The following is a 487,587-nucleotide window of genomic DNA, read 5'->3' on the forward strand; positions in this document are numbered from 1 at the left end:
AACGTAGCAGCCCATAGGGCAACTGAAGGAGATGGCCTAAGTTATGCCTGGACTACTGCTCCTCGAGCAGCCCAAGATCCAGAAGACACAGAGGAGGCTTAAAGCCACCAGAGCCCTGCCTTCCGCCTGCTGCGAGTTCTTTGTTGTTCAGCAGCGCAACACAGAATCTCACCTTTAGCCCTTAGACTCTCTCGGCTACATACATGCAAGGCAGTGGATAATGCCAGCTCCAATGTCTTTTTCCTTCCACGCGGGCTTCAACCTAATTTTTCATTATTCCTGAAATACAAGTTTTAATTAAAACCACCCTCCATTCAATGTGCTGCACTTCAGCTCTGTTGCAAATAACATATTAATTTCCCCTGACTCCAAGTAATCTTACTCTGTTTTATCCTGTTAACATCATGTCCTGGCAAACACCAATGGGAAATAACGGGTGTTAGTGGGAGAAACAACAGCGGCAGCATATTGGGAGTTACAACAAACTTTGCTCCTTCTTATTTGTCCCACTTTTAATATTATTTTTATTCTTGCAAACACCCTCCCTCTCAAGCCCTGGCTTGTGCCTTATACACACAGTTCTCCAGTGGGGTGATCCAGAGCCACACCACCTCAGAATACTCCCCGCATGGTGGGGGGAGGGGGAGCACAACCATTACTACATTGTCAAAGGAGGCAGCACATGTCCCCTTCTGGAACTGGCCATGACTGCCGGCACTGTGGAGGGAATGAGGCCAAGCTATGGATGCCTCTTTGCGACCCCTTCTGGGATGCCAAACCCCATGCAGTCCTCAAGCTCTCACCTTTCGTGGGGGTTGCACCTGTCAACCACTGGGCACCTGCCAGCCAAAATCAGATCCACTAAAAGTAATCCCTTGGCCATTCAGTTAAACCTGGGGTTAAGCTTTTTTGACAGGTTCTTTGTGCCTGTATCAGGTATCCTGGGGCATGACTGCTCACCCTTTGCAAGAATGAAGCATGCGCTCCCTTTGCCAGACGTCAGATCCCCTATCTGGGGCATGCAAGGACCGAGTGGAGCAGGCAGGGGCTGCTTCAGGCACCATCACGCCAAGCGTGTGCCTGGGGTGACAAGCCATGGGGGGCGTTCTGCGGTCACTGCGAGGGCGGCAGGCAGGTTGCCTTTGGCGGCATGACTGCGGAGGGTCCGCTGGTCCCGCGGCTTCGGCAGACCTCCTGAAGGCATGCTGCCGAATCCGCGGGACCGGGGACCTCCCACAGGCAAGCCGCCGAAGGCAGCCTGCCTGCCATGCTTGGGGCGGCAAAATACCTAGAGCTGGCCCTGGGAGCAGGAGTTGGCCTTGCCGTACCCTTCAAATTTGGGGAAGCTATTGATGCTGCTGGCTCTGGGCTCATGCTTGAGATTTGAAGAAGGGCACAGTGCTGGCCCAGCTCTTTTTAAATTAAAGTTAGTAGGAGTTTACCATTGACTTAATGGAAGCAATGTTAGGACTTCTGCATGCATAGCTCCTTCTAATGACAGGGAGGATGAGAAAAGCTTGGGCAAAATTCCATCCAAAGTTCATATGGAAAGAAAAATACTCAGGATATTTGAAAATTGCCATTTTAGCCAACACACCAAGAATGGAAGCGAGGGCCTCCAGAGCTAAAAGCATGATCTATAACATGCATTAAAGCTGAGCTCTGTAGCTACCTGGGCACTGAGGTAGACCTGTAACACACACCCAGCAGTGGGTTACAAATATACTTGCCAAACAGACACTGAAGGTACAAGAAAGGGATCCGTGGGAAACATCTGCCATTCTCACTCTCTGAAAACTAAATCCATATTATTAAACAAGTCCCTGGCACTTCATTGCAGCACTAGCAATGGGTGACATTGGAAGAAGTCAACATCATTATAAGCACTTAGCTGACTTTACCTATAACGTTTCTTTGGCCAAGGAGTAAGGACAGTGGCTTTTTCCTCATGTGTAGGAAGCAGCTGCTGTTCTTTTTTGGAGAATGTGTCTGGAAAAAAACAACCACCCAAGCACCATACATGTGGTTTACTATAATGTTCCATCCCACGTTATTAATTCACAACCTAATAACCTTGAAATGAATAGTAACTAACTGGAATGGAACGTGTACCTTAAGATAGCAGAAGCGCAAAGAAATACACTGGTTGTGCAAGGATGAAAAAATAGCAGTCAGAGTGCATACTTAAGTACTATGGTAAATGAGAGGCTGTATGTATATACATAATAATGAACACAGATGCTGCTCAAGGAAATCTGCCACCTTAGGCAACACTTTTTGTGCTGCCCTCCATGCCACTCAAATCTGGCCTGGCCGCCCCTCTGTCATGACAGAGAGAGGCCAAATCTGAGCAAGTGGCTTTGTGACCTCGCCCATGGGCTTGCAGCACCACTGATCATGATGGAGGGGCAGCCGGGCCAAATCTTTAGCCCTAGGCAGCTGCCTAACTTCCTGATAGCCAGAGCAGCCTCTGAGTGAATATTTTGTGAGCGAGATTGAGAGTTCGTAAGAATTTTGCACACTCCCTACATATTGCACGCTAAATCAGGGTTTGCACACATGTCTGGCTCTCTGGTGTTTCTGTGTAGCACCTAATATCTCTGTCCTATATAACCACTGACAATCGGCCTGACTCACCACTGCATTACTGCTGGTTTAAGCATATAAGACTAGGAATCCAGCAACTGCAGCTACTCTAGGCAGAAATAATCATGGTTGTAGATGGGACTGTGTCTGGCCAGAGGATTGTCTGGGCATACTGAACATAATGCTGTTTTGGCTGCACCAATATGCTTCTGTTTAGGGATCCTTAGAGCAAAGATATAGAATTTGATTCCAAATCATACCCTGTAGAACACATAAGAGCTAAAATACCATGGGTGAAATCCTGGTTACAATGGAATCAATGGGGATCTCGTCATTTACGTCAGTTGAGCCAGGATTTCACCTCATGTTCCTATTTCACCACTACATTAGTCTTGTTTTAATCAAGGTTATGACATCTGAGCCCTGTTTTATAGAGCTATGACTTAGGGTCACATTCTGTACCATGCCTTTAAGTGACCTCAAGTGGATGCACCTTGGTGCAGCAAAAGCAGCAGGGTGCACAATATATTTAGCCAGCTGCAGGTCCACATTCCATTCGCCCTGTCCATGCTTGCAAGAGAGACCTTGCAGAGGGGTCTCTGCGAGTTTTAGAGGAATCAGAATTGGGCAGAAAGCTTTCATTCTTCACTCCCGCTGGTGTGTGCGAGTTTGCTATGTGCAATGCCCTCTCCAAAATTTACCGGTCACAAGGCACAATGAAAGGATCAAGAGTACATGCACCCTACTGATTAGCTGGGTAGAATTCACATTTGTTGCAAATTAATACTGAGTTCAGCTGGGAATGATGATTCTTGGGACCATAATTTACTGCACTATTCACTTTTCAAAAGTACGTATCTTGCAGGAGTCATCAGTGTCATTGTCTCTCCAAATGGAAATATACAGGGATAGTCATTAAAAGTAAGCATTTACCAACCAATACGGCAGTATATTTGAGATAGCAAAGTGCATCCCATATACTCTGAGTATGAAGTAATAGTGGTATCTCTTTTTCATACTATTAGTAATTTCTCATCTATCTAGGTTCTTATTTTCAGTGTATGAATTATCAAAGTTTAACAAGTATCCAGGATTCTAACGTTTTTGTTGTTTCCTGTGTCAAACGACTACTTTTCTGTGTGCTCTCAGCTACTCTATTATGCCATTACTGTTAAAAAACATTGTTATTGCTTTGACTAGCTATCATATTATGAGATATCTCTATAGTCAAACCAATAGGGAACAACGGGCATTTGCCATAAGATATATTTTTATCCAAGATTAAAAATGCAGCCTAAGGGAAAACTATAAATTATTTCACATGGACGAGGAGCTGAACTCTGTGGCAGAGAAAGCACTTGTGTCCAATATAGCAATAGGATTCCCATCAGAAGGAACAGTCTTGCATTAAGGGGACATAACATTTTCTCAGAGATCCATTAACTTTATTCCAGCCTAGTCATCTCCTGTCCCACAACAGTAAAAACAGGGCTGCTGAATGGCTTTGCCCGGTGTCCTAAAGCGATGACAAATCTAGGTAACCATTCTAACATTAAACAGTGATAATGATACAACCAGCAGAAGAGAAATGAGAAGAAAAATTAAGCACGCATAAAAATTGTAGGTCACCCTTAAGAGAATGGACACATTCTTATATTAGCAAACAAGAAGTAGTACCTCATTAATTCACATGAAAGACCCACTGAGCACTGGAGTTTATACAATTCTGATTTCAGGAGAGTAGTAACAGCTCAGATTCACTTGCAACCTCAGCAGCATTCAGACTTACGGCTGAAAGGAAGCAATTAGCTTAGCCATGATGCTCATTGCCTGCCTCATTGGAATTAAAACATACAAATGAGCAGGGTGCCACTGTTGATACCATTGACAAGTCATTCCCCGCCCCCCCAAACTGTCTGAATTTAAGGGGGATAAAATGACAACCCTGGAGACTGAACTCTTCTACCAAACAGGTAGAACCTGGATGGTAGCAGCAGAGAGGCCACAGAGGGTGGGGTGGGGAGCAATGCTCCCCTCTGCTTCTGACACATTTGGTAAAATTGTGTTCCCTGGGTGGTAGTGCTGCTACAGCCCGAGGCAGCCCAGTGCCACACCTGTGGGTCTCCTCCTTCTGCCCATAGAGATTGGCAGCAGCAGAGAAGCTATTGTTGCTGGCCAGTGGGGGTGCTGCTGCCTCTGCAGGGCTACCCACTTGCTGCCTGGGTTGGGAGGGGATGCTGGCTCTGGGAGTGCCAGGGAGGAGGCGGGATATGAAGGAGCTGGCATTGGAGGTGCTGCTTGCAGGGAGACAGCAGCAGTGGTGGCCTGGGGAACGGTGTTGCCACTGCCAGGCCTTTTTCACTGCACAGCCTGCGCAGCCCCATCCAGGAGCCTAGACTCTGCCACCATCTCCTAGTAATGCCTGAGGCTGTGCAGGGCACGTCTCAACTGGTTCAGTCCCAGGAATCTGGCCAGAGTGAAAGGCCCAGCCCTGGCACTAAGGGTGCTAACGTGGAGTGAGGTGATGGGACAGAAAAGCACCGCATCCACCCAGCAATTCAACTGCACGGCTCTGGGTGAGATCTGGTTAGGCCTGTCCCCCCCAATCCTCCTTCACCCACCCAACTCCAAGCTCCTAATCCCTCCCTCTCCCAAGGGTGTCTACCACAATCTTTCCCTCTGTACCTGATACTATTTGGTAAAAATTTAAGAAACGATTGGTACATTTTTTAGACTTCCACCCCCCACCCACTTAAGGCCCCAAGTGGTACCCCTGCGTAGCAGTGTGCCTCAGCCACAAAGAGGGGGAGTTCCTAATCCATGCTCATCCACTCCTTGGTCTCGCGGCCAAGACCACCACCAAGAGTGCCAATCAGCACCAACTGTGTTGTAGTTTCTTATTACGTGGTTTATCATTGGAATGGGAACACTATATTTATTTCAAACTGACCATCTATTGGATAGTATCAACTTCCAGTCACTAACAACTTTGGTTAGATTCAAACTGGTGATCTAGAGGTGAAAGACTCTAAATCTTATATCTACTTTTGGAGCCATCCAATCCCGGTAAATTATGTCCCATGTTTATTTGAAATTGAATTGTGTTGCTCTATCAATGTGGGTGCAGTTTTTCTATAAATAACAAAAACAAATAACAAAAAAGAGCATTACTTAATCTTTGTCTGAGTCATTCCTGAAAAGCTCCCCATGGTGCTTCTCAGGTAATCTCTTTGAATCATGAATCAGAGAGAGAACTCAACTTCTGAAATGCCACCATGACAAGAGATTCTAGATATCTAAAGAGAAGAGCCTATTGTCCCCTATTCTAAAGAGAGGAGGCTATTGTCCCCTATTTATAGCTTCAGGCTGTAGGGCAATTTGACAAAAGGGAAATGAATGATTATGTAAAAGTTTCTCTGCCTCAGCTGTTGTTCTTGTTGAAAGGAGAGGGTTTGAGCACCCTGTTTCTCTTACTTGCTTGCAATTACTACCACACAACACATGCATTGTTTGGTACTAAATCCTGGTACACAGCTTTATATATCTTTGGTGTACATGTGTATGAGCCATAAGCTCATTTTCTATTCTTCAGAACTTCCTGAAACTGGGCTCCAATTTTCCAAGTTTGCTGCCTGAAAGGAAATTAGTTCTCAAAGTTTAAGCAAAACCATGTCCAGTGTTTGAATATGACAATATAAGAAATACATATTCCCTATTATAAAATAGATGATCAACCACTCTTTCTGAGTAGCTGTACTGCTGAAGTGACTATGGGTAGAAGGTGGAAACTCAGCTTCACATTGAGGGCAATTTTCTTGCTATCTCTTTGCATGTTCCAGTGAACATAGAGTTTGATTTAACTAAGGCTACGTCTATACTGGCAATTGAACAACAAAACTTTTGTCTTTCAGAGGTGTTAAAAAACAACAACTTTGAAAGACAAAAGTTTTGCTGGCGACAAGTGCTAGTGTGAACAGCGCTTTGTCGGCAGGAGCGCTCTCCTGTCAACAACGCTAATGCCGCTCGTTGGGGGTGGAAGTTTTTGGTCGGCAGGAGAGCCAACAAACAGCGGCTACACTACGCGACTTTTAGCGGCTTGGCTGTAGCGAGACAGCCATGTCACTAAAAGCTGTGTAGTAAAGACATAGCCTGAGAGGCACCACTAGCTCTGCCTTAGCTAAGGGGGAGGGGGGCCTGCCCATGTTTTCCTTATAAATCCCAGTTGCAGAGGTTTATCACTTGACTGTCACAGGGCAAACTATCTCTTTAATAAGGGTTCAAGCCCCAGCTTTGACCTATGCCTTGCTTCCTCCTGGTCAAGGGAATTGTAGGGCTTTTACCCTCTGGAGCAAATGTGATTGCATTGTATAGCAAAGCCTGCTGGGAAAGGGGGCAGGACTACAAGAAGAGCTCACTTCTGCTCAGAAAAAAACATCTGGGAAAGGAGGGTTTACCTAGCAAGCTACTGCCAAATGACCACAGTCTGCACAAGACCAGCATTAGTTTGCCATAGAGAAAGAGCTATGTTGCTTACCTGTTCCCATCCGCATGTGTGGCTGTGCCTCCGGTTTCCCACCAGTGCATCAGGGGTTTTTTTGCTTTTGCTGTTGATTCAATGCTTTTGGCCTTCCAGCCAAGGCAAGAGTCCTCCTCTTTCAGAGTAATAAAATGTCCAGAAGTAAGCAAACCCCTCCAGGTTCTCCACCTTCCCCAGCCAACCTCCCAGTCTTTATGAAAGCCCTTCCCTTTGCTTGCAGGGGTTTCCAAAGACCCTTTTCCCCTTGCTGGTGGTTCTTCACTCTGTCTAGTCTAAACCTCCTATGCACTTTTACCCCTAAGCAGCAGGGGTTTCCCAGAACAGGGGTCTCCACCCCATCCTGAGCTGGCACCACAGAGGCTAGGCCTGTGCTCTTAACTACAAAGGAGCTGAGTGTTCTCAACCAAGCCCCAACCAACTTCACTGTTTCTCAGTATTCTTTCTGCAATGCCCATCTTTTCTAGGCCTTCCCCTAGGTTTCTTTAGCACAGTCCTTCCAGGCTTATTTTTAGAGCCCCTTAGCAGTCCTCCCAGCCACCCTATCCTAGTTCTCTCTCTGCAAGTAACCACTGTCGATCTTGTACAGATCCTGGTCACTAACAAGCTCATCTCTGCTCCTCTCCCCTCTGCTGCTCTATTTCCCTTAGTCACTTTCCAAGACAGCATAAGGAAGCTCTTTGTATAGACCTGCTCCTTTCCCAGCAAGCCTTGTTAGCCTGCAATCACATGCTTGCTCTGGGGACTACAAAACCCAGAATTCTCTTGGCTTGGGAGAAAGCAAGTCACAGATCAGAGCCAGCACCAAAACTCTCTTAAAGCACCATCTCATTCTGTGAAATTGCTCATAAAAAGGTTATCAATCTATAGACTTAGCCCACAAGCCCCAATCTCTGGATCAAAAATATTTTTCCTCACTTAATTTGCTTTAAAGTGGCTCTATCATTTTTATGTGATTTAATCAGTATCAAAACCAGACATTTTCTGATTTTAAACACATTTTTTACACCAATATATCTTTCAACATCCTTAACTCATGCTGTGGGCCTATTTATAGTCTGGCTTTGAAAAACAGGCACTCATTGTTAATGTCTATCTTTCTGAAAAACACTATGGCACAAATCTGGGATGGTGGTACATTTAGTGTCTGCTCCTGTTTCAAAAAAAAAAAAATTGGAGATATACCAATCTCCTAGAACTGGAAGGGACCTTGAAAAGTCATTGAGTCCAGCCCCCTGCCTTCACTAGCAGGACCAATTTTTGCCCCAGATCCCTAAGTGGCCCCCTCAAGGATTGAACTCATGACCCTGGGTTTAAGCAGGCCAATGCTCAAACCACTAAGCTATCCCTCCCCCTGTTAGACCCTAACAGTCAAGAAAATTTCAGTACTTTCTAGCATATCAGAGCCCTAGGTGTAACACCCAAGTATCTACCAAACACAGGGTTACAGAGCAACCATAAAATATGAGTAATAATCATGTAGCTTTATGAATGGATTTGTAAAATATAGAACAAGTTAAACATTGGATTAATTCTATAGGTGTAGGTGGCCTATTCTTAATCTCTGTGCTCAGAACTGTTACCTTCTTTCTTTTCAGTCTTTTGACATGGACAAAGGTGGACTCAGTCAGTCAATCAGACTCTAAACTAGGTTTCTCCCTAGAGTATTATAATGAAATGTTTCCCATATACATTACTCTGCAGTGCTTCTACCAACGAAATCCAGGGAAGAAAAGAGGTGAGTAAAGGAAGCAGTGAGTGAATAAAAGATGTCAAGAAAAGGGAGAAGAGAAGTTTTTGACTGAACATTGATTTGAGCAGCTTCAACGTTCTAGCAAGTCAATGCTAAATTTGCAAATCCAGTGAGAATATTCAGACAGTCTCACTGCATGTATTTCATATCAAGTTAGTTTGCAAAAATCAATGTGAATTTTGTCATTGATTTCAATGGATGCAAGATCATACCTCTGGAGTCTGTGTGCGCGTTCACTATGTGAAGATATCCCCATTTATTCTTTGCTCCAATTTAGCATACACCATTGTATTATTTTATTGGTGACAACAAAGATGATACTGAAGGTTTGTGTGACATTCTATACCTTGGGGGAGCATGCTGTAACCTCCATATTCCTCATTTTCATATAATTGTGATCTTACATATAAAGCATGGCTTGTAAGGTATCAGGGAAAGGTTATGAGCTACTGAAAGTAATTTCTCTATCCATATATGCATATGAAAAGTAACCAATGCCCAGGCAGGGTATCAATCAACCCATCAACAACCATTGTCCAGCAAGGGAGCTACAATGCAATGACTCACCTGCATGAGGCCACACCAGGGGAATTGCTCAACCTGGCTTGGAGGGAGAAGGGAGGGGGGGCAAAGCCAAGAGGGGAGAAAGGACATGATAAAAGGGAGAGGAGAGATGTTTGCCAGGCTTTTCCTCTCTCTTCCACCTACACCTACAAACACCACCACCTCCAAGCTACTGAAGTGCTGATCAAAGGGGAAAGCCTGGCTGAAGAGCAGTCAGCCTGTGGTGAGAAGCATCTAAGTTCGTAAGGACACTGAAAATGTTAAGATCAGCTTAGAATGAGTTTTTCTTTTATTTCATTTGACCAAATCTGACTTATTATGCTTTGACTTATAATCGCTTAAAATCTAGTGTCATAGTTAATAAATCTGTTTGTTTATTCTATCTGAAGCAGTGCGTTTGGTTTGAAGCATGTAAGAAACTTCCCTTGGGAGAACAAGCCTGGTACATATCAATTTCTTTGTTAAATTGATGAACTCAATAAGCTTGCAGCATCCAGCGGGCACAACTGGACACTGCAAGACGGAGGTTCCTAGGGTTGTGTCTGGGATCAGAGATATTGGCTAGTGTCATTCGCTTGTAAGTAGCTGGGAGCAGCTTGCATGCCAGAGGCTGTGCGTGAACAGCCCAGGAGTGGGGGTTCTCACAGCAGAGCAGGGTAAGGCTGGCTCCCAGAGTCAAGAATTGGAGTGGCCTAGCAGATCACCCATCTAGATAACACCAGAGGTGAACAGTCACAGTTTGCCTTCCCTTCAGGTCATCTTCCAATTGCTGCAAGCCTTTATCCTTGCCTTCAGACTATCATATTCTTTCAATCCCCAGAAATCCCAACACAGTTTTAAATTAACAATAGGCCACATAAAAAATCCAAAAACTATCCCTATGTTTAATAGTAAAAACAAACTGATAGTGTAAGTAGCCATATACAGTGAAGAGACTAATTTGTTATATTTATTTGGTTAGTGAGAATGTCAGTCATGAGTTAGCCTCTTGAGCACAGATACCATTGGAGAAATCAGCTATTCTGATGGAGGTATGTGTGGGGAGTGACAGTGTATATATGAACCCATCCATCCCTCTATTATAGAAAACCATAGAGCTGACAGTTACTTATTCTCAGGCTATCAGACACTTTAATGATGGCATACATTGTTAAAGAATAGCCTATGCACCATTTTATTTGTTTTTCAGAGAGACAGTGTTCAAGAGATTATCATTGAGGGCATATTATATAATGATATCATTAAACACGTTTTGACATAAAAGGTTGAATAGCAACAGTAGAAAATTCTATGTCAAAATGAGCAAATATTTATTACCTGTAACCATAATTTCAGAAAGCCAATGTGCACATTATGCCAGCAAGGTCTTTATTTATGCAAATACTTTTTACCTTGTAATTACAGAAATCTGCAGTAACTACTGCATCAGAATCTTGTGTGTGCAGGAGAGAGTGCATGTAATATACAAGAACAAGTAACGTTCAAATCCTGCTGTAATTGTTAACGTCGTTGGACCCAGCAATGGAGAATTATGTCTTAATTTTAAGGAATAATTGTCATCTCATTTTTCTACCTGATGCTAAACTTAATGTTGGTCTTTGCCTCTTAATGTTTACAGAACATTGAGAGCGCATTTCATATACATAATCCTCACCAGCACTATACTGCCTTTTTGTTCAGTATCTATTATATACAAAAGAGATGCTGAATACTCATACTAAGTAACCAAATGGCAGCAGCTTTACTTAAATCCATGCACAGTACCGTGCACAACAGAATGATTAAATGCTATTTGCTTTTCAAGGATGAATGAATCGATAGAAAAATAGATTGGATAACTCATTGGCACTTTAATGTATCGATAAAGGTGGGAGGAAACTAATAAATCATGCATTTCAAGCAGTTCCCCCTGCCCTTCCCTCCGCCTCCCTGATGGAATGTTTGAGAACATAAAACATGCAGCGATGAGGTGCAGGTCATTTTGTACAAAGAACAACGTCAAGACTGCATAAAAAAGCATTTTACTGCAGACTCATATTGTAAATTTATTGCAACACTGAAAAAGGTTGCCATTCTTGGACCTGCCCATTAGACAGTCTGACAGTACCATGCAAACCATCAACAATAAGACCTGTGCTGCAATTTCCAAGCTGTTAAGAAGTCTCTCAGAGGGCTGAGAAAATGAAGAGCTAAACAATGGCCTCTCAAATTATTATAATAGGAATTGTTTTGATTTCAGGTAGCAATGAATAGAAAGGGAACTGATAAGAGCATGTCCTTTCCTTAAGAAGACTAATTTAAAGCATGAGAAAATGAGAGATGTTGCAAATTTATAAATAACAACAAAATTAGAAATGGTTTTAATTGTGAAGCAGCAAGTTTATGTGTCAGTCTATTCATGTATGAAACAAGTGAAAGGTGAACATGTAAATTGTAATTAATAGACTGTTTTTCCTATTCCAGCATTAGTTTGGACATTGCCAAGGTAATCAAAGAACTGTAAATTTTCAGAAGTAAGTCTGCTCCAGTGTGCATGATTAATTATTAATGAACCCATTTCTCTGAAGCCTCCTTCACTAAATCTTTGGTGGAAAATGCAGTTTATTAGGCATGTGGTTTGGTTATTTGTGTGCATACATACTGCACTATTGGCCAATATGCGAGATGATTTAAAGTGTGAAGGAAAATTTAGGGGGGCCTTATGACTCTGGTCAAGCTTACAGGGCTAAAGAATTGACCAAGCCTGTTTTTGTATGGAAAGTCCCCAAAGCAGAACAATGGCTTTGTGTGTATAAAGGGCATATGGGGGCAGAGTAAAAAAGTCCCCAAGTAGCATAATTTGTAATAACTCAAATTTAGGAAACATATAACCTCAATAGCACTGTTAGAAAAGTCAAACGGCAAACAAATCCAACTGTGAATAATAAGGGTGATTTGTTCTTTTTGCTTTTGACCTGTATTAAGTTTGCAATGTATTCCAAATAAGATAATTAATATGGAAGTATGTGTAATTTGTCTGTGGTTTTAAGCTTGAAAAAGCTTGTGTTCCTTGAATCAGGGGGCAGCTACTGAGAGCTGTTACCCCCCTGCGCTTGTATCAATAAAGGAGCCTCAGACTGATCTGATCCAAACTCAATGTGTGGTCAATTTTCCACAACAACAGTTTGGCATATTACAAAAATTTACTGTTGAGTAAAATGTTTTAATGTTTCAACAAACAATGCTGCTGACTAGTTTTGCAAGTAGCATTGCCTTTGTTCGCTCTCCTTTAACCTTTAGCTCTGTAGTCCTCACTCAGGCAAACCTGCATTGACTTCCCATCTTGCAAAAAGTTACACATGTGAGTAGTTATCTGCATGTGAATAGTACCAGTGATCCAATGGGACTTTGTGTGTGTGTAAAGTTACTCACGTGCATCAGTGTTTGAAAGATGAAAGGTAATTTAGCACAGGAAAAGGATTTTAATACTGCTCAGTGCGGTTAAATTGCTGAGGAAAAATATTCACTAGAGTGGCAAGAAATGTTAAATGTAAAAGGCCAAGTTAATGGGACCTGTGAACTTCCAAGCTCTTATGCGATACACGTCAAATCAATTGCTGATCTGAAGGTGCTTGGGTTCAAGAGGGCAACTACAGAATCTTTGGATTATGATCATTGCATTAGAATTAACTACAAATAAAATCTTACCAAATAAATCAAATTACCCAGAGCATTCCCTCCTCGTGTTCCATGGCAGAATTATCCCATAAATTAGTAAATGGTAATGCATGCAACAAAAAGATGCCATATCACTGTACATAAACATCTGCTTTCCTCATGCAAAATGCCTAAAAAAAAAAGTGACAATAAATTTTTCTAACAGCATAATTTTACATTAGCTCAGTCACTGAAACTCTTATGCCAAATTCCAGAATTCTGTGAGTAGAGGATATTCTAAAACTTTTGAAAGATTTCCGGCATAAATATTCCAAAGCCCAGCGCTGCTAATTTGTTTTCTAAGAACTAAACTACAGAGGCTTATTCCTTGCTGTGGTTCCTTGTTCTTCTGATAATGGAGGAGAATAGACCGGTTTTTGGAGGAGGTCCCACCAATATTGGGGCTTGATTCTTGTGGGTAATTTTTATCTAGGGGAGGGAAAGAAAAAAAAACCAGTTATCCCTTTAGCTAACTCAGCTTCTTTATCATATTTTTACAAATATCCAAAGAGACTGAACCACTTCAAATCTTAAAATGTAGTTTCTGAACCTTCAGATGACCAAGGATTGAAAGGTCAATATGGAAATACATTTTGTTACAACTGACATTTGCTTATATCATAAACAAATTAATTTATAGTCCTAGTTACAACACATAAATTGTAATTATACAGGCAATCCATATTATTAATCATATATAATAAGAACACGGCAACATGCTCTCTTACTACAGGAGCATAAGATTTATAACCTGCCCTTTTATCACTGCTTGTCACTTGAATATTTTGCATAGCCACATGGTAAAAAGGAATTCAAAAGCAGGAAAGGACACATTGTATGTTGGGGACACCAAGCTAGTTTCCCATTATTAAGATATACACTGTATCATAGCATGCCTTATTTATTCCCCTAATCAGATTGTTCTTCTCTTTTAACACGAGCCATGATACTTAATTTCAAAATAACCATTAGGAATGAAAGTCAAAAGTTAACATAGAAAAAAAGGTCAAAAATGATGAACTAGCATTCTAATTTGTTAATTAATTGGTAATAGAACAGAATCAAATATTGAAAAGCCTGTTTAAAACACTTTGAAAGACTGCTCTAAAGCCACTCATTTTGATTTCTTTGATATAAAACTACGAATCACCTTAAATGAGACAACCTTAAAGTATATTATGTCTGCAATTTTCTCTAATTCAAGTCTAAATTAGAGAGGACATTTTATGAATGTATGCTATGCTCAAAGCTAATTGAAAGCAATTATCAAAGTGGCATTTTGTCTGTGACTTTAAGATACATTGTAAGATAATAAATGATTCTCATTATGTAATAAAAAGGTCACATCTTGCCTTTGGGCTAGTGACACTAAGAGTTTTTCAAAAGCAATCTGAGACATTTTCTTTAGTGAACTACAACTAATACAAGAACCATCACTTATTAAATATCAGTTGTCACCTGCATAGTATCCACATCAGAAATGGGTATTTCTTTCAAAAGAAACACCGCCTCATTAAAAACTGCAAAAAATCTCTTTCTTAAAGTGCATACCTGACATTTTCAAGGTAAAATGAATATTCTTCACTTGTCATTCACTAATAGTGATGAAACAAAAATGTACATCACGTGGAGAGGCTCATTAAAATATAGAACAATCCTTTTCTTGGGGATGGAAATTTACTTTACAATCTAAGGAGACAGACACATAAAAATCTCATCAGGATGAGGGGGTTTATTTAACTCTATGGGAATTTTAGCTTACTCTTCACATGTTTGTTGCACTGCAACCTAATATGTAACTTTAGTATGTTACTGTTTGTTAGCATGAAATTTAGTGTATGATTCTCTTTTCCTCACAGTCAACCTAGCTTCAGGCACCAATCTGGGGACCAGATCAGCATAGCTCCATTGATGCCAGCTGATGACCTGGCCCTGTGAATTTATCTCATGGGTTGCCGTCACCGGTCAGACATCATATGTAGGTGTTATGTTTGGGCACGGGGGTGGTGGGATGGCCTCTTTTAGGAACACGCACTGCATCTGAGATCCAAATCCTCTTGACTTTCATGGAATGCTGCAAATGCTATTTTCTCATGCTTTCCTGGAGACCGTGGGTTCAACGTGAAGTGAAAGCACTGAGTGGAGAAACCATTTAGCTCTGTTGCATTGGGAGAATTTAATATGACCCTTGGGTCAATGTGAATGTTTTTGTGATTATTTTGACAAAGCAATGTACGTGGACTGATTATCAGAAAATTAAAGAAAAAATCTTTCTAAAAGATGCAAAGTTAAGTTGCAGCTATAGGAAAAACATGAGAAAATGCTTCTGCTTGGAAAACTTTATATTTTAAGAAAAACACAAAACAAGCAGAAAACAAAGCTCCAACCAAACAGAAACTGTAAGCAGCCAAAAGTACTACCAGTAGTTTATGATGCATTTGATGAAAGGTTGGTATATAACACTATGGGTAAAATTCTGGCTCCACTGAAATCACTGGCAAAACTCCCACTCACTTCAATGGAACCAGGATTTCACCCTGTAAGTTTGTAGTCCTAATTCAGAAGTTTTATAGGGCTGAGACATCAATAAATGGCTCCAGGGAAAATGTAGCATTAGAAATTTTAAAATAATTTTTGCAGCCCTGAGAAGTGCAGCTAATGATATACTTGCTAAAAGGAAAACCATACCCAATTTAAAGAAGAGCATAACTCTTAAAATTAGATATAGTAATTGCTCCATATTTGAAGATAGTAATGTTTGCTAATAAATGAGAAGTCTGAGTCTGTCATATTAAACATGTTTATATATACATAAATAAAATATAAAATGGGCATTTATGTTTTTCAGGAGCACATCAGAGCTTCAAAATCTGCCTTGAAGCCACAGTAACACAAAGCATCCAGTAAATTAAATGCACTTGGGAGTACTAAGTTTAATGTATTAACTGTGTTTCTTAGATCAAATCGTTTTCCTTTTATGTTATTGAGTTCTACAATGTGTGCTTGTTATATGTGTGTTCCTAACATCATAGTACACTTAAATAAGAGGTAATCATTGCCCTTCCAATGAAAACAGAATGTGGTGTTATAAATACAGGAATTAATCAAGACACTAACTAATAAGAAACTATAAATGATACTCTCAGTTTATGTTAAAATATTTGGATTAACAGTCAACTCTACACCTTAGAGGATACAAAGTTAAATTCAAATATGAACAGAGTGAGACATGTACGTGGGTAACAGGTGGCCACTTGGCTCCACACTTTCAGCAGGGAGGTTTACAGGATTATCCCGAAGGGTATGTCTACACTACGGGATTATTCCGATTTTACAGAAACCGGTAGTTGGAAACAGATTGTATAAAGTCGAGTGCACGCGGCCACACTAAGCACATTAATTTGGCAGTGTGCGTCCATGTACTGAGGCTAGCGTCGATTTCCGGAGCGTTGCACTGTGGGTAGCTATCCCATAGTTCCCGCAGTCTCCCCCGCCCATTGGAATTCTGGGTTGAGATCACAATGCATGATGGGGCAAAAACAGTGTCGTGGGTGATTCTGGGTAAATGTCATCAGTCAATCCTCCCCCCGTGAAAGCAACGGCAGACAATCATTTTGCACCCTTTTCCCTGCATTGCCCTGGCAGACGCCATAGCATGGCAACCATGAAGCCCGTTCAGACTTTTTTCGCTGTCACCATATGTCTACTGGATGCTGCTGACAGATGCGGTACTGTAGTGCTACACAGCAGCAGTCACTTGCCTTCGCAAGTTAGCAGAGATGGTTACCAGCCCTACTGTAACGTCTGCTGCTTTGCAAGTTGACAATGACGGTTACCAGTCATACTGTACCGTCTGCTGCTGTCATGGGTGCCCCTGGCTGGCCATGGTGAGGTCGGCCGGGGGGCGCATGGACAAAAATGGGAATGACTCCCCAGGTCATTCCCTTCTTAAAGTTTTGTCTAAAGGTAAAGTCAGTCCTGCCTTGAATATCAGGCAAGCCTACTAAAGAACCAGAGAGGCAAACGGCCACTCCGGGTCAGAGTCCTAGACATCCCGCTGAAATGATGAGCTGCATGCCATTCTAGGGGGTGCCCCTGCAACAACCCCACCCGTTGCTTCCCTCCTCCACCACCCCTCCTGGGCTACCATGGCAGTTATCCCCCCATTTGTGTGATGAAGTAATAAAGAATGCATGAATAAGAAACTGACTTTATTGCATCTGCAATCAGAGATAAAAGGCGGGGGGAAGCAGCCTCCAGCTGCTATGATATTCCAGGCAGGAGTGAATCTCCATTAGACAAAGCTTAAAGAAGGGAATGACTGGGAGTCATTCCCATTTTTGCCCAGGCGCCCCCAGCCGACCTCTCCGAGGCCAGCCAGGAGCACTCATGGGATGATGAGGATGCCGGCTATCAGTCATATTGCACCGTCTGCCATCAGGAAGGGAAGGGGAGGGGATGCTGCTGTTTAGCGCTGCAGCACCACGTCTGCCAGCAGCATCCAGTAGACATACGGTGACATTGAAAAAACGCAAGAAATTATTTTTTTCCCTTTTCTTTCACCGGGGGGCGGGGGAGGGGGGCTGACAACATATACCCTGAACCACCCATGACAATGTTTTTGACCCTTCAGGCTTTGGGAGCTCAGTCAAGAATGCAAATGATTTTCGGAGAGTGCAGGAACTGTGGGATAGCTCGAGTCCTCAGTCTCTTCTCCCTCCCTCCCTCCCTCCCTCCCTCCCTCTGTGAGCATCCATTTGATTCTTTGGCTTTCCGTTACGCTTGTCTCAGCTCCTTAAGTTTCACGCAGCACTGTGTTGAGTTCCTGTTGTGGCCTCTGTCTATCATAGCCTTGGAGATATTTTCAAATGCTTTGGCATTTTGTCTATTGGAACGGAGTTCTGATAAAACAGATTCATCTCCCCATACAGAGATCAGATTCAGTATCTCCCATACGGTCCATGCTGGAGCTCTTTTTTGATTCTGGGACTGCATGGTGACCCGTGCTAATCGGCGCTCCACACTGGGCAAACAGGAAATGAAATTCAAAAGTTCGTGGGGCTTTTCCTGTCTACCTGGCCAGTGCATCCGAGTTCAGATTGCTGTCCAGAGCGGTCACAATGGTGCACTATCGAATTGCGGCTACACTAACCCTAATCCGAAATGGCAATACCGATTTCAGCGCTACTCCCCTCATCAGGGAGGAGTACAGATATCGGTATTAAGAGCCCTTTATATCGATATAAAGGGCTTTGTTGTGTGGACGGGTGCAGGGTTAAAGTGAATTAACGCTGCTAAATTCAATATAACCTTGTAGTGTAGACCAGGCCACAGACTAGGGATTTGTATGCCACTCCTCTCCCTGCTGCTGGGGCAGGTGTGACTGGGCAACACTACATCATAACTATCCCCCAAAGTGACTGAGACCATAAGAACATAAGAACGGCTCTGTTGATTTGTTTCCTTATTTCCTCGTACGTGTATTGTAGTTTTGAGAATGCTTGGTGGAGATGCCATCAGCACTCCCAGCTATCTCCGTGACACCACTGATTTCCTGAGGAAACTACAATGCATTGGTGACCTTCCAGAAATCACCATCCTAGCCACCATGGATGTAGAGGCTCTCTACACAAACATCCCACACACTGATGGAATACAAGCTGTCAGGAATAGTATCCCTGATGATGCCACAGCACAACTGGTTGCTGAGCTCTGTGCCTTTATCCTCACACACAACTATTTCAAATTTGATGACAATATATACCTGCAGATCAGTGGCACCACTATGGGCACCCGCATGGCCACACAATATGCCAACATTTTTATGGCTGAGCTGGAACAACGCTTCCTCAGCTCTTGTCCACTCACGGCCCTTCTCTACCTATGCTACATTGATGACATCTTCATCATCTGGACCCATGGGAAGGAGACTCTGGAAAAATTCCACCACGATTTCAACAGCTTCCACCCCACCATCAACCTCAGCCTGGACCAATCTACACGGGAGGTCCACATCCTAGACACCACGGTGCAAATAAGTGATGGTCACATTAACACCACCCTATACCGAAAACCTACTGACTGCTATGCCTACCTTCATGCCTCCAGCTTCCATCCTGGGCACACCACACGATCCATTGTCTACAGCCAAGCACTGAGGTACAACCGCATCTGCTCTAACCCCTCAGACAGAGACCAACGCCGACAAAATCTCCACCAAGCATTCTCAAAACAATACCCGCACAAGGAAATAAGGAAACAGATCAACAGAGCCAGATGTGTACCCAGAAGCCTCCTACTGCAAGACAAACCCAAGAAAGAAACCAACAGGACTCCACTGGCCATCACATACAGTCCTCAGCTAAAACCTCTCCAATGCATCATCAGGGATCTACAACCCATCCTGGACAATGATCCCACACTTTCACAGGCCAGTCCTCGCCCACAGACAACCTGCCAACCTGAAGCATATTCTCACCAGTATCTGCACACTGCACCATAGTGACTCTAACTCAGGAACCAATGCAAAAAACCTCGATGCCAATTCTGCCCACATATCTACACCAGCGACACCATCATAGGACCTAACCAGATCAGCCACACCATCACCGGTTCATTCACCTGCACGTCCACCAATGTAATATACGCCATCATATGCCAGCAATGCCTCTCTGCTATGTACATCGGCCAAACTGGACAGTCTCTACTGAAAAGAATAAATGGACACAAATCAGATATTAGGAATAGCAATATACAAAAACCTGTAGGAGAACACTTCAACCTCCCTGGCCACACAATAGCAGATCTTAAGGTGGCCATCCTGCAGCAAAAAAAGTTCGGATCAGACTTCAAAGAGAAACTGCTGAGCTTCAGTTCATCTGAAAATTTGACACCATCAACTCAGGATTAAACAAAGACTGTGAATGGCTTGCCAACTACAGAACCAATTTCTCCTCCCTTGGTTTTCACACTTCAGTTGCTAGAAGAGGGCCTCATTCTCCCTGACTGAACTAACCTCGTTATCTCTAGCCTGCTTCTTGCTTGCATATATATACCTGCCCCTGGAAATTTCCACTACACATGCATCTGATGAAGTGGGTATTCACCCACGAAAGTTCACGCTCCAAAACGTCTGTTAGTCTATAAGGTGCCACAGGACTCTTTGCTGCTTTTACAGATCCAGACTAACACGGCTACCCCTCTGATACCTAACAGGCAATGATCAAGTGATCTCTCTCCTGCCATCCATCTCCATCCTCTGATGAACAGAGGCCAGGGACACCATTCTTTACCCATCTTGGCTAATAGCCACTTATGGACTTAGCCACCATGAACTTATCCAGTTCCCTTTTGAACATTGTTATAGTCCTAGCCTTCACAACCTCCTCAGGTAAGGAGTTCCACAAGTTGACTGTGCGCAGCGTGAAGAAGAACTTCCTTTTATTTGTTTTAAACCTGCTGCCTATTAATTTCATTTGGTGACCCCTAGTTCTTGTATTATGGGAATAAGTAAATAACTTTTCCTTATCCACTTTCTCAACATCACTCATGATTTTATATACCTCTATCATATCCCCCCTTAGTCTCCTCTTTTCCAAGCTGAAGAGTCCTAGCCTCTTTAATCTTTCCTCGTATGGGACCCTCTCCAAACCCCTAATCATTTTAGTTGCCCTTTTCTGAACCTTTTCTAGTGCTAGAATATCTTTTTTGAGGTGAGGAGACCACCTGTACACAGTATTCGAGATGTAGGCGTACCATGGATTTATATAAGGGCAATAATATATTCTCAGTCCTATTCTCTATCCCCTTTTCAATGATTCCTAACATCCTGTTTGCTTTTTTGACCACCTCTGCACACTGCGTGGACATCTTCAGAGAACTATCCACGATGATGCCAAGATCTTTTTCCTGACTCATTGTAGCTAAATTAGCCCCCATCATATTGTATGTATAGTTGGGGTTATTTTTTCCAATGTGCATTACTTTACATTTATCCACATTAAATTTCATTTGCCATTTTGTTGCCCAATCACTTAGTTTTGTGAGATTTTTTTGAAGTTCTTCACAATCTGCTTTGGTCTTAACTATCTTGAGTAGTTTAGTATCATCTGCAAACTTTACCACCTCACTGTTTACCCCTTTCTCCAGATCATTTATGAATAAATTGAACAGGATTGGTTCGAGGACTGACCCTTGGGGAACATCACTAGTTACCCCTCTCCATTCTGAACATTTATCATTTATTCCTACCCTTTGTTCCCTGTCTTTTAACCAGTTCTCAATCCATGAAAGGATCTTCCCTCTTATCCCATGACAACTTAATTTACGTAAGAGCCTTTGGTGAGGGACCTTGTCAAAGGCTTTCTGGAAATCTAAGTACACTATGTCAACTGGATCCCCCTTGTCCACATGTTTGTTGACCCCATCAAAGAACTCTAATAGATTAGTAAGACACGATTTCCCTTTACAGAAACCATGTTGACTATTGCTCAACAGTTTATGTTTTTCTATGTGTCTGACAATTTTATTTTTAACTATTGTTTCGACTAATTTGCCCGGTACCGATGTTAGACTTACCGGTCTGTAACTGCCGGGATCACCTCTAGAGCCCTTTTTAAATATTGGCATTACATTAGCTAACTTCCAGTCATTGCGTGCCGAAGCCGATTTAAAGGACAGGTTACAAACCTTAGTTAATAGTTCCGCAACTTCACATTTGAGTTCTTTCAGAATTCTTGGGTGAATGCCATCTGGTCCTGGTGACTTGTTAATATTGAGTTTAGCAATTAATTCCAAAACCTCCTCTAGTGACACTTCAATCTGTGACAGTTGCTCAGATTTGTCACCTACAAAAGCCAGCTCAGGTTTGGGAATCTCCCTAACATCCTCAGCCGTGAAGACTGAAGCAAAGAATCCATTTAGTTTCTCCGCAATGACTTTATCGTCTTTAAGCGCTCCTTTTGTATTTAGATCGTCAAGGGGCCCCACTGGTTGTTTAGCAGGCTTCCTGCTTCTGATGTACTTAAAAAATTTTTTGTTATTATCTTTGGAGTTTTTGGCTAGCCGTTCTTCAACTCCTCTTTGGCTTTTTTTATTACACTCTTGCACTTAAGTTGGCAGTGTTTGTGCTCCTTTCTATTTGCCTCACTAGGATTTGACTTCCAATTTTTAAAGGAAGTCTTTTTATCTCTCACTGCTTCTTTTACATGGTTGTTAAGTCATGGTGGCTCTTTTTTAGATCTTTTACTGTGTTTCTTAATTTGGGGTATACATTGAAGTTGGGCCTCTATTTTGGGGTCTTTAAAAAGGGCCCATGCAACTTGCAGGGATTTCACTTTAGTCACTGTACCTTTTAACTTTTGTCTAACTAACCCCCTCATTTTTGTATAGTTCCCCCTTTTGAAATTAAATGCCACAGTGTTGGGCTGTTGAGGTGTTCTTCCCACCACAGGGATGTTGAATGCTATTGTATTATGGTCACTATTTGCAAGTGGTCCTGTTATAGTTACCTCTTGCACCAGCTCCTGCGCTCCACTCAGGATTAAATCTAGAGTTGCCTCTCCCCTTGTGGGTTCCCGTACCAGCTGCTCCATGAAGCAGTCATTTAAAGTATCGAGAAATTTTATCTCTGCATTTCGTCCTGAAGTGAAATGTTCCCAGTCAATATGGGGATAATTGAAATCCCCCACTATTATTGGGTTCTTAATTTTGATAGCCTCTCTAATTTCCCTTAGCATATCATCATCATTATTACTGTCCTGGTCAGGTGGTCGATAATAGATCCCTAATGTTATATTTTTATTAGAGCATGAAATTTCTATCCATAGAGATTCTATGGGACATGTGGATTTGCTTAAGATTTTTACTTCATTTGAATCTACATTTTCTTTCACATATAGTGCCACTCCTTCCCCTGCATGACCTGTTCTGTCCTTCCGATATATTTTGTACCCCGGAATGATTGTGTCCCATTGATTGCTCTCAGTCCACCAGGTTTCTGTGATGCCTATTATATCAATATCCTCCTTTATCACAAGGCATTCTAGTTCACTCATCTTATTATTTAGACTTCTAGCATTTGTGTACAAGCACTTTAAAAACTTGTCCCTGTTTGTCTGCCCTTTTCTGATGTGCCAGATTCTTTTTTATGTGACTGTTTATCATTTGATCCAGCTCTTATATTATCCTCTTCCATCCTCTGCTCCTGACTATAACCTGGAGATTCTCTATCATCAGACTCTCCCCTAAGAGAAGTCTGTGTCCGATCCACATGCTCCTCTGCAGCAGTTGGCTTTCCCCCATCTCCTAGTTTAAAAAGTGCTCTACAACCTTTTTAATGTTTAGTGCCAGTAGTCTGGTTCCACTTTGGTTTAGGTGGAGCCCATCTCTCCTGTATAGGCTCCCCCCATCCCAGAAGTTTCCCCAGTTCCTAATGAACATAAACCCCTCCTCTCTACACCATCGTCTCATCCACGCATCGAGACTCTGAAGCTCTGCCTGCCTACCTGGCCCTGCGCATGGAACTGGGAGCATTTCTGAGAATGCCACCATAGAGGTCCTGGATTTCAGTCTCTTCCCTAGCAGCCTAAATTTGGCTTCCAGGACATCTCTCCTACCCTTCCCTATGTCATTGGTACCTACATGTACCACGACCACCGGCTCCTCCCCGGACCAGATGCAGATGGGCCAGAAAGAACAGCCCTTAAGGGTGCTCTAACACTATGGGTGGTGAGTATCATAGGCTGGGGGAGGCTAAGCATCCCCAAAGAGCCAGGCGTGGCCCCATCCACACTCAGCCCCATGCTGCTTCCCACTTTGCAGCTTAGTCTTCACCCTTACCGTGGCCCGGCGGGGGGGAGGGCACTACCCACCTTCCCAGTGCTGCGGGGCTGGGGTTGGACTGGGGACTCACTGCCTGCCCATCTGGCACTCTGGAGCTGGGGCAGCCTGTGGTGGGGGGTTCTCGGCTCCAGGAGAAGGGGCAGGGCTGGGGGCTAGCCTCCCTCAACAGGCAGTTCACACGCTGCCCATGTCTAACACAGTGCAGAGGACTACCCCGCACAGAGAGGCCCTAGGATAAGAGAAGTGCAAAGGTGAGTTTTAAGCTCTCTTTGTGTCCTCTCTTCTGGCTTGGGCTGTGTAAATTTGGGCCAAACCTCTCTGATCCAGCCCAATGGTTTCAAATAGAGCTGTGACAGTTCTTTTAAACAATTTCTTAACAATATTATTGTGCAAAATGCAATCACATCTAATCAGTCTGGCATTAATTAAGCTCTAATAATATACTCTAGTCTCTCTCTTAAGTAGTGTGATCTGTTTCCCCTTCACACAGGTAGATTGGAAAACATTATGGTGTCACATAATTCTTAAACGTACTGCGAAAATGACAGAGCTGCAAAATTAAAATAAATGATTAATAGCATTTTTTTCATGTTTTGTACTAATAGGTATCACTGAGCTTTTAAATTAATAGAGCTGTCAAGCTCAGGGTTGTTACAGATCGAGCGCAGAACTAAAATGGAAATTATGTATTCCACAGACACCTAAAGATGACACTTTGGAATATTTTAAATTTTAATTAGTAGGTGCAATTGTTCCCCCTCCCCCAAGTTACTGCAAATTAATTGGCAATTAGTCACAACTAATTTTTTCTTAACAATTTGAATTGGAAAGATAGGTGCATTATGGTAGCATACTTGTCTGAGGTGCAGAAAGCACACATGCAGTAAATTGCATTGTCAATTACAAAAACCGACTATTGTGAAATTAAGAAAAATTATGCATAGGTAAACAAAACTAATGTGCAGTGTAGCAGTGAACGGAAAAAATAATTCCCAACTGCACTGTAAGGTGTCTGAACCTTAAAGAAAGAAAGAAAGAAACCCAGCAGCAAACAAACAAAACAAACAAACAAAATCCCAAAAAACCTCAGGGCTAGAAACAGAAATTCATGCAAATTGTCATTATAACAAGAGAAACTTTTTACAGGTTGGTATCAGTTTATATGTTAACTATTTAACTACTGCTGGATGGTTTCCCCTATCATCAACTGCTATGGAGCCAGGACACAATCCTGCTGCCACTGAAATCAAGGACAAAAGTCCCATTGCATTCAGTGAGATTAGGCCCTAATGGCTTGAGAGATCTATGGGTTGGAACTGCAACTACAGCTCCTCTGTGCCTGCTGCATGGGGTGTTGGAGCCAGCGGATCTATGTAAAAGCAGGTCTGTGGCCCCTCCCTTAGCTACGCATAGACCCTTTCCACGATGAGTAAGAGGCACAAGATGGCCGTCCCTTAGTCTCCCTGCCCCTAGATGGGGCTTAAATAATGAGGTAGACCTTGGGCTGGCTTTCTGCACAATGGTTCAATTACACTCTTAAAGAGTAAGAGAAAGGCAGGAAAAAAATTCATACATAAATTCATTTAAACATAAATATTCAAACCTCTTTTCCAGGGATGATCAAAGCAATGGTATAATTTTCTGGTGCCATGTATTATGAATTCTTAGCATGAGAAAAAAATATCATGCCATTGTAATAAATTTCTCATTGTTAAATAAACCCTATCAACACCAATCGACAGAAAGAATGTAACTTGCTTTGTGACAAACACCAATGAGATTTTTAATTTCTTGCAGTCCACTAAAATGGCCCTGCCAGTGGACTAGCATTTCTTCCATTCCTTCACAGAGGAACTATTCTTGCATCTACCATAAATGTCTCTTTTTTCCATTTTTAATCTAGTGATATTGGCCACTTGAGATTCAGATTTTGTACTTACCAAATCAACAACAGATGAAAGAAGTGAAATTGCAGTTTTTTATAATTAAGACAGAATATTCTTAGAGATTTTTCAAAACAATGCTAAAGACAGTTGTAGGTAAATGGAAATATTATTTTTCTGGTGCCCGAAGACAGAAATTTATCAAATTAACTTGAGAGCCTTTGAAGATTCATTACTATTAATGACCAGTTTGGAGATCAAGTGAGACCATAAATATATTTCATGTCACTATATTTTGGCTGGGTGAGCTGTGATAGAATTTCCTCTTCAGCTAATTATAAAAAATGTTTAATGTAACCACTAATGTTATAATTTTTCCTTCACAAAAATTTAGGCCCCAATCCTGAAGCTTGTTCTTCTTGGGTGGCCACAGTGGATCTCCAGACAAGCATAGCAGCCTGGCTATGTGCAACATAATGCACAATTGAGGCCTGAGATTATAAGATATTTAGGGCAGGAACTGTCTTTTTTATATATGCGTACAGTGCCTAGCACAATGGGGCTCCCATACTTATTGGGAACTCTAGGTGCTATCACAGTACAAATACTAGTTTTTAGCTTTCATATTCTCTATGTTATTAGAGCTATAGGGTGAAATCCTGGCACTATTTAAATCAATGGCAAAACTCTCATTGACTTGGGGGGGGGGGTCAGATTTCACCAAAAAACCATGGGCCCAAATTTTAAAAGATATTTAGGTGCCTAACTCCAAAGGCTCCTAAATACCTTTAAAAATCTGGGCATAAGTAATTCAGATGGCTAAAGCAGATTTCAAAAGTGACTTTGGCACTTAGGATCAAAAGTTAAAAGGTATTTAAGTGCCTAAAGATACAGCTATATGCCTGATATGATTTTCAAAAGCACTAGGTGCCATACTACCATTGAACCAGAACACAGTCAACGCTGGAGGGAGAGGGAAAGATGTGAAGACAGATGGGACTCACTCTGTGTGTGTGTGTGCACACGTGTGTGTGTGAGAGAGAGGAACTCCTCTTCATCTTAAAAGAAATGAGTGGGTGGGTGTTTGTGTGTGGGTGGGTGTCTGTATTGAACTCTTCTTCATCTTAAAATAAATGATAATTTACTTTTGGTTAAGTCAGAGGGACAACCTCAAGGTAAACTTTACTGAAGTCTGTACTACAGGCAAAAAACTCATGATTTCTATACTAGTTTCCTGATATTTTTTTCTGAAGTTTGCAATCCTGGGGCTCAAACAGTTTGTTCACACAGTTACAGTTAGTAATACTTTTTGTGTGTGTGTGCTTGAATAGAGAAAGCTACATAGTCTATGAACAGATGCTCCCTGATTTCCAGAAAAAAAATCTTTCTGAAGCAGAGCCTTGGAAATATGATCTCAAATCAAACAAAGATATCTAAAACTCCTTCCTCTAATGTTAGCCTTGGATACATATCTGACCACTTAGAACCAAGACAAGGAGAAAGTCTAACAAGAGTTGTAAATTTTGTTTTTGGTGCCACAAATATTTTTTGTGCATGGAGACACAGAGAACAGTTCAGGCTAAATTTATGAGAATGCAGGGAGCAACAGCACGCTTTCAGCAGAAGAAATAGTGGAAATATTTCTTATAATATAAATGTAAAAAATAAAATCAAATAGAATCATTCTTCTGTGACTAAATTTATAGAGATTCTGCAGCTACTCGCCTTTATGAAATTTAAAGTCTGTGGATTAGTCTGCCCACAAAGGGAAATAAACATGTTCTATAATGTGTTTGTTATAGAGGATGGAGCAGTTTATTTTAGGAATGATACAGTAAATCTGGGAAGGGGCTGCACACAAGAACGTATGCATTTTATGATCATTTTTAAAAGGTAGTTTGACTAGGCAACAAAATGGACTACAGTGTGTGGTGTTCTTGGCTGTAACCATGGGTCAGATGCTCCATGGATCAGACATTGGGGTGATTGTAAAAATGGTATGGCCAACATCCTTCCATGGGTTCTGAAAGTCCAGTGACTAGGGGCTTGGCTATACTGGAGAGTTGCAGCGCTGGTGGTGGGTTTACAGCACTGCAACTTACTCACTGGCCACACTTGCAAGGCACATATAGCACTGCATCTCCCTGGTTGCAGCGCTGGCTGTACTCCACCTCGGCCTGGGGAATAACGACTGCAGCACTGGTGATGCAGCGCTGCTCCGCCAATGTGGCCACCAAAAGTGCTGTTATTGGCCTCCAGAGGTATTTGGAGGTATCCCAGAATGCCTGTTCAGCCACTCTGCTCATCAGTTCGAACTCTACTGCCCTGGCCTCAGGTGACCCGCCCTTTAAATGCCCCGGGAATTTTAATAATCCCCTTCCTGTTAGCTCAGCCAGGTGTGGAGTGCAATCAGTGAATCTTTCCAGGTGACCATGCCTTCACACACCAAACGAGCCCCAGCATGGAGCAATGGTGAGCTGCTGGACCTCATCAGTGTTTGGGGGGAGGAAGCTGTGCAGTCCCAGCTGCACCAGCTGTAGGAATTACGATACCTTTGGGCAGGTATCAAGGGCCATGCTGGAAAGGGGCCATGACCGGGACATGCTGCAGTGCAGTGCAGGGTTAAAGTAAAGGAGCTGCGGAGTGCCTACTGCAAAGCCCGCGAGGGAAACTGCCGCTCCGGTGCTGCCCCCACAACCTGCCGTTTTTACAAGGAGCTGGACGCAATACTTGGGGGTGACCCCACTGCCAGTCCGACGACCACGATGGACACTTCAGAGCGGGGGGGAAGGAGGAGAAGGAGGGGGAGGGGGGGAGGAAACCGAGAGTGAGGGTACTGGGGTGTGGGGAGACACTCCGGAGTCCCTGGAGGCATGCAGCCAGGAGCTCTTCTCAAGCCAGGAGGAAGGTAGCCAGTCGCAGCAGCCGGTACTTGGTGAAGGACAAGCAGAGGAGCGGGTACCGGTAAGTGGCTTTTATTTTCAGGATGGAAATGTTTCGGGAGAGGAGAGGGGGTTAGGGCTGCATGCATGCATGCCTAGATGTGGAATAGCCCATTGATGTGGTCTATCACGTCGCGGTAATCAGCCTCGGTAATCTCTTCAAAAGTTTCAGCCAGAGCGTGAGCAATGCGCTTGCGCAAGTTTATAGGGAGAGCCACTGTGGTCCTTGTCCCAGTCAGCCTAACGCGTCCGCGCCACTGTGCCGTGAGGGGACCATTGCTGCACACAGGCAAGCTGCATAGGGGCCAGGGCGGAATCCGCATTGCTGTAGAAGAGCCTCCCGCTCTTCCCAGGTGACCCGCAGCAGCGAGATATCTTCCAGGATTAACTCCTGTGGAAAATGTTGGGAGAGTGTTCAGTGCAGATGCCCCTGTAGCTCTTTGCTGTCCCCAATGCACAGAAACCCCTGCACAGCCCTGAAGCAATCAGTCCCCCTTACTCACCATTTTGTGGCTCCTGTGGGTTATGTGCGCTCTGTTTGGTATGGGAAAAGTATGCTAAAGTGAAGACTGTAAAATCCTTCACTGTGTGGGAATAACTGTCTGGATGAGATTATAAACAATGCTGCCTCTCTTAACTGTTGCCATTTTTGCCTTTCGAAAAGTGTCCTTGACTACTGGACTGCCCATATCATCGACTGCTCAGAGGCTACAAAACCTCAGGAAGAAGCCGCGAAAAAGCAAAGAAGACATGCTGAAAGCAGTTATGGATCAGTCTGCCAGAGAGAGTAAGAAAGTGCAGGACTGGAGGAAAAACCTGCAGGACTGGAGGGAAAGGGAAAGCAAGATCCACCAGAGAAACGCAGCGGCTAAGAAGAAAAGCACAAAGCAGCTGATAAGCATCCTGGCGCGCCAAGCGGACTCTATCCAGTCACTCGTAGCCATGCAGGCAGAGCAGTACCGTGCCGCACCCCCCGTCCCAAAGCTCTTTCCCTTGTGCCCCAATGTCAGCTCCAAACCCCCTTTCCCAGCATCCAGGTTCTTACCACCACCAGCTGCCCCCAACACCTGTATGTTCACCAACCAGCCCTGAGAACTACGACCCTTACCCTCTGCACTCAACCCCCATCACCATGCAGTATCTTCATCCTGAAGTGCAGCACTCATTGCACAGCACTCCAGACAGGACATATTCAAACCTGTGACTGTACAGTCCACCCCTCGACCCCCCTGCCCTTTTAGGTTCCCAAAATGTTGTGTGTCTGTCAACAAAGTTATTTTCTTTTCAATAAATGAATTCTTGGCTTTGAAAACAGTCTTTATTATTGCAGAAATTGAAAGATACCGTAGCCCAGGAAAGAAACAGGCACTGCAAATCATTTTCGGAAAAACAGATTCCTACTAACATTGTAACCACTGCACTTCACTCCCATGCAAGGCTACAAATATTACTGTTGGCTTTCAGCCTCAAATTCCTCCCTCAAGGCATCCCTAATCCTTGTAGCCCTTTGCTGGGCCTCTCTAGTAGCCCTGCTCTCTGGCTGTGCAAATTCAGCCTCCAGGCATTGAACCTCGGCGGTCCATGCCTGACTGAATGTTTCACCCTTCCCTTCACAAATATTATGGAGGGTACAGCATGCGGATATAACCGCAGGGACACTGCTTTCCCCCAAGTCTAGCTTCCCATACAGAGATCGCCAGTGCCCTTTTAAACGGCCAAAAGCACACTCCACAGTCATTCGGCACCGGCTCAGCCTGTAGTTGAACCGGTTCTTGCTCCTGTCAAGCTTCCCTGTATACGGTTTCATGAGCCAAGGCATTAATGGGTAAGCGGGGTCTCCAAGGATCACAATGGGCATTTCGACATCCCCTACTGTGATCTTCTGGTCTGGGAAAAAAGTCCCGGCCTGCATCTTCCTGAACAGGCCACTGTTCCGAAAGATGCGTGCATCATGCACCTTTCCAGGCCAGCCTGTGTAAATGTCAATGAAACGCCCACGGTGATCCACAAGCGCCTGGAGAACCATAGAGAAATACCCCTTCCGATTAACGTACTCGGATGCTAGGTGGGGGGGTGCCAGAATAGGAATATGCGTCCCATCTATCACCCCTCCACAGTTAGGGAAACCCATTTGTGCAAAGCCATCCACAATGTCCTGCACGTTCCCCAGAGTCACGGTTCTTCTTAGCAGGATGCGATTAATGGCCCTGCAAACTTGCATCAACACGATTCCAACGGTCGACTTTCCCACTCCAAACTGGTTCCCGACCGACCGGTAGCTGTCTGGAGTTGCCAGCTTCCAGATTGCAATAGCCACCCACTTCTCCACTGGCAGGGCAGCTCTCAGTCTCATGTCCTTGCGCCACAGGGTGGGGGCGAGCTCAGCACACAGTCCCATGAAAGGTTTCAGAGTAGCAGCCGTGTTAGTCTGTATCCGCAAAAAAAAACAGGAGTACTTGTGGCACCTTAAAGACTAACACAAAAACAGGAGTACTTGTGGCACCTTAAAGACTAACAAATTTATTTAAGCATGAGCTTTCGTGAGCTACAGCTCACTTCTTCGGATGCATGAAAGTGGCTTTTCTCATCCAAAAGTTCTGCAGCCACTGCTCATCATCCCAGACTTCCATGATGATGTGATCCCACCATTCGGTGCTTGTTTCCTGAGCCCAAAAGTGGCGTTCCACAGTGCTGAGCATTTCCGTGAATGCCACAAGCAATTTAGTGTCATATGCGTCAGGCGACTCGATATCATCATCGTCGGACTCCTCACTGTCACTTTGGAGCTGAAGGAATAGCTTAACTGCCAAACGTGATGTGCTGGCGAGACTCATCAGCATATTCCTCAGCAGCTCGGGCTCCATTTCCCACAGAAATCGCGCTGCACAGAAACCGTTGGGAGAGTCACAATGGCGCCAAACGTGGATGGAAAAACAGTGACTGCTGGGATGTGAAGCGATGCATCACGGGGCGTTGGGACAGGAAGCGGAATGACCCGCACCCTTCCGTCCCCTTCCCACAACCCATGGCGCCAAAATGGGACAAGGTGCTCTGTGGGATAGCTGCCCATAATGCACCACTCCCAACAGTGCTGCAAATGCTGCAAATGTGGCCACACTGCAGCGCTGGTAGCTGTCAGTGTGGCCACACTCCAGCGCTTTCCCTACACAGCTGTACGAAGACAGCTGTAACTCCCAGCGCTGCACATCTGCAAGTGTAGCCAAGCCCTGGGAAAGCACAGGTCCTGTTGCTCTATAACCACAGATTTATCACTGCAAGAGGTTATGCAGTACCTCTTCACTCCAAAAGATTTTGTGACATATCTCATGAGATTCCCCACTGTTCTGTCCTCACACAAAGATCTATTTATATGGCCCTCCCCTCACTACAGTATCTGAGAGTCTCCCAAGTATTTAAAATAAGAAATGTAATAATCTCTTTCTTTTTCTTCCGTCTCAACCTGTAGAAGAAATAGCATGATTAAATTACAGGTTTTGTTTCTTTATGTTCGCGTGAGAGAGTGGGCGTGCTGTGTATCTGTGTGGGTGTACAGAAATTATGGAGCGTAAGCTAAGTCAATGTTGATAGCTACAGTTGTCTCTAATTGAAAAGGAGCAGTTTCTAACATTTAAGGAGAGCTGAAATGAAAGTTTGATCATTAAAACTGGTTGCCATTTTTTATCACAGAAAAAATATTTCCCCCTCAAATTTCTTTTCCAGTTCTCTAGGCTATGTTGATAAAAGCATACTTACTGTACAAGGGGTCTGCATCCATGGTTCTCCATCAATCTGCATGGGCAGCGACTTGCTGGTTCTAAAGTAAAATATTTAATTAGATGTATAAGAGTGGCTGGACAAAATTCATCAAGCTTATATTTTGAACAGAGATATATGAGGACAGAACAGGTGTGTGTAATCATCAGGACATTTATTGCCCACAAGTGTGCATGCAACTTCCACTGCTATTCCACCACAGAGCCGGTACATGACCCAGTGCCCCTACAAAAAAGTAATGCACTTATTTTAAGGCTTGGTACTCTTCTGTAATGTTATGTGCAAACATATATACTGTAGTTCAGGAACAGCCCCACGTGTACTTTTAGTATGCAAAACAAAAGTACACCAAACAGGTACAATGTGCTAAAAATATGCAGCTATTCCTTCATGACAGAGCAGAGTGCAGATAGTGGAACTTGACTTCTGCATGAACTTTAGGTATAAACCTACTTTATTAAATAAAAACATAATGAAGCACTTTGGGGCAAGGAGTGCCTTTTTGTTACATGTCTGCACAGTGCCTAGCACAATGGGACAGGGGCACTTCAGTGCTACCACGGTACAAATAATAAAGAGAAGTCCATGCTATTCATAACAATTTTCAAACTACTGTTTATGAACCAAATAAGAAAACTCTTTCAGCCATACTAGTATTTTTTTATTAGCACTGGGAGGATATTCTCTTGCTTGCATCTACTCTGGGTACCCTGCTCATACTCATATAGCAGTAAAGTAAATTCCAAGGAGTACTGTGTTCAGAGGCTTTGCCTTTAAGGATTAAACAATAGAATGTTTAGTGCTCTAACATGATTTGCAGAATAACAGTTTTGTAGACCCAGCACTACTGGAAGTGATACACATCAGATAATTACATGAGCCTACAGGAATGTAAAGGCAGGAATCAAAATAATAACCTTGGGCACATTCAATTCTGCACCCATTTAAGCCAAGGGAAATTTTGTCACTCAAAGGCACTTCAGTGAGTGCAATACCCTCATCAGAAGGTTGGCTTTCACCTTCAGAAGTACCTACACTTTTGAGGGAGTAACTGCTGTAATTTATGGCCAGCGGCCAGGATGTGACAGGTAAAAGCAGGGGAGAATGTGCAAGTGGCCTCACCCAACAGCTGAGTAAGAGTCTGTCACATTTGGAGTCCCGACTTATAGGAATTGTTTCTTTGGTGTGCACCTGGGCACATGGCAATCCAAAAAAGGGAGGGGAGTTGGCAAGCCCATTTCTCATCTGCATCAACTGAGATTAAATACTTGCTACCCCAAATCGGGAGCACCCTACACCATCCTGAATTAAACACCATGGGTAGGATTTTCAAAATCACCTAAGGCACCTTGGAAAATCCAACCTTATTTTCTTAATGTTTCTTAATGGTTTTCTCTCGCATATGAGGTGAGGTGGGATGAGGCAAGCTTCACTGGTGAAAAATTGTACAATTTTGTAAAATTGTAAAATATTTTTAAAAACTTTTTCGGAAATAGAGATTTTCCTGGTTCTATTCAGCACTTTGTCTTACCAATGAAAACTGTGTTCACTTTTAGCTCAGTAAATCACAGAATCATAAAAGTGTAGGGCTGGAAGGGACCTCGAGAGGTCATCTAGCCCAGCACCTTGTACAAAGGCAGGACCAGGTAAACCCATACCATCCCTGACAAGTGTTTGTCTAACCGGTTCATAAAATCCCTCAATGATGGGAACTCCACAACCTTCCTCAGAAGCCAATTCTAGAGCTTAACTACCCTTATAGTCAGAAAGTTTTCCCTAATCTGCAATTTAAACCTCCTGTGTGGAAGATTAAGACTATTACTTCTTTTCCTACATTAGGAGACATGGAGAACAATTGATCACCATTTTCTTTATAACAACCCTTAACATATTTGAAGAATATTATCAGGTCCCCTCAGTCTTCTTTTCCCATCACTAAACATGCCCAGTTTTTTTAATCTTTCTTCCTAGATCAGGTTTTCTAAACCTTGTATCATTTTTGTTGTTCTCTGCACTCTCGTCAATCTTTCCTAAAGTGTGGTGTCTAGAACTGGATGCAGTATTCCAGCTGAGGCTCACCAGTGCCAAGTAGAGTGGGACAATTACCCATATCTTAGGGTATGTCTACACAGCAATTAAATACACACGGGTGGCCCATGTCACCTGACTCAGGCTCACAGGCTTGTAAAATTGCAGTGTACATGATCTGCCTCAGGCTGGAGCCTGAGCTCTGGGATCCTGTGGAGAGGGGGTAAGGATCCCAGGCTCCAGCCTGAACCCAAACATCTACACTGTAATTTTAAAACCCTGCAGCCCAAGCCCTGCAAGCCCAAGTCAGCTGACCTGGGACAGCTGGTGGCCTTTAACTGCTGTGTAGAAATAACCTTACATACAACACTCCTGTTAATACACCCTTTTTGCAACTCCACTGCCGTCCCCCCCACCCCCCATCACAGATCCCAGAGCTCAGGCTCCAGCTTGAGGCAGATCATTTACACAGCTGACCTGGGCCAAATGTGATCTAGGTGGGAAAAGAAGGGGCCTGATAATATTCAATTTGTGACCCACTATAACTCCCAGATTTTTTTATGAAGTACTACTTCCAAGCCAGTTAGTCCCCATTTTGTAGTTGTGTATCTGATTTTCCTAAGCGTTGTATTTATACATTAGAGTGACAAGATGGGTGAGGGAATATTTTTTATTGGACCAACTTCTGTTGCACATCTTTATTGAATTTCATCTTGTTTATTTCAGATCAATCCTCCAATCTATCAAGGTTGTTTTGAATTCCAACCCTGCCCTCCAAAGTGCTAGCAGCCCCTCCCAGCTTGGAGTCATCTGCAATTCTTATAAGCGGACTCTCTACTCCATTATCCAAATCATTAATGAAAATATTGAATAGTACCAGACCCAGGACAGAGCTCTGCAGGATCCCACTAAATATATCCCCCCAGTTTGACAGCGAACCATTAATAACTATTCTTTAAGTTTAGTCTTTCTACCAGTTTTTCATCCATCTTATAGTAATTTCACCTAGACTGCATTTCCCTAGTTTGGTTACAAGTATGACATGTGGGACTATGTCAAATGCCTTAGTAGAATCAAGGTTCATCACCTCTATAGCTTCCCCCTGTCCAATAGGCCAGAAATGCTGTCAAAGAAGGAAAATTAGGTTGTCTTATGGTGGCTATTACTTATGACCCTATGATCCTCTAAGTCTTACAAATTGATTGTTTAATAATTTGCCACATTATCTTTCCAGGTGTTGAAGTTAGGCTGACTAGTCTATAGTTCCTCGGGTCCTTTTGTATCTCCTTTTAAAGATAAGTACTATGTTTGTCTTTCTCCAGTCTTCTTGGACCTCACCTGTCCTCTATACGTTCTCACAGATAATTGCTAATGTCTAAGTTTTTTTCTCTCCTGCTGGTAATAGCTCACCTTAACTGATCACTCTCATTAGAGTGTGTATGGTAACACCCACTGTTTCATGTTCTCTGTGTGTGTGTGTGTGTGTGTGTGTGTGTAAATATATATATATATATCTTCCTACTTATTTTTCACTGCATGCATCTGATGAAGTGGGCCCACGAAAGCTTATGTTTAAATAAATGTGTTAGTCTCTAAGGTGCCACAAGTACTCCCGGATACAGACTAACACGGCTGCTACTCTGAAACCTGCTAATGTCTAGTTCCTTATGTACCCTTGGGTGAATTTTGTCAGGCCATGCCAACTTGAATGCACCTTACTTATCTAAATATTCTTGAATCTGTTCTCTCATTATTTTGGCCTACATTCCTTTCCCCTTCTTGTTAATATTAATTGCATTGAATATCTGGTCACAATTTTTACCTTTTTTGTAAAGAGTGAAGCAAGATAGGCATTAAACACCTTAGCCTTCTTGATGTAATCCATTATTAGCTCACTAAGGAGAGGGCCTACACTTTCCTTTGTCTTTCTCTTAATGTATTTATAGAAACTCTTCTTACTGTCTTTTATGTCTCTGGCTAGTTGTAATTCATTTTGCTCCTTAGCTTTTCTGATTTTGTCCCCACATGCTTGTGCTATTCTTTTGTACTCACTCCTAGGAATTTGACAATGTTGTCCAAATGATACAGCACAATCAAATTAGCCAGTTCTCCTGTTTCATGGCTAACTCATACCAATGCACTTGTTCATGGTGACTTGTCAGTGCTCAATATACAGAATAACAATAAAATGTGGGTTTTTTGCTCCTGAAAACCTTAAAGTGCTTTACAAATACTAACGGCAGTTTATAACTCCCAGGTGAAGAATATATTAGGATACCCATCTTATGAAGAGATTAAAATGTGTCAAAGAGATGTAAATGACTCGTCCACGGTCACAGAGTCCATGAATAATAAAACCCGGGAGTATCAACTCCCAGTCCTCTTTTCTCACCGCTAGAGAAAATCTCTTCTCACAATGAGGTGAGAGATGACTATAAGGCGTGAAGACTGAAGTTAAGAATTTTCCTATTCACCTTATCATGTATTTTAATGAAAGAAAACCATCTAAATACATGAATTCAGTAAATACCTACCTTCAACAAATTTTCATGAATGATTGTTTTTCAACATGTAGCAAAAAAAAATTTATAACTAGAAGGTACAATGAAGAGTTTACCTGATGACAACAGATGAGCACTGTGCAAGCCGCCTACCAGCACTTTTCAGTCCTGTATATATCTGACCCATCTCCATGGCTCCTTCCAGACCAACCACTTCCATCAGCTGATCACTCAGATCTGAAACAATTCAGCACACTTCCCTTTAGGAAGACATCAACACTTCAACTACAAATTAACTCTGAAATGGTATAAGAGCTAGGAATCACTAGCAAAAATGATTGCAATAGGAACTACTAGCATAAGAAAAGATAAAAGGTAGTAGGAACATTACTGGCAAAGAAGTAATGGCAACATTATTTTCTAAACTGACTCTACAGTTATCAACTTACAGGCTTACTATGTCTGGACTTATTCCAAAACTTAATGACAAAAATTTATCTGAAGTCAAATAATAAGTATACAGAGTTCTGGTAGCAACCTCTATATTTAGACTGCTTAACACTTTACATCATAAAAGATTCTTTCAACCTTTTTTTTTTTTTTGAGACACTTATACCTCCATTGTTTGTGTAAGGTCTTTGAAATTTGGCAAAGGAAAGCCCTTGGGCTAGAAACGTGCCTTTTCTTTGTCCCATAATCTTCCATTCAAGTGGCCTAGGCAACTTTAATTTGGCCCCCTTGTGCTTATGCACTTTGATACAGACTTTATTTACATGATCACACACTATTTTTTTTTCCACAGGACTTTTGCCTCATTCATTGCACAGGTTGAATGCTCAAGGGGATGTAATTAAAGTATCATGGGCATTAATCTGGCATTTCCTATTTTGATCACTTGTTTACAATGTAAATATTTTTCTTCTCATGTAATTCAGTGCCAAAATATTGTGTAATAAAAAACTAAAATATCATTTAAAACAGTATTATTCAAAAAGTAAAGTTAAATATTAATTCCCTTGATTTCAAGGAACAAGTATAATATAAATTCAGAGTCTTCAGTTTAGAAGACAAAAAGAGGCTCTAACCATTTGATATATCAGACTAGTTTGAGGGGCAACCAAAGTGAGTTAAATCCTCTCTGGAACCCAACTAGGCTTGTTTTGTGTGAACCATTTCATAAGTTCCAGTGAAATGTATGTTGCCAAGAACAGATGGACAAGGAACAGAAACATTTTCTTTCAGCTGTAGATTATGCTTAAATGTCCCTTGCTTTATAGAGTGGCTGTTAATATCCTTGTTTCTGAGAGATATGTTAGCCAATGAAGTAGAGAGAGGAAGGCTAAAACCTCAGGGGCAAGCATCATGACATAGACAAAGGAAAGGAGAAAATATTAACATGTGTAGCTCAACCTTCACTGTAGGTGGGATTTCATGCTATTTCTTTTTAACGATGGGGTTGTGCAAAACTTTCAAAGAGAGTTTTCTATTGACTTCATTGGGACTTTGGATCAAAATAGTTAACTGAAATCTATGTATTAAAGAAGAAATTTAATAAAGAGTTGGAGTCTAGTTGGGGCGTGGTCCTAACTATTCTGTTAATGCCCAGAGAATTTGCTTCTGTCCATCATCCTCATTCTTATTTTCCTCCCTTTCTTTATTTCCTTGCTATTTTCTTTTTCTCAGTGCTAAAATGAGAGAGAGAAGTCAGTGTCATACAATGGAAACTAAACAAAAATGAATACAGTTCCCAACTGTTATGGGAAAGAAAAAAAAAACATTAGGAGGGAAAATGGACAAGAATGTAGGTTCTTTGACAGCTCCTAACTCTGCATTTCAATATTTTCCATTCTTTAAAAAAAGTGTAAACATAACTTTGTATTTCTGGCTTTCTATCAATTGATGTGTTAAAAGGACAACATTCCCTGAAGTTACTCATACGTATTTTCAACTTGAACTCTAAGCTTAAACATATTCTATTTTTCTCAATTTCCATACAGTTTTAAAAAAGAAAAGTCTTACTCGGTTGCCAAACTTCTTCGATTGTAAAAGCAAACAGAATTTTATAGACTATTAAATTGTTAAAACATTTCTGGCCAAAGCAAACATCAAATTCTCATCCACGCAGTAAAAAAAAAAAAATTAAATGGAAGAATAATTAAGAACAGATTTTTATTACTGACAGCTCATGCAACATATGCAGGGATTCAGTATAGTGATATTTTCGGTGACTTAAATTTGATGTGTCACTTTTCAGTTGCTGTAAACTTAGTGCCTGCTGACAGCAGGTAACTAAAGGCCAATTCCTGCCCTTTGATCCACACTGCATATCTCCAAACACAGTGGTATGTTAAACATTTGAAGAGATGAGAACAATTCAAATGCATATACAGTAAGTTAGAGTCCCACAACACACTTCTACCCTACAAAAAGTGAGGCCTCTTCAAAACCATCACATTTGTGATGGCACATTGCCAAGTGGTGTGAGCTTAGGCCAAACATGAGAATTTTTAACAGTAAGCTTAAGTAAATCATAGTCTACCTTCAGAAACAACCGGAACTAAAGCCAGCTTAGTGAACATAACATATAATTGATTTTGGAAGGCTTAATTTATGCTCTTGACCCTGTCTCATACATTTGACCAGTAGGGAGCTGTATGGTTACATGCATTTCAATATATTTCTCGTAAATTGACTTTGATGACAGCTTAGCTTGAGAAAGAACTGAAAATGGAGTGAAGGTTTTGGCCCCACGTCTGAAGGATGTTACATGGATATGGGATATTCCCCTTGAGGACAAAAGGTCCAAATGTCAATGAATGGATGACACTAATTGAGAAACTTTTGGTTTGCTATATAAAAATATTGATATTGTCATTAGAACATCATCCATGAAAAGAACACCTATGAAAATTGCTTATACCAAGTGAGTTGGTTGAACCATCTCATAGCATTTATGGGGCCTCAAAGGGAAGTGAAAAGCATGTCACATATTGACTTGCCAACGATGCATGACTACTAAAGTTGCTTTGTCAAAGCAAAGGTGGTAGCCACAACAACAAGGCCAACCGGGGGCATAATTTCCCTTTAAAGAGACACATTTTGAGGTCTTAAAATGCTGCATGCACTACTTCTGCAAAGATTCTGAATATTACTCCAAAGAAATAAATGTTTGCTCTTTAACAATCAAAGAAAAAAATCCTCCATCATTTTGAGAGTAGATTATACTGTGGCTGTTTGCTACATTATGTGTCTGAACTGTAATGTTAATCTAATTTAGAGTGTAATCTTTTTGGGACAGTGGCCACATTAACCTTTAAGTTATGTACTGCTGCATGCACACTGATAGCACTCAAATAAATAATACAACAAATATTTTCAGGTATATTGTATTGCTGCTGCATTATATGTATTTTGTAACTGCAGAAATGACAATCAGAAATGCCCAATACATTAGCACAAAATTTTTTTCACTCTAGGTGCATCCTTCATTCACTATAGCAGGTTTTAATCAATGCTAAGAGGTTGAAGATCAGGTTTGCAAAAGAGCTCAGCACCCAAAAGCTCCCACTGAGTTCATCGAGAACTGCCAGGCACTGAAAACATTTGAAATTCTGGCCACTTCATTTAGGTGCTTAAATGGGAACTGAACTCTTATAGCAAATCTGGCCTAGAAAGTATTTCAGCATCAGTGTGTGAGAAGAGTGTTTTTTAACTGCTGCCTTTAGGTTCTTGAGTCAGTTTGTTCTACTTTAAGCTTTGTGGCAGAACTGAAGGTTCCCACTTGTTTTCTATATCAATGAGCCGGTAGTCTGTGTGGGAATGTTTTCATAGCACCATGCCTCTCCTGCCCTCTTCCATAAACCAAACTACTTCACGTGTCTCCTCGTATTAGCACCATCGGGAAACAAAGCCAGCTCTCACGAGGGAGTGCTGATGTCAGCAGATTCTGAATAGTATGCAGAGGGACTTCTGAGCCCTCGCACTCATTCCTGATCAGGAATAAAATCACTTGAGAGATTGCCAGCCCACTTCTTATGATCGGGTGGGGGAAGGGGGAGAGAGGAAAGAAGCCCAAATAAAAATCTACTCTAGTGATAGACAAAATGACCTATGTGAATATGAGCCCTTTATGGTACTTCTCAGCCCCAGAAGATACATACCTGAAGACCTTAACACTATTTAACAAGAAGTTTATATTTTCCCTTAACTAAATATTTCAATATTCAAAGTGAATATACAATAGAATAATACATTTGGAATTCATCTATGGATTTAAAGCAAGGAAAGCAAATGGGAATGGGGTTGAGGAGGTCCACAGTGTGATTAGAAAAAGTGATTTACATAGAGAACTTTCCCTCTCTAATGGAACTGTGTTTGATATCCAATTTGTCTTCATAATATATAAATATTGCAGTCCTGGCAAAAGATTGAAAGACTCTATTATATTTGGGGTTACTGCACTTACTCAGGCAGATGTGCATAAAAACACTGTTGGTCAGTGGTAAATCTGTCTCTGGCGGCAGTTTGTCTTTGGAAAGAAGGGACTACAGGGCTGACTAAATTTAATTAAACCCCGGTGATCATCATGCTGGATATTTTTTGGTTCCAAAGTTAAAATATAGAATAAAGAAGTTGAAAACGGGTGACTTGCCAGAGATCCTTGAAAACCTGCTGAGTTCAACACTCCACATGACATGAGTCTCTAGTATCTGCTCAGAACAATGCATGTATTAAAAGTACAATTTTCATTATGCAGGAATGTGGGGACACTTTCATACAGAGAGACAGGAAAATGCTAAAGATATGTTGTATAAAGTGCTAAAGATATGTTTGATGTCACAGTGTATGTATGATTTAAGATGATCAGTTACTGGATTACTTGGTGTATGTTAAAATAAATCACCAAAATCATTGTAAGCTGTGCTTTCTGATTTTAAAAAAGAAGCCAACAGCAGCTAGTAGACAGATATACCCAGCATTTATAATTATTTATAGTACAGTTGCACCTAAAGGCCCAACTTAGATGAGGGCCCAGTTATTCCAGTGCTTGTACAGACACAAAGAAACAGCCCATGCCCCCAGGGGTTCATAATCTGAACAGACAAGATAGACAAAGAGTTGGGAAAAGGAAATATTATTACTCTGACTTTGAGTCGTAAACCCATTTTTTTGCCCAAGATTTTGTGTAATAGTATACAATCCTATACACATATATATATATATATATATAGACACACACACACACACAGGGACTAATATCTCTATATATTAGTCCTTGTGAGTGCCTCATACTAGTCTACAAATGTTTATACACACAAACACCCAAAGAGAAACCAAGAGAAGAGGCAAAGAAATAATATATTTTTGACTTACCATTGTGAATTGGTGCTGACCTAAAAATAGTTTTATTGGGATAGGATTTTAAAATTAATGTAATTTGTATATACTTGAAAGGAATGTAATGAGTGAAATCCTAGCGCCACTGCAGTTAATGGCAAAACTTACATTTACTTCAATGAGTCCAGGATTCCACTCAATATTTTTTGTCTTGCATCAGTTTAACACAGAGATTCATTCCTCAGATGAAATCACATAACAGATCAGCCTACAATTGTATATTGGACTTTCTGTACATAATCACTTCCTGACTCTTACCAATCAGGCAGTGTGACAGATTTCCTAAGAACTAGGTGGTGAAAGAAGGAAGAATACAACCTTATAATTAACTATTTTGTGAATCAGTTTAATGTGCACAAAAAGGTCTTTATAACAGTTTTTTTGTTAAGTGAACTTTTTTTTTGCTTAACAGATAAGTTCTTGATTAATATTAAAGAAGAAAAAAATGGAGGATTCAAATTAAATCACTCCCATCCTCAGTCACTGCAAATAGGACATTCAGAACAAATACCAGCATTCACATTTCTAATATTTTGAAACAAGAGATGCCATCTTCTGGTTCGGGAGATCATTATGGAAAAGACTTTCATGGTAAAGCTTGGCAGACAAAGTGTATTCTTTTTAGAGATTTATCCTTTAAATAGTTTGAGGTACAATGGCATTGAACATATCAGTGCAGCAAAAAACAAAAACAAACAAAACCCCCAGCTCACCCTATTATTTTAATCTGTATACTTTAAAAAGTTATTTGTTTAAGAGAATTTATCTGTGTTACTCTTGTATCCCCTTCACCCAAGAGAACAAAAGCCATTCTATGAAAGGAGTCTAAACTTGGACAAACTGTAAAAAAAGCAAAGTTCCTCTCTGTTTTTATCAAATTTGATTGCTGCAGCTGTTCCCAGTTTCTGTATTTTAAAAATAGCCTTATTCAGTGCCTTGTTGGCTAAAGGCCAGAGTACCATTAGAACATGCTGTACAGAAAACCTCTATTCAGTTACAGATACAGAAATATATTTAAGATCAGTGGGGGTCATCTGCAGCAAACACTTGTAGGGGGAACATGGAATTTTAATGTGCTTGGACTGCTCACCACTTTTAACAGGTATTTAAGAACTTCAAACCGGATATCCTTCCATTTGTATTGGGGCTATCAACTTACTGGGCATCAGGTACAATACGAACAAGTCAAGATCATTTCAACTAACAAAAATAGATCTAATTCTCAGATTACTTTCTATGTAATTCTGGCATTCACTTCAAATGGCTCCAAGTAATATTGGATATTTGATTAGCCTATAAAAATGCCACTGCCCAGAAGGAAAGATACAGTAATATTGATGGAACAATAGAAGTTTGATCAATGTAAACCAGCTTTGATTTGTACATTTCTAAGACTACTACATACTAAGAAGGGGGGAAATGTTTCCCTTCCAAAAAATGTACTAGTGAAGTTACTGCTGCATCTTCTTCTCAGAAGGAGGATTGTATAGTTTTGCACATGGGGTGAAATTCTGGCCCTACTGAAATCAATGGCAAAACTCCCATTGATTTCATTGGAGCAGATGCACAGCACAGAACCTCAGAGAACTAGGATCCCCATCTCTCTGTTGCACAGCTCTTTGGTGAGACATTTTCCTATTTGTGCCCCCTGCTGCACATGCACTCTGTGATGTTTGGAGCTCTGAAGCTCAGCAAATTTGGAGGCACTTCCTGGTAGAAAATCTCACCACTGCAGGTGAGAAAGCCACATATAACATGCACTTAGCATTTCAAAAAGTTTTGAAAGCAAGCCGCGAACGACATATTCCCAAATCCAGAACTTTTAGCCATTTCCAGCAGTGTGAAACATCCATGTTAAGATATTTAAGGGGAAAAAAACATCTGTCCATGCCCTCTTGTGGCCAAGAACAGCCACCAGGCAAGTTAAGTCTGATTTATTACCTAACAGCATGGCTACACTTGCAGATGTAGAGTGCTGTGAGTTAAACCAGCCCTCGGAGAGCACAGTAGGGAAAGCACTTCAGCATCTCCGCACTGTCAGATTCAAGAGCACTGGCATGACCACACTAGCAGCTCTTGCAATGGCCACAGACAGCAGTGCATTGTGGTAGCTATCCCAGCATGCAAGTGGCTGCAACGTGCTTTTCAAATGCGGTGGGTGGGGTGCAGTGTGTTGTGTGTATGTGGGGGGAGAGAGAGTGGGTTTTTAGGGGGCTGAGAGCACATCAGCATGCTGTCTTGTAAGTTAAGACAGCAGCAGACCCCTCCTCCCCCCACCTCTCTCTCTCACACACACAGCATTCCACAGTAATGGTTTACTTTGTCTTGGAGCAGATAAACATGCTGGCTGTCAGAAACGGAGCTTTGAAAGGGGATATCCCATTCCTGCAGCGATTCCAAAACAATAACAAGAGTGGCCACTTGACTTAAGGGGATTATGGGATGTTTCCAGAGGCAGATCAGAGCGCAGTAGTGCAACACCTCATTCACACTGTCGCCAGGGAGTTTCAGCCGAGGTGCACCAAACTTTATGCTGCTCGTGGAGGTAGATTACCAGGACTGCTCCAGCTGCAGAGTCCAGGCGCTCTAAGTGCCTTGCCAGTGTGGATGGGTCATGAGTAAGGGCGCCCGGGGCTGCTTTAATGCGCTCTAACTCACAAGTGTAGCCATGCCCTAACACTCAACAAAGCATGCTGGTCACCATTCTGCTTCGCTCCTGTACAGGGGATAGATCTTGAAAGGTGATGAGCACCTTCACTTCCCATGGGCTTCAATGGTAGGTGAGGGAGCCCAGTACCTCTCAGAATCAAGCCCTGAGTAGACTAGCAGGAAAGACAGATTTCCCACACATTCTTCCCACCTAGCACACCCAGGAAGTGGCAGCAGAATTTAACCTTTAATTTGTTCCAGACTGATTATCTACTGTTGTGCTTTGGGTTTCTTTTGTTGTCTAGGCCTATTGCAACATAGCTGCTATTCCCATTAATTTCTAAACTGAATACCTTGCAAGAGATCACTAATATATTAACATCAGAGATATCTGCAACAAATCTGAGGCCCAGAGATGGATATAAACATAATTTGAGAAAACTAGGGTACTTTGAAGTATGATTATATTAATTTTCCAGAATTTAGACAGGTGTAGGAAACTCTTTTCTTTGTCACTGAATTTAGAACCAAAGGGATAGTGCCTTTGGAATGAATACTAAACATCTATCCAAACGTGTTTTATTTGGCAAGAAGCTAAAGAAACATCTTTAAAGGTTCACTGAGAAAGGAAAAATGAACTTCTTCATAACCTATTCAATATTTACAGTTTTATTTATTGACATAAAGCTACCGTATGACAGAGAGGTATTTACATCAGCCAAAGGAAAACAACAACAACAAAAATATCTAATGTGGCAGAGCTCTGACCTTGCTCCTGTGGGTCCTGCGCTTCTAGGCGGTTTATGCTTAGCCTCAGTGGCTCACTGTGACCCTCCACGTAGCCCTTCTCTCTCTAGGGCCAGGGTTACAGTCTACTGAGCCCTTTTCATCATAAGCTGCAAGGAGGTTGGTGAGAGAACTCCCACAGTCTCTGTTCAGCCTCCTGTCCTGACAGGGACCTGACTTCCCCTTCCAGGAGCTGTTCCTGTAGTGGTGGGTTGGGGGGAACCCGGGCCCGCCCTCTACTCCGGGTTTCAGCCCAGGGACCCTAATGGTAGCAGTTGTTGGCAGCCAACCTTTCACTGCCAGAGTTGCTACATTTCCCTGGGCCACTTCCCCACAGATCTCCTGCTTCTCTCTTCTTCACCCTTACCTTAGGGCTCCTTTAACAATGTTTTAGGGTGTCTTCAGTAACCAGCCCTTCAGCCGCACTTCCTCTCCTCTGGCTCCCTGGCTCCTCTGCCTGACTGGAGTGAGCCCTTTTTATAGTAACAGCAGGGCCTTAATTAGAGTCAGGTGGTCACATTAACTGAATGGCCTCACCTGACTCTTTACAGGTTAATTAGAGTCAGGTGTTCTCATTAGCCTGGAGCAGCCCCTGCTCTGGTCAGTCAGGGAACAGAAAACTGTTAATCCAGTGGCCAGTATATCTGCCTTCAGCTATTCTGCTGTACCCAACTGGCCTGAGTCTATCACACTAACTATCTGTATAACCACAATCAAGTTAAGGTTACAGATTTCTCCTTCCCAAGGACCAAAAGAAACACCATCAGCTGGAGCTGGCTTAGCAGTTAGGCCATTTAAAGTTCTTTCCAGTGCCCAGGTTCTGGATATTACTAACAAATCCAAATACAAAAACCAACTATTTCATTCCAAACACCAAAGGAAACTTTACAAACAAACTTGATTTGTTCTCATTTGTTCAATTGATGGTGTACAACAAATGTGAAGTTTGGTTTTGTTTAGTGAAGATGAGATTTTAGTACATATTATTTGTTTATATGCTGCTAGCAATGGGAGAAACATAGATGAAGGCACAGCCCTTGCCCCAAATAATTCACATTCTAAGGCCCTGAACCTACATGGGTATCCATTGGTGTTGACTGCTATGCCCATGTGGGTTCCCACCAACTTTGTCTTCAATGAGATTTGGCATGGGCACAAGGGTCCATACCAGTGGATGCTGATGCAAGAAGGGTCCTTCAAAAGACTAAGGGCCTGATTCTTATTTACATTAAGACTTCAATACATAATACACCACTCAGATGGTGTGAACGGGCCTTAAAGTATATATGTATTTTTTTCTGTATAATATAATTTACACCAAATTTAAGGTTCCTTTGCATTGCCAGAGAAACATACAAACAGAGACATGGAGAGTAGGGAAAAGGGAACAACAAACCCATAGGTGGTCACGTCTTTTTTAATGTTACAAATATATATGCCTTTTATTTATGTGTGTTATATGTACAAAGAAAGCTCATGAAAATAAAGGATATTGCAAATACAAATTCCACTTGAAAACCCACTTCAACTCTGATATCTGCTAGTAGCTATAATAGTTGGGTTGTAGGGTAATTTGAGACTGCACATTTTGGACCTAATTTTCATTTACACTAAGTCTGCTTTACACTGCCTTGGCAATATACAGGTGCCTTAAAGCCAGTAAAAATATAATTTACACCAATTTAAAGGCCCCTTTAAACTGTCAGATCAGGCATCTTCTACCTCAACTGAAATTAATCTATGATCATGCCATTATAGTTGCTTGTAGGCATTGTGATATAGGTGGGTCTTCAGAAGGAATTTGTATTTTACAAGACAACAGTCAGTTCTTTTTTATTACCGTGCTTTTGTTTGCATTCCTTTTCCATTTTTCTCTAGGTATTAAGGCCTACATTGTAGGCCTAAGTCTATATATAGGATATATATTGCCTGTTATTGCAAATGTATTTGTTAGAGCTTCTGGGGATACGTGAGGATCTGAGCCTTTGGATAGAGCACAATGGGACATTCTGCTGGGCATATCAGCTGCTAAGGTAGTGTATAACGTGATCATTTTTCGAAATATACCATTTATTTTGACATGGCAAGCCATGCACAGAAAAGTCAGATTAATATTTTTACCTTTTGTTCCTATATCCTGTTTGCCTGAACTAGGCTCAGCAATGTAAGAGGGTTGCAATACATTAAAAAGAATTAAAGAAAGTGGAAGATGCAGGTGCACTAATAAATGGGTGGTCTTTGGATTACAGTATTTATGTGTACTATGCCAAGATAAACAGAAACCTAAATGCTATACATACAAAGTGGTACAACAAGAACATCTGTGTTGGGGGACTGAACTGGCATGGCTAACACCTCCAGTGCCAGGTGCAAAGGAAATTTCAGTTCAGCTTGAGTAATCTTGACTGCCAGCATCTGCATGCATCAGATTACCTCCTGTGTTCCTAGCTCACCAATACCCACTAGAGTATTTATATTCTACATCTGGCTCTATAATGGCTATAGGCAGGTTGCAGTCCTTCCATTACTGACTCTTAGAGTGATGATGAAGAACAAACTCTTTTTTCACAGGAATATTAGCATTACTAACATTTGTATAATGTTTATTGCACTGTTGGGAAGATACATTTTTTTGCACAGAAAATAAAATAAAAAAAATGAATGACTCTCTCTCTATATAGAAAGAGTAATTAATCTTTATTTATTTTTTTTATTTTCTATCATCAAATCAATTTTTTGTAATTGGAATTTACATTTTCCTGTGAAATTATATTTTAATTTTTGCATAGAAATTATTATTATGAAATTTTGCTTTAACCACATTTCAAAATGAGCTAAACCTATCATTTAATTTTTACCTAAAATATAATTTCTAATCAGTTTAGAACTTCCAATGGGAAAAATCTCAATGATTGCCAGAGGATGTTGTGAAGGCCAAGTCCATAACAGGGTTCAAAAAAGATAAATTCATGGAGGAGAGGTCCATCAATGGGCAGGGATGGTGTCCTTAGCCTCTGTTTGCCAGGAGCTGGGAATGGGTGACAGGAGATGGATCACTTGATGATTACCTGTTCTGTTCATTCCTCTGGGGCACCTGGCACTGGCCACTGTCGGAAGACAGGATACTGGGCTAGATGGACCTTTGGTCTGACCCAATAGGACCATTCTTATGTTATTTTTTGGCTGAAATTTCTCACAGGAAAAATGTTGGTTTTCTGAACAAGTCTAATTTTTTTTACTGAAAGAGCAGCTACAACCTCTATATTTAGATTTTATAATACCTTCCCTTAAATAATTCTTCATGACAGTTTGCAGCAGGACTTTGAAATTTAGCAGTAGAATACTAGGGTCACAGAGGTGCATCTTACAGGTCCTATGCCACACACAAATACAGTATGCAGTGATGTTGTAGTCATGGTGGTCCCAAGATATTACAGAGACAAGACTGGTGAGGTCACATCTTTTACTGGACCAAATTCTGTTGGTGAGAGAGCCAAGCTTTTGACCTTACACAGACTTGAAGGAAAGCTCTGTGTAAGCTCCAAAGCTTCTCTCTCTTACTAGCAGAAATTGGTCCAATACAAGATATTATATCACCCACCTTGTCTCAGCCCTGGTCTATGCGCGGGGGAGGGGGGTCGACCTAAGATACGCAACTTCAGCTACGCGAATAGGTCGACTTACCTGGCCATGAGGACGGTGGCGAGCCGACCGCTGCCGTTCCCCCGTCATCTACGCTTCTGCCTCTCGCATGCTGGAGTTCCAGAGTCAACGTGGAGTGTGTTCAGGGATCAATTTATCCGCGTCTACATGAGACATGATGAATTGATCCCCGATAGATCGATCACTACCTGCCTATCCGGCAGGTAGTGAAGACCTGTCCTCACAAACATAGTAAACAGAAAAAATAAATCTTCCCCTCTGTTCTTGCTGCTGCTTGGATCTAGGAGACTATGAGTCTTAATTCTTCTCCCGACTATTGCTGATATAAAAGTTATAACCTCACCCACCTTGTCTCTTTATTACTGAATAAGGCAGTCTTCTCAATAAGAGTTTATGCAAGAAACAGAACTCTAATCTAACCCTGCTCATTCACCTGGCAGACCCATTTAGCCACATTGCCTCTCCAAAATCTGCCTTATCTAAGTATTCAACTATGCTGTCTGTAAAATGGGCTGCTTATGTGTATGTAACCTATTTTTTCAGTGCATTATGCATCTCCTTCTAGTGGCTGATCCACAGAGGAAAACACTCTTACTGCCCCAATGTAGTTAATCCTTTAGGTCCAGTGGTAGAGGTCTGTGCTGCAGTGCTGAAAGTCCAGGGTTCAAATGCTGCTGTTGATAAGAAAGAGCAAAACATTTAGGAAAGATGTGGACAAATTGGAGAGATCTGAGAAGAAAGCAACAAAAATGATAAAAGGAAAACCTGACTCATAAAGAAACATTAAAACATCTGAGCATGTTTAGTCCTAAGAGAAGAAAGGGGTGGGGGTCTGACAAGTTTTCAAATATATTCAAGGTTGTTATAAAGAGGACAGTAATCAATTGTTCTTCATGTCCACTGAAGGTAGCAAAAGAAGAATTGGTCTTAATTTGCAGCAAGGAAGATTTAGTTTAGATATTACCCAAACCTTTCTCGCTATAAGGGTAGTTAAGCTCAGGAATAGGCTTCCAAGGGAGTTGTTGAGCCCCACCCCTCTTACTAGAGGTTTTGAAGAACAGGTTGAACAAACACCTGTCAGGTTTATGTGATCCAGTCCCAGCGCAGGGGACTGGACATGATGACTTCTCCAGCCCTACAATTACAATTGCAAATAAAATAATTTGTTTTCTCTTTTTAAGAAAATCTAAGACATTACATACAAAAAAAAAAGTCAGCAATGACTTTACAACCTAAAGAACAAGCACTCAAAAGTTAGGAAATTCCAGAATTAAAGCAGCAACATCACACTGGAAGGCAAAATCATCAAGAAAGCAGAATAGTTTATCTACCTGGGCCACACCATACTAGCCATAGGAGACCTCATGAAGGACATGACATCAAGGATAGAAACGGCATCCATACTGTTCACTAAACTCAACAAGGTAGGTAAGTCAAAGATATGCAACACTGGAACAAAACTGAGAATGTTGAACTCTAACAGGATCTCAGTGTTAACATATCACTGTGAAAGCTGGAGATCTGCCTAAATGTTAAACAGAAAACTATACACCTTCAAAAATAAATGCCTATGAAAGATTCTGGGTGTCACCAGTGAAGAAACCCAAGAAATCACCAACAAGCAGCTCATCTCCACCAGAATCAGAAAGATGCTCTGGATATATTTGGTTTATGTACTGCAGATGCCAACACACAGACTTCCACATGAAGCCATCACACGGAAACCATATGGTGTGAGGAAATGAGGGCATCCAAGAAAAAACGCAAGAAGAACCTTTAGTAGGGAGGGCAGAACAATTGATCCCAAAATCACAGAGCAGATGGAAGCAGTACCAAATAACAGGGAGGAATGGAATAGACTTGTTTCTCCACCTTGCGTACTGACATTGGTGTGGGAAGGACCTGTGCAAACTTAATACAGCCCCCTCCTGTGTATGCATTGGGATTAGTGTTTAGTTGCTTAATCACACTCTATTTTTTCCACACAATCCCTGCCTCATTCAGGGCATGGTGATAACATTTTAGGTAAATGCACTATTGTCAACTTCAAGCATTCAAAAAATAAAAAGTTAAGTCCCTCAAAATCATGAGACCATCCTAAAACTTATGTTATTTTTGAAAAATAAAACCTTTTGGGGTCTTTTTCTTTGCCTTCTTGTTTCTCAGCCACCTTTAGGGTGAGCTCATTTTATGTTTTCAAGCTTTTCTCCCCAACTACAAGGGCTATAAACTTTTTTTTTTTTAAGAAAAAAGAAAGATGAGATTCTCATGCAATCTCGTAATTCCAGCAGATGGGACTAAGAAAAACATGAACTATACAAAGACTTAAAAAATATCATTGGATTTGGCAAAACTGTAGATGGATAAAATGATTGGAAAAGGGAAGACTGGATGGCTCTAAGGATTGCTATAAAATGCAGAGCTTTTCCCTTCTGGATTGCTCATCTGAATCCAGTCCAAGGATCTTTTCCGACTCCTGCTGAAAATCAATGATAAATTCTCATTGAGTTCATTGGGAGTATGATATGTTCCTCCATCAGTAGTGACAAGGGTCCCAATCCTGCACTCCTTACTCAGGCAAACTCTCAATAGTTATATGGTGGAAAATGTTTTTAGTCTTATGCCTTGTCTATGCTTATGGCACCAGGTAGAGTACAGGCACTACACATGTAGCTACATGCCACACTGAAAGCGGGCTGTGTGTGTAATGACATGATGCAATGAAAGGCTTCAGCAAGGGGCAGGCAGTGGGGAAAGGCTTCCCCATGGGGGAGGTACCAGAGCCTTTCCCTGGTACTGGAGCCTTTCTTCATTGCAGGAGCTGTTCAGTGAGATGAAGAAAGGTTCTGGCAGGTAGGAGGCAGCAGGACATTACACCAGTGTAGACATGGAAGGAGGCACTGCTTGGGCCTGCAGAGAGCTGTCTAGGGTATATAACCTTTGATGCAGGCATGTAAGGCACTCTACTCACCTAAGCAATGCGTCACTGTCTACACTGCTATTTATACCCATGCTAGCTAGATGTGCCGTATATGTAATCTACACGCTGCCATAACTTCAGACATAACTTTAGGACATTCTACATTACAAAAAATGACCACTGCATTTGGCACCCTGGGTGAAAATCAGTGGCCTGATTCATACTTATGACTTCAATGGGAGCTGGATCAGGCCCCAAGAGAGGCCAAACAGTAACTGAGCATGGGGAGTAAGCTATGCTTTTACCCTTGGCAGAGTAGATTGGTGGGGCAGGGTTGGAATGCTTGAACTGCTGCTGTCCACATTGTATTTGTCCTATGGATAAGTCGAATTCTGTTAATCCAGTACCTTTAATAATACTAAATTACAATTAAAGACAAAGAAAATGTTGTCATCAATATAGTTGGACAGTTTGAGCTCTTAGTGAATTTCTTCAGAAACATTTTTTTTTTAAAAAAACTATTTCTTTCTCTTGGCAATTAAATTTCTACAGCTTCTTCCATCCCGATCATAGATTAAGCTTCTTACATATTTCTAATAAATAAACTAGAAAATGAAGGTCAAATTATTGCAAATTATTTTTTCTGGGGATTGGGAGAATGTTTCATTGCATCATAAAATAATCTTTTATAACTGTAACAAGGTGTGGCAGAAATGCAATAAATACAAATAAATTTACAAAAAAACATACACCCAACAATATCAAAAAATGAAACAAAGAGTTGTTTTATAAAAAATTGCTATTGCAAATTTGTAATCCCTTGTTACTCATCTTTTCTTGTTACTTCAGTTTTAAAGCCAGATTCCTTCATTATTTTCTGACCCGATGTGAAACACCATCTGGAGTGAGCATGTTGAGATTCTACATGAGTGAAACAGAATTATTTTTCTTGAGATGGCTTTAAGATATATTTTTTAAAAATAATTTGAGACTATTAAAATTAGTGTTGAAATGGATTAAAAAATAGGCTGCAACAAAACTTGTATGGAGTTAAGTTTAATCTTTTCCAATTATCAGTAATAACTAAAATATTGTATAAACTTCTTTCAATGTGTCTGTGCCAGAGATCTCATTGGTATCTACAGTTCAGAATATAGATATTTCCTCTGGTGTAACAAGATTTCAAGTTCTATGAGCTTATATCTATTTTACACATCTATTATTAATTATTATTATTCATTAAATAGGTTATGATACTGCCTCGGTCAGAGTCCAGGCCTCATTCGGGTTCGCAGTGCACGGATATATAATGTAGGGAGAGTTTACAGACTAAGGCAATGATCCTGTAATTGGATCCATGGAGGGAGACCTTTGCACGTGCACAGAGTCTCATTGAAGTCAACGAAACTCTGCATGGGTGCAAGTGTTGCCCTGCACAATTCTTATTGAAGAATTGGGGAGTACAAACACAATGATGAAGTCATAGACTAATTGAACACATATTGCAGTGTTGTTGCTCGACAAATTACGACAAGCTTGGCCTTGAACAATAGGTAGCACAAAACCAAATGCTTAGTATGTGATGAAAAAGGTGCAAGACATTCTTTATCAGTGCAGAAATACATCTTGGACATATGGGAATTATAAAAATCCCAAATATTTTGACTGATTCAAATGAAAAACTGGGACATTTCAGGAGTCCTGAAACAAGATCATTTCCCCACAGATTGTGAGATAGTATGAAAAACTGGGATATACTGTATGTCCTTTATCTATAGGTCTTTTCCAGCTCTAATTTTGGAGACTCTACATTTCTATGAAAATTATTTTGCTAAAATAAATGAAAACCTATTCATGGTAGTTTGAACCAGTTTATATTCCTGTGACAAAAGAAGTCACTTAAAAGTTTCATTTGATCGTTCATTACACAAATAAAATATTTGTTAATTGATACTGGAGTTATAAAAAAAAATCTATCCAAGTTTTAATCCTCCTTGCCATAAATAGAACACATTCAGGGGATAGGTAACTCCTGCTGGTTGCTGGATATGGTCAGTGCAGCTTGCAGTACTGAAAGAAAAGGCAAAAAATACCAAGAAACTGTGAGCGAATATGCCCAGTGAATATTTAACTATGGCATCAGTTTTTGTTAATCACATTTTAGGAGTTGGGTTGAACATGCTGTAAATTGTGTCATCAACCTACATGAATAAAAGCTTTATTTAATAATTGTAAAAGCTGCCATTTGCTATGTTTTATAATATCTCATTTCTCAGAGCCTTTTATCTGATAATGGTCACTAGAGTTACAAAATGCTAAAAATATCAATGGTCTTGAAAACCTTATTTGAGTACTTAGGGGTGAAAATGAAATATCTATAAAAGTGTATAGCTGACTGTTATTAGCTGCTTGTAATTTCTGGGAATACTCAGTTAAAAATGCTTTTTAAAAAAGCAAGTAAAAACGACTTTGTATACAATTCAATTCTGCTTTTGCTTTAAAACTATCCCCAAGCTCTTACAAAAAAAGCTATACATATTTCAGGTATTTTATTTTAATTTAAATGGAAAAAATTTTAAAACCCAAACAACATACCTTTCTCTGTTCTGTTTGCAACCCAGAATTTATAACATTTTTCAAGAGCCTGAGAACCTGACCATGAAATTGACTAGAAACAAACCTAAAACCAACTAGTCTAATTGCATTGTCTAGCTTGTGAGAAATACAAAAAATAAACATAAACAGTGGGAAAGAGAGGGGGACAAAATTGACTGAGCATCAATGTATAGTTAGTATAAGGAAAAAAACAAAACAAAACCCTTCCCCTTCCTGAAATACCCAGGAAAAAGAAACAATTTGACTCATCTGGTATCCTCTTACCCAGCCCAGGCTGGCTCCAGGCTGGCTGGACAAGATGACTGGGACTGGGAGTTAATCAGGTATTAAAAATGATAACTACTGCACTGCTCAGAGGTGGGCAAAACTACAGCCCACAGGACCCTCCTGCCTTGCCCCTGAGCTCCTGCCCCAGGAGGCTAGCCCCCGGCCCCCTCCCCCGCTATCTCCCTCCCCCCGGAGCCTCAGCACGCCACGCCACCTGCGCAATGCTCTGGGTGGCCGGGCAGCGCAGCTGCAGAGCCCAGCCTGACCCAGTGCTCTGTGCTGTGTGGAGGCATGGCTGGCTCCACTGGTGCTCCAGGCAGCGTGGTAAGGGGGCAGGGAGCAGGTGGGGTTGGATAGAGGGCAGGGGAGTTCAGGGTGGTGGTCAGGTTGGTCAGAGGGCAGGGAATGGGGGGGCTGAATGGGTCCCAGGGGGCAGTCAGATAGGAGGGGGGGTTGGATGGGCAGGGGTCCCGGGGGGAGGGGACAGTCAGGAATGAGAGGAGGGGTTGGATGGGGTGGCGGGCGGCAGTCGGGTTGGGGGTTCTGGGGGCGGTTAGGGGACAGGGAGTAGGGTGGTATATGGGGCAGGGGTCTTGGGGAGGGTTGTCAGGGGGCAAGAAGCAACCACACAACAAAACACTAACCCAGGAACCTATCCTTGCAACAAAGCCCGTTGCCAACTCTGTCCACATATCTATCCAGGGGACACCATCATAGAACCTAATCACATCAGCCACACGATCAGAGGCTCGTTCACCTGCACATCTACCAATGTGATATATGCCATCATGTGCCAGCATTGCCCCTCTGCCATGTACATTGGCCAAACCTGACAGTCTCTACGTAAAAGAATAAATGGACACAAATCAGACATCAAGAATTATAACATTCAAAAACCAGTTGGAGAACACTTCAATCTCCCTGGTCACTCAATTACAGACCTAAAAGTCACCATATTACAACAACAAAAATTCAGAAACAGACTCCAACAAGAGACTGCAGAATTGGAATTAATTTGCAAACTGGACACCATTAAATTAGGCTTGAATAAAGACTGGGAGTGGATGGGTCATTACACAAAGTAAAACTATTTCCTCATGTTTATTTCCCCACCTTCTGTTCCTCACAACTTCTTGTCAACTGCTGGAAATGGGCCATTTTGATTGCCATCTTTCCCCACCCCGCGGCATCGAGGTTGGGATTTCTTCCTTGGTCACCAGCAGGTTGGACTTTATGACTGGGGGGCTTCCCAGACAGCTTGGGGGAAATTGGGGCCCTGGTCTGACAATACCCGCTGACCCAGGCAGGGACAACCATCTCCCCATGGCTCCCAGTCTGAGCACCTAGCTTATTTGTTACCCTCACCCATTCTCCTTCTGCCCTTGACCCTGCCTCCAGCCCAGTCAATGACAGCTCTGACCTCTTAGCCATCAAGCCCAATGTGGCAATGGCATTGACTGGCACTGAGCAGCTAGGTACTGAGCCTTTTGGAGTGTCCTCTGAGACAGAGAAGTTTGGCCCTGGGCCCGTTCAAGATCTAGGCCTGGGGTTGTAAACCCGCTCAGGGGAGTGCTAACACTGAGTTAGCGGGCACCAAGCCTGTTGAGGTGCCCTGGCCCCTGACGTCAAGCCATTCAGCCACATTATTGTGGCAGAGAAAGTTGGAGCCATTAGGTCTGTTGAATCTGCCAAGGTGGTGTTGCCCTTTTGAGTGGTTTTACCGGGGCGCTGGACTCTCGACTTTCTCCATAACTCTTGGGGAAATCCCCCAATTGTCATGTGGGGATGGGACCCAGGAGGTGGTACTTATTATGTCTTCCATTCCCTCTCCTTCTGGGGCGGAGTTCTTGGAAGCCTTGCATCTGATGCCCACCAATAAATCACTAGGCATCACCAGGCTGACCATAGAGTTCTACTGTACATTCTGGGACTCCTCATCCTGGACTACATCTTCTGGGCTGAATTCCTGGGGAACTGGGCACTCCTCCTGTTATGCAAGCAACCTCTGTGACCTGAGGACTTGGCACACAGGATCTCTGCTCAGTATGGACTATAAGGTTGTAGCAAAATCCCTCTCACTGTGGCTGAGGTCCATGCTGGTAGATGTTATTCCCCCTAAACAGATCTAAACTGTCCTGGACTGGATTATCCTTGATAATCTGTATCTCATCTGGGACCTTCTCCATCTGGTATATAGACATGATCTGTCTCTCATCTTCCTGTCCTTCAACCAGGAAAAGGTGTTTGACAGGGTGGATCATGGGTATCTCATGGGAACCAGGTGGGCATTGGCTTTGGTCCTTGTTTCATGAAGTGCCTCCAGGTGCGGTATGCCTTTGCAGAGAGTATGGTCAAGCTCAACTGGGCCTTAACTGAACCTGTCATCTTTGGTCAGAGAGTGCATTGGGGTGCTCTCTGTCTGGCCAGTTATATGCAATCGTTGTTGAGCACTTCCTTTGTCTCTTACACAAGCAATTGACGGGATTGGTGTTTGGACCACCCCGGCCTTCAGGCTGGTCCTGTCAGTGTATGCCAATGACATGCTCTTCATGGCCCAGGACCCAGAAGACCTGATGCATATGCATGCCTGCCAAACCATCTACTTGACCTCCTCTGCCTAGATCAACTGGGTCAAGAGCTCTGGCCTGACTGTTGGGGATGGGTGGTAAGTAAGCTACCTCTCATCTGCACTCTATACAATCCAGTGGGACATAGGTCTGCTGCTCTAACTGGCTATTTATCTTTTTGTCACAGATCCCTGCCTACTAGAAAACTGAATTGCCTTGGAGGCCAGGGTGCCTCTCTAGTTACGGGCATGGCTGGAGCTTCTCCAGCGCCTTTCTCTTTGCGGGAGGGTGCTGGTTGTTAACCATCTGGTCCTGTCCATGGTCTGGCACTGGTTCAACACTCTGAGCCCAGCCCGTGGTATTGTGGAAAACTACCAAACAAAGGTTCTGGAGTTCTTCTGGCTGGGGGAAGGGTCTGGAAGAGGGAGGGCAGGGTATGATATGCATTCTCAGACAGGTCCATACTTTCTGTCTTCAGACCCTGCAGTGGTGGTCTTAGTCCAACCTGGAGCCAGTTAGGGAATACCTTCCTACACCATCTCTGAGAGCTCTGATATGTCCACCAGCTTGCCAACTTCTTTCTGGCATTGGACAAGTTGGCCATATAGCAATCAAGGAGGAGGAGGGTTGGATGGTGGGGTTCCCTGTAACCATGACGGTGAGGCTCAATTTTGTACACTTGTCCAGTCACGTCTCTGGGCAGAGTTACTCTGGGTGGCATCCACTATCTCCCTAGACTCTTTCAAGGAGCAGTGGGCACTTTCAGGGGATCTCTGCTCAATGTCCCCTTCTGGAAACCTGAGTGTAAAGCTATGATCCTCACTCCTGTTTCTGTTTTTAAATTTGTTGTCTCCTGGAATCAGTTGATCTCTATGTTTTTTTCTGGTCTTTCACATCTGAAGAGGGGAGGCCCTTTCAGTTTACTGGATGGATCCCTTTTGGGATCCATCATGTTCCATGGGGACCAAATAGGCCTGTGCACTGAATGAGGCAGGCGTCCTATGGAAAGAATATCATGTCGTAATGTAATTAAAGACTGCACATGCAAAAGGCAATCTTAATTTTGGCATTTCTTATTTTGGACTTCTTGACTTGGAACTTTAATAATGTTCTTTTAATAGTTTGTGCATAATATATAAATATATTTGTAGGCAAAATAATATCTATGGATGTATATATCACATACATACATTAATTATATTACTTATTACTTTCTTTTAAACATTTCCCCCATCTTTTAAATGGTCAAATTTATTTTTGTTTTAAATTAGATTACATTGGTATTAAAATGACATGTTGTAGGGATATTAAAGAAGGTTTATATTAAACATGGTTTATATGAAAAATGATTTATTGATTTATTGTTAATTGATACTTTATAACTTAAGGTTTATGTTAGAAGTAAATTTGTGATTCCCAACATTTAGCCTCTAACCTGCAAGCCACCAGCTGTGTCTGTGTGAAGCCTGCTCAAAGAAATACTTGGCATAAAACTTGTTAAGCTCAAAGAAATACTTTGTATAAAACTTGCTAAACATTAACTCTTAAGTAAGCCAAAACAGTAGCTATTATAGTATATAGATAGAGACCCCACCCTCTGTAAGTTTTCATCTCACTTTATCTTTGCTTGTTAAAAGACAGAGAGTCTCACATAAATTGGTAACACCCCAAAAGGTAAAGAGACAGTAAAATAGATTTCAGAGTAGCAGCCGTGAAGTGAGCTGTAGCTCACGAAAGCTCATGCTTAAATAAATTTGTTAGTCTTTAAGGTGCCACAAGTACTCCTGTTTTTTTTAGTAAAATAGATGTAATTAAGATAGAGAATGTATGTGAATGAATGGTTAGGGAGGTACCAGCCCGAAGAATTCAGTGTTGGCTGAAGAAAGTGTCAAGTGGGATCAAGCAGATGACCCCCGGAGGGCAAACTGGAATCCACCCACCACACCTCAAAGGAAGGAAAAACAAAGCATCTAACAACATGGAGCCAGCCACCTGCTGATTGATTTAGCAACAGCAAAATGAAGCAACTCTCATGAACTGACATAGGAATAAATTCCTATAAAACTGGACTCTAAAGACTAAGGACTTTGAGTCTATGGTTCTGCTGCCAGCCTCCAGGAGCATCAGATGCACCTGACACAGACTCGGCTCCATCCTCATGACCAAGATACCTGGCCAGTAACTTGGCATGAGCAACATCTAGGCTGGTAACTATAACATCTATACAGAACCTGAATGAATGATTTTTTGTGTGTGTGTGTGTGTGTGTGTGTGTGTGTGTGTGTGTGTAAGGAATACATAGTGATAGAAATAAGTAGTAAAACAACGTTGTTTGCTTTTGTCTTTTGCTGTCTTTTGTTTTCTTATGGTATTTACAATAAATGTGGCATCTTTGCCTTATCCCTCTTAATAAGATCCTGCTGGTTTTTATTATATTGGTATAACATTTTGGTAGCTCTTGCTTCACAGTCTTGGTGATATAAGTGCTGGCCTTCATTTGGGAAATGGTCTAATCCTCATTGGTTCTTTAGCAATGGCCCACCTACCACTTGTTTGGCATCTTCACTTCCTGAATGGAGGAATAACTAGTCCCTGAAAGGAATGGACATTTGAATAAAATTTAAGTTTTATTTTGATTTAAAAACAAATTGCTTCATGGACTGTACCACTCTTGGAAACAAGTGAAAATAAGATGGCCTCTAAAACTTTGTTTATGAGAACTGTCTTTGTTCCAGCAATCTGTGTGTGAATGAAGTGGAAATATGTTTCCCATTATGTCTTAGAGATGTGTTTCCAAGGGTATAATTCTCTCTCAAATATTCCACTGATTCTGGAATATTTTTAGAATTTCTGCTTTCTCCTAATATGTCTCTAGCAATGTTTCTTTCGTCTTACAATTGACTTGCACCTCTATCAGCAAGATGTGCAAATGCTAGATAAGTGGCAGCAAGGCTCATATTCACATTAGGGGAGGAATGTCTAGTTGTTAAAGCACAAGGATGGAAGTCAGGAGATCTGGGTTCTGGTCAACTGTGCCATGTAACTGCTGTGTAAGAACCGTGTAACTTTGGTCAAGATACTTTTACAAATGGGGAAACGGAGGTAAGCTGTGACAGGACTGTTAGATTTGTTGTGGGTCTGGATTTTTTTGGATTCATGGGACTGAAAAAAAGTGTCAGCTCATATGCATTCACTTGGAATTTTCAGGTACCACATTTTTCACACAAGAAGTCACTGATCAGCAATTTTAAGATCTGCACCAAGTAGCTTGTGAACCCCAAGACAGTTGTTGTGTTATTTACTAGCACAGTACCCAGACACCTGATTAAGGACAATGGGTGCTACTGAAATATAAAGAAATAATAACAACAACAAAAGGAGATAACATTTAAAAACATGATCACTGTTAATCCATTTCTCGGAGACTTCAATGTAAGGCACACTCCATATTGGTGAACACTTCTGCCTGTCTCGGTCTCTCTCTTTCTCGTTTGTGTAATGTCGACCCATTAACTCAGCAGTATGCTTATCCCATATTGATGCAAATGGACAATTTACTCTGTACTTTATTTTTATGGCATCCTTTTCATGAAGTGTTGCTTGCTTTGGCTCAGTCATTCAGTCTGGCTGCAGGAAAGAATCTATGAATGCTTGCTTATTTTTCACAACCATTTTTCCACCCACAAGGGTTTCAAATAAACATGAGTGGATGAGGACAATTGTGAAGGACATTCGCAACACACAGGAAATCTCTGAAATATTCTTATTAACTAAGCACCTGATTCTTCCACCTTCTCTCCTGCTGGGTAGGTCTTACTCCTTCAGATAATCCCATTGAGCAACTTCCATGCAGTCCACCTGAGAGTCACTTTTATACAGTATCCTGGCTTTTCTCTGGTCTCCTGAGTGGTTCTTCAGCTCAATGGGCCTATTCACATGAACAGATGTTACTCAGTGTGAGTACTGCTTGCAGAATTAGAAGGAAGAGCAAGCACAGGGCCTAACTACAAATATCAGCTGCTCAGCCATGCAGGCTCTTTGCTTTATGGCTTTTTGCCACTGACACCATTAACTACCCCTCCAAAAGGTATGTAGACAACAATCTTCCCCATTTTTTACCCTCCTATCATCTCCTGGCACTTTTACAGAGGAAAGCTCTTTCCATATATTTTCTGCATCAATGTGACTATAAAATAAAGACAGAGTTAGCTTTTTGGCATTGAATGTTATGGCAACCACTGATAATGAGAGAGGTATTTGTCAGGGCATCTTTGGAGTATATATTTGTCTAAGTGTGGGATATACAATAAACCCAGTGATTTTTATTTCAATATCATAGAATCAAAGGTAAGCCTAGAAATGACTTCTTGACTTATCTATCCTATCATCATTACATGACTGTCTTCTACACCAAATTCATAAATGTATTTTAAAATTATCAAGAATGGACATAATGTACACCCTCCATTCTGTACTACTTACTTACTTATCCTGACTTGTTCCATTCTCTCTTAATTTAGGCCCTAATCCTGCCTTTAAAACTGCACAGGTGGACCCCCATGGGCCCGCACAGGTCCCCAGTGACTTTAATGGGCTCTTGCATGGTGCAGGCACAGTTCTCTGTGCAGCCCTGGAACCTTATTTTGCTCGTCTGAGGACGGATTCTCTTGATATGAGCTTGTACAATGCCAATACAAAGGAACCCAGACCTGACAGGACCCTTTGGATGTAACTGGGCTCAAACACACACTTAGAAATGTAGAAGGAAAACAGTGGTTCTTGTTCAAAAGAGGCTCACTGAGAATCAGAGAGAACCTGAGGACACCGAACTCCATGCCTTGCAGCTAAAAGCCTGCATTTAAAGCCCCAACTGGACTGCTTTTGCTTTTCTGTTTATGTAAAATCCTTTAGTTGTTTCTCTTTGTTGCAGCCAAAACCTTGAGAATAAAGTTCTGGAAGAAAAACTCTTAGTGAAAGACATTTAGTTGCTGTTGGACCAGGTGGTCCAATCTGCCAGTTTACACCTAATTGGTAATACATTTGCTCTTCTTCAGTCCTCTGGTACATCACCTGTTCTTTAATGAGTTGTCAAAACTATGGCTAGTGGCTCCACAATTTATTCTGACAGTTCTTTAAGAACCCTTGACTGAACATCATCTGGCCCTGCTGATTTATGTATATATTTAGTTTGTCTAGGTGTTCTGTTACCTCCTTCTTATCAATCCTCACCACTGACTTGCCCGGATCCTCATTAACTATTAACTCACTGTGCTTTCCAGGTTTTGTATTAGTAAAGATTGAAAGCAGAGGGGAAGAGAGCTGAAACACTCACCTATCTCTGAACCCTTTGTTTCCTCTTCTTGTTTAGGGCAAGACTGTGCTGTTTAGGCAAAGCCCTGAGGCAGGGAAGATACACAGGCATACTGTCTAACAGGGAGCACCCGGAGCTCCCATTGTGTTGGGTAGGAGGAGGAATTTACTACTCTCATTTAGAGGGTGTAGCATATTTCAGGGCCGGATTAACCTTTTGTGGGCCTGGTGCCAAACATATCTGTGGGCCCCCATGGGGGCAATGGAGCATGGCACAGGGAGATTGGTCCCTGGACTGAGGGGGCCAGCCAGGGGTAATGGGGCTTGGCATGAAAAGGGCGGCTCTGCTCCACCCAGCCCAGTGTGAGGGCACTATTTACAAACTGGCAGTTACCAGATGCACAATGACCTGCCCGGCCCTGTGCTGCCATCCCTTGGAGGTGGGCCCATGACATGCCACACCTCCCCCCCGCTCCCGTCCAACACCCCCTCCCCGATTCCCTATGGCCAGTGCCCCCCCCAGGCCCTGCCACAATTACACAGCGTCCTGAACACCACCACCCCTGCCCAGCGCCCCCCTGCCCACAGCCCCACCACAACTGCCCAGCACCCCACACAGAAATCCCACTCCCTATGCCCCAACACAGAGATCTTCCCTGCCCCCTCACAGCCCAGCACCCTCCCCAGGCCCTCCAGAGACCCACTCCCTCACGCCCTGTCTCCTGGCACCACTCACCAGCCCTGCTGGGAGGTGACTGTGTCTGCCAGGCTGAGCCGCCAGTGCAGCCAGGGCTGATTCCAGGGTGGGGAATCGCTCTGGTCCCTCGGAAGTGGTGCAATCAGCCAGGCCAGGGCTTGCCCCAGCCAGGTTCCCTCAGAACCCACTTGCCTGGAGGGGCCCAGCCAAGACCCGCAACTGGCCGAGATTGGCCAGGCTTCTGCACCAGTCCCAGGCAGCTCAGCTCCAGGGAGACAGGTGGGGCCCCACAGGTGATAGGAAGCAGAGACTGCTTGGAGCCGGAGGTGCACTGGGATCCAGCCAGGAGGCAGAGAGAAGCCAGCGGGTGGGGCCAGGGGATGGAGAGGAGCCCTTGGCCAGCTGGTGGGCAGGCCGAGAGGAGCAAGTCAGGGCACAGTCCACGCAGAGCAGGCCGGGGCCCCTTCTGAGCATGGACCTGGCTCCCTGGTGCCACTGTAAACCCAGCACTGGCATATTTACCAGCATACGGGGGCAGAGCCATGGCTCTAACTATTCCACACCAATTGTTCTCAGGGGGATGTAACCCATGAATAGCAACTACACTCCTCCCTCAATACCAGGCCTGCAACTGTGGTCATCTCTTACATTGCCATGCAAGCAGGAGGGAGAGTTTCACTCCATCCTGCTCCCCTGCATAGCCACAATTAGGCTACTCACAACTGAATCCTTATCGACTACCCAGTCCCTTCTTTAGTCTTCTCTTTATCCCTTGATTTATACAACTTCTTTTTGCTGCCATTTGGTAGTATTTCATGATGTAATATTTTCTGCTTGCAGCAACGCTAATTACATACTTTCCCCGCCTCCCCCCCCAATCTTCTCCTTTTTCCTATTTTGTATATAGTTCCTTTTTACCCTTTAGCTTTCTGAGAGCCATATTGGTATTTGTGGTAGCAGAACTGCCATCTGCTGTGTCTTTATTATTGTATCCTTTATACCATCCCATCTTCCATGTACTACTTAAGAACACACCATCCGTTCCTGCCACGCTGATTCTGTTAATGCCACAAGATTTTCCTTTTTGAAGTGAAGCACATTTACCTCAATCTTGCTTTACAACTAATGGGTTGTCTTTACAGGGATTTAAACAGATTATAAGACTGATATTCTGCTATAACTAGTTTGGGCTCTGATCTTGCAATGAGGATTGTGTTGGCAGACTCCCTGCCTCCACAGAGCCCCATTGATTGCAGGGTCTGCTTACGTGGCTCTCAGTGCAGGCTTTGGTTATAGATCAATGAATTTTAAAAAATCCATAATTTAACTAGCATCCTTAATTAAAAATAATCAGTGAGCTCATTGTGAACTACACCAATGCAAAAATAAAATAAATCAAAATCTAAAACCAAATTGATCCTTGTTATAGATATAAAATAAATTTTAAACAACCACAATTTTGTTTTTGTTCTGTTTTGTCCTTATAGAATCAATGTCAAATTCAGGTCTATGGGAATTTCTGCATCTGGATTATAAACCCTGATAGTAGGGCAATGAAAATTCTGAATTACTGTGTTATGCACAGTGATAGTATAATATACCAGTGATCCCAAAGAGCACCACACCATATGTTGTAAACAAAACCATTCCTTCACCAAACACTGAATGAAAAAGTAAATTATACTGATCTCAAAGACACTAGGAGAGTCATGCTGGAAGTCAGTTTCCCATGGTATTGGGCAGGGCATAAGGATTTATCTTATTTCAAAGCAGTCACTCACAAATATTATCTTTTAGGTTGCCTGCACTGCTTAACCTTCTATGTTTTTGTATCATTGTTCCTTGGCCCAGTAAGGACCCAATAAATCCCACACTATGTAGCTACTGTATTGTGTATATCATTTTTCTTTTCCTAAATGGATCAGAATGAGCTATATGCTCAGAAGACATGGGGCCATATTCTGACTTTGAATTCATGCACAAAACTCCCATTGAAATAAATGGGAGACGCTGGTATGTTCAAAGCTAGAATACGACCGCAAAGCTTTATTTTACAAGAGCATCCTACAGAGATGGAAAGCTGGTCTAAAAGAAGCACTTACATAGGATGGGTGTATTCATTTCATGTGGAAAATAATTCACAAACTTCTTGAATTGGAAGAGTAGTTATAGGGAGTAGTGAGGGGGTAGATGGCCCCACTTCACTTGCACAAAACAATGAGATTTGAGTAAAGAAAAGAGGTTTGATCTCCTGGGTGATCTGGGAAACAATTCAATTAAAATAGTCAGTGTGCCAGATCTCCCTTCCTGATTTGCTTAAGTACTCTTGTCTTTGCAGTGATAGAACTAGTCTGTGTATCTATGCAAGTTGTGCAGCATCCCCCCTTCCTCTGAGAAAATTCAAACATCTGATAAGTCATTTAGCAAATGAAATGGGGCTATTAAAAAAGACCTTGAATATTATGATTACATAATGTATGAGCATTAAGGGCCAAATCTGGCCCAGAGTTAATTAAGCCAGCTTAACTGATCACAAATTCAGTGGAGTCAAGTGCGGAGTTGGGCAGGAGCTCTTGACTTTACTCCACAGTTGCTGTTATTATATTAGTTATTGTTTTATTATTAAAACTTGCTTGCAAGAATCCAAAAGTGGAGAAAATCTCTGTTCTGAGGGGTCGGAGCTGCAGATTTCCCTGTTTCCTCTGCTTTTGAGACAACTACCTTAAACAAAAGGATGAAAAATCCATTCTATTACATCTGCTCACCTTTCAAAATGACTAAATTACTCACATCCACACACAAATACAAAAAGTAAACGGCCTACCCACATCTGGAGAATGAAATATGGTGCATGAGCATTTTCTCTAGTTTATAACTTAAAAAAGCCCACATTTTTTCATATTTATTCAAGGTCTATGGCATCACTGAGGACTAAGCTCCTGGTGACAGAGAAATGAAAATGAACCAGATCTAGTGCATGCTCTGAAATGAAAGAAGAGAAAGGTATAGAAATAGCAGCTATAGGGTATGCAGTTCAGATTGCCGTGGATAACATTTTTCATGCAGAACACTGTACTGTGCAGATCTGGGAGCTGTTTTCTGCTGGAGCAGAAGACTCAGCAGGAATAAATTAGGAGTTTTGTATGCTTTACACAGAGCTGAGTTTTATTTGATTTATACTAGAGTTAGGAGAGATTATAATAGGGGACCGCACTAGAAGAATGACATGAGAAGGACTTTGACAGGGCAAGGGGCATTTAGGTATGGCTATAAATAGAGCATGGGGAAAAATGAAACCAAAATTACATGAACATTTTTGAAATTTCAAAGTGATCAAAATGGATCAATTTTTCTGAACTTAATCTTGTTTATTGAAAATGCTATCAAATGCAAATAGGGGGGGAAACTGAGGCACACACACACATATCAGAGAGAAACATTCAGAACAGTCCACTTCATCACAGCATCCCAGTCCCATAATTTGCATCTGAAAGTGTGCTATCAAAACCATTATCAACAATTTCTGTTGATCGAAACCAAGGTTATGGTTTATCCCCAAACCCGGTTTTCAGTAAATTAAAACTGTTAATCATTTCCATCATGTTTTAATCATGTTTTGATAAAAATTATATTTAGAATATCTCAAACTTCAATGAAAAATGTTGACAATTTTTTTTTTAGTTGTTGGAAAAAGGGCATTTTTCAAAGGGAAAAAAAAAACACCTTTTGACTGAAAAATTGTGACCAGCTCTAGTTATAAACAATTTACACTTATTCTGTTATCATATGCTAATAATGTTCAGAAAAACTCATCTGTGGGCTGGAAATTTCCAGGCATGGTCTCTGGATCAAGGTGAATTTTACTAGAAAGTTTGAACAAAATCCTATTTGCTGTTTTCCCATTTAAGACCATTAGTAACCACTGGTATTTTTAGATGGCTACAAAAAAACAAACAGCAGAAGATGTAAACTTGAAACTTGACATAGATCTTGTCCTCCCCTTTGCTTGGTTTCCAAACAAAGATAGAATTGAAAATTGAGTGCCAACCATAGCAGTAGAGAATATATTAATTAAATCTACAGATGTACTTAAATGTGCACTGTGAACGCACATACAGCTAGTTATGGACACAGCTAATAGAGTGCAGACAGTTCAGCCTGCAAGCTTCACAAGGGATTGAATACAACCTCCTTATCTCCAAGTGTGGAAACTCTGCCAATCAACAGAACAAGTGTCATTCCACTGTCCAAAGTGGGGGCAGGATTCTTGGTATCCTGCATGGTGTTAAGCTCAGTTCTGTGATGCTCCCTTCTACAACAGTGCACAGAAAAAGGGGAGGTGGTTTAAGAAGAGCTGTCACTTACAGTCCAGATTCCCTGTCTCCTCTGCCAGTGGGGGAATGCAACAGGGACTGTGAAAGTTTTGTCCTGCTACCACTGGCAGAGGAACAAGTAAGTTTGTAACTCAGGACCTGTGTACACGACAAACTTTTGCCACTGGAAGTTATGTTGGCATAAAGCCACCTCTGTTAATCTATTGTTTGTGGGCATGCATACTTGGGCTTCTTTCATCGGCACTGCACATACTCACCCAAGTGCTTGTGTTGATGCACAGTGCAGTGCACCAGGGGTAGGTAGCCCAGTGGAATCTCACCACCTGCCAGCACACTGCCTTTTGGGAAGTTTTGGCAATACATGATGGGGCAGAAACAATCCACTCAGGGGTGACTAGGAATGCGGGGGCAAGTTGCCATCATGCATCTGTCATGGAGTCCCCGGGCAATGCTCTGGAACTGCTCCCCACAAAGCCAGTCAGGACTTTGGGGAGCCTCCTCTCCGTTGGAGCAGACTGTCTTCAGGGCAAGAAGCTCACATGGCTTCACCTTCCTGGGTCTGACCTTGGAGCATTCAGCATATGCCCCTCTGTGTGCTTCCCACAGTGAGTCCACCCAGGCGGGGTCCTGGGGAAGCCAGAGGGTCCTGCATGCACCCCCACTTTGCAGTCAGATGTGACTCTTAGCCAGTCAGTAAAACAGAGGTTTATTAGATGACAGGAACATGGTCTGAAACAGAGCTTGTAGTTACAGAGAATGGGACCCCTCAGACGGATCCATTCTGGGGCCCAGCGAGCCGGACAACCCCGTCTGCCCTCACTTCCTGTCCCCAGCCAGCTCCAAACTGAAACCCCCTCCAACCCCTCTTTCTCTGCTGAGTTCCTTTCCCGGGCCAAGAGGTCACCTCACCTCTTTGTTCTCCCACACCTTTAGCATCCCCTTGCAGGGGGGAAGGGCCCAGGCCATTTGTTGTCAGGAGATGGAGTGTCAGCCATTTATGCACACTGGAGACTTAAGAAATGCATAGGGGAAACTGAGGCACCCACACACAGTATTCAGAGGAAACATTCAGAACAGTTCCACTTCATCACAGCATCCCAGTCCCATAATTTGTGTGCCTATTTTTAAAATGCTAATAACCTGGGTGGGACATGTCACTGTCTGCCATCTCTGACATAAGCATGGAGCCAGAACAGCTCTGCATTATTGTCATGAGCGCTGCAAGTACAGGACGCACAATCCTCCAGTATTTGTGGAGCCACAAGAACAACTAGAGGAAGAATGACTATTTCCTAGAGGACAGACTGAGTGGGATATAGCAAGAACCAATTCAAGGTTGTTGGTGGGATTCACAGAGCAGCAGCAGACAGTGGAGCGCTGCTTCTGGGCCCCAGAAATGAGCAGCGAGTGGTGGGGTAGCACTGTAATGCAGGCTTGAGATGATGAGCAGTGGCTGCAGAACTTTCAGATGCACAAAGCCAAGTTCCTGGATGGGTATGCTGAGCTCACTCCAGCCCTCCAGTGCAAAGACACTAAAATGAGAACTGCACTAACAGTGGAGAAGCAAGAGTCAATTGCAGTGTGGAAACTTGCAATGCCAGATTGCTACCCGTCAGTGGGAAACAGGGGCGGCTCCAGGCCCCAGCACGCCAAGCGCGTGCTTGGGGCAGCACGCCACGGGGGGCGCTCTGCCAGTCGCCGGGAGGGCGGCAGGCGGCTCCTGTGGACCTCCGGCAGGCATGCCTGCGGAGGGTCCGCTGGTCCCGCAGCTCCGGTGGAGCATCCACAGGCACGCCTGCGGGAGGTCCACCGGAGCCGCGGGACCAGTGGACCCTCCGCAAGCATATCTGCGGGAGGTCCACCAGAGCCGCGGGACCGGCGACCAGCAGAGCGCCCCCCGTGGCATGCCACCATGCTTGGGGCGGTGAAATCGCTAGAGCTGCCCCTGGTGGGAAATCACGTTGGAGTAGGAAAATCCACTGTGGAGGCTGTTGTCATGCAAGTTTTCAGGACCATTAATCATCTTCTACTATGCAAGACTGTGACTCTCGGCAATGTGCAAGACATAATAGATGGATTTGCAGCAATGCGGTTCCCAAACAGTGGTGGAGTGATAGATGGCACGCACATCCCTATTTTGGCAACAAACCATCTTGCCACAGAGTACATCAACAGAAAGGGCTATTTTTCTTTGATTTTGCAAGTATTGGTGGATCACCAGGGATGCTCCACTGACATCACTGTTGGCTGGTCAGGGAAGGTGTATGATGCTCACGTCTTTAAGGACACAGTACAGTTCAGAAAGCTACAAGCAGGGACTTTCTTTCCCAACCAACGGATTACCACTAGCAATGTTGAAATGCCAATAGTGATCCTGGCGGACCCAGCCTGCACTCTGCTTCCATGGTTCATGAAGCCATACATCAGCCACCTCCACAGCACCAAGGAAAGATTCAGCTACCAGCTCAGCATGTACAGAATGACAACTGAACGTGCTTTTGGTAGACTGAAGGGATGCCGGTGTTGTTTACTCACAGGATTGAGTGAGAAGAATATTCCAATTGGTATAAATACCTGCTATGTCCTGCATAATATCTGTGAAACAAAAGGGGGAAAGTTGCCATCAGGGTGGAGGGCTGATATAGAGCAATTGTCTGGTGAGCTTAAACAGCCAGACGCAAGAGCTCAATGTGGAGATATACAGCTCAGAGAGGCTTTGAAAGAGCACTTTAGCAGTGAGCCACACTGTGGCTGAATGTGCTCTCCCTAACCCTGCAATTTGGGGGCCTGTTAGGAATTGCATGGTGATGGTGTACCTCTATGAATGTAACACTAATAATGCATCTATTAATTTTTGTTGTACTTACTGTACATTTCTGATTATTACATTGTGTATCAGTCATCCTGTAAGTTGCATCCAACTGCACAGCAACAAGTAGTGGGTGCCTTCACTATCACTAGTCATTCTGCAGAATATGTTATAAACTAATAAAGATGAATAATTTTCCAAACAATAGAGTTTTATTAGTAACACAAATACTGTGGAAGTTAATAGTAAGTACATTAAACACTTAATACATTTATGGAACAGAGCTTAAGAAGGGGAAAAAGCATTCATATCCATTTTGTGGCTCTCACAGGTCAGCGTCTGTGAAGCTGTGATTGTCCTTAATGTCCCCAGGGGTGGAGTGGTAGGTGTAGGGTGGCAGCCCCTGATGCCATGTGGAATGTCGAGACGGGGTGTAGGGAGGTTCTGTGATGAAGTTCTCCATTGACTGCAAAGGGAGGTGATCCTGTCACTGAACCTGTAGGTCCTCAACAGTCTGCAACATCTGTTTGCTGCCAGAGAAGCCCACATGCTTCTCTCTATATTTTTCCTGCTGGTACTTTCTCCTGTCCACTCCTTCCTGCTCCACACAGTCCACAGTGTTCACCCTCCAGGGCCTTTGCTCATGGTCTGATGCAGCACTGGCTTGCATGATCTCACTGAACATGTCATCCCGAGTCCTCTTTTTTCTCTTCCTTTCTGACTCAGGCATTCAGAGCATGCTGAGGGGGAACCCCTCAAGGCTGCAATGGCAGCAGCCACAGATAAAATACACACAGGTACCATTCTGAGTATAGTCACAACGTAAAGTGAAACTTAAGATTCAGAACTCCCTTCCCTTGCTCCCCTAAAGTTTTAAACAAGACATGATTGACTCTTCTGCTTGAGAATGCTTGTGCATGACTCTACTCACAGCACTAGCCATGGTGAGTATGGGCCACCAGTGGTGAGGGAAACGAGGAGGAAATTGCTTCGTTGCATGAAACTATGAGTAGAGGGCAATGGAACTGAATACTGGCACCATTTCCCATAAGCAGTGGTGATTTTAGCTGTTATCTCACTCCTAAGGGTAACAAAGGCACAGAAAGCACAGCTGCTGGAGATGTCCCAAAGCCAACTGGACCCATATGGAGCTAGCCTCTTTACTGCAATGGTCCCTGCCAAAGTTATCACTGACTGATATGGGAAAGTGTCCTGTGATGGAGGAAGAAATAAGGCTGCCATACCTAGAAACCTTTGGGAGAGGATTGCAGAGTACCTCCATGAATGTCCCTGATCGACTGCTGGGACTGACTGGACTGCGGTGGAGTCTCAAACAAGTCCTGGCTCATGTCATAGTTGGATCCCTTTGGTCGCATGAGTCCCATTCTCCTCCTCATCCTCCCTATACATGCCAGGGCCTGTGATGTTGGCTCTTAAGAGCTATCTATGGTGGTCTGCTGGATGGTGATGAGGTCTCTGCCAAGTGTGGCGTGCAGCTCTTTTGTAAAAGCGGCAGGTCTATGGCTCAGCACCAGATCAATTGTTGGCCTTCTGACATGCCTGCTGCAGTTCTATCGCTTTCACACACCACTGCTACTAGTCTCTGACGTACCCATTCTCCTGCAGCTCCTGAGCAATCTGCTCATACATGCCGGCATTGCTACAGCTGGTTCGGAGCTATGCCTGTACAGCCTCTTCTCCTCACAGGCCCAGAAGATCCAATGCCTCCTATGTACTCCAGGCCACAGTGTGTCTGGACTGTGTAGCTGGCATGGTCAGCTGGGAAGTTGCATGCAACAATGGAAAGCTGCTGGGTGTGCTCATCAAGATAGACAATCAGGAAAAGTCGTTTCAAAAATTCACAGAATGTTAAAGCGGGGGGAGAATTCCAGTATTCCTGACCCCTGGGCAATGGAGTTCATAACAGACCAGAGTGGGCATTGTGGGACAGCTGCTGTAGGATTGTTATGGCCAACATAGGTAATGCAGTGTCTACACTTTCATTCTGTCAATCTCATGACATCAACCGTGGCTCAACACTACTTGAGGAGCTGGTGTTACTATGTTGGCACAATGGGGCATTTATATTGGTGGAAGACAAATTTAAGTGTAGACACCTGCACAACTAGGTCAACCTAACTTTGTAGTGTAGACCATGCCTTAGATTCCGAGGGAGCCAGTGATGAGTTTTGTTAAAATACGCTAATTCTGGATGAAATTATGAATTTTTGCCAATGGTCTCAGTAGAATGTGCTATGGAGTCACACACCGAATGGGACACTTGGGGAGGGAATGTACCTCACAATCTCTTCTCAAGCAGCCCAGCGGGAGCATGGGGCTGCATGGCCTTACTCCCACCAGTATAGCTAGCCCACAGAGAGCTGGAAGAAAGGGCCGAGACCTCGCCTCCTCCTCTTCAATCCCCACTGGAATATCCTTAGGAGTGTTCTAGGGAACAGGCCTTCCCCTCCCTCATGCAATTGTGGCTTTGGACTCACAAAGAGGGGTAAAGGAGCCTTGTGTCCTTCCCTTGTGCACCATGGAAAAGCCTGTCACAGTCCGGTCCTTTAGTTTGAAAGCTATGATTTCCCTCCACACAACTATGTCATTTTAATTTTCAACCCAACCTATACAACATTTTTGGAGCAGAGTTCACAAAACTATGGACAAGGACTCCAATCAAACCTACAAGATTTAGCTCTGGAAAATTTATAACCTCAGAAAGAGCTGACACAAAGTTACCATCTCAAAGACATGAGAATTATTTGTGAATACAGTCTAAATTTTACAAAAACAATGAGGAGTCTGGTGGCACCTTGAAGACAGATTTATTTGGGCATAAGCTTTCATGGGTAAAAAACCCACTTCTTCAGACGCCTTCAGATTGTGGGTTTTTACCCACAAAAGCTTATGCCCAAATAAATCTGTTAGTCTTTAAGGTGCCACCGGATTCCTCGTTGTTTTTGTGGATACAGACTAACACGGCTACCCCTGAGTCTAGATTTTAATGGCCCACTTCTATAGCTGACCAGCATACAACTCCTGTGGGTGTTGGGAGTGCCACATGCAGGAACTCGGAAGTTCCACATGCAGAAAAATTCTCTGTTGGGATTTAAAAAATATTTACCACCAAAACCATAATATTCTGGACATGGAACAAGAGGGAACTTTTACCATTTTATGTGTACTTTATTTTTATTTATCTTTTTTTTTTAATTGTAAACCAGACCTCAGACCTCCACTCATAGTATCTTATTGCAGGTGTGGACTCTTTTATGTGCTAGAGCAAGAGAGAGACAGTAAAACGTACCAGGTTTTCCCCATCAAGCAGAATTTCTGTTTTTAAAGACATACTGTGTTATGTCATAAGCTTCTGTGTTTCACTAATTCCAATGATGGCAGGCTTATTTGTGATTTTGATTTTGCAATTGAAACTGATTGGCTGGAAGACAAAGGAACAGAAACAGCTGCAGCTGGTATTATTGATTATTTCCTCAATTTGAAGGAAGTAAACTAGGAGGCTAACAACATTGGAGGACAAAGGCTAAGTTGTTGCTCTACATCTCTGGCTAAGCTAGCCACTGCCCACTGCAGCTTGCACTGAATTAATTCAGAAAATGTAGCCCTTATTATTTAATGTGTAGACTTCCGCAGAAGTCATACGGGATTGTCTGTTGTGATGGGAAGTTTTTAATCTTATTATTGTTTTAGTAAAAACTGAAGTCTCTAATATATAAAAAGACACTAAATCCAATATAAACATTCTGGAAACAGGTTTTGACTTATATTATCAGTTACATGAAAACTTGATAGCATTACACTGTGCTCATAATAATTAATACCACCCTGAGAGTCTGCCGACTAAAACAGAATTGTGTTTTTTCCACAGAAAATGAATACAGACGCTGTAAAGCTGGCAGGCTGTGGTGATCCAGGGCCCCCCAAAATGTATCACATCCGGAGAGAACATGTGAGCAAATTTACAAAACAAATTACACCAAATGTTATTTGTTGTGATCCTCTTCTTGTCCTCGCCCACTCTTTTAATGTCGACAGACACTAAATAAGCCATGAAGGAAATTTGCATCAGTGTAGTTGCGGTGGTGTAAACCCCTGAGGTATACAAGCTGTACTGGCATAAAATAGGTTTTGCACTGCTCAGACTCCCTGCAATGAGTTACTGAAGTAAGGCCTGGACTACACACAAAGTTGCACCAGTTTAAGAGCTTGTCGACTCTTGAAATACTATTGCGGCACAGCACTTTGGTGTAGACACTTACTACAGTGACAGGAGGAGTTCTTCTGTCACTGTAGTTCTTCCACCTCCCCAGGAGACAGTAGCAGGCTTGAATGCTTCCATCAACCTAGCGCTGTGTACACCAGGGATTAGGTCAGCTTAACTACGTTGCTCAGGGCTGTAGACTTTTCACACACCTGAAAAACATAGCTTGGTCAACTTAACTTTTGAGTGTAGACCTAGACTAACTAAAAGGGTGATGTTGCACTGATTTAGGCTTGGTCTACACTTAAAACTTATACTGGCATAGCTATATTGGTCAGAGTTGTGAAAAAACGACACCCACTGGCCACACAGCTATGCCAACTAAACTCCCAATGTAGACTCAGCTATGCTGACATAAGAATGCATCCATTGGCATTGCTGACATCGATACGGCAGAAAAATACCTACTCTGAGTCCACACTTGAGTAGGCATCGCTATGCTGGAATAAGCTCTGTAGTGAAGACATGGCCCTAGTTAAACTGGTGCAACTTTGGGGCAAGTTAAACCAAGGTAAGCATGTCCACACACAAAGTTACACTGGCTCAACTGCATCAGTGCAACATCACACTTCTGGTAAACCAGTGTAACTTCTGTGTTTAAGGCACTATGATGCAAATCCCATTTTGGGCCAAAATGGCCCATTTTACATTATGAGTTGGCATGAATGTAGTCACTAGCTACACCAGTGCAAATTTCCTTAATGTAGATAGGGGGTTCTTTGGGGCAAAAACATATCTAATAATTTTGTAAGAGGCTGTATACACCCATAGTGCTGTACAAATAAGAGAAATAAAAAAGGTGTAGCCAAGATTTTAATATCTCTTTTGCAGTCTACATCTTTGTAATGAAATCTCAAAAATAGCTGATCTGTATATTTTTAAAGCAGTGGAGAGCCATGTTACTCACTGATGTTAAAGTGAGTGTAGCATCTTGATCACCTCATACTTCTTTGAAAAGTTACCTTCATTGTAATATACAGGAGCCAAATTCTACCTTGAGTTAAACCTGTGCATCCCTACTAACATAAATGATAATAGGTTTAGGTTGGATATTAGGAAAAAGCTTTTACACTCGGAGGGTGCTGAAGGACTGGAATGGGTTACCTAGGGAGGTGGTGAAATCTCCTTCCTTAGAGATTTTTAAGGTCGGGCTTGACAAAGCCCTGGCTGGGATGATTTAGTTGGGGATTGGTCCTGCTTTGAGCAGGGGGTTCTATGATTCAATAATATGAACATTAATGCTACTGAAAGATTTCTTTAGTGTGGCTTTCGTCAGTCAAAACTCATTTTTTAATCAAAATGCTCCATCTACACTACGAGCTAGGGTTGTGATTCCCAGATGATGTAGACATACTCATGCTTGTGCTCATCAAGCTAGCATGCTAGAGATAGTAGTGTAGCCGCAGCAGCGTGGGCAGCAGCAAGTGGCGGCATGGGCTAGCAGCCCTAAGGATGTAGCCACAGGGTTCAGGCAGGTTTGTTTTTGGGGCAACTAGAACAGTTCTGCCACTATCTGTGCTACCAGAGATACACTACTATTTTCAGCATGTTACCTCAGATGAAAGCTAGCATAAGTATATCTATGCGAGCTGGAACTCACATCTCTTGCTCATAGCGTAGCTCTGGGGTAGTCAATAGGTGGGTCGTGGGCCAACTCAGGACCGCCAGATACTTTTGAATGGACCCCAAAATCTTTTTATTTACTTATGATTATCATTATTGTTTTTATTATTATTATTTACTCTGGAGTCTGGACCTTGACTATACCGTGACCAAGAAATTTGGACCTTGACAACAAATAATTGACTACCCCCACCATGAAGGAAATTTGCATCAGTGTGGTTGCAATGGTATAGGTGTAGCCAAAATGATCATGTTATGCTGAAAGCATTCCAAAGACTTCTGCATTAGTTTTTGGGGTGGAGTGGGGGGAGGGATTCATGGAAGCATTGACAAGGAACTAAGCACAAAGTGCTGTAAAATGTACAAACTAAGGAAGCTGGAAAAATAGGACTGTTGACATGACTAAAGTTAAGCATGTGGTTAAGTCTTTGCAGGACCTAGGTCTACATTGTTACTTAGAAATGGGTAAAAATCTTTCCAACAGAAAATGTGATTTTCAAGTTGATGCTTTCATTTTAAGTACTTAGTTTTTATCTCTTACGCCTGAAAGTATTGTCCCCTATTTGGTCTATAAGAAATATCATGTCACGTTTCTTCTCTACTGCACCTCATATAAGAAAAAATTAAAGTTCTCTAACTAGAAGTTCTGATCCCACAATTGAGCAAGGACAATTGTAACAGTGGACAAAGTAAGAGAAATATCCAATCTTTTTTCAAGAAGGTCAGTACTGAAATTCATTAAGACCAGGAAGCATCTCCTTTTCTGCTCTTTTGGATTCTGTTGCAATGCTACTAGACAGCCTGCCAAAACAAACAACGTCGTAGTATGGTAATCGATAAAGAGAGCCAGCCACAGCCACCACAATATGTCACAACTGGCTGTTGTCTTTGCTCAGAAAAGGCAAAGAGCTGGCACAGCAGGGTTGTTTCATGTTGGGATTAAGGCACATTCGCAGGGCTGAGTAGAAAAGCTTGTGTGCTGGGAGCAAGTCTACACTGCATCTGGGATCAAGCTTCCAAGACCAGGTCCACAGACTTGCTTTAGCACTCTAAAAATAGCTGTATAGACATTGCAGCTCTGGCTGGAGCTCAGGCTCTGAAGCCTGGTGCTGGCCTGAGAGACTGAACTGCTATGTCAAAGCACTGTCTATACAACTATTTTTAGAGCAGTAGCATGAGTCTGTGGACTGGGGCAGGGAGGCTTGCTCCCAGATGCAGTGTAGATATGCTCTGGCTGTCCTCACAGTGCATGCTTGCATATGGCCAGCATCACTCCCTGTTATTGGCACCAGAATTCTCTCCTCTTGAAAAAACAACAGAACCAGCCAATGGCTCTGTTATTCTAGCACTTACATGTGAAACTGAACTCAAAAAACATACTACAGCTGAGTGATTCTTTTCACTGGAACTGCAACAGATGTCATAAGGCTACAGCTTCCCTTACAAATTGCAAATGAAAGACCTGATAACACAGACACGCTGCATAAGCAAACAGGAATATCAAAATTCCTTTTTTTTTTAAACATTCACAACTTCTGTGATTAAAAAAGGTTAAAAATCTTTTAACGCCAACCATAGCAGCTTGTTTGAATTTTGTTCCAGGGATCAAAAGTCTTGGGACAAAAGAACTAGGCCTGTGATAGCTGTTGCATCACTCACTTACTCTAATTACAAGTATTAAATTCAACACACTGCATTACATGCTGCTAGACAACTTGAAGCTGATGAGGCAGGCTTTGTAATTCTTGACTTTCTCAAAGGAAAGAAGGATACGGATGGGTGAGTGGCTACACCCAAATATATGTTCAACATATAAAACAAACTCAATATTCCAGTCCAGAAAACACTGATCACTTAAACACTGAACTAACCTAGCTTCCATCCTTGCCTCACTCAATGGAGAAATCTTCAGAAATGAGAAAACCTCCAGAATATAAACATTTTTCCATCTCTGTCCTCAGAATGCCAGAGCTCAAATTGAGGGTTTTGAATGGAGTATGCCTGCTCTGTCTCACTGCATTTTCTACATTATAACAGCATTTTGCTTCAGTGTTTCATGAGACATTTCAGAATTATTTATGCCATTTTTCAAGAATTATGTAATTTACATAATAACTTAAATTGTCATAATTACTAGAAAAGGCTAAAAAAGCATACAGCACTTTGGGAATTTCAGAGTCAGTCTTTGCAATCTGTTGCTAAACCCAAGCGAAATGCCTTTCATGGGAAGAAAAAAATACCTTGCTTTTTGTGAACTAAAAAGTCAATAACTTAAGAAGAATTAGATACAGTCTGGTCACTGCCCATGAAATGCAAAGGAGCTGGAATCTGGCCGTAACTAAAAATTGCACTGGCGTGGGAGGGCGTTCTCAACTAGTGGGAAGCTCCTACACCAACTACCACCCTCACCTCTTTCAGCAGGGTGTGTTGGGGGTGTCAGAGGAGGGATGGAATTTTTTGAGGTTGAGAAGGGGTAGGGTAGAGCACAGCAGTACTCCATCAATTTTCAGGGTACTATGGGTTACCCCCCTGCCTACAGCGTGAGGGAGACTTTTTTGTGATTAACTCCCTGATACCCCCAGCCTATTAGCCACCAAAGCATTCTCCTCTGGGCAATGCTAGCTCTTACTTGGCCTTGCAGGTTAACAGCAGGTGCACCCCTGTCCCTAGCCTCTTTGAAACATTCCCATGTATTGCCATTCCTAATGTCTGATTTGTGTCCATTTATCCTTTTCCTTAGAGACTGTCCAGTTTGGCCGATGTACATAGCAGAGGGGCATTGCTGGCATATGATGGCATATATTACATTGGTGGACGTGCAGGTGAATGGACAGTCTCTAAGGAAAAGGATAAATGGACACAAATCAGACATTAGGAATGGCAATATACAAAAACCTGTAGGAGAACACTTCAACCTCCCTGGCCACACAATAGCAGATTTTAAGGTGGCCATCCTCCAGCAAAAAAACTTTAGGACCAGACTCCAGAGAGAAACTGCTGAGCTCCAGTTCATCTGCAAATTTAACACCATCAGTTTAGGACTAAACAAAGACTGTGAATGGCTTGCCAATTACAGAACCAGTTTCTCCTCCCTTGGTTTTCACACCTCAGCTGCTGGAACAGGGCCCCATCCTCCCTGATTGATCTAACCTCGTTATCTCTAGCTTGCTTCTTGCTTGCTTATATATACACACCTGCCCCTGGAAATTTCCACTGCTTGCATCCGAAGAAGTGGGTATTCACCCACGAAAGCTCATGCTACAAAACATCTGTTAGTCTATAAGGTGCCACAGGATTCTTTGCTGCTTCTACAGAACCAGACTAACATGGCTACCCCTCTGATACTTGATCTCAAGATAGGGTTCTCTTCCCTTGCTGTGTTGAAACACCTGTTAGTTCCTCTCTGAAATTCTTACAATCCTTCATTCGCATTCAGCTAGAACGGGTGATGTGAGACCCATTGGGAATGAGACAATACTTAATTTATATTTCAACAGAGAAACAGGTGAATAAACATCTCTCATCTGACAGAAAACCTGTTTGTCAACTCTGCCTTGACCCAGACTTCAAAACATATTTTTGGTCTATATACATAACTCCTTCCATAGTATCTGTACATATTTTTCACACCAATATTAATGATCTGAGTGACCCCAGCTTTCATTTAAGACCCCATGTGACATTCTTTGGTGAACTAAATGTACACACCAGAATCAGGAGGCTCCTGTAACCCCCTTGCCAGATGGCACTGAGGGGTCTTGGGTCACAATCATCCCTTTGGAATCATATGCCGCTGGTATATGTTAGAAATAACAGAAAAGACTCTTTTAATTTGCACCAGGGCTAGAGGAAGGGCCCGAACAGTTGTGGTTTAGTCAGGGAGCCAAGTGGACCTTGACAAAGGAAAGAATCTAGCTCGATATATTGACACACTATACATCCAGTCTTCACAAACAACTCAGTCAGGAAGATAGGGCTCAATCCTGTGACAGGCTAAGTGCTTTTAACTACAAATTCACCAGACTGAGTCCACCCTGAAATAAAATGAATGACTGAATAGGTTCAATGGATGATAGGTATGATTCAGTACCCATTGGAATGAATGCCAGAAGTCCCCTTGATTCAATAGGAGCAGGGCTGGGTCCTAGGTACATATGCATGTGTGACTATAGCTTCCTTTGTTTAACTATACTTTCACCTCTCCTGGAAAGACATAATCTATTCTTGCATACTTAAAGAGGAATTTATTAATGTTTAGTTTCCTGTAGCTAATTTGCCTGCTCTATGCAGCTATAAATTTTTATGACAGTAAACGTGAGAGATGTGCCTTAAATTGCACAGCAATGTTTCTGGAATGCTTGGCTGTTTTATTTTTCTTTCACAGTGTCAGTGCTATTAAATTTCATAATGATGCTAATTTTACACCAAACTTGATGTCAAAATTATTAGGATGACAAATGTGCTGAGTCAATTATTTTAACCATATCTGTTACAATGACTGCATACTGTAGCCCTGCTCTGGGATCTGAACTGTATATGTGCTGAAACTCTACAGCAAAGGACTGCCATGCTTCTCAAACTACCACAATCATTTGAGAGACCAATAATGACAGCAAGAGATCATTAAAATAGCATTTTAATTGTTCCCATTTCAACTTGCATGATGCCTTTCAAAACAGAAAAGCTGCTTACTTCTCAAAATCTACAATAAGGAGAGAAGAGAAATAGCCATTTTAATGTAAAATTGAGGTGACTATTATACTACAGAGGTCAGAAGAAAAATCAGCTACTGGACCTTCCCAGGTACTAAAGCAAAATAAAAAGCAGTGCAATTACAAGAGTCACGAGAATTACAAGAAGAGCTATAAACCATTTCTGAATTAACCTCTCCCAGTACAGATAATTTTCTCTAATGTTATTGGAGAGGGATTAAGATTAGGAAGAACAGAAACCAAACAATATGTTCTTAGATGAAGGAAAATTTCCGCATGTTGAATCAAGGCTAAAACCTGAATCAAACTGGGGATTAAATTGTATACAGCCTGTTACAGCTAACATAGAAGAGTGCTTTCAGTGCACCTTTAGACTAGCATTTCCAGCTCGAAACTCCTTAACTGAAAGAAATAGTATAAAGTTCAACAAAGTTCTATACAAATCAAAGCACTTTCTTTACAGTGAAACAGCTTCAACCATGATATTTTTCTTGCCCCTGACTTATCCTTGAGACAGGGGTAGCACAACTCCAAATTCCTTCTTCCTGAGGTAGTCACAAAATGACATTCCAATCAATAGCTAGACCTAGTCTAGTGCATCCTATTGCTACACAAAGCAATACAAGCAGTGCAATCAGCTTGCCTATAGGCGCAAATGAATTGAACACAAGAGCATGATAGAAATAAAGATACAACTCAGTACATCAGGATTTGAATGTAGTAATTTTCTTATTTAGTTTATCAAGAAGTCCCCCCTCCACTCATACATTATTTTTCTACCTCCTTCCCTTACGTTTCTACATATCCTCTCTTCTTTTTTCTTCATGCATTGCAGTGGTACTCAGACAAAGGAAATGGTACTTCCTGCAAACCCTTGCCAAAATTTGGGTAATAACTTCTGTTATCAAACATCTGACTCTCACTTTTCAAATATCAGTTACTCAATTAGCAGATAAGGCCATCCAGTTACCCACAAGCATTATTATTCAAATCCTGGTAAAAAGGTTTTGATTTGTCTCAGTTTCACAAAGCAAGCCCTAGTTTAGGGTATATCTAACACTGCAATTGAAGACGTGGTTGCAACTCAGGTAGGCTTACCTGCACTAGCTCTAATCTACCTAGCATGCTAATAATCGCATTGACAACCGCCAGCCCTGTCTTCAGGCCTCTACAAGCCTGCCCAGTCTCCCAGGGTATGTACTTGCCTTGCTAACCCATGCTGAATTCCTTCCTCAGCATGGTTTACTGCCCTGACTGAACATAGGCTGCTAGACCTGCCATAAACAACAGGTTTCCCAGAGGTCCACATGGATCCCAGGGGACTGCCCAGAGAGGCCCTCTGCCTCTGTATTGACTCCGACCTCCCAACAGGCCCCTGGCAGAACAAGGCAAAATGTCTGTGATGATTACTTGTTCTGTTCATTCCTCTGGGGCACCTGGCATTGGCCACTGTTGGAAGATAGGATACTGGGCTAGATGGACCTTAAGTCTGACCTTGTATGGCCTTCTTATGTTCTTATAATGTGAGATGTGAACAACTGTCTGTATTCATTACTGGTATAAGTTAATCACAAATGGAATGGAATAAAAAAAGATTACCCATAAAGTTTAATTGGTGATCTCAGAACAGTTTAATACCTGAAATACAAACACTCCTCTCATGACTTCCCAAACCAATAATAATGTCTGAATATTAAGTTAGATCTTCTAAACTTAATAGATGTGTCAGCAGCAGTAAATTTAAGAGAGCCCTCATACCCAAAGATATGAAAGCTCTTTATAAAAAGAAAAAAACAAGACAAAAACCTGTTGATTTGTCCCATGGACTGCAGTGTTGCTATCCCCAATTGTTCAAAAATCATAACTCAGGCCTCCAAATATTGTGAGATTATAAATTTAAAAAATAATAAATCGAGATTCTTTTTATTGGGTGTTTGAGCCTTTGAAGGTAACATTTCTAAGTTTTCCTCCCCACCATTCAGACTAGAAACTTACTTTTAAAAAAATGAAAGCGGAAAGATTCTCAAGGAATCATGTGACTCTAGAATCTGAGGATTTAAGACAAACACCAAATGGCTTGAGGGTTGGCAACACTCTACGTGTTACAAAACAAGTCCCTGAGCCAGCTAGACAGAGAGATGCTGGACTCACACAGTTGCTACAACATAAAGACAAATGTTTAAGTTAAATATCTATAGCACAAGAAAGCCTCCTCTGACTTCAGATGTTTATATAAAAAACACAAGGATAAGAGCAGGTGCTATGCTATATAATGTTTAGAAATACAGCTCTCATTGAAAAGAGGGAGCAGCGAGTAGGCATAGCCATGGCTCTGTCTGCATTATTCAACAGACCTCAGATCTGACTCGCAGCTTGATGGGCATTGGTGGAAAGTTGGAGGAATGAAGCATAATGCAACCCCTTAAATGCATGTAGCAGTTTCTGAGTGTCTTTGTGCACTGAGGATCTCTGAGAAGCATTCTGCTTCTCTCAGGCAGAATGCTCCTGCTCCCTCTGGGAAACTGCTGCTCCATGCAGCTCCCAATGCAGGGCTGTGCTGAAATGGCACAGTCTAGATCTATATGGTTCTGTGATTCAAAGTTACACAGAATTTTGTTTCAGTATATGTGGAATGGGAGCATCAGCTGTTGTCCTTCAGTAAATACTATATTAACTCTTAAGCATTTCCTAAAATGCATGTTACAAAAAAAATGCAGATTATATTGCCTTTCAATAATGATATTTAATTCCTGTGTTTGATGACTTGAGGTCAAATCCTGCTCCCCTTACTCACGTGAACAGTTGTGTTAAAATCAGTAGGACTGCTCACACATCAGTAAAATGAACAGGATTTGGTTCACCCTCTTGTTGACTGAAGACCTACTGGATGGATTTATAGGCTGTGTTACAGCATAATTTATTTGCACTTCGTTATACTGATTGTACACTTGTACTTGTAGTTACAATAAATTTACATGCACTACTTTTGAAAGGCAATTTAGATCCTAACCCCTAACATCTTTTAACAACCAAACAGCAACAACAACAATTAAAAATAAACACATTCGAATTGTTGTATCATGTATATCAATTTGTATATCATTGTTCTGGAGTGAAGGGAGACTTGCCCTGGATTTGGACCAATTCACATGTACAAGTTGACAAGAAAAAGGAAAGTTAGAGCTGGTTGGATAACAGAATTTCCATCCTATAGGAAATTCCAACTTTTCAAAATTTGTTTTTGTTCCAAATAACACAAGTTGAAATTTTTCATGGAAAGGAAATTGTGAAAAATTTTTATTCCAACTTCAAAACATTTTTTTGAGATAATGCAAAATATCTCATTTCAACAGAGTTGAAACAATCTACTATAAAATTGTAATGATGTATAAAATATTAAAATTACATAAAACTAAAAATAAAACATCATTGAAAAGAAACAAGGAACTTGAAAAGATTCATTTAAACACTTTTCCACCAAACAATGCCAAAATTAGGGCTGTCAAGTGATTAAAAAAATAATTGTGATTAAACACACAGTTAAACAATTATAAAATACCATTTATTTAAATATTTTTGGATGTTTTTCTACATTTTCAAATATATCGATTTCAATTACAACACAGAATACAAAGTGTACAGTGCTCACTTTATTTTTGAATACAAGTATTTGCAGTGTATAAAAACAAAAGAAATTATATTTTTCAATTCACCTAATACAAGTACTGTAGTGCAATCTTTTATCATGAAACTTGAACTTACAAATGTAGAATTATGTATAAAAGAAACTGCATTAAAAAATAAAACAATGTAAAATGTTAGAGCCTACAAGTCCACTCAGTCCTACTTATTGTTCAGCCAATTTCTCAGACAAACAAGTTTACATTTGCAGAAGAGAATGCTGCCCATTTCCTGTTTACAATGTCACCTGAAAGTGAGAACAGGCATTCTCATAGCACAGTTCTAGCCGGCATCACAAGATATTTACATGCCAGATGTACTAAAGATTCATATGTCCCTTCGTGCTTCAATCACCATTCCAGGAGACATGCGTCCATGCTGATGATGGGTTCTGCTCAATAAGAGTCCAAAGCAGTGTGGAGTGATGCATGTTCATTTTCATTATCTGAGTCAGATGCCACCAGCAGAAGTTTGATTTTCTTTTTTGGTGGTTTAGGTTCTGTAGTTTCCACAGCAGAGTATTTCTCTTTTAAGACTTCTGAAAGCATGCTCCACACCTCGTCCCTCTCAGATTTTGGAAGGCACTTCAGATTTTTAAACCTTGGGTCAAGTGTTGTAGCTATCTTTAGAAATCTCATATTGGTACCTTCTTTGCATTTTGTCAAATCTGTAGTGAAAGTGTTCTTAAAATGAACAACATGTGCTGGGTCATCATCCGAGACTGCTGTAACATGAAATATATCGCAGAATGGGAGTAAAACGGAACAGGGGACATACAATTGTCCCCCAAGGGGTTCAGTCACAAATTTAATTAACACATTATTTTTGTAATGAGCATCATCAGCATGGAAACATGTCCCCTGGAATGGTGGCTGAAGCATGAAGGGGCCCACAAATGTTTAGCATATCTGGCACGTAAATACCTTGCAATGCCGGCTACAAAAGTGCCATGTAAATGCCTGTTCTCACTTTCTGGTGACATTGTAAATAAGAAGTGGCCGGCATTATCTCCCGTGAATGTAAAAAAAAACTTGTTTGTCTTAGCAACTGGTTGAACAAGAAGTATGACTGAGTGGACCTGTAGGCGCTGAAGTTTGACATTGTTTTGTTTTTGAGTGCAGTTATGTAACAAAAAAAAATAATCTAAATTGGTAAGTTGCACTTTCACGACAGAGAGATTCTATTACAGTACTTGTATGAAGTGAATTGAAAAATACACTATATTTTATCACTTTTAGGGTGCAAATATTTGTAATAAAAATAACATACACTTTGATTTCAATTACAACATCGAATACTATATGAAAATGTAGAAAAACATCCAAAATATTTAAGAAATTTCAATTGGTATTCTATTGTTTAACTGCGATTAAAACTGTGATTAATCGAGATTCATTTTTTTAATCGTGATTAATTTTTTTTAGTTAATCGCATGAGTTAACTGCAATTAATCGACATCCCTAGTCAAAATCAATATGTTCCCATGAAATATTTTGATTTTGATAAAACTGCATTTTCTGATGGAAAACAGTTATGCTGAACTTATTTTGACCAGCTCTACTAGTAACTATAGTTTCACTGGTTTTATTAACAATCTAAAGTGTTTTGTTAGTAGGTTTCTAAGTGATTTGATGAAAAATAGGAAGCACACACATCTTCTTTTATGGGATGCTGTTGATCACTCTAGAAGATACTTCCCTTGCTGAGTTACTTTGATCAACTTCATCTGGTGATAACTGCCTATACTCAGAGTAGAGAGAAAATGTTGGAGAGGCAAGTTCATTTCTTTTATTCTAGAGAAATAGTTTATGGCCCCTGCTATCAAGCACCACAGTATAGCCTCATCACAGAAAACACTCTGGACTGGATCTCATGTGAACTACACTCTAACAATGAAGTATTTAATAGCTAGTGAATAGCACTGGAGTAGGACTCAGGATATCTGGACTCTATTCCTGGATCTGCCACAAAACAGATCTTGGGCAAGTCACTTCACAACTCTATACCTCTGTTTTCCCATCTGTAAAATGGGGATAATGACAATGACTTCCTTTGGAAAGCACTTTGAGATCTACTGATGGAAAGTGTCATTTAAGAGCTAGGTATTACTGCAGATAGTGTGTTATTTTCAAGTGACATTAACAGGTTTTTATCTCATTAGATTTTCTGAGGAAAGAGGGATTCAGCCACACTTCTACACATGTGTTAGAGATCTTTTATTTTAATTCAGGTTTTAGAGCAATAATGTGTAGACAGGACTATGCTTGTACAACTAGGTATCACTAATGATCTCACAAAGTCTCACAGACTAAGGCACCAATTCCGGAAAGCATTGGTAGTGAAACCTTCAATGCACTCAATCCACTGTTGACGTCTGGCTAAGTCTAGAAACTCTGACAGGGCCTTTGCAATTTGTGGGCTGCCTGACTGGTTGTACTGCTGGTGCAAGTCCTGGGTCTCTTTTGTTGTACTAAGACCCAGAGATGGTTACTAGAGCGTGTGAAGTTCAGACACTCTGCGACACTGGAATGTTATCACCGGTTTGTTGGCCTCCTGCTGCCACCAAGAAGAGTATCCCCCAGGGCTTTCAGGAAGAATACACTCCCTGCTTCAAATGAAAAATTGAATTCTTGAACACAGATGTCATTGGGAAATGTTCTAATGAACAAAGCGCAACAAGATGGGTCACCCTCTTCCACCTCCTCCCTTAGTCATCCAAGCACATTCCATCAAAGTTTGTACAAGGGCAAGAGAACTAAAATGTAATCTGGGAATAAAAGGCTCATGAAAAACAGCAAGACCCACAACAGCAGCAACAGTAGCGATTTCTCCATCAGCAACTTGTATTGTATTGTACACCTGAGCAGGGGATTTTTGCTATCAATGCACAGAAGAGGAGCATTTTTGCAGATTTAGTCTGCCCGTGTTTGCATTAGTTGAAGAATGTATGATGAACTTTGACTGGTTTACACACACACACACACACACACACAAAATGAATGAAAGAAAGACTTTTAAATTAGGAAAGCACCATATAAGTAATTCACCCATTCATGCCAAAAATCTTACCAGGGCAGACCTACAGCAACAGTTCTGTCATCACCTCTCAGATTCTATGGAATTTTCAATTATTTTGGAACTATAGTGTCCACGAAAGACACCTTAGATGGACATGTTACAAATTCTGCTTTCTAAAAATTTCTACAACCAGCTTTATGAAATAATGGTATTTTAAAGCAGCTCAGATACGTTTTGTTTGGAAGTTAATGTCTTGACTTCCAAACTTCATGGTAGATAAAAACATGGATTATAAACAATACTTGAGTTTACTTAGAAACTCCAAAATAAATAATTCATGTTTGAATGGACTGAATTCTAGACTTTTAGAAGGTGCCAACAGATGGTTTACATTTATAGAAAGCACACTTGCTGACTTCCAAACAGAAATTAAAATTCATAAAGTATATCATTAGTACTTCTTTAAAGCATCATTATACTTATAATGTGAATTTTGATTTTCCCAGGTGAACAGTTTTCAATCATAATTTTACTGATAAGCAGTGGAAACCAGAGAAGTTTGGTATTTTCAGCTATTCTCAGTTTAAAAGTAATTTAATTTTTTTCCCCATTGCTTAAATGAAGGAGTCTGTACTGTCAGTCTTAATACATTAGAGAGTCTAAGGCCTCAGTTTATAACACCTGAAAACTGTAACTGACTATAGTGAGTTTGCAGCTCATGAAAAGGCAGGTAACTGTTCCCAGTTAGTTTTAGTAGCCCCTGGGTATAAGTACAGCCAACATAATAGTCTGGTATTATAGCAACATTTCATTTTTAGCCAGACTTGCTGCTAACCGAATGCTAACACTTAACGTTTGTAGGGTTATGATCAAGCTTTACTTTAAGCCTCTAAAACATACAGCTACTAGCTTTCATTAAGTGCTGCCATAAATCTCTCTACTCTAACCTTATCAGATTTAATGTTTAATCTTTTCTTCCGATACAGCAGCACAACCCAAGATTATAGCTAACCCTCCTCTAAAAGGATGTGGGAAGAGTCTGCAGTTATAGTGCCCGATGTGGGGGAAAAGTGCCCTCTTTCCCAGAAAAAGATTGATGAATTAAAAACGATCCAACCCTTTTGTGAGTTTCATATTGTACCGAGTGGCCAAAGTGAAGCCTGCAAGCTAAATGTGCCCACACCTCTTTATATTACAGAGATCTTACTAAGCAGAATCACATTCTTATCTAAATTGAACCCACTTCAATTTAAATTGGACATTGCCTAGTAGGAACTATAATTTCCAGGGATGCATATTCACCTTACAGCTGAAGCTGGCTGCAATCTATTCCCTTTCCATAGAAATCAGGTCATCTCTCAGGCCTCTGTAAATAATCAATGCAGCCTTCTGTTGACATAGTTTGTATGTCCTGTATATAAATCAGAATTCAATTACATTATTTATTATCTGTATTGCCCAAGCACCTATAAGCCCTCGTCATGGACCAGGGTCCCATTGTGCTTCGCATTGTACAAACACAGAACAAAACAAGAGTTCCTGCCCCAGAAAGCTTACAATCTAGAGTATAAGACAAGAGACACCAGATGAATACAGACAGATGGGGGAGTACAAAGAAACAGGGAGACGATATTGGTCAGCATTACAGGCCGTTGTCTTAGCTCACCAGCAGCCTAACTGTTGTTAAGTTTTTTGCAGCCATCACAGCAAAGGAGAGTTTTGAGAAGGAATTTGAAGGCGGATAATGAGTAGCTTTGTGGTTGTTCAGCAAGTGAGAGGGGCTGCAAGAGAACAAGCACAAATGTGCTTGCTTGAAAATATACAAGTAGGCAATTGAGGCTGGCACCATGGGCCGATTGTATTGTGTTATTATTGTCATAGGTGCTGGGTTTCAAATCTGCTGGGGGGGGGGTGCTCCCCCTGGCTCTGTCCAGGCCCCGCCCCAATTCCACCCCTTTCCCCAATGCCCCACCACTGCCCTGCTTCTTTCCCTCCCCACTCCACCTACCTGCCTCTTTCCCACCCAGTTCTGCCCCCTCCCCCGAGTGCGCTGTGTCCTCAACTCCTCTCCCCTCCCTCCCCAGTGCCTCCTGATGCCACAAAATAGCTGATCCATGGCAGGCTGTAGGTACTGGAGGGAGGGGGAGGTTCTGACATGGGGGCTGCTGGGGGGTGCTTAGTACCCACCGTTTTTTTCCTGTGGGTGCTCCAGCCCCCGAGTACCCACTGAGTCGGCACCTATGATTCTTGTATTCATGCTGTTATTGTTGTTATTAATGGTATGTCCCGTGTTAATGGTACAGTTGGTGCTGTACAACACACAAAGAGAAAAGGGGCCTGATCCAGCTTTCACACCAGTATAAATCAAGGTAACCGCTCTGAACCCTTCTTCTAATCAAAAGACTTAATGGCATTTGAGCTACTAAAAATGAGCTTTCCACACTTAGTTTAGAAATATGCTGCACATTATTTGAAAACAATCTTCCTGATGCGTTTATTTGACTAAATTTACCTAGCAATAATGAAAGATGCCAATACAAATCTCTATTGCAAGTTATACATATAAAATTATACTGTATTTGTAGCTCTACCTGGTCCACCCAATTTTGGGCAGTGAAGAAGAAGTGCTCTAAACATGAATATCATATATGCACGTTTCAACTAGATTATATGCACCTAATGCTCAGCATATCTATCTGTGCTCCGGAGTTACGTATACAGCATGAGTAAGGAAAGGCAGGTGAGATGCACACTTCCCCTGCATGTGGTGCACCATATTGTGCCTGTCACTAGGACCAATTCTGCCAGGTAATAGCTCATCACTATTTTGTCTGCATTTTAAAAGTTTTTTGGGCTATATTTGGTATTTTTCTCCCCTGCAAGTTTACTAATTCACACGGCTCTAAAACACATATTCCATAATTCACACACACAAAAATAGTGCCTCTAAAGTATTGTCATCTCAGGGGCTCTGTGGCTTATGGGAACAGAAAAAAAAATGTTGATTTCTCTGTGCAGGAGAAACTGGTGTAGGGAACCATATGGGCCTCAATAATTTGCAATGGGTTTCCAGTCATTACTGTGAATTAGTGAGGTTCTACTGTATACTGGTACAGTATACTGATCCTACTGAACGTTAAGCCATTGTATATGGATAAAACCAAATCTCTCACCTGAGTTGCATCATTTCACCTCCCACAAACAGGAATGCCTGAAACATGATTTTACACACTTGAAGGATTTACTAGCATTCCTTTCAGGTGGACCGTCAAACAAACGAAAATGAAATACTGACACATTAAAGAACCATGCCTGGAGGAAGGGGATTACTACAAGAAAGTCTTCAAGGCTCACCAAGCATACATTTTATCAGACTGCCTAGTCACAACTGCTTTGGGAGTGTGATTATTAGAGAACCCTTTGTTGTTGCCGTCTGTGTCTCAGTAAATATTTCAACACTCTAATTTTCCTAAATTTTGTCCAAATGCAGCCTCATGTTCTGGGAGCATTATAGGTCTACTAGTGGCAGAATGGGAGAGAGTGGTCCTTAAAACTGCTCTGATTCACTGTAGTGCTTTCATGTAAACAGTAATAGTAAAAAAAGTGTGTGGGGGGGATCTACTAGTGGTTATTGTGTTTTTTAACTGTCACTGAAGTATTCACAAGGCAAGATCAGTATTGGTTTGAATGTGGAATTTAAGTAGCTTGATGGAAAAATATCCCTTTGGACTGGATATTAAATTCGGATCTGGATGGCACATAGAGGACTATAAATTATTCTGAACTAAAAGTTATGTGAAATGGTTGCAATGGCTCCATTTCCAAACATTCTGCCCAAAGTCCTGTTAACGGATCCAGTCGTTCATTGATAAAATACAAATTAACAACAAAACTTTGGTGAATTACTTCTAATATTTTAACTGATACATATTGCCTCCACTTAGAGAGGTAATGTGTTCTGGAGGATACGGCACTGGACTGGATTCAGGAACCTGTGTTCTATTCAAGACTCTGCCTCTGAGCAACTGTATAAGCTTGGGTAAATCTTTTCACCTCTCTGTCCTTTGTTTCCCTTCCTGCTTTTTGTCTGCCATGTCTAGTTAAGGTTTGTCTAGAAAAACAAAAAGTGGTTGAGTTTAGATAAGTGTTACCCCATTTTCACCTTGAACTTTTCTGTGATGATGCAGGTTACCTTCTACCTCAGTTTAGCATGTCTAAATTAATCTTAGGGAGGACCCTAAAACATGATAGCTAATCTTGACTTAGCTCTTCCTAGCGTAGACACACACTTAGATTGTAAGTTCTTTGGGGCAGAGACTATTAGGGCTTGATCCATTTAAAAATAAGAAAGGTTGGTCACAATATAACCAAATTGCTTAAGTGTTTATTATTTGCTTACTTTTATTTGTACATATGTCCACTGTGAAAGAAATGGCAACCCCCTCATAGTTCCTTAAATTCACAGTTATAAAATATATCACTCTGGTAAAGGCACCACCCTGTTCAGTTGAAATAGTTGCATTTGCCTTTGTTTTCTTTAAATCTTTTACATTCTATTTTGATTCCTAAGGTTCTTTAACACACATAGACCTACACATTATACAAACACATACACGCACAAGATTCAGGTGCAGAAGTCTGTGCCAATAAAAAGAGAAAGTGACCCCTGAACAATTTGTCATTTTCATACCAGTTTTAAGAATTTGAAATGACTGCCAATATCTTCATTTTGGACCAAACTGTTAATTAACATACAGGCCAAATCCTGTAGGCCTCACTAAAGCCATAATCCTGTGTAGACTTCACACAAGTGCTTAAATTTACACACTGTAGTTAATCCCATTGAATTCGATGGGACTACATAAAGTTAAGCATGTGGGTAAATTCTTGCAGAAGCTGGCTTTACTCCTTAATCGGGCTAAACTCCCATAGAAAGCAATTGTTTAAACCTATTAGAAAAGCCTAAAGCAAGTTTAGTTTGAGCTTTGTCTGAATATGGAGTAAAGAAAGCAGGAGACTGTGCTGTGGGAATACATGTAATGTTATCCCCTATGTATTTGCAAAATTTAAAGTTGCAAGACAAATCATGCATAAAACCTGATAATTTCAAACGTTTTTGATAAATCTACATTAGCCTAAACTAACAAACAATCTGTAAGAAAAGGTAATATTGTTTGTAAGCCGTTTGCAGATAAATGGAGTTTTCTGAAGAAGCTGTGCATTTCCACACAGTTGTTCAGAGAACTCACAGCAGTTGCCTGCTAGATTGTCTCTAACCACTGTCATACCCTTAACTGTATCTACTGACATCCCACTTTTGTCTTCAAACCAGATGTCATCCATTACTGAGAACATTCTCTCCACAGGTGCATTAGGGGCTCCGTATGCCAAAACAAATTCAGTAAAGAGCTGGAGATTTTAGAACGCATGTTACTTTTTTAAATTATTTAAGATTTTTCACCCATGTTTCAGCCAGCTTTCCTCATCCAGAACCCCATGCCTGAGAGATAGAGAAAAGACTCCAGTTAAAAAGGGGCTTTCATTTCAGACAGTGTAATGGGTCCATTATTTAAAATAAATAAATAAATAAGAAGCTGCCATCCTTGTAGTTTTGGGGCAATGCTCTGGCATGTGATCGATAGGAGCATCGTGCTTGGTTCAAGAATTACTTGAAGTCTCTTTACGAGGTCAGTGGTACTTAAATGTTGCAGAGCTGATATATTTGGTGATGAGAAGAAAGTTTTTGATGGATGGGCTGTGTATATCTATGTAACTTAGGCTGAGCTTAAGTGAGTTTCAGTGCTACAGCTGAGGGTTGAAATCGCCATTGCAATACAGAGGATTTGAAACTCCGTTATAGTTAATTAGGCTGTTGCTCAGGCAGCTACATCAAGTAGTTTAATTAAGCAGCCTTAGTGACATCAGTATCTTAAACACAAGAGGGGGAATCCTCAGCTGGTGTAAGTGACCATAAACCAATTGAAGTCAATGGGGCTATGACCATTTATATCAGCTGAGGATCTGACCAATTGTGCTGTAACAGACTTGCTCATATGTATCTAGTTTCCTGTTCCCTCCACTTTCTGAGTTACTAGAACTGTTCCTTTCTATGGAGAGGCCTGTGATTTTGCAGCTAACTATTGCTGGTATTTGTGATATCAATCTGAATGTGAGCATGAATGTAATTAGAAGATGGCTTTTTCTGAGCAAGGGTTTTTTTTCTGGCTGACAGTCAGAGGCAGGGCTTTAGAAATCTCAGCACGGCACTAGGAATTTCTCAGGTGAAAACTGGCAATTTCTAGAGAATCTCACCTTTCATTCTTCCAAAATCTGCAGAAAGATGCTCGCTTCTCTTTGTTGCTACTTATAGGTTTATTGAGCAGCACCCACTGACAGTATTACCAACCCCAAGCTTTCAACAATCATAAGGTAGCACCTCTCCCAAAAATAAATGTTGGGGGTTTTATTTGCCTTCTAGTTTCAGCCTGTAGGATTCACCTTGTCCATGTTTTTCACACTGGCTGTGCACTCCCTATCTGTGCTACTTTTCAGCCAGCTGAAAAACATGCTGCCCAGCAAATACTTTACTCTAGGTGGGTAAAATAGGATTAACTAAGTAGTATTAGAGAATAAATGTTTGATTTTTATTGCCCTACTTATTTTTTTAAACTCCATCTTACACTTTAACTTTATGTTGCTTTTGCTCACTCAAATCTGAAATGTCTGGCAAATTTTAAAAAGCAAGCTTTGTTTTCCAGTAGTATTCCCAATTGTATGACGGTCACTGTATTAATAGCTGTTATGAGAGGTCAGAAGTCAAAGAGGGGGCAAAAGAGGCCACTCAAATGACAAGATGGTGTTTCTCAGAACTCATCTGGACTGGTATACAGGACATGTCTGGCTGGGAAGAATGCACTACTAGATGACAATTCGGTACCTGTATTTATACATTAGTCAGTGTCTCAAGTATGTATGAAATATTTCTTGGAAGGTTTTCTGAAGATGCCCTACAAAAGCATTAATATGTTTCATAACATCAAAAAAAGAAATGAAGTATATTTATTGGTTTAATTAACATTTCAGATTAGGAGAATCTCGATGAGATTCAAGGCCATGTTCGAAAGAGAGCAAATATAATCACACACACTACAGCTTAACATCTTGCATCATCATAATCATGCAAATCTATCACAGTGACAAAATCCAGACCATATTTAATGCCTTCCTGGGGTCTTAACACACTGTATGAAGCATTTTCTAATGAGGGGAAGAAGTCACACTCGGCTGACTTCCTATCCCTCCAACATAACCCAACTCTGATACTTTACGTACTTTCTATCTTTGTGTGTGTGTGTCTATAGATATACAGTATAACAATGTTATTCAGCATGCGGTACAAGTAGTGCACGTTAGTTAAATGGATTTTTTCTTTTTCAATTATCTAGCAACACTTTTGTCAATTATCTAGCAACTCACATTGTCCAAACTTGTCATAATCTTCATAGATCTGTCAGATTCCTATAATGATGGAACATATGTTAAGAAGACCCCCAAATCCCTACAAGGATCAAACATGTGGCCCAGACCAAAAGATATTTAATGCATGTGTCATGAAAGAAATCGAGTGATTTTCTGAATTCACTGGTCACAATGTCACCCTTCCTTTCAAGTTGCTGCAAGTAGTTCCTTCACTTTTACAGCTAAAAGACCACCTTCTCTCCTATTAGCTTTTGTTTTAGTACAATCCTTTTACTTCCACAGATGAGCTCTGCTTTTCCAATGTGCTGGATTGCTAAATGAAAGTCTTTTAACTGCCTGTCTATGAACTCAAGCCAGATCCTAGAATGTTACTCTAAAGGAACATCTGAGAATTATGGGATTGTCAGATTTTGACAAGACATGCTATTCTAAGATAGGTCTTAGAAGAATTCAAAATAGATTCTACACAATCGCCTTGTTAGGCCTTATACGGGGCAGATATAACCTTCAAAGACAAACAAATATAAAACACAAGCAACATAGCCAGTCCAGGGAAAACTTCTGTGAAATACTGTTTAAACAAAAATATGCAGCTAAACAACAAGTTTTTTTGCTAAATTACCTAACATTTCCATTTAGTTTTGGTGGCTCTGTTTGAGCAAAACTTAACAAAAAAATAGTAAGCGCTTTTCCTGTGAATTTAGTGCTCATGAATGCAAGCTATTCAGAAAGCTGAGGAGACAAAAGGCCTGATTCACCATTCTGTTACACCAGTTTTAGGCTGGTACACAGTTTTACACTATTCATTTCAGTTGAGTCACACTGGTTTAAAGGGTGTTGAATCAAGGTCTGGAACATCTATTTACCCAAAGAACAAGTCCGATATAGATGCTGCTCCTCTAAAAATAATAGAGACCCTGAGCAGTATGATTGCGCCCTTCTGCACACTCCAGTGATCACCACGACTGATCCTAGCTATTCAGCTTGGCGGGTCAACAAAAGTAATTTAGATTTGTTTTGTCGGGAACTTTTCATGGAGGAAGGAGATACAATTTGAGGGCTCACAAAGGACAGGCTACCATTCCTCTCCCCAAAGAAGACAATACAAGATACTAGGCTGTGAAAAGCAAGGTCTTTTATGAGATCTGGGTGCAAGGAGGGGCACTGAGGAGATAAATGGAAGGCCCTGGTTTCAACCTTCCAAATCCAGCTGATAGTATCCCTCTAATGGGATGACCACTTACTAAGTGTTCCTTCATGGCCAGAGGTCACTCTGCAGTTCCCTGCTACCAATTACTCCCATCTGCAGGGACACTTAATAATTCACAGTGAACACATAATTAAAACATTCCCTTCCTGGGGTTTCATTTATTCAATTCATTTATTCAAACTGGCTCTCCAGGCCCCAACCCTAGTTCATTCACTCTCCCTATGGGCGGGGGGTGCGGGGGGTGTCGAGGGAGGGAGTGGTGTCGGTGGCCCTTCTTTTCTGAACTGAACTCCAGGTATTTTGATAGGAAGTCAATCCAGGTAACAATTAAGGCAACAGCAAATGTTGCCTTGGCTTCCAGGGGCAGTATCAAGCCCTAGTTTATGTGTTTTTACAGTGGTATATGTTGGTTTACTGCACACTTTAGTTTTGCAAAGTATTTATTTCTAATCTTGATTTAAACACATAAGAGTTCAGACTAATATCTCCATTGCTTTGTCTCATAAATGGCATGGAATGTAACTCATTAAGAAGTGACTACTGCTATATTACAGGCCCAACCTACTGTACAGTCAGGGCCAAATATGTTCCAAGCATCATTTGACTGAAGATTATTTAATACACAAAGACATGATCTGTGCTGTAATTCTTTTACTGAACAGATTTTATATACATATATATATAAAACCCTAACTGAGACAATCCTGGAGCAATGCACTGAAATGCCTTAATCAAGGTCATCATCCAACATAAAAATCATCGAGTCATCTTTCACTTTAAGCACTGTAAATATTTCTCTTCTTACACTGATCATCACAGCAGGAACTCTTGGTTTTGGATTTGTAGGGCTTCATCTTTCATGAAGAAAGACTTTCAGAGTGTTCCAACCAAAGAGCCTTTTTTCCCTTTTGTGTTCAGATCATTTTGTTTGACATAATGAAAGTCACTTTTAAGCAGAGAATTCATCCAGCAAAAACACCAGACCAGATTCAATAACTTTTGCCTTGCGTGTACATATCATCATGTCATACTTTTCCAGTGAGTTTACTGTCATCTATAAAACTCTCTCTTTTTCAAGCTAAAGTGAGCCGGCTCCTGAGTTCCAAACATGAGGCAGAAAATGTGTGGCACAATCCACTACTCACTTGGTTATATTTACCCCTGTGCAGAGAGTCCACACGAAGCCTACGCTCCACTGAGTGCCATTTAAGTCTTATTCTGAGAATTTTTACATGGGACTTGGTGCATAGGCCTTCAGAACAGAACATTGAATTTTACCCAATGTGATGACTTTTGAGGCTTTTGCCTCACCATGGATTGTGGTAAAACACTTTTTTGAAGGATAAATCAGTGTTATATAGTGTGTGTTGTCTTAATTTGTGTGCATGTTCAATCAGATGCTGTTTTGATGGGCGATGGACACAATTTTAAAAATACAGACGTAATTTAATGTGTGTGTTTAACAGTATTACAGTGATGCTTACTATTGAGCCCAGGTTTCTCACTTCAGAAAGGGGAGCTGTGGAACTGGGATTTTTTAAATTGAAATTGAACAGTTTACATAACTTGATCAAGGTGTCAATCATCTTACAAGGATTTCTGATGTCACAAAATTGTTGACTGTCCTTTATTGGCATAAGACTCTTTATGCTCCATGGACTCCTCTTAATCATCCATTTCACCTGTTCTTCCCTAATAGTTTAAATCATCTTCAAATGAGCAAAGAAAATTTTAAATTAAATAAAAGACTCATTGAGATTTTAAAACTTGAAAAATTCACAGTTTTTAAAGGAATTTTTCACACAACGTGTAGGAAATTGTTGCCAATGAAAACCTTCTTCCCTGCCTGTAGTTGGTCTTACAAGCTGTTTAGAACCTGTAAGGCAAAAAAACTTGCTACTGTTACTTTTTCACTGATCTGTGCACTGTTTCTTGGAATTAAAAAAAACAGTGAATGGACTGGGAAAGAGGAAAAACAAGAACGAAACAGTAAAAGTGTGGTAGAGTATAGATAGCTGAAAAGGACATATGCTACGTAAAAGTCCTGATTTAGGAAAGCACTTCAGCATGTGCTTAGCTTTAAGCATACAATTAAGTTCTATTGACGCCAATCATATTTAATAACATTTAAGTACTTGCCCGACTAGGGGCCAAATAGAGATGGGAAAGTGTACAGAAGAGAGTACGGAAATAAGGCAAAGAAAATACAGAGAAGAGAGAACACTGTTGAACCTAGCACCAACCTAGGATTTAGGCACTTAACTTTAGATTTTAGGCTCTTCAGCCAGGAACTATATTGGTTATGTATTTATATTGTACCCAGAACAATGGGTCCATGATTTGGCCTTCTAGTGCTACCACAATACAGATAAATAATAGTCACTAGATGCTGATTTGTCAAACATCATCACTCTTCATACTGCTTATGAAGTATTACAGTTTATGAAGTATTCTGTGGAATGGTTTAATCAGCCTCAGTAAAGTATCACTTGGGCTTTGAAAGACTTGGTTTATTTACTTATCTTGTCCAGCCGCGCCCTCATCCCCTATTTTTTTTCTTTTTGTACTGAATGAGACATTTAGTGCCACACAAAAAAATGACCAATAGTTTGACAAATGATTTATTCCAAGTCTGGTCTCGCTTCCACTTTTTAGAAAAGTTTTCTTATTGGTTATCAGCAGCTGAAACTACTAAAAGTCAGTGAGCAAGTAAGAGCTTTTCTGAGAAGTTGGAGTTAAATCAGACTGGGAAGTAAGCAGAGTCAAACATGAAGCCAGACAATCAGAGTCTATCATTCAGCTTTATGATAGGACAAGGAATCTCTCCCAGAGGAGATAAAATCACACCAGCCAGGTTACAAAACATGGATTTCAATGTGGTCACCAGTAGGATTTTTTAAAAGAAACTAAAAGAATGCTGTTTTCATGGTAAACAGCTAAGCAAGCACTTCTAGATTTGATAGCTGTTCTAGAAAAAAATAAGGACTTTCCTAATACTACACTTAGAGAGCAGTTATTAACTGAAAAATGCTATAGTGCATTTCATGTCTATCATCTTTCACTGATGTCCATTCCAAATGTGCTCAGTTTACAAGTCAAAAGAAACGTTTATGGACAATTCTACTGATGATGTGTGAGTCAGAAAAGAATCCTGCTTACTCTCCGATAGGCGTGCCAGCTCGTATCTAACGCAAACATCTAATAAAGTAGTCAAAATTTATTGTCAGTAAAATAAGCAGATGTGACTGAATACATATAGGGAGCAGATCCATTGTGTGAGATGATGATGAGCCAGTTCCTCGGCCCTGCTACAGCCCATTTGAACTGCTCCAGAGCCACAATGGGGCTGTAAAGTTGCTTAACCAGCCTCCTGAGGATTCCTCCAATGTGTTTAAAGCTGACATAGCAGCTCTAAGCCAGCCCCTTCTAATTTCAGGGACAGGGACATGGCTGGAGGAGCTCCTCACTCCAGCAATCTCTGGCTGCTGGTACAGCCTGTTAGGGAGACAGCCTGGCACAGTTTAGCGCAATCACAAATCACGGAGTAGACAATAGATCAGAAGATCAGTACCGCCCTGGATTTTATAAGCACGCATACATCTCTGCATTACTGTATTTTTTCTAAAACCCAGTTTCAAGGACTTCTGGTGATAAAAATGTCTTCCATTGACATATATGAATGACACCCAATATGTTAGTGTCCCTGTTGCCTGGAAATAGTTGGTACAGAAATAGTTGGCACGAAACTTTAACTAAAATTATAGAACTCTTTCAACCTTTCCACTCTCACTGTGTAAATGTGAAAATATTGTAAATCTTGTTGACAGTTATTGCCATATCTATTGGCACACAGTCAGCAGCAGTTTGAAAAGTGTTGTGCAGCATTGCTAGTGCCCATTACCTTTCTGCTTATCCTTTTTTACAATTTATATTCACCCCAGCAGGCAGCTCCTCGCAGTGCCATTAATTTGTTAGCTTATACTTTCCAATACTACCTACTTTATAATGTGCTCTTACAAACAGCCTGGTGGTTTACAGGCAACACTTTACAGTCTCAGGAGGGAGACCACAATTTAAAGGCAGCAGGTAAAAATGGAACAGGTCACTGAGGTGACATGCGGGCCTCATTCTGGTCTCTCCGAGGCTGGCTTATCACCTGTGTAATTGCATTGACTTCAGCAGAGTGACTCCTGATCTATGCCTGGTCTCTGAAGAGGGAGGATGGAGACAACATTATCTAAATGCTCCCTTTTTTGGTGATTGCAGTGTGACATTTGCTTACCCCACTTCCCAGATACAGGACAAGCTTTGCAGGGCCTCTGCTTGCCAAGGAATAATAGAACTAGATACGAGTAAAATATTTGTATGATTAAATGGGCCTACATTTGGTGATCCTGATTCTTTCCAAACAAAAGAAAATCCAAAAGAACTCAACTACTCGATAAAAGAGAGACTTAACATATGTATGTGCTTGCTCTCAGTCTCTCTTCCCCTCCTCTCCCGCCCCATATTCTTCTCTACAGTGTTGTGGCAAGTGAGCAGTGCACTAGCGAGAAAATAGCACCTAACTTGCAATCTTTACAAGGCTATAATAAAATTTGTTCACATCACCAGTATTTTCAGATAATTGTATCTATTTTTTTAATGATTGGCATCATCATGTATAAAATCTGAAATTGTTACTCAGAATTAAACTGCTGTCAATATGACACCTTTCACAAACACTCAAAGAACTTGACATTTTCTATTAACAAGTAATGAAAAACAGTAAGTTTGTACTAGAATGGATTGGAGAACATGATTGTGTGAAATAACAGCCAAAAAATGATCTGCTGGGCTACCCTATATGTATTTCGGAACCTTTAGCCCTACGCTTCAGGCATCTAGGTCAGGGTTAAATGGGCAAATAGTTTGGGTAATATACTATTGGATGTTCTATGGGATACTTGTCTGCTGTTAAACAAATTGAACATAAAAGATAAATGTTGCTGCCTTTTCATGTAAAGATCATCATGAAAAAGCATATATTTGGCAGTGTAAAATATCAATGTCAATTTTAACCACACCCACATACACCTGATTGCACTATGCTAGTCATGCCTTTTTAAGGCATATTCATTAGTAACAATTATGCATAATGTTCATAGATCTCACAGCCAAAAAGACTTAGAAAGGGTTAACAATGTCTCAGACTTAAATTAATCCAACCGTTCTGCCTAAAAGCTGCATATTTATTATTTTCTGTGCACTTGCAGTGTTTTTGAATAACAGAACAATTCCTTGATTCGCAAAGGAATCTAAATTACAATAATCATATGCATTCCTTTCCCCAAGAAAGGAAACACCTGTTATAGTTAGTTAATTGCTGACTTTTTTGTAAGCATTTGGAAGAAAAGTAACTTTTACAAATAATTTATATCTGAAAAACTTCTGAATCAAAGAGACAAGTATATTATAAAAATGGTATCAAACCAAAAGAGCTTAACAGAGAAAGCAACAGATGTTTTCATTTTGTTAATTAAGGGAAAAGTCCTTACCAAAGCACTTGATAGAATATGGTTATTCTGGGGCCTTTTTCTAGTGACACACTGATTTAATATTGCTGCAATAGTGGAGTTACTCCTGTTCTCCATGAGTGTGAGATCAGATTTAACCTCTAGAAAAACAGTGGAATGGAGCAATTTAAAAAAAAATACATTTTATTATTATTAAACATAAAGGAAACCTCCATCAGAGATTTTTTGATTAATCTTAGAGTCCTCTATTCCAGCAGTAGTCCCATTTCAAAACAAGATTTTAATGGGACTACAGCCAGAGTTGGGGGGGGGGGAGAAGTTGCAAATTCATGGATTTATCAAAAATATCTCTATTAAAGAGACTTATATATTAGCAGTTCTCAGTTCCTGAGAACTTACAAAGTTTCTCAGATCCACATTTAGGCGTGCAGTATGTGCAAAATTCTGCTTTTAGTTAACACACCGCATTATTCTTCTTTGGTATAATTCTGGTAATTTCAATGGAATTACACCAAGGGGAGTTACATCCTAGGCTGTTTACATCACACATTCCTATACAAATATCTACATTTGGTGCATTGCACAGTAAATTTTAAAGTAACAATTATTTGTCTCTTATTTTAGCACACTTAATTCTAGATTGTCACTTTACTGTTCTGTATTTCCTAAGCTGCCAACACACACCAGTGAAATGCTGTCAGAAAAAAAGACTGTGGCATGGAAGAAACAGAAAAAAGAATCTCATCAGAGCTAAAATTTAGCTTTCCCTAGGTTCCACTGAAACGTGCAAGAGCTAAATATTAGAGTGTTTCACATTCTGCAAAGTATGTTCTCAATTCAGAGCTCAGGTCTTTACATGGATAAATACTAGCAATGCTAGTGTCTCAGAAATGGAAAAAAACAGTTAGGCTATCTAATCCATCACCCTGCCAATGTAGGATTAATTGTGGAAACTGTAGGCATCACTGATTATGCATCACAAGTACAATATATTAAAATCCTTTGGAGATCCTGGACATCTATTATATTGTATATCCCCTCTTAAGTATTCATTTGGCTGTCAGTCTAGAAAATACTAGTTTACTTAGATAAGGCATAAGAGTCATGGAAGGCCTCCTTGGCATATAGCCCTCTGCACGGGGAGGAAATGACTTGGTCCATAATTACAGAAAGCTAGTGGCCACATGCCCTTGCATAGGATGCATGTAACCCTTGCATCTCCTATTGCTGGCCAGAGTCTGGAATAGCTGATTTAGAGCATAAAGAACTGTCTATTCTCCACTTTTGGGTTGGTGTGGCACATGGCCCTCCCATTCCTCTCTAATTCCCTGCACAAACCCATTTACTTCAGCTTCCTTACAGAGTAGCTGGAGTGAATTTCTGTTTGAAACCATGGAAGCTATGCATGCAAATCCCTGTACTTAGAAATAAGATAGTCCTTTATGCCATTTTAATCAATCTCTGCCATGTGTGTTACTTAATAGCTCTGTCTTCCTATAGAAAATGAGCAACTTAAGGGAAATGAAACTTTTCAAAGATACATTTTCCTTCTGGCAACCTGTGAAATACACCATAATTATCCTCTTTCAATGAATAACTCTTGAAATAAAATGCACATTCTGTGGTATAATACAAAGGAATAATACAATGGCAATCTCAACTGCCTTGTAAATAAAAGGATTTTTTATTATAATATATACTACCCAGAAACATACATACATACGTACTTTATAAATATAAATCCAAATCAGATTGTCACTAATTCTTAAGAGGCTACTACTTCTCAATAATAAGAATAATCATCACCATTTTGCAATTATCACAGATAATACTTTTCATTCTATAGCAGGGGTCGGCAACCTTTCAGAAGTGGTGTGCCGAGTCTTCATTTATTCACTGTAATTTAAGGTTTCGCGTGCCAGTAATACATTTTAACATTTTTAGAAGGTCTCTTTCTATAAGTCTATAATATATAACTAAACTATTGTATGTAAAGTAAATAAGGTTTTTAAAATGTTTAAGAAGCTTCATTTAAAATTAAATTAAAATGCAAAGCACCCTGGACTGGTGGCCAGGACCCGGGAAGTGTGAGTGCCACTGAAAATCAGCTCGAGAGCCGCCTTTGGCATAGATTGCCTACCCGTTATATAGGATTCCAACATGTGTTACTCTGGGCTCAGTTCCTGAGGTCTGTGGGGCTACTTCCATGAGTGAAACCTACTTAATATGAGTAAGGGCTGCAGAATCAGACTCTGCATAAATGCCGTGCCACATCAGTGAAAATTTGATTTCCAGGAGGAAAACTGGCACACAGCCTATTGCACAACAATAGAGAGGAAAGTGGGGAAAAGATATTTTCAGCAAGGACCCCAAGACAACCCTTTCTCTTATGAAGACGGTCATCCTATCTTTAATATCCACGTAAAGCAGACAGGATTTTGGTTTTAAGAACTCACCAGATGAAGCACATGGTATACAGTTTAGATATGTCAGCAGGATAAAGGACTGAGTCGTCAACTCCAGCTCTTGTGAAACTGCTGAAAAAAGATCAGCCTGCAAAGGTTTACACATTACAATAACGATTTCATTTGAACACTGAGATCTTTTCTGACTTGTCACCTTCAAGTATGTCCATGATTAAGCATTCTAATGAAGCGTGAAAACAGTGATAAAGCTGGAAGGGACAGCTCTTAAAGGGAAAGTTCTAATTTTTAAATAAAATCTCAGCATTCTAAATAAAATTGTTATTCTGAAGAAAATACTAAAAACTGAGTTTTGTTACTCTATCCAGTCTCTTTCAGTAAATTCTCCCAAGACCCGTCAAGGAAAAAAACAGGAGAGACTCAACTGGTATCCGGGCCTAACCTTAATGCAATATTGTACAAGGAATTAACAAACTTTCAAGTTACATCATTAGATGATAATGATGTGGATGTTTTCATTACTGTGCTTTTTGTTTGAGCCAGGCCTTTCAAGCTTTTGGAGTCCATGCAATGATGTAACATATTATATCAATGTGTGCGTATGTGAGAATTAACTGCACAGAAATAAGTTCCACAGGAGGTGTACAACACCGTGAATATCATATACTAGAGTTGTTGTTTTTTTAAATACTCAGGGTCCTCAGCACTGAATTTCCAAACAATTAATGATTTGACCACTCTACATTCAGTCAATGAAGCTAATCCACCATCAGTATGCATAGCTCTTCTATGAATTGAGACACTCCATCTGCCATAATCCTTTTTTCAATATTTTTTTACATTAAGGAATAATATGTAATTTTTTTCTTGCTTCAACATTTAATCGATTTAGTCACTGAATTTAAATGATTGGAAATTTTTCTGCTTACTGGAAATTGGATGCCAAGTGTATCATTTACAGTTCTGAAATAGACACTTGAGTTATATTTAGCCAATTTAAAACAAGTTCCTCTAAATTAACCCAAATAACCCAGAAAACTGACTAATAATATTGGTGAAATAGACAACAGTGTGTGTGTCCATTTCTATCAATCCATATAATAAGTGTGTGTTCTAAAGTACCTAGATAGGAGAGCCAAGTCATATATTCAATTATGGTACTTTATGAAGATGTTTGTTGCATGCTAAAGCGATCTTCATGTCATTTTGTAGCTGAAAAAATATAAATAAATGTAACAAGTGGAAGAAAGCAGAACTTGATAGTAATGAATATAAACTGAAACTAGGAATTGTAGAAAACTGATAAAGGAATCAAGGGACACAGAGTGAAATCTATGGCCAGCAGAATTAAGGACAATAAGAAGGATTTTTTTAAAGTACATTAGGAACAAAAAGAATCCTAACAATAGTATTGGTCCATTACTAGATGGAAATGGTAGCATTATCAATTATAATGCAGAAAAGGAAGAAGTGTTCAATAAATATTTCTATTCTGTATTTTGGGAAAAACAGATGCTGTCATCAGATTATAGAATACCAGTCTTCTATTCCACTAGAATCTCAGGAGGATGTTAAACAGCAGCTGTTATAACTACACATTTTAAATAAACAGATCTCGATAACTTACATTCAAGAGTTTTAAGAGAGCTGGCTGAGGAGCTTGCTGGACCATGAATGCTGATTTTCAGTAGTCTTGGAACACTAAGGAAGTTCCAGAAGACTAGAAGAAAGCCAATGTGCCAATATTTTAAAAGGATAAACAAGATGACTTGAGCAATTATCAGACTGTCAATGTCCTTCAATCCCCATCAAGATGATACAGGACTGATACAGGACTTGATTCATAGAAAATTAAGGGAGGATAATATAATTAATGTCAATCAACATGGATTTATGGAAAGTAGATCCTGTCACACTAACTTGATATCTTTTTTTGGATGAGATTACAAGTTTGGGTGATAAAAGTAATAGCGCTGATGTTATATAATTAGACTTCCATAAGGCATTTGACCTGGAACCACATTATGTTTTGATTAAATTAGAAAGATATAAAATTAACACAGTACATATTAAATGGATAAAAAGCTGGCTAATGGATAGGTCTCAACATATAATTGTAAATGGAGGCTCATCACTGCACATATGTTTCTAGTGGGGTCCTGCAGGGATTGGTTCTTGGCCCTATGTCATTTCACATTTTTATTAAAGACTTAGAAGAAAACATAACAGCCCCTGGCACCTTCACCCTTACAGATGCAGACCACCATGTTACATGGCTGCTGTTGAATTCCCCTGTGGCCTTGTCACTTTCCCTTGCTTCAGCATCTTCCCATTTTTGTGACTGTATGTCTTGGCACATGTTGCTCCATTTCTATGGCTTCTATGGCTTCTGCTTTTCCATCCAGAAACTCATAATAGAGAAAGTACATCAACACAAATTTTCACCCAGAGTTATTGAATCATAGGCCATGAGCATGCTTTATATCTAAATGCTGAATTAAGCCATGAACATGCATTGTCTTAAATTTAAGAAGCCTCTGGCTAGTAGCTCACTACAGGTTTGCTGTCAAGCTGTTCAGTTTGATTTCCCTTTTCTTAACATTTTGTTAAACATCAGTATGCCTGTTGCTGTGCAAGGTACACAGGAAGAAATGGTCCTATCCTGAAGAGTTTACAATTTAAGACCTTAATCCTGCAAAGGTTTATGCTTATAAACTTTGCTCACATGAGCATTCCCATTGAAGTCAATTGGACTCCTCATGTGAGTAAAGTTATATGTGTATGTGTGTGTTTGAAGGATTGGGCCCCAAGGGTGTGATTCAGTGAGATGCTTAACATAATCCAGCACCAAATTAGGCTCCCAATAAACTTGGGACTGGGCTCCAAATAAGATTCAGCAAACAAAACATAAGTATTTTTCCTCACCAAAAGAAAGCTTTGGCAGTGCAATTCTTATAATAATATATTTCCTTCCGTTACAAATACTAAAGAAAACAGGGAAAGGTTTGAGAACTTGATTTAACATTTCTGGCAGGAAGAGAATTTAATATATAATCATTGTTGTTATATCACCTAACAGAATTGGTGTATCATGGAAATATAGTTCATATCATCATCTATGTTTTGAGCGAGTGTCATTTGCTAAAAAGCAGGTAGCTCAGTTGTTTACAGTTATATGTCTAAGCTCATATTTTAGTCTACAGGCCATAGGTTCACCTTTTCTAAAACATTGATTCTTGGCTTTTATTAATATTTGTGTATATTCATAAAGAAAAATCTTGGCCAAATAATGTTAAAGGATTTTGTTTAAGGTTCAGAAAGAAAGATGGTCCACAGTTACAGCTAAAATGCTGTCCTTGGAATAATCAGTAATGTGTAGACATTTCACAGATCTGTTAATGCCAGGGGATCCGATATAGTAAAATATTGCATATGAAAATTTTGCAAAAGCAAAATGCTCACAAAATCTTCTAGCTGTTCTAGACTGCCAACTAAATCTGTATTTAGGTCTTTATAATAAATGGATTTTGCATAAGAGAAACTATAATAATTCTTTCTTAACTCAATCAAGTATTAATAAGCATGTGCATTTCTGCTCTAGAAACTTTTCTTGAAATAGGTCATCTTATTTATGCACAATTTATTTCAGTTTGACGATGGCTACGTCTTTTCTTGGTCTCTCCCCAAAGATTTGATCCACCGTGCATGCTTGGAATGTTCAGAATGGCAATTCCTTCCAAAGAAATATTGATTAAGTCTAGCTGAATTCCATCACACATAGTTACAAAGCTAGTTACAAGTAGAAAATATTTGTGCCAAATGTCACACTCTGACATCCATGCACAACTCCCATAGAAATCAGTGGGAGTTGCACTCATGCACCCAAGTGAAAAAGTTGGCTTTTCAAATTGTTAAATTTCAATTTATATTTCATAGATTTTACTAATGGGATTATTTTGCAAATAAATTGGAGAAAGTCCAGAGGAGGTCAAAAAAGATGATAAAAGGTTCAGAAAATGTAACTTTTGAGGAAAAGTTTAAAAAAACTGGGCATGTTTAGTCCTGAAGCAAGAAGACTCTGGGGGACCAGTCTTCAGTTATGTGAAAAGATGTTATAAAGAGAATGCTGATCAATTGTTCTCCATGTTCATTGAAGATAAGGCAAGAAGTAATCAGCTTAATCTTCAGCAAGAGAGATTTAGGTTAAATATTAGGAAAAACTTTCTAACTCTAAGGATAATTAAGCACTGAAATAAGCTTTCAAGGGAGGTTGTGGAATCCCCAACATGGGAGGTTTTTAAGAACAGGTTAGACAAGCACTGGTCAAGGATGGTCAAAATATACTTGGTCCTGCCTCAGCACAAGGGGCTAGACTACATGACCTCTCGAGGTTCCTTCCAGGCCTATGTTTTGTCCTGCCAGACGAAAAAGGTTGGGGACCACTGCCTTACTCCCTTATGCTGGCTAGCTCCATCACAAGTAGCAACGCAAGAGAGGAAGCAGGCTCCATATAACAAATACATCCCTCCACCCCAGGGGCAGGAGGGACCAGGAGTAGGTAGAGCTTTGGCTCCTCCCCCTTCATTACAAGCAGTGGTGGTGCTGCATGCATCAGGCCACATATTCTGCACCAGGCATAAACTTAGTGCAGTTTAGTCCCACAATCTCTCTCCTGGCCTGCTTCAGGGTCAGCAAAGCAACATGATGCCTCTTATTTAGGGCAGATTGCACAGTCACAATCCACTCTTAAGTGTTGACAGTGTTAATCATTCCAGGATTCAGGCTGTGCGTGCCAAGCTTCAGCCCAATGGTCAAGTTATAAAATCACAAAAGCAGGGATTTCTAATGAAACACAGATTGATCCACAGTTTTAGTGACACAGTTGCATTGCTATTATTTGATAATACTAAAAATGATCTTTAATACTGCTCAAAAGTCCTAATTAGGAGAATTAGATTTTCAGAAAAATCAGATATGTATCCTTATAAAAGCCTTATGTTAGCTAATAGTCTCCTATAAAGTGTGGCTGTTTAGTTAGGTCTTGTGATTAGATGCTGTTTGGATATAAAACCAGCTGAAAGGATATTTATTCAGACTAAGTAAATAAATGAACAGAGATTAACATGCAGGTGTGTATTTATCTTGGTTCTCAAACCACCAGTCCAAACTTCAGCAGAAGTCTTTAACATTTTGTGAAATGTTTGCTCCAAACTAAAAAATACACAAGCTTTTAAGTAGCTAAAATGTATTTAAGGGATAAAAAAGACACTAATCTAAGACAAGATGTGACTCAAGGACATACTATTCTGAAGCTAGCAAAGGAATCATATTGTCTGAGAACAGACAGGAAGTCAGCTGTTTTGATAGCTGATTGATTTAAACTTTTCACCTTACCTAACCGAAGCTCTTTATAAATTCCAACTGTAAAGTCAAAGTACTTCTTCACACACTTCAAAAAAACTGTTGTTTAAAAGAAGCTCTTTGAAACTTGAAAATACATTTCTTCACCTAACAAATTTTGTTTTTTTCCTATCTGGTACCACTAGGGTTTATCCACTAACTATTTACTTTAGACTTAAATGTTTAAGTTAATACAAGGCTTGGGAAATAAGTTAATACAAGGACTTGATTGATATTGGAAGCAGAGTCACATTGTTTACCCACAGAACAGATACAACACAGCCAGTGACATTCCAAACTTCTTCACACTATCCAGCAACATTCCTGAACACTGACATGGAGGGACCACCTTTAAAGGTAACTAGGGTCCTTCATTCAGTCCTTGAGATCTCTGCTGAGACTGCCAGCAAGGATGTAAACAAAGTGTAATAATTATTACTGTAACATGGAGACAAGTCCACCAGTCACTAGACGGAAACTGCTATCCCGTTCGATACAGATCTTCAAACAGCTGAGAGGTTACAACCATTTTCATCCATAGCAATTTAAAAGGCATGTGAATCGCTGCCCTAGATGCGAAGGGCTCTGTATCCCTTTGTTTGTTAGGCTATGCCTACATTACAGTTGGACCTTACAGTGGCACAGTTGTACTGCTACAGCTGTAAAGTCTTCTGTGCAGACTCTTTTTGCAGGCAAGGGAGAGCTCTTCTGCCACCACAATTACACCACCCCAAAATGGTGTTAGCTTTGTTGGTAGGTGAGCCTCTCCTGCTGGCACAGCAGGAGAGGCTCACCTGCTGGCACAGCACTGTCCAAGCCAGCACTTTTGTTGGTGAAACTTATGTTGGTCGGTGGACAATGCACAATTTTGATCTTTTTTCTCTTGGTGTTCAAGAACCAAGGGATTGTAGTATTGACAGTAGCAGCAGAAACTCTGTAGTTGGTAGGAAGGTGTGGTAGTGCCATGAACCTGTCCCACCTCCACGTGGACTATCGGAGCAGGGCTAAAATGAGGATGGGAGTGAAGGGAATGTGCTGCACCCTGCTAATGGGCATAGCAGATGCCATTGTTGTGGCCAGTCCCCAAGCAATCCCAGAGTCCTTGTGCCTTCTTCAAAGACAATGCCTCAGTAAACTGCTGTCAATACACATTGTCTTCTCTTCCCAGTCAGACAGTGGTTTAAAGCTACAATATATCCCATACTAGTGTCATGAACAAACAATAACTTAAAAAAAAGTTTAATGCCAGAGTACCAGATCTGGAAAAAAAACCCAGACATTTAGAATCTTTAGAGAAGCAGCAAACGTAAAAGGATTCAAATAAAATCAGAATGTAAAAATCCTGAGTTTTATCAAGCATACCGAGAAATATGCCTTTTGAATGTTTTAACCCATTGAGGTAAGTGATCTCTCTCTTTGAAAGTGAAAAATACACAGAGAGCAAAAGAAGTCTGTAGATGATAACTGTAGGCCAATGGTCTCATACTGTGATCTGTAGAACGCTTCCATGTGATCCGTATCAAATAAGATTTTGAGACCAAAATGTTGAAGTATTGTGTGGGGAGGTGGGTTCATGAGAAGTTCTCTTTTAGAAAGTGGTCCACAAAATGTAAAACTTGGACAAAAATTGATTTAAACTTCTTAACTTATGATATTTAATGTTGTGTTACAATGAATGCCTTCCAGCTCCCTCCAAGTAAAATGGACACTTATTTACTATAACGATTGTCTGAAATAACTCTTAATAATAACATCTTAGGACTGAATCCTGATCTTCTCTGTAAAAATGAGTAATGACTAAATGGAAGGGAAAGCTGACAGGCAAACTGCAGTGTATAGAATCAGGGAGTGCAGAGGGGATCCAGGTATCGTATGCTACAGTGTGGTAGCAGATCCTCATTATTACCATGATGAGACAAGCTCCATGGCCATGGAGGACAAATTCTGTCAGAAAAAGGGCATATTTGTCCCTGAAAACAAACTGTATGTAGAGTGCCATTCATGAGTAGCTTTTATCTGGCTTCTGTAGCACTAAGCACTTTTTCTACAGAATAGAACAGCAGTGCTCCGTGTTGTTGTTTAGTCTGGTTCACATGTGACGTCCTATCTAGGTAAGGTAGGTTTGCACAAAGACCGCAATTATTATTGTAGATGTGTTTATGCCAGTGCACTGCTGCAGCATTTTTTTTTTGGTGTGTTTTGTTTTTTTAAGCCACTCTTAGTTTCGATAAAGAGGCATATAGCAGTATAGTTTAATAAATTATTTGACTGTCTAGAACCAGCTATTCATTTTAATCTGAAGATTACCTTGACATGCAACCTTCAGTTCCTTGGCATCTGTGACAGTGGTTCTTTTATCCAACCTCTTCTTTTCAGTTCGACGATGGCTACATCTTTTTTTGGTCTCTCCCCAAAGATTTGATCCACCGTGCATGCTTGGAATGTTCAGAATGGCAATTCCTTCCAGAGAAATATTGATTAAGTCTAGCTGAATTCCATCACACTAATTAGCAAAGGAAACAAAGAAATAAAGAGAGAAAGCAGTAAGACAGAAAGAGAAAATCAGAATGTTCTACCTACCAGTTGTTTTTTTTCCTTCGTCATTCCTCCTACTGTCAAATACATATTCCTGTTTAATACTAATATATATATATATATATATATATATATATATATATATATATATATATATATATATATAATCTCTGGAAAGGAACTATGAGCTGGGAAGAAGGGTACTAGGTCTTGGTTCAGGAGGCAGAATGTGGATATGATTACTATTCATCCCCAGGTTGCTTACTTAAACATGGAACTATTTGGCAGTGAAAAGTTGTTATCTGATGGTTACGCATTGACTGATGTGAAATGTGTTCATGATCTCACTACAGCTCTTACTGGACAAATATCCATACCGCAAAAACTACCTTCACAATAATTGGATCTCCTGTCTGTCCCAGAGAAACACTTTTTCTGTTTTAGGGTTTTATACTGCTGCCCAACACTACAGTATCTGAGCACTTTCCATGTAAGATCAGTAGCAATAGTGCAAGTCCCTACGTAGACTTCATGGAGTTTCTGACACCTCCACTGCTGTTAATCAAAACCCTTTTCTGAACATTAATTTACTTTTAAAGTTTAAATTAACCTTCTAGAGCCGTGTTTCTGAAACTGAGGTCCATGAGGGTACTCCAGAGTCTGCGGGCCCAGCTGATCAACTCCTCCCTCTCCCTCGCTGACCTCCTTCCCCTCCCTCCCAGAGCCTCCTGCATGCCAGGGAACAGCTGTTCAGCAGCATGCAGGAGGCCCTGGGAGGGAAGGGGAGTAGTGGGGACAGAGTGGAAAGAGGCAGGGAAAAGGAGGGACAGGGGTGGAGTGGGGGTGGGAAGAGGTGGGGCCTTGGGAAAAGGAGTGGGGTGGGGCAGGGGCCTGGGGCTGAATGGGAGGAGGTTTGGGGGAGTCCTCAATTTTTTTAAAATCAAAATGAGGGTCGTTGAGTTGCTAAAGTTTGAGAACCGCTATTCTAGAGGACTTTAATTTATCACCACATCTGACAGACTAATAGCACACACCCGCTTAATACTATATAGCAGTCAAATCATTGGGAATGAGCCCATGTTGGAGACAAACCAAAGACCTTCTTGGCCAGAAGCAAAGCGCTATCAGTAGAGCCATAAGGAAACTTCTATTCTGCTTTAAAAATCAGTTTCTCCAATAATATAATAGCTTTCCTTGAAAGTGATATAAGGAGTCCCACTTTGGTTTCTTTGCTATCTCTTTAGGAAAGTTAGTGTTCATGACAGATGCTAGATTGAAAGTCTAAGGCCTGGTCTATACTGGGGGGTGGGGGAGGGGATGTCGATGTAAGATACGCAACTTCAGCTACGGGAATACTGTAGCTGAAGTCGACGTATCTTATTTCGACTTATCTCCCGTCCTCACGGTGTGGGATCAATGGCCGCGGCTCCCCTGTCGACTCCGCTACTGCCGCTTGCTCTGGTGGAATTCCGGAGCCAAAGGGAGCATGTTCGGGGATTGATATATCGCATCTAGACGAGATACGATATATCAATCCCTGATAAATCGATCCCTACCCGCTGATACGACGGGTTGTCTGGACGTACCCTTAAACAGCAAACTCCCCTGTTTATCCAGAGAACAAGAAACCTATTTAGAACAGGAGTTACTACACACTGCCCTGTTTACACCTCCTAAAGATGAGGTAGATTGAGGAGTGTGAAGATAATTTAGTTTCTGTGCTCATTCAGTCCTTGGCCTCTCAGCTGATACTTCCAATACACATACCAGGTAGTGGTGGTTTTCCAGTACAGACACCTATTCCCTTAGGAACCATGTCGAGACCATTATGCCATTCCACCTACAGCATGGAACTGAACAGCAACCGGATGGAAAACAAATAACTTTTGGTTACTACAACCTGGATTATATTTGCACCCATTACAGGGGCAAAGACTTCATATCCATTTATAAATTCATTGAGTCCCTCAAAGTCTCCAGGATCCACATTCCCATATTGGCTGAAGTTATTTGCACACTAGCCTCATGCCTCACAAGACAACTAAGATTTGTAGGCATCCTGGCATAACCACATGCTTTATTATATATTGCAGTATATATGGATATGTTAGATCCTGGTCCTGCAATTTACAATATGCTAGTGGATGCCTGCACTTTCATCAAGCACTTTCAGCGGGGTTCTGCATAGTTACAGGAACCCACTTGTACATTTTAAAATGCAGGATTATGGCCTGAATTTGGAATGTCAATATATAATTATCAGGAAGAAATGTAGAAAAACAAATGCTTCAGTGAGAGTTCATTGACATCTGGTAGCTCACTGCTCTACAGGCCACTGTCATTTTCTTTCTCTGCTTAACATTAAGTCTTTATTAAGGCTTTTACCAAGAAAAAGAGCCTGCTACATATAATTATGATCATCCCTGCCCCAATTGTTCACTTATTCTGTAACTCACCCAAAGCACAAAACCAAACCATACTTAGCGTATACTCCTCTGTCTCTTTCAAATGCTTTTAGCAATATTACAAATCTAGAGAAGAGACAAGAGCGATCACAATAGTAAGGCTTCCTTTTTATATTGTCTCTCCAAAAATTAAAACATTTAAAGCCATGTATAATATTCAGTGAGGGAAGATGGTAACATTCAGTGACATCTTGAAATGACTTGGCAGTTGTGGTAACAAGTATAAGAGAACGGGCACATTTTTATTGACTTTCAAAAAAAGGTGATGAGTGTCTTCAATGTCATTTTGGAAGAAAACTCATGTTTTTTCTATATTTTATATGTATTAAAGATAAAGATGATTTATTTTACTAAAAAATTCAGTTCATGTGTATACTTACTTACTGCTATACATTCTAGATAAACAGATATTAATTTCATAATTAAAAGTAATCTTGTGTAAATACCCTGCAGGCCTCAATGAATCAAACACATACTGTGTGTCAGGCCTCCCACTGTCTTCAAGTGGAATGCACTGGCTGGATAATTAGATAGTACATATTTTTTAACCTTATTTGCATGCATATTATATCTTTTGCACACTGACAAGCAGCAGTAACAACAAAAGTCAGATTACCACAGGGAATTCCCACAAAGAAGTCTTCATTCCTTATAATTTGCAGCCTAAATTAAAATAATTTGATCTTTGACAAGGATGAAATGTCAAGCAGAAGGGGGTCCTCTACAAGCCACGGCCTGTGGCTTCTGAAATCTGCCTAATTTATGTCAGTCACTTCTTAATACATATTTAAGTATTACACGAAAAAGATGATAAATATGCAATCTGACACCTTTGGTATTTCCCTGCTGTTAATTTATAAAGGTCTGGCGTCCCCCAAACTGACTGGAATTATTTAAATAAAAGAAGAATTGTAAAATAAGAGGGTGCCGGGGCCTCACTTCCATTTTCACTCAATATTGAACACAGCAGGTAGTACACTAAGACAATTATTTGACCAGGCCTCAGAATCCCACTGTGATGAGTTACTTTCAGAATTAGTAAAGGAGGATTTCTTTTGTTCATACACAGAGAAGGAGTTTGCCCCATAGGTAGCTTTTTGTTGCCCTAATACATTCATATGCTAAAATAACAAATCACATATGTATTCTGTTCCTATTTTTTTCTGTTTCATGTAATGTAAAGGTGTTGTTAATATAACAGCATGCTTTTTAGGTGTATATCATGTCTATATCAACTAGAAAATAGTAGTTTTGTTCTGGTTCCTTTTGGGTTCATTCTTGGATGCAGTCCACTTTTTTGTGTTAGCTTTTCTATTACATTCATTAGCCTGGAACATTTTAGATCTGTCTTAGAGTGAAGCTATCAAGTGTGATTTAGTTTACTGAAAAGAACTGAGATGAAGGCTATAGAATCTGAATAAGTGCAATACTGTGCCACACCATCCTGTCACTTAATCTTGCTCATATATATAAAAAGGTATTTATGGAGTAGAAGCTGATAAATCTTTACAGAGTGTCCTGGGCTAAGTCTAATTTTGGTAATAACTCAAATTACAAAGGAAGGAAAACTAATTTTACAGATTGCCATTTTCCTCCATAAAATTGTTTTCCTTCTCATTTAGAAGACTTGTCTTTTGGGCCCCTGATTCAGAAAAGTATTCCTATTCAGGATAGCGGTTGAACATGTGCTGTTTTCCTGAACTACTGCCTTTTCCTGTAACCTTTACGTGCATTTTCATGGACGAATTTGAGGTTTAAAATGTACTGTTCATCTTGTACAGAAAATAAAGTACAGAACTTAAGAAATCCGAGTGCATATTAGAAAGGCCAGGCTTAATTAAGTTAGAAACCAAATATAAGGATGAACAAATACAGTATTTGCCCATAGAATGCCTGATTACAGTCTCCCAGTTCAGAGATACAGATTCTTAATCTTCATGGGCTTTGTTTACGCAACATTTGGCTTTGTAGCAAATGCACTCTGTGTGTTTTATTCACAAAGTGAAATGTGGTATTATTTATCAAGGTCTCATTTGCAGTGATATCCTCGGGCAAAGGGCAGCATGTAACAAACCATATGAAAACACATTGTAACACAAATGCTTATAACATAAAAACAAAAGAGAATAAAATACAAATACACTGTTAGGTATTATTAGTGTAAGAGTAACCTATTTTTTAAGATAATAGCTGTGCATAATTTATTCCCACTACCCATTACATAAATATTAAGGAGTCCATTTCCATTTGATTTGCTCAGGTACCTTTCTTTAGCATTAATGATATTACCCATCATGCAGTGAGTGAATAAAAACAAGCATACATAATATTATGAAATTCTAATGTCTTGAATTTAATAATAATAATTTAAAGACTCTGTTTTACCACCATTCTGAGACTGGATGGAAGTTCATTTAACTTTGAGTATGCAGGATGTAAAAATATATGGTCACCTATGTAGCTTCTGTGTTTAAGATCAACTCTTACTAGGCACAGAGCTCATGTAATGGCTGGCTGGAAAGTTGTTCATTGGAGGGAAAACCTGCTCCTGTGCTTTATAATCTGCTAAATTATATCTGAGACTTATATACCAAGACCCACATTTAAAAATCAAACCTGCTAGTCAGTTCCCCAAATATTTAGGAAAATGTTTCTCAAGTTAATTGTATTTAGAACTGAATATGAAGCACTTTCTTAAAAATCAAAATTAGGTATAAAAATCTGCTTCAAGAGCAAGATATAAATACTCTTAATTTCAGGAGAAATGGCAATTTGGCAGTGTCTTCCAATTTATTTTTCTGAAACAAAAAATACTTTCACAAGCAAAAAATCTGCTTTTCAACCTAACAACAAACTAAGCAAGTCCCAGGCCTCATAAGCCTCAGAACTTCAGTCTTAATAATCTTTGGTGGTGTCCTGTAGACGTTTGCTACAGTGACGGAAGGGTCTTTTCCATCACTGTAATAAATTTACCAAGAGGTGGTAACTAGGTCAACAGAAATATTATTCTGTCAACCTAGTGGTGTCTATATCAGGGCATAAGTCAGCTTAACTATGTGTCTCAGCGGTGTGAACTTTTCATTCCCAGGAGTGCCATAGCTAGGTTGACCGAAGTTTTAGGTATAGATCAGGTCCTTGTATTCCAAGTTATTCAAAGCCCATTCAATTCAAGTCAGTGGGAGTATTTCAATTCACTTCAGCAGGCCCATTTTGGGCCCACTCATCCTACCATCAGTGGCAAAATATCCCATTGACTTCGCAAAAAGTGAGTCTGGGCCCTTTGCCATTATTATCACTAAAGAAAAGGGGCTCAATCTTCTTGAGGGATGTTTGCATTATTATAACTTACATCCTCAGGTTTATATTTCTAATTATATATTTTTTCACTTTACTTTTGTAATGTGACTACCAGCCCCCATCAGTCATTTACACCATAGACTATTGAAACTCTCTGATCTAACATTTTTAATGCCTATTCTGTCCACATCTATCAAGGGTGCCTTTTCCGATAACCTTGGATGTATAATGGTAAGATGGCCCCTTGTGCAAAGAGAAAAAGTAGTTAATGAAGGGGAATGATTCCAAAAAAAATGTATTCTTTAACCTTTATTCAGGAAAGCAAGCACAATTTTAGTGAATTGAGTTTTAAAGGTTATAAAAACTTGAGACCTAGAAATAATAAGATTTTTCATTTTAATCCTGAAGCAGTTCTCCCTCCCTCCAACAATCTTTCATTTTTCTATCTGACCCAGCGATAGTAACTTCCCTATTGATTTCTAATGTTATAGTTCCCCTCTTGCCCTCTTCTACTGTATTAAGACTTCACTAATCATCAAACTGAACTTTGTTCTACATCACAAATAGACATGACAAAAATAATATTTTGGGTCTGAGGTCAAAAGCTTGTGCATTCCTCTGTCTTATTGGATCTGGGCACTCTGCACTGCCCCCTCCCCCTTGCATTTCAGTCAAACCAAAAACATTTTATAGTGTAACATGCACTAATTAGTTCCTTACTTCTATTTCTACAGATTCGTGCAGCTTCTTGCAGGTGGCTGAGAAAGTTTCAGAAGTGCCAAATTCAAAATACCAAAATTTGTTCTTCATTCTGAAACAGGAAAAAAAGAAGAAGATTATGCAATCTGAGTATCTGAACAAAAAAGCGATCATCCTGTCTCCCATCATAAGTAATGGCAAAGGCTTGGGAACGTGTGCCATCCCATTTGAAATAGATGAGCTCATAATTTTCAAAGCTTAAATGTTGGTGTCAAGTTGTATGATATCCCCTAAAGGGATACAGGAATGAGTGGAACTGACAGGTGCAAATGTACCTTTGACTTTTCTTTTTCAGTGACAATCAGAATATTTTTTGTCACTTAACCAGTGCCATGCCTCAGAAAATTTACTGATTCTTATTTCATGTCTTACATCCTGGTGGTTTAGAGTTCAAATCCCTATTCCACAGAGTTCTAGCATATGGAAGTAGGGGAGATCCTCATGATGAAGCAGAGGTAAGACAAGAATTAAATCTGTCCCAAGCCACTTGACTGATTCTAGTTCATTATCACAAATAAGATGTTCAAAGAAAATCAAAATTCCCACCCTAATATCTCTTCAGATATTTTGCTGTTGGACAGCTGACAAAAGTAAAATGGGGCATGGAATTTGCATTTTGAAGTTAATTAGTGGATTCTAGTGTAAAATAAAAGCAGATGAAAATCTATATTGAAAATATACAGGATAGCATGAAACCTGTGGAGACATTACACCTGTGTAGCCTCCCAAATGTATAATGAAGCGTGCACTTCTATTTTACTAGAATTACTGTACACTGTTAAATACAATCAGTACATCAGTAATACCACTTCATATAATTAAAAGCAGTTTTGTGTAACCAGAGTGAAACTTTAATTATTATTCTGTGACAAAAAGAGAAACTATCCTTCTAAAAAAAAATACCAAGTTAAACTTCATTATTCACATTTAAAAATCAGACATTAATATAGTGCATTCAGTGGTGGCCATCATTCTTTAGTAAAAACACAGTACACTGCACTACGAACTAGAATGTGGCTAATCTTGCATCAATGCACAAGTGGGAAGATGCATATAGATAGATCAAGTTATAAAATCTGCTATAGTGTAGCTCTCACCCTATCAGATCGGTAGCTCCAGTTAGAAACCTAAGGCAATTTTATGGCTTGTAAAGTGACAGCCAGTTAAAGGCAATGTGGAGGGACACTGCATTAGTTGCCACTCCCAGAAACCTGCTGATAAAAAGTTAGATAGAATCCTGCCTGGTGTACCAGGGGAGCGACACAAGAGTGGTCACTACTAGAGTCTGGAATAGGGTATAGCGAGCTACTCCAAAATACCAAACTATAAAGAGAGCGAGCTGACATATTGTTGTAAAACAATGTCACCTTTTTCAAAAAGGGCTTTTACACGGATGATTTGAAAGTCTTGGAAAACAATTTTCAGCACTGAACTCTACATTAAACGTCAGTCTGCTCTGTCCGTGAGAACAGAGACATGCTTCACAAAGCAACTCTAACAAGCAGTATGAAACTATTTCAGGTGACAGTATTTTCAGAAATAGCTATGTGGTTAGATTTTCAAAACAGCCCCTATTTTGGTACCCTTCTTTGTAAGCACAAATGATAGATAATAATATCCTCAAAATAATATGTCTCTTATATAGCATTTTTCATCACTAGCTCTCAAGCACTTCACAATCTTTAATGTATTTCTCCTCACAACACCCCTGTGAGGTAGGGATGCCTAATTACCATGGTGCCTGCAAATCAGAGAATTATTTTTTACACCCATGTCCTTAACTGGTTTCTGTTGGTCTAGCTCCATGAATAGAGCTAGAACAAAACTGACATCAGCAGAAGATATGGTGCCTACATTTTATCATCCAGTGCTTTGATACCATAGAGATAGCAGCCTTATCTCAGATAAATATGGGGAAAAATTAGTTGGCAACCCTTTGAAAATTTGGCGGTTGGTATTTTTCTACTGCTGCATACTCTGGGACAATACTTAAATGAAGAGCAGGGAAAATTTAATCAATACATCGATTCAAAGAAACAGAAAAATACTGTATTGTTTCTCTTTCTTCACATAATAAACCTCCTCCTATTGAATAAAGATTAATAAACCTACACACCGTTTTTCTTTTAAGGACTTCCATCTTGACACTTACTGTTATTCTTCCCCAAATGAAGTAACTTTTCTTTCCCTTTATTTGCTAATTCTTCCCCAATTCTGCAAAGGTTGCTCTAACTGGCTCCTTTTTAATGCTTCATAAATTGAAACCTCTCACTCAAAAGGGAGAGAAGAAACACATAGCAATTTTATAGTTCTATTAATGCTTATCAAGAATATAGTCGTGTTAAAATCACCTTAATCACCATGAGAAAAGAATAACAAAACCCAGGAATTGACAGTGCACTTGATGTTTACTAGAAAATGTAGTCTATATATCAGAATATTGTGGAATTATATGATAGTGGATTAATAGTTTTACCTGTTGCTCTTTGGATAGTGTATCTATTTCCTATCACTGAGTTGTGTCCTGGATCATATTATTCCCTAAAATACAGTACAGTATGCTTGTTCTCCTTTTTCTACTTGGAAGAACGGGATATATATGATATATTTATTATCAAGAAGGCCAGAAAGAAAACCATTTTGAAGCTTGTGTCTCATCTCTCTTTTTAAAAAGTAAAAATTAAGTTGCCAGGGAATTGAATCCAAACACAATGCTGCCCAATGCAGAGACCTGATAATACCTCAGCACATACATAGTCTGTGGATCTAGGAATGGCAGGTGGGGAGTGAAGACCAAACAAGATCCTGCTTCAACACCATTACACTTTGGGCTCATATATCTGGGGACGCTCTGGAAAATTAATTTGAATTAACTAAAAGTGTGAATTAAAAGTGGATTTATTACACTGCATTAAATCTTTGTGTGGACACTCTCATTCAGAATTAGGGCTAGTCTACACTAGAAGTGCTACATCAGCGCAGCTACACCAATGGTAGTGTATACCTGGCCTTAAAGTGGCCTTAATTCAATTTATCATAATTCACTTTGAAGGTGGAGTGGTTCAGTGTAGACACGTACTACAGAAGGGATTCTCTCTCTCTCATTGCTGTAAATCCACCTCCTATTTTCATCAGCTAGGTTAAGAGAAGAAATTTTCCGTCAACGTAGTACTGCCTACATGGGGACTTAGGTTGGTTTAACAATGTCACTCGGTTGTGGATTTTCCACACCCTTGAGCAACATAGCTGGGCTGATGTAATTTTCTAATATAGACCAGCACTTAGTTTCTCCATGTAGTCAAGCCGTTTCTCTCCTTTGTTCCTTGTAGCCTAGCGGCTGGTGAACACCCCTACAAGACATAGCTATGCTATGTTGCCATGGTGTAGACAACAATAGCTCCATGGACGAATTCTTCTGTCAACCTAGCTATCATCTCACAGGGAGATGGATTAACTACAGTGATGAGAGAATCTCTCGTCATTGTAGTGAGTGTCTACAATTGAAGTGATACAGTGGCACAGCTGAAGCGCTGCAGCTGTGCCGCTGGAGCGTTTTAAGCATAGACATACCCTAATACTGGAGCATGCTGTGATAAGTGGGACAATCTTCTAAAACATGTTTGAAACAAGTTGGCAGTACAGTATAGGAAAGCTCGCACTGCCATCACCTATACTATTCTTATACTGGAGATAAATAGCAGACTTTTGTCTCTAGTTCTGCCAATCCAACACCTTGCATAAGAGCTATGTTCACTTAATTAAAAAAAAAAAAGCATAGAGCACTATTTTCACCCAAGAATCAAGTGAGTTTGCTTAAGCTGACTATGCTGCAGCTTTGCATTATTATCAGTTAATTAGAAACCCCCAACTGCTAAAATTATTTTATGTAACCTTTCTGATTAGGAAATTACAAGGCATATTATTGGGAAAATAGCCCTATATCTAAATATGGAAATAATACATGTTTTATTATACACCAGAAGAGCACATGCACTGCATCTGATTATGCAATCAGTCAAGCAAAATAGATTAATATATTAATTGTATTCATAAAAAGGGGTCAGCAAATTTTTTTAAAAATAAATAAAATACAAAAACCCAATTCTCTGACCTAAAAAGTATTATACAACAAGACTATTAGCCTTGCCTATTATTAAGGTTGCCTAAGAGTTCCAATGATAAGACCCTATTTTCAGTTGCTTATAACTTTGCCCAACTTTAACCATTTGGGCTGAAATATTCCATACTGGATGCCTGCCTCAGAGGCTGGTATTGTTTTGTTTTGTTTTTTATTTCAGATAAAATGGTTGAGCTTCCACAAGTAAGACTTGGGAAAGACACATTTTACCCATGTTAAAAAATTCTAAAGACCTTCTTCTTGAAAAGCTATAGTGTCTTTGCTTTGGAGCAGGGACTTGAAATTTGTCACAGCAGTTGTCTTTGTGGCAGGGATGTGTCTTTTTCCATCTCCATGAAAATCCACTCAAATTTGACAAAGTTATAAGCATCTGAAAAATTGCAGTTTGCACATGCTCAGTAGAAATTGCTTACCTTTTAGCAGTTATACTCCCTGAAGATTCCACCTACACTGAGCCTAGGGCCTAGCCTGAACAGGACTTTCCCTGAAATTGAAGCTCTGGGATGCTGCAGCTGACGTCAGTCAAGGTGCCTGAACTGAGAGGAGGGAGCCTCTCTGTCATGTGATCTCAGCGGTCCCTCTGCTGGGCCCAGGCAGTGTGAAGGAGGAATTTTTCTGATTCAAATGCAGAGGGAACAAGAGCTACATCTACTGATGTGGGGGGTAGCAGAGTAAACTGGAACAAAGAGTGGGAGGAGGAGGGTCAGAAACTCGTACTGGAAGCTAGCAAGGGGGAGAAGGACATTGGGACTGGAAGTTGGCACATGAGGGAGACTGGGACCAGCTGGGTAAGGAGACTGGAAGCCAGAGGCAGAGACAGAGATTAGATTATGAGCTCCTGGGAGATGAGACTGGTTGTGCAAGGAGACTGGGGCTTAGAACCTGAGGGGGCAGGCAGAGGAGGTGAGGGGGACAGGAAAGAGATCTGATGAAGAGCTGTTGTGTGTGGGGAGAAGTAGGGCTGGCTGCGCAATTAGACTAGAACAAAGAGCCAGAGATGTGAGGGAGACACAGAGAATGAGACACAGAACCCGGCAAGGAGCAAGAGGATAAGAAGTTGCAAATTTCCATAAACGAGAGACCTACTTGGGAGGAGTAGAGCTATGGCTGAGAATTATGGTGAAAAAGTGGAGGCCAGAGTGAGGGAAAGAGGAGAATATCAGTAAGAAATAAGAATCCCAAAATAAATGTTTACAATTTATATCATATTACAGAGAGAAAACAAAAATAAAATAGGGAGAGGGGAAAAGGCTGAACCAGGGAAGTTAAAGAGGAGGGGGAAATAAACTGAAAAGACTGAAGTATGAAGAATTGTTAGTTTGTTTTTGTGTTCTGTCTTTAAGATCTGAAAAGCGAGAGTATAACGTTAAAAATGAACATGGGAATATAGGAATTGCCATAGTGCAGCAAACCAGTGATATTGTGTCACAATATTCTGTACTTAACAGCGTCCAGTACCACAGGCTTCAGAGGAAAGTCCAAGAATCTCTCTAGTGGAAAGTCATGGAATACTTTGACTATAAAAGAGAAGTTTTCCCCTAACTTCAGGCAGTTAGTAATTCGCTTTAACCATAAAGCATAAGAGAATATAAAAAGAGGTTATAAAAAATTAGGGCAATCTTTATTTTTTTTTTATTTTTTTTTGGAAAATTTGCAACCAAGTAGTAATCTATGTGCATGTGCACCTCATGCAATTCCGCTGACTTATCAGAGTTTGGCCTCTTATATCTCAAGATATTTATATTTTATGATATCGATTGTGGACATCAACACCAGAAACTGTAGTGCTGACCCCTAACCCAAAGAAAGAGAAAATTCAGAAACTTAAGCAGCTGCAAAACCTTCCATCCCCAAACATGAAGGTTATGGGGAATGCTGAGGGCATCAAACATCTGAATGTACTGTGACAGACCCAGACCAGTGGGGTACAGGAGTCTGGTAGAGGGCAAATATACTGGTCACTGGATGAGTAGTTTTCTGTTCCCTGAGTGACCAGAGCAGGGGCTGCACTAGAGTAATCAGGAACCTGCTAGAACCAATTAAGGCAGACAGGCTGATTAGATCACCTGCAGCCAATCAAGGCAGGCTAATCAGGGCACCTGGGTTTAAAAAGGAGCTCACTCCAGTCAGGGAGGGAGGAGCCAGAGGAGAGGAAGTGTGTGTGAGGAGCTGGGAGCAAGAGGCACAAGGAGCTGAGAGTGAGAGGGTGAGCTGCTGGAGGACTAAGGAGTACAAGTGTTATCAGACACCAGGAGGAAGGTCCTGTGGTGAGGATAAAGAAGGTGTTTGGAGGAGGCCATGGGGAAGTAGCCCAGGGAGTTGTAGCTGTCATGCAGCTGTTACAAGAGGCACTATAGACAGCTGCAATCCACAGGGCCCTGGGCTGGAACCTGGAGTAGAGGGCGGGCCCGGGTTCCCCCCAAAACTCCCAACTCCTGATCAGACACAGGAGGAGTTGATCCAGACTGTGGGAAAGATCACTGAGGTGAGCAAATCTGCCAATAAGTGCAGGACCCACCAAGGTAAAGGAGGAACTTTGTCACAGTACTTAAGTTTCTGCAAACTCTTTCTAGGTGCAGTTTAAGGTGTTGCTGGTTTGGGATCAGGCTACCTGAGTGACTGAGTCTGATAAATTAAAATACATACATGGATAAATAAGTAATTTAAGACCTACAGCTAACACTGCATGACACAACTACTGTGTTTTATATTTCTGGTATAAGAGTTATTTGAGTAATCATTTTTATTTCAATAAAAAAAACCCAAACAATCTTCAGCTGCTAAAATTAATCAATATTTGGTCATTTCATACATATAAATGTTAAGGATTTTTTTTAAAAAGTAGTTATGACTTTCTTATAGCAGTGTTCAATAGACAACATATTTTCCATCTTTTCTCATTGTTCACAGATTTATTATCGAGGTAATTTTATACTTAGGTAAAATGATTTCATTGTAGCACATAATATATATTAATAAGATTATATGACTTTTTCTAATGTTCTTCTTTTCAGTTCTGTATTAACAATCATATAATTCCTGTTCTCCTTTATAATGAATCATATGCACAGGTAAGGAAATAGCCAGTGGAGATGCACATCCATAAGAGATTTATGTGTGTCTGGCAAGATTTTAATAGGTACCTCTTTGCCAACTTTTTCTTTCCCATTACCAACTACACTTATGGCAAATCAGTGTTAATCTCCTACAGTACATGGTATAAGCATAGATTGTATAGATCAGTGGTCCCCAACCTTTTTGTGACAAGTAGCACATTCATGTTTTGAGAAGACCGTGGCACCAACAATTTTTCAAGGCTTATTTTGTATTTGTACATTAAATAAAACAAAAAAAAATTAATATTACATAATATATGAATCCAGAGAGAAGAGAGAAGCCGGAGAAAAGCCACAAGGACAGAGAACACCGGTGCCCACAGCCCTGGAGTACTCTGTCCCCAGCAGGCGCGGGGCCCCAGATTCTCTTCTCTGCTGGGCACTAGGTGGGCCCCGCACCTTCTGGGGACCAAGAACACCAGCACCTGCAGCCCCAGAGTTCTCTGTCCCCAGCAGTCGCGGGGCCGTGGCTTCTCTCCCCTGCTGGTAACTAGGCAGGCCCCGCATCTGCTGGGAACAGAGAACACCGCACCCGCAGCCTGAGTTCTCTGTCCCCGGCAGGTCCCCTGCTGGGCACGAGGCGGGCGCACATAAATGCCCCGGACGGCACCATGTTGGGTTCCACTGGTATAGATACATGGCTAAATTCCTAAGAACTATGCAGGGACAGCTGCAAAACTAGATTTGCACAGTAAATAAATCAATCTAAGGCATCCATATGATCACATAACTACATTACAGATGATCATAGGTAAATTTGCCATATACAAATGGCTATCCCATTCAAAAAGATTATGCCATTGTCTTAGCCTATCACTAGTCCCACAGCTGCTTTTTCAGCAATTTATCAGTATTTAACTCCATAACTATCTTGCATTGCAATTAATTTTGTTCTGTAACCTGCATTTGTATATTCTGCTCTTCCACAATCCCTGCTACACTATGTACAACCCCGTCATCTTCCCACTTTCTCCCTTCTGTTCCTGTGATCCACACCTTCACATATCACCAATTAACATCCATTTTCTACCTCCTTGCTGATGGTGGAGGCTCTGCCTCCATGCATGTTCTCACACCCAAACATGATCTTCCCCTCAATCACGTTGCTAAATCCCATACTTTCTTGGTCCCATACATATTTCCTCTTTTTTGTTATTTTACTCTCTAAGTTGCCTATTCCTCCTCAAGAAGCATGCTGCCACCTGTGACCTCCTCCCATCCCTTCCATCACTAGCCATATCTGAAACCCAACTGTTACCCTCTGTCTTACCTATGAGGCTGATTTTTCCCACATCCTCTGCTCATCCTATAGTCTGTGAGACTTAAGTGGTGGATAGGACTAATGCTGGCCTCTACATAGGAATGAAGTTTATCCTAAAATACTATTCAGAAAGTAGATATTTTAATAGATAAGCAACATGGTTCAATCATTATAAGATTCATTGTGCAGGATACTGGAACTTTGCTAGTCACTGGGTAGCTAGATGATTTTGGAGTAATACCTCTGAATACTCCTGTGCTGTGTTGATATGCAACATGATACACTGTGTTGTTTAATGGGGGGGAAAAAGATGACATCTTTCTCCAAGGATTATAGAGATATTACTCTCAACTGGCACAAGTTAACAGGAGGTTAACCTAGAGCACCTGGCATAAAAACCTGTAATTACAAAGCAGTATGGTATCTAAATGATAGGATTTTAACAGAGACTCCCCACATAACCAAACTGGCTTTCTGATCTGTGATATGTTACCTTGAGAAGCAAATGCCAGGATTCCTCATTTCAATCAGATATTTATTTCAGTCTTAAAAGCAATTATTAATATGGTTGAAAAATGTATTGTTTTTGATTTTTTTTACCAATAATCAATACGTTTACTGTGTCTGTTACTATAAACTATACCATACACCTTTACCACACTATTCCATGCTCTTAACTATTCTGTGTCTGTTACCCACCATATCGATTCCTACACTTAACATTTTATTTATATTTATCCTGATACTTCCTGTCACTTTCTCTCTCAATTCCCCAGTCTTTGGGAGCAGATGCTGATGTACCAATGACTCATTAATCTGAAGAGGTTTTTAATATGAACAAAAATGAAGTCTGTAAACTAATTCACATTTAACAGGCCTGACTGTACCAGGGAATCAATAAAGCACCGTTTGAAAACCTCTATATGTATGTTATAATAGACCAAATAGTTTAGAGCAAGGTCACAGAACTTCACATTTCATCTTTAAATTATGTCAGAGGAATAAAACAATTTTCCTTTTTTTCACCCTAATATCCTGGTATGTAAAAGCAGATATGACACTGAGTACTACTTAAATTAATGAAACCATTGTTATAGTTCTCCAAAGGTTTAGGGACAGGTTTATAGGAAGAATCTTGTGGCTGGCTGCTGCAGCTGCATGAAACTCACTATATTCTAGAATTAAAAATGCATAAAGCAGTTTTATGAACTGCTTCCCTGTAAAGTAGGTCCATCTGGAATTCATTACTCTGTTTCTCTACCCAGCAGTGTTTAACTCTCACTGATGAACTGAAGTAGCCCAATGATGTTCAACTGGGAAAAAAGGTTAAAAAACCTGAAACATCTTTAAAAAGGATTGTTAGCCCTTCCAAATAGAAAACAACAAAACAAGTAAGAAATTACTGAACGGACACAAAGCAGTTACAGCAAATTCCAGGGACCTAGAAGGAACCCCCTCCATATACACAAGGATGCATCCTCCTCACTTGTTCCTCCGCCAGCCTGTATAGAAGACGGGGAGGGCTGCCCCATGGCACAAACTCTGCTTTAGGATCCCTTCAGAAGCTGCTCTGTTGGAGCTTGACTGGGCTGGAATTCTGATGGGCTTTGGTGCAGGCCTAGGGGCATAGCAGGAGAAGCCACAGCATTCTGTCTGAGAGTTAAGAGACCCTGCAAGCTCCATTATTCCCTTTGGACCTCTCTTGCCCTGCTGCAGGGGATCTCAGACAATAGTGACATGACTTCCACAGGAGCTATGCAGCCAGGTATTGGAAGGAGGGGGAAATGTTACTGGAGTGCAGGGCAGCTATCCTTGTGGATGGCTCCTGCATTCATGGATTTAGTGAATGTGCCTTTCCCTGCAGATTGTGTGGATATGTGGGTTTGGGAGGGTCCATCCCCTCCAAGCTCCATTACCCCCAGGTCCTATCCCCTTGAAAAGATGATTTAAGGCAGTGGTTCTCAACCTATTTATCATTGTGGGCCACATATGCAGCCCACAATATATTACGTAGGCCTCAGGTTGAGAACCACAGCACCCCCTGCCCCCATTCTGAGACCCCTATGCCCAGCACCCCGCCCAGAGACCCCTCCACAGAGTGGGGCTAGGAGCAGAGCCCCAGGTGTGGGGCCGGACAGCTGGGCCCTGCACCCTGCCACACAGGTCTGGGCAGCCAGGACCCAGACCACAGACCCTGCTGCACGGGGCCAGGCAGCCAGGATCCAGATTTATTTTTAGCACACAGCTTGGCCACAGCCATGTGCTAATTGGGCTGCATGCGGCCCACAGGCTGCGGGTTGAGAACCACTGATTTCAGGAAATCTCAGCAGGTCAACTATGCCACTATTCTTCATTATTTGTAGTTTGGTAGCACATAGAGGCACCAGCTAAGATCAGGACCTCTTTGAGCTGGACACCGTACAGACACATAGCAAGAGACACTTCTTGCTTTGAAGGTCATACAATCTAAATCAGAGGTGGGCAACCTGCGGCACGCGAGCTGATTTTCAGTGGCGCTCACACTGCCTGGGTCCTGGACACCAGTCCGGGGGGCTCTGCATTTTAATTGAATTTGAAATGAAGCTTCTTAAACATTTAAAAAACCTTATTTACTTTACATACAACAATAGTTTAGTTACATATTATAGGCTTCTAAAAAGAGACCTTCTAAAAACATTAATGTATTACTGGCACGCGAAACCTTAAATTAGAGTGAATGAATGAAGACTCGCACACCACTTCTGAAAGGTTGCCGACCCCTTGTCTAAATAGACAAAACAGTCAAAGAGTGATAGAAAGGAAGAATTACTACCCTCAACCCCATTTTACAGATTGCAAACTGAGGTACAGAGAGATTAACTGATTTATCACAGAAGGAGTCTGAGGCAGGGTTGGGAATTAAACCAAGCTCACCAGAATCCTAATCCAATGCTTTATTCACTTCCTCTCAGAGCTTTTCTTCCTCTCTAGCTTCCTCCTGTGGCTTTTCCAAAAAGGGAGTGGGAGCTGACCCTTATGTTCTGGGAATTTGTGGGGTTTTTTGCTTTACTATTTCCTAGAAAACAGTTTTGGCTATTTCTGAGATGCAGAATGCTCCTTACAGGAATGACAAATAAACCAGATTAGAGAGACATGGCTACAATAACACTACATACAAATAAATCATGTTACATATAAACATATGTCATATATTACATATGAATTCCTTCACAGATTGTTCAGAAACAAGCAAACATTATCAATAGACACCCCTTTGAGTAGTGGGTCCCAATAATTTTAAGCAATAGTTTATTCTTCAGTAATTTAAATACTCACTGTGTGGCCAATTGTGGCCCAAAATACGGTTATATAAATGTTCCCCACATGCAGTTATTGTAGGGCATCTTCAGTATGACAGAAGGTCTTTACTTAGTGAACCCAAAGCTTAGCACCATATGCGTCCATGGTGGCTATATAAATAATAAATTCTACTACTACAGCTCTTTACCACATCACTGTTTGAAATAAAAATCTGGCAAACTTCCCACACTTAAATGTCACCTTAAAGGATGAGATAAGCTGACAAGGAGGGAGTAAAGCAAAGAGAGAAACTATGGTATTCTGTATGAAGCTAAATGATTATTAGCGATTCTCTCTCTTGAAAATCTAGTTGTTGGATGGCTGGCAAATATATGCTCAAACTACTGTCCACTAGATAGGCACAGCTGTACGTGCACCGCTGTTAATTCCTCTGTGGTGGTGTACACCATTTCGCTATTGGTTTGTTGTTACGTAGGGTGGGTTTGGAGGGTATAACACATATGTAGCCACCTAGTATTTCACAGTTGTCATTGTAGTGCACCCCACTGGACTCACACCCAGATACCTGCACTCCCTTTGTGTTCAAAGAGAAAGGAGGACAAGCCAGCTGCCTGATCAGGCTCTACCCATTCTTCTTCTCACATACACATCTGGTGGGGGATGGGGATGGGGATGGGGATGGGGATGGGGAAGAGTCATAGAAATCCCACAGAGGCAGACTGTTCTCCCCTTTGCACTGCTACCCAGAGCACAGGCATAAGGGAGCACCTTACACTTACTTCACTGTGTGGATGCATAGGACAGGCCACATCTGAGAGATAAATTGAGCCCTGGTGCTTATCAATTATCATCAATCTATAAAGTGGGGACATTCATTAACCCTTCTGGTTGAGAAAGTATCAAAGAGACAATGTTATTTTTACCCTCATGAAAAAACCTATCGAATGTAAGAGAGATGAAAACAATGGGGTTCATGAATGATGGTGGTCAGATCTACCTGGCAGTAGGGAAGCTTAACTCACACTTTAGACACCTGCTCAGTTCTAGTTCCTTTGATCCGGGGTTTTCTTTCTACATTTAATACCACTGTTTCAACCAAAACCAGCTCCTGAAAGCCCTCATTGTCCTCATTCTCTTAGTCTTTGGGGTTTCTCAGCCTTCCCCAGCTGAGGCTTCCCCCCAGCCAGCTCCTTCTACCTCCAGGTGTCTTCCTCTCAGGTCTCCTGCCTGACAGGTGCAAGAGCCCTCTTCCAAATCATTCCCCAAACTTGGGTCTCTCTGATATGAAACTAGACCTTCCAGTTTTTAAAGGCTATCACAGGATCATTGGGGCATGCATATGCACGCCGAAGCCCAGGCTCTGTTACAGTTCTATAGAAATGACTAAAAAATAACCCTATATAAATTGCACAGGAAATTATATACTTTCCATAGAAGTCTTATACCACCTTACAGTAATAGGGAACTACATCCCTGCTATGGAATTCTATAGGCTGGTGAATTCTATATTCTACTGAATTCTTCAGGACTTTTCCACAAGCATATAAACAAAGATCAATTTTTAGAAAGCTACTATACTTCTAACTTTTAGGTAATCATATATTGAAGGAGTGCTAAATGTAGTTTCAGTGTCTAATGGGACTCTTTTTGCAGCCAGAGTACTAGTGAAGAACCATCCTTTGTGAGAGATAATTCTAAGCTATCAAGTAAGCCTAGTAATTAGACCTGTGCTTCTACCTAAATTATATTTGTCTTCTTCAGTGCCTCTGTGGTTTTACTTCTTGTACTGTAACTCCATATTGCATTTCTAATCATTACTTCACCCCTGCTTTTTAAAATGTATCACAGCTCTGTGATACCAGCTGTTGTTTTCTTTCCTAATGAACTTCACTTGCAGAAAAGGATTTAAATTTCTTTGAACCTCATACTTACTCACTGTGAGTCTCTCTTTTTAAGCTCCCAAGACAAAAGGAAAATGAGATGTCTCACACTTAGCCCTGAAGCCCGTGATACTTTGGGAGTTAAACTTGATAAAGAACTCATGCATTAGGTAATGGGGCCACAATCACCTTTTAATTCTTTTCCAGCTTAGGAGACTCAGGGCTTATTTATATGAAATTTATATGCACAGGTTTAACTTAAACTGGTTTTTAAACCAAAATAATTAAAGCAATGCAAAAGGCTGCATGGACACACTTAAGCTCTGATCCTGAATGGAACTATGGTATTCCACAAAGTTAAACATAGGCTTAAATGTGGAGGATCAGGGCCTTATTTCAGTATAAGAGTGACTTGTTTGGTTTAGTTAAACCTGTTCCTAATTGACTTAAGCTAAACCAAAATAAGCTATTCAAACCAAAATTAGAGCGTCCACATGGTCTTTTTGCACCAGTTTAACCATATAGGTTTAAATAAATACATTAAGTAAAACGGGTGCAACTTTCCTGTGTAGACAAGCCTCTATTCACCACAGGATAGCATCAGAACCACATACCAGTTGCTAACATACATGCATAGTATTTAGTGAACAGTAGCAGATTATCAAGAAAATGTAAATTATCAGCACATAAATTACTGCAGCACTGGGCCCATAGTAATTACATGAGAGATGCAGCAAACTGTCCAACTGGCAAAAATAGCAATACGAAACTCATAGAATTTAGCTTGCAAGCTTAAAGGTTTGGCCTTCTTTCAAAAAGTCAAAGCTCAAAAGGAAATAAGGACATATCATCTGAGCCTCTAAAATAGCTCTCTAGGGTATTTCTCTCCCCATAAGCTTTTGAAATAATTGTAGAAAGTTTGTACTTCTACTCTAAGACATTCAAGAGTGCACTGTTCTTATTATTTTGTGAGAGGGGTGCAGGTGTTCAAAAAAACATGTTTAAAAGCAGAGAAAGCAGCAACAGATCCCTAAAGCAGTACTAAAGAATCACAGGGTTTTTTTTTAGGATTTTCACAATAAATACAGCACACACTGAATCCCAGACTAAGCATTGCACAAAGTTTGGTGCTTAGAAACGACATAGGGTGTTTCACAACAGATCCTATCAAAGGAATTGAGACATATGGGTCTTCCACCATTAGCTTTTAATGGTGGATTGGTTGATGAGCAGGTTGAAATGTATACCCAGATTCTTAGCTTCTCTGTGCACCAGTCCACGGTTGCAAAGTGACTGTACGCTCAGCAGAGCTGACCATGGGAGGATTCTCCTTGAATTCAATTATTCTAATGGCTTCTAGGCCACACAAATGCAACTACCTGATGTATGTGGGCATGGCCAAGGAAAAGGAATATGGGTGGAGCATGTCTATGTTCTGGCAATCCCCAGTTGACAGATACAGCTCTAGGGGACTGCTCTAATTTATGTTAGGGATTGGCCCATCAAATGAATGGGCCCAGGATCAGCAAGAGAGGTGTGTGTAGTGGGGGTAAAAGAAGCTTAAAACAGTTCAGACACTGTGGTTTGGCTACACTTGCATTTCAAAGCGCTGCCGCGGCAGCGCTTTGAAGCGCTAAGTGTAATCAAAGCGCCAGCGCTGGGAGAAAACTCTCCCAGCGCTGTCCATACTCCACTTCCCTGTGGGGAATAACGGACAGTGCTGGGAGCGCGGCTCCCAGCGCTGGGGCTTTGACTACACTGGCGCTTTGTAGCGCCGCAATTTGCAGCGCTGCAGAGGGTGTGTTTTCACACCCTGCTGCAGCGCTGCAAATTTGTAAGTGTAGCCAAGCCCACAGACCAGAATCTCAGCTGTAATTCTTAGATTAAAAGAATCATAATTTACAACACTTGCTTATGGTTAAGCCTCAGAAGTGGCCAATCATAACTACAGACTTCAGGTAAGTGAAACTCTTGTGTTATAGCAGACATGTAAATAAGAGACAGCAATCACATTAGCAAAGATGGGTTAAAAGAAAGTTAAAGTAAAAACTGGAGTGAGAAAAGTACAAACCAAGGGCACTTCCGGGAAAACAGCAATATTAGATGCTTCTTGGGAAAAGAAAAAGTATTTAATGGACTGCAGGCGGAATATTCACAAATTGCTTCCTACAAGCTTTCCTAAGTAGAAATTGTAGGCTGTATGTGTATGTTATGAATATAGAAATAGGAGACGTGTGTGTGTATTAACATTCATCCCAAGCTCCATGATAAAACTTTGAAGAACTTTTTTCTTCCATTGACTTTACTTACATATCCTCTATGTTCATGATACATGTGGCAGGTTTTAAATAAAGCTGATTCACTTGTCAGCCATGTTCTCTTTAACTTATCCAGTGCTTGAAGCAATCACCACACTTTTTTCTTCTTAAGAGCATCCAGTGCGTTTACAAACTGTTCTCATGGCTTTGTGCTCAGTGGGAATTTTTTTAAGTTTGTCTAACTATGTAAATGTTTGGGTCCTCAACCCCATCCCATTTTTTGTCTGAATTGTTCCTTTCTTAGAGTTACATATTTTCTGAATGTGAGTCTGAACTATCATGGACAATTGTCACTTTGGTGATAAATTACTGTTTTTATCCATCAAACATTAAAGTTCCTCAATGCTAGTCTTGAACACAATTTCTGCTCTCCTATCCAAGGCTCTTTCTAAGTCAGCAGGGTGCAGTTGGCTCAAAGTCAGCTAGACAATCAGGTTTATACTAGTCTGCAAAACTTGAGACTTTTGAAAAGCATTGTATCTCAGGTAATGAAATTAGAGCCTTGGCCATTCTTTGGAAAGGTGTCTGACACCTGACTGTTCCTTGTGAGGTGTATTACCTGCTCACATTGATTTGCAACAAAGTATTTCTCAATAAGTATTTCCACTTAACATTTACTCTCAGGGAACCTGTGTACTTGGAGATATTTACGAGTTGCTTTCATCTTAAAAATAAATCACCTCTAATTCCTCTAAGCGAAATCAATCAAAGTCTGTAAAAAATGGACTGGTTGTTTGGTCGATTCTGGCAGAAAAGTAAACAGCACTTCAGCTTTTCTCCACCATTAAGGTCTAAATGGCCTAGAAAGTAAATCAATATCTCCAGTCAGCCTTCTGGCTATTGTTTAGCCAGTAGATATGGATTTTCTCTGGCTTACTGCACTCCTTTGGGACTAAACTATAATCCTCAGAGAGTAATAATAAGTTCGTTATCTAGTTCAGCTCTCTGTTGTACATTTAAATGGACCACATCCATCAGCAGCACTTGTTAAAGTTAAAGGATGATGACATCCCATTCAACCTATTTCACAGTGAACAGTTGCAATATATTGCAGGGGAAATTATTATTAAAGTTCTATTTGTTATCAGATTATTAAAAAAACAAAATTTCCAAAGTGGAGTAAACATAGTAAGTGGGGGGGGAGGGGGTTAAATCCCAATGTATAGATAGAAAACAATTTCTTTGTTAATGAGTTAAATTGCGGTGCAGTTTATTTCTGTCATACATCACACAATCTTTCATTATTCATATCAATCTGTTTCAAATATTTCTGGTTAAATACTGCTGTGAAGCAGACAGCTGTCAGAACCAATCAGTACTTTTTTTTAATTCCTGAGCTACCAGATGTTTGCTGGACCAAATGTTTTGCCCTCCTCCCATCTAGAAGTGAGCAAAAAGCTTGCATATGGTAAGATGCTCTGAAGTATTACAGGCTCCGCTCTGAGATAGCAGAGATTTTGCCATGTTCTTTACCAGAGATAGTTATATGCCATGACACTGAGTACTCTGAGTACTCCCTTTTGTGGGGTACATACATTTTCTTTGATTAAAAAAAAAAGTCATCACAATATGATAAAACCACACATTTGTGTTACTATCAATAGTTTTCTTTTGTTCTGAATATTAAAAAGTCCCAATACCCAGTAACTAAGCGGGACTTACTTGCAGAAGTGACCATTTAGAAAAGTTTCAGAGTAGCAGCCGTGTTAGTCTGTATCCGCAAAAAAAACCAGGAGTACTTGTGGCACCTTAAATGCTAAAATAAATTTGTTAGTCTTTAAGGTGCCACAAGTACTCCTGTTTTCATTTAGAAAAGAACAGCTACTTACCATGGTTACTGTGGTTCTCTGGGAGGACTGCCTGCATGCTGTAAGTGACACACTCCTTGGGTACATGAGCTTGGAGCATTTGACTAGCAGTATCAGCTAGGGATGAGAATGTACCTTGTCTGTGTTCTAACACCCATCCCCAACCACCACCCACATCCTTCCTGTAATTCAAGAATGAATAGTAAGACTCTGAAATAGTTGGGAAGAGGGGCAGGGGAGTGGCTCCAATCAGGCAATCCTCTTGAAAAATGAGAGTTACGATGGTAAGTAACCACCATATCTTCTTTGAAAACTGCCTGCATGGATCCCCACTGTATGTAGGCAATTGACAAAACAGTCCTCAGGCCATGGGATGGTCAACAGAAATAAAGATTGGAGAATTGTTCTCCCAAACTGAACATCCACCAGCCTATATGGTATGGGGGAGAGGAGGGGGTACCACCATCTGTTCCCATAGGCGGCAGGTTCGTATAATTTTTGGTGGGGCCCAAAATAGTGGTCCCCCCCACCCCCCGGCTCTCACCCTGTAAGCTGATATAAAATGAAGCTACAATGCGTCAGCACCACAAGATTACAAGGGTCAATTAAAAGTGGAAAGTCAGAAGCAGCACTTGCCTGCTTCAATATACGGTATTAAATTTTGTTGCACCTGTTGTGACAAAGTGGGAATGTTCTTAATGTTTTCTCTGAATACTGTGTGGGTGCCTCAGTTTCCCCTGCAAAGTGCCAACTGACGGTGTTGGGGACAAAGAGATCAGGTGGCCTCCTTGTCCGGAAGAGACACAAAGGCCAGATGAGGGAGTGTCAGTTTGGAGCTGGCTGGGGAAATCGGAAGAGGCCCAGAACTTGGGTCTGGGCTCCCCGCCCCCCAAGATGGACCTGACTGAGGGGTCCTGTTTTCTGTACCTACAAGCTCTGTTTTAGACTGTATCCCTGTCATCTAATAAACCTTCTGTTTTACTGTCTGGCTGAGAGTCACATCTGACTGCGGAGTTGGGGTGCAGGGACCTCTGGTAGCCCCAGGACCAGCCTGGGCGGACTCACTGCGGAAAGTGCATGGTGTGGAAGGGCATGCTGAATGCTCCGAGGTCAGACCCAGGAAGGTGTAAGCTTCTTGCTCTGGAGACAGTATGCTCCAAGAGAGGAGGCTCCCCCAGAGTCCTGACTGGCTTTGTATGGAGTTGTTCCAAAGCATCCCAGCATCCCCTTCCACACCATGCGCTTCCCGGAAGTCTGCACAGGCACTGACACTCCCTCCTCTGGCCTTTGTCTCTTTTCCAGGCATTAGGAGGCCACCTGATCTCTTTGTTCTCCAACACCTTCAGTTGGCACCTTGCAGGGGGGTGGCCCAGGCCATCAGTTGCCTGGAGGCAGGGTTGCAGCCATTCTCTGTGCAGACGGCATTACACTGGCCCTCTAGGGCTTTACAACAATCACATCCCCTTATCCCACCATCTAGAGCCTTAAGAAATGCATTGGGGAAACTGAGGCACACAGACAGTATTCAGAGAAAACACCTGTATACGACCAGTTACATACTTTGAAGGGTGTAAAATAATCAAATATTGTGCTAAATACAATGATACTCCAAACACCTTCAGTTGGCACCTTGCAGGAAAGTGGCCCAGGCCATCAGTTGCCTGGAGACAGGGTGTCGGCCATTCTCTGTGCAGACAGCATCACACTGGCCCTCTAGGGCTTTACAACAATCACACACCCTTATCCCACCATCTAGAGCCTTAAGAAATGCTTTGGGGAAACTGAGGCACACAGACAGTATTCAGAGAAAACACCTGTATACGACCAGTTACATACTTTGAAGGGTGTAAAATAATCAAATATTGTGCTAAATACAATGATACTCCAAACTGACCACCAAATTTAAGTTGCATGTTTTTCCCCTCAGGTGAGGGTTCTGGGGTGGGGCTGGGGATGAGGGGTTCACAGTGCAGGAGCGTGCTCGGTGCTGGGGGTGCAGGCTTTGGGGTGAGGCAGGGCTGAGGAACTTGGGGTGCAGACAGGCTGCCCCAGGGCTAGGGCCAGAGAGGACTCCCCATCACCACCACTGGCAGCAGCAAGCTCCAGGGGAGGGACCCCTCCTCTGCCCCCCTACCCCCCACAGCACACTCACTCTGCACCACAGTCACTGCACATGCTCCTAGGGCCCCTCAGGTCCAGAAAGCTCACTCCCCTCCCCTATGATGGGTACTGGGGGGGGTTGCCATCACAGGTGGCCTTCCATGCTGCCCCTCACCATAACTTCACTGTGGATGGGTGATGGGGCTGCCCCTTGCCCAGCATGGGGCAGAAGTGGGGTCTGCAGGGTGGTGGCTATGGGGCAGGGGAGCAGGGTGTCATAAAATTCATCCAAGCCCCAGCTGCTCAGGTCTAGGAAGCCTCCCTCTCCCATCCCTCCTGTGGCGGGTGGGTTGGTGGGTGCTGGGGGAGGGGGCATTGCCTTCACATGTGGCTTCCTGCCTCCCCTGTGCAGCCTGCTGCGCCTCACTGGGGGTAGGAGTGGGGGCTGGAGCTGGGGCTGGGGCTGGGGCGGAATCATAGGGTCAAACACTCAAACATAAAAAAAATCATAGGGTCAAACACTCACGGAAGCCCCAGCAGCTGCTAAGGTGAGTGATGTCCCTCTCCTGGCCGGAAGTCCCGTTCGCGTCTCCTCCAGGTAGGGGCAGCGGAGGGGAGAAGAGGCCCCCTCCACTCCCCTCCCACTCTACAGCAGCAGTTAGTTAGCATTGTTCTTATGCTAATGCTGCAGCTGTAGCCTTAGGCTACGGCAGCAAAAGCAAGGGAGAGAGACACTCTCTTTACATTCAGGCAGGGAAGCTTCGGGGGGGAAAAACCTAGCTCCAAATATTGGAGGAGCAGAGCCCCTGATTATGAATATTCCTGGGGCTTTAGCCCCAAGAGCCCATATAAGTTGGCGCCCATGTCTGTTCCTTATATTTTCTTCAGTTGGTAGGCATGCTCTAAAGTGGCCTCTGAGAATGTCTACTGGACTAAGCCCTCCAGGCAAGACAGGCAGGGGAACACTTAATCTGAGGCTCCTACCAGGGCTTCAGCATGAGCTAGACTCTGAGCAGCTTGGAGGTGTAAGTCTCTAGCAGCTTTGTGCATGCTAACTGGAAGAAATTTAGGCAACCACAGGACATTACCAGTGGAAACTTAGGCACCTAGGGACTTTAGAGACCTACAGGGTTACACAGCAGCTGAGTAGGTGTTTTGAGGACATAAATTTTGGATTCAGGCATCTAAATGTCTTTGTGGATCTAGCCTTTGGGAGCCCACATCTCGCTGAAGGCCAGTGGGCCTTAGGCTCCTAAGTGCGTAAGTCACTTTTGAAAATGGGACTTAGCCGTCTGAGTCACTTAGGCCTTACAATGCTGAATAGAACACCACCTAAATAATTTAAAAAATCTAAGCCTTAGAGATAATCCTGTTACTGTGTAATGTAACTTAGCCTCCCCCTGCAGTGAATACGACTCTGTGAAATGCATAGGTAGGTTGAAAATTTTAGGTGGAAATCAGAGCCACTTTAGGGTATGGATCGGCAGCACAGGCGGAGGGCGGCCAGCGGGCGGGCGGCTGGGGGGGCATCATGGGGGGAGGCGGCGCCGGCGGCTCTGCGGCAGGTCGCGGCGGAGCCTCCACGGGACCCGCGCGAGCTGACCTGCGCGGGGCAAGACCGCGCGGTTCCCGCGGCTCGGTTGAGCTCCCGCTCCCATGCGGCAGCAGGGTCGCTCCCCGCCCCCCCGGGACCTGACTGTCGCATGGCGGGAGCTCCACAGACTGAGCGCCGCCTCCTCCGGATGAGGGAGCCGCGGGAAGAGGGGACCCGCCGCGGGACTGGGGAAGGGCGGCGCAGCGCTCCGCGCTGCTTGGGGCAGCCTACTTTGTAGAGCCGCCCCTGGTATGGATGAAGGATTTACTCTATCCTTATGAAACACGGTACAGTAATATTTCAACTTCTTCAACCTGTTTTTGGCCAGCAAAATATAAAATGGTTAAAAAATCACCCCTCTATATCCAGAGGTTTGTGGGATTTATGTCACAGGTTTGGTTTCCTGGGTGTGTGTGCTGATGCAGGTGAGGGCTAGTTGCTTGGGAATGCTGGGCCCTGGGTTGTGGTACTGAGTGTTTGTGGAGGGGATGCTCCTGTGGTAGTGCGGGGGGAAAGAGTTGTTCCAATGGTTAATTACTCTCACAGTGAACAAGTTGCTTCTTATTTCTAAACTGAATTTGTCTAGCTTCAGTTTCCAACCAGTGGATCTTGTTATGCCTTTGTCTGCTAAATTAAACAGCCCTCTGCTATTGGAAATGTTCTTCCCATGTGGGTACTTATAGAATGTGATCACGTCACATCTTAACTTTCTCTTTGGTAAGGTAAATAGACTGAGCTTCTTTAGTCTCTCATCTAAAGGCAGGTTTCCCAGACTTCGAATCAGTCTTGTAACCATTTTCTGAACCCTTTCCAATTTGCAAACATCTGTTTTTTTCTCATTTGTTGGTCTCATTAATACCATATACAGTGGTAATAACATCTTCCTACTTGTATTCATTATTCCCCTGCTTATATATCCAAGGATCGCATCTGCTCTCTTTAGCCATCACCTCACTCTGGGAGCTCATGTTCACCTGGTTATCCACCATAACCTCTAAGTCCTTTTCTGAGTCAATGTGTTCTATAATATGGTTTCCCGCATTCCATAAGTGTGAACTACTTTCTTGGTTCTTAGATGTATGACCTTGTATTCACCTGCATTAAAATACATGCTGTAAAAGTGAGCCCAACTTGCCATGTGATCCACATTGCACTGTAGAACTGACCTGGCATTATTGTTACTTACCACTCTACCAATTTGTGTGTCACATGATAATTATACCAGCAATGATTTTATGTCTTTTTCCAGATCACTGATAGAAATGTTGAATAACATTGTGAAGATTAGCTATTTTTTGGACACATAAGGCACTATATTTATTATTATTATGGATACATAAATTTCAGTGGCTGCATTCCTGTGATTTCCTTAGCGGTTTTTTCTTAGTATGCTCATAAGAAACTGGAAACAGAAAACACATAAAAAAACAAAGTTCAGAGCTTGGGTATGGCATATTATAATATTGACTTCAATCAATATATTTCTAATTTCCTGTTACATAAAACACATTAAAACATTAAAATGAAACTAAGGTCTATAGAAAAGTGTTTGTAATCAATTATGTCTTTAGTATTTTTCATATTTTTTATCTTTATGTTACCTCTCTGGACTATGTTCATGTGTAGGGTATAAAAAACACAAAACAAGACAAGGTTTATTTTTAATTTGGTAATTGAAAATAAACATTTGTAAAGTGTCTGTCACTCAAGTATCTGGGCTCCTAGAATAAAATCTGGCACTACTGCAGTCAATGGCAAAACTCTCCTTGATTTCAATGGGTCCAGGATTTCACCCCTAATAAAATATTTAACTGTAGCTCTATTGACTGTCTGATTTTAGCAGTTCTCTTTTTATAATGCATATGTTTGTGATCACATTTTGGTCTTAGCCTGAGAGCAAATTAAAAAAAAAATCAATTTGGCTATTTTAAAATGTGGTTATGGTAAGAAAATGAACTCTGTAAAAATAGTATGTTGTTACTTAACTCATCTGCTCCCCGTGTACCTTGGGCCAAGGCAAAGTGGCCCATCCAGACCAGGGTAATTTTCCTAGCTTTGCCACACACCTGATATATAACCTTGGGCAAGCAACAGAGGCAAAGTTGTTTTTGTTTTTTTTTTTAAGATGGATACCTAAAGTTATCCATATTTAAGCACCTCAATAAGTGGTCTGATTTTCAGAGGTGCTGACATTCACAAATGCCAATGAAATCATAAATAGACAAACAGAATCCCTGCAGTGCTATTAAGGGAATCAACAGGAACCTCAGCATCTCTGAAAATCAAACCTCTCACTTAGACGCCTAACTTTAGGCACCTAAATTTGAAAAAAAAATGACCCTTAATTGCTCCGTATCTCATTTTACAGTCCATCAAATGAGGATGAATACTCAATTCTACAAAAAGAACGAGGAGTACTTGTGGCACCTTAGGGACTAACAAATTTATCTGAGCATAAGCTTTCGTGGGCTAAAACCCACTTCATCGGATGCATACAGTGGAAAATACAGTATGGCAACACTCATTTTTTCATGTTCTCTGTGTGTATATATATATCTTCCTACTGTATTTTCCACTGCATGCATCCGATGAAGTGGGTTTTAGCCCATGAAAGCTTATGCTCAAATAAATTTGTTAGTCTCTAAGGTGCCACAAGTACTCCTGTTCCTTTTGCTGATACAGATTAACATGGCTACCACTCTGAAACCTGTCAATTCTACAAAGTGTTTTGAGAGCTACAGATGAAAAGCACTATATAGTATAAGTCCCAACTATTATCAAAAGCAATGACAATACTCCTTAAATGGGAGCAAAATAGTAAGACACATAAGGACCATATTCTAGTCTGCACAAAGACTACATAGTGAAGTCTTATAGCTGATGTAATCAGATTTGTCCTTGTGTGAGGGAATCCCAGAGAGGTGTAGTCAATTCCAATCCAAGACATTCCTTTCCCCCTTTATAGCACATAGTGCAGTGGGCATGACTGGCGCTTAGCCTATGGGAAAGGTGGTATGTTCCCAAACTCGGCAACCTCTTGCTGATCAGCTGCTGCTGGAATGGTCTCCCTTCTGGCTGAGCCTATGGAATGAATCACGAGAGTCCCATGACTGTAGTGCATTATGGGAGATGTAGTCTTTCTTGGTAGCCTGGCTCATAAGAAAGAAAGGTGGCATGAGGCATTCAAACTACAACTCCCATGAGATACCATGGGACTAAGCCAAAATGAAAATTTTCAATTCAGGAATGTTGAAACATTTAGTTTGGATTGAAAAAGTCAAACTGTTCCAAACTGAAATGTTTTTGTTCAATTCAAAGTTTTGATATTTCATCCCAGTTGGAATGGAAACAAGGGTCAAAATATTGGTATTTCCTACAGGATAAAAATTCCCATTTTTGATTAGCCGTAACATCTGTCTTTGGTATTTATATATCCTCCATTACCTTAGTACCTCACACTTTTAAATGCATTTAGTTTCACAACCTACTTGTTAAGTAGGGAAAGACAATTCTTCCCATTTTACAGATTGGGAACGAAGGCTCGAGAGAGCAGGGTCACACAGGAAGTCTGTGGTGAAGCAAGGAATTGAACCCAGGGGTCTCATAAGTCCTTAGCTAGTGCCCTAACCACTGGACCACCTTTCATCTCTGATTTTTGGGATACTTTTTAAACTAGTAAATTGGTTTAAATCTGAGGTAGCAGGTGAAATTGAGATCATAATCTGTCTCTCTAAGTCCAAAAAAATATTTATTTCTGAAAATAAAGTTGATGAACACTCCCACAAGATAACCTTAAATCCAAAAAGGTGTAGATTAAAAGGCACATTAGAAAAATCCATACAGATGGCTAAGTGAATCCATCAGTGTTACACATTAAGTAGGATCAACTGTTTATAGAAAACAACATTACCAGGATGTAGCCATGACCTTCAACCTCTACTAGAATTGCAACAGGAAAAACTAACGACAAGGGAAACATCCACTATTACAGAAAATAGACTGCTAATCAAAACATTATTGATCCCTCGTTTTTGTCAAGGTCATTTAGTGTTTTTAAAAATGATCTCACACTAAACCTTTATAGAAAAACCGGGCTAATTTGATTTACAGAGTAAAATGCTATTAATTATGAAGACAGTCAATAAAAAAGCTGATTCTGTTAAACACAAAGGCAAATCTTATGGTGTATTTGATTTATGATGATGATTATGATGATAAAATATTTGCAATTCTTGACATCCTCTCACTTTTGTTAACTGGACAAAAAATTCAGGTAGAAAGGTATAACCAGAGCATAAGTAGAAAAGAGCGCTAGAAAAACCAATATCTTCAGTGCAGTAACTGGTAAACATTTGGATTTAGGAGAGTAAACAGAAAGAAACATAATTGACCTATTGTTTCTCTTCCATTGCATAGTATGTGAACTGTTACTTTTTAAAAATCATGTCCAGGGTTCTGTCTTGTTGCTGGGTGCTTCTTTTCTGCAGGGGCGGCTCTAGGTATTTTGCCGCCCCAAGCACGGCAGGCAGGTTGCCTTCGGCCGCTTGCCTGCGGGAGGACCCCGGTCCTGCGGATTTTCGGCGGCACGCCTGCGGGAGGTCTGCTAAAGCCATGGGACCAGCGGACCCTCCACAGGCATGCCGCTGAAGGCAACCTGCCTGCCGCTCTCGCGGCGACCGGCAGGGCGCCCCCCCGTGGCTTGCTGCTCCAGGCACGCGCTTGGCGTGCTGGTGCCTGGAGCCGCCCCTGCTTTTCTGCATCAGCATCACTGAATGTCTAAGTTACTTAAACAGACAGTTCACCAGGCCACAGTATATATTTGAAAAGTTGTATTCATTACAAGATTTCCCACTGTGAAGTATCAATTGATCAATGAAAAACTGCCATTGTGTACTGTAATTAAGGCAACGCAGAATTACATTGCAGAACATAATTAAAGATATTTTAAGGCCTAACTCACCTTTCCTTTTTTATTGGTTGAGATAGGGATATTGTAGTGCCTTTAAAATTAAAGGTTATGAATGACATATGTTTTAAATAAAAATCATAATACATCACACAACAGTATTCTTGCACATGTGTAAGAGTTTCCCCACAAAAAATGACTCCAGAAAACCAGAGTCTGGGGGCCAAAACTAGGCATAAGGATGCCTACCCCTGTGTCTCTCTTTTTGTACCCTTTCACTCCGTGATAAAACTTGTGGTATATGGGAAGCAGGACAGGTATGTGTATGTATCATGAGGTGTTTGTGCATGACCCTGTCAAATAATGCATGCACTAGCACTGTCTCTTGTACAACTGCCATGGTGCACAAGTTTCTTCTATTCCTTTTCAGTGCTGCATAAAGTGATGCAAGATCAGACCCTTAAAGGGACGGTGTAAGGCTAAAATTCATGTACTATTTAAAAATAAAATTTACTTAGCTATTATTAAAACAAACCTAGATTACAAAAAAAAAATCAGAAAACTGGAAAAGTCAAATACATCCATCACTCTCCTCCCTACCACCCCATCCCTTATTTAATTTAATTAATTTATTTATTTTCATTTCTTAGTTTCGACAGTGGGAACCAGGCAGTTCACATTTTCCAGAGCTATTGTCTCAGACTGTCTGTGAACAAAGACAGACACTCTGCATTGGTTACACTCAGGTCATATTTTCAAGTCTTTTCTTCGCAACCACAGCAACTAGAAACTAGCTTTAAGAAAAGAAAAGAAAGCAAGCTTAAATGCTGCTGCAGTCAAATGACTCTAGAAATCAGGGCCCTCAGTATGGGCCTATATTGCTTATGCCCTCATTTGGCCCTGCCTACAGCTAGCTTCTGTGACAATGGATAGGTTCTTATCCAGTCCCTCTGCTGTACCTTTAGAGGCAGCAAAGGAGGCTGGTTTGAAAGAGCTGAGCAAATTCTGGTCACCACAACCAATTTTTCTGCAGACAATTGTTTCAATAAAGCATCATTAATACATAGTTGCAAGCTGCAAGCAAAACAGCCCGAACTAAAAGCACTGCTATCACTAAAAGCTTTCATAATGTTTGCTTTGTTCTCACGTGAACAACATGGCACTTAATTCTGACATCCTGTCATTGTTCTAGCATGTTTAGACGCAGTCAGAAAGGGCAGTACTTTTATGCTTTCCATCAAAAGCCTTATGATGCAGAACTACTAGTCTTCTATTAAAGTCCTTGTCAATCCAGTGAGCAGTTAGGCTGAGGAAGGGTTGTGTCAGATTGCTCTGAGTCCATACGTCAGCAAAGAATGATATAGATCTCGTGGTTTCTATCAGCATGAGTGCTTACTTGTGCACTCGCATACACCATCACTGTTTGCGAGAAGGGATTTGATCATGTGGCTATGTCAATAGGAGTAATCCAACAAAGCTCCCGTTTTCCAAACCACTGAATGGATGCATGTCTGATTCTCAACCACCTTGTACCCTGAGTAGCTATTTACCCTTGTAGAAACTGAGTACATGGTTGTACAATGCTGCCAAATCAGAAATGTAGCATCTTATATAAGTTTGTTTCCATTCCAGACTATTATTCATTGTCTTTCTTATTATGTACAGTAACTCCTCACTTAACGTTATAGTTACGTTCCTGAAAAATGTGACTTTAAGCGAAACGATGTTAAGTGAACCCAATTTCCCCATAAGAATTAATATAAATAGGAGGGGTTAGGTTCCATTTCAATTCAAAACATTGCTAGACAAAAGGCATTATATACATTTTAAACAATTTTAAACAAGCAATTTAATACAGGTATTAAACAGGCTGACAGCCCCTCCCCCATCAGCTCCCCTACAGCCCCTCCAGCACCTCCTGCCCGCCAGCAGACCCTGCGGATCAACACCTTCCCCCTGTTCCCCCCAGACTCCTGAATGCCACAAGACAGCTGATTGCCGCGGGCAGGAGGAGGGCACTGATCCGTGCGGTCCGCCAGCAGGCAGGAGGTGCTGGGGGGGGGGTGCGTAGAGGAGCTGATTGGGGGGCTGCCAGCTGTGGACAGAGCAGGCAGCCAAACAACGTTATAGGGGAGCATTGCACAACTTTAAATGAGCATGTTCTGTAATGGAGCAGGGCTGTAACATCGAAACAATGTTAAGTGAGAGGACGTTAAGTGGGGAGTTACTGTATAGGTCTCATGGTAAACTGTCTTTTACAGTAAATTCAAAAATGGTGATTTGTTTTCACTCTTGAATTATTATCATAGAAATGTAGGACTGGAAGGGACTTTCATAGGTCATCTAGTCCAGTCCCCTGCACTGAAGCAGGACTAATTATTAATTAGACCATCCCTGACAGGTGTTTGTCTAACTCGTTCTTAAAAACCTTCAATAAGGGAGATTTCACAACCTCCCTTGGTAATTTGTTCCAGTGCTTAACCACCCTTACAATTAATTTTTGTTAATGTCCCTTGCTGTAATTTAAGCCCATTACTTCTTGTCCTGTCCTCAGTGCCATGAGTAACTCAAAAACAAGTCATACTGTTTCTACTGAGACTTTCCACAAAAATTCAATAGAAGGCTCTTTCCAACTATGTGATGTTTCAACCCAAAAATAAATCTTCTGAGATTATTACCAGGAACTGGAAATGGGGATGTATATCAGTTTGCTATTCTCAGCCTTATCGGCTAGCTGCGACACAGAGGAGTAGAGAATTGTGTTTAATGCCAGTTCAAACTGCCACTAGTAACTACACAATTCACAACCTAAAATAAATGTACTGAGCATGCACCACAGCTAGTTTTTAATTACTTATAACTTTTTCCACTTAAAGCTTACTAGACAACTGTTCCTGACTGGAATCTTATCATGTGCAAAGTTGTGAATTCTCTGTGCCAATCATTTCTAGTTATATATATAGAACTTGATCTACAATTATATTGTAATTACATGATTTTTGTCTTTTCCTGGAGATCTGACTTTTTACAGTACAGTTGAGGTCTTGACATTGTAAAAAGGTATTCAGTTTTGTTATAAGTAAAAGAGAAACCAATTGAGCTTGCTATAACCAAGGCATACTGGGGTCGAAGGACACCTTTGAAAATTATTCCATCATTAGTAAGAAGCCTAAAACTTCATAATGATTTTGCATTATTTATCTAAATAATTAAAAAATGATATTTTCTGGCAAATATATAGCCTCTTTTGGCTTACCACCAGAAATAACATTAAATTGAAATTCATAAATCATTCTTTCTGGTGTTAAACCTCTGTTAATAGCCTTTAATGCACAGATGATACTATAAGCTAACTTAAAACCAGAAAGACCCATCTGGCTTTAAATCTTTGTGAACCAGAGGCCTGATGTTAGCTATCATTTGCTGATGGGTTTTCTTTAAAGTGAATAATAATCAATTTAAATTAATTGTGTAAAGATTAAAGCAGGTAGCACATTTTAAATGAATTGATGTAGCAGTTAAAAACTGCTATATGTTCCCAGGTTCTAAGTACCTGCTAGCCACAAATTACTCTAGGTTGACATGACGTCTCCATTGGTGCAGAGCAGCTCCTCACTGTAGTGACGAGTTAATTTAACCTTGGATACATGCTATCCTATTCTTGTTTGCCTTTATAAAGAAAAGTCTACATCTATGTTTCAAATGTATGTACACCAGAATTCTGCAGGGAATGGGGAAATGGTTGGGATTCTCTCCACAGGGAATATATTCATTCCATAGCCTCTGAGGTAGCTACATCCAGCCAGAAGAATGGAAGGAGGGATTTTGGCTGATGCATCTAACTAATCATAGCTCCACCAGCCATACCTCAAACTCATCCCTAAAACACCCCTCTGTTTTCTGTCCAGAGTCACACAAACTATGTTCAGGGGTTGCAGATGCCCTGTATCTTTCTCTGCATAGTGGAATTTTCCATAGATTTAGTATATCAGGCCATACATGTCTGTGGGGTGGGTGTATCCTTCCTAAATAAATGGTGTGATTTTCAAAGTGGCCTGACTTTCAGTGGGAGCTGCCGAGTACACAGCACTTTTGAAATTGAGGCCATTTATTTAAACACCTACATTTAGTTGTACAAGCCTAATTCAGGAACTCAATTTTTTAAATCGTGGCCCTAGCCTTTAGATAGGTTTTTAAGTCATGACAATAACTGTCAAGTCAGGATTGACAAGAATTTCAAATTCAAATTTTTACCTGTGCATTATTACTACTATTATTTTGTTAGCACGTAGGCACCCCAGTCCTGGACCAGAATCCCTTGTGCTAGGCATCAGACACAGAACAAAAAGATGCTCCCTTCTCCAAAAAAAGTACAATCTAATGGACTCTATTGTCCCACTTCACTGGTTAGATAAGAGGGTGCTATTATTTAGAAGGACAGCAGATTTCTGAGCGAACATCAATAGTGTTTCTTATACAATGATGCTTTCCAATTCAGAACAACAGTACTGCCAACCACAATGTTCAATGAGACTTGGAACAAAAATATATTTTACATTCCTTTTATTGGTCCTTTGGTGTTTAGCCTTAGGGGTGCAGTTGGGTCAAGTGATGCCTCTCTTCACAACCATGAGGGGTAGAAAATTAGGTTGTTGTTTTTTAAATGAAAACTGAGATTTATTTTATACACAGACCAAATCCTAAACTATAAAAAGATTTCTCACCGCTTCATATCCCCAGAGCAAAGGCCACTCATTTAGCCCGCTTCAAGAACAGCTATGTGAGATTTTCCCCCTTGAAATATTACTAAATACAGTAACTCCTCACTTAAAGTCATCCTGGTTAACGTTGTTTCTTTGTTATGTTGCTGATCAGTTAGGGAACATGCTCATTTAAAGTTGCACAGTGCTCCCTTATAACATTGTTTGGCAGCCGCCTGCTTTGTCCACTACTTGCAGGAAGAACAGCCCGTTGCAGCTAGCTGGTGGGGGCTTGGAACCAGGGTGGACCCGCAGCCCCCCATCAGCTCCCCACTTTCCTGTGCAGCAGCTGCCCAGCAGGCTACCAATTGCCGGCAGTTCAGCTGTCCCTCCCCCCACTGCTATGTGCTGCTCCTACCCTCTGCCTTGGAGCTGCTCCCGGGAGCCTCCTGCTTGCTGTGCAGGGGAGGGGAGGAGAGGGGAGCTAATGTCAGGGTGTCCCCCCCATATAGAGCAGTGGGGAGACACAACAGGGCTCAGGACTGAGAGAGCTGGCCACAGCTGCTGTCTCAACTTCCTGATCTTTTAAAAGGCAATGTACTTAGAGTGGTGTCAGCGTACTTTAAGGGCAATGCACATCTCTCTCTCTATCCACCACATGGGGTGTGTGTCACTGTCTTCCATGCTATCTCCCCTCCCTCCATTCATGCTGCCTCATAGAGTGTTACGCTACATTAACAACAGTGTGTTAACCATTGAGGGCTCAGCTGAATGCTAGTTCATCATGTAGCAGTAAGGCATTCCCTGGGAAATATCCCACCCTCTAACTTCACCACCTCAACCAAGCTTCATAATCATCATTGCTGTGTACAGTATTAAATTGTTTGTTTAAAATGTATACTGTGTGTGTGTGTGTGTGTGTGAGTGAATACACACACGCAGTCTACGTTTTATACATATATATATATATAAAATACACACACATACAGAGTCTATGTTTTATACATATGTATATAGTTTTTTGTCTGGTGAAAATTTTTTCCCTGGAACCTAACCCCCCCATTTACATTATTTCTTATGGGGAAATTGGATCCGCTTAACATCATTTCTCTTAAAGTCGCATTTTTCAGGAACATAACTACAACATTAAGTGAGGAGTTACTGTATTATTTGGTGTCCAGTTTATTCATGAGATCAAAGCAAGCATCTGCAATCTGGAACATGCAGAGACCCAACAGTAACCACAGTAAATAAAAAGAAAAGCATGTTATGATGTTATGCCACATGCACTGGTTGGCATTCATTCAGCTCACTGTAGCTGAAAAATAACTGTGAGCATCTCTGCCCCATTAACACTGTGTTAATTATTGTCATTGTCTCCTCAGTGGTTTGTTTATGACAGCTCTGGGTGACAGGGATATTGGGATGTTCTGTCAAAGCCATCACCTGATGCGATTTTTATTGGCACAAGATCTTTCTTTCCTCTAGCTAGCTACATTACAGAAAACAGTGTGTTTTATTAAATCTAAATGTTATTGCTTGCATTGAACTACTCTGTATATATTTCAGATGGCTGGCATAATAGCCCTGTTCTGGCACTTGTTGATGTTCCTTTGGCAAACCTTTTATTATTGCTGAGATTTCTGACTATCTTGTGAATGAATAATGGAAAATAAATTGCCACTGTTTGACCCAAAATAAATTCCCCAGAAAAAGCCAGTACAAAGGGGTTATGACTCATCCTTCAGACTGATCAGTTAGGCTAGTCCCCTCCTTAAAACAGAGGGTTCGGACATGTTTAATGCAATTTAATTCAATTAATATTTAAGGTTTTACTTTTGCAACTTGAGAAACATGCCATTTCACTGAATTGCATTCCTGTAACTATTTAGACATTTACTTGGTTTGCCAATAAATTGTCTTAATATTTTATCTGTCATTTTTTTTGACACTTTGAATTCCCATGTTATGGTGTGTTGTAATATCTGAACTGTGAAAAGGAACTGACAGTACTGTAGTACAGATCATTTATCCAACTCAAGTACCTAAAAAAAGCCTATTTATTAAACTCCCACCTAATCTGGTAGATTTTACTTCCTTCTCTCAAATTTAGTGTCCCTTTTATCTACATTTATAACTGAAAATGCTACAACAGCAGGTAGAAGCCATGCTAAATTCTAGTATGAGCTTCCTCTCAACAGTGCTTGGCTATGAGTTTCAAATAATGATGTCATCAATTTAAGAGTTATTTTATTCTTCGAGCCAGCTTGCATCTCTTGAACAGGCATTTAAAATCTACATCGATCCTCTAAAGTCAATAGATCTGTGCCATTTTACATCAGCTCAAGATCTGGCCCAAAGTTCTACTTCATCATCAAACATAATGGTTGTCCCAATAAATGCTTTCACATGGGGTCTGCTCAGGAAAATGTCCATGAGATCAATTCATAAAAACTTTGGTTATTTCATTTGTTCATACCTATTTAATATTTCGTTATTCATTGTCTCACATCAGGGGAACTTAGCACAATCAGTATTGCAAAAACTTCCTTTCTTGAAACATACTGAGCATTTCAGAACCCTCACAAGAAGGTAAGAGTGGTCTACATGGTAATTTACATCTGGATTATCCATCAGAAACACACACACACCGTAAAGTGTGATAAGAACTCAAACTACTAAGGACTGTTTGGTGCAATCTGTTTCTAACCAGGCTTTATTTGCACTATGTTCTCGAAAGGGTCAGTGAATAACTAACAACAACCTACATGCAGGTTGCTAAGAAAATATTAGTATTAGAGCATTTATAAAAATCAAAATAACAATGCTACTTAAAAATATATATGCTTTGCAATTGTTAAGGTTGGGAAAAACCCAGAAGTTACACCACAGAGAAAGGAGGTGTCAGGAACCGGTGCCTGCAGCAGAGTCAGTCTCTGGGTAACCTAACCAGTGCAGCTGGCCTGCAGTAGGCCGCCTGATTGGCTACACCATCTGATTCGTTGGAAGACTCAGCAGACCATCGCTTAAGCCCAGCAGCAGCAGCAGCTCTAAGTGTTCACCTGTGGTTGTGATAGCTCCTGTGCTTGCTTGTTCCCAGCCTTGCCTGCACTTCATGTAACCTAATCCTGACCCTCAGCTCCAATTTCTGACTTTGACTTCAACCCTTGGTTCTGGCTTCTGACTCCAGTTTTGACATTGCCTGTGATGCCTGACTACCGACTCAGGTTTTAACCACTAAACATGACTGCCCACACCCTGGTCACTGACAGGAGGGATCCAGAAGACATGTGGCATCACACTGGAGCCAATTGCCAATAGAAGTATTTTCTCTCCCTATCTGTACTCTGTTTACATATATTTCCAAGCACTGGGCTCAGGTTACATCAGGAATCAGGTTGTAAAGGGGAGCTAGTAACCTATCCTATTATTACTGAGTTTACATTTGTTGACTCACCATTCTCATGTTTTTTCTTTCATTCTGAACAGTGGGTTGCAAATTTTCCACTTTACCATTGGCTCATGTTGAAAGCACCTCAACTCCATTTTTCACCATTATTTAGGCCTTGGCTACACTTGCGAGTTACAGCACAATAAAGCAGCCCCAGGCGCCCTAGCTCACTCCCCATCCACACTGGCAAGGCACACAGAGTGCTCTGACTCCGCAGCTACAGCGCTGCTGGTACTCCACCTTGGTGAATGGAATAACGCTTGCTGCGCCTCCGCTGGAGCGCTACGGTGCCAGTGTGAACGAGGTGTTGTGTTACTGCGCTGTGATCAGCCTCCGGAAACATCCCATAATCCTCTTAAGTCAAGTGGCCACTCTCGTCATTGTTGTGAAATCGGCTTCAGGAATGCAGAAATGCCCTTTCAAAGCTCCACTTCAGAGAAGCCAGCTGCTAATCAGCTCCCAGAAAAAGCAAACATTTACTGTTTGCTTTGAGTGAGTGAGAGAGAGGGGCAGGTGGAGGGAAGAGGGGGGTCTGAACTTACAAGACAGCATGCTGACACTCTCAGCACTCCAAAAACCCACTCTCTCTCCCCCCCACATACATACAACACACTCCCTGTCACACTCCACCCCACCCAGCCCCCCATTTGAAAAGCACATTGCAGTCACTTGTATGCTGGGATAGCTGCCCATAATGCACTGCTCCCAATGCAGCTGCAAGTGCCGCAAATGTGGCAACGCCAGTGTGCTTGAAGTTGTCAGTGTGGACAGACTGCAGCGCTTTCCCTACTGCGCTCTATGAAGGCGGGTTTAACTCAAGCACTCTACATCTGCAAGTGTAGCCATGCCCTTAGTCTTACATGATTTCATCTGGTTGCTCCCTTTAGAGGATAAACTCCACTTTTCACTATGCCATTCTTAGACTAGGGTTAGTCTGGTGAATTAACCAATGAAATAACTCCAGGTGCAGAAAGTGACCGAAGTGCTCATTTGGCTTGGCTTCTTTGTGGCTGAGCTCATCATTATCTAGAGATAATAATTTGTCAACAATATGCCTTAAGGGTCTAATCTGCACCATTGAGGTCTATGGAAGCTTTGCCATTGACTTCCAATGACACAGGATCAAATTAAAAAAGAACACATGAGACTATTATTTTGACAACCTGAATCTTAAAAGATTTCAAAGGCGCCTGTGTTGGCAACTACAAGTGGCTGCAAATGATATCACTTTTCTCATGTGTAGAAATACAAACATATATATATATATAAGTTCTCTTGGTATTGAAGTGTCAGTTGTGATCTAGTGTAATTAAGAATGTGCAGAACGGTGTAAATACTAAGAAAGAGAGACTTTGGCACTGTTCCAAAGTCAAATGAAAGACACCCATTGCCTTCAATGAGCACTGGATCAGGCCCTTTCTGAGGAAGACATCGCATTCCCAGATTGATGCGGTCGGTCCTTCTAAGCTTGTAATTAAGATGGGGTTAAAGATTTGTTAGCAACTACAAAACCAGTCTGAGATTCTAAACTGTCCAACAGATTACACTGTCTGTTTCTCTCCTCACAGCCCTGCAGTATTCAAAAATGTATTGGCACTTTCTTCCATGGGGGTCCATTACCATTTTAACTGAGCTGCTCCAGGGATGACCATGTACTGCCTTCGGTACAGAAGGAGCCCCAGAAGATCCAAGTACCCAGACTTAAAATCCTAGGGTTACAAACCTGATTTAAGTATCTGCTGTCAAGAACACAGCACAGGACAACGGTAAATTATATTCAAATGTTTAGCCTTTAATATAAACTATATTGATCAAAGTTGTGGGTGTAGTTTTACTCGTTTTGTATGCAAAAATATCTAATTTAATTTAATATCCAGTTCTGTGTTAATGATTTAAAAAAATACTTCTTTATAACACATTTTATTGGCAAGGGATGGTTTTTGAGTTATTGGGGTTTTTATTTATTTTTTGTAAATATATAGTGAGATAAAAAGATATGAAAACCAACATTAAGATAAGTCACCCCAGATTTTCATTCAAGGCCCCCAAAGTCTACCCTTCTAACAAATTAATATTAGGAAGGGAGCAAGGAAGTAAAAACACATATCTGAAGACAGACCCGACCTGCTGCAGGATTCTGAGGATTATGGGGTGGATCCTGTGACCTGTTTTCCAGGCAACCCCCAGTCCTGATGAAACAATGTGGAGGAATCTCGGTGAGCAGAGCCTGATGTAGATTTCCTTTCCCAAGCCTTCTCCCATGGATTTTATTGTGGAATTGACCAATCAGTCTTTGACTCCAAATGTATAAGTCTCAGAGGAGAATGCTATGGTTAGCTTTGAATATATGGTTAGCTAGGGTTAACAGTTATATGTCAAATGGACTACCAGGAAAGAGTGTGCGTGAGAGAGAGATGCAAATGTATTTACTCACCATCATCTAATTTATAACTTATCCTCAGGACTGTTGTAGTTTTTTCAGATTTCAAGTTTGAGCAAAAAGTGAATTTTATGGTCCAATTAAAAACCCATTAAAATGGAGTTTTACAATGGAAAAAACTAACAGATGTGTATTTCCAGCATTACAAAAAAGAGTTTAGGACTCCTGTGAGAATGTGTTTTGTTTAAAAAGAGTCAGTCTTCAGTACAATTTGGCATTTTCTCCAGGAACTCTATATTCTGTTTCTTACATTTTCTTCAGTTATATTTGTGCCTCTTATAGAGGTGCCATTTGTCCAAATACACTCTAGTGAAGGTCTGTCTGTGTTTTCATTATCAATAAATTCTTATTTTTAGCCCTTTAAAATGTATTACACATTTAAACTTGCCACTAAAAGTTGGGCTGCTAAAAATTTGTTTGCAAAACTTAATAATGAAAAATATGTAACTATTTTTGAGTCATGAGTGCAATAAAATGTTGGGACAAAAAAGAATTGATTTTTTAAATGGACTTTTGGAGGCAAATAATTTGTAAACTGGACTATAATTGACTTGCTATTTTGGAAAAAAAGAACAGATGCTTCTTATTAAAATAGTCAGTGTGCATAAGCCCTCTGTCATTGAAAACAATGAGATAAGATTATTTTGTGTGTATCATTGACAGTCCCTATACTGCACTTGTAAATCATAGAAATAAAGACTGTTCTTACTGTAAATTTACTTGCTGTCACGCTTACACTGAGCTGGACTATATTGACAATGAAGAACCAGTACTAGTCATCAGGTAATCCTGAAGCCCTTACTTTGGTAAAACTTCCATGGAGTTTAAGAGTAGTTTTGTCCTGAGTTGAAATTGATCAGGACTCACAGGCAGACAAAACACAGACACAGGAATAGATTTCAAAGTGGGAGACTGTAACTTGAATAACTTTAACCAAAGGTGTGGAGAGGGGCAGGGGGAATGTGCTGTTAGACCTCCACCCCTCTGTCTCCCTCTCAAACACCAGGTGTTTATTGGGTCTAGTGTGGGGTTAAATGGCCTCACATCATATAACCCAGAGGTGGGCAAACTACGGTCCATGAGCCAGATCCAGCTGTTTTAATCTGGCCCTTGATCTCCTGCTGGGGAGCAGGGTCTGGGGCTTGCCCTACTCTGGCGCACCAGCCGGGGAGCAGGGTCGGGGGCCACTCCACGAGGCTCCCGGAAGCAGCAGCATGGGCCCCCCTCCAGCTCCTATGCATAGGAGCAGCCAGGAGGCTCTGCTCTGCACACTGCCCCTGCCCCAAACGTTGCCCCTGGAGCTCCCATTGGCCAGAAACCACAGCCAATGGGAGTTGCAGGGGTGGCACCTGTGGGCGGGGCAGCGCGCAGAGCTGCCTGGCCGCTCCTCCACATAGAAGCAGGAGAAGAGACATGCCGCTGTTTTTGGGAGTCACTTGAGGTAAGCACTGTACCCCTGGGCCTTGCCCTGCACCTCATCCCCTTCCCCCAGCCCTGAGCCCTCTCCCACCCTCAACCCCTTGATCCCAGCCTGGAGCACCCTCCTACACCCCAAACTCCTCATCCCCAGCCCCACCCCAGAGCCTGCACCCCCAGCCAGATCCTGGACCCTACCTCCCCACTCCAGCCCACATCCCCCTTTCACCCTCTGAACTCCTTATTTCTGGCCCCATCCCAGAACCCACACCCCACCCAGAGCCCCCACCACATCCCGCACCCTAACCCAAATTTTGTGAGCATTCATGACCCACCATACAATTTCTATTCCCAGATGTCGCCCTCAGGTGAAAAAATTTGCCCACCAGCCACCTCCCAGTTCTCTTACTCATGTTTACCGCTGGCCATTTCAATCTTTTATCTGCACTGGCCACAAGTTGTTGGAAACCAGACATGCTCATATTACTTCCTAACATTAAATTCCTATTCTTACAAATATAAATGATAAACTGGGCCTCGAGGATAATGCAAAGTGCAACCCCCCTGGACGCCCTGCCTCTTTGCTCAAGAGAGGGAGAAAAATCCTTCCTCATCCCCAAGTGTGTTCTGGTCTGACCCAAGGCATCCTGGAAATGCAGCCAGCAGTACCTCAAATATAGGAAGGGAAGATGGGAAGCAATAGTGGGATGATGGCCGTTGAACACCCAGGATTAGTTTAAGTACTAAAGTGGAGAGCTGAGAGAGCCAATTGCCTGCCCAAACCCCGATTGGCCAACGGAAGGTGGAGCAGGGTGTAGAAAAAAAGCTGCTTCCCTTCCCAAAGCACATTCACTATAGGCATTCTGAGAGGAAAGATTCTAGGGCATCTGATTATGAGTGCTCTCTTTCCCAACTACCATCACGACCCATGGATTGGCCATCCCCCTACTAGTCTAACCAAATTTCCCCCGACTGAGATGGGTGTAAATCTCTACTTTCTATATATCACTCTTTTGTACAGGGTCTCTTTGCGATAGCATAGAAAAACCAGTCATCTTCTGACAATTAAATTCAAGAGTCAATTATTTTCAGGCCTTACAGTTATATCACATATTATACATACATGGCACTAATTCCTCTACCAACACACTGCCTGCACAAAAACAGTGTAATAACTGTGGTTTAAAGGGAGTTGTTTCGCATCTTGCTTAATTGTAACAAGGCCCAGAAACCTACAGCTAATGCAATATAGAGTTTTATATTTTTAATTGACCATTTAATTCATTATAAACATATTTCCCACCATCTGCATGCCATCTTTAACAATTCTGAACAGCATGCATGCATCTAAATTTACTATGTAGTGTGAATGTAATATGCCACTAGAGGGGTGTGTTTACTGCCCTGAAAGGCTGCAGGAATGTCATGCTAGGTAGTTCTATTTTTTAGTATTGAGTTTATCTATGAGCATGCAGTGACCCACACATTTTACCTAATATAGTGACATTATAAATGATTTTTCTTAATAGAAGTACAGTACACATGACTGAGTACTTATAGTCCAATAAGGGATTAATGAGTCTCTGTAAATGCACACCAGATGTATTATTTACAAATGTTATATCTTGCAGCATCTTGACATTTGCCAGTTTCTAAAGGCTATGACAGTTATTTCTCAATGGATAATAAAAGCACTTATTCGTGTACCACTAAAAGAAATAAGATGACTTAGTAACAGGAAAGATTATAATGGGCTATTTTTATCTAATTTCTACTGACGTTCAATGCACTTCCATGTACATGTTACATTTGGGTTAGTGGAAAATAGGATCTAAACAACTAGATCCTCAGCTGGTGTAAACTGGCATTGCTCCACTGAAGTCAATAGAGCAATGCTGATTTGCAACAGCTGAGAAGATGGCCCAAACAATAAATCAAAACTTACTTACAATCTGACCATATCTCAGAGGGAAGTGGTGTCCCCATGGAGCATTTCTGATTTTTGAAAGGGATTGTTCAATATTTTGTAGTAACCCACACATAAAAATTGACATGTTATTAGCTCTATGTGCCCTGACTCAGATAAAAGTTGAAACCTGATTGACTCATCCACATTTTATCCAATTTCGTTTCTGCATTTGATAAGAACAAAGCAGCCAGAACGAGAGAGTGCAACTTTGTAAATATATTGCATGCTGGTGGAAGTTGCCTGTAAGCAGTGGTGAGAGGCAGGAAAAACATACTCAGACATTTAAATGACATGAGAGAAGACAAGGATGATTGTCAGCTGAGTTGATGAAAGAGTGATGAGATGTGAACAGGCATTTGTTGTAAGGAACATAACACTATGACATCATGCTGTAAAAGAATGGGTATTGTTAGCTGAAGTTCCTTTCCATGGATTCAGAAAGCACATGCAGTATTCATGAGCATTGGCAGCTGAGCAGTTTTCATTTTGGAGGGCTGACCCCCCAAAAAATTATTTTAAGACATCTTCATAGACTACAAACAGATGATAATTATATTTCATAGCATCACAATGAGCACGTTAACCTACAGTCCTATTGCTAAGAGAAGTGCACTGTTGCCTTGCGCTGGGTGTGTTTCATCATTTTCATTTAGCACACCACTTCAGAAATTCTTTGTTATAGACCCACATCCCCACAACCCCCAGACTTCTTGGTTCTGCAACCAGATCATTCTGTGAATCACCAATTTTGGTCCAGGAGCAAAAATATTAGGACCACTGCCCCAAGTTGGTTTTCCTCATGTAATTTTCCAATGATGTTTTTTTGTAACTATAATAAAAAGAAAATGAAAACAACTGGCTTTGGGAGAATATAATTCTGCACATCCTGTTTCAGCCATCTATGGGGAAGGTGAGGATGGAGACCAAAAAATATATGTGAATAGGACCAGTGTAAAACAAAACAAATAAAATCTCTTTAATCATGGCCTGTCTTGCTAGAAAACACATACATTGTCTATTATGTAATGCAAAAGGAAAACTCTTCACCTCTCAATATACTCAGCCCCTCCTACCAATTGAAACAAAGCTTGTATTGCAGCAGCCTTATTAAGCATCCTCTCCAGCGTTTACTAGAAATTAGCCTTCCATATCTGAACCAATAATACACTCCACTGATAATGTAGGACAACCCAGATTACAGTCTGTCTTTGACACCAAAATAGTGCATATTCTAAATTGCTCTTTAAACTAAACAAGATACAAGAGGAGCAGAAAGCACATTTTTATAAAATTGTTTAAAATCAAACATTTCTTATTTTCTTTCCTTTTAAGGAAATATCATAAGGGAGAGTATTCACATAGAATTTCTGGCTTGGCTTAAACAAGGAAGTGCTGGGTGAAAATTCATGAGAAAGCTTGTTCTCAGATGTCCAGCCTGGTTTATTTTATATCCAGAAGGCTTAGAGGGACAGACTTGTGGCCAAAGAGAGGAGAAACAGGGCCTTGAAACAGGGCAGAGCCTGAGGATCTGTGGGAACTTTCCTCTCTCCATGGATCCCAAGCCATCAATCTGGAGATACTGCTCCCATGCTTTGCCTTCCCGCTGGCTACACAGATCACTTAGGAGCCATAGCAGTGGTTCTCAACCTACTTACCATGGTGAGCTGCATCCAATATTACCAATACTAGCCCTGAGGATGTCACATGGGCCACAGCTCTGTGCTGATTGGGCTGCAAGCAGCCCGTGGGCCGCAGGTTGAGAACCACTGAGCTATAGTGGCATTGTGCTCACTTCCAGGGCTCTGCACTATCCTCCCTCTCCAAGAAGCATTAATAATACCTGTATGGATTTCGGTCTCAAAATGCAGGGTCCTAACAGGAGTATACAAAATACAATGGCTGCTCTTTTTGATATGCCCTTCTTCCAGAACTGATATGCTCCCCCAAAACTCATAGTACCTCCATCATGATGTCTGCTTGGAGAATCTTCTACAGACTTGAGCTCAGGGAAAGGAGTGAGCATACTGTGTAGCTGGGGTCCTCCTCCACATGTACTGCTTGGGCCATTTCCATGGCAGCTCCTGCTTCTTTTCCTCCCTTTGTGCTATTGGACTAAAGGAGCACCTGGTTTCTAGGTGGGATGTTCTGTTGTATTGATATTAGAACTGACTCCAATCTGAATTCAAAACTACACTCAGCAAACCTTGCAAAGTTCCTCATTAGGAAATATTTATTATTTACCAAATGTGATTGCACATGCACGCTTTAACTAGTTTATTATTTTGATTGCATACCTCTGAAATATGTTTTCAACTATGGTAATTGTGTTAATTTGCATCTTGAAAGGGCATCTTTGCAAAATTGAGAATTTTATCAAGGTTATTTCTTCTGAATCAAAATAAAATCACATACACAGAGCTGTAATTATTACCTTCAATATTTAACAGTCACTAGTAAAAGAAAAAAACCAACAATCTTTTAATACTAGTGCATACACATTTTAAAAGGCTATGAGATTCTCAACACAATATTAAAATAAACCACCTCTGGTTTTCAATAAATAAGAAAAAAGAAGGTGTGTGAAATGATCATATTTTTATGCCTATGTAAAGTCTGAGTATATATTTTGATAGCAGGGCAAAGATGGAATGCTTTCACCCAGTTAGGATCAGAACAGCTACACATCTAGTCCAAAGTTGCTACTTCAGTCTCTAGGTATCTGCAGCTTATTACACATCCTTAAAGCCTGCACTACACTGCTTTAACTAAAGAAGTGCTCTTGCTCCCATTTACTTAAATCACAGCAACTTGTGTGTGAATTCTTATATTATTTAACTTATCACAACAGCTGGTATTTCAGCTGTATGTCTGGCATTCTTTTGATTCAGCAGAAATAACCCCTATACAATTCTCACTTTTTCAACTGGGGCAAGCTAACTGATGTAAGACAACTTTTAACCATGTGAGTGTGTCCACACACAAAGTAGCACTTGTTTAACTAAATCGGTGAAAACCTTTAGTTAAACCACTGTGACTTCTGCATGCAGAGAAGCCTATGAGAGAATTTGGATGAGTGGACTGCTGCCAAAGATAATGCTAGCCCATTGGGGGCCCTAGGCAGGAATATTTTGCCCCCTCCCCCAACACATACTAAAAAGGTGAACAGGGGACCTCCTTGAGCTGCTCAGGGCCCTAAGCAATTGCTTAGTCTGCTTATGCTTAGCACGGGCTCTGATTGTTGCTGATAGAACCACTGTCCAAATCCTTGCTTCCCCCTCTCACCCCCGCGCTGCCATGAAGAAAGCAGAGAATCTACTATCCCACAGCAGACAAGTCCTTCCCTGTATTTTGCACACTCAGGCACCTCGGTGCAATAGAACTACAGCAATTACACTGATTCTTGGATTTTGTGTGCCCATGCAAGATTTTTTTGGGGGTGGGGAGGTGGAAGGGGGGAGGGATGGGCCACAGGATTCTCTTCTGACAGAGTAAAATTTTTCACTGAAATAAAATAAATACAAGAAGGCTATTTTCAGCCAAGACAAGCATATTCACAGAAGTACACAATAAAAATCCAATACATATAACTTCTCATTGACAAACTCAAGAATAAAAGTCTAATTTGGTAACACTAAGATACCTGAATCTTCTGGATAATTTTACAGGTGACTTTTTAAATTAAATAAATAGAAAAAGGCACTAGTACTAATTAATTCACATTATACCAAATTGCTGATCAGACTTATCAGTGTAATGCCAGTCCATCCAGGATTTAAAAAATGGGGATGTAACTGTCTGCCTTGTTATCAGCTTGTATGTTGCCACAGCTCCTCAGTGAACCGAGACTGAGATGTATTAGCAGGTTAAAAGGGCAAAGCTCTTCAATTTTTTACAGTCCTAGAAAACAGATGACATTCAATGAAGAGCTTAGTCTTAGCAGGGGACCAACCAAATTGTTTTTTTTCACCCTATATTCTAAAAGAGGGGGAAAGAAAACAAATACAAGCTCTGTTATTAAAAGACTCAACTTCATGCCAGGCTTCTGCTATATGTTTATTGTGTATGATTTACTGCCTAAACCCCCTATAAGGTTCACATAATGATTTGGATAAAACCAGAAAGACAAGTGCTATGAATCTTGCTTCCTGGAGTGGCAGAGGTTGGGCCAGAGATGAGGTTTCAATGAATTACACTCACAAGTACCCATGAATTATAGATGACAGCATAGTTAGATGCATTATTTTATCTCAAATTAGGGCCACGCAATTGGGTATTCAGAAGAGCTCTCTCCAGCAGCCTTATGCAGGTGTTGGCAGCTGAACGAGGTTGGACCTGACCATATCTTCCTTGAGGAAACATAATTAAGTATCTCCTAATCATCTAGCTTCTCTCTCTGCCTTTTCAAAAGGTTAACACTTGAAGGCTTAAAATCCAGATAATAAGAAAAAGATGTAGTGACCTGATAAACTTTCTAACCTCTACCACTCTCTAAGCTATTTTTAAAAACATTTTAAACCCCATAATAATTTTGCTAACCCTGAATATTTCCCCCTCTTAGGAAGCATATTCCTCCAGTTTTCGGTGGCAATGTGGAGACTCAGGACAACAAAACACAATGTAATACATGTAAGAGTTGCTTCAGTAACTGGAAAGTTTGTTGCAACCGAGGAAGGGAAATGGCTGGTTAGTATTTCCCTTTTAGCAACCATGATGCCTATTGCTCTATATGGCATGAGATTCTAGCATTCATAAAAAGAGGAAAGACACGCTGGTGGGTAAACCTCTGGACTGGGATTCAGGAAATACCATCTCAGTTCCACACTCTGTCACAGACTTCTTGGATGATCTTGGTTAAGTCACTTAGGCCTGGGTGCACAAAAGGAGTAAGTCATTGTGACACTGAGCACAACAAAAATCACTGAAATTCACAAAGCCTGAATTATGTGCCTAGGCTCTCTGTACAATGACTGGGGAGAGACAGGCACCCCAAAATGTGATTTGCAAAAGCCATCTGGGTAGGCAGGGAGCTGCCTAAGCTAGCCAATGAACATCCCGATCAAAGGGATGTGAGCTAAATCCTGCTCCTCTCACAGAGTTAGGCACTTAAGTCTGGGCTGCAGGGAGGTGCCTGCCTCAGCCAGGAACTCTGTTTGGAGTTAGGTGCCTATGCCATTTTTGGAAGAAACTGAAGGTGGAGGGGGCTCCCTTATTAAATAATAATTGGAGCAGGGGAAGTGGATCCTAGATCTCCCACATCCTGGGTGAGTGCTTTAACCACCAGGCTATAGTGTCATTCTCATGTTTGTGTTCTCTTGTGCTCTCTCTGGCACAAATAACTCTTTAATTATTTACCCATGGTGCAACAACAGAAACTGAGGAATCATAGAATATCAGGGTTGGAAGGGACCTCAGGAGGTCAGCTAGTCCAACCCCCTGCTCAAAGCAGGACCAATCCCCAGACATATTTTTGCCCCAGATCCCTAAGTGGCCCCCTCAAGGATTGAACTCACAACACTGGGTTTAGCAGGCCAATGCTTAAACCACTGAGCTATCCCTCCCCCTTGGAAGTGCCCTGTATCCTCACATCAGGATTTCCCAATGGTTAGAGCACTCATCTAGGAGGTTGCAGATACCTGTTCTAACCCCTTTTCCCCCTCAAGGTACATCCATCTTCTGGTTTGCAAATTGCTGCAGGACTTCAGTAGGAGATAGTGGGTCTGGGCTCCTAGAGTGAGGCAGCATATTCCCAGAGGCAGGAACATAAGAACTTAGGGAACTTTTACTGCAAAAACTTAGGTGCTGGGTGACTCTAGGCATTTACAGGGTTCAGAAGGAGTTTTCTGAATCATAGTGGAGTCTAAAATAGGACATAGGCACCTAAACCCCGACCTAAGTACTTTTGTAAATCTAGGCTTTACATCTTTATATGCCTCAGTTTAGCTATAAGCACAATGGGGATAATACTACTTATCAAAATAACTACACTAACATTTATAAAGTGGTAGGATGACGAGTGCTATACACTAGTACATAAAAAATACATGCAGGGCTAACAATAGGATGCGCAGGGCCCCATCCAGCTCATAGCCACATACCTATAGCACTGGTCAGGGGGTAAAGGTGCCTCCTCATCTACATGCTGCAGAAATCAAGGACATTTAATTCCTGCCCACTTATGTTGTTATGCATTGTTTTTATATGGTGTTTAAGCGGAACATATTTTAAAAGCGAACGTGTAACCACACAAGACAAGTAGCATTAAAACTATAAAACCAGACATGGGGAGGCAGAAGTAACATCATCTTCTCCATCTGTATCTCATTAGCCATCTTCTCTTTCTGCCCAGTTCCCACCTTCCCTAGCTCGTGACAGTGCAGCTCAGAGATCAAAATATTTGGTCATCTGTGGGTTGTGTTTTCTGACAAGTATTTCATGTCAAACCAAGAAAATCTAGAATGAAATACCACGCAAACATGCCATTCATTGAAGCAATCTACAGTGTTGTTTGACATGAATTGTCTATTTGGAAAGGAAAAGCTGTGGTCAATTGTTTTTAAATTACTGACCTGTAGACTTCTAGAGTCATTATTGATCAATTTCTGGAAAACAGCACAGGGTAATTTTGGTCATGTGATTTATTTAAATGGACTGGAATATTTGGTTGCTGTTCAAGGATGACCGGAAAAAAGAATAATTAGCAATATTTTAAAATACATATTTTATCAATCCCTTTATGATTTTAATGGTTAATGTCAACCAAAAGAAGTCTCTCTAGCATCCCCTCAAGTGAAGGACTGTAAATTTGTCACTTCTGATAGGAATATTTTCCAATCCAGACACAAAATCTATTCACTCTACCCTTTACTATCATGATAATGAAAAAAATAAATAATTTTTACTCACCCATAGACAAAATTAGTCATCAAAGGCAAACAGAATTGTGCAAAGCTAGTATATTATATATATATGGAACTGTGAGCATACAGTAGTGCCTGGGTGTAATATTTCACAACCTGGTGAACAATTATCTTCTGCTAACATACTGCAGTTTATTCTTCAACCAGTAGTTACTTACTTTGGGCCAAATTCACTTATGGGGTCAGAGGATGCAACTCCATTGCTGGTAATGGGGATGAATCCTCTGTCTCAGTGTTGCGGTGGGTCCTCATCCTTTGTATATATACTGCCCATAAAAATTGTAACAAAACAACTCAGACAATGTACATTTATAATCAAATGAAGGAATGGCAAGAAAATTTTCATGTGAGAAACCTTTTCCCCGCTACCGAGTTCCTGTTGGTATCAAACTAATTTCATGCATATTCCTAATTCTATGTGCTTCAAGTACATAAAACAATTCTCAATCTTATTAAAAGTAATGGAATAACAATATTTGAAGCTATTTGCAATTATCTTAGCCTGCACAGTGCCCACCTTAGTTCAGGGCAGGAAGTTAGTTTTAAGAAGTATTTAATCCCAAGCAAAGGACATTGGCTTTAGTGATTTAACACTGAAGACCAGCAGATACAACTCCGATCTAGTGTGATACAGATAAACTTTGAAGACTTTAGATGTGAACAACTCACACATTCATTGTTATTTTTCTGCGGACTTTATCCATTTCTAGAATTGTCACGCAATCCTGCACAGACTCAATGTGCAATGTTTCAGCTGTAACATCATGTAGTTAAAATTTAAAAAAATCATTGGCAAAATCTTTTTTGATAATACTTCAAGTCTGCAGTAGTATTAGAAAATGATTGTTAATTTACACATACAAGCTAATTTCATGTAACTTAAGAAAGATTAAATGGAACAATCAGCAGTGACAGTGAAAGAAATTAAATCAGGATATGAATGAACGCTGCTTTATACTGTAGGTGTTCCAGCAAAACCCAATGCTAATGCTTAAACTCATCAGTTAATCACTTCCCATATTCTTTTTCAAATATTAACCTTTTAAAAAGTTGAATTATCTTAAGAATAACTTGATATATTATTAGGAATCATTTGAACAGTCTATGCTGAAAAAAGAACGATTCTTTTTTTTTAAAAAAAGCAGGTTTTAATTATTACAGGGCTTATATGAAGAGGAAAATATATTTTAACAAGCATCGACACAAGTGGTCTGATTATGTTATTCTAATCTGCAAACCTAATTATCACCTTCTTATCGAGTTCAAGGAACAGCTTTAGAAGCAAATTAATGTATCCGATCAGTGGGACAGTTTGTCACTTTATTAAATAATCATCTTCTTTGCAAATAAAATTGTTAGAAGCTTCATTGTATTAAAGAAAAAACTAAAACCCCACATAACCATTTCATATTAAAATTAACTTCCCACCGTTTCTTGAATGGTCTATTAAGCTTTCACTGTGGTAGATCATGAAGCATGAATGAGGATATCAACTGTTTCTAAAACTGTAAGAAACAAATATGTTCCATGTGCACTTTATATTACTCTGCATTATAATTTAGCAAACACTGAAATTATTTCCACTATTTCTTGATCCAGTCAGTGTCTATTCAACAAATACAGTGTGGATTTTTTTTTTAATCAACAGCCAACCAGTAAATCAAACTTTGGGGACAAAAACTGACTTCTCTATACCAATTATTTCTGTTAAACTGCCAGTTCCTGCTCTATACCTCAGCTTAAGAGACTGAGAAAAATGCAATCAGAGGAGTTATCACAGCCACTCCTAGAAATCAACTTTAGATGGTCCCATGGGATTGTAAAATCAGGCCCTGAAATATATCGTTTGGTAAAGCAATTTCTGAAAATCTATAGAATCTCTATAGAAGAAATCCGACATCTGAATCTGCAGCCCCCCCTGCCTGTGGCAATCAATGCTTTCTGCTGCTCAAAGGGATAGGACAGGATTCCCGCCATGAGTGCACCTCTCCTGCCAGGCACAGCATGACAGTGTGACTTCTATGGAGTCCACAAATTATTTAAGGTTTTCTTCCACTGAGATGAACTCTTTGCATCCCAGGACTGTGATGGATTTTGAAGCCTATCCTTTTTTCTTTTTTTTGCATGACATATACCATTAAGTCTCCTGAGTGAATGAGTCCCACTTAGTATTGTTTTCCCATCCCAGAGGATGCATATCCTTTCCTTCCTGGATAGCACAGAGAATTTACATTTACGTTTCTACTCTTTTCATTGCTTCATTGAATGGAGCTTTCTCCTGCTCTGTATGGCTGGATGTAAGTCCTGAAAAAGTAAAGCTTTGAGCATTCATAGAAAGTGTCTTACATCAGTCTGTAAACTTTCAGACATCCTTTCTTTGTTTTTAATGGCAATAAGACCACATCTGTGATGACATCCAATTTTATGAAAATATTTACTACATAAAAATGATTTTTCACTATTCCAAATTTCTTTCTAATGAGTTCAATTTTCAACTACAAGACAAACTTACCACCTTTAAATGCTTTCTGACACTTCTGAATGTTGGCCTCTGTATCTCCAGGCTACAGATAAATCCTGTATGCCGCTATCAAGAATCTCCACATTACGGGACAATGTAATGTACATAAAATCCCATTTATAGGAACTTTATCAGCAATCTGTAAAACTAGACATTTCTTCAACCTAAAATATTAGGTTACTTAATGTAGGTAGTACAAGATTGTATTTGAGCCAATGAAACACATCTTAAAGTAAGTTTTAAATTAATTCTACCTCTTTGCATTTCTTTGTGGTTATATATGTGAAAACTAAAATCATGTGTTTAATAAATATAATATAATATAATATAGATCAGGATTTCTATGGAAGTACAGACTAATCTACTAGAGCTAATTTTAAAACCACCAGATTCAGACTTATTTCCAAAGCTAAATTCTTGTAGAGCAGAAAGAGACACTTTTCATACTTTGATATCTCAAAGTGCTTTTAAAAAAGTTAAACATTAGTGATTCTGTAAACAAATGGGACTACAATTATGTAGTCAACAGCAGCTAAGACATAGTAAAACCAGGCCTTAAGTGTGAAGCTAACAGAGCGAAGGCTTTTCAGGAAACTGGGGTTATTTTTCCTTACTCTTTTCAAAAAGTACATTGGTTTCTTAACTTCCACCTGCCCAGCCACCAGGGATAGGTCAAAAGCACCTTATTTTGACATCAAATCTGAAGAATGCTATCTCCATTAGTGCAGTCAGCAGCTCTGGGCATGGGTCTTCAATGTCAGAACTGGGCATGTTCTCAAGTCCTGGTAAGGAACTTGAACGTGTGACCTTTCTGCCCAGAGGCTAGAGGGCTACCCACTCAATGAAGTAAACTGGCTTATTATCTCTGTTATTTTATCACTTAACTTCAAATTGACAGAAGAAGTCTGTACTAAGAATGTAAAATACAGCTGTATTCTTAACATTTAATAGTGAATAAGAACTTAATGACAAAAGGCATATACCAAAAGATAAAGACATGAGAAAAATAATAATAAAAATAGTCCAAACACGGCGACACTTTAAACTTCAAGTAGCAGACATGTTCATTACAGCACTTCCCTCTGGCTCTGTTGGCTTGTCAGTTTCATTTTTTATTAAAACACTAAACCAGGAGCATTAAGTAGCTCTTGATTTAGTTTTATAATAAAAAGTGAAATCCTGCTTAGCCAACAGTGTAGTTCTGTTGAACCTTACAACTTTGATTATTCTGTGGGGTCAAGGAACAAAATAAAGTCTAGAAAGGCAATAGAAGGAGGGAGGAGTCAAATGGAGTAGGGGAAGAGAAGAAAGGCAGGATATAACAAAAAAAGAGAAGAGAAAAACAGCAGAATAAAGGTGAAATACATTTTTTGCATATAACATGTTCAGGAACTGATTGCTATGTTTAATAAGATTATAATTCCAGCTCTAAAACTTCTCTCTTTGAAAAAATGTAGGTATCATGAGAGAAGCAAAACACTTGACAATAGTCAGGAAGTGGTGTGCTTTGATTGCCACTGGGTGTTAGCTTGTGCTTCCATGTCTGCTTTCTAACCACACTGGTGGTATTTTCCCCCTATACTTAGGCTCCTATCCTGCAATTAGTTGGCTACGGGCACACTGACACACCTGCAGAGACCCACTGAAGTCAGTGGGGCTCTGTTGTGCATATGTAGACTGCTGTTCCCACACAAGTTGCAGGATCAGGATCTTGTAAGCTCTTTAGAGTCAGGTTTGTGTTTTCATTGTGTGTCTGTATAAAGGTTAGTACAAATGTGTCCTGATCCCTGAGGTACTATTCCATGATCCCTCTTGCTACTATTGCAGTACAAATAAATAACACCACCACCGACTTTCTGAATGGGTGTATTGGTTTGTATACTATATTTTGCACTTATGGAAATTCACAGTAAATGAGAGATTGTTTATTAAAATCTTCTGATCTTCCATTAAACTACAAACTGATTTATACTCTCATTGGATGCACAAAAATGTCTTGGAATCACAGCAGATTTTGTAGCTTACATACTGCTGGTAGATTCATTATTATTTAACTTCAAAAATGCACTATTGTAATTTGTCCTCCAAAATATAGATTTTTTTTTTTACTTTAGAGATGGGGTATTTCTTCATTAAAAAAGAATGATTGGGACAGCAACTCATGCCATCATATTATCTAACAAGCACATACAGTAAGATGGTTCTATGCTGCATGTTAACAAACAAGTCGTATATAAGGTGAGGAGACAGAATGCAATGCCAGAAGATTAGAAGTAAAATGATTCCTTAGTGGACTGTCTCACTCAACCATTTAATATGAATTTAGTTTAAATAAATTTAAATTTGGGAGACATCAAGAAGATATCACTATAATTTCAGAGATTACAATTCAACTGAATTAGGTTCCACTAACAGTGACTAGAAAATCAAACTATCTCAGAGCTTTATAGAATACCTGGGGGTGAAGTTCTGGTCCCATTTAAGTTAGTGAGAGTTTTCCTATTGACATCAATGTGATCAGAATGTCACAACTCTGACATAAGTTTGGAGCACTACTAAATGAAACCCTCTATTTCCCAAAGGTGTCAAGATTATAAAGACATATTGATGGAAGACTTTTTCATGCATTTTTGTCTGATATTTAAGCATGAACATGAAGAGGGGAAGTTGTGGGGAGAGTAGACCGATCATTTGTCCAAAAGAAAGTCACTGGTTCAAAGTGGTCTTTCTTGTTCTATAAACTCATGTTTGGAGACTAAGGCCAATATAACTGCATCTGAGACTGCCAATATTTGGCATATGTTTAGAGAGACTCTTTCTTTTCCCTTTAATACTTAATTGTTTTTGTGAATATTTTACTGTAAGGCTAGGCTAGTAGATATTTTTTCTTGACAATTTTGCAAGGACATCTGTTTATTACAGAGAAAGCTGAGTGAGTTCTGGAAAAGATTATTGAAAATATCTATTTGAATTTGTGAACGTACTTGCTTTTGTACACACTCAATATTGAATTTTCACATACATTACAGTAAATGATTTTACTGAGAAGAAGGCGTGATCAAAAAGCAAATTTGAAGAGAATATTGTAAAAGAGATTTAAATGCACAAGCATTAATATTTATTCCAGAAAACTAGTTCGGGTATGTCTACATCTGCTGCAATAACACCTCCTGATTGCAGTGTAGACATATCCTTAACGTTATGAAGTGTAATCCGTGCTGTTAGGTATCTTCCTATATATGTATACAGACCTATATATGAAAAAATCCTCCAAACATTTACACACCGAATACTTTTACTCTCGTGAATAGTGCTATTGGAGTACGTGACTATTTGAGTGCATTAAGTTATTCATCTACGTATTTGCATGAGCAAGCTATGTGTGTGTCTTGCTGGTCCCTATTTTCATCTTAGTACTCCATCTTTTTCAGATCTGCCTTGTTTCTGTGATATTACAAATGAATAACATTTGTTTTTGTGGTGATCTAGGAACATTTCTTCTGAATTCCCTCCCTTTAAATTCACTTACGTTTATAAAATAACCATGTTCGCTATTACTTGTTTATATGCTTTTCAACACAGCTCCAGATTTACAAGGGTGCCTGCAGAAATACTGATGCAATCACAAAGCACATGGCAGAAGGAAATTTGTTCTCAAAAATTGTTCAAGCAACTACAACTCAAGTTAATCAAGTACTAGCCATTTCAGACCATGATAAAAATGATGAGGTGAATGTAAATACTAATACAGGAAGTTTTCGTTAGTTGTTAGACCTGTCGACAATAATGACAATTCTAAAAAAAAGTTAATTCAATTTAAAAGGTTCCATATTGCTCTCCTGAATCATAAAATGAAATGATGCAGTGTTCTCTGAAAAAGGTAGAATTATGCCAGCCCTACTGATTGTGCTCTGCAACTCTAGGTGAGAACCTTCTCACCACAGTCTCTTTTTCCCTATGCTAGTTGGTATCAGCATCATCGGTAAGAAAGGAGGAGCTTTAAAGCTGGTAGGTATGGGAGCATCCCTCATTGCTCCATCAGGAATGCATGAGATACATCCCCATCCTTCCAAAAAGAAGTGAGAGTTAATAGTAAATTAAATACATGTGAAAATGAACTAAGAGAAAAAGGGTGAGAGAAAACTGCTGTGTTCATGGAATGTTTTATATGAATACCCACTTCTTCAGATGCAAGTCACTTGCATCTGAAGAAGTGGGTATTCACCCACGAAAGCTCATGCTGCAGAACGTCTGTTAGTCTATAAGGTGCCACAGGATTCTTTGTTGCTTTTACAGATCCAGACTAACACGGCTACCCCTCTGATACTTTATAAAAAGGATTATACTAGAATCCTTTGACCAGACCATGTTCCCTGGGTCCATGCTTGGAGGGATCTTCATGATGTTAGGTCCATTCAAAAAGCTAGGACTGGGTGGGCTGTGTTAAATGCCAAGAGTAGCTATGCTGTAGCCTTAGCAGATCCATGCTGCAAGAGGTACAGCTCCAATTTATATTATCTTTCCTACAGAATCCAGCTGAGCTGGAAAACTATGGAGATTCCAAATTAATCTAAAGCCAGTAGATGATCTAGTAATATATTTCAGTTGTCCTGTGCTTCCTGCAGATCTCCCATGCTCCACCTGGTCTAGAAGCAGACCCACAGTTCATTCTATGGGGGCCCAGCCCTGGCCATCCATAAACAATTTTGGGAAAACTCCATGAATGCATCTTCTTATGGTCTATATCGACCGTCCTTACACAAAGGTCTTTTCCCATCAGCATTTTTGCAAATAAGGATCATCAGTCCCCTTACATTCTGCAACATAGAGCCTCTGGATGCTAAAAAGGTATCACTATACACAAAGATCTCTGTGCTAATGAATTAGGTCAGATTTACAATGGGATCTATTTCATGAAGGTCCCTTAAATGTCATAAATCTCTTTTGTTAAAGACATTTTTCCTATCATTAATGCTTGTAGTTAGGCATTTAAATTACATAACTAGTAGTTCTCTATATTTGTATGACTAATGCAGAATAACTTTGTCTATCATAGAGTCAGTATATTGTATGTTCTCATGGTTTGTTAAATATAAATAATTCTTAGTGACAAGACAATAACAACAAAGAATCAAAAATAACCCTTACAAGTGGAACCTACAAAATGGACACAATCTATGCCCAACAGGTAGACTTAATTAAATCGGTGTCATCAAATTATGATGATGTTTATAGCCCTTGAAAAAATGAGTGATGTCGAGACAGTTACTTTCAAGGCAGCTGCTCTGCACCCACTGATTTTTATTTTTGCCATTGTTACTGGGAACAGTTTGAGGGCCTTAAAGAAGACAGAAATACATGGTTCTGTTATCCTGTCAAAAAAAGTCACTGGAAGTGATACTCCTTGTGAATGAAGATAAAATATTCTTGGTGTGTTGTGTAAAACTAGATATATTGATTAATGATAATTTTTCAAAGCCCTATTTTCAGAAGTGACAGGCACCTGGAGACAGATTTCTAAATATACTTTGGCACCTAAAGATTCAGATAGGTGCCTACTTGAATTTTCAAAAGGACCTAGTGCCTAACCCACACTTATGCTGCTAAATTCCTAAGTTCCTTTTGTAAATGGGACTTAGGCTCCTAAGTCAATTAGGCATTTTTCAGAATTTTACCCTAAATTTCAATCAATATTGAATATTTCATTCAGAGTGACTTAAATGACATTTCACACCAGCAAAAAGTTCATGTTTCTATGATTAACATGTTTTTTCCCTTAAACAAAATCGTGATCAAGAATTAAAGATTACCAGTTTAATACAACGCTAGAGGCTTTATCATCAAAATCTGAATCATTCATTAATTTAAACTTCTTCCACAGTACTTTGCTACTGTACTAATTAATGTCACCATAACTAGAGGAGGCAGAAGTCCTGGAAATCTGTTTAAACTATATAAAAAATCCTCAGGACTACCCTTGTTTATAATATGTTGCTAGTACAAAATATTCCAACTCCTGAAAAACTTCTTTAGATGTCCATTATGCTCCCAAAACACAAATTACTGTTCCAAAGAGCATTCAAAGCCTTTGGACATCTCCATAATTGGCTCAGAAATAGCACAATGCAAGGAAGTCTACCAGACCTTGTTCCTCAGATGGATTTTTTTAATAGTTCCCATGAACACTAAAACTGAAAGGTTTTCAAGAATGAGGAAAACATGTTACTAGCTACTGGTCCCTAAGTCTCATTTCAACAAACAATGGCAAAACTAACACACAGACTCTTTGTCTAAATACGCAACTGTAAATAGTTTGTGACATGTCCACCTTTACTACAGAGAGTCAAATAATAAATTCAGGGCTTCACCTGCATTATATTTTTAAAATATGTAGGCTTGTAAGAATTAGATTTTGATCAGTAAATGTTGATAAACATCGATTCTGCCACACAAACAGACAAAAGTATATTTCCATCAGTAATAATTGAAATGTACAGATAGGCAAAGTGAGAAAAATGCTGCTTGAGAACTTATTAGAGTCAAAATCCAGGACTGAGACTTTTGAATTAGGCTTGTTACAAACTGACTAGAGAATGAATAGTAAAAAGATATGATTTGTTGATTTAAGGATATTTACTTTGTATATTTTGACATATAAGCATTGGATGCTTGGCATGTGTATTCTGTTGATTAATTGCTAATAAATACGGATTAAGAGTATTATTGTGTGAAGGCTCTTTCACTGGAAAAAGGTGCTGCTAACCCATAGAGGGTCACTGGACCTAGGGAAGGGGGGAGGGGGCCTAAATTGCGTGGGTAACAATATGATGTTGATAATTTGTGTTTTAGCATTTTATAAAGCTTTAACTTTTTGAATCTCAACATCTACTATCATTAAAGAGTTGTCTTCACAGTTGCATGAAATTATGCCAAGGTCAAATTTAAAGAAATATAAATCTAAAAAAAATTTCTTAAAAATAAACAAATATTATTCATCAACATTATAAAAAATAAATATTTAATTCAGCCAAGCCTAAAAATATATATCTCCAAGTTATCAACTTGTTTGTCCTGAACTCTAGTAATGGTATTAGTGCTTCTGTGGATAAGGATATCAAAAGTATAGCCGATATATCATTTCTAGTGATTCAAGTAATACATGATTTAAAATACATGGAAGAATTAATAAACTCTCAGAAATTGCTAGGTAACAGAGTTCTGACCTCAGTATCGCTTCACAGTCAATGAGAGTTTGTTTACGTGATTTAAAACTTCCATCTTTTGTTTTCTTGGTTTAGTGAACTGCCATTCCATAGCCTGGTGTAGGAATTGTGGCTATAGAATGCAGAGGGAAAGGAGAAGCTGCCTCAGCAGGAGGCCAAGGTAGTTCATATCACCCACAAGATGACAGTTTATGGGATTGATGGTGTGGACACAGTGAAGATGAGTAGCTCAAGGTAATGTAAATAAAGTATCCCCTTCGTGTGCCAGTGTTAAAATAAATGGACATAGCTACTTGTTATTCCTTTCTGCAGCACCTTCCCTAAGGCTCAAGAATGCAAACCTCCGTCAAATGTCAAAAGCCAGAAGCAGGCTCTTTCTGGTTCTTTAACATTTTCCATTGCTTTTCTGGGAATGACTGGGCCTGCCAGTCAACATTCTGCCCCCATTGATGGAATCAGTGACCAACCATTGAATTCAGAGTCTTCACCAGTCACTGCTTCTTGAAAAACTGGAAGACATCATCAAAATGATGACATACAATTCCATACTATTCTCTTTCTCCCCAGTCTCCTGTTGATCTTGGTCAGCTTGAGAGAGAGAGGGGGAGAATGAGAGAGAACTTCTGATTCCCCAACCAGCAATCCATAACCCCCAAAGCATGAATCTCAGTTTTATGATCCTTTCAGAACTCCAGCCCCACAGCAGCACATGAGTGTTATGGAGCTATAGAACCTGCCAAGTGGGCAGAAGCAGATGGGCATTTTTGCACTGCAAGATTCTGCAGACCTGCACAGAAATGAAGGAGGAGTTTCCTGAACTGAGCTGGCAACATTTTGCAATTTCCAAGAAATTCCTTATCTACATCATGCTGGTGCAAAAGCTCAGACTAGGATGGCTCCCGCCCTGACCACTGGCAGGATACCATAATTAAATCCTTTAAGTTATTGATTTAGAACCAGATGCAGCTCAATGTCTCTCAGGGGCTGTCATTCATGAAAAGATGGCATCAACTTCCATATAGAGTGGTGAGGACAAGAACTGAAGGGAAAAGAGGGCTTAATGGCACTAATGAGAGTTCATAAATAACTATTTAGCAAAAAAGGAACCTTGCTAACCAAACAAATTTTTACTTAAAGTATTGGGCCCAAGACTGGGGTTCCTTCTCTGCCAGACTGCAATGATAAGACTTTATTATGTCAGTATGATATTGTATATAGATGCTTTCTGGAACACACTATTGTGAATAAAAAGAATGGAACACACAGACAGGAGATATTTATACATACAGAGAACATGAAAAACTATTGTGAATGTTTCTTTACGGATTACCTAGGAAATTTTTGAGATTATCCAAGAAAAATTTTCTTCTGGAGTGAACTGTGCTCCTTAAAAATGACAGCTGATAAAGGAACATGGTTATAATAAAAAAATAAAGAATGCCATTTGTTCAGTGGCATATTAGGATATGGAAATAAATCAGAGATGCGTAAGACTCTTGTGGATCAGATGCTACAGCAGCTAGCAATTTGGAAGGAACTAAGCAGTTTGCAGAAGCCAATTTGATAATGTCTGGCTGAGATGGACATTAGTTACAAATTTTTCTAATAAAGTCACAAATGAAAACTGAAGTGTCACTAACCAACTAAAATATGAGATTATACCATGCCCAGAGAATGTATGTTATTAGAATTAATGTCCGAAGTCTACAGATAGGCCAAATACAAGAGAACCAAAGAAAGAAGTACGATATCATATACATTATGAGCTTTCTATCTTCTGAGTGTAAGTATATGAAATCTAATTTCATTCTGTATTACCCATTCTGTTTAGAAACCATGAGAATAACTATACATTGATTTTTAAAGATAATACTAACAGGAGCTAATTTGTTTCAGGGTTAGCTATACAGTTATGCTTTTTTATGACTGCAATCAGGGGCAGCTCCAGCCATTTTGCCGCCCCAAGCACGGCGTCATGCCGTGGGGGCACTCTGCCGCTCGCCGGTCCCGTGGCTCCGGTGGACCTCCCGCAGGCATGCCTACGGAGGGTCTGCTGGTCCTTTTGGCTTCGGTGGAGCCGCGGGACCAGCGGACCCTCCACTGGCATGCCTGCGGGAGGTCCACCGGAGCCACGGGACCAGCAGACCCTCCGCAGGCACCCCGCCGAAGGCACCCTGCCTGCCGCCCTCCCGGCGACTGGCAGAGCGCCCCTCACGGCATGCCGCCCCATGCACACGCTTGGCATGCTAGGGCCTGGAGCCGCCCCTGACTGCAATAAAAATAATAAATACTGATCAAAATTCTTCTAAAGAAGACATGAGCACCTGTATGACTGTAGCAGTAAATATAGCAAACATACGAATTCACTGCTATACATATATGTAGAAGCATGTACAGCTATGTTCTATTTTTATGAAAAAGTTAATATTTTCACAGCATATTTATTGGAGGAATATGTATTAAATCTAAGCAATTTATCTAGAATCTTCAAAAGTTTTAATTGAGGGAAGTCTGCAGGATTTACTTTATAATTCCTTCACAAATTATCATTTGTTGTTTGCTATATATTATAGGATAGGAAATGTTTTTCATTTTCCATATATCAAATTTGAAAAGCCATGTAAAATAATAGCCTTGATGCCATGGAATTATAAACTTGTAATCAAGTCAGAAAGAAGTCTGGTTATTTGCATGAAAGTGATACATGGACTAAAACAACATAAGCAAGGCAAGTTCATTCAAATGCAAGTAGGAAGAAAAAGGAAAATGTTATATAAAAATGTGGCAGATATTCTCATAGGATTTGGCTTTTTTTTTTTAAGTACATTTTAGGATGTGTCAAATACCTAGAATGCCTCATTCACATGGTTAGCAAAGACAAAAGCCGCAGGAAATTGAGTTAAGATCATGGCACGCTGGCTAATATGACTAGTTTTCTGGCAATCTGAATAAACATAAATGCTGAGCACTAGTGATCTAGGGTACGTCCAGACTACCTGCCGTATTGGCGGGTAGCGATCGATTTATCGGGATCAATATATCGCGTCTCATCTAGACGCGATATATCGATCCCCGAATGCGCTCCCCATCGACTCCGGAACTCCACTGGAGTGAGCGGCGGTAGCAGAGTCAGCGGGGGAGCCACGGATGTCAATCCCGCATGGTGAGGACGGGAGGTAAGTCGGAATAAGATACTTCGACTTCAGCTATGGTATTCCTGTAGCTGAAGTTGCGTATCTTACATCGACCCCCCCCCCCAGTGTAGACCAGGCCTGAGAAACGTTAAAAGGTTAAGAGGTTAGGGCTGGATCAGCACCTCAAGTTTTGGTTGTAATTTGAAGTTACAGAAACCACTCCAGTCTGAAAAACCGGGTTGGAAATTTAGTGAAGAGTTTCTCTGTGAGATTTCAAGTTCTTCAGTATCTACGGTCTGATCCAAAGCTGTCTTGCTTATGGGCTAGGTCACAGGCCAGGATTTAGGCTGTATCTCATGTCAGTCCAACAGCAGGTGGTCTCCTCATTACCAGCATCTGCTTAAGAGCTGTCCTGAATACGGATGCTTTCCTGAATTAAGGCCTTAGATACTGGAATCAAGGTAACAAAAATAATCCATGAAACATCTATGGATCAGAGTTAAGGTTCTGTGTTGTGATTAAATTTTCATTTTTTTGTACTTAAGAATAATGTGTTTATCTATATAATACAATTCCGGGATTGTCACCTGCCTGTGTGTCACTCTGAAACCTAGAATGGCTGATGATTCAGTAAAAAGCCATAGAAACAGCAACAAAGATGGTTGAGAGCTCTTTTTGTTCAGAATATCACCAGGTTCAACCATCACTGGGATCCAGGGTCTGTTACAGTCCAATTTTAAAGTTCTCAGCCATTTTTAACTTTACAAATTATACCTGTGTCGATCATTGTGATATTAGTGGTAATTCAACCAATCACCACCCTTACTCTACAGCTAATTTGCATGCAACACTTTAATTGTTTTTATGAGGGAGACCGCACAGATGGTGGATTACTTGTCCCAACTGCCACACCCATGTAACAGCATGGGCTTTCAGCTACTAATATTTATTAAATGGTAAATGTAAAAATGATTACATCCTTAACCATTCACTTCATTTCACTTTTAACAGCATAGGCTTTGTGATCAGTCAGAGCACTGTGTTCACTTAGAAATCTTAACTGGTTTTTTAAATGAAAGTTGACTGTTTGGCTTTTTTTGTTTTGGGAATATATATCAGAAATGGCTGCTACTCACCTCTTTATGCAGCTCAGGATCTGATATAAACATTTCTTCCAAGACATAACCACTCTCATCTTATCATAGGGTACATGTAGACTTTATTTTGCATGTCTGCCAAGCTAGCTTCAGAACCAGTTTTGTACCTCCGCTGCACTATTCATCAACTCAGATGTTCCATTTCTCTCCCTGTATAAAATCAACACTCCCTGCCCCCAACTATTTTACCAAGAATTGTTAGCACAATGTTGGTATATTTGATTTAAAGTAGACACTTGAAAGCTGGGTGAAATCATTTTATTAATTCAAACAAAAAACTACAAATATGTTTTATCAGCAGGCAACAAATGTCAAATTAAAGCCTTCTGGTTGTGGTACAAGCTTTCTCATATGTTAAACTGACTATGAAGAAAAGTCGTGAGAGAGCTTTGGGTATCATTTTCTGTTCTATTACTTCTCATTCCAAATGATTAGATTATAAATGAAAAATTTGTAGATATAGTTCCCATATGCTGAACTTCATTTAATAAGTGAGATTTGCCTTAAAACTACTATGCAATAAGAGGCAGTGGCTTTAATTAATTAAAGAATGTACCAAATATCCAATTGGTATTTCAAAATCCATAAAAATAGGTTCATGACCTACTCTGAATAATGAAATATCCTCTTCAGTAAAATAAGTTGCCAGCTTGACATCAATTGAAGAGAATTAAATTTTATTGACCTTGGCCTATAGCATATGGACAGATCTGTTATGAATCAACTGTTTCTTACTTGGAGAGTGTGTGCTGGGCCATTTTCTTCAGTTCAGTATCATAGCTTGCTAAATAATACTGAGATGCTAGACTGTGCATACAGCCTGAGACTTTCTTTCTCTTAATTTCACAGTTGTTATATTATACATGTTTCTAAGACAACCATTCTTCTAATAAACTGGGTGCCATTATATTATTTAAAAAAAAAACCACCACAAATTCCCTCAAGAAAAAACCTCCTATCTCCTCTCACAATTAACAGCAGACAATTTTCTAGAGCACACAGCTGGATACACTTCAGAACCAACTTTATAGGTGAAAGAGATAAGTCTTACATTGCATTATAAAAGTGGAAAACCCTAGCTCACCATGATCTCCAGCAGTAGTGAATTCAAAGCTGAGAACCTTGCAATGAGAGTATGAAATCCACTCCTGTGCTGAGGGTCAGAACACTGAGTACGTACTGCTTAAATCCCATCTAAGCCATAAAGAAGTGATGCGGGAGGAGGGCCGGGGGGGCTCATGTGGTCATGCTCCCCAGGTTTCTGCCAGGGTTTGCTGGCCTTGCTTGGTCACATGGTGTGTCTGGGCCACCTCCCTGCATGGCAGCAGCTGGAGCCAACAAGCTCCACCCCATGGGGAGAGACAGGAGCAACAGCTGGGAGCTGTAGGACGGCCTGCTGCTTTCCAGGAAAGAAAGACTGAGGATAAGTGGGGAGACTTGCTTTGGGTGAGGTCTGATTCGAGCTGTTCTGGGAGCAGCCAAACCTTTAAATTGTGATCCCCACTATCAGCAGGTACAGGTCATCTGTGAAGCCATATTTTGAAGTCTTAGGTAGTATAAAAGACTTGTGCTGGCCCTCTATGTGGGTGAATTTCCTCCCAGAGTATGCTGCCAGCAGCCCTCACAAGTTTGAACAAGTTCCATCAATTTCAGCCTCCCAGATACTCTCTACAGCAGCTGTGTTTAACAGTGAGAGGTTGTCTCTTAAATAGCTAGCCATTAGCACATTAAACTTTCAAGACAAAGAACAGAATTTTGAGATGGCCCTGTCATGGGGTGTATGTATCCCACAGTGGCCCAGTGTTAATATAGGCACTGCCAGCCAGCCACTGCTGATTGGAAGCCCCAGAGTAGCTGGGGGGGATCAACGGGATGGTAAGTAGAGGAGTGAGCAGGCTGGAGAAAGGGGCTCCTGCTAGTATGCTACTAAAGAGCTGCCCAGAGGCAACAGATCCAGAGGGCATGAACTGACCGATAGGCTGGAGAGGCTGCAGAGACCCAGGGGAAGGTAGGAAGAAGCTCAGAGCACTGTCAGAGTTGAAGAACCCTGACACTGCTAACCTAAATCAAGGGCCCTGAGCTGGAACCCCATGGAGTGGGTGGGCCTGGGTTCCCCTGCCGGCCCTGAGCTGGAACCCCATGGAGTGGGTGGGCCTGGGTTCCCCTGCCAATACTCCGATGGACTTGGGAGAGGAGAAAGGGTTTTTCAGACTACTGGACACCAGGTATAGACTGACAGCCCCACTAGGCTCTGTGAGCCCAGGGGCTGTGCCATGCTTGGCCAGAGAGTGGGTCCACTGCACCACTCCATAGACCCCAATATTTGATAGATAGCCACTAAAAGGTGCAGAACATTGATGTTATATACTTACATAATTATGCCCTTTAAAAGTCGGGCAACTGCATAATGAACCAGATGTAGTTTGCAGATGGCTTCTGCAGGAAGTCCCTAGTGGAACAGCACAGTTTTCACCTCCATGATGTGAGAGAAAGAAGGCCCTTGGAGGGGATGGCCTTATTGTCTGATCAGAGAACTTGAGGGTTAAAAAGTGACAAGCACATTTGCTATACTCTTGCTGTTCTGACCCAAGCAGCATAACTTGTATCCAGCCTTATGACACAGTCTGGAGACTATCTGAGAAAAACATTATCTTAGTCATGGTGAACATGAGATCTTGGTCTGTTTTAGAAATGTTATCTATGCTAATACTGATGTCCTTTAAAGTGATGAATGTGAATAATTCAGATACTAAATTTAACTACTACTCAATAAGTTCCCAGTGGAAGCCAGTAGACCTGCAATATGGCCTGCATGGCACCAGGATACTCAATTGTCTTTGTCCTAGACCAATGCTTGCATAGCATGTGAGTGCACCAAGAGTATTTGTTCTCGGAGGAGGGGAGGCATTCCTTCATCTGAAGTCAGATACAAGGGTGCTGCCCGTCCGCCCTGGCCTAAATTCATGTTATAACCAGGAGCTTACTGGGCCAAGGTGGGCCAGTACAGGCCAGCTTTTGATTGTATATAAACATTTCAGAAAATGGATTCTCTTGCTCTGCTTTTGTTGAGGATTGCTATTACATTAGCAATTATGAGCCTGAGTTTAGAGGTGCAGTTCCATGGAGTCTTATCCTTTTGTGAAAGAAGTAATCAGGCGGGATCAATGAGACAGGCAATAGTTGTTTGCAACCTGCTCTCTGCATTGGGCTGGTGTCTTCTTACTGAGTCTTCTCCTCCAGTCAGAGCCAAATCAGGGAGAAGAAGGGAGTTTTTAAAGTGTTTGTAGTACGTGTTCTCGGGAGCAATTATTTTTGCTTTGCTTTCAAAGCCTCAAGAACAGCAACTGTGTTCCGTTATCTTTGCTACCAGGCCAGGACTGGAGCCCACAGAGGGACACACTTTCACAGCAGGATGCCTGTGTAATATAGCACTATTAATGGGGTGATAGACTTTTTTTTTTTTTTTGGCAAGGGATGTCTAAGGTGAGACAAGGTGATGTGCTATGCTGACCTTGGTACACTGCAGTACTGGACCAGGAGGAAGAGGGAGACCTGGCTAAAAATTCATTTACTTTCAGTATCCACTTTCTCTTTCTTCCGAGAATAAGTCCATGTCTCATGGTTTACAGGTTATAATCTAACCCACAATTATGTGCATATCATTAATTAGCAGAGGGCTTATTTTCTTGAAGGTCATTTGCACAAAGTAAATTGGTATTTAGTGTGGTTTTTGTTTTTTGTTTTTAATACCAGTGTCTTTAGAGTTTAAGTGCATAGATACTGGCACAAAATAGAAGCATAATTAAACAAGATAAAAGTGAATTTCTAAAATATAAGATCAAGAATTCTACACTTATCAAGTTACTAGGAATATAAGATTGTTTTTGTTTTAGGATTTCTTCATCATAAAGCAGCTGTAAGTCAAGAAGAGAGACTCATATTTGAACATCTCTAAAATTATGTACTTAGAACTGTAAATGCCAGCTATAAATTCTACTTTAGTTTGCTGAACCTCAAAAATATCTTGTGTGCTATTTGGTGCCAGAGCATATGTCTACACTGCAAAGAAAGTCTCAGAGGCTCAGGTCAATTGATTTGGGTTTGCAGGGCTTGGGCTGTTGGGCCAAAAATAGCAGTGTGAACATTCCCATTCACACTGGAGCTTGGGTTCTGCCACCCTCCCCCCACCCTGGGTTTCACAGCCCGGTCTCCAGCCGAAGCAGGAACATCTACACTGGTATTTTTAGCATTGCAGCCCAAACCCAAGTCAATTGATCCAGATTCTGAGACCCAGTGCTGCAGGTTTTTCCTTTGCAGTGTAGACACCCAAAAGTCATGTTAGCAAACTTAATTTAATCAAATACTATTTTAGGGCTAGTCTACACTTACCAGCCGGGTCGACGTGGTGAGTTCGACTTCTCGGAGTTCGAACTATCGCGTCTAATCTGGACGCGATAGTTCGAACTCCGGAAGCGCCGCGGTCGACTCCGGTACTCCACCACTGCAAAAGGCGGTGGCGGAGTCGACCTTGGAGCCGCGGACTTCGATTCCGCAGCGTCTGGACGGGTGAGTAGTTCGAACTAGGGTACTTCGAATTCAGCTATGCTATTCACGTAGCTGAACTTGCGTACCCTAGTTCGACCCCCGCCCTTAGTGTAGACCTGCCCTTAGACTATTTAATCTGGACTTGAATAATTTTTATAAAATGTTCAGTTTGTCTCCACATGTAGGTTCTATTCACAAAGACCATATATCTATTTTTCTCAGCACCAGTCTATGATGTATACACAAATCTCCCTGCAGGGGCATTCTGGCCAAACTAGTTTATTTTAACAGCGTCCCAGTTTAGTGATACTGTGTTACTTCAAATGCTGTCCTCTACAAGTTTGCTTCCCCTTAGGGTTAACTACTAGACACTTGTTCACTGAAATCAAGAAATTTGATCCTGCTCTTAACAGGAGGCACTAGGAATTAAACCATGCTTTCTCAAGTGCAGTAATCTCAGCACTTCAATCCACCAGTGTTTGGCTACTATGACAACTCAGATTCTAATAGTTATGAATGCATTTAAACACTTGCCTCCTTAAGTGTCCGTGGAATGGTAACAGTATTTATCTTATCGGTAAGACCATGGGACACACTTGATCATTGAAAAAAAAAGAATCACACTAAAGGACGCAGCTGATTACAGTATATCTATTGCATACATTCTTTAGTTAGGTGCATTTCTTTATTTGCTATGTATTTAAGTTGAGTTTTTGGGGGAAAATTGTGTGTCCAAATCCCTTGGGTGACTTTGAAAATCTCAGTCCTACTTTATTTTTGGTACTTTTGAGAAATTAGCAATGTAAAAGCTTTGTGTGAAAAAGAAAATCATTACTCCTGTCACATGTTGAATAGAGGAAGGAGTTCCTAATACTTAGATTCTATTACTTTGAAAGCATTTTATGAACACTGACTAAACAATCCCTCCAAGCCCAGTGAAGTAGAAACATTTTTTATTTCTATTTTACACATAGTGAAACGGAGGCAGCAAAGTTGTCCTCTGAGAAGTGACTATAAAACTGGCATTGGAGTGGGGTCCAACAGTGGTTGCATCTCAGTGATTTCATTTTCCTATCACATCTGCTCAGTTTACAAGTAAAAATATGTTTTTCCCTCCACTCATGGCCAGCCCTACCAACATAACCTGGGTTCAGACTGTCGACCTGGATTCTTTCTAGCTTACGAATCATCAATAGTTTATTTTTTTTAATTAAAAAAAAATTGCATGCCAAAATCTGTCCTAATTTACACTGCTGCAGCTATAACCTGATTTAGTTTCAATGGAATTGAACAGGTGTATTAAATGAGGGCAGAATTGTCCTTCAATGTGGATCTTAGTTATCAATTTTATTGATGGTGCATGAGCAAGGATGGAATCCAGCTCACACTCCCTAACAAAAACTTATTTTGTCACTAAAGTGATATTCAGAGCTTATTCCAGCTATTCTGGAAAAGGTTTCTAGGGGAGGTTGTGGAATCCCCATCACTGGAGGTTTTTAAGGACAGGTTGCACAAATACCTGTCAGATATGGACTAGATTTACTTGGTCCTGCTTCAGTGCAGAGGAGCTGGATTTGATGACTTCTTGAGGTTCCTTCCAGTCCTACATTTCTATGATTCTATATCTATTCTGTATAACACAAAAAATTAAATTCTGTTTAGCAAGGAATTCCATGCTGGTTGTGTAACAGATTGTTACATAGTCACTTCTGAAAGTAGAACTGAAATGCAATGGTCTGATTTACAGAAATATTTAATCTCTCACTTAGTTTAACAGGAGTTCTGGGTGCTCAGTATCTCTGAGAAATCAGAACTTATGAAGCAAACTCCAAGCCTGAAAGGGATTCTTTTTTCGGAGACAGGATAAGAATTTAGGAATTCAGGGTGAGATTTTTCAAGAGGCTAAATGGCTTAGGAGTACAAGTCCCTTTGACCTTATTGGGATTTGTGCTCCCAAGTCACTGAGATGCTTTTGAAAATGCCACCTTCTAGTAAATTACAAAGTTTATAGCCACTGGCTCAGTGAGTTCTAAAATGAGATCTGTTTTCTCATACTTAAGACCTTACAGCAGGTTTCTCATTATGGAATGTCACCATATGCAAACTGCTGTTAAAAGAACAAACTGCATCTGAGATAATTGTATGTAAAATTACATTAGCAGGGTTTGTCATTTACCCCTCTATGCAAAATAAAACAAATATTTTAAAAATGATAAGCCTGTAGCAAAATGTTTCAGGAAACTATCTGAATAAAGATATTTATTGTCTTTTGTCTAAAATATCATAATTAAAGGTAGAGCTCTGGCTATCTAAAAATGACTGGTTTGACATTAGAACTTCTCTTATAAACATGCTAGCAAATTATAACTTTAACAGTTAATACTTAGATTTATTTTTGATAAATATTATATCATCTGAATGAGAGCTCTTCTAACCCCTGGAAATATCATTACCTTTTCAAGTTCTTTCAGTATCTCAGTAACAAGAGGTGTAAAGATTGGAACTATATATTTTTGTAATTAATTTCCTTAAGATAATGTTAGAAACATCAGAATCTTTAAAATATAGATGAATTTCAAGGTGAGCCTGCTAGCAGATGTTATTAATGGCATATGATTTATTGTGACATGAAATCTGATCTGAAACTCATATTATTAGCTGAGCTTTTTATAAATTAAAATTTCCAACTGCTGAAAATACGCAGAAGGGCCACTGATAAACCTGCTTCACTTTCAGAGTCCAGAAAACCTGCATTTGATAAGTGTCCGATAGCTCCACCAATATGTCTTTATGAACCACTGTATTCTCTTCATTATATAATTCTTGGGAGTGAAAAATATTTGAGCTTTATGAAGAGGAGCTGTTATAACCGTGGTGGGCAACCTGCGGCCTGCATGTGGCCCATCAGGGTAATTTGATTGCAGGCCGCGAGACATTTTGCTGACATTGACCGTCTGCAGACACGCCCCGCCTCCAGCTCCCAGTGGTTGCAGTTCGCCGTTCGTGGCCAATGAGAGCTGCGGGAAGCGGTGGCTAGCACGGCCCTGCGGCCCGCTGCTTCCCACAGCTCCCACTGGCTGGGAACGGCGAACCGCGGCCACTAGGAGCTGCGGCGGGCCAGGCCTGCAGATGGTCAACATCAGCAAAATGTCTCGCGGCCCGCAATCAGATTACCACTGTGTTTTAACATGGGCATTTATTTCAGAATTTATTGTAATATATCAAACCTTGGATCATGACAGATCCTCACAGATGCTGAGGGGTACTGAGTGTGTAAGAAGCCTCCTGGTGTATGGCTTGTGACAGCCTCAGTCCCTGTGGTTGGGGGAGCACAGTGTTTTCAGCCACACTGCAGTGGTTAATGGCCCCACTCGCACCACTCTGTTCTGGTCCACAAAGCAGGACAGCCATACTAGGAAGAGCAGATCCATCATCCTATAGAAATGGCAGCCTGTGTAACTCTCATCCACTAGGGCAGCTTGCTTACCTAAGACACAAGTGCTCCAAGATCTCCCTATGGAGCATAGCAATTCCGGCCAGTGGGTAAATGCCACAATTTGGCCCAGAGAGAGAACATATTCATAAGTATATAAATAAATATGTTCAGTATATATTCCTATATATTGTATTGATTTCCTTTTCTCTCTTGTGCCTTCAAATGTTACTTAAGACTTCTAAAATGTTGGCGTTCCCCATCATTGTTGATCTGATAAATTACCCTAATATGAGAGACAAACAAGCTTTGCATTATGGATTTTACCTACCCAGTAAGCTGTTGATTGAGGAAAGATGTATTTAGAGTATATATTAATACATTTTACATTTCCAAAAAAGCTTTGGAACAATAGTCCATATCAAACTCAAAAAGGAACATGTGGATATAGGCAAAGTTTCAGTTTGCACATTTTAGACATTTCCCAAGCTTCTTAATGATAAGATGTATATATTTATAAAACAGCATTTAGTTGCCCTTCCTCACAAACAGTATATATGGAAGAGCCCCTTGTCAACATACCAGTGTGTATGCAGGAATGAAAGATAAGGATCCCCAGCTGCAGCTGTCTAATAAGTGCTCTGCAGTTCCTAATGGCAAAGTGTCAACTCAGGGATCCTCAGATACCACAGTGCATCATCTCTATCATGCTAATCTTAAGAGTCAATCATTTTGCATGTGAGAACAGTTTATTTATAATGCTGCTCACTTTAACTGAGATACCAGATATCACTGACTTTAATCAGAGTTATCTGGAACCAGATATTTAAAGTAAGATGCAGTGACATTCTGTCTTGTAATAATAATCAATATTTTGAAGGAAAATGCAGAATTTACCTCCTCATGTAACAAAAATCTTACCCATTCACATGCAAATATTGTTTGTGTTCTTACCTACTGTTGAACTTCTCTGGATGTTTTTCTCGCATGATGTGGAATCTGTGGGCAATTGAAGCATCCTAACAGGAAAAAAGAAATATGTAAATCACTATGGGTAAAACTGCAAAATATAAAATCGAAATTCTAACCAAGGCACATAAACCACAAGACGTTTTGTGCACTATCATTATACAAGAGCAGTACCCTGATAATTTTGAAATCTCAGATATACAGTATTCCAACAAGCAGATACATCTCCAGATCATTCACCTACTACACATTTTACAGTCTGTTACATCTTTTTACTTGAATGGAATGTGATAGTTATTTTTGCTGAAAGTATCTCTAACTGTTGTGCAGCATGCAGGCATTTGTTTTCAGTGAAGGTTTACTATTGACATCATTATTTTCGCTGGATTACAGAATAAATCTATGAAATCTCTTTCTTTGGAAGTAGAGTGGAAGACCCACTAAGGTAACTTCACCTGTATACAGCCTGAGCATTTGTGTAGGGCCATTCAATAGTATTGTATGCAAAGTTCTATGTGGTCTAGGTCAAGATCTGCCTACCCAATATTATATACACATTTAAAAAAAAAAGGTGGATTCAATATAGAACCACCACCATTGCCATTACAAAATGACTACGTGCTAAGTCTCTAAATCAGATCCCTACATAGAGCACCTCCAGAGCACAGGCATTCCCAGCCGTTAGATACACGTGTCCTATTACCTCATAGACACCTTGGAAGAAATGTGTAGGGGTTTATATTTTTTTATATTCTATCATATATATTACCAATACATACAGATTTGGTTACATTAACTTCTGGAGACGATATAAAGCACCTTAAGATCATGGATTAAAAACAACAAATAAGAGGTAAGCTTTTATACACAATGTGATGAACTGGAAATATCTCTACTGATTCTTTTATATGGTGCAGGTCTGATTCAGGCAAGAGTCAGGCCTGCCAAGACAGACAGGGGTATAAAAGTTTTATAGGGATCCCCAGTGTCTGGTGTTTACCTACTAGTCCACCAAAGAATGTCATGTAAAGTCTCTAATGAAAGCCCATGTCATCCTGGTCATCATAATCATTGCGAGACACATGTGCGGATAATATGTAAGAAGATAGGCGTGTATACAGGAAATTATGTTCTTAAGGTCTTGTAGTTAAAGGCAACTCACTCAAAGCTAGCGTTACTTGAAAAAAGTGTCTCTCACCTCCTCTCTGGAGAAGTTTATCTCCTTAGCTTACTCTTATGTGTCTTACAATAGAATCATAGAATATCAGGATTGGAAGGGACCTCAGGAGGTCATCTAGTCCAACCCCCTGCTCAAAGCAGGACCAATCCCCAACTAAATCATTCCAGCCAGGGCTTTGTCAAGCCTGACCTTAAAAACCTCTAAGGAAGGAGATACCACCACCTCCCTAGGTAACCCATTCCAGTACTCCATCACCCTCCTAGTGAAAAAGTTTTTCCTAATATCCAACCTAAACCTCCCCCACTGCAACTTGAGACCATTACTCCTTGTTGTGTCATCTGATACCACTGATAACAGTCTAGATCCATCCTCTTTGGAACCCCCTTTCAAGTAGTTGAAAGCAGCTATCAAATCCCCCCTCCTTCTTCTCTTCTGCAGACTAAACAATCCTAGTTCTCTCAGCCTCTCTTCCTAAGTCATGTGCTCCAGCCCCCTAATCATTTTTGTTGCCCTCCACTGGACTCTTTCCAATTTTTCCACATCCTTCTTGTAGTGTGGGGCCCAAAACTGGACACAGTACTCCAGATGAGGCCTCACCAATGTCAAATAGAGGGGAATGATCACATCCCTCGATCTGCTGGCAATGCCCCTACTTATATAGCCCAAAATGCTGTTAGCCTTGGCAACAAGGGCACACTGTCGACTCATATCCAGCTTCTTGTCCACTGTAACCCCTAAGTCCTTTTCTGCAGAACTGCTGCCTAGCCATTCGGTCCCTAGTCTGTGGCAGTGCATGGGATTCTTCCATCCTAAGTGCAGGACTCTGCACTTGTTCTTGTTGAACCTCAAGTCTATCAGCATACCAAGTAAAATAGTAATGAAGAGCTTGGGGGTACTTGAAAAGAAAATTAACAGGAAGAGGTAAACAGAGGGAGGGGGGAGTTTTCAGATCTGTTTAAAGATCTGTTCTGGTATATGTGGGAGTGAAAGAAGCCCTGGCATCCCTCACTGAAGAAGTAAACCGTCAGTGAGTTTGCTTCATGAAAAAGGGATCGCAACCAGGCTTGGCTGAAAATGTTGGGAAGAACTTTAGGTCAGATAAACTTCTTTAAACAGGATTATAATTGTTAGTTAAGTTGAGGCCATAGAACGCATGTTATGATTGTTTTATATGTAACCCTTTGTTTCAGTATTTCTGCTTGCTACCATATGAATCTCTGTTCTATGTTAAAAAAAACCCTTATATTTGATTTCTCTATAAAGACACTTAAGTGTTATGTCTTAAGCAAGGCTGTATTCTAAGGTGAACACTAGGAATTAAAGTTCAATGGCCTATGTTAGGCAGGTTGTCAGAATAGATTATCACCATGACCCCTTCTGGCCTTGGAATCTATGAATCTATGAACTAGTAAGCTGTGGTGTACTGTTCCTTTGGGAAAAGCAAGCTTGGTAATTCTGTGAGCATCCACTGGAGCAGGGGCTGGACACTGGGGATGCTAAGAGGACTTGTGGGGTCGAGTGTGCCTAACACTAATGTGTAGAGAGTGAGGCCTGGAGGTGAAGTGCTTGTGTTGTCAATAGCTGGTGGAGTCTGGGAGCTGAACCCTGGCAGGCACAGACATAGGCAGCGAGTTATATGGGCCCGTGGTGCCCATGCGCCACCAATATTCAGGAATGTAGGCCCAGCTCCACCAATGTTTGGGCATATATTTTCAGAGCATCCCATCTATAGGACAGACTGGGACAACCGCCCCAGGCCCTGCGGTTTTGGGGGGCCCCTGCACTCCTGTGGGACACAGGGAGGGTTAGTGGGGGGCTTGGCACCAGCAGCAGCAAGCAACCCGGTCCCACTCCACTACACCACTTCCCACCTCTAATCTGCCTCTTCCTGCCCCTGCTCCACCCCTTCCCCCCATTCCACTCCTTCCCCCAAGCTTACACCCCCACTCTGCCTCTTTCTGGCTTCCACCCCCTCCCCCAAGCAATGCCAGGAGCTGGCAGAGCGGGCTGGGGCCAAATCACTCGCTGCTGCTGGTGCCCGGGCCCCCGCTAATCCCCCAGGCTGCCCTGGACCCCACGTCCCCCTGAAGCATGGGGCCTAGGGCAGTTGCCCAGATCCATCCTATGGACGGGACAGCTCTGCTTGGACCTGTTCTGGCTGGGCACCACCAAAAATTATACAAACCTGGTGCCCATGGGCACAGACAAAGCTCACTGACACTAGGGGTATATGGAAGTGACTATGGCTCACAATGCTGAGTACCCCCAGGGAGTATCACACAAGGCCTGTGTGTGTTTGGTTATGATGGGTTATTTGCTATGGAGGCAGATCAGAAGGGGTTGTTTAAGGAACCAAACAGGAAAGGTAAAACAATAACACATGTAAGACTCCATGAGAAAACAATGGCTGAGTTATCACTGGGGAATAAACTACCTGTCTGGCTCTATCCAGCATAGAATGGTTTACTCTTTCCAAAGCTAAGCCTGGATCAAAGGACATTTAATCCCCAAAGATCCTAGAAAAGGGAGGTGGGGTTGAGTGAGCTTGAAGAGGCTGTGCAATGAAAAGCTGGCACCCGATTGACAGAGATAGAGGTAGAAACTACAACAGGGGCAGTCTGTTTTCTCCCAGAGCTGGAATTGGTTGGGTTTAGGGGGACATACAAAGGTGTAAGTAAAAAAAAAGTGTCTAGGTGTGACATTTTCCTGGTATTATCTGGACCGGTGATCCGCAAGGTCACTCCAATCCTTGACTGTGGGAGCCAGCCTTACCCTGCTGTGAGAACCCCCACTCCCAGGCTCTTCATGCAAAGCCTCTAGCATGTAAGCTGCTCCCAGCTACATGAGTGAGCACTTTTGGCCAGCTGCTGCTTGGATTGTGCAACCGAATGACACTAGCCAATATCTTTGGTCCCAGACACAACCCTAGGAACCTTCATTTTGCAGTGTCCAGTTATGCCCCCTGGACACTGCAAGCTTATATGAGTTCATCAATTTAACAAAGAAATTGATATGTGCCAGGCTTGTTATCCCAAGGGGTGTCTGACACACTCCAAACCAAATGCACTGCTTCAGGTAGAACAAACAAATTTAGTAACTACAAAAGATAGATTTTAAGTGATTATAAGTCAAAGCACAACGAGTCAGATTTGGTCAAATGAAATAAAAGCAAAACGCATTCTAAGCTGATCTTAACACTTTCAGTGGCCTTATAAACGTATATGCTTCTCACCACAGGCTGGCTGGTTGCCCTTCAGCCAGGATCTCCGCTTTGATCAGTGCTTCAGTTGCTTGGAGGTGGAAGTGAGAGCAAGCATGGCAAATGTCTCTCTCTTTTATCATGTCTTTTCCCTCTTGGCTTTGCCCCCCACTTCCTTCAGAGTCAGGTGAGCATTACCTCATTGTAGTCCCAAACTGAGCAAAGAGAGGGGGGTGACTCACTCAAGAGTCCAATAGATCCTTTGTTTCTGCCTAGGCCAGTGTCCTTTGTTCCTGTGAGACTGGGCTGGGTTTGTTCCATCTATGCCCTGATGAGCTGTGAACTGCCTCTCTGTTCCTGGAGAGTTTTTGCCTGGGCTTGTTTTAAGCCATGAGAACACATTTTCAGCCTCATAACTATATACATGAAATTACAGCCTATAACATTACTATAACACCAATGCTCAGTGCATCACGAGCCTTCTGAAGACACCCGACATGAAAAACTTTGCATTGGATACCACACAATCATATTATAAAGATGAACATGGGGTTGCAGGGTGTTTCCCCAAGATACACAGCATCACTCTACGCTTTTTATCGTTTTTTTTCCCTTTTGCTCTAAGCGCTTTGTATCTCTGAGGAATGAATTAATAGTGCTTTGTTTTGAAGATACGGTTTCTTTGTCATTGCAAACATATGCTATCACAGACTCCCAGAGGAAAACTATTACAGGTGTGAAAACCAAGTTGGATCTGTGTTGTTGGGAACAGGTAGGTACAGCCCAGAGTCCAATCTGCCGCGGCAGCGCTTTCACGTGGCTGTGTAGTCACAGCATCAGCGCTGGGAGAGAGCTCTCCCAACTCTGTAAAAAACCCACTTCCATGAAGGGAGTAGCTACCAGCGCTGCCACTTTACAGCACTGAAACTTGCAGTGCTTGGGGGGGGAGGGGTTGTTTTTCACACCCCTGAGCAAGAAAGTTGCAGCGCTGTAAAGTGGCGGTGTAGACAAGACCTAAGAATGGTTGGGCCATGTGGTTCCACCCAGAATGAGGTACAGGAAGCCAGACCAGTCCCCTATGGGGTGCACTCAAGAGGCACCAAAAGGGGTCTAAGTCACAGTTTGCCTGGTGCACACGTGTGCGCGCACACACACACACTACCATCACACATGATGATGTGGTGTGGAATAAAAATTTTAAGCAGTATGAGTATGTGATGGCTAACCAAATTATTCCCAAGTAGCTTCAATACTTATAAGTTACATTTATCATCCCAAATGTGTGTGAGTAAAACTTTCAGACCATGCCATATTCACATCATGTATTTAAGGGCCATGTATTTAATAGAAAAATAGAAAATTATTGATGCTGTTTTTCATATCCATCTACCTGTAAAATCAGTACCATTATAGTTCAACTGTAGTGGTCTATGAGCAAGATAAAAATACAGAGAGAGAGAGAGAGAGGGAGCGAGAAAGAAAAACTGTGCTAACCTGAAACACATCCTTATCTGCTTCACCTCGCTTGTAAACTCCCACGGGGAACTTCCTTGCCTCAGTGGAGTATTCGCAAACTCATTGTCCTGTCAGTCTCATCTGCTTATCATTCACATATTACCGTATTTATAAGAAAGTTGAAAAGTAATTTTACAAGGAAAACATTCGCTATTATAGGTAATCCTGCAGTTACAAAATACTTCATCCTCAAAGTGATACTGGTAGTAAAACTTGAGCTGCCAACCTTCCAAGTAAAGAGAGCCAGTAAATCAAAACCAACTCCGCTAGCTAGAAAGCACAGTTTTTGATACTTTATCCACATGTTAGACACTCCAATTAGTGAAAGTATATTTCCTAGAAAAATATAAACAGAAAGGACCACTGTTGTGCTTAACTTGTTAACCTTCCTCTACATTAAGGCAAAAGTAAAAGAAAGACCTAAGACAAAATGAGTTAAGAAGTAGTACTGTATTTGACAGAAACTAGATAACACTAATCAAGGACTAACTGTCTAATGAATGAAATGAAAAGGCTAATGTGCTTACTCATGCATAACAAATGCAAGGCATAAACAAGTTAGGGATCAATGCCTACTGCAGATGACAAACAGGCAGTTATTTTTCCATGGAAGGTTAATTTGCTTGAAATTTTCCCATGACTGAACATTTTCTAACTCCAAAACAGATCAAGCTTAGTGAGCTTGGAGGTTAAAAAGAACAATGCATAAAAAGCAATTTTGATGGGCACAGCACAAGGCAGATGCACGCCGCACAAATTTAATACAAAAATTGCTGAAAGGGTACAAGTTCGTTTATAAAGAACATAAACCAAACTGATATCTGGTACCCACACACATATATGCTTTGAAGCAGGGGAGCTGCTCTTAAACTGATTGGCATAAGACTGACATCAATGGTGCATCCAATCGGGTGACTCCAAGATCCACTGATTGGCAATTAGATTCTGTAGCATTCTAACCCTCACCCAGGGCTGGCCCATTTACATAGGATTCCATGTCACTGAGACACTGGAAGGGACTCAAATGGGCCCCTTGTTAACAGGACAGCCCTTTGTTCACAGGAAGAAGACACTCTGCTTTCATTTAAAAGAATATTTTTAGCCCATTTCTTTGTAAAGCCTTACATAAAGTGATCTAAACAAATGCAAACTAACTGCAAGGCCCAAAACAAATCAACAGTAGGAATCTGGAGGTAGGGGTGAATTTAAGATCCACCCTCTAATAAATATAGCAGCTAGGGATCACCAGACAACATCCTCTTTACCCTGGGGAATCTATTATGAGCTTCACACCACCAGAGAAGTAGAGCAGAGAGCTGGTCCACACACCTTTGAAACTGAATGGAGTCAAATACTTTTAGGGGTGTATCTCAAACCTCCCCAAATTCCTTAGGCTGGTTCTGTGCAAAGTGATATGCTCATGGTGGACAGTAACGGGTTACATTTGGGTTAGGGGTCATTGTTTCAAAATCCCTCCCACAATTCTGTGACTGGCTCAGCATGTTAATGTTTCCGGCCTGCTCTAAGGTTGGGGAAGAACAAGCTGCTGCTGCTCATTCAGCCAGATGCTGAGCTGTGAGTGGAGCTAACTAGCAACACAGACAAGTCAGCTACTTCAAGAAAAATATTCCTGCATCTCACATCAGTACAAGCTGGAACACATGCTAAGTGCACCAATAAATAATAAAAATAGCAATTCCTGCAACCAAAGCACTCTCTACTCAGCCCCACCAGTCACTCTGGCATGTCAAAAGGAGGACAGGCAAGACCCAACTACTGCTGTACTTAGAGGAAGTCCTACATTCACCTCTAACTGCCTACCCAATCTAAGCACAGAGTTTGAACGGTCAGTATTGGGAGGAAGCCTAGAGACCCATCCCCCACATAATCCAGGGGAGAAACCAGCTTGGAGGGAGGGGAGCACCAGCAGGCAGAGGAGACCCAATGAATTGCAGAACCACAGGAGACTCATTTGACAACTAATGATCCAGCTACCACAAAACAGGACCGTCCCTCCATCCCATCCAATCATTCCAGAGTCAGGGACCACAGGGCAGTTTGCCTGCCTCCAACAGCTTCTGCTACTGAGGAAAGCTGACAGGTAGACGAGCCATCAAGAGTAGCTTCCATGAGGTACTGGACCAGCTTGGTGCATTGAAGGATATTGAGAGGGGGTGGAGGTAGAAGATTAATGGATTGGGGTGATGTAACCCCCTCAATGCCAACTAGCAAGGGCATTACTAGAACATTCTGATTCCAGTTTGTACATTCTGTATCACCAAAGAACATTATGTGAGGTCTTTAATGAAAGCTAGGGTCACACTGCTCATTAATATCACTGAAATGGCTGGATGGATACTATGCAAAAAGTTACATAAGTATACTGAAAATGTGTTTTAAATTCTGTTCAAGGCAGAACTGACACACAGGTTTTCTGTCAGACAAAAGATGCTTATTCCCTGGTCTCTATATTGTCATGTAAATTAAGCTTTGTAAGTTAACACCACAATGACTATGCATCTACACAGGAAGTCAGAAGGGACACATGAAATCAACAAGGTAGCAGCACATAGGAAAATAAGCCGCAGAAGTTATCACCCAGAGTACAAACAATGAACTTTGGGAATATAAGTAGAAGGCAAAAAGACACCCTTCTATTCTAGGAGGTAAACAGACAGCACATTTAGATTCACAAAAACAGGATCTCTAACTACCTTAGTGAAAGATGCCTCAAAGGACTTTGGGTGAGATAAGATTTTGTTAGACAGGCAGTTAACCTGTTAAGTTTAGTCTTTCATAGAATATCAGGGTTGGAAGGGACCTCAGGAGATCATCTAGTCCAACCCCTGCTCAAAGCAGGACCCAGGGGCGGCTCTAGACACCAGCGCGCCAAGCAGGCGCGTGGGGCGGCCCTTTCCCAGGGGGCGGCATTTGGCTCCGGTGGACCTGCCGCAGGTATGACTGCGGCAGGTCCACCGGAGCCCGGGACGAGCGGACCCGCCGCAGGCATGACTGCGGCGGGTCCCCTCTTCCCGCGGCTCCGGTTGAGCTCCCGCAGGCATGACTGCGGCAGGTCCGCTCCTCCCTGGCTCCGGTGGACCTGACGCAGGCATACCGGCGGGAGTTCAACCGGAGCCGCGGGAAGAGGGGACCCGCCACGGGACCGCGGAAGGGCGGCGCAGCGCACCGCGTTGCTTGGGGCAGCCTACTGTCTAGAGCCGCCCCTGGCAGGACCAATCCCCAGACAGATTTTTGCCCCAGATCCCTAAATGGCTCCCTCAAGGACTGAACTCACAACCCTGGGTTTAGCAGGCCAATGCTCAAACCACTGAGCTATCCCTCCCCCCTGTGTTATGATTTTGTTTTACATGTAACCCTTTTGTTTCCATTATCCTTAGTAGCTTTTTTATCTTTGATAATAAACTTATTTTTGTTTCACTATAAATATATCTCTGTGCTGTAGTATTAAGCAAGGTGCTGATCCTCAGTTGAATCCTACAAGCTGATGTATACACTATTCCCTTGGGGACAGTAGCCCTGGTATTTCTGTGTGTTCAGTGGAGCAGGGGTGGGACACTACCAGAGAATGCTTCAAAAGGGCTTGGAGACTGGGTACACCTATTGTTAACCATAACACAAAGTAAGGACTGACATTGCCCAGAGGAGTGTGTTTGGATGGCTAACAGGCTGCTGATCACAGGAAGGCTCCCTTTCACTGGCGGTAGGAGGGACTCCCAGCTCTGGGTCCCCCGCGAACCATCATAGGTGAGAGGGTATACAATTAGTGAGTTATGAGACTAAGAGTATGGAAACGATGGGTTTTCTGTAGAGTAGAAAAGTGTGTGGAATTGATATTTTATGGTGTGGAGCAGGAAAGAAAGTATTGGTTTTGGGAGGGGGGGGGTTGTGAAGAGATGAGACAAAAGTACTTCATCCCAGGGAATGTCACATATATAACTAATTGTGATAAAAATGTTTTGGGAAATCCATTATAATTTGGAAACACATCACTATTCCACCCTGGTGTCACCTAGCTGAAAGTTAATTTATTTTCATGTGCTAGAAGCTTTATCCAGTTAGGATACAACTGGTGGGATGCCTATTGGGAGGTGGAAGAAGGAAACAAGGAAAGAAAGGGCTTATGATTGTTTTAATATGCAGCAACACCACCTAACTGTGAACGTGCCCAAGCACAAGGTCCATCATTATTATTATTATTATTACTGCTTTTTCACGGTTCTGGGTCAATGCAACATCAGTGAGTGACTCCAAGAGGAAAGATCTCTTGCAAGAAAACCAAACATTTTTGTCTCACATCTATAGCAACTCCACTGCAGATGATGCCGAATATCAAACTTTTGATTATCAAGAGTTATTCTAACTAATTAATTGATTTACTGTATGATGCTTTGATAATATCATTAAAAAGTCTTCAGTAATAGGATGCTAATAATCCAAAGTCTACTACTTCCTGTTTAACATATGTTGTTTGTTTTATAGTCATCTACATATTATATTAAGATAGTTGCCCAGAATAATGATGTCTTTTCTCTGCATCTCTCTTTTCATAGACAATGTCACCCATGTAACCTGAAAATACTGTATCATAGTTTTTTTTCCCCAATTTACTGCCTAATCACTGCCTATGCTACCTTGGTATTTTGGAAGCAGAGATGAAGTAACTGATAAATACCTGAGCAACATAACTCCTAGTTAATCCTGGCTTTAACAAAGAACATGAATTGTTCTACTACATCTGAGGTAATAACCTCAAAATACACGTCTAAAAGAATGGAAGCCCCTTGTTCTTCTTTAAGAGACACTAACCATACACTAATCCCCACACTAGGATTTTAAATGGCTGGACAATCCTTAGTCACTTCTTGCTCAGGTTTGTTTTAAACCCTGACAGTGAAGATGAGATAGAGACAGGACAGAACACATCTGTATCTGCTCTTAGGAAATGGAAAAAAATATTTTAATTGAACTGGGACATTTCTCAAAGTGACCTGCCAAGAAGAAAAGAAGCTTAAGTTGCTATACCTCTTTAATACCTTATGATTGACTTACACACATATATATTCATCTTTTTAATGGGTATTAGCATTACCGGAAAGCAATCTGAAGCAGTCTTTTCAGAGGAGTAACCTTATACATTCAGAATAACCTTATAGAAAGATTAATGCATTTAATATGTCTGTCTATAAGCTTGCTGTGATTAAAATCTCTATTAAATAATATTTTATGCTAATAAACAACCACTAGACTGATATGCACCTTCTTTGGATGCAAACAGGCTGATTATTTTTCTAAGATGCTTCTTTAATTAAGGCTAAATGGATCTACAGGGCTAGGAAGTTTAAGGGGTAATTCAGTAACCTGTAATCTTTGGGATCAGAATGAAAATCTAACCTGAGCAATGAAGTTTGCTCATATCAACTCAGTTGTTAATGTGGAGTAGTCTAGATACACAAAATCACAGAAAGCATAAGTATGAGAGATTTGCTTTGGTGAATTCAGAATAAAATTTCATTTTTAGATAAAGGGATCCTCTTATCACAGTTGCTATTTATAAATTCTACTATACTTGTATATTTCCTAAGGAGCAGAAAATCTCTTAGCCCATACCTGTCAATTTTTTCAGTATAAATAATTATATACATACCATTCCCACATCTTAAATGAGCAAATGAAATGGAACAATTAATATTATATAAGCTATTCAACCAGTAAAGCTTAGTGAATGGTTTTAGTGAAACTGAACTTGACAAACTAAACCATAATAATGATATTTATTTTTAAGTCAAAAATTGCTGGATTCTTTCTTTGATTAATAATCTTGTGTGTCCCTGTTCTTCTAGGACAAATTTAGGAGTGCTTGGATAATGCTATTCCTAGTGTCAATTATATTCTTTGCACAATACACACTTAGATGGACACACCTAAGAAGTTAATTCTGTTTCTAGAGATATAATTGATTTGAGTGGTAGTGCATATTTTAAGCATAGGTAATATCTCTAATACTCAAATGAAATTTATATATTCACCCAGTTATTTATGAATGATGGATGAACAAAGAAATGTGTATTTGGAAGTCAGAACCAACAACACATGCTTAAGGCTCATATTTAGGGATAGCTTTTTTTGTTGAATCCCTAGCTTTATGTTTGAGTAACAAGGAACTGGAACATTTCCCAAAGCCACAAAGTGAAATCCATTTTTCAGGAAAGGAGGTATTTGTGCAATATTTGATGTCCTGCCTATGTGCAGTGATCTAAAGGCAACAGGAAGACATGCATGTGAATCTTCACAACAGCACAACTTACTATAGAACTGAATTGTCTGTGCAAATGAATTTGCTGGACCCAGACTGCCATGCTGAGTGATTACATGGTCAGCAAAGAGAAGAGTAGAGCAGTGATCACATGCTAGTCAGCTAGTATGGCCAAATAAAGACTAAGGAACTATGATATCATCACCATACATTGCTCAGAGATCTTTATTTAATACACAACATATCTGTGCGGTAAACATTTTCAGGTGTTTCTGATAACTGCCGATGGGGAACTGCTCTGAAATTGGCAGAAAATATTTTATAGTGACTGAGCAGAACTCAGTCAAGGTCATTGCCTAAATTGGAAATCAGTATAATCAATACAATGCAATATACACTACTGTTACTGCAGATGATTTTCTAGCACATACAGCAATGGTTCATATAAGTAAAAAAGCAAATAAGCAGCTTCAGATTCAACCTGGTTTGAAGCAAGCATCCAGCACTTCACACATGGTTCTAGGTAGTACTGAACATTAAGTTGGGAGGGGAAGTGGGTGGCCCTCCAATAAGTTCCATTAGTTAGCACAGTTTTACTATACTGTGAAACAACTCACAGAAAATAAAAACAATTGTGAGAACTGTCATTTACTATGTGTTTGTACAATGCGTATCACAATGGGCTCAACCTGGTTGTGGCCTTCATGTACTATCATAATATAAATGTTCAAAAATAATAATAAAGTTGACACTTGAACGAACAGCATATTTTAGTGTTTTGAAATTTTAAAAAAAAGTGTATACAAGCCTTTTCTGACAAAGAAAGACTGATATTTTTCATCACCTTGGGTAAAATTGACATTGAAATGTCTTTCGTAAATTATACCCTACATTTTCATAAATTCTATATACTTATTTCCTTGATAGGGATGGAGTCAAACTCTTACCTGACTTCTCCTTAGAAATTTCACTGCACTTGTTAGTCAGAGTCTTGGCAACACAGCCCATTGTTTTTTTATGCATATGTATGTTATCAATTTGTTTCCATAGTAGATATATATTTGTATCAGAGCTATGCAAACCACTGGGACATCTCTTATTGATTTACTGTCTGAAAGGATATTTTTCTCTTAATTGGAAAAGGTGGCAAATCAGTCACTGGTTCCCTCATACAGTGTTTTTTTCCATTTGAAATTCAAATATTTTATGTTCTAATATTATCTCTAGTATAATCAGGTCATCTCATCCTGAACCAACTGTTAGAACATAAAAATCTTAATATAAAAGAAAGTTCCCACAATTCTTAAATGTATAATTTTGCATTGTGTAGTTCACTAAAAAAATTACACTCTGAAATTAGGGGTGGTTGTTAGATGTTTCAAATACCGATGATCTCTTACCCCCTCAGCTTCACTTCAGGCTTCCAAACCCCTCTCTCTTCTTCACCACCCTTTAATCTCTCCTTTGCTCTTAAGCTCTGTCTTTCTTTTTGTACAATGACCCTTGCTTGCTCTCTTACTACACAGCTCAAAATTCGACCTATACCTAGACCACTCTGTCTTCATTTTGACCTAGGCCTTTCTTTTTGCTCCACTGCATCTTTGTCTTGTATGCTATTATTCCTAATTCGCCAGACCTTCAGTATTAGGGTATGTCTACACGTACAGCACCGCAGCGGCGTAGCTGTGCCGATACAGCTGCACCACTGCAGTGCGCGTGGTGAAGACGTTCTATGCCGACAGGAGAGAGGTCTCCCATTGGTATAAATATACCACCTCTGCGAGCAGCATAAGCTATGTCAGTAGAAGGAACTCTCCTGCCACAGTGTAACATAGGTCGCTGGGGGGAATATTCACACCCTGGAGCGACACAAGTTTTGCCAACATAGGTTGTAGTGTAGTCATAGCCTTAGATATAGGCCTTCTTCCTTTCCTTTTGACTCACTCCTCTCACTTCTGCAGGCCCTCCCCTTGCATTTCAAGCCTCTTTCCTTAGGAAGGTTACTAAGACCTTATATAACTGCTCTGATCATCATTATTTAACTGAGTACAGGCTGCACACACTTGCAGTGCAGAAAACACACTGCTGCAGTGAACACACACTGCCCAGCCAAAATATAAAGCCCCAAAGCCCCAGTGTCCCCCCCAGCCGGGCGCGCGCGCTGGCTCCCCCAGCGCCCCCAGGGAGGAGGGGTGGGGGAGGGGAGCTGAGGTTTTTTTCCCCCAGCTGGCGCTGACTAGCGCGCTTTCAAGCGCGCGCGCGCGCGCGCCGCGCGCAGCAGCTTGAAGTTTAAGTGTAGCCATAGCCTGAGCTGCTCTGATTAACAACCTTGATACTGCTCTTTGCCTTTCCCACCGTCTGCTCTAATGGACTGGTGATTGGCGAGCCAGTCATCCATTTTGTCTTAAAGACAGGATAGAATAGGGAACTTCGTATAATTCCCTAATACAAACTATATTAAATTGCAATTAAAGCTGAATATATAAACAATTTAAGAGTAAAAATATTGGATGTTGTAAATATCCCCCAAAAAAGTTACAAACCCAGGGAATCCAGTGTTAAAATGAAACTTGAAAAGAAAACCTCAAACTGTAATGACTCCATAACCATGCAATTATTATTTTAGTGTGTAGTCCTAGCTAAAATAAACACATTTTAAAAACACATTTGATTTTTTCCTTTTTTCATCATGTCACTATAGGGTGGAGTTAAGATTGCTTGAGTGCCTCAAATTCCCCTTCAAACCATCCTTTGAGTGTTCAGTAAATCTATTGCAACAAGTAGATTTCAAAAAACCATATTGGGGATTAATGGTAATTTTTATCATTATTCTCCATAACTGAAAGCTTCTGCTTCAACAGGGGCTGAAGAAAAATGAGCATCTAACACAGAATCTTCTGAAGACCTACTCTCTTTCAAAATGTATGCCATCTTCTGTTATGCTCAATGGGGATTGAAGCCACAAATGTCCTCATCTTTGCCATCTTTCAAAATGGCCACTGCTTCCCATTAGGAACAATGGGAGTGAAACCAAACTACTCTCAAAGAAGATGGTGGCCCCTAACATCTTACAGGGTCCCCTTCATCCTGATGTCATCTGGGCTTCACTCCCATTGTTCCTGAAACTAGTTTTGAGGAGGACACTGTCTTTTTGATATGTAACAAAATTTTTATTTTAAGTGCAAAACTCAGATGAACCAAATACTATAAATCCATAACTGGCACTTCCATAAAGGTATGAGTTGAAAATTATATGAATTTTTTTCACATCCCTAAGGTTAATTCTTTAACATATAGTACACATGGAAGATACTTCATATCAATTCCTTTTCAGTAAAGATAGCCAGTGCAGAAATGGCTACTTGAAAAATGGGATTGAATTTTTTTTAAAATTAATGTAATTAGATTTCATTACATAGAGCATTCAGGGACAGAAAAAGACCCTCAGTATGAAATCCAAGTCCTCGATTTCCAAAAGATGTAAAGCATATTAAAATAATTGAAATAGGTTGGTATCTGGATAAATGGCAACAGGTTACAGCTAGCAATATTGCTACCAAGTCAAGAGCACCAATAATAATAGATATGTGACTTGCACTCTGTGATCTGTATAGTCAAATTCTCTAGCAATGAGTCACATACATTTCCCTTCAGAAACATAACCATCTCTCTTTATATCTGGTTTGAATAAATAATTTAGTTATGCAAATTTTTTTACAGGCAGTATCTACACAGTGTATAGAATACAGAACTATACAGCACATATTTTTGGAATCTTTTGACATTAAAAGGTTTGGAGGTTAAATATTTCTATTTATTCTGCAGACAGATTCTATTATGTGGCATAAAAGCAATAAGTCACAGGTTATTATCTGAATGTTTCTTAAAAGGATATCAATTTACCTTCGCAGTCTCCAACTGGCTAATAACTAAGTATTGTAAAGGGACAACATTAGAATCTATTTAAATTGCTCTCTTTGGCATCAGTTTCTAAAGAAAAACATATAGTGACTTGAGTAAACCAATTCTATATCTCACCTCCACACCTTGCAAGGCAACTTCACTGCTGGAGACTGTCACAACAAAGGAACTAAGTTAGTCTGAAATACTTGTTGTGTGTGTGAATTTACAGCCAGAATTTGGCTCCAATCTCCTGACTGGAAAATACCCAAATTATAACAGAACCATTGTGAAGAGTGCTATGTATAGAGAGGGTGGCTCTGCTGCTCCATGTGCCACGGAGATAAGTTATGTGGAAGAGCTACGCACAGGCCTAAAAAGGAACAAGAGCATGACCATTGGGGTCTCTGAACTTAAGTAGATCAAGTAATTAAGAACCCACATCTATTTACTGTCTATGCATTTACACCACACTCCACAGTGGGCCAAGGCTGCTCCAGCAATTTGTGGCTTTTGTAGTCACTTAGGACACTGGTGTAGCAGATTCAATCTTCTGGCTCCAAGTTTTTTGGGAAGATTCCAGTAAACCACACATTAGTCCCTTGTGCAAGGCTGATATACTTGAGACTAGCATGTGGGATGAGAATTGTCCCACAAGTGAATAAGATAATCAAGTTATCGTACCCAAATTAGTTTGGTGTTTGGTACAAGTTAAAATCATTGCCAAAGAATTATCAAGAGTATACAACCAGGGCGAGCTCCAGCTTTTTTTGCTGCCCCAAGTGTCAGTGAAGGAAAAAAAAAAAAAAAGAAAAAAGAAAAACCTGATTGAGCTGCCGCCGAATTGCCACCACCGAAGAGGAAGAGAGGGACTGAAGGACCCGCCGCCGAATTGCCACCACAGACCAGGACGTGCTGCCTAACAGATGGACTGTGCCCTTTTCTATTGGCCGCCCCAGGCACCTGCTTCCTTCGCTGGTGCCTGGAGCCAGCCCTGTATACAACCGCCAATACAATGACTGGGCTTGAGTTCCTTAAGTACACTCGTCAAGGAAAGAAAAAAGCCATCTAATGTTTTGCCAAGGCTTCCCTTCATTCCCATTCCAACCCACTTCACACACACTCTTTTTACATCTAATTATATGGTGCCTGTCCCAGATGAGTGCCAATACAGATGCATTTTCAAACTGGTGTCTGAAGATAGGTATCTAAATTCATATTTAAGTGCCTACACACGTTAATAATCTAAAAATACAACAGATTTTCAACAGACCAGAAGCCTGGGGCCATATGACTGAATGCACAAATGGCTGACTAGATGCTAAACTGGTCATTTATATGTGTATATATCACAATTTTTATGCATAGCTAGAGGCTTCTGCCATTTTGAAAATCTGAAATGAAATGCTGATTTCAACAGCTGTGCAACAATTCAGTGGTCCACCCATACCCAGCAAAGCATTTAAGCCTATGCTTAAATAGAGTCACATGCTTAAGTTGCATTAAGTTCAATGAGACTGCCCAGAATAGGGTGGTTTTCCTGAATTTGGGCTAAATATGTATTTTATACATAAATATTATAGAGACAGTTGCAAAAATATATTTTCCCTGTAAACTGCAATAACTTAATTTGATTCATCTAATCAAAAGTTCTAAGTGAACTTTTGGTCTAAACATAAGCTTAGTCAAAACATCCTTGAACTTTTGACCTTAAAAAAAACAAACAAGGCTGAAAGATGCTACTAGATTTTCTAAATTTGCAAATCAAAATGCACCTGTTTGTAAAGCACTGTTTTGCCTCAGCAACTCAGATAGTTAAATAATGTAATGAATGTTAAATGACAAGCTAGTAGTCTCAAATTTGCAGCACAATAAGCAGACACTTGGCTTGACAATGCTGGTAATAAAATTATCTTTGTAATTACAGTGCAGATAATTTTTGTTAATGTTCATTTTTATTCAGACATAAGTATCACAGTCATACGAGGGCAACCATACCATTAGACTACTGTATATGAACAATTAAACTGTTGTAACTATTTGGTATACTATCGGCATTAATAATGACAATCCAGAGGAGTCATATGTTTGTTTACTGGAGTGTTAGATACATCAATTAACTTATAGAACAAAAGCCAGTATAATTTAGAGACCAGCCCTATCCAAACACCTATACAATCTGGAGACGTCTGGATATGAACCTAGGGTTCAGGTACCTCTCTAGTTTAATGATGATCATACACTACTCTGCAGTGTTTCCGATCCCTCAAATTGAAATGCACACTACTGAGGCACTCATCTTAGTGCAAGATGGAATATACACAGGCATTTCTTTCTGACAAGCACAATGAAAATGTTCAAGTTACAATGACTAACTGAAAAGAAGACTTCATGTCAACATTCCCAAAAGGGAAATCTCAAAATGGGCTAAGACTGCCTTTCATTCATGCATTATTTGTCACTAAACACTGTCACTGGAATAAGAAACCTTTTTTGGCTCTTATGTTTCTTTCAGGAAAAATACTTACATTGTTAGAAATTACTAAAGTATCATCCACAACAATTTCACTGTTATTGTACAAATTGTAAATTATGCCATCTGAATTATGGAAGGAATTTTTAAAAGGTTTCCATTTTTATGGTCTTTAGAAAGGACAATGAAATCTATAAAAAAAACCAAGATTACAATTTCCGTATTTAAAATGTACACCAAGTAATTCAAACAAATGTTATGACATTTAAGATAATGAAACCCTTCATTTATGCCAGTGTGTCCTATTTCACAAATAAGGAGTCAGAACAGATGTCCAAATACTGTAATGCCAAAAGAAAGCTAGGGCATATCTTGATTAATACCCCCAGAGCAGTCCATGGTGTCTCTTTAAAACTGGCATGCATTACTTCAAAACATCTATTCAAAATCCATTCTAGGAAACACAGCTAGACAAAGTGTTCCCAAGATAAAAGGAAAACAATAAAGCTCTCTATAACCCTTTTAGCAATGTAAGCTGCATATTATTGACAGACCATTCATTGCAATCAGCAAATGATTAATTGCAAATTTGTTGCTAAATTGACCACGGAAAAAGACCAGCTTCAGGGTACTGTTAAAGAGGAAAAACTTATGTTAAAAATGATTGGAGACTTTTTGTAGTGAATTAATTCTAATCAATACTCTGGTTGACTACACAGTGGAATAATGACTTCCTTAAATAGCGTAGGTACCCATTATTGTAGACATTCAAATTAATATTTAACCTCGTGCCTTTCTTTTTTTTTACCTTCTGAAACAGCATTATTCTAACCTCACCTTTAACAATTAAACAATCCACCTATTATCAAATGCAGCACACAACAGATTATTCTAATTTTTAATATAAATCAGTTTGGGAGGCATAATATACATAGGAACATTTAAAATCGAACAGAGCAAGCAACAATATTTCTTAGACAATTTTGTAGGCAGTGCACTGAGTCTTTATTTAAAATAAGGGTACTAAGACAGCAATGTAAATTAATTCTGAGTTTCTTAGTCAACAGTGTAGAGGGAGTTGCACATAATTTGAAATACTCTGGCACTGATTACTATAAAGCACATATTCAGCCTAAACCTAGCACAAGAAAAAAATATGTTATGGCACTTTCCCTTTTGAAACAGTGACACTGAGGATCTCTTATTTTGATGTGGTTTATGACTGTAATAGGAAAAAGCAAAGTGAGGATATTTATTTCCTCAAATACAGTACATAGACTATATGCAGTATTTATTAGAAAAGAAAGTAGGATCAAAGCTACACTTCACTGTAGCAGCGTGGTAAGGCAGGGCTAGACTTTCATTTTTAAAACCTGCTTGGGGATGGTTTATATCTTCATAATTTGAAAATCCACTAACAGAAAGGATTTTGCCAAGGAAGTTCTCAATCTAAAAGGAAAGCTCTAATGTACTGGTTGGGATGTCACAAGGTGACTGGCCCCATTAAGGCGAGACGGGATCAGCCCCTTTCCCCCCCCATGCCATAGCCAATTCTTCTCCCCAGCTGAGGAGGATGAGGAGGGTCAAGTGTATCAAGCAGGCCTGGGGTAGATCAGGAAGAGGCCTGGAGAGAGAAGAGGCTGCAGATGGGTGTTGGCAGGGCCTTAAATTAGCAGTGGGGAAGCCACCATCAGGGAAGGAGGCCTGTTGAGAAGGCCAAACTCCAGGCCAGAAATGCTGGGAGAGGAGGAAGACAGTTCCTCAGGGAGGAAGGACTGTGCCCAGCTTGGAAATAGAGCGGAAAAGTGTTTGAACTCTGGAAGGAAGACAGACCTCAGAGAGGAGGGTAGTACCCAGTGTGAGACCAGGATGGAAGAGACTTTATTTTGAGTATTTTTTATGCTAATAAGCCAGACCCCAAGAAAAAGCATTATTATTGGACACAAGCCTTTGTATAATTATCAAGCGGCCTGAGAGAAGGGGAAACTAGGGCAGTGACACACACAACCACCTCAGGCTACGAGGAGGAGCAGGGAGGAGGCATCCAATTCTATTATGGGGAGGGAGGTCTTTAGAAAAAATTGGAAAAATAATTAATCTTATTAAAGGAAATATTTAAGTCTCCAAAGCAGATCTTGGTATGAGAAAGACTTACGTCTCTTAAGTTTCACAAAGTTCTAAGTTTGTCCTGAGCCCAGTTCTGAAGTCCTTATTCAGGCAAAATTCTTATTGACACATACAAATGTTTTATTTGAGAGAACTGCATGATTGAATCCAAAATCATTCCCATTCCAGGAAAACATCCCTATTCAGAGAAGCAATTAAGCACATGCTTAAATCCTATCGAAGTTAATGAGACATAAGCACATGCTTAAATGTTTCCTGAATCAGGGCTTGTTCTGTTGTAATACCCCAATTCAGCAAGGTACCTAAGTGTGTGCTTAACCTGAAGTATCTTAGGAGCCCCTGATGCATCACACCACCTGATTATAAAACATTTAACTGTAGAAGATGCACAACCACCTTTGGTGCAGCCTAGTGGTCAGGCGGGGATTAGCAGAACATCTCCCCACTGAAGCACAGTCCTGTCCTTCAATGCCCCACATCTGCTGGATTCCAGTTCTCCCATTTAGCACTGGGGCTTTGAGGGATGAGCCCTTGAACAGTCACAATCTTTTCCTGCTGGCCTCTCACTGGAGGCGAAGGCTCTTGTTGTACTGTCCTCTCAGAGTGGGGAGTAGGGGAGCCTGGGCCCACCCTCTCCTCCACGCGCGGGCTCAGGACCCAATGATAGGCAGCTATACCCAACATCTGGGGTGCTAAGCTGTTGCCCCCGAACAACTTCCTATCCCAATCTCCTTCAGCTTTCCAGAGTAAATCATTACAATCAAGTCTCTGACCCACACACACTGTTCCCTGCTTATCTTTTGTGGGTTTGCACGAGTCTGTGTTGTCAGGTCCCAGGCAATGAGCTCCTGTGCAGTACTTTCCCCTTAGAGCAGCCATCTGCTCCCTTCCACCACCTGCCACTGAACTGCTGTGGTCCCCTTTTTAAAGCCCTACCTCCAGCTTGTGCAGGTGTGCCTGGATGGGGCTGCCTGGGCCCAGAAATGTTCTTTAGAGTGGAGTTTGTATACTCCATTGCATACCCTCCCTCTCAGAACAGGGCATGGGGTCTTGTTCTTCATCCTGGGTCCCTGCCATCTCGTAAAAAGAAATCTGTGTTCTGGTGGTTCTTTCCAATGCAGTGATGTATCTGAAAACTATATGGTTGTAATGAGAGGTACCACCACATAATATTGGGGTTGGTATCCTTCCCAGGGTTCAGACACTGTAGAGGGGCATGGCCCATCATGTGAGAAGGGGTTTCTCAATAGATCTGAAGGAGTCTGCAGCCCATTTCACCACCAAAGATTCTTTCTCTATGACCAAATAGGCGCTCTCTCTCTCTCTCTCTCTTTCGGAAATGGTTTCCTGCTTATATAGAGCACTGGATGCTCATCTCCCTCAACTTCCTGGGAAAGGACTGCCCCCAACCCTACCCCAGAGGTATCTGTTTGTAATGTAAACCTGTTTTCAAAGTCTATGTAAACAGTACCAGCTCCTGACACAGATGGTCTTTTAGAGTCCTGAAGTCTCTGTCACAGTCTTCTGACCAAATGACTTTCTTGGGCCTAGCATCCTTCAAAATGTCTGTGAGGGATGCGGCAATAGTGGCAAAGTCTGGTATGAATTGTCTATAGTAGCCCACTAGGCATAAAAAGCTTTGCACCATTTTTTGGTTGTCAGGATAGGACAAGTTGCTAAGACCAGCACCTTATCAATTAGTGACAGTAACTTGCCCCACCCCACGGTGTAACCAAGCTATGTGACTTCCTGCTTTGCCATAAGTCATGCATTCTTGAACGCCTGTAGGACAGAGGTGACCTGACACATGTAGACCTTCCTATTATGGCTGTAAATCACTATGTCATCTATGTATGCTGCTACATATTGGCCATGTGGCTGCAGCACTCAGTCTGTAAATGATTGGAAAGTGCCTGCTGCCCCGTGGAGACCAAATGGCATCATTCAACATTGGTACAGTCCAAATAGGGTGGACAAAGCAGTCTTCTCCCAAGACTATGAGGTCAAACAGATCTGCCAATAGCCCTTCATGGGGTCTAGGGTGGAGATATATTTGGTGCCTCCCAGTCTTTCCAGCAGCTTGCATAGCATGGGGGTCAAACCTTGAGATGCCATTTACTTTCCTGACCAACACAATAGAATCATAGAAGTGTAGGTCTGGAAGAGACCTTACTAGGACATCTAGTCCAGACCCCTGCACTCAAGGCAGGACTATGTAATAACTAGACCATTTCTGACAGGTGCTTGTCTAACCTGTTTTTAAAAATCACCAATGATGGAGATTCCACAATCTCCCTAGGCAATTTGTTCCAGTGCTTAACTATCCTGACAGGTAGGAAGCTTCTCCTAATGTCCAACCTAAACATCCCTAGCTGCAATTTAAGTCCATGGCTTCTTGTCCTGTCCTCGGAGTTTAATGAGAACAATTTTTTCACCTTTCTCCTTGTAACAACCTTTTAAGTATTTGAAAACTGTTACCATGCCCCCACCTTCAGTCTTCTCTTTCTCCAGATTAAACAACCCCAATTTTTTCAATCTTTCCTCAGAGGTCATGTTTTCTAGACATTCAGTCATTTTTGTTGCTCTTCTCTGGACTTTCTCCAATTTCTCCACATCTTTCCTGAAATGTGGCACCCAGAACTGGACACAATACTTCAGTTGAGGCCTTATCCGCATGGAGTAGAGTGGAAGAATTACTTCTCATGTCTTGCTTACACCGCTCCTGCTAATACATCCCAGAATGATGTTAGCTTTTTTTGCAACAGTGTTACACTGTTGACTCATATTTAGCTCATGATCCACTATGACCCCGGATCCCATTCCACAGTACTCCATCCTAGGCAGTCATTTCCCATTCTGTGTGTGGGCAATTAATAGTTCTTTTCTAAGTGGACTACTTTGCATTTCTTCTTATTGAATTTCATCCTGTTTACTTCTGACTAGTTCTCCAGTTGGCCCAGATCATTTTGAATTTTAATTCTATCCTTAAAAGCACTAGTAACCCCTCTCAGCTTGGTATTATCCGCAAACTTTATAAGTGTACTCTGTATGCCATTATCTAAATCATTTATGAAGATATTGAACAGAACCAGACCCAGAACTGATCCTGTGGGACACTACTTGATCTGGCCTTCCAGCTGGATTGTGAACTACTGATGATTAATCTCTGGAATGGTTTTCCAACCAGTTATGCACCCAGCTTACAGTAGCTCCATCTAGGCTATATTTCCCTAGTTTGTTTATGAAAAGATCATTTGAGATAGTATCAAGATATATACCTCTATCCCGATATAACGCTGTCCTTGGGAGCCAAAAAATCTTACTGCGTTATAGGTGAAAATGTGTTATATTAAACTTGCTTGGATCTGCCGGAGTGTGCAGTCCTGCCTCCCCAGAGCACTGCTTTACTGCGTTATTTCCGAATTTGTGTTATATTGGGTCGCATTATATTGGGGTAGAGGTGTACCACATCTATCGCTTCTCTCCACCCACAAGATTTGTTACTCTGTCAAAAAAAAAAAAGCCATTGTTTGACAGGATTTGTTCTTGACAAATCCATGTTGATAGTTACTTATCTTATCTTCTAGGTGTTTGCAAATTGATTGCTTGATTATTTACTCCATTATCTTCTCCATGAACTGCAAAACTCTTCCACCTCCCATAGGTCCAACATGGCTTGCAGCTCCTCTCACACAGTATCTCACATTTTCCATAGGCGGGGTCAGGCTCTATCCTCATTCAGTGGCTACATGGTAATGTGTCAGGCATGTCCATCCTGGTAAGGCTGAAAATACTGCTGGGAAGGAGTCAATCAGCTGCTGCTGCATTTGGGCCTTCTGCTCTGGTAAAAGCTCTTCTCCCATCAATACGGTTAGGGGTCCGGGATCACTGGTGTTATGAGAAGCCCTTCCTTGGCCTTTCAGGCTTTCAGAAGGTTAACATGGTACACTTGCATTTCCTTTTTCCTCCCTGGCTGTCAGATTTCATAGTGATCTGACCCCATGCATTTCACCACCTTGAATTGCTCCCCTTCCACCAGGCTAATAATTTTGACTCTGAATTTGGCAACAGTAATAGTACCCTGTCACTAGGTCTAGATTCTTTTAGGCAGGCCCCTTTGTTGTAGGCCCTCTTTCTTGGTTGTGTTTGGCTTTCAATAAGTTTTCCTTTGCAAAATCCCCTAACCCTTTAAGCTAGTCTCGTAACTGGAGTACATGCTGCATCATATTGGTTATCTTTGGTCCTTGCTCCTCCCATGCTTCTTGTAGGAGGTCTAAGATTTCATGAGGCTGTCTCCCACACAGCAGTTCAAATAGGAAGACTCCCGTGAACACCTCTGGAAACCCCCTGATGGCAAATAGCAGAGAGATGGAAGCAACTGGTCCCAGTGGCGAGGATCTGATTTTATGAATTTCCATAGCATCTTTTTCAGCATTTGGTTGAAACATTCAACTAATCCATGTGTTTGGGGCTGGTAAACAGACACCCTTAACATCTTTACTTTTAACAGAGCACATAGCTTCTTCATCTAGTGTGCCATAAAATTAGTTCCTCAATCAGTCAGCATCTCACTTGGTATCCCCAATCAGGTGAACAACTTCATAAGTTTTGTCTCCAGCTTGTGCAACTTTTGCAGGTGTGCTTGGGTGAGGCTCCCTGAGCCAAGAGATGTTCCTTAACTCCTTGCTCTACAGTGTTGGGTTTGTATGCCCCATCACATGCACCCTACATGAATACATTGAGGACAATGTTGTCTCATCGTAGCCTTCAAAATTAACCTATTATCAGTCCATACTTGATCAGATTTCAGTAGGAAGCAGGCTCCTTATTAATGTGCGTTAGGCAGAACAGCAGTGCTGAACTCTTCGTATCCACTGTATAGGATGTTGTCAAAAATACTATTTATAGGAACTTTTAAAAATGTATTTAAAAACCTCCAATCAGGTAGCATAATCTCACGTTTTGTTTTATTTTAACCTTTGTAAAATTAGTGAGAAAATATTTTCTAACTTCTACAAATCTGTTTTTCCCCACTCCACCTTTACTTCAGCCAATCCATTTTTAGGTAAACATTATTCTGAAGAATTCAATTTAAAAACATACACGTTCTCCACTGGATCCAAAACAAATAAAAAGTGTCTCAAACCTGAAAACAGATTAGCCAGGGAGGAGTCTAGAATCTGAAAGTCAAGTTGTATTTTTTTCTTTTCTAGATAATGCATCATCACAGTAATAAAAGACTTTGCAGGCCAAAGTTTGCTCTCAGTTAAATCTTAGTTCCATTGCCTTAAAATTCTCACAAGCAGATTACATTTAATGATGCAGAATTTGGCCTTTCAACTGGAATTTAATTAACAATTTTGTTAATAATACATGATCTAGAAGAGATTCCAACTCAGTTCTCCTGGCATGTGCTGGATTTACAGAAATGGCAGGAGGAAAAATAGTAAATATGTACATTGTCACCAAAGTAAACAGATTCCAAATACTCAACAGCTTCACTCCCTGTGTGTAACAAGATTCCCTTTTTATTTAACTATGTTTCAGACTAGTATTGTTCTTAAATTTCAGGCCAACTAAAAACAAAGGGTGTGTGAGAGAGAGCTTGATAGAATGTTTAACCAAACTGCCAAAATTATCAGAGAATTAAAATTCACTTTCAGAGGTTATTATAAACATACAATAACAAAAACTATATAAAATGTGTCCTTTCAACTTTTCCCACACTCAAACTTCTGCCTTGAGAAAAAGTGAGCCATCTTTAGTCCCTAAATTAACTTTTAAAAATCTCCCCTTTGTTTGTTTGAACAACATAGAATCAATAAAACTGGTTTGTTTATTTTATGAGTGCTACCATCTGAAGACTCTTCCTGAGGGTATTTGTTTGGTTTCTTTAATAGAGGATTGCCATGTTCTGCATGTGCAGTACTGGGGCTTTCATTATTTCTGTTCTCTCTCTCTCTCTAACACTCCGCATTTAAAAGTACACACTGCCCACAGGTAGAAATGGTCTTTGGGGATGCTATCTCTAGAAGTTAAACACAAACTATTACAATAGTTGTGGGTTGTTATTCTTTTTTGGTAAGGAACTTCTATCATCAAAGTTCAGCAGCTTTCTTCTCCAGTCAATAAGAGAAAGTGGCAATGTGTTCTCAAAAGTACTAATACAAAACACAATAAAAAGATGTTTTCTTAACTGAGAAATTATGCTGTGCACTTGTGCAGTTATGTTTGGAATCAAAATGCAAATCTTACACAGGCTCCATTAAATGAAGAGTTGTAAACAGCAGTAATATACATCATAGTAGAAACAAAACATTCATATGATAAAATAGCCTTCATTTGGCACAATAATTTTAAACTTGGCTTTTAAACTAATTCTTTATGTAGATTCTATTTTATACTAAACATTTTCATGGGAGCATCTTGTAATTCTGATATGTAAACCAACAAACTGACATGCTATGTGTACTGAGTAGCCTCTTTGGATACCAGCTGGCTTGGCTGTATGCCTTTCTAATGGTAATGAAGTCACACAGCTGCTAGGACAATCAGCTGGAGTTCAGATCATCACTAGCTAAATGGATATCCACTGACTGGCTTCTTATCAGGACTCATTGAAGTTCAGTGTTGACAAACTGTATAGTTACATAGGTTTTCATGGTTACAGTAATGTGTCTTTTAAAAATGAACTTGTTGGAACTGAAAAAAACCTTTCCTTTTTTGTCTGTAAATATTACTTTGTGCCAGTCAACTAAAGAGGATCCAATTCTGCTCCCAATTAAGTTAAAAGAAAACTCCCATTCATTTGAATGGAAACAACACAGATCAGTCTCCAATGTTTAAGGAATCTTGGAAGTATACTACTGTTCAGATTCCTTCTGAATGATTGGGCTACAGGGTAACCACATATTCAGTAATATCCAGTTTTCAACTTTGAATGAATCTACACACTAGAACCGTGTGAATATATCCATTTTTGCTTCCCTCAGCAATGCATGGGAAACTGCAGGTGTGTTTATGAAAAACTGCACAGTTGTACAATGGAGAAATTTTCCTGTTTCCACAAAGGAACAATTTTCCACGAAGAAAATGGATCAGAGAATAAAATGCAATTCTTCACACATCAGCACTAAAGGACTTTCACAAGTTTCAATGCAAAAACAGTTCATACCTTTGGAAACTGACTCTCCTTTGAAAAAATTGAAAGAAACCCAGACAAAGTTTTCATTTTCAGAAAACCAACGAAAGTGTTGTTTTTATCTTCTTTTATCATCAGTGCAATTTTTGTTTCTGCACAATTCTATTGCACACATCTATTGTAATATTTGTTTATAGACACAGGATTTTTTTTCCCCACCATGGAATACACAATGTACCTTATGACATGTACTGGAGGGAAAAAAGGTTCTAGTACCTATGAATTAATGTGCAGTGACTGATGTTCTGAAGTACCCTCCACATATTAGAAAAAGATAAAGCCCTTAAGTAAACTTTCAATCACTATAAATTATGGGCTAGATTATACAGCCCTTACCTTACATAGGTGAAATTTATATGAATAGTGACAATGGTTGAAATCCTTAGCCTATTGAAGTCAATGTGAGATTTTCCACTGATTTCAATGGGGCCAGGCTTTCAACCACTGACTTCATATTCATGAAAGCACTCGCCAATGTAAAAACCTTGCACAATCTAAATCTATATCAGAAAAAAATTCCTTGCCTTAAAGAACAATCTTCTGAAGTCTGAATTTATGAAAATGTATAAAAGCAATTTTTTTTCAGTCAAAAAACTGTTCTGATCTGTTATCTTGCCTTTTTAAGGCTTAGCTGGCTTTTTCCTATTGGGTTCCCTGTAGGAAGCAAAAGATAATCAGTGTTACTTCTGTGAAATTCAGACTAAGGTTTTGGCAATATCTCCAGATTAACAATCAGCAAAATATCATGCCTCCCACAAACCAATATATGGAAACTCACCCACGTAAATGATATCATACTGACTCAACTAAGCATGCTCAGACTGAACACTGACATTCATATACAGGGAAAAGATCACAGAGGAAAAATGACAACACTCCTACGGTTAATTACACTTAAAGGGAAACATGCAACTAGTTCCTTTAGTTTTGCACATACTCTGGAATTTCCATTTTATACTGTGGAACTTGCTTGGTGCAACTCATGTTATTTTGTTTTTTTTTATTTTAAAGTGATTTTAATGACTGAAAGCTGCCAACTTGACATTGTTGGTAAGTGAAGTCCTATATTCACAGAACAAGTGCAGAACTGACAGTAACAGCACAAATTTCTTCACACTGCACTGCAAATATCCTTCATCTTTTGACCTAGGACCACTTACAGTGCTGAAAAGTTAGTTCACTCTCCATGCCAATTTAGTCCTTGGCCTCTTTGCTGAGATTGCCAACAGAGGTACCAACTGGTGATGTGACCATCTGTCCACTCGGCAAAGGACCCTGAGCACTAGCAGTTATTCAGTAGACTTTACGAATGTCATTTGGTAATAAGTTTTGGTCACTACAGCCTCTGAGCTGAATTTAAACCAGTGACCTAGAAGAGAGAGTCTCTGCATCCCATTACTAAGCCCTGAAGCCATCCAAGTCCCCGGTTGCAACTTGCTCTGATTCTATCCATGAAAAGTGTGAGGCTAGCAAACACATGATTTAGTGCTTTTTATTATGCCAATCCAGTGTCCACTGAAGTCAATGGAAAGACTCCTATTGACTTCAGTGAGATTTGGTTCAGGCAATATGTCATTGACTCCACAGCCCACAAAAAAAAAAGTTTTCATAAAAAATTAGGAAAATCTTGTAGTTTTGGTTGATTTTTAAGGGTTTTTGTTGCTGTTGGGTTTTTTTTGCCATTTGGGAAAGATTACCTGTTATACTCTTGGGTACCATCCACAGCTAACTGTAAACACCATTCTTTCTGTTCCTTTTTCTTTTTCCATGACAGGGGGTGGGGTAGGTGACCCAAACAGGCTTTTACATCTCTAATCTCAGCTATGCTTGTGAGGCCCCATGTTGTGTTAACATCGTGTCCAAAAGTGAGGCACTTCCTACAGAAGAGATGCCACTTGCAGTGTTTTATAGTGAAACTATCTACATCAATTGCTGTTGGCACAGGTCTCACCAATTTGTGAGTGGGCACCAGGCCATCTGAACAGACGGCACGAGGTAGAAATCCAAAAAACCATGTATGTGCATCAACTACGCGTAGTGGTGGCATGATTCCCAGCCATGAAGGTCTAAACAGTGATCCACCATGATTTTACACACTTATGTTTATAGAGAATTGTCACCAATAATCCAGCATTATAATAATCCAATATTAACTTTCAGATACAAAACAGTGTTCCTGTAGCTGAATATATCAGATACCTAACTTTTTTAAGTGAAGTGACAATTTCTCCCTGTCTTCACTTTCTTGTTACGCCACATGACAATGGAAAAAGAGGACCAAACAACGAACCACATCCTCAGTCCCATTCTGCCTGCTTTAGGCTGCTCTAGCAGCACAAAGCAGCCAAACACTTGGTGAATCTGGCCAGCTGGGAATCCCCCCCAGTGAAGGAATTCCTGTGTGGTACAGAGCCTCTGTAACTGGCTCTACATCCTCACTACCTTCTCAGTCCCAGAACAAGCAACATTTCCAGGGAATAAGGGTCATAATCAAGGAACTCTTGTAATTCCCAGCAATGGTCCAAATGGCAAATGAGCAGCCACTAAATTGTCTTAGGGAGCTAGGACATCCCCTGGGGTAACCCCACATCATGGAGCTACGAAGGAGGCTTAAATACAACTTTGTGCCACATCCCTAAAGTGAGTGTTTCTCAGCCAAAGCTGAGGATCTAGCCCAATGATTTTACTCAGGCATTTTTCATGTAAGTGGATCAGTAGAACAGCTAGGCTAATAATGCATAACTAGCTGTTTACTCAACAAGTTTGACCCTTTTTTCTGTTTGCAAATTGTCCACATGCAAATAATGATTTTTCCATAGTAATTTGTTACGTGAAATTATTTCTTGAATCATTTCAGTGAATAGTTCTTAAGCTGTATTTTGTGAAGACCCGCCAAATCAACAGCAGATCACTCTCCAGTCAACCCTTGCACTCTACTCCCAAGGAGACGAGTAAGGTACGTCAATAGGAGGGTTTCTCCCGTCGACACTCCCCCCCCCCCGATGGTGTAGACCCAATGGTAACTCAACCTACGGTACATTGAGTCCAGCTACGTTATTCACATAGTTCGAGTTGCGTAGAGTAGGTCGACTTACTGCGGTAGTATAGACGTAGCCCAAGTCTACGGCAGAGCAGCAAAAAGCAACAATTCCATAAGCAGAATAAATAAAAAATGTTGTTTTTCTGTTAGGTACTAAATCATTTTTAAGCTTCATTTTGAAGCCCATTGATATCTATATATGGTTGTGATGCCATGCCAAATGGTGTATTCCGAACCAGTATCTGCACAAGGCTGGTGACAGAATGTTATTTTTTTTGTTTTTATTAAGAACATTAAAGTATCATCTTTAAGGGAAACTGCTGCTGTTCATAAGGTTTGAAGCTTCTTCAAGCGATAGTGCATGTTTTAAAATTGTACTCCTACAAATTGACCAAATTATTTGATTCTGTGTGGCGAACTTAGGGCCAAGTTACAGTATTGCAATAGTGAATCTGACTGTGTTCAATGAGATGTGGATGAGACCATCAACTGAGCTAACATCAGCTCAGTCAGCTTTGTTGAAAGATGCTCATTGTCTATGGCGAGTAAAATGGCAAACAAGGAAGGCCAATCTTGGTACCACTGTAGTCAATGACAATGATGATTACAGTAGGACCAGAAATTGGCCCGTAATGCATTGTGAATTCCTTGTTAGCAGGAGTATGCACAGGAATAAAATTTTAGCTGCTTTTGAAGGGGTACTTTCTCCCCGCCTCCCGACCCCTGCAACCGGACCAGTTGGTTCCCATCCACCCTGCGACCAGAGGAGCTGGCTCTCCCCCCAGCACCCTGGGGCTGGAGAAGCTGGCTCTCCCTTCCCTCCCATCCCTCAGGTCCCATGGAGCTTGCTCTTCCCCAGCAGTCGGAGGAGCTCACACCCGCCACCCCAAAGGAGTTCTGTGCCCCTCCTTACCACCCCTTGAGCATGGCCCTGCATCTAGCAAAATGCACCTACAGTAGAACATCAAGAGTTTGGGGGAATAATTGTAGAGACAAAGCAGGGTGATTCTAGGTTATCTTGAACAAATCAATATGTCTACTGCTTTACTTGGAATACACAATGAACACATGCAAGTGATGCTTTCAGATGGAAAATTGGTAGACCTGCTGGAGCAGACACGAGATCCAGTAAACAGCTAACTGCGGTATGGTCCCAAACGGATCTGTGGTTGTTAACAGCCAGCTGATAAGTGGGAGGCCACTGGCTTCCATTTCAGCAAAGAAAAAATGTCAAGGTCTTTTCCTGTTCCATGCACCTGCAACTCACCTCACTTTCCCACACCATTCATGTGAAATGCTCCCTCCACAATTGGCCATTCATTGGGTCCAATGTAATACCTAAATACTATATACTGGCTTTATTTGCAAGTTTGTGCCAGAACCAATTGTCAAACATTTCTCTAGTCTTCTTTCTGTCTTTGAATGCTGGGTGTTATTTTGCTTTTCCATTAAGCTTTGATCACTCATGACTTTTTAACTCAGCACATACAGGCACCATTGGTACAGCTTGCTTATTTGTGTATTCACCATTGCATTTTCCTTACATCTGAAAACATACCTCTTCCTGATTAAGGGGCATAAGGACATTAAGGGGACCCAGAATGCTCCTTGTGGACCCCTGTGAAGATTACAGAGCCTTTCGGTCTGGGTGTGCTGAAATAAGCAGGCTCTGTGCACTTGCTATTCTCCACTAGAGCAGGTAGCTGCTGGAGCCTGGTGTATGATTTGTGAAAACTCTGAACTTGAGAGGAAGGGAGAGGCTGGGTGTGAAGGCTGAATTGTGCCACTGGACTGCTGTGTAGGATCTGTGCTCCTACAGGCAGCTTGCTGGTACTTCGTGACAAAAAACAGCTGTGCCACATGGATTATTAGTGTAATTGGTTCACCCTCATTAAGGACCACCTGCCTAGAATCATGTCAATGTGACAGTTCTGTGTTACTAAAACTGGCCATTTTACTTGTCTCTATTTCAGCATTGTAACTGGCAATGCTGTCTCCTGACCAGCCAGTGTTATTCCTACAAAAACCTTAAAACTAAAGCAGCAGCATTTCCTACAATTAGATCATAAATTACTATGCCCAATTCCAATATCATCTCAGAAAAAGGCAGGGTAACTTGTGGTTATAGCAGCAGGTTACTGGAAGTCAGAATTCCTTTTTCTGTTAGTGACTTGCTCTGTGACCATGGTCAAGTGAATTAAAGGGACACTGCCAACTTAAACCACCTTCCCACATACACATTTCTATTTCAGAATGATTTCACTTCTGTTATTAGCAAGTAACACCCAGATTTACTACAATTAAGACAGGTGAGGGAAAAGAAAACAGGTTTTTTTTATTTTCCCAATTTGGTTACTTTGTTAATTCAAAAGTGTCTATAGTCAGTTTTAATGTCTAGCTGTGGAGTTAATATGTTTCCCCTTTAGATAATGGGTATGTCACACAGCAATAGGGGCAACACAATAAATAAATTGTAAATGGTCTTTCCCCTTCCCCTGCACTCCCCTGGCCCCTCCAAATGCAGAGGGACTTAAGGATAGGTATAGTACCTGAAACGAATTTAAAGTCAATGTTTTAAACTTACCAGATTTCAAGTTGACAGCACCTCTTCAACCTCGCTGTGTTTAAGTCTGCCCAGCAATAAAAGGGGAATAAATAATGTGTGTCTAGTTCTTGGGGCCGCAGTGAGGCTTAACTGTAAAGTATTTTGATATCAGTGCACAAAAGGTGCTCAATAAGTGCTATTATACTACAATGTGCTATACACACAGTAGCTATATAAACTACAAGATTGATACAGAGAGTGGAGGGCAATACGTACATAAGACCGCTGCAATATATTTCTGTAGTTTGGGGAATTCTGCATAATACCAAAGCCAAAGAAATGTCACTGATGTCCATCTTGTCTATATATGCCTCAATGAGACTGTCAAAAAAAACCCCAAACTGATCTACATCTTAAGCTTGGCAATAAAAGGGTTATTCTAGTATCTTACACACCTGCTTTTGTGATTAGTATTTGAAAGGAGATGAGTACTTCTCTTGGAAGGCCCAAAATGACAGGATTATAACAGTTATTGTTAATGACAGTGTATTAATGTTTAATAATGCAGGGTGATTAAGACTGTGTCCGTACTTTATTATTCTATCTTCCACATATGTCAGAATGGGTTGAACACCTTTTTGGCATTATATTTAATTAAAAGTAAAAGTTAATTTTTCTCATTCATATCAGATATAGGAGCTATTACTTAAGATTACACTAAATTTCCTATAATGACTTTTTTTGTTTAATTGATTATTCACAGTCAGTTTTAATACAAGTTTATTTTGGATACTCTTTTTTAGCTGTACAAAAATATTCAGGCAAAACTAATTTAATTGTGACTGACCATGGCTGTTTAAATACCATTACAGCATTGTTTCTAAAGAATAGTGGAGACATAATGGGTGAGATTTTCAAAAGTTTCTAAGTGAGTTTGGCGCACATATCCCACTGACTTTCCATTGAACCTGTGATTCTCAAAGGGGATTAGACAGTTAGACACCCAACTTTCATTGAAAATTCAATGTAAGTTGAGTACCTCCTTTGAAACTTTCAGCCTATGAGCCTTTGAAAAAAAAATCTACCTAATTTCTTTAAATAAGTATTTTGTGGATGAATTTAGTACTCAACATGGTACTATTGGTTCAGCACTGGTTTCAGCTTTGCAAAGAAGGAAATATACTTCCAACCTGATCCACAGTATTTCATTAATGCATTCCTACCTACAATCTTTCTCAAGCAGACACTGACAGCCATGCCAAATATGTGCAATGTGAACAAAAGAGAGCTCCGGTAGACTGGTTTCTGTGATGCTTTAGGATTCAACTCAGACCACTACACCGCCTGCCCGGCAACTCTGGGTGTCTTAAATGCTGTGCCGCCAAGGCTCACAACCCTGACACCAACAGCCAGCATACAAGCATGCAGGCCACACCCTGGCTTCTGCCACCAAATTACTTTTTGCAGAGTGACCCCAACACCCTCCTGGTCCTGAATTTCCCCCAAACCATCTGCCAGTGTGACAATCTGCTGAGGTTCCCAGTTACTTCTCTGAGCCACTGCAAGTGAGAGGGGTTACAGTTCTGCAGATGGACTTCATAAAACCTGAGGAACCACTTTCTGCACCTCACATACTCCAGAAGGAACCACCTCAAACATGAAATCATCACCTGTTGCCTCAGACTGGAAGAAAAAAATCAGGAAATTTACCTGGAAATCATGCAGGAAATCCAAGGTAACTATTTAAAAAAACCTTGATGGTAGCCATCCAACACAAAAACAAAAAGTGGAACCAACTACAACTACTCCACAACCCACAGAATACCACCTCTAGGAGAAACCATGGCACTAGTACCCACCACATGGACACTACACTATACCTGAACATCAATTTATCAAGATTACCCTTAATTGGAACTGAATTATCTGTAGTTTCTAAGGGAACTTCTGCCCCATTACAGAGCCCAATACATATTAACACATGAAGAAACTAGATTAATTCTTCTGCTGACTCTGTCTCAAAGAATTCTTTCACAACAATAATGACACCACTCACAATTATCATGTCCCCACCAACAACCATAAGAAAAAAGAATCATCTGATTGACCACCACACTTGATCATTACATTGATTGCTTCAGGGAAAAAAATTGACTGTGAAATCTTTAACAAACATCACATTCACCATAATATCTCCATTGCCGAGAGGACAGTCCTTGAAATCAAACCATCAGATAGTGATCAAACCTGCAGACAAAGGGGGCACCATCATAGTCCTCAAACACGATGACTACATTAATGAGGCCAACTGACAACTCTCCAAAACCACCTACTATAAAGAACTCAGAAAGGACCCCACACCACAATTTACACAGGAATTTAAACATATCATCAAATCCTTCCCCAAACAATTCCAAGAGAAACTTTACAAACTCAGCCTCCACAAACCCACCTCAGGGACCTTCTACATGCTTCCCAAAATACATAAACACGGGAACCCAGGGAGACCCATCATATTTGGACACAGCACTCTTACTGAAGGAATAGCGAGACTCATAGAAATCATCCTCAAACCACTCATCACACAAAGGGCCAGCTTCCTTTGAGACACAATTGACTTCCACCACAAACTCTGCAATATTGACAACCGCCCTCAAAACATCATCCCTGTCATCATGAATGCCACTTCCCTATATACCAACATCCCTCACAATGATGGCATTGCTGCCTGCCTTAAATATCTACAAGACAATGCACAGCCCTCAGATATCCACCCCAAACACACCCATTTCATCCTCACCCATTAACAATTTTACATTCAACAACAAACACTTTGCCCAAACCATTGGAACAGCCATAGCTACTGGGATGGCTCCCCAATATACCAACTTCTTCATGGGCCACCTTGAAGAAGAATTTCTACATAAATGCACCATGAAACCAATGATATACCTGAGATACACGGATGATATTTTCATCCTCTGGACAGACAACTTGAACTCCCTTTTAGATTTCCACCATAACTTCAACAACCACCACCCCTCCATTAAACTGTCTCTGGAACACTCCCACACCACAATCAGCTTCAACAATGGAACCCTATAGCCAATGATATACAAGAAACCCACAGATCACAACACTCACCTTCACAGATCCAGTTACCACTCCAAATACACCAAGAAATCTGTATTCTACAGCCAAACATTCAGATACCCCAGAATACGCTCCAAGGAGAAAGTCCAAGATGTATATCTCAAAACACACATAACCCACCTTCATCAAACAACGACACTCCTCCAATGAAGTAGATCATATTTTGGAATGGGCCACCTAAATATCCTGAGAGAACCTGCGTTAATAAAGAAATAAAACCCTCTCTGACTGCACAGCCGCCTAGTTGTCACCTTCCATCCCACACTGGAACCCATATGGGGTATCATCAAACAACTACAACCCATGCTTGATGGGGACCCCATTCTGAAAGAAATGTTTCCCGAACCCCTTAACCTCTCCAAGCTTATCATCAGAAGCAAGCTGCCCACCAACCAGGACACACCAACTCAAAGTGGCACCAGACACTATCAAAACAACAGATGCAAAACCTACAGATCTGCAAAACCTAATGCTACAATGATCAACCCTTCCCACCCCCACAGCTTTCAAGATCCAAGGGTCCTAAACATGCCTATCAGGGCTAACACAGGAACTCACAATTCTGGAAACCTCAGCAGATTGTCACATTGATAGATAATTTTAGTGAAATTCGAGACTGGCAGAGTGTTGGGGTCACTTAACAAAAAGTAACTGGGTGGTGGAAGCCAGGGTGTGATCTGCATGCTTGTAGGCTGGCTCTTGGTTTCAGGGCTGTGAGCATTGAAGGCACCCAGAATTGCTGGTTGGGCAATGACGTGATCCTGGCCTGGGGTAGGTTGAACCCCAAAGTGTTACAGTTCCAAGTATACATGTGAACTGAAGACTCCAAAAGTTAAAAGACTGGTGGACTGGCTTATTGCATCACCAGACCCCTATATATGAACAGTAATTTCTAAAGATAGTATAGCCAGATACACAATTTTAAATTGTATGTATGTCTGAAATACAGAACAGGCAGTCAGAAATCCAAGATTGACCCAGATTGCAACAATGTTAGTAGGTCAATGTATTGATGTGTCTAACAGGATTACATGCAGTTCATAAAATTTCATCTTTAACCTCAAAATATACTTTTCTTCATAACATACTAAATTTCTATAATTAGATTCTTTAAACTTCAATGTAACAACTGAATGTAAAAGGCTTTACTACAAAACACTGGGGCATAGTCTAATCTCATATGAATAAAGTTACATCCATGCCTAGCTAAGCAAATCCACTTTCGAGCATGCATAAACAACTGCAGAAGAATTATCAAGATAAACTGATTTTTCAAGTGGTGAAATGACAAGCTGACTAATGGTATTGTTGCCCCCTTTTTGACCTAAGCAGCCAGTCAAAGTTTGGGGTCCTGGTGGGTGTTCCAGTCAGAATCAGAAATTGCTACTAGGTATTTCTTTGATGCAGCTTTGTTCATTTACAAAGAACGTACCAAGTCCTGTGCCTCTGAACGCAGAAAGAACCAAGAACAAAAGAAGCATGTCTTAGCTTACAGCCCCCTCAAGCCTCTTCAGTCAACACCAGACCCCAGCACTCTCCCCCTAGCTATTTCCAGGCTCACATACTATGCTTAACAGGCCACTGGTTCGTTCTTCTTGAATCTTTCCCTCTGTTTTTCTATTTTTGTTTGAACCTCAATATTCATGTGTTCTCTCACACTCCCAAACACATCTACCCAAAACAATAGTTCACCCAAAAGCTTTAGGATGCATTCACACCTTTTGTCTTTGATGGGGCTTATGGTTAGTGTTATGTTAATTGAAGGGTGAGTTCACACCTGTCAATCTCAATGGGGGCTTAACCCAACTCAGAACAAGGTTTCTCCCAACTCAGAACAGTATCAAACCTAGGTAAGTATCTTTTCATCACATGACACAAGGATTTATATACACACCTATTATGAAAGTTAGTTGCTCAGATCCAAACACACAAAAGAATGCAGAAGATTCAGGGCTTGATTGTCATTCCTGGGACAAATGTAAATATATACAAAGTAAGTGGGGGACCCTATCCTGAGAAGCAATGACTCTGAAAACGATTTGCAGATCATGATGGATAATCAGGTGAACAGAAGGTCCCAGTGTGACGCTGGGGTCAAAAGGGCTACTACAATCCTTAGATGCTTAACCAAGGGACTCTCAAGTAGCAGTAAAGATGTTAATTTAACTCTGTCTTTGACACTGGTACATCCACAATTCAAGAAGGATGTTGATATATTGGAGAGGGTTCAGAGAAGAGCCACGGGAATGATTAAAGGATTAGAAAACATGCCTTATAGTAATAGATTTTAGGAGCTTAACAAAGAAAAGGTTAAGGAGTGACTTGATTGTAGTCTATAAGTATCTACATGTAGGATAAATATTTAATAACAGGCTCTTCAATATAGCAGAGAAAAGTATAACGCGATCTATTGGCTGGAAGTTGAAGCTAGACAAAATCAGACTGGAAATAATGCATACAATTTGAAATGAAAGTAGTTAACCTTTGGAAAAATTTACCAAAGATTGTGGTGAATTCTCCATCACTGGCGTTTTTAAAAATCAAGACTGTATGTCTTTTTTGACAGATTTGCTCTAACTCAAACAGGGATTATCTTGAGGAAGTTCTATGGCCTGTATAATACAGGAGGTCAGACTGCTTGATCATAATGGTACCTTCTGGCCTTGGAATCTATGACTATGAGTAGGCTACTCCTACTGACTTCATTGTGGGTTTTGGGTGCCTAAAGCATAGCCATGGAACAAAATTAGTGGGTGCTTAGCACTCACTGGCTGCCAGCTCCCCGACCCCCCCACAGCTGATCAACTCCTCCCCCTTCCTTCCAGCATCTCTGGAATGCCGTGGAACAGCTGTTTTGTGGCATGCAGGAGGCTCGGCGGTGGGGGAAGGGGAAGGAGCAAGGGTGCGGCCTGCTCAGAGGAGGGGGTGGAACTGGGTGGGAAGAGGCAAGGTAGAGGTGAGGGTTTGGGGGAAGGGGACATGTGGGGTGGAGCGGGGGGTGGGTTGCGCACTCCCAGGGCCCAGAGGAAGCTGGATCCTGTGGCCTAAAGAATACAGGATTGGGCCCCAATAATTATTTTGCAATAAGAAAATTGGCCTAGTTATTACTCTTTTCAAAACATCATTCATAATAATAGTAATGTTTAAATGCATTTTATGTAAGTATTGTAGTATCACAGTCGTTCTTTAGAATACTTATATTTCACAAATATGATGCCCTACATTTTCAAAAGTGACTAGGGATTTTGCCTTCTTCAATATTGGGTGCCCAAACTGGGACCCTTTACAGATTCCTAATTTTAAAATAAATGCTGTGCACCAGCCCTCTGAAAATTAAGCCCTTTTAAGGTTTCTTAAATTGGGCACCTACAAACCGAGACATCCAAAATCACCAGAAAAAGCTTTTGAAGGTTCAGGCCATGATGCAGGCATTTTTTCTTATTGTGCATTTTCACAAGTAGATATCATATGGGTTAGAGTTACAAAAGCATGATTTAAAAATAAGACATAAATGAAATAAATAAGAAATAAATGAAAGGAAAGAATGGTTTTGTGATACGGCATGGAACTGGGTCACTGGAGACCTAGCTTTAATTTCTGGCTCTGCTATTGACAACTCACTTACTGTAATCTCTCAATGCATCAGCTGCTCTTCTGTAAAATGGGGATAATATTTCTTTACCTCCAAGTATGCTGAGATTACATTCAACAGTGATTGCTATTACCGTAAAGAGTGACAGATAAAAGCCTACAAATAAACATTGTAAATCATATTAATCAGTTTATGTTTGCTGTGAATACTTTTAGTGAATCCACTAGACTGCTTCATAAAAGTACGTTTGTCAGTCCAGGGGATAAAAGGCCATATGTTTCTCTCCTGTGAACAAATTAGTCCAAGAAATCCAAAGTGGTGTAAGAGGTATGATTTAGCTGATTTATATTCCCTTGGTCTATGTGACTAACGATGATATGTTGCAGGCAGGTGCTGGGGAGGAAACAGTGCAGGCTGGAGGTCCTTGAGAAAACTGGATCCCAACCCTACAGATCCCTGCCAGATATATGCAGGGGCTCTCCCTCTGCATGCACCTGGAGGTCTTACGTTAGCTATAGTAGATTACCGAGGCTAACTGCTGGGCTAACAATATCTACTGCTACACCCAATAACTGATGGGGTCACAGAATACGCAGCACGAATTAATGCTGATTTATGTATTTATATACGAGGCAGTAACCTGATATAAATCTATATTCTATAAGCAGCCAGAAGTGTTGGAGAACATGCTATGTCAACACAACTATTGCTTAGCTCCGCCTCCATGCTCCCAGGCCACATCCATCAGTCTTATAAATGTTTAATGGAGATGATAAAGCAAGTATGTGGAGGAAGGAACATAGAGTTTAACTGCTTTTTTTTTTTTTTTGCTCAGCCCATCAGCATCTTTTCTCTATAAAGAAGGGGGAAAAACAAAATCAAATTCAGGTACTCAATCTTTGTAGCAACCTCCATGGTGAAATCCTTTCCTCAGATGTATTTGTGTTCATGCCATTAATTCTTTATAGAGCAACTGGAAAAGAATGTTTAAAATAGGGTGGTTTGTAGCTGTTTATCAAAAACCATCTATGTTATTCAGCTGATACTTACTTGCCCTGAGAGTGATTATACTGAGGTTACATTTAAACCATGGTCTCTTGCATGCATGTGGGATGAAATGACAGCCAAACAACAAAATATCAAATATTTGGTATATGTTATGCCTCCCTGCTAATGCCGAGGCGTATCCTGACTTCTTGTGCTCTGAGTCACTTGGCTTTGCACAAGGGCTGCAGCAGGGTAGATTACAGACAGACAGAATCCTACCCCCTTCAAAGCCATGGAGAGCCAGGAGCCACAGTGTGGTCCGTCTGCAGCTCATAGGCTCTTCTTCTGCAATAGACATTGGCCAGTGAATTTACACATGCATCCTCAAATCAAGCCTGCACAGTGGCATTCAGTGAGCCACCACAGAATACTCCATCACAGTGCATTAGGGCAGTGGACTCCCACTGCATGGCCAGGATCCTCTGGAGAGAATATCTATTAACAGCAGTGCCATTTCTGCCGCTTTTTCAGTGCACTATAGAATTTGGCCATTGTGAGTAAGAAAAGCTTCAGTGTGGATCTAAGAATTCATCCCTCACCCACAGCCTTCTCTTGTCCATATTTTAGTAGTTAACAGAATTTTCTAGATTTGCAGTACATGATGAGTATATCCACACATATTAATATATGTTCTCTCCTAAAACAGGTCACTCATTTCAGCCTGCTTATAACATATATACATCTCAGTCTCAACCCTCCTAGTGCTACCACACTAGGAACTTACAGTAGGTTGAGTCCCCTATGGACATTGACCTGACCTAAAACAATGGAGAGCTTTGAGGTGGGTGTGAAATGAGGATAACAGCTGGCGGGGGGCAGGATTAGGATGGGCATGTGTTTTGAGATGTCCTTTGATATCTTAACTTGAGCTACCATTTGTAATACTGCTCCTGGCTTATCCCTGGATGCCACCGTAAGTGGGCTGGTGCAATCACACAACACACCCCAACTGGCAACTCAGGCTATTTCCCGATATAACCACTGCAGAATTCTGCCGTCTAGTATTGAAAATCATGTTTCTGCCCCTCACACACAAACAATAAATATATAAAAACAAGTTGTCCCAAACTTAATATTTTTGTTATAATTTAATTAAATTTCATCATCTGCCCACGATAGACCCAACACATCTTGAGCCAAATCAACATAACTAAATCCATATAAAAACCACTACACCTCCAGTATCTGTAAAATGATGCTTTTTTTATTAGAAGCAGCAAAGAGTCCTGTGGCACCTTATAGACTAACAGACGTTTTGCAGCATGAGCTTTCGTGGGTGAATACCCACCTCTTCGGATGCAAGCAGTGGAAATTTCCAGGGGCAGGTGTGTATATATAAGCAAGCAAGAAGCAAGCTAGAGATAACGAGGTTAGATCAATCAGGGAGGATGGGGCCCTGTTCCAGCAGCTGAGGTGTGAAAACCAAGGGAGGAGAAACTGGTTCTGTAATTGGCAAGCCATTCACAGTCTTTGTTTAGTCCTAAACTGATGGTGTTAAATTTGCAGATGAACTGGAGCTCAGCAGTTTCTCTCTGGAGTCTGGTCCTAAAGTTTTTTTGCTGTAAGATGGCGTATATGTTCCACAGCCCTTTAGGTTATAGTTCAAATTATGAAAAGAAAGATGAGTAATTGTATTTTCTTAGGATTTGATAATGGAAGAATAAGCATGCTCTTATCAGAATCGTACCACTAAAAACAGAAATCTGAAACAGATAATAATAATAAAAATACCAGGATGTGTTTACAATAGTAATCCTTTCAGAATGGCTATTGATTGAACCCACATGCACACCAAATTGTCCTCTACCTTACAGGTGGTCCTCCAGTGTATGACAAGGCATACCAATTGGTCAACTTCTAACCTAATCATCCACCTAGGATTTTATGACAAGCTGATCACCATTGTATCTGAGCATTTTACAAATTAAACTACCCTAGTGACCTGGTTTTTCACTTATCTGCCTCCAAAGGCAGGCAGGATTAGGTAAAACTTCAATTCTCTCTTTGTGTCTTCCTATTCGTATTCTGCTTTGTTCTTTTTTGCCTCATCCTGCTCCCACCCGCACATTTTGAATGCAAACAGAATAATAAGGGGTTGTGGGGATTTTGTGTGTTTATGGGAGTGCATGGATGCATGAGGGTGTGAGTAAATGACAATGTGTGTTATATGAAGGAGATGGGATCCTGAAGGTGTTAAATTCATTGTCGACCTTTCCTCTTGTGGAAGGGAATAAGGAGAATGGGAAAGCTTGCAGCCAACATATCTCATGAGCAATATACTTATCAGAGAAGTATTTTAAAATTGAGTACTTTTGCATACATTACAAATCAAGTTTACTTTCAACAAGTTCAGGTAATACTGTGGCTTGATATGCATCTGCTATAAAATAACCCAGTGGCAGCTTCATAAGGTGGGAATGCCAAAAAGTGAAAGCTTCAGTTCTCTGAAGGTGCTGGTTGCTGCTGGGAGCTTTAAAGTTGGTAGTTCTTCAATTATTTAAATCAGAATAAAAAGAGAGTAAAATTGCTGGGAACACAAAGATTTTTTTCTTTGATTTCTCCCTTGTTCCCCTTTCCCTGAGCACCTCTCCCCACCCCTGCCTCTCAAAGGAATGTTAATCTCATGGAGCTTGACAGGGTTAAAGAGCTCTAAGCGGATAGTAATGCTTTCGTTTTTGTTAACCAATCAGAATGTCCTATTTTCCAAAAGCATTTTATAAGATTATATAATTCTGACATTTATATACAAATTATAGTGTTTCCATGTATCATAACCCTTATAATCGTGAACAGCTTTAGTAGAATTCTCAGTGGAAGACAGCTTTGATAGAAAATGATTTCTGTCCTCCCAGTTAATTACTGATTTTTCTACCAATTAAAAATTTGAACACAATCCCACAGATTTATAATTTATAATCAGTACCAAATGCATATAAATTATTCTTGCTACAATTTTAAACATGATTATAAGGTCAATTTCTTACTTTAAATCATTTGAAATGCCCACAATGAAATGCTGAATAGTAAAACCTCTTGTCACCACTTAAAAATACAGAAATATTTATTAATTTTAAATAATTGGTTTTAAAAGCTATCAAAGATTTTTCCAATCTGGATAAAAATAGATTTGTTTGCATTCTATCATACTAGATTTATATTACCACTTTTGATTTTCAGTCCATTTAAACACTAAATACACTTTTGGCTGCTCCAATATAATTAAATTATAATAATAATACAAAGAAAAACTGAAAATGTTGATAATAATCAAACAATTAACCAGCTAACAACAACAGGACAAGGAATAAGTCAGTCCCTTATGGTTCCTGTCTTCAAAATTCAATTACAAATAAATCATCATTACTTGTAAGTATGGTCATCAAACAGATAGCACATCTAGGAATATCTTCAAAGTTCACTGCTGCTGAAGGGTAATGCAATCTCCGTTAAATCGCCCTCTAAGGGCTTGTGTACACTGGCAATTTACAGCGCTGCAACTTTCTCACTCAGGGGTGTGAAAAAACATCCCCCTGAGCACAGCAAGGTTCAGTGCTGTAAAGTGCTAGTGTAGACAGTGCACCAGCGCTGGGAGGTGGAGGTGGGTTTTTTAGAGCGCTGGGAGAGCTGCCGCAGCAGTGCTTTAATGTGCCTTCTGTGGTCACGGCGCAGCGCTGGGAGAGAGCTTTAGCGTTGTCAGTGTAGACTAGCCCAAAGTCTCTTAAGACCACATTAGAAGTCCTGATTAAGGTGTTTGTGAGTCCCTTTTCTAACTATTAGTAGATCAGGGATGTTAGGTATAACTAAATTAATTGAACAGAACTGACTTAGCTGTATTAAATTTAGGGTGACCATCCATAGTGTATTTTAACAGATATCACTTATTTTGTGACTAATGGACCTCAAGCCATATCTATTGAAGAACTACTAAAAAACATTTGATTAGACAAACAGTTTTCAAGCAATTATGAGGCAAAAAAATAATAATCAAGGAATGGAATGTACACAGGAATGATTTTGTACGATGAATAAAACTACTGAGAGATGGAATACCTTGAAAACAACGTTTGTTGTGTACTTTACACAGGGTTGTTCTTTACTTCCTTGAACGTAAGTAGTCATCCTACTTAAATGAGCCACTACAGTATGTTTTAAATCTGTGAGGAACCATCTCTTAGACTTGAAACAATGATCTGTAATTCCAAAGGTAGAAGAACCTTCAACACTTTGATTAAGGGAGAATTTCCACTAATGCTGCTTATAGACCGCTTTACTCTTCTGGGGATTCTTCTGGGAATAAAGACCATTTCAATACTAAGTATACCTGAGAAACAAATGATCAGATCCTTAATAGACTAACCGTTCTCTTTTCAGTACTAGTGAGTTAGACTACTCTATTGCATTCCTCCAGGCATCCTGGAACAGTATTTGTCACTTTTATAATCCAGGCAATCACCAGTAATGTGTTGGAAGATTCTCTTGTGAGCTACCAGAAGTGCCTTGTTAAATATTCTGCCATCCAGTGGAAGAGAAGTCTGGACAATGCTTCAAATTACACAAGTTGAATTCTGTGCTATTCTTTCCAAATACTCAATATAATTTTCCAGAATGAAGTCAAAACTTTTTTTCAGCAAAGATTATCTTAATATCTTACCTGATAAATATCCAACCAGTTTCAGATAGAAATTTCCTTTAATTATAAAGGAAAAAAATTGGTAGAACTAGTAAAAGCTTTTGCAAGGGTAGAAATATTTTAAATGCACAGTTTAGCACAGGATTTAATCACAGTTTAAGGGGAACATTTTTGTGGGAGCTCCTTTCTAAAATTTTGGTAACATTTTATGAGCAAGTTTGATTGCTTTTGTAATAATTCTGAAGTAGGCATGAAGCTACCATAGTAAAAGTGGAATGCGTACAACATATACATATATGAGTTGCATGTATGCTTCCAGTCAGGGCTAGCTCCAGACCCCAGCGCGCCAAGCGCGCACTTGGGGCAGTGTCCCACGGGAGGGCAGCAGGCGGCTCCAGTGGACCTCCCGCAGACATGCCTGCGGAGGGTCCACTGGTCCCGCAGCTCCGGTGGAGCATCCGCAGCTGTGCCTGTGGGAGGTCCAGCGGAGCCGTGGGACCAGCGGACCCTCCGCGGGCACGTCTGCAGGAGGTCCACCGGAGCCGCGGGACCGGCGAGCATCAGAGCGCCCCCCCCCCCGCCGCGGCGTGCCGCCCTGCTTGGGGCGGCGCAAATCCTAGAGCCGCCCCTGCTTCCAGTGCAAATATGACTTCTTCCCCAAAGGTGTACCCAATACTGGCCTCTAACACTGACAAAAAAGAAAAGTTAAAGAAATCTCTCATCAAAGATGCTTTCCAATGATGCCTTAAATTTTTTGTCTGTACAAGTGTTCAAAGCATAAATAAGTCATTTGAAGCACATTCTCCTCTCCATATTTGGCTTTTTAAATACATAAAGCTCAACACTGGTGGAATTAACATACAAAAATCCTTGTATATTAAGTTTTGCTAGTTAACACATTTTTTCCAGGTGTAATGGAAATAATTCTTTGTTCCATTTAGTTACTGTTTTTATCACAAATTAACAAGCATGGTAATTCTTAATATTTTATTCATATTGGTTTCTTACAGGAATTGACTTCATTACTTATCTTTCCTGTACTTGCAAAATGAAGCTGAAAGTGAACCAAATAAATAAAGTGAACACAACAAGAACTGAGCATCCATAAATTCACATGATGAGTGAACCAAAGGCAGAGAAATTCAGAGAGTGGTTATTTTGTAAATGTGCATAAAAGTTTAAAAAAAAAAGATTTAAATTCCTATCGGTGTTATGGCTGAACAGAGAAGCTGAATCTACTAAGTGCTTTGCTGGTAACATGGCATTCTAAATTATTGCAATTTCTGTACATTTTTCAAGTGATTGCTTTCTGAAACTTCACACTGTTTAATTTTTTTCCATGTTGTAAGTTCACAGCTCCCAAGAAACTGAGGTGAAACATGAGTGCATTTTATTTTATTAAATAAAACAACAAAAATAGCATCAATACTAATAATTTCTTACATAGATCATGTTTTAATCTACAGCTCTCAAAGACTGATTTTGTGGCCTCAGTGGAGTCAATGGCAAGACTCCCATTGACTTCAATAGGGCAAGATTTTCACCCAAAGTACTTTACACAGGTCAGTAGGCATTATTATCCTAGTTTTACAGATGGTAAAAATAAGGCACTGAACAGTTTCCTTAGGTCACACAGTGACTCAAAGGAAGAGTAGGCAAAATAATCCAGATCTCCTAACTCCCAGTCCAGTGCCCTACCCACAGGACAATTCTCTCATTTTCTGTCCTTTACACTAACCTGATGGGGATTTTCTAAACCCTGCATACCGCACCCCTGCACAAGACCCCGAGACTCTGTCTCGCCGGCCCAAAAGAAATTAAGTTGGCTTAGCATAAGTAATAGGCCTAACATTAAGTTAGCTTAGCATAAGTAACAGTAGGCTGCTATAGTGGAAAATTTGCAATAGTATGGCATAATCAAAGAGGCCTATAGAAAAGAGGAACCAACATCAACTGGTAATTATGCATCATGGCCTCATATTATAGTGTGTTAGTAATGGAAAATTTAGGTCTTGTACAATTGAAACCGCACGTAGGGGGGCACAAGGGGCAATTGGGAAACAAAGCTTATTGTACAAGACATCTAGACGCAGTTATATTAAGCAATTTAGTAAACAATAAGATACGCAAGATAGGTTAGCGCAAGAAGGGAAAAATGGTGAAACCTGAAGCCCCTAGAGGATAACAGGAAAAACCCTAGAAGGCAATAGGGTCCAAAGTGCGGCCCCGGAGGGACTCTGATAGGTCTGCTATTAAGAATGTACCTAATAAGGATAATAAGATTTGTAACATGAGATGACGCTTTGCGGTTTTTATCTTTATAAGCTAGAAGCTGTGAAAATCACCTAAGGCGGCTGGACCTCCCCTGCTGGGGGACCTGCCGACCTTCCCTGTATTCATACTTGAATAAAGGAGCCATCAGGCTGTGTCTGACCCAAAATTTAACGGTGTGGTCAATTTTTCCACAACAAACCCTAAATAAAATCACTTACCTAAGTCAGTGGAGGCTATTTCCATGCTACATCCCATCATTCCCCACTAAAACCAAACTATTGATTTTATCTGCAGTTACTGGGATTTTATTTGGGTAAGGAATGCAGATTGGACTGTCCATTGTGACTGTCACGTTTCCAGTAGAGGAATAATGGGATATCTCCTTATGCATTAGCCAGTGACCCACAGTTTATGGAGGACACTTCAAAAAAAGGCAAGCATAAAATCACTTATGAGCTGTTATATAAGTCTTACCTTTCCCGTTTGAGGAATTCACCTCTATAAATTCATTACTTAAAAACATACCTGCAGGTCACTTTTCAATTAAAACTAATAGTTCATAAAGAATTTTTCTCACTTGGTCATGATTTTTTAACCCGCTCTTTTATTACTCCGGTATGAAGTTCCTACAGTGAATTCACTCTTGAAACTATGCAGAACTCAATTGTGAGCACATCATTTCGTAAGTACAATTCAACAGTTCAGACGCACCGTTCATGGTTAAAATGTACTTCTAATATGGAGTTTCAATATTAAACAGTTCCTGCAGATATAATGGCCTTAGGTTGATTAACCATTATTTGTGTCACCTTGACACACATTTATTTTCTCACTGACATTGCCAGACCCTGTTGCCATGTTTTCAAACAGCAAGGAATACTAGCTTCTAATGTTAGAACCACACGTTTACAGAGACATGTGAGTCCAAATTAATCCATAAAAAGGCTGGAAAAATTCTGATGCACTCTCCTTCAGCCACTGCGCCACCAAATTGCAGGATTAAATACCATGTAAGTTAATTCTACCTTCTAAGTGATATTCTGGATAAATTCCATCTGGTTAGAAATCTAGATCTGATCACACAGAGCAGCACAAGTAGTCCTCCACGGCTATCTTCTGTTGCTGAGTACATTGTGTCCACAAATATGTTTTGTTCCTGGTCCTACATCAGGACATCTGAGAGTGGCATGGATGAAACATTTACACTTGGCCCAATGTCTCATATCTGCATTTGTTCTGTCAGTGTGCTTTTGCTGCATATACCACATATGGACATGTTTTAAGTTCACTGGAAACCCCATGTTCTCCCAGTACAGTGGAATATAATGACAACACCACCATTTCCACCAATAGCATTTCATCAGGAAAGACAGATGGCTTGGAAGGTAAAAGTTTAGTCAACATTCATATGTACTATTATTTATTGTGGATTTCATGGTGGTAAGTGTAATTTTAAAGGCAATTATTTATCCAAGCCAAAGATTCTCAACCCCATCTGGCCCATTCATGCCAGGCAAAAGGGCCAGTGCAGGCTCTAGAAGCAGTGGATCCGCCAAGAGAAGAATTCCTTTGGTATTAGGGATGATGGGGACCTTTCACAAGACCTAGTGCATGGGGCATTCTGGGAATAGGTCTAGGAGTGAAAAGCCTCAGGGTTGAGACTGTGTCACATATTACAGAGATGCTGGGCTGAGGGCAAGCTGCCATAATTTAGGGCTTGTCGACACTTCAAGCTAAATCAGGTCTGGGGAAAACAAGCCAAGCGCTCTCCCATCGACATCTGCACTCCACCTCCCTGAGAGGCGGAAGGTAAGTTGGTGGGTGAGCGTCTCCAGTCGACATAGCATGGTGTAGACGCCGCTGTACATCGACCTAAGTTGTGTCAACTTCAGTTATGTAATTTACATAACTGAAGTAGCGTAACTTAGGTCGACTTACAGCGTTAGTGTAGACCAGCCCACAGGCAACCTCCAAAGCTGTCTACTTAACATCTAGGGTCTTTGGGTCCCCAGAGCAGCCAAGTATTGGGAAGGCACAAAGATGGCTTAAATCCAACTTAATCCCTCCTCCTCCTCCTGGACTGAGAGTTCTGTTATTTCACCCAGTTATTTGACTCACTCAGTGATCAGTTGTGTAATTATTTCAATACTTCTACAATTAAACAAGTTTACTAGTTAAGTCTAACAAAGAATTACACAGCTGAACAATTTTCTTCACTATCAGTCAAAAAAGTTACCAACTATTATACTAAGAGATTAATCAAAGTCAAGGGCAAAGTTCCCCTGCCCAGCCTGCACGACAGATCATGTGTACATTAGTCTGTTTTCCCTATCTACAAGAGTCTCCCACTAACATCAGTAGTTTGGCACATTTAGGTAGAGCTGAATGTTTTTAGTAGAGAGGCTTTACATGGAGAAGGACGTGCTGAATTGGAAGGAAGGAATTTATTTCCCCAACCTTACCATCCAACGCAGGGTGCACCACCACCCATTACCAACTATTCTAAGGGTATGTATATACTGACATCACAGGTGTGATTACAGCTGGAGTAGACACACCCAAGATAGCTTTAATCTAGCTAGCTCAAGTACCAGAGCAGTGAAGCTGTGGAAGCAAACATGTCAGAATAGGCTATGCAAGCCCACCAGGAACACTAGCAATTAATAGCAGTGCTAGCCAATGCCAAAGCATGTGCTGCTGCAACTTCACTGCTGAGGTACCTGAGCTAGCTAGATTAAAGCTAGCTCAGATATGGCTGCACAAGTGCAATCACACTCTGTGACTGCACTACAGATGTAGCCTAAAAATGGGCTTTGGCCACTGGCCATGCATTGACTTGCCTGCAAACCCTATCCCAATTCTCCCACAATGTCCCTGGGACTATCGAGTCCTCCTGTGTAGCAACTATGGCCTCTTGCCCCAGGAATGGAACAATGCAGTTCCACTACCACCGGGGGGTCCACTATGAAAATACAATTGTACCCACATAAAGAGACTGTGTGGATTTGAAATCCCCTTCAAATCCCTGTCAGTTCTTTCTCTGCTTCCACACACAATAAAAAAACGGGGCAGGAAGGCTGAAAATGTCACAGTTGTGAATAATTTTTGATCAACAAAGTAACCCATTTAAAAAAAGAGCCATAGTAACTAATGCCACCATTTTACTCTGAAAATGATTTTTTTATTAGTTTCTCTTTGGAGACAGGTGACTTTGAGTACATACTGGTAAAACTTAAGATTTTATCCTGCTATGGAAAAATCAGTAAATCAGGATTAACGAAATGCAATCAACTTTACAAATGTTTAATTTACGCAGTATCAATTTCATGGCCTCCTGAATTATTTTCATAATCCTTTAGTAGCTATGTTCACTCTCTCCATACTGTTTGAAACGCAAAGCTGGAGATTTAAGTCAGATACATAATATTAGATATAAAACATGTCTGTCATAGAATCATAGAATATCAGCGTTGGGAGGGACTGAAGGAAGTCATCTAGCTCAAAGCAGGACCCATCCCCAACTAAATCATCTCAGCCAGGGCTTTGTTAAGCCTGACCTTAAAAACCTCTAAGGAAGGAGATTCCACCACCTCCCTAGGAAACCCTTCCAGTGGTAATCCCCTGCCAATACGATGTAGAACTTCTAATTTGAAACCTTTAGTAAAAAGCTATGGTCAACATATTATTTGGGATCCATTATGATTAACTGTCTCCTCTATCAGAATGGAACACCACCAAAAATGTCTTGAAGATACATTTACACTTTTATAATGTATGAGAATATTTCTTTACATTCCACAACCTTGGCTTTTATATTTTTTTCTCTACCACAGCAAGTACAGCTCATGTCCAGAGTGTATCACATGCAAATTCTCACAGCTTCAGCTCAATACACTTGTTCAACAAATGAACTGTATTAGGGGGTCATCTCTATCAAAGTGATTTCTCTATCAATCAGCATGAGCCAGGTTCATATTGAAATGAAATTTCTAGGTGGGAGCCCAGTTCTTCAATGGCTGTATTTGTACCTCATTCTACCATTAGCTATGTAAATGTCTTTAATGTTAAAACATAGTTCAGACTGAGGTCAACTCAGTACGGTGAACTATTGTCAATAATACATTATGGTACTTGAAACTAAAAAAAAAAGTAAAGTAGTGTCGTGATTTCTCTATCATTTTTGGCTCTCTGGTGCTGCCTGCCAGTGTTAGTAGTTACATAACAGTTTCCTCCAGCCTAACTACGTGTAAGGTTAGCACGAAATGTTTAAAAAAAATGTGGCTCGGACACATGAGCTTTAATGCATGTGGCTGAGCCATTCTTTCCCGGTTTGAATCTCCTGAGGTTATGGGAACTAACCTGACAGAGTGTTTAAAAGCAGCTCATGTCAGCCAATCAGTTTATCTCAAGAGACAGCTGTGAAACTTGATTTGGATTCAACAAATACTTATGCCATGTGGATAGATGCCTAAAAAGCAGCTAGAATAGGCTACTTAATTAAAGCCATATGTTCCCATCAGTTACATGCCGTGCACAGAAGCAGCTGGTCGCAAGTTATACAACTTACATGCAAAAAGTGCTAGTAAACCCCTTACGTGGGAAATTACCGCTTAGATGACATGCTACTAGCACTGTATGGTGCTCTTAAGAGGTATACGAATACATAGCAATAACATCACACAGGGGGCAGTCAGATGCAAGGTGGGAGGAGTCAATTTCACAGACTATTTTTCTACCTGATATAATCAACAAATTAACACAAAAACCGCTTTAAAAGTTAGTGCTACATGAAGCAGCAATGTACTGCCTAATTAACACAGGAGCTAAGGCTAACCATATTGTAAGACTTCAAGCACTTAGTCTAATCATGAGACTATCAGGTATGTGAAGATAACTACTAAGGCCCTGGTCCTTCATAGACATTTGCATGGAGGGAAGCCTGCACAGAGCCCTGCAGGACTGAGGTCTAAACTACCTACAACTCAGCAGTGAATTTGCTAATTAGATGATACTGTAATCACCACTGTTTCAGGTGCAGAGCTGCTTCTTTTAAACCCTGCATTCCCAGGGGATGAATCAGCGACTATGCTGACCCTTTTGCAGCAGTTTTCATCTCCCTCCTGTCCCTCAGCCATAAAGCACTGTTCCCTTCATTTGACTAGCCAGCCAAATTCCGCCCCCCTCCCCATCCGCATAAAAGTGCACCTCCCACTTAAAAGTGTGGTTTTGTCACTTTAGATTGTATGTTCTCCATAGCAAGGGCTTTCCTAGCACATTTAGATTACTCCAGTAATACAAGTACAAATATCTTTGAATGCCTATATGTATAGAACAAGAATAGACAAAGTGTGACCCACATTGCTCTGTAACATGGCCCACAATATTTCTTATATCCAGATGTGGAAGCTGCAGTGACCATGGTGTTGATTCTCTCTTGCCTGTTGCCCCATATAGTCATCTTTTACACCTGTGGAAAGTGGTCATAAAATGTTACCAAGTGAGATTTACACTAGTTTGCACAGATGTGATGACTACAAAAGGTAAAAATCAATGGGGAATCAGGCACTACATGTCCCAGTATGAATGCCCCAGCTTGATTTGAACAGCCAGGCTGCATTACACATGTTGGAACATAGCATCTCCCCAGCAGCAATTTCATGTTAAGTATGAGAGTGACTCCATTCTAATTAATTTTATGCAAATTAAGTGCAGCCCAGGTCTCCCAGCAAGTTACCAGTGTGGTCTTTAGGTAGACAAACTTGGAGATTATGTTGTGCCCAAACCACTTCTAATACACAAATAACCAAATCTGTGATATCTCCCTTGTGTTTTATGTTAGAAAATCAACCAACCAAAAAAAGCTAAATTTATATATATATACACATACACACACACACACACAGAGTAAGTATTTAAGAGAATCAGTACTTCATAGTAGCAGACCGTAAATTAACAGAACAGGACTATTAATAAAAAGATATGTTAAAACTCAATGAGCATAGCCATCAAAACAGTCATTGGAATATTCATATTCTGTGAAACAAGGGAATTGTAGAAGCTGTCATTCTGTTTGACAGAAAAGAGGCAATATGAAGAGAAAAAAGAAAAAACACATGCTGTTTAACTTCAAATATAGTTAAAGAGATATGGTGCACAAATGAAAGGATCCACACAGTGCGAGCAGTGAGCCAAGGGTGAGGCAGACCTGCTTACAATTCTTCCATGTTGTTTCTAATTGAATTCCACATATGTACATGCTCTTTTTTCTGCAACATTTTCAATGTATTCTTTTTCTCTGAACTTAAAAAATTATTCTTGCCTTCAGCCCCTCCTTCTAAAATGCCATTTGATTCACCAGATACATTTAAAGCCAGCATTCTTGCAGTATCTTAAATTAAGCTCTACATAACACATGCCTAAACTCCAATTACTTCCAAAGAGTACAAATAGAAAGGGGGAAAAGAACTAAAAAGAGAGGAAAGAACTCAGAAGAGATAATGTGACTAAAAGAAGACATTTGAAGAGGAATATGTTGTTTTAATTAAAGGGTTTTTTTGTTTAAAGTGTACCTGCTTCAATCATTCATTGCACATATAAGAACCATGCAATGCAGAAGCCCATAATGGGGTTCAAATCAAATTGGTCTGCTGTTTTAAATATCAAACTTCTGTATGTTTTAGCTTTGTAAGAAATGGAAGACTTTCATAATGCACTTTTCCCACAATTTAATTTTCATAAAATCTCCTCCTCCTAAGGGCAAACGGTTGCAGATAAAACTGGATCTCATCATTTTATGTATGTGAAGGAAGTGTTACTTAACAAGTAACTGATATTCTTCAGCTGTATTGCTTCCAGAGGACCACTCCCCCTTTGGGATGCACATGCATCTGGCCATAAGTCTGGAATCTTTTACTAGCAGTAAAGTGAAGCCATGAGCCATACAACCATGAAAGGCTATAAATGTGCATGACTCCCAACCACCTCATTTCTTTTCCCCTCTCAAAGCTTCAGAGGAGGAAAACCTGACTCAATTAAAATAATCGACAAAGCTCCCATTGACTTTATTGAAACTAAGATGGCATCAGTAGATTTTAAGGCTATAAGGGACCATTATGCAGGAGGTCAGATGATTATAATACAGGCCATAAAATGTCACTATTTGATTCCTACATCAGGCCTATAACTTCTAGCTAAACTACAGCATCTATTTTAGAAAGGTATCCAATCTTGATTTAAAGATTTGAAGTACCAGAGAATTTACCATATCCCTAGGTAATTTGTCCCAGTGGTTAATTACCTTCACAGTTAATATTTGTGCCATATTTTCCATGTGAATTTGTCTAGCTTCAACATGCAGCCAGTGGATCTTAATATGCCAGTGTTTCATTTTAAAGAGCTATTGGCTGGGCACCCCCTAGTGATGGCACACTACCTGCCTTCCCTTAGAGAAGGGTTTTTTAAAACCTCAGCACCCAAGGGGTTTTAATCAAAGTTGGAGTTAGGTTTATTTACAGCCCCCTCCTCCCTTTTAATCTGAGTGACAGGGGAATTCTCCTGAGATTTGTGCCTTCCATAAGCCCTTGACTCAACATATTCATCAGTAATTTCTGCAGCTCCCAAAATGGTGGAGGATTTTGGGCCTTCACCTCATCTGTAACTACCCATAACAATTGCTACTGGGCCATCAGATCAAACAGTTCTCTTAATCACCTTCAGACCCCATTATCCATTTTCTCATAAAATGACATTTTATGAACATATTCAACATGTGCGATACTGTCAAACATTTTAAGATTTCTATAAGTCAATTGATAGCACGCCTGGGTAATCCTAAACCTTTCCAATACATTTTCTTTAAATTTATTATACACCAGAGCATTACCAGTTAATCAGGTCAAGAGGATAAGCATACATTTATCCTCTAGGACAGTGGTTCGCAAACTTGTTCTGCGCTTGCGCAGGGAAAGCCCCTGGTGGGCCGAGCCAGTTTGTGTACCTGCCGCGTCCACAGGTTCGGCCGATCGCGGCTCCCAGTGGCCGCAGTTTGCTGCTCCGGGCCACTGGGAGCTGCTGGAAGTGGCATGGAACAAGTTTGGGAACCACTGCTCTAGGATCTTGTGGATCCCACACACTCTCTCGAAGGTGGACAGGACTCCTTCTATACAGTCTCTTTATAAATTGGGCAGCCCTTCTCCCACTCCCTTGTATTGTGGGGAAGGGGAGGTACTCACTGGCTGGAGAAATTCCTTTTGGTACTCCAGTACTTTTTGCTGCAATGTATGAGCTTCTGATTCTGGTGTGCCCTCTCCTCAGCTTCTAGTCTTTCCATGCATCTTTGGTGGCTCTTTCCTCTGCCTCCTCAATTTCTTTGGTCTCTCTGATCTGAAGTTCTGCCATCAGTCTCATGTTCTCACTCTCATTCATGCTCACATTCTTCCTGGACTGCAGTGGTCTCTGTCAGCTGGGCAGTAGGGTGTTCAGATGCCTGGTCAACATTTATGAGCAAAGCTCTCCGTTCTTGATCTGTGGTTTTCCTTTTAAAGGATATTCCCCTCTCCTTGCATAAATGTTTAAGGTCTGTTGTGTCAAGACTCTCGTATGACTATGATTAACTCATTGTGACTAATCTTTAAAACTCTCAGTATCACTTTTAAACTTTTAACAGTGTTGGGTTATGATCTATACATCCCACTGACCTGTGGTATGTAAATCCCGCTAATATTACACCAACGTCAAGCTGTCCAGAGTAGCTTCGAAATGAGTGCCAACCTTATGGCAGGCTCTCAAGGAACGGGGCACAAATCCCAAACTGGCTGTATGTTCTATAACTAGATTTCACCAACCAAGTAACAAGTGTGAACTCCTAAAGCACTACAACACCCTTAACATGGAGTCACAGACAGTCCCCTTGGGCTGTAGAAGTAGGGGCATTGCCAGCATATTGAGGGACGTGATCATTCCACTCTATTCGACATTGGTGAGGCCTCATCTGGAATACTGTGTCCAGTTTTGGGCCCCACATTACAAGAAGGATGTGGAAAAATTGGAAAAAGTCCAGCAGAGGGCAACAAAAATGATTAGGGGGCTGGAGCACATGACTTATGAAGAGAGGCTGAGGAAACTGGGATTGTTTAGTCTGCAGAAGAGAAGGAGGGGGGGGGATTTGATAGCTGCTTTCAACTACCTGAAATGGGGTTCCAAAGAGGATGGATCTAGACTGTTCTCAGTGGTACCAGATGACAGAACAAGGAGTAATGGTCTCAAGTTGCAGTGGAGGAGGTTTAGGTTGGATATTAGGAAAAACTTTTTCAATAGGAGGGTGGTGAAGCACTGGAATGGGTTACCTAGGGAGGTGGTGGAATCTCCTTCCTTAGAGGTTTTTAAGGTCAGGCTTGACGAAGCCCTGGCTGGGATGATTTAGTTGGGAACTGGTCCTGCTTTGAGCAGGGGGTTGGACTAGATGATCTCCTGAGGTCCCTTCCAACCCTGATATTGTATGATTCAAAGTCTGGTCTCTCTTGCCACCCAGGTAAGCTTCCCTTTATGACAGATAGTCCCTTATACCACAAATCACAAAAATATTCAGGTTACTGCCAGTCCCAAATTCAGAGTCACTTACCCTGGGTCAATTGTATCTTAGATCTCAAACCAAAGACAATGCTTGTACCAAATCCTATAATACTAACTAAAGATTTATCAATTAAAAAAAAAAGACATAAGAGTCATTTACAAGGTTAAAGCAAGTACACGAACACACAAATAAGATACAGTCTTAGGTTCCAAAAGGTAATAATAACTGCTATAATATGCAAGATCTATATCTCCTTTAGGGCTAATCCAAGCCAAGCAGCTTGGGGATCCCTTGTTTATGCTTAAAAATATTGCCTTCTCCAAATTCCAAGCAGCACAGTGATAACAAATCCACACTGACAGGGATTTTTATGCCCTTCTCCCGGTGTTTAAGCTGTGATGGGATGAGGGCTTGTGCACATACCCTCTTCATGGGTGTGGGGTAAGCAATCAGCAAAATCTTTTGCCCACTGGTGTTCCACAATCACTTGTCTGGTGTTTATAGGCCTTCTTTTGTTGGGGAGGAGATGCCATTTCTTGCGGTAAACTAGTATTTCACCCTTGGTAATGCTTCTCCCCAGACTGTGGGGTGTTACTGCTTTAGCAAACACTTTTATAGTCTCAGAATAAACACTTAAATATAACCTTATAACATGGGATACAGATATTATAAGTAAGATTAATGCATGCACCTACAAGCACTTAATAAAATCTAAACACTAAACACATTCTTATAGCACTAATATCTATTTAAAAAATACTAACACACAGGCGAGCCAGACTGGTTTCCAGCTATGAATTTCTAGTGTTCAGCGAGGACCAGTGACCTAGACACGAGCTGGAACCTGGTCTGTCAGCGTCATGTCCACTATCAGAAATCTTCTCCCTGAGTAGCTACTTATAGGCTGATTATGTCACTTCTTTACGTTCTCTTCAATCATAGAATCATAGAATCACAGAATCTCAGGGTTGGAAGGGACCTCAGGAGGTCATCTAGTCCAACCCCCTGCTCAAAGCAGGACCAAACCCAACTAAATCATCCCAGCCAGGGCTTTGTCAAGCCTGACCTTAAAAACCTCTAAGGAAGGAGATTCCACCACCTCCTTAGGTAACCCATTCCAGTTCTTCACCACCCTACTAGTGAAAAAGTTTTTCCTAATGTCCAACCTAAACCTCCCCCTCTGCAACTTGAGACCATTACTCCTTGTTCTGTCATCTGGTACCACTGAGAACAGTCTAGATCCAATAAACTAATTAGATTGAGATACTGAAGTCTCTCACCGTAAAACAGGTTTACCAGACCTTGAAGCATTCCTGTAGCTCTTTTCTGAACCATTTCCAATTTTTCAACATCCTTTTTTAAATGTGGACACCAGAACTGGCCACAGTATTCCAACACCTACTCAATATTCCCGTTTGTAAATCCATGGATCACAGCAGTCTTCTTAAAAACAGCAGCAGTAGTCTGAGAGCTTGTATTCAGATGGTCATCCATCATGGTCCCCAAGTCTTTTCCAGAGTCACTTCTTTGGGGGATACAGGCCTCAGTCCTGTAAGTATAATTTACATTCTTTGTTCCTAGATTTATGCAATTGCATTTGGCAATATTAAAACAGAGAATTCTGTTCCTTACAGTGATAAAATTTGTTCTTGCTGCAAAGAAGAGGGGAAGGTGGTGTGGATTTGTGGAGGGAATCCACTGAAAAAACATGTTATTTGTTAAGCAATCTTTTCTTATTCTCCGAGAATGGGCTCACACAGATTCCCACTGCTGGGTGATAAGCAAGCACTGCTAGTTTTGAGAAAGACTGGGGTGTAAACTAACTAATGATTGCATCACTCTCCAAAAATGCACTTTGCACCTCAATTCTGGGACAAAATAATAGTGCTGTGTGAAGATATGAACAGAGGTCACAGCTTTACATATTCCATCTAATGGGACACTTCTTAAGCAAGCCACAGAAGATACTTAAACTCCAATTGAATGTGCCTGTAATCCTACCATACAGCCACCCTTGCTAACTCATAGCAAATTTGAATATAGTTCTATCCATTTGGGATAAACAATCATAACAAACAGATAAGAATTCACCCACCAAAAAACGGACTGTAGAAGCAGCTTCCAGAGTACAATCCAGAAACAGCTTGGTTGACAATGCACTGGATTAGTGTGAAAATGAGAGAGATACTGTGTAGGACATGGAGAGGAAGAATAGGGCAGTTAAAGGAAGAAGGAGGTTAAAGTGTCGTCTACATATATAAATTGCACTGATTTAACTAAATTGGTTTAATTAAAATTAGTACACCTTGCTTGTGTGGGCACTTTTAAAGAGGTTTAAGAGTGGCTAAAATTGATTTAGCTTAATTTGTTTATGCTAAAAACTATTTTAGCCACTTTGAAACTGAGCCGAGTGTCCATATGAAGCAGCGGACCTGATTTAGTTAAATCAATTTAGAAAATGATTTAGTTACATAGGTACAACTTCTGTGCATAGACCAACCAAACGTGAAATACTAAGCAAAGGAGAGTTAAAAAGGAGAGGGAGAGAGAGAGAGAAGTGAAGGTGAGGTCAAAATGAAAGTAGGATATGAAATGAAGAGGAAGGAAATAGAGAGAATGAGCAAATGAAGGAGTAGACAAAATAGGGAAACAGACAGAATAAGAGGGAGAGGTTGCACTCATGGATTTTAAATGTGCATTTGAGCAGCCATTCATTTTCCAAACAAACAAAAATAAAGCAAACACTGACAGGGAGCAGTGAAAAGAAAAGAAAAGAAAAGAAAAGAAAAGAAAAGAAAAGAAAGGGGAGGTTTGTAAATTGTATTTTAAAAAGCAACCCTCTAAGCCTTGCTCTGGCAAATCTCCCATTGATTTCTGCCTGCCTAAGGAGTAAGCCTCTAATTTGGCTCTAAGAGTGGAAATTTACTAATTCTTCCCATGTACCATCTCACTGAAATATTGTAAGAAAAGATGCTTATTATGATCTTTCAGTAAGATGCCAGGTGGTAGCACTTATAACCTCTTGCTGTGGGAGTGGGAAAGAGATTTATTTTTATTATTCATGAGTGCAGGTTTTTATTTTTCTTTCTTTTAAAGGGATAACTAGTAGCATGAATGTAACTCTGAATTGAGAGGCATGAGGTGCATACATTTAATCAATTACAAAATGAATCAAGGTAAGGTAGCTATCGTTATGCAATCATTTTCACCAGGGCTCCAAATCATTAGCCAAATTATTCTCCATGTTATCAACGTGTCACTGAAAATTGGTCCTCCATAGTTAAAATTGTCAGGAGTAAAACTGCTGCTCCATGCTTACAAATTAATCTCACTTCTCACTGTAAGCCTAGTTTTAAAACCTCATCCATAACTTCCACAAAAAAGAAAATGACCTCCCTGAAATGTTCCTTGTCACACAGAATTTTTCCTTAAAAGTTTAGTAAAAGTGAGAAATGGGGGGTTTAAAGCTAAGGGACAAACTTTTCAAATGTGGGTGTCTAAAGTCAGCACATAAATCTAAATTGCCTGAAATCATTGGGAATTACAGGCACTCAGCATCTCCATAAAAAAAGAAATAAAAAAGCTGAGAGTGCAGTTAGGAAAATTTTGGCCATGGTGTTCTCAAATTTTACCTACAGTTCACTTATTACATTTTCTCCTCACCCTCTCTCCAAAATGGCTTAGCCTAGAAACCCCAAACTTCTTTTGAGGCACTTGGTGAGAAGTGTCTTTTGTAGTATTATTTTTGCCTTTTCTTTGGAAGGGGTGTACAGCCAGGGAAAAGAAGAGGAATTACGAAGATATATACTATGGAGCTGTATAAAAGATAAAACCCACACACTGGTAACAAAGGAAGGTTTTAATTAGATGCTTGGTACAGCAGGTCTATACACATAGAAGCAAAAGAACACCACCACATAATATTTGGCTCTGATATAGAGCTTTTAATCTCAAAGAGTTCAAAGTGTTTTGCAAAGGAAGGTAAAGCTTATTAATACCATTTTACAAATATTGGAAGAATCCTACCCCTTGAAAGGGGATCCAGTATTGTCTACTAGACAAAGCACTGAACTAGGACATAGAAAACTTGGGTTCTATTCCCAGCTCTTACACTGGTTCGCTGGATGGCCTTGAGAAAGTCACTTAAACTCTCAGTAAAATGGGTATACTGATCTTTCTTTCCTGTGTAAAGGGCTTTGAGACCTATGGATGAGTAAGATCTATGTATAATTATTATTTAAAACCCCCTAAACACTACAGTGTCTAAAAATGAACAGATAAGGAATCCAAACCTGTTTCCCATTGTCACATAATCCTTCCACTTGATCACCTTACCCATGATGCAGCTCTAGGGTGCCCATGGCACCAGGAGGCCAGGTCCTCTAGAGTAGTGAGTCAGTTTTGTATTACCTCCCCAATGTAAATCTGGCCCTAAAACAAGCTTGCAGCCCAAGGAGGATCACTGCAGCATAAGGGTGATCTTCTGGTAAAACAGAGCTGAAACAGGGACTCGTTTGCCTATCTTACTTTCTGCTGAAGGTGTGGTCAGAGGAAAGGGCAGATGAATTTGTGGTTCCCTAACCCTAACCCTTTGCAACCTACTGTAAGACATAGTAGCCCTCATTGCTCTAGCATAGCATGTGGGGGACTGCCCTGGACAGAACAGCAAATCAGATATCTCCAAATGTGAGCTTTAAGCACCCACCACACACACTGCCTTGTGTTCTGTGCACTTGAGTCATAGACGAGGATCTGACTATGATTCTACATTCCCAACACACTTTTTGCATGGGGGAGGAACGTAGGGACCACTACCATAGAATCAAACACTGAAAATAATGTACATTCAACATGAGTAGCAATTTTTAATATCTGAAGTGGTATGTTTCTCTTCCATGGTATTTGTCTGTGTGATGGATTAAGTTGCATTGTAAGACTCAGCTTCAAACATTATCTCATACAATTAGCCACACATAATTAGACAGTAAAGTGAGAGGTTACTAGTAGACATTCACTGATTTTGTTCATCTGGTAACCTGTGCAGTTTCCTATAAGGCAGAGGCCAAAATGGACTACAGCATTTTATTTGACTAGCATTTGTGAATTCATGTATCATTATCTAAACATTACCTTTGATTGAGATCTCATTAAAGGTCTCTCTGTCTCATATCAAAATGTCAATAACCCTCCTAAGCTGGGAAATGTCATTTGACGAAGGCTGTACTTATTAATCTAATAACTTCAAAAATGATCACAGTTGCTTTCAGAAAATTATTTTTCTCATTAGACCCCCATTGTTAAGTTTATTTTTTCCCCTTCAAAAACTTAGTGCACATTCTTCAAAGATACATAACTGGAATCTGAGAAAGCTACTTTTTGAACATATACCATAATCACTTGGACCTACGAAACTTGTCTTGGAAATACTCTCTTCCCCTCTGCCCTTAGAGGTTTAAAATTACTTATTACTTTCAAACATTTAAAACACTTGTGGTATTTCTTGCTCTCTCTCATAACATTTTTATTTAAAACTGCAAAAATGACAGAATAGAAAAGTAATGATTCTTTTACCTGTAAAATCAATAGTAAAACTCCCATTGATACAGTGGGAGCAGGAATAATTTCTAAGTCTAAGGAGAAATTTTATATTGTTACCCGACCAACAGATAGGAATCATGGGTTACAGCAGGGTCTGATGCTGGCAGAGCAGCTGCCAGCTCATGTCAAGGTCACCATTATCTCAACCGAACACTAACGTATATAGCTGGAATCTGTGCCTCTCAGGTGTGGGTTAATATTGATAAAATGGGTACTAGAATTATAAGAAAGCGTTTACTGTTTGGACTCTATCAAATGTTTGTGAGTTGCTGCCTGCATGAATCTTACTTGTAATATCCGTGTTCCATATTGTAATGCAATAATTGAGCAGTTGTATTGTGAGCCTCTGTGACTGTATGAATCACCATATAGGAGAGGGACATTAATTACCACACAGAGCTGCTCTTCTACAGAAATTGTTGTGCCCCTCCTGAAAGAGGAGACTAATGAATACTAGATGGGTGTTGGGTGGATCTCACAACTGGAAACTCCCTACAGCTGAATTGAGAAACCATCAACAAAATGACTAAAGACTTCTTACTGTTGTTCTGCTCTCCTCCCCGTGAAAATAACTCATGCAAGTGGGCTCTTCCCATTAGCTGAGTTTGCAGTTCAGAGCACATGGAAGGAAAAAGGATAGAAACCTCAAACCAAAGGAACTAAGGATCTCTATGTTACTTGGATTCTGGGGGGACAAGGTGTTTCTAGGCTTAAGCAAGAGATCCCCCAGCTGCTTACCATGGGTTAATCCTAAAGGTCATATGCCACTTGCTGATTATAGAAGTCTATATTACCTTTTGAAACCCAGGACTAACTCATTTGTGTGTCTGTTTGCTTGTCTTAATCCTGTAAATAACTCTAATTTCCTTTTCCTATTTATAAAATCTTCATGTAGCCAATTCTATAGTAAACTATAAGTGTTGTTATTGTCTTTGGTGTGAGACCAAAAGTGCACCTGACCTGGGGTAAGTGACTGGTCCTTTCGGATCAGCAGTAATCTGAATATTGCTGTGATTCTTAGGGTACCACAAAGACACGCTCATGTGGGTGGCAAGACAGACTAGAGTACCCACAGGGACTCCATGTGACGGCTTTTAAAGTGCCTGAGGAGTTCTTACTTGGGGTAGTTGGTTGCTGAAATCTGAGCTCACAACAAATTAGGGTTTTATGTCTGGTTTTTAACACTCTGCCCTAAGGTTGGTACTCATGCTTATGTGTCACCATTGTGAGCATTACGCAGAGTATATTAATTTGTCTGAAGATTCCCTACACATTGTGATTTATTAGGTGAGGATGCTTCCCACCTCGCTCCTACCCATCTTAGCAGAGGTGGAGGAGCTCTACTGGTCCTGCAAGTAGATGGGCTCTCTTAGATGGGAGGATGTGCCTTTGGTGTTCTGGGAGCCTGTACCACTTCCACTTCCTGCCTAAACTCACATGGAGCTTGCCTGTGGGTGGAAGAAAGGCTGAAGGGGAGAGTCTCCATCCCCTTCAGCCACATATTAAGTTGGTTCACAGGAGGAGAGGGAGCTGACAAGCTCCCTCTGACTCCTCTCCATCAGTTAAAACTCTCCTGGGCCGGCATTAGGTGCCCAAATGCTGCTGTGGGCATCAGAGCTGGGCTTCAAGGCTTGCTTTGGGTCTGACCAGGAATGAGGTTTTCCCTCTAGCTAAGATTGACAAGATGCCTGGTGGATTTTTTTTTCTTTCCTCTCAGAGGCCTGGTTGGTTAGGATGATGAGGATAAGGGATAGTAATGATAAATACATGTTAGAAAGGGGTAATATACATTGAATAATAAGTATTGCAACTTGTGGCAGTGATAGAAAGAAGTTTTAGATGGCCAGTTCCTGGGGTAAACCTGAGCACAAGACCCAGGTGTTGGCTGGCATGGACCCCATTAGCTTGTGGAGCACAGGGAGATCTTACATCTTTCACTGTCTGAGGCATTGCTAATCTACACCCTCAGCCCCTCTTGTGGGGGAAATTAGGAGGATTCAACCTTAGGGCTGAATCCTTTCTTCGGTTAGATAGGGAGATTTAGTTAAGGATGCCAGCTTTTATTTGTTGTCGTTATATGGCGTAAGGCCAGTTAACCTCACACTGAAGCCAATTAATATATACATTACAGGGGAGGGTCTCCCACTTTTAGTGTGATTAAAGTTAATAAAGTTTGAGCCTGCTGCCTTGATTCCACCCTTGGGTCTGTGTCTTCATTCTCTTGCATGTCTTGATCAATTGGTCCTGCCCACTGTCCTGTCCTCTCCACACACATGGCGTTGGTAGTAACAGTGGTGGGGGATGCTCAGATGCATAAACAGAGTATGACCTTTCCTTAACTGATTAAAATTCATTCTGCACCCAAGAAGTGTTGTAATTTTATGGGAGGATATGCTATATTCTTCAGATATATTAGAGGGATTCAACCACAAAACTCAGCTCAAACTTTTCTAGGGAGCATCCATAAAACATATTTCATGATATCATACTCTTATGGTGCCTGGCAAATATACAGTGCTCAACCTATTTATATTATTATTATAATATTCAGAGATTGGCCTATATTTACCTTCTTTTGACTCTATTATGCACCTCATTCCAGCTATCCTTTTAAAAATGGTCTCTAGATTTTTTTAAGTCAATGTAACATTGTTTAGCATAACAATTGAGATTAGTGTTACATTAATTTGAGTAATCTTTGGCTGAAACTTTAAGAGTCAAGAGAGAATATGTGTGAGAAAGAAATATATCTCTCCTCATATTTCTCTTATGCCATATAGTGGTAATGTATACAAAGCATAGAATTACAATATATTCGACTACTATGAACCAAAGCATTTTGCATTAGAAGCGGCAGCACTTTTGTGCATGCGGCATAATCCTGAGTGATGTGAAAGGCATGTCACATGATGATGATTAATACCTAAATTTTAAGTGTACGTCCTAATTTTGTCATAACAAAAAAGCGTAGGTTTTGAACATACAGACAGCTAGGGGGAGGGAAAGTTTTATTTAATATAACATTAAAAATAATCCATCTTTGTCACAATTAGAATCATAGCTATATCTATATATCTATCTATAATTGTAACCCATTATTGGTTTTATGGACCTTAAGTCCTCCAGGAATTGTCACAAATACAAAGGATGTGCTAAATTTTGCATGTGGATTTCTAGTTTAACTAAAGGAGCTGTAAAATCACATACAGCAAGGCAGCTCTCTAATGACTACAAGTCTGCAGAGTCTCCTGAGCACAAATTGTTCCAACAAGGGCCTGGAATAAATTATGTTCAGTAATTTGCCACTAGATCCACCTGGTTCAGATGGTAGCATACGACTAACTGTTTCTTGGCTAAATCTGCCCACTTTTAGTTAAATCATGTTCCTTTTGGGATTTCGCCATAAAAAAATGTAGAAAACATGCAGATCTGGAGATATGAAACATATTTTTGTACCACTGGAGCTTCAGTTAGAATGTGAACTCCTTAGCCATGTAAATAATGCAAATGTCAACAAATTCTAGGCCCTTGGAGATTTTAAGACAATAGGGTATGCTTATCCCCACTCTCCCCAAGTAGTATTAAAAAATCAATAATATGTTGTCATAATTCTAAAGGGAAGGGTAACAACCCTCTGTGTACAATACTATAAAATCCCTCCTGGCTAGGCACAACAAAATCATTTTACCTGTAAAGGGTTAAGAAGCTCAGGTAACCTGGCTGATACTTGCCCCAAAGGACCAATAAGGGGACAAGATACTTTCAAATCTTGGTAGGGGGAAGGCTTTTGTTTGTGTGCTTGTTGTTTTGGGGGTTGTTCGCTCTTGGGACTAAGAGGGACCAGACATCAATCCATGCTCTCCAAATCTTTCTGAACAAATCTCTCATATTATAAACTTGTAAGTAACAGCCAGGCAAGGCGTGTAAGAGTTATCTTTGTTTTCTCAACTTGTAAATGTTCCTTTTGCTAGAGTGTTTACCCCCGTTTGCTGTAACTTTGAACCTAAGGCTGAAGGGGGTTCCTCTGGACTCTTTGAATCGGATTACCCTGTAAAGTTTTTCCATCCTGATTTTACAGAGATGATTTTTTACCTTTTGCTTTAATTAAAATTCTTCTTCTAAGAACCTGATTGATTTTTCATTGTTTTAAGATCCAAGGATTTTGGGTCTTTGTTCACCAGGACTAATTGGTGAGGGTATACTCTCAAGCCTACCCAGGAAAAGGGGTGTAAAGACTTGGGGGAGAGGGGAGGAATTAGTCTCAAATCTGCCCAGGAAAGGGGTGGGTTAGGGACTTGGGAAATATTTGGGGAAGGCAGAGTTCCAAGTGGCTCTCCCCTAAGATTTGGAACACACTGGGTGGTGGCAGCTTACTGTAAACCTAAGCTGGTAAATAAGCTTAGGGGGCTTTCATGCGGGTCCCCACATCTGTACCCTAGAGTTCGGAGTGGGGAAGGAACCCTGACATACGTATAAAACAGTATATATTATACATTTTGTGACATGAAAAAACAGGGCCGCCCAGAGAATTCAGAGGGCCTGGGGCAAAGATATTTTGGGGGCCCCTTCTATAAAAAAATTGCAATACTATATTCTCCTGGGGGCCCTTGCGGGGCCCATGGCAAATAGCCCCACTTGCTCCCCCCCACGGGCGCCTCTGGGAAAAATAAACCTTCCGCATTTCGGCACAAACCCAGTTTTGAGAAAACTTCTTTACAAGGTATTACTGGTTCTCAGCATCAGCTAGTGCTAAAAGGCACTAAAGCTCATTAAAAGGGTTGGATAAATATTTTCCATCAAAACATTTTCTGGATCGAAAACTAGGGGTTTTTAAAAAGCAGAAAAAAATCACGGACAATGTCTGCTTTCCTTCAAAATTTGTTGTGGTTTTTTTAATTGAAAAGCTGAAATTAGTCTGCCAAAACCTGAACATGGTTTGAGGTTTCAGAAGCGTGTGGCCAAATATTTGCTGCTTGCTGTGTTTGATTGTTTAAAGAAACAATAAAAAAATTATGCTTAAAAAAAAATCCAAACCTTTTGAACCACCTCAGCTTGTAACCAAACACCTGAGCCCATCCAAGCAGAGATTTTTCCAGGTTTCTGATACTCTGCTGGCTTCCTTGACTCATATCTGTCTCCATAACTTTGGGTTCATTTAGGTTAGAACATAAGAACAGCCATACTGGGTCAAACCAAAGGCCATCCTGCCCAGTATCCTGTCTACTGACAATGGCCAATGCCAAGTGCCCCAGAGGGAGTGAACCTATCAGGTAATGATCAAGTGATCTCGCTCCTGCCATCCATCTCCATCCTCTGACAAATAGAGGCTAGGGACATCATTCCTTACCCATCCTGGCTAATAGCCATTAATGGACTTAATCTCCATGCATTTATCTGTTTCCTAGAGACTGGCTCCATGTGGTCCGTCACAAACTGGAGACGGTTACTGTGGGTTTGTCTTTAGTATAGACTATGTACATACTCCACGAACTGAGCATTTGAGCTTGTTCCAGAATCTGGGATGAGCCTATGTTGTCAAAACTGAAATGCTCAAAATAGCACATGCATGTGAATGGACACAGGGTGCTAAAATTAAATTAATCCAGGGGTTCTCAAACTGGAGGTCAGGACCCCTCAGGGGGTCACGAGGTTATTACTGGGGGTCGTGAGCTGTCAGCCTCCACCTCAAACCCCGCTTTGCCTCCAGCATTTATAATAGTGTTAAATATATTAAAAAGTGTTTTCAATTTATAAGGGAGGTGGGGTCGCACTCAGAGGTTTGCTATGTGAAAGGGTCACCAGGACAAAAGTTTGAGAACCACTGAATTAACCCCTCTGAAGCCTCAGGGAATGCAGGGGAGGGGGGGGTCTCCCTTGGTAGGGTTGCTCTTCTCATGTGATCCCTCCCCACAGTGGCTAATTTTAAATGAAGCTACCCTCCCCTGACATGAATCTCCCTATGGCACTGAAATTATATAGACTATAATTTGGCATTTGAGAAGTGAAAGGGATGGTAGCCCTAATGGAAAAGCTAACAGCTTGGCTCTTCTGCAAGCCTCAAACTGCTGAATGAGCTTTAGGGTAGGGAAGGCTGTGCCTCCCAAACAGCCTGGCCCTGCCCCCTATCCGACCCCCACCCACTTCCTGCCCCCCCCGACTGCCCGCTCCCCTCAGAATCCCTGACCCATCCTGTTCCGTGTCCATTCGCCATCCCACAGAGACACCACCACCACCACCACCCTGAGACCCCACCCCTGCTCCCTGCTCTGCCCCAACTCCTATCCACCCCCCCCGCTGAGTCCTGACAGACCCCCCCCAGAACGCCCACAATCCAACCCCCCCATTCCCTGCCCCCTCCCTGTGCCCTGACTGTCCGTGAGACTCCCTGCCCCTTAGCCAACCCCCCTGGCCCCAGCCTCTTACCCCCGGCTCCCTCCTCACCCGGAGCCTCAGTGCGCCGCTGAACAGCAGCAGCATGTCTCCGACGGAGCCTGAGCTCCGCCCTGCTCACAGCCCGTGGGGAGGGGGCAGGGCTGTGAGCTCCAGGCCAAGCGGAGGGAGCTGAGCTCAGCCTGGAGCTCGCAGCCCCGCCCCCTCACCACGCGGCTCTGAGGGTGCGGGGCTCAGGGGCCCCGCCGGAGCCACGCTGCGGCACTGTCTGAGGACACCGCTTGATGCACTAAGGCTCCAGGAGAGGGGTGGAGGCGGGAGCCTCAGCTGTTCTTTTGGGGGACCCTGCAGAGCCCGGGGCCCGGGGCAAATTGCCCCACTTGCCCCCCCCCCCCCCGGGCAGCCCTGTGAAAAAATCCTCACATATAAAAAATCTCCGGGGGCTAAATCTTTCTCTCTCTCTTTCCTGAATAACTTTTCTCTGTTTCCTCGTTCCCATGTTTGTTTGTCTGTCTCTCTCTATTTGTTGCAAACCCATCCACCATTCCCAAAGTTCTGTTTTAGATGCTGTTCTCACCTATATCTTTTTTTTTTTGAGGCCCCAGTCATGCCCATTTCAGATCTCAGAGCTCTCTGTCTGTCTTTTTGACCCCTTCCTCTATATGCAAAATCTCAAGCTTCTCTCTCTCTCTCTCTTTTTTTCTGGCCAGTCTGTCTCTTTCAGTTCTGTTTCTCATCTTCTACTTCATCATGACTAGCTCACTTTCTGAACACCAGGCTCTTTTCTATAAAGATGTTGCCTTGGCCTTAGTTTCTCTACTTCACCTCCATTTCCACTCATATTTTCTCCCACAATCTCTGCCTCCTTCTTCAAGGCCATTTTCTCTATTATCTGAGCCTCTTCTTACCTACAGCTCAGTGAGACTCAACACCAAACCCCCTGCTTACCCACAATATTCCTGATCTTGATATATGTTATTGTTGACCCTTCACTTTATCTTTCTTTTGGACTCACAGAATTCATGCCATTACTAACAAGAGGAATTATGAAATCAGCCTAAGGACTAGAGGAAGATGCAAAGTCACCTGTTTGATACAATTCCACACACTTTTCTTTTTATATATATGAAAAAAAAACCACACATGTCATATATGGAAGGACACACTTCACATTTCCTTCAAGAATTACTAAGAATAACATTAACAAGAGGAACATACATCACACTTTATAATAATATGAATGAAGAACTATGATACACTGTTAATCTTTACTTAGTACATTACAAATTTCACATGGAGATAACAATACCTTACATATTGTGACAAAGTTCCTCCTCTGCCTTGATGGGTCCTGCTCTTTTTGGTGGATTTGCTCACCTCAGAGGTTCACGGCAGCCCTCAGTTTGGCCGCTCCTGCAAGAGGCTGAAATCTGCCATTCACTCAGCTAACCTCATCACTGACCAGCATGGGGGAAATGGAGACAATCTCCGCAGTCTCTGTTGTCCCACCTAGTGGGTCGGGAACAGGCCAGATCCCTTTCCAAATTAGACCTTCCCTTCCGGTGTTTCTCACAGACCAGGTCAACTCCTCCTGTGTCCGATTAGGAGTTGGGGAGATGGGGGGGAACCCGGGCCCACCCTCTACACCAGGTTCCAGCCCAGGGCCCTGTGGATAGCAGCTGTCTACAATGTCTCGTGTATCAGCTGTGTGACAGCTGCAACTCCTTGGCTACTTCCCCATGGCCTCCTCCGAGCACCTTCTTTATCCTCACAGCAGGATGTTCCTCCTGACGCCTTATCACGCTTGTACTCCTCACTCCTCCAGCAGCACGCCTTCTCGCTCCTTGCATGCCCTCCACTAACTGGTGGGAGGGCCTTTTTAAACTAGATGTCTTGATTAGTCTGCCTGCCATAATTGATTCTAGTATGTTCTTAATTGGCTTGCCTGTCTTAATTAGCTTGCCTGTCTTAATTGGTTCTAGAAGGTTCCTGATTGCTGTAGCACAGCCCCTGCTCTGGTCACTCAGGGAACAGAAAACTATTAATCCAGTGGCCAGTATATTTGCCAGTATATTTGCCTTCTACCAGACTACTGTACCCCACTGGTCTGGGTCTGTCACAATATATAAAGAGTAATATTGTACTTAGATTAATATATATGTAAGTTAATTATGCACTACATAGCTGATTTAGTTGCATTTACCTAAGGATGTGTTCTAATCTTTTTAGAGATTAATGTCTTTAGCCATTCACTCTCATTTATCATTGTCACTTGTGACACTGTAATTGCTGGCTAAATTGTTTTGTAACATCTAGCTTTAAAAATACAAAACAAAAAAACAAAAACAAAAAACCCAACCCTGCATAATACAAAAGGACTTTGCAAGTTTCAAACTTTCTATCAGCTAAATTAAAGTTAGATGTAAAAATCAATAGTAAAGCTTAGGTATAATTTTCTGTACTTCTATTCACAACATCTCTCTACATTTAATTTAATGCAATTAACTGTCTCAATCATTAAATGTAATATAAATAACCTCAGAACAATACTATAAATTGTATTTTCAAAATTCTTGAAAAGTTAAAGACAAGGATTTAGGAATATGCTGCATACTTTTCCAAGAGTTCTACTTATAGTTTTTACTGATTATAGGAAACAACTCATCTTCTTGTCTTTGCCTGTGGAATGTGAGAATGATTTTATATGACAGAAATGAGCAATCAATTATAAAAATTGCATAAATTACTCTTAAATCTGAAAAGAAGAGACTTCCTTTTTTTGCTCAAACTGCTCACCAATATATTAATCTACTTGTAAGCAAATATTGATCATTTATTTAGAATACCAAGGGAAAAATTGGGGTTAGGGAGAGTTTTTTAAACTAATTCAGGATTGAGGAGTTCATGAAATAGAAAAATTCCTAAAATTTAACATCTCAAAATTCAGGTAAACATGGTACATAAGTTTCAATGTGGTGCACTGCATCACTTTCTTCTTGTCTGTTAAACCACTACAAAACAGTTTTCAATGCACTGAAGTATCAAAATGTGAAGGGATGTTGACTTGTTCTTTAGCTACATCATTTCTGGTTATAGGTTTCAGAGTGGTATCCATGTTGGTCTGTATCAGCAAAAACAACGAGGAGTCCTTGTGGCACCTTAGAGACTAACAAATTTATTTGGACATAAATGCATCTGATGAAGTGGGTTATAGCCCACGAAAGCTTATGCCCAAATAAATTTGTTAGTCTCTAAGGTGCCACAAGGACTCCTTGTTGTATATATATCTATATATATCTATATCTTCTGTTATTCAATCCACTTCAGTGCTAGCATGAAGGGAAACAATAGGCATTATAGACACACACAGGTCCAGTTAGCCCTCACAGTACAAACCTACAATACTTTTCAGGTAATTGCAATGTGTACCTGCAAGCACACACAGTACTTTGGGATAGTGGGAAGAGGAATTACTGACTGTGATAGAGATTTATGTAGGACCAATGGTATGTAACTAAAAGGTGGAAAAAATTGGCAGATTTTGTGGAAGAATATCCTGCCAGCAGGAAAAATAAGCAATGGAAATTGTAGAAGTACAACTGTTTGGTATTTTTTTGTATAATAAACTGTACAAAACACTAGAAAATGTGCTGTGGGGAATCATCCTGATTTACAAAATGATGGACTGACAGTCTAAAAGGTCTTTACCATCCCTATCTGCTATAATGTTCTGCAGTTCCATATGTAAAAAGTAAAGCCGACTAAAAAATGCCAATTCTTTTGTGTGGGAAATTTTGAAAAAAAAATCTCCAGAATTTACTACGTTTTTTGAGTTTCCAAAAAACAACAACACTTTTTTGGGTGGGGACATATTAAAGAGCCTTTATAGTTCATTTATTTTTGTTGTGTAACAAAACCTAACATATTTATAACAAAAAAAAATAACAAAAAACTAAAAATGTCTACCAAAGGAATTCAGTTTCTGTTCTTTTCTTGTTGGGATTTTTTTTTTTTTGCTTTGGTCAAAAAACCTATTTTTTGTGGGGGAAAATGTACATTGGCTTTTTCACTACAGCTAATCAAAGTGGAGTAAGGAGAATTCAACGAAACAAACAAGTGAAATTTGTTAAATGAGTTAGTCATTTTAATGGTCAAATTAAACAAGCCAGTTAAAGATCAGACTAACACTAACTGTGTATTTGAGGCAATCATTTCAAGGCTCTACCCTACCACAGGATCTATATGAATGGACTCTTGCACCACGTCAGAGCCCCACCGCCATCAACAAGACTCTGTATGGGTGAAAGGGTTCATGAAGATTAGGCTGCAGGATTGAGGTGTATCATATGATTTATCCTTTACTAATACGGCACTTTTTATTTAAAAAATCACATTTGTTCGTAGATGAACTTTTCTTTTTCTAATTTAGCTTTTTTTTTTAAAATCTGAAGTGCCTTGTATCAAAGGGATGATGTTGTTTATTTTGTAGTGTAATCTTCTTTCTGATAGAGAAATAATGCAAAATATCATAGCATTCTATTAGCAACCGGTACACATTTTGGCCCTGATTCAGCAAGCACCAAAGTACATGTTTACGTTCATCCCAATTCAGCAAAGCACTTAAGTACTGGCTTTAAATTAAGAACGTGCATGAATCTCACAGTCGTCAATGGGATTTAAGGTCACACTTAATGTTAAGAATGTGCTTAAATCCTACTGACATCAATGGGATTTCAGCACACGCTTAAATACTTTGCTGAATTAGGATTAACCCACATCCAAAGTTAAGAGCTTTGTTCAACTGGGATGAATTTAAGCACATACTTCAGTGCTTTGCTGAATTGTTTAATTGGTACAGAGGTTATCCACTACTCCTAACAAGAGTCCCTTTTATCACCATAAGAAACAGTCTTTTCAGCCTCCTAGTTATTTTGTAGATTAATTGATTCATAGATTCTCAGGCCAGAGGATACCATTTGTGATAATCTGGCATGACTGCCTGTATAACACAGGCTACAGAATTTTTCTAAAATAATTCCTAGAGCATATCTTTTAGAAAAAACATCCAATCTTGATATAAAATTTGCCAGTGATGGAGAATCCACCTCAACCTTTGGTAAATTGTTCCAATGGTTCATTACCCTCACTGTTAAATATTTACACCTTATTTCCAAACTGAATTTGTCTAACTTCAACTTCAAGCCATTGGATTGTGTTAGACCTTTCTCTGCTAAACTCAAGAGACCACTATCAAATATTGTTCCCTATATAGATACTTATAGACTCTAATCAAGTCACCCTTTAATCTTCCCTTTCTTAAACTAAAAGGATTAAGCTCCTGGAGTCTACCACTACAAGGCAGGTTTTCTAATCCTTTAATCATTCCCATGGCTCTTTTCTGAACCCTCTCCAATTTATCAACATCCTTCTTGAATTATGAACACCAAAATTGGACGCAGTATTTCAGCATCAGTCACACTAGTGTCAAATATAAAGGCAAGAAAACCTCTCTAACTCCTGCTCAAGATTCTCATGTTAATGAATTCACAGATTGTATTAGCCCTTTAGGAGACAGTGTTGCACAGGGAGATCATGGTCAGCTGATTATTCTCCACCCCCCTGGAAATCTTTTTCAGACGCTGCTTCCCATGATAGAGTTCTCCATTGCCTAATAAGTATTGCCTAGTATTTATTTGTTCCTAGATGTATAACATAGCTAAGTGTAAATGTAGAGTGCAAACTGTTTCCACCCATCTGAACAAGCGATCCAGATCGCGCTCAGTCAATGACCTGTCCTCTTCATTATTTGCCACTCCCACAATTTTTGTGTGATTTGCAAACTTTCAGTGATGATTTTATGCTTTCTTCCAAGTCATTGATAAAAAATATTAAATAGTGTAGGCCAAGAACTGATCCCTTCTGGACCACACTAGAAACACTCCCACTCGATGAAATTCCCTGTTTATAGTTACATGTTGAGACCTTTCAGTTACCCAGCTTTTAATCCATTTAACGTGTGCCACGTTAATTTTATATAGTTCTACTTTTTTCATCAAAATGTTGTGAAGTACCAAAACAAAAACCTTACAGATGGCTAAGTATATTACATCAACACTATTACCTTTATCAACCAAACTTGTAATATGTAACACAATTGTTTGACAGGATCTATTTTCCATGAACCCATGTCAAGACAAACCTAAAAATAATACTGTACCTGATTATAATAAATGATAATATAGTAGTTTGTAGAAATTAGTATAGTCTGAAAAAGGTAGGTGGAGTACAAGATTGAACAGTACACTATGAGATCATTACTGTCAGCTAGATGACTATCATATTTAGACTCTGCGGTTATTGACTAAAATCTGTATTAGCCCTTTGATTAAAAATCCTGTCTCTACATAAATGTCCCATAGATGTAAGCAGGAAGTCTGCCTATAGAACAAGAGTAAAATATGCACCCAAGTTGTTTTAACTGAGATTTTCCTCCGCTTCTGCTGAAAAGAATTAAGAAAATGTAATGGAAGAGGATGCTGACAACTTAGGGGATAGTGATGGGGAGCTAGAACCATAACTTCAAATTTATGATTATAAGAAGTAAGCAGTCATATTTTTTTTGTACATTGGTGGAATAAGAGGCTGTTAGTGACTTGCTAAAGCTGAGGGATATTAAATTATGACTGTGCAAATATCTATTTGATAGTGCATTTGGTTGGTAATATATTATGTATCGTAAAAATACACTTGTCTTTGTTGTGAACCTTTTCTACCTTCTGACAGTTTGGCAGAAAACACATACTGATTTCAGTTCATCAACAGTACTAATATGAATGAGGCTTCCACTCATTATGATGACTGGTTGTTTTTTTTTTAACAGCATGTAATACTGAGTTGTTTCTCATGGAACCTGGAGAATATTTCCAGATATTTTTGAATCTTCTCACTGCCTTACTCATATATACTTGCAATGCAGATTTTTTTTAGTTGAAAACTATCCAAATTAGAATGTACTAGGATGATTAATAGTTGTTAAGAAATCAATATTGCATGTTGTGAAAACAGAATGGGGCTAAGGTGCTCTGCTAGCACAAGCACTGTTTTGGCATTAGGGCTGAGTATCTATTGGTATTAGCAAAGAAATCTTACTCACTTTGGTTGCAGTACTTGCATTGCCATTTGCACATGGACCAATAGTTCTACATCTGGAGATAAAGTCACAAATTTACCAATCTTCTGCACCCGTCTTTACACTGGTGCTAAGTGTGTTTACAATGTCACCAAATCAGAAGGGTAGCACTTAATAAACATTTTTGCACTGTCACAAGGTTCCGTTTGGACCTCAATATACGCTGTGTGAAAGGAAGGTAGCTGGCCCTGCAATTAAATTATAGTTGCCACTGTGCTAAGTGTGCTTTTGGAAATCCCACTGTAAGAGTCTAATCTTAGCACAAATCTTAGCACCATTTCCTACAGTAGCATTATACATAAATGCAAAATAAAATAATGGTGTACGAGCAGCTACAACTGAAGTAAATTGGAGCTACACAAATGGATTCTGGGGCATACATTGAATTTATTCTTGATTAGGCTCCTGTCATTTATGTTACTCTAAGAAAGCCCTATTTGTATACTTACCCACTTCTACAACTTCAGATTGTTTGCATAATAAATATAAGATATCAGTGAATGCAAAATTCCCTTTGATGGTCCAACAAAACTGGATATTGCTGAAGGATACTCATTCAGGAATCACTTGCGTGTTTGAGATGGGTATGGTGATCCTTGTTCCAAACAGGGGTGTCACCAAGAGTTCTTAGTGTTCCCACTGCTACACACCCTTGAGGAAGCAGAAATATCTACTCCAAGAGTTGAAAGATCTTGAGTCAGACCCCAAAAATCATGAGATTTTTGTTTTTTAAAAGATGATGAGGTGTTTCTGATCTGTCTTCTGATTTCTGAACTCCCCTTGCTCATCCCCAGCACGTGTGGGGTAGTTATAGTGTTGTCAACTATCCCAAATTTACAGAATAAGGTGATTTTGGTCCTCGCTCAGGAGTTCTTGGTAGAAGACCTGAGTGAGATCGAATTACAAAAATCTGTATGACATGCTGCCTATTGGTGTGAGGCTTCCAGCTTCCCCAAAGTCCCAAAATGCCAACTAATTATTTCAATGACACCCCACCAGTCTTACATCTGCCCATCTCCCAACCCCATATCAATTAATGATAACCCCCCACCCATACTGATACTGTGCCCCTTCAGATCCCCATCAATTAATTTGTGGGTCCCCAGCCCCACAGCAACTTTGCCCATCCATCCTCACATCAATTCTGCACCCCCTGCCCACCGCCACCCATCTGTTCCTTGCCGTGCCACACAGCTCCGCTCCTTTAGAGCTCTTTAGGCCAAGTCTATACTAATATGTCACTCGGGGAGTGTAAAAGACACACCCCTGAGCAACGCAGTTATACCAACCTAACCCTTGGTGTAGACAGCATATGTCAACAGGAGAGCACCTCCCCCCCTGGTCAATATAGTTACTCCACCTCCATGAGAGGCGGTAGCTATGCCAACAGGAGAAGCTCTCCCATTGCCGTAGCAGTGTTTTCACTATCCCCAGCCCCAGCCCTGGAGGAGGCCATTTCCAGGGGCTCTTCAACCCCCAGCCCCAAGCCTGGGGCAGAGAAACTCCAGAAGTGGCCCCTTCTACTCCTTCCCAGGCCTGATGTTGAAGGATTAAAGGAGGAGAGAGGAGGAGCTCACCCACTTTTCACAAGAGGGAAGAGAGGAGAAGGGTGCAGAGCCAGCCTGAGTTGCTGGGATCTTTTCTGCTGTCTCCTATGAAAATGGTATGCATTCAGTGTTCGGGCATGAAAAGAGAGAAAGCCAAGACAGTGCAGCATTCAGGCTTGTTTTCTTCCTCCACATGTGCTATTCTCTCTCATCAAGCATTTCCTGAAAGTAGAGTTCTAAGTTCCTATACATAATCACACTATATCACCCTTAATTGGGAAGCTGTTTATCTTAACATCCCTTTTGTCACATTTATATGAGATAGCAAAATTAAACATGAATAGCATAACCTGCTTACATACTTAACATTCTCTTCTATCCCTGTGATGGGGTGGATAAAGACCACACCAGGGTGGAAGGGGCCAAGGAGCTGCTTTGGGCTGGAGTAGCCCTGCTCCGCAGTAGTGGGGAGCCATAGGAAGGGAGCCAGCTGTTGAGCTTCTGGGAAGAGGCCTGGTAGCTAGCAGAGCCTCTGCCCTCACAGAAATGGAACACAGATCCCCTGTGCTAAAAAAGGGGAAGAGACTGTATCCTATAGCTTGTGTTGGAGACCCAGCAAATTTGAGAGCAGATTGTGGACCAACCAGGGCTCCTCTGAAGAAAGAAACATCAAATATCCTGGGTCACTTATCAGGGAAGCTGTTGCATTGTCCAAATAATGGGTAACTTTGCCACCTGGACTGATATTCGTTTAAACCACAGTGAAGATGTGGAAAAAGTCAGACTTAGCAGTGCCTGTACTAAGAATGAACCTTTCAGAACAACCCATACCACCTACTGGTGATCCAAGAAACCTAGGAACCAAATCCTACTTTCAATAAAGTCAATGGCGATCTCCCCCCCCCCCCTTTGACTCTCATGGAGCAGAAACAGGCCATAATATGGAAGAGATGGTGCAAAGTACTTTCCAGAATGGAAGATTCTGTGAATTCACATGTCTGGGATTCAACCAAAAAGATTCTCTTTATTTGAGAACAACCATGATGATCTGATAGCAGAACAGGAGGGTAAAGGAGAGGGGAAGGGGAAGAAGCAGCATACTTAAAGAAGTACTAATGAACACCCCCCCACACACACTGTTCTTCAGCATGATTTTGAATGTGTGAATATTAACAGACAAGGTGACTAAGAGGTGTTAATAATGCTTAGTCTTCTTTTATATTTTATAGAGTCTTTATAGTGACACTCCTAATTTAGTACTGCAGCTGCTCATAAACCATTAAGAACATGATTTTCTCCTCTATACGTAGGTGGGTGGAAGATTCTGAGAAATAATTCTAGTTTGAATGTGTAAGTAAATGTATGTAAATTGTTGTCAGTCACCTATGTATTCATTTTACTAGCAAAATTACATCATAAATCTCTAGTCAGTCATTCTTCACTCTGAGACATGCATGCACACATTTATTCAGAACAGAAAAAAATATCACTTAAGGCTAAGCATGACTTTCTTACCACACCAATAGAAAAGTAATTATTGATGATGCTATAAGGCACTGGATCTCCCTTCTCATCTTTATCATTGGGTATGACTTCAAATTTCCATCTGTCCAGCAAGATCTCTGTGCTGTTCTCAATGTCTTTCAAGATCTTCATCAGATTCTCACCTTCATATCCTAGCAAAGGGTGAACATGATGATTTTTAATAAATGTGACAAACTCTGCTGATGTTACCCCCACTCCTAACTCCAGTAATTAGGAAAATTTTATCTGCACATATAAAACCTGAAGCACAGAATTATATTTTGCTCCATTAGCAATCTTCCAGTAACTATAATTATGGGAAATGTAAATACAGTGCTAACTTCTGCACTCAGCCATATCAATATAAACTTAAAATACCTCCACTAATTTCAATAGACTTTGGATTTACACTCAGTATAACTGTGAGCAGATTTGACCTACTAACTTGAATTTTCCAGCAGTTACCTGATTGTATACAGACAACACGAAGCTAAACTTTGTAGCATGTTTATGCTATACAGTGAATGTTAACATGTAAAATACTTTCATTTCAAAATATACGTACAGAGGTTGATAGAGCAGAGGCGGTGTCCTAAGAAAGTTTGACAGTATGCTGAGGAGTTAAAAGGTGTCACTAAAACTTCTGTTCATGCGTCTATCTCTTTTGTCAAAGTTTCCAAAGAGATTTGTGGTAACACAACCAAATGCCTGGAAGCCATTCCGAACTGAGAAGGATAGCGATCAGCACTATATTTTCCATATTTTGATAACTTCTGGATGAACTTTCCAGACTGAAGAGTCTCTTCGCTGTTGGTATGCTCAGCTTTTGACAGCAGCAATACAAGTCCCTGTGTTTTTTCTAAATAGAAATGTGTGTTTTCTAAATAGAAATTATAGCAGTGATTTTTCACGAACATAGGGTTACTTAGCATAACCCGAATAAATTGTGGTGTTAGTATAATAAATGAAGAATGGTGTATTCACTTTTATTCTATGCATCCTCCCTTCCTCTTCCCAATGTGCACATACCTTAGGCCTGATCCTGAGGTGGGATATAGAAGCCTATTCCTATGAGCAGACCCCTTGCCTGACACTTCTGGTAACTAAATAGGCCCTCCACTAGAATACTATGTCATACATTGTATTGGGTAGAAATGGACTTAATTACCATCTGCAGAGCCACAACAAGCTACACCCTGCACAACAGGAAAAGAGGACTTCATTGACAAACTTCATATGCTGGTCAGACAAAATGGCTGTGCAGCAGCAACCCTAGATCCATGGATTTACTTCTTCTCCAAAGCAAGATTAAGTGCATGTAGACAGGAGTACGTGCATGCTGGGTTACCACCAGTGTCAGCGGTAAAAACATATGTCCACACCAAGCACTGGGTCTACTTGATGTTAAAGTTATTGAAGAGGGTGACCAGTATCAACAGTTATTTTTAGCTCTGCAAATACATCAGATCTGAGATCCCCTTTAGTTTTAAAACCAAGTAGGTGTGAATGTTTTGAACCAATCTGCGGATAGTAGTTGCCATGAACACAGGCAATCACATCCGTTGATTGGTACAAAGTCCTGCAGTTGCAACGAGTGTGTCCAAAGCCATTCAAACCCCTCCTAGACTCTTTCAATTGTGATCTTCACTGGTATGTAGTGGCATGGAATATTTTTACTGTTAATTTGGAACTAATAAAGCTAGATATTGCCAACTTCCACATACAGCAGCAGTGCATATGATTCTCTGAGTTCCATAGTTACTTGTTTCACTATTTATACTTCATGCCAGGAGTCTGTATCTTTGAGAAGGGAAAATCACTCACCGGTAATTCAGTTTGCAGAAGTCTCATCTTTTCTCCCATCCTATAGATGGTTCAGAAAATCAGTGTTACGGTGCTGTTTACCAGAAAGCCAGGAGGCAAAGAATAGTGAAAGGCTGAGAATATTTGAGCACTGACTCTTCCCACCATCTGATCAGTAAATTTCAAACTGGTATCTCTCTGTCCAGAACAAAGGGGAAAGAGAGAAGGTTGCCGGATGGGAGAAGAGGAGGGAACCTGACAAATTGAATTACAAGTGAGTAATTTTCCATTGTTATTTGTCCCCATCTTCTTCCATCTTGCAGAAGATTCCAGACAATCATCAGACATAGCACACAGATGGATCAAAGGAGGTTGGTTTGGGGAGCTTTATAAGCTAAGTTTGCCTCTGCTGTTAATGTCCTCCTAGTAGAAGGCACTCACACTCTGTCTATCTTAAATACCCATCACCAAAGAGTCCTGTGGCACCTTATAGACTAACAGACATATTGGAGCATAAGCTTTTGTGGGCGAATACCCACTTCGTCAGACGCATGTGAATGCTTATGCTCCAATATATCTGTTAGTCTATAAGGTGCCACAGGACTCTGTCATTTTTTACAGATCCAGACTAACATGGCTACCCCTCTGATACTTAAGATAGACAGTATATGATGAAAGTGGAAGGCAAGCACCATGTAATGGCCTTGCAGATTTCCACTGAAATTATGTTGGCCTTTTCGGCACAGGAAGAAGAAATATACCCTGAGTAGAGTGGGCTTTCACTGGCAGAGGTGGAGTCTTCCCCAGCTACAAATCAGATTAATAATTGACTTTAGTCAACAACTCACAGCTGCATGGAAGCCAGAGACCTGTGCCTTGGTTCATGGGAATGGACAAACAGACTCTTTATCCTTCTCATGGGCTGTATATGGTGCAGGTAATCTTTTTACACCCAGAAAAAGTCTCTTCTCAAAGGAATTGGAGGGATTTAAACAGAGGGTTGTCAGGGCCACAGACTCATTCATGTGGAATTCCAAAATAAATTTAGGGCTAGTGAGAACTGGGCAGTGATAATTAGGGAGTACAATAATTATCCAATAAGCTCAACAGGGGTATAACAATTAATAGAGCCACTTTCACAGTCAACAAATGCAAGGAAACTTTTCATGCATATCCTAATTCTGGACCACAGTTGGCAAGTCTCATTGAGCGCTAACATTTCTGAAAACTAGTTCCCATAAGAAAAGGGCTCTTAAAAAAATGGAGGCATCAGTATGGCATGAAAAATCCCACTTGACTCTGGAATGCCAAGATAGCTGAAACCTGAACACAGAGAGGGGAATTTCAGGCACTGATGACCTAAGCAAAAGAAACGGTGAGACTTTTTGAATAAAAAACTTGAAGGTGTGGTATGCCTGCATGCACAACAATTAAAAAAGGCCATCAAGACCCATGATTAATGTTCTTGATCAAGGCTTGCACGTACTAAAGTCAATACTCTTCCTTTCTCTATGAATTTGTTTCATTCATCCTCCAGGTCATAAAGTAGAGGAAGATGGAGTTGAGGTAGGGGACTAGGCCCTGAAAGAGGAAATCAGGGGAGATTGAAAGGGTCCACATGTGCACCATCACTAGATCCAGGACTTGGAGGGCAGAATCTCCAAGGCCAGGTGGAAACAACCTGGATACTGACTGCCATGTCCACTCTAAACTCTGATCTTGCATAACTTCTAGGGAATTTAAGGGAGTTTAGGAAAGAGAGAAACAAACTTTTCACCTATCCCACAGACAGGATCCCAGTAAGAGGGTCTAAGGCCTAAGGCCAGAATACTTGTCATGGGATCTGGAGACAGTTCAAAACACTGAAAAAGATCCTTGCAGATGGCAGAAAAAGAGAGGATGCCTCTTAATTTAACCCCCTTTTCCCAAGGATAAGGGAACAGAAGTCTGAGCTGGAGTATCAACTCTCATTCCTTCAACTCTCATTCTCATGTCTTGCATCTGAAGAAGTGGGTATTCACCCACGAAAGCTCATGCTGCAGAACGTCTGTTAGCTGAGTATCAACTCTCATTCCCTTTCACACTGGAGAAAAAATAGATGTGAGAACTGAGGAATGGGGCTGCACTCAATGTTTTTGGGGAAAAGAGTGTCTGGAGCTCGTAAAGTGAAACCAACATCTGATTCTCCATACAGACAAAGTCATGAGCCACACAGGGCTCTGTTGCAAGCAGCACTGCAACATACCTTCCATGAGACAATCGGCAAGTTACCCCACACATCCATGCCTCATGCTCACCATTGACTCATTCATGTGGTCACAATGATCACAGGAACACAATAATCTATCTCAGGGTGATGTGTGAGAACTGACTCATTAATATTTGAAAAAAGTTCTCTATGATGCAAAGAGAGAAGGTGCTATTGAATGAAAATATTGTAGAACAAGTATTTGACCTATTAAGACCTTTGCCATAGTTCTCACAGAGAGGGTGCATCACAGATAAAAGCAGTTCTCACAATCTCTCTCTCCCCTCTCCCTGCCCCCATGCTCAGTGCTGATCTGGAAAAAATGATGGTTAGGCCTGAGGTCTACAAGTAAAGGATCTAAGAGGAGAGGTAAGTCCAACCTCTGAGCCCTGTAGAAAATCATCAAGAGCAGCAAATCTAAGGGACAATACAGAGATCTCAAAAAATCCATAGAGGGAGTTTTGGCTATCTAATGAGAGCATCAGTAAGAATGGTCATAGAAGCTGAGAGAAACACTGTATTAGGCATCTCCAACTCCAGCATGTTAACTTTAAGGATAGAAAATACAGGACATCAACAGGGATGCTTTAAGAACAAAATGTCTGAAATGTGGAATTCCATTCCTGCAACACAGCAGCATGAGATATGCATACTGTCTCTAAGTTTGTAGCAAAACGTTTGGCTGAAGGGGGCTGGGTAAGGTTCTTGAGAAGTCTAATAAAACTCTTTTTGTTTAAAATTGTACCTACAAGACAATCTCTCAGGTGTTCTTCCTTACTGATACCTTAATGATGTTCTGCTTACTTATATAGGACCATTTATTGAGGCTTCCATTCCTTCTCCAGAAGCATAAGCATGCTTATTCATGTAGCAGACCCATTTTGGGGAAGAAATTTCATCAATATTTTTAAATAATGTCATAGTTATTTTTACCTCTTTCTATTAGCAAAGGCAAATGATTTAAAAATATCTTTCATCAAGAGAGACTATCTAAGCAAAAATTAGGGAGAAGGTAAGCCTGACCTACCAGATTGTTCTGTCTAAAAATGGGGTAGCAGTCAGTTACCATGCATTGAAAGTATGCAAAGTCCCTGAAATGACAGACATTGTAACTCAGAAGGGAGCATTGTAGCAAGTAAGCTATTGAGATTTCTCCAAAGAGCCTTCTAATGGGGAGAGATACCACAACAAAGGAACACACACACACACACACACACATACACTTGAAGGGCAACCTGTCACCATGGAGTAGAAGAACTAAAATGAACTTCACCCAGTGACTGACAAGAGAACAGAAGTTCCAAATGAACCAACAGACAATACAATCTGCCTGAGCTAAAACAGAAAAACAGGAGGGAAAACAGCCTCTAAGGAGAGAAGGAGGAGGAAGATGAGACCCACCCAATGTCAGAAACCAACAGAAATTCCTATTAAACAAACAAAGAAAAAAGGGATGGAGGAACCTTAGGCATTGCAATGTTCAGTGTCTGGAGCATCACAGGAAGAACACTGTCATCCACAAAAACTGAGCAGGCTCGTAAGCTCCCTATAGAATGAATGGGGAGAGAAGGGCACCTTAGAATGTGAACTGCCAGCACACTAGGCAGGGAGCTGCCCAAACTAGCAAATTTAAGATGCTGATGAGAGGAGTGTGTCCTCAGCCCTGCCCCCCCTCTCAGAGATAGACACCTAACTCCTGGCTTCAGGGAGGTGCCTATCTCCGCTAGCAATCCACAAACTACAGGAAGATAAGTGTTCCTCTGTCTAGCTCGCATGCAGGGCCTGGCCTCTGCACATGCATACTATATCAGGCCCTGCATGCAAGTTAGGCAGAGGAGCACCTGTCTTCCCTTGATTTGAGGATCACTCTGGGACTTAGGCAGGAGACAGGCATCCAGACTCCTAGAATGAGGCAGCAGTGTGCATGCCTAGAGGCAGAAACATAGGTGCCAGGGAACTTTTATTGCAAAACTTAGGCATTGAGTGAGTTTAGGCACCTACACAGTTAGGAGGCAGCAAAGCAGGAGTTTTATGGATGCCAGTTGTGCCTTAAAAATGGGCTTAGGTGTCTACCTCTTAGGGGTAGGTGCCTAAGTCCTCTGTGGATCTGGGACCTAGAGTTCTAGATTCCTGCTCTCACTGATGAGAGGGCAAGAATGTAGAGACTTGAGTCTGTGGGTCCAGCACTTGCAATTAGTAAGATGGAATGGAAAGTGAATCTGAGCTGCAGCTCCTGTGGAGGTGGAGGCAACTAACCTTGCTAAACCTAAACTATCTTGCTCTGTAAGACAATAGCTGAGCTGCTTCAGCCCACTGGAAGCTGTAGGAACTCAGCACATCTGAAAATCAAAATACTCATTTATTACCTACTCTTTTAGAAAAGGGAAATAAGATCCCAAAGAAAGACCAGATGTGGGAGCTGTACTCATAATGCCCAATATATAAAGGAATGCAGGCAGGAGCTAGCAATGTGCATGCTGTGCTGAAGGGGTGCCTGCTAAGGAGAGCTATTTTTGACAGAAAATTGACAGATGAAATCTAGGTTTAGGGGTCATGTCCCACAATTCACTGGCTACTTATATATCTGTTAGAGGGCATGAATGACAAACTTGCCTTGGATTTCATAAGCAGGGGTCCTGTTTCCTGCTCCTGCGGAGTGGGCCACGGTTCTTTGAGGTTTCCATCAGTGGAAAATATTAGGGGGGAGGGGCTCATGCATACCCAGTAATGAGGAGGAAAACCCAGACAGAAATCAAGCACCTATGACCAATTTTGCAGCAGTGAGAAAGACAGCTGCAGGAGGCAAACTGCTAAGAGAGTGTCTAGAAGCGCTCTCCACTGAGCAGGAAGAAAAGCCACTGCATTGCCAACACTGGAGTGGGGTTACAAAGATCTGCACCCAGGAACCAATGACGGATAGAGAAGATGGGGAAGATAAAATAATCCCTGTAAATTACTTACATTTTAGGCATGAGGAGTGAGGGAAACAGAAGGAAAGAGCAGCAGAAGCAGAAGGAGCACCAGAAACAGGACAGCATTCAGACTGAAATGACCGAGGGAGAGTTGAAATGGAATCAGCATTGGATTCCAAACTAAATCCACTGGACACCAGCAGGTTGGGATCAAACCCCTGGGTCTAGATGGAATAAGGAATCAGAGCTAGAGCTATTAGTCCCCTGATGAAAGAAAGCTTGCAAAGCTGGATCCCATGAAGGGGTCTCTCCAACATCCTTTTTGATGTTGTAAGCCTGTGCAACTGGTATACAGCCACCAGACAGGGGCTTAGTCTTGGCTGAGTCCTTCCTATTCTTGTCCCTCTTCTTCAGGTTGTGCTTGCTCTTCACTTTTCATCTTTCCATGAATGGAAAGCGGTTATTGAAAGAGCTGAGAGGTAGGTTCCATGCTTCCAGGAAAAGAGGCAAAGGATATTGAAGGTCTAACTTTACATATCCTCTTGCTTTCACTAGTCTTTGCCTCCTTGCTTCCTGATAGATGGCACCAACATGCTGATTGTCTGGAATCTTCACCAGGATGAGAGAAGAGGCAGTGAACAACGAAGAACAGTCATCTCAAAGCTACTATTTAGTGTGGCCTGACACTTGCATTTTTCTTTCATATTTCTGAATATTTTAAAAACAATAAACTATTAGCCATTTGCAGTAAACCCCCTCCCTACATTTAAGCTTACTGTTTCATAATGTACTCATCATGTGAATAACTGCAATAAAGATGGTAAAAAGCCAGGCAATTTTAAAGCTCCATGATCATATTGCACTCTCCTTCAGACTATAGAGCTCTGATTGACATTAATGGGAATTACAAGCAAAGTAATAGAATATGGACCTTACTATCCATAAGGAATTTTGATGTGCCATTTAGAGACAAAAATCTAGTTTTACTCCATATTTACACTCACAATTCATTCCAAGAGGCAAAAGAAATAAAATTGACAATGGGTTTTCACACATTATAAGAGAGAAATCAATGCTGCAAGTAGATTTTCTCAGTAAACTTCTGTTTCTTTTGTAACAACGTAATGCAATATATTTTAACGTGTGTTTACCTCCTCCCCATCTCAGACACCTTGCTAAATCATTGCCAGTCCCAAGAGGCAAAATAGCAACTGGAGGATGTTTAAGCAAATTTGCCTTTTCTGTGAATAAAGAAAAAAATACATAATCAAAGGGACAAAAAAAACGATAAGCCAAAATCAAGTTGTACATGTAATACTTAAAATTATGGATAAGGTAACTGGGTTAGATTTTGATTTAACAGTTCAGTGAAACATGCTTTGCAAAGGAACTCGACCCCCCACAGACAGGGATTTTATTGGCTGCAGTGCTGCCCCTCCAAACCTGCTGCTATTCAGGTCCATAATTACATTATTATTATTACAGGCATTTTTGGCACCCAGGAATGTGGTATCTGGCTTAAACAGAGATAGTCAAGATCTCAGTAAGACTGAACATCATGCTCCCTGTTGCTTTCAGCTTTACCACTCAGCTAGGAAAGCAGAATTTAATCAGCTGAGAAGGCCTGTGCAAAGAAGTGAGTCTTGTAGATTTTTCTTACTATGGCCAAGTTTATGTTTAATTGTATTTCCACATGGAGCGAATTCCACATGAGACTCCACCACCCAAAGTGCCCTGCAACCAGCACCCAAAAGCTTGGGAAACCAAGTTCCAACATTCAGAATAAGCACCGATTATGTGATCAGTCAGAGATGGGTGATCAGACCTCTAAGTTAATCTGGCACTAAAATGTTGAGGGCTTTATATATGAAAACCAGTACTTTGAAAGTCTATAGGCTGGAACACAAGTAGTTTTTGACTCCACACATTGGCTCCATAAGGTATAAGCATAGATCCAGTAGTCCCACCCCAAACAAAATTCCATGCTCCACTCAGACCCTCCCACCCCCCACACCGACAAAGGGTTATCACAGGATGGACAGCCTTTTGTGGCCCTTTAAATAGAGCAAATTTCACCCAGCAAGAATATTTAAGATACACATATTTCAAATACAAAACAACAAATAATTTCAAATATGTGCACAAAACACATTTAGTAGTAATGAACAGCACTCCTAGCCCTAAACTGATATTTGCATGAATAAGGTAAACAATCAGCTATTTGATTACACAGGTTGAAGCACACACTATCAGTAATTTTCACCAGGAGTTCATACATCCAGTAGATCTGAGGGGAACACGGTGTTATTTTACCAATTTATCTGTCATCTTTGCAGAAAGCTTGCGGAGGATTTGGTATTTACAAGTGGATTTTAAGACTCTAAGCTTTTTAGAAAAAAATAAAAATTCAGTTTAAAAAGGCTCAAACTGCTTAGATAAAGATTTGGGATTTTCTCTTGCTTTGATCCAAACTATGATTCTCCTTTTCATGTTAGGGGTAGTGGAGATAGGGGGACAAGAGGGGAAAAGACGTTCGAACTGAAGAGCATATTTATTTCCCAGAGTAGATAGTTTCCAAAACTTTATATACATAACTTGTGGCTTTCATAATCTCTTCCTGGCATCAGTGAGCTTGATTGAACCAAAAACTGCTTACTAAGTCTGCACTACTCAAAGCTGTGGAAGCCAATATTTAGTTAGCCAAAATACAATATTTTGTTGAGATAATTCCACTATAATAGAAGGGAAACTGCATGGAAATCTGAGGTATTCCCCATGACTACTTAATGACAGGAGAAGAGTTTAGAAACTTCACACTTTCGGCAATATGTTTATGATTATCAAAGTTTGCAGATGATACTAAACTACTCAAGATAGTTAAGACCAAAGCAGATTGTGAAGAACTTCAAAAAGATCTCACAAAACTAAGTGATTGGGCAACAAAATGGCAAATGAAATTTAATGTGGATAAATGTAAAGTAATGCACATTGGAGAAAATAACCCCAACTATACATACAACATGATGGGGGCTAATTTAGCTACAACGAGTCAGGAAAAAGATCTTGGAGTTATCGTGGATAGTTCTCTGAAGATGTCCACGCAGTGTGCAGAGGCGGTCAAAAAAGCAAACAGGATGTTAGGAATCATTAAAAAGGGGATAGAGAATAAGACTGAGAATATATTATTGCCCTTATATAAATCCATGGTACGCCCACATCTCGAATACTGTGTACAGATGTGGTCTCCTCACCTCAAAAAAGATATTCTAGCACTAGAAAAGGTTCAGAAAAGAGCAACTAAAATGATTAGGGGTTTAGAGAAGGTCCCATATGAGGAAAGATTAAAGAGGCTAGGACTCTTCAGTTTGGAAAAGAGAAGACTAAGGGGGGACATGATAGAGGTATATAAAATCATGAGTGATGTTGAGAAAGTGGATAAGGAAAAGTTATTTACTTATTCACATAATATAAGAACTAGGGGTCACCAAATGAAATTAATAGGCAGCAGGTTTAAAACAAATAAAAGGAAGTTCTTCTTCACGCAGCGCACAGTCAACTTGTGGAACTCCTTACCTGAGGAGGTTGTGAAGGCTAGGACTATAACAATGTTTAAAAGGGGACTGGATAAATTCATGGTGGCTAAGTCCATAAATGGCTATTAGCCAGGATGGGTAAGAATGGTGTCCCTAGCCTCTGTTCGTCAGAGGATGGAGATGGATGGCAGGAGAGAGATCACTTGATCATTGCCTGTTAGGTTCACTCCCTCAGGGGCACCTGGCATTGGCCACTGTCGGTAGACAGATACTGGGCTAGATGGACCTTTGGTCTGACCCGGTACGGCCTTTCTTATGTTCTTATGTTCTTATGTTCTTATGATTCAGGTACAATGATTTATGATTATTAGGCTATTTTGTTTTTAGAAAACCTTTTTATCTCATTTAGAAAGGTGTCTTCTCTACCATCTTTGCCCTTGACCTCAAAAGGTTCTCTGGTGCATTTGCCTTACCCCACACCTCCCAACAGCACACTCTACCCAGCACTCCTAATCAAAACTCCAACTGACTCCCTTACTGCCTTCTCCCATCAACATACACTCCCTTTTCATGACCTCCAATACCGCATACTACAAGCTCTTCTCTCTGCAGCCTTCCTAAGGCTGAATAACCAATCACATGGTGCCAATAGTCTCTATTTTCTCCCATAAGCCTTGAGTGGTTCACAAAGTTCAAATTTCATGACCTCAGGGGTTCCTTTATTAGATGATTCCCAAAATGTACAATATCTGACTAACTATAGGAATCTAAAATTTTAAATAAAGCATGTGGCCAATCTGAGGCATTACAGAGAGACTGGAGGCCTACTCTACCACGAAACAGACCCTGTCAAAGGAATATGGGAAGTCTCAGAGAGAAAGCAAGAATATGGTAATAAAAAGGAGGGGATGACCAAAGGGAACTTGCAGGAACTGGCCTAAACTTTGAAAATGGCTCACGTTTAATTCATGTTGAAGAAAGGAGACAGAAGCAAAAATTAAACAAATTCTACCATCCCTAATCTGTAGATAGCCCAAGTAATACCATATGGGAATGAGTGACCCAGGTATTCTAGATGTTCCTAATTATTTTCAATTACAATAACTTTTAAAAGGTAATGGATTTCATACTTCAAAGTGTCTAACTATCAGCATTTTAAGTGACTGAAATATTTGAAATTGTTGGCTCCACAAGCAGATAAATGAGATATAGTCTTATAAAGGGACTCTCAAAACATAACAGCTCAAGAGCAAATATAAATAAACCTCCTCATTACCTATGCAATCCAAAATCCAACCCACTGTTCCATCTCCACCACACGCCAGTACTCGGAAGTCAGGAACATCTCGGAAAAAATTTAACCTGCAAAATAATAATTAAATGTACTTGTTTAATTTAAATAAAGCAGTTATACATTATGAGTCTTTCAGTTTTATGATGCCTAATCTTTGTGATTTGTCATATAAAAGAAATACATGCTTCATCAAATAAAAACTGGGAAGTTGAACATCCCAATAAAAATCACCTGTATCCACAATGCTGATTTTTTTTCTTTTGAGACAGAAAACAAACAAGATCCAAAAAAAAAAAGTTATCCAATAAATCTAATTAATTAGAACACATTCATTCTTGAGTTTAGAACACTGTAATATTTTACAAATTGAAGAAGTCTGAATATGAAAAATTTGAATCAGTCGGTCTGTGGAAAGAATGGGGAATCCTTGGTCTAAAATTCTACATTTGTCCTATTTAAAAATTGAATTTTACCAGAGGCATGTGGTTATAAAATGCCTTTTCTATATCTACATTGAGACACCTAAACACCTAGCTATGTGCACCCCAGACCCACTGCAAAATAAACCAAAACAAAACTTAAAAATAGCTGTAGCTTAGTGATCTAAGAAAATCCATGTTTAATGATTCATATTTGTAGCAGCTTTCTGTTCATCACATTATTTTTGCTGGTGGTATAGCTTATCCTTTTCTAAAGTACAAAACACAAACGATGTTTTGTTCACTCATCAAAAAATATCCTGCACATACTCAATAAGTCATCAAATACATAATTTAGACCAATTATGAAAACAAAGGCAGGAAAATTCAAATATCCTAGATTTGTTTGTATTTAAGAGCCCAATCCTGTAACCTTCACTTAGTTCTACAAATAAATCATGGCAGGACAAATGTTAAGAAGCTACGGTGCTAAAGTGATTGTGCACATGTCGCAAATGTTAATACCCAGGTTTAATTTTCAGTTTTGCTTTGTATCCTCCCCACAAACACACAAATATAAACAAATATAATTGGAATATATAAATTACAGAAGTATTTTAGATCAGCCATATTCTGAATGAATGTTCAGGTCTATTCTGAAATATCTTATATTTATACACAGTAACTTTTCCAAACAGTGAACCTTTACAGTTATATCATGAACTTCACATAATGTTTCTTCTGGCTTTGAATAAATGAATGTATACATACAGCCCATTAACTACAATACAATTTTCAATCCTGCATTAATAATGGTTCTCATATGGTTTCACTCAAACACAGTAAAAGTCATCATTGTAAATAAGGAATGGGATGGATTTGCTAACATAGCTTGAAGGAAGGTATAAATATGGTCTATCAAGATTTCTCTAGTCAATTAGAATGTTACTGGCACCTATAGTCTCCAATCCACAGAACAGATTTTTTTAAACAGTTTGACGGAAATGTTGGGCCTGATTCTCATTTATACAAAGGCCCCTTTATACCACTGTGGCAGTATAAAGTAGCCTTAAAGTGGAAGTAAATTTACATTTAATTTAAGTGTACTGTGCACTGTCAGAACACTAAAATGAGCCTTACTGTACATGAGAATCACACCTACTATCCTTAACTTGCTCAGAAAATTGTCCAGTTACCATTGCTTTACCTATAATAGCCACAGTTAAATAAAAATATAAAATACTTAATTTATAGTGGATCTATATTTAAAAATAACTGTATATGTATGTATGTATTTTTTCAGCCATTTCAATTCTCTATGCTCCGACTTACATCACCATTGTATAGAGATTCGACCAATGAGAATTCATTTTGTTCTTTATATAATGAGATTTCTAAAATTGCATTAAAGATAGCTGATAAAGACTAGATGTATAAAAGCAGGACTGCTCATCTGCCAGTAATGTATTTTTTCCCCTAGTACAGTGTTACTCAAATGTGGCCAATAGGGGCTTTTCTTGCAGCCACAGCCTCCTGGACTGTGATGGAGGGTCGGGGGAAATATAGTGGCCCCTCCGCTCCGTTGCTCCTGAATGCACCGCCTTGGTGTTGGTGCTGGGGCCACCAGCAGGGGTTAGGCTATGCCCCCCTCTGGAGACATCGGGGGCATAACACTGGAGGCGCAGCCAGCCAGTGAATTCCCCACCTTCTCAGTGGCAGTGGACTCAGGCTTTGGGTTTCAGTCCGGGGATGGTGGGGCAGCAGGCTTTGGGCTCCAGCCCTGGGCTCTGGCTGTGAGATGGCAGGCCCCAGGCTCCGGCCGTGGGGCTTCGGGCTCCAGCGCCCTGCTGCCTCCCCGGTCCCCCACCCACCAACCTACATTGCCCCTGGCCCCCGCTGCCTCCCCTGACCCCCATCCAGGGCTTAATTTGTCCCCAGGCTTGCCAGGGCTGAGTAAGTCTGCTGTGAAAAGTGATAAAAGTGATATTAATAAATATACAAGTAACAACAGACTTATGAGCTAGCAACAAATACATTACAATGATTTGCATGTGTATATGTACATATTTATCTGTTTTTCCTAAAGCTAATTAAGTATTTTAGGAAAAAGTGTGAGAGCAGCCACCAGCAAGAGTTGGTAGCCGCAATCTGAGGCCACCAACAAATTTGTTCTGAGAACCCCTACCCTAGTACTACATACATACAAACAAATCATATTGCAAGCCTGTTGTTAACTATTATGGGCAAACATCCATTACATCAGGTATCCCCAGAGAAATCAAACAGACTATAAGAAATAGTTGTCTGGATTTCTTAAAAATATGCATCATACTATCAAATTTCTCTCTACCAAAATCCATATTGAGTTTGCTAGTAGATCATACTCTCAGATTTACCTGCCCCTGGAAATTTCCACTACTTGCATCCAACGAAGTGGGTATTCACCCACGAAAGCTCATGCTCCAAAACGTCTGTTAGTCTATAAGGTGCCACAGGATTCTTTGCTGCTTTTAAAAAATTATTGCCATTAAAAGAACATTTCATGCATTCTTTCTATACAAGATACTACTTGTTTTTATACCACCTCACACAATACCTTGTGCCAAGCATTGCTGAATCACATAACTCGTCTTCACTAAAGATCTGAATCATTTGCAATTGAGCCAATTGTATTGAACTGGCTTAAGAGCATATAGTGTAGTGTTTCCAAACTAGCCGAGTAGAATCACGTTAGGAACACTTGAAGATTTGTTTCACATCCACACTAGCTCTGTCTTAAACCATTTCAGTTGTAATGGCCTTTAAATACCTATGACACAGTTCCTGCTCAGCTCCTGGAAGCAGAGCTTTCTGCATGGAAACTTCACAAGATCAGCAATGCCGTATGGGATAGTAGCTGAGGACTACCACCAGTCTGCAACCATAATGGCAGGGAAGTGGCTGAGATTGGAATGATGTAAGATCAGATAGTACTGACCCTGATAACACATAGTCCACTTGGACTGGTACTTTAGCATGGTTGGTACTGAAAAGTTGTGTGTGTGAATGCAAGGCTTGTCACAATCAACTGAAGAAGTAAAATGTTATTTAGCATGCTGTATTTCTCTAGTGCAGAAAAGGTCAAAGAGCCAAAAAGAGAATGAAACACAAGGGCCTACTCTACAAAATTCCAACCAATTTAAAAACTTGTGGCTTAAACCATGGTGTCCTGAACAGGTTTTAAAAACAGTTTTTCCCAGGGCAGATTAGGCCCACATGTTTGGAAAAGGAAAGCAAACTTAAATACTCATTGCAATTGGGTTGTTTTCTAATCACATTTTTTGCTTTTTATTATTTATTATTATTATTATTAAAACTTTATCTGTTTTGTGTACGTACTGCATCAGCTACAGCAATAATGTCTAATTCCAGCTAATTTCAACAATCTGATTTATAGAAAAACTGTTTTAAACATTATTAAAACTAAATTACTACTATTACTTTCATTCGGAAACCTGTACACGCAAGCTACTCTGAGATCTGTACATTCATGGTAACTAAGGAGGCTGGCTTTACAGGTGGAGGGATAATAAAATAGTACTGAACCAACAAACGTGTTAAAATTCTAATATATTCTCTAAAACAACTTTTCTCTAAAGTCTAGCATAAACCATATACAGGAGAACCTCAGAGTTACAAACACCTCAGGAATGGAGGTTGTTCGTAACTCTGAACAAAATGTTATGGTTGTTCTTTCAAAGTTTACAATTGAACATTGACTTAATACAGCTTTGAAACTTTGCTATGAAGAAAAATGCTGCTTTTACCATCTTAATTTAAATGAAACCAGCACAAAAACAGTTTCCTTACCGTGTCAAATCATTTTTTAAAACTTTCCCTTTAGTTTTTTAGTAATTTACATTTAACACAATACTGTACCATATTTGCTTTTTCTTTTCTTTTTTTTGTCTGTGCTGCTGCCTGATTGCACACTTCCAGTTCCAAATGAGGTGTGTGGTTAACTGGTCAGTTCATAACTCTGGCGTTCGTAACTACACAGTTCTACTGTACTCAGATTATACCTGCACTTATCTCAGATGACCTGTATAGCTCTTTCATGTCTTTGGCCTGGTCCACACTAGGACTTTAATTCGAATTTAGCAGCGTTAATTCGAATTAACCGTGCACCCGTCCACACCAGGAAGCCATTTAATTCGACATAGAGGCCTCTTTAGTTCGAATTCTGTACTCCTCCCCGACGAGGGGAGTAGCGCTAAATTCGACATGGCCGTGTCGAATTAGGCTAGGTGTTGACGGAAATCGACCTTAGTAGCTCCGGGAGCTATCCCACACTGCACCACTCTGTTGACGCTCTGGACAGCACCCCCTCTCTCTGTACCAGCACTCACACAGCGAACGGGAGGAGAGGTGGCGTGAGGAAGACAAGCAGGTGACTCAAACACTGCTTGGACTAATGAGGGAGCAAACGGACACGCTCCGGCGCCTTGTGTATGTTCTGCAGGACCGCAGGCAGGAGGACAGAGCCCCCCTGCAGTGTATCTGCAACCGCCTTCCCCCGCCACAAAGTCCCATACCCCCCTCACCCAAAATAACCAGAAGGAGGGGCGCCAGGGGGCGTTAAAACTGTCACTGCACCCCAGCAGAGTGCTCAAGTACCCAAAAGCTCTCATACCCTAAATTTTGAGAAGTCCTTTCCTTCCCGCCTCACCCAAGCCCCGTCCCAGTTTCATCCCCTAACTGGCTAGTTGATAATAAAAAATACTTTTCTGTTAATTACTGTTTCCGTCATGTTCTTTAGAGGAGACTGTGTTTGAAGGGGGGGAAGGGGGTTGGTAATTGGACAGGACAGTCACCTTTACCAGGGTACAGACACGGGGGCAGGATCAGCAGCAGGTCACACACACAGTGCAGTCAGTAGGCACCCTGGTCAGTATGGGAGGTGGTTTCCAGGTTCTGTGTGGGTGGGGGGAATGTGACTTTGTAGCGGGGGAGGGCGGTTACAGATCTTATGCAGCGGTCCTTGTCCTGGACCGCTGAGTCACGCAGCAGAGGAATCTGTATCCATCCTCCTCCGCCAGAAGGTCACATAGCCCCCGCACACAGAATCCCATAAAGGAGGGATGGCAGGCTCCATTGAAACAAGCAGTCCGGCACTGCGGACCGCTCTAGGAGCAGGAGCCTCTCATTCCTCGAGTTCAGAGGCGGTCTTTACATCACCGCACACCCTACCCAGCACAGTCTGTGTCCCAGTTTCAACCCTTTAACGCAAAGTCATTAATAAAGAAACCTTTCTTAAGTAACAATGGAACATGTATTTTATTTTTACACATGTGTTGGAAGTGGGGGAAACGGGGTGAATGGGGTATGTAACTGCAGAGGATAGTCAACAGTAACTGGGTAAAGAAACAGGGGCAGGTTCAGCTTCTCTGTAAAGAAACTGAACAGTCACAGGTCACGCTGCTCGCTGGTACTTGAAGAGTTCCTTGTCGCTATCCAAGGTGCCTGTATAGGGCTTCATGAGCCAGGGCATTAGCGGGTAGGCTGGGTCCCCGAGGATCACTATAGGCATCTGCACAGCCCCAACAGTTATTTTGTGGTCCGGGAAGAAACTACCTTCCTGCAGGTGTCTAAACAGACCACAGTTCCTGAAAACATGCGTGTCATGAACCTTGCCTGGCCACCCGACGTTGATGTTGGTAAAACGTCCCCTATGGTCCACCAGTGCTTGCAGCACCATTGAAAAGTAGCCCGATTTCTCAGCAGCTGACTGTGGAAGAGGTGGAAGATAAGGTGCGAGGAGGTGAAAACGGCCATAACTGCAGCGGGCTCCATGCTCGCAGTGCTGTGGCGTCCGCACTGTCACTGACCAGAAAAGTGCACAAACAGATTGCCCGCAGGTGCTTTCGGGGAGGGAGGGAGGGCGTGATTGACGGTTCAATGATGACAGTTACCCAAAACCACCCTCGACACATTTTTTCCCCCAGCAGGCATTGGGGGCTCTACCCAGCATTCCAATGGGCAGCGGGGACTGCGGGAACTGTGGGATAGCTTCCCACAGTGCACCGCTTCCAAAGTCGACGCTGGCCCCGTTAGTGTGGAATCACAAAGTCGAATTACTGTCCTTAGTGTGGATACACAAATTCGACTTCGTAAGGTCGATTCCACAAATTCGAATTAAGTTGAATCGAACTACTCTTGTAGTGTAGACATACCCTTTGCTACTTGTAAGTAATGTAACTAATATCTCAGTCAGACACAGAAATACAGTTGGCGTTTTTACCTTGATGCAGTTTGTGGATGGGGGAGAGTGGAGAGGGGAAGAAGAGGAAAGCTCACCCTTGTCACTACTTCTTCATAATAAACTAGAGATAGATTTTAGCAGGTTTCCACTGAAGCAAGCGTATGGTCCCATGGGTTTCTCCCCTTTCCAGGTGATCTCTGCTACTTACTTTTTTCTCCTTCTCTATACACAGAATCCTGGGATTAACTGACTTAAGCCAACTGATGTATCTTTTCTATCTAATTCATCATTAAACCCCCTTAAACCAAGCACCCATAGAGCAGAACAGAGCCCAAAGACATAGCAATTAGGTTGTGGAAATATTTACTTCTTAATTATATTTACTATCCCATACAAAAATTGGATGCTAACATGAATATCAATGACTGAAATTGCTTATTTTCTGGACTCTATTCTATGAATGGAAAACTAAACACAGCTTTTCTCTCCATCCAGACTGCCAAAGCTGGCTCAAGTTGGCCGTGTAACTGGACAGCACACACTCCATCCTCATTATAACACTCAGTTACAGTGTTATCTACACTGAAAAGACACTATTCATGAGATGATAATTACAGTAAATCACTCTAATAAAATCACTTTAATTAAACATGCAGTTTATTACAGTGAGGGGCAAAATATTTCTCTCCTGAGGACTATATTTTAATGTGAGAAGATTAACTGGTATGTGGGTGCCAAGCAGCTGAATAGTTGAAAAATACTGATTTTCAGACAGCACTGTCTGCAAACTAAGGGTGCAACAGTTTTCAACACAACAGATTAGATAACTAATTTAATAACGTATTTGCAAATATAAGACCCCAATCCTTCAGTGCATTGTGTACAGGGAGATCTTTTGTACTTGTGTGGAACCCCACTTAATTCAAGGGATTCCATACAGATGAAGGCTTCTGCTCATGCAGAATGCATTTTACGGTCAGGGTCTAAATTCATATTTTGGTGGTCAACATAAGTCATCCAAGTTGAAAATGTTGGCCACTGATGTGGATATTATACCAGTCCAAAAATATACTGTGTTTTCCTTAAATCAGATTTACGGACCTATTTGGGAATCTATCGCATAAAACAAAACAAAAACGGTACAGGGCAGTATATGCTAATTAGTGATACACCACCAGTCAAACATGGACGTGAAAGGATAATTCTGATGTAGAATAAATGACCTCCATTTAAGTGAAATTCATTTAACCTAATTAATGCCTGAGTCCAAACACATAGTAAAGAGGCACTGTACAAATATGTAGTAAAAAGACATCACATGTTATAATTAGCCTACAATCTAAGTTAATGACAAGACACAAGAGGTGGATGAAAAACAAGGATGAGTGGGGAGAGGGAAACTGAGATAACCATGGTATGAATATGTTACATATAGATTAGGTGTGTAAACAATGTAGCTCACCGCCTGCCTAGCCATTAACAGACAGTGTTCTGTGCACAGCACAGCAGAAATCAGTCTTAAGGAAGGATTTAGTAAAAGGAAAATATCACTTTCCAGATTTTGGAGAGAAGTTTATAACACATGGAAGAAACTACGGAGTTGCTTGTGGGAGGAGATTAACGTACTACAGGCTGGAAAAATAAGTTGCTGGAGTGAAGACAGTGGTTGATGATGCATGAAGGTAATGGGTCTGGTTGGCAGAGCGCAGCTCAGCTGTGAAATGCCTTAAAGGTGGAGATATTCAGCTTCTATTTATATTTGATATGATGGAGAAAAAGAATCAGTGATGGGTCTCAAAGAGCAGGGTGACAGAATTGAAGCAATGAGTCAGATGATTTTGGCAGTAACTTTTTGAATGGACTTGATACTAACAAGGTTACAGTAGTGAGGAAATTACAGTAATTTAGATGCTAATTAAAAAAAAAACCTGGATGGGAGCTTTGGCACTCCGGACAGACAAGGAAAGGTGTCTCATGATTCTGTGAAAAATACTTTAATATAAACAATTCAGTTGTCAGGTAACACAGGGTATGTACTGCATATCTGTGTATTTAATACTTTATATACTCCCTTCCTTTATTGACCAACAGGGAAAACAAGTTGTTGAAAATATACACGTATGGACGAGGCTTAAGTTACACCTGCTACCATTTATTCTGAGTCTTTATCCACTTGTATTATATTCTTAGGGTTTTAGTTATGACAGCAGCAGGGGGCCATGACAGGCTACAGATTTTCTTTGGGTAAAACATAACTCTTTAAAGGGAGCAAGTATCAGAGGGGTAGCTGTGTCAGTTTGGAGCTGTAAAAGTGGGTATTCACCCACGAAAGCTCATGCTCCAATACGTCGGTTAGTCTATAAGGTGCCACAGGACTCTTTGCTGCTTTTAAAGGGAGCAGTCCTTAAGAAAAATCATGGACTCACAATTTTGTTTGGAAGGCTGTGCACCACCACCTTTACTTGCAGGGGCGGCTCTACCTTTTTGGCCGCCCCAAGCAGTCATGCGCGGGAGGTGCCCCGGAGCTGCGGGAGCAGCGGACCTCCCGCGGGCATGACTGCAGAGGGACCACTGGTCCCGCGTGGCTCGGCTGGACCTCCCGCAGCTGCGGACGGTTCGCGGGTCTGGCGGCTCCACTTGAGCTGCCGCAGTCATGCCTGCGGGAGGTCCAGCCGAGCCGCAGGACGAGCGCCCCTTCCGCAGTCATGCCTGCGGCAGGTCCAGTCATCCCAGGGCTCCAGTGGACCTCCCGCAGGCATGACTGCGGCAGGTCCGCCGGCCCAGCCTGCCGCCCCCCCCCGGCAGCAGGGGACGGGCCGCTCCTCGGCTCGCAGCGGCAGGATGAGCTGGGACCCCAGCCTTTTGCCGCCCCCTAGATTTCGCCGCCCTAGGCACCAGCTTGTTTTGCTGGTGCCTAGAGCCGCCCCTGTTTACTTGGCAACGTTTGCCTTCTAAGAAACAGTTCTGGAGTGTATATCTACTTCTCTGAAAGGCCCCATAGATCCCTGGATGTGTAACAACAAAATGAGCATGAACACACTGCGATAATGGATTTCAATAATCAAGGAAAAACTCTCATTCTCAAAATAGCTCTGTCATTTGTGAAGTCACAATGGTCAAGTTGCTATAGATTTCCCACTGTACTACAAAGAAAGTTGTGAGGATTCATGCTGCAGACTTATGATGTCTTTTAAGTGGATGGTAGGGAAAGTTTTTGTGGTACAAACTTCCATATGAATTCCTAAAAATGACATTTTACCAAATTAAGTGCTTAAGACAGTTAACACAAGTACAGTTTTTGTGGACATAATTCCCATTATCAGGTATAAAATAATATAAATTAGACATTTCAAATAAAGCACTTAATGTAATATGGAGTCTTTTCAGATGGACAAAGCCTTTGATAAATGGTGACCTCTCTACAGTGTCATGTGGTCTACAGTCCAACTCCTATTCATCCAACTAGTATTTACCTCTCTGTAAGGTGAATGATGACTGAATTTCAGATTCTTCAAGATCATTAAATCCACAATAACAGTTGTTGACAGAAGTAGAAGGCTCCTATAGAGATATAACAACCAAACACGGAAACTCTTTTCAAGGCTAAAAACACAGGTGCTAGTCACAAATTACACAATGTATCAGCCTGGCAATTTTCATGTCACTTTGTTAACTGTGGCAGTTTATAACTGTGCAGTACACCTTTTATACTTGTCAGCCGCTGCATTTGCAGGGTTTTGCACCCTTATCTTTCTTCTCCCTAATAAAGAATGTCTAAACCATTAATTAATGTGCCAATGCTTAGAGAACTGCTGCTCCTAGGCTGAGCAGCAGTTGATTTTGGGAGCCTGCAGCTGGTCTTTGGTGAGAAACTAATGTCCCTGAGTCAGATGTGGTGTGATTTGTTTATTGACATCATGTACATGTTTTTATCTACACTATGTACATGAGTGCTCTCAATCTTAAACTGAGATAGACCCAACCACACACAGCTCTGAAAACAATAGCTTAGCCAGTCTGAGACGCCGCCAGGATGTTGTAGACTGGGACGTAGGCAGTTAGACCCAGTAGTCAGAGCAGTGGTGATCATGCCTAATGCTCAGATCAGTGAACCAGAGGTCAGAGAGGAGACAGAGTCAAGCCAAGTGTCAGAGATGGAGTAAATGGCGGTGGGGTGTAGAAGCAGGGATTTGAAACAAGGCTGGAGGGGAGGGACCAGGAACAGGACAGGAAGGCAGGAATCAGAAACAAGGCAGGGCTCAAGAGTCAGGTGAGAAGGCATCATTCAATGTAACAGCCACCCAGAGATTCATCTAGCTGCTAAGACAACTTTCTTTGCCTCTTTCTGGCTTAAACAGTGAATTTGAGGCAACTGAAGAGGCCATAAATCTCCTCCAGTGGGGAGCTTGGTGGATGGTGCCTATGGTGAGCTATGCTCCACTAGCCCACACTCTCTGCTGGTACAAGCAAGTGGCTGAGTGGTGGCTGAAGACTGCCTGGGGACCAGTGTTTGAGACCCCTGATCACTTACACAGGAGATCTCCATCCATCCTCTGAACTGCTATAGAATATCTCCCTCCGAGATGACCTGAGCATTTCCCAGTCAGGATACAGAGAGCAGCAGCAGATTCAACACATTGACCTCTCCTAACCTGTAACTCTTCAGCAGATTCATTATCATATGCACAGTAACTATTGTTCTAAAAGGTACAATCTCCTTCTGAAATGCTTTGTTGAATAAGAGAGAATTAGTGGGGAAAGTTGAATCCACTGTTTCCAGAATTTATTTAAACTCTTCAAAAAATTACAGATATAAGATTCCATTAATGGGCCAACTTTGCCCCTGTCTCCGTCTGGGCTGAGGTTCAATTGGTACTGCAGCAGCAGCAGTTCAATTATGTGGATGGGCCCTCTGAGACAATATGCACTGGGAAAAGGCTATGGGCATTCCATCATAGAGACAAGGCTGAAGGATCCAGCCAGTGGGTTCTAATTACTTCCACAAAGTGCTACAGCTTCAGACCCGTTCTGCAATCTGGGGTTTTCCTACTCTCCTGGTTCCCTTGCATATTTGTTCAGTGTTCTTAACAGCACAAAGATCTCCAGTGAAAATAAACTGAAAACTTTCAATTAATAATAACTGAACAGAAAACAACAAAAGTGCACGGTAGTAATATAAACATTACGTAAGTCCGGTAAACATATCTGAAGTGAAATGAAATGCTCAATAAAATAGTCCCAAGAGAGAAAATTTAAATGGATTATGGTGATCATGAAAAATGTGAATAAAATAAATATTTATGTTGCATTTATATAGCCCTTTTCGATTTAGTAATAGTGGTGGGAAGTGTATAGGTCTTGATTATTTCTCGTGGTATTCAACTCCCCTCCATAATTTCCCTTTTCTTGAAATGCAATATGTGGTGAAATTTAATAAATATAAAGTTTTGACTGACAATCTAAAATAATTGGCTTGTGTTTGATAAAATGCCTACAAAAAAAGCAAACAAAAATGGGTAAATGAATTAGATAATGGGTTTATTCAACTGTCTGGAGTTTCACAGAACCAACTTCCTGTAAAAGGGACAAATTATATACAGTCCACACTCTAGTGCCTGAATGAAGAAGGGCTGGTAAGAGATACCTGGAAACATATGATTATTCATTTCTATGGAGTGAATAAAAAAAACTTAATTAAATGCAATACCTGCTTGAAAATTGATTAGAAATTTCTTCAAAGAAACACTAAGTAAAACAGCTAGTTTCCTAAATAGAAGAGAAATTCAAAAAAACACCGTTATGGTTCAAGGAGAGACGGCGTTTGAAAGTTGAGACTCCCAGTTTAGGGCTTTGAGTCTGCACTTAATATTGCCCTCTTGTGCTTGTGCCTTAAAACACATTCTCTCTTTATATCATCACAAGTTATCTGACAAAATGTTATGAAGTAAAATATAAACTACAATTACTGTACAGTACACAAGTATCTGAGGGGTAGCCGTGTTAGTCTGGATCTGTAAAAGCAGCAGAGTGTCCTGTGGCACCTTATGGACTAACAGACGTTTTGGAGCATGAGCTTTCATGGGTGAATACCCACTTTGTCTGATGCATGTAGTGGAAATTTCCAGGGGCAGGTATATATATATGCAAGCAAGAAGCAGGCTAGAGATAATGAGGTTAGCTCAAATCAGGGAGGATGAGGTCCTCTTCTAGCAGCTGAGGTGTGAAAACCAAGGGAGGAGTAACTGGTTTTGTAGTTGGCAAGCCATTCACAGTCTTTGTTTAATCCTGAGCTGATGGTGTCAAATTTTCAGATGAACTGAAGCTCAGCAGTTTCTCTTTGAAGTCTGGTCCTGAAGTTTTTTTGCTGCAGGATGGCCACCTTAAGATCTGCTATTGTGTGGCCAGGGAGGTTGAAATGTTCTCCTACAGGTTTTTGTATATTGCCATTCCTAATATCTGATTTGTGTCCATTTATCCTTTTCCGTAGAGACTGTCCAGTTTGGCCGATGTACATAGCAGAGGGGCATTGCTGGCATATGATGGCGTATATTACATTGGTGGACGTGCAGGTGAATGAACCGGTGATGATGTGGCTGATCTGGTTAGGTCCTGTGATGGCGTCGCTGGTGTAGATATGTGGGCAGAGTTGGCATCGAGGTTTGTTGCATGGATTGGTTCCTGAGTTAGAGTTACTATGGTAAAGTGTGCAGTTACTGGTGAGAATATGCTTCAGGTTGGCAGGTTGTCTGTGGGCGAGCACTGGCCTGCCACCCAAGGCCTGTGAAAGTGTGGGATCATTGTCCAGGATGGGTTGTAGATCCCTGATGATGCATTGGAGGGGTTTTAGCTGGGGACTGTAGGTGATGGCCAGTGGAGTCCTGTTGGTTTCTTTCTTGGGTTTGTCTTGCAGTAGGAGGCTTCTGGGTACACATCTGGCTCTGTTGATCTGTTTCCTTATTTCCTCATGCGGGTATTGTAGTTTTGAGAATGCTTGGTGGAGATTTTGTAGGTGTTGGTCTCTGTCTGAAGGGTTAGAGCAGATGCGGTTGTACCTCAGTGCTTGGCTGTAGACAATGGATCGTGTGGTGTGCCTGGGATGGAAGCTGGAGGCATGAAGGTAGGCATAGCGGTTGGTAGGTTTTCGGTATAGGGTGGTGTTAACGTGACCATCACTTATTTGCACCGTGGTGTCTAGGAAGTGGACCTCCCGTGTAGATTGGTCCAGGCTGAGGTTGATGGTGGGGTGGAAGCTGTTGAAATCGTGGTGGAATTTTTCCAGAGTCTCCTTCCCATGGGTCCAGATGATGAAGATGTCATCAATGTAGCGAAGGTAGAGAAGGGGCATGAGTGGACGAGAGCTGAGGAAGAGTTGTTCCAGGTCAGCCATAAAAATGTTGGCATATTGTGGGGCCATGCAGGTGCCCACAGCGGTGCCACAGCGGTGGAGATATATATTGTCATCAAATTTGAAATAGTTGTGTGTGAGGATAAAGGCACAGAGCTCAGCAACCAGTTGTGCTGTGGCATCATCAGGGATACTGTTCCTGACAGCTTGTATTCCATCTGTGTGTGGGATGTTTGTGTAGAGAGCCTCTACATCCATGGTGGCTAGGATGGTGTTTTCTGGAAGGTCACCAATGCATTGTAGTTTCCTCAGGAAACCAGTGGTGTCACGGAGATAGCTGGGAGTGCTGGTGGCATAGGGTCTGAGTAGAGAGTCCACATATCCAGACAGTCCTTCAGTGAGAGTGCCAATGCCTGAGATGATGGGGCGTCCAGGATTTCCGGGTTTGTGGATCTTGGGTAGTAGATAGAATAACCCTGGTCGGGGCTCTAAGAGTATGTTGATTTGTTCTGGTGTTAGTGTAAGGAGAGCCTGAGTAGATGGTGCAGTTTCTTAGTGTATTCCTCAGTGGGATCTGAGGGAAGTGGCCTGTAGAATTTGGTATTGGAGAGTTGTCTGGCGGCCTCCTTTTGGTAGTCAGACCTGTTCATGATGATGACAGCACCTCCTTTATCAGCCTCTTTGATTATAATGTCAGGGTGGTTTCTGAGGCTGTGGATGGCATTGCATTTCTGCACGACTTAGGTTATGAGGCAAGCAATGTTGTTTTTCCACAATTTCTGCCTGTGCACGTCAGCGGAAGCATTCTATGTATAGGTCCAGACTGTCATTTCGACCCTCAGGAGGAATCCATGTACAGTACACAGAGGCTCCAGACTTGGTTTGATTTTTAAGTCTCAATGAAAATTACAAAGCAAGCTATTTCAGTAGCTTTAAAAATTGTCAAGTTGGTACTCAATCTGAAGTTTGGGGTCTGAAGGAGTATACAGTTCATAAAATGGTGAGGTGCTCGTCATGCTCTTGTAAGATTTAGCAATAACTCCCGATATAGCATGCTATAAATTTCCCAATCCATTCATGTTTGGTCTATGCCCCAAGGTGAGTTTAATGAAAAACAAAAAAATCGCCAAACTCCTCAAAACAATAAAAGCAAAAACCAAACACCTGCCTTTGCATCAGATGCAGGAGAATATCATAGGCAGGAAAAAATATATAATGGATCCCAAAGTTTCAAGCTTTTTCCAACATACTTTTTCTCCATTCCACAGATTCTAAGTTTCTATTTTCCTTCAGAAGAAACAGCCAACACAATGCAACACATCTTGAAAATGCAACTCATAAAAAAGCCTGAGCCTGATTTTCCCTCACTTGCACCAATTTTACATCAATATAAAACTGCAATGATATTAATGGATTTACACTTGATTTACACTGGTATAAAAGGAGATTTAGGCCCTGAGTCTCCAGCCTTCATAATGTAAGCAGCAATGGCAGAAACTCTTTACCATACCATTCTTAGTGACTTAAAGTCACTCTAGTTGGTTATATGCTACCCATTCTGCTTCTTCCACTGGGAGTGGGAGAAGCAGGGAAGGGGCATGTCAGGGGTAGATTGGAGAACCAGAGGGACTGCTGCAGCCAGCATAACCTAGTTAAGCCCTTAGGCTCTTCTAAATTATGTCAACTGCCATTTTTGTTCCCGGTGGCTCCAGGATCTATGGAGTGAGAAGATGCCTTAGGGCCAGTGTCATTTTTTTGGGAAAAATATTCCATAGTTAGGAGACAGAAGGAAATATTTCTACCACAGCTTTTTGAGGCTGATGAGATATATGGAACATTAGAGGCAGTCATGAGGTGATGGGGGAATCAGAGTACAGATTTGACACTGCATTCTGGGCTATCAATACCACATATATGCTGTGTAGTTTTATATATGTACATTCACATATTATTTTTGTCATTTCTGCAGTTAATACATAAATATGCGCTGCTGACACATTCAAAACATACCATATCTATGTGTATCAGGCTGTTTATTTAATTATGCAGTATTTTATTAAATGAGTTCCTGGTAATGCTATTAGCCTTTGACTTACCCTGGCATTGGTCCATTTCCAGCAAGACTGTAAACTTGACGAGGATTTAAAAGGTACTGAAATTTTCTGTAAATTCTGCAGAGGTGAAAAAGTTAGGAAAAAGTGCTTAATAATTTTTTTAATGAATAAGTTATGCTTTTGGATTAAAAAAAAACAAAAGAAAGAAATTTGGATAAAAGAACTTAAGCAGTAACATAAATTGTACCTTAATAAATTTAATAATTTAAGATAAAATCTCACATTATTACAATAAAGCAAATCAAATATGTGATTGTTTCTATTACAATTTATATAGCCTTGTAGACGTGCATACAGCTTTGCAGATATAGCATTGAGACAAGGTTCAAATACAGAGTATATAAATAACAGGTGAGTAGACATTATCAGCTCGTGGGTGGGATAGGTATGGTGACAAAGCATGAGATGAGGCAAAAAAGCACTTGGGAAAGCATTTGGGTACAAAATTTTAGAAGCACAATTTTATACCTGCAATTAATTATTCGCATAAAATTACAGGCATAATTAATTGTGGATGCAAATGCTAGCATTTAGACATCTACTTGATTTGAGGGTGCAATCAGATGGCAAAATAGTAGTGTTTTTAACCACAAAAAATTACAAAATCATTTTTATTTCACTTTTATTTTTCCCAATGTTTTATATATGGAAATTTTGCATTGTAATAATTGGAGTTGTCATGTTCTGACCATTTATTGAAAATACGTAGGAATGCAAATGGGGAGCACCTGATAGAGCAGGCTGATCCAGAAACAGGAATCATCATGAAAAAAGCTGTGGAGTCATCACTGGGAGACAAAATTAGTGTGAAAGTGCTGAGCAGAGGGTGTACGGGGAGAGTACAAGTATAGTAGAAGAGCGGAGCAGAGATGTATGAGGCAGTCATGAAGAGGCTTAAAAAGCCTTAGTTAAAATTAAGTGTTTTCCACGAATATCAATGTCACAATGGGACTTATTGATATAGTTATATAAAGATTTGTCGTATCCCATAACCAAAGATAGCCATCAAATATTTATCAGGATAAAGAAAACAATTTTCAAAAAGGTGGGCAACACATTTTTTTTTATTGTAAACTTTTTGGGACTAGCACAATGGGGTCTATGTTCAAGATTAGGGGTTTTAGGCACTATGATAAACAAACAAAAAACAAATAATAACATTAGTAATTTTCTGTTAAAAATTAAGCTATGTCTCCTAAAACCAGGATACATGTTTCCTTTCACAGTATGGAATTGTTTAAATAATTCCTAGTAATGGCTACAACTAGAATTGTTTCCTTGTCATAAATATTCTTTTCCACTTCTCACTCATGGATGAGAAAATTCCTCATGGAGTGGCCCTCTGACATGATGACTGGGATCTGTCATACTAATTTGAGTTCATAAAGCCTTTCCTCCTTCTTGTAATTTAAATGTATATTTCCTCAGAATAATTGACATTTGGGAATCACACATTTTAATACTGTATTAGTTTTTTCACTGTAATATCTCTCTCTTCCTTATCTGCTCCTTTTTAAAAGTCTCTGTTTAGTTGTTTTTTTCCCCTACTCTGCTCCATTTTCACTCTATTTTTCCATTAGATTTTTCCTCTCTGCTCCTTTGTCCACAGATGTTCCCCTAAGCCAAATGGGAATCTAATAACATCTGAACTGAACTTTTGAACTTACAATGTTTGAATGGTTTCAAATGAGAAAAAAAAACAAAGTTGCCTGTACATAATCTCTATGTACTTTTTTGTAATAGATGTGTAATTTACTAGGGTAGGAGAGGGAAAGGCTTTATATAAACAAACCTCTTAAAATATGGTCATCTGTAAATGACCATATTGAAGATTTTCTTTAAAGTGCGATAATTTATCAATGCTTGTCAGTCCCTTGATAAATCACCTCACCCACTCTCACTCACTCATATTACTACAGCTCTGGTACCAGTCATGAGAGAAAGTCAATGTGTGTGACTGGCTTCATCCTGAAGATGGGCAGACTACTCTGAATTATCATGATGATTACTAAACCAGACATGTGACAGGTGGATTTTTAAAATGCTGTCTGTCTGCAGTATCTAAGGGCTGGTCCACACTAAGAAGCGGGGTCGAACTAGGGTACGCAAATTCAGCTACGTGAATAGCGTAGCTGAGTTCGAAGTACCCTAGTTCGAACTACTCACCCATCCAGACGCCGCAGAATCGAAGTCCGCGGCTCCAAGGTCGACTCCGCCACCGCCATTTGCAGTGGTGGAGTACCGGAGTCGACCGTGGCGCTTCCGGAGTTCGAACTATCGCGTCCAGATTAGACGCGATAGTTCGAACTCCGAGAAGTCGAACTCACCGCGTCGACCCGGCTGGTAAGTGTAGACTAGCCCTTATTCATGAGAGGGCAAATGATTGCACTTTTAATTTGCTGGCTGGCGTACATGTGTACCACTGCTCTTTGATGGGCAGAATCTCACCTAAGAGAGCACCAACCCAGAATCGCCAGTAATCCTGTTAGGACACAACAGAATCTCTCTTTCAATGTCTGCTGTTAGACCTGCTCTACTTTGTGTAAATAATTAAATATTCATTGGGCCACAGACTAGGAAACTCTGACTCTTTAGCCTGGTGGTCAGGGCACATCACAGGTGAGTGCCTTAAATGTTCATTTATTAGCTACTTGGGGTGGGTCATGACTCATCACCGATAGTGCTGATTTTAATTACTACCTGTGCACAGTTTACAGTGCAGTCAAGTGACATTCTTACTCAATATTTTCACCACACTAATAATCTTCACCCAATCACACTGTAATGTAGAGACTAGTGAATAGTCTTATCACTGCCCTCTTACTTGAACATATCCTATTCCAGCCAGTACATATGTTCAAGTCACCACTATCAGAATCATTCAGTGATGAGTCATGGTGAACCCACACATCTTGCTTTCTACTAGTGTAACCCTAAGATTTTAATAACTTACACCTTTATGTACATTACTCTTTGTGCAAAAGCCAGAACTCGGGAATGATTCATTTCAGTTCATATGTTTACCAAGAAGGAGGAAGAAATTGCCTGTAAATGTTTCCCTTCATGTTAAACTGTAACTGGCTGAAACAACATGAGTGATATGCTCAAGATTAGGAAATGGACAGTTAAATAATTTCTCTGCCCCAGTTTGATATGTAGAGTAGCAAACAACATAATTATTCTGACATGTTCTGATCAAATAAGTTGCTTTTACATGAAGAGGAGGAGAATTAAGACACCCTGCCTTGTGACTGGCTCTGGGGAATGGAGGAATGGAATGGAATCACGTGGCAGAGTGGTGGGTAACGCCACTGCACATAGCTCATTGGGCGGACTGCTACGTTGGGTTGGGCTGACTTTCTTGGGACTAAAATCAAGCCTTTAAAAGAACAAGACAGACAATAATCTACTGAGAGCTAAAAATCATCTCTGTAAAGGAAAGGTGGCTAGACTGGGAGGAGAAATCGGTCATAAGAGTGATGCTTAGTCATATTTAAGTGAATTTAGCTTTAAAACATCCATACTGACATGGAGAAAGGAGTAGAGCATAAGGCATAGTGAGATGTACCTTTCATTAAAAACTGTAAAAAGTAGCAACGTTTCCTGCTACGACAGTCTGAATTCAAAAAGCATATTTTTGATAGATGGTGCAGAAACAGTTGCAATGCCAAATGAGAGTTTATGAATCCATAGTAGTCATAGCTGGGACCTTGGTTGGGTAGCCACTTTGAACCAAAGTTATCTGAAACAGCCAAGGTCAAACATCAGCCTGTACAGCACAGACACTGAACGTGGAGTCAGCAGGAAATGTGAGTGTATGAAAGCTGATCTCCAGTGCGTCCCTCTGTGCACTTGCCAAGGAAATAATTGTCCAAAATCACTTGCTGGTCAGACAAACAAAATGGGAAATGAGGAGGGGAAAACACTAGCGTTGGTTATCGTATAACATCTGTATGATTTAGTAATGATGTTACATGAGAAATGTAACCTCTAACAATAAAGATTCTTGGGAAATAATGGGTACCACATGTGTAGCCATTTGTCAAAAATCACTTTCTGTTGATTAAACTATTCTGTCAGTGAGGCAGTAAATCTATGTATTTTATTTACAGAAAACAGAAAGTTGCTTTGATTAGTTAGATTTTAAGGATACGCATATAGAAGTGTTGTCAGCTCTAGACTGGATTCTAGAACATCTTTCAGACTGTGTGTGTTCTCAACCACTTAATTTCCATTTTACGCACACAGTATTTTTTTAAATCATATGTTATGATTTGGTTTAGTATGTGAAGGCTATCTTAATATCAGTATGAAATTTGCTGCACTTCTATATAACCTCATTTATAATGGGAATATATGTTTGGTATATGAAAAGCTTGAAATTGTCAGTTTAATCTTAATGTTATTTTCCTATTATTATTTATTTAATTGTATTTTTTTCTAATCCTTTATAAACACACTTTCTATACAGCTGTAGTGTATCCTTGCTCCAAGCCAATGTTAAAATGTTGTAAACAGAGAGTCACTATCTAGCCCACCACTTAAAAAGAAAGTATAATTGGAGTAAGTTTCATAGTATCCTTTATTACATAAATATATCAGCTCATCATGATCCATCAAATAAAGAAAATCCTAAATAAAGACTGTAGAACAGCTTTCAGTAAAACATCACCTTAATCTGAGTGAGCCAAGATAATGAAATTCTAGTCTATAAAAATTAGGTGTTTTTACACTACTGTAACTTCTATTTGGGGAATGTGCCATAGCTCATAAACCTTATATTTCAGCCACTTGATAGTACGCTGCTATTGCTGAAATAAGTGCACACACTAATATGGAGTCAGTACAACTCAGTAGAAAATGTTCTTCCCTCTGGACCGGAAGTTTAAGGGTACAAGTCTCATGCAAGACCTAACCTAATTCCCAAATCTGACATTGCAATGAAGTACTAAAGGAAAGAGTTCTTCTATAAAAGATTCCACTCTTCAGATGAGATGTTAAACTGACACAGTATTTCCCCTTACCTCCTTCAAGTTCCTTAAAAAAACTCCACAACAACTAAAAAACAAAACCAAAAAACCCTAACTACAAAAACACACCAAAAGCACATTTCTTCCAAGAGACCTAAAATCACTAGTTCTCCTTTCAAATACTATTTTACTAAATAACAAAGAAATCCAGCCTCAAAAATCCTGGGACTAACAAGGGACAATAACAAACACGGACGGCTAATCATTGTGGTTTTGTTGCATCCTATCCTCTACCCTTTAGCTATATAATGTCTGGGGCAGAAACCATGCACATGATTCTATACTGCCTCATGCTTTGAGTAGTCACATTTACACCTGTATAACATGAGTGCAAAGTGGGTGTAGTAAAGTGCTATGACTTCACTTTGCACAGGTGTAAATGAGTATACAAGGTACTAAACAGTAGAGAAAAATGCCCTATTTTGCCCTGTGCAGCCCCTGTGCTGATGCTACAGTCTATAATTATCTGTTACCTGTCCTTGGTTGCTGTCCAGATAGCAATTCAAAAAAGACATTCCAAGAAAATTTAAAAAATAAAATACTACTAATATGACCAGGTACTGAAGACTCATTCACACTTAAGATTTAATCTGTCAGCACAATATGTGCCCTTAATTACATTCTTGTTATTTTTCTGAAATGTTACTTGCACTGAGATGAAGTGACCACAGCAGTACACCTTAAAGATATAGAGCAAAATCCTCTTCAGAGGATATCCTGCATATGGGCCAAGAGCACAATTTCTAGCCAGATTAGGTCTGCCTATGGTGCAAAGATAGTTCCAGATTCATTTATAGACAGCCTCCTTGTGGTGATTGATTGGGAAGTCTCCATGAGGGCTATTTTAGATCAATTACCTGCCTTTGACACAATTAACCATAAATTATTGTTAACATCTGTATGGGTTATGCCAGGGATTAGCTAATTCGCTTGAGTTGCCCCGTTTTTCTTTTCCATTGAGTATTCAGATGGTAGTTTTAGTCAATTACTTTTTTGGTCTGAGAATCTCTCCAGTGGATGCCACAGGGTTCTATTCTGTCACCTTTACCAATACAAATTACGAGAGACCATTAGGGGACACGGTGAATTAACTGGGCTGTGGTGCCTTAGAATGCAGACAACAATCTGCATCACCATTTCATTAGACACAGAAAGAACAGCTGATCAGCTTTCTCAGTATCTAGCCAAAACTGGGGAGTGGCCAAGACAGACAAAATTAAGGTTGGTGTTCAGGGGGTGGGCGTGAGTACTGGAGAAAAATGGCAGAGGTTATATTTACTCCTTCCCTTGACTAACAATTTGGAAGTCCTGCTGGAACCTTTGCTGCTTCTGGATATCCAAATAGCTGCAATGCCCAAGAATGCTTTATTTAGCATTTGGCTAGAAGACTGCAACCTAGCCTTCTGGGAGTGTCAAGGCGAGATTAAGACATTGGCACTACAAGCACTACCCTGGCTCCTGAAGTTGCATGATGACACTAGAATTTCAGCTTTAGTTGAAAATAAAATTATATTTCTAGCACTCGTGGCTTTTGAAGTAAATCTTGAAAATATGATTTGAGAGTAACTGATACAGTGATTTCTGCATGAGTGGCAGACAGCCTGACAAAATAGTTTTAAGAAGTCTAAGCTGCCCCAAGCATCATAGTGGGTATTAGCTCTCAAATTTGCTGCTTTGGGGGGCCCAGCAGACACAACCTCGGCAAATGAGTTGGGGGTGGGAAGGGGCTCTCTGCCAGTACTTCGTCATGGCTGTGCTGGGGTAGTGTCTCTGCTAAGCTACACTTACACACATTAAAGTCAATGTGACTATTGACATACATAAAGTTAAACACATATGTAAGTGTTTGCAGGATCAGGACTTAATACTTTAAACCCATTATTTTAATGCTTCCCTTTTGTAGTCCTCATAATATTTGGCCATTGTGGCCAGTATTATAATGAGGGTAAAAAACTTTTTTTTATTGTTCATATTAAGGGTAGATTTACATCAGAACAAAAAGTATGTTTATTGCTCTTGATAGAACATAAGCCTAAATGGCTAACTGTTATGGGAATTATAAAGAGAATTGTTAAAATATCAAAATTAATATGAGAGATAGAAGCCCAAATTAAATTATAATACTCCTGAGAGGATTCTGCATAACTGCGTGTCCGCAGAAAATGTCCCCTCGTAGAATTCCTGCAGAAAATGGCAGGGAAGCAAAGCGATGCCACATGGGGTGGGGGTGACCAAGGACACATTTTTTGTGGGGGATTACCCCCCTCCAAACAGAGGAAAGGCACTGGGGGGCACAGGGGGTTACGTGCCACTGTCCCCACCCCAATTTTTGCAAGCGCAGAGCTGCGTCTGGGCTCTGCTGACTCTGAAGCTGAATGCCACCTCCTGGGTCCTAGTGACAGTCGTGCTCCTTTTCTGTGTACAACAGTGAGTGACCGCAGTGGGGCTGGGTAAGAGGAGATGAGGGAATTGAGGGAAGGGGTGGCAGAGGGAAGAGACAATGGGGAAGAAGGGGGGTGGAATAGATCAGGGGGAAGAGAATGTGGGAGTGAGGGTGGGAATGGAGAAGAAAAGGGGATAGGGGAATTACTGGGGAAAGCAGGAATCTGGCTTGCGACATCCCCTTGGCAACAGCTGGGGCTCCCCCATTGAACTCTCACTCTGACAAACCCTTCCCCTCTACACATGGACCCCTCCAACAAGCCCTGCACACCCAGACCCCCACCCCACTGATCCCAACCAGTTGCACATGGACCCCACCCCATCAAGCCTCACTCCCCCAGCACCAGACCCCCACACTGAACCTGCCACCTCCAGACTCCCCCTGCTGAGCCCCAACCATCTTCACCTGGATCCTTGCAGAGTCCCATTGCCCCTGCGCCTGGAATCCCCCAGTGAGCCCCTGTGCATCCAGATCTCCCACTGAGCTGCCCGCACCCTGATTGCCCCACACAGAAACCTTACACCTAGATCTCCCCACACTACGCTCATCCGCACTTGGATCGAGATGAGCCTGCCCACCCACACCTGGTGCACCTGGTGCAGAGGGCCAGGCCCTGGGGTATTTGTGGAGCAGGTGCAGCCCTTGCACCGTGTCAGGATCAGGTGAAGCCTCACTGCCGAGTCCCTATACCAAAGGAGGTGGGGGCTTCAGGCTGATGTCCCATCTCATTGCAGCCAGTGGCCTGAGCTCCCCACTGCCATGCTGGAGCCACATTTATTTATTAATATAATTTGCTAAAATTTGCAGAATTTTAAAACATTGTGCAAATAAAATTTTTTGCTGCATAATTTTAAACTTTTTGGGGCAGAATCCCCTCAGGAGTAATTATATAAATAAATCACTGGATATAGTTAATATTGGGGGTCTTGAAGCAAAAATGTCGCACAGAACCCCTTTCATCACTAACTACTGTACTAATAACTCTGCTGAAAAGGATACTAGGGATGTCCAAATCTAAGGCATCACATTGTTAAAATGTACTCCCAAAGTCATTCAAATTAGTTGCTCTAGATCTGTTCTTCAGGTTGTCAACTGCATTTTGACACAAAGGATCAACATATCAGAAAGACTGACACACTATTAAAATAAAAAAAAGTAAAGAGCATACCTTTCTCCTTGTTTCCCCCCACTTTTAGGGTTGACAAAAACTAAAAGCGGATGAGTTCCTGGAACCGGAGTGATCTAAAAGTAGGGAATAACACATGCATTCATTAATGTTGTGTGTTGCCTTCGATTTATCCTAAAGTAGACAGAAAGCAACAAGCTTAATGCAAACTCAGGCTGTGCTCCTGTAACTGTAATCCAGTTGAAACAATTCCACAATTTGCAATGATTCCCTTTTGACTGAGTTTTTACAAATTGTGTCATTTATTATTCTCACTCTGGCATACTGTTGTGCTGCCATTTTAAACATAAGTTCCATTGAAATCAATTCAGCATTGGCACATATAAACTATATACCTAAATAAAGGATGTACACATCTGCTGATGCAAGAAATTAATTACTTTGATCTGAGAGAGCAGGTATATCCCATGGCAGAAAAGCAATAAAGAAAACACAATATCTCAAGAAAAAAGTATCTTTTTAAAACAATTTAAAACTAGCATTCCCAGTCCTTTGGGGTATGTTTTCAGCCAAGTCTCCAGGTGTGTCTAAACCTAAACTATGTGAAATGTTGAACCTAAAGGTGATGTCACAAGATGATCAGTATTTTTTTTTCATGTTACTAACCCTCACTAATTGAAATGGCATAAAACCATGCTTTTTTTAAAAAAAGTGTAGCAATCAGTACCAGTCAAAGATAGAAATACTAATATTGGAGAAATGAATGCTCTCTATCTGCTTCCCCTCCCTCAGTTGGGGATGTAACATAATAGATATTCACATCAGTTTTTAGCTTAGATGCAAAACTATCACCACCTTAGTAAACAATATAATTGCTCTGCACTTTCAGATATTATGGGGCACATCCTCAGCTGATGTAAATTATCATAGATTGACATAAATGAATTTATGAAAATATTCACCAGCTGAGGATCTGATCCTGTATCCCTTTTCAATCCATTAAGCAACAATTTTACATTAAAGTTCTCCACACCATTTTATACAAATATTACATAAAAAAACACCTTAAACGAACATTAAGGTTGTAAAGTTGAGCAGTCACAAGTTAGCAAAAGCAAGAATTAAGAGTGTCCCTGCCAGGGGCGGCTCCAGGCCCCAGTGCGGCATGCCGCGGGGGGCGCTCTGCCGGTCGCTGGGAGGGCAGCAGGCGGCTCCGGTGGACCTCCCACAGACGTGCCTGTGGAGGGTCCGCTGGTCCCGCGGCTTCGGTGGAGCATCCGCAGGCATGCCTGCGGGAGGTCCACCGGAGCCGCGGGACCAGCGGACCCTCCGCAGGCACGTCTGCGGGAGGTCCACCGGAGCCACGGGACCGGCGACCGGCAGAGCGCCCCCCGCGGCGTGCCGCCGTGCTTGGGGCGGCAAAATGGCTAGAGCCGCCCCTGGTCCCTGCTCTCAGCTGTTATATCTGATCCCCGTGGCAAAATCCTGTTCAGCTCCTGTAGCCGTGGGCTGGAGCATATTCAGTGCAGATGGAATCTTCAGGGAGTTTTTTTTGCTAAACTCTAGCAAGTCTCCACTGAGTATGTATAAACTGAGATTTTTCAGAGGTTTATAAATTGGCCAGATTAGGTTGATTTTTGATGGAGACAGCGAAAAGCACATACCGAACAAAAAATTTGGTTTCTCTATCAAAATTCAAGTCCTTGCTCCAAAGCACTGAGGCACTAGTGCTTCTAAATGAAATAACTGTACTTTTTTTTTAAACATTGGCAAAATAAAGTATTTCTCCTTAATCTCATTCTCTGAAATGGTGAAACCTTTTCAGTGAAAACTTCCAAAATACTCAGTCTAAGACAGATATATACAATGGAAAAATTCAGGTAAAGTTTGATAATGCAATAAGCAACGGAAAAAGGCCTTAAAATGTAAAGTGTCAGGCAACCTTACCTATAGATAGTGCTATCAGTTCCACCTATAATTATATACAAAGTGGATCTGATTCTGATCTAATTTACACTAGGGTAAAGTCCAGTGAAGTCAACGTAGTTACCCAACTGTAAAACCAATACAACATCAGAAGCAGGCCCAATATACCTATACAGAGTATGCATTGGATGTTTGTGCATCAGTATACTTTGGATATAAAATTGCAGGATATATTAAGGATTGTCATATATTTATTTCTTATCTATAATTTTAATCAATTTTAGTTGTTTAGTCCAATTCCAGTTATGTTTGTTCCTGTGAACTAAGTGTAAACCAATGATACTCATTGTGACAAAGATGGACTACCTATCTGAAATCCCTTAGGACTCAGGTTAATTAATGAGACTCATCTTAAGGTTACACATGATCTATTACTTCCTCTAATTAGAAATAATAATCCTGATCATTATGCTGGTTAGCTAGAAAGAAGTAAGATTAATGTGCTTAACTATGATTAATAGTCTTCTCTAAGTAGCACAGATCCTCAATGCCATTGAGTTACCTGCATTTTCTTCTGTGATTATGTTTTTTTCTTGATACTTTTCTAAACAAAAAAATAAATCTCATAGATGCAATTATTTCCCTTTCAAAGCTTTTATATTTCAAAGTCCAACCATATTATCATAGGTAAAAGTTCCTGGACCATCTAAATAGCCTAATAATCAATTTCTATTCTATTCCATTCTGAAAAAAATAAGGTCTCTTTCAATTAATTCCTTATAGCTTTTCTAAATTACTTTTCTAAATAATGTAGACATTTCCAGATAATTCAAAATGCAACCTGAGATTTAGACTAAATTAGTGAACGTTTTATGCCTTAATTTAATTTAAAGAAGGCCTTCCTGAAGTTACAGAACAAGTCACTTAAATTATCTGGGCCCAATCCTGCAGCAGAAGTCTTGCCATTGTTTTCAATAGGAGAAGACCAGATATATCTTTAAAATGAGGACACTACTACTAATCTCACAGAAATGTTGTGAGGATCTGTTCATGTTTATATAGTGTTTTGAGAATATAAAACAGTAAATAAGTGCCAATTATTAAGTTTTCTGATCCAAATATTTGTCTTCCAAGTTAAACTGCCTGAACACCTGTTCTGAGTAAATTACTGATGGCAGTTTCTATATTTTATAGGGAGATGGCAACATTATAAAATAAAATTTTTGTCTTGGATTATTATTGATCCAACAAAGTATAAGCATTTGTTATCTAACTGTGTAATTAAGTAGTAAAATACACATTAACCTTAATTACCCAGCTACAAAAATTTAGCATCAGGGTATCTTTATACAGAAAATTAGGACAACAATATGAATGGACAATTTACTATATTTATTGAAATTATTAACCAAATCTGAGTCCTTATATAAACATTGTTAGGAAGAACTATAAATAAGTTCAAAAATTAAAAGCCTCACAGATCTGGAGACTCTTATAGATCCACAGACTTTGCGACCAAAAGGACCATCATGATCATCTGTTCTGACCTCCTGCACATCACAGACCACAAAACCTCACCCCATCCACCCTGTAATAGACCCATAACCTCTGCCTGAGTTATGGAAGTCTTCAAATGTTGATTTAATGCCTTCAAGTTATAGAGAGTGCATCATTTACTCTAGTTCAAACCATGCTGCAGAGGAAAGTGAAAACCTCCCAGTCTCTCTGCCACTCTGATCTGGGGGAAAATTCTTCCCCGACTCCATATCTGGCGACCAGTTAGGCCCTGAGCAGATGGGTGAGACCCACCAGTCAGAAACCTGGGAAAGAATTCTCTGTATTAACTCAGAGCCCTCCCCATCTAGTGTTCTATCTCCAGCCATTTGAGATATTTGCTGGTAGGAGTTGTTGATTGACCATATGGCATTTTAAGCACTCTCATCATACTATCCACTCCATAAACATACCAAGTTCACTCTTGACACACATTAGGTTTTTGCCCCCACTATGTCCCTTTAAAGGCTGTTCCAGAACTTCACTCCTTTGTCTAATTTCAAGCCTAAACATATTGATGGCCAGTTTATATCCATTTGCTTTTGTGCCACATTGGCCCTTAACTTAAATGACTCCTCTCCCTCCCTGGTGTTTATCATTCTGATGTATTCATAGAGAGCAATCATAAGTCCCCATAGCCTTTGTTTTCTTAGGCTAAACAATCCAACCTCCTTAAATCTCCTATCATAAGGTAGGTTCTCCATTCCCCTAGTCATCCTAGTAGCCCTTCTCTGCACCTGTTCCAGTCTGAATTCATCTTTCTTAAACACGGAAGACTAGAATTACACACAGTATTCCAGATGAGGCTGTAACAGGTTGGACCCCTTGAGATACCACTGAGCTCACCTCTTATGCCAGTTTGGGCACCCTTTTTACCTGTCTTGCTGAGTCAGGCTATTAAGCCTCCTCCAACACACACACAGGCAGGGCTACAACCAACTGCAGAACAAAACAGACACTGAGATCAGTTCTGGGAAGGCTCAGCTTAAGGCACTTGCCCCAGCACACACATGTCCACCTCCATTGGAGTGCAGACCCAAAGATATATTATAAAATCCGTCTCTTCCCTCAGTGTGGAGGAAGCTATGCACAACTTCTCCCCCTCACCCCCACCCAGTTAGAAATTACAGAAACTGGGTTTAATAATAAACAAAACAAATTTTATTAACTACAAAAGGCAGATTTCAAGTGGTAAAAGGGGTAGCAGACAGAACAAAGCAGATTACTAAGCAAATGAAACCAAACACGCAAACTAAGCTAGCTTCACTAAAGAAATTGGTTACAAATAGAATTTCTCACCCTAGATATTGTTGAAGGCAGATTACAGGAAGTCTTGAAAGGCAACTGCACTGGTCTCCTTCTTGAGACCTCAGGTATTATTACTCACAAGCTAGATGCCCTTTTAACCCACCTTGGGTTCAACCCTTCTCCCCCACTCCATTCATTTCTTGCCGCCCCTGGGTTTTTCAGTGTCTCTTTGGGCAGAGGAGAACCATGATGATGTCACTCTCCTGCCTTATATAGTTCTTGTGCAAGGAGGGAACCCTTTGTCTTCTAGTGAAAAACCACTGGCATTCCAAAAGGAGAGGAGGAGTATCAAGTACCGGTTACTTGGACACCTGTCTCTGCATGGCTGTGGCAGCCACTGCTCATAGGCTGTCTCCAGCGTCCACAGGAAGACTAACCTCTTTCACAGTCCATTGTCTCTGATAATGGCCCATTAGCCCTATCTGGCTTTTCCACTGTTGTACCTGAAGGGCTGGTTGGGGTTGAGACTCAAAGTAACACATTTGAAATACAGAAACGTAGTTAATATTCCTAACTTCAGATACAGAAATGATACAGGCATACAAATTGGATAATTATATTCAGTAAATCATAACCTTTCCAAACATATCTTACATGAGCCATCTTGCATAAAGTATATCTCAGTTATGTCATATATGTATCATAAGCATATTTTCATAAAGAATATGGAGTGAAATGTCACAGAGGCCTCACTAGGGCCTTGTACAATGGTAATAACACCCCTCTTTCTCTACTGGAAATATCTCTCCTGATGCATCCTAGTATTTCTTTAGCCTTTTTTCATGCCCACACTATATTGGCAATTCTCAGTCATCCTGCAATTGACAAGGTCTTTCTCTGGCTCTGTTGCTTCCAACTGATACATCCAAAGCTTATAGCAAAAATTCTTGTTGTTAGTCCCTAAATGCATGACCTTTCATTTCGCACTAGTAAATTTCATCCCATTTCTACTCCTGTTTTAAATGACATTCAAGTCATCATGTGTGATATTCTCATCCTTCTCTGTATTGGCAATACCTCCCAGGTTTGTGACATCTACAAATTTTATTAGCACACTCCAACTTTGTGTGTCAAGGTCATTAATGAAAATGTTAAATAAGGTTGGTTCCAAGACTGATCTCCAATAGTAACCTACATCCAGCCTGACAGTTCCCCTTTCAGTATGACCCACTGTGGCCTCCCCTTTAACCAGTTCCTTACCTGTCTTTCTATTTGTGTGTTTATCCCCATCTTCTCCAATTTAACTAATGATTTCCCATGTGGAACTGTATCAAATGCCTTACTAGAAATCCAAGTGGATTAATGCATTACCTTTGTCTAGAAAATCATTTTATCTTATAAAAAAAAAGATTGGGGTTGGTCTGGCATGACCTTTTGTAAGGTCATGTAAAACCATGTTGTATTTTATCCCAATTACCATTTACCTGTGTGTCCTTAACTACTTTCTCTTTCAAAATTTGTTCCAAGACTTTGCATACAATTGAAGTCAAACTAATGGGACTGTAGTTTCCCAGATCACTTTTTCTTCCTTTCTTAAAAGATGGTTACTCACCGTTGTAACTGTTGTTCTTCGAGATGTGTTGCTCCTATCCATTCCAGTTAGGTGTGCGCGCCGCGCGTGCACGGCTCTTCGGAACATTTTTACCCTCCAGGCGCCCCCTGGAGTGGCGCCGCTACAGCGCCGGATATATACCCCAGCCGGCCCGTCCGCTCCTCAGTTCCTTCTTGCCGGCTACAGTGGGGAAGGAGGGCGGGTCTGGAATGGATAGGAGCAACACATCTTGAAGAACAACAGTTACAACGGTGAGTAACTGTCTTTTCTTCTTCGAGTGATTGCTCCTATGTATTCCATGTAGGTGATTCCCAAGCCTTACCTAGGCGGTGGGGTCGGAGTGAGACATGGCAGAGTGTAAGACTGCTGAGCCGAAGGCTGCATCGTCTCTGGATTGTTGCACCAACGCGTAGTGGGAAGCGAAGGTGTGGACAGAAGTCCAGGTGGCCGCTCTACAGATGTCTTGGATGGGAACATGGGCCAGAAAGGCGGCCGACGAGGCTTGCACCCTTGTGGAGTGAGCGGTGAGGCGGCTAGCTGGCACGCGAGCAAGCTCGTAGCATGTCCGGATACATGCAGTCACCCAGGAGGAAATCCGCTGAAAGGAGACCGGCTCGCCCTTTATGCGATCAGCAACCGCTACGAACAGCTGGGGCGAATGCCGGAAGGGCTTCATCCGCTCTATGTAAAAAGCGAGGGCCCTGCGGACGTCCAGGGTGTGAAGCTGTTGCTCACGAGGTGATGCGTGCGGCTTCGGGAAGAAGACCGGAAGGAAAATGTCCTGGTTGAGGTGGAAGGCCGACACCACCTTAGAGAGGAAGGCCGGGTGTGGTCGAAGCTGCACCTTGTCTCCGTGGAAGACGGTATACGGTGGACCAACCATTAGGGCACGGAGCTCGGAAACTCGTCTTGCTGACGTTATAGCAACGAGGAAGGCCGTTTTCCACGAGAGATAGAGCAGGGAGCACGTGGCCAGGGGCTCGAAGGGTGCTCCCATAAGGTTGGCCAGAACTAGGTTCAAATCCCAGGATGGGGTAGGACGTCGTATCGGCGGGTACAAGCGATCCAGGCCCTTAAGGAAGCGGGAAACCATCTGGTTGGAAAAGATGGACCGACCTTCTATGGATGGACGAAAGGTGGACACGGCTGCCAGGTGTACCTTCAAGGAGGAGACCGCGAGTCCTTGCTCCTTAAGGGACCAGAGGTAGTCCAGGATCGTAGGAATAGGGACCAGGAAGGGATTAAGGCCTCTGTGATCGCACCAGAGCGCGAAACGCTTCCATTTCACAAGGTAGGTTGAGCGAGTGGAAGGCTTCCTGCTTTCCATCAGGACTCGCTGCACCGCTGCCGAACAGTCCCGCTCCGCGTGGGTCAACCACGCAGGTACCAAGCTGTAAGATGGAGGGACTGCAGGTCCGGGTGGCGGAGTCTGACGAAGTTTTGCGTGATGAGATCCGGCCATAACGGAAGGGGAATGGGATCCTGAACGGAGAGTTCGAGCAGCAGAGTGTACCAGTGCTGCCGTGGCCAGGCTGGAGCGACGAGAATGAGGCGGGCCCTGTCCCTCCGAAGCTTGAGTAGCACCCGGTGTATGAGTGGGAATGGAGGGAAGGCGTAGAGGAGGTGATCCGTCCAGGAGCAGAGGAATGCGTCCGACAGGGAGCCTCGGGAGCGACCCTGGTAGGAACAAAACCGGTGGCACTTCCTGTTTTCCTTGGAGGCAAACAGTTCTATCTGGGGAAACCCCCACCTTTGGAAAATTGTGAGCACCACATCCGGACGAAGGGACCACTCGTGGGAGATGAATGACCTGCTGAGATGGTCGACCAGCGTGTTCTGCACTCCTGGAAGAAAGGACGCTGACAGGTGAATCGAGTGGGTTACACAGAAGTCCCACAGGAGCATCGCTTCCGTGCAAAGTAGGGAGGAGTGGGCTCCGCCCTGCTTGTTCACATAGAACATCGCCGTCGTGTTGTCCGTGAACACCGCCACACAGCACCCTTGCAGATGTGCGCGGAAGGTGCGACACGCCAAGCGGATTGCTCGCAGCTCCCTGACATTGATGTGCAGGAAGAGCTCTCGGGGCGACCAGAGACCCTGGGTGTGCAGGTCACCAAGGTGAGCCCCCCATCCCAGCACCGAGGCATCCGTGGTCAAGGTGACGGACGGGCGAGGAGGGCGGAACGGGACTCCTGCACACACGACTTCTGGGTCCAGCCACCAGCTGAGCGAACCGAGGACTGGCTTCGTGACCGTGACTACCATGTCAAGGGGGTTGCGGTGCAGACAGTACACCGATGCAAGCCAGGTTTGAAATGGGCAAAGGCGCAGCCTCACGTACGTGCAGGACGCCATGTGGCCCAGGAGGCATAGGCAGGACCGAACCGTTGTCGTGGGAAAAGCGTGCAGGTCCCGGATGATGGAGACCATAGTCTGGTGCCGAGGTCGAGGGACGCAGGCCCTGGCCAAACTGGAGTCCAGGACCGCTCCGATGAACTCCACCCTCTGCGATGGAGTTAAAGTGGACTTCTCGGTGTTTATGAGGAGGCCCAGGCACCGAAACAGGACTAGGATCTCGGCCATTTGATCTGCTACCAGCTCTCGGGATGGCCCGCGAACCAGCCAGTCGTTGAGATACGGGTAGACGTGTATGCGACAATGGCGGAGGGCTGCAGCAACCACTGCCATGCACTTTGTGAAGACCCTCGGCGCGGTGGAAAGGCCGAAGGGAAGTACCGCAAACTGGTAGTGCGTGTTGTTGACCACGAAGCACAGGTAGCGTCGATGGGGAGGGTAGATCGCGATATGGAGGTAAGCGTCCTTCATATCGAGGGCGGCAAACCAGTCTCCCGGATCCAGGGAGGGAATGATGGTCCCCAGGGTTACCATGCGAAACCTGAGCTTGAGCAGGTACCCGTTGAGCTCCCAGAGGTCTAGTATCGGTCAGAGACCTCCTTTCACCTTGGGGATGAGAAAATATCGGGAATAAAATCCCCTGCCCCGCATGTCGTGCGGCACCTCCTCTATGGCACCCAAACTCAACAGAGTCTCGACTTCTTGTAAGAGGAATTGCTCGTGAGAGGGGTCCCTGAAGAGGGACAGGGAAGGTGGGTGGGAGGGAGGGGGCGAAACAAACTGAAGGCGGTAACCATACTGGACCGTACGAAGTACCCAGTTGTCCGTAGTTATTTGGGACCACGCCGGGAGGAAGTGGGAAAGGCGGTTGCAAAATAACAGGGAAGGATCCAGTAATGAGACTGATGGGCCGTCCTCGGGCGTCCCATCAAAATGACTGCTTAGGCCCTTGAGGGGCCTTAGAAGGTGCCTGGGCCTGATTACGCCTGTTGCCTGATGGTCTACGGCAGTTTAGGCTGCCTATGCGGCTGTTATAAGGCCGTGACTGGGCCTGGGTAAATGGTCGGTATGGCTGCTGCCGGAACGACCTCCGCTGGGTAGCCGGTGTGTGCATACCCAGGGTGCGAATAGCGATTCGACCATCTTTGAGGGTCTGAATCCTTCAGTCCATCTTCTCAGAAAAGAGCCCCTGAGTGTCAAAGAGCAGGTCCTGCAGGGTGTACTGCACTTCGGGCGGCAAGGTGGAGGACTGCAGCCAAGAGATGCGCCGCATGGTCACTCCCAAGGCCAGAGTTCTGGCACCTGAGTCCGCCGAGTCCAGAGCGGCCTGGATGGAGGACCGGGAGGCTTTCCTGCCCTCCTCAAGGAGGGCAGAGAACTCTTGTCAGGAGGCTGCTGGGATTAGCTCCGAGAACTTGGACAGGGACACCGGAATGTCATAGGTGTAGCGAGCGAGGAGAGCCATCTGGTTGGCAATCCGGAGCTGGAGACCACCCGCCGAATAGACCTTCCAACCCAACAGATCCATGCGCCGTGCTTCTTTGGATTTTGGCGCCAGAGCTGGTTGCCCATGTCTTTCCCGGTCATTGACGGACTGCACCACGAGGGAGTCCGGAGATGGGTGGGTATATAGGTACTCGTAGCCAGTGGGAGGAATCGAGTACTTGCGTTCGACTCCGCGAGCGGTGGGAGGGACGGACGCTGGTGACTGCCAGATGGTAGTGGCGTTCTTTTGAAGGGTGCGGATAAAGGGGAGGGCCACCCGCAGCGGGGCCTCAGCTCCGAGCACCCTGGTCACCGGGTCATCATCCTCAGCGACCTCTGCCACGGGGAGGTCAATAGCCTTCGCCACCCGGTGAAGAAGGTCCTGGTGGGCCCGCAAGTCAATTGGAGGGGGATCCGCCGTAGAAGCCCCCACCACCGCCTCGTCCGGCGACGAAGACAGACCCTGGACCACGGCCTCTGAAGGTGGGACTTCCAGGGGGTGGGAAGCCGCCTCGGCCACAGCATGCTCCGCCGTAACAGGTGGCGGTGGGGCCTCACCCGGTGGTGATGGGGGAGGCCTGCTAACTGTGGCTTCCGGCATCCTGCGTTTGGAGCCCGCGGGTAAGGGGAGCCCTTGCAACTGGTGGTAGGCCCAGGGGGCCCAAAAGCCCGACTGCTGTGGTCCGTGGTCCTGGCCTTGAGGGTCGGCCCGGAGATCTCCACCACTGCCCGCCTGAGAGGCGACCATGGGGGGGCCATGGGGGGGCAGAGAGGCCCAGAGATTGCGCCAATGCCGCCAGTCTGTCCCTGGACGGTGCCGGGGATCGGTGCCGGTCGTCGCGGTGCCGGGAGCGAGAGCGGGACCATCGACTGTGTCGGTGCCGGGAGCTCGACCGCGATCTCGATCGACGGCGGCGGAAGCAGCTTCGGGAGTCACGGTGCCGGGAACGGTACCGGGAGCCGGACCTCCTGCGGTATCGGTGATCAGTGACCGGGACCGGGAGCGTCTCCGGGAGTGTGACCAGTACCGCGATGCTGAGTGGTACCAGGACTGCGACCAGCGCCGAGACGGGGAGCGGTACCGCGATGGTGATCGGTGCCAGGACCGGGATTGGCGTGACGGCGACCGTCTCCGGGATCGGGATCAGGACCGAGACCTGGAGCGCCGTCTATCCCGTCTGTCAGGGGACAGGGGCCGCATCATAGCCGGCTTGCCCGCTGACTGAACAGCCCGCACTGGCGGTGCCGGGGGCCGGAGGCTCGGTGCCTCTGCGAGCTCGATGAGCTCTCTCGCCGTCGAGAAGGTCTCGGGCGTTGACGGGAGAGGTAGCTCGACCGCGGTTGGCACCGGGGAGCAGGGAGGTACCGGACTCAACGGCTCTTGGGGTGCCGGAGTCGACGGAATCGTGCACGGCTTGTGCACCACCACAGTCGGTGCCGGAGGTGCCGGCAGTGGCTGGGTGAGCGGTCCCGGTGCAGTATCAAACGGAGAAACACTAGGGTTGTGGAGGTGAACGGAGCACTCCACTGTTCCAACTGGCTGTCACGGGCAGTAAGAAGGAACTGAGGAGCAGACGGGCCGGCTGGGGTATATATCCGGCGCTATAGCGGCGCCACTCCAGGGGGCGCCCAGCTGGCCCGCCGGAGTTGCTAGGGTAAAAATGTTCCGAAGAGCCGTGCACGCGCAGCACGCACACCTAACTGGAATGCATAGGAGCAATCACTCGAAGAAGAAATATAGGTACTATATTTGCAAATCTCAAGTCACAGGGCACAACCCCGAGTTTACAGATTTATTAAAAATCCTTGCTATTGGGTTTGAAATTTCATGTGCCAGTTCCTTTTTAATATTCTTGGATGAAGATTATCTAGGCCCCCTGATTTGGTCCCATTAAGCTGTTTGACTTCCTCCTGAGATGTAGTAATTTCTACTTCCATATCCTCTTTCCCATTAGCCACCTGCTACTGCCCCCCAAACTCCTCATTATTCTTATTAAAAACTGAGGCAAAATATTCGGTTGGAAGTTGGACTACCCCTATATTATCTTTAATATCCACCCATCCTCTGTCCTTAGTGGTTCCAGTTCTTTCCTTGTTTCCGTCCTATGGCTAAAGTACCTTTTATCGTTGGTTTTAATTTCCTTTGTAAACTCCAGCTCTGCTTGGGTTTTGGCAGTTCTCACTTTTTCCCCTACACTTTCTGACCTCCAGTAGGTAGCTTTCCTTTATGATCCACCTCTTCTTCCATTCCTTGCAGGCTTTCTGCTTTCTCTTAATATTTTGTTTGAGAAGCTTGTTCCGCCAGTTTTGTTTGCAACTCTTCCCTACAAATTTTTTCCCCTTGTTTGGGATGAAGGCTCTAGATAGTTTCTGCAAGTAATTCCAAGCCTCATCCACATTCAGATTCTTGACTTCAGTCCAGTTAACTTCCCTAACTAATTCTCCCAGCTGCAGATGTAATTTTAGCTTACACTGCATTAAGTCATGATCACTCAAACCAAGGTTGCCCTCTAAGTAATTCTCGCTACTTATCAATACTAAATTTAAAATAGCATCCCCTCTTTTTTGTTCAGTGACTATTTGGTGAAGAAATCTGTTTGCTATCACATCCAGGAATATCTGGGTTCTATCATTATTAGTAGCACTTGTCCTCTTGTCTATATCTGGGAAATTAAAGTCTCCATAATCACACAATTCCCAGCCATATTTATTTCATTAAAAATGTTAAAGAAGTCTCTGTCCTTATACAAATCGAATCCTGGAGGTCTGTAGCAGACCCCAAGCACCATCCCACTGTTGCCTCTCTTTCCCAAAGTGATTTGATTTTATCCCTTACACCAAACAGATTTCATTTAATCCTTACACCAATTCTAATTTCTACCTCACCATTGGTATACGATACTACTCCACCATCTTTACCTTTATCTCTATCTTTCCTGAGCAGCACATACCCGTCAATACCTGTATTCCAAGCATGACTACTATTCCACCAGGTTTCCATTATCCCTATAATATCTGGTTCTAGTTCTAGCATTTTGTTACCCAGGCTCCTTGCATTGGTGTACAGGTATCACAGTTGTCTCTGCTTGGCTTCACCCAGATCCCTTGCCCAAGCAGGTACAGTCATTTTACTGTCAACTGCTGCAGCATCGCATGAGGAAAAAGGGGGACTTTGAAATACACAGGATGAACCAAGACATTTAAAACTTTAAAAGTTAAACCAATACCTGAAACTGCACCTTAGTGCTTCTGAAAATTCCAACGGAAACACCCTAATGGGCCCTAGGGTGCCACTATCTTCCGGTTGTTTCCCTGACCTACTACTATAAACTGAGGCTCATATGGACAAAGCCTCCGCAATTTTGCCTTCAATCAAGCTTGAATCCTGGTAAGAAACATGGTACTACTCTATTATTGTTCATATAGTTCCATGTGTGTGCATGGTGCTTTACAAAGTAAATAAAAATGGAGTCCCTTCACCATGTATCAGATAAATGAAAACACAGAGCTTAGTGTTATCTGCAACGTACGGACAACATAGGCTGTACAATCAGCTACTGAGGGGCCTGAATCATGCTTCGGCCTGGTACTGGTACATTTTTGTGGCTAAAAATACTTTAAGAGCTTCAGAAGTTCCACCTGTCTCATTCTAGAGAGCTGAGAACCAGGAATGAGAATCTTGCACAGATGACATCCTTAGGGAAGGAAACATTTACATTTTTGTAAGGTAAATGGTAGTATTTTCTAATACTTAGAAGTATTGGAAATATTCATACCGTACTGTAGGAAATGGTTCCTTTTTAAGGTTGCTCAGTGTATTGTCTTCTCTTAATTTATAAATGCCCATATAAAATAAATAGAACAACAACAACAACCACACCTGAAGTCCTTGTCCATCTACAGTGACAGAATTTGCTCTTTGCATCTTAGTCTGTTCTCCCAATTTGTTCATTTGCTGGGGGCAACTCTTTTCTTTTTTCACAGTTGCCTGTCTTTCCTAGAAGAAAAGTACAAAAGGGCATTTTAACATGGAATACAAATTTACTCTAGCTGACAGAGTGGAACCACGTACTAGCTTTTCCACTAGAGACAAACATTCAGATCCCGCATTAGCGAAAATGAGATCTCGGTCAAGTCACTACGTGATGTTTGGGTACTTCACACAACATCTATTTATGTGCCTAGATGTGCCACAGAGACTAGGCAATAGATAGATGACAACTGTCCAATCACAAAACAAATGCAATGGTGTGAAAGATAATCTGACATTGTATTATCCTCATCTGCCAGGTCTAGGTTCTCTAACGTGGAAGCTAATCACATAAAATCCTAATAATTTAAAATGAAATTCTTTAACAGATTACTAATCGCTGGAAAACTGTTTCTGATGCAGGACAGACAGTTTTTTGAAGGCACTTTCATTGGGTACTGGCAAAATATACTCATACTTTCAGGTACTGTAATAAACTGACTATATAGATTCAAGAGAAATCTTTTCTTTTATAAAAGATACATTTTGGGGAATAGGGAAACAATATACAGAGAGCATAGCTAACCTACATCAGACTTCTAAGAGGTTTGCAACTTCTGATAAGATTGATGTATAGGGCATATGGGTGGGTGAAAGGCAGAGAAGATACAACTCTTTAGAAAGAGAAATACTGTGAGATTTGACAACCAGATTTTCAACTGTTTATCAACTAGTTTCACCAAACTTTGTGATATCATTAAAATTAAAAAGAGGAAGAATTCTACTTGTTCTCTGTATTATTCATTTATTTTTCTATTTATAAAATAGATCCATCATGTCCTTTTTCACGTGTCCACAAAATACAATGCAAAATGATATGGCAGATCTTGATTACTTAAAATCTGTGTCCCCAATCCTGGGCTGTGCTCCATTAATTTTATATCACTCCAGACATGCAAAGGGGCTTTAAACTAGCCAGGGGATTAGACTGACACAGAACTACCTCAGCAGGAAACCACATGAAGGGCACTTTTGTGCCACTACCCACACTCCCCCCAACTGTGCTCAATAAGCAATGTATTAAATGCCACAGCTTATGTTACATACTGGGGCAAATCAGTCCCTGGGGTACTTGCAACAAAGCCAATGGGGTTTCACTTCAATTATTTTGTCCCATTCTTTCTAAAGGAGTTTAAACTAATTAGTAAGAGATTTTGACACAGATTCTCTGGCATAGCTGACAGGCATTCAGCTTAGTACAATGCCTGAACAGCACTATTGTTATCGGGGTTTAGTTGGGGGGCATCAGTGGCTTTATACCATCATCGTGTTCCCAAAATCAGGGGCTGGGCAGGGGTCATTCTTGCCCCAGCAGAAATTAGTGCTCTTAGTTGGCTCAGGATGTTCTAAGTTGTACCTGGCGCCTTTTCAGTAGCCAGGGATTGCTGAAGGACAGTAGCATTCTGACCTCCAATAGGAGCCTGCAGGTGTACAGCACAGACCAGATATGGCACTCTATACTTGCTGGATATTTTCCCTATACAGGGAGAATCTTCAAGAGGCCAGTTAAGTTGGCCTTTTGGATGTTTTGCACTTCTGTACCAGTACAATAGGATTATAGTGGGCTGGGAAAGGGTTCCCTGCACCGTCCATTGTTTACCCTCTGGCACTTGGGGAAGCTTTCTGAGGCAACTGCAGAGGGACGGAGAATTGGCTCCTCCTCTTCCCTTCCCCTTGTGAGAAAGGAGGATCTGTTTGCAAAGAGGGCCAGTCTCTCAGATAGCCCCTGGATATTCAGCTCTAAGGGCTTAGTCTCCCAGAGTATATTACACCTTCGTCAGGTTTACTTTCTACCCCTCTTCCTGGAGCATATTTCTTTGCTGTCAATCAGAACGGTTTTGGGTTTAGTGCATCTTGTGACTGTTTCCTCCTCTGCTGAACTACTTCTGTTACCCTCGGTCTCTGGGTGGAGCAGCCTTCTTCCTGTTCACCACCCCTTCCAGTGGTAAGTTCCCCCTTTTAATCTCCTGCTCCTTCAAGGTGCATCTTGTTAGCGTGGAACATGTCCAGAAGAGCTTGTCAGTCTCCTCTAGACCAGTGTGAGGACATGGCCCTTCACAGGGCCCAAGAATCTGGCATGTAGCTTAGTTGTTTTAAATATCAAAGTACATTTAATGCTTATTCAAGGGACAGATTAACAGTGTTGGCCAGGCATTGTACAAGCTTACCTGAACAGCCTTGGCAATGCACCTCAGCACTGACCTGAAAAACACGCGCACTCTCTGTGTTGCCCCTAACACTGTCAACAGTGCCTGGCTTTTATGATTTTTACAAATTGGGACCAGGATGAGACAACCAATCTGATTTTCATTTTTTATCTAACACAAGAGTTAAACTCAGGTATGCCTTGCACGAATCCACTGTGCCACTCACTCTAGTATTTTTTAAATGGGAAATCTGTTAGTGCAATGAGCAAAGAGAGACCATTTCAAATATTAAAACAAATTCTGCATAACAAGAAACATTCTAAATAACTGGAAATAATTATCATCATCAACATCAACCACTCAAAAATTAATAAGAACTACATGAAGAGAAAATACCCGAGTTAAGTAGGATTTAGTAATACCTTGGTGCAAAAGATCAAATATGGCTATTGACGTTGCAGTATTTTCAAATTTCAAACCATCTGTGGCTGATATACAAAAATGGTTTAAGGACAGAAGTCAGGGGTTTGGGGAGAATTCAAACTCTAAACTGTGTTAAACTGAGCAACATATTGTATAGTAACTCCAGAGCACTGACGATAAGGGAAAGGGGTAAAATCCAACATATAAAGGGGAAAATAATTTTAAGAGAGAAAAAATAAATTATTTTAAAAAATAGGTCTATTCCTAATATGTGCTGTTAAAAATCTCTTTTTACACCATGCTGTTTCTCAGAGAAAAAGTATTTTTACATTGCTGAGAACGGTCTTGACAAAAGCGATGTTTACCACAATGCCCAAACCTGCTGTTATTGATCATTCACAAACTAGACGCAGCAAGTGATGATTACCTCAAGCACAGTTGTTGTTTTTTTTTTTTAATCCCAGCATGAGACACAGATAACAGCAAAGCCCCTCAGTTGGCACTATGGCTGATACTTCCATTTCCAGAATCATCCTTTATCCAGCTTGTATTACTTGTGGTCTGGGTTAGAGAACAATTTGCCTAACTGAACAAGAAAGCTTCTCCTGCAGTTATACTACAAAATTTCTCCACACACTGGAAACAGAAAAATCTACAGGCTTTAAGAGAAATATAAGAGTTTTCTATAGCATCTCTATACCCTATAGAGTATAATGGAAAAATTATATTCCTGCTATAGAACTCCATTAGAGGTTATGAAAATCTACAGAACAGACATTATCTACTATAATCTATTGTTTTACAGTGATTTCTAAAAAGTATATTTATTTTGTATTAACTTCTACAGGACTTTCTCACCAGGGACGGCCTCAGTGAATCTAACGCCTGTTTCAAAAATGGTGTTGCAATACATCCATCAATCCCAACTGCAACTTTAAACATCTCAAATGTACAGAACCAAAACAGTGTTTCTCTGTTATGGACACCTGCTGTCACTTTTCCAAGTGATGGTGGGGTCACGTTGCTGGGGCAGGGATGTAGTGGCAGAACCAGAGTGAGTGGTGTGTTGCAGTGTGCTTAGGATCATGAATTGCCTTATTTTGGTCTGACATGTACACAGGCTAGCCTATACTCAGCAATCTCTGTACTTCCTGCCATCTAGCTTAGATATAGGACACCAGAGTATGTCACTGGGTGCCAGAAGAGTGTCCTCTCTGTAATGTTTTGGAAGGGGCAGATGAGGGACTGTCCACCTTCTATCCCACACTCCTGCTGCTAGGCACAGGTTTTTTATGTGTGTTGCACCAACAAGGATTTGGCTCATAGTATAGATACATTTATACTATGACCTACATCTTGACTGTTTACTCTACATTTGCATTAATACAGAAAGAAATTTACATTTCATGGCCAAAAAATCTTCTCTCAGATTCCCTGGCACTGATGTTCTGTATACGTCTATCAAAGAAAATCTAAATGAAGGTTCCTTTGTAATTACAATTAAAAAGGGATATTTTTTAAGAATTAGGATATTACTGTGATATCCAAGGTTTTATCAGAAACTAAAAATGGCATTTTAAAGAGATAATAACAATTTAATAAACACATTTCTGAATAATGGTGCACAACTTCTAAATTAATGTTAGGCAAAGCTGACACTTAAAATAAATGAAATTGCAAAATGCAGACATTTATTTTCAAGGTGGGAGACATTTATACTACAACTATGTTCTATTCAATGATTTTTTTCATTAGGACATGCAAAATGAATGATGTAGCTGTAAATTATTTTGTCTGATGGACATGGGTGAAGTTGAGTGAGAGTTACTCAATGTAACACTTTAAAAAGTTAATGTACATTTTGATGGCTTAAGGAATCAAATTGTTCTGCTCTTCTGTCCATTCTTCAGGTTGATAACATTTAAAACAACGCTTGTTACACCAAGTGAGTACTCTAATTCTACACATTTTCCCACCTTTCATATCCCTTTTTCTCCCCCTCACATTCCCTACTTTGTCAAACTATCCTTTGGCTGTTAGATAGGATGGAACTTGGATCACTCAATATCACTCCAGGGAGTCACTGTTGAGTACCATGAAGCACTGCCTCCAGATAAGAGAGAAAGAACCTGAAAACTGAAATAGGGCTTTTCAAATGACAATGTACACTTCCACCATTAAACCGCTAGGCCAGCCCCAAAATGCACTTTATTGCAAGAAGAATGTTGCAATATCAAGACCCTTTTACACTTATGTATATGTGGACACCTCTATGTTACGCACCTCAGGGAGTGAAACTCCTAAAGTGGGTAGAGTCTGTTGGGAAAAAAACAGTTTCAGCTAAAACATTAGAACAACAGGAGATGGGAAGGGAAATCTACTAAAAGGAACATTAAGTTACAACAGTCATGCTGAACAAGTAATCAACAAATAAGTGAGCTGGTTTATTCCTATTACTGACACACTTCCACAAAAGTATATTCTCACAGCATTAGGGCTACCACATCATATGATTCATATTTCTGAGAATGAGGCTGAGAACACTTGGTTACAGATTCTGAGAAAGAATGTGGAAAGAATGTCTGTGTTGCCTGAAATAGTTTAAAGAGACACCTTTTGCTTCTTGTAAATATTTTCTTCTTTTTTTGTCCTTTTAATTTTTTGAATCCTAGTCCAAGGCCAGGAGAGCCTGATAAACAATCTTTTTCTACTAATTGGTTAAGAACCTATACAGTGTGCATGTACAGAAATAATTTCTGTTTTCTGTTGATAGCAAAGGTATACACTACTACACCTTTTAAAAAATGAAATTGTGACATTCACAAATACAGCTCTGTCTACTCCCACTAGGGTGCGCAATAAACTGTATTGAAGGCACCTGACAGAGCAAATAGATTCATGGACATCTGATCTTCATCAATCTCCAGAAGCAGAGCATCATTCAGCAAAAGCTGTCTCTGTGCCATAAGCATCTTGGAACTGACTAACAAGGGTCAAGGAAACATGAGTTACCCATTTATTGTGAGAGCTGTTTTATTACAAGCTTTCCAATAATATTACACAAACATGAATGAGAGTAAGAGCCAGATCAAAGAAGGGAGAGATTGTTGACATCCACATCTACATATTTTTTAAAAGCAGGCTGCTCTAATCTTGCACCAGCTGCCCTCATTCCCAAGGGGCAATGCCAGCAGCCCAGGATCAACCAGGTACCTGGACATCTTGACCAAACCTCTTTCCCTTAGCTATATGCCTGCACTGGAGGCCAGGAGAGGGGACAGCCTCAGAGCTACTATGGAGGCTCTCTCTATGCCTCCCAAGGTTTCCCTCAGCTGTCTGGTTACGTTAAATATGAGACTGCTTTGCAACAGGAGAGTACCGCAAAGCATCTGGGCTGTACTGGCGAATGTAACCCAAAAATAGCACAGATAAGTTGTTTAGAACATTTTCTGTATCAATTACTCTTTCCCTTGTACTCTGTTGTATAAGCTATTTTGAGAACAAGGCTATCTGTGCAAAATATGGAGTGTTTAGCTATCAAATTTAAAAAATAAAAGAGTCCTACTAAGATCACAAACTAATTTTTTTTCCTGTTTTTACATTTGTGGACCATTGGTGCACTTCTTGAGCGATTGAAGACAGTTGGCCTTTGATCTCACAACTCAAAGTGCACTCAAAGAATGCATCAACAGCAAGGCCCAAGACAGCTTATTACTTACATTTAAAACCTAAAATAAACGTATACCATAGTAGCTAATAATACATGATCTTCTAAGAAAGAAGATACAAACTGAAAAAGTAGATTTAAGATAAACGTGTATTAAAGTCCAATGGAAGATGATCTGAGAAACAAACTTAGGAATGGATAACAGTGATGGGGAGGGCAGGCAGCAAGGTATAATTCAAAATGATTGAATGTCTGCCATTTCAGTTTATCAGCATCTTATTCATTTTAACATTGAACTGTGTTTGCAATACAGATAATTAGTTGGAAAGATACTTTCTTTCCTCCAGGGCAATTATTAATTTCAATCTGACTTCAAAGAAATGGAAAAGCTCTTGCTGTAGATAAGAACACCATTGTATTTCGACTGTTTTAGGTTTGCAGAGAATTGAATCTGAAATTTCATATAATGTGTTTGAGGAAAATACCTCTCTCTGTGTTTTAATCTCACAGTTTCATTATATGGTGTGCAACACTATTATATAAATTTTGCAGTGCAAGGACATACATAAATAATGCTTACTAGTGTAAATGAAAGTTACTTAAATAGGGTGAAATTTACCCCCTGCAGAAGCCTTGAACAAGTCCTATGACCCACTTAACATCTTTTTTGATGGTTTAAAAGGTGCTTTTGAGCCGACTCTCTGCACAAGAGTGAATTTCACCCATACACTATACATGAGAAGAACAGATGAATAGTCTTAAGGTTAAGGCACAGGAATAGGATCCAGGAGAACTAATTCCCAATTCTGTCACTCATTTCCTGTCATGCCATTGCCAAGTCACTTACCTTTAATATGCATCATAAAGCTTGCTTTTATAATGTGTATTTTTACCAGATAAAAGAAAATCTGAATTGATTTATGCAAGAGAATGTAAAATAGGGTGAGGTATTCTAAGGTTTCTATTGCAATAACTTTTAGGAGTAACCAAATCACTCAGAAATGGCCCAACAATGACTTAGGCAGATAATCCTAACTACTGGCAATAAACCCCCTACACCACCACATGCTGACTTTATGCTCGATTTGCTTTATGGTCAATTTTATCCATTTTATTTCTTTCACTTTTTGATACAGCTTAATGTCACTCCACTTTCTCTTTTTGAAATTTATTAGTTACTATGGAAACAATGACGTGTGGCGTTTCATAATGTACCCCATGTAAAGTCAATGTACATAATGGTTTACAATTTGTACCTTGATTTGTAAAAACAAAGTTTGGATTATGGTTTTTAAGATCACTTATGTGGATTGAAGTAATTATATGCAGTAACTCCAGTGAAGTAAATGAAGTTTCACCAGAGTGAAAGCGGTAAAAATGACAGTAGAATCAGATTTATTATGTATAAATCATATTGTGTGATTTGGTTGGTTTGTTGTTACACAAAGGAACATACATGATTTAGAGTGGATAGAGAGAAAATCTTATTATTTTATTACTTGTTTACACTGATAGACAGAACAGTGTGATTGTACATTGATAAAATGAAACAAAGAGAGAGAAGGCACCAAAATGGAGAAGCCAAGATGTCAGGCAGCCTTACTCCTTTTTTGCTTCGTATAACAAGCCATATTGTAAAGAGAGAGCATCTTTTCTTTCTTATTGGAGACTCACTCATCCCATTCCAATACTCCATTTCTAACCTGGTTATAGTCTAATTCTATACTCATGCTAGGCTAGGATTCAATTGAGTTAAAGATTTTTAAACTCACTGCCAGTCAACTTTATCATGAACTTTCATTATGTGCATGTAATTAATTGGGTCCAATGAACAATATCAGCACTGAGTTATAGACTTTTCCCCCCACCATATAATTAGAATATAATTACCCACAGGATATCAGAATGATGCAAAACCTTTCCTCTAAATGTGCCCTCATTAGGAAACAAGTCTCAATGTACATTTATTCAATCAGTGTGAATTAATTAAAACGTTACTGAAATAAAAGAGGATAGCAATAAAGTGTATCTGACATCTATTAAAAGACTATCACTTGAGATCTGCATGCACAGTTTATAACTAAACTCATTTAAGTCAAGCAAGAAACTTCACCATACAATATACAATATGTACCATAAACTGGAACTGTGAATATGGCCTATTTTAAAGTAGACAAAATATGTCTTATTAAAACATGTAAAAATGACAGAAGAGCCATGTACAAAGTGCTAGATCTTTGTATGATATGGAATCATGCAAAGTTTTCTGTGTATCTATATAGTTGTCAGGGCCAGCTCCAGACCCCAGCGCACCAAGCGCGCGCTTGGGACAGCATTTTGCCGGCAGGACGGCAGGCAGCTCCGGCGGACCTTCCACAGTCATGCCTGCAGAGGGTTCGCTGGTCCTGTGGCTCGGGTGGACCTCCCACAGGCATGACTGCGGAAGGTCCGCCGGAGCCGCCTGCCACCCTCCCAGCGCACCCTCCGCAGGCACGTCTGCAAGAGGACCCCCGGAGCCGCGGGACCAGCAGCGCGCCCCCTGCAGCATGCCGCCGTGCTTGGGGCGGCCAAATTCCTAGAGCCACCCCTGATAGTTGTTTTAAAGAATACACAGTGCCAATTCCCAAAATGTGTGTGTTTTCCATATTTTTCAGCTGAGAGCTTTGCCTTCTGAATGTATGGGCAGAATCTGGTAGGCCTCGTTTTTAATGTTTTGAAAGATACTTTGTGTCTGGATGGCAGATTTAAATTTAATGTGTTCCTAAACCCTGCTTCTTTAACGGCTATTAGAGTCACATGTTAGAGGTGACAGTCTTGCATCCTCTTTGGGAGTAAGTGCTTTTTTTGTTTGTTTACATATTTAACAATCTTAACATTTTACTGTTACTCAAAATTGGAGGTTTTATGAACCTATATGTTATATCAGAGCTTAACATTATTATGAAGTACTTTAGATATGTGACAGAGAATGCATCTCTGAAAGCCTGTTAGTTACAGAGAGTCAGGTCATGATCCTGAACAGTATTCTCCATGAGTTGCTCCATCAGCTTGATGGTAGCTCCACTGAAATCAGTGAGGTTCTATGTGGGTACAGAGGTCTGCCCATGCATTGCAACTTGCAGGATTGGGGCTACAGACTGTAACCCCTTTTGCAATAATAAATGCAGGGCTATGATGTATTACAAAGGACATTAATTCACATTAAAGAAAATACATACATCATACGGAAAGTTTGTAAAATGGCCTGGGTGAAATCTGTGATCTGATTTGCTGATTTACTAATATGTAAAAAATAAAAAAGCATCTTGTGCTATTTTGAATGCAAAAGAGTACATTTAAAAAAATACATAAAATTAGTTATTTGATACCCATTGTAATTCACAAACAGCAAATGGATTTATATCAAACTTTCTCAAACACCTAATTTCTGTGCTGAGAACAAGCATAAGAAATTTAAAACCAAAGGACAGTAGAGGAAAACAGTCACAAGTGACCTAAAATAAGGAGTTTAACATGTCATGTCAATCTTGTATATAGTGTTGCTCACAGAGCACAGGGCAAGATTTTATTTACTGTAATATCAATGATTATTAAGTTTATCTTAGCTGCTGCCTGTTTTCATCTCTTCCAGCAGGCTGGTGATATTCAATCCATGTAACATATCTGGATAGTTTGCCCCCTTTCAACTCTACCACCTCTTCCCCCATCCCCACCACTACCATACAGCCAAACTTCACTGATCATTGCATTGTCCTTATTGTCTTCCAAACAGCATCAATCTTCTCAGTGAAATTCAATGATATTTCATATTTGATAATCATTAAATTATTGTGAAAACAAAAACAAAACATAGCATCAACATAGAAATGTAAGACTGTAAGGCACCTTGAGAATTCATCAAGTCCAGGCCCCAGCGCTGAGGCAGGACCAAGAATACTTAGACCATCCCTGACAGGTGTTTGTCCAACCTGTTCTTAAAAACTTCCAGTGATGGGAATTCCACAACCTCTCTTAGAAGCCTATTCCAGAGCTTAACTAACTTTATCATTAGAAATGTTTTCCTAATATTTAACTTAAATCTCCCTTGCTGCAGATTAAGCCTGTTATTTTTTGTCCTACATTCAGCAGACATGGAGAACAATAGATCAGTCCTTTTTATAAAGGCCCTTAATATATTTGAAGGCTATTGTCGAGTCTCCTCTTAGTCTTCTTTTCTCAATACTAAATATGCCCCGTTTTTTTAATCCTTCCTAACAGGTCAGATTTTCTAAACCCTTTTTTCATTTTTGTGGCTCTCCTCTGGACTCTCTCTCATTTGTCCACATCTCTCCTAAAGTGTTCCACCTAGAATTGGACACCATACACCAGCTGAGGCCTCAAGTGTCAATTAGAATGTGACAATTACTCCTGTGTCTTACATACAACACTACTGTTAATGCACCCCAGAATATGTCTTTTTCACAACAGCATCACATTCATGACTTGTATTCAATTTGTGATCCACTATATCCTTTAGATTTATTCCAGCAGTACTACCACCTAGCCAGTTATTCCCCATTTTGTAGTTGTACATTTGGTTTTTAATTTCCTAAGTGAAGTACTTTGCACTTGACTTTACTGGATTTCATCTTATAGATTTCAGACCAATTCTCCAATTTTCAAGGTCATTTTGAATTCTAATCTTGTCCTCTAAAGTGCTTTCAACCCCCTCCCAGAGGCTGTTATCCACCAATTTTATAAACACACTCTCCACTCCATTATCCAAGTCATTAATGAAAATATTGAATAATATCATACCCAGGGCTCACCGCCATGGAAACTCACTAGATACAACCTCCCCGTTTGACAGCAAACCACTGATAACTACTCTTTAAACAGGACCTTTCAATTGTGCACCTGCCTTATAGTAATTTTATTAAGACCACATTTCCCTAGTTTGCTTATGAGAATGTCATGTGGGACAGTGACAATGGCAATAACAAAACTGTAAGATTGCTAAAAAGGCACATAGGTGAAGGGAATGACCTCTACGAGTGAAGGAGTATTCCAAGGGATGGCAGTTTGAGGTTTGAGAACCCAGGCTTCTAACTCTGCCTAGGGACCAATATACTGCTACCTTGAAATGAGAGTGATGCAAGGCTTCTCTCTTTCTCAGCCACTAGGGCTTCTGGAATTTCTAGGCCTTCCCAGACAGACATGGTGGGAAGGGGGACCAGATACAAAAAGCCCCATTCCCTCAAAACAGGACAGATTGTGGAGGAGTCTGGCCTGCTGGCAGTTTTTCAAAGAGATAAAGAAAATCTGTCTGTCTGCTTTGAACTTTGACTAACAGATACCAATACCCAGGAGGGAAGGGCTATTTTCTTTAGAAGACCTTGATGCAAGAGTTTTCAGTTTGCTGTTTGGTCTTTGCCACCAGACCTCTGGGGAGAATCTGGGTTCACTGGAGGAAGGCTTAGGAAAATGAAACCTCCAAGTAAGGGGATGATATTGGACGATCTCCAGGAGCATGGCCTTCTACAATGTTTATTTGCTTTTTCTTTTTATGACACACCAAATTTCTACTCATGAGCAATAATGCAAAAAAAAAAAAAAACAAAAACAAAACAAAAAAAACCCACAACAAAAACACTTTCTCTAGTGATCAGTGATACCAAAGTAGTGTACCAGATAAGAGATTCCCCTCTTCCTAGTACATAATGTACTGTCTCTGAAATGCAACATTTCTACTGATGAACGAATGAATTTGTTTACTATTGCACATTTACAGGATTACGTCACTATGGTTCTTCCTGCACACAGGTATTCACTGCTTTGCTACAGTTATTGATAGAGCTGGTTTCATATTCACTGAAGTATTACATTCATCAAGAGCAATCTCCACAACAAAGGAAGTGGGAGAAACCAATTTTAAAAATTGTCAAGACAAACAACATATGCACTGTAATCAATCATATCCAGGAGGAATTCCTGTTACCCAGGTCAGCAATGTGCAATTTGTAATGTGAGTGTACATAGTGCTCTATTATTACACATTTTTGGAAGGATCAACTGGATGACCAAACATACTGTATTGTAAAACAGTAAAGTTTCCAGTGAAATACATTGCACCAAAGGCAACCACCTCCTTCCCATGAAAATGTACATGTCCAGTGCTGCAATGCACTGTCCAAATTGATTTACCGGTATGTAGTTTGAGTCAGATTTGTTTACTTTAGGTCACGAATATTTCTCAGTACTTTTACTCCTTTTAAATTTGCAGAATCAAAAAAAGCTACACAAGGGTGAACTAGGTTTACATATCAACAGAACTGTTAACTAAATTCCAACTTCAGGACAAAAGTCTGCCTCCTTTGCACTTGGAAAAAAATGGAGTTGCACAAATGTAACCAAGGGTAAAATTTCACATGCAGAAGCTTTATTATTGGTGATGATGCATAAGTAGTATTTATTATTATCTGAAATTCAAGTTGGCTTTCAGATCTCAGGCTAAGTTTAAGAAAACAAAAAGCAAAATCTCTTTCTACACATAAACTTACATTATCTGCAATCAGTGCAACACAATAATCATGGAAATCAACACATCATTACAGATAATCTAGGAAGCTACCATTTTGCAATTTAAGTTACTAACACTAGCTTAACATAGCTTTGACTCCAGTGACTGCAATGGAGTGATTCTTGATTTACATAGTTGTGGGGTGAGACTCAGGCATTAACAAACAAACAGCAAAAAGAGAACACAGATAATTTACAAATCATTACAGACTATTTAATAAGCAGAAGCATTTTTAAGGAAAAGTTTAGAGTTTAGAAAGCCACTTTTCCTAATTTTTCTGACAGCTGTATAGTTTCTCAAATTCAACCATTACTTTTTTTTGTTATGAAGTGTATTTAAAATGAAATGTCCATGTGTCCATGTATATCACATCTGTTATTAGCATATTAAGATGATGATGATGCTGTGACTTTCATAAGCATAAAAACTCAATTTAATGTATTAATATAGATGTTAATTCTGAAGGTCTCTTTCTCATGACAAACTGCTCAGCCTTTTTCAGTCGTACCTATGTACAGTGTGCATTTCTTTTTCTATTTTCATTGAACTGAGTAATTGTTTTGTGGACAGTGAAATTTACTGTCCACTCCTGCAGAATAAAATACACCATAATGTTGACGCATAGCTTGCTGCAAGGCCAATGTCATCATTCTAGGTAACCTCCGGTTGAGATGAGAGACCTCAGCACTGCAGATATACAATGTGCATCCCAAGCAAAAACTGCCCATAAGAATAACTTCATTATTCTGGGAAGTTGGATCTATAAAAGATGTAAAATGTAGAAATGTTCTGCCTATACAATTTCTGGTAAGTACAGCATGACTAAGTAATAAAACCTGAGTCAGCTTCAGTTATAGCATATCCTACAGAAAGTTCATTGTCACATGAAGGAAAATGCAATATATTGGGGGGTGGGGGAGAGGAAGGGGGGAAGCATTTCTGCCTGTAAGTCATGAACTAGAATTATCTGTTCTGTTTTGGGCTTATATATTGCTGTCAAATTAACAAAAAGCTAAAGCAGTCAAACATTCATTCAGGTTGTTCCAGTGTCTCTGACACAAGGCTATATCAGAATAGAGCATATGAAGAACTCACCAATACTATTGGGCAGATTGCTGTGGGTGGTAAAATATGGTCCTTCAAAGGGCCACAGTCGCATTCAGGCTTTAGATGTGAAGCACATTTATTATGGAGCTATGGGGAAAAGAGAGAAAATTAATAATCACCATGGTATCTCACTAGAATATTTCTATAAAGAACCTGTGCCCTATCTGGAATAGCGTGAATATGAAAACATTAGATCAGTACAAGAATTAATACAGGAAAATATTTAAGAATTGTTGTCATCAAGTGACAGAATTATTTGACTCACATATAGTATTCTAGGAACTCATTTGCTTCAGTTTAATTATTTTTTCTGAGTTTTCAAAATTCTAAAAGTTAATTCTCTCTGTAGATCAACCAATCCTGAACAAATGAACTGCCCTTTTTTTTAAGCACATACAATAGTGAAAACTTTGCATCTCTTTGTTCACTTTTGGAAAAATATAATGTGGACATATTTTCTGACTGCCCAGACTTCCAGGAAGGGTAATTGCCTATAAGTACTTTTCTAACAGAAATGTAAAGCAGGGATTGCTGCATTCGGGTGGAGGGGGTAAAATGAGGCTCGTCTGCACCCCCTGACCCCGCACACAACAGTCTCTTGGAACAACTATAAAAGGGTGGCACTAGGACCCAGTTGCTGCATGGTGCTCCTGCCCACCATGTGGCCCTGGGAGAAAAGTTCAGAGGAGCCAGACAGAGACTCCAACGGGCGGGAGCAAACGCAGCCAAAAGCAGGGACCTTTTTCACCTTTAGACATTCCATTTAGAACTGTTGAATGTTCTCTTATTTTCCCTGCCTGGTACTGATTGGATGTTTGCGCCAGCCTCCCCTCTCTCTCAGTCTCTTCACCTCAGCTTCACTTCAACCTGCCCTGTCCCTCTCATTCTCACTCCTTTCCTTTCCCTTCCATTTAGCTGATCTCTTAAAAAAATTGTGGAACCAACATGCTATTTGCTGCCAACATATTGTTCACTCTGCTTCTGTGTTCCACCCCCGATTCCTCCACCCTGTGTGTCTGTCTTGTCTCACTAGATTATAAGATTTTGGGGGCCAGAGACTGTCAACTACTCTGTGTCTGTACAGTGCCTAACACAATGGGGTCCCATTTTGGTTGCCCTTTAGGCTCTATGGTAATAAACATGATTATTATTAATAATAATATACTAATATACTACATCATAATATATTCTGTACAGCCCATATATTGTCCAGAAAACTATTTTTCAAGTTTTTAAAGAAGTACAAAAAATGTAATTGAGACTATTCTTCATACAACCTATAAATCCATTTACATCCCACGTTGTTCTCTTTATTCAATTGTTCAATTTCTCTGCATTTCTCATTCAGCCATTATTAATCTGTGTTTATTCTTTATCGTTATATTGTGACTTCAGGGTTTTTTTTTCCAGTTCTTGATCTTTGTTGTTTTACTTTTGTTCTTTCATCCATCAGAGCAATGATTTCATATGTTATCCATGGGTTTTTCTTAGTTATTAACATCTTCCCTAGATGTTTATCTGCAGCTTCTTTGATAGCTTCTTTCAGACATTCCCAAATCACTCGGTCTTTGTTTTTATTAATGATCTGCAACACTTCATCTTGGTAGTAACTTTGTATTTCTTGATTCCTCAGAGCTTCAAGGTTCCATGCTAGATAACATTTGGCTTTCTGTATCTTTCTCAGTTTGATATTCATTCTCACCGCTACCAATCTATGATCTGATCTACAATTTGCACTTGGCATAATTTTAACCTTCCTAACACTATTTCTATAACTATGGTTGATCTGATAAAATCAATTTGGTTTTTACACATCCCTCCTGGTGATTCCCATGTATGCCTTGCACTGTCTTTTTAGTCAAAATAACTATTGCAGATAATGAGGTCATGTTTCGCCCAAGAGTCTATGAATCTTTCACTAAGGGCAAATAAACCAACTGTGACCGATATTCCTTTCCCTCCTACTTTTGCGTTCCATATAAGGATGACTATTTTTCTTTCTACCACTGATTTCCGTTATTTCAATGTTTAAATAGAATGTTTGGACATCAGAATGTGCATTGTTGAGGCATATACTTGAATAATCATATCTTTTGGAAGTCTTTTTATCACTATTATCATTGCACATTCAGATGATATATTCACTTGTTCTATCCTTCCAGTTACAGTCCTGTCTACTATAATTGCCACTCCTTACCTACTTTGACATCCACTTGCACTGATAACTCTGTATTCTTTGCCGCTCAGCAGACCTGAAACAAAATCTAGACCTCTTCAGAATGCTTCACTTAGTTTCATTATGGTAATGTCTAGCCTTTCCATTTCTTTACATATATTGGCTAGGTTCCTGGGTTGATTCAATCCCCTTACAGCCCATGCAGCAATCTTTACAGTTGCCAGTTACAGACATATAGCCAGGCAGGGAATGGGTTCACACTGAGGGCCAATCATTTTGCGTGGCAGTTGAGGAATAGTAAGTCGTGTTTATCATCATATAACTTTGGGGTCAATACTCACAAAGGCCCCCAAAATTAAGTGCAGTTAGTTTGGGCATGGCAAGGGAGTTGGAATTCTAGCTTTTAGCCAAAAGGCACAACCCATGAGGCAGCAGGGATTTTGGCAACCATCTTTTTGAATGGTGACCTGCACTTGCCATGTCACAGTGCCATCTTTGGAGATTTGAAGCATTTGCCCCCACCTCTCCTTGTTAATATGGTCATCAAATTGTTCAAGACTGCTTATGTGACAAGTTTTCCTGCTTATATCATAGTTAGCCTCTTTATCTAAAGGCTGTTACACCATCCTCAGCCTGTGACTGCGCTTGGTGGCAAAAGACACTGCCCCTGGGAAGTTTACGCACAACAAAACAATTGGATAAAGAGAACAAAGAAAGATGTATCAGAAGATGAGTCTTCAATTAGAAAAGGTGACCAATGTGACCCTTAAGGACAAAAATGGACAATACTGTATTTGATAGATTCCAAAGATAAAAACAAGAAATGGGGAGAATATATCAAGGAACTACATAGTGATAAGCCTGAAAAACCTCAACTAGAGATGATAGTAAACCCACTAAAAATGGATGAAGAAATCACAGCAGCAAGTTGTGTTTGAATACAGACTGAATTGTTAAAAAGATAGGGGATGAAGGCTTGAAAGTGCTGTCAGAGGTAACGAAGAATGTGTTTGAGACAGAATTGTCAAAAAAATGTACAACCTCATTGTGTATCCAAATCCAAAAACATTATGGATCTGGTTTTCAAAGCCTGAACAGGCAGCAGATCCACCCACTTGCACACTGCTCCTGGTTCCCAGCAGTCAAAGGAAATTCCTGATACTATGTGTGGATCAACATGGAGCCAGAAGATAGCTTGGGTCTGTGCCAACAAATACTATTGTGAAACTGTGTAGCTATAGTGCTACTGGAAAAGCTCAATGGAACATTGCCACAAACTCTTGCTGCAACCAACATTAACATGTTACCTGAAAGCAGAAAATTGGGTGAGGGCCCTCAAAGTTAACATCTTGGGCCATGGTTTTGTGCTGCGGAGAGTGTATATACACTTTAATGACATCATGTTTTTGTAATATGTTAACTGGTGTGTTTCAGGGTGCTTTACGGGGAGCACTTACTTACCTACTGTTACAGTAATTTAAAACAGTTCTGCACGATTTTGGGAGGGGTTTTGCACATTCCTTTTTCACATTTTCTGACACCATTGCTCACAGCACTTATCAGGTACTATGCATGAGTACTCCCATGGATGCAAGTTATGACTGCATGGTGGGAGTGAAAGAGGAAGGGTTATAAAAAGCACCATTCTGTGTCAGATATCTTCACTGTTAATTTCCTTTTGTTTCCTTTGTCTGTATTGTCAATTAAGTCATTAACAAAGCTATAAAGACATTACAGTTTATTTCTCTTGTTTTTCATTCTGGTGCTTTGGACAGTAACAGATATTTCTTAGGTTTCAGAGGCGTAGCTGTGTGAGTCTGTATCAGCAAAAACTATGAGGAGTCCTTGTGGCACCTTAGAGACTAACAAATTTACTTGGGCATAAGCTTTCATGGGCTATAACCCACTTCAGGCATCTGATGAAGTGGGTTATAGCCCACGAAAGCTTATGCCCAAATAAATTTGTTAGTCTCTAAGGTGCCACAAGGATAACTCGTTGTTTTTGTAGATATTTCTTAGCTTAGTTTATTTCTTAGTTCATGAGCCTTTTTAAAAAAAAAAAAATAGTAGGAAATTCATGGCTGGGGTTGTGGGGGAGAAGGGATATGGATGGGTCAGAATTCATTCCATTTCTTTGACACCACACAACTACAGAAATTACAGTCGTGTTGTGAATCCAGCGCTGAGCCATCCCAAATGTGTGGAAAATATGTTCATCATACTCAGAAAGCAAGGCGCACATACCAGTGAAGTGAACAATAACTTTTATTTACATACATTGAACATAGAGCTAAAACAGTTTGTAACAGGAACAAATGAACAAAACACCCAGTCAAATTCCCTGAGAAGCGGGCAAACATTACTGTCTGTAGACACAGCTCCTTGCTTTTCTCCTCCCCCTCTCCCTGATAAGGGGAGGTGGGGACAGCTGTGGAATATTGTGTGAGGATCAAACAGGGATGTCTCCTGCACGGGATTTGGGAGCTGTACAGAGGCTGAGCTACAGGGAGTAGTTCTGGCTCATTTTCCCCCACCTGCCTCCTCTGAGGGGATCCTCTGTGAGGGGCTTCAGGTGCTGGCAGAGGATGTTGTGCCAAGGGTCCAGTATGCTCCTTCCTGGTGGGGATGGGTGTGGGATTCATTGTCTCAGCAGCAGCTGGAGGAGGGAAAGTATTTGGAGGAGGCAGAGGAGAAGGTGTTGCTCTTCCCAAAGAGAAGCAGTAGCCACAGCAGTGAGCAGGTCTTGAAAGTGTTCCACCAGTTGTATCAGTGACTCCATGAGTGAACGGCTCTGTTTCCTCTGGACATACTCCCACTCCAGGAACTTTAAGGATAATCTAGGCATGGCCCAATATCTAAACAAATACTTTGCCTCAGTCTTTAATGAGGCTAATGAGGAGCTTAGGGATAATGGTAGGATGACAAATGGGAATGAGGATATGGAGGTAGATATTACCACATCCGAGGTAGAAGCCAAACTCGAACAGCTTAATGGCACAAAATCAGAGGGCCCAGATAATCTTCATCCAAGAATATTAAAGGAACTGGCACATGAAATTGAAAGCCATTAGCAAGAATTTTTAATGAATCAATAAACTCAGGGGTTGTACCGTACAACTGGAGAATTGCTAACATAGTTCCTATTTTTAAGAAAGGGAAAAAATGTGATCCGAGTAACTATAGGCCTGTTAGTTTGACATCTGTAGTATGCAAGGTCTTTGAAAAATTTTTGAAGGAGAAAGTAGATAAGGACATTGAGGTCAATGATAATTGGGACAAAATACAACATGGTTTTACAAAAGGTAGATCATGCCAAACCAACCTGATCTCCTTCTTTGAGAAGGTAACAGATTTTTTAGACAAAGGAAACACAATGGATCTAATTTACCTCGATTTCAGTAAGGCGTTTGATACGGTTCCACATGGGGAATTATTAGTTAAATTGGAAAAGATGGGGATCAATATGAAAACTGAAAGGTGGATAAGGGACTGGTTAAAGGGGAGACTACAACGGGTCATACTGAAAGGTGAACTGTCAGGCTGGAAGGAGGTTACTAGTGGAGTTCCTCAGGGATCAGTTTTGGGACCAATCTTATTTAATCTTTTTATTACTGACCTTGGCACAAAAAGTGGGAATGTGCTAATAAAGTTTGTGGATGACACGAATCTGGGAGGTATTGCTAATACAAAGAAGGACCGAGATATCATACAGGAAGATCTGGATGACCTTGTAAACTGGAGTAATAGTAATAGGATGAAATTTAATAGTGAAAAGTGCAGGTCATGCATTTAGGGTTTAATAACAAGAATTTTGGTTATAAATTGGAGACACATCAGTTGGAAGTAACAGAGGAGAAGGACCTCGGAGTATTGGTTGATCACAGGATGACTATGAGCTGCCAATGTGATATGGCCATTAAAAAAGCTAATGCGGTCTTTGGGATACACCAGGCGAGGTATTTCCAGTAAAGATAAGGAGGTGTTAGTACCGTTATACAAGGCACTGGTGAGACCTCATCTGGAAAATTGTGTGCAGTTCTGGTCTCCCATGTTTAAGAAGGATGAATTCAAACTGGAACAGGTACAGAGAAGGGCTACTAGCATGATCCAAGGAATGGAAAACCTGTTTTATGAAAGGAGACTCAAAGAGCTTGGCTTGTTTAGCCTAACCAAAAGACGGTTGAGGGGGGATATGATTGTTCTTTATAAATATATCAAAGAGATAAATATCAGGGACAGAAAGGAATTATTTAAGCTTAGTACCAATGTGGACACAAGAACAAATGGATATAAACTGGACATTAGGAGGTTTAGACTTGAAATTAGACGAAGGTTTCTAACCATTAGAGGAGTGAAGTTCTGGAACAGCCTTTCAAGGGGAGTAGTGGGGGCAAAAGACATATCTGGCTTCAAGACTAAGCTTGATAAGTTTATGGAGGGGATGGTATGATGGGATAGCATAATTTTGGCAATTAATTGATCTTTGATTATTAGCAAGTAAGTATGCCCAGTGGTCTGGGATGGGATGTTAGATGGGGTGGGATGTGAGTTACTACAGAGAATTCTTTCCTGGGTGCTGGCTAGTGAGTCTTGCCCACATGCTCAGGGTTTAACGGATTACCATATTTGGGGTCGGGAAGGAATTTTCCTCCAGGGAAGATTAGCAGAGGCCCTGGAGGTTTTTCGCCTTTCTCTGCAGCGTGGGGCACGGGTCACTTGCTGGAGGATTCTCTGCACCTTGAGGTCTTTAAACCACGATTTGAGGACTTCAATAACTCAGACATAGGTTAGGGGTTTGTTACAGGAGTGGGTGGGTGAGATTCTGTGGCCTGCGTTGTGCAGGAGGTCAGATGACCATAATGGTCCCTTCTGACCTTAAAGTCTATGAGTCATTGGCTCATTTACTATTGTTTTACTATTGTTTTTAACTGATTTATCAGTGCCACCTGCTGCTTAAGAGTCAGATCCTCCTTTGCTCTATGGAACTTGAACTGCTCCTGACTCTGTCAATACCAAGGAGCAGCTCCTCCAACGTCCCTCTCCATCTGGTTCTGCTATCGCTGTGGTACTGCTCTTGCCCAACCAGCAGAATAGTTTCCCTGTCATTGGAATGTCTGGGCAAGTCAACGAAAAGACTAGCATGATATTACATTTCTCCTTTGAAGGAACCTAAGAACCTAAGAAATGCCCCCGCATAATGTAACTGTGCTACCGAAGGCCACAATATTGATACTTTTGAGCATATCAGGAATTATATTGCTACAGCCTCCTATATTTGCAGCTCACAAGGAAAGAGCTGAGGGTAAAAATGGAAATAAACCTGCAGTACTGTTAGTAAAATGTTGCACTGTTTACAGTGCATCAAGGAGTCAGCAGGGCAGGGGGTGGTGGGTTTGATTCTCTTCGGGGATTACATTACTAGCTACCTATTTATTCTTTAAAAGCTGGCTATCATTTGGAGAACATAGCAGCGTCAAAATGGAAAACAAAAGCGGCTTTACAGTCCTGTGGAAGTCACCCAGCCACCTATATCAGAGAGATGTTTCTACACATTGCTTTTGTGAGCTGTGAAGCTGGATAAAGCTCATTTTCCCTGCCGTTGAAGCTGAAGAACCAGTTTGAATTTTTGCTACACCAAACATTTGCTGAAATATGCTTACAGGACTGGAGGAAACTGACTGTGTTCTAAGCTAGCAGACAGAGTTCCCATGGATAAAGAACAGAGAACCCCATGTTTTTTCCCCTCATAACTCCCTATCTCGCCAGAAAGTCTCACCCGTGCATCCAGCAAACAGCATTGAAAGGGACAGGGAAACAGTGAGTCACATCACAAACACATTTTCTTCCCTGAACTTTTTGATTAATACCACAAACCAGTCGCCTCTCCACTGCTAAGGGACATTGCATTGTGTTTGTGCAACTGCTGTAGTGGATGCTTCACCCAATCCTGCTTCTCCCAGCTTCTGTAGAGTGGCTCAGGGAGGGGAGAGACCAGACACTAGGAACTCGAAATGGTAACCACCATTTGAAATGTTCACAGGGAGAATGGACCACTAAGACATTCCTTGGATGACCAACAGTTCCTTTTCCTTTCCTGGCCCAAAGCCAGTCTGCAGACAAGCAGACAAGCACCCCCAACTCCTTCTACCTGGCTCCCATTCATAAGGGGAAGGAAAAACAGAGTGTATAGGGGGAAAGGGGTAGTGGTGGGTCTTTGCACAATGAGCAGGGTCACAAAACTGTTCTTTCACCACCGGGGCCTTTCAGAACCCATTGACTCCCACGCTCCCTTTCCCCCCCAAGTCTTCACAGCCCAGAGTGCTGGCTGAGAAACACACACATACAGGGGCACAATAACTGCTCACTAGTCATCTATTATAGCAGTGGTCCCCAAATTGTTGGGCATGGAGGAAAAATTTGAGGAGGGCACATGGCAGGGCCCAGGCAAGCTCCCACGGAGGCAGGGAGGATTGTCATGCTTCCAGTCCCTTTCCATCCACAGTCTTTCTTCTCCTCAAGCCACATTCAGCCCCCAGTCCTGCTCTGCCTCCAGGCCCAGCTCCACCTCCAGGACGGATCTGCCCTCATTCCCTCTCTGCCCTCATTCCCTCCCCCACAACAGCTCCATTTCTAGCTCCAGGTCCTTCCCCATCCCCAATTCCACCCCCAACTCCATTTCAGCCCAAGCTCCACTGCTGAGGAAGACTTGGCTTTGCAGTAATTGAAGTGGGGGGCACAGACAGATGGTAAGAGGGCATGACAGGAAAAGTTTGCGCACCACTGTTATAGCTTCCACTAAATACTTTACAGTGGATTTCAATACAATCATTGATTTATAGCCATGTCTTACTTTGGGACCATGTCGGGATGGAGCAAGGATCTGGTAGAGGCACCTTCAAAGATGAATTATCAGAGCAAGTGGGGATATTTTCGGGGCATGTAGGGATGTATTACAACTTACCAGCCTTGGGTTCTGGTTCTTGCAGTGGTTTGGGGTCCTCCTCAGTGGAGCGTCTTCAACTGGGTCTGCTGGGTTGAGATGCAGAATCACATGCTTCTCTTCCTCTGGGTCTGCCAGGGTTTCCTCTTGGAATTCCTCTGAGGTCCCTGCTGCCTCCTCGCCCTGCCCCTCATTGACATCCTGTCGTACAATGAGGCCGGCTGGGTTAAGAAGGTGATCATGAGTCAATTCGTGCACTGTACACGGAGCCCTGGAAAGCACCTGTCCATTTCATCATAACATGGACATGTGCTAGGTCCCTTCCTGGACAGACTGTTGGAGTCCTTCTCTGTATGGTCCAGGAGCCTCAGGTGCTTCATATGCTCCTGGCACTGCGATGGAGTCTGGTGAATGTCGGCCTCCTCAAGCTTCTTTGAAATCTCCCAGTACAGGTGTATGTTCCTGCCACTCTGAGCAAAGTTGTGGAGGACAGTGTACTCTGACCATACATTGATCAGTACCCAGGTGTGCTCTAGACACCAGGTGGCAGCTCTTGGAATATGAGCTATGATCATCTCTGCCAATCAACAGAGTTCACGGTAGAACTATCTGAAAAGTTCAGCATAGGGCGCTGAGAGGGCGGGGACCTTTATACCTTTGGGTAAGAGTCAGGCAGCAAAAGAGATCACTGCATTGTGGTAGTGGCCCAGGAGGACTATTGATTCCCAGGACCTGATACACACTTTTTGCCCCCATCAACACTGCACTTTAGAATCCGCATGGGGCCATGCCATAGCGGAGGTATTTACATACCCACCCCTCTCATGCATGCTAGCTTTCATGCTGAGTACTCTCTTTCAGTGCCTCAGACTGAACGATGATGGGGGGAGGATTATGGCAAAACAACATGCATGTAACGGTGTACAGTCACAAAACAGCCTAAGATACTTTTGGAAGTTGTTCAAGACCAAATGTGAGAACAGATTCATAAGAAAATAAGAGATCAACAATATGTTTTCGAACATGGAAAGGGAACAATGAACACCATTATGAACTGCAGCTTATATCAGAAAGATCAACTGATATGTGGAAAACAGAATACTTGTGTTTTATTGACTTTCAAAAAGCATTGATGGAATCTACCATCTACGCTATGTCCAACATACTAAGATGTGTGAGTACGAACTCCAAGTAATAAAACAATTATACTGGAATCAGAAGGCAATATAATAGGCAATGAAAATGAAAATCTTGTAGCGATCAAGAAAGGAGTGAGGCATAGTTGTATAATGTCACCATCTTTATTCAACATCTATAGTGAATGTTTGATTAAATTAATCGAAGAAACAAGAAGGTATAAAGATGAATTGAAAATGAGTGAATTACAATTCTCTGTGGAAATGATACAGTGCTATCGGCTGATTCAGAAGGTGGTCTGATGAAGTTAGTGGAAATTATATATGAATATGCAAAGAAAGTGCTCTAGAGTTGAATATGGACAAGACAAAAAAATTAATGGTATGCAAGGATCCTGGGAAAATATGCAAGATTCCAGTGAATGACATAGCCATATAGCAAGTATCATTAAAGATGGAAGATCAGCTACTCAAATCAGAACCAGAACTGCAAGAGTGAAAAAGACATTCTGGAAGAATGAACAGCATATGAGAATGGACATAAATCTAAAGACTTAATTCTCACTCTTAAAAACTTACTTTTAGTCTGTGTTAAACTGTGGCTGTGAAACATGGACTTTAAAACAATCAATAATAAACTACAATCCTTCAAATTAGGGAGTTATGAAAGAATTCAGAAAATATAATGGAGTGACCATGTTATCAACAAAAAAGAATTGGAGATGATTAGCAAAGGCTAAAGAGATCTTAAGAAAAGAAAGATTTGTTTTACAGGCACATTTTAAGAGGTTCAGCAGGCAATGCATGTTTACAGGAACTGCTATCAATTTTCCTTTCCAGATGAATACACGAAAGAAAAAGAAGATCTTGAATAGATGATGTGGTATCACCATCATGATGAGGTGGATCAGTAAGTTTCAAGCCCTCCTGGCTAGGGGCAAATGTTTGAAAACATAGAGAAAGTGTGACCTAAAGGCTCAGAAACCAGAAGACAAATACAAAGAACCTAATATTCTTCATTTTTATTTTAAAAAAACAACCTCACACCCAGGGGTGAAAATAACTTAAAGGACTTACCGGTACTCCAGAATCCTGCGGAGGGGGAGGAGCCTCAACCGGAAGAGGCATGGCCTCTGTCGGAAGAGGTGGGGCCTTTAAATCCCGAGGCTTTTAAATCAGGATTTAAAGGGTTCGGGGATTCGGCTGAAGCTAGGAGCCGGACCCTTTAAATCATCCCCAGAGCTACTAGCTGCAGAGGCGGCTGGGAGCCCTGGGGTTTGGGCAGGGGCGAAAGTAATTTACATTTCTTACCCATATGGTCCAATCGCAAGCAACCCACCTCTCTTACGTATTTCATGGATCCCTCCCATTGCATGACATAGATAGAGAAAATAAAGCTACTATTACTACTACCAGTACTGTCTGTAATAAAACTTTACTATTGGAATAAGCCTGAAAAAGTGAAAACTCACTGTCACATTTTTCTCTGTGTTTTCCCTCCTCCTCCAGCCAGGCTGCCGACACTAAGCTCTGTGCTTTCTCCCTGCTTGGCACTCAGTAGCTGCAGGGCTTCCCTCTAGCTTAAAGCAGTGAGACTGGCTAAGGGAGGGAGAAGCCTGCCTCCTGCATAAGAACAGTTTAAACTCAGCTGTTCCCTGCGCAGTTCAGTAACATTTCAAAGAGGATCTGCAAGCAGTTTGGACATCACAACCATGATCCTATGCTGGGGAGGGAATGGGATAGATTTGAACTTGGAAATGGTTCCTGATTTTGATTGTGTTTTTTGTATATAGGAGATCCCCCTCATCCCGGGGGCAGAAAAGAACTGCCCCTGACATGGTCACCCTCCCCCGCAACAACTGGGAATGAAATTAACAAGGATGCCAGAAATGGCTCCTAACCCTGGGGATTGAACTGCTCAGGGAACAGCTGAGTTTAAACTGTTCTTATGCAGGCAGCAGCAGCAGGCATTTCAGCCAGTCTCCCTACTGCAAGCTAGAGCCTAGAGGAGAACCCCTCCTGGCGGGTGGGGGGGGGAAATGCAGAGCCTTTTCTGCAGCCTGGCTGGAGGAGGGGGAGGGAGGAGACGAGAAAAAGACGGTTACTCACCGTTGTAACTGTTGTTCTTCGAGATGTGTTGCTCCTATCCATTCCAGTTAGGTGTGCGCACCGTGCGTGCACGGCTCTTCGGAAGATTTTTACCCTAGCCACACTCGGTGGGTCGGCTGGGCAGCCCCTGGAGTGGCGCCGCTATGGCGCAGGATATATACCCCTGCCGACCCATCCGCCCCTCAGTTCCTTCTTGCCGGCTACTCCGACAGTGGGGAAGGAGGGCGGGTCTGGAATGGATAGGAGCAACACATCTCGAAGAACAACAGTTACAACGGTGAGTAACCGTCTTTTCTTCTTCGAGTGATTGCTCCTATGCATTCCAGTTAGGTGATTCCCAAGCCTTACGTAGGCGGTGGGGTTGGAGTTAGATGTTGCAGAATGCAAAACTGCTGAGCCAAAGGCTGCATCATCTCTGGACTCTTGGGCCAATGAGGCAAAGGTGTGGACCGAGGGCCAGGTAGTTGCACGACACATCCCCTGAAAGGGTACATGAGCCAGGAAGGCAGCAGAGAAGCCTGAGCCCTGGTGGAATGTGAAGTAAGGTGGCTCTATGGAACATGGGCCAAAACACAGGAGGTGCGGATGCACAACATCATCGAAGACGAAATCCTCTAGGAGGAGACAGGCATGCCCCTCGTCCGGCACGCCAGCACGACGAAGATTTGGGGGCGTTACGAAAGGGCTTTGTCCGCTCGATATAGATTGCGGATGCCCTACGGATGTCTAGGGAGGGCAATTGTTGCTCTCCTTGCTATAAGCGAGGCTTCGGAAAGAAGACCGGAAGGAAGATATCCTGGATGATATGAGAGGCTGACACCACCTTTAGGGAGGAAGGCCGGACGTGGTCACAACTGCCCTTGTCCTTGAGAGACACAGTATACCGTGGGTCCATCATGAGCGCCTGAAGCTCGGAGACTCGTCTGGCCGATTGAAGGGCTACAAGGAAAAACTGTCTCCCAGGACAGGTATGTTAGCGAGCATGTCGTCAGTGGCTCGAATGGGCAATCATAAAACTGGTTAGAACCAGGTCGAAGACCCAGGTTTGGCGGGGGCCAACTGGGGGGCGGGGGTATAATGCTCCAAGCCCTTGAGGAACCTAGAAATCACAAGGTGTAAGAATACGGAGCGGCCATTCTCCGCTGGGTGGAAGGGAGAGATGGCTGCCAAGAGTGTCCTTAATGAGGACCGCGCCAGGTGCTGCTGTTTGAGAGACCAGAGGTAGTCCAAGACGGAATGGATCGGGACCTCGGCGGGAGAAACGTTGTGCGTTTTGTAGCAGCAGGAGAAACGCTTCCACCCTGCCAGATACGTTAACCGAGTGGAAGATTTCCTACCACCCAGGAGAATCCTGTAGAACTGAGGCAGAACAATGTAATTCGGATCGGTTTAGCCACGCAGCAGCCATGCTGTGAGGTGCAGGGATTACAAGTCTGGGTGGTGAAGCTTGCCGTGATCCCACATTATGGGGTCTGGGCAAAGAGGTAGGGAAATAGGGTTGGCTACTGACAGGGGTAGCAACCTGGTGTACCAGTGCTGCCTGGGTACGCTGGAGTGATCATGATCAGGTGCGCTCCGTCCCTGCGGAGTTTTAGCAGGACCCTGTGAACCAGCGGGAATGGTGGGAAATCGTATAGCCGATGGCTCATCCACGGCATCAGAAAACCCCTCCAAAACTGAGCCCGGGGAGAGGCTTTGGAATGAGGAGAACTTCTCTCTCTTTTCGCTCTCGTGGGAGCGAAGAGAGCTATGCGGGGAAAGACCCACTTCCGAAAAACGGAATGGATAATGTCCGGAGGAATGACCACTTGTGAGACAGGAAGGATCTGCTGAGGCGATCCGCCAGCTGAAACACCTGGTATACAAGGCAGACTGCTCTCAGCTCTCGGACATTGATGTGTAAGGCCAGCTCTTGAGCCGACCGAAGGCCGTGAGTGCGAAACTGACCCAGGTGAGCACCCAGCCGAGAGATGGGGTGTCTGTCATGAGGGTCCCCGAGGGGTTAATGGAACAGCCTGCCTGGATACACCAGGGAGGGTGCTGACTCCCGGTCGAGGGAGCCTAGGATGCTCAGGGGGAACGAGACGACCAGGAGTATGCTATCTCTGCCCGGGTGGTACACCAAGGTGAGCCACGATTGAAGTGGACGGAGGCGAAGCCTGGCATGTTTGGAAACAAACGTGCAGACAGCCATGTGACTCAGGAAACCTAGGCAAGTGCGAGCCAAAGTTGTCGGGAAGGTCCGTAGACCTTGTACAATTGTTACCATCGCATGAAACCGAGGCTGAGGTAAGCAGGCTTTGGCGAGACTGGAGTCCAGGATGGCCCCAATAAATTCTATTCCCTGTGTGGGAACCAGAGTGGATTTTACTGTTGATCATCAGGCCTAGACACAGGAATAGGTCCGTGTCGATGCCCACAGGACTGGTAACTTGGGCCGGGAGGTCCCTCGAATGAGCCAATTGTCTAGATACGGAGAATTACCTCCCGGTGGCGAAGAGAGGCGGCGACTACCGCCATGCACTTTGAATACACTTGGGCTGTATAGAGGCCAACCGGGAGGACCGTATACTGGAAACGACGGTAGGCCCCCAACCAGGGGTACCTTTTGTGTGGAAGAGAAATGGCGACGTGAAAATACGCGTCCTTCATATCGAGGGCGGCATACAGTCTCTGGGATCCAAGGATGGGATGACGGTCCCCATGGGTACCATGCGGAACTTATCTACATCGTGAACTTGTTGAGGTCCCACAGGTCTAGGATAGGTCTGGGACCTCCCTTTGCCCAGGGGATTAGGTTTCGTCCTTAGGTACCTCCTGTATAGCTCCGATGAAGAGGAGCGTCCGCACCTGTTGCAAGAGGAATCGCTCGTGAGAGGGGTCCCTAAGAGGGACGAGGATGGGTAGGCTTTTGCCCCATTGGTGGTTAGAATGACCTTAATTTTGGCTCCTTTGGGGGCCTGATGGATGCCTACAACCACGTAAGTGACGCCTGCTGGTAAAGTCCTGTCTTTGTCTAGGCGCAGGGTGAGGCTGGGGACGGAAAGGTTGGCGCTAAAGCGCCGGCGTATGCATGCCGAGAGAGAGAGCGCAAAGTGACCCTGCTGCCCTTCAGGCTTTGCAGCCTAGGGCCTGTTTTTTCAGAGAACAGGCCTTTGCCATTGAAGGGCAAGTCCTGTATAGTGTACAGCAGCTGCGAGGGAAGGCTCGATAACTGGAGCCATGAAATGCGCCTCGTGGCAACACCCGAGGCCAGGGTCGTGGCAGCGGAGTCAGCTGCATCCAATGAGGCCTGGAGGGAAGCTCTAGCCAGCTTCTTCCTTCGTTCCAGGAGGGCATCGAACTCTTGAGAGGAGTTCTGAAGAATCGACTCTGTAAATTTGCCCACCGTCACCCATAGTAGCGGCTAAGCAGGGCTTGCTAGTTTGCTACACGAAGTGGCAGGGCCCCAGCCGAGTACATCTTAAGACCATTCGCCTAGCCTCCTTGGCTTTAGGGGCTGGTGCCTGCTGGCCATGGCGTTCCATCCCATTGAGGGACTGGACGACAAGGGAGCAGGGGTGGGTAGATGTACCTATAGGTACTCGTACCCCCTGGATGATACCATGCACTTGCGTTCCGATCAGAGGAGGGCCCGAGGAGTATGTTCCTGCCCCCGCCTCATCTGGGGAGGAGGCAAAAGAAAGGCCAGGGACAAGCGGGTCCTGTGTGGGCTCGCGCTCCTGGACGACCTCCTGATCCGGTGGGATCTGGGAGCCCGGTGGCTGAACCGGGGCTTGCACCGTACCGGTCGGAGGGGGATGGCTAATTGTCGCCTCTGGCATCCAGAGCTCCGATGGAACGGAGCGAGATGGGAGCACCGGTATGCCTCTGGCGTGGTAGTACGCCCAAGGTGACTAGAAGGACCACAGGTCTCCTGGAAGACTCTGGAGGGCACATCGGAAAACAGAGTACTGCGCATATGAAGTGTCCGCACGTGGCAACACTGATGTGTGGCTGGATGGCCCTGAAGGAGCTGAAGAGCCTTTGGTAGAGTCTCCTTCTCTAACTGACGTCGCTCGACGCGGCACCGGGGATCGGTACCGGGAGACATACCGGTACCGAGAACGGGACCTGCCACCGGAGCTGTGCCGGGCGGTCGACTGAGAGCGCGAGGCTTGATGTTCCGGAGTGGCTACGGGAGTCTAGGTGCCTGGGGTGGTGCCGGGAGCGGGATCGGTGCCGAGTGTACCGGGCCAGCGAATGGGACGCTGACCGGTGCCGCGAGTACTAAAGGTACCGAAATAGAGAACGGTGCCGAGACTGCGAGCGGCGTTGGGACCTCGATCGGTGACGGGACCGAGAACGTCTGCGGGCCCGCGATCGTGAACGGTGCCGCTCTGCGGTGCCAACGCAGGGTGGCGTGAGCAAGACAGGGTCGCCGATAGACAATATAACCCGCACCGGCGGTGTCGGGGGTTAAAGCAGCGCAGGCTCTGCCCTTGCCATCAACTCCCTCGCTGTGGAAATGTTTCCAGCGTGGAGGGAATAGTGAACTCGACCACAGCTCTCACCAGGGAGCGTTCAGGTGCTGGACTCGACGGCTCTTGCGTGTCCGGAGTCTATGGTGCTGATACCATCGGTGCCGCAGCAGGTACTGGTGCCGGGCAGTACGACGTAGTAGAGCGCTCAGGCTGCGGAGCAGGCGGCTCGGAGGCAGCTTAAAAGCGAGCTTGACCACGGTTCGTACCGGGGAGCTTTCCAGCACCGGACTCGACGGCTCTTGCCTGGCCGGAGTTAACGGTGTGGATACTGTCGGTGCCGCGGCAGACATCGGTGCCGGGCGATCCGACTGAGCGTAGCGCTCGGCTGCGGAGCAGGCGGCTCGGACGCAGCTTCGTAGCGAGCTCGACCACGGTCCATACCGGGGAGCTTTCCAGCACCGGACTTGACTGCTCTTGCCTGGCCGGAGTTAATGTTGCGGATATTGTCAGAGCCGCGGCTGACATCGGTGCCAGGCGCTCCGACTGAGCATAGCGCTCGGCTGCGGAGCAGGCGTCTCGGACGCAGCAAGTATATTGTGCCTCTTCATCCTCCAGGAGAGGGAACCATGCCGAGTGGACGTCGGAGCCAGCGAGGGCCAGTGCCGGGAGGCCTTGGCGGTACTGGCGATCCGGTGCCGAGGGAACGCTCCTTGAAGACTAACCAGCGCTCGGTGCCGAGAGCGGAGGAGCAAGAGCTGCCTCCCTCAGGAGCTGCTTGAGACGAAAGTCCCGCTCCCCTTTGTTCTCGGATTAAAGGCCTCACAAATGCGGCACTTATCTGTTAGTTGAGATTCCTCGAGGCACTTAGGAGAGGATCTCTTGTCGGCATCGGCTTGTGGCCGGCCGAGCAGTGTAAAACCCTGTGGACCGGGCATCGGACCCAGCACCGGGTGAGGGGAAGGGGATAGACCCCGAACCCCTGAAAATAAATACTATACTACAAACAAATAAAGTTAACTACAACTATAAACATCTGAACTATATACTAAACGAGAGAAATTACGAGTAGCTAGGGAAGTGGAGGTCAGCTAAGCCGCGCTCCACTGTTCCAACGGCCGACACGGGCAGGAAGAAGGAACTGAGGGGCGGATGGGTCGGCAGGGGTATATATCCTGTGCCATAGCGGCGCCACTCCAGGGGGCGCCCAGCCGACCCACCGAGTGTTGCTAGGGTAAAAATCTTCCGAAGAGCCATGCACGCGCGGCGCACACACCTCACTGGAATGCATAGGAGCAATCACTCGAAGAAGAACCAATGTGACAGTGAGTTTTCCCCTTCCACTTGCTTTTATTAGCTCTGGATTTAAGCTGTGCAGCCAAATGCTTGTATTTGTTGTGTATATTAGTATTGGAGAGATCCCCTCATCCTGGGAGCAGAAAAGAACTGCCCCTGCCATGGTCAAACACACCCTCCCCCCAGGTACTGTGAGTGAAATTAACAAGGATGCCAGAAACCACTCCTAACCCCCGGGGGGCTGAACCACTCAGGGAACAGCTGAGTTTAAACTATTCTTATGCAGGGGGCAGGCTTCTCCCTCCCTCAAGCAGTCTCCTTTTCTTACCAGTCCTCCGTACCGGCCCGTACCGGCTTACTTTCACCTCTGCTCACACCTTATGCTTGGTGTATGGTACAGATTTACGTCGGTATAGCTACATTGCTCGGTTGTGTGGAAAAACCATACCCCTGACACAGTTATATCGACCTAACCCCCAGTGCAGTCAGCACTATCTCAATGGGAGGGCTTCCTCCACCTTTCAGGGAGGTGGAGTACCTACCTGATGGGAGAAGCTCTCCCGTCAGCGTAGGGAGCATCTTCACTAAGTACTACTGTAGCTGTGCCACTGAAGCGCTGTATGTGTAGACAAGTCCTTAGGAATTTTTGGCTAATCTCATGACTTTTGGAAGGCCTAACTCATGATTTTTGAACACTAGGATTCCTTCATACTTCATTTAACATGATCTAACTATACAGGGCTCAGCAAGAGCCATACAAATCTTCTAAAAATAACCTAAAATTGCTTCTATACCTAAGTATGTCCATCTGTAAAGACTATTATCCTCGGGAACATGTTGTTATAGGGGTAATCATCTCTTAGAATATACCCAGATTCTGCTTCACTGACCACCTCCCCCAAGAAGTCAACCTGCAAAGCCTAAGACATCTTCCACCACATGGCAGAGGGGCAATGCTGGTGTCAGAATGGGTCAGATGTGCCAGCAATTACAAAAGTAATCTGGTAAAATTGCTTTAGATCTAACTGAGTATGCCCTGCTATGTAACTGACAAGTTTTGAGACCTCCGAATAACTTCTGTTACAGAAACGAATTGTGGTTTAGCTTCTCCCATTTCTGTGCTCCTTCCTTCAATCCTTTCCCCCCTCTTATTCTCCTCTATTTTCCTCTCCCAATTTTAATCCTCCTATTTCCTTCTTCTCTTTTGTACTCCCTCAGTTTCATCTCTACTTATCTACTTCTCCAGTTCCCCTCCTTGAGTGACATTTCAGCAGCCACTGACTACTGGATGGGTAGTGGGTGTGGCTGGGATGAGTGCCAGGGCAGCTGGGTGTGCTGGTACTGGGGATACCTATGGTGGATGCTAGAGCAATTGGATGGGTGCTGCATATGCCTGGGGTAGCTGAATGGTTGGGTGGTGGGTGCATGGAATGGCTGCTGGTTGTCTGGGTAATGGGGTGCGGAAAGGGTGGATTGAGAAGTACAGCCCCCAGGGCTGAGTGATGGGGGAGAGCTTGTTTACAGCTAACAGAGGGTGGAGCACAGTGGCACCAGTTGACACCGCCTCCTCTTTGCATAGCCACCTCTGGCCACTGCCTCCTCCTGGTTGGGAGCCTTGGAATTTATGATATTATAGCAAAGAGGAGCTATAGGTTTCAAAATCCCTCCAATGGTGGAAGTCGAGCATTTGATCCAGACTGCAGAGTAATAGCAGTGCTGCAGGATGAGGAAGGCAGCACATCACTGTAGTATTATCAGTGGTCACAATCTTTATTATGGAAGATCTCTTCTTGATCTGTAAGTTCATCAGGCCAGGGAACTGTTTCTTACTATAGTTTGTACAGTGCCTTGCACAAAGGATCCCCATTTCTGGGTGAAGACTTTGAGCACTTCTGAAATACCACTACTACTTCATTAGATTAATAACGACACCAATACTAAGAGGATACCAAGAGTGACAACATAATATATTCCTAAGGGAACATCAAACAAAGCTCTGAAGGGCATGAGTGAAATCCTGGATCCATTGAAGTGAATGGCAAAACTCCATTAGGATTTCACTTCTCCATTTTTTCCTAACATGGAGATTCTTTTGAGAGCAATTAGAATAGTTCCACTCTCAGAACAATGAGAGAATATTCCAAAGGTCATTGACTAAAAAGCACTGAGTTACTGCTATATTCAAAGAAGAAAGGGAGGGATTGTAGAAGTTCAAGCCAACATAAAATATTAAGAAATACAATTAGTGATATAAACTGTTGGAAAAAAATAGTTTGAATTAGATAGAAGTCTAGGTTTCTTATTGGTGCCCTAGAATTTAACTTAATTCAAATTTCCCTAAACAGCATATTTTAAATATACGCATCCAAACACAATACAAAGCTATAATGTTATCTCTGTTTATAGAGACAGATGCAATCCACTCAAGTTTCATTTTCATGGTTTACAATATCAGCAGACAATCACAATAAAAACACCACTTTATAGTGTGGAATTTGGTGTAGTTTATTATCGCTACATTGATTTAATATACTGCATATTAAGTCTGTCAGATAGTGTGTGCATGTCACGTAAGAGCATGATTCCAAATTGATGCGTTTTACTACCCGCTATGTATATTTTAATTTATAGAGGGTACCCTGGTGTACTAAGCATCTAAAACTTTAGGAAATATATCTAATTTATATATTAAGTGGTTTAATAGGTAGCATACAGCATCTAGCTCAATAGGTGATATTTCATTCAGCAGGTGATGTAAAATATGTAGTTCAACAGTTGCTCCTATAAATCATATTTTTCCAGTGAGTGATTCATTTTTCTTTAGATGATTTATCCATGTTGGCATTAACTGTATCAAACTTACAATAGAATCAATTCAGTAGGTGATATATACACTTTACCAGTAACACATTTTTGATAAAAGCACAGTATAATGTAGACATAATATTTCTGAATTTTGAAGAGAATGACACCCAGTATTAGTCTTGTCCGTACTCATTTATACTGCAAAGTTACCTTTTAAGGCAGTTACTTAGCAACGGAAAATAAAAGTTAATGAGTTTGGATTTACTCTGAGTATTAAAGCCTTATTGTGAGGGTATTTTGGTAGCCCTGTAATCTAAAGCATTTGTCATGCTAATTCCCTGCCTCAGTGGTAAGGCTACTTGTACCATAATTAATGCACACTAGGCCATGTAACATCAAATAAAAGTATCTTCGCACACTTGGTGATAATTAGCAGCTCTGCTACTCAGTGGCATGCAAACTTATCTCTGAAAAAATAGCTTAATCTTATTAGTCTCTGCTGATCTTTGACAAGAGAAGTGAGGTATAGGAAATAAAAGGAATAGCTGAAGATGTGCATGCTATAGCTAATGAAAATAACATAGTGAGATAGTAAAGTAATATACTAAGCACCTCATATTAAAAAATAATTGTTTTATTAACATTTTTGTATCCTCCCCCTGCAATAGCGCCATGTCCACAAAGCTAGCTAGTTTACATTACTTATCTCACAACTGGATGCCTAGGAGATGTGGAAATGAGGAACTGAAGTGAAAGCCAAGAATTTGTGGAGTAGCCTGAAGTAGAATGACTTCCCTTAGGGAAGAGGAAGGAAAGTCTGGAGGTCTGTGAAGAAGCCTTGAAAAGAAGACCAGTTGTAAGGCAGGACACAGCTGGACAGGGAATTAGGAAGAGTCACAAAGAGCAAACCAGTAGCCCAGGGAAGGAGGTCTCATTAGCTAAACTCATACTGAAACTCTGAAAAGTGTGTGATTTGGTTTGGAGGTAGAACTGATGTCTAAAATGGCTCTTATCTTATAGGAATTAATCCACACATCTTTACTCTTGCTACCTCCAAAAATAAAACTAAAAGAAAAAAAGCCCTATTACAATCAATATTACAAAATACTAAAAGATATATTGTATCTCCATCCTGAAGAGAAACCCGCATGAGGGGAAAACTTGCTTAGAAAACTTCAAGGTGAATGTCATGAAATTTCTGAACTAGCAACCCCTCTGGGAGAAGAGTTTGCTGCCACTTGGAGGGGATGTGGACCTCTAACTGCAGAGAAACCCCAGAAGCTGTAGTGAAATCTGGAGATCCATGCAGAGACAGACAACCATATTCTTCCTCCCAGCACAGGGATGCCAGAATGGTGGCATAGGGAGAGGGTCAGGCAGGGGGCCATGGCCCCATCACTTTTAAAAGTTGAAGAAAAAACAGAAATGCATTGAAATAATCACTCAGCTACTGGAACAGGGATAGGAACTCCTGCTTCTCCATGGATGTTTTGCTATAAAAGCACGAGAGGTGATTCAAGACACCTTTTAACCTATTGCCTGCTAAGAATCAGGCCAAAAGAGAGAGATTCAGTGTAGCTAACTGAGTTGCAAAACAAAACATACAGCAACACTGGCTTGCTAAAATGCAGTGCTTGTTAAAGAGCATTATTACACAATGCCAAATTATTTTTCTCTGTGTGTTTCTCTGTTTCTTCATTTATAAAAAAAGGCACACATTTTAAATGGATGCAAGATAGGTTTTACAAGGCAATTCTGAATCTGACAACTGCTCACACTGCAACTAAATATATCATCAACAAGCAGCAGGAATGCTGTATATAAGCAGGTGAAAAGATATGATTGCAAAGAGTGGTGATCGTTTTAATATCTTCAATATGACCATTCAAAAGTCACTTGTGTGTCTGTTACAAATATATCGGTTTTGTTTTGGTTTTAAGGCATTTCAGCAGGTTTCTATAACTACAGTGATAGTTACGGAAGGAGAAAGGGTTAAAAAGGGCTCTGAACTGGAATTACAAGGGAAATGAATATTATACGAGAAGTGGTATAAAAATGAAGCAGAAATATTTGTAAAGGTTGGTAAAACTAGTAGGTATTTTACTAATGGACCGTCTCTAATTTGCACCTGAAATCCTAGAAGTAAGTTGAAAAGATGAATACACTGAATTTCAAAACAAAGCACGTTATTTTCAGAAAAAAAACCACATATAAATCCTTAAAATATTGGCAGATAGAGAGAATCATGGCTGACAGATATGGAAACCCCAGGGCTAACATTTTCAAATTCGGAGGTCTAAATTTAAGGATCCAAGGGTCAGATTTTAAAATGCACTTAGGCACCTAGAGATGCAGCTAGGCACCTGAGGAATTTTCGAAAGCACCTAGGCTCTTAATTGCAATAGGACCGAGGCACCTAGGAGCTTTAGATAAAACCTCCTAAGTGCCTAAATACCTTTTAAAATCTAGCTCCAAGTCTATATTTAAGTACCTAATTAATACGAGTATGATTTTCACAGGTACAGGGCATTTCCAGCTTCCTTTCACTTCAGTGGGAGTTTTAGATGTTCATCACTTCTGAAAATATCATACCACTCTTATTTAGGCACCTAAATGCAGATTATAATTGCCCAATTTTAGTTAGTTACTCACATTGAAAAATTTGGCTTAGGTGTTTTACTCTCAAACCAAACTACCCAGGGGCGGGGTGGAGCAGGGGCTGGAGCAGCACACAGGTGCACGAAGCACCAGGAAATTTGATGGCCCAAATTTCCTGGTGCCCTATGCAGCTGCATACTTTGCATATGGGTAAGAACAGCCCTGTCCATCAACAAAGTCAGCATTCCATGAATGTTCATACAGTTGCTGCTAAATACACATTAGCTAGAGGAAGACTGGATTTGGCGCATGGATTTCCTGGCCCTCTATTTTTACAAATTTCATGTGCTATGAAAACATTTTGCTCTGCTGTTTATTCAGGGGCCAAGATGCAATTAATTACCTCTATTCCATAGTGCAACATGGAATTTTTACCTCTATTCCATAGTGCAACAAGATTTTGCCCTAACTTCACAGAGATCTTGGCTTTTACTTTTATCCACAATGAAAAACATTTATGATCTTTCTATAAAATATAGACGGAAGCACTATAATGAATTCTATTCTTCTGCAGAAACATATATACAGCTCTCATTAAGTTTAACGGATTCACATATTGGCATAGAGAAGAGAATATGTTTCAGTGTGTTTAGGCTATGCCACCGAAAGACGCTCATAAGTATTCCGAACATATCAATCTTATGTGCACACTGACCATAACTGATTGTACAATTGAAAGAGACCTTTTGCATTAGGTGTCTGTAAAAGGAAGCTGCAGTGTTTTCAGCCTACCTTATCAGTGCTAATGTTTTCACTGTAGGTACTCACTGTGATCTGACACCAAACACAATGAAGTCCAGTCAGGCCTTGGTAACATTTTATATTTTTGTGACACTTATCACATTTTGTCGGACAGTTTCCTTCTACCCAGTAGTGGTGCATTACCTATGAAAGAAAAGTGTAGGCGTAGGTAGGAGTGCCAAATTTAACAGCTACATGCCAAAGTAAACACTACTACAGACTTACATCAGTGTTCTTTTTGGACTTCACATATGTTTTGATACAAGAGGCAGGTGCTCTTGAGACGCAGCGTTCATGGACTGTGTATTTGCAAACTGAAAAGAGAAGCATGTTAAGACTGAGTTAATGCTGTTTCTGACTACATTTCTATGAAAAAAAATGACATTAGTAGAACTCGGTTTCATATCTACTACTACTTAATCAATCCAATCAGTCAATAAAAACTCAAAGTAGGCTGTTTTTTCCATACAATACAAAAGGCCAATTAGTACAGGAAATATTATGCAAGTGAAAAATCCAAGAATGCTCTATCATGGCACAGCAGGAAATGCTTAATTAAATCAGTCCTCACTAAAATTTTTCACAATAATTCCCAAACGACAATAATATTAAAGACAAATTGATGACTGCCAAATGGTTTGGTGTCATTTGCTAGTAGGAAGAAATCTATATTTTACAAACTATAGGAAAGAGAGCAGCTGGTAAGCATGAAAATAAAAGCCAATGAGTTTATGTTATTCTCTCTATTGATTTATAAATCTTAAATGGTTGATTAGTTCATTTCCAGATAGCTATTGTTGTCATGCATTTCATATAATCATCCAAAGTTCAACTCTTGCTTGCCATAACGCTACTCTTATACAGAGAAGCTTCCTTTTCTAAATCCACTACCATCAGTTTTACATACTTGTCTTTATTGACAAACCTTGTCTATAAAGATCACACTAACTATAATGGGGGAATATAAAAGTGCCAGTTTATGATGCAAAGCTCCCCTGACTTCAATTATAAAGCTCTCTCATATTTCTGTGATGACTGAATAGTTAACTTTAGTGCATCACTGTGCGTTGATGAGGAAATAATGCTAGTGCTTATAATGACAGCATTGAATAGATTCAACTATTTAAAGCTAAGGATGAATGTCTGCCTGCATCAGATAAGTCTCATGCTTTTGGCCTTGACAGCAATTAAGCACAAAGCACTTCTAAACACCTTGCTTGCACCTACTACACAGACCCAGTGGGAGGTGCAGCCATTAATCAGACAAACTGCAGGGAGTAACATTGTTGATTGTGCCATGGAGAGATGGTGGGGCCCCCTGCAGTTCTCTAGCTGTTGTTTTTCTCCCCCTACACAATTAAAAAAAAAAGTGCAATCTATAGCAATGCTTCAAAAATATGTGGGAGGGGAATCATTTATTAGGTAGACGGAATGGAGGAGGTTTCAGGAAGATATGGAAGTGTAGGAGTGGTTTCGTAAGAAAAAAATTCAGGCCCCTTCCTACTTGCTTACTTGAAGAAACTGAAAGGAACCCTTAAGTTCCCTACAAAGTGATGATCACTACTGAAAAATGATCAATTCAGTGTCAAGCAACATAGCAAGTAAAGAAAAGAGAAGGATATCGCAACAAAAAGAGACAGTCATGGTAAATGCAAATGAGGAAGTTTACGAACAGGAGCACTCTTCTTTTCCAAGGAAGTTTTATTTTCTAGACAGGGAAAGTCCTATTTTCATACTACTGATATTTACAACAGAATAGAATACACCTGCCATATGCTGGGATGTAGGCAGTCTGACCTGGTGGTCAGAACAGGAGCCAGGCCTAGTTGTCAGAAGAGAGTTGGAAGGTGGAACTGGAGTCATGGTCAGGAGACAAGAGTCAGAACAGAAATGGAATTGTGGCCAGGAGACAAGCCATTGATTGGAGCCAAGAGTCAGGGTTTGGAGGAAGGTAGAGGCTAGGGCTGAGGTGCAAACAGGCACGGGTTGGCACAAAGACAGGTACAGGAAGCAGATATGACACAACTGCAGGCGTAGAACATATTGAGCAGCTGATGTGCTACTGTTGCTACAAGGCTTAAATGATGTCTGGCTCTTCTGTCCAACCAGGGAGCACAGTCACTTAGTGAGAGCTTATTGGGCCCAGACATGCAAATTGTGTTGCCAGGAGACTGTGTCTGGAGCCAGTTGAGTTCCTGACATTACCTCCCCCAGCTCATACCCTGAGGGCTCCTGCTAGGGGCCCTCAGCCTTGGCTTGTCAGAATATCTTTGGTGAAATTCTCAGAAGAGAATGGGAGTGTGAACATTTTCCTCTGGCCCGGTACCCCTTCCAGTCTATCAGATACTGGAGCTTCCCTCTGACCCATCAGGAATCAAGGACCTGATGGATTTCGTATTCTTTCTGCCCCTGGACTATTACGGGGAGTGAAGGAGGGTCTACCCAGTCAGGGAAGGGGTTGTTAACAAACAGCTTGCAGAGGGAAACATGAAAGACAGAGTGAATCTTGATGGATTCGGAGATATGAAGCTTAAAGGGCACTGGGTTTATTTGTTCAATGATCTGAAAAGGATCCAAGTATTGGTGGTCGAGCTTGGTGGAAGGGCAGTCTGTTCTCAAATTTGGGACAAGAGTCCAACCTTTAACCCCTATGGCAAGTTGAGAGATGGCTTGTTGCTTTTGGCTGGCATAATATGATGAGATTCTTTAGATGCAAGTAAGTGCTCTTTGAATTCTTCATACTGTATATTCATTGAAGGTGAAGGCCTGGGTCTGTGGCTGCTGGGACTGCGCAGCCATCTGGTAGGTCCGGATGAAACTAGGGACGAAAACCAGAATTCACAAAGAATATAGTCTGTTGAGGTGAAGCGTAGGTTGAATTGTTGTATGAGAACCACAGCAGTGGAAGCTAATCATCCTGATGGAAATTCTAAAAACAGTGACAGTACTGCTCCAAGGTCTGCTTGACTCTTTCAGTTTGGCCATCTGTCTGCAGGTGGTAGGCTGTTGAGGTGAAGGGCTCAGTGCCGAAAAGGTGGAGAAATTCCTGCCAGTAATCAAGAAGCAATCCCTATAATAGAGGAGGTTGTGTTGCAGGTGGAAGCTTGAATCCGAGGACACACCAGTGTTTCTTAGAGTCTGACAGACTAGGGCCACAAATGGATCACCTGGGAGCAGAATTAGGATAGTGGTTGTCAGATGTCACTGATGCCCCCACAGACAAAGTGGGAGCATTTAAGGATGGTGGTGAGAGCTTCCTCCTCTGCTTAATGGTACTCGTCCTTCTGAGACAAGATGTCCACCTTTCTTGCTTGTAGTCCCTGGACAGTGCGTAACCATAAAAAGTCAAATCAAGAGAAGAAAAAACACAGCCAATCTGAAATCGGTTGAGTCATTGGGTTGTCTGTAGATGTTCCAAATTCTTGTGATCTGTCCATACTTGGACAGGACCATGCCCCCTCCCTTCTTATTCCTCAATGGCAGACCCAAAGGCCAGACGTTCCTTGTCCCTGTGATGGTCTGTCCACCCCACACAAGGCCTGAAGGATTAAGGTGGCTAGTTGGTCCAATTAACTGCCCTGGCTGCACCTGGAGGAGAAGTCAGGGAGCAGGTATTAATTAGATGAGGCTCAGCTGGATGAGAACAGGAGGAGCCTGTAATAAAGCCCAGGAGCAGAAAAGGGGACTGCAGAGTAGTCAGCAGTCATGCCCTGGAAAAGGGAGTTGCTAGATTGCTATTTATTTAAAATGTTTGGAATAAAAAGGGCTATTTTACTCCAATGAATTTGATTATTTGATGTGGAAACCAATATATACAGGATTCATTTCCTAAATGGGACAGCGTTCGCCACTGAAAAAGGTAAATGTCTGATTCTGCCACCTTTATTGACAATTGGTAGTCTCAAGTTCATCAGTACAACTACTTGCTCGGAAAGATATGTCAATATACCTTTGATGGGCTACTTTTAACTCAAGAGAAGGAGAAAACGTTTTACAGTGACAGATTTAAAGAGCCCAATCTGATTAATTTATCAAAAAAGAATACTAAGAGGTGATTTGATTACAGTGTGTAAGTACCTTCACAGGGAGAAAATACTGGCTATTGAAGGACTGAAGGCACCCAGCACCCCCTCCTGCACCCCTCCCCCCTGTCCCAGCCCTGAGCCCCCTTCTGCACCCAAACTCTCTCCTGGAGCCTGCACCCAGCACCCCACCCCTCACCCCGACCCCATCTCATCCCTGAGCCCTCTTCTGCACCCAAACCCCTCATCCCTGGCCCCACCCCAGAACCCACACCCCCATCTGGAGCCCACACCCTCTCCCTCACTCCAACCCCCCGCCCCAGCCCTGAGAATGCATCCCCTCCCTACACCACAAACCCCTCATCCCCAGCCCCAAGCCAGCACACACACCCCAACCCCCCTGCCGCAGCCCAGAGACCCCTCTTGCAGCTTGAACTTTTATTTTCTGGCCCCACACCGGAGCCTGCACCCCCAGCGAGAGCCCTGACTCCCTCCCAGACTCCAACCCGCTGCCCCAGCCTGGTGAAAGTTAGTGAGGGTTGAGGAAAGTGAGCAACTGAGGGAGGGGGGGATGGAGTGAATGGAGTGTGTGGCTCGGAGAAGCGGCAGGGCAGGATGTAGGGCCAGGGGCAGGACAAGTGTGTTCAGTTTTGTGCAATTAGCAAGTTGGCAACCCTATTTATGATTGTACAGGAAATCATAGCATCTATGTAAATTGATTGCCAGTCCTAGGAACCTGGTACTTTGAAAATCAGGCCCCAATATGGTAGATAGAATGAATTATGAGGAAGATTAGAATAACTAAATATGGCTATACAATACCTGGGCTAGTTGATGACTAAGGAAGAATATGAATAACATAACTATTTACAATTATTTAAAGGGAGAAATACCAGAGAAGGAGAAGAAATATTTAAGGTCACACCACAACCAGGATGTACAGGAAGAAATTAAGCCAAGGTACATTTATGCATAATATAAGAGGAAATGCCCTAATACTGAGGTCATTGTAATACAGAATATGCTCTCAAAGGAGGTTTTGAAAGTCTCACTGTTTGAAGAATTTAAAACTGGTTCAAACACTCAAGTGTAAAATACAGGAAAAATAATCAATATGGCAGCAGGAGCATGGATACAGAGGATCTAGTAGATCTACTGTGAATGTAACACTTAGTAAGCAGCAGTACTAGAGAATGCTCACTGAAATACATATACTCACAGGAACAGCAGAGACCCTGCTTGCCTACTCCTATTAACATGTTCAAGCAAAGATTACAGTAGGCAGGCTTGTTAAAGTGTTTCAGTCTCCATACATGCTGCCCATCATCCTTCACATTCTGCACAGGACATAAAAGAAACAGATTTCATTTAATGAAATACACAGTGAAATATATGTGCCAATAAAAATTGGAGATTGACTCAAGAACAAAAAAGACAAGCTGTTACTTCATTTATTACTTCACACCAGATCACAACATAATCCTTCTAAATATACAGAAACTGATGTGATAATAGATTCATCAGAAGCTCATGGATGTCCATGCATTTCCAAAGCCATGAAGAAAGGTAGACACCAGTAGTTAAGATTGCAACAGATTCCTGTTTATAGATGTAATAAGGCAACTATTTAACTAGATGGGAGTTAGTTCTAAAATATATATTGCTCCAGCTTAACAGCTACAGAATTGTTAAAATTTCAACAGATTGGCTTTACGGGCCTTCAGGGTGTAAAACATACTGTCTGTGGAAATCATATGGTTTGTGTTAAGCAAGAGGTCAGACAATGATCATAATGGTCCCTTCTGGCCCTGCTTCCTATGAATCCACTTCCTTCTGTCTATCAGAGAACCAATCTCGATTGGGGCTACACTGGGATTTATATCCTGGACTTTCAGCACTAAAAGAACGAGCCCCTAGTACTTGATCCAAAGGAATAAATCCTCCAGTTGGAAGCAGTAGCAGACTCATAAATCTTGTGTGTGGACCAGCCACTAGATGGGGATAGACCTAAAATATCCTAGTGTAGATTACACTTATGTTTAAAAAGTGAATGAAAACATGAATGTTTAAAAGATTTCTTCCCCGTTTTAATCAATATAAGCTCCCATTTACAAAACACTCAAACACTATCACTGAGGATTTGGTTTTTTTTGATATTGTAGCTGTTTTTTTTTAAATGTTTGCTTTGTGCTACTTTCATGGTTGCTAATTATAGTTTGTAATTGTTTGTGTAGATCCCAGGTTCTTTGGCTGGTGTGTTGGCAGGCTTCTTTATTTTTCTAAAATTAGTAACTATTAAACTTGTTTTAATAAGCAACCGAGACTCACCTAACATATACCAACAGCCTTATTAAAACTACCTTACATTCTTTTTTGAGACACTAGATGTCAATCTGTATTTATAAGTAACACAGCATGTAACATAATAAAAGTAGTGAATCTCTGTCAGTTAAATACAAGCAGCAGGAATTTTTTAAATTTTTGTTCTTTGATTTTTGTGTTCTGTGTGTTCCTATATTGCTGTGAGTGTCCTGGCCATTTCTTTATTAGACATTCTAACCAAGATTACAATTATATAAGGAATACATAATTTCTGATTGAAAATGCAGGGTCTGGACAAATGAACATTCAGGTGACCCAGAAATTTTACTTGTGTGTGCAACAAAAGGCAAAACTCTGCCCAATATTTCTGAATTGCTCCAATTTTCATCCTAGCTTTACAACCAAACCCAAAGGAGGTGTAGCCCAACAATACCATATACCTGACTAAAATATACAACAACACACTGGGCCAAATTCAGACCTGCCCGGTGTTGCCGGATGCAACTGAACTTGGCCAATACTGCTTAAGCACTTTCCACTCTGTTGTGTTTTGACACATGCAGAAGTGTTATGAAAAAGTAAAGTAAATGATCATCCCTCAATATATTTGTTGGACATGAAAAAAAAATAGCTATGAGTATGGCTGGTTCTTACCCAGTAATTTATTTATGATATCAAAGACCATAAAAATGGGTTTCACAACGCTATGTAACAGCCCTGATTTTGAATGTGCTGTGTGAGGCCTCAGTCATAGTACTGTCAGCGTAATTCAAAGGACATAATGCAACTCAAATGTCATGTAGCTCTATTAGAATTTACACACACTAGCATTACTAGTTAAATTCTGAAAACCATAGTATTGTTCTATTCTTTAAACTCAAGTTATTTGTCACTGAGTCAAAGTCCCTGAGGATTTATACAACATCATGAAGATATTGGGGGGGAGGGATAGCTCAGTGGTTTGAGCATTGGCCAAACCTAGGTGGTTGTAGTTTCACTGAGGGGGGGCCACTTAGGCTAAACCCAAAAAATTGAGTGAAGGCAGGGGCTGGACTAGATGACCTTTCAAGGTCCCTTCCAGTTCTAGGAGATTGGTATATCTCCAATTATTATTTATTTATTTATTTTGATAACAATGTCTTTGTAATAAAGAATAGTAAATTAGTGAAATAGGAATTTCTATATCTGGTCCAAAGCCAAACCCTACTTAGACACAACTCTGAATGATTTCTACAAAATACCTACATTAACTAAAGTCCACAGAAGTTGAAATTAGTGGGAATATTTTTGCCTATCGGGACACTTCAGGATCAGACCCTGTATGTCAGGGCCTCCTTTCTGTAGAGGGAGCAAGAAAGATACCTAATATTGGACTTTAAGGCTGACAAAGAGTATGGAGGTTTTCCAATATTCCCTGAAGAATCAGAAATAGATTCTGCAGCTGTGGAGCCCCAGAGTCCTGTTGAGGTTCTTCAGGACTGGCAGCTGTACACAGTATGTTTTATTAGATAGAGCTCCATAATTTTAACCCTTATCTTAATACCCCACTCAACACATTTTTTAATATTGTTAAATTTTACTGTACTGAATACATTTCAAGTCTTCTAACAGAGTGACTAGCACTGGAAAATAAAGATTATGTAAATGTTTTCTGAGATAAATAATTACAAACTTTACACACTTTCATTCTAAGACATATTAATGTTGTCAATATATACAGTATTAAGCTAAAAAGCACCTAAAATCCAAACTGATCTTTTTTCTCAAAAAGAAAATTTACTCTGTATTAAAGTTAACATAAAATAAATTATAACCCATAAATACATTTTTTGTTTCACATTAGTTTCATTTTACTTTTTTCAATTTTAAGATTGGCCATTCCATGTGAATGTGCCTCTTCTTATTTGAACAGAACATATGGACTAACTTAGCTGGCATTTTCCTTATCAGAAAAACAAACAAGTCTTGATGTGGGTGTTCTGCCAATTAAAACACTTAACTGTGTTACAGGCTGCAAGTGATGCAGAAATCCATTACATAAACACAATGCACTTTTAGAAAATAGCAAATTAAATTTTTGCTCTTGTGCACTGCCAAAAATCAGCAATAAAGTACTGCAGATTTTAAAACTGCCTGGGGGGGGGGGGAAGCCCACACAATATGAAACAAACCCCCTCAGTGTAAGACTTTAAATATAAATAAAATCCACATTACTGACACATAGTGCATTGAGTGACATTCAGTCATTTTACTTCCATATCCTGAAACAGAATTTAACAACAAATAGTCATTTAGAAGATCTCAAACCAGGGCAGCTTCAATACAAATTTCTTCCTCAGTTCATTATAATACACTTAAAATGAATCCTCCATATGGCATACACAGACGTTAGCACACAACGGTAACAGTAACATTTTTTCACTCACACCAAGTCTCATGACTGACTATGGTCCTGATCCTACTTTCACAGAAGTTAATAGGAGCTTTGTCACTGATTTTAAGACAGAAGAAGTGGACCATAAATAAGCAAGAAACCAAGGAACAGCCAACTCTAAAAATGAAAAAAGTTGCACACAATCACTTTCTATACCACCCTAGACTAGTTTTATGTTAATGCTCATTTATTTTAGTTTTTTAGATATTTATTAGTAATTGTGATTTTGATTAGGAACCAAGGTGCAAGATTACAGTTTATAAACTGAATTTATAGGTTCTATGCAGGGCAAAGAGCTGCCTCTTTGTCTGCTGGCACATAAACACCTCAGAATTATCAGACACATAGATGAACATAATTTGTCTGGGAAGAGTCAACATGGTTTTTGTAAAAGGAAATCATGCCTCGCCAATCTACTAGAATTCTTTGAGGGGGTCAACAATCATGTGAACAAGGGGGATCCAGTGGATATAGCGTACTTAGATTTTCAGAAAGCCTTTGACAAGGTCCCTCATCAAAGGCTCTTAAGCAAAGTAAGCTGTGATGGGATAAGAGGGAAGGTCCTCTCATGGATTGGTAACTGGTTAAAAGATAGGAAACAAAGGGTAGAAATAAATGTTCAGTTTTCAGAATGAAGAGAGGCAAACAGTGGTGTCCCCTAAGGGTCTGTACTGGGACCAGTACTATTCAACATATTCTAGGGTGACCAGACAGCAAGTGTGAAAAATTGGGACAGAGGGTGGGAGGTAATAGGTGCCTATATAAGAAAAAGCCCCAAATATCAGGACTGTGCCTATAAAATCAGGACATCTGGTCACCCTAACATATTCATAAATGATCTGGAAAAAAGGGTAAACATTGAGGTGGCAAACGCTGCAGATGATAGAAAACTATTCAAGATAGTTAAGTCCAAAGCAGACTGCAAAGAGCTACAAAGGGGTCTCACAAAACTGGGTGACTGAGCAACAAAATGGCAGATAAAATTCAACGTTGATAAATGCAAAGTAATGCACATTGGAAAACATAATCCCAACTATATGTATAAAATGATGGGGTCTAAATTAGCTGTTACCACTCAAGAGAGATCTTGGCATCATTGTGGATACTTCTCTGAAAACATCCACTCAATGTGCAGCAGCAGTCAAAAAAAGCCAACAGAGTGTTGGGAATAGGAATAGATAATAAGACAGAAAATATCAAATTGCCTCTATATAAATCCATGGTATGCCCATAACTTGAATAGTGCATACGGATGTGGTCACCCCATCTCACAAAAGATATATTGGAATTGGAAAAGGTTCAGAAAAGGGCAACAAAAATTATTAGGGGTATGGAACACTTCCATATGAGGAGAGATTAGTAAGATTGGGACTTTCCAGCTTGGAAAAGAGACAACTAAGGGGGGAGGGGATATGACAGAGGTCTATAAAATCATGACTGGTGTGGCAAAAGTAAATAAGGAAGTGTTATTTACTCCTTCTCGTAACACAAGAAATAGGGGTCACCAAATGAAATTGATAGGCAGCAGGTTTAAAACAAACAAAAGGAAGTATTTCTTCACACAACACACAGGCAACCTGTGGAACTTTTTGCCAGAGGACGTTGTGAAGGCTGAGACTATAACAGGGTTTGAAAAAGAACTAGATAAATTCATGGAGGATAGGCCCATTAATGACTATTAGTCAGGATGGGATAGGAGGGTGTCCCTAGCCTCAGTTTGCCAGAAGTTGGGAAAGGATTGCCTGTTCTGTTCATTCCCTCTGGGGCACCTCACATTGGCCACTGTCAGAAGACAGGATACTGGCTAGATGGACCTTTGGTCTGACCCAGTATGGCCGTTCTTATGTAGGGCCTTTCCCACTATGCAGAAATAGAAGCTATTTATGATTCTGAGGGAGTATTTCCTCCTAGGTAATAACAACATAGTCCCAGAGCGGGCATTATGTTCTGCTTATTATCTGTTCTATGGACAAATTTTTTGGCAACCAGACAGAGAAATGATGTGAAGGGACATGGTAGGCAGATTATTCCCTAGCTGCCTGCAGTTGTTTGTTTGGTAGTGTGTGGTTTTCTGTTTGTTTTTTAAATGACCTACACAGCTTAAAGACAGAGCTTTTCATGACAAATCGCTCTGTCTGTCAGCCTAAAGTTAGGAGGAAAGGGTCTATCATGCCAAGGAACTCCTCTTTTTAAACACACACACACACACACACACACTCTCTCTCTCTCTCCAGGGAAGGCCTCCCCTCCCCCACAAACTTTTCAACAACTGGGAGGTCCCCTTGTCATTCTGCTACAGTTATGGCAGGATCAACCTCCCCTGCCAAAGAGATGGGTGGGAGAGGTGCCCATTTCCTACTCCCAACTAATAACGAGAAAAAGGAAGGAGAGGTTACTCACCTTGTGAAGTTCTTTGAGATGGGTATACTATGGGTGCTCTGCTTGTGGTGCACATGTGCCCCATGAATCTTCAAATGGAGATTTTCAGCAGCAGTGCTTGTTCAGCCTGTGCAAGCACTCTCGCTATCCTCATGCCCCTTATCAAAAATATATAGGGCTGCAATTGATGAACTGGCCTCAGTTCCTTCTCTACCACTCAAACCCATGGAGAGGAGACACCAAAGCAGAGGGAAAGGAGGGTGGGTAGTGAAACCCCTCTTAGGGACACCCCTCAGAAAACTTCAGTTATTGCACACAGTGAGTAACTGCTCCTTCATGCTCCACTTAAGGTGACTTCCAAGCATTACCCTCTGAAGGAGGTGGAAGCTTCAGAACCAGGTCTAGAACTGTTTGCATAACTGTAGAACCAAAGATAGGATCTGCTCTAGAGGCATGCACTAAAGCATTGCGTTTTGAGAAGGTATGATCTGAAGCCCATGTAGCAGCTTTGCAGATTTCTGGGCTAGGAACATCTTTCATTGGGGCAACAGATATGGACTGAGATCTGGTAGCATGAGTTATAATCCTAGGAGGACACAGCACATTAGCAGCTGCCGAGCAGCAGAAATGCAGACGGAAACCCAGTTAGAAAGTTTGTGAGTGAACCCTTTAACTTTGTCCACAAAAAGCCTTGGAGAATCTTGAAAAGGTTTAGTTCTGTCCTATTAATAGGACATCTAAGGTGTAAAGGGCAACATTCCCTAAAGATATTTAGGGTGGAAAACTGGCAGATGAATTGTCTAATTTACACAAAAGTCTGAGATGACTTTGGGTGAGAACTGTGGGAGTCTGATCACAGAGATACCTTACCCTAAAAGCCAAAATAAGAGAGATCCACAATCAAATCCAACTAATTCACCAACTCTTCAAGCAGAGGTAACTATCACTAAAAAGATGGTTTTCATGAAAAGGTTTAAAAGGGTGCAGGTAACTAACAACTCAAAGAGAAGTTTCATCTAAGAATTAAGAACTAAGTTCAAGTCCTAAGTTGGAATGGGCTCTTTGACATTCAGGAATAGGTTGGATAACACTTGATGAATCTGGAAGTTACAGGGTCAACAAATACCAAAAAACCTTCCACAAGAGAACAAAATACTGCAATGGCCCCTAGGTGAACTTTAATGGAACTCAAAAGAGATCTCTTTGCTTTAGAGTGAAAAGCTATTCTTAGAATCTCCAAGAGCATCATGTCAACAGGAAAAAGGTAATGGTGAGTGTACCAATGGTAAAATCTTTTCAATTCCTGAAGGTATGTTTCTTTCTATTGTTCAACAGGACTTCTTGAACCTCTCTGGAACAGGAGAGTTCTAAACCCATGAGCCATCCAAATACCATCTTCTGAGTCAGAGTGGACTGAGGTGACAAACAATCCCCAAATCCTTAGTGGGAAGAATAGGCATCATTGGGAAATAGGTGGAAAAAACACATCTGTCTCAGCCAGGTTAGTGATTAAGATTACAGTGGCTTTGTCCAGTCTAATTTTTTTTAGAACCCCGAGGATTTCAGGCATTGGAGGAAAGTTATATAGGACATCAAGAAAGGAGAAACGTGTCCCACAGGGACGGTGATCAAGACCTCCCCTCAAGCAGAATTTCACACTGCAGAAGGTAGCCTGGGTGTTATAATCTCCAAGATTTGACCTGCAACGACCTTCTGCAGTGGAGACTGCTGAGAGGAAATGGAGGGAATCAAACACTGCTGACCACTGGATTCCCTGACAGTGCTGAGAACCCTGGAGACCTGTTGGCAGTAAACAGTCAAGGGTCCCAATGTGGCCACTGGGGAGGACCATAAGAGAATGGGGGAGGCATCCAGGACTGATTGTAACAATGAGCAGAGCAGGTTGAGTGCATCCTAGCTCTGAAGTGTCCCTCAAAGGAGCAGATTCAGATGAGGGTGGTCTACACAGAGCTCTGAATGAGCTCAGTAAAGGATTCTCAGGTACAACCTGAACTCCTGCGGTGCCAGATGCAGTGGTACCATGTCTGCAGCATACTAGGCTCCCACAATGAGGTCTGTGGTACCAACAAAGGTGTGAGGGGTTCCAACAAGTGCTAGATGGTCAGTCAAGGTGCCAAAGATGCAGTCAGTGCAGCTGGAGGTACCAACTTCTTCAAGACTGTGGCACCAAATGAGAACAACAGGGCACAGCAGCAGGAGAGCATGAGGTGAAAGTTCATCTTCTGATCTGCAGATTCAAGAAATGCCATTTCAGCAAGGCAGGTTTATATGCAAGCAGAAGATAAGCAAGAGAGAAGTGTTAGTTCAATCAGGAGGGAGAGGCCCTGTGGAGGCATGAGGGTGAAAAAAACCAAGGAGAGGGGAAAAATTGGGATTGGCTGTAATTTCTTTGTTCTTCTGTGAGCTGTTGCTGTCTTTTTTGAAAGAATTTGCAGATGAGATCATTTGCAGATGAACTGTCTCTCTCAGTTTCTTTTTTTTTTTTTTTTGGTTTAAGGATTAAGACTTAAGGATGTGTGTGTGGGTGTGTTGAGGTGGGTGGACAGGTTTTTGTATTTTTTTTTTTCTAATGTCTGATTGATGTCTGTCCATTCTTCATTTATCCTTTTTCAGAGACTTGGCAGTGGAGGGCATTGCTGGCATATGCAGGCAGCATATGATGCATATTACATTGGTGGTGGACATGCAGGAATGAACCGTGATGGTGTGGCTGATCTGGTTAGGTCCTGGTGTGGTGTGTGTGTAGATATGTGGGCAGAGTTGGTGGCAGAGTTCGTTTTTTGGGGTTGGTGTGGTTGGAGGGCTAGTGCAGTGCGTGTGTGTGTGGTGGTGTGTTACTGGTGAGAATATGCAGGTTGTTTGCTGTGTGGCTGACTGGGGCCTGCCCCCCAAGGCCTGTGAGTGTGGGATCATTCTCTCCAGGATGGTTGAGGATCGATTGATGATGCGCTGGGGGTTTTAGGGGGGGCTGTATGTGATGGCCAGTGGAGTCCTGTTGGTTTCTTTCTTGGGTTTGTCTTGCAGTAGGAGGCTTCTGGGTACACGTCTGGCTCTGTTGATCTGTCTCCTTATTTCCTCGTGCGGGTACTGTAGTTTTGAGAATGCTTGGTGAATGCTTGAGAATGCTCAACTTCTTCAAGGTGTGGAGTCCCTGGAGTTTTTAGCAATTCAGTCATGTTTCAATGGTACCGAACTCTTTGGTATGGATTGTCGGGCACTGTGTGATTTAGATGAGCTTGAGGACTTCATTTTAGCATTCTCGGTACTGAAGTGCTTGAACCATCCCTGGAAGCCTTTGAGGGGCTTGGGGTCTCCCATACAGCAGAAAGGAGGAGATTTAGTACTCCTCTTGGTGGAAGTCTTTCCCACACCCCTTGCAGATCTCTTGGAGGTAGAGGAGGCACTATGGTCACTTGGAAGCCACTGTACTGAGGGGGGAAAGAGATGAGGTCCAATGGAGCACTCGGTCATAAAGTTGAATCTCCCTGTCACTCCTGAAGCAACTCTTAAAACTAGTGTAGATTTTGCATTTTGAAGGCACTTGTGTATCCTGGAGGCAGGAGAGAGAGCTTGAGTGGCTGTCACTAACTGGGAAGGACTCCTGACAAGTGAGGTAACATTTGAAGCCTGGGGACTTAAGCATTCCGCCAAAACAAAACAGTCTTCTTCTTCTAACAGTAGAGAAGGGTGGATGTGGGAGGCAAAAATTTCCATCAATGGAAAAACTAACCCACAAAGAAATAAAATATGAACGAAATAAAAGATTAAAGACTTAATTATAAAATAAAATAAAACTATAAGAGTAACAAATAAGCAGGTATCTGTGAGCACTACGAATGGTCCTTCTCTAGCAGGATACTCGAGAAGGAATCAAGCACAGTTCATATGAGGCATGAGAATAGCTAGGGAGCATGAATGGATCGAATGAGCACTGCTGCTGAAAATCGCTGATAGAAGGCACCTGGGGCGCATGCACACCTCAAGTGGAGCATCCACAGGGACACTACTCAAAGAAGAAGACAGACTCATATTAGGCTGGACCCAGGACCATCTACCGTTTTCAGGACATGCACGGGAGCTACAGGCTTTAGAACTGCCAGTTCAAGTGCAAAATAAACAGGTGTATAATAGACCGGGGAGCACAGGAGGAAGGGAATCTTGCTTCTGTGAGCTTTGCTCCCTCAAAGGCACATCCAAAATTCACTACTACAACACCATTTTTAAATAGGTAGGCTTGCTGCAAAGCCAGTATCTGCCAGCCCTCTACTGTATGCATGGCTTGGAAAGCTACAGACACTTTTTAATGCACAGTACAAATATGGTACAAATAAAAGTGAGCTGTTGATACAATTTGGAGAAATATAATATGCATAATGTATATTTTATTCACAGAGAATGAGCTAGAGTTACTCCTGGTTCTACAACAATGTCTACACCATAAGCCTTGGCAGAAGGCTCCCAAGAAGGAAAGTCTTCCCGAGACAAGGCTGTAATAGTGGAATATGTCTGCAAGCTCCTTTGCAAAAGGCTCTGAGGTCTTAGTGCAGGTGAAAGTGGGCAGCACTGACAAGAAACAGTGCATACATTTTTTCCAATAGTTCCTGGTAAAGTCTCCAGGAAGGAATTGAAGCTACTCCCTCTGGTGGTAAATCTAAGAGATAGCAGTGATAGAAATAGCACCTATTGTCTCTTAGGGTGAACACACCCCTCTGAGAAGACGACTCATGGGCATCGCATGTGTGAGAGCCAATGAATTTTGCCCTGGAAATGGTACACAATCCATGTATGCCTCATTCTTTTAAAAACTCAATTGATAGTTGTGACCTCTCAACCATGAATTGCACATTTAAGGTTGAAATAAAAAGAACAATTTATCTTAGTTCTAATTAAAGAAAAGGGCAGAATCTTATAAAATCATAAATTGTTGGGTATCATCCACGAGCATTTTTGCATTTCAATCTAAGAAGGACCACTCACAATACTATGGACCTCAAACAATTCACAACAAATTTGGCAAGACATATAATAATGAATTGTATGAGTTCCAAAACCAGTTCCTGTTCTACATATGTAGGGCTCAAACAACAGACGACAATAACATGTTAGACAGCACAAGAGGAGGCATTTCACACAAACAGGTTGAACTCAGACTAAAGCACTTGATTTCACATTTAACCAAAAAAGGGTAAAATACTTATCTTTTAAATTTTCTGTGGTAATAGCATAATACATTAGATGCATGGGGACATGAATGAATCTCATTCACAAGGAAATGTCCTTATAATTCAATTGTAGCTTTGTCATGCTTGGGTTGTATAGTATTTACCTCACTGAGATGATCAATTCTGTATTTTACAGATGTTCAGTGTCTGTTTCATGAATGTAGGTGTAATGGGTTAAGACTAAAAGGGGTAATTTAAAAAAGAAACGTGATTTGTTTTCAGATTACTTGTGATACAAATAAATATAGGTTACAAGTAAAGCTATGATTTAGTCATGGAGGTCATGGAATCCATGACTTCCAGCGACCTCTGGGACGTCAGCCTGCAGCGGTTTGAATTTGTGGGGGTTTCCCACTGCCTGCAGGGGCAGGGAGCTCCTGGGTACCACTGCCACCTCTGGCGGCCCAGGGAGCTCCAAGCCTGCAGCTTCCAGCCACCACGGGTGGCGGTGGCACCCCTCAACTCCCAGCTGCCACAGGCATTGGGGGTACCTTGTAGCTTACGGCTGTCACAGGCAGCAGGGGGACCCCCAAGCTCCTGGCCACTGCAGACCCTCAGAGCTTTGGGCGGTGGGAGTACTCCACAGCCCCCGGCCCCCACGGGTGGCAGGGGAACCCCTGGATCTTCCAGGGTACCCCGCAGGCCCCAGCTGCTGCAGGCAGCAGGGGCCTCGCAGCTCTTAGCTACTCTGCAGCTGCCCCGCTGCAGGTAGTGTGGGGACCTGCTTATCCCCACTTTCTCACAGATATTTTTAGTAAAAGTCAAGGACAAGTCACAGTTTCCGTGAATTTTTCTTTATTGCCCGTGACTTTCACTAAAAATATCCATGACAAAATCTTAGCCTTAGTTATAAGGCATTTCTACCTGTTGAATTTCTCTCTTACTATAGAAAAGCAAAGCAGATCCTTTCTGAGTTGCAACAAAATAGCAGCTGTGGTGCAATTATGACATCTAGTGGCAATCAAGAGGAGAGCAAATGTAAAATATTCAGCTCCAAAATCCCTTGGCTTTTGTATGCAGTGGTAGTGTAGACATGTCGGTCCCAGGGAATTAGAGAGAGAAAGTGTGTGAGGTAATATTTTTTATTGGCCAAATTCTGTTGGTGAAAGACACAAACTCTTGAGCTTACACAGAGCTCTTCTTCAGGTTTGGGAAACCTAATCAGAGTGGCACAGCTAAAAACAAAAAGGACCAGATTATTTAGCATGGTAGTTAACACGTATTTGAAGGGACCACTCAGGGTGAAGTGGCCCATCACAAAGGGAGAAAAGGATGGGTGGGAGGGGAAGCAGGTGGAGTGTGGGGGAGTTGGTTAGTGGGTAACAGATTGTTATAATAAGCCATAAAACCAGTATCTCTAGTCAGTCCATGATTTTTAGTGTCTAGAAGAGTTATGCATTTATGCTTCCAGGATCAACTTTTGAAAGTGTTGTACAGGTTTCCGTTGAGAATGAGGACTGATCAGCCAGTTATAGAGTGATCACTTTGTGAAAAGTGTTCACCCATAGGTAGGGCTGCCCAGAGGATTCAGGGGGCCTGGGGCAAAGCAATATCAGGGGCCCCTTCCATAAAAAAAAGTTGCAATACTATAGAACACTATATTCTCGTGAGGGTCCCTGTGAGGCCCAAGGCCCCCCCCCCCCCTCAGGGAAGCCCTGGGAAAAATAAACATTTAAAAACCTTCCGCATCTCGGCACAAACCCAGTTTTGAGAAAACTTCTTTTCAAGTCACCTTTACAAGGTATCACTGGTTCTCAGCATCAGCTAGTGCTAAAAGGCACTAAAGCTCATTAAAAGGGCTGGACAAATATTTTCTGTCAAAACTTTTTTTGGATCAAAAAGTAGAGGTTTTTAAAAAGCAGAACAAAATCACAGACAATGTCTGCTTTCCTTCGAAATGTGCTGCGGGTTTTTTAATTGAAAAGCTGAAATTAGTCTGCCAAAACCTGAACACGGTTTGGGGTTTCAGAAGCGAAATATTTGCTGCTTGCTGTGTTTGTTTGAAGAAACAATAAAAAAATTCTGCTTAAAAAAAAATCCAAAACTTTTGAACCACCTCAGTTTGTGACCAAACGCTTGAGCCCATCCAGTCAGAGATTCTTCCAGGTTTCTGATATTCTGCTGGCTTCCTTGACTCATATCTGTCTCCATAACTTTGGGTTCATTTATCTTAGAACATAAGAATGGCCATACTGGGTCAGACCAAAGGTCCATCCAGCTCAGTATCCTGTCTACTGACAGTGGCCAATGCCAAGTGCCCCAGAGGGAGTAAACCTAACAGGTAATGGTCAAGTGATCATTATCCTGCCATCCATCTCCACCCTCTGACAAACAGAGGCTAGGGACACCATTCCTTACCCATCCTGGCTAATAGCCATTAATGGACTTAACCTCCATGAATTTATCTGTTTCCCAGAGACTGGCTCAACAGGGTCCCTCACAAACTGGAGACGGTTACTGTGGGTTTGTCTTTAGTATAGACTATGTACATACTCCACAGACTGAACATTTGAGCTTGTTCCAGAATCTGGGATGAGCCTATGCTGTGAAAACTGAAATGCTCAAAATAGCACATGCATGTGATTGGACACAGGGTGCTAAAATTAAATTAACCCAGAGGTTCTCAAACTGTCGGTTGGGACCTCTCAGGGGGTCATGAGGTTATTACTGGGGTTGTGAGCTGTCAGCCTCCACCTCAAACCCTGCTTTGCCTCCAGCATTTATAATAGTGTTAAACATATAAAAAAGTGTTTTTAATTTATAAGGGGGGGGTCACACTCAGAGATTTGGTATGTGAAAGGGGTCACCAGTACAAAAGTTTGAGAACCACTGAATTAACCCCTCTGGAGCCTCGGGGAATGCAGGGGAGGGGGATCTCCCTTGGTAGGGTTGGGAAGGAGGTAGGTGATGTAGGATATTGCTCTTCTCATGTGATCCCTCCCTCACGGAAAAGATAACAGCTTGGCTCTTTGTGTTAAATAGCTGTCTGCAAGCCTCAAACTGCTGAATGAGCTTTAGTGTAGGGAAGGCTGTGCCTCCCCAAACAGCCTGGCCCTGCTCCCTATCTGACCCCCACCCACTTCCTGTCCCCCCGACTGCCCCCCTAAGAATCACTGACCCATCCTGCTCCTTGTCCCCTCCCCACCGCCCTGAGATCCCCTCCCCAACCACCACCCCGGGACCCCACCCCCCACCAATCTCTCCATTCCCTGTCCCCTGACTGCCCCAACCCCTATCCCCCCGCTGAGTCCTGACAGACCCCTGAAATGCCCACAATCTGACCCCCCTGTCCCCGTCCCCTGACCAACCTCCCAGAACCTCTGCCCCCGCCCTGTCCCTTATCCAACCCTCCCCGGCCCCAACCCCCTGCCATGCTGCTTACCCCTGCCTCCCCCGTCTCCCGGAGCCTCAGCGTGCCGCGCCCATGAATGGCCCTGGACAGCGCTGCAGCGGCATGGCTCCAGTGGGGCCCTGAAGCTCACAGCCCCGCCCCCTTACTATGCGGCTACGAGCAGGGCGGAGCTCATGCCCCGCTGGAGCCATGCCGCTTTAGCTTTGTCCAGGGACGCTCCTGTATGTGGTGCGCTGAGGCGCCGGGGGATGGGGGAAGGCGGAGGCGGGGCCAGAGCATTCTCTTGGGGGCCCCTGCGGGGCCCAGGGCAAATTGCCCCACTCCCCCCCCCCCCTCCCCCCGGGCGGCCTTGCCCATAGGTGACTGGTTGTTTGTCTTTTATCATTTTCCTGTGAGTTCATTAGAGAGCATAGCAGTTGTCTAGTTTCACCCACATAGGTGTCATTGGGATATTTAGTGCACTGGATGAGGTACACCACATGTTGTGATAGGCAAGTGTCGGACACATGGATCTTGAAAGGTGTGTTGTGGAAGGGTGTTGATCATTGTAGCAGTGGAGATATGTTTGCATCTGCTGTTTTAGCAGGGTCTGGTGCCACTTTGAGTTGGTGTGTTCTGGTCTGTAGGGAGCTTGCTCCAGATGATGAGCTTGCAGAGACTGGGGTTTTTTTGAAGGCCAGAAGAGAGGGGTCAGCTGTGTTGCTGTAGCTGTGTCAACTCCAGGATATTAGACAGACAGGATGGGTGAGGTCATATATTTTATTGGACCAACTTCGGTTTGTGAGAGAGGCCAACTAGAAGAGTTCTGTGCAGCTCGAAAGTTTGTCTCTCACCAACAGAAGTTGGTTCAATTAAATTATATTACCTCACCCACTTTGTATCTCTAGGCTTTTGAAAGTAAATCTAGTGCTTGTGAAAGTTGTTAGCCTATTGGCCTTCCTTTTGTGGGCCCATCCATAGAAATGACAGTAACCCCTGCCCACAAAAGAAAAGGCACCAAACACAAATAGGTATAAACTGACAAAACAAAAGTGAAATCATGGGGATGTGAACAAAGGTATAATAAAAACGTGCTAGTACAGGACAGCAAGCAGAGTATTCCAGACAATGCCAACTTCTCCACACAGAGTTCCAAGGAGTAACTGGACACCACCCAATGGAATTCTGCCCAGATGTCTGAATAAATGAGGGCAAGAATAATTGTCTCAAAATTACACAGAATCTCTCTGTGACTGATCTTCCTTCTTCTGGAACTATATATGGCAAATGGGAACACAAGAAGGTGATTAATGAGGAGGTACCTGAACTTGGTGGGGTCTTGGATGGGTCAGACAGGTGGGGAGGAAGAGGGGAAGAAACACTGCCAGAAACTCAGAAGGAAGTACTGGAGGAGAAGAATAGGGGCTTCAGCCTGGCACTTGGGAAGTAAGTGTGTGTGTTACAGGGTCCTACTCTCACTGCAGAAAGAATAGGTATCAGGGTACTCTTGTTCTGTGAAGGAATCACCAACTAACTGCCCAGAAGGTTGCAGAACAAGGCTGGAGTGGAGGCACCCCAACAGGGGAATCTCGCTCTCCATGAGAGACTGTCAGGGCCCGACATAGAGGCCCTCCCCTTGGCACAGCAATGGCCCACCCCTCAGTCACAGGGGAGAAGCCACAAAGAAACCAGCATTAAAATCAGGACAAACAAAACACAAAAGTGTAGGACTGGTAGTGGGATTAAATGATTAACCACATTGTACAAGTGGAGGATACTAATCAGAGAACCTCAGATGACACCCACTGCTCAGAGAAAAGATCACAGGAATCAGGGGACATAGCTCATTGGAACTCTGCCCAGATAAAAAAATGGAGGAGTCAAAGGAAAATGGCCATACGGGCCCAGAAAGTCTCCCAGTGCTTGAGCTTCTAGATGGAAAACTTGGCCAAGGCCAGGAAGAAGTTCTAGAGACATAATCCACTCTACGCAGTCCTGAGGGTGATTAAGCTACACTGTCTGGACCTATGAATTTAGCAATGTGTTCTCCCATCTAAAGTATCTCTCATGTAAGGGGCTTCCAACACTCCACTTTGGAGATTATTCCAAATCCTAACTGATCTTAACAGTCAGAAAGCTGAAAATGACATCACAAATCACTGGCAGAGCTAAGAACAGAACCCATGGCCAATTACTACATTCCCCACCTTTGATTTCTTGTAGCTTTTCATACACTGTCTATCAAATCAACGGAAGAAATACTAAGTGCAGGCTAGGGTCAGGTCTACAATATAAACTTCCATTAGTATAACTACCTCACTCAGGGGTGTGAAAAATCCAGACCTGAGTAACGCCATTATCCTGACCTAAGCCATGGTGTAGACATTGCTACATTGACAGGAGGGCTTCTCCCATTGATAGAGTTACCGCTTCTTGAAGAGGTGGATTAATTACAGCAATGGGAGAAGCTCTCCCATCAGCATAGTAGCATCTTCACTGAAGTGACAGAGTGGTGCTGCTGCAGCATTTTAAGTTTAGACCTGCGCGAGACACCAGGAGATATGGATTCTTTAAACAGCCCTTCAACAAACTTCCTTTTGACCTTGGACAAATCACTTAAACTGTCTGTGCTTCAGAATCCCTATTTGTAAGAGAGGGATGAACATGCTTTGCTACCTCATGGTGCTGTTATCTGGCTTAATTTATTAGTGTTTTTAAAGCACTTTGAAATCCTCATATGGAAAGCACTATATAAAATAGGTGAAACTATCATAGTGGTGGTAGTAGCAGCAACCATTAGAATTAAGACTGTATGATGGTTTCCATTCGAACTCCCCTTTTTTTAATCACTCAAAATATTTTCATTTAGTCAGAACCAGAGCTACTTTACTGTAACATCTCCAAGGGAAGCAATTTAAGCAAATGTTATTGAATAGTTATTATTGGTGTTTAATGGGAACAGTTTTAGTAGATATGATGCTTGATGGATGCATTCAGCCAGAGCTAAAGGGTTAACTGGTGATTAACCAGATATAATATTCTAAAATCTGGCCTTTTAATACAAAAATTACAAAACAGTATTTGTAATACACAACATTCAGATCTTGCTTTAGATTTTCAAAGCATTGTATAAAACAAGAGATAATTAATTAGCAATTAAAATTTAATTGCATTGTGTTATAATTGTTTGTTCAGCATGCTGATTGCCTTGGCAAGAGGCATCATACAAATACAATTACTGGTCTCCATTTTGCAGCTGCTCCACAGGCTTTACAACTCCCATTTATTTCAATGAAAGTTTTGCCTGCAGTGCAGCTGCAGAATCAGGCGCTAAGAAAGAACGAACAAAGGGATAAAGCAAATAAAGGGAAAAAAAACCAGAGAGAAGATCATTTTTTAATTCTTGCAATTTATGTAATATAGTTCTTTGTTTCATTTTAACTATTTTCAGATGGCTATTCCCGTAAGAAAGACTAATTAAAGGATTGTTAGTGATTTAAGATCTTAAATAGTTTTTATGTTAGCATTTTAGTTTTCTTTTAAGGGATATACACAGTATAGGTGTAACACAGAGGTGATAAATGTATCATGGCAGATCCACAGTTGATATAAATTGTCATAGTTCCATTGAAGTCAATAGAACTGTGACCAAATATACCAACTGAGGATCTGTCTCACTGATTGACATAGGTATGTTTTATACAAAATGAGAAAGAATAGCTCAGCAAGAGAGAAAATCCCTGTAGACAGCCAAAAATGAACCAAGCAACCCCACAACCCCACCCCTATTTGTCCCAATATTAAGCAATTAAAAGACTTTAGGATCTTATTGAGGGATGAGGGGGGAAGGTTAGGAGCTGACTCAATCACAATTTAAAAGTATCTACAAAGGAAGACAATATTTGACAGAAGAGGACTTTTTAACCTAGCAGGAAAAGGCATAACTAAATCCAATGGTTGGAAGTTGAAGGTACACACGTTCATAGTAGGAATAAGGCGCTTATTTTTTAACACTGAGAGTAATTAACCATTGGCACAACTTACTATGGGATCGGGTGGATTCTCATTCACTTGTAATCTTTAAATCAAAACTGGTTGTTTCTCTAAAAGATATGGACTAGTTCAACCACACATTATTGATCTTGGTGAAAGAATTACAGGGTGAAACGGTGTCTTTGTTATGATGATCACAATGGTCCTTTCTGGCCTTAAAATCAATGAATTAAGACAATCAATACACCATTTTCTTTCAGATGATGTCAGAGCTGGAGATAGTGGAAATGCACTGAAAAGCCTCCAACAATTTCTGTCAGGCCAATCCCAAAGACAAGTGCTTACATGTGGAGTTCTGTTAAGCTCACTAGTCTCCCAACTTTTATACAACTTAATTGTGGAGCCATTGGTATACATGAGACATATTAGACTCAAAAGTAAACAATACTCAGGTCCTAAATTCCCTGTAAGCTGCACAGCCATGCAACACCCTATTTAGCTCTGCACAGGCACTCAGGGAACTCACCCAGGGACCTGTTATGGCCGGGGGAAGGGACGCTCCTCCCCTGGCCCCAACCGAACACAACCCCCAATATGCCACGGCTGGGGTGGCCCCCACCCCCACCCCAACTGTGCTGTGGCCCAGACCTGCCACAGCCGGGGCAGCCCGGATCCGAACCCAGGCAGCCTGGCCTGGATCTGAACCCGTGGTTGGGGGCAGCCTGGCCCAGACCCAGCCACGGCCGGGGCGGCCTGGCCAGAACCCGGAAGGCCTGGCCTGGAACCAACTGCAGCCGGGGCAGCACGGCTTGAACCCAGCCGTGGCCAGGACGGCCTAGTCTCAACCCAGCCATGGCGGCCTGGCCCAAACCCAGCGGCCCAGCCCAAACCTAGGCGGCCCGGCCCGGCTCTGTCACAGGGAGTCCCGCCCCAAAGCCAGCCCTGGCCCAGACCTGTCTCGGCCAGGGTGCCCCTCCCTGTACCCAGCCCCAGCCTGGACCTGCAGGGGCCAGGGGAGGGGCGCCTCTCCTGTGGCCCCAGCCCTGGAGCTGCTGCAGCGGGGAAAGGCGCCTCTCCATCCCAGCCCAGGTGCTGCTGTGAGGAGAGAGAGCTGGGGGGAGTCCTCTCTCCCTGCCGTAGCCCCTGAGCACCCTCCTGCACCCCAACCCCCTCATCCCCAACCCCACCTCAGACCCTATACCCCCAGCCAGAGGCCTCCCCCCTCCCAACCCTCTGCCTCAGTCCTGAGCCCCCCATCCTCAGACCGCCCCACTGCTGAGCCTCAGCCCCCTACACACCCAGAACTCCCCCACCCAAACCCATACCCCCCTGCACCCGGCCCTCCCTGCTGAGCCCCACTCCTCCTGCACACGAACCCCTGCTGAGCCCCTCCCTCCTGTATCTGAACCCCTACCCCTTCACCCAGACCCCCCTGCTGAGCCCAACCTCCCTGCACCTGGACACACACACCCCGCCCACCCCTTGCCAACCCTATCCCCTGCATCGGGACATCTACCCCTGTACCCAGACCACCTTCTGTTGAGTCTCCCGTAATCGAAATCCTATCCCCACAAGCCCCACCCCCTACATGTCTGAATCACACTGACTAGACCCCCATACTTGGACCCCCACCCCACTGAGCCCCAACCAGCTGCACCCAGATCCCCACCCCACCAAACTCCTCTCCCTCAGACACCCCCACTGAGCCCCCCCCCACACCCAGACCCCTCCTGCTGAACCCCAACCACTTTCACCTGAACCCCTCAGCAGAATCCCATTCCCCCTCCACCCAGAACCCCCCAACAAGCTCCTGTGCATCCAGATCCCACGCACACCTGGATCCCCTCACTGAGCCGCCCATACCCAGATTGCCCCACAGAGAACCCTCTCAACCCAGACCTGGATCGCCACACAGAGACCCTCCACACTAGGATCCTGCCAGACTGAGTCTGCTTGTCCACACCTGGTGCACCTGGCACAGAGGGACAGGATCCTGGGATGTTTCTGGTGCAGGCCCAGACCTTGTTCTGTGTCAGGGTTGAGTTCAGCCCCACTGCCAAGTCCATGTCCCGGGAGTGAGAGGGCTGCAGGGTGATCTCCCACCTCCATGCAGCCAGTGTCCAGTGCTGCCCACTGCCATGCTGGAGCCTGCACATTTATTTATTGACAAATAAAATTTGCAGAATTTTAAAATATTGTGCTCAGATTCCAAATTTTTATTTTTTTGGCACAGAACTCCCCCAGGAGTATTATGTAGTGTCACAACTATGCAGCATCTTTATCAAATAGAAATATTTCTCAAACCATTCCCACAATTATGTAATCTATCATTTTGTCATCTATCCTATGTTTTCTTTGTAAATTATTCTGGAGGACAGGGATAAACAGTTTCATATTACTTTACTTTTCAGTATCCAAAAATATATCTAGATTTGACCATTCAAGATGTACACAAATTGTAAACCTAACAGTAAAGGCCAAATAACTTTTTGCTGGTTCAATGGAAAATGTGAAATGTTGACTTTCCTCTAGAAACAGCTGTATGATTCCATTGGACCAACAGGATTTTTCCTCTAAAAAAAAGTTAAAAGAAAAAAAAATGGGGGCAATGTTAGAACCTTTCACCATTCCTGTGGTAGTTTTACACTACTTTTCCTGGTAGACCAATGATGCAGCTTGTGTAGTCCCCTGAGTTGGTGGCCTATCCATCCATGAACAATAATATAGTGTAAAGCACTACAGTTTCCCTTAACCACCTATACTAGTCTTCAAGAAATAAAACTTTATGGAGTCCCCTCAATATTATTTTGTTAACTGATCAAAAATAAACTTCACATAAGTTAGATAAGTGTTTGCTCAGAACTGTGTATTTAAATTTTTCCCACATAAATCCAAATATTCCTGGATAGACAAAATACTGATGCACATCCACACTGAAGTACTTCAGAATGCTAGGGAATTCTGATTGCTGGAGTGGCTTAGGAAAATATCAATTACCAATTTTTTCCTTAAAAAAAAATTTCAGAAGGAGAAATGTTTAAATAAGTTATGACAGTCTATACGTCATTTGTTTAATCTAATTTAGTATTTTCCAGGCTTATATTCAGTATGTACATCACTGGAATATTTCAGCTTCTGCCTTCAATATACTCACGCAATAATGTTATAGAGAAGTACTTACATTAATTGAAGATGGAATAAGGCAGATTCAAATTCTAAATGAGTGAAGTTTGCCCACTGAAAACTATAGTGTCTAGGGGCAGGGGGAGAGATAGCTCAGTGGTTTAAGCACTGGCCTGCTAAACACAGGATTGTGAGCTCAATCCTTGAGGGGGCCATTTGGGGATTGGTCATGTTTTGAGCAGGGGGTTGGACTAGCTGATCTCTTGAGCTCCCTTCCAACCCTAATAATCTATGATTCTATGAAAACAGCCATTCCATATCACAATGAAAAGCAGCATATAGACTTTCTATATCCATTATATGAGAGACAGCACTGCTTACTATTCAATTCAGCTAAACATGAGCTCCTAGTCTGATGCTGTGGCCAAAAGGAGTAACACACTCCTTGGAGGTGTTTTAGTTTTTTATTGGTTTTTTTCTCTCCCCAGCGTAAAGATACCCAGAGAGAAACTTAAAGGGTGACTTGATTACAGTCTTTATGTACCTACTTGAGGAACAAATACTTAATAAATGGGGTCTACAATCTATCAGAGGAAGGTATAACACAATCTAATGGCTGAAAGTTGAAGCTAGACATATTCAGACTGGAAATCCAAGGTAAATCTTTTACAGTGAGGGTTATTAACCACTGAAACAATTTACCAATGATCATGGTGGATGCTCCATTACTAACAACTTTTAAATCAAGACTGGATGTTTTTCTAAAGGATCTGTTCTAGGAACTGTTTGTGGGGGGAGCTGTATGGCTTGTGCTATACAGGTCAGTCTAGATAGTTACAATGGTCCCTTCTGGACTTGGACTCTATGAATCTAACTATGAATCTAGGAATATGAGTCAGGAAAAAGGGCAACCCATTTCTGGCAGCGATTTATTCTGTGATATTAGCCAAGTAACTTAATCTTTCTGTGCCTCAGTTCCACACATATAAAAAGAAGAAAATAATATTTACCAAGGAATACCTCCTTCACAGGCTTAATCAATAATATTTGTGAATAAATCTGAGATCCTATGATAAAAAACTATTATATTGTTATACATTTAGCAACAGAAAGTGCTCAACTTAACCGACCTTCATAACAATATCATATAACTGATTGCATAATTGCAATACTCTGGGCTTGATTTGGGGTGGAGGGACTTCTTTAATATCTCCATTTAAGTGTCTGTAAAGTACTACAGATGATTTTCAGTACTAATATTTTTATATCAAAATCATACACCTGAGATATATGCTAAAAGAGAGGTGCCCAAAGGCAAGAAGGCCAACGGCATTGGCAATTTGCCAACAATACAACAGCTGCATCCAACTGATATAAAATTAATATTACAGTTGTTTTCATTGTTAATATGATAATAGGTCTCATTATGTAATTCTCCATCCTGGGATCAACTGCTCCCCCTGAGGTAGCCACTTATTGGATAGTCTCTGCCTGTCATAGTTCCATAGCTAAGATGAAGGTGGTGGCAGGTTGCAAATATATTAGTTTTCGGGCCACGTCTGACCCACAAGTTACCCTTTGGACATTGCTAGACTAATGCTCACATTCTCCAATCCAAGGAGCACCAGGAGTGGGATTGTCGTCATTCCACCTTGGATCCATTCCTCCAGAGATACTGTGCCATCATGGTCATAATCAATTTCTTCCATCATTTCATGAAGGATCTGTAGATTTAAAAAAAAAAAAAAACCTATAAATTGGATATTCTAAAACAATAAAAATATGCATTAACCCTGAGCCACCCTATCCTGAGTCTATATCCAGTGTGGCAACTTTGGAAGAAAGGTATTTAAAGTCTTTTTACCCCTCACCTCTCCCCCAAACATAGGTCCTTATTAGAACTGGTATAACTTTTTTTTTCAATTAAAAAAGGACATTTAAAAATATTTTTGTGGAATTTTTTTCAACATTTTCAAATTTTGAAACAAATAAATTAAATATCCCAAAATTTTTATTGACCCCCGTATTTTCTGTTTTCTCCTCCCTCTTTCCTCCATTTTGCTTGGGTTGGCGGAAAGCAAATAAATAAATAGGGAGATAATGGAGACAGGGAACCTGAAATATTACGTTTTCCAGTTTTCAACAAAAACTTCAAGAAAATGATTTTTTTGTGAAATATGCTTACTATTTTTATTTAGCTCTAGTAGTGACATTATATACTATAGTTTCATATTACCATCTTTGTAGCATTACAGATTCTTAGGATTCTATGGCAGGATAAAGCTTTGGGAAAAATTCACCGTGAGCCAAGGTTAGCACAAGGCCCTATGCATCACTTAAATTCTGTTTTTATGGCTTCTGAATTTAGCTTTTGACTGATAAGCACCAAGAAAACATCACCAATAAAAACAAATAAAAAAATTAAATCAATGTTTAGCTAATAAATCCAGTAAAAATACCAGAAATGGTTGCTTGCATCTAAGGGTTTGTCTATATGGAGCAGTAATACAGACTATGGAGTGGGTTGTGGGGATTTCTAAAGTGCACTAACATTGATTGGTCTGGGTAGATTCCGCAGTTTGGGACCCATTGTACTAGGTGTGCTGTACACAGATGATAGTTCCTGACTCTCATGGGTTTTGGGTTAAGTATGTGCCAGGCACACTGAGAAGGTGAATTACTAAATGTAATGGGGAGAAAGCCTTAAACTTTAGTGGAGGGCATATATTTCAGACTTATGACCATAGTGCTATGTTGTCCTCATTGGAAAAAGATTAGGAAAGGGCTGAATGGCAGCCCCAGAAAGAAGTAACAACTATTATTATTTTTACTACTCAATATATGTATTAATATCACAGATATTCATGGGACATTACAGAATGTTTTCCAGAATTAATTGCATCAATGATCTGACAAAATACTTACTGGACTGAGTTCAGTGACATCCCATTCAAGATATTCTGCAACATGCATCATTTGAGTGATGATATTTTCTAGCTCCTAGGCAGGAAAAAAAGAACAAAGATATTTTAATGAAATATCAGACTGGCTGATTTTCTTACAATTCAGATATATAGTTTATAATTGTTTTAATATAGACTAACAGTGTATTTGGATGTATCATCTCTATGGATGAAAATATTAAATGTATATTTTAACAAAACAACAATTTAAACCTCAAACCATTTACTACATCAAAGTATATAGTAAAAATATTCAATCAGCAGTTATATGCTATATATTTGAATATCAATATAATTACTAGTAAAAGTTAAAATCAGAAATAAATATCCATTGGGGACTCCATTAAGCAGAATAAAAGGGTTACTTTTAATTATTTTAAGAAGGTAATATTTTAGGGTGAGGTTTTTGTGTGTATGTGTTTGACCTTGGTGAAAGGATATCTTTCAGAGAAAAAGGAGGACCTCAACTCACATTTTGTAGATGCTTTGGTCACGTGTTACTTATGCTTATCACATAACTGGGATGACTTGTGCTGTTGGAAGCGAGACTAGTAAGGATTTGCTCTCACTGAAACATGTTTTTTTCAAATGTGCGGTGTTATCTCCCCCGTGCTGATTTCAGTTCCACAAAATGTCATTAATTTAAATCCATGGGTTTGGTTCACCAAGGTATGAACCCCACAAGGTTTGCTTGAGTGTTTCAGGATCACAGGAACTTAATGTATGCAAATGGTATTTTAACATTTTTGGGTAATGTATATTATAAGGTATGGGTATGTTTTAATGCAATTGTAAGTTTGGTACACTTACCATTTAGATATTTGTACAAACCTGGGGGAAAATCCTCAACTACTGTAAACTGAAGCCAATGGAGCTATGACAGTTTACACCAGCTAAGAATCTGCCCCTTTGCTCTAGGGTCAGCACTCAAGCCAAGTATAAATTGCATCCATATGAAATCAGCAAAGAGTCCTGTGGCACCTTATAGACTAACAGACGTATTGGAGCATGAGCTTTCGTGGGTGAATACCCACTTTGTCGGATGCAAGCACAACGTATTCACCCATGAAAGCTCATGCTCCAATACGTCTGTTAGCCTATAAGGTGCAATATGACTCTTTGCTGCTTTTACAGATCCAGACTAACATGGCTACCCCTCTGATACTTGACATCCATAAGAAAAGCATGCATGTCGGGGGTGGGGAGCGACACATTCAGCCCTTCTTCACTTCTGCTCTCAAAATAGTGCAAGCGAATATATACTATTATTACAATTATTTCTATGGGGCCTTTATTTTCAGAGGCGCTAAGGACTCAACTCCAGTTGCAGTCCAAGTTGCCAATACTTCAGAAAATGGCCATAATGTATAAGGCTCAACAAAAATGGCATTATTTTGCAACATTATTCAAAACACCAGAGTTCCTATAACCGCCTCCCTCGCCACCGCCATCACCACAACCACTTCCTACACGTGCAGCCAACAAGTAATGCCAGCAAGGAAGGGCACACAGGGGTTCAAGAAACACACACTTGAAGATAATATGCTTCCTGACCTCAGATTCCTCCTGGAATGCATCTATGGAGTGTGAATTCCATGGATCTTTGGGGAGCTAGGAATAAGGTACACAAGTTGTACCATGCTTACCCTCCTTTTTTCTTTCTTATGAACAAGAGGCAACATGAATTTGGCCACAAAATTTTTGGAACAAACTCTCAAACACTGGCATCAAAGTTGCACCTGCAAAATACATACACACAAAATCAGTAGTTGTGCATGCAACTGGATGCATGCTTGGATGCACAACTGCTCAGATACACACACAATGGGAGCTACTCATGGTGATTTTACAGGCACACTTTAGACATCAATGTTTGAAAGAGTTCCCATCAATATTTTTCTGCAGTTATTTATGTTTTCTGCAGAACCCAACCTTTCATTTTTAAAAAAAAGTTTCTAACCCTTTTTAGTATAGTTATTGCATTAATTTATACTACTTAGTGAAGGCTCTCTAATCCTCTCACCAGCTTCTTCATTTTCTGTGCTTGAAAAAGCTTACAAGAACAAGGCAGAAGACATACTGTGGAGAAACAAGGACACTTTATCCCTGAATAATCTTACTTTTGCTTAGTCCTTAAAATGTGGACTTTAAAATGTGATTTTTACATTCCAAAAAACTCTTCACATTGTCATAATTCATATTTTTATTAACATCCAAGAGTGCATTAATATTCCTTTATGAAGGGTGATGTTTTAATCAGGGATAGAATTTCTTCTGATTAAATTTAAAGATCAACTGTATATTATGTTCTGACCTGTATATTAGCATTGGGCACCATGACTTCCCTCCTTTGAGTTGTCACTGATCCTTACTTAATTCAATGAAAGGCATATTTAAATTGGTTCTCTCTTCTGAATTGTGCTAACATGGTGTTTGCCCACTGGAAAATGTCTGTTCAGACCACTGGGTCAAATTCACTCCAGCACATAAAGTCTGAGTAGGTAAGGGGAGGCGAGGGGAGTGTAACACAGTTGGGGAGATGAAATCTAGCCCTATAGCCACTGTTTCAGCCTGTGAATGGAAATAAGAAAATAGAACCTCTTCACACTCATTCTACAGGGTGCTAGAAGCTTCAAGAACCTAATCTATGATCCTACGTTCTATCCCTTACACATTAGTTGGCTGATATTTGTTAAAACCCCCGTTGCCTGGCCCTAGAACACTATCAGTACCAGTTTAAGTGCATGTCCTATTACTTTATTTCCTCCTATATGCCAATCTCTCTCTTTTCCTGCCTCCCCTTTTTTCGGGGTGGGAGGGGAAGGGGGGGAGAGGAAGCAAAAGACAAAGATGCCTGCCCTATCCCCATTTCCAATAATTTGCTAGTCTTTGCTCCTTCCCAATACCTGTAAACAGAGCCGGTGCTAGCCTCCCCCCCCCCCCCAACAAACAATACTAAAACAGGCAAGTTCTTATAATAAAAAGTGAGCAGTGGGTCCCCTTGAGCTGTTCAGGGCTCTAAGCAATTGCTTTGTCTGCTTATGCCTAGCGCCAGCTCTGCCCACAAGCCACACTCTTCTTGAACATCTCTCTGATGACTTTCTCTGACGCTCTCTTAATTGTATAATCAGGCACTACTCCTAAACTTCTCCTTTAACAATGTATCCTCATTCCTGGCCTCTCTGAACATGCTAGCCTTTCCCCTTCATCTTCTGCTGTTACCTTCTCCCAGAAAGTTGAGCCTCACCTTTCTTCCATCTCAGTGAAACCCTACAAATAACTCTTTCATGTACAGCTCCCAATAAGTACAAAGGGGTTTTGGGAGCTGTGTTAAGTTGCCTCCTGCAGTAAAATGTTACAACTAAAAATCAGAAGAATGATTTCACAGTGGGAGATTCAACATTTGACTATCTTTATAGTTCAGGGGGAAGTGGAGGGGAAGTGGATATGCTCAGCAGAAGGACAAATTGTTAGGAGTAGCCTCAAAATATCCTGGATGACAAATATTTTTATTATACACAGTTATTACTTCTGTTTATCCAGTGTGCGTTCTGCATGGATTCATACAAATACACTATTACAGTTCATGCTAGTATAATATATCAATAGAAATAAAATTACCGAACTGTCCAAGTACCCATTTCCATCTGTGTCATACAAGCGAAACATAACTAAAAAAAAAAAAGGGGACAATTAGAAAAAAAATGTAAGATGTACATCATTTTCCTTTAACTCTAGAGCAAGACAGAAAATTAATGTCTGACTTGAAACGGGGATCCTGATTATACCTATAGAAAATTTGCTGGCCTCCTCTTGCACTCTCACTGTGCTTTTAGTCCACTATGATGATAGCGGCTCTACAAATGCTTACTCATTAGCTAATTGTACCATTGGAAATTATTGAAATTAGTTTTCAGGTCAGCTGAATGCAACAGTAAATATACTTTCCATACCTACAAAGTAAAATTTTCCCTGGTTTCACTGAGTTCACAATATTGGTATATAATTAGGGCTCCATCAAATTCATGGATGTGAAAAACACGTCACGGACTGTGAAATCTGGTCTCCCCCATGAAATCTGGTCTTTTGTGTACTTTTACCCTATCCTGCAGAGCTGGGTGTCTGGAGAGTGGCGGCTGCTGGCCAGACGCCCAGCCCTGAAGGCAGCGCCGCCACCAGCAACAGTGCAGAAATAAGGGTGGCAATACTGCTGCCAGCATACCATGCCACCCTTACCTCTGAGCTGCTTCTGGTGGGGCTGCAGCCTCCAGAGCTGGGCAGTTTGAGAAATGCTGAGTCTTAAGGACTTTACATGTTTATATTTTGCTGTTTTAAAAATACATATTCATGGTTGTTAAAACACCGTGACATTTAAGATTTAAATGTCTGAAAGCATGAAATTCAAGATTTTTACAATGCTATGACAGTGAAATTTACAAAAATGGATGATGAATTTGGTAGGGCCCTATATATAAAATAGAGCTGTTGGGCACAGTTCTGCTCCTTTTGAAGTCAGTTGTAATGCTCTCTTAGGCTACGTCTAAACTGCACACTTTACAGCAGCAAAGCTGTGCCGCTACAGCAGTGTCGCTGTAAGGTATACAGTGTAGCCGCTCTTCGTCGGCAGGAGAGGTCTCTCCTGCTGACAAAATAAAACCACCCCCAATGAGCAGCAATCACTATGTCTCCCACCAACAAAGCACTGTCCACACCGGTGCTTTTCGTCAGGAAAACTTTTGTTGGTTGGGGTGTGTTTTTTTTCACACCCCTGACAGATTAAAGTTTTACCAATGAAAGTGCAGTGTAGACATAGCTTTAAAGCATCTCACTGGTCTCACTGTCTGAAATTTTGCTTACATGTCTGGGCCCAATTCAAGAGCTCATTTCTATTCAGCACTTGATTACATGCTTAATTTTAAGTATGCACATAAGCTAGTTCTACTACAGAAAACAGAACGAACTTAAGCATGCACAAAAGTGCTTTCCTGAATTGGTGCTCGAGGGCAATTCCATTCTGCCCCATAGGTCGTGCTTAATGCACACTGTTTGGCCCCTTGTGAGTGTAAATATCTTAAAGGCAGCATCTCACATATTCTTCTCTGTAACTAATGGTATAGCGAGCATAAAAACATTGAATACCTCTTAAAAGGTACAGTGCCTATGCATAAAAGTGTCTGTCTTTATTGTCTCACCCCTTGAGCAGCCACTTGTACTACATTTGAGGAAACTGATTTACTTATGACCCCTTTCAGAATCTCCCAAAATGAAAGAGACTCATCAGATAATGTTTAAATTAAAGAAAAATAGATCTTCTTAAAAGTTCTCAGTTCAAGGTAAGAAAACTGTTTCACCATCCCCCTTCTCTTCCCAGAATGGATTTCATACTAAGTCCTGCAGTCTCTAACAGTACCATCAGCTGGGGAGCTTTATACAACACCGAAGTTGAACACATGGTGCTAGAGTAAAATGCACTAAATCATGAAAATATGTATCTCTGTACAAGACAAAGATAACTATTGATATACAAGCATCAATAAATAGCTATAATACATAGCAGAATCCCAATAATGTTAACAATTTTAAATAATGTAGATTAAATCAGGCCCATGCATGATTTAAATTCCACTTAGGTCCTCAAATTAGTATTTAAGTATCCTCTGCACAGGGATATATCATAGAACTGGAAGGGACCCTGAAAAGTCATTGAGTCCAGCCCCCCACCTTCACTAGCAGAACCAAGTACTGATTTTGCTCCAGATCCCTAAGTGGCCCCCTCAAGAACTGAACTCACAACCCTGGATTTAGCAGGCCAATGCTCAAACCATTGAGCTATCCCTCCCCTCTAATTGAATGAATTAAACTGATTAACACAAACATATTCAATATGAATCTGTAGAGCTTCAGTTCTTCAGTCAGTATTATATTCCTCTCTGATCTGCCACACAATCTTAGATAACGCTTTGTATTAAAATTCCATTTATAAATAGTTTATAAAGGGTTAATAAATGATTAATAGGTGTTTTAAGCATATCACAGATATGATTAATAGCATTAAAGATGGCTTTAAGTACATCAGTAGAAGGTGTTATAAATAGTTGTAAGCAACCTATTGACCCGTTGGACTTGATAATCTATAACAAATGATTAACCAATTATTAAAAACATTTATTAATCATGATATCATACTTTTATCTCTCTGCCTCAATGGGTCTCCATCATATTTCAAATTTTATCTGAAAGCATAACTTCTCCCCTTGTTTGTGTGTCTTGGATCTGATTTTCAAAAGCATCCAGTTTTGATCTAATTCTGCTGACAATGAACACAATGGGAGAACCGTTGACTTCTTTATGGGCACAGTTAGATCAATCCACCTCTTATTTTTTCTCCTACTATTTTATATTGAGTTCTCCCATTGTGTTATGTAACTAAAAATTTTTCACTTTAGTAAGTACTTAGTTCCTGGTTCTACAAACAAGACTACTCACATGCAAAGTTTCTTGAGTACTTAAATGTTTGCAGGATCAGGATCTCATTTAGTAAATACCATTAATTTACATGGTGAAATATACTGTGATTATAAGACAAATTTTTCCTCTGTTGAAGGTGATAACCAAAAATACATAATCTCAGTGTTAGCCTTATATGCTTATCTCATGCAATTAATTTTAGTTCTCAAAGGTCATCCAAAGCATATGTAAACTACTTATTTACAGATTTTTGTTTTGTAAATTAAAAAAGTTGAATTATGTACACTTTCATTTTCAAATGCTACTAATTACCACAAATATCTCAATCAGGTTTCCTTATGCACCAGTCTTTGTAGTAGAAGAAAAATAGAACAGCAAATAAAATCCTGATAATCAAAAAACAGCATTTCAAGGAAGCAAAAACAGTTATGTCTACATTAGAATAGATTTTTGAGCTGTTTTATGTAAATATTGTACTGAGTATGAGGATAACTCTCCAAATAACTTTTAATATAAAATGCATATGGACCTGTTTTTAATACTCTGTGCTCTTGTACTTGGAGACTCTTTTATCAAAGCATTTCTTATAGCATTATAGCAAGTGATTATATTCTGCGTGATGCGTCAATTGATGATTACATATTTATCTCCATCCCAAATAAATTAGCACAATCAAATCTCTTCAGTATTAAGAACAATTTTATAGTGCAAGGGCTGTGATTGAAATCATTGGACTGTATTCTGTGGCAGAGCGCCCCAGGGTATGAAATTTCCACAAAAGCCCCCTCACAGACAATTCTCCACATTGTCCAATCAGGGTAGGATTTACCTCAGAATAGGCCAAGGGGCCCATTCTGAAATCTGGTAGAGACCAGGGGACTGGTGAGAGGATACCACCATCAGGGGTCTTGTGCTTCTGCAGCAACTCTGTACCCTGACAAATCTCTTTTCCCTGGCAGCAGGGCTCCATTGGCGTCTTAATACCAGGGACTTCTCTGGCAATGCAACTTCTGGAAAGGAGACTGCATACAGAAGATAATACAGCCCCAGACTGCAACATCTTTTATGGAGAACCTCTGCAGGACCATAGGGGAGATGTGCATCCTTGCCTGGTGTCTTGGTTAGCACCCCAGTCACTACCTTCTCCCACAATGCAGATCCCTGGGATCAGCAGAGGCAGCTTTCCCCCATTCTGTATGTGGATCTGAAGGTGATGATCTGGGCTTTAGGATTCTGGAATGGCCTATACAGTCTGCCACTTGGATGGGCTCAACGTATTGTCTGCTGAATTAAGACTTAGGAATTTAGATTTTCCTATTCATGGGATCAACACATAATCCACAGATTTTGTTTTGAGTTGCAGAGAAACATCCAATACATCATTAACCTTGGAATATTGTAGCATTTATACGATATCAGTGCTATGATATTGGCAAATTTGGGACAGTCAATACTCAGGCAAAATTCCCACTAACCCTGTCTTATCAGGATCAGGACCTTGGATGCTGTAGTTATAAGCTAGCTATAGACTAGAAAACTTGGAGGTTTATAAAAGACATGGTCATTAAAACTTGCAATGAATATAAATTTCCAGCAGATAGAGCCTAGTGTCTATATTTTTACAGTAGTGATACTGAATAATTACCTATAGTATAATATCAGGGCCTGATACTGCTTTTCTTACGGAAACAAACCTCCCATCAAAATCAATATGATTTTTGCCTCTGTAAGGACAGCAGGACCTTAGTCTACACTTAGAGCTGGGGATGTGATTCCCAGCTTCCGTAGAAATACTTGCACCAGCTTTTGTTGTGCTAGCACTCTAAAATTAGTAGTGTAGCCATGGTAGCACGGGCAGAGGAGAATGATGGCATGGACTAGCCACAAGCAAAAACCTGCCTGAACCCCACGGGTACGTATTAAGGGCAGGTAGACGATGCCCAGGTTAGCCCAGCTACCTTAATATTTTTAGAGCGCTAACTCAATGAAAGCTAATGCGAGTATGTCTACTCGAGCTGAAAATCACCCCCCAGCTCCAAGTGCAGATGTAGCCAGTGTGTTAGTCTAACCCAAGAATTGACTGTAAGAATGACAGCGTGGGGTTCTATATTCTTTGTGTTTCATTGATTTCCATATCAAACTTTTCAGGTCCTGGTTGAGGAAAGCATTTCTGTTCAGGAAAGGTGCTTAGGCATGTGCTTAACTTAAAGCATATATTTAATTGCTTTTCTGAACTGAGGCCTTTGTTTGTAAGTAAAGACATATTTTCTAACTGCTAGCCCTACAGACTCACCTGGACACACAACTGGGTTCTTTCCATCTTGCTGATAACCACTAGCAACATAGGATATACGGGCCATATTAACATCTCAACTACATAGAATCTTACACTTTAAGGTCAGAAGGGACCATTATGATAATCTAGTCTGACTTCCTGCACAATGCAGGCAACAGAATCTCACCCACCCACTCCTGTATCAAACCTGTTTCTGAGCCATTGAAGTCCTCAAATCATGGTTTAAAGACTTCAAGGTGCAAAGAACCTTCCAGAAAGTGACCCGTGCCCCACGCTGCAGAGGAAAGTGAAAAAACCCCAGGGCTTCTGCCAATCTGCCCTGGAGGAAAATTCCTTCCTGACCCCAAATATGGTGATCAGCCTAACCCTGAGCATGTGGGCAAGACTCACCAGCCAGACACATCTGGAAGCCCTATTGTCTACACTCACACTACACATGCATCTGACGAAGTGGGTATTCACCCACGAAAGCTTATGCTCCAATACGTCTGTTAGTCTATAAGGTGCCACAGGACTCTTTGCATCCTCATTAACCTTACATGGATTTTCAAAGGTATGACTGATGGAGATAATGGGGCCATGCAGGGTGAAGGTATATCTAAGGGGATAATTTGGACTGCAAAGCCTATACTACTAGTGATGATGTGCAAGCTGGAAAGAACCCAGTTTGTCAGAGCCCAGGGTCAATTACTGAGGCTGGAAGTTGGAAAAATACATCTTGTAACTTACTGAGCAAACTTGATAAGGAAATCAGCTAGACACAAGAATGCAGAACTCTGCTACACCATTTTTATAGTGTCACTTTTTTAAGATAAAACTACACTTCATTATGTCTTAAATTTAGAGCCAGAAATTTCCATTTCAGAATTTCCTCAAGACTGCGTACAGCTCAGGTTTGCAAAGCTGAAAATAAACCAATGACTGTTGTTACTAGCATTATAATCAGGTGGATGTATTAGCAAATTATTAGGGGCTTTTGTGATTTTGTTTTAATTCCCTCCAATTTAGCAGCTTTTTCCTCAGATACAAAAAATATATACATACATTCTAGTTTGTCTTCAGGTCTTCCTCTTTCAAGCAGAGACAAATAGCAAACAATGTCTTTCAACTGGATTACATCTGGTACATGTAAATTGGCAGGAGCAGCAGGTCGTGATGTAGTGGTACCTCTATTAATTCTCAAACCTGGAAATAATACATATGCTTTGTTATCTTTATTAACTACATAAATAGGGAATCAAAACCAGGATTCTTGAATATAATTATACTTATAGTCCTTAAAGACATAATGGGGTTTAATTAATATTTAGATAAATAGATCAATTGACAGTTGAAACATCTACAGTTCTATTTCACATTTACCCCAAAAAACAGAATTAAGATGTTGTTACAGGTCTCACAAAAGAGGACTAAAACAATAAAATACACAGGTAGAAAACAAAACACTTCCCTGCAACAGGAAACAAAGAAAGGAATTCTGGGACTCACTGAGTTTCTTTCCATTTAGAGTGATCTGTTGTCATTTGACTATGTAGTAGTTTTTGTTGAATACCCTTATTTCACTTAGTGGATATGTTATTGTTTTTCCCCCTACGTGATGTCACAATCCAGCCCAAATTTGCCTCCATTCCAGCGGCCCTGTAGAAGCTCCATGGGCCTCCTAAATTATGTAGCTTCACAAGCTGCTCCCTATTCAAAGATGCTTGTTGTCATATAATGCTCTTTCATGCCACCTCAATTTGTACCCTTGCCAGTGGCAGAGTTATACAAGTGTCAGAGCAACAAATAATTAAACTGTCAAAATCCCTGCCACTAGATATTATGAAAATAAATATCCCAGTTTTAATAAAAATAATAGAAATACTTATAAGTCAAACTAGTGCTAATACATTTGTAAGATACAAATTTCAGCACTGTCAATCCTCATGCTTCAATCTGGAAGTTAGATGGACTATTCCCAGGGATGTGAGAGTACTTGCAGGATCAAGCCCTAAGTTAAGATGCGAACAACAGGAGGACATGACAACACAGAGAGGAATCATAAAAGTTTCTGATTAAAGGGGTTTAGTATGTCTCTCACTGACCTTGGCAATGTTAAAGAGAATCTTAACAAAAGGATTAACTGTTCTTAAACACTTTGTGTAATTCATTCAGAACAGGTTCTTCACTGATAAACTGCATACATAATTCCTCCCTCACACATTTTTGTGGCTAAAACAATTACTGTAGCCAATGGAAACAGAATCTTCTACGTTCATCTCACAAATTGTATTCCATGCTTATTTCAATGGGATTATTGGAGTGAATAAGGTGAGAAGGATTTGCCTTTCAGCAAACAGAATTTGGACATGCAGAAGCAATTAATTTAAATCAAGTTTACATCCAGCACATTTTTTATGCAGATAGGAAGAAAGATTAAGACAACTAAAATATATAAAAGGGTGTTTAGAAGGCTGTGTGCGCCCAAATATAAATGCTAAGAACTCCTCAGCACTAAATATGGATTTACCTCTGAATTACTTTAAGTTATTCTACATGGGAAAACCAGTACTTCCCAATAGTGCCAGGGACTTTCCTTATGACAAGTCTGCAAATATAACAAATGGAAATCATTAGACTAAAAAACATGTTTTAAAATTAACTCTAAAGTAACTCCTTCCTCTGAGTCTCTCGGTATCTGTCTTCTAGAATGCAAACGTCATCTAAAATCTAACATCTGTGGGATAAGGAAAGTCTTGCTAGTTGCATTTTATACCAACACCTGAAAATGTTGGCATTTAATGAACAACAAAATAATTTCATATAGCAAATGGCCAAGTTCAAAAGAAAAAAGAAAGAAACCAAAGGCAAAGATCAGAAAACTTTAATATATACATGGTAATTAAGGCCTTGTTCTTGCAATTGAATTTGTACTTGAGAGTGAAGTGAGTCTGGGCCCTGCAGAGATGCAGGTGTTTCTCCCATGCAGATCTAGTTGCAGGACAGGGACCTAAACTGATAAGATCACAAGACTTAAGTGCTAATAAATCCCTATAAACTTAAATTGCCATAAAATATTCATCAAAAAGATGTTAAATCTTATCTAGCAAGAACAATAAAATATTTTTCAGCAAGTGAAGTCCATTCTTTTCTTGGTTGAAAGTACTGAGAACTAATTGAAAAGTTTACTTAGTTATATTTAAAAGAAACTACCTAAATAACATGGCAAAAAACCCCGAAGAATTGTTCAAACAGCTATTTAACACTATCATGTGTTACATGGGGATGAATTTTGAAACATGAAAGGTAAAATATGACCTTGTATTCTGTCCAGAGAAATATACGCATATCCCTCACTCCCACTGAAATCAGAGGGAACATGGCATCTGGATTGGAAAGTAGAATTTAGCGCATTGTCAAGTCAAAGGTATAAGAAAGCAAAGGCATTTCTCAGTAAGTTGAGAAGAGCCAATGCTCATTTTCAGGGCAGCAGCTTGCCTGACATAAGGATCAGTTTCTCTTCAGGCCGTTAAGGGAGAATACAATTTATAAACAGATGTGATGGGGGCACTTGTAGAGAGCAACTCATCACACAACTATCTCTGGCAACATTTGTCCATTATCCTTCCCTACATGTCTACTCAGTTTCCAGATGAGTTTCAAATGCATTTGAAATATTTTCTCTACTTTCGCAAATCCCTGTCCTACACTAGTTACAAAATGTCTTGATAGCATAACATAAAATTCTTCAAGTCCTTTGTGTGGACTTGTGCCTTTTGCAGCTTTTTACATTAAAATTTACAACCATCAAGTTATTTCGCATTGCATGTTACCCATTATAAGTGCTGTTGCTATATAAAATCATATATCAGTCAGATTATATAGTTTAATTGCAGTCCCAAATTACCCATAAATCTAATATGAGGTCAGTGGTATTATCTAACTGAATGTTTTTTCACTACAGCATTTGTATTAGGCATATATCATTGACTTCACTGTGAGTTTGAACAGTATTATAACAGTCCCCTTGGCATAATATTGAATCCAAAGGACTTAGCTCAATAGAGTGAGAATGAAATTGTCTCATAATGAGTGGATAATAAGGATTTTATTGAGAGAAAATGGTGCTAAAGACCTGGATGGTAGAGTGAAGGGGAAAATATTTTATATAGTACTGTTACAATAAAAATCACACACATACAATAAAAACAAGCTAAGGATACACTGGCAGAAATAATATTGAAATTCATTTCTTCTTACATCAGATAACATTGTTTTAAAAGAGGCTGTGTGTTTTAATGGGGGGACGGGGGAGAAGAGAGAAAGAGAGGGAGTGTTGCAAAGTAAAGGAAATTCCATATGCACCATTCCAAGGCAGAAGTTAGTCAAATCTAAAATTGACCTAAAAAGGTCGATATCCTTTCCATTTAATCGCGCATTCAGTGCTTAAACTGGGAAGGTGCATGTTTCATGGGATAACAGGCTCAAGAAAAAATACACACATACATAAATAGAGCTGAGTTGCTAAGGGGCTCACCTCAAACACTGTTTTGCCAAACCTGCTAATCCTAGATTATGATAAATACCCCACCACCCCCACCTTTCACAGACCACTTTAAGCACTGCATGTAGTGGTTTGAACTACATAACCATAGACAACATCAAATGTGATTTAAAATATTTTTAATAAAATTATTGTGAAATGAACAAATGTTGCTATCTAAAGATGTGGAACTCCCTTCCCCCTCAACAAAACAAACGAAAACAAGCAAATGAATACACAGATGATGCCTATTAAAAAGTCAGCCCCAACTAAGTTGCTGAGACTGAACAGGAACAAGGATGGGAGAGGTGATGGGAGAGGCTATGTGCCCCTCTCATCCAGATTTACTGCTTGGCTTGGACTGAGCATGCTCACTGGGACTGAGCATGCTCATTAACACTGCTGAAGCTGGATGCCCTAATTCTGTCCCCCCCACCACCACCACCACCACTGGCAGGCACGGGCCATCTCTGTAGTATTTGTGATACCACATTGTGATAACTATTTGGTAACTGTTGATTTTTAGTGGCTACTACCAAAGGTGTATTCGCAGCTGACAGTAGCCACTGTGAAAACATCAACAACAAAAATAAGCTTAATAGAAAAAGCAATTAAACTGTTTCAGACACATTATTGGCAATGGAAACTAACAGGGCAGCAGAAGAAATCCTATTCAGCTGACTATGTATAACATCCAAAATGGCTATTGAAGAAAATCATTTCTAAAGGACAGATTTAGAAAAGCATAGTAGTAAAACAGTGAGCACTGTCATATTATGCACAATTATCATTGTAAAGTGTAAAGCAATAACCAGCATGTAAATAATTATGCCTCAAAAGCGTTAGAAAACTTGGTAAATAAACACAAAATAAATGTATAAATAATAATAGCCTGAAAACGTATTTTGAAATTGAAAAAAATATATAATTTTAAATTGTTTAATAATTATACTTATTTACTTGTAATACAGCACCAATCAAGATTAGGGCCCTATTGTACTATGCACTGTATAAACACAGTTAGAAAAAACCCATCATCAAAGAGCTTACAATTTAAGTAGACAAGACGAAGGGAAGGAGGGGAAATAGCAGTAGAGAGAAGGGCAAGTCACTTCACAAGACTACATAGAATGCCAGTGGCAGAGTTGGGAATAGAACCTAGATGTGACGCCCTGTCGCTGGACCACAGTGCCTCTATTATAGGCCTCATTTTCAAATTATGCTACATATTTTTAAATTCTCGCACCCTACCCTTTCAAGGTACATATTATCTCCATTTTACAACTTGAAAAACCTAGCTTGTTAAAGTCAATTGTTTAAAAACTGTCAGTTAAATTTGGGTGTTTCAATTTCTGGGTGCCCTGCTTGGTAAACCAATGACCTGATTTTAGAGGGATGTTCATCAGCAGCTCACAATGACTGAAAATTATGGTCCAAGTCAGTGTAGGAGCTGAGATTAGAATAAAGGCATCCGTGGTTCTTACTCTTTTGCACAATCCACTAGACCATGCTCCCTATTGCTTGGCATGTTGAGCAGGTCTAGTTGACAAGGTGATTAAAATACTAACTGCTTTCAGCTACTTTACTACACTAGTGCTGCTACTGGTGGAGCTTTATAAAAAGATAGCAATAAAGGAAGCTATTGGGAAGGTATCTCAGTGTATTCAATGCCTATGAAAGTATGTGTATAAAATACAGTGTTTAAAATAAGCTAGTGATGGTAGTATAAAAATATTCTGTACAACCTAGGACAACAGAATAGTAACATGTATGTACCGAGTAATAGACATGAATGGCTATTAACTAAGCAATTAGATCTTTAAAGCCAGAGATCATAAAGCAAAGAGACAACCACTGGAGATTAAAAAAACAGGTGAACAATATTTTATTCAGTGTAAGTATAGTAGTGAACAAAATATATTACCCACTATAGGAACTACCAAATAGGTAGATTTAACAAAAAACAAGTCAATCTCTGTAGGCAAGATATAAAAATTCCTTTCAAAACTCAATAATTGCTGCTGCTTACCAAGATAACTGTGGGTAAGCGGAAGTTGTTTCCTTGGTAATCAGCATGTTTGTTGTCTGATGCATTCCCTGATGCTAGAAACCGGCATTGTCCCAGCCACACAGGAAGAAAGACCAGAGGCAATGGATGCAGTCTAATTAGGTTGCAACTGTATTCATTTAACATACTTGGGAATATGTGGTAATAAATTGTACAATGCGGGTCATCATTTCCTTAATTGTTTCTATCTATTTGGGAGGTTGCTGTCAGCCCTCCTGCTTCTCAACCTGAACCCAGCCAGCCCGTTTCTGGGACCCTACCACCCTGCCCTTGTATGAGGGATTAGGAGCCCCAACCCATCTTTTTTAGGCTTTCTTAGGGGGTGCCTCCCCCGAAATCCACTTCCAACTCCTGTTTATCAGGGAACTGTATCCCCTCTGTAATGACTACCTGCACTGGACACCTGCCACACCTGTTACCTACTAAGTTGCAACATCTTGACCTCACCTTCTTACCTAACTCACTAGGTCACTGACCTGTTGTGGGAAAGACGAAAAAACCCAACCACACTGCCTCAGTCAATCTGGTAGTCAGGTAAAAATTCCTTCTCAGTCCTCCCCAAAAAGGCAACTAGTACAAGCACAGGGAAGATCATAAAATCTGGTTCTACTCTGACCCCTGGGTGTGGAAAGGGAGATTCTGGTCAGTGACTGAGAGAGTTTCAGAATGCAGGGGTATAAATACCATCCCCTTTCCCAATGTGGGGACGGGTCAGTGCCTCTCCCTAGTCCAGCCACTTCCTGTTCCTCCCTTGGCTCCACTCAGGTAAGTCTATCCCCCTTTCCCACTCCCTTGTAATCCAAAAGCAGTAGGAAGCCTTGAAGGTGTCCTGTCCTCTTTTCCTGACACCCAAAGAATCACCACATTTTATAGATTTCAATGCCAGAAGGGACCATTATGATCATCTAGTCTGACCTCCTTCATAGCACCACACCTAAAATTTCACCAACTCACCACATTTTATAGATTTCAATGCCAGAAGGGACCATTATGATCATCTAGTCTGACCTCCTTCATAGCACCACACCTAAAATTTCACCAACTGACTCATGCATCAAGTCCATAACTTCTGGATGAGCTAGAGAGTATCCTTTATAAGGACATCCAATCCCAAATGAAAGACTCCAAAGTGATAAAGATTCCACCACATCAATAGGTAAGGAGTTCCAATGGTTAATTACCCTCACATTATTTCAAATCTAAATTTATCTAGCTTCAGCTTCCAACCATTGGATTTATTAGGTCTTTGTCTGCGAGATTACAAAGCCCTCTATCAAAAAGTCTTTTCCCCTAGAGATATTTACAGACCATGATCAAGTCACCTCTATCTTCTATTGGATAGACAAAACAGCTTGAGCTTCGTTAATCTCTGTAAGGCAGATTGTAAAGACCTCATATAATTCTTGTAGCTCCTTCCTGAACCTTTTCCAATTTGTCATCGTCCATTTTAAAATATGGACACCAGAACTGGACACAGCATTCCAGTAATAGTCTTAGTAATGCCATATACTCCTTCCAGCCAATGACTCTCAATTGCTTCCACACTGGGGAATTTGTGATGTTAGAAACCTTGGATTATAACACCACTGTAAAAATCAGGCAGGCGCAAAAGGCTAACAACACAGTAGAAAACTGCTTACACAAGCATTCTGATAAGTATCAATTGTGAGACTAAAAGGCACTTAAGATAGCATCATGCTAATGGTTAAAATTATATTAAACGGGCACCATTCTTGCATACTCTTACACACATGTAACTTTACTACCATGAGTAATCCTACTGATTTCAATAAGCATGTGAATAAGTAGTTTCAGGACTGGGGCACTTATTTCTTTTCTCCAAGTAGTTATAAGTTCTCAAAATAATTACCATGTGCACTGAAATATCTCATGCTTATTTTTACATTAAACCTAATTTTTCTTGCAAAGTTTATTAAAACTCTGTTTTTAGTGGGGGTGGGAATGTTTGGTGTTTTGTTTTATTTATTATACTTTTTTGTTTTTAGATATTTTTGAGATGCTCTATCCTCTCTGAGAACTCAATCATATTTACTAAAAATCTGCAAACTGAGAGAAAAACTTCAAACTACTCAATGAGGACAAGGGCCTTATGTTGCTTGAGGAAATGTGGCAGATAAATAGTAACTATAGCTATTTAAAATATGCAATGCAAAAGGATGGGTAGGAGCAGTAGCACAAATAGTCAAGGAAGCTTCAAAGCATCAAGCAGGAGTTGTGGGAACCTGCTACAGGAACAGTGGTTTCCTAAATGATGTATAAGTGACAAAGAAAATAGGCAGCAGTACCACGTAAGATTCGAAATTGAATAGGTTTTAATTTGGCAAAGTTAGTCCACTTGGTGCCTCGGCTGGATGGTGACTGTGGATTAATAAAGTGCAACTATTTAATTTCATTTCCCCTTCACAAGCACAAGCACAGCACAGCATTGAAAAAGAGGTTTAATGGAATACTTCTCCCAATTCTGCAAACACCTGATCACAACATGAGTCCTGGATAAAAACACAAGTTCTATACACTGCCTAGAACTCTATACTTCTATGGCTCTTAGAAACAAATGTTACTGCTGTACTTCAATTTCCCATGTAGATATTTTTCTTTACAATAGATCAGTCTTTGTTAAATTGGTATTATTTTGATTACTTACCTCCTGGTAGGAGTTGGGGCTTGCTTTTTACTAAGGGGCTACAATGGGAGATTTTGTTGCTGAATGATGTAAAGAGATGTTCACTGAAATCGTCGGGCAGCTCAGCTTCCAGAAAGGTCTTCATGAATAGCCTGAAACCTTCTAAATCAATTGTCTAAAGTTTAAAAAAAATAAAAATAAAAACACCTTTAACTTCTGGCATTTCAGGATAAATCAAATATTAAATAAATTTTGGTTATTAGTTGAAATAGTAGAAAAACTTTAATAATATACATTTATAAAATATGACAATCACACTGTTTTAACTCACATAACTACAATATTTTGTTTCAAAAATTCATAGCCTTTAAAAGTCCACCTACAGTATTTGGCCCTGATTCTTATTTACTCTAAGGCTCATTTATATAAATCTGGTAAATTACATTCACTCCCACTTTATGGCCCCTTTACACTACCAGAATGCTGTAAAGAGCCAACACCTTTCTCTTGAGGACTTCCAATTGCAAAATTTTTCACATGTTGACCAAACAGCATTATATAAACAAAAGTTTCCTTGTGTTTTAATTTAATTTGTTTTTGTAATCTACAGCAAATTAAAATGGAGAGACTAATCAGCGCTTTCATTTTGGTGATACAGTAATATCAGTTATTAAATGAACAGTAAAAGCTCACAATTACATTTTATCCTACTAAGTAATATAGAGTGACTCTGAGATTAAAGATGGCATGGAACAGATCAAAAGATTTTGAGATATTACAATTACTGTGTCATAACTGTACACTTATCACTGGAGTTACAGTGTTATATCAGTGATAATATCAAAAAGCAGCATATCATTATTTCTTAAATTAATATAAAGGATAGATGATGTTTTCTGCCTTTGTTTCTATATCATAAATAAGGCTGCGAGTCTGTCACGGACATCACGGATTCTGTGACTTTCCGGGACCTCCATGACTTCTACAGCAGCCGGTGTGGCTGACTCGGGGACCAAGTGAGCAGCTCAGGCAGCCCCTGGACCAGCCGCATCAACTGCATTCTTGGGGCACTACACCCTCCCTCACCAGCAGCAGGAGGAGTTTGGGTGTGGGAGGGGGCTCAGGGCTGGGGCAGTGGCATGGGACGGGGTGAGGGCTCTGGGCAGCACTTACCTCCGGAAGCGGCAACATGTCCCTCTCTCAGTTCCTAGGCAGGGGTGGGGTCAGGCAGCTCTGCACACTGCCTCTGCCCATAGGCATCACCCCTGCAACTCCCATTGGCTGCGATTTCCAGCCAATGGGAGCTGCAGAGCCAGGGCTTGGGGCAGGAGCAGCGTGCGGAGCCCCTGGCTGTACCTCTGCCTAGAAGCTGAGGGAGAGACGTGTTGCCATTTCCGGGGAGCCACACAGAGCTTGGTAGGGAGCCTGCCAGCCCCGCCAACACCCCCTAGCAGGGTTCCTGGGCCACCCGCTGCCACCCGCTCTCCCAGCACCAAAATCAACTTTTGTCCTCTTCAGTAAGTTTTTGTTGTGCACATTTTTCAACTCTGATTACCTTTTCCAGAGCTGAAGAGATCTATGTAGCTTGAAATCTTGCCTTCTTCAACAGAAGTTGGTTCAATAAAAATTATTAGCTCACCCATGCTGTCTCTCATATATCCTGGGAACAACACAGCTACACTAACACTGCAAACAACTTATTCATACCTCTAATATGACTGAAGTCAACAGGACAAATAGCCTAAGGACTTTTCACTAAAGTACTGAAGAATTAAGCTATATGTTTGTGTTGTACTTATGTTATATAATGTTACTTTAGTGCTGCAGAAGTCATATGTAACTAATGTAGCATCTGTGGTTTGCAAATCTACTAGCCCCCAAGTAAGTCCCTTCATCACATACTATATTGTTATACATCTACCAGTAAGACATCCTGCCTCTCATTTCTGAAATAATAAAGATATAAGCAGACACTGTTTAAAATAAACCATTCCATATTAATATTTTAAGCAGCAAGGTTCTAGATTTACTATGAACAAATTATGGTGAGCCTGAGGACTAAAATGTACTGCTGAGATATGGATATTAAGGCTCATTCATTGTTGAGATTTCAACTCCCACCTCCAACTGACCCAAGGTGCCATCCTCCATTGCCAACCGTTAAATTTTCATATAAGCATCTTTGTGCCTTCTCCCATGTTGACACTCATGCTTGGGAGGCTGTGATATGATATACAAGCATACCCATATTCACACCCTGCACACTGTTGTAATAATCTGTGTATAAAATATGCCTTGTGAGGTATCATTTGAAAACTAATAATTTGTGGTCATGGTGAAATGTATGCAGCAACATTATGTATAAAGTTATGAAATCCCCCTATATGATGTTATTAGCACATGTCCAAAACCACAAATCCCTAGAACATAAAAACGGCCATACTGGGTCAGACCAATGGTCTATCTAGCCCAGTATCCTGTCTTCCAACTGTGGTCAATGCCAGGTGCTTCAGAAGGAATGAACAGAACAGGTAATCATTAAGTGAATGATCTTCCCCAGTTACTCACTCCCAGCTTCTGGCAAAACAGATGCTAGGGACACTTTTGCCCAGGCAGAAGTTGGTAATCAGGTCTATCCTAACCAAAGAAATGTGTGTTTATTCCAATTTACATATATGAATAGTAAACAGGGTCCATGAGACAGTAGGGAGAGGAAATGGCAGGAGACAAAGCAAAATTTGCATCTCACCAAACACAGGTGGGAAGAAAGAGCATGATGCTTCCTTTACCACTTGACTTTTGCTTTTAGAGATAAGCTTCAGAAGAATTTACTTCAAAGTTTGACTGGACTATAAGCGAGAGGGGCAGAGAACCCAGAGGTATCTCTCTATCTCTAAGAAGACAAAGGCACCAGCACCTTTGAGCTTCTGGGAGAGATCCTGACCAAGGAAAGGGACAGTCACAATCTTGTTGGAAGACTAGGGATGAGAAAGGTTATCTTAAACAAAGCCTTGAACCAAAACTTGCTAGATTAAATTTTAGACTTTTCGATGCGTGTTTTCACTTTTATTTGCTGGTAACCATTTCTAACTTGATCTCATACTTGAATTCACTTAAAATCCTATCTTCTTGTGTTAAACTGTGTTGTTTTGTTTTTTAATCTAAGGCAATCCAGTGCTGTGTTTAAACTAAACTGTTTGGTTACTCCAGTTAAAGTAGCAAACTGTTGAATATTGACTGTTTACAGGAGCAAGAAACCTTTAATATCTGAACTGTCCAGAAGAGGAATGGACAGTGAAGAACACACAATTTTGGGAAAATTCAGGACTGGGAGTATGTTGGGATCATCCTGCAAATAGTAACCAAGGCTTGTGCAAGCCACCATGTGACTGGTGTGTTGCTGGCTGACTGCTAGAGTCAGAGCTGCTGGACCAGGTCTGCAACTATACACAGACATTCAGGGTGAGACCTGTATGCTGGTAGGCTGTTTGTCCATGGCCCAGGTTGGGAGCTACAACAGTAAAGCATTGTTAGGCATGCACGGTTGTGGGGCAGGCAGTGCCACAACCCCTCACTGACCTGGACTCCACTCCGGAATGGAACAGAGGCGCTTCCTGCAAATATCAACAAAGCAGCCTCACTATCCTCCTTGAAATCCCTCCTCAAATGCCCTGCACAATGAGGCCTGTGACTAGGGCTCCTGGGCATTATAGGCTTGTGAAGAGATGACAGGGAATTGAAAATACAAAGCACCATGTAGTCTCTCTCTCTCACACACACACACACACACACACACACACACACACACACAATTATATACAAACATGCAGGAATAGAAGTGTCCATGGTTACATGTATTCTGGTTCCACACACCAGAAGGGCACCAGAACTTGTATTAGGTACTGTGCCCCCAAATTCCATATGCAGCTGTCTAGCCAGGTGAAAGGGCCAAGCAGGAGCTATCAGAGCATCTATTGCAGCTGTCAGATATTTCTTTTAAGTGGAAGCAGACTGTTGTGCAAATGACAAGTTTTGGGGGGAACTACATAAAAGCTACCCTGAGTTCACTATGAAGGCTGAGGTCAGATCTTGAGGGAAATCCCTCCATAGGGATCCTGACAGAAAGCCTAATATGTGCAGAAAAGGCTACCCCTGGGAAAGGTTGTGTCCTCATCCTTACCAACTTGCTTGAAGCTGGACAGGTCTTTGGTGGTTGTAACCATGTGTTCTGAGTTGCTTGCTCATTTTGAATACATATTTGTTAAGAAAGCCAACTTTGTATAATACAGAACTATAAAATTAAAAGGGATGTTCGATGTCATAGGTATTAAAAATCCCTAGCCATTTTCAATCACATTCTCAAAGTTACTGATGTGGTAAACAATTCCATTTTCCAGTTCTCTCTGAAAAGTATATAAATTATTGATAAAATATGATTTTCCCCTCTTTTTAAATCTGATGCATCATTTTATTTTTTTACTGGGGGGAGGGATAGCTCAGTAGTTTAAGCATTGGCCTGCTAAACCCAGGGTTGTGAGTTCAATCCTTGAGGGAGCCACTTGGTCCTGCTAGTGAAGGCAGGGGGCTGGACTCAATTACCTTTCAAGATCCCTTCCAATTCTAGGAGATAGGATATCTCCATTAGTGCTTTCATAACCCAAGAGGTTATATAAATAAATGTGGAGAGGTAGCATGGTTATACAAAATAATAGGATGTTTCTTCATTATAAAAATTACACTTCAAGAAAAACATCCTTCTTAAAAACCACAAGTTTATAAGGAGCAGTTCCTTTAGGATCCATACAGTCATTGGCCCCTCCTCCCACATTTATGTAGTACCATCCTTCTCCAATAGTGAAGACACAGAAATTAACACATTTTCGCCCATTAACTTCATCACTGGTACCTGCCTGAATGTGTGGGTCTCTAAGGGCACATCTTCACTGGCAATGTTAACATGGCTTGTGTAATCGCGGCATAGCTCTCCCAGGACTCAAAAAAAAAAAACCCACCCCCCCACCCAAGGGGAATAGCTACCAGTGGTAGGAGCGCAGTTTGTCTGTTCCATTTTACTTTTGCTCCTCTCCATGTCTCACAGCACATGGAAGTGTAGAGCTCAGAGAAATTTATTGTTCCATTATATGAGGATTTATGCAAGCGACGCCAACTAGTATTAACAAGAGTTAGACTGACAGAGACTCCTGTATTGAACAGATGCCACAAGGCTCTAATAGCCATATAGCTTTAGCTATATCCAGATATTAAGCATACATAACTCCTGCTGACTTAAATGGGATTTCTATATGCAGAACAAGATATGGCCATTAGACGAATTTTGCTCCCCTGTGGAATTTTTTTCTTTAATGACAAATAATAAGAGTTTTTGATCATGGCATATAACATTTAATATCTGACAGTTACACATTTGTACACAATAGGTAATTTTATTGGGGCTAAATGGACTGGCATTGGATCCAAACTGTCCCAGAGGGAGGTAAAATAACTCCTGGAGTTCTCCCGTTTGCTTGTTGTAGCATTCGGTGTAGGGACATGTAATGGCATGTCTACACTGAAAGAAAAAGGTGTGTTCTGTGTCAAGTTGTCTGATGACTGAGCGCTAACCTCAAGGCAGACTTATAAACCAGGGCACAAATCCCAAAGTGGCTGTGAGTTCTATACTTAGATTTCACCAACCAAGTATCAGGTGTGAACTCCTCAGCCACCACAACAGCCTTAACATGGAGTCATATGGGCTCTCCTATCTTGCCACCCAGGCAAGCCTGCCTTTGTGATAAATGATCTCTTACACCAAAAATCACAAGAATATTCAGGTTACTCCCATTCCTAAAGGGCCAGTCACTTACCCCAGGTCAAGTCCACCTTAGATCTCTCACCAAAGGCAACACTTGTAGCCAATCCTATATTAAACTAACTAAAGATTTATTAACTGGGAAAAAGAAATGAGACTTATTCACAAGGTTAAAGCGGGCAAGCATACATACTAACAAATGAATTTCAGTTTTAGGTTCCAAAAAGTAATAAAAGTCGTTGTAAAGCGCAAGCTCTATATGTCCTTTAGGACTAACTTACTTATGCTTAGAAACATTGCCCTCTCCAAACATACCTTACGAGGGAGAGGGCAGAGGAAAAACTTGTTAGTTGTCTCTTGCTCACCCGAGCACAAAAGCTACTATTGTGGGTAGGCTGCAGAAGAGGCTGGACAATAAGGTCCCTCACTCTTCACCAACTCACTGTCCTTGTAAAGGGGATTAGGTACAATCTAGTGCTTCAGAATTCATCTTTAACACAAATAATTTTTAAGATATCATCATACTCCCTTGGTTGTTTCTTTTTTCAAAACTGTATGTAGTATTTCAACAAGCCCCTTTGCAATCATTGTCATGTAAATGGAAAATGGAAGTCATTACACATTCCATCCCATTTTCATGAAATATATGTTTATTTCAGTAAGTAAGGTAATTCCAAGTATAATTAGGATAACGATGTTAAAATACAATTTTCAGTTAAGTGCTTGTTTAATTATACATTAACCTGCCTGTTCTCCAGTTGATGCCAAGCATATACAGTATAAGTGGCATTAACCTAGTGATGGTGATAGCATTTTTTTAAAACAGTATATGGGTCCAATACTTGAAAAATGTTGTGATGTCACAGGGTCTACGTGCACTACTATGCACAGACTTAGCGCTCTCAGAAGTACACATTAGTAAAGCTGGAGCACTAGTCACAGCTGTAGTTAAGATTGACTAAGTATTTCCAATATAAGCCCAATTTTTAAATCATTCTTAAATTTCCACTTTGGGCAGAGCCTAGGTCTGGAAAAGATGCAAAAGTTATTCTATGGTTTTGGAGTATGAAGAGAGCTAATAAAATAGACATTACCCATTAAAACAGAAGTTGAAAGTATTTTTGTTTGTTTTTGTTTTTTTAAACTGTTCTAGTATGGAAATGGATAGGGGTAGAAAGTGGAAATTTATTATGGAAATTGCCCTTACTGAGCATTGAATTTGAGTATTAGGGTGAATGGGTTCTCCCAGCATTTCCTGAATTAAATATTTAGGGTGGTTTTTTTTAAATAAAATTATGGAATATATTTAAAAGGTTTTAGCTACAAATGTAAATGTTATTATCTACCACATAGTAGAAACCTAATTCTGGCCCATTGTGGTGCAGGTCTTAGCACAGCAAAATCAGAGTTAGTGTATGCCCATACATAGACTGCTCCTTGCATATTTGAGCACTGCTCCTTGGGAACAATCTATGTATGGGCACACAATAATTGTGATTTTGCTGAGTTAATATGCACCAAAATGAGCTAGAACTGGATTCCTACTATGTGGCAGATAATGACATTGGCATTTGTAACTAAAAATATTTTCAATATATTCCTGCTAGGAACATAAATCACATATGCAGGATAAGATGCATAATTGCCATTACCACACCAATGCACAGACCACGCACACACACCCATGTCATCACTCTAGGAGCACACACAGAGTGACATGTCTGCTGGTTTTGCTGGTGCCAGATAATGTATTAGAAACTCTGGCTCATAAGTTCCCTCTTCAGAGGTGTTTTCTATTACATGCCCATGCGAATATAGCTGCCAGAATTTTGGCCTGTGTGTTTCCAAATAAAAAAAATAAATACTGGTTACCTGCCTTTTGTAACTGTTGTTCTTCGAGATGTGTTGATCATGTCGATTCCATTCTAGGTGTGTGTGCACCCACGTGCACAGCTGTCGGAGACTTTTGCCTTAGCAGTATCCATAGGGTCGGCTCTGGTGTTCCTTTGAGTGCCACACTCATATATCGGTATATTAGGTGCCGTCGATCTCTCAGTTCCTTCTTGCTGGAAACTCCAACAGAGAAGTAGGAGGGTGGGTAATGGAATGGACATGATCAACAAATATCGAACAACAACAGTTACAAACGGTAGGTAACTGTTTCTTCTTCGAGTTCTTGCTCATATCAATTCTATTCTAGGTGACTCACAACCAGTATCCTTGGAGGTGGGCTTGGAGTCCAAAGTCTTAATGGCTTGCAGTACTGCTCTACCGAAGCCAGCATTGTCCTGGGCCTGCTGAGTAAGAGCATAATGGAACGTGAACATGTGGACAGACAACCAGGTGGCCACCCTACAGATGTCCTGGATAGGCACTTGGGCCAGGAAAGCTGCCGAAGAGACCTGGATCCTGGTCAAGTGGGCAGTTACAATTGCAGGAGGTGGCACCTTTGCCTGATCATAGCAGCAGTGAATGCAGGCAGTAATCCAAGAAGAAATTCTTTGAGTGGACACTGGAAGACCTTTTATTCTGTTGGCCACCGTGATGAACAATTGCGTCAACTTGCGTAACGGCTTTGTTCTTTCAATGTAGAAGGCTAACGCCCTCCTGACATCTAAGGAACGCAGCCAACGCTCCTCCGCCGACTTATGTAGCTCTGGAAAAAAGACAGGTAAGTAAATGTCGTGGCCCATATGAAACTGTGAAACCACCTTTGGCAGGAACGCCACGTGTGAATGCAACTGGACCTTGTCTTTGTAAAAGACTGTATAGGACAGTTCTGAGGTGAGCACCCTAATCTCAGAGACCTGGTGGGTAGATGTTACTGCAACCAGGAATGCAACCTTTCAGGACAGGAGAAGGAGAGAGCAGGAAGCCAGAGGCTCAAAGGGGGGGTCCCGTGAGCTGTGACAGCATGAGATTCAGGTCCCACAGAGGAACGGGATCCCTGATGTGTGGGTAAAGGCACTCGAGGCCCTTAAGAAACATAGCAGTCATATCCCGAGCAAAATCTGACCTACCCTCAAATGGCGGATGGAAGGCCTAGATAGCAGCTAAGTGGACCTTGATAGACAAAAGGGATAGGCCTTGGAGCTTGAGATGTAGAAGGTAGTCCAGGATTAACTGCAGCGAGGCTCACTCTGGCCGAATGCCTTTATCTGAAGTCCAGCAGGTGAACCGCTTCCATTTGGCCACATAGGTTGCTCTGGTGGAGGGCTTTCTGCTGCCCTATAGAACCTGTTGGACACCTGCCGAGCACTGCTGCTCCTCCACATTTAACCACGCAGTAGCCAAGCCCATCAGGTGAAGTGCCGCCAGGTTTGGACTGCTGTGGTTCTGGGACAGCAAGTCCAGCCTGAGCGGTAGCTGCAATGGAGCAGCCACCAAGAGGTTCAGAACTGTGCCGAACCAGTGCTGGTGTGGCCAAGCTGGTGCTATGAGGATTACTTTCACCTTGTCCTGCTTTACCTTCATGAGGATCCTGTGGATCAATGGTACTGGGGAAGAAGGTGTACAACAGAGCCCCTGACCATGGAAGCAGAAAGGCGTCCGACAGGAGGAGGGCCCTCAAGCGAATATCCTGCTCCTTTTGCATTCTAGGGTGAAAGTTTTTACAGATTTTACACTTGTCCTTTCTATGGGACTTCCCCAGGCACTTCAAATAGCTGTCGTGGAGGACACTAATAGGCATCAGCCTGCTGCATGACAAGCATGGTTTGAAGCGGGAGAGTGGGATATGCCCTGCTCCGGGGCGAAGTTCCAGCCGGGACTCTAACTGCAAAACTAACTTAACACTTAACGTAATCACTAATTAAGTACCTACAAACGATATACAAAGAAGATAGACAATGGCTGTAAAGAACCACTAATGCTCTTGCGATGGAAGACTGGGAGCTCCAATAAACCGTCATTGGTGGTAAGAAGGAACTGAGAGGGCGCAGGGTCAGTAGTGCCTAATATACCGATGCATGAGCACGGCACTCAAGGGGGCTCTGCAGCTGACCCTATCGATAACACTAAAGAAAAAGTCTCCGACAACTGTGCACGTGGGCGCAAACACACCTAGAATGGAATCGACATGAGCAAGCACTCAAAGAAGAACAAAGCTTCATAATGTTTAACGTAAATGGTTTGTCTCCTCAGAGAAGTCAATTCAACAGGATGCACTAGAGTAGGATGGAAAAATCTGCATAGTTCCAGTGATGCATGGTTCTGAGGGCTAGTCATACCACAACCCTATGCCTGAATTATGTTTATGCAAAAAAGTGTCATTGCATGAAATCATGCATTACAATAACATGAGAAATGAGAAAGTAACAAATGATGTAGATTATAAGGTCTGATCTCAGTGGTGCTGGTTTAAATCAGGAGTTACCTGATCAACCTCTGTGGATTTACAACATGATCTGTTTAATTCAGAGAAGAATCTGGCCAGTAGTAATTATTTAAGTACATGAAATTTATAGTGTTCAGCAGGAAAGGCAGAGTTGCTACACTAATACACAACTTAATTAATCTATCCCCAATGAACAGCGGTAGCTATGTCAGTGGGAGAACCTTATTCATACCCCTGAGTGACATAAATTATACCGACATAAGTGGTAGTGTAGACATACCCTAAGTGTTAACACAAATACAATTATCATGTGCATACATAAAGGGGAGAACACACTGTTTGCCATGGAGACAGCTGGAAATTACAATTACCATGGAGGACTGAGAAAGGGGGATATATACGGTTTTAGAATAACTGTATGAATGAAAGGGATTAAGCTGATAACAGCAGAAGCTCAGACTGTTTCAAACCATTCCGCTGCCTGTGAAGACAGTGCCAAAATCCAGCGATAGCTTGAGTTTGGATAAATTTTAATTTAATTTCATTTTGATAAAATTCTTGAAAAATTTCATATTATAAAAGCATGTTATTACAGCCATATTACCTTGCTTACTAACTGTAATGAAATTTTCTTTACAGTGAAACCTGCATAGATGCTCCAAATTTTTCAGCCTTTTTCAGTGACAGATTTGCTACCTCTGATTTTTAATGAAAAATAAATATACAAATAAGGTATGTGAATAATTATATTTCTTCCTCATGCCTTGAAAATTGCTAAGAGTTACAAGTTGGCAAATCACTCTCAGTATTCGATCTTGTAAGTGATTGATTTTCTGGGAGCTTTAAATACTCTGGGCCCAAGTTACCATTGTCCTGCACTTTGTATGGTAATTTATACCAATGCAAAGTGAGCGTAAAATGTTACCACTTTGATTTGGCAGTAATTTACATCCACTTTGCACTAGTGTAAAACAATTTACAAGGTGTAGGGCAGTGATGAATCTGGCCCTTTACCCAGTGATGAGCTGCCAAAATCTTAACAACCGGTTCCCTATAAAAAGTTCTGATTTAAGGGGGGGAGGGGCCGGGGCAGGGGGAGACATACTCATGGGGCCGGGGGCCCCTGCAGGGCCTGGAGCAAATTGCCCCACTTGCCCCCTCGGCAGCCCTAGAGCTTGCAACCCCCTCCCCCCTTACCTTGCCGGCAGCTCAAAGCAGCAGGACAACTCCGGAGCTCAGCTGAGCTGCCCAGCTGGTGCCGGTGGCTGGCCGTGCTGCAGCTGGGGGGAAGCGGGGGAAGGGCCGGGGGAGCCTCAGCCTCCCCAGCTGGGAATCCTGGGAGCAACAGGATGGTCCGGCCCGTGGAGCGGAGTTCTTTGCCCACTCCCTGGCCCTTTAACAACCGGTTCTCCATAGAGGTCTAATTTTAGCAACCAGTTCTTGAGAACCTGTGGGAACCGGCTCCAGCTCACCACTGCCTTTACCCCCTTGCTTTGGTTCCCTTCACATTCAGAAATATATCCACTTCAAAGCAGTGGGGCTATGTTAATCTGATCCAACTACGGTTGTGCTTTTTATGATATTTTCTAAGACAAATGATTGTATTTGAAATAGATAGTAAAAGGGGTGACTTACAAGGTGAGTATGAAAGATATGAGTGACGCCATCTGCCCAATAGTGATGTTCCAGGGTGATGCCAGAAAAGATGGTTTCTGGTTTATGTTACTAAAAAGGGCCCCAGGTCACATCCAATGGTTGGCCAATGACTAAGTATTATGATTGGAGGGAGTGTTTTTCGTATATTGTTTTACTAGGGAAATACTTAAGTATCACCTACATACCATTGCACAAGTGCAGAACTGCAGCACAAAGCCATCATCATGAAAACAGAAAGGGATGGACTATATTGTACAATAGAATGAAAAACAGAAAAGCAACAATTAAATATATATTGGGAAAATACTTTAATCAGTATTTCCTAATTCAACCTGAATAAACTTTAATTCAATTAAATGAATTTAGAGATTCTACCAAAGTCTGGTCACTACCTGTAATTTCACAGACAATGTCCATTAGAGGAAAAACCAGTAGGCCTACCACATATCTGAACAGAAAATACAGAGGCTTGTAGAATTGCCTACAAGCACTGAACAGTGCTTTTTCAGCCAACAGATATTAACCAGACATCATAATACAGTTCCAGAGAAACATCTGTTTAGTGTCTTCAGCTTTCTCATTTTATAGAAGAAATGTTCCAAAATTAGGGATGGATTTTTCTAAAGAATGCAAATTTATGAAACTATGAGGCAGAATGAGAAAAAAAAAATTCCCCTGCTGACATCTTCCAACCATTCCCAAAAGCATTCTAAAAAAAATAATAATTGTATCATAATCTTGCAAGATGTTCATGTTCTCTAAGAATCCTAAAGTTTTCTTCATTTATTATTAGTAAGAAATAAACAATGCTGCAAGATGCGAGAAAAATATCAGTAATATCTTACAAGTATGTCAAAGGCTCTTTACAAACACATAATGTGACAGTTATTTGACACACATATTATCTGTCACAGTTCAGGGCAACTGCACCTGTATTCCTCTTCTGTAGTCCAGAAGAGCACCCACTCTAGGCTCCCGGCTCCGACCTCAGAGTTCATCTCTTTGGCAGAGACCCTCATCTCTCTCCCTTCTGATTGGGGTATTTCCAGGATGAACAGTTCCCTGTCTACATGGTGATAACCTCTAGCAAGGCAAAATGCTTAAATGGCCAACATCTGCACTGTCCTTTTTCTTCACAGATTAACAACAGTGTATTTGCCAGCAGTTAAGTTACCACACAGCCCTTTATAAGAGAACACATTTATTCTTAAGGTGAGGCATTACAAAGAACACACATTAAAAACAATAAGAGAACCTACATACATACTTAAAAGCCTGTCAGAGATCACCCCCTCACTCCAACAAGGTTGATTAATCCTTCAAACCCCAGCACAAGGGTTTTTTTCCTGTGGCCACACATTCATCACAGCTTCAGCTCAGAACAGGCACCCTTATGAGCCTGAGTCACTCTTTTATCCTGTTCGGGTCTTTGAAGCCACCATGAATAGGTAATCAGCCAAACAAAGGTCCTCCACCCTCAGGGTGAAGCTTCAAAAAGCTCAGTTCTTGCATAACCAAGGGCGATTCATTTGCATTCACTAGAGATTTTCTGGGAAACCGATTTAAAATTAAGAGTTCACTTATGGTTTAGGCCATTGTTCAAGCCCATTGTTCAAGAGATTCCTCTGAAGCTCACAACACTTCCCAACATTTACATGAGCCAAGTATTTTAGATACATTACATATACTCCGCCAGAGAAGTAGATCGCATCATGGAACAGGCCCCCACAATTATGCCAAGAGAACTTGCTTCAATACAGAAATAACCCTTCTCCCCTCCAACTGCACAACCCTACTTGTCACCTATCACCCCACACCAAAACCCATATAGGGTATCAAACAGCTATAACCTATATGCAATAGGGACCCCTTTCTGAAAGAAATCTTTCCTGAACCCCCTCTTCTGGCCTTCAAACAATCCCCCCAAACTTTCCAAGCTCATCATCACAAACAAGCTCCCTATAGACCAAGACACATTGATTCAAATGTAAAACCTGTAGATATATCTCCACTGATACTATGATAAAAAAAAACCTCCCACAACACAACTTTCAAAATCCATGGGTCTTACAAGTGCCTGTCATAACCATAGGCGCCGACTCCATGGGTGCTCCGGGGCTGGAGCACCCATGGGAAAAAATTGGTGCACCCCAGCTCACCTCCGCCTCCGCCCCTGAGCACGCCACATTCTGCTTCTCCCCCTAGCTCCCAGAACTTCTCACTGCAAAACAGCTGTTTTGCTGTGGCAAGCAGTGGCGGGGGCGATGATGAGGGGGAATGCGGCACACTCGGGGAAGAGGTGGGGCCAGGTTGGGTTGGGGATTTGGGGAAGGGGTCCAATAGGGGCAGGGACGGGGCGGAGACTTTGGGGAAGGGATTGGAATGGGTGGGGGCAGGAGCGGAGTTGGGGCAGGGGGAGCACGAGCACCCACCGGCACCAGGAAAAGTTGGCACCTATGGTCATAACCTGTGGCATACCTCATCCTGTGCAGTAAATGCCCCAGTAACAACTACACCTCTACGCCGATATAACGCTGTTCTTGGAAGACAAAAAAATCTCAGCATGTTTAGGTGAGACCATGTTATATCAAACTTGCTTTGCCCCCCCCCCCACCCCATTCTTTGTCCCCTGACCGCCCCCTCCAGAGACCCACGTTCCTAATCACCCCCAGGACCCCACCCCCTACTCAACCGCCCTGTCCCCTGACTGCTCTGACCCCTATCCCCCCCCACACCACTCCAACAGGCACTCACCGGCAGCGGTGGAAAGCGGAGCAGCCCGGCCCCAGTCTGCTCCACTCCACCAGCTCCCAGCTGCGGCGCTCCGCTTCCCACCATCAGTGAGTGTGGGGAGGTTTGGGAAAGGATGACCTCCCGCACTCACCTACAGTGGGACACGGAGCAATGCAGCCCCAGCCCACTCCGCTTTCCTTGCCCTGGCCCCAGCCGTGTCGCTGGGGGGCGGCTGGGGAAAGGTCCTGCACTCACCGGTGGCAGGAAGTCTGGGAGCTGGCGGAGTGAAGCTGGCTGGGGCTGGGCTGCTCTGCTTCCCGCTGCCGGTGAGTGTGGGGAGGTTGGGGAAAAGGACAGCCCCAGTACTCACCTGTGCTGGGAAGGGAGCACTGCGGCTGGGAACTGGTGGAGTGGAGCGGGCTGGGGCCAGGCTGCTCCGCTTCTGCCACTGCTGGTGAGTGCGGGGGGATCCCTTCTCCTAAGCCCCCTCTCCCGAGCCACATGGCTGGGGCCGGGGCCGGGCATAGGAAGCAGAGTGGGCTGCTCCCGGTCCTCCGCTAATCCCCCGGGCCACTCTGGGACTGTGGGGCCCACAAAAGTGCCCTCGCATGGCTCGTGCCCCCCAGACCCCGGGGGGGGTGAAGCTCCTGAATGTCCCCAAGACCCTCTGCCCCTTATCCAACCCCTCAGCCCCAGCCTGGCCCAGCACCCTTAACACGCTGCTCAGAGCAGCATGTCAGAGCTTTACCGCGTTGCGTGCGAACCCGCGTTAAATCAGGTCGCATTATATCAGGGTAGAGGTGTACATGGGTGAAACCAGACAATCACTACACTCTCAAATTTCACACAGGAAAATGATAAAGGACAAAAACACACCACATCACCTGTCGGTGAACACTTTCCACAAAGCGATCACTCTGTAATTGACCATCAATCCTTATATTCAAAGGAAACCTGCGGAACACTTTCAAAAACGAGCCCAGGAGCTTAAATTCATAACTTTGCTAGACACTAAAAAATCATGAACTGAATAGAGACACCAGCTGACTTGGGCTCGTGGGACTCAGGCTGAGGGGCTGTTTCACTGCACTGACTTTTGGGCTTGGCCTGGAACCTGGGCTCTAGAACCCTGTGAGGCAGGAGCGGCGCCAGGGTTTCTGGCGCCCTAGGCAGAATTCGGGGGGTGACATTTTGTGCGCTCCCCACAGGGCACGCGGGAGCTTCCGGTTCCACTCCCATCGCGCAGCCGAAGAAGGACCCTCCGCCGAAATGCCGCAGGCGACAGCAGCAGTCATTGAGCTGCTCAATTGACTGCCGCTGTTTTCCACGGCACGTCGGCAGAAGGTCCTTCTTCGGCAGCGTGACGGGAGCGGAACCGGAAGCTCCCGTGTGCCCTATGGGGAGCGCACAAAATGCCCCCCCTCAAATCCTGGCGCCCTAGGCGACCGCCTAGAGTCGCCTAATGGAAGCTCCGGCCCTGCTGTGAGGTGGGAGAGTCTCAGAGCTCAGGCTGCAGCCCAAGCCCGGAAATAATAAATCAGGGGTCAGCAACCTCTGGCACGCGGCTCACCTGGGTAAACACCCTGGTGGGCTGGGACAGTTTGTTTACCTGCTGCATCGGCAGGTTTGTCAGCCCGTGGCTCCCACTGGCCGTGGTTCGCCCTACCAGCGGGAAAGCGATGTGGGAGAGGGATGTGCTCGCCGCCAGGGTACTTACCATAGCGAGCTACGTGCCAGAGGTTGCCAACCCCTGTAATAAATAAAATAAGCCCTACACAGGAATGAAATAACCCCGAAGCCCAAACCCCACAAGCTGGAGTCACCTGGCCTGGGCCAGCTGCGAGTGTCTTGTTGCTGTGTAGACATACCCTCTGTGTACATTGCCCCAAAGAACAGCTCTGTGTAAGCTCAAAATCTTGTCTCTCTCATGAACAGAAGTTAGTCTAATAAAAGGTATTACCTGACCCATCATCTCTCATAGAATTCCACAATAACACAAACATTTACATTTTTAATACAATCAACTCCTAAAATATTTAAATTCAATTCAGTAAGGTTTGACTGAATTAAATAAGGTTTGCCCAGTATCTCTCATGGTATCATTTTTGTCATAATTATCAAATTGTCAAAATTACCATAATTATCACAGTACCATTCTTGCTTAACCCCCTAACTTTTGTGTCACACACAGCATGTATGACAAAATGTCCAACAGTGTACAACATGTACCACACACATCACTGGACATCAGCAATACCAGGAGGGATGAGCTGGAGTGCCAATGAGAAGTGCAATCAGAAAAGTAACAAATACTTTCCTCATGGATTGTATTTTCTAAATGGACAACCAACCTAATTCTCAATTACTGAGGGACAATCTTCACTCATTGATATATTTTGCTTTCCACAATCAAATCTCCATACAACTTTTCATGTGTGATGTACCCGAGTATTCGGAGTCTAATATCTAAACTGTGTTGTTAAATCTATCCACCTACATTTGGGTTATCCTGTATCTTGGAGTGAAAGCAGTGGCATTTTGCAAACACCAATAACTCCAATGAAACTGCTGCAGTCATCAGTTAAGTATTTTAAAACAATAATACAGGAGTATTATAACAATAACAATACCCCTTTATGCCACGGTGACCATATAATGTCTTTCTAGTGCACTCTGCCACAAATTATTCTGTATTGTTTAAAAGTTAATTGTCATTTATTTTATTTAATAATTAGTATTATTGTAGCTGGCCACTCTTCAGCTGTATCACTCCTGAGATGGTAAAGATTTGATCAGTACAAAAATCTGTCCGTCTGAAGCAAATGTATGGGCAATTGAAGATAGTGTCATGACACTCCAGCCTTTGGAAGTTTGATACATTCTTTTCTGTATGCTCAAATGTAAATAGATTTAATCCAACAGACACCACATGCAAACATCATGCAGGTGCTTGTCCTGCGAAAGCTTGCTTGTCCTGCTAGGACAGTATCCTTCTTTTTCCTCCCTGTACTCCCTTATGACTACCTCCTGTACTGGTATCTGGGGAAGGAGGGGGAAGGACAAGAGAAATCTAAAGTGTATCTATTCAGGACAGGTGTGCTTTGGCCTATAAAGAATTTTGTTACAGTAGAACCTCAGAGTTACAAACTGACCAGTCAACCACACACCTCATTTGGAACCGGAAGTATGCAATCAAGCAGCAGCAGAGAAAACACACACACATACAGTACTGTGTTAAACATAAACTACTAAAAAATTAAGGGGAAGCAGCATTTTACTTCTGCCTAGTAAAGTTTAAAAGCTGTATTAAGTCAATGTTCAGTTGTAAACTTTTGAAAAAACAACCATAACATTTTGTTCAGCATTACAAACATTCCAGTTACAAACAACATCTATTCCCAAGGTGTTTGTAACTCTAAGGGCATGGCTACACTGGAAACTTCAAAGAGTTGCTGTGGGAATGCTCCCACGGTGGCACTTTGAAGTGTGAGTGTGGTCAGGCACGAGCACTGGGAGAGAGCTCTCCCAGCGCTCCTGGTAATCCACCACCATGAGGGGATTAGCTCCCAGAGCTCGGAGCCAGTTTACACTAGCGCTTTAAAGCGCTCCGACTTGCTGCGCTCAGGGGGGTGATTTTTCACCCCCCTGAGCCAGCAAGTTAGAGCGCTATAAAATGTAACTGTAGACAAGCCCTAAGGTTCTACTGTATTAGTAAAGTATCAGAGGGGTAGCCGTGTTAGTCTGGTTCTGTAGAAGCAGCAAAGAATCCTGTGGCACCTTATAGACTAACAGACGTTTTGCAGCATGAGCTTTCGTGGGTGAATACCCACTTCTTCGGATGCAAGTAAAGTAAAATATTAGTATTAGTATTAGTAAAATAATTTCTAGCTATATAGTATGAAGAGCTATACAGTATGGAATCAAATGTTATTTCTACTTTCTTATGTGCTACTTACAAGGTTCTTTCACACCAGGCTGTCTTATCAGGAGCACTGTGCTGCATACCACTGGGTCTAATAAACAAAGTAATTAGCTTTGGAGCCACTGCTCACTCCTTCCTCTAAAGGGATTTTTATACTGTGAATGTCATTATTTTGTTATATGCAGTGTTGTAGTTGTGTTGTTGTAACCATCTTGGCCCCAGGACTTGCAGAAGAGTTCTGTGTAAGCCAGAAAGCTTGTCTCACCAACAGAAATTGGTCTAAATAGAATACATTACCTCACCAATCTTCTCTCTCTATCATTTTGTTAATTATACAATATAAACACTCGCAAAAGTGTGTTGTGATGAACATGACCACAAACCTCTGATGTGTTTTACATTACACCATCTTGGAACTGGAGTGATGGAATATTAGATATCACTATAGAATTTTCTTATAATAATAAAAAGTTACAGCTTGTAACAAAATATATTTTATATGAATATTCTTGGATACACAAAAAAAGAGGACAATATCTGCCCTGAAGAACACCTTGTTTCTCATGGTTTCTTGCAGCAAGCAATTTCACAGAAAAACTGCTTTTCAATTGATGTTTCAGCATATCAATTTAACAACTGTCCCACATTATCCATCAGAGAAGACTGATACAAACTGACTTGCTGTAACCCATAATCAAGTCCAAAACAAAGACTGTGCTTTTTCTCATTATACTTGTGAGCTCAGAAATGCTTCACCTTTAAAAATTCATCAATAGCCATACAAAAAAAATCAATAGCTATCTGAATGAATCTTGCTTCCAACGAAGTGTTTATCTCACTTTTATTTTAAAGTGAATCACTAAACAGTACTTTGAAATACTGTAACATAAAAAGGGATAATGTTTATCCTGCCTCTTAACATCAATATCACCATCCACAATTGCTACTATATTCATATATTGTTTCCATTATGATCCTGATTTTGGAGAGGCTTAGCATTTCAATCATTTCAGCTTCTCACTTATAAAATCTTGTGTGCACATAAAATCATTTAAAAATAAGTCATATGTCAGTCACAAGTCAGTTTGTAACCCAGGCTGGTGGAAGCCAGAGCTGCCAGACCAGGGTTTCTACTACACACAGACACTTAGCATGACCTGCATTCTGGTAAACTGAGAGTAGCCCAACGGAGAGTGGGAGCTACAACAGCAAAGCATTGTAAGGCACCCTGGGTTAGAGAGGCAGGCAGTGACAATCTCTCATTGGTCTAGATTGCACCCCAGAATGTGACAGATACTAACTAGTTACTACAAGGGTGCACAAACTATGGCCTGGGGGCCGCATCCAGACCTTCAGACATTTTAATCTGGGCATCAAGCTCCCGCCAGGGAGCGGGGTTCGGGGCTTGCCCTGCACCCGTGCTCCAGCCAGAGAGCGGGACTGTGGGATTGCCTGGCTCCACGCAGCTCCCGGAAGCAGCGGCATGTCCGCTCTCCGGCTCCTACACATAGGGGCAGCCAATGGGCTCCGCACACTGATCGCGACCCATGCACCACCCCCACAGCTCCCACTGGCCAGGAACCATGGCCAATGGGAGCTGCAGGGGTGGCGTCTGCAGACAGGGCAGCGCACAGAGCCGCCTGGCCACGCCTCCACATAAGAGATGGAAGGGGGTCATGACACTGCTTCCGGGAGCTGCTTGAGGTAAGCACCACCCAGAGCCTGCACCCCTGACCCCCTCCCGCACCCCAACCCCTTGCCCCAGCCCTGATCCCTCTCCTGCCCTCTGAACCCCTCGATCCCAGCCCAGAGCACCCTCTTGCACCCCCAACCCCTCATCCCTACTCCAGAGCCCACAGCCCCAGCCAGAACCCCTCCCCACACGCCCCAACCCCACCCCACCCGGAGCCCCTTCCCACACCCCGAACTCCTCATTTCTGGCCCTACCCCAGACCCTGCACTCCCAGCCAGAGCACTCACCCCCTCCCACACGCCAACACTCAATTTCGTGAGCAATCATGGCCCCCCCATACAATTTCCATGCCAAGATGTGGCCCTCAGGCCAAAAAGTTTGCCCACCCTGAGTTAGTATGTAATATTTGCTGGCTGACCAGTTCTCTAGTAGTTGGAAAGCTGAGGAACATAATGTTCTGGAATCCCTTCCTGCCACTGTTAGCATAGGCTCTTCAAACATATTGCTGCTTGAGCTGTTATTGTATAATAAACCAATTACATGGAGCATTCACTCGCTCTTCTCATGGTTTCATATCCCAGATAAAATCTTTCGTTTACTGTTTTGGGGTCTGGGACATGGATGAACTTGGTATAAATGAAAGCTAAGGAAGAGCTGCAGTGGAGTTTTAGAGGTCAGGAACAGTGTTTGACTGCACTACTCAATCTTCCTCACAGACACTTTGTTCCTGAATATAAATCCTGATTTTTAACGTTCCTATACCAAGCACTGAGCCTCTCTGGAGCAGTGGCTACTAACTGTGTTGCACTGGATATGGTTTTGCTATGTGGAAAATAAATGCTCTTTGGCTATTAGAGGAGATTACAAAACTCATTTTCAATTGTGAACTAAGCAGGATTTACAAACCTTAGAATCACATTGTCTCTGGTCCTCACACAGATGTACAGAGGGAAGACACAAGCAGCTGTCAACCTCTAAATTCATCTAGTTAGCTATCTACTGTAGTGTGGATATATTTTGTTGTTTTAGACTCTGAGCACAACAGGGTAATGTTATTATAGAGCTAATTACACTAAAGTTTATATTCTACTCAAATTCTGAAACTTGGATAGTTCATGGGACTAATTGGCTTTGTATCACACCAGTGTACATGTCAATGACACAGTATGATCATTAAAAGATTATGTGACTATATTAATGATTCTCAAAAAATAACATTTCCAAGAGCTTACTAGAAACTACACATTATCTTGTGGCTGATTACCCTGATTACCCTACCTCAATTTTCCAGGTTGCTCTTAATTACACGATTAGCAAAATTTTGGACAGTCACGCTGACACAAGTTAAATTCGCCTAATGAAAAACAGCATGCTGTCTTAGTATGAATACACCTTGTTCTCAGCTTCAAATTCTAATACATTACCTGAGAGAGTGGCCACATGAAATATTTACCAATATATGAATGTTTCAGCGGAACCCTGCAAATAATCACTGTTTATATTAGTAATAATAAAAAATCTAATAAAGAAAGATTACTTACTTGATTAAGAATGTCTTGTTTCTGTAGTGCATGCAAAGAAAGAGAGAACACACATATTAATGCAGTATATATAGTAACACTCAGACTCTGTTTTTATAATAGGACTATTTTAGTTGAAAATTTAGTTTTGTAGATAAACAGGTTTGAAAGAGAACAAACACATTCCATTATTTTATGTTAGCATAGTTGTTAAAAATGTGTCTAGTCTTGATTAGTTAGACAGTGCAAGCATTTGATTTTTAACCATGCAATGATAGATATCCAAGGAAAAAAACAACGAAAATAATGTCTTGAAACTTTCATCATCAGCTCAGTGTACTCTGTGTAAGTTACCTGTTGTCAACAATGGATGTCAGCAACAAATGTTGCTGAACCAGTTCTGAGCAGTTTAACTGCAAGCGCAGAGAAAGATAAACTCTGGTGATGAAATGCTGCGTTTCCTATCATTTGTACAATAAGTAAATCAAAACAGTGCTTTGGAAGAAGGGACTGTATTCACTTTTTCCATTTATTCACAAATGCTCAAAACTACTTCAGAGTAAAACTTACCATTCTCTATTTATCTATAAAAGATATGTTCTGGATATGAATTATATCAAATGCCCCAAAACCTAGTTAACACCGAATTAAGATTACTGGTGCCTCACGCTCTTCCAGAATGTTGAGTTCAGCTAATCTCAAATCTTTAAAAACCAGAAAATATAGAATTAAGGTACATGCCATTGAAACCTTAACTCTGCCCCCCTGCAGCTGGTAATTTCCAATGAAAAATATCTGCATACACTTCAGTATTGTGTTAAGTGTTCCTGTATTGAATAGTGGAGGGATTAGCTGGAGAAGCTTGGAAGAGCTGTAATTGTGATAGGAGGAGAGCTGGAGCACCCCTTCCTATTTGTTTATGATAAAGGAAAGACATGCTTATGTACCAATCAGAGATCCAATATGCCTTACTGCAGCGCTGAGTTCTGTTGGTTGTGTCAGTAGCAGTGAGTAAGGGGTTTCTTGCCATGAAAATGACTGTCAGTGAGGCAGGATAGGAGAGTAGTCTGTGGGTTTAATGATGGGTAAGTAAAAATACAGTGCTAGACAGACTCCTGGGGATAAGGGCAAAAGGGTTGTACAAAGGGATTTTTCTAATATCGGGGGTGTTCCTCTGGTGTAGGCTCAGTATTTGAGTACACAGCAGGTGTAGGCAGCTCCTGTTCAATGCACCTCACCTAAACATAAGTTTGCCTCACCAAAGAGAAGTTGTTAGATCTGTTTTACAGCGATCATGTGCCCTATTCCTCGAGTGTGCTGCACTAACTACAGGGGCAGAGGTTTTGTATGTGTTTTATGGCCATGCTGGGCCAATGCTCAAACGGAGGTAAGGACACATTTGTACGTACCTTAGCTTTGTATTTCCTAGTTTTCAGAAGTTTGTTTACATTACGTTCATGGGTGCTGGAAGGCCTGAAAGAGTGAGGGACCAAGCCCCCCATCCCTCAATGGCCTGACCCTCCCAGAGCCCCAGCCCCTCCCATCAGCTTCACCTCCTGGAGCCCCTACCCCCTCCCGCCAGCACCCCCTACCAGAGCACCTGCCCTTCCCATCAGGTTCACCCTACTGGAGCCCCTGCTCCCTCCCACCAGCCTCATCTTCCCAGAGTCCCTGCTTCCCCCCGCCCAACACACACAAACAGACACACTCCTTACCTTACTCTCCCTGATGACCAGCCTGAAACCCTCGAGGGATGGGCCCTTCCTGCTTCCCAGACCCAGCAGGTCCCCAACACCAAGAGGAGCCTCTGTTGCAGTTTTATTAGCCAACAGATGAGGTCCCAACTGCCAGCATGTGGCTCATTGCAGACCAGGACTAGGGTTGCCAACTTTCTAATTGCACAAAACCAAACACCCTTGCCCCGCCCAGCCCCTTCTCTGAGGCCCCACCCTCACTCACTCCATCCCCCCTCCCTCCATCACTCGCTCTCTCCCACCCTCACTCACTTTCACCCGGCTGTGGCAGACAGTTGGTGTGCAGGAGGGGATGACAGCTCCAGCAGGAGGTGCAGGCTCCAGGGTGGGGCCAGAAATGAGGGGTTCAGGATGTAGGATGGAGTTCAGGGCTGGAGCAGAAGTATGGGAGGGGGTGAGGGCTCCGGCTGGGGGTGTGGGCTCTGGGGTGGGGCCAGGGATGAGGGGTTTGGGATGCAGGAGGGAGCTCCAGGTTGGGGCGGAGGGGTTTGGAGTTCAGGAGGGAGCTCAGGGCTGGGATAGGGGGTTGGGATGCGGGAAGGGGTGAGGGCTTTAGGTCGGGGTGTGGACTCTGGGGTGGGGCCAGGGATGAGGTGTTTGAGGTGCAGGATGGGGCTCAGGGTTGGGGCAGGGTGTTGGGTTTCAGACTCTGGCTGGGGCCGTGGATGAGAGGCATGGGGTGCAGGAGAGGGCTTAGGGCTGGGGGTTACGGTGCAGGCTCTGGGAGAGAGTTAGGGTGTGGGAGGAGTTTCCGACCTGGGGCAGGGCATTGAGGGGCAGGAGGGGGTTTGGCGTGTGGGCTCCAGCCAGGCAGCATTTACCTCAGGCGGCTCCCAGTCGGTGGTGCAGCAGGGCTAAGGCAGACTCCCTGCCTACCCTGACTCCGTGCAGCTCCTGGAAGTGGCCAGCATGTCCGGCTCCTAGGCAGAGATGCAGTCAAGGTGCTCTGCGCACAGGCGCCACCTGCGCCTGCAGGCACCACCCCCACTCCAAATACCACCCCCACAGCTCCTGTTGGCCATAGCTCCCTGTCAATGGAAGCTGCAGAGCTGGTGCTTGGGGTGGGGGCAGCACACAGAGTCCCCTGGCCTCTGCACATAGGAGCCAGACAGGCCACCACTTCTGGGAGTTGCGCAGAGCCAAGGCAAGCAAGGAGCCTGCCTTAGCCCCATTTCACTGCTGACCGGAATTTGAATGGCCCCGTCAGCAGTGCTGACCGGAGCCACCAGGGTCTCTTTTCAACTGGGCGTTGCAGTTGAAAACACGATGCCTGGCAACGCTAATCGGGACCCGGATGCTGTCAACTGGATCATGTCATGATGCGCTCCCTCCCAGCCAGGTTTTAAAGAGGATTGGAGGGAAGGGGGGGCAGCAATGGCCCTTCAGGCACTGGAACTTTTATAGAACTGTAGGGGCCAAGGCCAAAGCGCCGGAGGAGTTGTACTTAAACATATGCACTTTCTGCAGGATATTTCTTTTGTTAGAAAGCAGAACGCATGGCCCTCCCACTTTTAAAAGTGGAGGGAGCCCCCTGACTGCCCCAGTTCCAGCACCAGTGATTACCTTTCCTTTTTTAATTTCCCATTTTTCAGAGATTTAAGTTTAACTGACTTCAATATTCTGGAAGGACACAGGACAGCATTGGGCAACCTTAACTCTGTATTAACAAAGATTTGGGGAATTTAATTTCCATGGCTTTTCAATAAGTAATTTATCAAAACCCCTACGTACCACTGACCAGCTCTCTTTCTCCTCTGCCACTGACTCTTTAGCAACAATTACCCTGGCCAGAGAATGCACTGGCTGCATGTTGGTCCCATCACTGCCTCTGCATCATTATATCTCAGATCTCTCTGCCTGTCTAGTACAGCCTGGTTTTTCCTTCTGAACTGTCCTCCCCAAGAAGAGGCAGGCATCAACATGAGACCCACAGGCAGAGCAGAGAATGTGGGAACAAGTAGGGAGTGAGTGAGGATATTTTTTGGAGGGTGAACAGACATTGTGGGTGATGTGAGAGGAAGGATGGTCCAGGATAAGGACATGGGACTTAGGAGACCCAGGTTTAATTCTTTGCTATGCGACAGACTCCCTGTGTGACCTCAGTCAAGTCAATTAGACACTCTGTATCTCAGTTTCCTATATGTAAAAGTGGGGATGACAGCACCTCCCTACCTCATCTGGGTCTTGTAAGTGTAAATACATTAAAGATTGTGAGACGCTCAGATGCTATAGTAATAGGGCCATATTAGTACCTATCATTGTTTGATTGATGGATGTGGGGGATGAGAGAGACAGAGCTGAAGACCCCACAACAGCCTCCACTGCACCGCTCTGACCCCTTCTTTCCACTTCACCCTCTTCTGCAGTTTCCACACCACCCCTCACCTACTCTGACTCATATAGTCCTACTAACTGCTGAGATATCACTACTCCACTACTACTGCCCCAGTCCCTCCAACATGCCCGTTATTCCAAGCCACCCCCATGCACACCTACTATGCCAAACCCCCTCATCTCCCGCCACACACACCAGCTGCTTTGAATACCCCCTACACACACACACACACACACACACCCCAACTCCATCTTGCCACTTCATGCTACCAGGAGTGGCCATAGGGAGGTGGGAAAGTGGTGAATCTGTGAGGAGTGCATGTACCAGCTGAAGACAGAAAGGATCAGGAGAAGGGAGTTGCAGAGTCACTACCCCAAAAATCTGGGACAAGCATATGGGAAGACACTCTACACATTCATCTGCAGCATAGAAGGCTTACGGTGTGTATACATTGCAATAAAACATCCGCAGCTGGCCCAGGTCAGCTGACTCAGGCTCGTGTGGCTATAAAATTGCAGGGTAGATGTTCGGGCTTGAGCTGGAGCCTGGGCTCTAGGACCCTGAGAGCAGGGGAGGATCACAGTACATTACAATTTTATACCCAGCCTGAGCTGAGTCAGCTGACCTGGGCCAGCCACCAGTCTTTTATTGCAGAGTAAACATAACCTCAGAGAGCTGAAGTGGCCATTTCATGTTAATGACATGTTCTCAGCTAAATGAGAACACCCCAGGGAGATCAATACAGCTTTAAACAATATCTCTGAGACACGTGAACTGCTCTATTAATCTCAGTGGGTGTTCTTATTCCTCTCCCCAGTGACTGCACTGGTGAGCCCGTGCTGTGCACCAAACATGCCCATTCGCAGCCCCTCACCTTAGTGTTAGCACTGGGTGCAAGTTCCAAGAATGCCTGTTCTCAGCTTCCCACACAGAGGGACTAGGCTCCTCCAGACCCCAGCTCACATGGGGGGCAGAGAGGGGCCCCACCAGGGAATAGATACCTTGTAAAGTAGCTTTACTAAGGTAAATGTCCCCAAAAGTATAAACTCCCCTTGACACAGGTGGATAGTAGCAACACACTTACCTATTGCTCTCACATTTCTAACAAAGGCAGGACCTCAAGCTCACAGTTCATAGGTGCAGCTTAGGTTCAATGGCCACAGCACATCCCCTTGAGCCACACAATTCCTGAATCAGCCTGCCTTGAAACAGTCTTGTTACAACAGAACCCTGGTCTTGCTATACATAAACATTTCCTTGTCTTTGGCTCCATCTACTTTCTTAACTTAACCTTGACTATTTCTTCAATATAGCTCTTCTAAAAGGCCAGTGGGTGCCATGCACTAGCTGAGATAAATCCTGAATAACTGAGATGAGTTTTAGGGGCTCATCCCCTAATGAGTCTAAAAGGCTGCTCCAAACTATGCTGGCTGACAATGACTACGGTGAGATTGAAATGAGAGCTGGGAATCAATGGTCTTTACAGAAGCCTCAATCACATTCCATACACCAAAAGCAGGAAGAGGGAGTGACATAGGAGCTGCTACAATCAGGTCCATGACACTGGAGGGTCCCCCCACCTACATTGGATAACCCTCTGATGGCCAAGTTCATTATCTCCATTGCTGCACTAACTTCCCAATCTGACCACTCTGCACAGGTTTATGTGACTCTACAAGGTGAAAGACAATAAAGCAACAAGACCCCATGATTTCAAAACTTAGTTTTGAACGTCAAAAAGATCATAATTGTACTGGAGCAATCTGATTATTAGAGTGGCATATAGTGAAGAATTGCACTAGAACAGCACTAGAGTGGAATACAGCGTTAAACCCACAGGACAAGGAAAAGTCTGGAACATGAGATTGTTTAGGCACTTTTATCTCCATAAATATAGCACACTACAAAGTTTCATAGCATAGCTCCAGGCATAAAAATAATGCAGATTCAAGATAATCAGTCACGGACAACTCATTGCTCTACATCAGTGGTTCTCAACCCGCTGGCCACTTGTGGCCCAATCAGCACACAGTTGCGACCCATGTGACATCCTCATGGCCATACAGGTAGTGTGTGTATATATATATATATATATATATATATATATAGTGTGCATGTGGCCCATAATGATAAATAGGTTGAGAACCACTGCTCCACAGATCCAGAGGTCAGGTAAAATTACTTATTATTGTATTTTACCACCACAATTTAAAGTATCACACGAGATCTCAAAGTTCAAGGGGCTTTAGCTGGTTTACTTGCCAATGTTTAATATATACAATACAAAGTAATATATGGGAATTGATTAACAACACAAAGTTTACTTAGTACAAGTGCTCTCATATTATGAATTCCATATAAGTCTGAGAAAAATGTGCCAAGGAGGAAAATAATATTGAGCTAATTAGCTATTTTAATATACATTATATGGATGTGCTAAACAGCATTATCTGGCTTTATTCCATAGGTTTAAATAGAAAAATACTCTTAAAGATAAACAGAAATGCTTTTTCTTAAATATATATTTATTTTAAATACTGATTAAGAACCCATATCCATACATGTGAACTTTCTACAAGAATTGAGGACAACACCAAAAGCAGCATGAATTTTGCAGCTCCCTGTTCAGCTAAGGATTCCCTACATATCACTAAAAAAAGTTAATATTTAAAAAAAGTTTATGAAAACCAGTCAAGGTCCTACTTCTTAAAGCCTACATTTTAAGGCCTGAATGGACCAATGTGATCATCTAGTCCAATTTCCTGCACAGCACAGCCCATAGATTTTCACCCAATAATTCCTGCATGAAGCCAAGTAACTTGTGGTTAAACTTGAGCAAACACCACCTTAATTATCCTACGCTGATTGCAATAAGAACTGGTAACATCAGAGTGCCCCTACTCCTCCTTAACAATAATGGGCATTATATCTGTGTCTGCCATAACTCCAAATCAGAATTCATATTCAAGGCCCTGTATGTAGCTTGTGTAGCAGCACTGATACAGGAAATGATTGCTGCTGGTTGACAGCCATCACTCTGGACACACTGAGCTACCTCTCCTTATTGGTCTAGCTGCACTACCGCAATTACAGAACCTAACAATGCATTGGAGAATTTCCTATTATTACTCTCAGACAATTTGCAATTCAGGCAAATATTCTTCACTCCCAAAATAATGATACAACAAGGTATTTGCGTCCTTATGTGGCTAGGATTAAGGTTGCATGTGAAGCAGCACCACAAATAAGCATTGCCTGATTTTGAATTTGGTGTTTTGAAGTCCCACATCTCAGAAGGATATATATATGGAGCAGAAGGCATTGTTCTGTGGCAGCATCTTAACTTCATCTCAAAGATTTTTGTAAGTGATTATTTTTTAAAGAAAAGAGCAACTATAACTTTGTTTACACAAATATATTACTCATCAGAATAAACATGAATGTTCTCTGGCTTTTTAATGATGAACTAGATCACTTCCTGAGGTCCCTTCCAGACCTACATTTCTATGATTCTATGAAATGATCATATTAACAGACCCTTTTAATTAAATAAATCTTTTTTTTAGTTCTTCAGTGTATATTTTACTTTCAAAAGAATAAAGCATCACTCCAAGCAGCAAATTTGTATATAATTATCTATTTATAAATGCTTATTCTGCCATGTCATTTTTTAAAAACATTTTGTTATATTAATCACATTTTTAAACCACTGAATAAAAAAAGAAGAATTACCCCTTCAGGATTATATTTTGCTAGCACACCATTACCATGGAATTCTTCCAGAACATCCTTAATTTTCTTGGTGGAGTCTAGAATAAAATAGAAAAAATAACAGGAAATTGATTTATACGGTATGAACTGTAGTCAATAAAAGTATTATTTGTTTCAGATTGGGTTTGTGCTGTTGAGAATATAGTCTCTTTTCAAAGTGCATGCGTAATCTCCTCTAGGAGTATGGGAATTACCAGCGCAGTAAGTAGAGAACATATTGTGCCCTCCAATTTAATAAAAACGACGACAAAAACATCTGAAAAATTGTATACTCTGTGACCTAACCTTTGACAGTGGTTGAATAACACATTTCAGAAAATGCTGTTTGCATCAGCGACTTTAAGTCATTTTTGCACTCTCCTGATCCTGTGCCAGCTGTGAATCAGGCTAGTCCTCCTCAGTGTAAGTTAGATGCTTTCAGGCATAAGTCACAATGGACACAAGGGTCATGAAAGCAGCCAGGACACACCAGAATGCAGGGAAGACCAGGGCAATGCCCATTCTCCACAACCAGGCCCTCTATACCAGCCACAGGGAAGGGCATAGAAGCCATTGTACCAACTCTATACCACTCAAGTATTCTCTTACTGTGGCCAGTTTTGCAAGTGTTAGAGTTATTTTACCCCAGCAGAGTGGTGCAAAGCAACACTACCGCAGCAGACATATGGCTCTTTAACTTTTCTATTTTCTCCCCACCACCCCCTGTTATAAATGTTAAACTGAAATAGAATGATTTTAAGCACTCCACCTGCAGGAATTCTCTGTAGGTATTGACTCACAACTGGTAAATAATTTTCAACTGACATTCTGACTGCTCACTATTAATACAAAAATTTCAATAACTATTCACTGTGCAAATCCCTGGACTCGGATTCTTTCAAAACACGCCATTCACTTACATGTGAGCATTTCACATTATCTGAAACAGCTAACAGAAACTAACAACTCAGTCATGTCTTAAATAGCATTCAGTAGGCACTTTACGTTACAAATAGCAGGCGTAGCTCTGTGCATATTTTTAAGTTATAATCAGCAAAATACAATACTGTGGTAGCTTTTGAGAGTTAAAAGAAATTTACCATCTGCAAACTGACGTAAAAAAAAGAAAATGCATCTTTAAATTAATAAATAGACCTGAAAAGGGAAATATGGCACCAAGGAAGAATGTATGTAATAAAAAAAAAAAGTCTTAGTTGTAATACATTACAAACTGAGGGGAAACAATTGCAGAGCAGTTCAAGCACTGTAAGAACTAATGCTTTCACAGTTCCATTATAATGAAAGCTCAGGACAATATAGCTCTGACGGTCTTTAGCCCACGCAAGCCTCTCCAGCATGACAATATTGCGATCCATCAGAAAAGACTCCTCAGCCCCCTAAGAGCCCAACAATGAACCCCCTTGGCAGACATAATCTTTGTATTGAGGGATAGACGAATAAGACTATAACGAGAGAGACTGTTGCTAATTGCTGTCTTGTTGCATGATCTAAGGTGTGTGGATGCCCCACAATCTGAAATGCACCAAACAAGTTCACTTCATTTTCCAGACAAATAAAAATCTTTGTAATAAGGAAAACAGTACTGTATAATGTGAATTATACACTATGTTAAGAACACCGGTACAGGGCAAAATTAGCCCAATTTGTATTATTCAACATTAATGTGATTGTAATGTCCAGAGGAGGCCTGACTCAGTATTAGGGCCCCACTGTGCTAAGTGCTATATAAACTCATATTCCATGCACAGAAGCACTTCAGGTTCTAAGGCCCTGATCCTACAAAGATTTAGTCATGTGAGGAATTGCACGCGGGAAGCACTCAGTTGGATGAGATCTTTCCTTTTGGGCCGCATTCGGAGCTTGCTGATGGACAACTTCTCCTCTTTTACTGGACCCCTCACACTTGGAGAATCTCTCAAGGATCTATTCTACTGACCATCCTACTGAATAACCATATGAACACACCTGCACTATATCCTAATCATTTCCCATGCTGATAGCAAAGTCATCCAACTATCTGAGAGCCTGACTGAGATCAGCAAGTGTACGAAAGGTGGATGGCTGAAACTAAATCCAAGGAACACAAAGTTGATGTTGGTGGGAAGACAGCTAAGTAGAATAGACAAATATAAAAATTCCCCCCTTTCTGGGGCAGAAGCTACCCCCAAATGAAAGCCTCACCTTTCTGAAGTGCTATAAGGTTGAGTCAAGGCTTTCTATCAGAAATGGCCATACCTCCTCTTTCTTTTGTTTTCCCAGCTGTATTTTTAGTCATCTTTAAACAAACATTATATACACATATAACTTTAAATTATACAAACAGTATTACCAAGTTGGATATGTTTCTTATAACTTCAGAAAATTTTTAATTCTGCTCCCAGCAGTGATGCTTAAAATAAAATAAAAAAAAAATCTCAAGTAGAACTAAGATGGGGAAAGTTTCAGCAATAGTATCTCTAACCCTTCTCTTTATGCATGCCAGCTGGACCCTGTGGTCTAACGACACACTTCTCCCATACTCTGCATGTCACTGAAAAGGAGGGATGTGGGTCTAAGTTCTGCCTGGGTTACCCCAGCTCCCCAGGAGTCTTTTAAATTCTGGACAGGTAGTATATTCATCATAGGAACAATGTGATACATCTCCCAACAACTGAGGCATGGTCATTTATCATTTCCCTTTGTTTATAGTCTTTCAAGCAGTTTTAAATCCATAGGACAGTATTAATATCCAAGCCAACTTGAAATAATTTTTTAAAATGTCATGAGACAATATATCAGCTTTTTTTAAAAATCCAAATATATTACATCTACTGCCTGCCCTTCATTCACTAGGTCTATCAGAAAAGAAATCAAGTTCTCCTTTCACAGTTTTGGTAATATAAACCAATACTGGGAGCATGTTCAGCCCAGCTTGCTTTAATAGGTTTCCGTAAAAGGACTTGTATTGTAAGATCATTTCAAAGCTTCGTTACTACATGAAGATCACATCAAATAAAATAAGAAATATTGGTTCGGAAAGTTATAAGCCAGTGAAAATGGGAAGATCCAACGAAACACTTTCTCAACTACACTGATAATTAAAATAGCTAATGAGTAAATGCTTCCTGGGAAAACTAAACAAATTGCAAAGTATGATGTGGATCAGGCATAATACAAAAAGGAAACAAAGTGATTAATCGTCCAATGAATAATTATTATCCTTCTTTGTGAGGAAACCATTCTAACAAGTAATTGCCCCGGAAATGCTGCTTCTACAAGCAGGACTATGTATTGATCCAAAGTAGGCAATTTCAACTTGTGTGTTTTTCTTTGGGGATAGGTAGGGTGACCATACAGCCCATTTTGACTGGGACTGTCCCTTTTTTTAAGCTCTGTCCTGACCTTTTGTGTGTGGTGGGTTTTTTTGTGGGGGGGAGAGGGCGACAAAAGTGATGATCAGTTGGCAAGAGCAAATGGGACAAATGTCCACTTTTGCCCAAAAGTTCCATAGAGGAATGTGCAGGAGGGGCAAATAGCGATGCCAGTTCTGTGGGGGATGAGGGGGAAATCAGACCTCCGGCGAGCAGCAACAGCCATGCAGGGGAGGGGGCAGACAGGGCTCTGAGCAATTCCAGACCCATGCAGGGGGCAGGCTGGCTCAGATGAGAGCCCTGCGTGAGGGAATTGTGGGGCAGGACGTAGGCCAGGTATTACCTTAAATCAGTATTTAGATACACATACCCTAGTTGAAATGGTTACAACACATAACAAAAGCTGGGGTACAAGAATCATCCAATGTGATTATTATACAACAGTGCAGAGCAGATAGGATTAGCTTTGATTTGGTGGATTTAGTAGGCTAAAGGTTGGAAATGACAAAAAGATCATAATACAGCTAGTACATAAGGTTGCAATCTGAATTATAAGCAAGGTGAACAGTTTAGAAAAGTTGAATCAGATGTGAGGGAGCTACTTTTGTCTTTCAGTTAATTTGGAGAAGAGAGACACTTTTTAGATCTGGGGTGGGCAAACTACAGCCTGCGAGTCATTTTAAACCAGCCCATAAACTCCTGCTGGGGAGTGGGGTCTGGGGCTTGCCCCGCTCCGGCACTCCACCTGGGGAGCAGGATTGGGGGTGCACCACACAGCTTCTGGAAGCTGCAGCATGGCCCCGCTCCAGTGTTCCAGCTGGGGCGCACCACATGGATCCTGGAAGCCACGGCATAGCCCCACTCCAGCGCTCCAGCCAGGGGATACCACATGGCTCCTGGAAGCCGTGGCATGGCCCCTCTCCAGCTCGGGCACAGAGCCGGGGACCACACCACACAGCTCCCAGAAGCAGCTGCATGGCCCCGATCCGGTGCTCCAGCCGGGGCGCAGAGTCGGGGGCCACATCACACAGCTGTCAGAAGCCATGGCACAGTTCCCTTCTGGCGCTCCAGCTGGGGCACAGGATCGAGGGCTGCTCCATGCAGCCCCTGGAAACTGTGGCATGGCCCCGCTCTGGCTCCTACACACTCCAATGGCCCCACTCCAATGGCTCCCTGTGGCGCTCCAATGGGAGCTGCAGGGGCGGTGCCCACGGGCGGGGCGGGGCCCACGGGCGGGGCAGCGTGGAGAGCCGCCTGACTGCGCTGCCACATAGGAGCTGGAGAAGGAACATGCCGCTGCTTCCGAGAGCTGCTTGAGATGAGTGCTGCCCGGAGCCTGCACCCCTGAGCCTCTCCGCACCCGCCCCCAACTCCTGCCCGACCCCTCATTCCTCTCCCGCCCTCCAAACCCGTCGATCCCAGCCCAGAGCACCCTCCTGCACCCCAAATACCTCATCTCCAGCCCCACCCCAGAGTCCCCCTCTCCCCCCAGCCAGAGCCCTCACACTTCCCCCTCTCCCCCCAGCACCCCAACCCCAATTTTGTGAGCATTCATGGCCCGCCATGCAATTTCTATTTCCAGATGCGGCCCTCTGTCCAAAAAGTTTGCCCACCCCTGTTTTAGGTACAGACGGTCACAGAGAAAGCACATATACATATAATGTATAAACACTATCAAGAAAAGTATGATATGCAGAAAAGTAATGAAAGGAGCACAATACTTAGTAATTAGAATAGACAAAGGTAAACCATGCATCCGACGAAGTGGGTATTCACCCACAAAAGCTCATGCTCCAATACGTCTGTTAGTCTATAAGGTGCAACAGGACTCTTAGCTGCTTTTACAGATCCAGACTAACACGGCTACCCCTCTGACAAAGGTAAACCAGTGGCAGTTACCATCCACACACAAAAATGGAAATGAGGCTAGTTTGGAGTGCAAAGAATTAAAGCAGGGGTGGCCAAACTTACTGACCCTCAAGACGCATACGATAATCTTCAGAAGTTCGAGAGCCACGGGGCGCACCTGCCGGGGCTCAAGGCTTCAGCTCCACAGGGCATGCCTGCCAGGGCTCGGGGCTTCTGCCCCGTGGGGCGTGCCTGCTGGGGCTTCAGCCCCACTCCTGCTGAAGCCCCAAGCCTCAACACATGTGCCCTGAGCCCCGGCACCTCCCCATAGGGCTAAAGTCCTGAGACCCCCTTCATCACAGGGCATAAGCCCCTACCCCCCACTACCCTGCCACAGGGCAGAACCTCCATCTACCAGATTGGGTGGTGTGGGGGAACGGGGGCGGGGAGGGCTTCACAAGCTGCACTTTAAATGTAAAAGAGCCACATGCAGCTCATGAGCTGCAGTTCAGCCACACCTGAATTAAAGAATTAGGCAACTCTGGGCTGGTCTACACTGCCACTTAAATCAATGTAACTTAGGTCGCTCAGGGGTTAAAAAAGACACTCCTCTGAGCAATGTAAGTTACATCGACGTAAACTCTGTCCACACTGACACTATGTCATCAGGAGATGCTTTCCCGCCGACAGCTTCCGCCTCTCACGGAGGTGGAGTAATTATGCCAACGGGACAATGTTCTCCTGTCTGCATAGCACATCTTCACCAGATGTGCTGCAGCTGCACCAATGTAGTGCTCTAGTGTAGACTTGCCCTTTGTAGTTAGAAAAATATGATAATTAAAGTTAGCATAAAAGTATTCTAAAATTTATAACACACCCCCGCCCCCCCCGCAAAATGATTGAAGTGAGACTCTGAAGTTAAAAGGTAACTCTTCTCACTCACCCACTGTAATATTACAATGGGGCGAGATTTAGGGTACGTCTTCACTACCCGCCGTATCGGCGGGTAGCAATCGATTTCTTGGGGATCAATATATCGCGTCTCATCTAGACGCGATATATCGATCCCCAAACGCACTCCTGTCAACTCCGGAACTCCACCAACCCGAACGGCGGTAGCGGAGTCGACATGGGGAGCCGCGGACATCGATCCTGCGCCGTGAGGACGGTAGGTAATTCGATATAAGATACTTCAACTTCAGTTACGTTATTCACATAGCTGAAGTTGCGTATCTTATATCGATTTTCCCCCGTAGTGTAGACCAGCCCCTAGAGATGCTTCTCTCCTGGCAGGTAATTCACACATGCAAAAGCAGCATAGCTGTAGAGGGTAAGTGTGTAAGATACAGGGCACAGCAAAACAGTAATTTAATGGAGTTAAAGTTAGGAATTTAGTTGAAGCAAATCAAAACAAAAAATAACCAATGATTTTTCCCAGTTTGAACACAATTAATTTAGATTTAGTTATGTACTTAACAAATCACGGATTTTAAGGATAGCTCTTTTAAGCAGTAAGCCAAATAATTTAGTAAGTCAAGTGAAGGGAGTTTAGCACTATACACAAGATGTAAACAATAATTCTGACAGATACAAGTGAAAACCTGTAGTTTAAATCAGTATTAAATCAGTTTTAGTCAGAGGTGAAAGTAAAGTGGTACAGGCCAGTACAGCGTACCGGTAAAAAGTGTCCGCCTGTCCCAGCCCGTACCGCTGACTTTAAAGTGCTGCAGCAGTGCTTTAATGTCCCTGCCCCTTTTGCTCCCCGCCCCAGGCCGCTGATGGCGGGGGGGTTGAGGGAGGCAAAAGGAGTAGCTACCCTAGGGCCAGCGATTTAAATCACCGCTAGCAGGCTGGCTAGGGGACGCTGACCCCCCAGCCCTGCCCCTTCCACCTGAGGCCCTGCCCCTTCAGGGGGGGGGAACAAAGCTGCCCCCTCTCCCGTACCGGTAAGAGAGAAATTTTACTTTCACCCCTGGTTTTAGTTACAATGTTGTCAGATTCAAATGCTATAAAAAAATTAGTCCAGTTACATTTTTAGGAGAATTTCCCCCAATTTAAAACAATTTTAAGGCTCTATTACTTTCCTACTTCTAGCATAATTTTTCTTGGTGTCTATTTGGGATCAGGATATCTTTACAGTATCTATGGACGATATTAAGTTTATTAATTCAAAGATTCAGAAGAATGGCCTGAATTTAGGAGCAAGAATCTAAACCACAAGGGAATGCAGGATTCTAGAAAGGCAGTATTTACACTTTCCCAGGCCAAATTCTGCCTTCCTTCAAAGCACAGAATTTCCCTATGGAATCATATCAGTAAGTACTGACTTAACTCTTTCATTTAGATCAGAGTGGGATTTATTTCATGCTTCCTTCTGTTGTCTGGGGAGTCTTCAGGTGTGGTGAGGATCTCTTTCTTGATGTCTTCGATTTTCAGGAAAGCACTTTCTTTCCTAAGGCTGCTTATATTGGGTATTTTGGCCCTCTAAGGATATGTCTACACTACAATTACGCACCTGGCCTATGCCAGCTGACTTGGCTAGTGGGGCTCGGGATAAAGGCACTGCTTAATTATGGTGTAGAGACCCTCCCACCTCACACGGTCCTAGAGCCCAGACTCCAGACGAAGCCCAAACATCTTCACTGCAGTTAAAACAGCCCCTTAGCCCAAGACCCGCAAGCCTGAGTCAGCTGGCATGGGCCAGCCTTGGTTTTTTAATTGCAGTTAGACATACTGTAAGATTCCAAAACCTGGGTTCTAGCCAGTAAAGGACTTCAGTTATAAGGAACTCTTTCTTGGGAGAACAAAATCACTGAACACTGCTGACAAGAATAGGGGGTCTCTTCCTGAGTCAGGATCAGAATGTCTTAGTGTTTGGAACCTCTGTACCTGTAGATAGAGGATTTCTTAGATGAAAAGAGAATTCTTCTGCAATGGAGAGAGAAACAACAAACTGGGATTTTGAACCATATTTATATAGTTATTTACCCATTTAGTTGTATTGAAGGGCCCTTTTACATTTTGGGGAGGTATTTCTTTTTATTGCAGATGGTTATCCAACAACTGAACAAGTCCAAGAGTCATGACAAGTTTCCTGCCCAACCAGCAGATGGCATTCAAACTCCAAAAAAGTCCATCTTTCCAGGGATTTCCATCCTCCTTAATTTCTTCTTTGGCATTGTTAATTAAAATATACAATAACAGAATTGTTCAAAAAAGTCTTTTGGCTCAATTTTCTGCCTTGGTTATGTTTGGATTCAAGAATATATAATTCAAGTGTGAACTGTTTCATTGTATCATTACCTTATAACTTTTAAGTAAAAGAATATCACAATTGCATATTCAGGGTCCAAAATCAGACCCTTTGGACACCACACTTCTGATAATGTTCCTTCTATGGAAGAGTATACACAGAAAGATTGATGACACATATACTTATAGTCAAGAGAACACTAAGCAGGAAACATTCAGTATTATTTATTTTGAACTGCCTAAATAAATAAAACTCAAATGGGATAATGTGCAGATGGAACCAAAATTCTGTCCACTCCCTATATTTTTTCACCCAACTGCTCAAACAAGGGATCTAGGAGCTCTATGACACCCCCACCCCCCCCCACACACACACACACTGGACAGGAAGGTATGGCACACTGGCCCAGGGAAGTACTCTAAGAACATCACATGACTTTTAGAAATGCATGGGATAATGCTGAACAAAGCATATATTTTGTACTTTGAGACAGCTTTACTTCCTTATACTGAAAGGAAAATGTCAGTCCTTATTAATAATTTTTCCTGGCATTCTTTACTGTGGACATTAGAAAAAATGCATAATTTGTTTAGAAAAACAAAGTAGCCATAAAAAAAGGTCTACTCAGGTTATCATATATGTAAGCAGTGGGATGATTTTCAAATTAGTATTCAGTAAACACTTCACATGACCTCTCACTGCAGGTATGATTAGCGATGGTAATCACATAACAGTCTTGGAACTAAATTCTGCTTGGTTACAGAAGTACCTCTCCCACTGACTTCAATTGTCGTTTCACTTGTGTAACTAAAAGCAGAAAACATTATTAATAATTTTTTGTATTATCATAGTGCCTAGAGGCTCCAATCAGAACCTGGGTCCAATTTGCTTGTCTCTACTAATAAAAAGGTGGTATTATGAACAACAACATTTCAAACACTTTTCCAAATTTATTTAATTAATCCTCATGACAGCTCTTTGAGGGAGGTCAGTATTATCCTCATCTATAAAATGTTAATATTAATGCAGCCAGCACATATATGTTAGACGTAGTATTTATGTGCACATTATTAATATGATATTCATTGTGTGTGTGTGCAGTGGGAGGTTATATTAACTGAAAGTATTATGCTCTTCCCACAATTCTTCTCACCCATGTCAAGTATCCCACAACATTTTTATAAAGTTGTAGCATTAGTACACAGGAATCCTGTCAAAGACAAGAAACATTAATAGTGTGTACTAACACAGGTTGGGATGTACCTTTACATCCAAATGGTTTGGAATGCGATTTCTAAAGCAAAAAATAAAGAAGGCACATCATAGTACCTAAAAATAAGTTTAAAAGCTGATTGGTGAATTTTAGTCCTGGGTGACAGTGCTCTTTAACTTGCAAAACAGATATGATATAAATAGAGGTACTTTTGTGGGTGTTTCTTTGAAGCCCACCTACCGTGGAAAGTGAACATGCTGCGAGATAAGAATTGCTTACCAAAAAATGAGATATGTATGTCTCATTTTCGTACTGTACTGTTTTGCCTTTAGGCAATAAATTGGCTACCTTGGTTATTTGGTCTCTTGAGCATTGTTAATAGCAAACCACAAGTGTAGTGAAATGACTGACACTACATTTTAATCAAAAGGCGTTGTGCAGGAGGTCAGACTAGATGATCACAATGGTTCCTTCTGACCTTAAAGTCTATGATTCTATGAACTTGCCCAAGACCACACAGGAAATCAGTTTGAGTGCTGGGATTAGAACTCAGGGCTTCCTGATTCCCAGTCCTCTGCTTAAAGCTCTCAATCACAAATCATTCTCAAATAACTCTAAATAATATTTATAATTCTAAACCATTGTACTGCCACAATTTAAAATAAAAACACAAGATATTAACCAGTCTCTCCAACACCTCCTTGCAGATGTCTAGCTGAAGCTCAATATTGCTAACATACAGCCCTTAATCTTACCCTTCAAGCCCTCTCTGCTATCTTCTTTCGTTGATCACTGTGGACATCACCACCATCCTGCCTGTCACACAAGTGCATAAAGTGACCTTTGTCATCTTCAACTCAGACCTACCTCTCTCTTGGTACTAAAACATCCAGGTTATGTCTAAATCTTGCAGATTATTTCTGTATAAGATCTTTAAGATATGGTCCTCTCTGTTCATCCACACATTTAAAAAACTCTTCTCCAGGCTCTCTCGACTACTACAACATTCCTCTCTGATCTTGACAAATGCACTCTTGCCCTGCTCAGATCCATTCAGAATGCTACTACAAAGATCATTTTCCTAGCCCCTCATTTTCACCATCACCCCTCTCTCTGCATTCCTCCACTGGCTCCGCTTTCTCTATTGCATAAAACAAATTAAATTGTCTTCATTTTTAAGGCCCTCCATGGCCTATCCCCATCCCTCACTCACTATCAATGTCAGCTCCTGCCTCTGATTGGCCCATGATGCCAGTCTCCATCACCCACTTCTTAAATTATAAAACAAGCACCTTTGTGCTTTCTCCCATGTTTCCCCTCATGCTTGGGAATTGCTCCCTGTAAACATCTGCAATGCTCTCACTATTCTCCTTCAAAATCCTCCTTAAACTCTCCTTTTCCATGATGTCTACAAAAAGCTTGACAACAGTCAGGCCATTGGAGTACTGACAACACACTATCATATTGACCAAATTGTCCTGTTGTTTCCTTGTACTCCCATCCATCTATATCCATCTGTTGTTGCTTGCTCCATACTTCAATGTAAGTTCTTTGAGACAGAGACTGTCTTTTTCTGTGTTTATACAATGCTTAGCACACTAGGGTCCTGATCCAGGATAAGGACTCCAAGACATTAGGACAGTATAAACAATAATAAATAGATGCTAATCTCATATGTGGCATGGATGGCTGCATTGCTTGTGCACTTTGAGACAGGGCATCTACTAATTGCCAGAGACTAGAGATGGAACCATACATCTGAATTCAGAATCTGCCACCCAACTTATAATTTTGTAAGCATAAATATTCAGTTCAATTTAATAATTTATTCAGAAATCTCCTGAGCAAGCATGGGTACATTTTTAAAACAGTACAAGATAGGTACCGACTGATCTCCACTTAGCTTGTTTGTTAGCTTCTGACAAGACATGTTTCAATACAATACTCAACATAAAATAATTGGTGAGGTTTAAATAATACATGGTACAGTCTTTCAATTCTAAGCCCAAAAAATAAATCAGAAAAAGCAGAGGAGTTCAATAAATATTTCTGTTCTATATTTGGGAAAAAGCCAAATGATGTATTCATATCATATGATGGTGATTAAATAATTTACATTCCAACATTAACACAGGATGATGTTAAAACATCAGCTACTAAAGTTAAGAATTTTTAGATCAGTGGGTCCAAATAACTTACACCCAAGAATTTTCAAAAAAGTGCTCAAGGAGCTCTCTCGACTGTTAGTGCTGATATTCAATAAATCTTGAAACACTGGGGAAGTTCCACAAGACTGGAAGAACGTTAACATTTTGCCAATATTTTAAAAGGCAAATGTGATGACCCAGATAATTATAGGACTGGCTAATATATAGGTCTCAAAAACTGTTAACAGGAAACCATCATCAAATGGATGCGTTTGTAGAGGGGTCCTTCACGGATTTGTTCTTGGCCCTACACCATTTATTGGTTTTATCAAAGACTTGGAAGAAAACTTGATATCATTATCATTTGAAGATGACACAAAGATTTGAGGGAGTAGCAAATAATGAGAGAGACAAGTCACTTATACAAAGTGATCCAACAGAAATATAGGAGACTGATCATTCCCCATGAATGGAGGAGATTCCTCAATAAGACAGACACTGTTGTGAGAAAAACATGCTGTGATGGCAAGGGATTGTCATGAATAATATTGATAGCTGTATATGTGATGTCAGTTAGAACCTGTGTGCAACTTCACTAACGTGTGTGAAGGTGGCAGATTTTAGAAAGCATCTACACAAGATTCTACGAAGATGAAAAAGACCCTCTGTTTGTGGTACAAGTCAGTACGAATGATGAAGGGAATTGTAAGAGGTGTTATAAGATTTTTTCTAATAGTATAAATTTATCTTCCATCTAGGACCTCCACTGTAACTTTCCTGGAAATGCTGCTGATTCCATACACAGAGCCAGTTACACAGTGGAAACCGTGGGACCCAAAAGTGTGAAAGAGAAGATAGCATAGAAAGGATGGTTTAAATTTATTAGACATTGGAGAACCTTTTGCTGGAAAGGTGACTATGCAAAATAGGTGGGCTTAATAAAACCAAAGCAAATCACATTGCTGTCAAAGAGACCTGAGGTTGAAAAGCTGGGGAACTATTTAAACTATGAATCAGGGAAAAGCCAATAAGTGCTGAGGATTACTCAGTTCTGACAAAGACGTTTGTTAATAACAACATGAACAAAACTATGACTCCAGAAGTTGCAGAAGTACAGTGCAATACGGAAATATTTCAGACACAGGAGCAATAAAAACTAAAAGTGTCTATGTACCAATCTGAGATGCTTCAAGCAGCAGTGGTGCCACTGGAAGAAAGTCCACTAGGGGACAAAGAAGAGTAACCGTCCAGTTCCCTGCTCCCCACATCTTGATCCTGGACAGGGAAAGGAGATGTTTGGGCATTAGGCCCCCAATTAATTTCCCAATAGCACAGCATGTGTCTGAAGCCTCAACCACCATCCTTCTGGATCATTCCAGTCCCTCTAGGACCAACAGACTCCCCAGTAGGAGTAGCAACAGGCCTTCACAAACACTCTCGCCTTCCTACATCCCTCTGAACAATGTGCACAAACTGCTCAATTGTGTACAGGACAAGGTTTGAGCAATGGAAAAGGGATGTGTGACACTCTGTACCTTGGGGGAACACCCAGCACCCCCATGTTCATCATTGTAAAATGATTGTGTGGTATTCAATGCAAAGTTTGTCATGACAGGTGTCTTCAGAAGGGTCATGATGCACTGAGCATTGTTGTTACCATAATGTGATAGCAATGTTATAGTAATCGTTGTTATAGTAATGTTATAGGTTATAATTTCATGTATATAGTTATGAGGCTGAAAATGTGTCCTCATGGCTTAAAATAAGCCCAGGCAAAAACTCTCCAAGAGCAGAGAGGCAGGGAATGTATGGGACAAACCCAGCCCAGCCTAGACAGCAACAAAAGGATCTGTTGGACTCTTGAGTGAGTCACCCTTCTTCCTTTTGTCAGTTTAGAACTGCAATGAGGTAATGCTCACCTGACTCTGAAGGGGGAGGGGAGAGCCAAGAGGGAAGAAAGAACATGATAAAAGGGAGAGACTTTGCCATGCTCTTCCTCTCTCTTCCACCTACAGCTACAGACACCACACCAAGTGACTGAAGTACTAATCCAAGGGGAGAGCCTGGCTGAAGAGCAACCAGCCAGCCTGTGGTGAGAAGCATCTAAGTTTGTAAGGACATTGAAAGTGTTAGGATCAGCTTAGAATGTGTTTTGCTTTTATTTCGTTTGACCAAATCTGACTTGTTATGTTTTGACTTATAATCACCTAAAGTCTATCTTTATAGTTAATAGATTTGTTTATTCTACCTGAAGCAGTGCATTTAGTTTGGAGTATGTCAGAGGCTCCCCTTGGATAACAAGCCTGGTACATATCAATTTCTTTGTTAAATTGGCAAACTCATATAAGCTTGCAGCATCGAGCAACATAACTGGACACTGCAAGATGGAGGTTCCTAGGGTTGTGTCTGGGACCGGAGATATTGGCTAGCATCATTTGGTTGCACAATCCAAGGAGCAGCTTACATGCCAGAGGCTGTGTGTGAACAGCCCAGGAGTGGGGGTTCTCACAGCAGAGCAGGGTAAGACTGGTTCCCAGAGTCAATGATTGGGGTGACCTAGCAGATCACCAGTCCAGGTAACACCAGAGAGGAACGTCACAGGATGATAACCACGAGGGTAGTATGGGAAGAACACTGCTATAGTGCCACTGCCAGGAAGGATGTTGTAGGTAGAATGGGGGACGGAAATGCAGAAATGCCATTAGAACAAAAAACAAGGGTTCAAAGAAAAGGCTATACAGTGAGGGTTGGGCTAAAGCAATATTGTTTCAGAATAGTCTAAAGACAGAATAAATAAATCTACAACAATAGAAATAGTAATAGTGCATATGCTACAATTCAATTTTCAGTCTCAGAACCTTGTTAAAACCAGCTTTTTCAGACCTAACAAAGATGTTAGTTCTCACTGAAGACTAATTGCATGCTCATTCCAAACCATTTTTGCTGTAATCCACATTTAAAAAAGTATGGTTTCTGTTTTGTTTTAATTCTCTCTCTCCAGTGAAGCATAGTTTTGATGCCAAGAAAAAAAGTGTACCTAAGAATTGGATTCAATGTATTGTTTTCCATTTCCAGGTAACTCAAATATGATGGAAATTTTGGTCAAATTTTCCTTACTACCACCCAAAATAATAATTAAAAATTCCTTTGGAAAGATAGCAAGCAAGAAAGATTTAAGCCCCAAAAGAGAATAATTTAGAAATCAATGTGAAAACAAGGGGCTATATACTAGGAACTATTTTTCAACCTGAACTGCAGTAGTTGCTACTGAACAACAGCTAGAGTACAAGTAATGTCAATTAAAAATCCAGATGTGTACTTCAATTTTCATGAGAACTGTTCATAATCAAGTTCCTTATTGGACTGTAACTGAATTTGACGCCTACAATAAATAGAAAATGAAAAGTCATTTTCTACCCCTGCATCTCCATTCTGTAAGCCTAATACAGCAGCGACATGAAAAATGTCAGCAACCTTCCAAAATCCTGAATATGTGGAGGTGAGAAAGCCTCCAAAGAATTTTCAGAAAGATTTTCCAAACATGGCACTGGCCACCATATTTCATATATATGAAGAGGGTTCCAAATCTTACTACATCAGGCCCAGCAAACTTGAGTACATATAATGAAAACAAAAACAATTAGAAGAAGCTCTTTATACTGCTAATGGGATGAACAGTGAAAAGGAGAATTTTAAATGAAATTGTTTTAGAGGAACAAGTATTCCAGAGTTCTGGGAAACCTCAGGCTATCTCTGTGCATATTTAACAGGGAGTCGGATGGAACATATTCATATTTTGTTAATTAACAATTTGAGGCTCCACTAAGATTGCTTTGGCAGTTTAAGGTAGCCTTACCCAGCTTCTTGTGAATTCCCTGGCATGGCAGAAATTTCTAGGTAGGTAGCAGCAATGGTCCCTTGGAGGCCAAAAGTAGCTGACATTTGATAATGCAGTCCTTCGGACCAAAGATTACACATGCCCCATCATCCAAAACACACACAATATTATTATTCATATGTAATATGTATGTAATAATATGTAATATGAAAAGCAGTTCAAGTACTTGTACTTCAGATTTATTAATTGGAGGGGTAGGGGATTCGTGCATGTTTGTGCACTTACACCTGAAATTTACTATGAAAGGTCAGTGACTCTGTGGTGCTCTCCCTAAGTCACTTTTCTTTCATTCTCTGTTCATTTGTGTCCATGTTTCATAGTACCTGTCTGTATCTGTAAGATAAAGCTGTATAAAAGAGACAATCATACCACCATTACATCATGGAGCCATGCTATTGACTGCATAAATAAGGCTGTGAGACAGTTTCCATTATAAAAGCCCAAATACATATTTTTACACATATCCTACTTATTTTTTTAAAGGAAAAAAGCCAATTTTCCTGAAATGTGTCATTTATGATTTCTGGTAAAAAAAAAAAAAAAAGAAAGGATTTTTTCTTCTCTTTTTAAAGGGTGGGAGGTTCATTGCACTGATTATACTTGAGATATGGGACTTAGAAAAAACTGTTTTGTTTGCGTCTGATTTTTTCAAAAGTTTTCTTTGCTGTTTCAGTGCCCTCTCTCACTATGACCCCTACTTTCAGGGCTCCAAAACTGACTGTCTAATATTTAAGTGTGACTTATGAAGAATTAGTGAATAGTATTTTCAATTATATATAAATATATTATAGAGACAGACACACACACTGTGAGGATGAGTTAAAAAAAATGTGTAGTAATTACAATTCAGATTTTTGACCCCTGGGTTAAGTATGTGTGTGAACATTTGCAGTATAAGCTTTGCACTGGCACACCATACCCAGGTGAATTTCACTGCATATTTAAGTTTCACCAAAATAACCATGGAGATTAATCATGTGTGTAAACGTGTGAGGGAGAAATCCTGACCCTAGTGAAGTCAATAGGAGTTTTGCCATTGACTTCAGTGGGGCCAGACTGTCACTCTGTATTTCTCAGCAAGTGTTATTTATTGTGTTTGTAACAGTAAAAATAAATAATTGTGTTGATACTAAAAACTAAACATTCGAAAATGCATTTCAGATAACTTCCTGTATAATGGTATTTTCATTATAGTAGTTTGAGTCCTTCTCAGCTGCCAAACAGAAATCACAAGAAGTGTTCCCAAACTATTCATTTTTCCCCAGGTAATTCTGAGTTTTCACAAGCTGACCTGTTTTATCCCTCCTTTGGGATTTATATTTATGAATTAAACCATCAGAAATACATTTCTCCAATAAAATGTTATTGTTTTAAATGACCATGTGGCAGGAGCGCGTGGAGCTCTGCCCCTCGCTGTCCAGACCCCGCCCTTGCCAGCCCCCGGTCCCGCCAGGGAGGAGAAAGCCGAGACCAAGCGTCAGTCAAGAGGCCAGCAGACAGCAGGAGCAGGGAGGCCAGACAGGAGCGGGAGGCCGGAGCCAGGAGCCAGCAGGGGCAGGCAGCGGGGCAGGGAGCCCGCGGCTGGCCGCCCTGCGGGCTGGCGCCCGGCCGCCCAGCCCCGAGAGGCCCCCCGCGAGCCCGGCCCGCCCCCGCGCCCCCGCGCGCCTTGGGAGGAGCGCCCCGCCCCCCCGCCGCGCCCCGGCCTTCCCCCGCCCCGCCCCCCGGAGGCCTGCCCCCCGGAGGCACCTGCCCCCGGCAGGGAGACAGACCACGGGCCTGGCCGGAAGCCCCCTGGCCCGGACCCTCCGGGAGCGAGGAGCCGGAGCCAGGGGGACGGGACCCAGCCCCGGGATAGCCGGGGTGCGGGGAGGTACCGGTAGACGGGGAGTGCTGACCGAGGGGCTACGGACAGTGTCAGGAGACGGACGGTGAGCCCCCAGGCGTGAGCCCCCCCCGACGACCCCCGTGACCCACGGCACAGTGGCCCCGCCCACCCCCCTCACAGGTGCCAGGGCCCCCCACCCCCCCCTCACCCCCCCCTGCCCGGCTCACCTCTGCCTCGCCGCCTCGTCCTGCTAGCCTCTGCCCTGGCCTGCCTGCCCCTGCTGCCTAGGCCCTGCCTGCCTTGCTGCCTTGCTGCCCCTGCCTGCCTGCCCTGCCCCTGCTGCCCCTTGCTTGTTGCTGCCTGCCCAGCCCCCCTCCAGCCCCCCAGGCTGCTCCTGGTTGCTGCAGCCCCCCCTTGCCTGCCTGCCCCTGCCTTGTTTGCTGCTGCTGCCTTGCTGCCCAGCCCTGGGCCTGGAGGCCTTTGCTGCTTTGCCCCTGCCAGCCCCTGCCCAGCCTGCTGCCTTGGCTGGGCCTGCCTTTGCTGCTGCCCCTGCCCAGCCAGGCCTGCCTTGCCCCTGCCCCTATTGCCCCCCTGCCTGCCCTGCCCTGCCCCTGCCAGCCCTGCCCTGCCCAGCCCCTGCTCCAGCCCCTGCCCCAGCCTGTGCCTGCCTGCTTGGCCTTGGCCTGCCCCCTGCCCTTGTTTGCCTGCCTGCTTGCTCCAGAGCCTGGCCCCTGCTCCAGAGGCCTGCTGCCCCTGCCCTGCCCAGGCCCTGGGCATTATTTGTTGGCTACTTTGTTGCTGCCCAGCCCTTGCCCAGAGGCCTGGGCCCTGGCCTTGCCCTGCCTGTTGCTGCCCCTGCCTGGCCTAGGCTTATGGCTGCTCTGCTCCAGCCAGCCCCTGCTCCAGGCTCTGGCAGGCAGGGCCCAGTTGTGCCGCCTGCCCCTTGCCCAGCCCCTGCTTTACATTGCCCATGCGATTGTCCAGCCAGCCAGGTCTGGGGGGGCCCAGGTCGGGCTGCCTGCTGCTGCCTGCCGCGCGGGGTCGGGGGCGATACTGTGTTGCCTTTGTGCTGTGGAGGTCAGCCCCTGCGGAGGTCTGAACCACGACCTCGCGAGAGCGAGCCGCCCTGCCCCCTGCTCAGGGGCAGGGGGGGAGAGTTGAGCAAACCGGACTCTTTGTCGCCACACTAGAGGGGACAAGGAGCGAGTCGGTGTGGCTCCCCTCCGGTCTGCAGTAGGGTTGAGCCCCGACTCGCCAGATTACACCATGTTACCTTGATTTTAATGAGCTATGGTTGTTCATTTTTAAATCAAGTACATTTCAGAATCTTAATGAAGTATCAGAATATTTTCCTCACAAAAAATATTCTCTCAGTTCTAGAAAAGGAATAAAAATTCTTCACACTAGATAGTAAGTACATCTCTACCTCGATATAATGCTGTCCTCGGGAGCCAAAAAATCTTGCCGCGTTATAGGTGAAACCTCATTATATCAAACTTGCTTTCATCCACCGGAGTGCACAGCCCTGCCCCCCCCCCTCCGGAGCACTGCTTTACCGCGTTTTATCTAAATTTGTGTTATATCAGGTCACGTTATATTGAGGTAGAGGTGTAATAAATTATAATATCTTCTAAACAATAGCAGACATATCAATATTTATAAAATTTGCCAAACTCCCCAGAGATTAAAATAAGCTTGATGAGATAAAATTAAGGATGTAAATAAATATCTATTTAAAAAAAACTACTAGAAAATTGTTATCAAACAGATATTTGAAAGTCAAGGTGTTTGTAATTAAAGTTTCAAAAACAACTATAACTCTGCCCTGCCTCTGCCTACTGGTCATCACTGTTTATACTTCCACCCACCCTACCGCACCTCCATTTCTAGTACGAATTACAGACCATAGTGCTCCCTCCCAAAGTAAATATTGATCTATGAACAACTACCCACCACATAATGGCCTGCAATCCAACAATTTTCCATTCAGCAATATGGCCAGGAGATTTTAAGATCTTGGGGCAAATTCTCAGTTTGTGTAAATTGTCATAGCTCCATTGAAGTCACTGGCTTCAACAGAACTATGAAAATTTACATCAGCTAAGGATCTACCCATTGGTGTTTTACAGGCCAGATATCCAACCTTCTCATATGCCACTGCTCCTGTTATGTAAAGTAGAGCTGGTTGGAAATTTTCCTGTGGAAGGTTTGTCCCATCGGAGAATGTTTATGTGCCAAATCAAAATGTTTCATGAAGACAGTTCTATTTTGATGAAGTTGTGACACAACCAAAGCTCACAGGTCCCTTTCAGCCCACCAGGTGGTCTGATGGGAAGACAGCTCTTGGCTCAGTGGATTCTTGCAGGTTCCCATCCCATCAGTCCTCCTGGAGCTGAGGCTGTAAATAAAATATCTAATATCACAAGATGATAAAATCGCAAGTGTTGGCAATGCTGGTACAGGTTACAGTTCCCTTCCTTTCCTGGTACCAAGGAACTCAAAGAACATGACCTCGTGACAATGGCTAGATTGACAAATGCAGTGGAATTCCCAAATTTATCAAACTGTATATTCTAAACCTGATCAAACATTGAATTTTTCCACTTCTATGGAATTGTTAAAGTTGAAGTAACACAGTAGTATATCAGACCTTCTATGTCTATTATTATAGTACTGAAATACCCCAAAAGTATATAGAGGAAGCTGGATGTGCATTAAACAGACACCCAGATCACTCTTGTTGCTTATGATATCAACGAAAGCTTTTAAGACTTACATGCTATATATTATCCTTAAAATAGCTGAAGGCTTGTCTTATGAAAGGAAGCAATTGATAAATCCTGTGCCATTTGTACATAAAGTTATAATCCAACATTTCAGGCTGTTACTAAGTATTTGTATGTTTTTGCTGCTTTAACTGTTCTGTCTCCCCTGAGATTTAAGCATTGTTATTCTCTGTCCATAGAGACAGCAAGGAAATCAAATTCCATCCATGTCTAGCAAAAGAAAGGAATGAGAAAAAACAACACTATCTACTTTCTGGAAACCACTTGCTTGCCATGTATGGCTCTGTTAAGACAATTCTCACTGGAGGAAAATGAACAAATGAATTGCTTTGCTGACAAGAAATGTGCATGACCAATTAGTCATAAGTTGATTAATTTGGAAACAAGCCCACTTCTGACATCTTGATCACATTTATACTGTGCAAGCAGAATAAAGTTCAGATCAATAAGTGCTTTAATAGGGCCAATTTCACAATGCTGAAAACAATTATGAGCCAAATCAACTGGGAGGAAGAATTTAATCAGCAAAATGTGCACGATCATTGGGAATTGTTTACTACCACCTTACTAGATAGCCAAAAAAGCCACAATCGAGGTTGTGGTGGTTTAAAAACCGACCTGGTTTAGAGGAGAACTGAAAGCAACTATTCTATATATACACACACAGTATAACCTCAAAGTTATGAGCACAAGAGTTACAAACTGATCGGTCAACCATACATCTCATCTGGAACCTGAAGTAAGCAATCAGGTAGCAGCAGAGACCAACAAAAAAGCAAAAACCAAATACAGAACAGTACTGTGTTAAACGTAAACTACTAAACAAATAAAAGGAAAGTTTAAAAAAAGATTTGACAAGGTAGGGACACTGTCTCTGTGCTTGTTTCGTTTAGATTAAGATGGTTAAAAGCAGCATTTTTCTTCTGCATAGTAAAGTTTCAAAGCTGTATTTAGTCAACGTTCAGCCATAAATTTTTGAAAGAACCATAACTTTTTTTTCAGTTACAACCATTTCAGAGTTACGAACAACCTCCATTCCTGAGGTGTATGTAACTCTGAGGTCTACTCCATAATAAGTGGAAGAAAGGGCAAGTTGATAGTATTGAACGTAAATCAGAAGTTAGGAATTGCAGAAAAGTGAAAAAAGAATCAAAAGAATCAAAAAACGGACAAGAGAAATCTACCACCAGCAGAGTTAAAGACAATAAGTAGTTTTTAAAATATATTAAGAAGAAAAAGAATCCTGACAATGATATTGGTCCATTACTATATGGAAATGGTAGAATTATCAATAATAATGCAAGGAAGGCAGAAGTGTTCAATACATATTTCTGTCTTGGGGAAAAAAAACAGATGATACACTCTCATCATATAGTGATAATACCCTTTCCATTCTCCTAACTTCTCTGGAGGATGTTAAACAGAAGCTATTAAAGTCAGACATTTTTAAAATCAGCAGGTCCAGACAAACTTGCACCAAAGGATTTTAAAAGAGCTGGCTGAGAAACTTGCTGGATCATTAATGTCGATTTCCAATAAGCCTTGGAACACTGGGGAAGTTCCAGGAGACTGGAAGAAAGCTAACGTGCCAATATTTAGAAAGGGTAAATGTGATGAACTGGGTAATTATAGGTCTGTCAATTCAGCATTGAACCCAAGCAAGAGGGGTGGGATAGCTCAGTGGTTTGAGCACTGGCCTGCTAAACCCAGGGTTGAGAGTTCGATCCTTCAAGGGGCCATTTAGGGAACTGGGGTAAAAGTCTGTCAGGGGATTGGTCCTGCTTGGAGCAGGGGGTTGGACTAGATGACCTCCTGAGATCCCTTCCAACCCTAATCTTCTATGATTCTAAGATAATGGAACAGCTGCTATGGGATTAGATTATTAAAGGAGGATAATGCAAATGCACATGAGTTTATGGATCACTTGGTAAACTGGGTGCAAGCCAACAATATGCATTCTAATATGGTTAAAATATAAATGTATGAATCTAGGAACAAAGATTGTAGGCCATACGTGCATAATGGGGATCTCTATCCTTGGAAGCAGTGACTCTGGAAAAGACTTGGGGTTGTGATGGATAATGAGCTAAACATGAGCTCCCACAGTGATGCTGTGGCCAGAATAGCTATTCAGATCCTGGGATGCATAAGCAGGGGAATCTTGAGTAGGTGTAGAGGGGTTATTTTATCTCCGTATTTGGCACTGGTGCACCCACTGCTGGAATACTGTGTCCATTTCTGGGAAGAAAAGGGGATTATTCTCCCCCTTGTTTTTCAAGCTCATCTTTCTCTTTATCTGTTCAATTCATATCTCTCCCAAAGAGGGTTATCACTAAGAAGTCATATAAGAGGCAGCCGTTCAGCAATGCTAAGTCATTTATAAAGACCAAAAAGGAGGCCAGGAAAATATATCACATTTTTGACCATCCAGCTCCCTAAAGTTTCTGGAGGCCTCGTTTGTCCCTGTATCACCTATCTTTCTGATGTTCTAAAGGCTTATGCTTTATGAAATTGAAACAGACTTCCTTCTTGGAATGAAAATAATACTAAAACAAAAAATGCCCTACTATGCATGGAAAACATTAAGGTTTCATGTGTAAGCATTCAACATTTAGGAAATTATGATCGTAAGAAGAACATCAATTCTGCATCTTGGTGGCTTTGAAGCTGCTGTGTAATAATTATTGATTATATGTTCTATATGTTTGTCTAATTGTAAGGGATGTTTACGGTATGAATATATTTGTTTAGTTTAACAGCAACTGTTGGACAAAAAAACAGGAAGGCAGGACAATGACTTGGGATAAGATTTCCCTCAACCACTACTTGGGGTCTGTATATGTGTGCAGAAGACAAGGAGAACAACTTACAAGACAACGGGAGAACAACTCGCCTGGTGGAGATGATTCAACCTCCTGTAGAGCTCAGCAAAATTGGGTTTTGGACAGAAGGTCCAAGCCCAGGGACAAGTGAGAACAAAAAGCTTTATCTGGATTTAAGGAAAGGCTCTCAAGAACATGGCAGAGACACCTAAGTTAAGGCTAGAGTGTCAGGAAAGTTAAACCTGCCCAGGGTGTATACCAAGCCTTTAGGTCCGACATAAATGAATTGTAGATCTTTTGTTGTTTTTAAAATCCATTTTCTCTTATGCTATGCTTTATTGTTTCTTTAGCTGTAGGAACATTTTGGTTTCAAGAAGGCTGTTTTGGGTCAATGCAATTCACGGGTTACAAGCTCCCAAAGAGAAAGATTGCAGATCCTGAACCCGATCAGACCTGCTGGAGTAATCCACATCAATACATGGTCAATGCAGACTGGAACCCAGTCTAAGAGTGGGAGAATTGCATGATTCTACCTCAAGAAAAGGTCAGGGCACAAGGCCTAACACCTCTAGGGTGCAAGAGAAATCAGCAAGGGATCAGAGCCAACTTGCCCTGTAATCATGATAGCCTGCATTATGATATAGTCCTTACTTGTGTGATTACATACTATTGTCCAAATAAATTTTTATTTCAATAATGGTCCGGTACACATCTTTATTGAGCTAGTACTTTAATAATTTAGCCAGTGGCAATATATTGTACAGGTTCAAACAATAAAACAGCATTCACTAGGTGCTATTTATCAGATGAGGTTTTAGCGGTTACTGTAAATGGCCTACGTGAGCTTAATCATGCAATCTGTTCAGCACTGCTGCAAGATGCTAACTTTCAACTTTCTACAATGACATTTCAGCTCAATGTTCTTTACAGAGAAAATGTTTTTTTCCCCCATGCATCTTGTACGCCAAAAGAGTTGAACCATTTTTGTTAAAACCTTCCCCAAACATGTTCACTTTTGGACAGAGACCAAGCCTGATAAATTTCAGGCAAAAAGGTGAGAGTTTTTTTGAATATTTATGATAGAGCAGGATAGAATGAAAACTCTTATACAACTTTATGGTGGTCACTACTGTTCCCCCTATAATTCTTCATGTTGTATGGCATGTATACAATCCATATGCCTGAGGGCATTCTGCACCAAAAAATTAAAAATTCTGCACACAATATTTTAAAATTCTGCAAGTTTTACTTGTCAGTAAATAAAGGCAGAGGCTCCAGGATGGCAGTGGGCAGCACAGGTCACTGGCTCCTGTGCCTCCCACTCCACCCCCCCCTGGGACCCGGACACGGGACTGCTGACTGACCTGACCACACACCCTGCTGCTGGCTGGCCTCCCTGGCCCCTGGCCCCTGCCAGGGCCACCCAGGCCACCTGCGCCTGGGCACCAGGCACACCAGGCAGGCAGCAGGCAGGGCAGGCAGCTCAGTGGGGAGGTGTGGTGTGGAGTGGGGGTGTGGGGTGGGAGGGGTGAGAGTGCCGGCACAATCTGGGGGTGGGTAGGCAGGGTGGGGTGGGGGGGGGGGGATATGGCTGGGGGGGGCTGGGGGGGGGGTGCCAGGCAGGGGGCAAAGGCAGGCACAGGACTTGCAGATGGTGTGGATGGTTGTGGCTCAGGGGGGTGTGGAGGGGAGGATCTCAGCGGGGAGGGGGGGGTGCTGGGGGGAGGGGGAGGGAGAGGGGTGGAGTGGGGGGGTCTGGGTTCCTAGTTGGGGGGGTGGGGGTGGTGGGGTGGGTGTGGTGCAGTGTGTGCAGGAGGGGGGGGGTCAGGTGGGGTTTGAGTACAGGGAGCTCAGTGGGGGTACAGAGGTGGGAATACAGAGGCAGGGGGTCTGGGTGCAGGGCAGCTCCAGATGCAGGGGTTGAGGTTTGTGGGGTGGGGTTCAGGTATGGAGGGCTGGGGGGTTCTGGATGTACCAGGGGAGGCTTGGCAGGTGTGTCTGGGAACGGGAGGTCCAGATGCACGCAGGTTGAATGGTTGAGGAAGCAGCTACTTGTACAGTGACCCCTCCCCCCGCAGTTGAGGTGCGATGGGGGCAGGAAGTACAGGAGGATGCTGAGCTTTCTGCAGCTGGGGGAGGTTTCTGGGGGTGGGTCTGACACATTCCCAGCCACTCTTTTCAGGGGAAGAGGAAGTCCCGTCCTCTCCTGCCTCCAGTCCAGCCAGAACTAGCAGCTGATCCTGGCTCAGGGTAGGAGCTACTGGCTGGGGTGTCCCGAGCCCCATGGTGATTTACCTCTCTGCCGGCTGCTCTGGGTGCCTGAAACAATGTACCTGCTCTGCTAGGGAGTGGTGCATGACTGCTCCTGCAGCTTCCCTTTAGTTCCCTGTCAGAAAGCCATTTTTTCTGCGAAGAAGCAAAGAAATCTGTGGGGGACATGAATTCTGCTCATGCACAGTGGCACAGAATTCACCCAGCAGTAAACCCATAGCTACATCTATACCTCATTCTGGTACTAGAGTAATGCATTTTTTATATGTTGATTGCACTCAGACAAAAGGCACATTTGAGAATATGTGCATTAGAACTGACAGAGTAAATCATTTACTTGCTCGCAATGTTCATGCTGTCAAGGCTTTGGCATATCATATGTCATGCAGATCCACTCTGCTGAAAGTAATGTCATCCCCTACCCTTTAGCTCTACTGTTAAGAGATATGCCAGAACCTTGTCAAAATATCTTAAGTCTGTGGTCATTCACAAATGGCAAACAGGTGAATTTGTCTATGTTCATACATTACCTCACCAAAACAAAAAAAAACAAAAAACCCACAACCCTGTTTCTTCTGAGAACTCTAATTTAAAAAAAAAAATGATCATCCAAAAGGTCAAAATAAAAACATAAATGGTATAGTGAGGAAGATAACATCCATTTTAAATATAGGTTTAAAGGCTGAGAAATTCAAAGCTGTTTAATGAATCTGAACACTGAAATCTCATTCAAATTCCCATGGGCACCCAAATTCCCTAAGGCAACTTTGGAAATCTCTGCCTAAATATTTTAGCTGTCTTTTATGTTACATCTAAGAGTCAGTAAACCATAAAGATATCACAATGGAGGATATATTTCTTTTACATATAAATATATACAATATATAACTATTATCTTCAAATCAATCCCAGATCCTGCAATGAAGATGTGAACACATGTTACCCAGTACCCAAGTGGAATTCCACTGGAATTAATGGGGCTCTAGGTTGGTGCAGGTGTTCACCTATGTTTATCCCAGTAAAATCAATCCCACAACTAAATTCTGAGCCAAGATTCTCAACATGGGTGCCTAATGTTCCGCTTTAAGTCAGCAGGAGCTCCCTGAGTGTTCCACATTTCTTACAATTAGGTCATTTTTGGGGGTGCCTAAAGATAGGCACTTAAGTTTGGCCTTAGTATTTCAGTACCTATATCTAGAATAAGACTGTATTACTGAAGTCCTCTATTTTTATCCCTTATTGCACCATACTATACAACTTACAAGTAGGTGATGATCCTTTTATTGGCAGTTTTCTGGCCCCTTCTGCTTAGCTAAAAGACTGGCTCACTGGTTAGTATAATACAGATGCTGTCATGTGCATGCCTTAATCACAAAGATGACTCATCATGCACCATATGTGCTGTTCTTAGTCATGTAAAAGCTGGAAAATTAAGAGGAAGAATTCTGATTCAGCCAGTTGTGTCTTGTGGGGGAGTGATCCCTTTGTAAGAATTAAGAACTGGGTTACTATTAATCTCTTTAGAATTCAATGCCAGTCAAGTCTTTTAAGAAGCCTGCAGATGATTGTGTGGCTAATTTGCATGCAGCAAAATAAATAAATTAATTGGACAACAACGTGGCCTCAGCAAGGTAAAAAGCAACCAGGTGCATTTCTCAAGATGATTGTCTCTTTCTGCCTTATCTCTGCTCTCGCTTCCTCCCTGGTTCTGCTGCCTCCTCCTTTTGGTCTCTTCCTTCTTTCAACTCACCCACAAATCCATGACTTGCACTCATTACCCTATTTCCTCTTAGCCCTCCTTCTCTGCCTCTCCTTCCTCCCGCCTCTTGTCAACTGCTCAATCCCAATTGCAAATCCCAACTGCCACTGCCTTCTCTCAACTATCCCTTCTACCTAAACTTCTATTCCAACATGCCATGGAATCTCCCAGAACCTTTTAATTCAAAAACTCCACTCATTCATTGTCCAAAATATTCTGCTTTGAGTGTGGTTAGAGAGAGAGATACACTCAGTTACACTCAGATTGATCAGTATATAAAACCTAAGGCTGAAAATTAGACACACATCTTAGCTGCCTGGTGAAATCTACTGAATAGGGTAAGAAATAAATTAAATAGATTATTTGCTTTCCCAGACCACTACTTTGCTAAGTGCTCTCCCAAATAATTCACACCCAAATGGAAAGTAAATACTGGCCTCCCACTTTAGTTTCTTTGTTAATGCCTCCAAACAGCAATTATGCTTACCCTCAAGGAACACACATTATTATTGCTCTCTCCAATGCTCAGTGTTGGCCATAACTGCCACTAGGGACATTAACCATTACATAAAGTATTCACTTTCAGCCTTCCATTGGGCATGCCAGTGAGGTGATGCAAATCAGACCTGATCAGCATCTTGTTTTTCAGGAAGGGGGATACAACACAATCTCATTTCAAGATTCAGTAACTCCTCACTTAACATCGTCCCAGTTAACGTTGTTTCGTTGTTACATAGCTGATCAATTAGAGAACATGCTTGTTTAAAGTTGCGCAATGCTCCCTTATAACTTTGTTTGGTAGCCGGCTGCTTTGTTCACTGCTTGCAGAAAGAGCAGCCTGTTGGAGCTAGCTGGTGGGGGCTTGGAACCAGGGTGGACCAGCAGCTCCCACTCAGCTCCCCTAAATTCCCTGTGCGGCAGCCGCCCAGCAAGTTATCAAGTGACGGGCAGTTCAGCTGTCCCTCCCCTCCACTGCCGTGTGCTGCTCCTGCCCTCTGCCTTGGAGCTGCTCCCGGGAGCCTCCTGCTTGCTGTGCAGGGGGAGGGGGGAAAAGAGGGGTGCTGATGTCAGGGTATCCCCCTCCCCCCTCTCCTGTGTCCCATCTCCACAGAGCAGGGAGGGGACACGACAGGACTCAGGATGGAGGGAGCCTGCTGGCAGCAGCTGCAGTCTCAACTTGATGATCTATTTAAAAAGGCAGTGTAATTAGAATGAGATCAGCGTACTTAAAGGGGCAATGCACGTCTCTCTCTCTCTCTCTCTCTCTCTCTCACACACACACACGGCATTTGGAAAGTGGAGGGAGTGGTGCACTCTAGGGGGATAGTGTGGGTTCATCATCTTGTTCAGTTTCCATAGGGAAGGTTTGCAGCCACTGTCATGCTGTGTCTCCTCCCTCCATTTGTGCTGCCTCGTAGAGTGAGAGGCTACATTAACAACGTGTTAATCCTTAAGGGCTTAGCCGACTGCTAGTTCATCATTTAGCAGTAAGGCATTTCCTGGGAAATATCCCACCCTTTTCTACCCTCTGACTCCACTTCAACCAAGCTTCACAATCATCATTGCTGTGTACAGTATTACATTGTTTGTTTAAAACTTATACTGTGTATATGTATATAGAGAGAGACTTTTGTCTGGCAAAAAAATTTTTCCCTGGAACCTAACCCTCCCTCTCCCCATTTACATTAATTCTTATGGGGAAATTGGATTCACTTAACATCATTTCGCTTAAAGTAGCATTTTTCAGGAATAAAACTACAACGTTAAGCGAGGAGTTGCGGTATAACCGGTTCCAATGACAATAAATTAAATCAATACAATTAACTGGAGATTTAAGTTGTCTACAGACAACAAAATTCACAACTAGCCTGGTTTTACAGAGAACAGTTAGGTATTTTCAGGTTAAAGTCAAGGGCTTTGGTGTAATATGTGATTTTCCTTTCATGCTGGAAAGCCGAAATGCACAGTGTGTAATCTACTGAAGAAATATAGATGTCCAGTTTCCTTATTTATTAGGCTCATTAGTTTAATTCAACAGAGTCATTTTGAGTAATTTCTCCAGCTTTAATCTACTAGGGGTGACGTACAACTTGAAGAGGTCTGACTCAACCCCAAAATAAAGACTTTCTGTAATATAAAAAGCGTATTACGAGTTTCCAGGAAAAAAAATAATAATTGAGGCATGTGATTACATTGGGTCGTGCCTAATTATGCAAAATTACGTGTAGCTTTTTTATGTTAAGCCATATCCTGAGCAACAGTTTACATTTTCATGCCTAGAATATTTGAAAGGCAATTCAGATGTGCATAGGCGGCAGGTTTGTATAATTTTTGGTGGGGCCCAAAATGGTGGTGCCCCCCTACTCCCGCCCTGTAAGCCGATATAAAATGAAGCTACAATGCGTCAGTGCCACAAGATTACAAGGGTCAATTAAAAGTGGAAAGTCAGAAGCAGCACTTGCCTACTTCAATATACAGTATTATATTTTGTTGCACCTGTTGTGATGAAGTGGGAATGTTCTTAATATTTTCTCTGAATACTGTGTGGGTGCCTCAGTTTCCCCTGCAAGATGCCAACTGAAGGTGCTGGGGACAAAGATCAGGTGGCCTCCTTGTCCGGAAGAGAAACAGAGGCCAGAGGAGGGAGTGTCAGTTTGGAGCTGGCTGGGGAAATGGGGAGAGACCCAGAACTTGGTTCTGGGCTCCCCACCCCCCAAGATGGACCTGACAGAGGGGTTCTGTTTTCTGTACCAACAAGCTCTGTTTAAACTGTGTTCCCGTCATCTAATAAACCTTCTGTTTTACTGTCTGGCTGAGAGTCACATCTGACTGCGGAGTTGGGGTGCAGGGCCCTCTGGTTGCCCCAGGACCAGCCTGGGCAGACTCGCTGTGGAAAGTACATGATGTGGAAGGGCATGCTGAATGCTCCGAGGTCAGACCCAGGAAGGTGTAAGCTTCTTGCCCTGGAGACAGTCTGCTACGAGAGAGGAGGCTCCCCCAGAGTCCTGACTGGCTTTGTATGGAGTTGTTCCAAAGCATCACAGCATCCCCTTCCACACCGTGCACTTCCCAGAAGTCCGCACAAGCACTGACACTCCCTCCTCCGGCCTTTGTCTCTTTTCCAGGCATTAGGAGGCCACCCGATCTCTCTGTTCTCCAACACCTTCAGTTGGTACCTTGCAGGGGAAACTGATTTGGGAGAAATGAAGTAAAAGCTGCCCAAACCGAGCTTGAGCACTCCTGAATTTTGAGGTGTTCAAATCCGGAAGGCAGGTGCTGGGGGTGGGAGAGGGCTGTGGGCTCCATGGGGGAGCATGGCAGCAACTGTCTGGAACTGCACGGAGCCAGACACTCTGGTCTGAGTGGCACAGTAAGCGGTTTGGGGGTTGGAGAAGAGGTAGGGAGTTCCGGGGGGCAGTCAAGGGACAAGGAGCGGGGGGGTTGGATGGGGCAGAGGTTCGAAGGGGCAGTCAGGGGACAGGCAGCAATTGGATAGGCATGGGAGTCCAGGAGGTGTATCAGGGGACAGGTAGGGGGTGCGGTCCTGGGGGGGAAGTTGGGTGGGGTCTCAGGAGGGGGCAGTTGGGGACAAGGAGAAGGGAGGCTTAGATAGGGGCTGAGATCCTAAGGGGCAGTTAGGGGCAGGGGTCTCGGGAGGGGGTAATTGGGGAACAAGGACCAGTGGTGCTTATATAGGGGGTGGAGGTCCTGGGGGGCAGTTGGGGCAGGAGTCTGGGGAGGGGGTAACAAGGACCAGTGGTGCTTATTTCGGGGGTGGAGGTCCTGGGGGGGCAGTTGGGGCAGGAGTCTGGGAGGGGGCAATCAGCGGCCAGGGGCTGGGATTCAAAGGGCTCTGGGCTGCTGGCAGCCGCGGGGATCCCAGAACCCTTTAAATCCCGCAGCGGGCAGCCCAGAGCCTCCCTGCCCGCTGCGGCGGGGAGCCCAGAGCCCTTTAAATCTCAGCCGCGGCTGGGATTTAAAGGGCTCTGGGCTGCCTGCAACCACGGGGAGCCCAGAGCCTTTTAAATCCCAGCCGCGGCCAGGAATCAGAGGGCTCTGGGATGCCCGCTGCGGCAGGGAGCCCAGAGCCTTTTAAATCCCAGCCGCGGCCGGGAATCAGAGGGCTCTGGGCTGCCCCCTGCGGCGGGGAGCCCAGAGCCCTTTAAATCCCAGCCGCGGCCGGGAATCAGAGGGCTCTGGGCTCCCCGCCGCAGCGGGCAGCCCAGAGCCCTTTGACTCCCGGCCGCGGCTGGGATTTAAAGGGCTCTAGGCTGCCAGCAGCGCAGAGCAGGGGAGAAACCTAGCTCCAAATATTGCTGGAGCAGAGCCCCTGTCTGTGAATATTCCTGGGGCTAAAGCCCCAGGAGCCCATATAAGTTGGCGCCCATGCAGATGTGTGTCCGGAAGGAAAGGAAAGGTTCTGTCTGCTAATTTGTTGTGACAGTTGGAGTGTTGTTGTTGTTGTTGTTGTTTGTAAGTTACACATAATTGATACAGGTATCACAGGTTTTGTGGGTAGATGAGACAACTAATGTAGTGTGGAGGGAGAAGGAGGAAAATTAAAGCAACCCAGGATCTTGTTGGGCTCCTAAGTAAAGGGATAGCAGGAGAGTTGAGCTAGATGAGAATCAGGATGACTTGGGTTATTCGTAGCAAAGGCAATTGGAGCTGCTTATTAATTGCACCACATGCATGGTTAGCACCCACTATATGTTCAGTGCTGCAAAGTATACAGTAAAAAGACAGCACCTGCTCTGAGGAGCTTACAATCTACAAGAATGGTCAGCATCGCTCCTGTAAATCACTCACTGTGCTGAACTAATACAGGTCTTGTGGGAGTACCATAAAATCAACTACTACTCTAAAAGTCCCTGATAGAGACTTTGACACCAATTCAGAAAAGAACATAAGTGCATGTTTAACTTTAAAGCACATACTTATGAACATCCATATGGCATGGCATAGCAGTGTGATTGCAATCCTGTTTGGTAATACCATGTTTTAGAAAAAGCATCTGCTTGACCATTTCTGCAGATTAGAAAATAAAGTATTGAGCTTGGATTTAAGCAGCAACATGACAAGATTTAGCAAGTCTAGCTTCATGCAAAATTCATAGGGTAAGCACCATGGCTTTACATTTATGATAAAGCCATGAAGTTAAAAGAATGATGACTTGCTTCTACCACAACTACTAGCTAATTGCTAATTAAAATAATGTTGAATGCCTTACTTAGTTAACAGCTTTTCAGTATGAAATTTCTTTTATACACTTGCAGAATCTTTACAGGAGACTTCCACAGAAAATGCAATAGCTCTTGTAGAGTTACTTCATCATCAGTGGAAGAGAAAGTTTATCCTATCTCTACAGTTTTCAAGACTAAGCTTGAAGGGATGATATGATGGGATAGCCTAATTCTGGCAATTAATTGATCTTTGACTATTAGCGGCAAATATGCCCAATGGCCTGTGATGGGACACTAGACAGGGTGGGATCTGAGTTACTACAGTGAATTCTTTCCTGGATGTCTGGCTGGTGAGTCTTGCCCACATGCTCAGGGTTTTAGCTGATTACCTTATTTGGTTTGGGGGGCGGGGTTCTCCTTCCTCTGCAGCGTGGGGCACGGGTCACTTGCTGGAGGATTCTCTGCACCCTGAAGTCTTTAAACCACAAGTTGAGGACTTCAATAGCTCAAACATAGGTCACGGTTTGTTACAGGAGTGGGTGGGTAAGATTGTGTGGCCTGCGTTGTGCAGGAGGTCAGACTAGAAGATCATAATGGTCACTTCTGACCTTAAAGTCTAAGTCTGAGTCTATGAGGTAATTTGGATTCCTTTCATCTGATCCCCCTCTTTGTCACAATCATTCTGTTTCATACAAAATGTTTACTATTCGTTGTATACAAATGTTCATTATAAGCAAAAATTTCTGAATCAAGTGTTATGAGCTTTAGCTAAGCTACCTTTCTGGATCGCCTCCACTGCTCTTTTCTCTATAAACCTATTCTAACACTATTGTGATTTTTTTCTAAACTCATTCCATTCGGAGGTCTGATCTCTCTCATCTTCCTGTCCTCTCCAGTAACTAATTTAATATGGGAGCTGTAAATTTACCAGGCACCCATGGGTCTTGGTCTGCAAACCCTTTTAAAAACCATGTTCTGAAATTCAATATGAAGACATTTTCATATTTTCTGAAGAGTGATATCCTTCCTTTTGGTCTTTTCTCCCTTTGTTTTTTCTTATTTAATTTAGTATGTATTTTTTTATTTGCTTTCTTACCACTCAATTCATCCCATGAATCACGGCTCATACTTCAATCCACTTCCTTGGCCTCTCCTCCCTTACTGTTAAAGATCTTTGGAGAAACTCCCAGGACCATAGTGATTTCCTCCAGTACAGGGAAGCCCAATCTATGGCCCGTACACAGCCGACCAGAGCATTTCATAAAGCCCTCAGCCTGTTTCATTAATTTTTTTTCCCGTTTTCTATAATTCTGATACACATTTTATGCTCTGATTTCTTTATTTGTTTTTAAATAGACAATACTGTACATAGGTGTTATATATGATTGCATATTACATACAATATCATACATTATTATTACAATTGCACTTTAATTATATTATATCCAATGACACATACATTCACACACACTTTACACCAACATACTTTTGCACATTACATACACTTTTTCTGACTTTCCATTCATCTCACTTGGCCTTTGCTTTTCTTTTCACATTTTCTATACCTTTCCTCCATTTCCCCTGCAACTTAAACTTTCCCCTCTATTTGCCTGTTCCCTGGCCTTTATCATACTCTGGCAGCTTTGTTGTCCCAACTTTATCTAACTCTCTTGCTCTAAAATCTTGTACCCTGTAACTTCAAACAAAACAAAAAACAACAACAAAAAAAAAAAAAACAATAAAAAAACAAAAAAAAAAAAAAAAAACAACACAAAAAAAAAACAACAAACAAACAAACAAAAAAAAAGAACAAAAACAAAACAGACAATAAACCAAATAAACAATAAAAACAACAAAACAATTCTAAACACTAAAACAACTAAACAAAACAAAAAAAAAAAAAAACAAATAAACAAATTGTGGCAAAAATTCTGCAGGAAGTACTTCAAAATACAAACACCAATCATAAATCATTTGAAAAAATCACAACACTGTGTCACAACATCAAACAAAAACACATAAAATAAACAAACAAAAACAAAACATAAAACACAAACATAAATAAAAAAAACACATAATATAAAATTAATATAAAAAACATAAATTAACAATAAATATATATAAAACATCTAAAAAAAAGCCAATACAAAAAAAACAATAGCAAATACACCCTAACACAACAAAATCCAACTAAACAAAAGACACACAAGCATGAAATACAATATACAACACAGAACTTCTTCAGATACAAGTCTGAATATACACCAATATATACCCCATAAATACCTTGCAAATAATAAATTACAATAATAAAAAAAAATCAAGAATATAATTTACAAAACACAAATATCATCATCAATTAAAAGCTATTCATAGCTAAATTAAATAAACTATTTTTAATCTTAACTTAAATACACTTTACTATTAAAGCCAAAACTATTAGCTACTTTTAAACTAATTAAATTACAAACAATATTTAAATTACAAAAAACAATTAAAAACAAAAAAATTACAAAATACAATTACAATCACATAAATTACACAACAATTATGTATTTTGCAAACAATTATTTACAAAAATTTTCTCTTTAGCACATTTATTCAAAAACTAAAAATTTCACCTAACTTTCACTTCTTTTTTTTCAACAGCAACCTTATCTCACTCAACAATCATCAAGTTAACTTTTCAACTCAATAAATTTCCTTATTCCAGTATCCCCTCCTTATCTCTTAAGCTGTTTCACCTGTGGCTCTCCTTTTCTGATCCTCTTGCCCTTTCTTTTCGCCTTCTGTCTGTCCCTTTTTGCCTTTGGGCCCGATCCTTCTGTCCTTCCTTTACCTCTCCTGGGCCCCATCTTTTTCTCTCTTCTGTACTTTCCTTCTAGAAGGGTCCCAATACAAACTAACTAACTTATTACACTTTGTACTTCTTAACTATACATACTTCTTTGTACTAACCTTACTTATCCCAACTAACTTTAGCTACCTATCTATAAACAAATACTATCCAATTATCTAAACATAACTACTATCCTCAATCAATAATCAACAACAAATAAAATAATTTTAACATAATCTAATACAACAAATCTAAATCAGCACATAAAGCAATAACAACAAATATACATAAAAATAACAAAAAACAAAATAAATTCAAATCTAACAAAACCAATATTAACAACAAACAACATAAACTAAAAAAAAAACTCCCAAAAAACCTATTAAAAAATCATCAGTAATAAATCAATCAATCCAATTAACAGAATTAAATATAAAAAAATAATATAACAAATATCAATACAAAAAAAAATCCAAATAAAAGGACATAAAAACATTATTAATCCAACAGACTCAAATTTTTTCCTGAGATCCAAAACAATTCTTTACTTCTTCCAATTCTTCAGTTCTCAAATCTTTTTTTTCTTCCATTTCTGGTCTTTTTTTATTTCTCACAGTCTTCGTCAATTTCTTTTCTTTTCCACATTTTTTCACTCTTTTTTTTCTCATATCAATAGTGTTTTTGGGCCTTTCAGGGGACAGGGATGAGACGTTGTTTCCCAGCTAACGGCTCCTTCTCTTCTTTTCCCTGCCTGCTTGGCTTTGTTCTCTCTGTCCTGTCTTCCTCACTCCTGCCAGCGTGTGCTCCTGTGATTCCTGCACTGTCTCCCGCAGAAGCAGCCTCCCCCACCTCAGACCAGCCAGCGCTGCTAAGCCTTCTCTGCCTTGCCCAAAACCCGGCTTGAGCGTCAGGACCTCCGGTCCGGGGCCAAGCCACGCACTCTGCCCTGTGTGCCTCTCCCCGCCATTTCCGGGCACGGCTGGCTGGCTCGCCCAGTCACCTCACCTCCTCTTGCTGCCTGCCTGCGCTGCGCCTCTCTGCACTGCCCTGCTCCTCGTCTTTCTTCCCCAGCACCCGCGCTGCACGCCTCCTCTCTCTCCCCGAAGGCCGGTCAGCAGGAGCCTCTCCCCCTCTCTTCTTAAAAGGTAAAAATCAATCAGTACAGCTTCCAGTCTCCCCTTAATGTAATTTAATAATAAATCTTTTATGTTTCTTTTTCTTCTTTGTTCTGATACGGTAGCGCCTCAGCCTCTCTCTTATCTAGCTCCCCTTCAGCCTTACCCTCCCTTGCGGCCTCCTGGCCCTCCTCTCCTGCTCAGTCCGCCGTCTCTCTCTCTTTCGGGCACTCCCGGCTCAGCTCTCTCGCTGCCCGCTGCAGCTCCTCCTCTCTCCTCTGGGCTTCGGCGCCGCGCCTCTGGCGGGGCTGCACGCGGCTGCCCTGCCCTTCGCGGCCTGGCCTCGGCTGCTCCAGGCTCTCGCTTCGCCCGGTGCGCCTTGCGCCGCCTTCCCTCTGAACGCAACTTCGACACTGAACTTCTGGTGACGCCCGCGGCCGCCGCCCCGCGCTCCGGCTCAGCGCCGCCTCCTTTTGCCGCCTCCCGCCGCTCCGCCCTCGGCTCCTAACGCTGACTGCAGCCTCGCCTTCCTCCCTTTCCTCCTGCCTCTCCTCGCTGGGCTCAGGCTCTTGGGGGCCTCAGGCTCACACTATCACACTATCATCACGTCACGCGGATAAGCACTCGCGTCGCCTCCTCTCTCCTCCGCCTGGCCACTCTCCTCTTCTGCCCACTGCCCGACACATACCGTCGCACCATCATCACCATTTATTCATTGTTGCGCGGGCCGCGGAAAACACAACACAACAACAATGAATATGATGAATTTCTTTTTATTTACAATGCATCATATTATATATATCCATAGCAATTATTAACAACACCACACAACAACAACACACATTTGCTGATTGGTTCTTTGTCTGACACACACATTTTTCACATGCATGGCCCTTTGCTTACCGGTTCCCATTTCCCATGCAAATATCTAATCCCAATTAGGGCACCTGGCATTTGGCCTGCGCTCCTGGTTCCCCCTACTCTCATAACAACTTTATCTAACTCCTCTATTCTTGTTGTCCTGCTGCTGTAACTTTCCACCAAGGCAGCATAGGGATGATGTAACCCGACACATAGGTTGTTTCTATCTAAAAACATACAAAACAAGATTAACTTAAAATATAAATCGATACAGGTGACTTTATATCTTATTAAAATATGTAGAATCTGTTTGTTCCACACAAGGTTGTGCTTAGGTTTACATGGTCCTCCTGTGTAGTAAGGTTGGGCACCACTGCTCCAGTACACACTTCCTCTTTCCTCCTCCAGCTCTTCCATTTTTTCTTACAAAACAGCAATATTTTTCTTCCCTCATTGAGGCTCATGATTGCACCTCCAATATCTATTTGCAAGCACTGGCATAAAACTGGACTAATGCAGTGGTGAATCAGGCACAGATATTTTAACTCCCTTAACTGCTCTGGTCTTTGTTTCCTGTGATGTCGCAGGTCCTGAACCCAGGCCTGAAAGTTCCTAGACAGCCATCACATCCTGGCCTCCATCTAATGTCTGGTAAAACCTGGTGGACCAAGAAACTAGTAGGACTACAATCTGAGCCAAGGCACACCCACAGGAACTGGCTCCGCCGATTGGCCCAACCCTCACTATTTAAGCCAGAAGGAGAGACAGGAACTTGTCTGAGCAACCAGGTGATTTCCTCTTGCATTGGACTCTGCTTCTGCCTGTTTCCTACACCCAACACTGTTCCTGCTCTGCTCCTGTCTCAACCCGGCCTTCACTCCTGATCCCACCATGCTCCTGCTCTGTGCTTGCTCCTTGCCTCTCCTCCAGCTCCTGCCCTTATATCTTGCTTCAGTCATCAGTTAATAGTCCTGGCTCTGACTTCTGACTCTGGCTTGACCCTTGGCTCTAGCATTTGGTATCTAACCCAGCTTTGATTCCTGGCTCTGGTAAAAATCAGTAGATAACTCTGGTACTGACCCTTGGCTTTATTCCTCAAGCTACATGCCTGCTCCACCCACTGGACCAGACTCCAGCTCTGTGACCAGGCTAAACCACTTACATCCTGGTCCATAACGCCCCGACCCCTTTCCTTACGTATTCAATCCTCTCTCATCCTCATTAGTGTCATTTAAATAATTTACCAGCTACTTGGATGCTCCCCAATCCTCTCATTTTTCAAATACTGGCCTCTATACAGGGAAGCATTTAAGCACATGGTTAACTTGGTTTCACCCAGAAAGATATATTGAATAGCCTTGGAATTCTGAGACTTTGCTTGTCTGTTGAAATTAAAAATATTCTTTTTTATTAATTGAATACTATATGAAATTGATAGAGTGGACAACTCCAGCCTTTAGTTTCTCTTTTCTATCAATGGGTCTTCACAGTGGTAAGGGCAGAATTTGGCTTCTTTTCTTTTATCAGAATATTAGTAAATAGCTAATATTTTGGCATATCAGTGTTGTCATGGTTGCTTGGAAGGAAGCACCATGTAACCTTAAGTAAGGGAAACTCAAATGAATGAAGGGAAAACAGTAGTTAATTTGGAACGTGACCAGAGGAGGATAGGGACTTGAGATAGTACATGATTTAAGTTATCTCTGAATAGGCCAGTTAGTGAATCCTGACGTATTGCATTTTTCCAAGTAAATCCATTATCAACAGCTACCATCACAATTACACTCAATCCAAGATATGGCACCTTTATCAAGCAACAAATAGTTCTGAAACATTCCATTTCAATATATTCAAGGTTTCATATGAAGTGATCTGACCTTTAAGCAAAAACTAAACTTATTCTTTTGTTAACCATATAAAACAGTACAATATCATACAATATTGGCATTTAATGGCAGTATATTCTTCCAGTATATTCCAAATTGCTTTACTAAGCAATAAATTATATACCACTATACAGTGTCTTTCTGCAGACAATCAATAATCTCTCAAAATAGCCAATAAAATTTGCAATGCTCCCAATAGAATTACATGGTACTCCTTAATGTCCCAATAAAACTCTTCCAAAGCAACACAATGAGCAATATATTTTCAGTATTTCAAAAACAATGAAAATGCATATAACCATGAATGTATTAAAAATATGACTCAAACTGTTATTTAAATGAGTAAGTCATAAATTGAATGTGAACAATGGTACCTTTATTAGCAGAAAGCATAGCCAGCATAAGGCAATCCAGGCTCCATCATGCAGCCCTGCTGCACCCATGCCCCATCGCAGAGACACAGAAACAGTATAGGCCTCCTTCTCCCCACACGAAACAGCAACAATTCCTCTCAGGAGCAGCAGGGATGGGAGCTTTGCCCGCTTCTTGAGAAGCAGGAGTAGCAGCAGAAGGGCCCACTCAGCAGCAGGATATATCTGTTGAGTGGGTTGGCCAAGATCTCTGCACTCCTCTCCTCCTGCCACACACATTTCTCTACTAGGGCGATTCTGATGGGGCCTCCAGACAGTGGATCCTGGAGTGAACATCTGACAGAGCCATATAAGGCAGTTCCTGCTTCTCAGAGCTATTGTTTCAGGTTGTGTGCTGACTCAAGAAGACAGGACTGGATTGGTTACACTTGGGTGGGATACATTTTCAAGCATTTCTTCAAAACCAAGAGGGCTCACAACTTTAAAAAAAAATTAAAGCTGATATTCTGCCATAATTACACAATCCCAGGATTTTTTGTTTGTTTCCTCTCAGCTTGCTGAACTGAAGTTATAATTCTTTGTTTGTGCCAGCATAATCAATTCCACAGAAATCAGTTATGTTTATCCCCCTGTATCCTCCATGTAGGGAATGAGCAACAGGAACAGATAAACTCTTACAAAATGAAAGATTTTGCCTGCTTGCATGCAAATGTCCATAGGAAAAAAGTAGATAATGAGAAAATAAATGCAAAAAACATGACAGAGGCATAATTAGTTCTCAAATAATGTTTTCTAGAATTTTAATAAGCTGTTGGTTAGGTTTTTTTTTTTTTTAAACTAGCCAAAGTAATTTATCTTCAAAGGTAGTATCACTTAATGCTGCAACACCTTGATTGCAGTAGTAGGCAAAGTCCTAGAGGTCTCTCTGGGTTTTCTCTTAGCACATCTGTTCAGACAGAATTCCCTCTCAGTCTAGAGTATGGGAAGAGTCCATTGCTCTAATGGATCAAGCCTCAATGAGGGAGAGGAAACATCTTTTGTCCTTCAGGATTCTGAAGATAGGTCTATGCTGCAATAAAACACTTGCGGCTGGCCCGGCTTAGCTGGATCAGGCTTGTGGGGTTTGGCTGTTGGGGCTATAAAATTGCAGTGTACACATTTGGGCTTGGGCTATCGCTTGGCCTCAGGAAGGAGGGTCCCAGCCCACAGGCTCCAGCCTGAGCACGAACATCTAGACTGTAAATTTGATAGCCCCACAGCCTGAGCCCTGCGAGCCCGAATCAGCTGACACACAGGCCAGCCATGAGTGTGTTATCTCAGTGTAGACATATCCTGAGACACGGTAAGAAACAATGCCAGCATTTAAGGCCTGTGAATCTCACAACCAGAGAACCCCTGATCCGGAAGAGCTAGAAATATCAGCGCTCTTTTTTTTTTTCTCTCTCTCGGAAGTTTCTAAAAGTGTTCCTGGCAAATATAGCCTTGAAAATATAAATTTATGAAAACCAATCTCCAGGACTAAAAGTTTGTCACCGTGATTTCCTCTAAAGATTATAGGTTATTCATACTCCCCCACTACAGCCATTCAGGGCTGAGATTTGAAGACATGTGGCTTTGCTATTTTTAGTACTGCTAGATTAATTTGCAGCACTGACTCAGGTGCCACTGATGGCACTAGGGTGGTAGGAAGTGGTAGGAAGCTCCCTTCCAGCTGGATGCCTGAGCAGCCACTATGCCCTTTGGTCACAAAGAAAGCAGCTCAGGAGCATGACATGCTGCATGATTCAGGAGAGCAAGATCAGCCTAAGGCACTGTTTTCTAATCCTGCTTCTGGAATTAAAGAGCCATATTTTAGGATGATTAAGTCAATGACAAATCTCCCACTGATGTCAATGGGAGCCCTGGTTTCCCCATGTGAAAATGGGGATTCTAATACCCATCTCACAAAAATGAGATGTCCCATTGAGCATTGACCCTCCCCAAACTAGTCCTGCACATAGTGATGTGATCACAGTGGAGAGAGTTACATCACCCTAGCTTCACCCACATTTCTCACTACCCTAACCATTCAGGCTGCTATTGTTATTAATATAGCATCATGCATGCACCCGGCACTTTACAAACACTCAAGGAGGCAAGGTCTCTCCTTTTGGACTAGGGGCCTGATCCTGCACACAGACTACCGACCGACTTCAATAAGAGCTTTTCATGTGCAGACTTGGCAGTTTCAAGAATACAGGCCTGATCCAAACTCCTCTTTCAGACAATGGAAATACTGCCCTTGATTTTAACAGGAATTGGATCAGTCACTCTGTTGGACTAAGAAACAAACAGTAAAAGGTTCAGGAGCAGAGAGAACAAAATCACTGGTGGAGGTCTAATAGGAAGAGGTATATCTTTCTCTTCTACTCCATGAGTTATAACTTGTATGCATTTCTCTGTGCTTTGCTCTTGAGGATTTGGCATCTACTCTATTTTCATAATCATAATGTCTTCAAAGGGTAGTTTATTTTATTTTTCTTTTATTATCTTCAGTGTTCTAAAACCACTAAAGGACAAGCTGCCCCAAACATGCACTACCCCTTCTTCATAAGAGTAGCAGCTATGAGATTTTAACTTGATCACTTAACTCCTCTCTTTGGAGGAGACAAAAGAATAACTATAATCTGGAACAATTATTTTTTTAAAGTCATTAGCTACTGAAGAGCCAAATCTGAACTAAAATGTACTTTCATTTCCACAAATTCACTTTTCTTCTCTTTAAAAGAACACTTGTGTTGCTCCACAAATAGACTTTTGAAGCAGAAAATTAATAAAAAATGGAGACTGTAATGATCTTGGGGTTCATTAAATAAAACTACTGAATGAGAAAGAATAAAACTTTAATAAAACAAACTGGAGAGCGTCTCTGGTGAACTCAGCCATGGGGTGTCCCCAGTGCCCGCCTTCAGGGCACATCTCCAAATTCCTATGTTCATAATACTGTCCTTGTGAGGGAACATCTCTAAATTATAATCTTCTACAAACATATTTCTACATCCTCTCTCTTAAAGAAAAACAAATTAACTGATGTACATATATATAAACAGCTAACAACTATTTAATAACAATTCTCAACCCATGTAGTACATTTCCATAAACCCAATCTCTCAACTACCTAGAGAGGAGAGGTTACCAGCAAATCACTCTCAAGTGAGTCTTTACCACTCACTTTCCTCAAATACCCCTTCTCCAAGCAGGTTAGCAAGTCTCTAAATGTCCTGAAAGACTCAATCTCCTGCTCTGATCTTCTCAGTATTAGCCTTTCATTGGCATCTGAGTGGCTCTCTTGTTCCTTGACAGTTTCTCCTTTGTGCCTCAATGATAACGGATCAGTCAGATGGGAAATGCCAGAGTCAAAGTGTTGGAATTTTCTGGGATTAGTTGTAAATCCCTTTGATTATATTGAAATGGGTCTCCCTGGTCTGTCTAGAGTACATTAGATCTTGGAGGCAGCTGTTCTTTAATGGTACCTCTTTGGCCTAAAGTATTAGAGGTGTGATTCCTCAGACACACTCCATCACCTGGGTTAAGAGATGGGAGATCACGGGCCTTTTTGTCAAAATAATATTTCTGCTTCCACTTCTGATTTTCATCTTCTGTATGTTTTCATTGTTATGAGATTTCAGCAAGATATCAGTGCTTGTTAAATAAGATCTGATCCTTTCCCCCCATTAACTGCAGAGCAGGAAAAAATCCATTCTCCCAGGGTGTACTTTGGTAAACAAATTACGCTTTATAGAGATCACTCCCATTGTAAAAAGTCTTTTTCATAAGGTTCTTTATTGTCCATATAGACCTTTCCACAATTCCATTTGATTGGGGGTAATTTGGACTTGATCTTTTGTGATGAAAATCCCAATCTATGGCAAATTGCTTAAAATCTGCACTGGAAAATTGCAGCCCATTATTGCTAAAGACTTCATCTGAAATTCCATGTCTGGAGAAGATTGCCTTCATGCTAGTGATCACTGACTTACTATTAGTACTGTGCAGTGTGCAAATTTCTGGATACAAAAAATAATAATCTAGGACTATTAAATAATCCTTTGATTGCCAGGTAAATAAATCAGTGCCTCATACGGCCTTTGTGGAACTGGATGAGGTCTCAGTGACTGCCTGCTGGCATGGTTTGTATTTCGAGCAGGAAAAGCAGTTTCCTACCACATTAGCAATGTTGTGATCAATCCGTGGCCAATACAGCATATATCGTGCTCGTTGTTTGCACTTCTCAATTTGTAAATGACCCTCATGGATCTTCTGTAACATTTCTTTTTGGAAGCTCATTGGAATTACAACCTTCCAATTACAACCTTATTACCCTTGAAAAATCATCCACTCTACCACAGTATGTTCATGTCTGCAGGTCCAATAATCTCTTATACTTGGACAGCAACTACTTATTTCTTCAGTTTAATTATCACTTCTTTAAGGTTTCCCAACTATTCATCTTTCTCTGCTTCATCTCTTATTTCTTTCAGTTTCCTGTTAGCTAAGAGAATTGACTTTACAATTATACCTGCATAGGCTTGCATCTCATAGACTCAGAGTTTAAGGTCAGAAGGGACCATTATGATCTTCTAGTCTGACCTCCTGCACAACGCAGGCCACACAATCTTACCTACCCATTCCTGTAACAAACTCTGACCTATGTTTCAGCTATTGAAGTCCTCAACTTGTGATTTAAAGACTTCAAGGTGCAGAGAATCCTCCAGCAAGTGACCCGTGCCCCACGCTGCAGAGGAAGGGAAACCTCCCCTTTCCCCCCACAAACCAAATATAGTGATCAGCTAAACCCTGAGCATGTGGGCAAGACTCACCAGCCAGACATCCAGGAAAGAATTTGCTGTAGTAACTCAGATCCCACCCTGTCTAGTGTCCCATCACAGGCCATTGGGCATATTTGCCGCTAATAATCAAAGATCAATTAATTGCCAGAATTAGGCTATCCCATCATATCATCCCTCCAAGTTTAGTCTTGAAGCCAGATATGTCTTTTGCCTCCACTGCTCCCCTTGGAAGGCTATTCCAGAACTTCACTCCTCTGATGGATAGAAACCTTCATCTATCCCGGTCCCTCTCTGTATTGGCAATAACTCCCAGCTTTGTGTCATCCACAAACTTTATTAACACATTCCCACTTTTTGTGCCAAGGTCAGTAATAAAAAGATTAAATAAGATGGTTCCAAAACCGATCCCTGAGGAACTCCACTAGTAACCTCCTTCCAGCCCGACAGTTCACCTTTCAGTAAGACCCGTTGTAGTCTCCCCTTTAACCAGTTCCTTAGCCTGACTGGCTGTCTCTAAAGTTTTGTCTGGTTTCATGGAAGCCACTGCTCTGGAAAATGCATCTGCAGTGAACATGAATTTACTGGGCATGTAGGTCACAACCAAATAATACTTTTGAAGCTTTATCATCATGCTTTGAATCTTTAAGGTACAATCATTTAGAAGTTTACCAAATAATGCTATCAGGGGCTCGTGGTTCATTCAGCTTCCACTGGCTGTCCATAAATACACTGATTACATTTCTCACAGGCAAACAACATTCCTAAAAGCTTCTTCTCTATCTGAGTGTATCTGGTTTCTGCCTCAGTCAATAATTTGGATGCTTATGCCACTGGTTACCAACACTCCTCACGCTTCTGTAAAATCACTGTACCTAACAGAGACTGCGAAGCATCTGCTGAGATTTTAACAGGCCTTCTGGGGGCATAGAACTTGAACACAGTGTCTGGTATCAGTTGTTGTTTTAAATCTTCCCATGATCCCTCCTGTTCTGCACCCCAATACCATTCATTTTTATTCTCTAGGAGTTTTCCCAAAGCTGCTGCTTTGATAGATAGATTAGATATGAGTAAGGCTATGTGTTTGTCATGGAGGTCACAGAAGTCTCAGATTTTGTGACTTCTGCAGCGGCTAGCCTGGAGGCCATCGGAGCAGCTCGGGCAGCTCCTGGACCAGATGCACCGGCCGCTCCTGGGACACGGCGCACTCCTCCCCCAGCAGCAGCTGGAGTTTGGGTGTGCAAAGTGGCTCAGGGCTGGGGCATGGAAGGAGGTTAGGGCTCTGGGCGGCATTTACCTTGGGGGGCTTCCTGAAAGTGGCGACGTGTCATCGACTCAGACTTTAAGGTCAGAAGGGACCATTATGATTGTCTAGTCTGACCTCCTGCACAACGCAGGCCACAGAATCTCACCCACCCACTCCTGTAACAAACCCCTAACCTATGTCTGAGGTACTGAAGTCCTCAAATCATAGTTTAAAGACTTCAAGATACAGAGAATCCTCCAGCAAGTGACCCGTGCCCCACACTACAGAGGAAGGCAAAAAACCCAAGGGCCTCTGCCAATCTGCCCTGGAGGAAAATTCCTTCCCGACCGCAAATATGGTGATCAGCTAAACACTGAGCATGTGGGCAAGGCTCACCAGTCAGAAACCCAGGAAATAATTCTCTGTAGTAATCCCACCCCATCTGTCCCTCCCTCAGCTCCACACGCTGCCTCTGCCCGCAGGCACTGCCTCTTCAACTCCCATTAGCCATGGTTCCCGGTCAATGGGAGCTGCGGAGCCAGCACTTGGGGCAGAGGCAGTGAGCAGAGCCATCTGTCCATGCCTCCACCTGGGGAGGTCGGCATCTCCATCAAGGGTGAAGCCATGAGGAGCCAGGCAGGTGGCCTGCCAGTCCTGCCAACACCCTCTCCCAGAGCACCTGCAGCACTCCCTGGGCCACACCAACCCCCCAGAGTCCCCTGGGCTGTCCCCCCACCCCGAAGATTTAGTCCGGGGTATATAGTATAAGTCATGGACTGGTCACAGGCTGTGAATTTTTGTTTACTGTCCATGACTTTTATTAAAAATCCCCATGACTAAAATATAGCCTTAGGTATGAGTTTTCCAAGATAATTAACCATTCCCAGGAACTGCTGGACATTTTTCTTTGACTGGGGACATGGCATCATTTCAATGGCTAAAATCTTCCTCTCGTCAGGTTTTACACCTTCACTGGAAATAACGTCCCCAACAAAAGTCAGTTCTGTAATCCCTAAAACACATTTCTCCCTATTTAGTTTGAAGTTTGTAGCTCTAGTTATATCCCGGACTTCCCAAAGTCTACGATCATGCTCCTTTTTCGCTGAGCCCCAGATGATGATGTCATCCCTTGAGTTGTCAACACCATTAATATGTTCATAGATCATATGTACGGTTTTGTGGTACACTTCTAGTACTAAATCTGTGCCACTGGCTTTTGATTTAGGGACTACATTCACTGGGCTATCAGTCCTCACCTCTGACAAAGCTAGGATCAAGCTATATACTAGACCTGGGTGAAATTTTTTCATTCAAAACTTTTTCTCAGTGAGAAAGGCTGTTCAGGTCAACTGAACTAGTCTGCAAATTTGTGTCCATTTCACCAGATTGTTTAGGTTTAAAAAAAAAATGTTTTGTTTCAACAGTTCTGAAATGAAATGTTTTGATTTTTTCAATTTGTCAAAATTTCTTTCAATTATATTTAAAAAATATTAAAAAATTGATATTGAAATGAAATGCTGAAGTGCTTAAAAAGGTTTCTTTCAATCTCCTGGTGCATGTAATACACTACCAAATATTTCAAAGGGTTTTGTATACCATGCCAGTCATGCCAACACAGTGCAGTTAAAATAATCTAAAGCATGATTTTATAGTATGTTCCCAGTCAAAAAAAAAAATTATTGTCCACACTCTTTTGCTGTAGAAGCATTAGCCTGATCTCAGTGAGGATTGGTAAAAGGGTCTGACTGTCCTATCAATCAGTAAAGGCTTGATCCAAAATCCATTGACCTCAATGGGCTTTGGATAGGGCTCAAAATGAGTACTATACGCATCAGCACTAACTGAAATAAAAACTATAAATGTTATCTTTCTCAATTACAAACTACTATAGCTGTTAAGAGTTTTCAGAAAAGTTAAAATTATACATAACATAATGTAGTTAAGATTTTCGAAAATTAAGCTTACATATCAAATTAAATGCAAGAAACAGCAAATGATAATCCAACGTGATAGTCTGTGGCTGGCAAATGAATCAGTGATATAGTTTATAATTTTCATACATAGCATCTCATAAAAATATGTTATTCATAAAAATGTTTAACGTGCTGTTTGAAAAAAACAATTGGAGCTTGTTTAACCCTTTCTCGGTTCCTCTGGAGATACAGTATTACAGTATCCAATATGTGTTTTCATTTCATATTACAAATATTACTGTGGATCTAAAAGTAGGGTGACCAGATAGCAACTGTGAAAAAACAGGACTGGGGTGGGGGGTGGGGTAATAGCCACCTATATAAGAAAAAGTCCCCAGATACGGAACTGTCCCTTTAAAAAACGGGACATCTGGTCACCCTATCTAAAAGTGTGTAGTTCTGGCACTATTACCGGTAATTTGATTCTTGTGCTGACTGATTTCCTAACAGTCTCACTAGGCAGTCAGCATAGTTCTAACTATTTATCATGGTAATAAAAGTATATAATATGCAAATAAAAGCATTTAATATACATATTGTATCATTCCTTATTACTGTTACAATATTACATATGCCAGCTCATCTAGACTGTCAAATTGTTTGTGTGTGTTCCTATTCTTATTCCTTCAGTAACTGCTAAATCCATAAGCCCAAACATACATCTTGTTTAAAGCTCTGTTTTACAATTTTTATCCTTCTGAGAGTGGTATTTGGTATAAGACTCAGATTTAGGGTACACTGGAAACATATCCTGTAATCTAATTCTGCCATAAATATTTATATCTCCTTCTCTTTTTTCAACATTAATTTTACTATTCTCAGTAGTTGGATTCTGAGTGAAATGGTTCAAACCCAACCAAAGTTGTGAGATACTGTGAAAAAAGTTTGATTCCAAACAACTTTAGACTAGGTAAAATAATTTACTTTATAAAATCCTAGTCCTCCCACTAACGCATGCAAACAGATCCCACTGAAAACAACAGGAGTCACACACATTCCTATTTTCAACACTTTCAAATCCCTACTGTATCTTCATGTGTCTCAACACTGGAAACCATCCTCCTGGTAAAGAGCTGGATACGCTCCTTTTAAAATCCATCAATATTTCTCTGCATCCACCAGCAGCAAATGCAATAGTACAAGCCAAGAGGCTTGTATCACTGATGGCTGAGCATGCTCTCTTTACACCACTTCCAAATCCTACATGCCTTTTAAATGAAACAGTAAGCTTCACACCACATGGCAGGCAAATTGGCTTCCAGGTAGTCTACAATCCTTTTGGCAGAGGTGTTTCATATCCCATCCATGAATATTTAGTATAGGTAGATCTTCCCAAACTGAAAACCCTATATGTTCATAAAAAACTTTTTAAGCCATCTATGCTAAAAAGATAATTTACTTAGAAACCAAATCTTTGGGGACAAAGTCTAATTCAAGCTAAAAAATAAATACAATTTAATCACCATAGAATACAAATTTAACATGCCAACATACAGCCTCAGGATAATCTTTTGTATTACATTTCAATTTGAAGTAGATTTAATGTTGAATTATTATAGTGAAATTACATAGAATATTTCAAAACAATAGCACTTACATTCTGCATATTTCTGAAGCTGAGAAAATTCTGAAGGACTGAGGTTAACCCACTTCTCCCGGTTCATCATAATGGTGATAAGGCTCCTTATTAAATATCAGAAAAATATGCCATTTGATCCACGTGTTAGTCGCTTGCAAATTCCACGTAATTTGGTAGTTTCAATTCACAGTGCTTAGAGAGTTTATGAGACATAGGATCAGTCTATATAAAATGTTTGATGGTATAAACTGTTTTGAATATGTGGCTTCAACGACGAAATACAGCACTGTTAAAAGAAGAGGGGAAAATAGTTAAAATTTACATACCAAGTACAAAATTGGTACAACTTTTATTAACAATGATAAGATGAGTTGTTCAAATATACTACTATTCTAAAATTTTTACTAGTTCTATTTGTATTTCCAAACCTCACTTTTCACTAGCTATGTACATGATAATTAATTTTAAACATTATGATTATAATTGGGGTTTTAATCTTTTTATGCCATCTCTAAAAAACAAATGTTAGCATAAACATAGTTACACTACCATGGTTCAATTCAGGCGACAGGATAAAGCTAGTGCCCAGTCTCAATCCAACTTTATGCAGTTTTTATCCCCATCAGACAGGATGGCATGCTTACTAATGGGATTACTAACAGTACTACTCTTTACACTAGATGGGTAACAGTAGTATTACTTGGGAGAGTCGGGCGAAGGTAATGATGAAGATAGAATTCAGACAGGAGATTACCACTCTTTCCCTTTCATCATGTCAAAGAAGAAGAGGTCGGAGGCTACAGGGGAGGAAGAAGAAAATGCAAGGAAGAACAGGAGAGGTTGGTGCACTAGAAAAGACGCACAAAAAAAACCTGTCTAATAACAGACAGCACCTCTTTTTAGTCTCAGATTTGATTACTGTATCTGGATAAACCAATTCAGAAATCAAGAGGAGAAATGAACAATAGAGTAGGTCTAATTCACCCAGTGTAAGATAACTTTTTAAAAGTAAGGGTCATTCCCAAATTAAGTTATTTTTAGACATTGGTGCAACACCATATCACCTTGAAAAATTCTGAATCCTGAATTACACTGCAGAATGTCTGATCACACTTAGGGCTTGTCTACACTACAAAGTTAAGTCGACATAAGGCAGCTTACATAGATCTAATTATGGAGGTGTGCATGCTACAATGTTTCTCCCACCACTTTAACTTGCCTGATACACTGACCTAATAAAACCATCTCAATGAGAGGTGTAGAGCTTAGGGTGACACAGTTAGAGCGACACAGTGTCAGTGTAGACACTGCATTGCTTATGTCTCCTTAAGTGGCCTTTAGGAAGTATCTGACAATGCCCACTGAGACGGTTCTGATCACCGTTTTGAACGCCACTGCCCTGCAGCCAGGTACACAGGTAGGTGCCCCTCTCTTTTAAAGCCCCAGCAAGTTTTGAGATTGTTCTTCCTGTTTGCTCAGTGTGAAGAGCTCACATGGCATGCTCAGCTGGGCAGTAGCTGGCTCCATGCAACAAAACACACACCTGCCTGGAGTACCTGGGTAGTAGTGGATCTGCTGAGTCTGTGGGGAGAGGATGCTTTGCAGGCACAGCTCCACTCCAGCTGCAGGAACTTGCTTGGGGCATGGAAGAGAAGGACTACAATAGCGACAGGCAGCAGTGCCATGTAAAAAAAATAAAATCCAAGAGCTGCAGCAGGCATAGCAGAAGAAAAGAGAGGCAAATAGTCACTCCAGTGCTAAGCTGCAGACAAGCTGCTTCTACGATGGGATTGGGGTCAGGGTGATGGTATTGGGGGCAGGGAATGGGGAGGAGCAGTCAGGGTGGGGGTCAGGATGCATAGCTTCAGGCTGTGCAAAAAAAGAGGGCAGGTTTTAAGGAAGAATGAAAAGAAAATGAAACCAAATTAAAACTTTCCCTGGGACAAGTAAAAATGGATGCCACTGGCATTAACTTTTTCATATAGATGTAAACTGCGCAGGGTTTAATTACTGATGGAGGGTGAGAAATTGGTACAATTTTTGTACACCTGTCATACATTATTCATTAAAGAAGAGAGATTTACTTATCCTGAGGCAAGTTTTTGAATTAAAACAAAATCCAGTTTTCAAGAAATCTATACTTTAGTAAACATGTTACATTAAAATAAATTGCAGCATTACACGGCTCTGTACCACGTTATTAAAAGTGAGTCAGTGTCATGTGAATAGATACTGTATTTCCATTAATACACATATTCAGAATTGGAATGAACTTTTGTTATCTGAACATGACTTGGGTCTCAACCTCCACAGGGATCACAGATCTACAGTGGTATCCTTTGGTCTCTCACCTCTTTCAAAGGAAGGAAGGAGTCTGAAAAGCAACCAAGTATCAGAAAAAAACTGGACCAGCACCTCCAGTTTCAAGAATCTCTGTCTTTCCACTGCACTTCTAGTTACATTTGCTCTGATAT

General features: G+C 41.6%; 1 protein-coding gene across 2 annotated transcripts; it reads right to left on the bottom strand.

Moving 5' to 3' along the window:
• Positions 1-10,662: 10,662 nt before the first annotated feature.
• On the bottom strand, positions 10,663-485,261 carry DGKB (diacylglycerol kinase beta). Of its 2 annotated transcripts, XM_039523584.1 has the most exons (25): positions 485,132-485,261; positions 436,024-436,100; positions 428,224-428,244; positions 406,555-406,708; positions 398,344-398,484; positions 392,157-392,206; positions 388,498-388,572; positions 387,177-387,296; positions 363,967-364,084; positions 358,951-359,039; positions 358,753-358,869; positions 334,393-334,491; positions 325,355-325,387; positions 320,352-320,468; positions 306,334-306,407; positions 297,675-297,749; positions 281,556-281,641; positions 277,898-277,987; positions 269,775-269,935; positions 189,800-189,864; positions 119,480-119,570; positions 112,770-112,965; positions 37,220-37,340; positions 32,554-32,614; positions 10,663-13,562 (listed from the first exon to the last, which is right to left on the bottom strand). In XM_039523584.1, the coding sequence occupies exons 1-25, from the start codon at positions 485,199-485,201 to the stop codon at positions 13,455-13,457; spliced, it is 2,409 nt and encodes an 802-aa protein (XP_039379518.1). In that variant the 5' UTR covers positions 485,202-485,261; the 3' UTR covers positions 10,663-13,454. The 2 variants fall into 2 exon arrangements, with proteins under 2 accessions (XP_039379518.1, XP_039379519.1); XM_039523585.1 differs by lacking the exon at positions 325,355-325,387.
• Positions 485,262-487,587: the final 2,326 nt, after the last annotated feature.

This window comes from Mauremys reevesii, linkage group 2, assembly GCF_016161935.1.
Source record: "Mauremys reevesii isolate NIE-2019 linkage group 2, ASM1616193v1, whole genome shotgun sequence".
In the NCBI taxonomy this organism is placed as follows: Eukaryota; Metazoa; Chordata; order Testudines; family Geoemydidae; genus Mauremys; species Mauremys reevesii.

What these genes read in the sequence shown, in the direction of transcription:
- DGKB (XM_039523584.1), bottom strand. Translation starts at nt 485,201, where the DNA reads ATGATGAACCGGGAGAAGTGGGTTAACCTCAGTCCTTCAGAATTTTCT. An exon ending in ACCTGAAGACAAACTAGAAT is followed by an intron (nt 392,207 to 398,343) that starts GTATGTATATAT and finishes TTTTTTTTTTAG; the next exon opens with TTATGTTTCGCTTGTATGAC. An exon ending in TGCTCATCTGTTGTCATCAG is followed by an intron (nt 32,615 to 37,219) that starts GTAAACTCTTCA and finishes ATTTTACTTTAG; the next exon opens with AACCAGCAAGTCGCTGCCCA.